This window comes from Phoxinus phoxinus (assembly GCF_949152265.1).
Source record: "Phoxinus phoxinus genome assembly, chromosome: 7".
Taxonomy (NCBI): domain Eukaryota; kingdom Metazoa; phylum Chordata; class Actinopteri; order Cypriniformes; family Leuciscidae; genus Phoxinus; species Phoxinus phoxinus.
In genome coordinates, this window is record NC_136882.1 from 16,651,711 (window position 1) to 17,199,993 (window position 548,283).

Below are 548,283 nucleotides of genomic sequence, written 5' to 3' on the forward strand. Positions count from 1 at the left end.
ATTGTATATATTGTATTTACATGTAGGCTACATGATAAAGTCCATATCTAAAAATAGGTCTAGCCTATATATATATAACCTATAGGCCTAAAAAAAAAAAATATCATCGTGTAAATGTAATTTCTCATGTTTTTCATTTATCTTCATCCTTTAACTCTGGAAGTATGCCTTTTACCTGTATCTGTCTATCCTTCCCTCTTTACCTGTATCTTTGACACTGTAAAGCCTGAATAGTAGTAGTTTAAAAAAAAAATAAGAGCAACATATTTTAAATAATCTAAAAAAAATAAGTTTGTATGTGTCTTTTCTTGAGTTTTGTTTTTTATACATCAGGCTTTTATTGCTCGTATATGGTCCATATACGAGCAATAAAAGCCTGATGTATATGGTGAGAATATAGTGCTCATACTCAAGGAGGAAAAAACACATGGTGAATTTCTGATGTAGGCTAATGTAAATCAATGTAAATCTATAACAGTATAGCACTACTTACATAAAATGCATATCAATATCAGTTCAGTTGTCAATATCTCCCAATGATATGTCTTATAAAATCATATTTAAATGCTTAGATTGGCAGAATATGGGAAGTTTTGTGTGGAGTGATGAATCACAATGAAACACAAGTTGCATGGTGATGCTCCAGAGCGGTGTCTTCGAAAATCTTCTGAGAAATATAATAATAAATGCATCATTCATACCACAGCGAAGCATGGAGGAACTCAAACGAACTAGGAGACATTTTCATTAACTGTTTAAAGCCATTAACATTGAGTGGAACAACACTGAACTCTTCTTCTTTTAAAAAGCTGTCTGCAAGTTGGGGAAAGCTATTCTGTGCTTTACAGTGTTTGTGCAATTCTTGCTAATTTCCTGGCCAGTGATTTGTGATTAAAATGGTTAATACCGTTAAAAGACCCATTTGTTCCCTTTTTGCATGTAAAAAATTCCACAGGTACATATGCAATAATTGTTATGGTTCATTGATCAAGCATGAAAAAAATTGTTTAAACCATTTTCAATAAAGATCTATAAAGCTTATTTGGATTTTACAAAATTATCTTTAAAATACAATATCCTTTTGCTGAGTTTACTTTAGTTTAGAGAATCGACAGCATGATATAAAAAGTGTTGAAACTGCAATTAGTTTCACTAACCAGCAGGGGGCACAACAATACTACTGGTAAATTCACGTTAGCTGGAATTTCCTTCACATCAAAGTTGATCATGAACTATCCTGTAGGCCTAATGGTTTCATGGCTAATAAAGTTCCTCTGTGAATTTGCTGGTCAAAAGGCGTAGCACCTCACTTGAAATAATGATATGGGGCTCCACACAATGCTAAAACCTACTTTGTGTCATGACTTCTAAATGACCTCAGTTTTTGCTCAACAAACCAAAAAAACAGCAACAAAAAAAGTAACGATCTGTCTCATAGAACAAGACTCAGACAACCGCACTGTGAAAAACCATAATGTCACATAAAAGTTGGCTTGGAGGAGGAAAAAAGGTCAACAGCAAGTAACATAAAATAGAAAACAATAAAACGTCTTGGGTTTGGCCAGGAGAAACCACGAGTAGTAAAAAAAAAAGCCAGCGAAGGATTGGCAGGTATAAGATATCTCTGCAGGACACCCGCAGGAGCCCAGACTCTCACACGCACAACCCTCCACATCTCCTCCACGAAGCTCTCCTTCGTGATCTCGGCTTGTTTTCGCTTTTAGTGTTTTCTATATAAAACGCACAGCTTTGCCCTGTGGAACTTGGCCCTGCATTTTAGTATGTGTGGTCATAAACACTAACACGAAATGGTGGGAGAAGAAAGACGTGTGTGTGTGTGTGTGTGTGTGTGTGTGTGTGTGTGTGTGAGAGAGAGAGAGAGAGAGAGAGAGAGAGAGAGAGAGAGAGAGAGGGGGGGGGGGGGGTATGTCGGTTGAACTTCACAACACATTCATACTGGTTCTGTGAGTGAACCCATCAGGCTGTGTAAAGACTCATGCATGTGTAATGGTCACCTTTTCTGTTTGGACCAATTAGTTAAGTCTGTCTGTCACTCTCAGCATGTGTCAGGCCTTGTTTGACCTTTGCATCTGTTCTCTTTCAGGCTGTGAATGGAGATATGAGGATAATTAGTTAATTCATTGATTTAACAAGCATTGGATGGGAATTTTAGTTATGTTTCACACTCACTGCCAAACATTTCTACTACAAGTCTACTATACAAAAAAACTTTAAAGTCACCATGAAATCAAAATTGACAATAAGGGTTTTTTATGGAACTTTGCAGTATTTATTATAAATGTTATAAATTATAAATGAATGTGCCCTTGTAATGTTTAATCAAAATAACTTCCCTTACCTCTTGTAATGACATCTCGTATCTTCTCTGATGATGCGTGTTTACTGGTGTGAGGGTGGATCAACCTGTCACTCACATGACATCACTGCAATAGCAAACCACAACCATCCAATCAATTTCAAATGGATAAAATCAAGTCCTGCCCTACATTTTTTCTTGTTGGAGAAACCGATTCACTCGTATGTACGTCACAATAGGGAAGAAACGACTATCGCAACTTAAATTTCATGCTGACTTTAAATATATTTACATACAGTATATAGGTCACTGTCTGCTGTCTGCTGCACTATTAAAAAAATAATATTAAAATAAACAATTATATACAGTACATTCACCTGAAAAAAGGCCTAAGATATTAAGACTTATTTTCAGAAAATACATCTTTAAATTCATCTTGAAAAAGTTTGTTTTATTGAGAAAATTCAAACAATGACTTCCTAATTTTTAATTAGTCTTTTCTGACTTGTTTTCCAGTAAAAACAAAACAAAACTAAAGATTGTTAAAAACGAGATGAGTTTACTCAGGGGGGACACTATAAGATTAGCCTGGGTTTCCCCAGACTGCCTTTGCGCAGCGCGATTTTATTCTCGCTGAAAGGCAGTCTGGAAACCATGGACCTGATTTTCGCCTCGTTTAGGGAACCAATCACAGAACGGGGAGGGAGCAGCAAGACGATGACGACATCTTTGCGACACAACTAAGCAGTTTGTTTATATCTATGGAGTCAACATGGCAGTCTCAACGAGAATTGGGTCTGGCGTTAGCCAGGCTACTATAAGATATTAAGACTTTATAAAATTATTTATCTATAAAATAAAAGTAGGCCTAATTCAAGACAAGTCTTATATTTATATACTTGAGCAAATATGTAAAATATAAGACTTGTCTTGAATTAGGCCTACTTTTATTTTATAGATGAATAATTTTATAAAGTGTGTATATAATACACACTTGAATATATACATCTTTACAGTGATTCTAGACATAAATTCTGATTAAGACAATTATTTTCACATTGTAAAAATGACTGTTACATTGTCTAACGGTTTTGGGGATAGTAGATCCCTCCTGTGATTTAAATGTTGCTAAACTGTTGCTTCATGCTGTGACTCTTGCGAACATTCATCAGCTATATTAAGTCACTTAGTGTCTGTCGTCATGCTCTCCCACAGCCTTTTTCTGTCCTTTATTCCATCAGCATGTGGTTCTAATACAGCCCCTGTAACAGGGCTTATCTGCAGCTGGTCTCCTGTGCTGTGTGATCATCTGTGTGGGAACAGAATGTGTGTTCAATGTGTTTCAGCATTAATGGCTGAGTGTGAGCTGCAATAAACTCATGCACTGACTGTGGTCCAATCTAACAAAGACCTGAGCCAGTGACCTTGCATGAGCCAAATAAAGCACTTAACCAGTACTGAAGCCCACCTGCGCTGTTTCTTGTGTATTTACTGGTACTCTTTTGATGAGACTTCAGTTTCGCTACATTTCCAGTTTCAGAGAGCTAGATGAAATGGCCCACTGAGGAGACGAGTGATATAAGCACGACACCGGAGAAACTTTACATTCTCTCTAACAGGAAGCAGCTGTGGTGTTTCAAGGAGGTTTTTGACAATAGAGCCGGGACATGACTGCAGTGACCAAGATACTCGCTCTCAAAAAACCTGGAATTTTTGTTCACTTTTAACACTGCCCTGCTGAACAGACTCTCAAACCAATATAATTATCCACTATTGCTGGTTTAGCTGGTAAACCTCAAAAACGATGTGGTTTACCAGCAAAAAAACAAACAATTCAATCAGGTTAATGTATGTTACGTGTAACACTTTTTGAGCAGACGGGGAGTGTTGTAATACTTTCCCCATTTTCTTCATTTACTTAAAAAATTGCACAAAGTGGGACAAAGTATAGCATTCATTCAGTTTTTTTTATTATCTTAGCCTATGTTTTATGTATTTGTTCAATGATTTTACCTAATTGTTTAGTGTTTTAGAATATGTTTTTGTGTGACTATTTTCATTTAAGTCACCATGAAATCAAAACAGACAACTGGTATTTTTTTATGGAATACTGCAGTATTTGTTATAAATGATGTATCTGTGTACATCAAACATAAAATATAATCTTTAATCTTCTCCTTCCTCTTGACTTCTCTTCTCTTCTCTGATGACGTGCAATTAACTGATATTAAAACAAAAAGTGTTATAATCATCCCCGATGAAAGACCAACGGGGTGATAAGTGTTGAAATATGCATTTCATTTTGATTGTGTTGTATTTGTTGAGACACGGACATGAGACAACAGTCCTGCTTGCTCTCGTTTTTCAGAAATTTGGCCTTTGCATGACACAGACAAAAAGATTTCACATTAGCCTACACGGAGGACCAAAATAATTTGAAAAATGATCAAAACATGGCATATTTATCACTACACTTGATTCCAGTTAAAATTCTCTTGTGTGCAAAGCATTTAACAGCAGCATGATGCAATAACCACGGGAGACATCATTTCAACAAACGCTGCTCTAAGCAAATTGGTGAGTGATGCGCTGAACGCTCTGATCCTGCTCGTTTCCATCATTCTGCAGGCAGAGGAAGCAGCTGGGCTGAGGTCTCTTCGGGGAACCAGGGGGAAAGATCCAGGCCTCTACACCCATCACAGTCCCACAGCGGCAGCTCCGTGATCAAAGCCAGACGTGTGGAGTGGGTGTGATGGGCAGAGGGAAATTGCACGGTGCTGATGGGGGTGGATGATGTACCGCGTCAGGCCTTGGATTGAGAGGGGGTTTGTGGGGGTGTAGGAGAGCCGGTTGCGGGGTGAGAGCATAAGGGTAGAGGGTGAAACAGGGGCCTCGGTGCAACACTGAGGGGACACATGGACATGGCTGTAGTATTAATTCCTTAAACGTGGCTTAAGACAAAGGAAAGAGATAGGTCTTTGTGTGTGTGTGTGTGTGTGTGTGTGTGTGTGTGTGTGTGTGTGTGTGTGTGTGTGTGTGTGTGTGTGTGTGTGTGTGTGAGAGAGAGAGGCAAAGAGAGAGAGACACTTAAGTATCTGAGGCTAAGAGTGTTTATATGTGTGAATTGAGCTCTGTTTGTGAGACTTTTCCAACTTAGAAGAAATATTTCTAAGAACAAATATCAGAAGTTTACAGTTTAGTTTGTTAAAATTAGTAAATGCATAAGTTATCATCAACTCAAAACAAACAAACATATTTACAGGACTTCTCCACTTATGTTACCTTATAAATATACTCATTCTATACTCAAATATAATCATTGTTGATTCATGTTTGTTCATAACACATTAACTAAAGTTAATTTATACAACCTAAAATATTAAGATGGTAACACGTTTCAATGAGGTTCCCTTTGTTAACGTTAGTTAACATGAGCTAACAATGAAAACTACTTCTAAAGCATTTATAAATCTTATTTAATGTTATTGAAATCAAAAGTTATCTGTTAAATATTTAATGGGCATTTAAAAACATTTAATGGGCCTGAGCTAGCATGAACTAACAATGAACAGTCAAAAAAGATGATTATGTACTGTTTGACATGTATTGCTCAGTGTTAGTTAATGCATTAACGAGCACTAACTAATGACACCTTGTTGTAAAGTGTTACCAGTAAAATGTATAAGAAATGAACATGGTAACACATAGAGTCCAATTCTCACTATTAAAGTTGCTAGCTTATTACTAGGATATTGGCTGTTTATAAAGCGCATATTAATGCCTTATTCTGCATGACCATATTCTACATCCCTTAATCCTACCTAAACTTAACAGCTACAATACTAATAATCAGTCATTAGGAGTTTATTGAGGCAAAAGTCGTAGTTAGTATAGTTAATAGTGAGAACTGGACCCTAAAGTACAGTGTGACCATTAACATTAACCATAAATGCTATAAAAGTATTGTTCATTATTCAAGTTAACAAATGCATTAAACATTTTAAAATACTTTACCGAGCTTGTAAAGTGTTATAATTTGAAATCAGCAGTATCCGAATATGCCTAGTTTCCTGCTAAATGTTTTGACACGGTGGACGGAGTATGTCCGACACATGTATTTTATGGACTGGCAAGAAGTAGGCCAAGTTCTTCATCAAATGCAGTACTTACTCTGACAGCATGCATTCACAGTGTTCACACATTGCAGTAGTTGTTTCTGCACATTAACCTGATAACATTGAAACATTACACATTACACCTTTAAGCAACACTACCGGCGTTTACATCTGTTTGTTCGAGCAGCCAAAACAACATTGACTTAATGCGCTGTGTTTGTCCAAACAGTGGAAGACGGACCAGCGATTTCGGAAGGGGTTGAAGACTTGTTTGAAAACATTTGTTGCTATTCTTTTTGGTGCCATTCGTGGCGTGGAAATGACACACTTTACCTTTAAGAGTATATTGGGCACACTCTTGGAGGAAGGCAGAGGGATCGTCTCCTGACGAATTCTGACAGCCGTGCTGGACGACTCTGACTGTGCAGCCCTCACATGCCTGACCAGGAAATAAGAAACAGGTGCACAGATGAAAGAAGAGAATCTACAGAGGGGCCCCGAAAAGAGGAGGCCTCAACCCTACCTCTCTCCTTCGCTCTTTCCCCCACTTACACACATCTCTCTGAAACACGGCTTTGTGAAATCACCTGTCATACATACTATGTCTCTCTCGCTGAGCTGACATGTAACCCGAGCACAGCGAATGATGCCCCATAGTTTGGTCCTTTTTTTTATTGGAAGTTATTGGACTTCTCACCAAGAGAGAAGAACTTCCCGTCTCCTGTTGCCTTCTACTACCTGCTTTGGGTACATTACTTTCTGTTTGATTCATGCCATATGTTCTCTGATTTCGACTGCTTGAGGCACAGTCATACTTCAGAGTTTAAATGATCCGTACTAAATCAGCACTTCCTGTAAAGCCAGAGTTTCCTACCGTTCAGTCGTTAGGATATTGGTCAGGTTTTTAGCCTTATCTCATCAGCCAGCTGTCGTGAATCACTGCCAGGAGCTCAATACGTCACCTTTTTAGTTCTGGTTGTGACATCACACAATCATACATTGAATGTTGATTATGATTCTATTACCAGTGGGTGAACCAAAACCTATCAAGAACATGCACAGTTCATATTTTACTCAAAAAAAGAAAAGGAAAAACAATAGAAGCACATCTTGACACAAATCCAGTCCGTGGCCATTGGTCTTCAGTGCACATGCTACACTGTAAAAAAGTAAGTTACCTGCTTGCCTTAAAATATTGAGCTCATTAAAATAAAAAAATTGAGTTAAAACAATGTAGGAGATTGACTTAATCAATAGAAACTCAAAATATTATGTTATCTGAACCATATTAATTACCTAAGTTGATTTAACAAAAGAAATAATTTGTGATAAATCGTGCAAATAATTTGTTACAGTGCACACGTACAGTGTGACTGTTAATGACGCTGTTCACTCCGTCTCGCCCAGAAAAAGCACACAAGTTGTGAGAGATCAAGATTAACAAAAATGAGAGACGAAATACAATCCATGTACCTTCTTCTTTGAGGTGAATATATCTGTTGTGTTCATCATAACGATAAGTTATGGCGTTCACATCTGTCAACTGAGAATTCAGACAAACAGAGAACTCAGTGAAGAAAGTGCATGGATATAGGCGTTGTATTTCCTTGAAATACTGTATTACAGTTATGCCGATCTTGGGAAACAGATTTGACAATACTTTGAATATTTCAAAAATCATTAAAAAATGACATGTCTAGAAAACTTATTTTTTATATTTTTTAATTAGCTTTTGTGATGAAAATGTTATCTGGATGTTTTTGTGAGAATAACCCCCAGTGTCATCCCTTTTGAATGTGCTGTAATTGTTATGATGAGATGTGAATGATTTTGAGCAATGTAAGGTCTGCATGGTCTGCAAGTGTAAACCTGTAAAACACACCAAGGTTCCCTCAGAGAGGTTAAAAAAAGTTTTTCTGTTCTGTCCACCTCATTATTTTCACATTTGGAATGCACATCTGTGGTTGATGTGACTTTTAGACCTGATTAAAGCTGAGGTGGTATGAGCAGTACTTCCCTCATGCTCCAGTGACCCGCAATGCTCGAGAATTCCATCCAAACTTGTAAACCTCCAGTCCAAACCCTCTTTTGCCTGAGTGCATGGGCTTTACGAGGTTGTCAGGTGGTGTGTGCGCTGTGTGAGAGCAGTAATGTGCCAGCAGGGATTGAACCAAGCCCAGCAGGGAACGGTCTTCCTAAGGCCAGGCACAGGGCAGGCGACGAGTCACGAAGAGGAGACGATGCTCTGCGAATGAAGAAAAATTGGCCTATCAGAGAAATTAATATCTCAATGGCAAGCATTCAGCCATTAATTGCTCTTTTTTATCCTGTGAACCTCCCGCTCTAATGCAAATATTGTAGAATATTGATCTTTCTAACTAATAGTTGTCTGAGAATTAACAGCAATGCAAATGTGCCTCTGCAGTAGCTTATAATTCATTCAAAATTCTTAGTTACTCAAAGTTTGCTTTAAAAATGGCATCGGGCCAAACACGATGATTCAACGAAGACCGTTCACAGGATCAAAAACCTAATCAATCAATTAATTGAACTAAAGGTAAAAGTAGCTCTTTTGTTACAGACAGTCTTGCTGTTCAAATAAAGAGGCTGCTTTTGGCACAAGTACACATGTACTCTCTTCTTTCAAGTACATTGAAAACACATGTCTGGAAGCTGATGAAAGGCTCACTTTTTCTCCGTAAATTGGCAGAGACTGTACATTCGCACACATATATAAATTAATGGACTAAGCATTGCAGTAATGTCATCAAGAACATTACTCTTATTTGGATAGCTGTATCATGACCTTTCCAGCAACTGCGTATTTATGGGCCCTTCAAGATCCCTGGCCGCCGCAAGAACAAATGATGAAGATAAGCAAATGCGTGGCGTGCATTCAATTCATTCCTCCGGCTCTCCATATATGTTTACGACTGTCCAGCCTAATGACAGCTACGCTGTTAACCAACTGCAGCTCAGTTACACACCATAAATCAAGAAATTTGGTGCTCAGGAAAACACCTCCAGTCATATTCTAACAGCAAAGTATCATTAAAGACTGTATTCTGTTGGATTCACGTCAGAATTTTATTTTATTCCTCACAATTATTTACTTATTAGTCCAACAACCCCAGCATAGAATAAAGGCAGCCTCTCCTCACCCTAGACTAGAGCAAATTATATGTTTGTTGGGTAGAGTTTAAAATGGCATTCATGAAAGATATTTCTTCAACAACCTTTACCATACAGTTGTATAGCCCAACTAATATTATAATACTATTTTATGCTGTCCTAAAACTTTCAAATGCAGCACTGAAGTTGCATCGGAATTATCATGTACAATACAGCATGACCAAACCTATGTGGACACTTCCTAACAATTGGCTATTCCAGTAATTCCAGTGAAAACAGATTTAAAAAAAGCAGAGGTGTAAAGAGTGTATCAGATTTTACTAATATCCTTCAAAAAGGCCTTTTCAATATGGATAAATAAAATAATGTTAGGTCAAATTGAATAGTCAACGTCTACTTGCACTGGACGTGCTGGTTTCATTCTCTTCACCGGCTGCAGTCCTGTCCTCATCTCATATGAAACACATGTAGTACTCAGATGCAAAATAAATATTGCTCAGTTGTTGCTTTTCCTAAAGCTCGGGAGAGTTGTGATTCTCATCTCTCTCTCATTGTATTATCTCTTTATTTGGGTTTTTCACATTTAATGGACAGGACCTTTAGCTGGGACTCGAAATCATGGCGTCTGAGGTGCAGTTATGATTCTCTTACTGTATATGTCTCATTTAGGTATCAGCTCTGTCTTCAGATGTCTTCAGCATTGAAATCTTCAGCATTGTAAATACTGAAACTGTCCTTTAAAATAGCATTATACATCTCAGAATAGCAAGGGTTATAAGTTTAAATTTATCTTCAGAGACAATATATTTGATTGAAATGGTGTGGATGAATGAGATTGAGACCACCCAGAAGGAAGAAAAATTATCTCTAACATCTCAAAAGTTTCTCCTAGACAGAAATGAGGTTACATTAACATCAAATAGAGACTTTTGCACGAGTCTCACACTTGTCTCCTGAGACAAAAACTCTAAAACTCTTACAATGGTCTCCTTTAAAGCTTCAGAAGAGACCTCAACAACATCACACACTGTGTTCAGATTGTTCTGTTTAGCTAGAGACTGGATCTCTCACATTTGTCTTCTCTAAAGTTTCAGAAGAGACCTCAACACTAGGCTCAGAATAGTTAGAGACTCTCACATCTTTTTTACTGTATTTGAGCTCAGCCAATCACCTGTTTCTAATCTTTCTTTTCTTTTTTTGGATCAGTGCAGCATCAGGACTAGAATTGAGAACCACTGCTTGATTTGCGTGTTCAGGCGTATTTAAGTGGATCTTGAGGGCCAGAGTTGGCCATCCCTGCTTTAGTCTACTCAAGTCCAATACATTTTCTTGAAGCTCAGGGGCAGGTTACAACATCTGTGCGTAAGTTACAACTTAGCCTATTTTTGACGTAAATGGGCACTAAGTTACAACTTATGCACTACTATATATTTGTACACCATTACATTTAGCTGAAGTGTAACTTTACGTAAAAACTAAATATTTATGGAAGCCTCCAATCAGGAGTAACGGTTGGGATAAAATAGCAGGCTGACTGAACTGCATCGATAAGCTTATGTTTTACTCCACAGAGTTCAAGTCTTTAGACATATATAATAACCATTTAGGAGAGAGAACATTATAAAGATTACTTTGTTAGCGGCTCTTAAACACGAACCCGTCTCAAGCTAAATGCACAACATTGAATCCAATATGTTGTTCTGTTAAACCTACATTTTAATCATTGTAATATTTCTCAAAAATACATCTTAAGCTAGGAAAATCATATTAAATATATTGATACTTGCCTGTTGTTTAAGATCCTGAATTATCAGGTGCCGCCGCCACTTAGTATTTTTATATAACACAAACATTTTAAACACAGATCAATCTGTTTTGAGAGGGGATTGTATACAGTAGTTCCACTCAAGCGTAGTTCCTTTAGTAAATTATGTTTTTCTGTGGGATATCATTGAAAAAAGACACAGTACTTCCTACAATATCTTTCCTCACCGTTCAATATAATACATTTTGATTTCAAATAAAATAATAATATATTTTTACTATTTAATTTCACAATTAAAAAAAAAAGAATTAAAGCTCAATTTTAACTATTTTTATCTGCGGCTATAAACAATTTTTTTACGTAAATGTCAATTTTTGAACCAGTCATGTTCCAAGATGTGCTGTAAGGTGGTCCATGACTTTGCATCTCGCTGACATTTTCTAAGAAGATCCTGGCATTCTGTAAATGTTTCCAGAAGAGAGCTGATTAGTCATGTATGTCCATGTGACACTCCAAAACATAAATTGCATTTGTTGTTGTTATTGTGACAACAAATCAAATCAAACAAATCATTGTCATTCCCCAATGTTTTACATTGTGCTCAATGTCATCTTGAGTAAAAATATACACTAATAATTTCACTTTCACTTGTGTCGTATACTTGGAAAGTTATCTTTGTATGTGTTTTTTTAACCAATGTAATTTGCATTTTGTTCTTGTTAATGGTCTCACCATTGGACAGGCAAACTTCTTTCCTTACATCAATGCCTTTCACCAGCACATTCAGCACATCGCCTATAGACCAAACAGTTAATGGTACCACAGACTTTTTCTTCACCAACTTTGGAGCAAATTCGTCTATTCCTGTAAACAATAAATTTCCACTGTTTAGCAAACATCCCTTATTTAAATTTCAAGTACAAGTCATCAGTGAACTGTATTCAAAAATCCAACTCACGTTTGTCTTCTGGGCTGACCTTTCCTGAAGACAGAATGACTGCTGCCTGGCCAAAATCTATCAGCTTCAGCTGCATGGTGTCTATTTTGATTAGGATATTTTTTAAATGTATGTCACTATGTAAGACACCACGATCTGTGCAGTGTTGTGCGGCAAGTATCAGTTGCCGCGTGATGTCTTTCGCTACTGTTTCAGTGGCCTGACCTCCATTTTGTAAGATGAACTCAAGCAATGTAACGCAGGGATCTGGATATTCCATTACTATGATGCATTGATCTGCCTCAACAAACCAGTCATATAATTGTATGACATAGTCACTGATTGGAAGTTTTTGGACCAACAACATCATGGCTACCTCTAGACTCTGAGGTTTGGAATACCCTGGCTAAACAAAAGAGATTGACAAAAGGGTTGTTGGCTCTGCGTAAGGGAAATTAAAAGCAGCGCACTTTACACTGTCTAATCACAAATGCTTCTAGACTTTGATTATTGATTTCAGTTATATCTTACACTGCATATTCATCAATTACCAAATGTAATTTCCATAAAACAATTCTTAATAAAGAATTTCATAAAGAATAAAGTCTTGTCAACTTACAAAGACAACAAGTTTATCCCTCTGCTCCTTCACAATAAATTTGATGGCGACCTGAAAAATGAAGGTAAACTCATCATATTAATTAAACCATCTGACATAGCACATACCCTTAAGAGTTTGTGCATATGACAGTCTTGATCAAAACTGTGGAGATTAATTTTAATGTCAGGACTCACAGTTCTTAAAAGACTGAAAGACAGAAGGTAATAAGGGGCAAAAAGTTTGGTGTATGCAGTAAGAGCAATGTACCTTTTGGCCATCAGTTTTCCGAGTTCCTACATGGACACTGCCATAGTATCCCGATCCCAGTTTATTTCCCACTTCATACAGAGATTCAATAGATACTAGAAAATAAATACAACAAACAATGAGACTGAGCAGAAATGCAATTCAGGGGAGGAACCAATAAAAGTAGAGAAGGACAAATAAAAATTCAGTTAATAATTACACTTATTAAAAGGGACCTAATATGCAAAATTCACTTTTACATGTTGTATGAACATAAATTTGTGTCGGCAGTGTGTGTACACAACCACCCTATAATGGTAAAAGTCCACCCACTCTTTCTTTAATCCCCATAAATCATAAGCAGTGTCTCAGAATAAGCCGTATGCAGTTTCTATGCAATGTGACATCACTTTGCACAGGCCCCGCCCATAACTGCCGTATTATGTTACGACCCTTCTTTGGCTCTCAACCGGCTAGGAATTTTAGAAGGGGAACATTAAACCAGTTCAGACACATGTCACCATTTGGGAAAGCATATAGGATATGAGCAGTCCTGATTCAGGAGGTTACGGATGGTGTGGACCATCCAGTTTGTTTTTCAATAAACATCAAGCAAATTATTCTACCATCGAAAAGGAAACCCTAGCTTTGCTACTAGCCTTACAGTTCTTTGAAGTCTATTTGGGTTCTTCCAGTTTGCCTACCATAGTGTTTACTGATCACCATCCCCTAGTGTTTTTGTCCCGCATGTATAATGCAAACCAACGAACGGCTTTGTTTGTGCAGAATTATCACTTGGAAATTCATCACAAGAAGGGTTCTGAGAACATCCTTGCTGATACTCTTTCTAGAGTTTGACGTTAGGTATGTGGGTACGTTAGTGCTTTTGCTTAGTCTATATGTTGTTCAGTGTTTTTTTTGTTTTTGTTTTGTATCAAACGATGAGTTTGATCTTAAATGTGGGGGTGTTATGTCCTTAGGGACATTTATAGTGTTTTTTGGGTGTGTGTTGCGTTTCTCTTTTTGGTCTCTTTTGTCTCTCTTACTTTCACTTTCGACCGTCGCTGATTGGCTGTTTTGCCTGTCAGTCATTACTAATGAGTTGAGTGGGTGTGCATTGTGAGGCGGGATCCTCATCCTAATGCTTGACACCTGGAGAAGCCCTACTTAAGGAACATGCTATTGCCAGCGAGGGAGAGACTTTTTGTTTTGATTTTGCCTTGTGATGTTTTTGTTTCTCCTTGCTTGATTTAGTTTTGTTTAATGTGACATGTTAATCGTGCCTTGTTTTTGATTGCCCCAAAAACTTCTTGTTTGTGAGCTCTGACAGATTTACACAACTCTTCAAGGCTGGGTTAAGCGGAAAGGAGGAGAGGGGATAGGTAAGGCCGTCACGTGACATACATTTACACATTTAGTTGGATTTTTGTCTATATACACTTGGTTAGGGATTTGTGCCACCCTCTGTATTTTTGTTTTGGTTAGTTAGGGTAGTTTAGTTACGACGTCACAGACGTTGAAGACTTTTTTTTTTTTTTAAGTGAAAAAAGACTATTACTCTAAGACCCTATTAGCATAGACCCCGCCCTGAGTGAGCTGTATACAGTTCGCCATGTTTATCTCCTCGCCAGAGCATTTAACAGCTAGCCTGGTTCTAACAGACTCTCGTACATTTCATTTGTACAGAGAGTCTGGCCGCTCTCCATTGACAAGCGTTAACTTCCTTGTAGGCGGGTACTCTGTTGAAGTTTAAAACTATTGGATCTGCCCGGAGCCACTCTCGATCTGCCATAACCAATCGCTAACGTTTGGTCGTGACGAAACTTCAACTCAAACTAGTGCACGACCTCAACGTCATCGTTCTCAGCCACTCCCTCTGTTCGCTGATTGGACCGGTAAAATTTTACCGGAGAAAACACAAGAATATACCACAATCCCCGGGGTACTGAAGGAAAATGAAAATTGATCAGAAGTACTTAGGGGGGCAGAGCCAGGCTATTTAACAGCGGCATTAATAACACCTTTAATAACAACTGGAGACTCACCATCTGTTTGCTTGGGATCAACCAGATATTTGCCTGATGTTGCCTCTACACTGGATGTATTTGGATCAGGATCAACCGGATCCCTGTCTGGTGTTGCCACTACACTGGATGTATTTGGCTCAGGATCAACCGGATCCGTGTCTGGTGTCGCCACTACACTGGATGTATTTGGCTCAGGATCAACCGGATCCCTGTCTGGTGTCGGCACTTGACTGTATGTATTTGGCTCAGGATCAACCAGATCCCTGTCTGCTGTCACCACTTGACTGTATGTATTTGGCTCAGGATCAACCGGATCCCTGTCTGGTGTCGGCACTTGACTGAATGTATTTAGCTCAGGATCAACCGGATCCTTGTCTTGTGTTGTTGCCTCTACATTGGACGTATTTGGCCCAGGATCAACCGGATCCGTGTCTGGTGTGGCCTCTAAACTGGATGTTGCCTCAGAAACAACTGGATCCATGTCTGATGTGGCCTCTACATTGGATGCTTTTGGCTCAGGATCAACTGGATCCGTGTCTGCTGTCACCACAAGACTGGATGCTTTTGGCTCAGGATCAACCGGACCTCTGTCTGGTGTCGCCACTTGAATGGGTGGTTTTACATGCACCTGCGATGGCTCCGGATCAGTTATATGAGGATCCATTTTATTTTTCTGACAACGGAAGTGACGTTTTATAGCCTTCCAATCTCTCTGCAAACATGCACATAACGTCATCCCTTTTTTTATTTACAAACAAAGAAGATTGATCAGAAACATCTCTGAGCCCAGACTACAGAATGATTAACTTGTAAAACTGTTAATGAAGAGCTGCTTTATGTTGGTCTCGGTAAAAAAGGGGGAGAGGGGGAACTATAATAGACCTTATATTTCATGTAATTTTACATAAACTGACATTTCCATAATTCCCTGTGTGACACTTCACATTTGATGGATTTTAATTTTTACAATTTTGTTTATTTTATGACTTCTCTTTAAAATAGGATGGTTGTCAGTATAAATGTAAATTATTTTTAAATTGTAAAATGTACAGGTTGTTCTGTAGATATGTTTACATTTTTACAGAATTATTCTGGCACCCAGCTGCCTATTTTTTGTTGCTATTTTGATATTCACTTATTTCATTCCAACACAGTAATTTAACATTACCTATTGGGCTGTTCTCCACAGCGCCTGAAGCAGAAGCCAGTTGTCCAGGCTCAGTTGCCTATGTATGGTTACTCAACATCAGTTGAGCATCTTCTACTCAGTTGCTGCTGCTCTTCTACTGCACTGACTCCAGTGCTGGAGAACAGTTTGTCATTATGAGTGCTGCTGTGTGTGTATAAGTTGTGTTTCTACACTGTATACTGTTTATATCTGTAGACTGCGTTTGTACACTGTAGTGGTCTACTCTCACTCCGCGAGTGTGACTCGATCACGACCTGTGTCGTCACAACCGCGAAGGAACGCGACCACTTCTCGCGACGCCATCGAGAGTACGCGCACAGAACGTCACACTCGCGGAGTTTGTCTATTTCAGTTCAGTGATTATCCGAGCAGAAACTGCTAGATTCACTGCGCGATTGACTCGAATACAGGGTGTTTATTACGGTCTATAGAAACAGAAGGTAGCCTACGAGCACAGTCTACAAGGCTAGACAAAATATAGAGCGCAGTCTACAATATAAACGGTAGATAAATACTATAGCCTACAAACAGCTGCCTACGTGTTTAAAACACAATCCATCTCTTTGTTATTTACATACGTGAGCAACATGTTCAGGAAGAACATATTGACGTTTGAATAAAAGAGACGAAATTATAGAGCAGGATTACATCACATTATAGAAGCATAAAAAATAAGAATTGTCCATTTTGATTTTCATGGTGACTTTAAAGGGATAGTTCACCCCGTCATCATGATTTACTTTCCCTAATGTCAAACCTTTCAGACTTTGACACTGTGGAGCTGACACTGATTGAAAGTAGGCTCTAGGCCTATGCCCATCTAATGACATTTTCAAGTTTCAAAACGTTCATAAAGACATTGTAAAATAAAATATGAATCAAGCAGTTTAGTTCAAGTCTTCTAAAAAGATATGCTCGCTTTATATAGCAGATATAATTAACAGATACAAATTCAGTCTTTATGTAGCCAGAGCACATCTATGGTATACGGAAGCTCAAATGTGTCTTCATTCCAACATAAAAATAATTTGGCTCTTTGCACTCCATGCGAAACTTTTGGATTGTGATATGAATTACAGCCTAAACTGCTCAAGTGAAAGCATTCAAAAATGCATGTGTAATTGTGCAGTTCAACAGGAGAGGGCAGAACACATGTGAGTGACCGCCGGTACACTGAGCAGTTGCAGAGGTCAGTTTCAGGAGGGAGCTGTGATTGAGCCCCCTGCTGTGCACCAGTGGAATACTGTGTGTGTGTGTGTGTGTGTGTGTGTGTGTGTGTGTATATATATATTATATATATATATATATATATATATATATATACACACATATACATACAGTGAGATTACATTACAGTTTAACTCAAGTTGCAGTTCAATCTCAGCCGCAGCTCAGTTCACTAATACAGATGTCCATTTATCTGTTGTTGAAAGGAAAGCATGCTGGTAGTAAAGCAACGTTTTCTCTTTGGTTTTAAGTTTAGAGAACTTGTGTTAGCTTGTTCTCTTTCTCCATGCCTTTCTGTCGTTCTCGAATCTGTCATTTACTTTGCTGTGTGTGAGCACAACACATTAATCATACAGTATGCTTTTCTGCTGTTTATAATTCTAGGTGTTGACAAGAAGAACGCCCAACAATACAGAGACTTTCAGATCAGCTTAGGGTGGATTTTTCTGTCTCATTCCTCCTCTTACCATGAATATGCTTATTTTTTTTCTTAATGGTAGAGGAAAAACAAGGACTGATTTCACTGTTTTCACTCGCCAGATCCCTGTCTCGTGTTTTACTGTTGCTGCAACCACAGAGGATGGGTGTAAGTCGACTGTACATCCATATATAATGAAACACCTACAGGAGTACACAAAGGAAAACACACTGAGAGCACAGAGAGAAAATGCAGCTTTCTCAATAATTGATGACAAGATTCAAATGTTAAGTCATGAATATGACAGGTCTTGCATCGTTCAAAATATACACATGATGAAAACAAGCATATGATTTATAAATGTACTACGAGTGTGTGTTTGCAGGAGACAGGACAGAAGTGATCCATTGTACAGTACAGACGTGTTTGTACAATAATAATAGGCAAGCTGAAATTCAGACCAACAGCACAAATGCAAATGTCATACTGCTTTTATAAAAAATAAAAATCAATCAAAGTTGAAAGTAGTAACATTTACTTCATTACTGACATTGTAATTTGAGTGTAAAGCCAGCAAGATTTTCATTCATTGCCACAGTTACCTTTGGTTAGCACAATATGGGACTAAATCTATTTTGTATTATCAAGTATTATACCATGACTTTCAATTAACTTTTCAGTGAAACTCCTTAAGGGTGGGTGTGGGTGATCCAACCAAAATCTTAAACCCTGTCGTTCATATGCGTCATTTAATTAGGCGTGTTCCTAAATAAACTGCTACTATATAAATTGTTCAAACCCTGCAGATTCATAATCATGCTTATCACCATATAACACTCCAAATTACAAATATTATATTCAATTTTATAATCATCACACAATATTTATTTTATAGCATTATCTCAACTGCTTGATTGTTTATATCAGCATTAGGGCTGCATAACGATTAATCGCAACTAATCGTTTGCAGAAAAAAAACTAGTTTACAAGTTTTGGTTTACATCATATAGCCTATGTGTGTGTACTGTGTAAATACACACACATGCATGTATATATGTAAATATTTGTTAAATGTTTATATACATTTTTATATTTAAATATAATTTATATTATATATAATTATAAATACTTAATATATAAATATATATATTTTTCTTAAAATTATACATGCATGTTTGTGTATTTATATATACATAATTATTATACACAGTACACACACATATATGATGTAAACAAAAACTTTTATTCTGCAAACGATTAGTTGCGATTAATCGTTATGCAGCCCTAATCAGCATCAAATGTAAACTATACTTATCACCCAGCTCTAAACATGCTAACATGTGGACAATTAGGCATTACCATCATGAAACTCTGTAAAGCTGATTTCAAACAATGTCTATTGTGAAAAATGTACAAAAATAAATTTGACTTTGTAATAGATAATGTAAATAGTTGCTAAGCAGAATCAACACACAACAGTGGTGTCTCACTCTTAAATTAATCAGATTTTTAAAAATCAATTAAGTGAAACATTCAATGACTCACTCATAAAGACAATCATTTGTTTGTTTCTTAATGTATTAGTGCTTTGAAAAAATCGGTTGAATGATTGATTAAATTATTCCCTAATAAAGACAGTCACATGTCACACCTGAGAATCAATGTAACCTGCAGAAAGATTCACTGTACATTCCTCACCACTAATGCACAGACTGACAGTCAATCTGAAACAAACACAGACGTGCATAGTAACACAAACTGTCAATCATTATATTTATAATCATTATAATACACACACACACACACACACACACACACTCTAGCCTCTCTGTGCCCCATCTCTTATAGTGCGCCTGGCACGGCTGCGTAGGATCTCGGCACAGCCACAAGCATGTGTGTAATTTTATACAGGCGTTTTGTTCTCATTGCATGCCAGTTCACACATCCGCCATTTATAACTGCTTGCCCTGTAAAAATGCATACGAACTCTGGATACCACAGAACGTTCACTTGGCACGCAACCCTCTGACACAGTGCGCACACATACATACAGTACGCCTGTCCGTATCTTGCCCCTGCGTTTTCTCACTTACCGTATAGGCTTGATCTGGGCCAGACATGCTTTCCATTTTATTCACCATGACATCACAATTGCCAAATGAGCAGATGATGTTTCGGGAGGAGAAGTGAATGAAGAGCAACTGGGTTTGACATATAATGATATCCTGTTGAAATGAAATTCATCAAATGGTAATTACACTCTTTCAAAGACCAAACATTAAACAGTTCAAAGTTCATCACTGGAAATTGGAGGACTGAAATTAAAACTGATTGAAAATACAGAAGCTTAGGAAAGAAAAACACTACACGTTCATTTAGTCATGCAGATGTTGCCACGAACTATATAGCTAGCTGCATGCTAGAAGTTTGTCTGCTCTATGTAGTTAGATATCAAATCTTAATCCCCTCAAGAATCCTTCCAGTCTTGTGGGAGAAGATATCAGAGGAGTTTATTTTTATAGCTCAAGTGTGATTGAGCGAATAGTGAAGCTCAGTGCTCCTCTCATCCTTTCAGCCGTTCGCAAAGAGCTTTGACTTTCTCAAAGGTTTCTTAAACACAAACTAACAGCATTTGTGTTTGGGGTCGTGAGGAGTGTGTCTGTAATCATACAGTATGAGTATTAACATCAGGTCACAGAGATGTCGGAGTGTGTGGCGAGGAGGACAGAAAGTGTTCAGCGCACAAGACTGGAAGTTGTGTTACTCAGGGAATGTGAAGCGTGTGAGATGGCAAGAAGAGAAAATACATGGGATGCTGTACAGAAATAAATATACACCAACAAACAATGTACAAATACATCTTCACTGAGAGTCATTAACTTTACAATAAGGCCTTAACATCTAGCAATACATTTTTTTACAGTATTTATTATTCATTGTTAACTTTAGATAAAAATCAAAGTAAATGTTGAAATTAACATGATCTAAGATTAATAAACGATTAAGAAGTATTCATTGTTAGTTCAAGTCAACTAATGTTAACAAATGGAACCTTAATGTAAAGTGTTAATGTAATATGCATCAGATATAAAACACTCTTTCTTAGTGTCTCTTTTCTCGTCCATGATTGTGTGATTCATCCGTGCATGCCATTCTAAAGATTAAAAATATTTCATTACATATGCAATCTTTTATTACATTACATTCACAAATGTAATTAAAATTTAAATGAAAAGAAAGTAGGGCCTACTTTATACCTCCAAAATGTTTTTTTTTCAATAAAAATAATATTAAAGCTGAACTTCAAATGATTTTCTTTTAGCTTTAGGTAAAAATTACCTAAATGCCATTAAGTTAGTGCAAAAAAACAAAAACAATGTTCTTACTGCATTCAATGTATATTTTAGGTCAGTACAGATTTGGCGGGAAATTTCAGGGTTTTACATTCATTCTTACGCGTTTACGTGTTCTCTTCTAGATATGCTGCTCAGTCAAACATGTTGTAGGACTTCCTTCTTATTGTCAGTGGGTCTCATTCTGTTGAATGACAGATCTCCTCTGATATGGCGACAACAGGCAGCCAAACTATCTGAATCATTCTCTCTGAAAAACAGTGCCAAAGCACAACTGAATTAAAAAAAAAAACTTTGCAAGTAACTTGCAGTTTTATGTTTCAACCACAGATGGCGACAGAGAAGCCAAAGTAATAAGGTCATTGCTTAATGTGCTTCACCCCTTCCCATTTAATCAAATCCCAAAATCACATTATGTGACAATGTAATGAAATACATTATGTCACATTACAGAAGTTAAAGTAATACTTATCATTTACTCACCATGTCACTCTCACCCTGTATCATTTTCTTCCTTCTGTGAAAAACACAAAAAAATAAACATTAGGCAGAATGTCCGAGTTGCTCTTTTTTGAAAAAAAAAGAATAAAATTATTTGTGCAGCCAAGCTGTAAAACTGAAGAAAAAAAAATATATATATTTCAATTATTTTGAAGCTTTATGTGTAGCAAACCAAAATAAGTTCAATTCAAAAATTGTGCCTTTGTTCATTTCAACAAACATTTCAACAAACATGTTCCTGCACGTCATTTGACCAAAAAAGCGACTGCAAATGAGGACAACACTTACAGTATATAGTACTTTTGGTTCTGTTTGGAGATTGTCTGCATGTGTAAATCATCATCCACTTTCACAGCATGGCAAACACAAGCTCAAGTTGTTTTTGGAATAACTAATCCTTTGAATGTGTTGCGAAAGCCATTCCATGTTTCTCTGAGCTACAGAGGATTTGCCATTCATTGCACATGTGTGAAGTGTTGCCTACAGATTTACATCAGAAAATCAATGGATACAAAAAAAAGTCCAAACATTCTCTGATGCTCATATAAACACACAAAGAAAAAAAATGCACGGCTTATGTCCAGAGGGGCAGTAATCAAACATTTAACACTAATGATTCTGTAAATAGCGTCTGGCCTGTGTTTTCCCTCAACATAAGACACCCTGTGTATATTTCATACAGATCGTGCAAAGGTAAAATGGAGTGTGTGTGAATGATACGAGGGCGTTTGGGCTTGTACAGCTGGAGTCCTGGTGCAGACGCCTCAGAGTTCCTGTCCAGCTGAGCAGAGGGAGGAGAAGACTTTACACCTCTCTGACACACACAAACAAACCAGCACTCGAATGCTCTCAGACAAACAAACACAGAGGGCTCAGGATATCATCCAAAAAAAGAAAACTGAACCGATAGCTTTCAAGGGTTAGAGTTGAGCTCTCTTATGTCTTTCACTGCCTGTCTCTGTATATATCACTCACTCCATCTGCCCACATGATCGGAATTAATTTCTGACTGACCACCTCTCATCGAATGGGGCCGGCTGGCCATTCGATGGAAAAGTTGACGCACCGAGTGACTGTGTAAATAAGAGACTGTTTAAGTATTTAGATGTCTATGTTTGTGAGTGTGGCTGGACGGTATGTGTGAACAAGTGTGTGAATATTAATAAGAGAATATTTGTGTGTTGGAAACTGTGGTCCAGAAAAAATAGTTAGCAAACTAAATCATTTGCTGAATCATAAATGAGTTTTCCAGCATTTGCTTGAACACCAGATCATAAGCTGCACGTATGCAAATGAACACTTCCCTCTGAATCATGCAGCACACATATTTATTTATATCATCCTTTGCGATTTGATAATCCCACTAAGCAATATAACAATGTCCGTTACTCATTTGTATACGATAAAACAGCACAAGATGAGCAAACTGACGTTAGTCAACATATAAAATCTAAATTCACTCTATACTTCCTTAATACGTATTGTGCACAATTTATTGGTGAATGCTATTATAAAAGAACAAAATATTTGTTGCCATAGTCTTTCATAAAAAAGAATGGCTTCTTCTTCAGTAGTGGCCATTTTCACAATGATGATAGCAAAAGTAAGTTCCACATCACATTTTTTCCCATTTCACGCTGATATGCTGAAGATGTACTGCAAATGCTATTTCATATGCAACCAATCATACACAAATTCCTCCAGTGGTTTCACACCTGATCTGTGACTGTGCAAATACTTTTCTGGTGTAGGCCTATATAGTTGTGTATAAGTTACTCCACAACATTGGCATGTGTACAAATTTTAGAGCCCTCAGTATAGACGGAAAAATCCTGTGTAAGTAAACAAAAGTTCAAGTCGAGGATAACCACAGAGACATTACAGAAAACCGACCTCTTGTGTCTCCTGCTGTCTCATTGATAGGGCAGCATAGCGATTACATTAACCATCAAACAGAGGGTGTTTTTGCTCTCTTGTTTGGTGTCTAGTGGTTCACCACAGTTTGGTGGGATTAACTTGATTAATGGCACCAATAGTCTCTGCACTGTACGTCAGAGTTCTGCAATGCAGGATTTCTCACCATTATCTTGACCAAGTTATTTTGAAATGATTAAACACAGCCCTTCTTGCCAAACACATATGAATCTGTCTTCTCGATAAGGTTCTGGTTTTATTCAAGGGCTACATTATATTTTATTTTATAGGCCAGAAAAATCAGAAATTCAACCTCTTTACATTCATATTTATTCATTTTGCTGACACAACACTTTTTAAAAAAAATCCTAAGCTAACAAAAGAGGATAATACAAGCATGAGCTACAGATAAAAGTCATTTGACATCTCATGTGTCTCCTCTAGAGTTTTAGAAGAGATCTAAACAATGATTCGAACTGTGCTTTGATTTGCCATGATATCAATGCTGCAATCAAACGTCAGAAATCTCAATAGGAACTTTCGGTAGCACTTTATTTTACATCCCTGTTCCCCATGTACATACTATGTACTTCTAGTAATTACATTTAGGGTTAATACAATTAGGTTTAATAGGTACTAACCCTAAACCTACCCATAAACCTAACATTAACCCATGTATTTACCTTACATTACCCAGTACTTTCTAAGGTAAGTACACAAACGTGCATGCACTGTAAAATAAAGTGCAATCGAACTTTCTTTATACATCAAATACTGTATGTCAATAATTCTCTCATTTGTGTCCGTTTTGACAGGTTTACCTCAAAATTAACATTGTTATCATTTACTCACCCTCATGTCGCTCCAAACGTGTGTATGAGGGTTCGTTACACGACAACTATACTTTGTAAAAGGTTTTGCCTTTGCGTTTTTTCACGTACAGGCGACAACGATGTCAAAACGATCCCAGTTCACATGGATCCGCGAAAACGATTAAAAACGTTGTATTATGCATGCCAGGCCAGTACTTGGCGATGTCAACTTGTAAAGAAACACTACATGTCTATAGACTGACCAGGTAATACGCATGTATTTGCGATTAGTAGTTTACACAGAGACAATAACGGTGTCATTTTTAAAAAATTGCACGTTGAAACCGTTTTCAAAAGTTCGCATCTTCAGGCCCCCAAAACGCTTTTGTTGTAAATGAACGGCCAAAACACATAAAAAGTGTTCCGCTTTTTGTTGAAAACGGTGTCGTGTAACCAGCCCATAAGTTTAATTCTTCTACAAAGGAAAATATTACAACGAATGATACTAAACAAGCAGTTTTGGTGCGCATTGACTTCCATTATAAGGACAAAATAAAAGAAACCAAAACAGTGAGACTTTCCTCGAAATATCTTCTTTTTTGCTCCACAGAAAGAAAATCATACAGGTTTGGAATGACATGAGGCTGAGAGTTAATGATGACAGCATTTTCATTTTCAGGTGAACTATCCCTTTAAGCAATTTGAGCAAAAACATTTAATAAACAATGTATATTTAAATTAAACATAGTCTATTAAGGCTCTACTAAGACTACTACTCTACTACAAAAATGTCCGTTGGGCATGCATATGGTCTTGGTGTATGTGTGGATGTATATGCACTTCCTCTTTCCCAAGTTCTCTTTGTCTTTGGGAATGTGCTGTACTGCTGGAATCAGAGGGGATGGAGTGTGCAGTGGATCATGTAACAGAGCACATCTATCACTTAGCCTGTATTTGTGCAGGCCTCGACTCTGAGCACATGGAGAGGGAAGGGGAGCGCGAGGGAAGGTGGGAGAGAGGAAAAGAGGGGGGTCGGAATGAACAGGAGCGTCTTTGTAAAGCACCCGGGCATTCCGTGCTCCGAGTGCTGTGACATCCAACCCCTCACAATGGGGCTCCTTTAAGACTCCAGGAGCGGAGCTTGGGGAACATGGAGGGGAAATGAGTTAGTACAACTCTACAATCCCACATCAAATTCACTGTCATGGCCTCCGCAGGGAGCCGCGCAGCCTGGGCCGGGGCCCGAACGTCACCCCAAATTCACCCAAATCTTCTATTTTCACATACCATTAAAGGCAGTGGCCTGTGACTCTATAAACTCGTCTGATGTAAACCCCCGTCCAGAGCTCAGAGGGTGGTAATGGAAACTTTATTAGAAAGTTCAAGACTTGAAATTTCCGATCATTTACTTCATCCTGACCCTCCTGTAACTAAGAATTACCACATGTATTTTTTGGCAGATGGCGATTTCAAAAGTGTCTGGATTTTGACCTTGTAGAATGACTTTGTATTTAGAGCTCATGTCAACCCACTCAATGATCCAAGACTAATAAATGCAATACCCATCTTATAAAGAAACATTAGTTGAACTCCATCCCGACCACCAGATTGAGTAAGTTGCATACTACTGATCAAGTTGGTCTCTGTGTCTTAACCTGAACCAAATCTAGTTATTCCTCGCTCATCTTTCTATTAAAATGGGTTAAAGGTGAAGTATGTAAGATTCTATAAAAAAATATTCTTTTTAACCCAGTTTTTGGTTCATTGATATTATTCGTTTGCCAATCATGCGTTTATCTACCCAAAAAGTGTAAACATTGAGCCACAGGAACCATCAAAACACTGAGAGTGGAGCACTCAGATCTGTCCATCTCTTTCCTGCTCACCCTATAATAAGAGTTTGGGGCGTGGCTACTGCAGCAGGCGGAGCCTAAGCCGGTGTGGGACCACGGCTGACGTGTTACATGTTCACTTCAGTCACAGAAGTGCAAGCCACAATTTGTAAGGATTAAACAGGTCATGAACACTTCAAAGCGATTGGGGCATTGCGATGCAACGTACTACAATGGACACTTCAATACAGCATGCACCCATTCAGAATGACAAATGTTTCAGTTTATAATGTTTGTTTGGATGTGTCTAGTGTAGACCTAGACCTCAAACAGATGTGGCACGTCACAAGCACCCGTAATAACTGTATTTGTGATTTTTGAGTTGGGGGAGCGCTAGTAAAAAAAAAAAAAACGATACCAAAATGTATTTAAAATATACATTTATTTCATACTAGGTATACTACAAATCCATTAACATATTTACTGACATATTGCTTGAGACAAACTTATATAAATATTAATTAAACTTTCTTCTATATTGCACAATGCACATTTCTTAATATTAATCCTAAAATGTGTTTTAATATCACTATTAGTAAGGATAGTATGATCTCTGTATAATACCAATCTTTAAATGCAAGATATTTAAAGTGTACCTAAGTATACTTGCAATAGTTTTACTTTAGCACAATCAAATACTTAAGTATATGTTTAGTTGAACTTCATTATTTCTGGATAACTAAAGTGCATTAAGTACAGAATTAGATGTTCCAATTTAGCAGACTTTAAGTATCCCAAAAATACAATTGCATGGTATTTATATTCAGTACAATGAATTATAAATCCCTTATAATAAACTCAAAATAAACATATAATTTCTCAAAAATAAGAATGGTCAATTTAGAATTTCATGGTGACTTTAAAGCTGCACTATGTAAGATTTGACTCTCTAGTGGTTGAAACAATGTGATTATTTATGTACTTGCTCAATAATAGATTTTTGTACATTTTTAACCCTCCCCCCCAAAAAAATCTTCCGTAGAGCACCTTTTAAAAAACACGACCTCAATCCTGGCAATTTTACTTGACTGGTTGAATGAGTTGAATGTCCAGAGGGCAGAGACACTCACAAACATGCTGCTGGTGTTTGAAATGCCGTGTTAACATTCAAAACTCCATCGTGACTGTCCTTTGGGGCAGAGAAATTCAAATTACTTTCATTTTAGTTTCTACAGTGGCAGCTGGAGCCCAGAGTCAAATCCCAATACAACCAGATGGCACAACGCTTGACGGTACGTGGATGTGTGTTCGTATTTGTATGTGTGTGCGGTTTAATGTGTGGCCTTCAAAGCTCATCTGACTGCTCAGAGGCGGCGAGAGATGGAGGGCAAAGAGAGAAGACAGAAGAAGAAAATGAAGGAATAAATAGGGCGGAGGACGAGAGGAGGGAGAGGGATAGTTTTGGATTTTGAACACAGGTTGTTTGAGTTTGATTAATAGGATGCTTTCTCCCTGTTTTCGTATCCACAGTTTTAATTAAAGGGACCCCCTGGAGAAAGGGAACACTGCATACCCTGACAGATACGACTGGTGAGAAAAGAAAGGCAGTCAGTTACAGAAATGTAAATATAACAGGGCTCACAAAGGGATATGCAGACACTTAGCCTGCCCAATTAATGAGCTCGAATATGATTTCGAGCTTCTTTGTTTGTTTCCATTGCTCTATCCATGGGCCAGTCACGATCTCATGAAAGTGTGTATCTATACCACGAATGTTATTTCTCGTGCCATTTATACGCCAAAAATGTTTTTTTGCGTGCATATGCTACACACTGAAAACCCTTGGGTAGGATTAGGGGTGGGGAGTGTGTGCGTATTACACGCTATAAAGTGCGTATCATATGCACGCAAAAACTATTTTTGGCGTATAAATGGCACAAGAAATAACATTCGTGGTATAGACACGCACTTTCATGAGATCGGGCTGGCCAGTCCTGTGTAAACAACAGCAACTAGCATAACTTAAAACGAAAAAATTCAATTCTCACTATTTACTCACCTTAATGAGAAATGAGGAACACATATTCATATGAGCTGAAATTCCAACAATGACCAATTAGTGAGTAAAAAGTGACTAATTTGTATGAATTTGTACGACCTTACTCGTAACTTCTCTAAAACACAGTGATGGTTTAGATGGGTAGGTCATTCGTCCAAATTCATATGAATTGGGCAACACGTAAACGATTTAGCAAAAAAAACGTTCGTACGAATTAGCAACCTCGTAAAATTTGTACGAAGTGTCATGAGATCGGATTGGATGTGCTCAAGTTACCAATATGAACTTCTTTGTTTTATTACATTACTGGCAAGATCTTTATGGTCATGTGACCATGTTAACATCAGAAGAGCCATGTACAGTTCACTGATACCAGAAAGCTGTAAAACCCCTCCTCACGCCAATTAAAGCACACTTGGTTTTCTTTCCCCAATGCCTTATTTTTCTATTTAGCTCCTTATTATTATCATCTTTCCCCTGCTCTAACGAGATGAGAAAATACTTGCTCAGTACGTGATCCTTTGGGAGCGGGGAAAAAAACAGCAGAATGGAAGCAGGAGAGATGGATAAGCGTAGGTGAAGCGAGATAAAAACAGCAGAGGTGAAAGCTCAGATTCACAGTGAATGCGGGAGCTGTGAACTGTGCTCAATAAAGTATCTTTTTTTTATATTCTGGAGACGAGATGTAAGAATGCAAGGAACAGACTGCACTGCTCACACATTAGTCATATCTCGTAGGGCTGATTATTTGATTAGGACTCTGTTTGTGGCTCCAGTCTTTGTAGAATATTTCTCAAGCAGCTGAACCATATTTCAAAAACTTGCAAAGATGTAAATTCCATCATGAGCGATTCACGTTTCAAAGGATCTTTCCCTTTATGACCGCAACATTAATCATCGGTGGCCTGGCTGAGGGTCAGGACCACAAAATTGTAAGAACAAGCAAGCAGACAAGGAAATTCTGATTCAGCTTTTCATAATCCAGACTTCTGAACTGCACAAGCTTTTGCAAATATTACCACTGTAGTGTATTATACGGAAGCCTAAAAAAGAATAGTCACACTGTGAAGTATATCATTTACAGCTACAAGAAATAAAGTCACAAGTGCGAGACACGGTCACATTAGGCATGTTTACATGTACTCATTTTCCTAATTTACGGAATAAATCCATTCTGATTTTGCATTCTGAAAGTTGTTTATTTGAACCCTAAATGTTCCATTGTGATTCACATATTGGTTTACATGTGCAGTATTCTGAACAAAACATTCACACATATACAACGTCCAGTCACTGTGTTCAGAACTGGAGAAAGCTACCGCAAAATTGTCACTGGAGCAACTGTAAGTATAACTGTCTTTTTTTCTTTGACGACATCTCTAAAAAAGAAAGCTTTTATACTGTATAAAAGTTTTTTTTATACTTTCTTACTGTATATCAGAAGAGCACATTTAGTAAATATTCAGTCTGCACTGACCAATTCATAAATAAACATACACATGTTCATAAATAATAGAACTGTAAACATACTACATGTGTGCAATGTATTTTGAATCAGACAATTGTCAGATTCAAGTGTACATAGTTAATTTTTTCCCTCTTCTTCAGATTAATTCAGGTCTACACCACCCTTTTCAATCTGATCAAATTTAATTTGGATCGAGCTCAATCAGACCAAATTAGGTGTTTACATGAGGCTTTTCAATCCGATTAAGCCATCAATTCGATAATAACCTGATTATTTGGGTGCATGTGTGCAGGAGATGTAGTCACATTATGAATGTGTCACAGTTACAAGAAACAAAGCTTCGATTTCGAAATATTATTGCGAAAGTCTATTGTGAAATGAGAAATTGTGATTTGTGTGTTTGCACAATGCTAACAATTCATATCTTGCCTCACACCTTTTGAAGATTATATGTGAAGAGATCAAGTTTTGTTTTATTACTTAGAAAATCTGGAAACCGGGATCATCAGTATTTCTGGCAAGATCATTAGTGCTGTGGAGAAGGATCAGTAGTTTGGGTTAGGGAGATGTGACCATGTTAACTTCAGAAGTGTCATGTACAGTTCTCTGATACCAGACAACTACTGTATAAAAACCCTCCTCACACCAATTAAAGCATATGCAGCTCTGTCCCCTTTCTCCCTGGTTTTCACTCCTGAATGCATTATTTTTTTATGTATTATTTGGCTTCTAATTATTGGATTTCTACCGAGATGAGAAAATACTTGCTCAGTACTTGTTCCTTTGGGAGAGCAGAGCAGAAAAGAAATGGAAAACTGTTTGAAAACAGTCATTATTTTTTCAACTTCATTTAGAGGAATTTGTCTCCACTATATGATTGTGTTTGTCTTCTCATGCACCGTTGACAACAATGATCTCAGGTCTTCGATGTCCGTATCAATGACCAGCTGATGAAGTAAACATTAGCCCAATGATGACAGTGCAACTTGCTGCAAACCTGGCACCCTGCTGCAAAGCGCATCTGCCTGACATACTCACTCACACACTTGCTACAGCTGGGTATACACACTTGCTCTACTTTGATGTTCACGGCCTCTGCATCTGTGCTCCAAAAATAAATGCAAGAGCAGTTTGCCACTCTAGAGACACATATTCCAATGAGTCACCCTGTCAATCCCCAAAGAGATCCGGCAAAAGAGAGCGGAGACCCAATACCAGACTTGGGAGACCCAATACGGAGACTCTGCAACAACTGACAGAGAATATACATTATATTAGTATGTATGTATACATGCACAATTCTATGTATGTATATCCACAAAATACACTGACTTACAATGAAAAATTATTGCAACATGCAAATAAATAAATAAATAAAATAATAAAGCTGCAGTCTGTAGTTTTTCCTCTTTGTTATCAACTTTACGTGGGTTGTGCCTCGGCATGGCACAGCGCGGATGAATCCAATGTTTTGAGGAGAATGTGCGGCTGTCAGTCACCGCGCTGGTGTGGATACTAGCATTCAGAATCACAGATTATACTTTTTGGAAGTATGACCAACATAAGAATTGTCACCGGAAAATGTAATCTGAACAAGTAACATCCACTGTTCTGACCAACTAAGGGAAATAAAGCATTGTCGTAAATCGCGCTGATTAAATCTAACGATCGCTTATCATATCACGTCACACCGTGCAAATGATACTTTCTTCTCAAATTGTTAATGTTAACAACATCAGCATTGCGTGACTACATTTAATGCCCTTCCGATATTTACTGTTTCATTTATCTTGTTTTACAAGGGGCCGGTTGCAGTCTCTTTTATTCTGTAGCCATTCCGAAGTCTGAACAAAGTCTTTTACATTTTACAACTGGTGAATCTCTAGTTGTCACTGGTGATAGTTGTTTGAACCGCCATCAAATTGATAAGTTTAATTATATTAAGTGCTGTGAGAAAAGGCTACAAATCTCCAACACCAACATCCTCACACGCAATATATCCTGGCTATACTAGCCGAGACTCCTCCTTTAGATGTGAAGTAATGACGCAAAGACATGCTCGAATTTCCCATGGAAATCCACCAGTATCACAGGAATTAAAAACATTACAAGCTTACCGTTTCAAATCAAGCTAAGGCAAGCAGATAGTTTTGAATACTGGCTGGTTATATACTTGCTCAAAAATTTATTTTGGATAATTTTTCACCAAAAAAAGTTACGGAATGCAGCTTTAACTTATAACTTCAGTTCAAATGTCCAGGTTTGGTAAGATTTTTACATGAAAAGTCTCTTATGTTCATCGAGAATGCATTTATTTGATTAAAAATATCGTATTTATATAGTACTATAGTGACAATCTTCTGTGTCACGATCCTGATAGTGTTCAAAAGGCTTTTCTTGTCATTATCAGTGTTGTGCTGCTCAATATGTTTTTAGAAACCTTGATACAGTTTTTCAGGATTATTTGATGAATATAGAAAGGTCAAACAAACAGCATTTATTTGAAATAAAAATCTTTTGTAACATTATAAATGTCTTTACTGTCAATTTTGATCAATGGGGTACACAATACATTTCTTTTAAACAAACAAAACAAGGGGGAAAAAATCTTACAGCCCAAAACATTTGAACATTAGTGTGTGTATGTGTACTTAAAGTTTTTTTCCTGTGAAAATAATTTCTTCATGCCTTAAAATAGTTTGACTCCTAACTCTATACACAGAACCATGAATATGCATACACAAACACGCGCACACACACACACGCACACACACACACACACACGCACACACGCACACACGCACACACGCACACACACACGCACACACGCACACACACACACACACACACACACACACACACACACACACACACACACACACACACACACACACACACACACACACACACACAGCATTGTATTTTTTATATATTATTATTTTTTACAAACATAGAGCATATTTGTTTTTAACCTGGAGAATCATTGGTTATTACTGTTTCTTTACAATATTAACAGTGTTCCTGACCTTTTAAGAAGACTGTTTTCTGAATCCAGAGAGGAAAAAAAAAAAAACGTTAACTGAATTATAAATTCATTACATGGCAAAATATATAATTGGCTGTTCCAACACATGCACTCGTCTGTAAGAAATATGATATTTGAATAACATCAGGCACACGCTGTTTAAACACAGACTGAGGATGACTGCAATGGAAAAGCATAATATTGATGGTGAAATGGTTGGCTAGATTATTTAAGCGTCTGCAAACATTTTAATAGTCTGATTCGTCTATAATTCGAACTGATTTTACTGTTAGTCACTGGAATTTTCAAATGGAACAGCAAATCAGGATTTTTCCTGAATTGGGAATAAAACTCTTTCCACTGCAATCAGCACCGCTGTCATTTTGCCATCTGCTCTGTTCTCATGTGGTTTTTAGCAGCGTGCTGGTCTCCTTGTTGTTGTGCTATCCTCGTGATAACACTCCCAGCGGTTTCAGTTGCCCCAAAATGTTCGAGTTGACTCATCTTCTCAATTTATGTGTGTGTGTGGTTTGTGTGTATGTTCTCTAAACAGAGTCACACTCACTTAGATGCGGCTAAATGACAGCAGCTTTTTTCATACGCCAGACACCGTGGACTGCATCTCAGGGAAAGCAACCATCATTACAGAGAGAGAAAGAAAAAGTCTGGTATTGGGAATGTGGATGGGAGAAATAAGTGCAAGCATAATTATGATAATGAGAGGAGGACAGCAGGGAGAAGGTAGATATTAATGACAGCTCATTATCACAGTCAGAGACATCAAGCACATCTCTCTCTCCTTGTCTGCATGTAAGAATCAGACCTTTGGCAACATATCCAAAAAGCAGTCACTCGCCTCTATTTCTGATTTTGTCGTTTTCTTCATTCTCATGTTCACTAAATCCTTTGCACCAGCAGACTTAAGTTTCAGTCATTCTATTCGTTTCGTCCTTTTCTCCTCTTACAATTACACATACAAAGCATGCCTTTACTGTAAAAATTAAATATTATTAACAGTTTTTATATCATATATACAAATATAATTTGCTGACTTTAAAAGGGTTTTTCAAAGGCAAATACAATTCAAAGACTGATTTATTATCTCAATTATATCCACCTAACAGCATTTCTTCTATATTTATTATATTCTATATTATATTATAAATGCAATGGGGACCAAAATAGCGATAATACAACATTTCTCATTCTAGAGTTCTCAAATTATATTATTAGCGTAACATTTTAGTAAAAAAGATCCAAATTAATTTTGGAAAGTCATAGCATTTGTTTTGTACTCTTTTTTGCTGTATGGATTTTCAAAATCCCCAAACTTTGTTTATTTACAGCTTTAAATTAGATTTTGAATGTGGTCTCCGACGTTTGGACCTCACTGTATATATTAAAGAACTGTGTTTGTGGCACAGAGGGGAAGGATGTGGAGGTGGATGTTTCCCCCCCCTCTTAACAAGCATTTCATTCATTAGAACACGGGAACAGGAGGGATGCAATTTATCCCATGTGCCTTTGTTCTGTGAAAATGAAACACTCTGTGAAACATAACTGGGAACAGCCTCAGAGGATAACACACACACAGAGAAAATACTCTGCTGGGCACCTAAAACAAAAATATCAGTTTAGGTTTGGGGGGGGGGGGGGGGGGGGTAGGACTGGTCTAGTTACCTCCCCCCATTGTTTTGTTTATCTATATCTGTGTAATGTAAGATTAAAAACTCAAAACATTTCTGAGGATGAGAGGGAGGAAGAGGAGATCCGGCTCATGAGCAGCTCAGCAGTTCTGGAGAACATCCAGGGGCAGAAAGACTCAGAGGGTACAAGGTCTCCTCACCGTCTTGGAATGCTTGAAGCCCAAGAGGGGAGGAGGGTCACGCCTGTGTTAAATTCAGACCCAAGGCCTCATTTTGGATGGAAGCCATCCGAGCATGTGCAATCATCCAACCTGCACGCACCCCAGTGGTCTGCATGAGCTCTTACTTTTGATAATTAGCAAGCCCGCTGCTTTCTGTCATGGCTGCTTTTCCAGCACTCTCCCTATTCCATGACTTTTCCCAGCCTGAAGGGCTTTCAGGGACGACTCAAACAGACAGAGCTTCCTAATGAGGAAACGTGCAGGGCCTTGTTGATGGGGGGGGGGGGGGGGGGGACGCAACGCATGCATTATATCATATATCCTTTGTTTGAGCTCATTTTGTTCGGTTTCTTTACTTTCCTCTGATAATTACTGATGTTTTCCTTGAGCCTGGAATTTAGTAACTGCGCCTTTGTGGACAAGATGAATCACAGTCTTAGAAAAAGAACTAAAGCAGATATCAGAGAGCTCACTGTGAAAAGTGTTTAGTCCTAGTGTTTAGAATGGAATATTAGTGTACTGTTCACTGCTTACTGCACACTATAATAACAATAAATCGCATCTCTTGAGTTGGTACTTATCTTAAGTATGTTCTATGAAGTATGAATGTGTGTGTAGTATGAATGTAATCTGGACGTACTACATTCACCATGTTGTCATTATCATGACGACCTGCGTCAGTTACGTCCATTCCCACTGCCATTCATACATCCTCTCCCGTGGCCTTTTTACCTACTCTTTTGAGTACTGTGAAGTCAGACATACTTATTTTGTCACATTGCCTACTGTTTTTTTTTTATCTACTAGGGAAGTATGCAATTTCGGATGCAGCCATCATCTCACGATAAACATTTCAAACATTAGTATGCCATTTTGTTTTGTTCAAGACCTTGTAACATTGCACATTTTAGAGAGTGACATATAGTTGTTATATCAAACATAACATTTCTAGCAGTTCGAATAATCAATAACAAAATGTTATGATGGTGGCAGACATTACTTGCGGTTCATTCATTGCGGTGGTTTGCGGATATTCAATGCAGAATATTAGTGGTGTTTCGTTTCTCATTGATTCAATGTTATTGAACCAATTAATTTGGTTGAGTTAGTGATTCAATGACTATCAATGACAGTCAGTTGTTTCGTTCCTGAATGAATAAGCGATTTTGAAAAAATTATTTGGTTAACTAAACAATTCGATGACTCACTTATATATATAGACAGTCACTTGTCACCACCTACAAGCATAAAATCTACGGAAAGAGTCCACTAATGCACAGCGAGACAGTCTGTCTATAACAAACACAAATAAGCGACGTGAAACCCGATCAACCACGATTCATTCGCTTCTTTTTTAACATGACATTTAAGGAGAGGGTAAATTTGACTGTACAGAGACAAATGGTTCTTCAATAATAGACTATAATGCGGCAAAACAGTTGCTCAAATACTGGCACAGCAGTTGAACAGTTGTACAAATAAAACCAAATAAATTATTGGAAAATGTGTGTTGGCTCTGTAGTCAGAATTTCCTTCTGTATTAAAGTAATAAACACTGATTATTTTAATAAGTACCAATTATGTGTGTAAAGCCAGCCAATCAGATTGGAACAAGTTTGATCCCCATTCAAGTTCCACTTTAGATTAACAAATTTATTCAGATTCATTTTAGTTTACTTGACATCAAGATATCTTGGCAGCACATCACAGTAACAGTTTGTATCACACCGTATCACTCCATCTTTCTCTCATACTCTTTCTCCGCAGCTTTGAGTATAGAGGGGTGTCACACTGTAGCATGGGGGAGAAGTGCCATGTTAAAACCACAAGCGCTATTTTCCTTTGTTGTGGAAACTGTAGACAGGACTACGAAAGTCAGCATCAGGGAGAAACCTTTCTTTTGCACACTGATCTGAGGAGCCGTGCTGAAACACTTAAACTGCATTCTCTATTTTGACTGCAATGTCAGATAAATATACATAAACACACATATAGGCAAATCCCTGCAAACACAAGTTTGACAGACTTACTGCAACATCACCCCTGATGTCACATGTTCCACGGCACGGATAGCTGTTTATCTACTGCATTTTTACCTTGTTTGTATGAAATAGTTGATGTCCCATGACTTCAAACGATGTGGCATTTTTGGAAAATTGTGCTTTGCGCTTTGAGTATAGATGATATCTTACCAATCGACATCCGCCGCCTGCCTTCATTTACCACCCGTGACTACAGGCCAGCCTGTATTTCCCTGCTTTCTGACAATCCTTCTTCATTAGATCAGTGTGTGGGTGGCCTGGTAGTCAAACAGCTGAGTCTGCTCTGTTGTCTGAGAAATCGCAAGGGTAATTCCTTTCACACATACAATTTTTTGGCCCAAGGGAACGCTGCATGGTCCAACTGCGACCCATAGACATCACCAGACGGTTCCCAGTACAGCTATTTTAAAACAAATCTTCACATTGCTTTATTTTGCATTATATCAGACTATATTGGGTAGAAATATATAAAACATTAAGTGACTACAGACAAAAAAAAAAAAAACTTCACTGCTCTGGGTCACTAAATCATCCTGCATTCTCGCCTTGAAGGGATAGTTCAGCCAAAAATGAAAATTATGTCATCATTTACTCACCCTTCAAGTTGTTTCAAACCCGTATTAATTTCTTTCTTCAGCTGAACCCAAAAGAAGTGAAGAATATGGGTAACCAAACATTTGATGGACCCCATTGTCTTCCATATGGTAAAAAATACTATGGAAATTATTCATACAGGTTTGGAACAACTTGAGGGTGAGTAAATGACAACAGAGTTTTCTTTTTTGGCTGAACTATCCCTTTAAGTCCCAGCGCTGACCTTAAGCTCAGAGGTCAGAGAGATATGAACAAGGGTGAATTATTCCAATAGGACCAGTGTCCTGAGGCCTCTCACCTCCTGTGATCTCTAACAGATCTCAAACAGCACTTAAATGTGTGCAGAAAGGAGAAATGTTATTTATTTCCTCAACACAGTTCCTTCTGAATATCTTACTGCTACATTATAGTAGTTTACATCTACATGATATGCAATATTCACAATTGCAATGTATTACGCACATTTTATTTCTCATAATTAATGTAATTTTACACTTTACATAAAAGTTTTTAATGTTGTGATTGACCTCTGATTGGTTTGTTTCATGCCATATGCTAATATCTTTAACGAATAAAAAAAAAAATCCATACATAAATATTTCAACAAACTATCATAAATCAGACAACAAATACAGCATGTGCTCTGTAGCAAGCGTTTGATGTAAGATACGGACCTTGAGTGTGATGACAGGAAGAGACCTCCAAAGAGGATGGGGCTCTGGGGCAAGATTATACTCGAAAAGACTTCATGAAAACAAGAGCCAAAACATAATTTTGGGTTAGGAAATGTATAATATGTATACTTTCTGTTCTTCATTCCCTACTGAATATACCCACAGACCTTTACAGAAATTCCCTGCAGAGTTTTGTAGAAGTTTTGAGGACTTCTCATATTCATTTTCACCAACCCATTTAAATTAATCTGATACATTTAGATGAAACCCAGCAGCCGGCCGAGCATCTGGAGCACTGGGAAAATTCCACCTGTGGGCTATGGGCCCAGCAAACAGAAATATATATGTACCGCATATATTTATTAAACCCTGGACCAGGTTGTTTGAGTTTGCCGGCCAAATGATTCAGTTTATGAGGGGAGGAGAGTGGGAGGGAACATCTATAAATCTAACTTATGCGGGCCAGTTAACTGATCCAAGAATCCAAACTCACCCATTCTTCATATCAGCTCGAGCATCTGCCTCAGACTGCGTTACTGACGTGTCATTGTTTCCAGCACTTCTGCAACCAAAACATTGAAAAATGTACCTCTGCAATTGGTTGGACAAACAGTTTCATCCCAAACCCAACCGTTGAGTCAGTTTTGATCAGTTCTGTCCATACAGGCTGTTCAAACAAAAACATTGCAATATGGTTTGATGTCGCTAATGGTGCACATCACCTTTGAAAATGTCAAAAACACTTGAGTAAAAGCCAAAGATGCAGGTCATTACAAAAAGACGCAGTGACATTTAAAGTAAAGTGAAAGAGGACGTTCCACGGAATAAATCAAGTCATGCAGTCAATGACCGTTTAAAGCCACTCTCCTGTTTATTTAATGCACTTATTCCTTACATTCCCAGAAGAGCTGTCATACATTGTCTTCTTAATCAAGACCTTATATGAAGACCTCACCATGCACCCCTGCAGGGGGGGCTGAGGTCCCAGGCGTGAGCGAGTGTGTGTATGTGTGTGTTTGCCTGCTCCTCTAACAGGATTATTAGCCAAATTGGTTCCAGTTGAAAGAGATTAGGAACGCAATTATTTAGGAGCAGGGGATGTGTCTGTCTCTCTCTATCTGGCTCTCTTTTTATCTCCTTCACCGTTATGACCACCACAACCACTGGGAACCATATGGATGCTTGTGAATGTATCTTATACTTCAACCTTTCAGTGATTTCAGAGAGAAAATAATGAGATTTTAAGGCTAAAGAAAATCCAATCAGATTCCTCAGTGTATATCTTTCCTTCAGAGAACCGGCTGCTGCTTTTGATGCTGTAATTAGTGTATATATTGACACCGATGTGGGTCTTGTTCATTAATCAAAAATGAAAAATTCATATTTGAACAGTGTTGTAAAAAAATCAGATTGGCAATTTGGCATTGCTTCTTAAAGTAAATAAGCCTTTAAAAATGCACTGTTTTTTTGCTGCAACACCAACATTAACAGTTGACTATCAGACAACGGAAAAAGGAAAACATTTAATACATGCAGGAACACACGCACACGCATGCACGCACGATTTTTATACTGTACAAACTTTATATTCTCTCACCTTACAATAACCCTACCCCTAAACCTACCCATCAGAGAAAGCTTTCTGCATTTTTACATAATTTTTTATGATTTATAAGTCTGGGTCCTCATGTGGATTAAAACATGTTCCCACAAGGTCAATTTGGACATTTGAGTATAATGTAGAATACCAGGACCCCACACATTCTCTCTCTCTCTCTCTCTCTCTCTCTCTCCAAAAAATCAGCTGAGGAAATGCAAAAAAAATGCAAAAATGCAACAACAAAAAAATCTCTCTCTCTCTCTCTCTCTCTCTCTCTCTCTGAAAAGCTAATTTCAAACTACTTTATCAAGCCACATGCTATTGCTGTTCATCATTTAAAATAGAGAAACTAGTTAAGTTACCCCCTTTGAAAAAGAAGTGTGCTTAATTGTATTGAAAGTTCAAATATATATATATAAAAAAACTGTAGATAATATAATATCAATGAAATAAAATGCCATTTAAGTTTATCACACTTATATGTACGCTTTAAAAAGTTTTAGTTTAAAGTGCATTTTCATATTTTGTCATGCTTTAAAGACGTACACTTATTTGGATTAACATACCATAGCATCACATATAAAGTACAACTAATTGCATAAAATAAAACTCTAAAACATTTTTATTTACTAGTAAAATAAAACATGCAATAAAGTGACAGAACACATTACATTCAGGTTGTACGTAAGTATATTATTTCAGCAATCTTTAAAAGTATTTTTAAAGTATAAGTATACCGAAGTGTCCTTCTTTTAAGCAACGGACCTATATATATGTATTTTATATATATATGTATATGAACAGTTGATAATAAACAGCTACTTTCACGCTACTAAGGAGTTAGTTACACTCTAACGGTGCATTTTTTGTAAAGATTTATTTTAGCTTGGTGTGCCTTTCTAGCAGTGCTGTTTGCAATGCAAAATTAAATCTGAAATGAATAATGGCTCATAGCAGACGGCGGTTTAGAAGGAGGAGGAGGAGAGATGTGAGCAAGTGTGAGAGGGAGGCAGAGATCCAGAGACCCAGACATTCATAAGTCAGTCATAACTCACAATGTGTCCAGAGCCCTCTTAACATGTCTTCACCCCTTCACTCATTATCACGTGGAGCTGAGCTCTGTAATCCTGGAGCTGCGCTGTGTTCCTGTCCAACTCTGGCACATTCATCACCTTTCATCACTTTGAGCTTTACATCTCTCTCTGGACCACATCTCCCAAGCATGAGTGTGTATGCTGTGTGTGTGTGTGTGTGTGTACGCGCTGCTGGTGGATTTGGGGTGTTAAGAAATAAAGGCAGCTGCTCGGGCACAAGTAGGCGAAGAGATTACCAATAAGAATGATATAAGCAGGAATAAAGAGAGTCTTATTGTGTAAAAATACACAACGATAAGACTCTACCTCTTTATGGCTCAGGAGGAGATAGCAGGTAGAGATCAAACCCCTTAACTTTGTTGAACCAATCATTTGCCGATCTTTCATATACACACACAGATATATATATATATACACACACTGATCAGGCTAACATTATGACTACTGACAGGTGAAGTGAATAACATTGATTATCTATTCATCACGGCACCTGTTAGTGGGTGGGATATATATAGGCAGCAAGTTTTTGTCCCCACACTCACAAAACAACAGAGATATAACAAAACACAAATCATAGGGTTGTACCAGATCATCTCCAAAACTGCAGCTCTTGTGGGGGGTCTGCAGTGGTCAGTATCTATCAAAAGTGGTCCAAGGAAGGCGACAGGCCAGGGCTCATTGATGCACGTGGGGAGCGAAGGCTGGCCGGTGTGGTCCGATCCAACAGACGAACTAGCTCAAATTGCTCAAGCACCATCGAAAGCGTGTACACCCTGTACACCCGTTCATGGAAACGGCATTCCCTAGTGGCTGTGGTCTCTCTCAGCAGGATAATGCGCTCCGCCACAAAGCAAAAATGGTTCAGGATTGGTTTGAGGTGTTAACTTATATCCAAATTCCCCAGATCTCAACACAATCGAGCATCTGTTTTTAATTCAATGACTAAATATTCTATTAAAATCGTGCTAAAATAGATTATCAGGTCAAAACTGGAATATCAAAAATGTATTAAAAATAAAATGTGCAAAATTATTTGCAAGAAATACCAATTATATATATTCCCTTTACACAGCGAGTTGTGGGTGCTATAATGTTTGCCAATCGATTTAAGAGCTCAATTTAACTTTAGGCAATCTGGCACTGTGACGGGATAATAGTTGGTCTACAAATAAACATTCTTGCTTCGAGTGCAAGAGCTCTTGAGGTCAAACCCAGCTAAATGTAAAGATTTTTTTATATAAAAAAAAAAAAAAAACCCAGCTACATGCCATTGATTGCATAAGGAGAGTGTTGTATTTGTTCCTGTCCTTAACATGATGCTATCTTATACACTCGTGACATATAAGAGCTGTTTAAAAGGGATCCAGGTTCAAGTCTGACCTAGATCACATCCAGATGCCATTTCCCCTCCCTCTCCCCTATTCACTTCCCTGTCTGCTTCATATTGTCCGTTAAGTAAAAACAAAAAGTGAAAAAAACACATACAATGTAAACCTTGAATGCACTGTATGAGAATTCAGACGTGTTTGCTACACATAAACAAGATTGGTTTGCATTTTATGTTGTGATATCACTGTAACAGAGAGTGGATAAAAAAATATATTGTAGGGAAAGAACACTGCTGCTCTATAACAGGATCCGCCACTGGTGACAACCGCAGCGAACACACAGCGAAACATTAAACACTTCACATTCCAGCGCTGACATCGGCCTAATCAGACTAACACACACTAACTCCTGCTACTATTCCTCTGTATTAGATGCATCCCTGCTGTGTACCAGAAAAAAAGTGGTAGGGACAAAATCGGTCATGGCAAAGAGTGATGGGGACGTCTCCCTGTTGTTCCCACTGAAAACGATGCCTGTGGCAATAATAATATCCAGATGTGCTTTTGTTTAAGGCTGTAAACTGTTTTATAATAATGACTCTATTTTTGAGGTAAATACTTCCTGCATTCAGTTTTTTTAAGGTGTAGGCTTAATGTAGTTATACATTTCATGTACTATGTGGGACTTTTGTTTTTTTGTTTTTATTCTATTGGAAGATGCTTTTAACTTTGCATTAAAAATATCATTTTATCAGGTCATACATTCCCTCAGAATCAAACTAAAGCCTTTGCCATTGCTATGTGTCATACTCATTTGACTCCTATACCTCAAACAGTAGAGCATGGCGTTAGAAATGTCAAGTCAAGGTCATGGGTTTAATTCCCATGGAATGTATGTCATGAAATCATATGTCATAAATCATACAGTTGCTTCCATTCTTCCATTGCTAAACATCAATCATATAAACTATGACAAATGATCAGAAAATACTGGTATATACACTATCGCTCAAAAGTTTGGGGTCAAATAAAATAAAATGAATACAAGGATGTATTAAATTGATCAAAAGTGACAGCAAAGGTATAGCCTATTTGTTACAAAATTTCTATTTCAAATAAATGCTGTTCTTTTGATCTTTTTATTCATCAAAGCATGACAGTATCCATAAAAATATTAATCGGCACAACTGTTTTCAACATTGATGGTAATAAGAAGTGTTTCTGAGCAGCAAATCCGCATATTAGAATGATTTCTGGATCATGTGACACTGTTTTTTCAGCACAGACCCCTGTGTAGCATATAAGTATCTGTATGGAAGCTAAATGCAAGGAACTACCCGATCAATCCCTTAATAATGACTTGGTTGGTTTAGTCATGTTGGTTAGGCTACTTGATAAACATTTTTTTACAGTACAGTACGTAAGAAAATGTGAATTTGGATGAAGTATAGACAGAAAAAATAGTAAACTCCATGAGCTCATCTGGTAGCCTTGCTCTATAATGCAGTCAAATGTTAAAACGTGAGAGTGGAGGTAGAATGTGAGAAAAACAGAGTGAATGATAAGGAGAAAGGAAACAAGAGAGGCATGATGTCATTGATATTCCAAAGTCTGGTATTTTTTGGCCCTTAGGAGAATCAGCTGCTGTTGTGGACTCTGCAGTGCAATAACCCAGTGCTCAGATTCATTCAGTACTGTAATAATTGTGTTTTTCCACACAACTCAGCTTGAATCTATTAATAAAGACAAACCTCATTTTTCCTGATCTTCTGAGATTATAAGTTTGGGCCTGTTTGGCAGTCTGACAGAAAGAGAGGAAGATGAAGAGGGAAGAGGATGGGATATTGGTTCAGTCTGACATGTCTTTGAACTGGTTGTCGTGACTCAGGCAGGGCCTGTCACCACTACACTACAGTCTGGCAAAAGTGCAAGCCCAATTAAAATTTCAGAAAAGCACTCATATTCAATCACTCTCGAAGCACTCATATACATTCTACTCTTTCACTGGCACAAACTCACTTCCTCTGAACACATATCCACTGATACTCACACACATGTTCATTTCCATATCTGCATGTGGGCAGTGGGCAAGACAGAAAATGCTTAAATTATTTCAATAACAATGAAAGATGAAACAATTATTATTATAATTTTTTTAGCTAACCAGCAACTCTTCACGGATATAAGCTCTTAAAATGTTTAGCACCTTCACTTTTAGCTTGCTCAGTGTTGAGAGTTTTGAAAAAATAAGACATTAGAGGCTGAGGTTTTTATGATTAACTTTTAACCAGTAGGCCTACATCAAGGCTGAAGGGGATCACATTGACTATTCAATAGCCATCTACTAGAAGAACAACACTTCTTTTTTTCTTCTTGTCTTATCTTTTTTAACTTTACATTGCCAAAATTCTAAACTTATTAACGTTTACTCCTCTGTTCTAAACTCTGAAACTGTGATTCACTAAATGATGGTACAGGGGCTGTTTTGAGAGTTCATTCATTGTGAGCAATGATATAACTGTAGGTCTGTTACAATATTACATTTTCACTACACAATTATTCAGGCCAAAATAATTCGCAATAATTGTCCTGTCCCAAATGGAACCCTAAACCCTCGCGATCTTCCTCTGAGTCCAAAGATGGTCTTATTATTGGGAGAATCTACAATAATCTGAAAAGGCGTAATGGCTAACTTGGATCACGTGTGCCTTGATAGCCAATCACATTACAGCCTTGATGTCATTTCATTTCGTTCAGAGTTGTGCGTCAGCCAATCACTGCTTGTGGGTTCCATAGAAATGAATGAGAAATGCCAAAAACTGAATCCTGTCCGCTTTTTTTGGAGTAAACTCTAAAATAGCCGTTGGGCTGTTGACTCATTAAATGATTAGCTATTTCCTCATAAAACTGGTTTATTCCGCGTAGTGAAGCCTCTCCTCCATTGGCATCCATAAAAAAACAAAGTAAAAAATAGCGTTAGCAGGTGTTATGCTTTTTCGGCTAAGGTTGCAGTCTTGCCTTCAAGTGGCTTTGTCCGAGTCCACACTTTCGTGATGTAATACCGATTTGACTGTCGGAAAGTAAAAGTCTGCTGTGGAGCTCATATTAGCCGCAACGGCGGAGTACGCGAGCATCCCTTTGAAACCTAAACTTACAAATCGGACACACTACAGTTTTGCAGACTGCAAGTGCACATACATGAAGTGTGCCATTTGGGACAGGGCCAATGATATTATTGCTACACACTTGTTTTATGACAAATGGCAACCAGCGTTAAGGTGTGTTAAGTTACAGGCCATTTACTGGCAATGGATTATTTACAATATTATCACATGTGCAGTATTATTAATATTGGGGGAGGAAAACAGCTTAATAAACACACTAAATAATTCCGTAATGAAAATAGAATTTTTCTGATGGTTAAATTCAGCGATATGGAAAATCCTTTTTAATTTTGTATTTATTTATAGGTTTTCCTATTGTTTTACCGAATATGCCAATACAAAAACAACAGATAAACACACAGGAAAAATAATTTTAATGTAAGACAATATCTAAATAATTAAATTACAATACTGTTTGTTATCTTTTTTTTCTTTTCTTTTTTACATTGATTAAATGTAGCTATTTTGGGACAGCAGTGGGTGGCTTCAAAAGACTAAATTAGAAAAACCTCATATCAAGTCACTGGTGACCCCATGGTGATGAGATTCCCACTAATTTGGAGGGCCACATTGTATGCTAACATTCCCCGTTAGCAATTAAAAAGCCTGAAAACACATCAAACAGCTGTGAAACACAGCGAGTCCATTGGTGATGTCCAATTAGTTTGAAGCTCCGTTGTTGCTTTAGTTAGTAAACAAGCATAAAAGCGTGCCATCAGCCATTAAACATTGTACAGCTATTTATTTACAATCGAGTCGACTGTTGAATGCAGCTTCGAGCAAATCTCAGCATATCTCCACGGCTGATCTTTGTGTGGTTAATTTAATTGTACTAACAGCTTCATTTGCATATTAATTTGATGAGGAGCTACACAGGTGCCCTCCCAGTAAAGCAGTTTGAGAGAGGGTGTGAAACAGCTTTGCACTGCATGTTTTGCCTCCGCAGTCATCGCGGGTGTGACGGAACCAATCAGAAGCGAAACATGACGAGATGGTGTGAGGGTGGGAGTGTGTTTGTGTGTGTTGGGGGTTTATAATGGGCACCGCTGGGACATGAAAGTGGCCCACCAGTTGGTCACATGATAACAGCGCTTGATGATTCTCTCCCCAGGGGTTCTGTCTATTCCTGGTTTCTAGTCCAGGGTAACTCCCTTGATGGGTAAATAACAATACATCCACATTTTTGTTCTTAATTTAGGCTAGCAGTAAATTTCATCTGTATGCAAATGCGAGTGTGAAAATAGCTTTACAGGTTTCAGATGGGTGTGCGTGTTCGGCGTATGCGTGCAAGTACGAGATAGCGAGAAAGAGAGGCAGAGAGAGCAAACGAGGAGATCTTCTCCCTCTTTATAAGTATTCCGCGCTGCGCTCAGATGCAGATTGCTGTGGGATTCTGGTTTGACAGGCTGGCTCACATCAAATGCTGCCAGATAATGTTGTTTAAAGAGAGAATCAGCCGACACTCATCGCCAGCAGCCTCAGAGGAGAGAAGCACCTCATTAAACTGAGCTGCACGTCTGCATGTCCTCACACAGCTAGAGAAGCGCAGATCTCGCTCTGTGATTAAAAGGAAGGGAGCAGAGATCTGCGCTCCCGCTTGGCAGGGCCATAATGGTGAACAAGTGCTGTGGAAATCTGCTCACTAGACTACAGCTTAACACATGATGAGCCCTATTGTCTTGACAATTACAAATCAGTTTCATCTGTGATTGTAATAGAGTGATGACACATTTAATAACGCATGCATCTACAGGGCTTCCGGATAGGCCTATAGCTGATTGATGATTTTGCTTTAGCTTGATTTAGAAGTAGCAGGTTCACAATATAAAATTATTGATATTTTATTAATACTACATACACATATGATTGTAAATAATGCAGCAATAGTAACTGGTAATCTGGTTGACAACCCAGCAAAGTAGGTTGAATAATTGTACCTTAAAGAAAATTTAAGTCACCCGTCAGAAAATGAAAAAAATATATATATATCATGCTATTAAATACCAGTCTGCAAAAAAATTATTTATGGTTACAAACTCTCTCTTTGCCTCCCTACAGCTGTATGTTGAGTGTGATTCATTGGCCAAAAAAGAGAAAAGACAAATTGAACAGTTTTAAAGTCGGCATGAAATTAAAATTGACCCTATTTACTTTGTTAGCGGATATTAGTCTTGTGGTGAACCATTAATCCGTGCAAGTTAATACACGGAAAAAAATTGTTTGCCGAAGTTATCTTTAATCAAAGTCTGAAAAGTTACTTCAGGTCTGGAATGGTTATTTTTCTGATGACGTAGGCTTGACGGCATGAGTTGCTTAAACGCTTAACCACTCCCCTCAAACCGCTAGTCAGCTATGGGCGAGAGATGGAGAGGAGGAGCGCTAAAGTAAAACCCTGCCCTCTGTTCAATATTCCCTTTCACTCGGAAATGCGTCACAGCACTTGAGAAAAGTCGTTTGCAACTTCCGGTTCACGCGGACTTTAAAGATGAATTTGACTGATATCTTTATTTACTCATAATAAAAAACAAAAACAATCGCAATAATCATTATCATTAATTCATGTAGTAGCAATCTGCGTCACACTTGTTAGGGTCCAATTCTCACTATTAACTAACTATTATTAACTATGACTTATGCCTTAATAGTTAGTAAAGTAGCTGTTAAGTTTAGTTATTGAGTAGGATAAGGGATGTAGAATATGCTCATGCAGAATAAGGCATTAATATGTGCTTTATAAGTATTAATAAACAGCCAATATCCTAGTAATATGCATGCTAATACGCAACTAGTTCATAGTGAGAATTGGACCCTAAACTAAAGTGTTACCAAAATCTGATATCACCCTTTTATATAACATCTGATATAGAATTATGTGGTAGTATTTTCATTGGCAGAACTTAAGCTTGTAAGTCACTTATATCAAGCAAGCACGAGTGCTGTTTTTTCCTCGAAAGTCTGCACAGGCTCACTCATTCAACTGATTGATTGATTCAGTGTTTTTGAACGAATTGCTGAATAGTGAGTGTATAATTGATTGACAATGAGTGAATAATTCGGACTATAGTAAGAGTAGTATGTTAGTACGCTATTGCAAATTCAGTTAGTCACTTGTTTAATACATGAATAAACCATTGGTTTCGATTGAACTGGTTGGGTGAATGATGGCTAGCCCCTAAAGACATTTTTTGTGCCTGAATTAATTAGCGTTTTTGAACAAATCGGTTGAATGCATGAACCGATGACTCCCTCATTATGAACCGTCACTTGTCGCCACCGTTAACGTAACCTGCAGAATGAGTCAGTGAAAATCCCTCTCACTAATACACAGACTGACAGTCTGTCTGGAGCAAGCAGCGGGATGCAAACAATAAAAAAATTCCAGTGATGTTGACCGCTCATGCCAATCAAATTAGAGGCTCAGAACTAACTGTTGTTAAACTGCTTAAACATTAGATATCAAACCCTGGGCAGAGACACAAAACAAACCAGATTATACAAAGTAGCTTTCTGTCTGGGTAAACAGTGCACTGAATTTACATCCCTGCCGCAGCCGTCTGCATGGTAACTGAATCAAAACTGTTTGCCTCCAATTAAATCAGTTAGTTTATCATGTGTATTGTGAGTGTAATTGGTGGGCTGCAACAGTCAGAGCTTCCTGCTTTCATCAGGCCAAATTAAGACAAACACATATCAGTGTAGTGCTAACTCCATCTGTTGAACTGCGTAAATCTAACGGTCCTGGCCACCTGATCCATGTTCTCACCTCTTCTGTGGCCCATTTGGAGAGGTACGCAGGTGGCAACACACACACACACACACCTTTATCTGAGCCAAGTCTCATTCACACTTGAGGAGTTTGGTGTCAGGCCAGAGGTCACGCATTACAAAACATGACTGCATTTCCCTTTTTGCCCTACAGAGGTCTCTCCGTTTCCTACTACGGACTTGCATCTCTCAAACTCTGTAAGTGACTGTCATTTTAGCTTTTAATTATTTACAGCTCAGTCCAGTAATTGGGTAAGAGTAATTAGGTTTGCATTCCTGTGCATTGTATGGAGATACAGCGTAGCTGTTTTGAGTGAGTCACAAAGCCACAGAGGAGAAATCTAATCATGAGAGTGATTATCTGCCGTCTCTCGCACTGTGCTGTCGCGGGGAGATGTGTATTGAGCTGGCTTTGATGAGAGAGCAAAGTTTTAACAGCGGTGCAATCCTGGGCCTCTCTAGCTTTAATTTACGTGCCAAAGGTGCTAATAGCATTTGGGAGTGAAATGAGTGATCAGATTTCACACAGATAGAGAAAGCGAAGAGAGATCCCATCAGAAGGTGATAAGTCGGAGCATTGTTAGTGCATTTTGTAGAAGTAAAAACATTAACATCTAGATGTGCACTGTGATTGAGCGTTCCCTTGGGGAGGAAGATGCTTCAGACATATCAAAACTACAGATCTCTCACTCTTATGAAATCTTGTAACTCCAGAAGCAAGGATATATCTTTTTTTTGTAAAAAATGTATTCAGAATGCCTTGTATCTTCTTAACGTTTGATTATCTAATAATCTAAACAAATTGAGTGAAATAAGTATAAACTATTTGAAAATGTTTTGTGTGATTTTTTATTTTTTTAATCTGTCTTTTTCAGATGTTGTTATCAAAAGTGAGAGTACTTGTTTTGCAAGGAGACAACAATCTTAGCGAAGAGCAGCTTGAGATGAAACATGAGACAAGTTGTGTGAGGAAAACATTTTATGACTCGTGAACAGAATTTTATTGTGCATCACAAAATGTGTGAAAACATTATTTAATAGTATTTAAGGAATTAGTAGCGAGAGTGTGAAAATTGCCCATAGTTACATCCAACTACTGTACAATGTATTATAACTGTGGACACAATTATTCATAAGCACTTACAAATGATTATAAGGTGCATTAGAAAGTATACACTACACCGTTAAAAAGGTGTATACTGCATTTATTTGATCAAAAATACAGCAAAAAGAGTATTCACAAAATTATGGAATTATTTCAATTTTAAATAACTGTTTTCTATTCGAATATATTTTAAAATGTAATTTATTCCTGTGATGGCAAATCTGAATTTTCAGCCTCATTACTCCAGTCTTCAGCGTCACATGATCGTTCAGAAATCATTCTAATATGATGATTTGATACTCAAGAAAATGTTTATTATTATCAATGTTTTTAAAAAATTTGTGGAAACCGTGTAACTTTTCTTAAGGAATTTACAGATGAATATATATCCACACGCACATGACATGGCAGCAGGTTTATTTCTAGCTCTGGTTCCATGCGTCATGTCTTAAGCCCGACTGAGACTGATCACTGGAGCCCCGTGTGAACTTGACCCAGTGGAGCGGATCCCTGAGATGCTGGTCGAGTGTAACCGGATGATAAATCATAAAGGGATACGCTGATGGCCATATGGCCCCAGGCTGCTCTCTGCCCTCTCTCCCTGCAGGACCCACCACCACACAGCATGGACACACTGACCCTCACTCCAGAGGCCTGGTCCCTGCCTCGGCCACCATTAACTCTTTCAGACAAATGGCCACATTCCCTCCCTCCCCCCCTGACACACACGGTCCCTGTTTGCCTCTTGCTTTTTGTCAGCACTCTGCCTCTCTTCTTATTATCTCATTGATACGACGTATTTTGCACAAATGCGGCACAGCGAGCGCCATCAGTTGATGGCAGGTTTTGAAGTTCCTCAGCTCATTTTGAATAGACGTTGTTTTTTTTGTTTTTCTTATTCCGTCATGCTGAGGAAAACGATGTGACAAATAAAACTTCTCAGAGGTTAAAGGAAAAAAATCATGTATCACTGTTTTTTTTATTTTGTCAGTACATTCAGCTTTTAGACTCAAAAGCCGTTTAAAGTGGAAAAGTAACTTTGAGAAGAAAGAAGAAAAAAAAGTTTGGACCAGTAGATATAAATCACATTTATGTCAGGCCCATTGTAAACATTATCTTGGGGGGAAACATGACTGAAGAAGTCTCATTGTGATGCATTCCTTCAAAATTCTTTTTTCGGCAATTAGCATGTCAACTACAAGGCCTCTTTCTGATGGAGATGGCAGAGCCCGGTGAACTAAAGTGAGTAAAAAACTCTTTTGTTGTCAGAATGGCTCAGATTGGAGTTGGTGGGGGGAGAGAGAGACCACCAAAAGCACCTGTTTCCCCTTCAGAAAACACACCAAACACATCAACACGTTTTTTTTTCTTTTCTTCTTCTCCCAGTCAGCTTTTCGGTCGCAGGTGAGAAGAAAATACAGGAATGAGCAGCGAGGTGGAGAGAGAACAGAAGAGTGGAAACAGAGGAAGCAGGTTTGAGTCGTGTCGTGTTTGTCTTTCACACTGAGTGCTGGCTCACAGCAGATGGGCTCCTCAGTGGGTGGAGCAGCGTCAAAGAGACTGAAGGATTCCCCCCTCCTGAGACCCTCCAACCTCCCTCGCACATTACCATACTTATCCCGAGGAGGGGTCGAATTCAGTACTGCGAGCCTTCAGGGCCTGAGCGCTTTCCCACCCCCCAAACACTAATCTGTGAGGAGAAAAAGATGCCAACCGCATCTGTTTACAGGACTGTAAATAAACATAGCTAGATAAACAGGGATGCGGAGGAAAAAGCGCTTGATTAGGGAAGACTCCCAGGGACTGTTAAGTCATTTCATTATTTTTAAAAGCAGATTAAGGTGTTTTCTGAGTGCCACTGATGCAAATGTTACTCACCCGGACCACACGGAATCTGGGGTGGGAAAAGTTCCATAGATTCCACAGCAGAGTTGGGAATGCTCTACACAGGCCCTGTCCCTTGTGTGTGTGGTTATTAAAAAATATGGTTAATTTAATTAAATTAGAGTGCTGGACTATTCAGCCCCTGTTTACACATGATATTACGATGCGTTTCCGTCAATCCGATCACAAGTGGATGCCACTAAATTCAGCTGTAAATGGGGTCTAAAACGTTTTGAGCTTGTCCACTTTCGACCACTTCCAGAGTTAGTCGAAAACTCGTTCGGCCAGATTGCTTTCGTATAGTGTAGAGGCTCATGTGGTCAAATGAGTCAAAACAACCACAAAAGACCACTATGGGAAGCAAACTAGCCGGACAGGATTTAAATTTAGTCGGCTGAAGACCTAACTTTGGAATGATGACGAAAAACGTACCAAGCACAATGTTCTCTCACCATTCCTGATTTCTAACACACGTGAGTTTTTGTCTCCTGGCACGCTCATATGTAAATTGCGTGAGATTATTTTGTCCATTAGATCGAATATCTCAAAAGCCCATACATGTACCCGCTCATAGAACCTCTCCTAGAAGAAATCAGGACAGATGTGTCTGAAAGTGGACAATAGAGACGGATTAAAACACCAGGTGTAAACGGGAATGTGTCTGCCTCGCCTGCTTGTGATCCGATCGACCAAAACACATCTTAATACCAGGTGTAAACTGAGATCTAGCTCACTTTAACACATTTTAATCATTTCAAATCCATTTCCATCATAATCAGGGCAAACAAAGTCAGCATAATACATCAAGACAATTACACATGACGAATCGAAGAGAGATAACTGAAAGCTAATGCCAAATAGACCCACAGGTCAGATAAAGTCCAAGTGGATCATAAAAGGACAGTTCACTCAAAAATTTAAATTCTATCACCATTGACAAATTTTTACTTAAAAATAAAGTTTCCAAAAGGGGGGTGTCACCGGTTGCTGTATTTAGAGCATATAAAAACGAAGAATGCAAGGAAATAGTCTTTTTTAATTCAATAATCCACTGGATACAGGGCAGAAACATGGGATAACACATAAAGACGAGACCGGACAAAAAACTGTACAAAACAGGGAGTATATAAACAAAGACTAATGCCACATTTACACATAGCCGGGTATTTAGAGAAACGAATATTTCTCCCCCTCCGTTTTCAATAATAACATCGTGCACACAACCCGCATAAATACGCCGTCGAGCGCCTTTATAACTATGCTAAACCTATGGGCGGCAGTGTAGGGAGAAGGATAAAGCCATGCAAGCCAATCAAAATCCTCAGAATCGACAAGAGAGAACCTAAAACCCCGTTTCTCCCAGTTGACACGACAACATATAACCGGCGTTTTCAGAAATCTCCACTTTGGCCGGAGTTTTTAGAAATGATCGTTTTCTGGGATAAAAACGGCGTTTTCGTGTAAATGACAGGCCAAAACGCAGAGAAATATCTGCGTTTTCCCATCGTGTAAACGGGGCCTAAATTAGGTAATTAACAAATGACAGGTGAACGGAATCATTAATCAAAAACACTGGGAAACTGGGTCGGATGACATGGCACACAGGCAAACAGGAACATAAGTAAAACACAAAGAAACTAAGTCAACACAGAACATGTATGTGACGGGGTTTGGTGGCGAAGCCATATAGAAGAACTATTTTCAGTTAATAACTTTTAAGTTAACAGTTCTTAAAAGACTGTATTGTATAAAAGGCTATACAAATAAATAAAAAAAACTTGACATAATAACCATTTTTTTCTTTGCATTTCATTAATTTTAATAATATAAAGAACTCTTTTCCATGAAAAAGAACCTTTAGTGTGATGGAAATGTTTTTATGATGATAAAGGTTCCTCGTGGAACAGTGTTAATAGTGTCTAAACCTGTATGAATTATTTTCTTCAGTGGAAAACAAAAGTAGATATTTTGAAAAATGTGTTTTGGACCCCATTTAATTTTTATACAGACAATTGTCTGTCATATTAAAGACTTCCACATCCTTAATCAGAAGCTTGGAGCATGTCCAATCTACAACACAAACAACAAATTAGAAAGATTGAGCCCCGGTGAACAGAGAAAGAGTTTAGTAAACTGGTTCAGATGGTTGGGGGAAATCTAGCAAGACAGTCATCTACATTAGATTCTGATCTGCTGTGGAATCTCAACTAGACAAGCAGCGCTTCATCCCTTAGTCATGGTTAAAAATGAACACATTTACCGTACAGCTGCAAAGAGTCTGAGCGTAAATAGCAAAGATAGATGGGCTGACACACACACACACACACACACACACACACACACACACACACACACACACACACACACACACACACACACACACACACACACACACACACACACACACACACACACACACACACACACGGTGGGTAAGTATTTATGGCCAGGTTGTAAAGCACTTTGTCACATTTCAGCAGGAGGCTTTCAGAGCAGGAAAGAGTTCTCATTCACCTGAGAGAGAACAATACAGCACATAAATATTTTTCGGAGTAAAATTACAAAAGTACAGTAGCACATGTCAAGCATTATGTAATACATGTGTTTTTCACAAGGCAAAACCACCAAATGCTCAAAACACAGCAAAATAATTTTTAAAAGAATTGAAGCTCAATAGAGGTTTAACCAGTGAATCAAGCAAGATTACACCTTTTCCTGATTCATAAAGCCTTGGAAACTAAATTAGTGCTATTGTGACAGAAAAAAGGACATGCAATGTAATATTAGAAAGAATTTGTTATTTTTTATAAAATATTATAGTTATTCCAGGTCATTTTCCATTATTAGGACAAATAAAGGGCGGTAGGAAGAGTAAATGAAATAAAGTTAACCTTATTTCACTCTAAAGTCTTAAATTCCCTAAGATGCCGTTTCTATCTTTTGAATTCATGTTATTATTGTGAAAAATGAATCCATATGTATGCGTGTATTCTTCCTTTTTGGCCATTTAATATTTCATTAAAAAGTCATAAATATTACAATACGTGTGAAATGATCTGTTGCTACCTCTTTTTTTGCCTTTAAAAGTTATTTATGTGCCACTAGTGGAACCACAGGGAATTGCAAATGGTCTTTACAGTTTTTTTCAATTGCTTACACACTAAAATTAAACTTTTCCCACAATTAGCAAAACCTTACACTCAAGGAGCAAAACACAAGGCCAGATTTGCACAACTGTAAGCACATTGTCAGCTTTACACTATTTGCAAAACATTACACACAGTTATTTGCAAAACACTAAACACACTTGTATACATCAGACACAGAAGTATATCATAATGTCACTTCCTTGCAATTCCAAAGCACTGACTGTCACATTACCACACCTATGAGCCAATCTGTTAAACACAGCCGTCAGGTGCACAAACACATGATTGCTAAATTGTGGACACACCAATCAGGTTTAAGCACTATAAAAAGGCAACAGGTAAGTTCACCTGTCTTCAACAATACCGTAATACTGTATAAAAACTGGAAAATGTTTTTTTATTAATGTTTTGTTGAAATGTTCAGTATTGACTGACTTTACATGAAAAAATATATATATTTTCATTAGTGTAATGTGGTGTTGGTGAATTTATTTTTACACTTTCTCTGTGTAAATGCTAAAAGTGTTTTAGGTTGAGCACAGGAGTGTTTAACTGATTCAAACCATATGATGGTTGTGTTTATGTTATGACAACAAAATACGTTTTTTATAAGACATTGTATAGTTTTGACAAAAGTGTTCCATTTTGCAAATGATCTGAGGTATTGTGTTACTTTGGTGTAGGGTTGTGTTAACAAACCGGGCCCTGTTTTCAAAATTGTGCTTAAGCAATTAAAAAAAAATGTAAAGGTTTTGCCAATCACCCCTGTCTTCCATTGGTCAGTCAGATAGATTTTCATATATTGCAAAAAAAAAAAAAAGCAAAAATGCAACATCTCTCTCTCTCTCTCTCTATCTCTATCTCTCTCTCTCTCTCTCTCTCTCTCTCTCTCTCTCTCTCTCTCTCTCTCTCTCTCTCTCTATATATATATATATATATATACATACAGGACTTTATAGCATCAGATTAGTTTTATCCTTCTGTGGAAAAAAACAAGGGAAACACTGAAATAGAGAGTGAGAGCGAACGGGTAATGGGGCGCAAGAGAGAGATATATAAATATAATTTTAAATTGGTTAACATATTGCCTATTTAAGGTCCCAAACCACAATCAAATGGACTTAATTGATTGCATAACCCCACTCACAGCCCATAATCTCCACTGTGTGCTTGTAGGTCCAGATCTAACTGTTTGATTAAGATGGCTTTATCACACTCAGCCTGGGATCATCCACACATCTGACCTCTGACCTTTTATCCCAGTTCCCTGATTCTTCAGAGATAAGACCAGCTCCAGCTTTCATCCCACAACTGGAACTGTGCTGTGATCATTAATCAGATTAAACAGAAGCAGAGGCTAATCTAGAGGGCTTTTTATGAATTATTTGCAGGAGGGATTAAACAACTTTGAAAGTGATGAAAACTTGATATTGTTCTTTTATTGTTGGGCACAAAGGCATGCCTGCTATGAAAATCTGCCTAAATACCTCCGTACCATTGTGTGAGAAGTGCTACCACCTCCCTTTCATTTCACTGAAGCTGCTGTTGAGGTAGAGATGATGCAGAAAGTCAAGATTTTTTCATTATTCAATGCCAGAATTAAAAGAACAGATCCTATTTTATTTTTTTTGTACTCAAAGCAACAGTACACTGGTGCTAGTTAGCCAAATGCTAGCCACACGACAATGCCAAGGGTAATTTAACTGGGTTAATGAATTCCTTCCACACTTTATGGAATGAAATCCAGGGTCAGGTCCAGTAAGCTCAAGATGAGCGTAACCTGTTTGGAGATAAAGCAGTAGGCAGGATTACTGGAGCACAAGTGCTTCCCCAGTGGCTATGCAGAGGCATTCCTCCAGTCTCACACACAATGCTCTGGCTTTACACAAACCTCTGAGGAATGCCTTTTAAGTGCCCTGCTCCGGTCCTGAGCTCAGTCTGTGAGGAGCTCTTCTATAGCTCACCTCATATGGACCTGGTCTCATCCACAATATCATATCTTATCTGTCTCCAGTGTGAGTAGCTATTTCGTTAGCTAGCATAGTAAAGTACAGTGAACCTGAACATTCCATCACGTGCATCTTTGGCATTATATTTTAAAACACTTGACAAATAATCAGAAAGTGTCCTACTTTCCCTGTACTCGTCCATTTGTATGACAATAGTGGTGTGCATCCTGTCAGTGGTTCATCTATATCCACATGCATGTCAAGTAGGTATATTGCTTTGACCTATAAATAGTGCTGCTATGAGGTTTACAAAAGCAAAACCATGCAATGATTTGAATAGAAGACAGAAAAACACCCCTAGAACAGTTACTGCATTTAAAAAAAAAAAACACCAAAAAAACTTTTATGATCTATAAATGGACTGATGTCAGGGAGCAGAATTAAATCAGGTTTATGATATTCTATATTCAGCAAAGCAGGACTGGAATAATGAAAAGCATAAGGTGAAGTTATAGCAGCTTTTCTTGTGACTTGGGCCCAATCCCAATTCTACCCCTTTCCCCTTCGTCTACCCCTAACCCTTCGCCTTCCCCTTCCCCTTGACCCTTGAAACAGAGTGGCAAGGCGTAGGGGTGAAAATATTCCCCTAAGAAATGGGACACCACTACTACACCGTTACACGTCATTATACGTCGTCGCCTACGTCACAGGAGATGCGCCGATGTTTATCACAAACTTCCAAGATGCACAGGACTTGTTTTCTGTGGTGTTGTATTAACACGTTGGAGGTACAGACCTATGTTTGTCCTATTTTGACCTATTTATTTACTGTGTGAAACTGTGTGAAATACCACATTGTGTGGCGTTCATGTGCATTCAGCTCATAAATACGATCTTTACGAGATGACTTGAACATACTAATAGCTTGTGTGCTTTGTTCGGAGGAGAAGAGATTTTTTTTACAAACGTTTCTTTGAAGGAACTGACCGTAAATATGAACACAAGATTGAATGTAACATAAAGCAAATCATTATTTGTCGTTAAAATACTTATTAAAGTCAACAATTCTTACATTTATGGTCTAATTTTTTGCTTGGGCAGCCATTTTGCGTCTGTAGCCGGTGTATGCAGTGACACTTCAACCCTTCGTTTGAAGTGTGGTCCCGAAAAATCTTCGTTTAAAGGGCTATCTGGCCCTTCCCCCTAGCCCTTCCCCTCCAACCAAAAGAGAATCGAGACAGCCCTACCCCTCCACGTGCACGAGCAAAACAGAGGGGAAGGGGTAAGTGAAGGGGTAAGGGGTAGAATTGGGATTGGCCCTTGATGTGTTCAGATAAAGGTCTTGTTTATTCTCATTCTCAGCTCATGCGAGGACAGATTTCAAGGGTGCTCTTCACACAAACACGATTTAACACCATCCCCCTTGTTTTCTACACTCTACACTTTCTTGATCCTTCTTTTTCCCTCTTCTGTTCTCTATATTGCCCACATTTTCCATTTAGCTTCACTTATACGAATATTTTAAATTCCAATATGGTGTTTCTTTTCTTTCTTTTTGTGTTGTTGTAATCTTTGCTAAAGGTTGAGACTCCAGGATGTTAGGTCATTAAAGCTCAGTGTGAGATATATATCTGGAGACATGAAGACATGGGTTGTGGTTATATGTGTTTTAAAGGTCTGATAATTCCAGAGTTTCTCATTCGTTACATCTGTCCTGCCACAATTTCATAATAAACCTTAAATATTTTTCACAGAAACTGTTTTTCACCAAAATAGAAGCTTAACTGCAATTTTCCACCTAAATAAAATCTAACGCAAATGAATAAATCAATTATGCAGTATAGAGTGATTTGACAACAAAATCTAGTCATATAGGCTATTTCTTCAGAAAACTATTTGCACTATTTTTGTTAAAAGAAATATATATTTTTCTATGACAAAATAATTATATAACAGTTTTCCCATACTGCAGCAAATAGCACATTCCAACATTCACATAAATAACAATATAATGCATGCTTGCTGAATAAAAATATAAATCTTACTGACCCCAAACATTGACCAGTAGAGTATGTGTCATCACACAGAGTTCTGGAAGGGAATCCTAGATAAAGCTCTGTTCATTTTACATTTGTGTTAGAGATTTTTTCAACTGCTTACACATGTTTTCAAAACTATGTCACCTTTTTTCAAAACTCAACACACAATTCCCAAAACTGCACACACAAAATGCAAAATGCCTCACGTCTCCTTCAAAATGTAACACTGCATTCAAAATGCCATAAACATGTCAAAATGAAGCATTTGCATCAAATGGCAAACACTTCTTTCATAATAGTAAATTTTTGGATATATCACGTAAACACTGTTGTTCTAAATCTAAAGGTCTTTGGTCTTTCAAAGGCTTACTGTATCTACATTTCAATACAATGTTCTACAGTGAAAGTAATCTGCTGAGAGGGGTAACAAGTACACTGTAAACACCAATGCAATGTAGAAAGAAATCAGGCCAAACATGACTGCTGTAGTAGCATACAACAAAACCGTAAACATTTAAACCAAAAGTATATTCTTTAGAATACAGTAAAGAACACAATTGTGTGTTTGGGGTCTCTGTCCATTGTTGACATCCATTGTTCAAAACAGGTAATCTGTCCTTTGACCTATTTACAGGCCTATACTACAGTAAAGCAGTGATTGGTTAGTGATCAGTAAAGCAATTAGTGTTTGCACATGTGAGTGTGTGTGACCTGGTTAATAAGTGTAGCATTTTGATTGGTTGTGTTTAGAAAAGGAAAGCAAGTCACTTCCTGTTAGATTTGTGTGTTTTAGGTAGAGAATTGTGCGTAGTATTTGAAAAAAAGTGTTTTATGCATTTGAAAACGGAGTCAAAGGCTGAGAAATGGCTCATGGTTTTGGAGATTTGGGTGTGTAGTTTTGCACTTTGAGTGAGAGGTTTCAAAAATCGTGTGACATGAAAAGATTTTGAGTGAAGCAGTTGGAAAAAAATGTTAATTGAACTTCTGTACATTTTACACTGAAGTTAACAGGCTCATTTCTGTCACGAGAACACAGGAAAGATCAGAGGCGGAAAACATTTATTGAAACACAAACGCATCTTTGATTTAATTTGCTTACATTATTTACGCCGGATAACAACAAAGAGGGTAAAAACTATCATTGTTTCCATGTTGCAGTTTCTAATAACGTTCCCAGATAAATAGCCAATAACCTCATTCTTGTTTACTCAGCAAAACAACTCGGCACTGTGATTTTGGACTTTAACAACAATTCAGCAGTGGTCAAAACATATTGAGGCCTCTCTCTTCTCTTCAGTTTTTCAGTGGAAAGCAAGGCATGATGGGCCGGGGAGGGTGTGGGGCCAGCATTTCTTCAGAGGCCCGGCAGCAGGGAGAGTGGGGTCTCTTTGAGATGCAGAGGGGGTTAATTCGAAGCACAATGGAATGAGCTGACAGGGCCGGGGACTTGTTCCAAAAAGTGGAGCCCGATGCCCACTGAGGTACCGAAGGGCCAGCGAGGTCGTGTTCAGCCTGTTGTGCCATTGAGCTAGGCGGGAGGGGGTGGCCGGGGGAGCGGGGAGGGGTCGGTGGAGGCCCACGCTGTGAGGCAGTGGGGGGCATTTTAATCCCCTATTACTTGGACAAGAGATTAAAAGATTCCTGCTTTATTTCTCCACATGTCCCGCTGCTTCTAGCAGTGCCTGGATGACGGCAGTTTGAGCACAGGTTTTATTTTTAGCTTAAACACACAGAATGAAGCTAGAGCCTAAGGCACCTTTGATTTGGGCCACTTAGCTGAAAAATTGATGTCATTGTTCTGAGGGCTTTTTGAGGATTGTTCACAAAAGCACGGCTAAAGTCAAGCTTAGGATTGAGGTGTTGATTTGACAAGCCACTAAAATTGGGAGACCAGGGACAAAAGGTGCATGGCGACAGCAAGAGAACTCTACGTGTGACTGCGAGGAGGGCCGTGTGGTGCGAGAGAATCAGGGGAAAATACGAGCGAGAGAGGGGGGCGGGCGCAGAATGGTCACAAAAAGGGGGAAATTTGCAAGGAATTTGGCCATGATGAATGAACTCTGCTCAGTCCCCACAAAAATCACTCAACGGCAAATAAACATTCCCATCGTTGCCGCTGTGTCCCCTGGTGGAGGCCCGCATAACCTGAATGTCTCGGTCCCATTTCAAGCCTTATTTCAAATAACAGCCTGTCAGATAGTATCTCCCCGTCAGCTCAACCTACACACAGCCGTCCCGCTCTCAGCCACACAGGAGCCAGCGTGGGGTCAAGAGCTGCTAGTCAGGGTCTTGTTTCTTTGTTGATCCAGAAGGGCACCTCGATGAGAGCTCTACAGAAATGCAAACAGTCTTGTGTTCCTTCTCTTGTAGATACCAACAGTCTGTGTGCATTGTCAAAGAATTTACCTGCTGACCCTGGATCTGTCAGCGAAATGAATGATGAGGGACAAGGACTTGCTAAATGCAAACACTGCAGGCTACGTTGAGAGCCAAGAGGAGCGCTTGTTCAAGACGCTCATGGACAGGCCAGGCGTCGCTTCACTGAACTCATCATTCATGATTTAAATGACATGTAAGGATTGCAGCATTTCAAACTCATTTTATGTTAACATACTTTACTGCATTAACTCTAATGCATGACACGGAATTTTACATGAATGCACAAAGGTGGTCAAAATGACCTGTAATAGATTAATTTTTCTTCAAAAACAAGACAAGGCAAAACACAGAACACAACAAAACAAAGCACATAGGACAATTACATTGCAACAAAAAAGGCATTGTTTTCATCTGTAAAAATAAAATGATTCCTTCCTCAAAAAAAAGCTCAAATATAAAACATTTTTCAACACAAAATATGAAATTGTCATAAGCACAAACTGAGATTTGGAGTAATCCATTGAGTTTTAAGGAATATTATTGACAAAACCTATGGGGGAAAACAGAGTAAAATTTACATAGAAAATGCATGAGGGGCATTTTGAAGTAATGGAATTAAAAATATATATATATTACTTATTTTTGTAATGACTTTAAACTTTATAATTGACTGCTATCTCACACTGTTCTAGGCTCATGTCTCTCATATAAAGTCATTTAAACTCAAACCAATAGTTCAGTTAAGTTACTTGTTTAGTTGTGTAAAATGTGGAATAATTTAGAATCAGCAACTCATTGCAAAAAAAACACAAAAAAAAACAAGGCCTATCAGGTTCTTTTGTGTGTGTGTATGTGTGATAATGGTTAGCTGAATACAGCATTCCTTGCATAAGTTGAATTACTTAACTTGATGTTACATTATAGATTCTTCAGATCAGTGAATTGGCATTGATGTTTTTAAAGGGGTCATGAACTAAGAATTTAAATTGTCCTTGATCTTTTGACAGTTGAGTTCATTATACTATAAAAAATACCCTGTAAGTTTTAAAACTCAAAACTTCCTTGTTATTCCAAAAACTGCCTTTATTGAAACCAAGGCCAGAAAACAACAGGATCTAAAAAGTGGAGACTTTAATACCTACTTAATATCAATACCTACGTCTTCATCACGGTGTCTTTGGCCCCGCCCACTGTCGCGTTAGTGAATAGTGACATGAGAACAAAAAAAAAAGGTCGACAAAAGATCAATAAAAACCATTGCCAGATCTAGGATAGTGTTTTTTTTTTTTTTTTTTTAAACAATGTGAATGTCTCAACAGTGCAATATTTGTTTCTTATTTGGTGCATTTCACTGTGGATTATTTGGTAAATTTCGGCGCAGGCTTTGCAAACAGCCTTTTACAATATGAATCTGCCAGCAAAGCCACAAACATGTAAATAATCGTGTTTATTCTAATGCCTGATCTGTCATCAGTGATTTATTATGTATAATTATTAAAGTTCAGACAGATTATCTCTCAAAATCGTTCAATACTGTTTATGCATCAATAAATCAATCCAGTGACTAAACGATCAACTACACTCTGGTTGATGGGATTTGGGGATGTTTTAATCCAATTTTGGGTCAAATATGGACAAACCGAAACGTTGGATCACAAGCTGTCAATCACACAGTGCGAGTTTATATGGACACTTGCCAAAACTCGTTATGAAATTAATGACCCTGTTACACTACACAAGAAAGCTTTTACTGTATTTACATCGTGTTTGTATTGTTATTTGGTGAAAGCATTCGTGAGAGTGCAGACATTACATTGCAATGGTGAAATCTCTTAATTTCACCATTCAATGATCAATACTATTCACGATCCGTTAATCTCGAAAGCTGTAATAGTAAAAAACGTAGTAAAAGTTTTCGAGAGAGTTCATGTAATAGCTATTTCATATGCAAACATGTCAGCCAATCACAGTGGGCGTTTACACTGAAGTCTCACTGCAGACACGCCCCTTCAAACAGAGCGTTTAAATCAGAGGCCAAAATCAGGCTTGGAAAAATGCCTTTTATTTCTAAATTATGATAACTTTTCATGTAAAAATCATACTAACATTATAAGGGAACCCCAGGAAACATAAAATAATCCAGTTCAAGACCCCTTTAAAGAATTTGACAATAAAATGTTTTTGGAGCTTAAAAAGGTCCCTATTTTCTAGATATATGCTCTTTTTGTTCTAACTGGACCATTTATTTGTAATGTGTTGGAACCCGTTTTATCTCCCCACATTCCAACAGCAGAAACTGCTTAAGAAACTGATCTCAGATCAGATTTTCAAGGTTGCTCTTCGCCCTCATGCCGTCTGTCTGACCGACTGATACAGCATAAGTGCGTGGGGGGTTCCCCTGGTCTGTCTCGCTCACATGATATGGTCAGGCATTTCTGCATTCCTGCAATAACACTCATTCCCCCCTCGCCATGTGCTGCCGTCCGGGCCTGCAAACCCCCCCCACCCCCCCAGCAGCCCTAGACTGCCACTCAAACCTGCTCTCAGGACTGGATCAAAATAACCCCAGTGGGAGCAGGTATCACTCATCTTAGTCAGCACAGAGTCATGATCCAAATGAAGACTTCACTGACCAGACAGCTTGAAATCCTACACAAACATGAAGATTTACCCAAAAAGTAGTGGCTGATAGCAGGGCCCAACATCTCAAAATAGTCCTTTATCCTGAAAATCATTTTAGCCTTAAGATTTCAAGTATTAATAAGACTTTTTGCACTGTGAAGGTATGAGCTCTGCACCACAACCTAAAGGTGCGGTCACAATCAAGGCTGTTTTGTGAATTTTTATGGGCAAAATTTAGTAATTTCAATAGGAATCAGCCCAATCAGGAATTTCGAATGTGGCCGAAAGATTTCCCCACGCAGATTTCACAACAGTTTCTACTGGCCAAGTGAATTCGGTGTGTTTATCAGAAAGCTGCTTGGTTTGAAATTGACTTTGTTTGAGCTATGCTTCATACATTGCAGATTCCTTTTTCGACTGTCAAATTTCGCTAATGTGATCGCACCTTAACTCACCATCCTGACCCTCATGGATCTTTGACCAATCTGTTAAGTTCTACATGGGAGCCATCTTTGTGTTGCAACTTGCTGCTGCTTTCAACAGAGTGTGTCCAAAGTCTTTCAAGGAAAGTCAGTTCACTTGGCAGCCATATTTGCAACATGCAAGACCAATAACTATCTGCTCAAAAATGGTCAAACTCACATTTAATAACATTTTTAAAATCAACAACAAAATCTGACATGAAATGTCCCATAAATTATATTTCTTATGCTCAAATAGCAATAAAAATGCATACGTTTCAGGTTGATCCATCTAACGGGCATATGCAGTCCAAAGAGTGTGTCTCAAGAAACTGTTTCTGGGGCAAAGTTAGCCAGTTGGTGATTCCACAACATTGTGCATTGCACCTTTTCTCTTTCTCTTGTCTTAGTATATAGTCTTTGGTTTGACATCAGCATGTTGCTGAATACTGATGAAAAAACACATAACAGTTAACCAAATATTGGGATATTTTACTTTCCGTTATTGACTGAAGTATTTTTAAGAGGTTTATTTTTAATTTGAAGTCTAAGTCGTGTCCGCAAAATAATATAGAATTCATAGACAATTGGAAAAGTTTGGTATTTGCTAAGAGATGGTATTCATTGTTGCTCTTTGATACCAATCTTTCATTTGAAAGTCACGTGTCTAGTATCTGTTAAACCGCATTCCTCCATCTTAAAAATATATGTTTTTGAAAATGCCGAACAATTAATTCATGCGTTCATGACCTCAAGGCTAGATTATTGTAATGCTCTACTGGGTGGTAGCCCTACAAGCTTAATAAACAAACTACAGCTGGTTCAAAACGCAGCAGCTCGAGTTCTTACCAGAACCAGGAAGTATGACCATATTAGCCCCGTTCTGTCAACACTGCATTGGCTCCCTATCAAACATCGTATCAATTTTAAAATATTGCTGATTACTTACAAAGCACTAAATGGTTTAGCTCCGCAGTACTTGAGCGAGCTATTAACGCACTATAGTCCTTCACGTCTATTGCGATTTCAAAATTCCGGCCAGTTGAAAATATCAGAATCAACTGCTGGTGGTAGATCTTTTTCTAATGCGCCGTAGCGCCTTAAGGGGTTTCCATTAGAACGGTGTCATGTAAGCGGCCCCTAAGTTAATAACTAATTATCTTTGCAACGGAAGTGAATCAATCAAAACTTTAGCTAGACAATAACTTTATTCAAGAGCTGCTGTTAAGTATTGCTGTTACTTTAATTTCCTATTATCACTGTTAAGCTGCTTTGAAACTACTTGTTAAAAGTGCTATATAAGTGAGGGTGACTTCACTTAACTTGAAGTTTTATTTATACATGTATGTATAATTAGCAATAAAATTGTAATCTTAGTTTAAGTATTTGCCCTCTATAGGTTTTAAAACATGTCTGCTACCATCTATATGAGTGGAAGTTTTCTCCCTTTGATAAATTCTTTGCCTCATCTGGAATTTGATAATGCTGCTTGTAAAAAGTAAGGAACAGGAAGTGTTTCCAAGGACGGTTTACGTGAATGATAACACATTTTAGCTTTTATAGATCTGTTCTCAATGAGTGCCGTAGGAATTTTTCCTGCCAGAATTAGTTCACTTCTAAATCTGGCACACAAAGTGTGTATGTGTGTGTGTGTATGTGTGTGTGTGTGCGTGCATGTGTGTGTGTATGAGTATGTGTAAGAAATAGCCAGAGAGGGAGAGAGAGAGGAAGAGACAAGGAAAAGACAGAGGGGTGGAGGAAGGGAAAGGAAGAGACAAACCTTGTCATGACCCCCAGCTGAGCTGAGAGGCTGCCCAGGATTTAGTGTTGTTTATGCAGCTGCCGAAAGCACCCAGGAGATCACGGCATTGGAACAGACGTATACACCCAAATTCCACACCTTCACAAGTCACAAAATCACATCTAAAAGCGTTCAATGATGAAACAACCTTTCGTATTTGGAAATATTCTTTTACTTTGTTCATGTTCCAGGACTGAGGAGGTGATTTCCGATCCTCATCACATCATTCTTCAAAACTTCCATTGCTGCCACTCAAACTCACAGGCCGTTGCCTGTCGCTGACACCTGAATTTCTCAATCACATTCTTGGTCTGTCTGAATAGTGATACACAGACTACAGACTCTTTGCATTACACTCTTTCCATTACACATTGGCTCTAAAGTGTAACAACAAGTCTGGAGTGGAACTGAGGAAACACAGGGTCTAAAACAAACACCATTTGTCTAAGTATTATAAATCTAAGGAAACATGTCCCACATACTGAGCAGCCTCCTCCCTGCCTGCTTACACAAGAAACAACAGGTCACAGGTAATCAATATGACATTAGTGATAGGCATGCATGGTTTTTCTAAAGTATATAATTACAAACTGAAACAAAATAGGGACGATTCTTAATATAGCCAATGAAAATAGCTTCTTTGATATCCACAACTACATTAAAGGGGTCATGACATGGTTTTTTTTATTTTATTATTATGTTCCCTTAGGTGCAATTAAAGTATTACTATAGTTTTTCTTACAAAAAACTTTAAAAATGTAGTGATTTATGACTTTTTCCCACCCTGTTCCTCATCCTCTGATTCAAACAGTCTGTTTTGGGGGTGTTTCCCCTTTAAGAGTTCAGTGTTAACGCCCACTGTTATGATTGGCTAACGTCAGTGACTATGCATCAATTATTAACGCCCCCAGCAAGAACATTTGCGGATTCGGCATATTTCAAAAGTAGTTTAAAGTTTTAAATATATTACTTACAGTTTGCGTCGTCGATGTTGAGCCCAGAATAGTCGGCACGGACTTATCTTTGAGCAACAGTTTTCTGGCAAAGCATCATTTTGGGATTTGTTCTCAAAACAGTCATCCTTCAAATGTATAGAACAAACGCTTAAACTAACACTGCCGTGACTGAGACGTCCGCAAAAAATAAAGTGCATCCATTTTTCCCTGACGACTGGATCTTTCGCAGCGTATTCAAAGATGTTGCTTGTCCACAGCCAGGAACAGGACATCTGCAGCATCGTAATTTCCCTGTACACAGACCCACTCGCTGTCCGTCGACTGAACACTTGTGAGGCGCGCAGCGCGCGGGCGCGACAATGATACGAAATGAGCGTAGTTGTCTTGCGCTTAAAGTGTAGTTGTCTTGTGCGGGAGGCGGTCTATATGCAAACGCTGGTACGTCACTTCGTACCGTGACGTCACTTCTTACCATGGATCCAGAACGAGCTGTATTTAGAGCTTGATTAAATAAATGATTCGTTTATAATGGGGAGGACGTCTTTGGTACAAAGACCTCTTATATACTAAAAGATCAAGGCAAATTTGGTTTCTCATGTCATGACCCCTTTAAAATTGCTAAAATGTAAATAAAATTCTAAATGAAATAATAAACTAAAATTGCTGTTTACGGTTTTAATATTAATATGTAATGTATTCCTATGATAGCAATGCAGAATTTTCAGCATCATTACTTCAGATTCTTTCGTGTCACACGATCCTTCAGAAATCATTCTGATATGCTAATGTGCTGCTTAAGAAATATTTCTTATTATCGATGTTGAAAGCATTTGTGCTGATTAATATTCTTGTGCAAACAGTGAAACATTTTCCACACGGTTAATTTGATAAATAGACATTTCAAAAGATCCACATTTATTTTGTAACATTATAAAAGTCTTTACTGTCACTTTCTATAAATTTAATGTACTTTCTAAATAAAAGCATTCTTTTTGTATTTATTTTTAAACCTACTGAGCCTAATCTTCTGAACGTAGCTTTTCTTCTAGTTTTATTTGCATATCTGCATGGAAATGCTTTGGAAAATACCAAAGTAATAGTTAAAAATTTGCCATAGTAAAGCTAGCTAAAATTGCAATTGAAATGGAAAGGGTTGAGGGTTACACAGTTGGCGAAAATCTGCAGCTAATTTCTCTTTTAATGCACTACTGTCTGTAACATCAAGCCTCACTGCCACACACACTCCTGCAGGAAAGACCTTGTGAACAAAGTAATGAGAATCTTGAAGATGGAAACAGAATCCCAGATGGAGATTAATGTAAATGATGCTGCTAAACATTCTTGACATCATAATGCGTCCTAATTATCTAGTGTAAAGTGTCTTTCAGTATTTTGGAAAGTGCTGGATGGACTGAGAGCCAATCCAGAAGTCACAGCCTTAAATAGAAGACACTCACTGCAGCTTGGACACCGAAAATGCTTGACATAGTGTCTAACGATGACGTCAGTGACAAATGTTTATCCAAGTTATCTGAGGCATTTATTTTAGTCTACTGAATATGATACTGGCTGGCTGTCAATCCTTGAAAAGATGTGCATATGTATATGATCTCCATAACAATAATAAATGTTCTGAGCATATTGCAGGAATGTTCTATTCAGAGTCATTGTTAACCAGACCTGACATTAGCAAGGAACTGCGCTGTGATTTGGAGCTGGTCTGATTTATTTGAGGGTAAACATAGTCATATTTCTGGTGCTGCAGGAGGGTTATGAGAGTGGGTGTGGAGATGAGACATCCCCGTTAGCAGAGCACTATTTTCGGGATCAGGCTGTCATGTGCCCAGAGGCTCAGAGTATCTCCATACAGTTTAGCTGTTTGAAGAGTCTGAGAGAGAGAATGGGAGAGAGAGGCATGTCAGACATGGGCCCTGTCAGTTAACCTCAAAAAGACGAAAATAATGATATTCCAGAAAAGTCCCAGCCGCCAAGACCACAAATATAGCTTCGAATTAGACAACATGCCCTTAGAGCATACTCAAAACTACCTCGGTCTAAACAACAGCAGCGGGAAGCTTCAGCAAACCTGTGAACAGCCTAAGAAACAAGAAACAAAGAGTGTTTTATTTTTTCGAGACGAAAAGTAGCATTAAAAATGGCATCCCAATCAGAATGTGGCTAAAATAAAATTTTCTTGATAAATAATTAATGTTTGTTTGGGCATACGACATTTTTTGACAATCTTTTGTGAGATTGGCATTGGTTAATGGCTAATGGCAAAAGGGGGGAGTGGTTAGAAAACCAGCCTGAAAACAGCAAATAAAAAATATTTGAAATATTTGAAATTATATATATATATTATTATTTTTTTTTTTTTAACTACTAAAAAAATATTTTGCTATTTCCCAATACTAGTGAAATGACACACTTCATCTTTAAAGTCACCATAAAATAAAAATCAACAAATCTTATTTTTTAACAGAATGTTGCGGTGTTTATTATAAAAATGATTTATATGTGTGAATGATTATTCTTTTTTAAAATCCATGTGCACTCATAATCTTTGATCATAAAAGTTAACCTCCCTTCCCCCTCCAAACGGCATGTGTTCTCTTCATGACGTATGTCACAGCGGATGGTTGAACTAAAAATCCTCCACAGCTGACAGCAAATTGCCATTCAGATCTGCGTCGTTTCAGTTAGCAACGCCCAACTTTCTACCATCCAATCAATTCCTGAAGGACGAAATCAAGTCCCGCCCTACATTTTTTTTTCTCATTCCAGAAGTTGTTTCATTAGGATATACGTCACAACAGGGAAGCAAGGACTAACGCAAATTCCGTTTCATGCCGACGTTATAATCCCAACCCACCTAAACTAGAATGACACATAACCCCTTCATCAGACCACAAAGGAATTTTCTCGTGCAGTTTAGGGGCTGCATTCAAAAACCAAAACACATTCCTCAAAGCCTCAGGATATATACATTCAGACAGGCAAACGTGACAGACCTACCAAAAGAAGACAGTTTGTGGTTTTACTACCATGGTATAAACGCAAATACGCCTCTTAACTTCATGCAGTAACTATGTACAAAATTCGGAACACTTTCTTTCCCTATTTTGCAAACCACAAAGTTTGTTAATTGGCGTCTAACAGATCCAAACTGTTGGTTGAAACCACAACTGAGCTACTGTTGAACCTCACGGAACCTGTCAAGAACATTCCTGGGTTATATTTCACCCTCAAGTAAGAAATCAGAAATTACATTTAACTTAAAGAAAATTAAGCATTTTTTAAAGGACAAGATGTTTTCTTTTTTCCTTTTTAAGGCCGGATCACACAGAATTTGTTTTTGCATTTAAAAACGTAAGACGCAGGGCAGTGGAATTGAAAAACAATGCAAGATCTTAAAACTTATTTTAACTTGAGTGCTGTGTTTAGAATGGCGTTTCACTCGTGAGACGGTAATATGTCTGTCTAGCGAATGTTTACAAGGAAAAACTATGTAAAAGTAGCACAGAAAAAATACAAAAACGAGTTCTGTGCTTTACACGCCTTACCATAGCAGAAAAGTCTTTGCCATTAGTTAAATAAATAGTAAAATACAAGTACCTATGCATTATTCTAGTATTTGTTTACTTTGATTTATGATATAAAATCATAGCATCATTACAGTAATGATAACACAGGAGGAAAATGTGACATTAATGTAAAACACCAAATTGTTTTATTATTATTTTAATTATTTTGCTTCATTTTTTACTTTTCATTTATTGGATGAAATATGATCTGGAAATGTTTTTGTGAGATTCCCCCACCAAAATGCTCAGCACGTAAATAAATATTAGCCTGACATAGCCTGAAAACAACATTGTGTATATATGCTTTCAAATATAAACTATTGTTTAAGAAACCATAATCCAATTCTCTTTTGAAATCTGAATCATAAGAGAGGAAACATTTAAAAGTGCCCTTAAAGGTTTTATGAAACCTAGACAAAGTTGCGACAGTGAGAGATGAAAGGACATAGAGGAGCGGAGGGAGTAGAGTTGGAAAAACACATGAAAATGTTGAAAAGATGAAAAGTACTGAGGGAATGTGAGGAATGAGCTGGGTTTTGTCAGTCACTCACTCCAAACTCAAGCGAGAGCTCTTTAACCAGCAGCGGCACCCCTCCCTCTTCTCTGTCCGTCCACAACAGTCCCTCAGCCATTGACTCTCTTCTTTCACTCCTTCCTCAGCTCCTCTTCTAAAGAGCTAAAGCTCTCTCTTTTCTGCTTTTGGGATCTTGCTCACAAACACACACTGATTCATTTGACTTCAAAGCAGCACCACATCGACCTCTCTCTCCCCACAAATCACTTTCCTTTCTATCCGAACTCTCCACCCTTTTATTCTCTCTCCCCTCATTCTCTGGAGTCCCACAGCCCAGCAGCTGTAGAGTTACAAAGTGAGACGGTGAAGGAGGGAGCGATTTAAAGAGATTGCTGAAAGACAGTGCCGCTTTGAAATAAAAGGCTTCACGGGTAAACAAATCTCCATACTGTCGACAGTTTTCATCCTCTAAGCTTAATTAGTCCTTTCTCTCAATCTCATCACCCGTCTATCTTTCAGTCACCCTCACCTCCAGACATTCCTGCACTGTTAGTTGCTCTCTATCCCTCAAAGAGAGCAAAAAGCCCAACATGGCACTGCTTTGGGTTCCTGCTGGGAAAGATCAGGTATGAATGATGAGAAGACTTCCCCTGCTTAGCGTCTCATGCATGGAGTGTTTAACCTCCTCATGCGGGCACAGTCGAGGATAAAACAGACATGTGTGCACCGCCAGAGAGCCGCCCGGTCAGCAGCACACCAGATAAGTGGTATCTGAGAGATAGACATGTTAGGGTGAGTTTCTCAATGCGATAGACGTTATTTAAAGGCCCTCTGAAATCAAAATGAAAGTTTTTTTACCTTTTAGTATGAATATGTTAGCCTTAAGATTTATGAATAACCTGGTGTGTTCCAAAACATAACAATGACAAAATTCGAATTTAGGAGATTCGCATTTAGCACTAAAATAGATCACTGATTTTTATGACATCACCGCAGACTTCAGCTTCTCATCACATCTTCTGTCCAATCAAATGCTCTCTAGAATCTAAAGTGTCCCGCCCCTTTGCTATAAATACCACGTGGCCAAAGCGACCGTTGACACGTCACAGAGCAACATGGGTTGGAGATGTGTGTTCGGTTGCTCAAACGCTCTCGTTAGCTATTAACTAACTTTTAACTACGACTTTGGCTTTAATAAACTCCTAATTACTGCTTATTAATAGTTAGTAAGGTAGTTGTTAAGTTTAGGCATTGGGTAGGATTAGGAATGTAGAATAGGGTCATGCACTATTAACTATTGCTCATTGGCATGCATATTATGCTACATTATAGGATATTGGCTGTTTATTAGCACGTATAAAACACATATTAATGCCTTATTCTGCATGTGCATATTCTACATTCCAAATCCTACCCAAGTCCTACCCAGTAGTGTACAGTCAAACCCCTGCAGTGGACATATTGAATCGGATAAACAAGGAAATGAACACTGAAAAACGACTTTACAAAATCCACCATTAAGTGAAGCCAAATAAACACAAAGTCCCTTAAATGTCTTCTAAACAAACTGACTCTAGTGACACTACAGTGCTATAGTGTTCATGTAGCTCAACTCGTAAAACAAGGAAGTATCAACGTTAAAATCATTATGTAACAAATCAAGTGTCAAACAAATGCATAAATGTAATATCACATCTGTTCCCTCAAAAATCAGTTTCAAAAGTGATGTTTTTAAAAGAGATAACATACTAAACTTAATTTGCAGAACTTATATCAAGCCAAAACCTCCATTTTCTACAGTAAAAAAAACAAAAAAAGATAAGATAAGATGTTTAATCAACATTACCTATGCAATTACCAATGTTAAAAAAGCTGGGTTAATTAAGTATGATGATAGGAGCAGCTCTGAGTGGAGCCATGAGAAAAGCACAGCTTTCATCGGGTATATAAACTGACACCACTTTCGTACCACTGATCCAACAGGCTCCTCCGTATCGGAGTTCACACACTGTTTCTCAGGCTCAGACCACATGAATGTGCCTTCACCAGACGCACTGAAGCGAGTACAGCCACACTGAGTACAGCAGCGGAATTCGTGTCTCTAGACGGACGCTCAGCTCAGCAGGGTGGGCTCCAGATAAGGGCGGAGAAACAGGTATCCACTGCCACAGGGGCCTCTGTGATAACCTGATGGGACCTTAGATGGAGCAGAGGTCCTGAAAGAAAAGAGTTTGGCTTTCAGCAATGGCTGAAGTTTCATCTTTGTCAAAAGCAAAAGCTGATCTCACAATGGATAAAAAGTGGGCCAATACTGCTGATAAGATGTGTATCTTAAAGAGACAGTACGGCAAATAAACAGTGGCCACAAAAAAAAGTACACTTAAGAAACATCTAAAAATATCTTTCAAATATTAGTAACATTCATTAAAAAAAGGCAGCACAAACACTCACCAAGCCTAACATGTTACAAAAAGTTGGAAATGTAGGGATCAAATTATAAAACAATAAATAACATTCACAATTAAATGTATTTGGACACTTTTAGAAAGACACCTGTGGTTATTCTGCTCAGGCACCCGTGTGAACCTGAGGGCAACTGACTTAGTTTGACACTTTCAAACTAGTAAGTCATTGAAAAAATGGCTTTAGAAAATTAACGTTAGTAAGCTGTAACAAAGCCATTTTCCACCAATTTTCTGTTTGCAGATGTTCCTCACTTTGATATTTTACATGAAATTCATATAGTTTGTAAGTGTGATTTCAGTCCCTGTTTACACCTGGTATTAAGATGTGTTTTGGTCGATCAGATCACAAGCAGACGAGGCAGACACATTCCCATTTACACCTGGTGTTTTAATCCGTCTCTATTGTCCACTTTCAGACACATCTGTCCTGATTTCTTCTAGGAGAGGGTCTATGGGCGGGTAAATGTATGGGTTTTTTCAGATCTTTCGATCTAATGGACGAAATAATCTCACGCAATTTACAAATGAACACGCCCGGAGACGATGGAAAAACATATGGAGAGCAGCAGCTTTCGTTTCTGCTCTGACGGCCTCAAGGCCACAGTGAACACAGTGAGTGTGTGTTAGAAATCAGGAACGGTGAGAGAACATTGTGCTTGGTATGTTTTTTGTCTTCAAACCAAACTTGGGTCTTCAGCCGACAAAGTTTAAATCCCGTGTGGCTAGCGCGCTTTCCATCGTTTTTACGCATTAGGTCAGAAGGCATTAGTTTACACATTAGTTCAAATGCATTTTCGACTACCTCTGGAAGCAGACAAAAGCGGACAAGCTCAAAACGTTATTTGTAATGTTGATATTACAAACTGGTATTTGTTCTCATATTGCTTTAATTTAACATTTGTAGTACACAGTTTTACAGTTTACTGCACTTTTTCATTCTTCAGTTATTTACGGCTAATGAATCTGTGGTATCGCACATTCAGAGAAAACTAGCTTACTGCCTTGCTGCAATATAAGGTGGATGCTTGAGAGGAAGCAGCATCTAAATACTTTCCAAAATATTTTTTTTTAAAGGAGAGAAAAGGGTAGAGAGAAACTGTTCTCTTCAAAGAAACATTACACAATTGAGTCAAAGTCTCTATGCTGCAACCTATGACCTTCCAACCCCCCCAGGGTCATGACACAGAGAGGAGACGGCAACCACTCACTAGCCTGTTCCCAGAAAGAGAGAGAGAGATAGAACGAGAGAGTCAGAGAGGAAGGAGAAAGAGGGGTGAAAGAGGGAGGGGTGGCTGCCAGTTACCAGTTTAGTAGCAGTCTCTGAGTTTAATAGAAAGGGGTGTTGACTGATTAATATTTATGAATTTGGGAACAGTTGTGTTTTTGTGTGGGACTGTGCTTTTCTCACGCAAGGTGGGACGGCCAGGGGGAGGAATGCATTACCACTCTGAAGACCAGGGGAAGAAAGAGGAAGACAGAGCGCTGAAAGAGAGATGCTGGACAAAAGAGGGAAAGGGAGAGAGGGTCTTCACTGCCTTTCCGTCAAGCGAAATAAAGAAGGGCGACAAAAGAAAAGAAGTAGGTCCCTGAGAGGGGGTGATATCAGATTTCTCAAACGTTTGAGTGTTGAGAGGGCTGAACATGATCCAAACTCTCGCCTTAGTGACAATAAAAGTCAGCACTGGCTACAATCATTCAGACCATTAGTCATCTCATATAAGTGGAGACAGATATTAAATATAGGCAAACATACCATACTATATAGCTCATCTTGACGTGCTGGTCATTAATTAGAAGAAAACAATGGCTAACAATAGGTTGAGTATGGAAACTAATTTCTTTGACAACTCACTCCTGTCCAGATAGATGGCCTTTGTGAAGCACATAACACACACACACACAATCATGGGAAGACTTCATTTAATCTTGCATTAATAAGTCATTTGCAACACATTATACAATTAACAGATTATTTGTTCATGTTGGTTGAACTTTATTTTACAGTACGTGCACTTTCCGTGGACTTACAGTGTACTTACCAAGGAAGTACTGACATGGGTTAAGATTAGGTTCAGGACTAGTAGTTATTACCCAGTTATTGTAATTAATTTATACAATAAGTATATATAACGCTATCTCACGACCAATTCATACGAATTCTCTAAACCCACGTGATGTGTAGGTTTAGGGACGGGGTCAGGTCACTCATATGAATTTGTACGAATTGCCATGAGATCGGGTTGGTATAGTATATGCACATGCGAAACAGGAGTGTAAAATAAAGTGCTACAATTCATGTTCATTCAAATAACAATAGCCAATGAAAATATATAAATAAAATGAAATGCATCAATGATCTGTTAAGCAATATATTATGTAAACTTGTTTATAATTAATGAACGTTAGTACCAAGTGTGAGTGATTTAATCTACAGGAACTTTTAAATAAATAAAAAACTTTTAAATACTAAAAATAAGCAAGCTAGTTGCAACTTATAAGATTTATGCAGTTTTATGTATATTATATAATTATGACAATATCTGATTAAATATTTGTTTCAGTGTAAATAATACAAAAATAACACTATTAGTATTTTTTTTAAATATTCTTTTACTTATAATACTTTTTATATTTCCAGTATTTATTTTAATTACGTTTTAGTCATTTTATGTTCTTTTGAGATACTTTTTTAGATTTAATTTATTTTTTATTTCAGTTTTAGTTCGAAATGTAAGCACTTAATGACTTAAATTTCAGTCCGCTTCTCACACAAATATATGGCTTCGGATGACTCGTTGTATAAAGCACATTAGGCATATGGACTACTTTGATGACACATTTATGGGGTCATTTTCAACTTGACAGCAGTCCTCATTCACTTACATTACTTTCTTCAATTAACCTTTTGTGTTCCACAGAAGAGAGAAAGTCCTACAGGTTTGAAACATTAAAGGTATAGCGGAGGATCTTTCCTAATTTTAGAAAAGACCCGCCCTCTCCAATTTTTTAAAAAATGCACATGCGCAAAACTCTATTTGCTCCCGAGAGGCAACGCCTACTAGCAGTGATTTTAAATGGATTTCTCCAAATAGCATGACAAACTTTACCTGTCTAGTAGAATCTTCGCGACTGTGGCATCAGTGGGAAGCCCAGCCTGTGCTTTTAGCGCACGCCAGGGTGTAAACGGCCTTACGTAAACATATCACCAGAATGATTGACACTTAGGTGGACCAATAGTATAGGCTACCCACCCGGAAAAAGAAAATCCTCCGCTATACTTTTAAGGTGAGCAAATGATGACAGAATTGTCATTTTTGGGTGATAAGTAAAAAACGGAAGATTGAAGAGGGATAAATCTTCTCTTTTCTTCCTTTGTTCTTTCTCTCTCTGTGCAGCCTGGGGCCTTGTGGCCTGGCTTGTCTTGTTAATGACCCTGAATGATGCAGTAATGGCATGTAAATACCATTGGACTTTTTAACATACCACCAAAGCACACCCATTCAAAAGTAGCCTCTCCCTATCTATTCAGTATTTCTGTCCCCTCCCCATAGGCAACTCAAGGAGGAGAGTGAAAGAGTGAAACTTTTTCCATAGTAGATGTGGCGGCACAGCTGAGGTGAGGAAAGAACTGAAGAACTGAGGAGGGTCACTGGTTTCTGTGACGCAAAAGAACTAAGATGAGGATCTCTTGTTTAGGAATGCCGGGTTTAAGGGGTAATGAGGGCTGAAGGGTTTTAGGCCCATCAGTGACACCACAGACAGCAGCTATTTCAGACGCTGTTATATGCCCGTAAAGCCATTACCCACAACTCCACTGTCATTAGGAGATTAGAGACTCTGCCATAACCCTGACAGGCATTTAACATAAAATGACACACATTAGAGGGAAACAGAGAAAATGCTAAGAATACAGTGACACAATTAAGATGCATTTAAATGGGTCATGTTTAGACCAAAATAAGCAGAGGCAGACATACCAGTCTTGCATGTTCTCTGAGCATCTTTAGCACACATGAGTACAGCAGTCAGTCTTCCAGCCAATTAGTGCAGTTTCTACTCATCTAATCCTCTGGAAAGCTGCCCATTGACACGTTTTTCAATTCTTCTGAAATTCTAGAAAGTAAAAGAGCCCAAACTACATAGAGAGCATTAAAACATAAAAGCTTCAAGTAAAATGTATGTACAGTGGTCAGTGGATGTGTATAAATATAACAGACACACACACACACACACAAACACACACACACACACATACACACACTGTTATAATTAAGTCCTGTAAAGCTGTATTTTCAGTATTATTACGTTTTCAGTGTCACATGATCATTCAGAAGTCATTCTAAAATGCTGATTTGTTACTCAAGAAACATTTCTAATTTATCAGTGTGTGGTAATAAGAAATGTCAATTTTCATTTAAATTCTTGACTTATTGTTATGCTGATATTAAAATTGGTAATGAACTATTGTATATTTTTCTAGAAAAGAAAGCCAAATAGAAGCTTTTCCACTAAAGTGGCTTTTGCTGCATGTTCTCTTTGAAATCTCTACGCTCATCATCAGCAGCAATCCAAGATGTGGCTTATCTTCATCTTACTTTCTGCACTCGTTAAAGGACATGAAGGGTTTATGATGGGCGTAGCTTGCTAGCCTTGAGGACAGGAAACGTCTGGCCAGTGGCCATGCACGTGAGCCAGATCCCACACCGACAACTCTCAGGGTATGAAGGAAGGATGCCATCAACATGAGGCAGAAGAAGAGAATTTGAGGATGGAGTGAGGTTTAGAGGACATGACGGAGGAAGGACATCCAAGATGGAGTAATAGGGAGGAGTAATAGAGATATGGATGGATATGGCTAATGAAAGGAAGAAAGGAAGGGGGCCAGTCTCCTGCTGGGGGCATCCTAGCTGATGGTCCCCACCATGGTTTTATCTGTCCTTTCTTCCTTTGTTTCACCCTCTTCCTCCCTTAATTCCCTTTATCTCTATGTCTTTCTTTCTCTCCGATGACTCTTTCTCCCTCCCCCTTTCTCCTAAAGCAGAGAGCCCTGTTCTATCCAGGAGAGAAAGAGATAAACTCCTGGAGACTTCATCAGATGCTCTTTGAGGTGTTTGCTAAAGCGTACACATGTGACTTTAGCTATGTGAATAATTATTTTCCATTGATTGAGATGTGATTATATCTTGAAAGGACACAGAAAAAGAGCTCTGTTTCAGACGGTTGCATCAGGCAGCTAGGATGGCTAATGCACCTACCTAGCGCTGTCACAAAGCCAACCGAAACAGAGTGGTAACAGAAACATAACACCCTTACAAATGTGAGTACGTGGAATAAATGTTAGTCATCATATAGTCTCAAATAAACACAGCAGCCATAACAGTTTTGATTTGCCATAAATCAATGTGTGTGATTATTTAGTTGCAACATTTGGAAGGAGGTGGGTAAAGAAAATGTAAAAAAATATATTTCTAATTATTTTCTATTTATTTAATATGACTCAACCTCACTGCATAATTTAAATAAATAATAAAAATGAAATAAAATAAAAGCATAAAAAATAATCCAACTGTTTGTATCAGTTCTGAGTGGATTCGACTGCATGCAGTTGAGTGTTCTTGGTTGCAAAATTCTCTATGATATTCATGAAATATGACTTGTATACCTCACTGTGTCACTGGGATTTTTTTTAAACGATTTATCTTTTAATATTTGTTCTCTACTGCGTCCAGGCACACCTACTCTGGTGGACACAGCAGAAATCTTTCAAGCGAACTGGAAAGTGAAGACAATGTGAAGTGATGTGCTCATTCACCCAGCTGCTAAAAACATACGGTCGGCTAATCGTGATAGATTCACCTGAACTGAGCCGCAGGCCAAGAATAAAGAGAGAGAGAAAAGAGAAAGCACAACAAATTATCCACCTCACAAATAACTTGGTTAAAGACTTTAAAAGTGCATTTAGCAACAAAGATAGGCACAAAGGAAAATACAATGAGTGGCATCTTATCATGTGACCAAGACTTTTCTATACATGTCAGTGATTCTTTAAAGCAATCTCTACTGTTTCACTTCCACTCTCTCTCTCTCTCTCTCTGGCCCAAAATCATCTCTCATACAACAGAGCCATCGGCCCCAGAGCCTGAAATGATAATATATTCCAGCCACAAAGCCATCTGAACAATGCTGCCTGAAGAAAAGGCTCTTGCTGCCTTCCTGAACAGTGCCCAGCCTCAGCCCTGTGTTTTGAGTTTCCCCCCTTCTTTAAATGACAAAGTAAATCCTCCTGGCAACCCCCTCTGAGGGGCCCCCACCCCCCTTCCTTACCCCCCGAGTGCCTAAGCAGACCAACAAAAGGGCCCATTTGCACGGTGTGAAGGTATAATGCAGTTATTAGTGTGGAGAACTCCAGAGGGTCAGAGGAGGGGAACCACCCTCCTGCCCCGGGACAATGCAGGAAAGTGGACAGAGCCAGGGGGCTTGGGTGCTGGTCATCTCAACTTTCTTCTGACTTTCATGGAAGCGCTGTCTGAATTACGGCTTTATAATTATATTGATGCAAAATGAAAACTCTTTTTATTCTGATCCGTTTCACAATTTCACACAAATAGAAATGCAATCCATTTTGTTACAGAAAACGGATTGCCTTTGGAACTGAGAATGTCGCCAAGTAAAAAAAAATAGTAAGGGAGATCAAAAATATCTAATGAGCCAGATGCAACTGTAGATAATTAAATTTGAAATACTTTTAGAACATTCACTTTCTTTTAGAATATACACCACCGTTCAAACGTTTGAGGCCATTAAGACATCATTATACAGGTCATTATTCATGTTTTTAAAGATGAATAGTTTATTCAGCAAGCATTAAATAGATTAAATTAATGCATTCAATTGATCAAAAGTGCAGAGGTGGACAGTAACAAAGTACATTTACTTGAGTACTGTACTTAAGTACACTTTTTGAGTATCTGTACTTTACTTGAGTATTATTTTTTCTGGAAACTTTTACTTTTACTTCACTACATTTGAAAGACAAATATCGTACTTTTTACTCCACTACATTTCTGTCAAGGGCCTTGAGTAGAAAGTAGTAACGTCAGGGATGATTTTGGTTGCATTTTGGTTGTAAAGTCGGGTTGACGTCAGAACTCGACTGATGTTGGTTTCTGACGTCAACCGATTTTTAACCACAATACAACGTCTGTCCAACGTTGGAGATTAACGTCAATCTGACATTGGATTCTGACATCAATATGATTTTAATTTGCAACGTTGGGTTTGGTCTTCTAAATCCGAATTTTGTCATTGTTTTGGAGCACACTAGCTTATAGATGACAGTTCATACTAAAAGCCAAACAACTGGGAACAGCCATTTGTGTGTCCGAAACCATTGTGGACGTTATTGAGTGACTTATTCAATCCCACGACTGGAACTGTGTTCTAGAAATACATGTGATATTGATATGAGGGTAGGCAGGCATAGATTCAGAGGCATACGGTACTGTAAATTGGTTATTACATGCAACAATGCAACCATAATAAAACAATGCATTGACATTTACTTTTATACTTAAGTACTTTTGTACTTTTACTTAAGTAAACATCGGTCTTTACAACTTTTACTTGTAACGGAGTAATATTTGACCAGTACTTTTACTCAAGTAAGGAAGTTGTGTACTTTGTCCACCTCTGCAAAAGTGACAGTAAAGACATTTATAATGCAAAAAAAGATTTGTAATTACAAAGATGTTTGTACAAATAAATGCTGTTCTTTTGAACTTAATATTCATTAAAGAATCCCAAATCAAATGTATCACAGTTTTCACAAAAATATTAAGCAGCACAACTGCTTTCAACACTGAAAATAATAAGAAGTGATTCTTGAGCACGAAATCATCATATTAGAATGATTTCTGAAGGATCATGTGACACAATAATGCTGAAAATTCAGCTTTGCCGTCACAGGAATAAATTACATTTTAATTATTTATTTTACATTATAACAATTTTTCCCAATAAAATTGTTTCATGTACTGTTTTTACTTTTCGATTAAAGAAATGCAGCCATGGTGAAACTTTCAAATACATTAAAAAATCTTACAGACCCCAAATATTTGCACGGTATTGCAAGCTTGATTGGAAACAACCAAATAAAATATTGAAATGGTTAATATTCGTTTCACTTTTTGTGTAAGCTCAAGATGCATTCACATTTACACTACAAATGCAACATTGTGAGAAGCATTTTTGACTACATCTGTATGTGGTTTCGGTAATCTGATTGTGTCCTTTTACACTTAGTGCTGTCCACTTGTTGCCAACATGACAGAAACTAGCTCTTTTGGTTGTAGTCCATTTCCCATGGCTCTGGTCAGACTGAAGCTGTTGTGCATGTCTTAGACATCATCAGTCTTCATAACTATGGGCTAAAAGACAGGTTAAACCTCCATCCTCTGCCCTGAAGCTCATCCTGTCATTAACCCCCTTCTTTACCCTTCTTCCCAAGCGCAGAGACATCACTTTGATCCACGTCTCTGATCTATTTCTATTTCACATTTGGTTAAGGTTCTTGTGACCTGAGAGGAGGCGCCAGGGCGATAAAGACTAAAGGCCGATCACACAGCACCTCATCAGTCTGGCGCAGGGTCAGGTAACGTGAAAGAAACCTCAGATGCACATGGGGAACTCATCACTCGCTGCTCTCTGCGCGAAACATGGCAAACAAATGCAACTCAAGATCCACCACCTTTTCAATACAACAGTTATCCTGAAAGATGGTCTCAGTACGAAGCAGGGTGTGAGACTGTAGTCTGCAGACTATTGAGAATTCCTTAGAAAAATACAGCTTATTTATCATCCATAAGGCATGCAAATAACAAAGAGAGCGCCAGTAAAGCATTTAGTGTGTGGAATAAATCCAATGCACTCATCTGAACTGAGTAATGCTTTCAGCATTTGCAGAAAGAAAGAAAAAATATCTGGTGGTATTGCCTCTTCAATATGGATTTACAAAAAAAGCAATTATAACTGGTATGTTCCACTATCCAAAGTTATTGAAGAAGCAACTTATTTTCAAAAAAAATTATCTAAATGTAGTTCTTTTAACTGCTTTGAATTAGGAATCTCCCTGCTAGACTCAATGGTGATAGAAAGGCCTCGTGAGCTCTTGACGAGATTCACACATGCCAGACGGAGCGTCTACAGGTCTGAGGAGTTCTGCTAGAGCCAGGTCATATGAAGAGACCTGGCCAGTGTCTGTTTACTGCAACAGAGCAGATTTACAATATCCAGCCTCCTATCTATCCTGGAATCCTTGGAATGCACTTTGGCCACCTTTACAGGCATAGCGCTATCAGGACAAGGGTTAAAACTCAGTCAGTTTATTGATAAAACAGACTCTCTCTCTCTCTCTATCTCTCCCCCTCCACCATTCTTTTTTCTTTCAGCTTTCATCTAAGACATACTCAAGAATAGATGGCTCCTAATTTTCCTAATGGGTCCGTAGAGTTGTGGGCTGGCTCTAAACTTAAAGGGATAGTTCACCACAAAAATGTAATCGTTTAGGGTGCTTTCACACTTGGTTAAATTGCCTTGTCAGAACCCTGGTTCGATTGTGTTCACATTAGGCCTATATTATTTGGGTCCAAACCCTGGTGCATTTGCATCATCAAAGCAGCAGCCTTTTACCCTGTTGCTTGGTAATGACATTGCAGGAGAATTCGGCAAAATGCATAGCGTTGCTCAATCCTCACTTCACTTTTGGTTTATATCTACACTTATATCTATGTGTACTGCAAATGTTTTAAAGAACACGGGAGTCAACTTCTGCTAAAGGCGAACATAAATTAGATATACATTTTCTCTGATTGCGCTGCATCAGTCACGATTCTCAGGAAACAGTTTTGTCAAATCATCAATAGCAGTTTACTTCTGCAATTTAGTACAATTGGATATCAATTCATATCAGCAATGGACCGTATCGGAGTTCACATGAACGTACCCCAGACCACAATTTTTAGGCGGACTCGGGTACAGTTCACGGGTGCGCGCCTGAGTTCGGACAGCGTTCACATCATTCAAAAGAAGCCAAACTCTGACGTCAATGGAACCAGGGAGCGCACCAAAAGTGCTGGTGTGAAAGCATCCATAATCATCCTCATGTTCCTGTATGACTTTCTTTCTTAAAGGGTTAGTTCACCCAAAAATGAAAATAATGTCATTAATGACTCACCCTCATGTCGTTCTAAGCCCGTAAGACCTCCGTTCATCTTCGGAACACAGTTTAAGATATTTTAGATTTAGTCCGAGAGCTTTCTGTCCCTCCATTGAAACTATACAGTATACTGTCCATGTCCAGAAAGGTAATAAAAAAAATAATCAAAGTAGTCCATGTGACATCAGTGGGTTAGTTAGAAGTTTTTGAAGCATCGAAAATACTTTTTGGTCCAAAAATAACACAAAATAAGACTTTATTCAGCATTGTATTCTCTCCCGGGTCTGTTGTGAATCTGCGTTCAGGACTCCGCAGTGACGCTGCTGACGTAAGACGCTGATGACGTGTTATCTGGTGCGCCCGAGCTTCGTTTACAGTCTGAGGGAGACGCATGCTATATTCAAGCTACTCTACATTGTTTGCGTGGATATCATTTTTTTAATGGTGCGTAAATGTGCATGTCGCGGATGAGACACTTTTACAGCGTGCGTTTCCCTCAGTCTATAAATGAAGCTCGGGCGCACCAGATAACACGTCATCAGCGTCTTACGCCATCAGCGTAACTGTGAAGGATTCACAACAGACCCGGGAGAGAATACAATGCTGAATAAAGTCTTATTTTGTGTTATTTTTGGACCAAAAAGTATTTTCGATGCTTCAAAAACTTCTAACTAACCCACTGATGTCACATGGACTACTTTGATGATTTTTTTTATTACCTTTCTGGACATGGACAGTATACTGTATATACATTTTCAATGGAGGGACAGAAAGCTCTCGGACTAAATCTAAAATATCTTAAACTGTGTTCCGAAGATGAACGGAGGTCTTACGGGCTTAGAACGACATGAGGGTGAGTCATTAATGACATTATTTTAATTTGTGGGTGAACTAACCCTTTAAGTGCAACATTAAAAAAATATATTTTGAGAAATGCCCAACCCGATTTCATGAGGTGGTGATTTCATATGAATTTGTACGATGTGATTCTTATGGAAAAGTATAATTAAAAAAAAAAAAACACTTAAAGGATTAGTTCACTTTTAAAATGAAAATTATGTCATCATATACTCACCCTTAAGTTGTTTCAAACCTGTATGAATTTATTTTCTCTGTTGAACACAAAGGAAGATATTTAGAAGAATGTCAGTAACCAGACAGTTTCTGGTTCCCATTGACTTATAGTATATTTTTTTCCTACTATGGAAGTCAATGGGAACCAGAAACTGTCTGGTTACTGACATTCTTCTAAATATCTTCCTTTGTGTTCAACAGAGAAAATAAATTCATACAGGTTTGAAACAACTTAAGGGTGAGTATATGATGACATAATTTTCATTTTAAAAGTGAACTAATCCTTTAAGCATAAAGGTCCACTCCTAAATCTAACCACCAGTGGGGCATGAGCAGATCATACGGAAACAAATGAATGAGATTGTACAACCGCCAATCTAGCAAAACGCAAAATAGTTACAAATTCCCATGAGAGTGTGTAGAATATATCTCTGGGCTAATTATTTTGTTAATACAGTGGAAGTCAATGGTATCTACAGCTGTTTGGTTACCAACATACTTCAAAATATCTTCATTTGCATTCATACAAGATTTAGGATGACATGAGAGTAAGTAAATTACAGAATTTTCACTTTTGGGTGGACTATCCACATTCATTTAATACAATTAGTAATTAGTCAAACACAGCACAGATTTATCAAAGATTCAACAGTTTTAAAAAAAAATTGTGCGTAATTCAGACATGTTAAAATACTGTGAAAATCAATATACACTAGACGAAACATCAAGTAATATTTTGTATTACACGCATGTGTGCTATAATAGTATAGAGGATTACCTGCTGTGGATTGTGATGGGCTGGCATTGGTCCTTGGCTGCTTTTTACTCCTCCCTGAGGTACAGAAGCTGTCAGAAGTGTGGAAGAGAAACAGGGTGAGAGACTGAAGTGCTGAGAGTAAGAATGGATTTTAAAACTTTCAGTCACGGCAGTCAAACTTTCTTTCCAGAACAGTCCAAAAGTGAGTCAAACACCTCCTGCAGCAACACTAGAGCAGTAATCTTCTAATCTGGTTTGCAGAGTTCATCTCAATTTTGAGTGTCATACAAAAACAGAATGGATGACAAAAAAATGTAAAAAATAAGCCCTGATTGCTTCTGGTATTTAGGGGTAGATTAGTCGTCATGGAAATTTAGTTAGCTGCTCTATGCTTCAAGTATAATCTGGGAACAGCGCAAATAAGAGGGGTTCAAACTGGAGCATCGGCAAACAGACAGAGACAGTGGCAGGAGAGAATCATTCCATTAGAGAACAACAACAAATCTTCGATGGTCGTCATGGAAACTGGAGACCTGTCGTACGTGTTTTTGGAGTTGAGAACATGGGAAAATTATAAAGAAACCACATGTGATCAGTGATCACAAACACACACAGACATGCAGATACACGCCACAAACAAAAGTTACACAAACCACAGGAACCAAACATGGCAGTGGCACACTTTTTGACTGGGTTATTCCTAAACTTCTAAAAATAAAGGTTCTTTGCGAAGAAAAAAAAAAAAAAAAGAAAAAAGTAGGCCTACAGCAAGAAACCTTATCTTATTGGCTGTATGTGTTCTTATCTTGAGATCGCTTCATGGACTTTTGGAGATGTAAAAAGTTAATGCTACAATATTTCCATCAAATGCATGTGCTTAAATGGATTCTATTATTTTTGCGATTTTTATGATGCCTTCACGTGCTATAGCAAATTTCCTACTTCCCACTTCTAAAGTCATGATTACGAGCTCGTGTTCAAGTGCTCTGTTGTCGGACAGAACAGGAAGGAATCATGGAAGACCTATTTATTGGGAAAATCGTATTAAAGCAAAAATCAAGCATATAGAGTCAGTTCTGGCAGGTCACGTCAGTCAAACTCGCATCAGCTGACTCTCAGCTGATCCACTAGACATACCTTGGAGTAAACATATTTGGAGCAATGGGAATCCAGATTTGGCAATCTAGAAAAGTGTGTATCTGGATCAGATTGATCCAATCCTATTTTGCTTTGAAAAACCAGCACAAAAGAAAGATGGATTAGCCTACCTGATCCTAGATATCAAAACATAGGATTTCCAAATCTAGATTATTTGATCCAGATTAAACTTTTTGAACATCTGGGCATAGAGTATCAAAATGATCCCAGAGTTTCCCCATTGATAAATATGACTTGAGAGGATGATTTGTCAAATATTTAACTAGGAAACTCGTAGGCTATAACGATCATTCTGATGCATGTGAAGATGCATAGGCCACACAACTTTCGGTGCAGAGCAGTGTATGAGAAAATTAATTTAAAAAAAATAATCTTGAGGAAGTGTATGGCACGACAGGACAAATCAATGTTGATACAATCCACCTTTACAATAAAGTACAATGTTATGTTTCAATATAATATAGGCCTACTAAAATCGTATGTTTACTATAAACTAGCCTATTTAATAATATAAACAAAACAGGCCTGACTGCAATATAATTGGTTGTGATCTAGCCTAAAGTTATTAGAAATAGCCTGACAGAGTTTTCACAACACCGGAAGCTCGTGTAGACTACAATTCAAGCACTTAAAAAGGAACACTCCGACTTTTTGGGACTTTAGCCTATTCAACTTATCCCCCAGAGTTAGATAAGTCCATACATACCTTTTTCATCTCCGTGCGTGCTATACGTCTGTTTGACGCACCCACCGCTAGCCTAGCTTAGCACAAAGACTGGATGTATGCTAGCTGCAACCATTTACATCCAGTCTTTGTGCTAAGCTAGGCTAGCGGTGGGTGCGTCAAACAGACGTATAGCACGCACGGAGATGAAAAAGGTATGTATGTATTTAGCAGCTATTTATCTAACTCTGGGGGATAAGTTGAATAGGCTAAAGTCCCCAAAAGTCGGAGTGTTCCTTTAAACAGCAAGCAAGTTCGGTACCGCACCTGTTTTCAAACGCGTTGAAGCTCTCATCTCCATTCAGCGATGAAAACCCTCTCCTCTTGCTCCTGTTTTGGTGACTTTATTCTCCTCTGTCTTCCTATTTCGTTTAGGATGTTTAGCTGTGCTCGCCATTGACAAGAGAAATCCGGCTTCGCATATGATTCCTGTGAACGCGCACAATGATTGACAGGCAGACAGTGCCTCAAAATCCTTTTGATTGGCTATCAAATAATATAACAGCGGCACTATTATTGCAATTTACCGAGTAAAAATAAAAGTATTTTAATACTTAGCTCAAAAATGGCACCAGACTTTAAAAAAATGTGGGGAGGTAATTGGAACCTTTATTTTAGTCAGCATAGGCCTACATGACATGAAAATTCACCCTATCTTCTGCGTGTAATAGATTTTATTGTGAATGATTCATCCATCATTTAGAACTAAATCCACTTGCATCATCCCATGGACGCACAGAGAAAAACAAACCCACACGACAGAGGAAACTGTGGAATGCTCAGAAATGAAGAGTTAGAACAGACGAAAGGGTAAAAAAAGAGAAGATTTGAAGTTAAATAAAACATGAACAAGAGGGTACCTGTCCAGAATTTCTTTCCCCTGCCTTTTACCTGTCAGAAGGACTAAAAAGCTTATTGAGGTTATATGACCCTCCCTGATCCACTATCCTTTGACACAAACAATTCCCTCATCCATCCACATCACTACCTTTCCTGTGACATCACTTCTTCCTCCTTCATCTGAAAGGTTAGGTGTCTGAACAGTGAACAAAGTGGATGTTTGGAATGAAAGGAATAAAGTGATAGAGTGACTTTTAAATTCCAACCTAATTCCAGAAACTGGATTAAAATTAAATTGAGTAGGATATAGAACTGCAGTGTGAATCTGAATGTAAGGGGGTAAAATGAAAATTAACTGGATGGATGGATGGATGGATGGATGGATGGATGGATGGATAGTTCAGAAAGTTCAGCAAGTTCAGAAAGTTTGAAAATGTGATGATAGTATCTGACCCCGTTTCTGTGCAGCTTCTAGGGTTGTGCACTATTACTGGGATCTGTCACAGTCAGCATTGAAGATACACATTAACCCGTTTAATCCCAAATTTTTCCCAGACACAAAAATATCCAAATCATGTGTCATTAGTATCCCTTTGAAACAATCAATCATAATTTTTAGAAATTTTCATGGAAAAGTGGTTGAAAAAGTGTGTTTTATGATCGGTCACAATTGTGACCGGTGGGATACTGTGTTGTATCAACCATTGGACAGACTGAATATAGGTCTATTTGACCTGTGCAGTGTGTGTGTGTGTGTGTGTGTGTGTGTGTGTGTGTGTGTGTGTGTGTGTGTGTGTGTGTGTGTGTGTGAGTGAGTGTGTGTGAGTATGGAGCCCCCCAAGTCCCACTTTGTCATCTCGTGGCCTCAAGATAGGATCTAGAGGCCACGGGATGGCATCTTGAGGCCACGGGATGGCATCTTGAGGCCACGGGATGGCATCTTGAGGCCACGGGATGGCATCTTGAGGCCACGGGATGGCATCTTGAGGCCACGGGATGGCATCTTGAGGCCACGGGATGGCATCTTGAGGCCACGGGATGCTATCTTGAGGCCACGGGATGGCATCTTGAGGCCACGGGATGGCATCTTGAGGCCACGGGATGGCATCTTGAGGCCACGGGATGGCATCTTGAGGCCACGGGATGGCATCTTGAGGCCACGGGATGGCATCTTGAGGCCACGGGATGGCATCTTGAGGCCACGGGATGGCATCTTGAGGCCACGGGATGGCATCTTGAGGCCACGGGATGGCATCTTGAGGCCACGGGATGGCATCTTGAGGCCACGGGATGGCATCTTGAGGCCACGGGATGGCATCTTGAGGCCACGGGATGGCATCTTGAGGCCACGGGATGGCATCTTGAGGCCACGGGATGGCATCTTGAGGCCACGGGATGGCATCTTGAGGCCACGGGATGGCATCTTGAGGCCACGGGATGGCATCTTGAGGCCACGGGATGCTATCTTGAGGCCACGGGATGCTATCTTGAGGCCCCGGGATGCTATCTTGAGGCCTAGGGATGCTATCTTGAGGCCACGGGATGCTATCTTGAGGCCACGGGATGCTATCTTGAGGCCACGGGATGCTATCTTGAGGCCACGGGATGCTATCTTGAGGCCACGGGATGCTATCTTGAGGCCTAGGGATGCTATCTTGAGGCCACGGGATAGTATCTTGAGGCCACGGGATAGCATCTTGAGGCCACGGGATAGCATCTTGAGGCCACGGGATAGCATCTTGAGGCCACGGGATGCTATCTTGAGGCCTAGGGATGCTATCTTGAGGCCACGGGATAGTATCTTGAGGCCACGGGATGCTATCTTGAGGCCACGTGATGCTATCTTGAGGCCACGGGATGCTATCTTGAGGCCACGGGATGCTATCTTGAGGCCACGGGATAGTATCTTGTGTGTGTGTGTGTGTGTGTGTGTGGAAAGTTGCAGTAGGTAAGAAGTTAGGTAGCAGCAGAATTAGCTAGCAGAATTAGCTAGCTAGCTAGTCTTCCGTGTGTGTGTGTGTGTGTGTGTGTGTGTGTGTGTGTGTGTGTGTGTGTGTTTCTGTGTGTGTGTGTGTGTAAAATTAGATAGAAAGTTAGGTAGCAGCAGAAAGTAAGGTAGAACAGTTAGCCTATGTGTATTAGCATGTAGATACAATGGGTTATCCCACCGGTCACTATTGTTGCCGGTGACATGTTTGTGAGTTCTATGACCACATTAAACAAAGTTGAGTAATTGCAAATGTATATATCAATACTAGACACCTTAAACATGATGTGTACCAAAAATCTATGTCCTATCTTTATGTTAACATACTTTAATAACCTTTTCTTTGGGAGCTTTCTTGCTGCCATCCTCTTCTCTTGGCGCAAAGAGGAAGTAAACTGCTCTGGTCATGTGACAATTTACAGTAAACATGCGACACTGCACATATTTCATTGAGACCCTTTATTATTTCAATATCTGCTGGAAATGCATTGATAGAACATTCAGTATCATTTTTATAGCCTTAGAAATGAAACATTTTTTTACGGTCACTATTGTGACCGGTGGGATTAAATGGGTTAACACATACACTATGTTTGTCAGAGTGGAACACAGCCAGAGGGGTCGTAGCAGCACCACAGCTCCCCTGGGGCTAATTACTATTACTTCAGCCTCAGGGGGATATTTAGCTCAACGAATACTCCATATAAACACACACAGCTAACTACCGTTCTCACAATCTTGTTTACAACATTCAAACTCCACATTCTGCCATGTTGAAAATCCACACACATGCACAACTCAGCAGCCACCACAAAAACATCTCCCAAGCTGCTTAAGCTGCATGAAACAGCAGCCATGTGGAGCGTAATGAATGCAGCAGTGAATGAAACAACCCCATGCTCACCATCTCATCCCACAGGCCTCATCCCTTTATCCTACTTGTAGCTGCTTTCTTTTGTCTAGAAGTGTTAATATCCCTGACTGTGTAGCTCTAACCTCAGTAGTCCAGCTGTGAGGGGATCAATACCATACCCCAGTTCTGCTCTAGGTTATGTAAACGCCTCTTGAACTTTACAGTAAAAACACCAGGCTCCATCCCTGAGCTCCACTAAATGTTTTTCTTTTTTCTTAAAAGCCAACTATCTGACAAGGTGAGGCGGCATCCAAAAGTCTGGGTCGACTCTGCAGTGATCAGCTGGGAACATTGATTTTATGTCAAGCTAAGAGCCAAACCTGCCAGGCACAGTTGGACTGGCTGCCTCCTTCAAGTTGAACTCTCCTAGCTGCCCGCTTGGCTGTTTGTTTAAAGAGGCTGATCGATACAGACACCCCCTAGCATCACCGCAACACAAATAGCATCAGGGCAACCACATAACTATTTCACAAGGGCTCCACATCTCCTCGGAGAGAGTAACAGGGTAATCTCATTAGAATTCATATTATAGATATTCATTAACGTTTACACTTACATTTTGTTTGGATAGACTAAAACTTTACAAATCACCTGATAATTAGTCAGAAGAGCAATTTTGTGAACGAGTCAGGCACAATATAATTGCAGAACATTCATTCATTTATTTACTTAAATTATGGAGAAACATTATGCATATATATATATTTTTAAATGAAATGCAGATGGGGCTAATAAAAAGGTGATTCTTAGTGCTCTAAATATTTTAAGGTAAATATGTCCCCATGTGGTGAAAATCAAGCTTTTAATCTTGTTTTATGTCTATGGGGTGTTTTAAATAAGCAAACCATGTACAAATTCATAAGTCAACACCATTGCTGAGTATTTTAAAACTGCAGTGAAAAAAGACATCGTCTCAACAAGACGTCTCAAAAACACGGTTTGAAATCGCTGGTGTTTCTGACATCACAAACTACCTTGTAACCAATCACGTCAATGCGTGATCGTCAACAAGTGGATCTCTGAGCTGGTGTGAGTGAGTGGAGGCGGGTGCTAATTTGCATATTCATAGAACAGCGTATACTAAATTAGGCTAAATGAGTTACATTCAATTTTAAGGCATGAATAAAAAAAAATAAAGGAAAAAAAACTTTTAAAGGGGTGGTTGAGTATGATTTCACTTTTCTAACTGTAGTTAGTGTGAAATGTTGCTGTTTGAGCATAAACCACAGCTGCAAAGTTACAATGCTCAAAGTTCAAAGCAAAAGAAGATATTTGCTTTTAAAGAAAAGGAATACAACAAACGGCTGGTAGGGACTACATGACATTCAGGTTAGTGACATCACCAACCCTAAAATGTACATAACCCGCCACCGGGAAGATGCAGTCCATGTTGAGAAGAGGAAAAGTTGTTGTATAAGAGTACATTTGTGAGTCAGCTCAAACTTTACCATCCGTCTTTTCACATGCAATAGAAAGTCACTCTGTGTGCATCTCACAACAGTTCCTATACGAGCGATTTATAGATTACCATGACAGAATATCCTAATTGAAGATAGTTAACAACCACATCAGCAACATAAATTCATCAACTAACTATTCAGAGACGTCCTGCTGCATTCTACGTGTTGTCACTTCTTCTTGAAAATCTCCATCTTTGTCTGACTCCGGTTTAACATTAAAGGCAGAACAGTTTCTGTCATTTTAGTGTGTCTGCGTGAGGTAATCGCAGCTGCTAACACACACAAGCTCTTGAAACCCCGCCCTCTGTACAGCTCGTTTGCATTTAAAGGGCCAGGCACAAAACGGTGCGTTTTTGCAAACTCTCAAAAAGTGACAACTTTAACATGCTATATAAAAATATCTGTGGGATATTTTGCGCTAAAACTTCACACATACACTCTGGGGACATCAGAGATTTATTTTACATCTTGTGAAAATGGCATTTTACCGCCCGTTTAAATATGTAATTTTGGTGGTCAAAGATGAGTTTTAAGGAATACAAGCATTCACTACAGGCAGTGACCTTTGCCTCAGTAAACTCATAATGACTGATTATTAATAGTTAGTAAGATAGTTTTTAAGTTTAGGTATTGGGTAGGATTTAGGTATATACGTATATGGTCATGCAGAATAAGGCATTGATGTGTGCTTTATAAGTACTAAACAGCTAATATCCTAGTAATATGCTAATAAGCAACTAGTTAATGAGAATTATTCCACAAAATAAAGTGTCACAGGGCTTTAAATACATGTAATGGCATTACAATTATTTTATGTAGTAAATCATGATGAAAAAGAGAAATTCTGCTATGAATTCAAAATAACATAAACCTTTGTGTGTCTTATACAAATAATATATGCTTTAGATGTAAATATGTTTATTCTATATGTTTCATTCATATAGCAAAACTGCAAAAAGTGATGTGTGTTTAAAACATACTATACACTACACATTTCAGGAAAAAAAAAATATTTTACATTATTACAACCAGACATATTACACAAACAAAAGTTAGTATATACTTTAAGGTTACAATTACATATTACTATTTACAGTGTTTGTACAAATACATTTGAAGGTCCCACTTTATGTGTCTTTACAACTAACATTTAAATTATAGTTTGATACAAAGCACTTATTGTGTACATATATGTTTTTACATTGTACTTATATATAATTACCTACATGTAATTACATCAGATATTATCTTCTGTAATTACATCTTTAATCACATTGACCCTTCTCTTACCTTTTAGCCCACCGTTAAACCTACCCATACCCCCAAGCAAAAGTGTTTTGCAATACAACATGAACTCAATAAATACATTGTACGTATTGTTTGATCCAAGTACATAGTTAAATACACCTAATTTAAAGTGTGACACATTTGGATTCTAATGAGGTCACATTGGCTATACAAGTAATCAAAGAAAGACAGCAGCACACACAATGCGGTTTGAGATATGATTGAGATACGTTCTCCTCAACCCCCCTCTACAGTTGAAAAATGTTTGGAGCAGCTGTTTCCTTCAGACCTTTGATTCAACTTGGCTTATGCAGCTGTCAGGGTGCAAGAAATGATACTTATAGAAATATAGGACAGGCACTTCATTGTTTCATCACGTGTTCTTCTGCACTGAAATGTGCACTCTCTAGCCAGAGACCTGTGAAATGAATTAAAAAAATCCAGGTGCTTCAATCAGACACCATCAAGACCAAACAGTAACACACAGCACATACACACTCTTTCTCCTGAAGCAGTGAAAACAGAGGAAGGTCCCCTCCTGCTAAAGTGCAGCACATATTGAGATCCTGTACTCCCAGCCATCCAATGGGTCGCCTTGTTTATTAATCCTGTGTAAGAATGCCACTTTCAAACAGCACTGAGCTCCCAGAGGTGCCCTGGCCTTGCTTTTTTTCTGACATGTGATAAACACAAGATGGCCGCCCCCACCCCAGTTGGTTTACATAAGACTGTTAAAACATCCCTCCGCCTCTTGCCCTCTACACCGGCAGCACGTATCCTTCACAGCACAACCCCATCAGCCAGAAACAGCCTACCCGCTCATTTGCTAGCAGACCATACGTGCGGCGTATTTGTGCTGCATAAATCATCCTTTCATCGCACAGTTTCTCCTGGCGGCCATGTTTTTTTTCCAGGTTTGTGGAGGTAGCATACCTCTGCCCTGTACTGTAGCGGCTCTGTAAACCATTGACGGATCCAGTCCAGCTGGCTGGGTGAGCAGCCCTCTCCCTGACATACTCGCCCTCTTCTAGTCTACTCCAGGTAGGCTGACGGGTCCTAGCCCTCACCACCTCCGCTGACCAAAAACAGCCTCTTTTTTATTCATCTCCTTTTTCACTCACTGACTCTGTGAAATTAAAACCTCGGTGGGAGAAAAAAAATGAAGACTTGCAATAAATGAAAGTAGCAACATGTGAAAATTTTTGAATGAATGTGCATTAGTAAACATTGCAAGATGGCTATGGATGAACACCAGTTGTTTGAAACAGCTTTGGGCGCTACAATGAAAGATTTAGACTTCCCTTTTTCTCTAAAAGAGGAACAGAAGACGGTGCTCGAATCGTTCCTTTGGAAGAAGGACGTTTTTGCTGTTTTACCGACCGAATACGGCAAGAGTCTAATTTATCATTTAGCTCCTGCTGGTAGCTAAGCGTATGCGTATGCTTAGCGTATGCTTAGCGTATGCTTTATGACGTTAAAATAACGCCAACATTTTCCTATTTACATGTTGTGATTTGTATAGTTACAGCGTGTCCAAATAACAAGGTCACATGAGACACAGCCATCTTCAACCGTATACGAAAATATATTCTCAGAAGGCGAAGCACTGCTGCTTCTGTGGAGTGATTTGCTCACAGCACCTGAGAAGCCTCGTGGCGAGGAGCAGAGAGTTCGCTCAGTGTTGCGCTAATCACTCTGCAGAAGTAGCAGTGCTTCGCCTTCTGAGAATATAGTTCCCAGTATGTATTGATGAATCCCACGTAAATTGCAGTGTTAGTGTTTCTTTCCATACAATGATTTTTTTTTTTTCAACAAATGATCAGAAATAGTAAAATATCAGTGTAAACGACTGTGGAATTAGCCTAAATAAAATGCAGTAGGCTAACAAATTATTTGGAGCAAACTGTCATCACTAAAATGTGGTAAGAATGCTCTTGAGTTTGCATAGATTTTGTTCTTAGCTACAAATCCAAGATAAGAAAACATTAGTGAATGTCAGAATCTTCGTAAAAAGTGCGTAAGTGGGGTTTAAGAACACATTTCTTTGTAAGAACGGTTGATGAATGAGGCCCATTATTTCCGTGTAAGTTCTCTTTTTAAGTATAATTTTTTTCAGTGAACACTAGTATTATAATACCACAACCATGTCACAATGAGATAACATCTATTACAAGACACTTAACTTGTATAAAAATAAGTGGATAAACTGGAAAAATCTACTACTAAATCTACTACAGATATGTTCTTTAAAATAAGTGATCCGCATAGGTTTGCATATTTACTTAACTGAAAGTTGTAGAAAATTAGTGCCCAAAATCACTAACCCTGTAGAAAAAAAAGCTGGTTCACTGGTCTTCTAGCCTGGTAAGGGTTTAAAGGGGTTTTCTGTTGGTCAAACTAGGAAACCAGTTGGCCGCCCAGCTAAACTAGCTAAACAGCTTGACAACATGAAGACCAGCTTAAACCAGCAAACGTTACAGTTAAGTAACGTAAGTGTGTTTGCAGCCTGCAGACCGCTTCTTTAATTTCGCCTTTGATGAGCCCACGTTTCTCTAAATTGTTTCCCCTAAAATGTATATTGCCAGACGACTGTGTTTAGGTTAACGGTATAGCGTGTTTATATGACCAGTACATCTTCCACTGTAGAAAAAAGAGAAAATCTTGCTCTGAATCAAGGGATTATAGGACAGACGCCTGCTCTCTGACAGCTGGCCACTTGAGTTTTACAAATGACAGACAAACTCCATCAGTGGAAAGTTTTAGAAGTATGTCGACCAGAACAGGAGGGGGGAAAACTGTGCACAGGGTCAGGAAGAACACACTAAGAAAAAAGCAGGAGGAAATAGTGAAAGATAAGACGAAACTTACAAAATATACATAAACATGTCAAAAGGGAGTTTACGAGTAAATTGTGTTCATACCACTAAACTGTGTGGCAATAAAACATCTTAAGCATCACATTCTGGTGCAGTTAAGGTGTGGATATCTGTCATGAAGTCCTGTGGAGACAGCCTGGAGCTCTGTTTCCGTAACACAGTGTGATGTTCAGTAAGCTGGATGATCAGAGGGCTAAACCAAAGCTTTCCTCCCCTTTTCCCGTCCCCTGTGACAGCAGTACACGGAAAGCTGGAGAGGGACGGAGCTCTTGGCACAAAGATTAAATGAGGGAGTTTTAACTGCTAATTAATTGCAGGTCCAGAACACACACACACACACACACACACACACACACACACGCAAACACCCTAAAAATTCTCTCCCATGCAACTACACATTTTTGTTCTCTCTCAAACACACTGAAACGGACATTCAAAAGCTCTTAGTGTGTGTGTGTGACACATTTGTAAAAGAATTACAAATATTACGAGCTGGTGTTCCTCATGTTGTGCCCTAGCACATGATCTTAGATTCATATCAACAGCATTTTGCACTGTGGACGTCATGTTTCTCTGGAGAGGGCGTATTAACCCCTTCCGCATTTCACTGGGCCGTATTAGCCAAACTGAATAAGCCTCCTGTCATTTATGATACAGCGCCTGCAGCCTATCCTCAGGCAATGCTCAAGAGTCCAGCGTAACCTGCATTTCCTGTGGCTCTCATTCTCTTTCTGCCTTTCTCTGTCTCTGTCTCTCTCTCTCTCTCTCTCTCTCTCATGACTATCTTCATTCATTCCTTCGGCAGACACCATCCCTTCATCTGCTGCCTGCACCTCTCCCAGTGCATGAGAACCAATGTCATAGGCAGACTTGCCTGGGGCTTTTTAAATATGTATGTGAATCATGATACTCTCTCTTGCCATTAGCAATGGAAATATAATACAAACAAAGGACATTTATATGTAGCTGCAATGCAGATGAATGCTGTGGCATTCTTCAGCAAGTCCAGACCTACATAGCTAGGGTTTGTATTTCTTCTCTTACATGCACACTATTAATTTAGACAAGAGCAAACATTTCTTCAAAAATGAAAGTGTTGAGGAGTGGGTTAATATATCGGCACCAACCATGCAGATATCTGGGTGTGTGACTGGGGGTTTTCTTGCAGGAAAAATCTCAACTGAAGAGAGCCAGAGCTTTACAGTCTGACACGGTAGCTAAATGACCGCAGTGATATACACTTTGCCCGGGACGATGTGCCTCAAAGCACTCACTGACCATCCTTAAGCGTTTTATTTGGCTTGCTCGTGTATGCATGTTGAGTTATGTGCCACAGTCCTCTGTAAGTTAACGTTGGTGCCAGACTATGGGAAACCAAGGGCTTGACCAAATCAAAACAGACTCGCCCGCAAATTTACGGACCTGCTACTGAAAGAGCTGAATGACCGGGGGAGGGATTTTCTGCTAGCGCCATTCAAATTTGAAAAAAGCTTCTTTTTTTTTTTAATGTAATATAAGTTAAGAACAAAATGGGGGGATATGAAAGAATGAAACCATAGCAAAGGTTAACAACAGAGATATTATTTAGTGTTAATATTTGGGGGAAATGCATGAAGAATGTGCATGATAAAAAAATCTCTGGGACAGCAAATGGTGTGATGAGATTTCCTCATGTACAGAACGTCCTAAATCATGAAGCTTTGATGGGGCGAGCATCAATAGATCCAACTGTAAAAGGAACTCCACACAATCTGGAAAACATGTTATGCGCAAAATATAGGCTAAGTGATTAAAACATAGCACCAATGGGAGGAAATGTTCTTGGAAAACTAACAATTGATTTCCAAAATTTCCTGGAAACTTACATAGTTCTCAGGCTGGGTCATGTCAGAGATGTTTCACTTTTAATCTCAGTGACGATGAGGTTTGTCCCAAGGGACGGCGAATGCTGGTGGGTGTATCCGAGCGTCTCCCTTGGGAAATCAACCTCTCTGAAACTATCACTGACTATTAGTAAAACATATATAATTTAAGTTGCTTCACTGACAACTAGTTGAAAGAAGAAGAAAAAAACATAATTATTTTGCAAGACATTGTGATTCCTTAAGATGTCTCCTCTTTCTAAACAGTAAAGGACAGAAGATTCTTGATTCAAATGTTGTGGAATATTTGTAGATACTATAATGCTTAAAGTATTTCTATTAGAATGATTTGTTGGCACATTAATAAATTATATACACATGCTGTTTTTTTATGCAGACCTCAGGTGTGTCAGTCATCAAAAAAAATGTAAAGACATACAGAGCTCTATGGGCCTATAAAACACAGAAAGGACAATAAATATTGACACACTAAAAGCAGTGGTTTGATTTTTTGTCAGGATGATTAAAGGTCAAATTCAATTAACCCCAAAAACAAGTACGACCAACAGGTTATACTCAAAGCACAGCCAAAGAAGATTGGAGAGTTGAACTGAGAGCTCCAATGAAGTTCACATCATTTCACAAAATACAACAGATCATGTAGTTTATTCCACTACAAGGCACCCGTATTCCCCTCATTACCTCCTTTTACTTTCTCTCTGAGTTGAAGCGTAAAAGTGTGGAGCTGAGCAGTATGAGAGCTAATAAGGTCCAGTGGGAAACCACAAATATTAATGAAGTCTATACTAAAAACTCATATGAACTTTTCGAACTTGTCTAATCATCTGTACTAAATCATTTCTTTTTGGCATCTTTCAAGCCACCCATCATCATACCATCTCTCAATATCGTTTCCAAATTTCACATAGTCTGCTTTAAAGTTGTTCCTACTTTTGTTGGTCCCATAAATGTAGGCAGGCACGTGAAAAACACAAAATTATGTAAATCACTCTTGCAGAGTAAAGTATTTTCAACCATATTCTGTTCTCAAATTCAAATAGGGACAAGAATCATGAATTCATAAACTCATGGTGTATTTTATCACTAAAACAACATCAGAACAACGTGATGAAAATGTCGGTCGAAGTTTTAAGTTGCATGTCTGTTGAAAGATGAAGTGAGTGTATATGCCCAGTGATCAAACATGGGCTGCTGTAGAGCTGTACGGTGAGTTCCAGAATAAGCGTGCCATGGCGCTCATTTCTGAGGCAGCAGCTTTGGGCTCCGTGTGATTGATGTTGAGGTCCAGAGAGCAGATCATCTCCCTCAGCCCTCACATTTACATACCACGTAACCAGGCATACAGCTATAATGCTCAGATCTATTTTTAAAACTCACTCAAGCAGAGGGAAGAAGATTTTTTATTTATGATTAAGAATAAGTTATTCAATAAGCCAATAGCTCTGGCTACCGCTGGTCTCAGACACTTATTAATTAATTGGTTTATAATTGTAACAAGTTGTGAATTCTTCGCATTTTTGGCACCACTGAAACTCTGTTTGGTTTAGCTTCTTTTAATCTGGACCTTAATGTACTATTTCACAGAATCTTCCAGACAGATTTCATAGTGTTTCTCTTAATATCTTCCTTACATGGACATACTCTTCGTGTACATTTAAATCTCAGCATTTTTTGCCCTTACATAGTCCAAATTGTTTAGCTGATGGTCCCCACACACTCTGCATGAGAATTCAAATGAAAATCATCAAAATATTTATCATGCTTTCTAGCAAGTTAACTTTCCAAGCCAGCCTGAATAGCGGGTGTGAGGTGTGTCATTAAATTAACATTTAAACCATTTAATTGACTATTTCGTAATGTAACCTTATACCCCCTCCCCCTCCCTCGGGAAAGATGTAGGCTATTTACTCAAAGGAATTTATTTTAGCTCTGCTTTTTCCGATGTATTATGATTATACTCAGATTATAACAAGAAACCCAATGAGATAAAGGGGTGTTTACATTTTGTACACTGACTCAGTGTTGCTATATGCTACTTCTACTACGCAAATTAGTAAACACATATTTGAATTGGTAATGCCGACCATCAACATTCACACACATAATTATCATTTGAATGGTTTAAAAAAATAAAAGCTGGATTTGAATTGAGAAACTAAAATGGAGTGACTTAGTATTAGTCATGTGCAAGATTTGGCACCGGTTTGCATGCCCAAAGAATCACTACACTTTCAGAATACAGCCTATGGATTTTTCTCTCCGCCGTCTATAGAAGGAAAGTTTCTGATAGCTGAAACCCACCGCAATTACAACCAATGACCAATCAAAAGCAAGACGCAAAGGAAAACAAAACCTGTGATTGGTCTAAAATGCTCGTGGTTTCAAGGCGCCCCGCATCGAGGGGCAGTGATTTTGAATGAGGGGTGTGTAGAAACCGACGGCACATTATTGTATGTGCGCCTCACTTGCGCTCAAACCTTCCAGTCAGTGAGAAGCGCGTCTACCCAGCGCACACGAGAGCGCGCTCTGCTCGAGAAACCCGACTTAAGTTTTAACACGACTCTCTGGAAGGCAGTTTTTAAAGTCACTGGATACACAGGCTTTTACACGCGGGATTTGGAGAGACAGACGGAAAACTCGAAATAACATTCGAAAGATTCTCTCAAAAACCTTGAAGAAGAAAAACCATGCGCTCCTTGTGGATTTAGTTTGGATCTATTTTCGGACTTTTGTCAGGGCTTCCTTCACAAATCCACTCATTTGCTTAACATGATTGCTTTCAGACCACGAGTGTTGTGACAAGAGCTCAAACAAGGAGTTCAAAAAAAAATTACGAACTGGTCACAAAGAAACTTTGACTGTGAACGCAGAGCTTATTCTTTCAGAACGAATCAACTGAACAACGGCTTTCCTCAAAATGCAACACTGTTGCGGGATTACTGTATATTTTCTTCTGTTTTTCACCCCGGCCCTGCAGCCGTCCAGCGCTCAGTATCATGGCGAGAAGGGCATCTCCATTCCCGAGCACGGCTTCTGCCAGCCCATATCGATACCTCTCTGTACGGACATCGCCTACAATCAGACCATTATGCCTAACCTTTTGGGTCACACCAACCAGGAGGACGCCGGGCTGGAGGTGCACCAGTTCTACCCCCTGGTGAAAGTGCAGTGCTCCATGGACCTGAAGTTCTTCCTCTGCTCCATGTACGCGCCGGTTTGCACTGTGCTCGAGCAAGCCATCCCGCCGTGTCGCTCCCTGTGCGAGCGCGCGAGACAAGGCTGCGAGGCCCTCATGAACAAGTTCGGCTTCCAGTGGCCCGAGCGACTGCGCTGCGAGAACTTCCCGGTCCACGGCGCGGGCGAGATCTGCGTGGGCCAGAACACCTCGGACGCGGGAAGCCCGACCTCAAACCCGACGCCCTACGTGCCAGAACTGATCACACTACAGCCGAGCGTGATCCGACCCAGCCAGCAATTCACATGCCCGCTGCAGCTCAAAGTGCCCACTTATCTGAAGTACCACTTCATGGGCGAGAAGGACTGCGGGGCGCCATGTGAGCCCACTAGACCCAACGGATTGATGTATTTTAGAGAGGAAGAGGTCAAATTTGGCCGGCTCTGGGTGGGCATTTGGTCCATTTTGTGCTGTGTGAGTACACTCTTCACAGTTCTCACGTACTTAGTGGACATGAGGAGGTTCCGTTACCCGGAGAGGCCCATCATCTTCCTCTCCGGGTGTTACTTCATGGTGGCTGTTGCATACGCAGCTGGCTTTTTCCTTGAAGACAAAGTCGTGTGCATTGACAAATTCAACGACGATGGTTACAAGACCGTCGCGCAGGGCACCAAAAAAGAGGGCTGCACTATCCTCTTCATGATCCTCTATTTCTTCGGCATGGCGAGTTCAATCTGGTGGGTCATTCTGTCCCTCACATGGTTCCTCTCTGCGGGAATGAAGTGGGGTCACGAAGCCATCGAGGCCAACTCTCAGTACTTCCACCTGGCCGCTTGGGCTGTCCCAGCAGTTAAGACCATCACCATCCTCGCCATGGGCCAGGTGGATGGCGACCTCCTCACCGGTGTGTGCTACGTTGGCATCTACAACGTGGACTCGCTGCGTGGCTTCGTCCTGGCGCCGCTTTTCGTCTACCTCTTCATCGGCACCTCGTTTCTCCTGGCCGGCTTCGTGTCGCTTTTCCGCATCAGAACCATCATGAAGCACGACGGCACCAAGACGGAGAAACTGGAGAAGCTGATGGTGCGCATCGGCGTGTTTAGTGTGCTCTACACGGTTCCCGCGACCATCGTGATCGCCTGCTACTTCTACGAGCAGGCTTTCCGAGAGCAATGGGAGAAGACCTGGCACATGCAGACGTGCAAGCGATTCGCCGTCCCTTGCCCGGTCAATAACTTCGCCCCTATGTCTCCAGACTTTACCGTGTTCATGATCAAGTACCTGATGACCATGATCGTAGGAATCACCTCTGGATTTTGGATATGGTCTGGGAAAACTCTGCAGTCGTGGCGCAGGTTTTATAAACGGCTCAGCAATAGCAACCAAGGCGAGACGACGGTATGAAAAAGAAGCGAGTCTGTGTTTGGTTTGAATGACCATGCAAGTTTTCTCTGAGATAAACGTCTCGAGCGGAGACATGGCGAACCGTTACGCGAAACGAGACTTGTTGAGTGAGTTTTGTGGACACTACTGTGTGCCTAGACGTTTCCACAGTGGAAGCGGACCATCATGAACAGTGTTATCAGCCTGAGTCTGTTTAACCATTGGGGTTTCTCATATTATATGTATGTGAAAAAAGACATTTGAGTGTATTTCTGTGTAACACGATATCAGATGTGATCTCTGTAGACAATAGCCTACTGAATGCTTTGCGCAATGCTCACGGTTCTCTACCTGCAATTTTGGAAGTAATTTGCCTTATACACATAACTGGGGACTTGTATGACTTTCGCAGCCCTACGTCGACAATCATGCATACTTCATGGACCGTCAAGTACGCATTAGGATTGGGACTCTTATATGCATGTGTACAGCTGTGAATTTATGCAAGCTCCCTTTAAACGATGTAATGTGTAAATAATCACCCTTTCTCAAAGAATATATGTATTTATGAAAATAATCTTGCTGTTTTTTACTTGGTTTTTAAAATTTGGTAAGAGACCTTTGTATCTGTACAGTTTCGCTGAATAAATTGATTAGATTTTTAACGAACTGACTCATTTTACTCAAACGTTTTTATTTTTAAAATGATGAAAACAAAGACATGCAGATGTCGAAACCATGCACGGGCTCCTCTGTTTAACCTTTAGCATTTATTGTAAGAAAAAAGCCTGTCAGAAAGTGCTCAGACAACTAGCCTTTTTGAAGACTGTTGCACCAAATGTGGTAGGCTATTATCTTGACTTTTACATTTTTTTATTTAACTACAAAACTAAGTCAACCTCAAAGAATGAGACCTACATGCGTGGTGATATTCGGTGCATTACTGAACAAATTAAAGTATTGGTGTTTAGAGAAACTCCGGCGTGTAAGAGCGGTGCTTTAGCGCCACCCACAGGTGACTGATATGTTGTGAACACTTGATCACAAGCTGAGTTGACTTTACAGCAAGTTTTATGAATGAACTACAAAGACAAGTTTCAAGAACGAAACATACTTTATATTTAAGCAAAAGTTTAGGTTATCATCAACTGTTGCACATAATTTATCTCTTGCACTATTTGAGAGCTTTATTATATTTAAATGCAGTGTTTTGTAACAGATTTATATTGATAAGAATATTAATTTCACTCTTAAAAAGAAAGGTTCCACAGGAGGTTTTTCGCAGTAATGCCATAGACAAACCATTTTTGGTTTCTAAAAGGAAAGTTTCAGTGAACGGGTTTTAAAATAACTTTTTTTCCTGAGAAGAACATTTAAAAAATCTTTTTCCACGAAGACCTTTTGTCCAATGGAAAGTTTTCATGGATGTTAAAGATTCTTCATGGAAGCGTATACCAATAAAGACCCTTTGTTTTTAAGAGTGCACTGCAAAGGAAAAGGACTCACCAAAATATTATATTGCATATTATATTGTGAACAAAATACATTAATGTTACATTTTATACAGAATCACATTCTGTAACACTAATTATGGTGCAAAGTCTCTTGAATGCCTACAAGCTATATGTTTAAATCTGTTGAGCCCCTCACATATACAGTAGGCTCCTGTTCTTTGGATGTGTGAAGTGCCCATATTAACTATCACAGAAGCAACTGATTTATAAAAAAAGATTTTCCTTATTTTACTATAATCATGATATTTTTTAAAATTATTTCAATGTGGGTCAAGAGCTCAGCTCAGAGGGTGTTGGCAGGTTAATGTTAAGTATTTTAACATTTTGTCCTCATCAACCTGCAGGTGCTCAACTAGGGTTCTGTTCATCGTCACAAAGTATGATCTCACAGAGTAATAAAATGATTCACCGTGTAACACAAAGCACATGCAGTTGTGGTTGAAGAGGCTAGTGTTGTGGTTCAAAGGCATCCACAGCAGTCTGGAGACGTCTTTCCTGTGACGCTCAGTTTAAACCTCTTGCAGATCTGAGTACTGAAGCACAAGAGCTTCTCGAAAGATGCACAGTAAATACTTTACATATACAATATGGTTCCATTTGTTAACATTAGTTAAATTTGTTAAACTAACAATGAAAAAAAATTAAGTATTGTTAATCTCAGTTAATTACAACATTTACTAATACATATTAAAATCAAAAGTTGTTTCTGTTAATATCAGTTAATGGACCTGAGCCACCATGAACTAACATTTGTAATAATTACTGTAACAAATATGTTGTCCGTTAATGTTAGCTAATGCATTAACTAAACGTTAACGGGGACCTTAAGTGTTACTAAATGCACTGTTCCCAAAACGTGTTTATTAGTTAACACAATAAGTTGCGGCCTTAAACACAATAAACTTGGTTGTTTAAATAATTTCAACTGAAATTACATTAAACTTACTTAAAAAAAAACTTGCCTGTTAAAGCAATGTAAAAACATAATTATGTATGTTGTTTCATTTTAATTTTAGTCAAAATGTTAGTAATTGTGTTGTGTTTTTGTAATTATAAAAAAATTATATAAAAACAAAACAAGCTTTTGTTTAAAAAAAAAGTGTCTTTATTTACAGTTTTAGCTATTTTATTACATCGAGTTAGACTATGAAAATGAGAAATGTTAGTCTTGGCAACTGGCTGAAATAAAAAAAAAGTTTTTTATATATTTGATTTGACTTCAATATAAGAATTATTTTATAAAAAAAAAAACTACAATTATTATTGTATTGTATATACAGTAATACCTGTATATACAGTAATAAATTGTATTACTGTAAAAAAAATGGTTGGTTTAACTTAAAAAAAAGTAAGTTACCTGGTTGCCATTGAAATTATACATTTGAGTTAATACAACAAAGTAGATTGACTTAATCAACAGACACTCAAAATCTGAATCACATTAATCATCTAAGTTAATTTGATAAAAGAAAAAAAGTTGCGATAACAAATCATGAAAACAATTTTTTACTGTGTAGTTAATAACCCAGTTATTGTATTAAGTACATAGTATATGCGGAACATGACTGTAAAATAAAGTGCTATACCTATGATTTTAATTATAGTTTCAGTTAACTAACCCTTCAGTATCCTCTTACATTATTTAAGGACATCCTGCAGGTCTTTTAGTTGTACGCTTTAACAATTCCCCCTGTCTGTTTGATTGATGGAGGGGTTTTATGTGAAGGAAGGAAAGGTCTATATCTTGTGGCACAGTCAATAATACTAATTAGGGATGTGCTGTACTGGGCATATGACAGGACGTGCCTGTCAAGTTACTCACAAAAAGCTGTGACCAGTTATCTTCCTTTTGTTTGTATTTTAGGATGGGTTTAGCAAAGGTAGTAGAGTTGCTGGCCTGACCAGGAGGGGTAAGTGCTTGGTTGCAACCAAGGAAACAAGAAAACAGTGCTCTGCCGAGGAGCTGTGGAGAGCCTAGCAACACCAAAGCTCAGCAAACACAGACATTCGTAACATGGGCCGAAATGATTCTTACTATGTAAAAGCAGCTGCGGAGATGCTGAACAAACACGCAAATGCATTCTGAGGTAAAGAGAAATGGTCGCTGAAGAGAGGGGTGCCGCTGGGCCACAAACTGAGGTACGAGAAACATAAAACAGCGTTGAACAACTGTGAAAATCACTGACTTTTGACATTCTTTGAAACCTAATTATATCAATAAGTTATTTGACAACCTATGTTTTTACATTTTCAACTTTTTTGTAAGTTATATTTTTTATTAGTTATATCATATTTAACTCATTATTTTAAGTCTAGTGTAATTTAAGTTTAAATGACTTAAACATCCAAGTTGACTGTACTTAAAAATTTAAGGCAGGAACTTTTTTAGCAGTGATACAATTGCTATATATAATAACGGTACAAATTAAAAAGGCCTTTGTGATTTTAAAATCTTGTACATGTACTTTTTCAGCATTCATTCAAAGAACATCATCAGCGTCACAATGAAAGATTTTGTCCTGTCATTGCTGAGTCGTGGGTACGGCCAAATTGTGCCCGATGAAGATGGTAATGATGGAAGACTGGAGGTCTGTTTTGAACCAGAGGTAAATGTTTCTTACAAATGTGTCTATATAAGGCCAGTTTCAATGAGTACGCGCAGTAGAACAGTCAATCGAAACATGATCTTTTCCTAGGACTACTTCAACTGGAAATCTCAGCCTTCGCTGCTGCGTCTTACGAGCAGTGGGCGTTTTTTTGGAGGCCTAGAGCCGGCGCCACCAAAGACCTACAGTACAAGGAGAGGGCCTCTTATTCTGTATTCAGAAGATCTCGCACTGGCATACCGATCTGGCCAGGTTAACAGGAAGAGAAAGGCTCCTAGCTGCCCGAAACAGGAAGTTGAGAAGCAGCTGCACACACTGCAAGACCTGACTGGAGCAATTTTGGCCTTTGGAAAAAAGAAGGTAAATTTGTGAAATAGAAGAAAGAATAACACTATTACCCTTCACTGTAAAACATTTGCCTTAAAATGCCTTAAAAACATCAGTAAACTCAACTAAACATGAAGATATCCTTTATTTCAACTCACAAATAGTCAAAACAATGGATTACTTTTTTTGGTTTTTGAAAACGTATTTGAGTTATAGGCCTATATATATATATATATATATATATATATATATATATATATTCACTAGGGTAACTATTAAAAATAAAATCCATTTATTTAAATTAAATATTTTTTTAATAGTATTTAGTGGGTGTTACACACAATAATGTTAATGCTGTTTGCAGAGGTCTGGAAACATCACTCAGATTTACAGTTCCGGATATAAAGATTTAATGGTCAAGTTTAAAAAACATTAGATACTGAAAAGGCAGCTGAACCGAACAGTCGTCTGATTAATGTACCAGGTTACACACACGTACATGACCAAGTACTGCATGAAACAGTTCGTTATCTGTCAAATTTAGAGTTAAGAGGCCCAGATCTAATACAAATGGACTATTGTGCAGCTTTGCCTGAAGTTGCCTCCTGATTGCCAGAGAGCAAGAGAGGTGGGACATAAACTTAAAGGACAGGCCAGTACACAGTAAATCTTCCAAAATTTTTACTGCCCAGAAAAGTTGAAACTCAGGTTCAGGTCAGGGTGACAGACTCTGTGGTAGTATTAGTTTACCGGCCCTCATTGGCGAACCGCTACTCTGGCCAGAGAGGTAACACCATCCTGAAGTCAACTAGGTGAAATGTGGTATGTTCATTTTACATTTCACTTCATAATCTTTCACTGAGCGCTTAAAACTGCACCTGGACAGGGGAGATAACACTGCCGTCAGTACGCAACGCACACACACACACACACATACACACACGGTCAGTCCTCAAGGTGTCTTCAATTTCCACACATTCCAGGTCAATCAAACTGGTGATTTACCCATAATGCGCCAGTTGACCTCTGTGAGATGTGAGCTGCAAATCTTAATAAAGGTGTCCTAAGGGATTTTACATAAGCACACGGTCCACAATCTATCCAATTCCCATCCACCACCATCTGCTAATGGTCCACAGCCCTTGACTGTTCCCTCATTATATGCACATTAATCCGTCTGAAAATCATCTGTCGATGCGGAAGGAGATCAAAAGAATCACCAAATCAGCTGTGCATCTTGAACGAGAAACGTAAACTCCACGGTGGCTTCCGTTTCACAATGTCCAGCTTCTATCATCCAAACATAAACCCGCATGAAGCATCAGAAGAGACACTGTGATCAGCAGGAAAAGAGCAACTTCAACAACACCGACAAATTGCTGCAGCATGTGACCGAAAAGGCACTCTCTCGGGGGGGGGAAAGGGGAATGATCCAGGTGATGAGAGCTGAATGCAGTAATCAGTGTGTTTACCTCATAGACATGAGGGTTTGGACAGGGATTTGGAGGGGATCCAGGAAGAAGGGTCTTCGGTGTGGGTGGCCTGTGTGAAGTCTCGATCTGTCACGTTCAACTGCAGCAGAATGAAAACAACGCCGGTGTGCTCCAGAGACTCCAAAATGGCCGCCATAGTCGTCCTCAGCAAAGCCAGCTGAACTCAAACAGATAATGCTCATAATTATAAACATAACTCCAGTTATTTTTAACTAATCTAAATGACTAAAATAATAAAAACCAACACAACTCCAAACAAAACTGACTAAAATTAATCTTTGAAACTATTTTATAAAACTTGAAAGCTTTATAACCCACCTGCATTCAACATTTTTAAATAATACCACTTTGGCACTCTTATAATACAGAACCTATATTAAATGAAATAAACTTAAACTTTGAAAACACTAAAACTAAACTGAAAAGAGTGACAAACAGAAAACAATTTTAAAAACAAAATATGGGAACATGAAAAAAAACAATCTATCACCACACGCATCAAAGAAAAGAAGAGATATCCCAACAAGAGGGAGGGGAAGATATTTTGTTTACGATGTGCATGAAAAAATCATTTATGATAAATACCTCAATATTCCATTTTGATTTCATGGTAACTGATTTCAAAGCATTGATGTCTAGCACCTGGTATCTCTTTATTATTGTTAAATGTTCAACCCAGCAGATCAAAACATCTCAGTTCTTTTATATTCTTTTGAAAAAATTCCAAGGCATTGCATCCAAAAGAATTCCAGTGTGACTTCCAGCTTGCATTCACATTCACATTTTCATTTTAAACTGACGTTTAATACAAGGAGGAACCTTCAAAATAAGTGAACCTTGAAAGAAGGTGAACATCATGTTTGAGTGGTTTCAAAAGAGATATAGAGATAATGTGGAACAGTTCCATGTTTTTGTTGAAGCCTCAGAAATCATATAGATGTGAAAATCAAACATGTTATTTTTATATATGATTCTTTGTTTCTTTTAGGCAAAAGTTGGATCTTTTGCTGGCGTAACGCACCACTTATTGCCGGATACTAAACATGCTACACAGAACATCCAGAGAAGAAGAGAAGAGAACTATAATCTAAACCAGATTAAAGGTGAACACATGGTCAACCTTTTAAAATATTATAGGCTTAGAATTTGTATTTATTTATTCATAGACAGGTTTATAGAATAAAGGGCAAACATGCTTTTACATTATTGTTCATGTTACATTTAACGTTATTTCTAATAGGCTAATTAATTAATAAAAAATAAAAAAACATTAATGTATCATAAAAACTGTCCATGACTCATGTGCTATATTCCAATTCTATTAAAACAACGCAGCTTTTTGTGAGGAATAAACTTAGCCATTTTTACATTTAAATCTTGACATCTAATCAACATTTATATGATTCTTTGTTTTAATTTTGGAACATGACACATCCTATGGAAGCTTGTTTCCGCCCTGAATAAAAAAAGAATACAGTAACAATAATTGCGACTTTTTTCACAATTGCGAGTTTACATCTCGCAATTCTGACTTTATATCTCCTAATTCTGGGTTGGGTTGGGGCTGGGTTTATGTACATTTTAGGGTTGCTGATGTCCCTAACCCGGGAGGAATGTCATGTAAAGTTAGTCCCTACCAGCCGTTTGTTGTAGTCCTTTTCTTTAAGAGCAAATATCTTCCTTTGCTTTGAACTTAGAGCGTTGTAACTTTGCAGATGTTGTTTATGCTCAAACAGCAACATTACTTACTAAAGTTAGAAAAGTGAAATCATACTCAACCACCCCTTTATCCAATGTTCTCGGAGCCCTCCCCCCGGACAGCACGCCAAATACGCATAACCTTTATTGTATTAATTTTATGTAGATGTGAACTCGTGAAATTTCAATTATATTTCACAATATTACTGTTTTTACTGTATTTTTGATCAGGTAAATGCAGTGTTGTTGAGCATAAGAGACTTCTTTCAAAAACATTACACAATATCTTACCAACCGGAAACATTTGAACAGTAGTTACTTTCAACTTACATCCCATATCTATCATAAAATTATAAATCTCAATGTGTTTCAGGAGAAAAAGCTGGACAGGTCAGATACCAGCCACATTTCCTCTGTTCCCCTCGACCCAACAGGGCCACCCTTGGCTCTCTGCCGCCCATAACGGAGGGTTTGGTACATGTACAAATCCATGAGGAAACTCATGCTGCACCAGGTATAGTTCATGAAATCTAACACAAATGACACTAACGATCAGATAAACTTTGACTATTCAATAGCAGTTCTTGATTAGATTAACAACATCCTGTGCAACATGCCAGTGAACAATGCAGAAACGCAAAAAGAAAAATTTGTTGCAAGTATCTGCCTGTGTTTAGTTAAAGTCCATTCAGAGGGTGAATGTTTACATCTTTAAGATCTTTAACACATATCAGATACCTGCCTCTGAATGCGCTCCATTCATGTTGGGATTTTCCAATTGCAAAAAGAAAGTAAAAAGTGATTCCTAAAATGTAAACCATTTTGATTTCAAGCAGCTTCTGTGAGCAGCTTCTGCTTGCTGTGAAACATAATTGGATACAGAGAATAACGGTTTCGCTTGAACCTAATGTCAAAATCAATCTTGATTCCAGATGAACAAATGACCTTTAAGACTAAAGTACAGAAAGATGAACTGAGAGAGAAGCCAAAAGAGAGAAAAGAGCTGGATAGGAGTCTCAGGATACCGGTTGACGCATGCAGAGCTCAGATGAGTCCGATCCCTGAGACAGAACCTGCACACCAGACTGAAGATAAAACAGTGAGTCCAATGACCAGATTAATCATCTTTAGTACATGTTGCTCTGGCTCTTTCCGTCTGTTTCCCCAACAGTGACCCGATGAAACTCCCTCTAACCATATAATTGACACTGTGCTTTTGGCATCATAAGACCAGACACTTGGAAAGGTCTACTCATAAATAAACATCTGACCTTTAACAGCATCTGATTTCATTTTTCTTGGTTAATCTCTGTCACTGATGTAATACACTGTTGTTTATGTGAAGCGTTTGGCTTTTGAACCTTTACAATGAAAAATGAAGACCAGAAATGCTAAGGTGAAGTACTGTACATGTGAATTTGATCAAATGTCTAAATGATTTCCACTTTTTAGTCCATGTGTTTTTCCAAACTACATGACCATAACTTCAAAACTTAGCTAAAGAGCTTTTCATTATTTTGCTTTGACATATACCAGATACTCCCACATCTTATCGACCATCTGAAGGATCTAAACGGCCGTGGGAAGCGCACTCGGATGGAGAGTGGAAATGGTGTTGCAGAGACGTGCCCTCTAAGGTCAGTGTATGTGGATTCGTCTTTGGAATACAGCCCACTCTCACGGGTCAACTACTACGGTGGACACATGGAGGGATCCCGCCAGAGTAAGACAAGAACTACATCAGTATTTAGCGGACCATTTAAAGTCCATAAAATCCACATATGACATCCAGATACAAGCCTGAAGTCATAAATTTGATAAGTGTGTTCTGCAAAACTGTGTTTGCTTTAGCGAGACATTGTGGGGGTGAAACTCACGAGAGGAGAGTGAATATAGAAACAGATCCCAGCTTCACCGTCTTCCACTTACCACCCATTAACCAGAGCCCGCTGGTCAACTCAGACTCCGACATTACTTCAACAATGGTAAGAATTCGGTATTTGGTAATTACACTGATAGAAATGGCTGAAGACACATTTATCTCAACCATTACCCTAAACCAATGCAGTTCTTATAAACAAAATATCAAACCTAAAAAAAACAATTTTTCTCTATTTTCTGCATCTTCTGCGATGTTAACTTTTTGTTAACTTCTTGACAGCTTCTTGACAAAACATTTTCAAAAGAGAAAACACCTAATATTACTGAAATATGTATTGTAAGAACACCTGGGGCTCTTATTCAAGCACAAACTTCAAAATGACTCTTTACTTTAAATAAACCTAAAAAAATAGTCTCCTCGTTCTCTCTTTTCTGTACTTTTCTGCATTTTAACATCTGCTCTAGCTTCTGTTCTACTCTGAATTACTCTTCTACAAGAGGATATGGATATTGTTTTATCTTGCATGATAAATTGCTTATAATTTTCCTCATTTGAATTTTCAAATACTAATATTGTGAAAAAATTATTACAAATTAAAATAAATGTTTTCTTTTTGAATAGATTTTAAAATGCTGAATTTTCAGCATTATTACATTGCTGATTTGTTGCTTGTTATGTTCTGCTGCTTATTATTTTTGTGGAAACAGTGATATAATTAATATAATTGTTTTTGTATAATTTTTTTTATTTAATTGCTAAAGCATAAAAAAAAACCTTCTGACCCCAAACTTTTAAACGGTTCGGAATAACAATACCTTTGTCTTTTATAAATTCACCATATCTTCTGAAAATGATTTAAGTGCATACAAATGATGGAGTTATTTTGGGGAATTGTCTTGAAGAATAAACCGGAAATAACAGATAAAAAAAGGAGCTGTGAGAATTTACCGCAACGAGAACTACACATACATCTCCCTGGCATCAAAGTGGGAACTACACATGAAAACCCCTCGGAGAGCCGCGTGCGCAGGAAAGTCCTGCTGCTTTTTCCTGCACAAACACAACACACAGACACCCATCAGCTGGATGGTATGCAACATCACATCGTACACTTTTACCAACAAGTACATTTGCAGAATGGATTAGTTTATTATACCACATTTGACCATTCTTTCTTTATTGTGCCTTAGATGACCTTCATAGGACCCCTGTTCAGGAGCGTAAGCCATATGGTGATCTGCATGCAGAGGGGCTCGACCAAAGAGGACAGGACCCTCTCTCTGACAGCAAGTGCAGGATTATAGAGATGGACCTCGGGCACGTCATGTGGTCTGACGATCTAGAAAAGGGAGGTATGATATATTTATTAGATCGATTTTACACAGTGTGGCTTCTTATATGACTCACAACATATATGCTGAAAGAAATACAACAACAATCCATTATAGCAAGATCGTTTTTGTGTGATCTTTTTAAGCATCAACTTTTATGCCCAGTGCTGTGCAACTGAAGCATTGTCTGACAAGTTCAAAAAGTGGTGCTCAATTCAAACTCAAAAACATGTCAAACATTTTCAAAAGATAATATTACTGAAATACATATTGTAAGAACACCTGGGCGCAGAACTCAAAATGACTCATCCTGAAAGTCAACAGCACTGCGGTATTGAAAACTGGTCAAGTGATGAAAAAATATAAGAACACTGCCAAGACTGTGAGTCTGGAATCATGTGATGCTGCTTGAATTTTATAATAACAGTTAAATGGTTTGAATGTACTTTCTTGGTAATTTTTACATTTAAAAATGTAATTCAGTATTGAGGTGTACTGGCCTGTCTCACTCATACATTACTATGTTAATTTATAGCACTTAAAATGTTAGTCACACCATGAAATCATAATTTTTTTAATGGAATATTTCAGTATTTATTATAAATTACTTAGGGTTAGGCCATGCACATCATTTATTTATTTTTTAAATGCATGTTCCCTCAAAATCTTTAATCAAAATAACTCCCTCCCTCTTGCAGTAACATCTCTTCTCTGATGATGTGTGTTTACTGGCACGAGGGCGGGGCAACCTGTCACTCACATGACATCACAGCAGTAGCAAACCACAGCCATCCAATCAATTCCCAATGGACAAAATCAAGTCTCGCCTTCAATTTTTTCATGTTCGAAAAGCCGTTTCACTCTGATAAACGTCACAATAGCGAAGAAAAAACGTATTCAAAAACTTGGTTCAAAAACCTAATGCATATTAAGGAGTTAAACCTTAATTTCAAAGTCTTGCCAATTTATAATATCTCTCTCTCATTTTTAACCATCTCATTTTTCATGCTGCTGACCGCCTTTCCTCTTCTCATTAGTTCACACATACTATCCTCATCCAGAGCTTAAATAAGCTGTACGCTCCAGGGCTGCAGTGGCTCATACAGTGAAGTCGTGCTGGTAGAGCAAAGCCCCCCTCTGAGGGCCGAGCACCTCTTCATGTGTGGCTCGGCTAGTGCTTGGCTGCAGCTAAATGAAGTCTTTAGACAGGCAGAGCAGTGGGGAGCGAGGACAGGGGTTGGCGGGAGATCTCAGGGGCTGATACAGTAAATAACAACACACAGGCTAAGGTTCAGTTGTCCACTAGCGCTCTGGGACCCAGGCAAAACAAGCCTATATGAGAATTTCTGAGCATTTCTGCAGTAGTTTCTGGTTCAGTCTGAAGTGAATTCTTTTCCTTTAATTCCCTCAGATCAACATCCCCCCCTTGGTCCGTTGCCACCACTGGTGGGCCGGAGGGGTCCAGGTAAACAGAGCTCCATGGCTGTGTACAGACAGAACCTACATGACCCTGCAGACACAACAGAAGCACAGACAGGAAACACTAGAGGCTGTCTTCCTCCGGAGCTCAGAGGTAGCCGGATGCTTCATAAAGACGGTTCAAAACTAGTTACAAGAAAAGCAGGCCAATTTTTAGCTGGGCACTCTGTCTAGAGTCTAGGGTATACCCGGCCCAGTGACAAGCAGGTCAAGGGTTAATCCTTCATAATAAATCATATTTATTGCATTGTATAATATTTGTATAAATATTTATATATTATAGATATATTTGTACAGTTAGATTTGACCATAATATAGTTTTAATATAGTTCCCTTTCAGTCGAGAACATCAGACGTAGTCGACGACTGAATGGGCATCACGCCTAGGGAGCGATCCCCATTCAGTCGATGTCGACTACATCCTCCGTTCCCTCCTTCAGGGAACGGTGGGTTGCATACGCAACCAGGACGTTATACAACTATGGAAAATGTAAAAAAAAATATTAAATGTATAATATTTAATAACTAAATGCAGTTGCATTAAAGATATATATTTTTATAGTTTAATTTTACCATTACATAGATATTTTTTAGTGTATATATAATTATCTTATAAACTCAAAATATCTATATATTTGTCTATACAGTTTATATATATATATATATATATATATATATATATATATATATATATATATATATATATATACATACAATAAATTAATAAATAGATATTTACATAATATTACAGTATATAATATTTTATAAATAAATATAATATTAATATTCATATTTGTATAGTTAAATTTAACCAGTATGTATATTTTCTTTAAGTTTATATAATTAGTGTACACTGTAAAAAAAATAGCTGCGATTATTTAGCACAACTTAAAATCCAACATTGTTTCAACTTTAAAAAGTATGTGTTCAAGCTTGACTTAAAATATTAAGTTTAGTTAACTTAAGTTTAGTTTGGTTAAGTTGGATATTTAAGTTATCTCAACAAATTTTAACTAATCGCAGCCACATTTTTTACAGTGTACTTGCTCAAATTACTGTAAGAGTTTATCAATATAATGGTAAAGTGTTAATATACAAAATGTATTTATAATATAAATATAAAGAATTGCTTTAAAAAAGTTGTTTGCTTCTAAAGATGTGCATGCTAAAAAACTTTTGCTTGCTTTTGATTTGTCAATATTGTGCATTTCAGCAAATACTCAAACATACAAAAATGTACGTGTAAACATAGTGAGATTATGCTGATATTAAATATTAAAATTTGACAACATATTTCTGTGACACTTTGTTTGATATGTCTAATGCAATGACATGTACTGTATACATTTTTACATGTGGCCCAAGTGCCTAAATTCATCTTGGAGCCCCTCTATATAGAGCAATCTCAACTTTTTCCCTTTTTTTTAGGTTTGTCAAGTAAAGTCTGTCTGTTTGAATCTGTGTGTTTTCAGAATGGGAGGGAGGCAAAGCGTTGGGCACTTTAATAATGGGTCCTGATGGTGAAATCATACGCTTGTCTCTCTGGGATCCCGCAGTTGACACCGAGGACCACCCAATAAAGGGTGATGTCACACAAGGTCACGGTAATCGAGGCTTTACTTGGTTTTATATTGTGCTCAACCAAATAAACACCGAACACAGTAATGTCTATACTGGCTTTTGCTCGCATTGGGCTCTTAAAGAAAAGGGAAAATAAATGTTCACAAGATGTTATTCTCAACGACGTGTGTTATTAGTTATTATGTTGTAAATGTAACTTGTTGTCAGGGGAGTCTGTGTTAGTATAGTACAAGGACAGAGTAGGTGCTGGGTAGGAGTTCAGGTCAAATAAAGGTACTCTGAAGGGGAAACACAGCAGACAAAACAAAAATAGAGAGGAGAGGAGGCCCGTGACAGACAGAGATGATGTTAACATGAAGAATGTACCTCTTTGTTTCCAGTTCTTAAGGTTGTGACTTCTGAGGGAGATTTGAAACAGCCTTGGACGATCATTATACAGGACCACACCACAGATGAAGGTTAGAGTTTCTTATCCAAAGCACAGGAAGAATTTACTCTGTGCAGATTTATCATCGAACATGGTTAATATGAAACAATATACATTCAATTACACTACTATTCACATGTTTGGGTTTGGTAAGATTTTTTTTTTATGTTTTGGAAAGAAGTATATTATGCTCACCAATGCTGCATTTATTTGTTTAAAAAAAAAGAGAAAAACATATCAAGTTTATAATAGCTGTTTTCTGTTTTAATTATATTTTAAAATGCGATTTATTCCTGTGATGTAAAGCTGAATTTTCAAAATCATTACTTCAGTCTTCAGTGTCACATAATCCTTCGGAAATCATTCTGATATGATGATTTGCTGCTCAGAAACATTTCTTATTATAATCAAAGATGAAAATAGATGTGCTGCTTACAACTTTTGTGGAAACAATGATACATTTTTTCATGATTCCTTGATGAATAGGAAAAAAATAATTCAAAAAGATGAATTATTTGACGAAACAGCATTTATTTGAAATAAAAATCATTATAAATATCTTCATTGTTGTTGAATAAAAGTATTTTAGGAAAAAACTGACCCCAACCTTTTGAATGGTAGTGTATATATTAATATTATTATTTTAATAATAATTGTTAATAATATTCATATATAAAATATGATGTACTAGTATTAATAATCAGTAGGGCTGACTTCTAATAGTCGAGGATTCGACGATTCGATTCGGAGAGGTCTGATTCGACTATGAACCTCATAGTCGAATACATGGGCGTCAGTTTGGTTTGAAATGTGCTGGGGACAGAGACGCATTCGCATTTTCAGAAGGGCTGGGTACAATTTTATTTATTTTTTCGCTTTCGCGCAGGTCATGTTTTGAAAGACGATGTCCTGTAGCTTACTAATGTAAATAAATAAAAATGTATTCAAAAATCTGCTTCACATTTTCAGCAGGGCTGCGGAGCGGCTGTGGGTTGACTCCACACGGTTCTCATGTGCGTTAAAAAGCTTTACGTGGTTTAATGTACCTAAACAACGATTACCAAATTTCCCTCTCATATTGCTCCTCATAACCACTGAAAATGGTAAAAAAAATCGAACCCGGAGTCCAATTATTATGGACGTTATCTGATATTAAGCGTTTCTGCTTCACATTTTCAGCAGGGCTGCGGAGCGGCTGTGAGTTGACTCCACGCGGTTCTCATGTGCGTTAAAAAGCTTTACGTGGTTTAATGTAGCCTACCTAAACAACGATCACCAAATTTCTCTCTCATATTGCTCCTCATGTTTATGAAATGTTATGATATATGTGTGATATGTGTTTTTTAGCTCTTTTGTTTGAAATGGAAAAAATCTAGCTGCTATCTAAAAAAAAAAAAAAAAAAGGTTCGACTATCAGTCGACTATGGCAAAATCTAACGAATCAGATTCGACTATGAAAATCCTTAGTCGAAAACAGCCCTAATAATCAGGTATAATATAACATTGTAAAATTATATTATTTGGCTCCTCTTTTATGAGTTTCTATCTGTAGCTGAAGATGTCTTGGTATGGATTCACTTAAGATCCTTTCAGCAAATTTGCATTTTTACATAACCAACCTTTTTCTTTTTTTAATTAATCCCATCCTCAAACTCATCTCATATGGGCCCTAACAAGCAAAATATGAGTAATACTGTACAATGAAACACACAAATATGCATATAAAGCACACGCCGCCCCGTCACGCTCTCATGCTGGCTGCTCCACATCTGGTAGTGGTTTGCAGAAGTGAGGTATCCCGGACAGAGAAACCCGATCCCCCCCCAGGCTGAGGCCTAATCCCGGCCCAAGAGTCTGTGTGACTGACAGAGGCTGTGTTTTCTCAAGCCGACCTCTGGAGCTGCTCTGTTTCCTTTATCCTGTCACTGGTCAGAAACTCAACCCCCACCGACCCGCCTTAGCCGACCAAACCCCCTCCTCCATCAGCTCGCCATGTGAGCGCTCTCTTCATTCGCCCCTTTCCTCTATCCAGGCCCCTTCTGAAACAGACACTTTCTAAATAAAGACTGTTGGAGCAAATGGCTATCATCACGAGGGCAACATCCCCATACCATGATATATATCCAAATACCACAGCAGCATAACTATCTGATACCATCATTGTACTATACTGGAGAGTAATATTTTGTTATTAGTTTAATTTTAGTCACAGGTGCCTTTAACTACTTGTATTAACAGAGTGCAATGCACTTATTGCGTACATACATGTTTTTATATTGTACGTATAACATTATAATTACCTGCATGTAATTAAATCAGTAATTCATTTCTGTAATTACATCTATATCTACAGTTGATCCTTCCCTTCCCTTTTAACCAATTCTTAAATTTACCCATGCCACAAAACCTGTACCTGTTACCCGTACCTCAATAGAAGCAAAAGTGCCTTGCAATACATGAACACAATAAATACATTGTTAATTGTACTTATTTTTTGTACATAGTAGTTAAAAACATCTTATATAAAGTGAGATCTTCATTTTTCTTCAAGTTCTAGTAAATCCCCTACTGATATAGTTCAGTCAAAGCTAAGTTTGAGCTACAAAACAGCCAGATGTGTGTTACAGCAGGCTATTCATCCATTAACATTAGTGCTGCAGACAGCTCTTTACGTTAACCTAAAACCAAATGCCAATACGTGTGTCCTTGTGCTTATTCTGGGATGTTTTATGCTTGTCTGTCTGGACATTGACAATGTGCTAACAAGTTGGTTGCTGAAAATAGTAAGGAGTGTTCAGAGGTGCCACATAGCATTCTGGGGTGTCTGGAATGCTGGAGACGGGTGGCGTTCATTACAGATGGACCCTCCGCCAGCAGAAGAGAGGGAAGAAATGTGAAAGCAAGAGGCAGCAATGCTCCCCTGCTTTGTGAAGCTTATTAAATAAGTGGAAATTTTCAGTACCATTTGTAGAAACATTTATTTATTTTGACCCAAGGCTGAAATCGCAAATAACATTCTATTAATATAGTAACAACATTGTAGGCCCTCTAGACTTCCGCTGACTCGGATTTGTAAAGAAAAAAATTGCGAGATCAAAATAATGAGCTACATTAATCCAAACAGTTTAGTAGACAAATCTCAGATTTAATAACGGATGAGTGTGACCAGTTTAAAGTCGGCATGAAATGGAAGTCATGATTGTCTTTTCTTCCCTATATGGACATCTATCCGAGTTAAACTGCTTCTCCAACAAGACAAAATGTAGGGCGGGACTTGATTTAGTCCATTGGGAATTGATAGGATCATTGTGGTTTGCTGTTGCTGTGATGTCATTTGAGTGACAGGTTGATCCCACCCTCTCGCCAGTAAACACGTCATCAGAAAAGAGAAGTCGCTGCAAGAGAGAGGGGAAGTTATTTGATTAAAGATTACGAGGGCACTTGAATCTAAAAACAATAATAATGATGTTCATGCATAATTCATTTATAATAAATACTGCAATATTCCATAAAAAAATAAGATTTGTCAATTCAGATTTTTTGCTGACTTTAACTGCTAGGAATAATAGTGAGGTAACAAACAATTGACAAATACAAAGTTCTGTTATGAAACTCTAGATGGCGCTGGCTGATTGGTCCTTATTTGTTAGCAATCACATCGTTATCTACATAACGCAGCTGATTGGTTGCTGTGGCATCAGCAACCAATGAGCTTGCTGCTCAACATTCAAATGGCATGGTTTGCAGTTAGCAGTCAGTCTACAGCGCTCTTCAGAAACCCTCCACCTTCCCCAGCTCCACCTGTATAGATCTGCTACGGGGTTATTCGATGTATGTTATATGTTCAGCAGCAGCAGCATATCTTACATGCTCAAAACAGCATGCCTGTGAATGTATTGGCAGGAGTGTAAGTCTATGTACTTGCAATAATCAACAGCAGCAGCGTAGCAGATCTATTCCGCCAAGACCAAATACATTAACTTTGCCATATCAATTACCATGCCAATCTCTCAGAGAGTTGTCATGACAGAAATAATGTTTTATATTATATTTATGTAAAATATATATTCATATATATGTAAAAACAAGTGCAAATCGAGTTAAAACAAATCTAGTGACACAAAATCAAGAAAATAACGAGGATGAGAAAGCAAGCAGAAGAGCATTCATGTTGCTTTTTGGCAGGAATTGTGTCATGCAGGATGAATAATTGCAGTGGCTGGGTGGGTAAGATCAGAGGGCGAGGAAGGTGAGTGGGGTGTGGAGAGACAGAGCAGAGGTCCCACTCACAGCGCACAGCAAGAATGTGGAGCCAAATGCAGCCCTTCTCTCCCGAGGACGGGGTCGCTGCTGCAGTCACACTGCCTTACAGGCGAACATGTGAGGCTCTTTCCATCCCCCTTCAGTTAAACTCGCTCCCTCGTACTGTCTATCTCCTCCACACACCCGCTTCTTTGCCTCATTGACATCAAAGCAGCGCTGGAACCCATTAAAGCAGACAGACTTGCTGAAAAATAAACCATCAGCGACTGGTGCAGGGGTGCAAAATAACTGGCCGCTCTGTGTCCTGACTACAGGCCGGTGGCGGGTACACAGGCTGTGATCCAGAGAGAGGCACAAAGAAAACACTGCAGATCCTACAGCAGGACACCGAACATGCTCGCTGTCTCACGCTTTAATGCAGAAGACAGAAATCTGGCATTCAAAAGTTTGTGTGAGAATATCCGTGCCAGCAAAATACATTGAACAAGAAACTTAGAAGCTGCGGTTGCTCCACAACCTAAATCAAACCGCACAGCAACTTCAGAACTATTTTCTCAGACAAAAAGATTTGACTGAGAAATGACTAGACATATAAACATACTATTATAAATACATTTAGCATGGCAAGCTGAACTGCTGTCATGTGCTGTTGAGGTTTTGGTGAGCGATCATGTTTGGGACAGGCCTAAGTTAGTTGTGCCCCCTGGTGGAATGCAACACTTTTCCATGAGGTTCATCCACGTGATTAGAGGCGACGCAAACATACTAAACTTTAGTCTTGCGACAACCCAGTGCAGTCATGTCATGTCAAAATGATTGTATTTACAAGCTGAGCACTACCGTGAAGTCATAATTACCAGTGGGAGATTTACCAGACCTGACTTTCCAAGGTGTGTGTCAAGATTTGTGGCAGAAGAAAACTGGTATTGATCATAACAATCTATGATTGTGAATGTTACAATTTATTTTGCCATTTACAGTTGATTGAGATTCATTTAGTTGGTTTATTTAAATTGATATGATAAAGACAAATTACAGACAAAGTATCAGTTAAATACCTAATGTGCAATGTTTACTCTTCATCTTTTTATTTTGTTGAATTAGCACTAAAAAAACTGTCTTTGTCAAGAAGTCGTGAGTCCATTTAATTCCAATGAAAATTACTTGACCGCATATTACATAGCAATTACGATTTCTAAACTTGTAAGTATAAACCTCCCAGGATGCAGAATGACTTCAATTTTACTGAACACAGGGTATCTTTCTTATTGCATCTAGAGCCACAAAAATTATAGAAAACTTAGAATACACTGCTGTCTGTAAGATTTTTTTCTAAATGTTTTTGTCTCTTATGTTCAAAAACAATGTTATTGTAAAATATTACAGTTTAAAATATCTTAATATATTTGAACATTTATTCCTGTGATGGCAAAGCTGAATTTTCAGCATCATTACTCCAGTCTTCAGTGTCACATGATCCTACAGAAATCATTCTCATATGCTGGTTTGCTTCTCAAGAAACAATTCTTATTTTAGCAATGTTGAAAACAGTTGCGCTGCTTAACCCTTTTGTGGAAAAAAATGATGTTTTTCAGCATTCTTTGTTGAACAGAAAGTTCAAAAGAATTTATTTGAAATAGAAATAGTTTGTAAAATTATGAATCTTTACTGTATCTTGTCTGGTCTGTTACTGTAACAGTCCTGACTGAATAAAAGTATACACTTTAGATTAGGGTCCAATTTTCACTATTAACTGACTTTTGTCTCAATACACTCCTAATTCCTGCTTATTAATAGTTAGTAAAGTAGCTGTTAAGTTTAGTTATTGGGTAGGACTACGGGATGGAGAATATACGCATGCAGAATAAGGCATTACTATGTGCTTTATAAGTACTAATAAACAGCCAATATCCTAGTATATTCATGCTAATAAGCAATAGTAGTGAGAATTGGACCCTAAACTAAAGTGTTCCCTTTAACTCCTTTAAAGAGTCATGCAGAAACATAATATTTCTGTTTGCAGAGGAAGTCGCCACTAGTACATCTGAAGAAACTACTTCTAACATGGAACAGCTCGACTCTAGTCATAAGGTATGACCTCAAGCAAACCTTTCCATCCTGCCTGGATCACAAAACATCTCTGAGAATCCGAGAGACACTTTTATAATCTAGTATGAAATATTTCACAGTGAGAGAGAAGGAATTAACCATGATACAGTTCAGTCCACTCCACCTCAATATAGCAAAGTCAGATTAATCTCTTTGAATCAAAGCCAGTTCTGTTCCCAAATTAATGGCATTTCCATTACGCAGACAAAGTCAGCATGCTTTTCTTCTAAATTTTTTTTTTTTTATTATACTTCAGTGTGGAGCACAGCATGTGTTGACCAGTAGTTGTTATTAAATCAAGCAACATGTATGGTGCAATCTATTGTTACATTGATTTGGACTTTTTTGATAATTCAAGGACATTGCTAAGTGCTTTTTTGGCACCACAGAAGTTTTCCATCCTGTGTGATCCTTAACATTGTGCAGAGCAATGGCAAAAACACAAGAACTTTGCACTGTAAACTAATCAGACATTTTCTTTAGGTTTTTGATCATAACTGCAACTTCTTCGGCCAGAAAGCCTTGATGACCTATGAGTCCTCCTGAATTGTCCAGGATAATTGGTTTTGTGAAAATCACAACATATTTGTGTGGATTTGTTTTTTTTATAGGCTTTTAAAGTCAGTCAACTTGCAGAGAAAACTAATGCTAAGAAGAAACAGAATATTTTAGGTTCCTACAATAAAACATCCCAGAAGACACAGGTGAGTCTTTTTACACCTGTATACAGCTGAATATTAAATCGATGTTGGCCTCCGGGGAATTGCAGAATCATATTTTTATGAAAAATCACAAAAAAAGGTGAGATGCTGCTTTCTGTAGGTTTTTAAGGTTCAAACACGCGCAGAGACTAATGCAGAGGAGGAGGAGGAACAGGAAGAGGAGGAGGAGCAGGAAGAGGAGGAGGAGCAGGAAGAAGAAGAAGAAGAAGGAGAAGGAGAAGAAGAAGAGGTGTATGAGAATGAGGAAGATTGTTTAGGCTCTGACAATAAACTTGTTAATAATGTACAGGTAAGTCCTTCCAAATCTGTATGACTTTCTCTATTATAATTTTTTTTACATTTTCAACTTTCTTTAGTGTGTAATGTTGCTGTTTGTAATTTTGCAGTTTTTTACCTTTTTCAAGCTCAGAGCACAAAGTCCATCCAAAGGGAGTTATTCTCTATATCAGTGCTGCACACTGTTTCTGAACTCCCTGAAACGCCTCCATTGTAGTCTTGAGTTTTCTTCCTGGAACGGACACGTCATAGTATTCCTCATTTAAAAAATTCATGCCCAAGGCAAATGCGAAATAGAGGGGACGAGGCCTGCTTGAGTTGCGTTAGTAGTGTGTTGAAACTCGCGATTATTGTAAGGGCCGTGACATTTCTGAAAACACACTCAATGCGGTTGACCAATCACGACACACTTGTCCAGCCAACCAACGCTATAGCGGCGGCTGCTGTTTCAGGACCGCAGTTCTAGGATCCAGGTGGTTTAGTTTGTACATAGTATCAAGATCCACCTTGATCCTAAGTCTCATTAGAAAATATATATATATTTTAACAAATAAGATTATGGAATAGAATAGCTCCTGCAGCAGGTGGATTAGAGCAAGTAGCATCAAGCTACACGATACAATTTAAAATATTAATATTAAACTTTTACTTAAAGCTCACTTTAAACCACCATCGAGTAAGATAGGATATTTGTACCATATTCCGGTCGCGGTTTAAAATGGTTTTAAGTCATAAAAAGATGTTGAAATATGGTATAATAAAGCAATTTATATGCAGCTAATGGCTACACCTTTCTTGGCAATACTGTAAACATTGTTAATTCATATGAAAATACCCAAAATTGCACGAAAATCACACACAAACCACATATACTCGAAATCATGCATTTATTAGCTTCTTGTTTCAGGTGAAGAGATGTGTCTTAGCTTTGTTATCACAGATAACAGGACCGCGTCATGCAGAAGGGCAGGATTATTGTCACGTTGAACCACGTGAGATGATTGACAGCTGTACAGCGAATGAGATTTGCGTACATTACTGACGCAAATCAGGAAGAGGAGACCCAGATCTCTCTGTGTTCGCTGTTTGAGTTTTATCATAAACACTATTGAGTCTTAAATCTTTCTAATGATGCTCAGTTTGTCCAGATAAAATAAGTAAGAGTGTGATGTTTTAACGAGTAATGAATGTTGAACAACAATCTGTTGTGATCAACAATGTGATCTTTTATCTTTGCCGCGAAAGGGGTTAAATTTGTGTTTTTGGTAATCCAGTTCTGTAGGTGGCGCTGTCACAATAAACTAGGGTCCTAAAACTGCGGTCCTAAAACTGGGGTCCTGAAACTGCAGCCTCCAGTTGTGCAGGAATACCCTTCTCGATTATTGTAAGGGCCGTGACATTTCTGAAACACACTCAATGCGGTTGACCAATCACAACACACTTGTCCAGCCAACCAATCAGAGCACATTGTGCTTTTCTGGGAGAAAACAAAGCATTACAGACAGACTGGAAAGAGAGGGGCTGCAACGGATGAAAACAGGAACTACTCACTGCTATCACACTTGTGAATTTTTCTGTAGGTGTTTAGGAGGAAAGCGCACACACGACAGAATAATGCAGAAGATGATCAGGATGATTTAGGCTCCGACTGTCAGATAATTCAAGAAAAGGTGAGTCTTCCTCTTTTAGCACACTATGGGATTTGTTACAACCAAGTAAGAGTTCACCTAATATAAATATAATAATATAATATATACTAATATAAAGTTTCAAACTGGTTTTGTGGAAATCACAATAAAATATGAGAGATGCTGTTTTCTGTAGGTGTTTAAGGCCAGATCACGTACAAAGCAGAGTAATGCCAAGAGGAAGGATGATTGTTTAGACGCTGACAAAGAAATAATTCAGGAGGAAAAAGTGAGTCTTCCTCTTCCACCTGTTCTTGTTTAGTATGGTATCATGAGATTGGTCACCTTCAATCTCTGCGGCCTGGAAGTTGCAGATTTAGATGGAAATAACAAACTCAAAATATATGAGATGCTGTTTTCTGTAGGTGTTTAAGGCCAGATCCCGTGCAAAGCAGAGTAATGCCAAGAGGAAGGAGAATTGTTTAGACGCTGACAGTGAAATAGTTCAGGAGGCAGAGGTGAGTCTTCCTCTTTTACCTGTATTCTGTGAAGTTTAAACCATCTTTAGAGTTGACCTAAAAGCTACAGAAGGAAGTGGAAATAACAAACTCAAAATAAGTAAAGTGCTGTTTTCTGTAGGTGTTTAAGGCCAGATCACGTGCAAAGCAGAGAAATGCCAAGATAAAGGAGGATCGTTTAGACGCTGACAATGAAACAATCCAGGAAACTCAGGTGAATCTTTCTGTCTTACCTATATATCATGTGGGACACTATTACAAAACTGATGAACTTAACGTCATAATATTCCATGAAGCCTTAACCATATTGCTACCATGCAAAACTTGAACTAGAGTTTCAGGATAACAGATTTTTAAGAAATCACAATGCCACACACACTACCAATCAAAAGTTTGGGGTCAGTGTAATTTGTACCATTTATTTGATAAAAAAAATATATAAATAGTAATGTTGTGATATATTATTACAACTTAAAATATGTTTTCTATTAGAATGTATTTTAAAATGTAATTTATTCCTGTGTAGCTGAATCTTCAGAGTCACATGAAATCATTCTAATATACTGATTTGCTGCTCAAGAAACATTTCTTATTATCAATATTGAAAACAGTTGTGATGCTTCATATTTTTTTGTTAAACAGCGATACTTTTTTTAAGGATTTTTTTTCTTTGATGAATTGAAAGAAATCAATCTTATTTTAACATTATAAATGTCTTTAGTGTCACTTTTGATCAATTTAATGGATCCTTGCTGAATATAAGAATTAATGGACACACTTTAGTTTAGTTGATAGTTATTAACTACGACTTTTGCCTCAATAAATTCCTAATTACTGCTTATTAATAGTTAGTAAGGTAGTTGTTAAGTTTAGGTATTGGTTAGGATTAAAGGATGTACTGTAGAATATGGTCATGCAGAATAAGGCATTAATATGTACTTTATAAGTACTAATAAACAGCCAATATCCTAGTAATGCATGCTAACAAGAAACTAGTTAATAGTGAGAATTGGACCCTAAACTAAAGTGTTACCGAATTAAATAAAAAAAAAATATACAAAATATTTTACAAACGGTATGTAAGAGCGATAATGTTTTCTGTAGGTAAGTAAGGTCAAATCACGTGCAAACCAGACTAACGCCAAGAGGATGGAGGATTTTTTCAGCTCTGATGGTGAAAGAATTCAGGATGCACAGGTAATTCTTCCACTCGTATAACATGTAGCATGCAATTATAAGTTATCCATTAACACCTGGTTTAATCTGACTGAGTCTTATCCCGTCTCTCTCTCAAGGTCTATTTACCTGAGGAGAGATTAGAGGAAATGAGCAGCTCCACAACTCAGCAGTTCAACAAAACCGGTAACCTGAGTTACAGCTCAACACAGAAACATAAAGAGCAATGGTGCTGATCTGGTATCTAAGCTCTGCAGTCTGAGTAGACTCTGTTTACCATCTAAAAGAATAGAGCAAGAACCGTTCTTGCATTTACTTGCTTCAAATCCATTAAGTGTTTTACCTAAACTTCTCTGTATATTCACAAAAACAGTAAATAGTTGTGACTCTGCCCACAGGAGAGGAAGCCACTGGGGTCCCAAAAAAACGGAAAGTAAAGACAACTTTACAGCCGGAAACAGGGGTGACACGGGGGTCAAGGAAGACCAAAGGTGCTGCGCCTGCTATCATCCCAAAATCAACACATTTCACTCCCAGAGCCCATTCACCGGAGTCTCTGTCTCCTGAAGGACAGACAGAAATCCAGACAGGATTAGCAATGGAAGCAGAGTGAGTCTCAGTCACATGTCATGTTGTGCTCTCGTGTTTGTGTTTATAAATTCTGTACTGATGTGCAGCACCGGGAAGCATGATTGCCATGCTTGTGTATTTGAATTCGGAAAGCCAAATGACAATAAATTCCCTGAATAATGTTCCTAGTGTGCACATGCAACCCCTCTATCCAAATAAGTGATGCATAAGGGACTGAATTGTTGCAAATGTTTATATTATTGTGCTAAATTATGACCCGGTCAGAGTGAAACGGTAACAAAGTACTGTTTTGGTTAAGTGGCAGTTATAGTTTATAATTATAGTTTAACAGAGAGGGTTAGAGGGTTTTATAATAATAAATACGACCCAGTGCTTTATCGAATTAATGGACAATCAATGTCCTTTTAATTTCCCAGAACTCCTCCCTCTAGCTTTTCGCCGCTTCATCAGTTTTTACCTCTTCAATCATCAGCCTGCTTGCATTCCCGTCATGTTTTGGGCATACACAAAGCAGGTTGCGACTTTCGAGTCAGAGGTCAGACAGAGGTCAAACAGCCTGGCTCCAAGGTTTTTGGGACTCATTAATATCCTGTCTAATCACTGTTTGCATTCCTCTCTCGTCACTCCATCCGTCCCAGTCTCCGGCGCTCTTTGATTGCAGCTCAGATTTCAGCCCGAACCCTTCTCAGGCCCTGTGAGCGGTGAGAAAGCCGAGAGGAGATTAGGGTATCGCTTCACATCTGAGCTCTTATCAGTAAATCTCTCTCACTCCCTACCTCACTCCATCTGGGCTATATCTTAACCCCAACACCAGACTTCCGACACTGTGCGCCAGTTGATTCCCATTCATATTTGATATCCTTTGTTGCTCTTTTTGACAGCATGGGTCATTCAAAGAACGCAGGTGGAAGAGAAGATTCACAACACACACTGGTGGAGAAAGCAAATAAAAATAAAAAGCTTAATAAGCAAACAGTCAAATCAAAGGAGAAGACCGTTCAAATTCATAAAGACATTGAGACGCAGAATACAAGCGTCCCCGACGATCCCACTTCTACCTCAAAGAAAGTGAGTTACATACTAGTCCATATGTTCTTTTATTTTATACACATTATAATTGTTATAGTATGCTCTCAATCTGCAGAAGAAAAAGAAAACTGAAAAACTAAAAATAGAAGAGGCTGAAGAAGAAGAAGAAGAAAAGCAAAAGCCTGAAAAAGCCCAGAACTCAATAGTTAAAGATAAAAAGAAGAAGAAAAAGGATCAACCAGCATTTGTTGTTGGTGAGTTTATGTTGAAATATAGTAGGCGGAATTTAAAGACATCATGAAGGTTTGCGGTAAACTATTTTTTTTATATGTACAGTATAATTCTAACGTTTGGGGAAAGTAGTTTTTTTTTTAAAATAAACTAATAATTGATTCAACAAGGATGCGTTAAATTGGTCAAAACTTTATCATGTTATACAATTTATAAAATCTATTTCAAACAAAAGTTGTTCTTTTGAACTTTCCATCCATCAAAGATGAAAAATATTAAGCCATACAACCGTTTGCAACATTGATAATAATAATAATAAATGTTTGAGCACCAAATCATCATATTAGAATGATTTCTGAAGGATCATATGACACTGAAGACTGGAGTAATGATGCTGAAAAATCAGCCTTACCATCACAGAAATATATATTTTTTATATATTAAAATAGAAAACAGATACCAATACAATACCAATAATTACCAGTAATACCATTTCACAATTTTTTATTAATAAAGGCAACCGGGGTGAGCATAAGAGACTTCTTTCAAAAATATTTTACATACCCCAAACTTTTGAACAGTAGTGTAATATTTATGTTTATTAGAGGCAACTCATTAGGACAGGAATTAAACAGAAAACATTTCATAAACAGAAAATAAGAACATTTTCCATCCATTTGTTTTAGGAAAACCTCGGCCACAGGAAGCTGAGTGGATGACAAAACCAGTGGATGAGCCTGAGAGACAGATGACCCTTCAGAGAGGGGTGACAACTCACGACACAGCGGATGACCAACAGCAACACACTGACAACACAGAAGAACAAACCTATATTGACTCTGGAGACGACATGGATGCTGATACAGACTCCGAGAATACAGACGCACATGAAGACTCTCCCAGATCAGTTTACAGCACTCAAAGATCGCAGAACTCACTCATTACAGCACGTTCAGATGCCAGCATTCACAGACTCTCACAGAACTCCACCAGAACCAGCTCAATGGGGGTGGCAGCCCACTGCGGCCCGTGCAGCCCAGCACCCCTGTCTCTCATCCACCTGCCTCCTCAGTCAGTACACCCTCCTGCCTCAGACCCCACCACATCTGAGACAGGCAATGATGTGAGTATTCCTCATTCAACAGATAGACATTTGTTTGAATCTATACCAGGGGTAGCCAACCCTGCTCTTGGAGGGCTAACTTCCTGCAGACTTCAGTTCCAACCCTGCTCAGACACAATTGGCTGTTGTTTTCAAGTAATCCTAAGCCCCTTAATTAGGTGGTTCAGGTGTGTCTGATTACAGATGGAGATAAACTCTGCGGGATGGTAGCCCTCCAGGAGCAGGATTGGCTAGCCCTGATATACACATGTGCTGTGTTTGAAATCGCCCCCTATACCCTCATTCACTATTCCCTATATTACTCCACTAATATAGCCCACTTGAAGGAGTTGATGAAAACAAGTGAGCGAATTCGGACACTGAGTGCGCCGGAAGGTCTACAGATTTTGTGTAGTTTGTGCTTGCGGTTTAATTATAATCATTTGAAACGTAGCAAACTGGCGGCTCCAGTAGTAATGAAAAGATGTATCTTGAATTCTGACATGGAAACTAGCATATAAACCTTAATTAAACGATTTAATAACTAATTAAACGATTTAATAACTAATTAAACGATTTAATAACAAATTAAACGCTGGACCAGCACGGTTTGGGAAATGGATGCATGATTTGATTCAGCTGCAGGCGCCGGGAATTCATTCAGCGCTCGACTCTCACAGTATTCTCTAGCCGTTGATCGTACAGCAGTTGTACACTTGTTATTGCGGTGCATTGAGGGATTGAATGAGTGCACTCAGTAACGTCTGGACACCACTACAAATTGCTGTCCCTTCAAATAGTGCCCTATTTAAGAGCATATGGGTCGATTTCGGACACAGCCACCGTTTATATCAGACTGTATATCATCCAGACAGATTTTACAGTGACTGCCCGCAGTTACAGTAGGTGGCGACAAGTGACTGACTTTATAAATAATCCAACACATCTTTAATTCACCCATTTTTTTCAAGCATATGATTCATTCAGAAATGAATAGTCATTGAATAGTTCACTTAACCGTAATACTCATCCAGAAACAAAACACCACTGTTTGTTGCACAGTGTTGCAACTGCAACTCTGATTTTACTTCATTTGGAACTGTTTTTGTTGATAGAGCAAACATACACACTAGGAGTTAGAAGTAATTGGAAATACTTTGTCTTGAACGAAATGTACTCAATATAGAGTGCCTTAGTGCCTGCCCACTTTCTCAGTAGCTTTGGTTCTGGAATTATTTTTCCCATATCGTCTTTTGCAAAGCTTCATGGGAGTGGATGTGCGATTGATTAACAACCTCATAGTTAGGTCTTTAGAGTTTGTCTTTAAATTAATTTGTTGTAAAAATCAATTACCGTATGCAGAAAATAAATGAGAAATGAGGTCTCCGAAACACAGACCTCCGAAACAACAAATAATTGAATAGGCAATATCACATTTCCAGTTGCGCTGTTCATCTGAATATGAGACTCTTGTTTGTGTGTGATATTGCTTAAGTACGCTCATTCATAACCCTACCATTGACTTCACTACTAGGTTAAAAGCAGTGAGGTGCCAACTAACCAAACAGACAAAAAAGCTGCAGCACTGGCTGAAAAGGCAGAGCGTCGTCGTCTGGAGGTGGAGAAGAAACGGAGGGAGAAAGAGGAGGAAAAGAAGAGACAGCAAGAAAAAGAAGCGACAGAAGAAAGGATGAGGCTGGAACTGGAAGAAGAACAGAGGAAGAGAGCAGAGGAAGCGAGGTACAACGTGTTATTGGAAACAAATAACAAAACACAATATACCGCAAACACTGGCAAGAAACTAAAACTGTGATATATGCAGGTTACGGAAGATTAGAGAAGAAGATGAGAGTCGAAGAAGGCAAGAGGAGGAGATGGAGAGACAGAGGAGAGAGCAGGCGGAGAAGGACAGAGAAAGAAGACGACACGAGGAGAAGAGGAGGCTGCTGGAACGGCTCCAGAGAGAAAGACAGGAAGAGGAGAAACGTCAGGCTGGTAAATATCAGTGTAGTAATCATTCATAATTGTTTGGGGCCCTTAACACGTGACAATCTTGATTCCATAATATCTCTTGGAGTGAATTCTTGTAGTGTGTGACCCTATATATTTTTTATAAAACCTACCCACATTCAAGTGTTGATAAAAAATGCATGAAGCTAGAATAAAAGGTTTGTTTGTTTAAAAGCAGAGGTTCTGTTCTTTCTTTTGATATATTCTGGATGTTCAGATATTCATACAACTAAATATTCTGGGGGCCATGACATTTTTGTAAAAACTGACTGGCAATACAATACAATAATACTTGCGGGGAAAGGTCTGTTGTATAGGACTAGATGTTGATATCCCTCTATATCTACATACTTGAGGCAACGATGGGACTCCGTGAGATGGTCAAATGAGTGATGGCACCCTTTGGGTTATCAAGTGGGCGCCCTCCTTCTTCAGTGTTTCGCTGATAGGCCCACGACACCTCCAGAGGGTTCAGCAGTGAATCCCAGCGTCCCAGGTTCACTCCCTAGGTGCCATCAACTTACTTGAAGGCCCAGACGGAGTCCCTTCTCTTCATCCACAGCCACTGGCTCCCCTTTTCAGCAACCCTGGAGAGGTCTTTGACTGCCTGCCGATGGGCCTTCCCTCGCACTCCCATCTCCCTGAGTAGCCTGGATGTTGAGGTGGCTACGAACCCTCTGCAACCTACTTCCACTGGGCGTATGTTTGCATTCCAGCCTTGTTGTTGTGCATCGGCTGCAAGTTCAGCGTACCTCAGCCTTTTCCGTTCGTAAGCCTCCTCCACTGCACCCTCCCAGGGTACGGTGAGCTCGATGATGTAGACAAGCTTGAGTGAGGCTGACCACAGAACAAGGTCTGGTCGCTGGTTTGTAACTGCAATCTCAGCTGGGAAGCAAAGTTTCTTGCCCAAGTCTGCCAGCAGCTTCCAATCCCGTGCTCTGCCCAGCTGCCCAGTGTCTGGTCTTGTGGTGGTGAGGCTGGCTTGACCCTCGCCCTCCCGAACAAATGGTTTCGGCTGCCACCGGGATGACGGGAGAGGAAGCGCATTAACACTGGTCCGTCGACTTTCTAGCACTGCTGCAAGACTCATTAGCACCTGGTTGTGCCGCCAGGTATAACGGCCTTGAGTGAGGCTGGTCTTGCATCCCACTAAGATGTGCTTCAGTGTTGCTGGACTTGGACATAGAGGGCACGTGGGGTCTTCGGCATACCACTGGCTTAGGTTTGCGGGGGAAGGTAAGACATCGTAGGCAGCCCGGATTGTAAAACTTGCCCTGAATGCCTCCATCTCCCACAACTCTTTCCAGGAGATCTTCCTCTTCTCCACTCCTTTCCATGCCATCCACTGCCCTTGCTTTGCCTGCGCCACAGCTTGGGCGCACCTTCCTGCTTCCTCTTCCCGACGTACCTCCTGGACCACCAGCTTGCGTCTCTGAGATGTAGAGGCCTTGCTCCATGCTGGTGTACTGGCCCCAACACCAAGACCACTCCTCCCTTCCTGCACTCGGCCCACGATGTCCTTGTGTCTGAGTGCTGCCTTTGCCTGCTCAGTAGCAGCCAATGGGGTCCACTTCCTCCCGGTGGCTAGTATGGGGGCAGCTTGGGCTACGAATGGATCACTCGAATCCAGCAGCATCATCTCCAGTCTGACTTTGGCACACTTGTATTCCTCTGTCAGACTGGAAATGGGCAGGTGTAACATCCCTTTGCCGTAGAGCCCAATTCTGCTTAGGCACCTGGGAAGGCCAAGCCACTTCCTTATATAGGAGCTGACCAGTCTCTCCAGCTTCTCCACCTTTGAGAGTGGAACTTCATAGAGGGTTAGTGGCCACATGAGACGTGGAAGTAGTCCATACTGCATGCACCAGAGCTTCAGCTTGCCAGGAAGCATAGTTCTGTCGATGTTCTCCAGGCCGCTGGCTACCTCCCTCCTGAGCTGTTCTACCTGCTCTTTGTCTTTGAGGGAGGCATCATACCAACGACCTAGGCTCTTCACTGGCTTCTCGGAAACCGTTGGAATGGGTTCCTCACCAATGTAAAAGCGGTGGTCTGACAGCTTCCCCTTGATGATGGAGATGCTTCTGGACTTACTCGGCTTGATCTTCATGCGAGCCCGCTCAATGTTTTCCTGGAGCTTTCTTAGTAGCCGCACAGTGCAAACCTTGGTCGTGGTGAGAGTTGTGAGGTCATCCATGTAGGCTCTGAGTGGTGGCAGCCTCAGCCCTGGTCTTATTCGCTGTCCGCCAACTGTCCATCGAGAGGCCCGGATGATGACCTCCATGGCCAGGGTGAAGGCTAGCGGGGAGATGGTGCAGCCGGCCATGATTCCCACTTCCAGGTGATGCCATGCTGTTGTATACTCTGCTGTTGTCAAGCACAGTTGGACGTCCTTGAAGTAGGCCTTGATGAGGGTTGTGAGCGCTGCTGGGACCCTGAAGTAGTCAAAGGCTGCCCACAAGAGGTTGTGAGGGACTGAGCCGAAGGCGTTCGCGAGATCCAGGAACACCACATGAAGATCTGTTCCCTCCTTTTTGGCGACCTGGATCTGATGCCAGATGACACTAGCGTGTTCTACACACCCGGAGAAACCTGAGATGCCTGCTTTCTGGATTGACGTGTCAATCAGATTGTTGCTTCTCAGGTAACCTGCCAACCTGTGAGCGACCACGCTGAAGAAGATTTTTCCCTCGACGTTTAGAAGGCTGATCTGGCGGAACTGCCCGATCTCTGATGAGTCCTTTTCCTTAGGGATTAGGATCCCTCCGGCTCTCTGCCAGGACGTTGGTATTTCCTTCTTTTGCCACACAACTCTCATCAGTTTCCAGAGGAGTCGCAGGACATCTGGTGCGTTTTTGTAGAGCCTGTATGGAACTCCGTTGGGACCTGGAGATGATGCGGCTCTTGCTCTGCGCACAGTTTGTTCTACCTCACTCCACCTGGGTAGACTGATATCTAGTTCGTGCTCTGGTGGATTGACTGGTGGCATGTCAGGAGGGAGCGTAACTTCTTCCTGGTGTTGTTCATCTGTGCAGGAATTTTTCAGATGTTCTTCCAGGTCGGCCTTTGACACTGAGAGACTTCCGCTCTTCTCCTTTGTAAAGAGACTCTTCACAAATTTGAAGGGATCTTTGTAGAAGCGTGATCTTGTTTGCACCTTCCTTCTGCGCTTCCTCAGAAGGTTTTCAGCTCTCCTCAGTGTTGCAAGCCTGCTCTGAATCTCTTCCTGCAGCAGGTTTATACCTTCCTTCTCTTCCTCTGTGGCCTTCCTCCATTGCTTCTTCAGCTGCCTCCTCTCCTTGACTAGGCGGTCTATTTCTATCTGCCTTCTGGATTTGGTGGGGATTAATGGAGTAGCTCGTTTGCCTTCGACCACTCCAAACCGTTCCACCCCATAGGCATAGATAAGATCGCCCATTCTTTCCAGCTTCTTCATGGTTGTACCTCTGATCCCTTCCAGTATGTTGCAGATATCAGTGTTGACCTCCTTCCACAGCGCCTTGTCGCAGGACTTTGGCCACTTGACTAATGGCCTTCGCCCCTGGGTCTTCTTCTCTGCTGCTGGTCGCAATGGGTTGGTTTCAGGTTGCTCTCCTGTGCCTTGTTCTTCCTCCTCTGGGACAGGGGTGTTGATGTTCTGCAGACTGTGGTGTGTGTCCTGCTGCTGAACTTCTGTCGACTGACTCGACCTGCTTCTCAGAAAGTAGCTGTCGATGCGACTTCCCTGTTGACCCTTCCTTAGGCACCCTTTCTTGCCCTGGTGTATTTTCAGGCCTTGGGTGGAAGTAACCTTTGTCCAACCACAGATGCAGTGCTGAAGCCTACGTCCTGCTGTAGCTGTCGGAGCCTCAGGTAAGCTGATCATCAATCTCGTAGTCTTTTCCGTTCCTGTGTTCGTTACCGGGTTGTCTGCCGATGAGCCATCTTCCGCCCCCGCTCTCGCTGGCTCAGGGGGTATTTTTTCCTTAGAACTTTTCGTAGCTATATGTGGGTGGGACCCATACACCACACGTGCTGGATCCCGCAACCACGGGTAGCTAGCCCATGGCGGCCCCGTTGGGGTCTGTTCCCTCCTGCCAGCTGTCTTTCCATGCTGTCACAAGGTCTTTCCCTTGTTGTCAGCTGCCCTTTCACAGCAGTCACTGGTTCACCAGATGATCAGGTCTGTTGTATAGGACTAGATGTTGATATCCCTCTATATCTACATACTTGAGGCAACGATGGGACTCCGTGAGATGGTCAAATGAGTGATGGCACCCTTTGGGTTATCAAGTGGGCGCCCTCCTTCTTCAGTGTTTCGCTGATAGGCCCACGACACCTCCAGAGGGTTCAGCAGTGAATCCCAGCGTCCCAGGTTCACTCCCTAGGTGCCATCAACTTACTTGAAGGCCCAGACGGAGTCCCTTCTCTTCATCCACAGCCACTGGCTCCCCTTTTCAGCAACCCTGGAGAGGTCTTTGACTGCCTGCCGATGGGCCTTCCCTCGCACTCCCATCTCCCTGAGTAGCCTGGATGTTGAGGTGGCTACGAACCCTCTGCAACCTACTTCCACTGGGCGTATGTTTGCATTCCAGCCTTGTTGTTGTGCATCGGCTGCAAGTTCAGCGTACCTCAGCCTTTTCCGTTCGTAAGCCTCCTCCACTGCACCCTCCCAGGGTACGGTGAGCTCGATGATGTAGACAAGCTTGAGTGAGGCTGACCACAGAACAAGGTCTGGTCGCTGGTTTGTAACTGCAATCTCAGCTGGGAAGCAAAGTTTCTTGCCCAAGTCTGCCAGCAGCTTCCAATCCCGTGCTCTGCCCAGCTGCCCAGTGTCTGGTCTTGTGGTGGTGAGGCTGGCTTGACCCTCGCCCTCCCGAACAAATGGTTTCGGCTGCCACCGGGATGACGGGAGAGGAAGCGCATTAACACTGGTCCGTCGACTTTCTAGCACTGCTGCAAGACTCATTAGCACCTGGTTGTGCCGCCAGGTATAACGGCCTTGAGTGAGGCTGGTCTTGCATCCCACTAAGATGTGCTTCAGTGTTGCTGGACTTGGACATAGAGGGCACGTGGGGTCTTCGGCATACCACTGGCTTAGGTTTGCGGGGGAAGGTAAGACATCGTAGGCAGCCCGGATTGTAAAACTTGCCCTGAATGCCTCCATCTCCCACAACTCTTTCCAGGAGATCTTCCTCTTCTCCACTCCTTTCCATGCCATCCACTGCCCTTGCTTTGCCTGCGCCACAGCTTGGGCGCACCTTCCTGCTTCCTCTTCCCGACGTACCTCCTGGACCACCAGCTTGCGTCTCTGAGATGTAGAGGCCTTGCTCCATGCTGGTGTACTGGCCCCAACACCAAGACCACTCCTCCCTTCCTGCACTCGGCCCACGATGTCCTTGTGTCTGAGTGCTGCCTTTGCCTGCTCAGTAGCAGCCAATGGGGTCCACTTCCTCCCGGTGGCTAGTATGGGGGCAGCTTGGGCTACGAATGGATCACTCGAATCCAGCAGCATCATCTCCAGTCTGACTTTGGCACACTTGTATTCCTCTGTCAGACTGGAAATGGGCAGGTGTAACATCCCTTTGCCGTAGAGCCCAATTCTGCTTAGGCACCTGGGAAGGCCAAGCCACTTCCTTATATAGGAGCTGACCAGTCTCTCCAGCTTCTCCACCTTTGAGAGTGGAACTTCATAGAGGGTTAGTGGCCACATGAGACGTGGAAGTAGTCCATACTGCATGCACCAGAGCTTCAGCTTGCCAGGAAGCATAGTTCTGTCGATGTTCTCCAGGCCGCTGGCTACCTCCCTCCTGAGCTGTTCTACCTGCTCTTTGTCTTTGAGGGAGGCATCATACCAACGACCTAGGCTCTTCACTGGCTTCTCGGAAACCGTTGGAATGGGTTCCTCACCAATGTAAAAGCGGTGGTCTGACAGCTTCCCCTTGATGATGGAGATGCTTCTGGACTTACTCGGCTTGATCTTCATGCGAGCCCGCTCAATGTTTTCCTGGAGCTTTCTTAGTAGCCGCACAGTGCAAACCTTGGTCGTGGTGAGAGTTGTGAGGTCATCCATGTAGGCTCTGAGTGGTGGCAGCCTCAGCCCTGGTCTTATTCGCTGTCCGCCAACTGTCCATCGAGAGGCCCGGATGATGACCTCCATGGCCAGGGTGAAGGCTAGCGGGGAGATGGTGCAGCCGGCCATGATTCCCACTTCCAGGTGATGCCATGCTGTTGTATACTCTGCTGTTGTCAAGCACAGTTGGACGTCCTTGAAGTAGGCCTTGATGAGGGTTGTGAGCGCTGCTGGGACCCTGAAGTAGTCAAAGGCTGCCCACAAGAGGTTGTGAGGGACTGAGCCGAAGGCGTTCGCGAGATCCAGGAACACCACATGAAGATCTGTTCCCTCCTTTTTGGCGACCTGGATCTGATGCCAGATGACACTAGCGTGTTCTACACACCCGGAGAAACCTGAGATGCCTGCTTTCTGGATTGACGTGTCAATCAGATTGTTGCTTCTCAGGTAACCTGCCAACCTGTGAGCGACCACGCTGAAGAAGATTTTTCCCTCGACGTTTAGAAGGCTGATCTGGCGGAACTGCCCGATCTCTGATGAGTCCTTTTCCTTAGGGATTAGGATCCCTCCGGCTCTCCGCCAGGACGTTGGTATTTCCTTCTTTTGCCACACAACTCTCATCAGTTTCCAGAGGAGTCGCAGGACATCTGGTGCGTTTTTGTAGAGCCTGTATGGAACTCCGTTGGGACCTGGAGATGATGCGGCTCTTGCTCTGCGCACAGTTTGTTCTACCTCACTCCACCTGGGTAGACTGATATCTAGTTCGTGCTCTGGTGGATTGACTGGTGGCATGTCAGGAGGGAGCGTAACTTCTTCCTGGTGTTGTTCATCTGTGCAGGAATTTTTCAGATGTTCTTCCAGGTCGGCCTTTGACACTGAGAGACTTCCGCTCTTCTCCTTTGTAAAGAGACTCTTCACAAATTTGAAGGGATCTTTGTAGAAGCGTGATCTTGTTTGCACCTTCCTTCTGCGCTTCCTCAGAAGGTTTTCAGCTCTCCTCAGTGTTGCAAGCCTGCTCTGAATCTCTTCCTGCAGCAGGTTTATACCTTCCTTCTCTTCCTCTGTGGCCTTCCTCCATTGCTTCTTCAGCTGCCTCCTCTCCTTGACTAGGCGGTCTATTTCTATCTGCCTTCTGGATTTGGTGGGGATTAATGGAGTAGCTCGTTTGCCTTCGACCACTCCAAACCGTTCCACCCCATAGGCATAGATAAGATCGCCCATTCTTTCCAGCTTCTTCATGGTTGTACCTCTGATCCCTTCCAGTATGTTGCAGATATCAGTGTTGACCTCCTTCCACAGCGGCTTGTCGCAGGACTTTGGCCACTTGACTAATGGCCTTCGCCCCTGGGTCTTCTTCTCTGCTGCTGGTCGCAATGGGTTGGTTTCAGGTTGCTCTCCTGCGCCTTGTTCTTCCTCCTCTGGGACAGGGGTGTTGATGTTCTGCAGACTGTGGTGTGTGTCCTGCTGCTGAACTTCTGTCGACTGACTCGACCTGCTTCTCAGAAAGTAGCTGTCGATGCGACTTCCCTGTTGACCCTTCCTTAGGCACCCTTTCTTGCCCTGGTGTATTTTCAGGCCTTGGGTGGAAGTAACCTTTGTCCAACCACAGATGCAGTGCTGAAGCCTACGTCCTGCTGTAGCTGTCGGAGCCTCAGGTAAGCTGATCATCAATCTCGTAGTCTTTTCCGTTCCTGTGTTCGTTACCGGGTTGTCTGCCGATGAGCCATCTTCCGCCCCCGCTCTCGCTGGCTCAGGGGGTATTTTTTCCTTAGAACTTTTCGTAGCTATATGTGGGTGGGACCCATACACCACACGTGCTGGATCCCGCAACCACGGGTAGCTAGCCCATGGCGGCCCCGTTGGGGTCTGTTCCCTCCTGCCAGCTGTCTTTCCATGCTGTCACAAGGTCTTTCCCTTGTTGTCAGCTGCCCTTTCACAGCAGTCACTGGTTCACCAGATGATCAGGAGTTAATGTAGAAGAGTTAATGTACAGTTAAAGGTATATTTCAAGTATAAATTAATTCCTAAAAAAAAGACATATCAGTATCCTTAAAGTGCAAAAATAATATATAAATAGTAAACTATAAGTATGATTTTAAGTATAAAACTACTAAACTAGTAGTTTACTGAGAGTATACTTCAAAGTGTACTTTCATTAACTAAAATATGTCCTACAAATAAAAAAAGTAGTTCTAAACTAGCTGTGTATTGTTAAACCCTTAGAGTACACTTAAAAGTTTACATTTACACTAAAAAGTGGGCCAATTTAGTCCCCAAGTAGAATTGAAATAGTACACTTACAAGTATACTACTAGCACATTGATATTACTATACTTAAAGCAAACTCAGAAATATACTTGAACTTTACTTAAGTGTCCTTAATAAAATTAACTTGAAGTATACTTATTTTTTGTAAGGGCATGCTTACTGCCTATTCAGCTCACTAGGAACAGAGCAGGCCTGCATTAGTTAACACTACTGTTGATTTAATATGTACAGAGCAACTGTTTGTGCTTTAATGTGGCCATGGTCTGGATTTCAGCCTTGACAATAACTGACCACGGTACTAAGGCCCTGTCCCAAAAATGGCACACTTGCGGTCTTGTATCCTTCACTGGCACATGTACATGAAGTCAATGAAACCATAGGAAGTCCCACTGGTCATTTTATGATTCAAGAGGGTGCTCACGGTGGCTTTACATGCCAAACCTGCAGACTATTACACAACAGTCTACGACTCTACACAGCATTACATCACCTAAGAGTGCATTTGGTGAAGGAACACTTCGCTGATCATGCATCCTACTACATTAAAATGTAAATATCCTGCAAACATAATGCTTTATGAATAAGTAAACAAATGAATGAATGACTTTCCTCATTTCCAGCTGAACTGGAACGCCAGCGTTTGGAAGAGGAAGCTCGTAAGGAGGAGGAGCGCAGGAAGCTGTCAGAGATGAATGATGCTGAGAGACTGGAGTACCTGCGAAAACAGCAGGAGGAGGAGGAGGAGAGAAGGAAAGCTGCTGAGGAGAGGAGGAGAAAGGAGGAGGAAGCAGCGATGCACGCTGAACAGGAGGCCAGACTGCATGCTGAGCTGTTCGCCAGGTATGTCACGCTACAACAAACACGCTCATTCAGAACTCCATCAACGTTTAATCAACTAAGGTTCCTTCATGTGAGAACATTAAAGCTATATGTTATTAACCCATTTAGTTAATTACTTACTTGTTCATTTGCGCATGTATCCTTCTTTAGTTTTGCCTACTGTGCTGAACCATGCTATTATGTAGAACTTTGTGGAACTTAGATGCTCAAATAAAAAAATAAAAATAAAGATAAAGCTAGGGTAGGCATTTTTGGAGAGGCTAGCAATAGCAAGCTAGTTTCGAATGCATAAAAACCCACCCTCCCTTCAGAGGGTCTCCAAAGGGTCTCCTTTCCTTTATTTACGGCTATGACGTACCTAAACCCACAGGGATGAATGATGAAAGTATCCAGTCTCCTCCTGGGAAATCCGCCCTGAGAGCTCTAAAATATAAATAACTATTATAGGCTCACCATTGTGGTTTAGGGTAAGGGTAGGGTAAAACACGGTTTGGAAAATGGCTTTATGATGTACTCTCTCATTATTGACATTTTATTAATTTTTACGTTGTGTAGCGTTCTCACATGAAGGATCATAATCTTTTTTTTCTTCTGATTTTTGATACAGATCAGCTCTATTAGCATGCATTAAAATGGTCAGCATACATTGCATTGGTTAAAAATCTCCTTAGATTTTTCTATATTGCAGTATAATATTGCTATTTTTCAAACTGTGCAGGAGCTTTATGTGAAGCAAAGTGTATTTCTCTCTCTGACAGGCAGAGGGCAGCACTGGAGCAGCAGTTAAAGTTCCACAGGGGTCTTTTTGTGGAGGCAGAAGGGCTGGAGCAGACGCAGGATATTTCCCGTCCCTGGCTTTTCTCCTATTTCACCCTGCTGAAGCTGCTCGGCTTGGCTGAGCCCACATCTGAGGACACACTCAAAGATGTGCTGTGATTCCTTCAGTTATGTGCAGTTTTCTTTAATAGGTGAACAATCTGCCACATGTGGAAATCTGCTGGATTGCTTACATCATTTCAGACGTCATATGACTCATATCAGCACTTTTGAATTGCGCCTGCTCAAACTGGATTTTTCTTCATTTCTGTCTGAAAATGTATTCCTAGCCCTATGCATACCCCTAAACCTAACCCTTCCCATAATTATCCCTAAAATCAGATGGAATTTATAGGTGAATAACATGTAGAAGCACCTAACCCTGGTTGTAAGCCTAAACTTGACATAAAATAAACGTGTCCCTCAAACCTGATTGGCTGATGGGAATGTTGTTCCAGGATCAACACAGATGTTGATCCAACATGTTGCACTTGGTGATCAGTCAGAGAAGTTGAGAGAACCACTGGCATTGAGTGAGCAGCGCCCTCTACTGTTTGTCTTTTTAACAAGATGAGAGATTTGTTCAGGTATATTCTCATATTTCATGTAGTAAATTTGGCAATTGACACTATAGTAGAATAAAAGTATATAGGTCTGAAAGATCACAGCACAGACCTATTAAAAAAGAAAAAAATACCCAAAATATCTGTTAGTGAAAGACAATGGCCAAACATCAAAATGCAAATTAGTCTTCATGAGGTAATGAAAATAGCAGATAATTATGAAAAAAAATGTCATGCAGCACCACATATAAACACATACATAGGCTACATAATATGACTATAGATTATAACAAATAAAGGCTTAAAATATCTAACTTTGCATGTAATGAGTCTATATAATATATTAGTGTCACCTTTTAAGTTGAATTACTGAAATAAATGAACTTTTGCACGATATTCTAATTTTTCCCCTATATTTGGTCAGCTGGACATTTACCAAGCTACAAAAAGAACAAGAAAAGGATGAAAAATAAAACAAATAAAAATGTAAACAACTATATGTGCATCTGAATATTCATTCTCCAACAGGATTTAATCAGACTCCAAACTGATTTATTTAGTAGATTAAATCACAACCAACCAAATGCTTCTTCACAGGCCGCACTCCAATGAAACCGGCTCGTGTTTAGTCTGTGGAGGCAGGAAAAGCCACCAGAGCAGTGGAGCACTTCAAAAATAAGACACTTTAGTGAACAAAAGAAATGAGTCAATGCAAGAATGGCATGTTCACTTTAAAGATGAATTTCAACACACATATTTATTCATGAACCCAGTTCCTAACAGTGAAGCTATTAACAAACACAGCTACATGCAAAGATCAGTAATATAATATATACATACATGTGTATATATACATAGAGGAATAAATGAAGATGATAATGCTAATTGGAGACGCATTATAGTACATGTACCACAGAGCTCATGCTGCTCATTGACTTCTGCTGATATCTAGTGTTGTTTACATTTAAATGATCCTCAACATTCTATGTTAGTCCAGCAGATTGAGTTGATATTTGAAATCAACAACTGTTTCTGAAGCCTTGAAGCCTGAACACACTTGCTACAAGCTCTTCACAACTCTACAATTTGATAAGTTTCATCAATTTGTCTAGTTTTTAAAAGTGTTTCGTCATGGAGCAGCGTCGGTCAAGAAGAACCAGGGCTCTTCCCACACACCTGAGGGGATTCTTGGTGGAGGACGTCTCTTCCAGTCCGGACCCCTGTGAGCGTTCACAGCTGGAAGCTGTAATGTTAGTCAGGTTAGATCACACTTACAGCTGCATCTCTGTCAAAGCTCAAAGACCCACAGGTTTGGAGGAGCGCTACTTGAAGAACGCTGCTGTCCTTCCTGACATCCTGACAGCAGTCTCAGTCTCTTCAGTGGACGAGGACCTGTATGTAAAAGTTTAGAGTTTTATGAGTAACGTTAAGTTTTATTTTCTAGAGGTGTTTTGGACAGTGTTGTGCGGTTGTTAGGATGTTTTTGGTGATTGTCAAAGCATGATATGCAGTTTATAGGTTGTTTTAAGTGGTTTTTAGCACTTTGCTTCGTGGTTGTTGGGATGTTTTGGGTGGTTTCCTTTGTGTTGACATGCGTTTGCCAAGGTTTTTTGTGCAGTTGTTAACGTGTTGCTTTGCGTTTGCCGGACTCTTCTTATTGGTTTTTCGTACATTGATGTGGTTGTCAGGATGTTTAGAGTGGTTCGTTGATATGCGGTTGCTTTTAAGCAGTTACTGTAAGATAGGGAAAGTTAGGGTCCCTCACACGGTTTGCAGCTTGACGTGTTGTGAGGGCTTGTGTGCATCAGTGATGCTGAGAGCTACGCCACTGGTACTTCACAACTACTGGTAGGGTCACCCATAGAGGACAGGTCTCAGCTGAGATGCCAGACGAAGACAAACCACATGATTCTTGACAGCAGACGATCGACCTGATGTTTCCGGCAGAAGATCGTAGTCTTGTTACAACGACAACAACGTCAGAATTATCCGAATGGAAGAAGATTCATGATTCAAGAAAAACTGATTATTTGTGGAAGTCATCAATGGATTGATGGAAGCAACCGATCGAACAGAACAAGGTAAAACAGTTTAATATTAGCATTTTTGTAACAGCATTCGGCCAATCAAATCAGAGGAATGCTAATTATATTATAATTTCTTACATTCTTGTATACGAGTGATAAATATAAACAATTCTCTTCTAAACTCGATCACGTAAATACAGGCAAGCAGAGAAAATGATTAAAATACAACAATTACTATTCACAGGTAAACACTATCACAGTAATCTGAACTTCATAAACAGGCACTGTTCTGTGCATGTTTATCTAGTGCTGTGAGTTGATTAAAATAATTAATCACAATCAGGTTTTGAAAGTGCTGAAATCTGAATCTTTTTATATACTTTTTGACCCATCAGTTAATTCTTCAAGCTTTAAAGCCTTATTAAAACTACAATACAATAATGTACTGAAAAACTATGAAACATTGAAAAAACTAAACTAAAGCAAACAATCACAACATAAAAACCATCTAAACAACACCAGAAGCTCAAAACTATAATAACCATGTGTTGTGGTTTTCCTCAATACAAGTGAATAAAACAAGTCATTTTCTGAGTTGCATTTCTTATTGTCTGACTATGTTTTAAATACTATCTTTATATGAATCTAGAGTGTGGGTAGAGAAGAAGACAAAGGGCAATACATTATTCTGATTGCTTTTAAGGGATTTGCTTTTTCACCCAACACAAAATAATTGAATTTGTGTGTTTTGGACCCCAATGACTTTATTGACACAAACAGTTGAAACATTCTTTAGAATATCTAGTTTTGTGTTCCACAGAAGAAATAAAGGCATACAGGTTTGGACATCTTTGATGAACATTCCCTTTAATGTCTTTGAGCTTTTATTTCCTGAAGGCCATTGTAAAGATTGCTCAGCTTTTGAACATGATAATCGACCTGCAACCCATTTTCAGGGTTGTGATCTACCAGTTATAAGCACACTGCCCAATGAATAGGTTGTTAAAAAGTTTAGAAGAAGCTTTTAGAATATAGCTCAGATGTAAATATTTATAATAAAATAAAAATAAGGAAACATAATAAGCTTTCAAATGTTGTCCTCCTTTGTGTCTTACAATTTTGCTGAACGACAGATTTTGGAATTGTATTTTCAACGTTGACCAAGTTGGCACCTGTAGGGTAACCTGTAGGCACCTGTACACCCTTACCTCATTTAGTATAAGCGGTTCTATGAATATGCAAATTAACCAGCTCAGAGATCCACTCATTGACAATCACATGTTGACCTGATTGGTTACAATGTAGTTGTAACACCAGCGATTTCAAACCGCGTTTTTGAGACTGTCTTTGGTTCACTGCAGTTTTAAGGAGAAAATACTCAACAGTGGTGTTGACTTATGAATTTGCACATGGTTTGTCTTAAAGCATATTAAAAACACCACATAGACATAAACAACATTAAAAACGTGAATATCACCACAGGGGGACTTTAAAAGTCCACCGCAATGGTCCATTAGGCTTCTATTCAAAGGGTAGAAATACCTGCAGAAATACTCATAAGATATTTTTTAATTAAAAAGTTGTGAAATAGTTGTTTGTGAGAATAGATGAATGCAACAGAAGACATTTAGCTTTAAATATTTAATTTTGATCTCATTCATACTTTTGAGAAATAGATTTTTTCTCCAGTCACCACTGTAATAAATTAAAATAGCAATAATGGGAAATGGAAACAAATAATAATAATACAAATCAATATTGCATGAGTTCATGTTTACATAATACTGTACTGGAAACAATGAATCAGTCCTCCATTGGTCAAAGAGCTCAATCGTCAATCGCTGTGCTGTCACAGACATGGTTTTCTTTTCTCGTTGTTGTATTTCTGACTGCCGACACATCCATAGATTTCCCACTCTCCTATTTAACTGAAGTGTCGTCTACTGAGGGAGTCAAAGCTGAACAATAAGAACAAACAACAGGTTTACATGATATTTTCATGATTCTAATTGGTTAAAGATGGGAACCAATACAAAATTTAGATTTCTGTGGTGCCATGTACTTACCTATGCTTGCAGGGTCCACAATCTGGACTGGGATGGCCTGTCCGTCCTCCAACAGGATCTGTGTGATGCCCCCTTCAGCTCCGGCATTAGTCACCGAGGTCACACTCACCAGCTGACTCATGCCGAGCAGGGTCGGGGGGTCGCACAGAGATATGCTTTCACCACCACTGCCACTTGACTGGAGGAACTGGGACGGACTCAGCAGAACAGGCTGTGGAGGTCCAGGGCTGGACAGCTCTTGGGCTTCTGGTGGGGGTGTAGGTTGGGCAGTGTCTTCAACTGGACACAAGGCAGGCTGTAGCTGGATGGCCTATCAGACAAGAGGAGAGCACTCTTAAGGATCAGTTTGCCAACCAGCTTTGTCCCAGGCAACAGGGAACATTCTCAGAAATGAAGCCAGGCGAGTTTTTATGAACAAACATTCTTCCATTAACGTTATAGAACATTTGTTCAAAGTTATATGGTTTTAAATAATGTTCAATGCATTAATTTAATGAATAAATAGATCCATATAAAAATGGATGAATTCAGGACAGGGTCACCTGGAGATGTGCAAAGATCTTGGGCTGCAGTGAGGTGAGAGAGCTGAAGAGCTGCACAGCCTCTGGAGAAAGAGTGTCGCTCTCTTCCAAGAGTCCTTCCTTCTGAGAGGACACTGTCAATATAACAGCAGTACACTAGACTCTGTGGCAGGGTAAACAATGCTTATACTTTGACTACAGTTATGTGCTTTCTTTTTCAGGCAGGACCTTTTCTTCTCTCTAAATTGATTTGAATGATTCCAAGATGGTAAAGGCTGGAATGCACTACACAACTTCTGAACAGATTTTAAAACTCTAGACTTCATACACGCGCTGGTGGAAAATACACTAAACGACTGAGGACTTATTGTTTTAATAATGTATGTCGAATTTCAAATAATATTTCAACAGTATTTTACCATCCACAGTAGCAGGAGTCTCTGGAAGCAGGTTTATAGCCTCTGCTTTCCACTGCAACAACAACAAAAACATAAAAATAAATGCTTACTACAGGAAATGGTTGGCATATTTGTGCTCACCAATCTAATGCTTTACAAACACATTTTCTGTTCACACCTCTGTATCTGAGGTAGCCAGTGGTCCCGCCGTCAGCTGAAGAGCTTTCTGAGCCTCATGGATGTGGTTCTTGATGTCATTGACAGTGGGAAAGTAACACAGATTGTGTCTCTCAGGCACTTCCTCTGACTTGAACATCTCATGTTCCACAAACCTCCTGCCAGGGCGTTCACAAAGCAACAGTAAATCGTTTTCCAACAAATGAAACAAAGGAGATTTGAAACCATCCGAGTCATACCTGAGCTGCTTGCGGACAGTGTAAACCTGGTTATGACCTTGTGCCACCAACTCACAGATCTTCTCTGCCACGAGCGGGTGTAGTCGAGAGGGAAGGGACGCCCCGTCCTCCATCATCACATCCTGCATGGCTTCACTGTCCAGCTCCTCTGTCTCTTCCTCTTCATCTTCATTTTGCTCTTCTTCTGCAAAGCAGATCTGCTCTGGAAGTGGAGGCAGGTTTGCAGTGTCCACGTCATGGTACAGGTGAGCTTTCTCTGTAGGGAGCTGGATGTAAAACCTGTCACGAATGTAAATGAGTGAAGTGAACCTTGCAGTCATGTGATGGACTGTGATGGCTAGATGTTTATACCTCACAATGCCTCCAACATCCCATAAACTCTTCTTGAGGTTGAAGAAGGCTTTCTCCTGCTCTTGTCGCACTACCTTCTTGTCCACTTTGGGATCTGTTGGAACCTTGTACTCCGGGAATTTTCGTACTTTTTTTATATATATTCTGAAAAATGGTCACATACAGTTTGGGTTTCATAATGAACTTCCTGTGCACAGAACAAATCTGTAGTGCTTGGCCCAACTGTAGGATGTGTGTACCTGGCAGGGCAGGTTGCTTTGTAGAGGATGTTTTGATTCGTTTCTTGCTCTGACCCTTTTTTAGGTTGAACACCCTTCCTCCGTGGACCAAACTGGCATTCCATCACAATGGCTCTGCTACCTTAAAACCATATTAAAGATCAAGATAAAATGACTTTGTGTGCATATTGTAAAACCATTACATTATCTGCAACAACTACATTCAATCAAGGCTTAAGAACAATGCAACTTGCTATTGCAAGCATTCTCATTCTAGAAACAATTTTATTGGACAAAAATCTGGGCACATTAGTATAGAAGCTTGTTTACGCCATAGAATAAAAATAAAAAAAGGTAATTGCGACTAGGGTAATTATCTCACAATTCTGACTTTTCTCAGAATTGTGTGATATAAACTCGCAGTTGCGAAATATGTCAGAATTGTAAAATAAAAGTGAAAAACATTGAAAAAAGAATTGAGAACATTTTCTCACAATTCAAAAGACTTTATTTCTCGTAATTGCAAGTTTATAACTGTGAGATAAAAAGCCACAATTATCTTAATTGTTTTATTCCATAATGATTTGGTCTGTTTCCCCCCAAAAAATAATCAACACTGTAAATTTGAAATTCACATACACTGCTTTTCAAATGTTTGGAGTTGGTAAGATTTTTTTCTTTTTTTTCTTAAGCTCACCAAGTCTGCTTTTTTAATCAAAAATATAGTAAAAACAGTAACATTGTGAAATATTATTACATTTCAAAATAACTGTGTTAAATATAACTGTTAAAATTTAAATATATTTAAATGTAATTCTTGTGATGACAAGAACTCATTCTGATGCTGATTTAGCTGATCAATGTTGCTGCTTAATCTTTATGAATGCCTTCAGTCATATTTAATTTATTTAATGCATCCTACTGAATAAAAGTATTTCTTTCTTTCAAAAAAAATCGTATCTGTTAAAGTTTAATTTGCTAATTTTGTCAGCCAGTACCACTAGCATTCAGATGTCCCCAAAGCTACAGACATCGATTAAAATTCCAATTTTGAATTATAGTCAAAACTCACAGTTCTGGCATTAAAATCACATATAGACTACATGACTAAACAGCTTTAAGACTTAAATAAGAGTATCCGCATAAAGTCATACCACAGATCCCACAAGCAAAAAGGGCCAAATTACCTGCATTAACGAAGGGAATGCCATCGTAGGGCACATACTGTGATTTCCACATGAGTCTGGTGGCAGGTTTAGCCGGTGAGGGTGATTGGCGGGTGCCAAACACAGCGTGAGTCTGCTGCTTGTGTAGAAGCAGAACGGCCTCAAGCTCTGCCTCTGTGTTACAGTAACCACGGTACGATTCTCCGATCTTCTGCGCCTCGTGAAACAATCATACAGAAAAAAGATTCACCAAGCCACATTAGCTTGACATCATCAGATTGTGTTGCTGTAAATGGATCTGTTTGAAATTGACAGACAATGCATTTAGGCTAATTCCCTGCATATTACAGTACTTTTTTTTTCTTTGCTTTTTTCCCCCCCAAAAAATCTATTAATCCATTTTCTACTGGACAAACCTCACACCCACACAGTCTCAGAGCCCAGTTTGCTGCCCCTGGTGGCAGTGGCTTCACTGGGGGCTCAAATACATCAGGAGAACTGAAAGAAATGAGAAGACATTTAAATTAAACTGTCAATAATTTAAGGTACATTTAAACTCCAGGAATAGGGCATGGCTTCAGTTTTCTTGTTGTTCAAGCAAGGGATAAATTGAGCCAGAACAGGAGTTTAATTGGGTTGTTTGTTTGTCAACCCATTTCCATTGCTTATTACTAATCCAGTACATATTTTCCAGCTCCACTTAGCTTCATATTTGCGTGAGACTTGTAAAATCTGGGTTCAAATAAGTGTTTTTCAGCATTTAAAACAAATCGACTGTTAAAAAAAAGCACAAAAAAGCATGTAGTTTATAATTAAAAAATTGGTAATAAAAAGCAAGAAACACAATAGGAAAGTTCTTTCAGATGATTAGATACATGTGACAGATATAATGATGTGCAAACAAGGTTTACTGACCCTTTTTTCTGAATTTTAATAGCAGTGACATTCTGAGCCGCTAGTGCAGATAAACTACGGGTGCCATCATCATTGTCTTTTGTGGACGCGATGATTGGCTGCTGTCTTTTCTCCACAAAGATTCCTATTTAACAGAACAGAAAGAAATGGCAGAACCGGACGGCAACCAATTTTCTTCATTATTCTTTTCCTTTTCTGTTTATTTTATTTGTTCTATTTAATTTCTTCATTATTAGATGTTAATTATACTGTTATATATGCATACACACAAACACTCACCAGCCACTTTATTAGAGGACATTTGAGTGTAGTGAACTGATGATCTGAGATGATTTGAGCTTTGTGACATTGTGCGCTATCCTGCTGGAAGTATAAATCAGAAGATGGGTGCACTGTGGTCATAAAGGGATGGACATGGTCAGCAACAATACTCATGTAGGCTGTGGCATTTAAACAATGCTCACTTGGTACTAAGGGACCCAAAGTGTTCTAAGAAAATACCCCCGGCCCACATCATTACATGCATTCAGAGATGCTCTTCTGCAGACCTTGGTTGGTTATTTAAGTTGCTGTTTCTTTCAGCTGGAACCAGTCTGGTCATTCTCCTCTGACCTCTGGCATTTTCACCCATAGAACTGCTCTATGCTGCTCACTGGATATTTTCTCTTTTTCTGGCCATTCTCTGTAAACCCTACAGATGGTTGTGTGTGAAAATCCCAGTAGATCAGTAGTTTCTGAACTACTCAGACCAGCCCGTCCGGCACCAACAACCACGCCACGTTCAAAGTCACTAAAATCACCTTTCTTCTCCATTCTGGTGCTCATTTTGAACTTCACCAGATCGTGACCATGTCAACATGCCTAAATTCATTGAGTTGCTAGAGTTAGATATTTGTGTTAACAAGCAGTTGAACAGGTGTACCTAATAAAGTGTCCGGTGAGTGTGTGTGTATATAATTAGAAAAGCAATAGTCAGTAATATATTTAATAATAAAAAAACATAATTAATTACCAGATGAGTTTGCTACTTTCAACAGCTGACCGTGAGGAAGTAACATCTGAGGGCCCCCTATTGACACAGATGGGACACCGTACAGCTGTCCATTCTCCCCTTTCACGATCACCTGAAAAAATGCATCTGTCTTTGAGGTGGGGAAAAACTGTCATAAATATATCGTTCAAAATTACTTTATGGGTGGAATACATAAGGTCAAACTCATATTTTAACATTTTGGTGTATCTGGTGACTGAGTCAAGTACATGGGTGATACACGTGTCTTCTAGTGTGAATAATAGCCTATAGTTTATGGTGATGGATCACAGTGCAATGTCCTTACCACCCGCTCATACTGAATAGGATGTCCGTTTTGATCAAGTATAACTAAGTTGTCCACTTGTTCCGAGACTGTAGAGGGCTTCTGATTGGCTGCCACAGTTTCTGGGGCTGGAATGACTGATGGAAGCACTTGTGCATCTGCATTTTCTTTAGATTTTGAGTTTTTGCCAGGTTGCTGAATGATACATCACAATGCAACAATAATAAATAGTTTGATCACAAAACATTGACAGCTGATATTTTACAATTATTCTTTAAAGGTCAGATTTATTTATTTATTACTATTTAATATTTAATATAATATTTGGTAAAAGTGTAAAAAAAACTAGTGTCTAAAAAGTCCCAGTCGTATTTCACCAAAAACCCTAAGAAATTATACTTTGTAAACAGTAACATTTATGAGATTCTTATACTGATTACTTTAATGTCAAAAAGTGATTGTTTAAATTGTATTATCACAGTATTTATCACAGTAATATCTGTTGCACTTTTAATAAAAAAACAAAACAGTTTGATAATATTTTACTGTAACAGAGCAAAAAAAACCTGTATTACAGTAAAGAAAATAATCAGTAAAAATTGTGAATAGTTAAATAAAAATGTCAGAACACATGAAAATAATAATTTGTGGAAAAAATTGTGCTGAAAATAATCAAATGAACTGTAGGCTAATAAAACTTCTTCATGGAAAATATAATAAACTTTTTAAGCAAACATATGTTTATTACATACGATTAGGGCTTTTGTGAGATTCGCCCACCTCATTTGTTTGTTTGTGTGTGGCCATTTAACAGTCTTAGAGTGTGTTATACATGGATTATTCAGCACTGTACAATATTTCTACTAGTCTACATCCTTACCAGTCCAGCTCGTGTGTCTGACTCTGCAGACTGTAGATCCTCTCTCTCTTCAGACTGAAGAACATCTGTCACATCTCTCTCTTCCTCCTCCATTTATGACCTCCGTCCATGTCTAAATCAAGAGCCCAAGCCAGAGATACTCTACAATTATGCATTAATTGAGATGTTTTACTATGGGGTATTATATTTTTGTGAATTTAGTACAATGAGAAAAATATATTTTGATGGGTGTCAAACTGAACCCTTTAGTTTTTGGAGAGAAAGATGCACACAGCTAGTTCAAGCGTACGCTATTTTTGTGTGTAAGGTGGCCATCTCTTTAGATTTTAAGGTAGAATATTTTGTTAGTGATTATTTTGCAAAGTTTCATTTACATCTCACTAACATTTCAATTGGAACGGTTAGGCAACACTTCTAGTGTTTATATGGTTTGCGAGCAATAATTCAGGTTTATGCGGAGAAGAGCGTTACACAAATGCGACAAATTAACATAATTTTGACACATAAACGCCATATTGGATCAGTGGTCGCTAGCGCAGCAGTTTCATGAAAACACAGCGAGTAAAAGAAAGAAAACCGATATCTATAGCGACTGAATTTAAATCATGTTTTCGAGTCAGCTCGCTCTGACAGCGCATCCCAATGTACGGGATGCAGTCGAGCCCAGGCTTTATATACAGGAAGCACCTAGAATTGAAAACGAGTCTACTCAACCTCGTCTTCGTCCGGGATTCCTCACGCCAAAAAAAAAAAAAAAAACGCGTAAACTGCGCTTCATCCGTCTCCAGTTTGAATCCTCGCGGCTTCCGTAGCACACGACGCGCGATCTCTTTCACTTTGAGCAGTTCAGAGCAGAACCTATGAGCAGAACACGAATTTCTTTCATTTAAATGTAACAATAACAAGTTTATACATGTGGAAAATAACTCGTTTGTTCTTTTGCTTAACAACTAAATTCGACCTATGTTATGTTGTTTCAATGTGTTGTTTGTTATATTCCTCACATGTAAATGCTTACATAGGCCTATGTGAAAGAGTCAAATTGAAACCGTTTAACAACATTTTACTAAGAGCAAAACAACTAACGTTAGAATCATAAAAAAAATGTGTTGGTAAAATCAAATGTGCGTAATTGTCCTGAAAAGTGAACAAATCATGGTCTTAGACTAATTTCGATCCGTGATTTTCACGTTGATCTGTGAAATGTGCTGTAAAAAACCTCTTTCATTTAATTTGACAAATACAAGTTTATGAATGTGGGGGAAACTTGTTTGTCCTTTTGCTTAACAACAAAATCAGACCTTAATGTTATTTCAATGCATCATATTCATTTGTATAAATAAATAAATAGATATTCCTCATATAAAAATACATTTCTGTGTTTTGCACATTAATAAAAATGTCAAAGTGAAATAATAATAGAAGTTCGTTGTACTTGCATAAACAATTCAAAAACAAATTGTTCAAAAACAATTATACATTTTATTATATTTTACTATTATGAATAGATACTTTTAATTACTAAGGAATTTTAGTCTTTCATCCATATTCAACGGATGACTTGGCGAAACAATAAATTAAACATTTTTGTTGTTATATATACGTCTCACCGGCAAGGGGCGCTGTAACGTCTTAATAAAATAAAATGTACCCCATCCCTTCCCTAAACCCCTCAAAAAGGAACTTCACAAACCCTGCATTTGCTTGAACAAGAAGACTTAAATAATTGTTCTCAAATTTTAACTGGAGAAACTTCATCTCTGCATTCCTCTAGATTCTAGAAAAACCAAACAGGAAAAGATCTGTGTGTGCTATGGACCTGTAGGAGTCTGTATGTGTTAAAGCAGCTGATCCTTTGTCAGGTCTAAACTAACAGGACGGTGTTTGAGCTGAGCCTGTAACAATGAGTCTTGCACGCTCAGAGCGAAAAGAAAACGTGAGGAATCTGGGCCTATGATCCCAGGCTGGGAGTGTGATTAGAGGCCGAGCTTCCCCGGGGCCTCAGTGGGGCGTCCCGCTCTCGCTCACACTCAGAGTCTCACACCGAGGTTTTGATGGAGCCTGTCAGCAGAACCATTTTCAGCTCACTGGGAGAACAATTTGCAGTTTTTTCCCGAAGAGATCCAGCACTGGTGCATTCACACTTATTATACGTCATATTTCTTAGTGGATTCAGTCAGAAACCCCTGTGAGGCTAAACACACACCATGTCCAATTATGTGGGCTCCCCTCGGACAAGCTTCTGTCAGCCCCTCTTCCTTCTTTTAGTATCGAACAACAAAAGAGTGCCATACGTGTGCCTGCAAGATCATCAATACTCTATTTCCTGCATTTCTCATGGTTCATTCTGTCTGTGTGGGGTTTAAATGCAACATGAGGCAATGAGGTGCTGATGCATTGTGGGATTGATGTCTGGGACTGACCTGAAATACTGCTGTGTAATGGCCCTGTCTCTGGCGGGGGGGATGAGGTGGGGTAGGGAGTCACTGGGGAAAAAGCCCCTGTTTGGACTGCCCTCCGTGTGAACATTTTTGCCCCTACATTCACAAAAGACCTTACAGAAAAAAAGAGTGAGAGAAGGGAGGGGGTGTCAGTGGACGACGGCTGAAGAGTTTGCATGACTGAACCATTTCAAACACCTTCCAGCTACAACTGTGTGTGTGTGTGTGTGTGTGTGTGTGTGTGGTGCTCGAACCACAGCCCCTTTACTGATGGATCCACTCATCAACTCCATAGAGGATTCATTCATCAGTTCATCTGTGTTGTTCTAGTTAGTGAATGAATATATCAATATGAGAGGATCATGGATTTGAAATCGGACCAGAACGAAATGAAAAACATCAGATTCTGTTTGAATTTAAATGTGAAAATTGCCATTTTGTAATGGTGATTTTATGGAAATAAGCACATATTTGTTCTTATGATTACGGTAAATCATCCATTGGCATACATTTTTACATTTCTTTCCTAGCAGTTTGTGTGAAATAATACAGTGTTCAACATTTCTATACACCTACTACACTATACCGTTCAAAAGTTTGGACGATGAAAAGTTTTTTTAATACTTTTTTAAAGAGGTCTCTTCTGCTTCCCAAGGCTGTATTTAAAAAAAAAAAAAAAGATGTGATGAATATACAGTTCAAAAGAACAGCATTTATTTGAAATAGAAATGTTTTGTAACATTATACATTTCTTTACTGTCACTTTTGATCAACCTAATGCATCCTTGCTGAATAAAAGTATGAACATCTTACTGACATATGTTTATATGTTTTTAACATATTTGATATCAAACTAAAGAGACGATATCATACTGTATTATTATTATAATAATTTAGTGTCAATCCCTTTTGTTTCTTCAAACAGCATTTAATATATTTTTCCCTAGAACTGACTTTTCCCCAAACCAATCAAATTACTAGTTATTTGCCTGAGGACTGAAACTAAATGGACATACTTTTATGAAGACATGCATGATTTCCACTAGGTGGCGTGTGTGGGTCCGTCCAAAAACACATGTTCGAGATCTACTGCCAAAATACAAATATTTTCATTACTCCACATTTCTTGTTCCCAGCAAGAGATGAAACACATTTTTAATGATGCTTAAGTTTGGAAGGTTTAGTTTAATATTCTTGGGGTCTCTTTGATACCAGCACCAACTAATGATCACACTTCACATCATCCAACAAAGACATGTCATTATTGAAAAAGCGGTCAACCCCAAACTCAACTCGCACGTCAAATAACACCCTCAGACATTTGGAGCGAGTGCAACTTTATTCCGTTGAGTTCCATAGATGTAACAACACAGGAGACTACATGGTGTGTACAGTATGTGCAGAAACATCCACTGAGACAGACGGCATACACACACAGTATCCCATCATACATCACGGTCCCCGTGTTAAGGTACATATGGATTGTTAACATCTGACTGATATTCCGCTCGAATTAGAAAGAAGGCCACTACCCATATAAAAGTATATTAATATTGGCCCTACGGCGAGAGATTTCTCTACTTCAATACATATCCTAAGGAGATATACAAAAGCGCTTGATAAAATATTATCAATTTGTGTTTGAGCAAGAGAGGCTTGGATTCTTGTGCCGTTGCCAGAAGAGATTGCTGCTTTTACATTCCTGAGTACTGATCTACGATAGTAATCACAGGCTGTGAGCTTATTTCAGTTCAAACATGGAGGCCCTGTACTGATTCACAATGCTGGTATAAAAGTGCTCAAATATTCCAGGTTTATGTTGTATTTAGCTTAAAGCTCAAAACAATACCTTAACTTCAACAGTGAACAAGAAGAGAGAGAGAAAAAAAAAAACAGGAACTCTGCTCAAATGTTTCCCAACAAAACAACTGTGAGGAACCCAACCTTGCACACAAAGCACAAGCGCACAGAACACGAGCGAGAGATGATCACGAGCCGGACAATCCGTGACCTGTGCGTTATCCTGGCAACTGAGCTTTAAGCTGGAAATCCTAAATCACTCCTGTAACTAATGACTGATTCAACTAGTCCATTGTTTACTCATTTCAAACCTGTATGACTATTTCTTCAGTGGAACATAAAAGAAAGGATTTTGAGAACGTTGGCAACCGAATGGTTTTGGTGACCATTGACTTCCATTGTATGGACCAAAAAAAAAAAGAAAAAACAAACAAACAACAAAACACTGACACATTTCTCAACAAATCTTCATGTTCCACAGAAGTCAGTCAGTCAGTCAGTCAGTCAGAGTTTTGGAAGGACATGAGGCTGAGAGACTGATTTTTCATTTTTGGGTGATCTATCCGTCTAAGTCGCCTTATAATTCCATCTTTTCTTTCTACAATGACTTGTCACTGAGCCACAGGGAATGTTTTCTTTGGCCAAGTCTACAGAAGCACTTGCGTGAGCTGCATAAAACGACAATCTTTCATCAGACACTACTTGATTTCTTACAAAATAATGATTAAAAACAACTTGCAGCACAGGAAATCAGCCCAAATGCTCAACGAGGAATATGACAGCAACGTACGGTAAGCAGCCTAGTTCATTTCGACACGGGAACGGACAGAAAATCTGTGCTGTTTTTAATTGCTTGAATCTAGTGATACACACGCACGCACACACACACACACACTTGACTGAAATTTCCCAGAATGCATGCATTAAATCAATCTGTTGACAATAATGTGCTCTGACTTTGTAAACTATTTCATTGGATATCACAGGAAACATTACATGAATGTTCTGACAGACATCTGAATTGTTAACTACCTGGACATTTATGCGTTACATTTTCGCAATTCGATTTTGTTCTTATCGTGTCCTTTTTCCCAAACATTCCTGGAGCTAAATCGGCTTAATCATTGTGAGAGGTGAGAAAACACTCCATCTGTCTGTCCACCCAGATCCTGTCGTGCCCTCCTCTCACTTTGTTCCCTGCTGGGTTTGAAGTTCAGAGTTTGGACCCATATGCATTTGAAACGCATTTTACAGCCATGCAAACAAAAGAACCAGGTTTACAGGCCACTAGTCCTGTAGCTGTCAAACGCGGCGATTTCTCTCACACTCGCTATTCTTATCTTAAACACCTTTCTGTCTCCTCGCCGCCAGTGAGAAAGGCAGAGAACCGGTCCCTCCTGTTCCCCCGGCTGCTTTTGTCTGGACTGAACGGAGAAGGCCTGCAACTGTGACAACGATTCAGTCTGAGAGACCTTCATCAACCCAGAATTCATCCTACCAGGTCTCTTGGTCTCACTTGAAATGGCATCATTTGTATTCAATGATGTGCTGGTCCTAGTACGATAGAAACGATTCTCGCAAACGCGATCCACTGCAAACTATTATAAAATATACATTGTGTCTCACAAAAACGGATCTATGTAGACACCGAGACACATTCTCAGGGTCGCTCTATGAAAGGTAGAGCAATAATATAAAGAAACATACATTTATCCCAAACCCCCCCAAAATGGCCTCTTTGTTCTTTGAGAACAAGCACAAAGCTAAAAATGTGCATAGCAAAAAGGCAACCGTTTCATCTTCTTTTCACCCAACGAAAGCCGTCGGTTATTAATAAACACTTTGTTCTCTGAGAGTCCGATTTTTTTTATCACGTTCGATTATTGAAATGTGCAGTGTGTGGATGCAGTTGCTAGGACGCTCGATGAGGGGCGTGTCTAACTCTCCGACAGACAGGAGGAGGGGGAGGAGCCTGAGGGCTGCTGGGAAAGCATGCAGGTTCTCCGTGAGACTCTCGGCTCGGGTTCGGGCGTGAGGCGGGCGGCGCTCTGGTTCTTGAGGTTGTTGAGCTCCTGTGTGGGCATCAGCGGTTTGGGAATGCTGACCAGGCAGAACGCCGAGCCGCTCTTGGGGATGAAGTTGACCTTGTTCCTATCTGGGCACAGGAACTGTGGGATCTCTCGTGGAGGCCTGGCCCTGAGGAGAAGAAAAAGGAGAGCGATAAGACGGTGAGAAGCACTGACTCAGCTTTGTAGTCGGTGTAAATGTTACGCTATCATCATTTCAAGGCTCATGCCGCAACACAACAGTGGAGAACAGAGTGCAGAGAGAGCAGATAAAGCAGTGTTTCAGGACACACTGCAGCACTCACTGCGTTTCCTCTGTGAAGACCTTGACTCGCTCGCAGCCCTCGGGTGGCTCGCGTTTGAACATGTAGCTGTTGTTCGGCTTCGGGGATGAGGCGTATTTGGGTAGCGGTGAGCTGGGGGCCAGATCTGTGAAAATGGTACAAGAAAAAAAATGAGTAGGATGACAATACAACTCGGACAGGCTTATCAGAGAAGGTGATATGTGAAGAATTAAGCAGAATTATTTTAATTAATAATAATAATAATAATAAACAAATCTAAATAAAATCAACTAGCTGATTGGTTGATAGTAATTTGGGCACTTTTTAATTTGCGCTCACGGTGTATGGGGATACGGACCGCACATTTTACAAGATCAGATATTTATCAATGGCGCTCTATGGTGTGCACCAAATCCTCCACCATCGTCCTATCAGTTATCTCTCCTTACTTTCTTCACATGATAACTGAAATCTGATGTCCTGTAATGTAACTGACTACCACAGCAAGCCTAACCATGTCCCTTTAGGGGCTCCGTAGAATGCGGTATTCATTTTCTGTGCCTTTCCGAATTCAGTAAGCTTCGGGCACATCCCTATTGTCAAAAGGCCCTATATTATACTACAATATATTAAATTTACATACCCAAGTGGTCACAGGAGACACATTTGAAACACATGATAATACCAGATGTAATGGTAATGTGTCTTGGCTGAGCATTTGTGATCCGGTCTCTAAAAACGCATCTTAAAACCAGGTGGACACAGAGCTTCTTTCTCGCACGCTCGTTTTCCGGGATATTGCATATCATTTGCGGGCCTCAGGAAACCATTATCAATATGCGGGGGACATGAAATACAGAGAGAATGGCGCGACTGAAAATCTGAAAAACCTTTTGTTAATGTTTGTAGTCAACATTTCAAAGCGGATGACCATGAACAGTGTTTTAGGCCAAACGAAGAGAAAAAAACTGAAAGAAACTGCCGTTCTGTCAGTTCTGCCTGAAGCAAAACACTGTCACGTACAGTCAGGTTAGGAAGCTGTTGCCATAGAGTTCCATGTTTTCCATAATGCTATTGAAAGGCCAAACAAAGTATGGTACAAAGTATAATTTGATGATAAAACTACTCTTACAATAACCGTTCTGTTAATATCCCTCTGTCGATCCGACTGCCCGTGGGCGGCGATACAAAAATGTGGAAGTATAATCTGTGGTTTTGAGGAAAGCCATGAAGCTGTTCACTAAACGTGAATTTCTCGGGTCCAGGTAACACGAAGAACGACTAAACATTGCTCATTTACATATACTACAGACATTGTAACAATACAAAGTGGGTTGAAAATCAGCGAAGTTACACTTTAATATTTTTATGAAGCTTTTAGCTACTACCGGTAATAAAATCGCAGCACTGTCAGCACCAAATAACAAATTTGAGCATGTTTAAACCCATTCCACACATTTTCATACACATCAGTGCAGAAAAAGCGTGTGCAGATCTGTGTGGGCCTAAGGACATGTGACGAGCCCTGAGTGTGTGTATGTGGGTGTGAAAATGTGCGAGCTGTACCTTTCTCACAGCCGTCAGCCAGAGTCTCGTCCTCGTGGGGAGATGGACTATTGCTGCAGGGCTCACTTGGCACGTTTAGGAACGTGGGTGAGATGGACTGAGAACGGCTGCTGCTGTTGCTGTGGTTACTGCCCGCTGCGGTGCCCAGGGGCGTCTGCGTGTCGATGCTGCGGGAGCTGGCGCTGCGTTGGCAGAGGGGCGGAGGAGCCCGATGCCCGTCTGGAGCCTCCTGAGGCTGGGCAGAGAGAAAGGGCAATGATTATAAACAACAGAAACAAAAGTTTAGTTAAATACACACAGTGTCTTAAGGGATTGTCTGAGGACACCTGATTATGTAACAGTGTTTTTGCAGAATCATGTCAAGCACACTCACAATAAGCTGCTCCTCTCTGTCTCCTGTGTCTCGGATAATGATGCGCTCAATCTCCTGATTCAGCCCCTCCACGCTGTTCCGGAAACGAGAGACGGAAGACTTGGAGATGGGAATAGAGATCAGGACACTCTTTGGAATAGGAGCCTGAAACAGGAGAGAATGAGAAGGTGTGATTTTTTGCTGAATGTGTAGTTTTAAAGTAGCCTTGACCTAGTGCTTTCTGCATTTGCTTGAACAGAACCTTTCCCACATGAGCTCAACCGAGTCCAAGTCGAGCTGTGTATTTTGTGTGATATGTATTTGTACTGTATATTTTATGTTGTTATATGTTACAGATAATATATTTTTAAATTATATGTGTTTTAGGTTTATGCGCATGTGTATTTTCCCGTAGTTTGTAACAATGTGTGATCAAGAAGCATCAGAAAAAGAAAGAAGAATGTGTGAATGTGGTGTGTGAGACAGAGAGACGACCTCAAAATGAGAGCAGATATGCCACTGAAAGTAAACACTGCCTGTGTGAAAACTTACAGCAACAGCATTACACAGCAGCTGAATCAAGCCCTGCACATTCACACACTGTCAGCACACACTTCAGTTACCATATGATGCTAAACACTAACAGGGGTACGTGTTATCACACCTCAGCATACTGACACATTGCATGGTAACGTGTTGGTCTCCTCTGCAGATCAGCGAGTTATGTAACTCTGCCGAGAAGATTTCGGATTCTCGCTTGTGTGTCTGCGGAGCACACCTCACGACTGTAGCGGGACACAGAGATAACATGACGCATGCAAAACGCTAAAACGTGCCATCTATGCTAACAACTGCTGCTTGCGACGACTTCTGTGACGGATGAAAGACTGAATAAAAACTTCACCTTTCCAGAGAGTCCACTTCCTGTCATCCTGTCAGAGAGAGGTCCGGTCTTCCTCCTGGTCCACCGGTCTCTCTTTCTCTCTCTCTCTCTCCTGTGCTCTGTTGTGGCTCATGCTCTGGATTTTAGTTCTCTCGGCCCCCCTCCTTCCTGTCTCTCTTCATCATGTCTGCCCCCCCCCTCCCTCTCTCCCTTGTTCTGATCTTTCCTCTCCAAGTGTATTTCTCCATCTCACCCCCTTTCTTAAAATACATAGCCCTGCTCTCGTCGTCCGTCCCTCCCCCTCTTCTTTCTCAGGGTACGAGGGAACAATGCGAGGGCATTAGCAGGACGTTGCTGAGAGCTGTGTGGCCCTGCGGTGGCCCTCGCTTAAAGCACGCCAGATCTGCTTCATTACCATCTCAATAGAGCAAGCCAGGTTTTAAACTCACATGCAGCATCTCACCATGCCTCTTTCCTCTCCAGCGTGCATGTGTGTGTTTAATCGGACATCACATTGTTTCAACATAAAAGTCTTCTGGACTCTTTTCTTCTGGGTGGTTTGGTTATTTATCTGCTCATCAGGATAGAAAACAGCTGAGAGAAATCCTGACCCTCGGGGTCACCTCGAAACAATACGCCGGTTAAGTGATTTTGTCTATTTCCTAGCAACTTTCTCGCAAGCGGTCGCTAGGTGGCAAATATTTGTTTACGTATAAGATTTCCAGTGGCGTGCCGTGACATTAACAGAAATAATGTATGGCCCGACCACAATGAAGGACGACATGATACTACTCGGTGTCAGCGCCAATGATCTGATTGTCGTCATCTTCAGACAGAAGAAACATGGCTCAGCACTTTGGTGATGTCTATAGAGGCCGCATAGGATTGCTAACAAACCCACGCTAACCAGTTGAACACAGATGTTAGCCATTTACTTCGGAGGTCTCGATTAAAGTTCATTAGCCACAGGAGCAGAAAAGTCGATGCCTAAAATAGACAACGGCAGACAAAGGTCGCAGTGTGGAAAATGTGTTTACAGTTGCGATGTAACTGGAGTGGCGACAGATTTTCTCCTCTGTACTGTGATGTACAAATGAAATTGATTATCAAAGAACAAAGAAACAAAAACAATATATGGCTGGGACTTGGTCATATCATTTGGTTGTCGATCGGATGAAGGCAGATCTGAATGCAAGCTTGCGGTTGATTGTAAGAAAGGAGTTTAAGTGGACTAAATAATTAATAAGTCAGACAGAGCAAAGCCTGGCTTAAATGTGAACCCTGTTCCAAATGCTTACAGCGCAACTGGGGCCATCCACTTTTCCTTACGTCCGTCCTTATGGTTACGGCTAATAACTACGCAGTGAATCGCAACATTACAACATTCCATTTGAAAAACGTATTGGACGAAATGAAAAATAAACAAGACTATTTACTTAACGGCTTTGAAGAGTGGAAAAACTACAATCCCATCGAGCACTGTGAAGGAAATAATCAACAATCAACAAAAAATGGATAAATCTAAAACTATTGATTTTAATTAGGTATATAGAAACAACATATAAGTAGTTTGAGAGCGAAGGGAAACTTCATCAGCCACCAAATCCCATAAAGCACTGCGAATGACCTATATTCAGAGTTCTTTTGGCTTGGCTTGCTTGTCGCGATTCTCAAATTGGTGGAGCTTTTTGTACACAATCATGGGTAATGTAGTTTCTCCCAGAAATTCCACTGCTGAACAGTATTTCAAAAATACGTTGAAATGACGCAGGCTGATGGATTCTACAGAAATATATACCATTGTTTAACAACTTCGGAGCTCACAGCAGGTCTGCTTTTAACGATTTAATGGTATAAGTTTTCATTAAACATCAATTCCTATGTGGAGAAAATCAATGTGATTTTAACTTACGAAACCCAACTGTTAAACTCTATTAAAGTATCATAACATTAGCATTGCAACATGTTCTAATGCTAGACTCAATTGGAATCAACTGGGAGTGGCACCAATCGTAAGCGTCATGCGAGCAATGCTATTTGTGAGAGTTTCTATGAAGCATGTCCCAATTCAGTCACTTATGAGGCTCCATTTTAGTTGGATGCTGGCCTTAGAATTTAACTACAACCGAGAGCCGAATGTACACTCAAATAAAACTGCATATATATAAAAATAACTTCATTTTGCACTGTTCCTTTTAGTTGTACCAAAATTACAAGGATTAAAAAAACTCAGTGTCCATGGACACGCACAAAAGTCTCAGTAAAACAGTGAAAGTCTTCCCGACAGCATGTAAAAGGCTTTTCTTCACTGGTATGGAGGCCTGTATTGGTTACCACAGTCTGCCTTTAAAACGAGAGGTTAGACAGAAGAATCCCTTTGAAAGGTCTCCAGGCCTTGATAGCTATACTGGGCACTTTCACGTCAGCCTTTCTTTGACCACTATGGTCTTTATAAAAACGAGATTCATGGGGCTGAAGTTGTTGACCGGTGCTTAACTAAAGGTTTGTGTAGAGACTTAAAGGAATGACCCCTCCAAAGCCCCACGCAAGCTCAAATGATTCACAAACGCATCTCTTCTGTCTCTCTGGATTCACAAAATATTCAGGTTCAGAACCACTGAGATCAAACAAAACTTGAGAAGTTCCTATTGTTGTGGTCACCGTTTCAGTAGAAGGTTAGAAGTCCTGCCAATAAATTCATCAACTGTGTCAAAAAAACAACATTAAAAATCTCAGTAAGGAGATTATGATAGAGATTAACTTCAGCCTGAAATATTCTAAATGTCAGACTTTGAAATGAGATCAAACTAAAGCTAAAAAGAGTGGAGTACATCATTTCATCCGAATGCTCTAGTGATGGCACACACCACACACACACTGCCTCCGCACTCCTCATTTCTGACACTAGCAGGCGCTGTGGACTCCCACACAGAGAATGGTAAGAATGCAGGGAAAGATGTGCTCAATCCTTCAGACACAAAAACAGCAGTCAAACACAGACAGAAGCCAAAAACTGTTAATTATTGATCATCGAATACAGCACTCGACAGACAAGAAGAGCAGAGGAGATAGAGAACAAACCCAGGAGGTGTGCGAGTTACTAGGATCCTTTATCACTGGCCTTTACCCTGCAATACATCACACATGAATGATCAAACTCTGAATGTCATGGAGATCTGAGAGACAATCGAATTTGCCAAAATTCGACTAGGACTAACAAACTGACCGCAAAGTGCTAAGCGCACAGTACAGTCGTGCTAGCTTACTTAGGGCCAAGCTAATATACATTACATGACAAGGGAAGATAAGCAGACTAACTTGGCAGTACTTACTGTAGGCTATTGTTATTGATGAGAGTAGATGCTATTATTTGAGTTTTGATGCAAACCAAAACAAGGGATGGAAGTAGAAGCCATGCGACGTGTCATGCTAACTTAAAGGTATCATGTAATGCATTTTCCAGATCTTTCTATTATGTTTCTGGAGGTTAGCTTATAAGTACCGGTAATAATATAAACCAAAAAACAAACAACAATTATTTTACATCCTCATTTTCACTCTCAAAAACACCAGGGATGTTACCCATTTCAGAAGTGCAAGTAAAAGCTGAATGGTCACAAACTACACCGGCATATACTACATGCACTCAATTGTTTCACCTTTTCTTGCATGGTGGAAGGGAAGGGACTATCAGACTCTGTTGTAGAATGATGAAATCACTCGTATACTAGACCAGGGGTGTCCAGTCCTGCTCCTGGAGGGCCACTGGCCTGCAGAGTTTAGCTCCAACCCCAGTTAAACACACCTGAACCAGCTAGTCAAGGTCTTACAAGGTGTTGAGTTAAGTTGGAGCTAAACTCTGCAGGACAGTGGGGCTCCTAGAGCAGGTTTGGCTAGAAGTTTGTCATTTGGGACACATCTCATGACTTCTTGTAGACTAGAAATTTTTGGAAAGACATGTTTCAAGGTTTTGTTGCTAGCTGAACTATTGACACACAAGTAGGTACACAACAGTACAACATATTGAACGGTCCATACAACCGGCTTGTTTTTATTTATAACAAATATAGCATCTACTCTAAGTATGGCCTATGATCAAGTCTGTCGTTTCTGCAATCCGTGACAGCAAAAATTCCCAAGCCTGAAGAAGAGACAAACATCTCCACAGCTTTTCACCCGTGTTTCTGTGTCTCCTCTGATGTTGTTCTTCTTTTCTTCTCATGGCGCTGCTGACCTTATGGCCGGATTTCTCATAAAGGTCTTCAAATGCAACTTTCATTCCTTCTCTTTTCTTATTCCCCCTCTTCAGGGCTTTTATTTCTGGAAAGAATGCCATTTTCATGACTGCCACTTCATCTTTAGCTGCTTTCCACGCACATAATGGGGAGCACACCCCCACGCACACCCGACTCAGCCCTTGAAACCACACACACACACACGCCCCTGCAGCCCTCCCCCTCTACACATACCCCTTTTCCACCAAGGCAGAGCTGGTGCTGGTTCGGAGCCAGAGCCTAGTTTCAAATCGGTTCTTTGTTTTTCCACCGCCAAAGCACCAGCTCCGAACCAGTAAAACTGGTTCTTAAGTAGCACCAAATCATTGCAGGGTCTAGAACGGAGCCAAGTAAGAACCGCTTGCGTCAGGGGCTGGGGGCGGGGTTACCGTGACCAACAAGACGAATAGAAACTTGTGACCGCCATTTTTAAATAGCAGCTAGTCGAGCTAATAGCAGGTCGATTATAATATCCGTCTATGTAAGTTACGACGAGCTGCACGAACGCGTTGGATTCCGATGTATTTTTGCAATCCCATGAGGATCCATAGTATTGCAACGTCCGTTATTGTTGATGGCTTGTTCGAGATGCATCGGAGCGGCGCGGACCGATCAGAGCTCCGGGAGTGTTTGGAGAGCATACGACTCCTTGTGCTTTTGATCGCTTTCGCAGTGCTTTAATGTCACGCGGCGATCGGTCTGCGAGAATCCGAACCATCTCGAACAAGCCTGGTGTGTTTTTGTTTGGCGCTGCCGCGCTAGCGTTGCTGGGCAACATGAGATGTATACACAGTGACGTAAGATCTGGCTCTGTTTTGGCTCTCTAGCCTGTGGAAAGGCAAACCGGTTCTTAGAAGAACCGTCAGTAGAACCAACTCCGAACCGGCTCTAGCTCTAGCTCTGAACCAGCACCTGGTTCTTGTTGGTGGAAAAGGGGTAACAGAGGTCACGTTGTGTGTGTTCTTTAGGAAAGTGCATTTACATCGGAGTGCAAAGACAAAAAGGAAGTAGAAGACTCAGAGAGAAATGGAAGTTTATGATAAAATTTGGGGGTTGAACTTGGGCAGACTAAGTGCTTACGGTCACAAAACAATTGCAGGCAGGTCCTGTGATGGAAGGCAGAGAGTTTACAGTCTACATTACCCACTGGGCGTCACCCGACCCCAACGGCCCAGCCGAGAAACATCACGACCACTCAGCCTGAGGCGGAGAAAAATGCCCCCTCACCTCATGTCCAAATAAATGCATGCTTGTTATAATTACCCAGCCTGGGCATCTCTCCGGCTCTAAACTCAACCTCAGCTGCTTCAAATTAAGGCTAATACACAGCAGAGAAACCCCCTGAATAAATAAACCTTCAAAAAAACAAATCCAGTTCCACTTCGGATTCCTGTAATTCTCTTCATAGCAGTCGGAGGCAGAACGGAATGGCACTGATTAATGATACACTGTTCAATCAACCCCGCTTACATCTGCAGGAGGGGACGGCAGATGCTAGTCTATGTTTGTGTATAACTAAATGATCACATGGTAGACTGGGTTCCTGGAATAGCAGGTTAGCATTTCCATATGCTTTCTCACACTGAGGCAATGCTGCAAATCTCTCACTGAAGAAAGGAAACATGGCAGAAAGTAATTTAACCATTTTCATTTCCAAGTTGACACCAACTGAACGCCACTCACGTGAAATATAAATGGAGTCATGTGACACTGATCATTACCATTTTACTACGGTTTCAAATATCTATCGTGGAATAAAATAAATACATGAATAATAATATAAATATTGTACCGTTTCACCTAATTATTTAAATAGGTAGGCAACTTAAAGAGTATACAGTATACTGCACATCCAATAGTAAGCGAGTACTCCATTCTGAACACAGATTTGAAGTGGGGATTCTGTACGGTGTACATCTGCGCTGGTCAAATCAGTATTCTTGTCCAATTCGGACCTAGCTGTGAGTGGTTTGGTGTTTTGTGCAACAGAGGGGCCGAGTCGGAGTACAGTTCAGAGGATTAAATACAAAAGATGAATACAGTGAGACAACAGATGGTGCTTGAGCCCAACACATGCACAAAAAAAAAAAAAAAAGCCCCAGCCGTACAACGGGCCCCAAAACCACACATCCAGCGGGCCGGACAGAGTGTGGCCTTTAATTGACTGGCTGGCAGCTATAGTACAGTAAAGACCAGGCGTGCGGCACATTCACCACATGCTGGACTAATTCATGGACAAACACAAAACAGAGCGAGAGAGCGAGAAAAAGACGGAGGCAGGGAGGGAGGGAGGGAGACAAGGCCAAGCGAGAGGCCACAGTAATTTATTCACTGTTTTTTGTCTTCGTGAAGAGAGGTCTTTCACTCTGAAACAGCCTGCAAGCCTGCACCTGGTCTTGCCAATTACGACCAGAGTGCAAGTACACACACACACTGTGACACGCTTTTACACACTGGTATGCACACACTTACCCACTCACGTTCTTTCAGAGTGAGTGAGAGAGAATGTGGCAGAATAACTATGACTTCTAGTTCTCAACTACAACTGCATTGATTATACACAACGTTTGTGTTCAGTTTCTTCTTCTGCTTATAAGGCATTAAGTGCACTCGCTGCACTGTGCTACGCTTATGTTAACAAACTGACACTCTCTCTCTCATCATTAATGTGATTTCTGACGGACCATGTGACACGGAACTCTGGAATATTGATGCTGAAAATTCCGCTTTGACATCACAGGAGTAAATTACATTTTGAAAATAAAACAAATATTTTAAATTGTAATAGTTGTAAAAATAGTTTTTATTTTATTTAAGTTTTTACTGTATTTTTGTAATCAAATAAATTCAGCCTTGGTGCACATAAGAGACGAACTTGGCGAACCCAAACTTTTGATTGGTGGTGTAGTGTACACATAAATAATTATTTGGCAAAAATACTGATAGACCATCAGCTTATGATGGGGGGAGGGGGCATTGCTAAAAACGTGATCTATGAGAGCAAAAAAAAACAAAAAAAGTGTTCCTGTTGGTAACTATCAACACACACTACCCCAGGTAACCTTCTCCACCAGGACTTCTGGGTTCAGAGCAGGTGAGAAATAGCTAACCTGTGATTGGATGAAAGCAGCATGGTTGCCATTGAAGGGAGATTTGCGGTCCTTATCGCGATGGTGACGGCTGCTGTGTTTACTGCGCTGGAGCTGCTGTCTCAGCTTCACAATCTGAAACACACAGAGAGAGAGAGAAAGAAAGAGAGGGAGAGACATTATTTCTCACTTCAAGTGAACTTTCAGAGCACTGTTGCTTAGATAAAGACAACATAAAACACCATAGAATAAAAAAAATTAAAACTACATGACAGTTGGTCATTATTGCAAAATAAACCCCTTCAGGGGTCAGCATGCTTGGTCCTGAGTTTATTGTGCTATAATGACGGTCTTATTAAACTCTAGTAATGGGCGAGTCAAAGCCCAGGGTCAGATGGGTTTGTTGATGGTCTCATTGCACTGCATTCTTCCAAGCATGTACACAAATAAACACACCAACTCTCTCCACCCCAAACACATGCTTACAAAAACACTTATGATCGATTACATTAGTACTCTTTCCTTTATAAACATCCGTCTGTTAGACAGAAAAGCAATACACCCTCCCACTCCCTCTCTTTTTACCCCAGCCTAGAGAAGAGACGGGGAATAAATGTACAGGTGGGATCAGATGTCGAGTTTAGTCAGTAAATACAGGCTATGAGCAACACCCTTAATGTTAGCATAATCTCACCTGAAGCAGCCAGGATGTGACAACACTAATTCCCACAGAGGCAATTCTGACCAGGTCTTAATGTGTGTATGTGGGCTTTATCTGTGTGTGACTGTGGTGCAGAGGGGTTTGTGTTGTTTGATGCTTGTTTGTGAAGGTACATGATGTGATGCTTGTACCAGAGAAAACAGCTCTGTTCAAAAACTAAGAGAGAGGTCCTTCACTGCCTACTGAGGCAGATCATTTCTAGGGGAGTATCCGAACTGAAACTGAACCTCACATTTGACTGATTTGAAATGGTCTGCATAGGTAGCAAACCGTAATACTCATGCAAACCACAATGATACCGCATTCAAATAATTAATGTATGTAGGCAGCTCAGTAGGTTTCCATCAGATTTGCCTACAGTGTGTGTGAGTGCATATGTGACCCTGGACCATGGGTAAATTTTTTGAAATTGAGATTTATACATTACCTGTAAGCGGAATGAATAAGCTTTCCATTGATGTATGGCTTGCTAGCATAGGAAATATTTGGCCGAGATACAACTATTTGAAAATCTGGAATCTGAGGGTGCAAAAAAAATCGAAACATTGCGAGAATCGCCTTTAAAGTTGTCCATTTATGTTCGCGATTGTGCTGCATTCACTCACAAAAGTAAATGTTTTATATATTTACGATTGGAAATTTACAAAATATCTTCATGGAACATGATCTTTACTTAATATCCTTATGATTTTTGGCATAAAGGAAAAATCGATCATTTTGACCCATACAATGTATTGTTGGCTATTGCCAGAAGTATACCCGTGCCACTTGTGACTGGTTTTGTGATCCAGGGCCACATATGACCTGCTGACTGTGTAGGAAATGATTAACTATGAAGTAGTACACACACTAGAGTTTAGAGTCGATTGAGCAGCGAGAGATGGCAGTTGAGATAAAGAGTGACAGGAAGATAATGCATGTACAGACACCTGTGAAACCCTGACGCTCAAGGGGCACAGCAGAGAAATACAAAGGGAGGAGACTCTTGAAGTGGTGGAGGAGAGGAAGAAGATCAGCTGAATAGAGAGAACAGTGTATGAAGCCACTGGAGGATGTGACAGGGGAAGGAAGGGTGCACACACAAACAGGAGGAAGGGAGGGTGTAATGCGAGGTGACACCGGGCTGCTTCTGGTTCACTAGAGACTGCCAATAATATGATAATGACACAGCCTCAATCTTCCCCTCCCCAACACCCTGTTGCTGCCCCGTCTCCTCATCCACAATCTCACACTGGGGGAGAGAAAGACAACGAGGGGGTCCAGCCCCGGCCCTGCTCCTGCTGAATGGAACAAAGCACGGGGGAGGAGAGGAGATCAGGCCCTAAACGCGTCCTGACCTCTTTTAGCTGGTCAGTGCTGCCGCAGGAGGCTGAGCGCTTGTGACAGCTCCTCTTCTTCTCTCCGCATTCATCGGCCCAGGCACTGGGGGTCTGTGGGAGACACACATGAGACCATCAGACACCAAACAACAATACGTTCTGATCATCACAGCATCGTATTGTTTCTTGACTCGTGAGTATGCTGAGGCGGTCGTTTGACTCGTTTCCAAAATAAACACACACCAAGATCCAAAACTGGGGTTACCCGCCTTTGAGCTAGTAACTTTATTAGGAACTGCAACATTACCTGGCTTAAATGGAATTGGGCGAGTGATTCAAATCAACTTGATTTACTCTTACGTCAATGGAAAATGTATCATCAAAAGTTTCATCAGAAGGAGGTTTTTTTGTCTCATTAAGCAAAATACGAATGAATCATGATGTTTCAACAACAGGCTCATCTTGTATATGTTATGAAAAAGTTCTTATAAATAACTGCCCTACAATCGAGATACACACATACATAATAGATGTATATATAGGGGTGTGTGTGTATATATATATATATATATATATATATATATATATATATATATATATATATATATATATATCACACACACACACACACACACGTTTATTTCTATCCCCATTGGCAGGTGTGGCAAGTTTATGTTGGGCCCTGTATCCCATCACAAAGAGCTGCTTTACTGTTAGAAAGAAAAATGGATGTTTTATGACCACATCAATGAGCTGTCCAGCCTGCCCTTTAAATTCATTCAAAAACAAAGTCCCCAAAAAAAACTCCTGACAGGACAGATCACTCCCACCCACGCACACATACATGAAAAGGCAAGAAGCCGGGGGATGGTGAATTTGAATTCAAACTTAACATCCTGCAAACAAACCGCTTAATGCTCATCTTTATAGAATACTTGGTAGGTGTAACTTATTTGCGAACTTCCTTCCTAAAAATGCAGCTGGTGTTGCCAAAGAGAGCATGGAGAAGCACACAGGGCATAGGGCTTCTGGTTCTGAGCTTCCTTTGTGAAGTCTCTGTCGCTCAACAGCGCTCTACAAAGATAACCGCAAACACTCCAGCCAGAGCAGAGACTGGCAGTGTCTTCAGGACTGGATACACAAATAAAAACTTAATTTGCTTAAGCTAAGAATGCATATACCTATAATTATTTTATTTAATTAGCTGATATCTAATATGAAGGTCAATATAATATACATCTATATTGCTATATGTTTAAACAGCATGCTTCAGAGGTAATGAGACATTTTATTCTCTGATATATCATCCTTACAATCAGACCAATACTGAAGATAAAAAGCTAATATTGATTAATACTGATGTGGTCATTGAAGCATCACTTGCCGGAACTATGTATACTACTAATATACACTTTTTTATTAAATAGCATTTGAAACTGGACATATTACGCAACTATACATGTTTCAAACAGTAGTATGCTAGATTGCGGTCTACATTAATTCAGCAAGTGGCAGTGGTGGACAGTAACGAAGTAAATGTAATTCGTTACTGTACTTAAGTCGTTTTTTTGCGTATCTGTACTTTACTGAAGTATTTAAATTTGGGAAGACTTTTACTTTAACTCCACTACATTTAAAATTTAAATATCTTACTTTTTACTCTACTACATTTTCAAAATCAGTCGTTCCTTTTTATATAGTGGATAAAACCTTAACTGGTCAAACGAGCCAACAATGACAATACAGCACGCGCTTTGATTTGAACTTGCCGGTATCTACTAAGCGCGAACCAGATTGCGTCCATACGGTTGCGACACAGTGATCTCGCCGCCGCGCAGTGACATGATTCGTGTAGCTCTCAATAGTTCCAAACAAATCGCGTTGCCAATGATTTTAAGCGGGGCAAAGAGCAGCAGCTATTATTGCAGCATAATATTGTTGCAGCGTCAATATTGACGCATAATGTACATTGCGTTTTACGTTGACACTTAAATTACTTGCATATAATAGCATTTTTTTTTCTGGGGAGTAGCAGAAACACTGCATTAATAAGTTTTTGTGTTTAATTTTGGAGGGAAATTGGCTGCTTCCATAACGTAGAATATATATATGTGTGTGTGTGTGTGTGTTTGATGGCGTTGTGCAGGTTTATATAAAAATATAAAATATTTATATAAAAAATTCCTTTATATAATTTCCTTTAATGGACATTAATTAGTCATTATTTATATATATATATATATATATATATATATATATATATATATATATATATATATATATATATATATATAAAAAATGACTAATTAATGTCATTTTATTAATGACATTAAAGGAAATTATATAAAGGAAATATATATATATATATATATATATATATATATATATATATATATATGACTAATTAATGTCAAAAGTGACATTAGAGTCTTCACGTAGACTGAGTTAAGCAAGAGTCTTGTGACAAAAATTATAATAGGACATTATAGCCATAACAAAATCATAGTACTTGGGTACTTAAGTACATTTGAAGGCAAATACTTTTGTACTTTTACTCAAGTGAATGTTTAAAGGCAGCACTTCTACTTTTACTTGAGTAATATTTTACCTTGAGTATCTTTACTTTAACTCAAGTACATGGTATGTGTACTTCGTCCACCACTGGCAAGTGGCATCCAGTTATCATCTTGGAAATAAAACAAATACATTATTTTGAGTCCAATTTTAACTTAATCCAATTTGGCAATCTGATCAAATAATGAGTCAAGAAAGCAAAATTGACAATCATGATAGGAAGGTTAAGTTGTTCAAATTGCACTGTGGAAAGGGAAACTATTTGCAGTGTGTCCGTTTTTATTCAGCTCATTTTGGCAATTGTAGTCAATAACTTGGGTATTCCATGGATAGAGAAAATGTGTACTGTACTATGAACTTGTATACTACATACTAAAATAGTTAGTATGCAAGTAAAAAGTGCTCAGTTCACTTAATCATTTTAAGGCAACGGGTTTGCTAAAAAAATGGAAGTAAATAAACGTAATGTTTAATAAAAAAAATAAGTTATGTGAACTTGATAATTCCGGCTTCAAATTACTTTTTTTGATTAAGCATGACCGGGTTTCCTCAATTTTTTTCAAATCAATTGATCACTTTTTACAGTGTAGTACACGCATTAATGCCAATCTCCTCTCAGAGAGCTGAAAAAAAGGACCCCAAACAAGAGAACATCAGCTCTGACAAACCTGATACCCGAATAGGAGCAGTAAACATGAACAACATTCCTCAAACATGTGACATACCTCGCCAAAACACAGCATTCTGTGAGAGAAAGTAGTTTCTGGTAGTTTAAAGTCGCTAACACACACCTGGGAAAGACTTTAGTCACCTACAGCTCTTACAGTATAATCCGTACACCACGTCAACCTAGATAGTTATGAGAATCGCTCAGCTGTGAGTATGTACACATCATGGCCTTACTTACGCCTTCAAACCACTTATTGGCTCACAATCACACATACACACACATTACCTCAGTGTGTGGGGCTTTTCACACTGCGCTTGTCCCCAGGTTATTATCATTCTAAAACCCCACTTTTAACTTATTACTGATTATTGCAACAAATTACCTCATAAAAACACAAACACATTGAGTGAGCAAACATTTTGATGAGATAATTGTAATTTATTTCTAAAAATATGTATAACACCCTCCACCCCATCAAATTACCCCACCCCCCATTAAAGTTAATGTTTAAGTACTATTGTTTTTTTAACCATGGTATCGACTTTGGTATTGAGTATCATGTACTTTTGGTGGTATTGGTACGGACTACTAGATTCATGGTATTATGACATCCCTAATCATAACACACACTCACACAAAGCTTTGTTTGGGAACCTCTTGATCAGGGCTTGTCTTTGTATCTGGGTAAGCACAGCCTCCCACTGCTGTTAACGGCACAACACCAGAGACTCAGCCTGTGGGTTTTCACCATAAACAACTCTAGATCATTCTACCCCCAATACACACAACATGCCTGTACTAGCAAGTTCACAAACTTTCACTCAGAACGTTGTAGGAGATTTATTACTGGACAGCTATGGCCTTATTTAGATATCTGCCACAGATGAAGAGTGATCTTATCTTGAGGAGGTATGGAAAACTAATTTCTTTGCCTTAGCCTCTCTGTCACTCAAAGGTGTAAGCCAAAACTGTACAATCCAGTACAGAAATAATAAAGCCTGTGGCATGGGTAACAGCCTGGCACATTAGCTGTCAAAAGACAACCAATCAAAAACAACACGGGAACATGCTCTTTTTCATCATCATGATATTAAAATAAACTTCGCTTTTCTCAAAACCATTGTCCTGTTTTTTGATTAATCACCCATGATTAACAGATATGTTTTCACAAAAACATCCACATACACCATTAATTAGCAGGCCCATTCATCAGGGACGCACAAACGTTGACTCACTTTCCTATGGCCTTGGACACAAATGGTGACAAACGTGTGGGGAAACCAGTCGACGACTCTCCTCTGTCTCTGTACAGCCTGAGGCTCTGTCTCTAGACACATCCCTAGACGTGTGTCCCAATTCACACTCCCTTCAAACAAATACTTAACGTTAGCGGACATTACACACAAGTGAACATGCATTCAAGACTCTATGATCAAAAGCTGAACCTTTGCTCTGACATGCTTCAAAATAGCATTACAACAAAATTACTTTCTTATTATACTCTAGATAATTCTACCCCGTTGAATGCTTGAATCTGATTGGTTTACGAAAGTTCTAAGGTTCTTATTTCCAGGGAAACGCATGCCTAAAGTAGTTCCAGGCAGGCTTGACCGCATTACAGTTCCATTTCACTTCACCAAATTATTTCAGTTATTTCAAAGGTCCTTATACAGACCACAACAACAAAAGAACTAAAACCCACAATGACACTGACCAAACAAATAAATATAGTGAACAATAAAGTGGTGCAGGTATGACATCACTTTGTTTGTAGGCCAAAACGAGGAAGTGAGGTAGCATTTTAGCCGATTTAGCACTAAAAGTCAATGTTTTTTTTTAAATGGTATTTTGGTTAAATGGCTGAAATAAGGTGGTGAACAAAAGGTCAAGAAACTTTCACCTTTTATTCTACGACATACAATACGTCAGTATTACCCCAATCGTGATTTTTTTTAAAAGGGTTACATGTCTGCTACATGTCCTGAAAAAGGCGGTTGCTAACAAGTGGCTAAATGGGACTACAGAGGCTGTCGGGAACAATACATGTCATCACGCTGAACAGGTAAACTCAGTCCACTTTTACAGCCTTGTTATGCTTAACGGTCTGGGAAATGTTTTTAGATAAAAACTGAATGAGTTGTCGGAAGCTTAGAGATGGTGACGTTGAACTCGTGGGACCGTGGTGTGAGAGCTTGTTTTTAGTGACGATCCAAAAGCCTATTGGGTTTTTGACAAGACACACTCACAGCGTGTTGTCAGCGCTGCTCTGACTATTTAATCAGTAATATAGTTTAGCAACTTAAAAGCTACATGAATTTCTCACTAGCAAGGTAATAACGGCACTGTTCTTGGAGCCGACAAACTTAGTTTCGCTATTAGACGCTGCTGTTGAATACTGTTGAGAGAGACAGACTCATATATATAGCCGAGGTGGTCACCAACACGGCCGACACCCCTCTGCGCGCCCACCTGTTCAACAGCACCATCCTACCGGCCATGCTCTACGGGGCCGAGACCAGGTCGCTGACCGCGGCCGGCAGGCAGAAGCTGGCAGTGACCAAACGCGCCCTTGAGCGGCGGATGCTCGGCGTCAAGAGGACAGACCACATTAGCAATGAGCTACTGAGGAAGACGAGCAAGGTCAAGGATGCCGTCAACCAGGCTGAACAGGTAAAAGAAGCGCTGGGCCGGACACGCGGCCAGGAGTTCGGACAGCCAATGGACGCGGGCCGTGACCGAATGACTGCCACTCGACATTAAAAGACCGCTCGGGCGCCCCGCAACCAGATGGCTGGACTCGCTCAGAAAAGACATCGGCAGAGACTGGATGGGTCTCTGCCGAAGTTGTTTTGGCCAGCGTCGAAAAACCAAAATACAGGACGATTGAAGATATAGCCTGCATTAAAGGTAGGGTAGGTCAGAATTGTCTAAAAAAAACTTTTATTTAAATTAGTTTAAACTGTCTTTATATACCAATACATAATTAAAATGCAAGTACTCTGAAATAGAGAGTATAAAAAACTGAGTGACTATAGTGTATTTAATCTTCAATAAACACAGCTCATTAATTCCATTCAGTCCCACCTAAAAACGGGTGCGCGAGTGCGCGCACGTCGGCAGAGCCAGTAATAGCTGCGGTAGTCATGGCGACGGAGAGTGACAGTCACGCAAGCCAATCAGCGATTGTCACTCAATTTTTATACTTTTTCAAAGTACTTACATTTTAATTATGTATTGGTATATAAAGACAGTTTAAGCCAATTTGAAAAAAAGTTCTTTAGACAATTCTTACCTACACAACCTTTAAGGACAAAAACCTGACAAATGTCTCTAAATACATAATCTGAACAGTGTTTTGAGGTGTGGTAACCATAGTATAAGCGGAACAATTAATTTCGAGCTGTTGAATTATTAGAAAAATAATGCACACCTGAGGTGTAACAGCCACTCCACTTCGGGTGTGCGTTATTTTTCTAATAATTCAACAGCCCGAAGTTAATTATTCCTTACATAAATATTCCTGGTCTTTCTGCATGATTCACAAATGCAAGAGCTAAATGTTTGCTTTAACCAAAATAAATAGTTTTGCCTCTGAACCAACAAGATTACATTGCAATTTTCCCAATCCATTGAAATTCTGACATACAATTAAATCCTGTCTTACATTACATATACAGTTAAATATTTAGTTTCACTCATATCAGAAATGCATCAGAATGAGAAACACTCGTTTTTACAGAAAAACGACATTCACAACCCTTTTAATGTAACGCATTTCAAAGAGAAACTGGATATTCAATGATGAAAAAGAGTAGAGCGGGATTTAATTTTATTCATATGGATCATGAAAATTGGACATTACATACCAGGGTTTGGAGTCGATCAGAGAGGACAACTTCCCTCCTGAAACACTCCTGGCACCTGTTGATTAACATATTTGCTGCCTTGGTGACGTCATTTCAGAGATGGAGAAAGTTAATATAGCACAATAAAACCAGGAATATGTAGCAAGAAAGAAAACCGAACAATTTGATTTAATTCTGACTTTAAATATAAATTGTGACCATGGAAATGTGTCAGACAAGTAAAAATTCTGAAGTATTTAAATCCATAGAAAGAGAACAGAGCCAAAAACGAGAGAAAGTGCAACATGGCTGAACAAGCCAGTAAGATAAAGTTTCTCTTCTTAATTAACTTCATGCCCTGTGAACCTCCCCGAGTTGAGCCGCAGGAGTGGCTCCTGTGCCCGGGCGTACCTCTCCTACCACTCACCAACATTTATTCCTCGAAATTCCTTTCTTTCTTTGTTTAATTAATCCGTGCATGTGCTTCTTTGTTCCATCGCTCTTTTCTGCTTCTCTAGCTATTGTTCTGCTGGTTTTGTCACACTCATCAAATTCTGATCCCTCTTTTCTTCATCTTTCCCCCCCTCTTCATCACTTCATACTCCCTTTATACACTTCTGCTTTTTACCTCCTTCTCTCTTTCATTCTCTCTGCAGGCTTCCTCTTATCCTATGAGTGTTAAAGTGAATGGTGACCAAGTCTTCTGTAATGATGTGCCGTTCCGTTTTTCTCGGCATCACATGGGCTCATTTACACTTGGTACGAACATCGGCCTCAGGTGATCATATATATATATCAGACCCTGTTTTCACCTACATTTACTCTTCATTTGTGATCAGTCAAAATAGATGTTATCACCAAGTATAAACAGGGTCATAGACAAGCAGTTTTCCACCATCGGCCAAACCGTTTTTGTAGCTTAACCGTTCCATTCCATGCCGATCCGGCCCAGCCGGAATGGATGTGGTTTCATTTTCCGCTGTGGGGCTGAAAACAGAGCTCTTTAGAATGCAATACAAATGCGTCAGTCGTTGCATTGGTAACGCAAGAGTTTACGGATGGGTAGAGATGCAAATAGCAACAGCGTTATGGAGGATGATCAGAGTGCGCTTGGTCAGCTACAGAGAAAATGGTAGCCAAACAACAGACAAGTGACCAATCCTGAGTAGCAGCATCAAACGCATTCTACCAGCACGGTTCCAGGCCGAGAGCGGTTTGTAATCGTGCCGAACCAAGCTCAAGTGGAAATACAACGGGCCATTCTGCCCGACGGTGGAAAAGCAGATGTACACACCTCTCATATATGCTTATTACCTAACAAATGTGAGGCATCTAACTAAAACACTGGTTTACACCCACTCTTGCAGTCCCAGAGTATTTTACGACTGTGAGTGTCGGGCCTGTGATGGCTCAACCTGACAGCTAAGTCGATTGCTTTGAGATAGACAACAAACAGTCCATCTCTTTCTGAAGGCTGCTGCGTGTGTGTGTGTGTGTGTGTGTGTGTGTGTCGTCTTTCAGCTGTGCTGCTCTACAGCAATCCGGCTCCATGACTGATTCTGTTGTGTTGAGTGCAGGACTGGGCTACCCAGCTCCTAACTCGCTCTCAGAGCTGCAGCCAACTGCCAGGATCACTTCCTCCTTCCCAGCAGTTTAAGATTTCCAGCGGAGCAGGCTGGCGACACACAAACACGGCTCTGTTCAGCAGCTGTGGACGCTGCACAGGGGGATTCTCTGCTGAGGAGGGGGGGAGCATCTGTCTGCTCAGGCCTGCCAGGACATACACAGTGTGTGTAATACTCGCTTTCACACGCGTTTACAGATACACAAGCAGTTTGTCAGGCTAATTTAAAAGTTTGTGCCACGGATTTGGCAAGCAAAGTGGTTTGTGGTTTGACCCGTCTTTTCTACAAACCTCACCCGGAGATTATATCAGTACAACCCCTCACTCATGCACTAAAATAAAAAATTTTTTTGCAGCATTAAAATTTTAAGTACAATCAACTTGGATGTTTAAGTCATTTTAACTTAAATGATATTAAAGGGACTTCAAAATTAGTTGAATCTTGTATAACTTGTAAAACAAGTTGAAAATGGCTTAACTTATTTTGAGGAGTTAAAACAATGTAAAAACATATGTTGTCATAACTTAATGATCATATTTTTACAGTGTACAACTCTTACAAAACCATGATAAGCACTCACATTAAAAATTCTGGCCAATAAACTGATAATTATTTATGTTATGATAAATGGCTGACCGTCGAAATTCTATACTTTTATGTCTTATAAAATTAAATTAAATAAAAAAATAAAAATCACTAAAAATGTAAAACATTCATTTTAAACTCAATCATTTTAAGCCAATTTAGGCATCATGCCATTACAATGTACAATATGAAAAATAGATTTTCATTTAGTTAAAGATTACATTTAACAGTATTTAATTTTTTTGCATTTCAAAGACTTGCTTTAAGTGAGATTTAGATTATAGCTAAAGTAATCTAAATATACAGATGGATCATGAAAAATGAAACAAATTATCAATTGACACTTATAAATAAAAAAATCTCTAATATTGGTCAAAAACCAAAATATTGTATTCTGGTCAAAATACCATAGTTACACTAAGAAAAAAAAAAAGTTCTGTAATAGTCATAACATTCTTTGAAATACTACAGACTGAAGTAACAAGGTATTTTGACAGAAATAAAGTGACTAAGTTACATTTTTGTAAGTGAAGCATGAGTGTGGTTTTCTAGACCAGGCTGCATTTGGGAACAGTGTGTGTGTGTGTGTGTGTGTGAGAGAGGGTTGAAGTTACAGTAGGGCCCGCGCTCAGAGTAGATTAACACAGAAACAAAAGGCTCTTTATAAACAGAGGGGCGCTGTGTTTGGACTCGCTTTGAAGCACAGGTCATGAGTAAAGGCCCTGGGTGTGTGATGTAACCCCAGTCAGCCAGTGGAAACTCATGAGCAAAGTCACTGGAGTTTAGTAGACCATGAAAGAAAAAAAAGTGCAAAAAATATGCAAAACAATGTTGGAAAAGGACCCAAAGTGAAAAAAACACAAACAACCTTTACAGCAGATCAACTCTCCTGTGACAGACGTCATGAGAAAAAGAAAAAGAAAAAAGAGAGAGATGGGAAAAACCCAATTCCGGTATGTAAATATCAGAATTTGCATTTCCCGCCCACATCTGTAGTCTGAGGACCAAACATAAGTGCCAGTTGTTATATGTGGCCCACAATGAGAGCACTAAAAAAGTATTTGGACACTTTTGGACAGACAAGAAACATTTAGAAAGAAAGACACAGTAAGACAAAAAGTTGTAACACTTAGGGCCCTATCATACAATCCGGCGCAATGCAGCTAGGGTGACCACCCGTCCCGCTTTGCGTTGTACCGCACAGCATTTTCACCCCTTGTCCCGCACGTCACATATTGAGAAAATGTCCCGCATTTCCATCAGCCTGTTGGTTTTTAATGATCATATTAAGAAAACGTGCATGCGATCTTTTGCCTTTTTAAGAAAGCATTTTATTTATTCTTTTTGTGGCGTAGTTTTTCACCTATATTTAACAGCGCTTCGTCAGAAGTGCAAATACAACAGCCGTTTTTAAAATCCTATCCAATGGTTGAAATGAAAGGAGTAAACATGGTCACTGGTAGGTTGTGTCGGCTGTCAATCAAAATGTGGAGTGGTGATTCGTTCCATGTGTTCCCTGTCAGAAAACAAATGGATAATTCGGTAAATTAAAATGTGAATTTAACAGAGTTAGAACTTATTGGTTGTTCTAATTCACATCCTTTCTAAAAATATAAAAGTTTTTGGTTTAATAGATTCTTAATTTATAAGACTGTCAATTAACTAATTTTATGTTTTATTTTATTTTATTTGATCTTTATTTATTTTGTTGGATTTTAGTTGGACTTGGTCAGAACTGTTTCAAAAATAGTTATCTGCATGATGCCTGCTGCCTTTGGGCTCAGTGATGTTGAACTTAAATGAAATGTAAAATAAAGACATGTTATTTGTAATGTAATGGTGTTTTCTGGAAGGGACTAAAGAACAAAGTATTTTAATCAGCTGAAAGGCAGAATACAAATGTTTTTATTAAGTTAGATAGACATTATATAACAGTTTCAGGTTATTTTTTAGTGTTGGTAACATGTCCCACATTGTCCCACACAAACTTAATAATCGTCACACATTTGGTTTGTTTGATGGTGGTCACCCTAAATGCAGCGCAAGGCGCGACGCAAGTGTTTTTTGCTAGCTTCAGCCCGACGCAGTTCATATCATGTCCAGCGCCATGTTGTTTAAACAGCAGATGCATTTGCGCCCATGGGCTGCTGGTCTGAAAACGAGGTGTGTTCAGGCGCACTGTTGGCGTGTTGATATTTTGAGGCAACTGAAATATATATTTTTTGTTATTTAAAGAGCGCGTTAAAAAATGTGCGCCTATTGGCGGGTCCACGACCTGCGTACACTCTGCTTATTACACACACAGGGATGCCCAGCAGCACACAATATATATATATATATATATATATATATATATATATATATATATATATATATATATATATATATATATATATAAAAGGATTACAATGTAAAAGATTAATATTGCGTACATAAAGATACGGTGGAATCCGGCTTGTCCCGTAGATGGTCTGCTCACACACTTTAACCTCGCGAGTCGTGCACGAGCAGATCCGTATGCACCCTGGAGACGCGTTCAGTTTTTCCGCTTGCAAATTCCGTCATGTAAATAGCAATCCACAATGCCGCGAGTGCAACTGGCTTTTAAAGGGAACTGGAGATGAGACTCTGATTGGTTTATTTGCACGTTACGCCCAAAACACACCCATTACTCATTAAGAAAATAGGCACAACCCTTTTAGACCATACGTTGGGCACACCACACATTTTTCTTGTTGTTAAACTAGCAAAAGTGGATTCGGACATGCCCTAAGTGCACTTGCTTTAGACCATGCGCTTAGATCGTTAAAATAGGGCCTTCTGTTGTCAAACATTAGTGGATTATGTTAATAGTTAATGTGATGATCACTCCTGTGGATACTCTCCTATAGACACATGTGTGGCGTCAGGAGAACTGACTTTGTACACTAACACTACAGTTTCAAATTTTAGGGTCGGTAAGATTTGTTTTTTTAAATTAATAAATAATTTCAATTGACTATTATTCACCAAGGAAAAATACCAGTAAAGAAATGTATATTGTTACAAAGATTTCTATTTCAAATAAATGCTGTTCTCCAGATTTTCTTTTCATCAAGGAATCCTACATTTTTATCAAAAATATTAAGCAGCACAACTGTTTTAACATTGGAGACTGGATGCTGATGCTGAAAATTCAGCTTTGCCATGACATGAATAAAATACATAAAATATATTAAAAAAGAAAACAGTTGTTTTAAGTTTGTAATATTTCAAAACATTTGTTTTACTGCATTTAGATCACATAAATGCAGCCTTGGTGAGCATTAGAGGCTTCTTTAAAAAATGCAAAAAATATTTTTTCTTCCTTTTTTTTATGTTGCTCAAGTCTCGAAACACTTTTTGGGGCCACTGTACATTAAAACCCTGATAGAAGGCAGTTTCGGGTCCTCACTCGAGAGCTGAGCACTGTCTGGTTAATCTGCCAGCTAAGCTTTTCTGTAACCCTATGAGCGCTCATACAGAGGGGAATACAAGTGGTGAATTCCCCTTGGACAGGCTGTTATTCGGTATTCACCTGTCTCTCTTTCAGCTGGACTGGAACACAAGGCCTGTTACTGAGAGAGTGCCAAATTTACCACAGGCTTTCTGAACATTGAACACCAGTGTTGGAAAATAGTTCAGATTTTAGCCTGTCAGTGCGGAAGGGGATTATCATGGCGAAAAGAACTTTCTTGTTAAAAAGTAACAAAGCTGGCAGGGCCACTGAGGTTTGTGGGCCGAGTGTGCGCACGTTAACATGGGCACTTGTTAAAGGTTAATGCTTTTCTTCCGCAGGTACATGGTGTTGTAAACCTTACAAATGGAAATCCCCCTGGCAACAGCACAGATGTATCCCACTGCATATCTTCCAGCCTAAAAATGTTTCTCGCGTCAAGAAAATCACTGCGATTGCTTAATGTAGGTGAACATGGTGATCTTTCTGCACACTGGGGGGATGAATTCACGCGTGTACATTTATCTTCATAAATGGATAGCTCTCGGATTGTACATGCATTCCACACATATCAAAACAAAGTCCAGTATCAGGTGGTCCAAATTAAAGCATGCTCATGGAGACATGACATTAAGTTTTCCGAAGGAAATGTGAGTGTCCTATGCAAAACTTGTCGACGTGACGCTAAATAGGTTGTTGCTAAGGAATAGTTGGAATTTTTCTAGGGTGTTCTGGCTGGTTGTTTAGTCAAAAGAGCCCACCCACAATTCTCCATGTTATTCTGAACTGTATGAATGGCTCAGATCCCTCCTTCAAAAGGAAGTATATATTTTATTAAATATTCAAAGATTTGTTTAAATTATGCTTATTTGCTGAATGCTGACGGTAAATGAGAAAGTAGTACCGTGTTTGCCTTTCTATTACTAATAATATTAAAGCAAACGCTATAATACTTTTCCGTATACTTTCTTTAACAATTCAATCAGAACTGTTAAACAGAGACCGTAAAGTAAGAAGAATAAGAATGGGAGCGCTGTGTGCTCAGGCACTGCCGTTCTCAGCTTAGTAAAAAAAAAAGTCAGATAGGCCGTCAAAATAAAAGTCTCACTTCTGACACATCAGCCAAACCGAAAAACTGATCGCTGATGTAGATATTAAAAAAAAAGCCAAATATCGGCCGACATATCAGCCTTGGCGATATTTCGGCCAACAATCTACAGTAATTAAAGGTGAACTATGCAGGTTTTTTACCTTAACTGAACAGCTTCAGAGTCATTGGAATGGTTATATTACTTTTTTTCGGGTTGAATGGTTGTCATCTCGCACCCCCCTATCGCCTGTGAGTGGAAAAAACACACTTGCACTTCTGTCAGGCCGCGTCAGGAAGTATCACGTGATATCAGGTCTCGCGATGTAACGAATTGCTTTATGGCAAAATCTGCTAAAAGTATGTAATTATTGCGCTCCCTCACGCGGTTCAAACCCAAATGAAGAAGACGTTGTAAAGAATGTCCCGTCTGCTTTGATATCGTTGATCTACTAGCCTCTGGTATCTGAGAGTCGACAACAAGTTTTTCGACAGTGTTGTCAAATATCTATTCCGAAGCTGTAGGGGGAGCTCTATAGAGAAACCTGCGAGCAAAAAGTTAGAATACAGCTAAGAAATTCCCGAAACTGCATAGGCCTGCTTTAATTAGGAACCGTTTACACAGACCATGTTCTTGCGTTTAAAAATGTAAGGCACAGTGGAGAAGAATAGGTTTCTGAACCTGAACTTCTTTAGAACTTTTTTAATTGACATGGCATTTTAAAAATGTGGAAATAAGAAAAAACAGTGAGACAGCTCAAATACGTACATCTACTGACTTTTTCCAAAGAAAAATAATTAAAAAGCAGCACAGGGGAGGGCAAAAACACAGACAAGTAGAAAAGATAATAGTAACATAAACATTCACTTCCATGAATGGTCAGTATAATTTTATAAAAATAAATCGCGTTATTTTTTTGTTTAGTGTTGATATTTAATATATAATTAAGGTCAAATATTGTATTGAATTTGACACCTCTGTAAAAGACTGAAAGGTCATAATTTTTTTTTTATTTACAATATAATCTATTAATTGAAATTATCTCATCAATGCAATTGCATTTTTTATTGTTTTTCCCCTCTTCTTTATCATTTAAAAAATAAATCACTAACTGGATATGGGAGTTCTTCATGATTCCTATCCCTAAGTCACACTATTTGAGATATCAATCTTGTCCACAGCACATATGACGTGCCTTAGGTTTTGTTCATAATCCTACCCTACCTATGAGCAAGAGTAATAGTAATGCTGATGCCTGCCCTGGCAAGCACTACTAAAACTAGTATGACAATTTATATCCATCTCTGTGGATTCACATTTCTCGGTGTAAGCTTCAAAATTAGTAACTTTTCGCCATCAGACACCCGGCGGCGGCGGGCCAGTCTATAACCATGATAAATATTTTTATGCAGTAAAAAAACAATCGCCAATAAAAATGTTTCACAAACTTCATTCCAAGGATTTGGCCTCTTCCCCAAGGGTGTGAGGCTGTGAGCTGATGTAATTTCAGCACTCATTTATCCAAAATGAGGAAGTTCTCAGGTCTGGCTTCTTGGGAATGCTTCTGATCACAGCTTAGCATGCGTGTCTGATCAGGTTTCTTTATTATTGTAATTATGATGCGGCGTGGCAGAAGGCTCACGTAGAACTTGTCTCGATTTCCCCTCCTTGACTTTCTCAGAGCGCATGACAAAGCATGAAACATAACCTACAGCGCTGGATCTAGCTTCAACGCGTGTGCCGTGCAGTCCATAGAAGTACAAAACGCAGTCTCACACTCCACTGATCCTGTATCGGCTATAAATCTGTTACAGCTGGTGTATACAGATTCACACAGAGCGCATTCATGATGTGTGTGTGTGGCTGCATATTTCTCTGCTCCCCACAGGAGGCAGGGAGAGCAGCAAAGGGCTTCATTCCGTGTTGTTGTTTGGTCACTAGGTGTGAGCTCAGCTCCCTGGCAACTGACACTGTAGTATGGATCCAAGATCTGGTTATGTTGGCGTGATGGTCGAGGGAGAAAAGGCAAGCTCTGCAAATGTCGTCCAAATTCCACACTCGCCTCCAACTCACCAAGCTCCCTTTTGCACTCATTGTAAGACAGGCACACTGCTGACAAAAAGAGCTGGGTGGAGGTCTAGGATCTCCAGAGGAAACTCGCACACACAGACACAGACACAGACACACACACAGCTCAGGCTTTGATGAGAGAGGGTAAGATAAGACTCCAGAGAACCAGGGCGTTAAATCTTTGATGCTTTTTCTTATGGATGCCGGGACTGGGTTTGAGTGATCTAAATGAAACCATGCCTCTGACATCACTTCCTTTTTAATATATACCTCCACACATATATGTACATTAAAACTCAAATCAATAAATTATTTGTTGAAATGCCAGCAACAAATAATTAAATAAAACATCTGTAGCGCAAAAATGTTGTTAATACTCAGATATGGACTGGCTCTGATGTGTTTCTGGGAGGAAAATAAGCTGGAAAAACAGGCAGCTTCAGGAAAGAATGCTTCAAGCCCAAGCTTCAGGCCTTCACCAGAAATATGCCAGAGTTTCCTCTCATCTCTCAACAAACCAGGGAGAGGCTTCCTCCTTTTCTCTCTCTCTCGCTCTCTCTCTCTCTCTACAGACAATCTTTTTTCTCCATAATAACTTCACATTACTCTGCTCTTATTTTGTAGAGTTACGTTTTTCAGGCAGAGCAAAATTAACACCTGTGTTTGGACTTGTGGAAAAACAACATTAAAATCCTACAGTAATGGATGTTAATAGCTGCTCACAAACACAGGCAAGAGTGTGCATGTGAGAACACATCTGTGTGTACTACGCACTCACCGCACCAGAGGTAGAAGAGTGACGGTTTGTTTTAGTTTGGTGCGATTATGGCATTATTCTACTGGAAAACTATGAATAAAGATTAATACAGGCTGATTGATTGTAATATTTGTTTATTTGACCAGGATTGTGCTAAATATACTTTGCCTTAAAGGAATAGTTCACACCAAAATGCTAATTTTGTTATCATCATTTACTCACCCTCATGTTGTTACAAACCTGCATGACTTGTTTATTCTGTGGAACATAAAAGAAGAATGTTTTGGTCCGTACACTGAAAGTCCACACTGACCAACAACATCAGCCCCCTACTGACTTTCATTGTAGGGACCAAAAAACACAGAGGATTTTTTTTTTTAAAAAATCTTCTTTTTGTGTTTCAGAAGAAAGAAAATCAAACAGGTTTGGAACAACATGAGGGTGCGTAAATAAGAAAACGTTGATTTTTGAACAATTTCTTTAGGAATCAGTAAGTGCACTACAGACCCACACTGGTTATATCTGTGAAATAATAGCTAATCTTTGAACATACCAACACTACCATTCAAAAGTGTGGGGTTGGTAAGATTTTTAAATGTTTTAGAAAGAGGTCTCTTAAGCATCATAAGCATTAAGCAGAATTATGGATTGTGGCGAGCAGGACGAGGTCGAGGGACGTGAGAGAGCGGCGCGAGACCGGTGGCGTGATTAATGATGAGCGACACCTGCGCGACGCACCGGTCTCTCGATCTTCACTGTCGTCGCTCGTCCTTTTATGCTTCCGCTCCACCGTGAGAGATACGAGACCGGTGCGTCGCACAGGTGTCGCTCATCATTAATCACGCCACCGGTCTCACGCCGCTCTCTCACGTCCCTCGACCTCGTCCTGCTCGCCACATAGATCTTGTCGTCAACCTGATGGATCTAATGATGTTTATGGATGAGTGAACACATTGATGTTTTTAACATGACTGTTGTATGAATTAGGGCGTGATTGCTAATGAGAGACCGATATCAGTGCCACACGCTAGTCCCGGTGGATATAAAGGAATAAGGACATTTCAATCTACCGAACTACGCAAGTGCAGAATTACTACTCATACAGGTCAGTTTATTAGACGAATGCAACTTGTGAGGTAACGCAGCGCTGTTTCACTTGGTCTAAGTTACACTATCATGCTAAACTGCATTAGAGTGTGTTGAAAGTTATAATGTTATTCAGTGTTAGTTTGTTGGCTGTATGAGACTAGCAGGAAGCTAGATCAGCATTAGATAACATACAGACATATTCTAACATTTCATCATGTTGAAGAACTATATAACATTGATTAATTTTATGTACATTTGCTCACCTGTCTAATAAAGCACATGCAAGCGACAAGTGATTGACAGGCGACAAGTGAACAGGGAGTCAGGGATGAGCCATTATTTAAAATAGGAATTTCTCTGAAATTAAAAATCTTTGGGAACTTTTGGGATATTGTAAGTACACAACTGCAGGAAATATATCACACAGTGCAAGTGATTTTTGGATATTTTTTTTCTTACATATTGTACCTTTAAAAGAAACCTTTATTCTAATATGCTGATTTGCTGCTCAAGAAACATTTCTTATCAATGTTAAAAAATGAATTTAATGAATAGAAAGTTCAAAAGAACAGCATATATTTTAAATAAAAATATTTTGTATCATTATCAATTAATTTGTCACTTTTTATCAATTTAATGCATCCTTGCTGAATAAAAGTTAATTCCTTTAAAAAAAAAAAAAAAAAACCTGCAGTATGGATTATTGAAATTGTCTCCTATTTAGGTCGGTGTTTCATAGGCAACTGAAGTGGGCAAGTGAACCAGGCTGCATGCATGCTGATACTCAAAACGTCCAGCTACACGAGACTCAGGTCGACTGTGTCTCACGGGTGCAGAGCGCATACAATAGACATGTCTGTGGTGGTTTCATGGGTTTGCTTTTGCACAAAGCAAGTGTTTCTCAGGTGATTCATGCTGGTGGTTAGCAAAACACGTGTTTATGCAAGTAGGTATTTTGTGTCGGAAAGGTTGGAGCGGAAAGTTTTCGGGTAGAAGTGAATGGCTGATTGATGGGAGGTGTGTATGCGTGAGATGTTGGGTAATGCACAACTTGTTATTACACAGTGTAATAACATAAAGGGTACAAGTGGGGCAGCTCACCTGGGTGGATTTGTCCCTCATGCAAGGGGCACAAGGGGCGTGGATGATGTCCCGGGGCCAGTGTCCAGACAGGTAAGGGGCTGTGAGCGCGTCCAAAGAGGAGGTGCGACGAATGCTACCGTTATTGCTGGTGGTACACCAAGACCCTGCCACAGGAAGTCTATGCTTGTCTGCAAGACAGCCAGAAAACGCAGAGGAGATAAAGAGGGGAAGGAAGGATGGGGAGGGGGAGACAGGGTTCGATTGAAAGATGGATGAATGAGACATGTGAGGAAGAATAAAACAGATGGGAGGGAAACAGAAGAAGAACATAAGTTAGAGGCTGCATGTTATGAACACAATACATCACAGTAAGTGCTTAGAGAGCAGCCGTGTGTGTGTGTGTGTGTGTGTGTGTGTGTGTGAGATTACACCAGCTTGAGTGTAAATGTCCACTGGGCTGATGGTGATGAATATTAAAACCCAGCAGATTGAGACAGAATTAGTCTGGTGTCCAGTAGCTCTTTTAATAAAACTAAAGCTGATTAACTGCTCGACTGGCGTGGAGGAAGCGGCCCGCGTGTCTTGACCTACATTTGGTGTGTCTCCACGAGTAATTGCCCCCTTCACTATTGTCCCTGCTCTCTTTTTCTCTTGTCTGTTCTTTCCAGCACACAATCGACGGCCTTCTCTCCTTCTCTTGTCAGTCTGAGTCTTTTAAAGACTATTCTTTCATGTAAACTCACACTATTGAATACACAGCGCAGACGTACAGTAAAAGAGTGCGGCCTGCTGTTTTGTGACGCTTTGAAGAGATGACATCTGCGAGGGATTTTACACAGGAAGTTCAGCGTATGAGCCTTTCAGAAAGGATTTTAAGAAAGTCCCATTATCTTTTGCCACATAGGTGACATCAGTCTTTCTCTCGCTCTCTGTGTGTACGTGTGTGCGTTGTATCCAGGGAAGCAAATCAGAGGGGAACCATTAACTTTGTTTGCTTCCAATAGTCCAATGGGAAAGTGAACACACACTTCAGCAACAACTACTACTCTTTACTGTTAGGTGGATCATCTGTTATTTTAAGACAAAACTACATAAAACTCTAGTCTTACAAAAAAGCAGAACAGGGATCTTGCATTACATTTTAAAATACAGAGCTGGCTTGCCTTTCTGCGTGTTGTACACACTAAAGAACGTGAGAGAGGATCTAAAGAGGAGGAACCTGTAAGAATTTTGGGGGAAGTCATGCGAGAAAGAGAGGAATTGGCTAGTTAGCTCAAGTTGCAGTCTCCACATGGCATGTTTTTGCTCACTAGAAACTAAGGTGCGTGTGCAAGGCCCTGAAATATCTTCACAACTCAATATGCAATGTGAATGGAAAGGCTTTAATCTAAATTCAGATTAACAGGTTAATGAATTCTTAAATGCAAATCTGTGTCAGAACGCAGATCATAATGCAATACGAGTATACGCTGCATTTTACGTTTTGCCACAGCGGGTGGGCTAGTGAGCTTTAGCATACAGTAAAATAGTTTACTTAATTATAATCTTAATTAGTTTGCTAAACTTGACATGTATGTAAATTACCTGAAAAACAATAGCAATAAATGCCGATATTTATCTTTTACAGTTGATACCAATTAGTTGTATGCTTCAGTAGGCTAAATCAGCAATACTGTGAAATATTACAATTTAAAATAACTTATTCTCCATTTTAATATATTTAAAAAGTGAAATATTCCTGTGATGGCAATGCTAAATTGTATTTTCTTCAGTGTTACACGATCCTTCAAAAATACATCAAGTGCTCAAGAAACATTTCCTATTATTATCAATGTTGAAAACAGTATTAAGCACACTGCTTAATATCTTTGCATTTTTTCCCCCAGGATTCTTTGATGAATAGAAAGTTCCAAAGAACAGCATTTATTAGAATCTTTTGTAACGTTATACATGTCTTTATCAGAATATTTATAACAGATTAGGTTTACTGGCTTAGACATAAAACCCCTTTGAGTACTGAGCTTTCACAGAAACACAGGAATACACAGAAAATATGTACAACAGGACCACACGCCTGCAATGTAGTGGCTAAACATTCACATCTGTGTTTGCGTTATTGCATAGTGTTTGTTTCTGGCCTAACTGTGCACGGTTCTACACTGAAATGACAAATCTTTATGCATGCGTGTGCGTGTGTGTGTGTGTGTGCTACATAATTACATACACACATGCATGCACACAAACAAGCAAGATGCACAGAGGACAGACAATGTTATCTCATCTCTGATTGGCTTATATGAGAGATGCTATGATGCACTACTGAGCAGTGAATTATCTTATCGTCTCCGTCTATGCACAGTAGGTTATTGTGTTGCGTCTACCCTGCATCTCACTCAACAGACTTTGCACACACACTGATAACACACACACAGCGGCCCATGAGCCGCGTCCTTGGGAAAGCTGTGCTCTTGACTTTTGTCTCCTCAAACTAGTGAATGTGACTAGACTAAAACAATAATAACGTCACAGCAATTCATCAAAAGTACCATGAATACGCCTCCAGGTCAGTCAGATACAGATAATTATCTTGTTCTCACAAACATCTCAACCCACAGGATTATGATCCAAACACACCCTTGACATTTAACACTTCATCTTTTAATAAATTAACTAACAAACTTTCTAAATTATATAAACATTTATCTTTACCTACATTTGCAACAGCTACTAAATCACATAAAAACAGTACAGACTTAAATTGAATTAAATCATTTATTAGTCTATAGTGATTCCATCAGTAAATTCTGAAATTAAATTTAAAGCAGCAACCTAGTAACTCAATTGTCATTTAAAACTGAACTACACTCTTACGGTGATGATACACTGGGCAACTTTTTGAGCAATGTTGCTGGGCAACGTTGCGGTCAACGAGCAACCAGATGAGACACAGGGCCCACGTCTTATCCAGATAGAAATTTGTTGCCCATTCTCAATGGGAAAGTTTCCAAGCAACATTGCCCAGCAAAATTGCTCAAAGTTGCAATGTGTATCATCACCTTTAGGGTGTGTTCACACTTCACACTTGTAGTTCAGTTCTCCGTTCTTCTGGTCCAGACCAAAAAAAGAAACAATACATTTAGACTAGTCGTGGTTCACTTAGTGTTCACTGTCATCGCACCAAAAGATACAAAACTAAAAACACTGCTTTTTGATGTATATTTTGCGACAGAGCAAACGAACCAACTGAAACCATGCTGTGCACTGGCCTAAAGCACTTTGTTAAATTTTTTACAAAACATCAAAAGCACGTCTCTGCATTCCTTCCATTGTAGAAAACTGAAGCCAAAATATCCCAGTAAGGGTTGTTGCCAATTACGTTGTTCGGAGTCTGCACAGTAGTGATCCTGAGGTCCCGCCCAAACTCCCGCTCACGCAAACTCAATCGCAAGCACAGCTGTCAATCATGACGTTACACCCAGTTTTAAAAATAAAACTTACTGGGAAAACTAACACTTGAACATCCGTTTGCGTGACAAGAACTACTTACATTGACAGAAACAATCTTTGGGAAAAATATTTTTAAGTGTAACTGGATTTTTTTTTGTTTAGCTCGCTTCCCATTCCCATTCCCACTACATGGAGAGGGCGGGGTTTAAGACCTATACTGCAGCCAGCCACCAGGGGGCGCTTGAAATGTTTTGGCTTCACTTTTCAGGATTTGTGCAGCAAACTTGGGCGTGCACAAGTAATATTTTTACGAACTTTACGAATTTTTACGATTTTGATGAACAATCTTATAAAATGTGAAAAATAGTCAAACCAGCAGCAGGAATTCCTCCGATAAACATTCAAACTGCTGCAGCGAGACAGCATTTCCGACAGCTGTACTGAACTGTAATGGGCAACGAAGCTCCTGTGATGAAAAGAACCAGGTGCTTCAGCATTCTGTCTTTTTTAGGATCGCATCTTGTGACATGACATCACATCCTGTTTTGTGCTTCTTGTAGATGTCTTTGGTCCATGTTGTGTTCATGTTTGTTTGTTGCACACCTGGGTTCAGCTGGCAGTGTTCACACTTATTCAAATAAACTGCAATAACAGAGCAATTGCACCAGAGTTTGTTTTAATCGAGCCAAACCTACCAAGTGTGAACAGTTCTTAAGCTTAAAAAGGGGCTGTTTAAATGCTACAAGCATTACTGTCTCTTGTAATCTCATATCAAAGCCTGTATGGACCAGTGAAGAGATACTTCAAAAGACTCATTGTAGCTCTAAAACTGTAGCTCAGGCCTGCAGCTGAAATAAAAGGGTGTAATAGTGACCTGACTCCTAATAGTGTTCTTTGTGAGGACAGATAGATCAGCCTGGTCTCGTCCCAGCCTGCCTGTACCATGACCATCCCTCTCTGTAAAGACTGGGAGTTTGCCCCGCTAAACCCCCAGCCAAGGGCAAAAGAACAATGTCTATGGAGATCTTAAAAAGCATGAGCAAAGCTATTGAGAAACACATCAGCATATGAAAATTAGTTGCAATGATGCGGCGCTTATGAGCAATGGTGCCGTTTTATCCTGAGAACAATGAACCGAAATGTTGAGGAATACATTCAAAGAAAAACACTTTCACACCTGGATACTATAGAAAGAACAAGCAGGGATGGTGTGAAGTGAAGTTCACACCATCAGTGAAGTCAATTAGTTCTAGTTTTGAGTTGTTTTGAGAAGTCACAGGCTACACATGAAGACGGATGTCTTTCGCCATTGCGTCTTGACTCATATTGCTTTTTTGAAACATCCTGTTTAATTAAATGTTCATCACATTACCCACATTTTTATATTTATAAAGTCATTATGCAATCATCGTGGAATCATTAAAGGGATAGCTCACCCAAAAATAAAAAAGATTCTGTCATCATTTACTCACCCTCATGTCATTCCAAACCCAAAATACATTAGTCTATCTTTGAAACACATGAAAATATTTTAACTCTTTCCCTGCCATTGACTAGCCTGGGTTTCCCCATACTGCCTTTGCGCAGCGCGATTTTATTCACGCTGAAAGGCAGTCTGGAAACCATGGACCTGATTTTCGCCTCGTTTAGGGAACCAATCAAAGAACGGGGAGGGAGCAGCAAGACGATGACGACATCTATGCGACACAACTAAGCAGTTTGTTTATGGATTCAACATGGCAGCAGACGCGAAGCTACCTTTTGATGCAGCCTTAGATATTGTTCTAAGTAGTTTAGAACGCAAGTTTATTTTGAAAAAAGAGCAGCTTTTGGCGTCTATACATACGTCATCTGGTATAATGGAAACGATTGGCTATGAGCGTACAGGCGCATTTGATAGACATTCTTAGCACCCAATAAACGGCGCCGGGCATTCGTAAACCATGCCTCAAATACGAGAAAATGCGCATGTGGTTCCCAGACCCAAGTCTCAACGAGAATTGGGTCTGGCGTTAGCCAGGCTAGCCATTGACATGATGATAACTTAATTTATGAGAAAACGCTTCCCTGCCAATGACTAGTTTATCACTGTTATAAGGTAGGGGGCGCTATAAAGCATCTCCTGAACGAATACAGAATCTCCTGATCAAAACACAGGCAAAGAAGAAGCAGAAGCTTGGACCGCAGCCAACAAGCCCAGTTTGAAAGTACCCTTAGTCTGATTTATTGGACGGGTCGTTCTGTCAAACCTGGCTACTAGGAAGTCCTTTTTTGCAGAACTGCTTTATAGATTAAATGAACTAATTTAATAGGCTAATTGATTATCTTTACAATGGAACTGAATCAACACTGAACTGACTTCAGCTAAACATTTTCCTGTTATCACTGTCAAGCTGCTTTGAAACAATCTGTATTGTATAAAGCGCTATATAAATAGAGGTGACTTGACTTTTCCTAATTTTCTCCATCCTGTTCTGTTCCTCTCGTGTGCTACGGCTTTTCATGTGATCTTAGGCAAGTCTGGTGATCTGGAAAATTACTGGACATACCAGAGCGGAGTGTTTTTAGTGGGATACAGTGAAAAGGGGAGGCATGGCTCAGGAGACTAAAAACAGTAATCACAAGGGCATTCCAACAGGCATATGAATCGCTGACCCGAAGTGAAATGTGGACCCAAGATCAAGTTTCCTCTTGTTCAGACAGATCATGTCATTATTAGACTAAAAAACAACAACACTGACACAGAAACATAACTAAGACATACACATGACCTCAGAGTCTGTTTGAGGAGGCTCCAAGAGAATCATGGGTAATTTACTAAAACAATGAAGCCTGGGTCTGGGCCAAAACACAAAGGATGACACTCCCAACCCAACAACCACTACTGTACCTTTCTCTCTTTATGTCTTTAACCCTTTCATGCATAGTGGTCACTACAGTGGACAGCTATTTGCACGGGTTTTGATGGCAAAGTTGCACATCAACCTCTAAATTGGACCCTGGTGCATCATCCTATACACTTTCCACAAGTGGAAAGCCGTTGTGTGTCGATTTTTTCCCACTCCAGTCCAAACCAAGATGGCCAATGGTCAGTCAGAAATGCCAAGTTGCTCCGGAATATCCATCCATTCCTTCTATCCTAGGAGACTCTTGTAGGTAAAAAAAAATATTGCAGCATCAAGCGACATCTAATGAGTCAGTTACATATTCCAAGTTTCGATTTTAGATTGGGAGAAAATTCTGATAAATCATCTGTCCACTATAGACAGATATAGTCCATATAGACTATGGACCTCATGCATCAATGGCTATATTTCAGCTACAATTCAAACTTCTACTTTGAATGTTGTTTTTGAAAATACTTAAATACGAAAATACTGATTTCGTAATGCGTTACTTACTTGTAACACATTACTTTACTTGTAACTTTAAAAAAGTAATCTGATTGCATTATGCATGTTACTTGTAATGCGTTACCCAAAACACTGCTCATTTCAGATGAGATTGAAAACACCTGAACGCTATCATAATTCATGCATGAAAGGGTTGAGGCAGATAACCTCTTCTCAACCAGCAGTTACTTCTGTATATAATGCTGGTGTCAAAAACAGCAGCAGATATGGTGTGGTGTGATAACTGAATTCAAGTTAAGTAAAAAGCTGAAAATAATGTAGATGCGTTCTCTCAAATCTCCTTTTTGAGGAAATTGTATTTTCTGAAAAAAATTGTGGTACCGGTAACAATGACAGCTCAAACAGTTACAGTAACCGAGACACAGTGCAACACTCGCTGGCAAACCAATTACAAAATATAAACCTTTGAGATTCAAAGGGCCAAACCAGCGACTGGCCACCAAACATTTGCATTCTTACCAGTCAGCAACAGAGAAAAGGCTCTGGAGCAGCAGACCACCTCAAACCACCGCGGCCCGACCGGCTCGCTCTCTCAACACGGCTCTCACAAGCCATTTTATGAATGAGACCGCTGAAGTACTCCGTAGTATTCACCAAAAGATTCCTTTTAACTGATACAATGCAAAATCACTTAACTACATTAGTTAGAATGCAAATAGTCTGATCCGTCATGAAGCTTCAAGTCTTGTTTTATTAGGCTACATACTACATAGTCAAAAGTGGAGACACCCAGCCATACATTATAACTTCTTCCAAAATTTTAGAATAATTATAGTCATTAAAACTATGTAATTATTAAAAACTACAGCTTATTAAAAAAAACAAGTATTTACCTCGATTCTACCAGCTTCAAGAGGCGCATCCTGGGATGCCTTGTAAATGCTTGACACTTATTGGCTGCTCTGCCTTCACTAGCAAGTCCAACTCATCCATTTAAAGGTGCATCACTGACACCATTAATATATTTTTAAATCAAAACTTACCTTTTAGTTCATCACAAAAAAATTATTTTGTTGACTGGGCTAAAATTTAAATATAAAGTTTAAATTACCATTTAGATGCCTTATGTTGTCATACACAACAATATGTATACTCTATAGCGAGGGTCTCAAACAGGGGCCTTGGGCCAACTAGGGGCCTTAAAAAATATTCACAGGGTGCCAAAGGATGAATTAAATTAAATGATTTATTTATTTTCTAAGTACTGAAATACAGATTATTTTTATTACATAAAATTAAATAAATTATGAAAGATGAATTAAGTTTTTATATAATTTTGATGTACTAAAATACTGATTATTTTTGTAAATACAAATTTATTTATTTTTTATGTATTAAAATACAGATTAATTTAATACATAATTAAATTAATTATAATTATGATAAACTGAATTTATTTAATTGTCGTAATCTAACTAAATAAAAATGCTATATGCACATACATTTATTTTAGTGCTAGTATTAGTAGTTAGCGCTGTCAAATCGATTAATCGCAATAAAAGTTGTTTGTGTGTGTATCATGCATTGCGATTAATTGATTTGATACTAGCACTAATATATATAAATATAGCCTATATACACAGACACTTATATTATATAAACAAACTTATATTAATCGATTTGACAGCACTAAGTTGGAAAATAAGCAGGCACAACAGGAATAGGTTGCCTATGGGAACCCCTGTTAGCCTACATTATGACAGTGAATCACAATGTCAACCGCTATAGCATAAGTTACTGTGAAACCGTTAAAACGTCTCCTGAAAGCAGATGTAAAACCAACAAACCACATGGACTATTTGTGTTTACAAGTTACTACAGTGATGTGAAATAAACATGGCCCATCAGCTCTGGCTTCATATAGAATCAATAGCTCTTCTGGATTGAAGATTTACCTGTGAAGACAGGTGAGCTGGGGCTGAGCCTCTCTGGAGACAGCCTGTCATGTTCAGGGGTCTGGAGGTGTTTGGCCCTGTGACCGCAGGACCACAACGACGAGGAGGAAGACGGGGAGGACGATAAATTAGAGGTAAGGGCTGAACTGTCCCAGTTGCAGCTGATCTGCTGGGAGGGTGAGCAGCACTGGGGGCTCACGTGCACACCTGTGTAGGGTGATGACGAGGATGCCACAGGTACCTGCGCGTGGGACGCTCTGGGGTTTGACGCATGCACGGCGATAATGGGGCTAGTTCTTGATGATGAGGATGATGATGATGAAGATGATGAGGAGGAGGGAGCGGAGGAAACCGCTGTGGCCGCGATGAACTGTGAACACGTCGCAGAGGAAGTGGACGTGGCTGCAGAAACGTTTGAGGCACTGGAGGAAAGGGATCGCGTGGGGCTCCGGCTGTGGGATCCGCTGCTGTGGCATTTACCGTTACCGGTGGAGAGGACTGTCCGTGTCTGTAGAGGGTGCTGTGTCTGCGTTTTCAGCTGGAAGGGAACCGTGGCTTTCATGGGCAGCAGGCGACCCAGTGAACTCACTCCAGCGGCGCTGATCCCCGGGGATCCGCTCGGGCTTCCCGCGGTGACTCCGCTGCAATTAGACGTCGGAGATCCGTTTTTGCGAACTTTTTGAGACATTTTGTTCGCTGGGGAATCACACGAATCTCAACATGAACACTTGAAACGTACGTTTACGGCTGTCTGGGGTGGTTAATGGTCTTTGGTGCCCTTGTCACTCCATGTGATGTCTGCTTTCTGCTCCCTGACTGGCGAAGCTCTGCCGTTTCGCGAGCTCAAGTAAAACTGAGAGAGAATCAGAGCCACGCACCGTCAACTCGATCCAGCGCTCTGCCTCCTCGCCTCTGATTGGCTGTTCGCTCTCCCCTCTCAACTTCTGATTGGCTAGAAAGTGGGTTCTCTAATTCCGGATAGTTCATTATAATACACGCAGTTAATATTATGAGGAAAAGTTTGTACCATTTCGCAAAAAAATAAGATAATTATGATTTATACTGGAGTTTTACAGGATTCCTTCGCCTTATGTGTGACCCCACAATTGCGTGATGGTAAAAATGATCAGTTATGTTACTTTATGTTTGCATCTTTTATTCAGGAATACAACTTCAGCTTTCACTCACTGTTCTGAATCTGTTGTCGTTTTTTAAAAGGCTGCATTTTCTTTCTTTCGGAGTAGTAAGTTTAAATGAATTAAAACTTACTAATAATAATAGTATGAATAATAGTAGGCTACCGTGTTGTGTAGCCTAACTTACTTGTGTGTGTTTATACACCATTTAAAATACACACGATCATTGCATGCGTGCACACAGCAAAGTAAAACTTTAATCTGTATGCTTTGCACTGTTACCTGAATGGAAACTGTTGTGTGAGGAGGACATGCTCTTGGTCATGATTCTGTGGTGTGGTTGCCTTTACCACCCTCATGTGGCCACTTAATACAATTAAAAACTTCAGTGTGGTTTTTAAATGATCCCAGAAATTGTACATTTTCTACCAGGTAAGTGGAAACAAATAACAAGTAAACGTCATGTACAGGTTTTCATTAATATAATCTTTAATCAACTGAGTAACAGAGGGTTGTACAGCAAGCTTTATTTTCTAAATGGCATTTTAAAACATCTTCTGAATAGACTAAAAGCACGAGTTATCGTTTGTTCTTCTTCTCAAAGTGCTTACTTTACAAGCTGTAATAGAAAACATGTCAGTGGCTTTTTTTTAAACATCCGTCTATGCTGGGGCCAAATGAAAACTTTAGCTTCAATATTAACTCAAAAGTAAAAAACAAAACAGCAGCTTGTCAACAGACCCTTCATTCATTCACTCATACACACACCCAATATACAGTTGATACTCCAAGTTTGTGTTTTATGGGAACACATTGTTAACCATTCGTCCCCTTGGAATTATAAGGTTCTATCTGACATTTTTGTCAAAATTGAGTTATTCACATATTCTTATTCTGTGACAACTTATTTACATTATGTGATGTTGTTTTTTAAGTTGTGTACATTTTGGAACTTTTTATTTAGAAAATAAAAAGGTTCTTTCTATACAGTCGAATGGAATGCAAAAACTTTAAAGCTCAATATCTCAAAACCAGTCAGAATGCAGATAGAACCTTATAATTCCAAGGGGACGCATTTTCATGTTGGTTTTGCAAGTTTAATGAGTTCCAATCGCTGTAGGATTCAGTAACTGATTCGTTTAAACTTTAAAGAGTTAAAACCATCCTGCAACCTGACTGAATTAAAAAAGTCTAACTTCTCAAGGCCTGCTTCCAATAAAAACAAGGCATGTAGGGTTTATGCATGTTTCGTAGAGTATTGTCTGTAAATGATTCGGTATTCATCAGCATGCTGTAAAACTGGACAATGGCTCTGGTGTAAACATCTTGCATTATTAACAAGTAGCAGATGGACAGTCCTCCAGAACAAACTACACTTCAAATGACTCAGCTCAGCACAACTCCATGTTTTAGCCACAATACTTTGGTCTAAAATCTTAAACGTTTGATCATTTTATTAGTTTCTTTTAACGTTTATTATGCAAGTCATCCTCATTTCAGCTCATGATCTTCTGTTTGACTCCAGCATTCACACTGATGTATCTAACTGAGAACAGTCTGACATTACTGTGTTTATCTTCAGATAAATCTCACAGTGATTTAGCGTTGTTCTTGGTCCCAAAGCAACAGATGAGGAGTCTATATATGTGCATACAAATGCACTGTGTATTTACACTACAGAGGTTAAACTATATTACAAACATATACAAAAGTCAGACTGAAGCACTGTTGTTAGAATTGAAACTTAACTGTATAGCCTTATTTACAGACAGTAAAAGCCAGTGGAGGGGAAAACATCAGATGACTTTTTGAAAATCCCCCACTCTGAAGTGGTCAAAGTCCAAAGATAATGCGGGCTTGTGCCAAATCATGGTTAATCCTCACATTCATTATAGAAAATGCATACAGCACGGTAAGCGGTCTCTGCTTAAACGCATACTATCTTCATTTCTTGGGAAGCAGGGCCTTGCTATTTGTGGGAATTTTCCTCCTCACCATGCAATTATTTAAATGGCTGGTGTTCATAGATTTTCGAAAAAAAGACAAAAATATGAGGCCCATGTCATGGCTGTTAACTCTCAAAGTGTAGATGATTTCAAAATTAGGATGCGACACTTTAACTTGACCGTTCTGAAAGTGTCAATCCCTCTTCGATAGTACACGATTGACTTGAAAAAGAAGGGTAAAAGAAGGAAAAAGAAACATGTTTCCAATGTATTTGATTGAAAGTATCATTCAAATAAGATACTTTTACATGATTATAAAAAACGTACTGATTCAACTTCATGAGAATAATAAACCCAGAGCGTGGGTACTACATAAATTAAACACTTAAAAAAATAAAGGGGAAAAAAATTTGATAAAATCATGATTTCTTATTGTACACTATAATGTCACTTGAGCTTATCTTTATCAGAAGCTAAAACCGAACTAAAGTAGCTAGCTGTGAGCTTCAGTCTGTACATGCTGTATATATTTTGTTCATGGCGTATGTATGTGTGTGTTCACGTTCTGAGGCACACAGAGCCACGTCCACTGTCCTGGCAGCAATGGGAAGTGGAAAGTCATTTGACCGATACCTTGTTAGCAGTGATTTGAGGAGCTCCGCTAAGCAGAAATAGACCCATACATACACATTTACATACACTCTCACAGAGGTAAAACTGCACTGAGCGTGTGCAGAGAGGGACTTGATTATTCAGTGTTTTCAGAGAGCATGATTTCCAGCAGAAAGTCCAGGTTGATGCCTGACTTGTAGTGTAACAGAAAAAAACAAAACTACTGTCCTCCTTGAAGCTGAGAAGTCATCCATTCATGTGAACTTCCAGTACTTGAAGCAAACACCCCAATATTTTCTGTTTACTTCCCTTTTCGAGAATGATGGGATTGGTGAAAAGGTGTGGGATTGTCATTTGTGCGATGCTTCGATGTTCCTCGAACGCGGTCGGGGTGGCCGAATGGACACAGGATCGCCACTGCTAAGTGCAGCGCTCCGAAATACTAAACTAAAGACAAGAAAGAAACAAATGCGGCAAAACACAGAGCAAAATTAAATTGTCTTATGGAGCACCTCAAAGCTAAAGTCTATTGCACATTTCAAAATATGATACAAAACTGAGTACATAGATACGTACAACAAATACAAAACATATGAATGTACTGTGGATTAAAAGTTATTAAAGATGCAGTCAACCCTGTCTTAAAGACCACTGCCTTTTTTTAAATGGACATGATTTTAATTTCGTCCAATCTACCATGATTGTTAAATCAACAAATTGTCGGGTGCGTTTTTCAGTTTTAAGACCAGTCTGGTCGGAGAATCCGTGATTAAGATTACTTATGAAAAAAGTGCAACAAATGAAAGAACCACTGTAAAAACAATCATACTTGATTGAAAATAAAACGACAAAAACAAAATGGAAGCATTTTATGCCAATGTTGCTGCATAGCTGGGTTCGGTTTAAAGCGATTTCTTAAAAACAAGTTGGAGAAGTTCGACAACGTTAAGTGCTTGCCAAATTACGTCCCGTCAAGAGTCTGCTTTCCAAAAAAATGGTTATTTTCGTATTTCTTTTCGTCATCAGCTGGATCAGTTCGTGGAGCACAAAAGCATACACAAACCCCTCCTGTGTTCAAAGTCTGATCTGGGCTCGTCCTCAGAGGAAAAGCGGAGATGCGAGTTCACAGGCAGGTCATATCTGGCGGGTCGGAGGTTAGAGCGGCGGTCGCGGTTCCGCCGCTGACCAGGAACACAGCGATGCTGGATTTTGATTGGCCAGAGCTTGGGTGGCCGCCTCCAGACACTGCCATCCCCGTTTGCTGGCTGTGCCCGTTGTTGTTGTTCACCTCTCCATCCAGCGTATCTGTAGAGACGACCCAAGTGGAAGGACGCCACCTTTTCAAAGAATAAGGTGTCTTCACACGCTTCTTTATCTTCTCGGCCGATCCGGCTTTTCCCTCTTGTGACACAACCTCATCTAAAAGAGAAAAAGAGTAGGATTTTAACAAACATCCTTGATTACAGTCCTACACGACAATAAAAAACAGTTGTGTGTTTTGCAATCTGCCGACTGGGAATACTAGCAGAACTGCTCCAAACATCCCGCCCAGTGAAGCACCAGAGAGTAGTATTTCAGCACACTCAAATTTGTGGTTGACCTTTCCCACACTGACTCTCTCAGTGTGCGCTCGAGTCTGAATCATCGGGTTCGAGCGGTTCACGTCTCCGTTCGAGTCCGCATGCGGAATGTAAACCCGTGAGCAGCATGACTCCTTGTTTTTTTCGTCTTCCTGTTTAGCGTCTGATCCAGGGTTTCCAGTCAACAGTGACAGGCACGTTATCACATTCACATCTGTCTGTTAGCATCGCTCTTTATCGCCGCTGCCAACTGAGGCCGAACGTTCTCTGGATTCTTATCAATCCAGTGGAATTTCCTTCCTTCTCCACATCTAAACACTCCATCACAAAGAGCAGGAGAGCGGGACAGAGAGCACGATTAGCCACTCATCCCGTTTTCTACGAAACGTTTGGCTTATGAGGAGATGTGCTCTTAATTATCTGGGCAAAGCAGGATATAGTGACCTCAGATGGGAAAACAGCCTGGCGTCTTCTTTTGGGTGGTTATTGTTTTTTAGTCAGGCTGACACGCACACTGCAACAGTGTTATGAGTCTGTCTCCAAACTCATAACAACACTGGTCAACTGATACAAACATACCAATGGTGATTTATTTAAGACTGCACTGGAAATACAGCTTTTCCCAATATAAGGGAATTTTTATTCCTTGATAAGATAACGAACCTTTGCTTTAATCTACATCAACTACAGGATTCCATGAAATCATAGAGCGCCACTGAAGTGGGAACATATACTACCGTTCCAAAGTTTGGGGTCAGTAAGATTGTTTTTCCTTTTGAAAGACATTAAAACGTTTATTTAGGAAATGTATGCCATTTTTAATGCGCTAAGCAAAACAATGTAGGCCTACTGGAAAAAAGTTAACGCAGTTTTTACAATTAAGGAGAAAAACTACTAAATGAATGCATGTAAATGATGTACACTACTGTTTAAAAGGTCAGTAATTCTATTTCAATAAAGGCTGTTCTTTTGTACTTTCTATTCAATTGTTTTCAACATTGCCAAAAATAAGAAATGCTTCTCGAGCAGCATATCAGCATATTAGAATGATTTATGAAGGATCATGTGACACTGAAGACTGGAGTAATGATGCTGAAAATTCAGCTTTGCCATTACAGGAATAAATTACACTTGAAAATATATAAAATTGGAAACTGTCTTAATGTTTCATTAAATTATATATTTTTTACTGTATGTTTGCTCAAATAAACTCAGCTTTGTTGAATAGGAGACTCCAAAAACAACTTTTTTTATGAATAGAAAGTTTAAACGAACAGCATTTATTTGAAATAGTCGAGACATTTATAAATGTTACAAAAGTTTTCTGTCACTTCTGATCAATTTCATGCATATTTGCTGAATAAAACGATTCTTTATTTTATATATATATATATATATATATATATATATATATATATATATATATATATATATATATATATATATATATGTATATATATATATATATATATATATATATAATATATATACACACACATAGACCACAAACATACATACATACCTTGCTTAGAATATCGTGCAAAAGTTAATTTATTTCAGTAATTCAACTTACAAGGTGAAACTAATATATTATATAGACTCATTACATGCAAAGTGAGATATTTCAAGCCTTTATTTGTTATAATTTTGAAGATTAAGGCTTACAGCTATGAAAACCATTTCACAATATTCTAATTTTGAATTTGGGGTTTTCATAAGCAGTAAGCCATAATCATCAAAATTATAACAAATAAAGACTTGAAATATCTCACTTTGCATGTAATGAGTCTATATAATATATTAGTTTCACCTTTTAAGTTGAATTACTGAAATAAGTGAACTTTTCTCATGTACACACACACACACACACACACACACACACACACACACACACACACACACACACACACACTATATATATATTACATTATATATATATAAATGATCCTTTAAAATGCTGTCTAGGTAGAAAACTAGGCTTAGCCAAACCAAAACAGGTTTTACCTAAGGGAGATGAATCCTGGGAAGTGGCTGACAGGTCCAGTGAGTTTGGCCGCTCAGGTCTCCTGGGTTTCGGCTGCCTCAGTGAAACCCCATCAGCCCTTCCGTCTAGTGCCCCAAGAGAGCAGCTTAAAGTCTCCATGTGGGCCTCTGCAGGAGCAAACGTACGAACCGTGGCAGAGGCATGAGTCGTGTGGATGTTGCTGTTGTTGTTATTAGAGTTGGTGCGGCTGGAATGATCACGCGCGGACGGCTGCTCTCTCCTCAGCAGTGGCTCGTGTTCGTCGGGGCTGGAGTTGATGTTGATGTTGAGACGGCTGTCTTCTCCACTCAGCTGGCTCTGGAGCAGTGGGGCAACACCCTCACCCTGTGGCCCGGCTGGGTTTGTGTTTCCAAACGCATCAGAGGAACCGGCGCCGTTGCACCCACCATATCCGTTAACAGCGACCACTCCGACGCCGCTACGGACACTGGGACCATTGTTAGTGACGGTGACCAAGTGTGGCTCGACGGCCACTACAGTGTTCATCTTGGCTACGCCCGTCTCCACCTGCTTCAGGTTGGACTTGTGCTTGCCGAACTTCAAGCGTGACGAAGAGGACTCCCTGCTAGGATTTTTGGTGTTGAGGGGTAGGCTGGTGGGCCGCTTGGGGAGATTCTGCTGTTTGGGGAGTGGGAACATGGCTGCAGGAGCGTCGCCCATTCCACTGCTGCCCACGCTGAAATCAGCCTGACCACTGGCCCCGGACCCTCCGGTCACTTCCGCGGCGAGTTTGATCAGTGGGTACAAGAGGCTGGAGCTGCCCGAGCTGAGCGGGTCAGGAGCGCTGAACTGCTTCTGCGAATGCTCCATCAGGTTCTCATCAGAGCTTTCTTTCAGGTTCTTGTCCACCTCTTTGGGGTCCAGTTTGGTAGTCTCCAAGTCTTCCTCTGTGAGCTGCAGGCACACTGGTACAATTCCTCCAGCTCCCGCTTCCTCCGAGTGGCCTGATTCAGAGATGGTGGTCATAATGTTGGTTGGCGTGAGGCCCGTCGTAGTGGTCGTGGTGGACAGGCTCGTGCCGCTGGTCTCCGGGCTGGGCAGCCGAGCTTGTGCCTGAGCTTGCTGTCTCTCATAGTTGATGGAGTTTCTGTTCTTCTCTCCTGTCACGGTCACGCCACTGCTAATGCCGCTCACGGCCATGCCACCCACAGAGGAAGTGCCAGACGTGGAGACGTCACCTGGGAGGTTCTTCACCATGCCCTCATGATCCTCGATGTAAGAGGATGAAGAGTAATCTGGATAAGAGCCCATTTTGGGAGCCCTGCGACTGTGGGTGAGATTCCTACAAAAACAAAGAGAGAACCAATCAAAAAGGAGAACAGATGGTTCATTTACTTAAAGGCGCTGCAAGTACGGGATAACGTGCAGGTCATTATTGCAAAATAAACCCCAACAGGGTGATACAAACCCTGTTGAAAATGACTCTGAAAAGTTTAAATAATTACTGACTACATTATCCCACTTATTACAAAATGTATAATACATATTTGTATATATTATACATTTTGATACATATTTTTATATCTTACATTATACCTTACACAATACAACTGTAAAATTACAGTACTAATATTTATAACTTCTTTGTTTTCAAATGTTAAACCTTCAAGTTTTTATTTTGGAGGGAAAACCGTAGGAAGTCCTTAAAGCTTATTTTTTGTTAAAAACAGCCGGTTTATAAGCGCTTCTCATCACAAGATTGGAAAAATGGTTGTTGCTTTCCCAATTGCACATTATAAGCAACCCAAACTCAAAGCACATGCATAAATTACTTTATGTGGAGCAGAATTTACAACAAACTCTGAGACACTGAAAACACCAGATCGTGAGCTGCTCGCAGCTTGCCTTTGGTTTTGCACTTCTGGTTTTATTTAGATTAATCATGCGGCTGCCTTACAAATAGATTAGCTTAAAGATTCTGATACAAAAAAAGATATGACATTTCAGGACACCTAATTCAGTGAAATATGTTATGTGTGTAATAAACACAAGGCAGTCTCATTGTGAGATTGTGCAAGGTGTGGTCAGACCTCTCGTTCTGCAGCGCTGTGCTCATGGGATTGATGGTGGGGCTGACAGGTTTGTTCCTTTCCCAGATCAGGAGCAGTTCTGCCATACGCTCCTCTGCACACTGGGCTGTCAGGCGAGCCTCTGCGTCCTGATCCCAGCAATCCTCCATAGTCTCCTTCAGAGAGCGCACAGCCTAGGAAAGAAGAGAGTCAATGAGTGGATGACTTACTGGCAGTATGCTAGTTCTGTGCCTTTGCTATATTGTTTGCTTACTGGCCCAAGTCTGTATATTCTGGTCAGTAGTTACAGCCCTTAATGTAAGTCTATGTGGAGAAATAGTTTTCGAGGGAGGAAATCGCTTCTCAGATGATGCGTAGCCAGGGTCTATTTAACACAGTCTCACCCCAAAACGTCACATACCGACGGGTCTTGACCATACGACAACATACAACGAAAAGGGTACCCTTTAACGTCCATGTGTGACGATTCGGGTTATGGGTAGGTTTAGGTATGCGTTAGGGTACCGCTAGGAGGCGCTGCTGGTGCGCTTATGTCTGCGTCTCATATTGACGTTATAGGGGAACCCTTTTTGTCATATGTTGACGTATGGTCAAGACCCGTCAGTATGTGACGTTTTGGGGTGGGACCGGGCTGGTCTATTTCATGCACACAAGCTGGATAAGCTACAACAGGTAACATGTCAGCAGAGTGGACTCATATTACCATGACCAAAAATTATGCTAGTCTCATTAAAATATTGAGAGGCAGCTTGTTGCCATAGAACTTTACGACAACTGGTTTAATTTGTCACCTGTCATCATGGCCTGAACTGCACAAAGGGTTCAATTACCCAGTTACCCAAATCTAATTACAGAAACTTTGTTCAGTTTCAGTGTTTAAGTAAAAAAAGAAGAAGAAGCATTTCAGTGCATCATTAAGTAAGCATAAGAAAAGTGGCATTCATTTGTTGTCACAGCAGTAGTTTATGGATCATTACAGATTCTGTTATAAACATGCTGCTGGAAAGATCCGCATTTGTTGCGTTGTGTGCTAATGCTGTCTTTGCTGCTGATGTGCTGGTGTCTCTAACAGGATAGATCGAATCCCAATTCTCCGTCTTACCCCTTCCCCTTAGTTTTGCACGTTCACGTGAGAGTAAGGGCAATCCCAATTCTCGTTTTGATCGAGGGGTAGGGATAAGGGGAAGTGGTAGATACACCTTAAAACCAAGCATTTCCGCGAGCTTACTTGAAACCAAGGGGTACCCTCTCACGTGAACGTGCAAAACTAAGCGGAAGGGGTAAGACACAAAAATGAAAATACTGTATAATTTACTCAGCCTCAGGTTGATTTTCTTTCTTCTGCTGAACACATATTTTGAAGAATATGGGTAACTAAACAGTTGATGAGCACCTTTGTTTTGCATAGTATGAAGAAAAAAAATACTATGGACGTCAACGGGGTCCATCAACTGTTTGGTTATCGACATTCTTCATAATGTCTTCTTTTGTGTTCAGCAGAAGAAAGAAATTCATATAGATTTGGAACAACTTGAGGGTGAGTAAATTATGACCGAATTTGTATTCTTGGGTGAACTATCCCTTTATCCAGTAAACTTCCTTGGATGACCAGCTTCACCAAAAAGACTAATTCAGCCAATGACTGTTAACCATCCAAACTGTGATGGTGAACAGCAACAGGATGGAAACAGCTTTCATTTGATTTGGATAACTTTCAACAAGACAGAATTTAGGAACTGAGTCAACTGCAGTGAATATAGGGCTGGGAAAGATCATCAGCTGAAGTTGCAGCAATAATCTGACCACTTCCTGTGACAAGAACAGAATGAGATTGTCTCAGTGGCTCACCAGGCTGTTCTCCTTCCAGGCTTCTGGGAACTTCGGCCTCTGTTTCTCTCTGGACACCAGCACCTGCATGTCCTCAAAGGAGGGGTGGTTCCCCGCCTCGGCCTGGAAGGCCATCTGGTATTCTGGCACTGCCTCCCCTTCAAAACAACAACAAACAAACAAACAAAAAAGTCAGTCAGTCAAGAGACCTCCACATGCTTACACTCACTAGAATTACTGAAAAATGTGGCACACTCATAATCCATTAACATAATGAGAAGGATACAACAGAGGCTTTGTTACGGTGGTGTGGTGTTTAATGGTTAAGGCTCAAAACGAGTGAAGATAGTCAACATGATGTCCACCAACCAGTAGATAACCATAGTCAATATTTGTTATAGCGATTGAACTAAGAAACAACTTTTCTGTGAGGATTTTAGCATGCTCTTACACTCCCTTAGAGAAGTTACATCTAAATTCATCACAAACCCTAAAGTACCGCCGCTACAATCTTCAAAGCACTGCTGTTGAAGCAAATTCTCTTTCAATAAAAAACATAAAGACAATTATAGTCGGACTTCCTGCTGTGAGCATTATGCACAATCCAGAACTCTCTTTGTGAGGACTGCAATCATTTTGTGCTACAAAAGGCTATATATTACGATAGTAATAATAGGATGGAGGCACTTCATGTTGGGTGGTTCTCTGCCTCCTTGTCGTGCATTACAATCATTTAATGCTCAGTTAGCTGTGGATTATCCTTCTTATAACATGGAGACATGATAAGACGCTGAAACTATCTTAAGTTACATGCTACAGTTCTGCTTAGCCAGCAGTATACATGCTAGCTGTTGTTCGTGCACAGTTGCAGTCCTCACCTGGAAAAAGATCAGTGCACCTCATGAAGGTCTCCCAGTAGATGAGGCCGATGGCATACATGTCCACCTGTTTCAAAGCCGACTCGCAGTCCCTGAGGTTCACAGCTCCCTCCAGCACTTCCGGCGCCATGTAGCGGATGGTGCCCACCTAGACAGCACAACAGAGCAGGTGTGAGGGGAAAGGTGCACTCATGTTGGGTCTGGATCAGCAGTTTTGGACACCTCATTCTCAGGTGAATACCAACATGGCCTAAATTTCAGCAGCTTCAGGTTTATTATAATGTTCCAGTTAAGTGAGTGCTTATGTGCTGACCTCACTGATGGCGGCGTTTTCCTCTTCACCAGGCCGTACGAGACGATTCCCTGTCAGTTTCATGGACAGACCAAAATCGCTAATCACACTCGTGCCGTCGTTCTTCACCAGAACATTACGGCTGTTTAGATCCCGGTGTGACACGGCAGGTTTATATATATCTGTGAAGAAATTGTGGTTTCACAGTTGTTTCATAGAATCAAGGCTGACACACCTCTAATGATGTGAAAGTAAAACAATAATCTGTCCTTAAAAGCGGTCACCTCTTCATGTGCTAGTGGGGAAGTATCTGATTTTTTAAAGAAATTAATATTTTTATTTAGCAGGGATGCATTAAATTCATCAAAAGGGACAGTAAACACTTTTAAATTGTTAGGAAAGATTTCTATTTCAAATAAATGCTTTCTGTTCATTAAATAATCCTGAAAAAAAAAACATGCAAGCAGCGCAAATACTTTCTATAATATATCTTTCTTGAGCATCAAATCAGCTTATTAGAATGATTTCTAAAACATCGTGTGACACTGAAGACTGGAGAAATGATGCTGAAAATTCAGTTTTGCCATCACAGGAATAAATTACATTTTAAAATGTATTCAAATACAAAATAAACTGTTATTTTAAACTGTAATTATTAAGCCTTGGAGAGACTTAATAAGAAAAAAATCTTACCAACTCCAAACTTTTGAACGGTAGTGTATGTACTCTTGGACATTTTTAGACAAATTAAATAAATCAGTGTTTTAAGAGAGTCCACAGGGTCAAAAGAAACCCACATATTGTTTTTGTGGAGTCTTTACAAACCACTTGCACAACAGAACCAGCAGAGGGCGCTGACAGAAGCACATGATGCTAGTTTCAGAATGAATGCCCTCTCTCCCAGTCATCCCCCCATCCTCCACATGCTGGCTGTCTGGCTCTAAAGTTCAGCCAGTAATGAGGGCAGTGGCAGAGCAAACTGAACCACGGCTGTACCGAGATCAGCTCGTAATGACGACAGGCGCAGGAAGCTGGTGGACGGCAGCTCTGAGATCAGTTCGTAATGAGGGCAGGGCCAGAGACAGAGAGGGAAATGAACTTGAGATCTGATGAGCTGCAGATTGTCTGTAGATCTCTGGCGACGCTCCAGCACCCAGAGAAACATGAGGAGCGTGACGCACAAACTAGCCAAGTGTTATCTCTTTTGCACCGCGTTCTGGCCCTTTAAGGCAAGGCACTCCAGTCAAAACCAATTTTTTTAAAGCAAACAAACAACTGTCTTAATATACTGGGCAAAGTATTGTGATATCTATTAGTAAAACATGTGCTGGCTTACCTCAAGGATCATTGGAAGAGCCAAAGACTCAATTAGAATTGAGCATGTTGTTGTATTGCCTAATTAAAAAACCCTGAGTCTCTCTTCCATTTCAGACAATGTTTTGGGTAACTGGCATATATCAAACTGCCCATCTGCATAAAATATTTCCTCCAGCTGTGAAGCTCCAGTGTGTACGCGCTCAGCATTATGAACTACACGCTGTCATTCTGTTGAAGTGTCATAAAAAATGAATAGTGTCTGATTCACGTTATAGAAAACATTCTGTCTGACCCAGATGAGCAGATTAGAGAAGGCAGTCCACTGGCCCGCCGATGGTCTTTGGGTGGATTCTCGTAGCTTATTTAACCCATGTGGTTATACACACATTCCTGCTGGGCTACGGCATTAAAGGGGTTCTTCACTGCTAGCAAAATGGGCTTTCAATAAAACTTGGCTGCCTATGCAGCAGACATTTTTTTTTAAATCTGTGCTACCTGACTAGAGATTGTTTTTTCCCCTTTTGCCAAATAGGCAGGAAAACCCATAACGCACTGGGCACGTTGCCATCCAAGGCCACTTCCGCCACTCTAGTACGGATACACTTACTGTACCAGAGACAACTGAGTCTTGCTTTAGTAGGAAATACTTCTTAGCAAACTTTTAGTTATTATGGTGTCGACTAGTTTTGTTCCCGGGTATAATAATTCAAAGAGTTAACATTTAGCGGGAGTGAGTTACTTTCCAGTTAGTTTTCAGTTGTAGGCAGTGGCTAAAGGCTGCAAAGAATCATAAATACAGAGATAACACTGCAACAGAAAATCTGAAAAACCTCAAGGTTTAGTCAACATTTCAAACTGGATGACTACGAACACAGAGTCGTGTGCCAAACAGAGGGGAAAAACTGAAAGAAACTGCCATTCTGTCAGTTCTGCCTGAAGCAAAACGCGGTGTCAGGTAAGATAGCAGTTGCCATAGTGTTCCATTTTTACCATAAAGTACAGAATAATTTACAGTGATAAACGTACTCTTAGAATAACTGTTCTGTTAATAACCCTCTGGCGATCTGACTGTCCCTGGGCAGGGATACAAAAAAGCAGAGGCATAATATTTTCTTTTCACTAAAGTCCGCTGGATGACACGTTTTACGTCATCCGATAGACTATTGCTGACAAATAAATATGAACTTCTCTGTCCAGGTAACAAACATTGTTCATTTACATATACTACCGACATTGTAACAATACAAAGTGGGTTAAAAATCGGAAAACTTACACTTTAAGGGTGTTGTGTCTACTGAACTCGAGAACCATTTATTGACGAAAGAGTTGTTTAAATACAGAATCACACAAACTCAAGAGCAGCACATACAGAAAACTAGGACAACAGCACATTCACCTTGACCATGACTGTATTCAACCTCAATTTTTCTTCTACATGACTCTATTAAAATGCTTGTCATATATTATATGAACACATCTGTGCCTCCAGGTCATGTTATGATTTATATCTCCCACAAGACTTCTGCTAAATGATATGCCAATCAAACTCATGGTAAAGTCTGTTGATGTTGAAACTGAAAGATAACTACTTTCTTATTTGAAGATTTGAACCTAGACATCAAACGTTTTTTTAACAGAATATTAAATAGCGATGAATGTAAGATCTTCTTCAAAGTCTCCTAGTGGTCAGATGACACGTGTTCATATGTTCGTATGTTGCAAGCTGGTACAAAATGGAAAAGGGGTAACATTATGATTTATTTCTCCCATGAGTCCCCTTTTTATTATTATATTTTATTTTAAAAATACTCACCAATGCTGCATTTATTTAATCAAAAATACATCAAAAGAGTAATATTGTGAAATATTACAATTTAAAATACCTTGTTTTCTAATTAAATGTATTTATTCCTGTAATGTCAAACCTCAATTTTCAGCATCATTACTCCAGTATTGAGTGTCACATGAACCTTCAGAAATCATTCTAATATGCTGATTTGATTATCAAGAAACATTTCTTATTATAATCAATGTTGAAAACAGTTGTGCTGTTTAATATTTTTTGAAAACAGTGATACATTTTTTTCTGGATTCTTTGATGAATAGTTGTAAATAACAACATTTAATCTAAACATACATTTTTGTAATATTATAAATGTCTACTTTCGATCAATATAATGTGTCCTTGCTGAATTAAAGTATTAATTTCTTTTAAAAAAAAAATGATACAATCAGTCAAGTTCTGCCCTACATTTCACTATAATAAAAAAATTTAAAAAACGCTTCACCTTTAAACACAGATATCAAATGGTTTTAAGCACTAAGGCTTCATTCTTTCAAACGGGCAGAAAAATACTGTATATGGCAAGGTGGTGGAAAATGAAAAAGTAGTTGAGTGAAGGATGTGTCGAGGTGAGCCTCACCTCCTCTCAGGAGCTCAGTGTGCAGGTAGGCCAGTCCTCTCGTGAGCGAATGTGACAGACGACAGCAGCTCACCCAGTCCAATGTGTGCAGATTCAGGTACCGACACAGAGAGCCCTACAATAACAGTCACAATACAGTTAAACTAGCACACACACAACCTGTAACTCCTGAAACGCGCCACTGGTTATAGCAGGAAATCTTCGGTTGCAGAAAATAAGAACTGTGCTTTTAACACTGCTCTACAACAACAATGTTGCTTCTTTTCCACAGAACTCAGCATTGCTTTTACATCAGCGTTTCAAATCTCGGTAGAGCAGATATGAAGCTTATGAAGCTCTTGAATAATGAATTGGAGCTTCAACAAAGTTGTAATGTAAAGCCGCCTGCAACTAATCACTGCCTCTGGGGTATTTAGGCAACGCAATTAAAACTAGTCAACAAACATAACAGAGCATTTTTTCCAAACTGAACTATTAAATAACACTGTAGATTAGATTTGATTAGTTCAACAGGAAGGATTTGAACATGCAGAACACAAGAGCTGCTGTAGAGAGGCAGATGTAATTATGCGGGTTGTAGAAATATCCATAACTGTCAAACTAAGAACAAATTCATGGTGGGGCATTCTGCATATAACATTGAATTGTTAGGTCACTTTGCAGCTGGCAAGCTTTTGAAATGTGACAAATTGCAGCTGACAATTATGTAAAAATGACGATTGCAGAATTTGACTTAGATCTTCTCTTTTGATGCATCAAAATATTCGACTGTTTGTGCAGAATTTGTTTGCATTTGATTGAGCATTGCAACCAATCACATGCGTGTTTATTGAGTGCAATAACCAATACAATTAGTCTGGAATACAGCATGTATAAAGAATATGCTATGCAGTCCTACAGAAAACAAATATTTACATGTAAATTGTATTGATCAAAATTAAACAAAACAAAAAAGATATTACGATATAGTTACAAAATATATACAATTAACAATTGTATTTATTATTAATAGCATATAAGGTAACATAATATGGTTAAAACATAACTAAAATCAACAACACATGTTTTTAAAAAGATTAAAATTTACGGTAATATTATAATATGGCTACAATACAACTAAAATATTTTATTTTTGTCAGCACCGGTAGCCTAGTAGGCAGCGCACGACATATAGTGCGAGTTCGAGTCCTGGCTTGCGGACCTTTCCCGATCCCGTCCCCCTCTCTCTCTACCGCTTCCTGTCTGATTACTGTCCCATAATAATAAAAGGCCACTAAAATAAACATAACATCATTTAAAATGTAAAAAATTATTAACATATAATGTAATGTTACAACATAAGTTATATTGTAAGCATATTATTATATTACCTTAAATGTTGATAAATATACTTGTTGCTCATTTTAGTTGTATTGTATTTAGTATCACAAACTGCTTCTGTGTTAAACTGAGCTGAATACCGATAGCAGTACACAGATCAAGAGACTTTTGACCCATCATCTAGGATGGAGGGGTAGAAGAGAAAACAAACAGACTGCAGGGCGCTCTGGGTAGAGAAAAGGTTATCTACCTGTAAGTGTACATCAGAGCCATAAAAGCCAATCACTTTCCCTTAAGCCCTGCCTAAGTCTTCTTGTTACCATAGCGACAGGGAAAACGATGTTATCCCCGGACACTGGCCTCCCTGGCATTCCTTCTTTCTAACCATGTGTGACAGACAGAACATTGACTGATATACAGACACAGGCCTTGTTCCAAAACCTAGTGAGCTGCGTGAGCTGCTTTTCTGTCTACTGCTTAAAATTAATGTCTTCTAAGGCAGCATCCTAACTGACAGGGAACCCCATTACCCCATTACCCCATTACAAACTGACATTTCTCTCTATTGCAGGATTTTTCTTTCCACCGAGTCTCTTACAATGCATTCTGGGCTGCCTAGGAGTTTAGAATTTTGGACAACACACATTCTTTTGTAATATCCGTTTAGCTAAACTAACTAAAGCCAGTTTTTAATAATATCCTGCAGGAAGTTACATCATTTTTGGTAGGAAAACAAGAGCACACACATTATTGCACAAGTATTAGCAATGGGTTGGATTAATTCTGTGAATTATTAGTTGGTTTGTCTCACTCTAAAACTTTTATTAATAAATGGTTAAGAATTAACTTCAAGTTGACAGAACTTGACACCCTCATGTAACTCTCATTCACTCACTAAACAGTGGCTAACTTTAGCTTGTTATTTCCATCCAATTAATTTGCGACAATGTATCGAATTATGTTTTAATAAAAAATATTGAGTGTGAAACAACACAGATATTGTATTTTGCAGATTTTAAAAGGTACAGCATATCAGGATTAACCCAAAGAGTTCTTAGGGTGTGTTCACACTTGTAGTTCGGTTCGCTTGGTTCCTTTGGTCCGGACCAAAAAAACATTACAAAATGTGTGAGCAATCTGTCCTTTTTAGTGCCTCATCTTCTTGTTTATGGTTCGTTTACATGTCTTTGGTCCGTGTTGATTTCATATTTCATTCGAACGGCACCAGAGTTGGTTTGGAAGCGGACTGAGACCCATCTTTTCAGCGTTCACACTTATTTAAATGAACCGAACTAACGCCAAACATGCCAAGTGTGAGAACACAACCTTAGATTGAGCCTAAAGGGAACCTTCAACTCATGTCTAAATATGAAGTGAAGATTCACCTACAAGGGTTTTTCCTGTACTTCTGCTCAAGGCTATAGTATGAGTTCATTATATAATTCATACATTAGAAGTGAAACAGGACAAGAGCAAACACAGCACTGTCTCAAAGGTTGCTGTCGGTCTGCAGCCAGACACAATAAAGGTGTGTCTCATTCCTCACTGCCATTCAAAAGGCCCAAGCGGGTAGAAGAGGCGTACTCACAGACAAACTTGCGAGTTATAACATGTCAAACAGGAATGTACAGGAAAACACCTTGCACAGGATCTGGGGTTTTATTGTGCGAGTTCTGAAAAGCTGAGGGGGGGAATGACTAAGAATGAATTGAGCCTGTTGATAGTGCTGTTTATTGGCATGTGCTGTCTTGCATTGTTTTAGCACCTGATTAAAGGAATTATGCAAATCGGATAACAGCACAAACATGCCCAAAGAATTTGTGCTGAGTGAAATTTAAACCCCCATCTTGCAGGCTGGTTTTGAGTGCGAGGTTGTCAAGGATGCGTCAGCTACTGCAATCGGACGTACTTTACTGGGAATGTAAAGCATCACTTCACCAGTGCAATCCAGACACCTATATTGACTATTAAAGAAGCTGAAAGTGCACTTGAGTGATAATATATACACAGTTATAACAATGTTCTGCATCATCTTTTTGTCGTTTGATAAATAGTGATCACTGCTTCAGTGATCAATAAAAATGTACAGAAACATCTCTTCAAAGTAAAATTCAGTTTACTCTCTGCTTTTCGCAGGCGTTATTAATTGTGCCAGGCAAATTGCGTTTTGTGAAAAATAATCTATAATCTACAAAAAGCCTAATTTACAAAGGAGGCATGTTTTTGTTAAAAAAGAGACAATGACATTTAAATACAGTGGTATACCCGTAGAGAGGGAACGAGTCCTAAAACTCAAAAACAAGTTAGCATTTTTGCACTTTCGTTTCCATTGACCTGAAGTCAATGTTTTGTTTTTGTTTTGTTAAAAATAAGGTCTGTGGTGAAGACAAGATCAAGGAATTTTTATACTTTACTCTAAAGTAAACATAAAACATATCAGTAATACCCCACTTGTGTTTTTGTTTTAAGATTTTACGCGTCTTGAAATGGTGGTTGCTAACAAGTAGCTAAATGGGAATACAGATCTTGTCACATCACACCGAACAAGAAAATGAGTCTATGCACTAGTCCACTTTTACAGCCCTGTTTTGTTTATCCTCATACTCTCGCAAACTATTCTGACTCAAACTTTACAACTTTAAGATTTTTATTAAGATTGAAAGAGCGGAAACTTAAGCTGCGTTCATATTGTCAGCGACTTTAAAGTCTGCGGTCCCACTACTGGTTGCCTAGTAATGCTTATGAATGACATTCACTGATGACTGATGATACTCCATTTTATAGACACTGAATCAGTTTTATTGCCACTAAAAACAAACATTTTGAAGGGAAACGACTAAATGTAAATGGAATCAGTACATAAAATGAACTGGAAGCAGCAAGTGCTTTTTGCCTGTTTGTCTGCAGCACAAGCGCCGGTCTATCTGGGTTCACAGAGCACTTATTGTGTTCAAGTTGTATTGCAAATCACTTTAGCTTCTATTGATGTGGGATACGGGTAAGTTTAGGGACAGTTTTGGTGATATGGGTAGGGTTAAGGGATAACAGATAAACTGTTAACATCAACAGTTTAATTATAGATGTAATAACATAAATTAATTACAGCTGTAATTACATGCAGGTATTTATTAAATACAAGTACAATGTAAATATATGTATGTACTATGTACACAGTAAGTGCATTGTATGAAATTATTAATTAAAATGTTAGTATGTAGTTACTAAAGACAATTAATATAAAGTGGAAACAATAAAACAAAGAAATTTGTGCTGAAATACTGCACAACTGTTTAGATTAGGAGAGAAATCGCCTTTATCAGACGGTAATGGCAGATGGATACAGAAAAATTTAAAGAAAATAATAGGAGAAAGTCATGTAGAGATAGAGAAAGACAAACAAACAGGCACAGGGACGGCTAAAACACAAAGCCGACATCCAAGTCACCCTTCTCATGCTGCCTGCTGGAAATCCATCTGAATCATGGATAAAAATACCTAGCCAGATAGCGGCAGGACATTCGATTCCACTCCCGACTTTGACAGAAATAGTCAGGAGACACCAATGAAACAAGGAGATGAGGAACAAAGGACAGATGAAGGTAAAATGTGGAAAACTACACCAAGCAGGACAGCCAGGCACCAGAGCCGTGTCACAAACAACTTTAAGGATGAGAGAATGAGGGCTTGAACTAGAGCAATACTCACATGAGGGTAGTGCTCCATGACCAGCAGGTACTCCATCCGCCCATCTGCCGTGAGACGCTCATCGCCAACGATAAATCGAGCAATGTTATCATGCTCCAGAAGAGGGATTCGGTAGATGGAGCGCTCATTCACAAAGTTTTGCCGGTTGGCATAGGTAAAAACTTTAACAGCGACCGGGCGTTCATCAAGCGATCCTTTGTAGACAGAGCCATAGCGCCCTCGACCAATCAACTGCAAGAAAGAAATTATTCAGGTGTGAATTCTAGCAGATGTTACATGATAAACAAATACAGATGGTTCAGGCTCATTAGAATACAATTCAAAATCAAAATATGATCATTTCTGCACATATTTGATGTTAGCTTGAAGAGCTAAACTCACTTCGAGGAGTTTTAAACTGTCTAAATCCAGAGACGGTTCTGATGGTGCGGCCTCTATCATGTCCATATTGTGCAGCCCCTGTTTACACTCGCCTGAAACAAACACAGTAACATTATTACGTGACCTTCATTTGCAAACAGCCAATCATAACACAGAGTGCTGAATCTCACCCGTCATCATGCGGTAGCCGAAGAACAGCGCCACAATCAGGACCGCTACTATGGAGACAGACGCGAGGGCGATGAAGATGGCCTCATCTCGGTGTAAAGGCTGTTGATCTTCTGGAGGAAGAGAGAAGAGACCAGAAGAACCTTAGACCTTCAAATGTAATTTGCATTTAAGCTCATATTTAGTATAATTGTGTCTGAAACACCTGGATTTGAAATGGCAAGTTGAAAAATGAATCAACATACTGCAATTTAACCCAGAAAATAATTTTGTAAAAACGAACCAAAATGATATACTGCGCAGTAATGTCAATTGGGGCAAGACATTCCAGAGGTTTTATTAGCAGAAATGTTTCATACTCACATTTTTGCTAATGTGTTGAAGTTGATTATTTGAAGCAAAAATGTGTTCTTTGAACTGTAAATAATTTTACACTGACAAGGTTAATAAGCAACTTTATTGGACACTAGTATTCACATACAGTAACATGTGGATGGGGTTGGTAAGGTTTTTAAACGCTTTGAAAAAAGTATCTTCTGCTCACCAAGATTGCATTTAATTGATCAAAACTACAGTGAAAACTGTATTATTGTATATTATAATAATTATTATAATAAAAATAATTATTATAATCAAAAATAAAAAATTTCTATTTTTCTATATTTTAAAATGTAATTTATTCCTGTGATGTAAAGCTGAATTTTCAGCATCTTTACTACAGTTTTCAGTGTCACATGATCCTTCAGAATTCATTCTAATATGCTGATTTACTGCTCAAGAAACATTTATTTTTATTATCAAAGATATTTATGTGGAAACTGTGATACATACTTTTCAGGAATCTTTGATGAATAAAATTTCTTTAAATGGAATCACTTTTAATCTATTTAATGTGCCCTTGTTAAAAAAAAGTTATATTTTAATTTAATTATTAAAAAATAATACTGAACCCAAACATTTGCATGGCAGTGTATACTTTGGTCAAGTGACTATACTTTCTAGTGTGTACCGAATGTTTATCCCAGTCGTAAAACTCATAAATTTAACATGCATTTAATCCAAAACATTCCTTTAATACTTCTGGTCCAGGAATGTGCAGTTACTTCATGAAGATCTGCTCTTACAATGCGATTTGGTAAATCCTGAACACACACAAATCTGTCCACTAGTTTTGTTAAACAATAACAGTCCACCCACCAAGACGAACATTCTACCAACTTCTGTTGAAACCCAAAAAATAAAAAAATAAAATCAGGTAGAAATGTGAAGTCTGAAAATGTTCTGGTCTGTCATGAACGTGAGCCATACAGACTCCTGCCGCCCAAAATCCAATTAAACCCAGCACTAGATTTCTTTTAGCTTTTGATTCTTTTCACTTTCTCCATTTTCTCACTCGGCTTCAGACACAGACATGTCCTTGCATACGCGAGCGAGAGCTTCGAGGCAAGAAAGCCTCTCTCACACACAAAAGAGCTAAAGAGAGAGAAAGATGAGTGGGAATGATAAAACCACAGCTATGGACTTCAGTTTCAAGCCGAGAGAAAGAGAACAAACACTTAAAATGGCAGGACAGTCTCTTTAAAACAAACCCCACCACACAAATGCTGATGATTAAAGGGAACTTCAGATTGAATTGAGCTTAAAATGTTGTGCCTGCATATTTTAATACATATGAGGATTGATGCATGCAGAATACAGCAGGAAATGTGGAATTTAGCTGTTTATCTTCAACGCAATGAAAGCGGATGTATGGGAAAACAAAAAACAAATACAATATGCATGCAAATCCACACTTCTGCCCATATTTTTTTGTGCTGGACCCTCCCAGGTCCACTGCAGCAGAAAGAACAACATGGCTCAGAATGGTTTGGGTTTCTCAAGACAGATCAATAAATATGAGATTTAAACCACAGCAGTGCGTCAGTCTGGTGTTGGCTTCTGGAAAGTGATCTCTCACACCCACACACACACACACACTCGTATATAGCCACGCTCGTGTAACGCTCAGGAGCATAAAACGCAGGCATTTATAGGTATAGACATAAAAAACGCTCTCTCCTTCTCATGCATACGTAGACACTGTTTACATGTCTTGGAGCCGTCGGCATTTAGCTCGGAGGCAGAATGTCTGAGTGTCCCTCCCTCTTCCAGACTATACCAACAATCCTGTTGTACTTCCTGTATGTCTCCCTCCAGCCCTCCGTCTATTATGAGAGCTCTCCTTTCTTTCTCACGTCTCCATATTTTCATATACTACCGGCCAAAGTTTTAAGCTAAATAAGATTACTCGATGTTTTTGATAGAAGTTTTTTTTTTTTTTAATGCTCACCAGGGCTGCATGTATTTGATCACAAATAAAATTCTTCTTTTGTCATGTTATGTGCAACAAAAGAAGACCTTCATGGAGACACGTGGTGTGATCCATTAAAAGACTTTGTTTCTCTCTGTAGCTTCGTGTTTGTCCTCACTTCACACATGGATCTGATCTTCTGTCCTTCACATTCTTAGAGACGATCATCAGGACAGATGCAGTTTCCCTGGGTAACCAGAACTCTTCTGTGACTTCACCGACTCCCACTCATGATGCCTGGCAACAGAATGCAGTCACAACCTTCCTGCAATAAAGTCTGTGACTTGCCTAAATTTTTGCCTTTCCTCACTTTCTCTTTTCTATTTGTGTGAGCGCTGTACGAGATTAAAGAGACAGCACTTAGATATGCTTTTAAAGTTACAGGTTAAAAGCACACACAGAGGAAAAACACTAAACCATATGAAATTTAAATTGTGTGGTTTTTAGTCCACGCTGTAAAAAAAAAAAACGTTGTCAAATCAACTTAGATCATTTATGTGGTTCAGATAACACTATATGTTGTGTTTCTGATGATTAAACCAATCTCCTCATTGTATCAACTCAATCATTCAATTAACTTAAAATTTTAAGGAAACCGGATTACTTACTTTAAAACAAAAGTTAAGCCAATGTTAAATTTGAAACCATCTATGTTAATATATTCCTTAAAAATACTGATGACTCATCCTGACCTGCACTATACAGATTTCTGTCCAATCAAATGCACTCTAGAGTGAGAATGTCCCTCCGGGGCTGTGATGTAACTTGAGACTTTTTTTTAAACAACCTGACAAGCTCTATTGTGAAAAAAATTAACACAATTGTCATGGAGATTTGAAAGAGATTCATCATTTTCTCATGTCATTCCAATCAAAACCTTTATGACTTTCTTTCTTCTGCCTCGCACACACACTCTCTCTCTCTCTGTCTTCAGAAGACTTGGATTAAACCACTCACTTCATATAGATTACTTTTCCTATATTTTTATGAAAGTTTTAAAGCATCAAAGTTTTGGTTACCTGAACTTTCAATTTATGCACACAAATTAGAGATTATGAGAGGATATTAAAAGTGTCTTCATTTGCATTTTGACGATGAACGAAAGTCATACAGGTTTGGTGAGGGTGAGTAAATTATGACAGAATTTTCTATACATTTAATGGTTTTCTTCTACAGAAGTACACCCTGACCAGTTTGTGCAAAGAGCAAAACAAAATTCTTACATTAAAATCTAAAAGAGAGAGGGAAAAATACTTTAAATCAAGACTCATGAGAGACACCTGGAAAACCGATTGTATGAAAGCACTGGAATGATGAATAATTTCCCCCCGAAGGGATTGTGATTATGGGTACACACACACACACGGTATTTTCCAACAGACTGGCAGTCACATCTTAGATATGCATCCAATTCATCATACAAAGCCCGTGTGGGAGAATTTCAAAGACTACCGACTCAGAGACACCAGGGAGACTCTAATAGGAATCATTCATGAGCAAGCAAGCCATCATGCTGCCATTACATCAACATGACTCAACATCACTACCTGAATCCCCACACCAGCCAGGACAACGAAAGCCACTCAAAGGGAATTCTCTGGCCTACATTCAGATTTCAGTGTAGGATTGAGGGGAAGGGAGTGAGGGAGCCTGATAAACTACATTCATACATTCTTGTTCCAGTCCAGACAAACATAACTTGGCTGAAATCTGCCTTTAACCACTATTACCTTCAGATCCAAGACATGTCTACAGATGGCAACTTCCATGAAGGTGGGGCTTTCTGACACCTTGCAACCATTCAGAACAAGAGAACCTAGCAAGCGCATAGCAACAAACAGGCTGATCTATGATTTGGGAGGTCTTGTTGCATTGCACTCATATTGTTATTAGGGCTGCACGATTAATCAAAATAAAACCAAAAAGGAGCAAAGGTTACAATTTAATCAAATAAAATTTATAATTTATACCACCACGGGTTGTTGAATGCTTGATTCTGATTGGCTGACAAACGGTCTAATAATTATTTTCCAGTAAATTATTTAAAACAAATTAGACATTTTTGAAGCTATGAAGCTTTGTCAACAACATTACAATTACATATCATTTCACCAAAATATTTCAGTTATTTCAAAGTCCTTACACCTTACAACAGAAAATGAACCAAACCCCACCAAGAGCATCAAGCAAACAAATATGACAAAACCATAAGATAAAAATTACATGCAAGGCAAACAAGATTTGTTTGCCTTGCAAACAATTTTATTCTTTGCTGGCCACGATAATAGTTTAGCGGAATCTCTATATTGTGACAGCTCTAATTGCACTATATCTTAATTGACTTTATCAGACGGTTATACCTGCACTATTATTTGAATGCAGTTTCATCAAGCTAACTCATTCTCGGTTCTCAAAATACTCTTGCCATTCACTGTGTAAAGGTTAAGGTTAAAAGAGGCAAAGCTAATGAATAAATTAATTAAGGGAAAAGAGCAGATGCTTGTTCGCTCACAGCTCCGCTGGCAGACAGCTCATCAGCACAATAAAATGATGGACTCAATCTGGCGAGCACGAGCACAACTACAGCGTTTTTGGCACATACTGTTGTGGAATGTAATTCTTACAGGCACACACGCACACAGACTCACTTCTGGATATCAGCTCAATGGCACAGCTCAGAGCATAGCTTCTAGACAGAAGAGACAGACTTTTTCATTCTGCCCCGTTATTATCTGTAACTGCATTAAAAGCACAACAGTGACCAGTCTTGAGGGTAATGCATTACAAGTAACGCGAGTTAAGTAATCAGATTACTTTTTTTTCAAGTAATTAGTAAAGTAACGCATTACTTTTAAATTTACGACAAAATATCGGAGTTACTTTTTCAAATAAGTAACGCAAGTTGCTTCGTTTTTCCTCAGGAGAAATCAGGAGCAAGTGCAAGTAAACAAATATATATGTATTTAGTCTCATTTTATTAACCAATGTCTTTGCTGCTGACCTTTGATGATCCAATTCAACCAATAAGCAAAAATTACTTTAGAAAAACATCAACATTTTTTTTTTTTTTTACAGAAGAAAGAGTGTTACACTTTTTTCAATCCAGAATGGCAGAACAGCTGAAAGGTTTTTCAGCAAATTTCCTTCACCTTGAGGCTTATTCGTTTCACTTTTAGTGTGAAAGAGCCTTTACATTAGCCGAAAATATATAACTTTTTTTGTTGTTAAAAAACCAACAAGCAAGCCCAGCCCAGGTGAGAAAAAGTAACGGGAAAGGTAACAACGCATTGCTTTCCATAAAAAGTAACGCAATTAGTTACTTTTTAGGAAGTAACCCAATATTGTAATGCATTACTTTTAAAAGTAACTTTCCCCAACACTGACAGTGACTGCCTATTTTTCAGCAGTCCAGAATAATTTACTCCATAGGGATTGCAGCTCAATAAAGTGTTCCCAGCTATCTGTGCCCAAAGACTTCCACTCAACTGGAACGCCATTCACAAAGCTGTACACATCTCTTGACTCTTAAATCATTATTTATTAAACATCATGGCTAATTTATATGTGCTTTCACATATCAATGAGGGCACAGTACCGCATCTACACAGTGCCGTGCCGCTCGCATGTTAGTTCAGTTTAACACATTATACCAAATCCATTCCACATTTTCCTCAAAATCGATGCAGAAAATATGGGGGGGGGGGAGGATTTCGTATGGGCCTGGTGATTTGGCATAGCAATAAAGCACGAAAATTGAGAGAGGGAGAGAAAGACAGGGAGAGAGAAATGACAAAAGAGACAGACAAAATATCAGCAGGAGCTCTTGCACAGCAAAAAACGGGACAGATTTCATAGAGCAATATGAAGACAGCAGATGACAAATACATTGCAGAGACTCCGCATGTCTGTTTTGCAGAGATTGAAAGAGTACAAGCATTGACCACAATATACAAGAAGATCTACAACGGATTGCAATGAAATATCTGTGAGAAAATACACAAATAAACAAACAAACACTACAATCAAACAGGAAAGTGCTCCACCTGTATTCAGTACAAGAGCATCCTATAAATGTGCTTGTTTTCTTTTAGCCATCAACAGTCAATTCTCTTAAAGCTGATAAAATCACAGGAAGCAGAAATCAACTGTGGTTCGAATGGACAGGGAAATTAATGTTTCACATCATGTCAAATGTCATTACATGACACAACAGTTTAAAGTTTGTGTGAACAGGAAGTTGCAACTTCAGTGCTGTGGCTTATTCCCAAGTGAAACAGAATATTGAATAGAGGACTTTAACGCTCCTCCTCTCCATCCCTCGCTCATAATAGACTGACTGTAATCATAAAAGATTACCACAACAAAAAAAATTTCTGTGTATTATCTTGCACGGGTTAATTGTTCACCACAAGATGAAGTAAATGGTGTCAATTTTGATTTCATGACGACTTTAGCCCACTTGTTATAAAAAATATGAAATATTTTATGAGGTAGAAATCGTGAGTACAAAATAATTTTAAAATCATTTCCCTTAATCGTTATTCAGTAAATCATGAACTGGAGTCATGGGGCCTTTTAATATTTTTGTGGACAATAAGAGGGATTTGGAGTCAAAAAGGTTGAGAACCACTGGTGTAATACTTCACAAAGTAAATAATTCTTCACAATAAATCTATTTAGCCTATTTTACATTTACATCAGAACAAAAGTTTAAATATCTAAATGAACGGTTTAGTGTCTAAATATTAATACTTATTTTTTACTTTAACAAGACTGAGAAGACTAAAGCAACCTTGACCGGTCAAAACTGTGGGCTGGGAATATTATGGCACTACTACATTTGAACTGGCAAATAACCAGCGGGAGTGTGTGCCGATCATAATGAATGGGATGAAGGATTCGAAATATAACAGGCATATCTAGTTCCACTGTGACATGGAGTTTTTCCTGTTTGACTTTTGGCTTCTTGTCTTTGTAACAATAGCCGTTTATGGGCTCTTTGATGCTCTTTCCGCATTTCAGGAAGACGCTTTCCGGCAGTTTGGCAGCGACTGAGTCAAAAAGGCATTTCCTCTGTGGATAACCTACTCCTTTCTCCCACTTTCACTTCCTGTCCTGCTTTTTCCTTCTCTGTGTCTTTCTTTCTCATTCCATTTGGATGGCTTTAATCCTCTCACGGCTGATTCAGTGTTCCTCTTTATTCAATTTTTATTCATGGCGACTGCTGTATAATTCCTGGCCGTCTGAGCCCACTGCAATTCACACCGCTCTGACAAATAATCTCATGGAGGGCGACTGGATTTTCAATAAAGAAGAGAAATGGTGACAGAAACAGACTCGTTTGCATAAGTGAGTTACAGCGCAGGCCGTAGATTCCGCATAGGTGGAGGCGGAGACATTTCACACTGATCCGAGACCGGCCCTTTTGTTGGTCATTATCATTTTCAGCACAAAACAGCAAAAACAACCCTGTGTGTGTGTGTGTGTGTGTGTGTGTGTGTGTGTGTGTGTGTGTGTGTGTGTGTGTGTGTGTGTGTGTGTGTGTGTGTGTTTGAGTAAGTGAGTGAGTGTGAGAGTGTGTGAGAGAGAGAGAGAGAGAGAGAGAGAGAGAGAGAGAGAGAGAGAGAGAGAGAGAGAGAGAGAGAGAGAGAGACAGAGAAAGAGAGAGCGAGAGGAACCCTATTCATTTGGCAATGCTGCAGGACTGCCACACCTGAACTGAACAAAGACACATTAAAAACAGAGGATGAATGGAGCAGAGTTCACACACCTTTTGACCACTACATTTACCTGACCTGCATGAAAATAAAATAAGATTGCAAGACAAGTATAATAAAATTAAGACGTAAAAAAAGAGGAAAGTTTGCAGAATTTCAAACAGCTTTGTATGGTTACAATGGTAATATATGTAAATATATATGTAAATACTGTTTTCTCTAGTCAAGCAAACTGATTTCAAAACAGTTTTTACATTTAACTGCACAGACACACAAGTTTGCCGAAAGGAAGGAATGGAAAGAACGAAAGGAATAGAGGGAAGGAACGAAAAAACGGAAGGAAGGAAGGAAGAAAGGCAGGAAGGAATGAAAGGAAGGGAAGGAAAGGAAAGAAAGGAATAGAATTACAGAACAAAAGGAACAAGGAAGGAACGAATGAACGAAAGGAACAGAAGCAAGGAACGAATGAATGAAAAGAACGAACGAACGAACAAAAGGAACAGAACGAAGGAAGACTTATAAAAAAGAAAGAAAGAAAGAAAGAAAGAAAGAAAGAAAGAAAGAAAGAAAGAAAGAAAGAAAGAAAGAAAGAAAGAAAGAAAGAAAGAAAGAAAGAAAGAAAGAAAGAAAGAAAGTGAAATATTTGGGCATAACTAGAAAATGTTGTATTCACTATAGAAATTTCCATTACTTTTCCAGGCCTGAAAGTCACAGTTCAGTAAAATATTTTGATGATATTGTCAGGTTTTCCATGAGTGTAAAAATCTTAATGGAAGTGTAAGTGATGGAAATGTTCATTTTGACACCTTTGACAAAAGATACTAGATGTGAAGAAAATATAAGAATTCAAACCCCTAACTCCGTCTTTAGTATCTAGAAGGTCAGGAAGATTGGTTCTTTAAAAGAATAATAAGATAAAAAATTATTCAAAAGAACAATTAGTTTGCAAAATCATTAACTAATTCAAACTCCTAAAGGCCCCACGAGCCCTATTGTTCCGGAAATACGTCAGCACAGGATAAAAAAACTTCACTTGTGAGGACATTTCATTAAATTAAAAGTGTTCCTGCTCTCGTTCAGTAGACAGGTCTGTTGAGCGTCTAGACGGGCTCAGGTTTCTCAGGGCAGATTGCACGTCTGTGCCCGTGAACCCTGTGACCTCTGTTGACCTCTGTGACCCCTGCACATCTGGGGTCCCCGGCGGAGAGAGTGCTGACACGGCCATGAATCAGACACAGTCGTTCAGTCTCAGCACCAGCGCCACGGCAACGGCCCCATCAATAACACCACCAGCCACGATCCTCCAGCTGAATCAGTGTGACATATAGAGAAGAACCCCTTCTGTTCAGCCGCTGTGACACCTCTCCTCTTTACATGTGCTTTTCACAATCCCTAAGGCCAGAAGCGTGATCAAAATCACCTCTAGCACACTGAAATGCATCAGAATGCAAATTAAAATCATGAAACAAGCATGTGCTGCATTCTCAGTGTACGTGGTGGTTATTTGTACACATTGGAACGGTTTACCCCCCCAATATGACTTGCCTTAAAAGGGACTTCAATGATAACTCTGGTTTAATACCACAGATATTTGAAGGCTATATGACTACTAAGGTTCGTTATCACAGTAACGCAAGAATGCATGTCAAGTATGTACAACAGGACTGCACACTCGGCCAAGCATTTACGTCTACATTTAAGCACTCGCTTATGTTTCTTTCCTTAACAAGCATCTTAGCGATCGAAGCAATTTATCCCCTTAATTTTCCATCACGCAGAGGAGTTCAATACTAATTTCCTTCATTTGTTAGTCCCAGGGGTAGATATTCAATACATGATTTTCTACACACAAAAAAAGCAACTGCTCAAAGCTTTATGATGATATAGAGGTGAAGGCTGGTAGATCTTCTGCCCTGTCACTATAGGCACTTGGCAATCTCATCTCACCTCCGCACAGTCTGTGCGCCGCCCACACAAACATACTCAAACAAACAACTGCCTACTCATATGCACCTCGAACAAACACACACAAGCTCTGATAACCCAAATAATGCAGAAAAGCTCTGAAATCTAATTGGATGAGCAATAGGAGGATATTTATAATCACACTTAAAGGGATAGAACACCCAAAAATTAACATTCTGTCATCCTTTACTCACCCTCATGTCGTTCCAAACCTGTGTGACTTTAATATCTTCTTTTATGTTCCACATAAGAATGTAGGTCATACAGGTTTGAAAAAAACTTTAAGGGCGATTTAGACTAGCCTTGCTGAGGCAGACTTTGGACTATTTTGCAGCCTACTCTGAAAGAGACAGGAAGAGCCTGAACGAACGTTGCATATTAGCCAATCAGACGGGAGCTTGTGATTTTGGCATTTCCTTGGCAAGTCAGTGATCAAACTTTGTGTTTACTGTTTGTTACAGTATATTAGTATTATTTATATTAGTGTTAATTTCATTAACGAAATCTATGACGAAAAACGCCTTAAAACTTGACCAAACAAAAACAGAGCAAGGTTGACTAAATATGAAAAAAACTAAAAAATTAAAAACAGCTGACAAAATCAGCACTAATTTATATACTATTATTTACGAATATTTCGAATGACCATTTATTTATTTATTTATTTATATTTAGCTTTAATGTTTTTTATCTTAGTTTTAGAAGTACTTCAACTTCAACGTATTTATTTTCAGTTAGTTGCCAAGGCAACATTTCTAAATTATAAGTGTATCTAATATTAATTTAATTTAAAGGTAGGGTAGGTAGGATTTATATAAAAACTTTTTACCAAATTTGATTAAACTTTCTATATATATCAATGCATAATTAAAATGTAAGTACTCTGATAAAAAGAGTATAAAAATCGAGTGACTCTAGACCGTTTAATCTTCATTAAACACAGCTCATTATTTCCATTCGGGACGAATCACAGGATTGGCTTGTGCGACTGTCACTCTCCGTCGCCATGACTACCGCCGTTATTACTGGCTCTGCCCACGTGCGCGCAGTCGCGCACCCGTTTTTAGGTGGGAGTGAATGGAATTAATGAGCTGTGTTTATTGAAGATTAAATACACTAGAGCCACTCGATTTTTATACTCTTTTTATCAGAGTACTTACATTTTAATTATGCATTGGTATATAAAGACAGTTTAAACAAATTTGAATAAAAGTTTTTTTTAGACAATTCTGACCTACCCTACCTTTAATTTCAAATAATGAAAACATTTTAATAGTTTAAGTTAACAATAACAACACTGGTTCACACTGGTCCATTAGAACAGAGTTTTTAAATTGCATTATAAAGTTTTCATTATTTGTCTTTTGATTGTGCCTAGTTAGGACAAAGTGTAACAGGCTGACATTTTATTGACATCTTAGCGCATCCCCAACCCATCGCGAAATCCCATTCTGCATAACGTAAATAAATCATGTCCTGATATCCTTCATGTTATCGTGCAGCATTTTTGCATTTAGTGGACAAACTAATTACGTAGTTACTGGATACCCATTCTCGTGGTGTAGTGCTTTAAAATAATATACACCGGAGGGCAGCTGCTTTTTATCAATGAGAACAATGAGAGAGGAAGAGGACCATCATAAACTAGAGCAGCCTAGAAAGCTTGTGTGAAAGGATGGGATTTTAGCAGCCATTATACATGTCACCATGAAGAAGAGTGGAGAGGAGGATAGAGCACCATCCCAGAGAGAGGAGAGAAAAAACTCACTAAGTAATGGCCGGGGGGGAAGGGTGAGGATGTGTGAAAAGAGAGGGAGAGGAGAGGTAGAGGAGGTGTGTGTGTGTGTGTGTGTGTGTCAGGGAGATCATTCCCCCTCCGCAATTAAAACAGCTGCCAAGGTTAATCTATGCCTGATCGATCAGAGGCTTCTCACACTGCGTTCACAGTCTTCAGCTGGGAGATCACACCGTCCATCTAAATGAAGCTTGTCGTGAACTTGTGCGTGACTCTGAAAGGAGAAGAGCGTTTCACATTTTCTAAGCAGGTGTACGGCTTAAAAAATCAGTGCAGTACAATGTCAGAGACTAGCAGATGTGCGCTCCTTCTTCTTCTGTGGATAACAACAGCCCTGTTTCACGACAAGCCAAAAGCATAAATAAACGGCATGGAAGTGTGGAAACCTTTTTCTGCACCAAATCTATTCACGCCAAGCCTGGTGCAAATGTAGGAAAAAACATTGAAAAAATGTTTGATTATATGAAAGAAAGCAAAAAATTCACGTGAAAATATATATGAAGAAAAAAAATACACATTTAAACATTTACGAATACTAAAAACATTTAATTCTTAAGGCCCTTTAGATATGCATGTGGAGAAATGCATTGCATTTTTCCCCCAAGTGAATGTGATTCCGTTTTATGCTGATAATGATGATAATAATAACCTCCACATTTATTTATATAGCACCCTCTGTGCATAGAATCCAGATTAAAGTGCTTCATATGTCAGGGTATAAATCATTTAAAAAATAGAAAAAAAATTGGAAATTTTTTTTAAAAAAAATTGGAAAAAAATTGAAAAACTCAGCACAACAGACCGAAGCTTGGGAAGCTAAGGTTTTAAAATAGCAACATGCAAAATGTCATAACCACAACAAGCAAAAATCGACCAAACGTTCAGAAAAAAGGGTGGAGGATCTCAGTAGAAGCATTCAAACCAACAGGAATGCATTTCTTCTTTTTAAAATCTTCTAGTGTGAAAGTCTGTGCTGTCAGTCACATACTGCGTGTCATAAATAAGGCTAAAACAGTTCAGCACCGTGGCCCACAGAGAATGTTAAGAGTGTATTGTGTTGATGTCAAAACAGCTGGACTCAGTCAGCAGGTGTGTGCGCACATCCTCACAAACACACGCTAACAATGTGCCTCTGTGAAGCAGCAGAACAGCATGTTTGGTGATGCTGAGTTTACACACTGTCTAAAGTGTCTATACTTCTCCTCCTGCTATTGTTAGCAAAATAAAAGAAACCTTGCCACCCTAATCTTTCTAAACTGTTGCTCGCACTGAAGAATTCAGAGGTTTGGAAAGCTTGTGGCGTTCAAATGAGATTCTGGAACGCAACACTTGCGTGCACAATTATCATCAGTCCCGGGAATATGTTCACGCGGAGGACGTCTACACGTCTGCTACTCAACAGGATTAAAAGTGAAATAATTCCTCCTGTCACAGCCTTTGGTTCTGCTGTGACATCCTCCTTCTGTTGAAATCCTTCCTTAAGAGCGTGTTTTTGTTGTGCCGCCCATTTTCCGAGAGCAAAAAAGCTGCCATAAATTAGTACCAAAAAAAAAACACACAAAAAAAACAAATGAGTCACCACAGCAGCTCTCTGAGTAAATGGAAACGTGGAAAATGGGGTGAGGGAACATTTCCAAATCTGCACTTCACTTACGTGTATCTATATCAAAATTAGTTCACGGAATAACACATCCGGTGCTGGGAATTTGGTGTTGGAGGGGTGAAAATATTGGTAAATGGATTGTGTAACAAGTGACGATGACAGCTGTCTTGCACTCAATGAGGAAGACATAAGCAACGTGTGTGTGAAGACGTCGTCCATCAATGCAAGTGTCGGTGCATTTTGCACAAGGCTGCAGATTCTATTAGCATGTGCTGAGGACTGCCGATACGGTCAGTCTGATGTCTCCCGCTATGCGTGCAGGCATGTCCGCGGACAGCTGCGGTGGGAGGGGTTTGGATGCAGTGCACCCTGCTGCTATACAGTGTAACTGGGGGGAAAAAAGATGGGTTTGACTGGCCCTGTGGTGGCGGTAAGGGGACAAACGGTCTGGTGGTGTCTGAGGATACAAAAGACACATGTGCGCGGGCATTCTGCCCGGTAACACTCGAAAGCAGAAACACGATTGGATGACATTGAGTCTCAAATGTATTCTCAAACTCTGTGGCCTCTTCACACAGAAATTGCACCAAACGCGGGGCCCCCTCCACAGCACTAATGCATTCAACCTCTCATTTTGTTTTTAGAGACAGATTAATTAAAATGTTGTTGTGCAAAGTTGATTTCCAGGGTCAAGTTTTTCAAGCTTAAACATGCATTCATTGCATTCATTGAGCCTGAAACCTTTTATTTTTCCATTTCTTTAAATCAAAACTTGCTTCTCAAGGCTCTTCGCTTGAGAAGTTGTGCTACGGGAGAAAGAGGAAAAAGAGACTAACAGGGGAAAAGTGCACTGAAAAGAGGTGCGAGAAGCGAAGCAGCATGCAAATAACTCACTATACAAAGTCTGACAGCCATTGATTTTTCCCCTTGTATTTCACTCTATTTTTCACTGCATTGTTTGATTGCGTTTGTGGTGTGACTCATTTCTATCCTTTAAGCAGGGCCATCCGGCATTTCTTTAGATACACTCTCAAAAGCAACACAAAAGGGGAAAAAGAACTGAGAGAGTGAGCAAGAGAATGAGAGGGCACAAAGAAAGAGGTACAGCCGTGGTTTTGTCCTGAAGTAAGGCATTAGACAGCTCTAGGAGAGTGAGGATGGGAAATTAAGGGTTGTATGGGTTAGTTGAAAGCAGGACTACATCTGAGCGCGACTTAGTATTTATTAACCAGAGACACTGTCAGGAGAAGCAGACGGGCAACTCACAGTTTAAAACACCGATATTTTGTGCCCCATTGTATTTGTCACACATTTATTATGTGAACACAAACTTTTATTTTGGATGCGATTAATCGTGATTAATCGTTTAACAGCCCTAATTTTTTGTGATAGTTTACTACGATTATGAGCTTAATTCCATTAGTTTATTCGAAGCATTATGTTTATATAAGGTAAAGTTCAATCTCAATATTGCCAAAATCCCATTATAATCACATTATGAGGGTGCAAGTAAAGTATGTGGTGTGAGAGCTTGTCGGACGTAGCAACAGTAACTAACTAAGGGGGGCGGGTCTTTGCGATGTTCAATATGATGGTTATGGGAGAGGAAGCCTGCCTTCCATTTAAAATAGCGAATTGACTTTTTGGTTGGTTCAACGTCTGATTTTAAATAGTAATACAGTAGGTAGTTTCCTGGGGGTGTCCCAGTTTGTCCAAGCTGGTGTTCAACAAGTCTGCCACATGGTCTCTCTGCCTAAACAAGTGTCCAAAACCCCTGTAAACCGACACCCAACACCCAAACGAGTCACTAGATACCTAAACATAGTCTGATATTGGCTGAACATGTACCACAGGGCTGCTTTTTAACATACAAATAATATTTGGTAACCACAAAGTTAACCTTTGACTTCAACAGCATAATGGAATCACGAGCAATGTAGAAAAAGGCCGACAACTAGTGTGAATCAATGTGAATCTTAAAATAATTTGGGAATGGAGCTGGTGCTAATTCTAGACAGCCATGACTGAACAACAGCTTGTAGGCATACTTATATAAAAATAAATAAAAAAAAGCTTAACAATACAAAAGAGCTACTTTACAACACTGTGTGGGCATTTATTTTAAAAAGCCATGACCCCATGGACGAGAGGATGCTGACCTTCCATCGACTGCATGGAAGTCAATATGACTATTAGACTATTGAGTTTTCTTAGCCAACATTCCAAAGCACAGTCGATACAGTAGTTAGTAGAAGAGAACATAAGAGAAAAGCCAACAGAGTCCAAACCACACAGTAATTTATACAATCATTTAGACCAGAATAGCCCTAGATCCCATAATGCACCACACTCTTTATAAGCAGAGACAGATGAACACATTAAATGCAGTTAGCATTAACATGTTTCTCAACAGTAAAATCAGTCACCCACACACAGGTACTCTAATGTTAGTAATTGAGTATGTTGGTAACTGCCGATCACACTAGTGCAAGTTAATTATAGCAAGCATTTCCCTTTTCAGTGTTAATACTACAATAATTGAACCGACACTCAAAGCTGATATAAGACAATAATCATCTAAAAGAGTCCTCTAGTTTAGTATATTACAGATGTTTCTACAATTTACGTATATGAAAACATACAACATGCTCATATATGAACATTATCAGTATGAGTTGTGGTGAGATTGATGACAATGGATCCTGCAAGACCAGTTCTACTCTATCACAGAAATCTAATATGGGCGTTGACTCTTAGATAGCGACACGGGGCTTTCAGAAGAGACCTAGAGGTGCAGAGGCCCTCTGTTTAGTGTTTGCAGGACTTACGGGGGCTGGTCTTGGTGGGGCTAGGCACCCAGTTCTCTGTGAAGTTGACGTTGCACATGTTGGTGCTGCAGCAGCAGAATCTGTAGGTGCCGTTCTGTATCTGCGACGGCGTGGTGGTAACCACACAACGGTCGTCATGGCAGTCCTGCTGGTCGCTTGTGTAAGTCCAACAGCCTGCGATGAAAAGATGCAGATGGTTGAGTGAATGAGAGTGAGACACTGTAAAGTGAGTAGAGAATGTGCAAGGGGGAAGGGGGTGCTTACATTTCAAGGACTATAATATACCGTAATATAATATATATTTTAATATGCCAATTAATTAATGAAATAATCATTATTTATTTAGCTTCAATATAATATACGAATTTTAATATGCCATTTACGGTAATTAACGAATGACAATTAATTAATACATATATAAATGTATATTATATTCATATATTATATATATTAAAATCCATTACATTACTTTATAATGCATTGTTTTATTATATCATATTATGCCAACTATTTAAATATATTTATATTATTTTATATATTATATTATTTTATTTATATTATATTACATTCAATGTAATGTTACAATGAATTAATGAAATAATACATTAATTTAGCTTAATATAATACAACTGAGGTAAACTATCCATTTTTAATTCATTCATTCATATATTTTATATACATTTTAAAATGAAAATGAATATTAATTCAGCTTTTTTTAAATTAAGCTTTCTAAATGATCATAATATTATTTAATTTATTGAATGTCCTAATGTCAATCATGCAAACCTTTATTTAGGAGACTCTGGGTTAGGGTGCTGGGGTGCAGTTATTAGCTTAATTTAAAGGAATAGTTCAAACTGGTACGCTGTCATTTTTCAGTGTGTAAGCTAAGCAGACAATAATAGCATACTTTGAAAAAACATGGCAGTAATAATGAACAATCTTACAATCAAACCAACATTTGTTCAGACACCTTCAACATTTCCCACATTACCACAGTTTATTTGCTATAGTTTAGAAAATGGAAATAAAATATTACAAGAACTTTAGTTATATTCAAATTAGTTATATTTATAGATATTTCACTGGTTTTGCCCATCCTTCTGTTAGACTGTCTCACAAATGAATTAGGTTGAATAGCTGTCAGATAATACCAATTTAGGTCAACCAATTACCAAGCAATGCTTAATTTTGTTCAGTCTGTGGTGTAAAAAGGTCGCATTAGCAATAAAAAAAAACACTTCAGCAAAACATGGTCAGGTCAAAGTGTCTGAATAATTTTTGGTCCCAAGTTTTTATATATTTTACTGGTAGTCCACTGTATGAGAATTTTTGGGTATATAATATGTCACAGTTTAATTTATTTTGCTATCCTCACTTACATAAATGAACTATAGGTGTCCTGCACCCACTAGTAAATTTTTTTTTTATTTTTGGACAGTATTTTTGGTTGAACTGTCCCTTTAAGAAAAACAGAAGTCAATTGAAGGTCCTTATAAGTATATATGGATAATTTTTTTGTGTGTTTGAGTTTATTCTGACCTTGTTTGACCAGTCGGATCTCGCCGTCATGCGTTTTCTCCCACAGGCCGTAGCAGCGGCTGCTCTTGCTGCACAGGATGGTGTTATTTTCTCTGGTGATGTGCCAGTCATCAGCCACACTCTTTTCATCCACCTGCTGGTGCTGGTCATTAAAAGCACACTCCCGCTCTCTCTCCTCACTCTGAGCAGCTGCCGAGACACAAAATAAGAAAAGAGATGAGATTATTAACAGAACATGCAACATTCACCAGGAACACTTTCTGTAGGCCTTCCTACATACACAACATGGAAAAGGAAAGCGATCATTAATTATACCAGTCCCTTAAAGGCAAGTCAGCCCACACGGCAGCAATCTTGACAACACCCGCAGTTGGCTATTATCGGTGTAGACAGCTACTTTAAAGCCAAAAACCATGTCTCCCTGTAGCCCAAGACTGGTTGCCCACTGAAGCTAAGCAGGCCTGAGCCTGGTCAGTACCTGGATGGGAGACTCCTGAGAAAACCAGGTTGCTGCTGGAGGAGGTGTTAGTGAGGCCAGCAGGGGGTGATCACCCTGTGGTCTGTGTGGGTCCTTGCGACCCAGTGTAGTGATGGGGACACTATACTGTCAAAGAGCACCGTCCTTCAGATGAGACATAAAACCGAGGTCCTGACTCTCTGACCTCATTAAAAATCCCAAAGAGTAGGGGCGTAACCCCGGTGTCCTGGCCACATTCCCTCCATTGGCCCTTACCAATCATGGCCTCCTAATAATCCCCATCCACTGAATTGGCTCTATCACTCTCTCTCCTCTCTCCACCTATAGCTGGTGTGTGGTGAGCGCACTGGCGCCATTGTACTGTGGCTGCCGTCATATCATCCAAGTGGATGCACACACTAGTGGTGGTTGAGGAGAGACCCCCTGATATGATTGTAAAGCGCTTTTTTCAGTAGTACATATGAAAGCGTTATATATATATATATATATATATATATATATATATATATATATATATATATAAAAGAGTCAACATGAAACCTATTTTCATCAGTCACGACATGAAAATTCACCCTGTGAATAAAAAAAAAATGCAAGTATTGATCTTATTGTGAACAACTCAACCATGATGTACCGTACGTTTCATTTAGAAAAAAATTTTAGCTCGGAATTTTTTCCAAAATGTCAAAACTGGTCGTCCGGTGACGTAAGCAGGACTTCCCCAATCATTTGTTTAAACTGCAAGCTCACATTAATTTCCCTCCATTTTTGAACGCCCACATCTCAAAATTAAACCAATAACTGATGGATAGAACCAAATCTCCACCCTATATTTTACACTAGAATGTACATCATAATATGAAAGGACAGATCTGTGTACTTCCATTTCATCATAATGTTAATGGGGAAAGACCGACATCTCCAATACAGCTAGCTAAGATGATGTCAATAACAAATAAAATAAAAAACTCTTTCAAAAATGTTTCATGTTGCACATTTTTACAAAATGTTATTTTTAGGACTATCGGTAAGTTTGTTAACTTAAAAAAATAATTAAAACGACCCCCATGGTGAAAATCAAGCTTTTAAATGTGTTTATATGTCTATGTGGTGTTTTTAATATTCTTTAAGACAAACCATGTGCAAATTCATAAATCAACACCATTGTTGAGTGTTTTCTCTTTAAAACTGCAGTGAACCAAAGACAGTCTCTGTCGGCAGTCTCTATCAAATCGCTGGTGTTTCTGACGTCACAAACTACCAATCAGGTCAACATGTCTCTGAGCTGGTGTGAGTGAGTGGAGGCGGGGCTTACTTGCATATTCATAGAACCGTGGATGCTAAATGAGGCAAGGGTGTAAAGTTACATTCAAGCTATTTTAAGGCATGAAGAATTTTTTTTTCAAGGATTTTTTTTTTATATGTAATTTTTGTGATCAAAGGTAAGTTATTTTAAGGGATAACATTATTGACTACAGGGGGACTTTAAATGTTATATTTGTTTGTTTTAAATACTAATTCATCATATTGTTTATTCTGCCTTCTTCATAAATCATGAAAATAATTATATGCAATATTTTATTGTTGCATATATATATATATATAATATATATATAGTTTAAATAATACAGTAAAATTATTACTTTCAGCCATATACTGAGCGTTATGATTTTTACAGTTCAATTTACAAGTGGTTTGCATACATAATTCAGCAATGATATACACATTCCCTTGCACATTTGTTTGTTTATTCGATATTTTGGCAAATTGAATAATGCTTTCGGTTCAGTTCATTCATCTTTAACAGATTTCAATGCAGGGTGCCGTGTGGGCCTACAAATAACTTATTTATTTCAGCCCTACAAAATGATTTTCTGCCTCGAGGATGTTGAAGAGTTAATTCTGTGCAAAGGATAATGAGGTTGAATGTGGGCGCATACTTCTGATCGATAGCTAAACCTTGATTAATCGGACGCAATAGGAGGGGCGGGAGGATCTGAAACGGTCCAATGGCTTAATGCTGGGTGAAAAAGAACAGAACACCTGGGGTCTCCTGCGCACCTGCTGCTTTTTGAACCAACCACGTACAAATTCACTTATGTGTACACAATGCACACCACCCAAAAAACTCCATTACAGTGCTTCCCATAAGTCACTGTCATGACAACACAAGAAAAGAGGGGGGAAACAACATTGTGCTGAGCGTACGTGCAGAAAACGAACCTTTTGAGCAGTGCTGTGTAGTTAGAGAACACAAAACCATGATGACTGATAAGGGCCCTAGCCAACGGGATTGCCCTCATTTCCATGAGCAGAGCCAGCGGGGCTGAATTCTGCTGTCGGCTGATCGCAATCTCCACCGCAGCTGGCCCGCACTCACCCCAACTGTATCCAATGAATTAATCCTCTCTCTCTTACCCGCAATGTCATGCAAATCGCCAGGCCAGTGTCTGAGTTACCGAGAGGGAAAAATCATAATGCCACTCGTTTAACAGGCTTGGTGAAGTCATGGATCTGGACTATTGTATTCAGAGCGTTCAGACAAGCAAGCTGGGAGGGGAAAGAGCCCCCTGGTAGCATCATCGCCGTATCCAAGTCCCATCGGAGTCCAGAGAGAGAGAGAGGGAGAATTGCCGCTGTATGTCCCTGAGGGAGGCCTTTGTCTGCTCCTCTACAGGAGCGAAGCCTGAAACGGCTGTATCGGCCGCACACACACCAGCAAGTGGTAGCGCAAGCTAGGATGAATGTGTCCTCTGCGTAGCCGCGGATGCCTGACACTGCAGGACACCTCATTATACCGAGCAATCCTTAATCTAAAACAGGGCTGCTCGACCTGAGACAGAGCGCAAAATGGTCCCTCAGTGGCTAGGGGAGAAATTTTTTTTTTCCAGTTTGGCGTGCCTCTCATCTAGACAAAACACAGAGCTCCACTGGGGGCCATACAGGACTCCTGATGGTTCGGAGATGCATCCCAATTACAGAGTTAAAGATGGAGGATCCCGTCTCTGCTGACGGTAATGAGCACATGAGGGCTGAGGCAGATGTAATACTCATGTCCACTTCCTCTGTAACACACTGTCTCTGAGATTGAGCATTTGTATTTAGTGCAGTTACAAAAGTGTGACTGGGGGTGTAATTTCACGTTCGTGCCGATTGTGTATTTTAGGCCCCGTCTTTGTTTTTGAGTAGCGACACAGGTCATTAGGCGCGGCGGTTTCCTGTAATTTGGGTGAGAAGCCGTGCGCCTACCCCCCGACACAGGGGTAGAAAGGAACAAGAGCGCCCTACAGCACGACTTTCAGATCCAATCACAGAACAGCACACAGCAAAAGAAAACAGTGAAGCATTTTGTCTGGCTCAAGAGCAACGCCTCAGGCCATAAGTGGCTCAGAGTTTGTGTGTTAGAGCAGAACAGCAGGATGCTAAACCTTATAGCAGGGCACTGAGACACAATCTCTGTTTATTGGTTAAGAGTTTGCCAAGGAGTTTTCTCAAGTGTCTCCTTAAAAATCAAAGGAGATATTTCTTCTTAAAGCTGGCCCACATTTCCACTGACTTAAGAGCCGAACGATGATGTTGTAGCTGATATAAATATGTTACAGAATAACAGGGCCACAAACAAACATGACACATCACAATCTTTGTTTAGAGCTCATTGCCTAGTTTAGGAGGTATATTATAGAATTCTAGGCTCTGAAATAAAAAGCTGCAAGTTACTTGAAAAGGAACATTTTTACATCAGTCATGTTTTGGCACATCTCTTCTGTGCTGATGAATTTAATGGTTTGAGGTAGAGGTTTGATTGGGATGGATTGCCAATCCCGCAAGAATCTGTCTTGCCCACAACTTTCACATTTTGTTCTACTTCAATCCATAAATGCCAGCAATAAGAAATCAGTGTCTGTCTGGTGATATTTTGTCGTGTTCCGGAGTCATAGACCAGAGGTCTTCAACCCTGCTCCTGGAGACCCACTGTCCTGCAGAGTTTAGCACCTACTCGAATCTAATCAAGGTACTTGAGAAAACTTGAAAATTGCAGGCTGGTAAGTTGGTTTAGGTTAACTAAATTTAACAGGATAGTGGAAGGAGTCACATCACATTATGTCACACTGGCCACACTGTAGGGTAGACAGACAACATTGTTCAATATGGGAGCCATTTAATTGTGTGGCATCAGTGTGGAAAGACTTTGTTGAGGATTCTAGACAAAGAATAGAAATAGAAATGTCATCATAGGTGATCAATAGTCATTCAGACAGTAGAGATTAGCAGTAGGCACACATTTTTTTTTCTTGAATCCCAAGTGACATGTTCTTCTCATAATTAGGTCTGACGGCACAATCTGAATTTCTTTCATTCCTGTACAGTACAGCTGGGATGAGAGAATTTCGGTCAAGTGTTTTCCTCATGTCATGATTAATTAAGCTTTCACCAACTGGCTCCGTTCCATCTGGACATGCAAGACAGGCATCTTCGAATCTCCCAAATGACTCGGATATTTATTTTTGTCTGGTCGGTGGCGAGAAAACATTCCTCCACCTCTAGGTGGCAGGGTGCTCTGCTCTCCATCGGGAGAGAACAGCAGAAGGGAGGAGGGTGAGGACAAGGGAGGGGAGAGGGGGATTGTGGGATTGTTTTTGGGGGCAGTGGAGGCAGTCTGTACCAGCCTGACTCTGCCCTGCTACTGTTTGTGCACCGGCTCAAGGTTAAAGCTGCCGCTCAGAGGCCTGTCAGCATTTTCCCCAGATAACACTCAACTCTGCCTTACTGGGGACCTTCGGCCTGTGTTAGTTCCACCTCCCGGTCTTCATTTTAAAGGGAAAGTGCGGCAAAAAAAAGCTGTTGCTACTTTGTAACAACTGTAACTGACTCTTTTGCTGGCACTGGGAAAAACGAAACTGGGAAACTGGTCTTTTCTATAAAGAATACATCAGAGTAAAGGACTACATGAACCTAAGCCGAGTACAAATCATGATTAATTTATCACATCTCTGCTGAGGCCAAAAGCTGAGGCTGTGTCTGCCAAAGAGCCGGAGGGCCTGTGGCCGTTTCCTTTCGAGTAGATAATCTGAGAGGCTGGCAAAGGCCCCATCTCCTGCCAATGTCTCTATGGACAGGGAAGCTGTCAGGCTGGCTCTCAGATACAGGAACGCAGAGGGGGAGTGCTGGCACTGGAGGGGGCACCAGCAGAAACCTCATTCCAGCTTGGCCTAGGAGAACTTGGGGGCCAAATGAAAGGAAGGAGGATGGTTCAACAATTCCAGGGCCATCTGGCAAGGCAGAACCACGCAAGACCATCAGGCAGTTAGATTAAGTGGCATATTGGTGTGATATAAAATGTCATTGTACTATAGTAAGGAAAGGAAGGCTGTGTGAACATTTACCATAGATCTTGCATATAAGTTTAAGTGTGGCATTTGTAGTAAGAACAAAGTAACGCAAATTTAAAATCCAAGAATTCTTCTGCTGAATAGTTCCTGAATACTGCCATTGGTCAGTCAAACAAGCTCGCACCATTGGTCAAGACAATAGCCGCTTTTCCACCGTCGGGCCAAACGGTTTTCATTGCGTAACGGTGCCATTCCTGAGCAGTACAACTCAAAAGATAGCTTGAGAACAGCGCATTTTTTTTACAGAGGACAGCTTCCTGAACTTCCTGAAGGAGGGGTTTTGTAACAATCTGCATGTTTCAGACAAACTGGGAATAGAGGTAATGTACAGTATGGGAAAAATTATGTTTTTCTATTCTATTCTGTTTTTCAATGTTGACCTATTCTATTACATCCAATAAACAAAATACCGAACTTTTAAAATAGAATAATATGACCCCTTTAATCATGAATATATACTAATTTCCTAGATTTTTACATTTATATGACCTTATTCTTCAAAAATGCTAATTATTTAAAAACACTGTTAAATATAGGCCCAATCTTTAGCAAATCTCAAAATGAATATCCACCTTCCTATTGTAGTTTATATTGTTGTAATGCCTAAATTCACAATTTCAAAGGCAGATTTTAGTTTAGAGTTTACATGTAAAAAAAACCTGTATAGAATTTTAAATCAGCCATTATCATTAAATTAATTAATTTATAAGCCTGTTATTGTAGCCAGGAATATTTTAATATCAATGCATTCCTAAATGTTTTAGTTGTCTTGGCAAATTAAGCTGAGACAGAAGAAAGTATTTTAACTGGGGAAAAAATTACGGTACACACATTTAGAAACTATAATTGCAGCTGCAATATATATACCGTAATTAGAAAGGAGATTCCTTCACTCCAATAATTTTCATAAGACTTGGAGTACATTGAAGTTAGAGTACTTGATCCTAGCTTGATCCCTGAACCAAGCTCACACAAGCAATCGAAAAAAAGTCATTAAATTGCAACAGCAATTAAACAACCAGAAGTGGGGATGAGGATGAGCTCAAGGCAGTGATAAAACACAGGAGTGGGAAACGACAAATCCATCTTTTTAACAGGCAGGAATTTATTTGGAGCTGTGGTTTCATAAGGTAACATCTACTGAGCCTCGGGGACAAGGCCATCGACTGGCTGCAAGGAACAGCGAATCAAAAAATAATACAATTACTGCTTTTCTCCCTTTAGCTCAGGACAATTTGTGTTCATCGTGTCTCAGTGTACTCGTTTAATCAAAGTTGAAGTGGAAAAACAAGGCAACACACCAAACACGTGTGAGATTCAGCTGCAGGGTCTTAACATGTAAAATACATGAAAATGTATCTTAAAAAGCTTTTAATGCCAGCTCTATCTGGCTTATATGCTGTTCAAAACAAAAACAGGCCTCTAGACAATTAGCAAAACACATAGAGAGAGAAAATTATATTGAACTCAACAGACACTGTGGAGCTTGCAGTGTTGCTCAGATTATTAATAATAATCAGAGTCTCATCCACCCTGTACAGGATACTTTATCTTATCTATCCACCTCTGCAGGAAACCAGCTCTCCATCCCTGGACGCTAACACTAACGTCTGGTTTATATCATGATCATCTCAATAAGATTAGCGGAATTAACATGAAAGCAGAATGGATGTAGAATAGATGTATACAAAATACCAACTTGGTAGCGGTGTTGGTTTCAAAATAGGGCTAATTACTATTCTGATAATCCAACAATCTGTTGGTCATTTCTTTGACAAATTCAATATCTTACCGATGCTTTCTTTCAAGCTAATGTAAAAAGGTAAAACTATGTAAACCATGCTACACATTGTGAGCAAATCTATTTTTAAATTCAAAGCGCTTGTTGCGGCAACCATGCCGATGTAAAACTTGATGCTAATGACCTTCTTTGAAGTGTTTAATATGAAGCATTTTGGACAAGTTGCATTGTACACTTTTCTTTTTCTACTGCAGCTCGCTTTGTGCCCTCAAGCATTTATTTTTATTTATTTTCAAATGCGTCTTTTTCACAGAAATAAGTTTTTACTGCAATGTGACACATATATATATATATATATATATATATATATATATATATACACCATTTTCATTATCAATTTTAATTTTAATTAGCTGTTCCAGCCCTTCTGTTAGTTAACAAGAACTAAACAGAAATATATTAAAAATAAAATATAAAAAAAACCACAAAATTCACATAACAAAATTATTAAAAATGTAACGAAATTAAAATGAAAAGTGAAACTAAAATTAAAAACGAATTAAAATTATAATAGTATTTGAATAATATGAAAACAACTAGAATAACTGCTTCAAACTAAAAATCAGGGTCAGACTCAAACGGGCCAAACACGAAAATGCAATTAGCTTCCGCAGGCATTTGTTGGCACTTTTTCAACTGTGATATTACTGTGCAGTGGCTGTTTGGGGCCCTTTGGGAGTCTAGTTGCCATTTCTCAGGAGCTTGCAGAGACAGTCTCCGTCTCAAGACTCTGACTTCCAGGAATCAGTGCTAGTGCCATGCATTACAGTATACAGCAGCTGAGCAACTTCATCTGCCTGTGGCTCTTCGAGACGTTTCCACTGCCATCCACTTCCTCAGGACAAATCTGACCCACATAATGAAGTCGCCACAGTGTCATGTTTGAGAGTTTTGTTGCCATTTGCCCCGCAGAGAGTCGCTTGCAGAGGAACACGGCGATGTTTACACAAGAGTGGCCTGCAAGTCAGTCATTAATCATCTGAGCAACACAAAATTCTTCCTTCCAAATGGCCCCTGCAATACAGCAAAGCAATCCCAAGAATACAAAACCACCCCCCGAGGAACTGTAACAATGCAAATGACTTTTTCTCTGCAACAAAATGGACGTGGTTCCGAAATGAAGATTCTTTTGTTTAAACCAGCTATAAGCTGCAATTACAGTGGATACTCTTTTGTAAATGGACAGATGCCACTTTAAGGGATGGGTGGCATAGTCTAATAGGAGCCATTAGTATATTTTATGTGCGAGAGGAGATTACACGGTGCACAGCAGAGCACTCTGACCTGAAACTCACCAAAAACAACACTCAACCTAATAAACAATCATGACCTCTGACCAGATCCTACTGCCTGGTGTACTGACAGCTGGCGGGAGATGTGTACCATGTCGTGTGTGTGTGTGTGTATCTATGTCCAGACTATGGGGGGTGTAAGGGGGGAACAGCTAAGTCTGTCTGGACCCTTCCCCCCCTCCTTTTTTCTAATGCAACCAGCTCTCCCTTAACGCCAGGGGGTCCTAAAGCTGCTTTGGCCAATGTAACCCCAGCGTCTCTCTCTCTGTCTGTCTGTCTGGGTAAATCCAGACTAAAAAAAAAAATCAGGTTGCTCTGAGGGTCTTACTGGGTGCAAGGTGGGGTCAGGGCAGCAGGTGGCTACGGAGAAAAGTAAAGGCCAAAAAAATGCAAACGGAAAAACATACATAATATAACAGAGAGTTCAGATCGTTCTGACTCTGATTTCTGATTAGCTAAGCCACAATCAAAGCAGTTGTAAAATGACGATAAACGCAGACCTATTAATGTGCCACAATGCTAAGTTGCCTGGCAACAATGTTAATTAGTGGAAGAATGTGTCCTGTATATGAACATACATTTTAAACAATCACAAAAATAAATGTAACCCCGGCATCTCTCTCTGTGTGTGTCTGTCTGGGTAAATCCAGATTAAGAAAAACTTAGGTTGCTCTGAGGGTCTGACTGGGTGCAAGGGGAGGTCAGGGCAGCAGGTGGCTACGGAGAAAAGTAAAGGCCAAAAATACAAACAGAAAAACATATTATATAACAGATACTTATGCCGCTTTTCCACTACACAGCACCAGCTCGCCTCGCCTCGACTCGACTCGCCTTTGTTTGGTTTTCCACTGTGTAAAAGTTGTACCGGTACCTGCTTCCAGGTACTTTTTTTCGTATCACCTCCGGCGAGGTTCTAAGCGAGCTGAGGCGATACTAAAATATGACGTGAAACACGGCAGACTGCTGATTGGTCAGAGAGAATCGTCACTATTCCCTGCGTCATCATTGCACGCGCCAGATGGAGTATCCTGAATAACCCTGGCATTTTTAAATAGTTTTGCCAGAGATAGCGTGATATACCCATTACTAATATTATGTAAAACAGCATGCACTCGATTTCCTCCATTGTCCTGTGTGTGTGGGTGCGGGCTTCCCAAACAATCCCAACACATGCTCCAGCAAAATTCACACACTCACTTACTCTGGTTTGATACAAGCGGTGAAATGTTCCTGTGTTGCCATTTAAATTTTGTACCACTCGACAAATTAATGTGATTTTTTAAGAAATACTAAAGACATTTTAAAATCAAACGTAAAAAAAAAAAAACTATATAGTCTTCACTGTATGTATTAAATATAAAATTATTCATAATAAAGATACAAAAGCGATTCAGTCAAAAGCAGTGAGTGATTTTCAGTTTTTTTTTCTGATTAGCATTAATGAAACGGATGGCAACAGTTTATTAGGCTGCTGTCCCTTTAAGAACAAATGCACGGATCAAATATACTGTTACACACCCAATTTACTCCCAAATGTTTACATTCACGTAGGACGAAACAGACTGTGTTTATGTGAATACTCCACACAATGTGCATTTCGACATAATAGAGTGTGTATTTGATCATGCAAGCAAGACAAGCTATGTCAACAACTTTACTTTAGAATATCGATTTTTTAAATTTGTGAATCGATGCGAATCGGTAGAAGATAGAATCGCGATTAATATGTAAATCGATTTTCTTCGCCGCCCCTACTGCTTAGTCTTATAATATATACAGATTTTATTTTGATAATTTCGATATATATCGTGCAGCCCTAATTTGAACTATACCATTTGGATAAAATTCAGTGCTTTTGGTATATCACATTATGGTTGTTTGCCAGTGACAGACATAATTTTAGTGTTTCCTGTCTTAGGAGGAAGTGAAGAATAAATGCGCGCTGTCCCATCATTCATCACATCACCCAGGCAACAGACATCACGTCACTGAGTCTGGTTCCCTTGTCTAGGTAGCAGCAGATATCAGTCACAGCCATGGCAGACAAAACATGCATGCCGTAAACATACGCAACCTCACCTATTTACAACCTGTGAACGAGGCAAATGAAAGCCGCATGAGGAAGTCAGGCGCTATCTTATTGCAGAGCAGACAAAGAACTGGAAAACAAAGTAAAGTAAGCTGTGGTTGACGCCTTTTCCTCATGGTTTGCCTAGGAACTAGACATGTTCCTGCTTTACCGTTGAACAATGCCACTCTAAAATTGAAAAAAACTAGTCAAACAAGACACCTTTAATTGGTGCGACAACTGTAAAACATTCACAAGTAATGCCTCTTGTGGCTGTCTTCCTCAGTCGGGTGACTGGATCGGCTGGCAGTGGTCCAAGAAGAGTGTTTAACTCGTATGAATCAACAGAAGCCGACGCGATTAAATGGATGACATCACTCAGAGAACGAGAAAACACTTCCTCCGTCGGCTCACCTGTCGAGCCACCTGCGGTGAGCCACCTGAGGCACAGACACACCCTACTATGCTGCAGTCTACAAACAAATCTCTCTCTGACAGTCAGACTCCAGCCATGACAAGCCCTTACACGCTCATTTTGCAATACGGGCCTTTGGCTAGACGGCAGTAGTAGTCATGCATACAAGAAATGTCCTTGGTTAAAGGATAATTCCGGTATTTAACACCTTGAGTCTATATTGTAGTTTGTTTTGGATGAACAAGAGTGGTGGACAACATTTTTTTGACAATGGTTCCTCTCTCGAGTTTTTGACTATAAAATAATTGGCCATGGACCCATTTAACATTGGAGTCAATGGTCATGTCCGAAAATGTCATTAAAACAGCCTTTAACATTAGTTTTCAAAACTGCGCAACTCACCGAGTGATTAGTGATGTTAGTTGATGGTCCAGAAACAAAAAGTGTTGCGAAATACAGTTTCTGTCGTGTTTTATTCGTCATTTTGTAAAATCCCATTGAATTCTGTTGAAGGACTGAGTGCTCGTTAATATAAATGCGCTAACGGAAACGGAAAGGGGGCTGTTTACATTTGGTCGATGTAGTCTTTTTGCTCGCTTCCGTTTCTCATAAGGCTAGCGAGCAGAGCTCTTTACCGCAGTTTTTGACCGCACAAATTCTAACCATATTGCAAGACGTGACCACTGACCAGTGCAATATGAAGTTGAACTCGACTGTGACCGTGAGTGTCCCGCGAGACATAAACATCGGTTATCGCCATCAAGTGGTCGGGAGTGTGCTAACGCTTCAGATTCAAATATTGAGCGGAAGTTACACGGTTGTGAAGTGTCTGAAAAAATAGTTCCACTATAGCAAAATTAGCGGATTGGAATCATATATTGCGACGATATATTGTTTATAATCATCAACGAACACCACTAACCACTCGGTGAGTTTAACAATTTTGCAAACGAACATTATTGGCTGTTTTAATGACATTTTCGGACATGGCCATTGACTCCAATGTTAAATGGGTCCATGGCCAATTCTATTATAGTCAAAAACTCGAGAGAGGAACCATTGTCAAAAAAAATTTGTCCACCACTCTTGTTCATCCAAAACAAACTACAATATAGACTCAAGGTGTTAAATACCGGAATTATCCTTTAAGTTTGACGGTATGTTCAAAGTGTCCACAATAAAGAATCTTTCAGAAATCTAGTTTGACCACAATGTACCAAGTTCTTAGAAATATACTCTACCATCCAGATGTTTGGAGTCGGTAAGGTTTCAGCCTCTCATGCTCAGGCTGCGTTTATTTTTGTCAAAAATACAGTAATATGTAATAAAAACTGTAATATTGTGAAATATTATTACAATTTAAAATATCTGTTTTAGCATATTTTTTTTATAATTTATTCCTGTGACGGCATCATAGCATCATTACTCCAGTCACATGATCCTTCAGAAATCATTATAATATGCTGATTTGCTGCTAAAAAAAAAAACATTTCTTATCAATGTTTTATCAAACTTTTTATTATAAAATGTTAAAAACATTTGTGCTGCTTAAAATGTTTGTGGAAACCGTGATACATTCATTTTGTCTGAATTTTGTTAATTAATAGAAATAGCATTTATTAGAAATGGGGATCTTTTGTAAAATTATAAATGTCGTCACTTTTGACCAATTTAATGCATCCTTTCTGAATTAAATATATGAATTAAAAACGACCCCAAACTTCTTGTATTCATGATAATTTCAAACACTTAAAAATGTCCTGTGGTGCAACAATCAAGTTAAAAAATGTATATTTTATTTACACCTTGAATACATCATTTTTTTCACAAACAATATGAATTAATAATGAATAAATATTTTATATGAATAAATGATTATCATATTCATAACAATTTTTTCATCACATGAACTACCCTTGGCTTATCATAAAATGTTATCTGATATTTAAAGATGAAAACGGATAAATATTTTATACTTAATAATAGAAAGAAAATAATAATACTTACAATTTACTTACAAATTGCTTTCATCATGGCTCTTTTTTCATTTTGATATCAGGACAACTGACTTTACACCTCCCCAAAAATTATATCCAAATTAATTTTCAATGTATTTTTTTATGTACCGGTAATGTATTTTTAAATAAATTAATAGAAAGGACAATAAAATTGAGCATCACATCCAGATACTAACCATCTAATTACAGCCATGCTTTTCGCAAAGTAGAGGGCGGTCAATAAACATACATAACATAAACATATAATACTGGATATGAGACAGTGATGAACTTCATTAAAGAAGGAAGGTCTTAATAAGGAAAGCTTCATCATCAGTGGGGAGGAAGCAAATGAATGATTATAAAGCATGCTGATGGTAATGAGCAGAAAGCCTGAAACCTAATTTACTTTCACCCTGCATCATACAGGCAATGTTCTAATTAAAAATGATGATCTGAGAATAAAAGGCATGCTCTGACATGAGGTTTCATGTAACGCATGTGAGCCGCAGTCAGTTCGGCTAGATATCGACAGGGTTGGAGACTGAAGGTAAGTGTAGACAGAGGAAAGCCCCTGCTCTGCTAGCCGGTCACACTACATGCCTGGACACGGCTCACTTTCCCTCCGTTCTTCCATCCGTTCATCTCTCTGCTCAACAGAACCTGGACCTCACAGCTGATTGCATTATTGGAAGAGACACATCAACACTGGAGCAACCAAAAGTCAAAGCAATAAATCATGATTGTTGTATGCTTTTATTTGGTTGGTGCGTAATAATATTAGTCATGACCACAAAAAACTCAAACATTTCAACATACCAAGACTTACGCCAGTTCACAACTTGTTTTTATGTTGATGAAGCTGTGATGTATCACAATTTATACAGAACCAGGACAACAGAGAGAAGGTTGGAGATACGAGCAATATTAATTTTTGATGGATGATGCCATCAAAAATGCGAGTAAAGAAATGTATAATGTTACAAAAGATTTCTATTTCAAATAAACGCTGTTCTTCTGAATTTTATATTAATCAAAGAATCCTTGAATAAAGTGTCATGGATTTCACAAAAATATCAAACAAAACTGCTTTTAAACCTTATAATAATAATAAAAAATGGTAGAGCACCAGATCAGCATATTAGAATAATTTCTGAAGGATCATGTGACACTGAAGACGTGAGTAATGCTGAAAATTCAGCTTTGCCATCACAGGCCAATATAAAATATATTAAAATAGAAAACAGTTATTTTAAATTGTAATAATATTTCACAATATTACTGTTTTTGCTTTATTTTTTCATTTATTTAAAATGGTGAGAATACTGTAAGACTACATATCGATAATAATATAGCTTATGGAAAAAAAACTGTCTGTTTTAAATGTTTAAATTTTTTACAGTGACCATTTAACTTGACCATTTATATTTATTTTCAAATATTTATTTACTTTTTTCATTGATCTTTTCATTTAAAATGCCTTGGTGTCAAAAAGTAACTAAAACTTAAAAATCAACAAAGTTTGTCTTTCGACCCGTTTTAAACTACTCTAATACCAGTCAAATCTGAACTTCTTTCTTTTTTTCTAAAGAGTTTACAGAGGTAGCAGCATGACAGCAAATCATAGTCTCAAGGCCTCTAACTCGGCTCAATAAAACAATGCTTGGTTGGAAAGTAGAAGGTCAGTTAATCTCTTGTTGGACAGACACTATTTATAGTCCAATCCTACATCTGAATGACGCCAAGCCAAAACCCGTGTAGAGCCTCCAAAATCACGTCCGCTAGAATAAAGCCACTCTCTTAGCCTGCTATTTACACATCTGAGGCTGAGGTGCACATTCACATGCAAAGCATCACCTTTTCCCTTCCTTTGAGGGGCTCGAAGAGGGAGAGAAAGGGTCCCAGCAGGGGCAATAGCCCTAGATTCGGACCCATCCCAATGCTCTTAGCTCCTCAATGAATGCTGAATGAGCTCAAAGCAGCATTTTGTGTTCAAGACGACGAAAGCCAGGAGAACTGCTGATCGTGCTTAGAGAACCAGTGGACGGTCAAGACATCCGCATCCCAATCTGAAGTTTCAGTTTGCGCGTTTACGAGACAGAATCATGATGACACATGACATCAAGATCCAATGAAAGCAGACGAGATCCACCGCAAAATAAAATTATGACATTGTGATTTATTGGCAGGCAGTAATGTACCAAGGAGCATCATTTTATCACACATTACAGAGGAGACGAATAGAACGCATGATAACCGCACAGGGAATGCAATGCATTAGGGCAGTGAAGGTAAAGATCCAGACGCCAGTCCGTCAATGACTCGCGCTCAGGAGGGTTTACCTCTTAGGACCTTTCCCAAATGCATACAAACTATGAATGGCCTAATAACCGAATGGATAAATGCAGAGACATGCAGCTTCCGTAAAATGCTGATCATCTGAAGCTTCTACAACTGTATAAACTATTCAGCATGCAAAAAATAATAATAATAATACAACATTGAGTGTTTCCTAAAATAATAGACCTTATTCAGAGCAGCGACATGACAGGTATGAAAGTGAGGCTGTGAAGGATAGACTTACTCTCAATGGCATCCGCTGTAAAAAGCTGTATAAAGCTTCCTGATTACTTATAATTTATCACAGCTCATGTAGTCTAGAGTTTTGTCTTCTGAGACTTCTTGGAAAGATATTTTGGCAGTGTTTTGTCAGCAGAACAATCCAAAATCACATTAAATAACAGTACAACCCACTGAAGAGATATAGGCCGATGTCTATCGCTCACATCCTAGCTTTCATTCCTGTTAAAAATGAAAGATGCCGCTGATGTGAAAAAGGTCTATGGTTATGAGTGTCCCACTGACAACTACGGTATTACAAACCTGATTATGAAATATAATTTGCATGAGGAAAATATGATCGCATATACATTAATTAATGAGTTTCTATTCACATATTTGTAGGCAAATTTTGACAAATATTTACAGAAAAATATGGGCTACCGAAACTACAATGGTAACATATAATAAATGACGTGCATAAAAAAAAACAAAAAAAACATGTTGTGCTGTCAAATCGATTAATAGTGATTAATCGCATCTAACTACTATACATACATATATACCTATACATATATATAAACATTCGCGAATGTTGATTCATGTACACTGTCCCTTTAAAAAAAAAAAATGTATGTATATATATATATATATATATATATATAATATTTAAATATACACAAATGGGTGTGTATATTATAGAAAACTTTAATGTTAGATGCGATTAATCGATTTGACAGCACTAGTTTTTTTTTTTATCTAACCATTACTTAACCAGTTTAACAAAAAAACTCTTAAAATCTCTTTTGCAAGAGTGTCCCAACCAAGACAGGCAGAAGTGCAAATAACATCCAGACATAGTGCATACAACATGCATGCGTATGTATTTTTGTTTCCATATATATTTTTATTTTCGTTTGCATATATGTATCTTTGTTGCCAAAACTCAATATACCAATATTGTCACATAGCATCTGAAATATAGCTCAGTCTGGTCATTCTGATATGTTTCCTTCAAAATGATTGGCTACTTGTCTGACACACAGTAACTTCAAAAGGCATCCATGAAGTTTCTAATTCGCAGTTTTGCACATGCTCAGTTTTATTATTCGGCTGGTCACGCAGACAATTTCCTACTGACTACGCATCCGTCTACTGATTCATAAGTAAACACTTTACACTTTAACTGGCTTAAATACAAACATCCTGTGCCAAAAATGAACACCAAAAAAATAAAAAGGCCTCAGGAGAGACCAATAGTCTTTTCAGAGAGAAGAGCTGGTTTAATACACAGCCCAGTAGCACAAGCCCACCTTTTGCTTTTACGGTGTGAAATGTGAGCTCACGGCAAGCGCCTGCTCCTCCTGATTGACGACGCTCAATCTGATTACATGCCAGTGCCTTAACCACAAACACACCGGGCTCCTTTTTACACCCTGTCCCCTTTTCAATATCCACATAAACACACTCTCAGACACCTGCCGTTTGTCTGCCTTTCAATGGGGAGGACGCAGGCTTAATCTTGCTGATTCATATTTCATGTGGCAATGAGATGAGGAAGTAGAAAATGTCAAAGGGAAAAAGTCGACACCAAAATAAGCTTAGCCGTGTCCTTTAAAGCACAACGGCACAATACAGCACCTCATCGTGACGAGGATTAGAGCCAATAAAGCTCACCGATATATGAAGCTACAACAATAAAACAAGAAGAAGAAAAAAATTGTTTTTCTCTCTCGGTCCTCCTTTGCACTAATTCCCCACCTCTTTCCCTTCCTCCCTTCAAGTTCCCGCGGAATACTGCACGGACTCACGTCTGAGTGGCTGGCAGACTTCCAGACTTCAGTAATGCACTAATGAGTATTTGGAGACTCCCCTCAGCATTGCTGACGCCATTTGGGACATGAAAAAGGACAAAAAGAGGGGGAGAGGAGGGGGGGAAAAAGGGAGAGAAGAAAACATTGGTTGGCCCTTTGGCCTGACAGATAGAAGCTACAGTGACTTACTGTCATGCAGTGTACTGACGCTTATTTACAACATTGACACACGCATGTTTAATGTTTGTTATGTTACATTAGCAGCTCGACATATGCCACCGCTAAAACACACTATACAAACACACACCACACAAAAGAACAAAGACGTGGTGATCGGCGCCAGCGCAGCAAACATAAACCGCAGACGGGAACGACGTAGACCGTGACACACTCCACCGAGAGCTGAACCAAAACCTCATAAACACACTTGAAAAACACAAAAGCAGCGAAGCGGTCCAATGCAATTAGGTCCCGGCTTATCAACAGAGCTGGAGAAGAGGAATACACAAGTAAATGAAGGAAAACAGAATGAATCACACAGCGCATGACTCATGAGTTAGATTTCGATCTCGCTTCAACATTCACTTGTCAACATTCACACACCTCGCTTGTCTTATTTCAGGCCCGGTTCTTTCTTTCTTCCCACTTTTATTATCTCCAGCTATAGTGCAAAAAGAGTTTCAACCATTTCCCCTTTGTTTACATTGTCAGCAGACGCCAAAACAGCATCCCAGACCAACCCTGGTCATCCAAATGGAGCTTGAGGTAAGAAGTTTTAAGTTTCAGCGCCATGTTACATTGATCAATATGCCATTTCATGTTGCATTTGTATTGGCTAGTCAGTAGAAGTAGGTCGTAGCAGCAAACACACTGTGAGATGATTATACTAAAAAAAAGAAATCACCATGATTGGTCATCTTTCATCAGGGACAGCCCAAAATCGTACAATGTGTACAAGGCATTAGGTAAAAAAAAAAAAAAAAAACTAATGACAAATACTATTAAAAATGTAAGTAAACAACTTAACCTAGCTCACAGAGTAGATCATATTATGGGTAAAAGGTGCATTCAATAGTTAGCGCTGCTGTTCTGTGTACTTTAAGTACTGATACCACAATGGTGCACTGCACAAAGAGGCAACTTGAGCATCATTATGATTTTGTCCATCATCAGATTTGACAGTGTTAATGGTCATTTGTTGTTTTTGTCTGTCTTTCTGTCTTCTGGCCTCAGATCTTTCCTGTTTATTCGGCTGTACTGATTCTACTTTTGTCTCCACTGGTAAAACATGATAATAAGTGTGTTTAGCAATTAGTGTGAGGATTCTCTCCATCATTTAGTGAAACACTGCAGGCCACATCGTCTATTTTAACATTGTGAAACACATTGAGGGGGCAACCCGCACCATATAGAATTAAAACAATTTTTACAGAAAACTAGGAGTACAGGCTTGTGAGTGACAGCATACAGATGACTCTTCACCAGGGCCAGACTGGGACAAAATTTCAGGCCGGGAAATCTCACACCAATCCAGCCCATCCCATACACCCACAACAAATTTTGGAACCACAGAGAACCATATTTTTTTGTATGACCATCACATAAAAAAGGTTTAAATCCTTAGACTGGGGCCGTGCAAAATCTCTTCAACTGCACCTTCGCTTTAAGAATTTTTCAATTTTAGTTTCTATTGGAAACTATACAACTACAATCCTCGACTGAGGAAGGTGGTCTGGAGAGGGGGAGGGGTGAGGCGGACTGTCTTAAGCCCCTCAGACTGGATGAGGTTTTTGAGCAGTGAAGCTGTCAGCTCAGCAGGAACCACTGACACATCAGCAGACTCACAGTAACACTCTCCACCATTATAATGACCTAAAACAGCAGTGGATCCCTCTTTATGTGGATCAGACCAGTGGGCAGAGCCTGTCCTGGCTCTCTGTGGACAATCATTATGTCAGAATTTAGACAGATTTAAGGAATGAGAGTAAGACTATGTTCAGAGGAACACTCTGCAAGCACCAAGCACAAGCTGAAGTGCATATTGACTTTGGTGAGTAAATGGCGAGTTTCTCACTACTTCTCACTACAGTTTTTTTTTATTATGTTTTAATCCAGAAACTTCAGGTATCAACACACCCATGTAGAATATTCCTCACATTAAAGATGCAGTCACATTTTTAGAAAATATTTGGCAAGATTTAGTAGACAAAAAGGCCATTGTCTATTGGCAATAGTATGCAGCACCGCACACACATAAGTCACTTTCAAATCAAGCAGCTTTCTAACAAAACCAAGCAAATCCGCGTGACCAACTGTTGCACAATCTGCATAGGGAAATGTGACTAGTTACATTTTGACAGATAGAAGGAGACCGGCTCATAGTGACACAAATGTGCAGAATTATATACAATTTTTAATAAAAATAATGCTTATATTATATTGCAGCATTTTAATTTTAAAAAATTATTAATTAAAATGTAATATATGTTTTATATCTAAATATCTATATATTATAATTATTAATTTTCATAAATCTTTTAAATGTTTAAATTCAAAACATTTGCATGGCTGGTAAGAAAGCACAAGTAATAGGCTAATTTTTCAAACTGCAAAGTGACATTACTGACTGAGATTCTCCGTGTCACAACACACATCCAACTAATCAATAATGAAACTCATTGTTGATTATTTTCATTATCCACATTTATTGATTTTATGGATTCGTTGTTGCGTCCCCAGTTCCTTCATCTGCATGATCCTGTATGTTTGGTCAAGAAGAGAAGATTGTGACCACTGCATGTCAACTCATTTAGTTTGTGGCTTTTTGCCAATGTCACCCAAATCTCACCAATGTATGCATGAAACACTGAAACAGATCTTAGATCAGCTGTGTGCAGTAATGTAACTCTCAAAGAGATTCCACACTTTCTAATCCTACAGGCTGAATAGTAGAGGGACTAAGACCGGAATAAACCATGCAGATCAGACCACTGCTTGGCGGCAGATGTCGTCTCCGTCTCCATCCATCACGCCCCTTTACGAGGCCCAGATTAACAATCTCCAGACTTATTTACCTATCATCACAGAGGAGGAAGTCCAAGATTATCCGTACAAAGGATCGGGAGGTTTGTGAATGCGGTTGGGAGAATTAAAACTTGCTGAACGTGCAGTAACCACAGGCCTTCGCTGTCACTATGGGAACCCGCAGCGAGAAGATCCTACTTCATAAAAAAAGGAAGCCACGTCTAGCAGAGACAACCGCAATGACTGTCACTAAGCGACTGGCTCTTTTTTCAACAATTACAGAGACTGACAGTAATTAAAGACACTCCTGCACAACCCTCAAGCTAATTAACAAGGTGAAGGACTTTGATACATGAGAACCGCCACATTCCTTACAAGCCACCCGGCTGGTCGTGAAGATATACCTACACGACCAGAGAGACGACAAAGCAGGCAAGGCCCTGTAAAACAATACTGTCTCAAGACAATTACAACCCAAGAGCTCACCAATGTGTTGCAATTGATACGCTGTAGGCTATAGGTCAATGACGCGACGCTTATTTTCAATCTAATTCAAAATGCGAAAATCTAAAATCACAAAAAATGCGATACATATACAATGAGCTAAACACACCACTTCAATGAACATGTTTTAAACTTATGAATTAACTCTTTCCCCACCATTGAAGGAAATTTCCATCATTTGTCAAACAACGCTTCCACACCATTGAAGGACATTTACGGCTTTCACTGTTATATGGTAGGGGGCGCTATTAGGCATCTTCTGAAAGAGTAGAGAATCTCCAGATCAAAACACAGACGAAGAAGCAGAAACAAGCGATAACTGGCTGATGTTTCCGAATGAAATGTCGACCCAGATCATCATTCTGAATCCCATCCAGATGTAGTCTTTGACTAAAACGTGATTTTCTCAGCTTTTTGCTCAAAAGTCAAAATGTTGTCATTTTACAGTTCACATTGCGTACTAATATTTTAAAATATACAACTTTGCCAAATCAAAAGTTGTGACTAACATGCATGAAATAAATAAATAGCCTAAATCAGACCCTCATGACTGTGTCTCAATTCTCTTAAAACATCAGAAAATTTGACCTTTTAAGAACAAGGCAAAGTTAGTTCAGGTTGTAAAATATCTAGTGGGGGTCTAATATAGACAAATATAATATTTTGAATTAATAATCCATGGTAGTTTAGTTTTATTTAAAAGATGCATACACTACATGTATAAAAGTTTTCAAAACCATAACATGAATGCAAAGAGTACATTTCTAAAAATATGCATTTAAACTAGATTGTAAAATATTTGTCCTTTTTTTATTATTTTTATTTTTATCACAGACACTCTTATATGTCACTGACCCACCTGCCACTTTTGTTTTTGGACATCGGTCTAGACGAAGACATAGCTTGTGGAAAGAGGACACGTACCATCAGGGCTACTCATGTCTACAAACTCCTAGTTTCAAAAGTAGTTGCGCATCTGTGTCCAAAACAGTATTAATCACAAGAAGGGCCTGACATCGCTAACCTATTTTTGTCACGGGCAGAAGCTGAGGGATGAACTTGTATCTCATTAAAACTTAAATACTACACAAATTATCTTGAATCCAGCTTGCTGGGATTCATAAATCGTTGATGGCTTTGGCTCGAGGTCAAGCCACTGACGGCAGAGCTAATGTTGATGTTGCACGTGTCAACAGTCATCTTCCACAGGGACGGAGCATGTTTGCTCACAAACCCAACAGGAACGTGAGAGAACTGCATTAAGTGTGTTCATAATTTAGCAGAAATGGACACAGCAGGGTCATTATTAATTGTTCAAAAGGTTATACAATATTTACCTTGAAATGAACCCACATTAACACGCGGGTCACCTTAAAATACGAGCCTTTCATGCACCAACAACTACATGGCAACAAGATCAGGGGTGTTTAACGGCTGGCAGGTTTGTCTGCTCCTCGCTATTTCCACTGGCTTTTCTCGATCAGGTTTGCCGTGTGACTGTGGCGGAGGGCAGCTTGAAAAGCTGCGGAATTGAGCCTCTGACCACAGAGAGAGCTGTGCCAGGGTTTTGAAATACCCCTCCACAAATACACCTCCCATCCAGAGAGCTCTGGTGTGCACTTGCCTCTCACCACCCAGACATGTAGGCGCTGTTGGCAAGAGAATGGATCCTCCTCCCTCCGCTGGAGAAGCTACGAGACTCGCCAAGTTTTCCTAATGCAACGCGGCTCAACTCGGTGAGGTAAGCTTAAAGGGTTAGTTCACTCAAAAATAAATACATTAATTACTCGGCCTCATGTCGTTCCAAACCCGTAAGGCTTTCGTTGATCTTCGTAAACACAAATGAAGATCTTTTTGATGAAATCTGAGAGCTTTCTGTCCCTCCATTGACAGCTATGCAACTACCACTTTGACGCTATGAGACTCGATCACTTTATATGTTGACCAAATTGAATTTAGGCTTTTATTCACATATACTTTTATTCACTCACACATCAGTTATAGTAAACAGAAGCTCAAGCATGTTTACTTGACGTACAAGAACCAAAGAGGTTAATCCTCATGTTACGCAGCGCGTTTGAGCTTCAGCAAGAACCAATGAGGTTTGTTCTCGTGCATCAAGCAGGTTTGGTTGTTGAGCTTCTGTTAATGTTCCCTGATCAAAGTTTACATGTGAATAAAAGCTTAAATTAAATATGTTCATCATATAAAGCGATCGAGACTCAACAGAAAATTTAGACTAAACCGCTTAATTCATATGGATTTGTTTAAGATCAGATAAGATATTTGTATGAACTTTTCGAAGCGTCGTCAAAGTGGTAGTTGCGTAGAAGTCAATGGAGGGACAGAAGAAATTTCTCAGATTTCATGAAAAAGATCTTAATTTGTGTTCTGAAGATGAACGAAAGTCAGGTTTGCAGGTTTGGAACAACATGAGGGCGAGTAATTAATGACAGAATTTTCATTTTTGGGTGAACTATCCCTTTAATGCCCATCTTCGTCCAACAGGGATGTATTTACACATTAAAGTCACCATGAAATAAAAATGTACAATTCTTGTTTTTTCATGCAATATTTATTGTAAACGATTTATCATCCACAACTTTTTTTTGAACCCTTGTAATCTTTAATCAAAATAACTTCGCCTCCCTCTTGCAGTGACATCTTTTCTCTTCTCTGATGACGCGTTTACTGGCGCGAGGGCGGGACAACCTTTCACTCAGATGACATCACAATGATCTGACGATCCAATCAATTCTTGATTGTCAAAATCAAGTCCTGCCCTATATTTCCTGTATTCACTCAGAAATATGTCACAATAAGGAAGAAAAGACTATCGAAACTTTCGTTTCATGTCGTCTTCAACTTTACCACAAGATCTGGAGAGGAATTGTGACATATATTTAACCAAAAGGAGAAAGAAGCAAGATTTCTTTTTAGCCTCTGCTTGATTTGAGCAAAACAAATAGACAAATAGAGTCTCACATAATAAAAGCAGTTACTTAGAAATATTATGCCATTTTGTACAACCCAGACCATTTTAATGCAATTTTGTGCAGGTCGCAGATCATTCTTCGACGTAACAAATCAATTTATCAAAGCTCCATCTGTTATTTCATGACAGAGTAAACTGCTGCATGTTTCTGAAAGCAGGCTCAACGGTGCTCATAGACAGCTGGGGTAAAGAGGAACAGAGCGATGGACTGAATGTGGCAGAGAGCCAGAGGAGAGCCACTGCATTTTAATGTGAGCTAGACTGAGGTTGTGTGCGTGTGCTCAGAGTGGGGAAAAAATAGGTGCTGGTAGTACTTCCAATGTGAAATTTAATTTATTTAAAATAACAGTTTTCTATTTTAATATATTTTGAAAATGTAATTTATTCCTGAGGAGGCAAAGCTGAATGTTCAGCAGCCCATATATATTTGCTAGGGAGAGCGACAACATTTCACGGTGAGGTCAATGTCAGCACGATATGGGCTTGAGGTTTGGGCCCAAAATGGTTTTATCCACAGGTTCCACGGTGGCCCGATCTGAATTAGCCCCAGTCAGATTCTATATGAGATTCATATGAACCCCATGGAAATACCATTTAGGGTCCAAAATGGCCCCACCATGAAATGTTGGATGGGAGATAATGGGCCGCTACAATGAGTGATTATGAGGACTAGTTGCTGTTTTTGCTGAATCATATTGAATCTTTAATTTAAAAAAAAATGTTGCGGCTGTTAGCTGCAAAGGAGATATCTCTCTCTGTGAATTCATTCGCCCCATATTAAATTATTTATGCTGACCATGGTCTATCTACAACATGTACCAGAAGAACAACAGTCAACACATTGTAAGACTAAACAGTCTTTGTGTAGTGAGAGCAACAGGGCAGACTATCTTGTTGAGCATGGATAGTTGCAAAAACAATTACGGTTACTGTGAAAAGCATGGTGCAGAATTGCCAGAACCATATACAGATGAGCACTGGCTCACAAACCTGACGCATCATATTTGATAATCACGTTAACATGTTTTTATAAATAAATAAAGGGGGGTGCTTCAGTCCAGTAAGTGTTCATCTTGATATGTTAATAACAATGTAAATGTTGTTCTTACATTTACTTTATAAAAATTTGTGATGATTTTACTACAAAAAGGCACGTACACCACAACCGAACGTTTTTAGAATGATACTAAAAAGCCTTTTCCTTGCTAAACCAAGTATAAACAATAGTAAGCAAAAAGTACCTGTATGACCTACTTTTTCCGGCGAGATTCTGAAGTGTGCATACGATGGACACTTTACTATCCCATGAGGCCACGGGAGAGGATTTGTGAATGGCAGTGAAGCAACACAACTGACAATGGTAGGTCACATGATAATGACAACATGGCGAATGTAGCACATCCAGATTATATTCATACTAGTACACACATTCATACTATATAGAATGTACTTTTTTAGCGGTCATTACGTAATTACTTTTTGAAAATAAGTATCTACTCAAGAGAGTACGCGATTTCGGACGCAGACTGTATTTTTCAAACAATTAAACACATTTGGTCAAAATCTCATGTTATAAAAGATGAAGTGCTTCACACAGGCTATTTATGACAGTATTGGCTATGACTTGACAGCAGACACTCTTCTCCGCTCCTCCAATACATAAAACATTAGCCTTATACAGTAGCAGAGACGGTCCAAAAAGTCTGCAGCACTTCATTCACAATATGGCCGGGGTGGAGTTATACTGACAGTTTTACGGACAGTTTGAGGAGCCAATGGAGTTACTAGGTTTAATCACAAGCTCTTTTTAATACTTTTCATTGGTTAAATATTTGCAAAACCCACTGACAGAGAGACGTAAAGGGTGACAAATGATTTATGAAACAAAGATGAAATATGCAGATATGAGGTTTCTGCCCAACAGTGACAGTGCCATTTTAATTTGAATTAATTTATAAAGTAATTGTCTTAAAGAGTTTTAGCAATAGAGTAAAATAAATAATAACAATAATTTTAAAATATATATAATTTCTCCTCATAGTAATTGGGTCCCCCAGGACCTGCTGTGAGCATAGGCAGGAGCCTAGAATGCCTATGCATAAATCCGACCCTGTACAACAGATTTTTCAACACCGTTTTGATGTTGATAATTCAAATGCCTTCGAAATGTGCTCATCAAATATGATACAGTAAGAATTATAGTGTTAATCCACCACAGTGTGCACCGTCCACCTCTGAAGGACGGTAAACGATGCAACAAACCCATAAACTGGAGTCGTAATTCTACGAAGGGAGTAAGCGAGGAAAATAATGACAACAAAATAATCGGCTCTCGGAAACCTGAGGGATGTGAGCGATTAGAGACGCATAAAAAGAACAAGATCGAAACGAGATCTAGAAATGTCTGTTTTGCCCCCCGAAGCAACGTGGAGAACTGCAGAGGGGCCACATTACATTCCTCAAGTGAAATGATTTTTCAATTAGTGTGTGAACTGCGTTTGGAACTTGGAAGGGGGGAGAGTCTATCAGAGGAGGGGTCTCAGATCCAATCAGTTAGGCTGCAGACGGAGGGCACTATGTGAGTGTTGAGGGGGGGGGGGGGTTGGCGTCACCGCAAGGGAATCTCTCTCTCTCTCTTCCCCCTCCCCAGCCGCCTGCCCCTGGAGCCAACGAGAGACACATTGTTTAGTCTAAATCCTGCTAGTGCAGGGCTACAAAATCTAGACCCCCACCACCACACATATGGCGAAACACACAAACAAGAGGAAATGCGCAACGAAAAACAACAGTGAACTTCAAGAACAGAAAATCTGTGCATTTGCTGCTTTATTTTGAAGTGTCATGCTACAGACAGCGGTATACGTGATACACGCAGCAAAAAAAAACGCAGACGGAGCGCTCACATGACATGCAATACCGAGCTGAGCAGTGACACACACAACCAATGCACACAAGCATTTACACCCTTACTGAACTGCTATCAGAGTACAAATCAAAAACATGGAAATGCTTGACAGAGTGAGACAGCCAACTCCTACTTCCTGCCCTCCCCCACACAGACAGACGGGCAAATTCCTTAAGGCCGACAGCTCAGACGCAGACGCTAATACATAACACACAGGGCAACAAACACACCGCTGCGGCGGGACTACGGTGTGTCTCAAAGAAAATATCAGGAAATATCACAGAGCGTCACGTCGGTGCTAATTTGGACTGGTTTTATTGTTCCGCAGAGATAATCATCTTTGCTCGTCAAACGCTCAAATTAGAGCGATGGAAAACCTCAAAGGAAATGATATTAAGACCAGACGTTTGAAATCATATATTTGGGTAATTACAGAATGGGATCCAACGTAACACTTCCCTGTGTGCAATTTTATGTTAACCCCTTTGGCGTGATGAAAAGGAAGAAATGTGAAAACCAGAGTAGCCTACCACCTTTTAAGTATAACAACAGCACATTGCCTACTTATAGCTATGGTACAGTGATGGTATTAGATGGTAATAATATAGTAACACTTTCAAAATAGAGATCATGGAGCAGGGAACTCCTGTTATATTTTGTAGAAAATTAATGTTGTAGGCTACTTTTAAGCCTGGCCTATACATATAGTATTGCATGGAGGGAAATACTAATATTTCACTTAATTTATTTGAATGTACTGTAGGATAGAAAATGAAAGTTAACGCTTTTAAACTGTAGTATGTTAAAAGCTAACTTAATAATATTACATTTAATCTTACAAATATTTCCATTTTTCACAACAGTTGGTATGAGGACAAACAGTACTCCCTGTTGAAGACACGTGTTATACCATGTACTGAATGATTACCATATTCTTCTACCATGGACATGGTTAATGAAAATAATTTATTGAATAATGAAAAGAATAATGAAAGTATTCCAAGGTACTTTCAAGAATAAATTAACCTAATAAATGTACCTTCATAGTATTGGAATGATGTACAGGCTTTTTAAAAGTTTGGGGTTAGTATGATTTTTTTTTAAATTCAGCAAAGAATTAAGGATGCATAACATTGATCAAAAGTGACTGTAAAGACATTTTACACTACAAAATATTTCAAATAAATAAATGTTTTTTGGAGATAATAATAATAGGAAACATTTCTTGAGCAGCAAATCAGCATATCAGAATGATTTCTGAAGGATCACGTGACACTGAAGACTGGGGTAATGATAATGAAAAATTATCTTTGACATCACAGGAATAAATTACATTTAAAAAAAAACATTCAAATAGAAAACAGTTATTTTAACTTGTATTGATATTTCATAATTTTACTGTTTTTATTGTATTCAATGCCTGAGAAATTCTGCCCCTATATGTGAAAGAAGCTGCGAGTTTGTCAGCAAGTTCAGATGCTGTGTCCAAGATAAGACATGGGTCAAGACACAGGCTTAATTGTGTTTCTAACATGGTGCACAGTCCATTATCCAGAAATTGATGCACTGTCCTGGATGCTCCACAGAACGTCCTTGATCAAGAACACAATCCCTCTCTTCATGGCCCATCTAGAATCTCATACCACGGCCTGTCGTCTCTGAAAAGCGCCAATCCTGTGTATGAACTATCGCCAGAGCCTTAATGGTCATGTTGCACATGTGTGTGTATGTGAGTAATGAGTGCTGATGGGCTTAGCAGAGTGGCAAAAGATCCATAGCTTCATGCTCTCACAGCGGTCACAGACGGGGTAATGACTCTCGCACACCGTACAGCCTCCCCTTCATCTTAATCTTTTCCATGCTCGACAAACCGTCCTGCCGCTGGTTCCTGAAAGGCCCAACCCCAACTGCGCCACATTGAGGTACTAAACTCCCTCAAGTGAAACTAACTACCCATTCAGATCTAAATCACTGTGGCAGCTCCTAACGGCTTTAAAATGAGCTTGCGACGAGTCCACGAACCGGTTTACCAGCATGGTTGGACAAGACCACACTTTTAATTACCATGTCGTCTCCATTGTGTGGTCTTACCTCTGTAGTCACAACCGCAAAGCTGAAATCACATTCCTCGCGGGACCTGTGGGTTTGCAGGACAGATGATGGTGGAATATTATGTGACCTAGTACGATCACTTTAACTAAGGTGAATTAGTATGGCGATAACATTCAGCTCAAATGAATTTGTCAAGAAGCTTTTGTTCTAGAGATGGACTATATTTAAAAAATGTGTGCCATTTCTATTGGTGCGCCCCTGGGGGTTCAACCATAGATGAAATTGAAAAGCATAGCTTAAGTTATGACTCATAACTGTAAAAACAGTCCCTGGATTTAAGCTTTTCCATTTCTCAAAAGCAATATTTTCATGACTGGAAATTATCTGGATTAATATAATAGGAGATATTTGTGTGGATGCGCTTGCTGCATTTCAAGACAAAAACAAACAGAGCATTAACAACAAAGTAATATGATAGTACCAACATATTGGACACGTTCCACCAAGTACCTTGTACAAACCATATTTGAATATGGTAAACATACAGTAATGTGGGTCATGGTATTACCATGTGACACAGTATCATTACAGAACTGTAAAGTAAAAGTGACACACTCAAATAAAAAGTGTGGTGATTTGTAATAGATTTTTTTTTTAGGCATAAATGCTTGCTGTATAGTATACAAATCCTGCATATTCCCAATGTGAATATTAGAGAATCTAAGGATCTTACTTCCTGTTCGATTATAAGCTGCACTCATTAGGCTACTGCTTGGGATACTGTATATTTTGCTACATGGCTCTTATTCAACCCAGTGGTCTTGGACTTCATACTGACAAATCAACATTGACAAGCTTTTCTGTTTCTTATCAGAGCTGGTTGACTTTTGTTGTATTCCTTTCAATTCAGTTCAAAAGTTTGGGATCAGTAAGACTTTTGTGTTTTTGAAAGAAATCGCTTCTGCTCACCAAGGCTGAATTTATCTGATCAAAAATACCGTAAAAACATTCATATTGTTGTGAAATAGGCTATTATTACAAATTAAAATAACTTAAATAATAATTAATTAATGTGATGGCAAATTACTCGTCTTCAGTGTCACATGATCCTTTAGAAATCATATGCTGATTTGCTGCTCAGGAAATATTTCTTATTATTATTTATGTTGAAAACAGTTGTGCTGCTAAACATTTTTGTGGAAACCATAATACATATTTTTCAGGATTCTCTGATAGATGAAAAGATAAAACTATTTACAAATTTGTATCTTCATTTTTCACAGAACTCTTTAAATTGCATGACACTGTAGGTCATGTGATCTCACCAGCTCAGGGCAGCCTCCCTGAGAGTAAGACATTTCAAACATATTTGTCATAAGTTCTCATTTCTTTAGGAGTAAAATATAAAAGATCTGGACAAATGACTGGATGCACCTTTGAAGAATAGAGCACAACTGACACTTTCATAATTCCCTTCTCCTTCCATCCTCTCCATAATCTACTGTACAAGTGGAGACAGAGAGCGTTATCTCACCGAGGTCAAGGCTGAACCCAAAATACATTTCCAACTAACATGCAGTTAGCTCACATAAACAATAACTATCCTACACAACTCTGTACGTCTAGTAATTGACACTTAATTAGAGAAAAGACTTGAATGAATTATTGCGTACAGCATATAGGGAAATATATCCATTCATCACATTCCTGTAATGTTCTAGGGACTTTTCAAGGGTCTCAAAACAATCAATGGTACAATAATCACATGCTTCTGATCTGATGACTAACTGCACAACAACAGGGTAAACGGGCTCAAATGGCCGACACACAGCATGGTCGATCTGATCCATATGAAAGCAAGAGACAAGAAACAGACATCAAAACACACTCTCTGATAATGATCCCCAGTCTGTGTGATTTATACATACACTGACACAGCTTTATTTTTAACTTGATCCTACACTGCTGCGAACATTTTCACCCAAAAAAAATAGCAACAGTCCAGTTTTTGTAATTCTGTATTTCGAGTCCTAAAACAGACATATATGAGCAAGCCATGAGCCTAAAATGCATCTAATTTCTCTCCAAATATCCCGAAAACCACCTCCATGTGTAACTGACCAATGCAGAGTCAAAACACGTCAGTTTAAACAGACTAAAACATTATTAAAGTTCATTATACTGACATCAAACGACCAAAAATAGGATTCACCATAAGATACCACTGACTAATGACTGATTACCAGGAAACATTGTCAAAACATTTGCTGCATTCAAAGACAAAAACATTCAAAATACAGACAAAACAAGAGCACTACAAAAAGTACCATGGCAATACCAATATTTTAGAACATGCCCCATAGTAAAACCATCTGACACCATCACTGTGCTATTGTACCAATAGACTTCCAATGTGTTCAGGAAATGCAGCTCACCATCACTGCACAAACTAGCTAATTCATCACAAAACCATCAAAACAATTTAAGTTACAACTAATATGCAAATTAAATACTATATATATAACCAATTAACTTCTGCATATTCTCAATATTCAGGAATATTCTCTAGTCTAGGTCTAATCTTTCTAAGTAGCAGCACTAAAATCACCTGCTTGTGTAACTGTCAAAGTAAATCCACTTTAGTTTAACTAGACTAATTCACACAGAAGACGCCCTTCAAGTTAATTCAAGCTATTGACATTGATATTGAAACAAGATACACCTCAACACATCACTCAGTAATAGTGAACCAGCAAAGCAATATGAAGCACGACGTTCCAGACAGTTCACATTTGTACAGTAAACCGATTGAGATTCAGTTCACTTCTCATTACAGTGTCCATGGACTCCATGCTGCAGCGCTGAGTGATGAACAACTGCACATAACGTGACATGGACTCTGTAATAGGGATACAGATAATATCAGTTAAATAGTTGAAATGTAGATCTGAAGCATATTTACCAGCCACAGCACCGAGCAGAAGCATTGAGCACAGCCCCAGTGACAGTACTGATGTTCGGTTTAGGATCCGCACTTTCATCCTGATGATAGTCCTGGTGCTTCTTCTGGATGGGTTCAGCTCCAAAAAAAAAGTTCCAGTAGATTTCCTTTTTTCCCCCTCTTCTCTATCGAACGAAGTTCAAGCTCATATGCTCGGAGGGAATAGTCCGAAATGAGACGTGCAGATATAGGTTTGGAGGCAATGCATGGTTTTAGATGCCTTTGGGTTTCTGTGCGCTTTGATAGATAGATTATAAACACATTTTCTCCATGCTGGTTCGGAGTTTGAGCGATTACACTTCATGTAATGTGTGTGATCCACTTCCTCGCATGTCTTCAGCCTTTTTAAGACAGGGCTCAAAATTGCTGTGAATGTGATCACGTCTCGGTTGTTATCAGCAGCGTTTATAAACAAGATTTAGTTTCGATCTATTTGGTTCAGGTCCAGACGCTCGAGCAGTATCTCAATATGGGTCAGGTTTCTTCGTGTCAGACCGCTTCAGTCGATGTTTAGCTTCACGAGCTGGCGACATGCCCGACATTTCCCGGCTTTATCCTATTTTATTCCTGCATAATGTATCTGAAATGAAGTAAATCTAGGGCAGAACGCGTCAAACCCATCGGTTGGTCCAAGCGGCTGAACAGGAGCGACATTGAGTCCGATCCAAAGCGACAGAGGCCTTTGATAAACAGCGCAGTGACTCTCAGTCGATGATGGTCGGTAAACTGATCGCGGGTCAGGGTCTGCTCTGGTAAATTAGCGCATTTCTCCCGGTGTGGATTATTATCGCCCCGCGGATCGTGTTGAGCTCCCGCGGCCGCTCTCGGTAACTTCAGCTCCGCCTAGAGCAGACAGATGAAGGGTAGCCAGTCCCAGTCCTACTCCTCCACCTCCACCCCCACCTCTCTCTCTCTCTCCCTCTCTCTCTCTCCCTCCAATCCAATTCAATTAAAAAAAATGTCTCGCTTTCTTTCTCTCCTTTCACCCTTACAAATGTACCATGGTTACAATAGTCTCCGCCAAAACACCACGCTTACTACAACATGTTAAGCAAAGGTAACTTGTAATTATTTTGAAGTTGGAGGGAGGACTGCTTGTATTTTGATTGCGCCTTTCGGTTGATACTATCAAAGTTGAGCAAGGTTAGACTACGACAGACAGTGATGTACATGTGGGTGACTTGAGGCCAGACGATCTTTCCATACAAACAGCGCCCCCTGGTGACCGACACCCTGTAACGGTTCATATGAGGTTAAGCAACAAAGGCCTCAAAGGACCACGAGAGCCCTGTCATTAAAATCAAGTGCTTTGTAATTGATTTTAAGACGTTGACTTTCAAGAGAAGCAGTCACACATACCACCCAGATTTGATGGTATGCGTGTTGTAACAGCTTGTGTTGTAACACTTATATGTATGCATTTTGGCAGATCATATGCTTTCATCCAAAATAACTTTCATTCAGGCTATACACGTTATCAGTTTACATTCCAGTAAATCAAACCCCTGAGCTTAAAACCTATATTTGTGATTTGGTATCAGAGATGTGAGGAAACAGATTCTGAATAATTTTTAAGTTTATTAAAAAAACACAAAAAAAGAAATACAAAAAAAAAAATAGTATTACATTTAATTAAACAGACAGCTTATATTGCACGTATTATAACACTGACGAAATAGCTTTGAAAAGTATTGTAAACCGATAATAAAGCTTTTAGCTATTCAATTATCTGCCTGTCAGGAAAATACAGATGTAAACCTGAAATTCGCCATCTAAAATAGTTGCCTCTTTTAAGGTGATATTTTGTAGCTAAATTGTAGCTCATTTTTAGAATGGTTTAAAACAAACATATTTACAAAATACATTAATTCATATGTAAAGTAACAGTAAAATCCTGAGTGTAAAATAAATCTTAGGCTCATGACCAGAATTACTGAATGTTAAGTGCAAAAATATGGTGTTAAATGAACTATATAATAGTCATTACATATAAAGGAGTGTTTTATTTCTTTAGCTTTGGCTGAGAGACAGTTGTAGCTCTTCCTCTCTGATGCTCCTGTCCAGCCTCTGTGTCTCTGACTCCAGCACTGAAGGGACGGGCCGTTGAGAGACCGCAGCTAGAGACTCGTTCAGATCCTGTCTCAGGGACATCAGACTCCGGCTGTTCTTCAGAGAGCGGTCTATGAACTCTGCCCTCTGCTGATGGTCCACAGCCAACATGAGACGAAGATGGTGAACCTAGAAAATTGGGTTTAAGTGTTAATAAGGCCATATATTATACCAAAAGACTAATGAACAGTTGGAAGTGTTAAGGACGAACCTGTTCTTCTAGCTCCCTAGCTTGGGCTCTGAGTCGCTTCAGCTCTTCCTTGTCCGTACCATCTGACAGGTCCTATACATGATACGATATTTAGCGATTTAAGCTTTCCACTGGCACAACACATGACTCAAAACAAATGTATTGCAGAAGTTTGGCATTATCATGTTGCTAACAGTATTGATATTGTTAACTAAAACTATTAAAAATAGGTTTCGGTAATTAAAATAGAGCTGAAATCAAATTAAAAATATTAGATCATTTTTTTACATTTGAAATGTTGCCTTTGCAACCAACTAAAGAAGGTGAAGTACTAAAATAACTAAAACTTAAGGTGAAATAAAAGTAAATTAAAATAATATATAATAATACAAATGACAAAAGCACAACACAATTACAAAATCTTAAACTAAAATTAAAAGCAAGTTTAAAATATTAATAAATAGTATAAATAATACTAAAACAACACTGGCTGCTAACAAAATGTTATGTTCTAATAAGAATAAAAATACATAAGGCTAACAAAAACAAAAATGGTCCCTTCTGTGACAATCCATCACACAGAAAGACAACCAGAAAAAACACACAAATGCATTGCAAATGTACTCTCTCCATCATACCAGAACTCCAGCTTCTGACCGTGACAGCTGATGCCTCAGGTTCCCCCTCTCCAGCTCAACCTGGTGATGGCCAAATACAGTAGGTACAGTACATTAATCATGCTGACATCATAATATATGGTCCCCTCGTGAGGTGTGCTCGTACCTGTGTCAACGTCTCTCTAAGGTGCTGTCGCTCAGTTCGTAGTCTCTCAATTTTCTTCTCCAGATGATTGTTTTTCTTCTGCAGAAGGTTCTGATCCACCTCCAGTTGTGCCACGGCCCGTTGCATGGCCGACAGACGCTCCTGCACAGCACAGTCTGTATCCACCTCATCTATGGAGTCCTGGGCCTTTGGTTCAAGCTCTTTCTCCTATTAATATTGGCCAAAATGCATCATGAACTACAAATTCACTAAATAATGTGTTCAAAGGGGACATGTCATAAAAAACAGAATTGTCCTTAATTGAGATTTCCTGATACTACTCTTCCCCCGGTGTCACAGATAAGGCTTAAGCCTAGTCACAGACTAAAATGCATGTTAAAGATGTTTTAACTGAAGGCAACTTGCACTGAAATATCTTAAAATATGTCACTGCCATTTTTTTGTCTCAAGATGCACACTAGTAATGTTTTTTTCTAAGGCACATTTATAAAAGCTACTTAAATGTCCTAATTGAACTAAGGTCTAATCCTAGCTTAATCTAAGCCCTGTCTGTGAAACCAGGCCTTAATTACATACAATGGTAATCAAACAAATCTATATTTAAAAGTGCATTTTTAGTATGCAAAAAATGCAGACACTATTTTTAGTCGAAAACTATTACTCACTTCCTCTGTCACCCAGTGTTTTTGAACACTTTTGCTCATATAATGCACTAATTATGGTTGAGTAGGGCATTTTTATGATTGATAACTGAAATCTTTAGCTTTTGATGCAACCACACCAGTAGGTGCGAGTATGAAGTCCCAGGCCATATCAGCACAACTACATAAATATGTACCTTTAAGTGAAAGTGAAAGGCCAAGTATAGTAACCCATATTCAGAATTTGTCCTCTGCATTTAACCCATCCAAGTTAGTGCACACAGTAGTGAGTAGTGAACACACACTCACACACACTTTTTTTGCTGTGGTGCCCAGGGAGCGGTTGCGGGTTAGGTGCCTTGCTCAAGGGCACCTCAGTCATTTTCTGCCAGTATTCAAAATCGAACCTTTGAGTAACCAGTCTGATTCTAACCATTTAGCCACGACTGCCTCTTTAATTGTGCTTATAATGACATGTATTTTATGCTAGGTATTGTAAACTTGGGCATGTCTTTGCCTTACTGACCTGTAACATATCAGCTCCTGCTCGAATTCTCTTTTGCTCCTGCTGTCCCAGCCTCTCTTTATAGTAAATCAGCATGGCTTCAGTCTTCTCCAGAGCCGTCCTGACCCGGTCCCTGTCTTTAGTCAGTTCCTTGGTTCGCTCCTTCAGAGCATATACTTCAACATCCTTCTCTTTAAGGAGTCTGTCCCTCTCCTCCTCTTCTAAAAGGACAGCGGGCACTTGTTCCTTTAGCCTTTCCCATTCCTCATTCACTGTTGGCCCAGTTTTTACATTCCCATTTCTTATTGTTGAGTTCAATTTGTCTATCTCAGTCTGCAGCGTCTGAGCCTTGGTCCTCAACCTCTCTATTTCCTGTTCCTTTCTTGTAAGGTCCCTTCTAAGTGTGTCTGTCCCTAACAACTTGTCATGAGGCTGATGATATTCAGCATTTATCTCTAGGAAGTCTGACAGAGTCCCATGGCCACTATCCATCTTTAGTCCATTGTTTTTCTTTTCAGATTCTCTAAAATTACGTATATTCTCTTCTATTTTGGTCTCCAGCTCATGTTTCTCTTTCTTTAAGGTTTCCATTTTTTCCCTCAATATCTTAGCATCTCTTTTCTCGTCTTCAAATTGATCCTGCAATCTAAGTCTTGCTGATTGTTCTTTATATGCCATTTCTCGAATACTCTCCAACTCAGTTTCTTTATCCTTCAGTCTCTCTGAGAATAATTCTAGTTGTCTAACTTTCTGCTCCTCCGCTTGCTGGAATCTCTCACTTTTTCTTTTCTCATTTTCATATCTCTCTATCATCAAATCTATCTCCTTTTCCTTTTCCCTCAATGTTTTTCTGAGGAACTCCAATCCTTCTAACACATTTTGTTTCTCTTTATTTTCATTTTTGAGTTCCTCCCAATCTTTGCTCTCTCTTATTCTATCCTCTCTCAGTCTGTCAACTTCCTGTCTCAGCTCTCTGAATCTGTTACTCAGTTCTTCTGCTTCTCTGGTCCTCTCTGCGGCCAAAGAGCTGAGTTCAGTCCTTTGATCTTCCAGGATGTCTATTCTAGCCTTTGCTCTGGTCAGCTCAGCCTCTCTCTGCTCCACTACGCTTTTCATGGTTGTCAATTCTTCTTCTAACTTCTCCTCTCTTTGCAACATTTGTTCTATCTTTTGCAACGCTTCCTCATTTTTCTTCTTAAGTTGTTTCTCTTGGAGTTGCAGGGCAGACTTAAATTCCTGTTTTTGCTTCTCAAACATCTGGACTTTGAGTAGAAGATCTTTGGCTTCAATTTGTGCTGCCCTAACTCCATCATCTCTGCTCCGGACCAACTCATCCTTCCTTTCCTGCATCATGGACCTGAGTCTCTCTCCCTCACGATGAGACTCTTCCAGCAGTTCCTTCAGAGTAGCCATCTCCTGAAGCCCTGCAATCAGCCCCTCTCGCATCTTCTGGTTCTGTTCTTCTCTTTCTTGGATCATTGACCTTGTTTGTTCTTTGGTTCCAGACAGATTAACCACCTGGTCTTGCAAAGCATCCATCTGAGCAACCAGTACTTCTTTCCTTTCATTTGCATCATTCAGCAAAGAGCTTATTCTGTCCTTCTCTCGCCTCTCCCGAAACATTTCATCTCTAAGAGCCTCAATCTCCCTCTCTTTCCTTCGAAGCTCTGCCGAGAGATGGTCTCTCTCTTCCTCCAGCTCTCTAATACGAGTCCCAAGCTTATCCACACGTCCCGCCTTTTCCTCCATCAGGATATGTTGACCTCTCTGAAGATCCTCAAGCCTGGCTCTCAATCTCTCCCCTTCTGTTTTTTCGTCTCTCAGTTGGGTCTCCAGACGCCTCCTCTCATCTTCAATCTGACTTAAAGACCTCTTCAATCTTTGTTTCTCCTCTTCACTGTTTTCTGCCCTGGATTCAAGGACCTGTGCTTCCCCTTTGCTGTTTTGCAACAGTTGTGACAACCTTCCCACCTCTTCCAACCGTTCATCCAGCTTTCCCTGCAGTATCTTCGCCTCTTCGCCTTGTTCGGCCATACGTTTCTTCAGTTCTTCAACAGTCTCTCTCTCTTGATCTAGCTCACGTTTGACCAAAAGTTGCTCTTGGTTACAGCCCATCAGTCTCTCATCTTTCTCTTCCAGTCGTTCCTTCAGAGTAGCCATCTCCTGAAGCCCTGCAATCAGCTCCTCTCGCATCTTTTGGTTCTGTTCTTCTCTTTCCTTGATCATTGACCTTGTTTGTTCTTTGGTTCTAGACAGATTAACCACCTGTTCTTGCAAAACATCCATCTGAGCAACCAGTACTTCTTTCCTTTCATTTGCGTCATTCAGCAAAGAGTTTATTCTGTCCTTCTCTTGCCTCTCCCGAAACATTTCATCTCTAAGAGCCTCAATCTCCCTCTCTTTCCTTCGAAACTCTGCCGAGATATGGTCTCTCTCCTCCTCCAGCTCTCTAATACGAGCCCCAAGCTTCTCCACACATCCCTCTTTTTCCTCCATCAGGATATGTTGACCTCTCTGAAGATCCTCAAGCCTGGTTTCCCCCTCTGTTTTTTCGTCTCTCAGTTGGGTCTCCAGACGCCTCCTCTCATCTTCAACCTGACTTAAAGACCTCTTCAATCTTTGATTCTCCTCTTCACTGTTTTTTGCCCTGGATTCAAGGACATGTGCTTCCCCTTTGCTGTTTTGCAGCAGCTGTGACAACCTTCCCACCTCTTCCAACCGTTCATCCAGCTTTCCCTTCAGTGTCTTTGCCTCTTCGCCTTGTTCGGCTATAAGTTTCTTCAGTTCTTCAACAAGCTCTCTCTCTTGATCTAGCTCACGTTTGACCAAAAGTTGCTCTTGGTTACAGCCCATAAGTCTCTCATCTTTCTCTCTGTTCTGACATTTTTCCTTCTCCAGTTTCATTTCAGTCTCTCGTAGACAGCTTGAGACTTCAAGGTACCTCTGTTCGGTTTCATGCAGCTTTTCTCTCAGCCTTCTCATTGCTTCTTCATCACGGTGGACTCTCTCTTTTTCCTCTTTTTCTTTTTGTTGTAAACTCTTCTTCAGTTCCCGTGCCGCCTCCTCTGCGTCTTGTAGGAGGGCAGTTTGTCGTTCAAGGTCTTCTTGTTGCTCCAATCGTATCCTCCTGTCCTCCTCGTTTTCCTGGTTCAGTTCATCAATCTTCAATCTCAACTGCTTCAGCTCCCGCTCCTTCTGAAGGATCTCTTCTCTCAGTATCTGCTCCCTATCTCTTTCCTCCATCTCCTGTCTTTTCTTTTCCTCTTTCTCCCTTTCCTCCAAGCTCATCCTGTTTCGTTCCATCTCGGCTAACTTGGCTTTGCACCTGATCACCTCTTCGTACTCTGCTTTGAGCTTCTGTTCAAACGTCTTCTGTTCTTGAGTAAGTTTAGCTTGTAATTCTTTCAGCTCACCATCTCTCTCTTCCACCCTTTCTAGTGTCGCCTCTTTTTCTTGAATGACTCCCTCCATTTGAGTATTGAGATCTTCTAATTCTCTTTTCAGTTGTTTCTCCTGTTTCTTTACCTCTACTTGCTTCCTATCCACCTCTTTTTGTTTCTCCATCTCCCTATCTTTCATCTGTGAGATTTGCTCCTTTAGAAGTTCAAGTTGTTCATCCTTCTGCTGAACATCAGTCTCTAGTTTCTCTATGATTACGTCTAATGACTGAATTCTACCTTTGAGATCACCAATGTCGTCTTCTCTCTTTTGTACCTCTTCTTCTTTTTCTCTAAGAAGCTCGGTCAGTTCTGTTCTCTCTCGTTCAGCAACCCAATTTATGCTCTCCTTCACCTTTTCCATGTTGCCAGCTCGTCTCTTCCACCACTCCACATTGTCTTTTGCCTCTTTCAGTCTCAGTTCAAGAGTTCTCTTTTCCGTTGACAACGCAGTTTGCAATTGTTCAACATCTTTATCTCTTTCTTCCAAGAGTAATGAGATATGTTCTTTCTCTCTCATTAGTTCTTCAACTCTGCTTTTGAGCTCGATCAAGTCTTCATCTTTCTGTTCCAACTGTCTTCTCCACCTCAGTTCTTTCTCCCTCTCTTGCTCATCTCTTTTCTTTTGCCTGTTTTCATTTTCTCTTATTTTCTCTATTTCTCTCTCTTTCAGTTGAGTGTTGAGTTTCTCCAGGGCTTTTGCTCTACTATCCAAAGTCTCTTTCTCTTGTAACTCTATTTCCAGACTCTCAATTTGTCTCTCATGCGATTGGACTTTTGATTTTAACTCTTCGATATCCTCTCCTCTCTTTCGTATTTCATCCTCATTCATTTTCATTAGATCAGACATCTTAGCCTTCTCTCTCTCTGTGATCTTGAGGTTCTGACTTTCTTTTTCCACTCTTTCTATATACTTCTGATTTAACTCTTCTTTCTCTCTCTGAACCTTGTTTTCTCTCTCCTTCCATCTCTCAATCTCATCACACGCTTCTCTCAATCTTAGTTCGACTGTTTTCTGCTCTGCTGCTGATTTCATTTGTAGTTTCTCAAGTTCTGTGTTTCTTTTATCTAAGTGGTCTGAAAGCTCTTCTTTTTCTTTTAACAAACCATCAATCTTGTGTCTCATTATCTCCACTTCTCCATCTTTCTGGCCAAGTTCTGCGTTCAGAGCTTCTCGCTCTTTTTGCCATCTTTCTCTCTCAGTTTTGCTTTCTTCCGCTTGTACTTTGTTTTTCTCCGTTTCTTGTTCAACATCCCACTGAATCCTCTTGCATTCCAGCTGCCAGTTTTCTATCTCTCTTTCACTCTTCCTTCTTTCTTCCATTGCTTCTTGGTTTTCCTGTTCTCTCTGTGCTGACTCTCTCTCCAGGTCTGTCTGTAGACATTGAATTTCTCCTAAACAATTAAGAGAAAAGTTTTTAATTTAAATTTAAAAAAAATGTAATTACACACACAAATACAATGACATATTAAATCATTAAAGAGAATAGCCAATGAAAAGTTAGTTTTTGAATTAAACAATCTGACCTTGCAAGACATCTTTGGTCTGTGTGAGCGTGTCCACCTGTGTTTGAAGCTGACTGCATTGCACATCCAGACCTGAGGACTGTTCCTGAATCTGAGCAATCTGCTTCTGGAGACAAACCACCACACCTCTGAAGAGAGACAGCAGCAGCTTAGAAACTAATAGGGTATTGGTACAAATATCTATTTGAAATACATATATAATATGTTTGATCTATTTATATTATATTTTATTCAATTATTATCCAGTTATACAGATTTAACATAAGATATGAGTTGGTGTTGATGTTATAGGTAAAAATTTCCTCATAAAGCACACACTGCCTCTTGAAAAGAATAGTATAAAATAATACTGAGCTATTAGCATATTGTATTATAAGAGTGTATTTTTCAAACAAATAAACATAGACTATACCCGAGTTCCTCTTTGACTTGTGAGAGTTCCTCCTTTTCTCTCTCCAGTCTACATACTGTGTCCTCTAGTCTCTGGCCCTCTCTCATTAGGTCGTCTCGTTCTCGTTCAGCTCTTCTTTGCTGCTCTGCTGCTTTAAGTAGTTCTGCCTGGACACTCTGCAGCTCCTTCATCATCGTACTGCACTGTTCAGTTAACTGACCCACAAACACATTACTGTCCATGAGTGGGCCCAAAATACGAAATGTATTCAAAAACAGGAGAATATGTGTACAGGATAATGTACAGTAAAGCCCACGATTATCACAATTTTTCCCCCATATGACCTCTCACCTCATATTCCACAGCTATTCAACAAATAAATAATTGTACATGAAACAGAGATTTATTTTTTATTAAAAATATATTATTTTAATCTTTAAAAATTTGTATATTTATGAATGCACTTTTTATGCATTTTAGTAAATACGGAGTAAAAAAACAATTTAATTGGTCATATATACATACACACATATATAGAGAGAAACAATTACTTGGAAGCTTGTCACCTTGCACCTAGTTAAAATACAGTATAATGTTAAGTTTTTCGAAAAAGTAGACTACTTTTTTGTTTTCTGAATCTAGTTGGCAAGCAGTCAGTTGTTGTCTGAGTTTCTCACCTCTGCAATCCTTTGTTCATCTTTCCTCTTCTCTTCTGTGAAAGCAGTCACCTCCCTCTCCCTGTCTTCCCTCTCTGTCTCCAGCTCATTCTCCAGCTCTCTCTCTCGGTCTCTGAGCTGCTGCAGAGTTTTCAGATCCGTCTCTCTCCGCTCCCTGGAACACAGTTGCTGTCATCAACACAATTGCTGTAAAGCATCACTGGCTGTGAATAAACAGGGCCAGCATACTACAGCCAAATATAACAGCTGCTGAGATAAACTAAGACATTTATAGTGTAATCTAAAAGCCCAATGTATTCATTAGTATTCCTACCAAAATCCTACTAGCTCATTAGGGACCTGATTAGCTGTTATTTAGAGTCACACACAGGCACACTTCATCTAGATATTTCAAACTGCTATTATACAAACAATTTTTACACTGCCTTCTGCATAACAAACAGGTAAAGGTAAGGGGTAGGCAATATAAACAAATATTTATAACAAGATATCCTTAGTTTAGTAGTAATATAAATATACACTTTGATTTTTTTTTTAATGTTTCTATTTAAATATATTTTATAATATAATTTATCCCTGTGATGAAAAAGCTGAATTTTCAGTATCATTACTCCAGTCTTCAATGTCACATGATCCTTCAGAAATCATTCTGATATGCTGATTTGCTGCTCAAGAAACATTTCTTATTATTATCAATGTTGAAAACAGTTGTGCTGTCTAAAATTTTCTGAAGAAACCCTGACACTTTTTTCGGTCCTTTGATGAATATAATTTTTCTTTTTTTAACAGTATTTTTATTAAATCTGAATTTCTTTTGTAACAATGTAAAAGTCTTTAGTGTCCCTTTTTATAAATGTAATGCCTCCTAGCTGAATAAAAGTATTAATTTCTTCCAAAAAAGACAAGAAAACAAATGTCTACCAGTATATTACAGATAGGGCTGTAAACGATTAATCGCGATTAATCGAATTCAAAATAAAAGTTTGTTTACATAATATACGTGTGTATTGTGTATAATTACTTTGTATATATAAATACTCACACATGCATGTATATATTTGAGAAATATTTGCATTTATATACTGCATATATATTTTTATATGATTTATATTATATATAAATAGAACAATTTTATATATAAATAACACATTTTTCTTAAATATATACATGCATGTGTGTGTATTTATATAGAAAAAAAAATTATACACAATACACACACATATATTATGTAAACACAAACTTTTATTTTGGATTTGATTAATCGCGATTAATCGTTTACAGCCCTCTATAAACAGCATTTCCAGTGCTATACAAATTAAACAAATACTTGCAAGCTTACATTTAGCTTTTTTCCTACTCAGCAGACTTTATAATACACCTATAGCTTTTTCATCAGCTGACTTGATTTATGCATTTTTAAATTTCACACCTTAACTCATTGGCCTCTAGAGAGGTGGTCTTCACTTCCCTGCACAGACCCGCCATCTCTGTGCCAAATGCCTGGATCTGGGCCTGGGCTTCTGCCACCTCCGTCTCCAGCTAAGGGGTCAGGAAGACAAAAATCACACCTCACATCCCTCCATCCCAAACCTGACCCTGCCATCAATGCATTCTGGCGATGGATCAAGTAATTAAAGGCAGGAGGCCTGTGACAGCTTGCAGGGATTTGGTCATGTCCCTAGGCAGGCAGTGTAAGTTATCTATGCTAAAGATGGGCTAAATCTGCGTGCCAGACCTGCAGAGCACGAACACTGAGTTCTCTCTTGTCCTTGGCCAGAGCTTCATTTAAAGCAGCCATTTTCTCCAGCGCATCTCGACCTTCTGCCAGCTCTCTCTTGAGCTGGGTTTGACTGGAGGACAGGGCCAGCAATGAGTCCCGTGCCTGGAAGGGAGGAGAGAAGGAGAACACCATAAAGGAACAACATAAAGGAATGATGAAACGTTTGGAAGGGTGTCGAAATACAGGATGTGAAACAACACAACTCATACAATAAGCTCATTTTAACAGACATGACTCAATGAGAAGGGTCTGATTTTAAAGAGTTTCGGGCCAGTTGTGACACAACCATCACATGATCCATGACTGCGCTGTCACTGCATTCTGCATTCATTAATCATGTTTATGCCTTACAAACATACACATTTGGCATTCTGTGATGTATTGAACATTGCTAATTACACTTATTACAAGGTTACACTACCGTTCAAAAGTTTGGGGTCAGTAAAACATTTTAAAATTAATACTTTTATTCAGTAAGGATGCATTAAATTGATCAAACAAGACATTTGGAATGTTATATTTCTATTTCAGATAAATGCTGTTCTTTTGAACTTCCTATTCGTCAAAGAATCCTGAAAAAATTTATCAGGGTTTCCACAAACATTATGCAGCACAACCTTTACAATTACAAATACAAAGAGTAATTATACTCAAAAATGTAGGTTTTCATCACAGAAATAATTATATTATATTAGAATATATATATATATATATATATATATATATATATATATATATATATATATATGTGTGTAATTATTCAATTATTTAAATTGTAATAACATTTCACATTATTATTGTTTTACTGTATTTTTGATCAAATAAATGCAGCCTTTGTGAACGGAAAGAGTACCCTTTCGAAAACATTAAACACAAATTGTTCTGGCCCCAAACTTTTGAACTGTAGTGTATATAGCTGGCTACCATAGGTGAGATTTTTTCTAAATTGCGAGTATGATTTGTGACAGTCACGCCTCTCTCCACTGTAATAATATCAGTTTACCTTCAGTAAAGAATCTTTAGTGTCGGCCGTCTCTTGCTCAGCTCGTTCTCTGTCCAGCTTCTCCCTCTCTAGTGCCCCCTGCAGGCTGTGCAGCTCCAGACGGTTGCGAGTCTCTCTTTCACACAGCTGAGCCGCCTCTAGCATTTCTGCCTCCATGCTGATTTACAAATGCACTTCATTTACCAACAAAATTTAGCATCATAAGCATGACTAAACAGTGCTCTAATGACACACACACTCAGTGAGTTCAGCAGTACATTAAGGGGGATTGATGGATAAGCGCACCGTTTCTGTCTCTCTCTCTCCAGCTGGATTCTCTCCTCCTCCTCCTTCTCTCTCTGTCGTCTCATATGTTCAGTCTCCTGTCTCAGCTCCTCGGTGAGTCTCTCGGCCTCCTCCATCTGACTGCGCAAACTAGTCACCATCTCCTTCTCACTGTCACACACACACACACACAAGTTTACTCTTTCAAATTCAGCCATGTCAGTTTACAGCAATTACAGTTTAACAGTTACGACTGATAAAGATAAGCCAATAATTATTTGTAATGGCTGCTAGAAAAATTCAGTACCATTTTGTCAAAATAGTATTCAAATATTTTGTAAATAACCAAAATAGACGTTATATAACTCAAATGTTTCAATAAATAAAAACAGTTATTCAAATAAATTTACCCCTAAAGGGAGAATTTGGGAATATTAAAAGGTAAAATTGTATTTGTATGAGTTATGATAATGCGTCAATGAAGCATTGATCACCTGTTCAGTAGTTCCTGTGTGTGTTTCATCTGCAATGCTCCCTGATTGGTCTGTTCCTGAAGCTCCGCCCTCTCACTCTCCAACTGCGTGATTCGCTGCTCCAGTGATTCGTTCTCTGTCCCAAGTCTACGCAAGCTCATCTGAGCATCCTGACAAAAAAAGACCTGGCTTACTAAGAGGGCTTCATGGCAAGCCAAAAATTTAATTTTGAAAGCTACGTTATTACATTTGGATGAAAGATTAAAAAGCCATTATTATTGTTTGGAAGACAACAACAATTAAAGGGGCTATATGTAGAAATCAGAAAGCCTTGTTATTAGCGACACTGGTGGCCATTAACTGAACTGCAGCCAGCAACTTATGGCTCATGATGGCGCATGCACTCGTGCACACATAACAAGAGAAGGAGCGGGATTCAAAGCCTTGATAAGGAAATTTACCGGCATTATGTCGACAGATGAGATAACGTTAATTAAAATTAGTTGTGATACGCAGTTATGATAGTTTGATTAAAGTGACGATGATAATAGACTATGTAGATCTGGCTATGTGAGACTATAGTTTGAATGAATCCTTTTCTTAGCATGACACATTGACATTACAGTACAGAATGGCTCTTTTGGCATTATCCAGGACATTGTATAAGTATTCATTTCATGTGCAACTGAACAGAAGAGATGCTCTCGGGAGCGTGTGTAAACGCCACATCCCCGGCAAAAACTTAGAGAGTCTTTCACATAAAAATCAGTCTAAAGGCTTTCATAGACAACCTGGGAAGTCAGGGAAGGACTTCGTTACAAGCTGTTCACACACTGGCAATAAAAAAGCAATTAATACATGAAAATTCGCAAATATAGCCCCTTTAAGAATATAAATAGGGTAAATTCTGGTGTCACGTTGACACACCTGTACTTCCTGTTGTCTCCATTGCAAAGCAGTCTCAGCTTGAGCGATGACAGAGAGGACAGAAGACAGTCCTTCACTGGACACATCATCTGCAGACAGAGAGCCTGACTGCCCACTCATCTGCTGAGAGCTGAGAACCCTCGACTGGACAAAAAGAGAGTGAACCCATGAATTAATTCATGCTTCAGTACAATAATCACAATTTATTTCCTGTTCCCATGCTGACTCACCAGTGTCCTGATGGCATGTCTGACAGACTCAAAGTTTCTCTCCATTTCTATCTGTCTCTGCCACTTGCTCTCTTGCTCTTGTTCTCTCTCCATCTCCTGCCTGTGTCTCCTCTCCATCTCAGCCTCCTGCTTCTCCCTTTCAGTTTCAAGAGTTTTAATTGTCATATTCAGCTCTGTTATCCTGAAAAGAAATCACAGTACAATATAATGAAACACTGTAATACATATTTTACCTTGTAATAACATCTTGTAATTTTATATCTAGATATTTTTTTAATAATGCAGTGAACAAAATTATTTAAAATAAATTTATCACCGGCAAAACCATTGCAAATATATTGAGAATACTTGAAATAATGCAGTATATGGGGTTAATGTTTTGTGAACCCTGTAATGACCTGTTCCTGAGTTCCAGTGTCTCTGACTCCAGGTTGGCTTTTAAATCAGTCGACTCCCCCTCTTCAAGATTCAGATCATCAAGAGACAGCGGCCCCTGGGTGGAGGAGAGAGGTTGCGCTGTAGTGGAGTGGGCTATAGGAAAGTCAAGGGACAGCGTGGGAGCCGATCGAGGAGAAACACATACAGAGAGAAGAGACGAGGAGAGACGAGAGAACTCTGCTCTCAGCTCCCATAGGTCTCTGTGACACAAAAACACAACACATGCACATTTAATGGAGGATGCAGATACATAGTGTATGCAAATACATACACCAAAAGGTCCTTGCACACAGAGTCCGAAATTCTCGTCCAAAATGTTTGCACGTTATAAAATAAATACAACAAATCAATCACCTTTACATACTGCCTCCAAAACTTTCATCCGTCATAAAAACATTCGGATTGGGTTCGATTTCTGCGTTTTTCGCATCCCTAGTAAGCATTTTGAGACAATTCAGAGCCACCGAATGACAAATACGAAAAAAAACGCATACGAAAATTTCGTACTCCATGTCCAAGGACCTTTACATTCAAAAGTTTGGGGTCAGTAAGATTTTTCAGTTTTTGGGAAATAATAATAACTTTTATTCAGTAAGGATGCATTAAATTGATTAAAATAGTTTTTCAGTATGTCCTCACTTGTCAGTAGCAGTCTTCAGAGAGTGACACTGGCGTCTGAGCGTGACCACACGTCCCCACAGAGTCATCAGTCTGGTCTGCTCCTTCCCTATGTGGCCTGTCAAAACCTGCATTCAAAATAATGGTACAACATAATTAATAAAGTATAAAAATTAATTAAAAAAACAATCTGTTCCAATAATAAAATATTGCTTATATTGCATAAATGAAAACCAGTAGATGCTCCCTTTGCATTGTGACTGATCCTAAGGCTACAGTTTGTCAGAAACTGATTGTACTACCACAAAAACTCATCCATCTGTGTCTGTCAGTGGAAAAGAAAGCAACAAGTGGAGCAACATCTCCCTGCTATATTTACAAAGCCTGTCTCTGCAGTCTGAGGAAGAGAAATCACACTGCCACATGTTTACAGCTGCAGAGGTATGAGAAAATGCCTTCACATCTCACTGACATTTGAGAAATACTATAATTACTGTCCAGTAACAGCATTGTACGCCAAATAAAGTGCATTCTAAAATGCTTGTCTTAAAATGTAATGTGAAAAATGACAGAATGCAATATATGAGGTTATTTTAAAGAGCTACCAAAGCCCACAATGCTTTTAGTTAGGGAATTACTGAATGAAACTCAAGCTAAATCTCCATTCTTTTCAAAACAATCGCCATTTTATGCTCTTGTAATATCTTTACACTCTGTGAAACACCTCTGAAGTGTCTTTTCGCACCCATCCACTAATGGAGGATACATACTTGACTACCCAGTTGCTTGGTGACAATATATTCAAACACATTCCCTAATACGCTGATAAAATCTGCTCAGAAAAACTGAGCCATTGCTAAGCAACTACCGAATGCTCATGAACCTGCTTTTAAGGCCACGTTCACATCACACATTTCAGGAGCGAAAACTGCATTTAATGCTGCACATTGGAATTACTGTAATTACAAGATGACAACTCCAAGATTTTGCTGCGTTTACATCCTCAGAGGGCAACACTCATACTGCCAAAAATGGACTGGCTTTGTTATGGCAACATAAAACCTCTTGCAAAATAAGAGAATTAAAAAAAGTGCACCTGGTAATGCTGGATTTAGTAAATGACAAACAGATCAGCAGTTGTTTCCCAACTAGTCTTGCGTAGCCAGACCTTCAGACTGACGGCAGAAGCTTTCGGCGGCCAATGACTACCCAAGAGGGTGTCTGACCGACATGTAAAGCAACCAATCACAGTTAGTTTTGATCCACGTCATGTTTAGGGTTCTGCAAATGTAAAATATCCCCACAATAACAGACCGGCGAGCAATAAATCAAGAATGTCATGCAAGTTTACTGCAACAATGGCGCTGTGAACTTCACATACATTTGAAAATCCAGCGTTTAGCTGATCCTGAGCGCTTATTGTCACAGTTGGAAACACGACGGCTTTCTTCTTCCATGGAAGTCATGGAAGTTTGACGTCACACCGGCTTCCAGGCGGACCATTAAAGAACGTAACACAAATCTCCTGGAAATTATGGAGAATTTAATCAGATGACGAGTTCGAAACTCTCAAAGTGTTTCACATTTTGTGTGCCTTAGATGCATCAGACGAACGGTCCATGGGTGTGTGGTGTCTGAGGCTGAGACTACTTCCCAACTAACTTAAACGGTAGTTGACTCCGCTGCCATTTTGGTTGTTTTTACATGACAAGACTGAGCATACATAAACTATGAGTCTCCATTACAATCATTGTTAAAAAGAAGCAGTTTAAAGAGAATAACAGGAAGAAAAAACTGCATTAAATCCTTTTATAGATTTACATTTACAAATTTCAATAATGCTTACAATTTAAACCACAAATAATTGTTTTAGCAGTATGTGTTGACTTTGATCCCTAGGAATCCAACTCAAGATTTTTACTGACAAACACACATACATATCCCAAATATGTAAAGTTTTCATCCTCACCTCTTTCTCTTTTTGCCAATCGATTTCTTTCTCCACCACCTCATCCACAGCTTTAGACCAGTCAGCTGTTAGCTTTCGCAGGTCGTCCCTCAGGGCTTCATTAGCCTCTGTTGATTGGCTGAGCTGACTCCGCAGAAGAGCACTGACCTCCGACAGCCCAAAACTTCTGCTCCAGTGAACAAACACAACTCAGTCACAGGAATTCAAGCACAAAAAACATAAAAATCGTTCTTACACAGCTCCCGCACCTCTGCTGTTCCTCCTCCAGCCTGATGAGGGTGCTCTCCAGCGTGTCACTGCGTTCATCCCGCAGCATCCTCTGTGAAATTCACAGCGTTAATGTGATGCTCACAGCTCTCCAGGAAAACACTGGGGACTGTTGTTCGTCTCACCTCTCTGATCCTCAGCTCTTGCTCCTCGCTGATCGACTGCTGCTCCAGAGCTTGACAGCGAGCCCTGTACTCCAACACCTGACAAACACATGCATGAGAGCACATTAATTACCAGTGAGGGACTGTTTGGTACTAACTGAGATATGATTGGTCCTCATAAATGGTGGGCATTCACATATGCAGCGTTTTTTATTGCTGGAGGTTGCTGAGTGATTGTATTGCTGGTCGTAGTGGCTGTTCTATTGCCCTTTCATTATCAGTGGGCATAGCTTTTGAAAACCTGATCACAAATGGGCTTTATTGCTAGTAAAAAAAAAGACATGAGGAAAGTGTATATAAATCATAGAAATGTATAATATCATGAAAAGATGACTGATTATCAGTGCATGAATCAAAATAGAATGTCTATCATTTCTAACATGGTTTTCAATGTATCATGTTTTTTATTATATTACTGTATGTGGGCAGTGGTAAATCATATATAGAAGTGAAATAGCTCTGAGTAGCATTTAGGGTTCCCGCACTTTCGGACTAATGAATTTCCATGATTTTTTTCATGAATTTTCCCATTTTTTTGTTAAGGATAAAAAAAAAATACATTTCGAGATTGTAGTCACAAATAGTATTCATACTTTTACATACATTAAAGAAATTAACTAGAAAAACTAATATTGACTACAGAAATGTTATTATTTTATAAATCCCGGGCTTTACTTTGGAGCTCACACTTCTTGTAGAAATTCTTTGATACAGAAAAAACTATCTTTGACAAAAGCTAAACCTACAAGTCAAGAAAGTTCTTATTTTAATTCACCACAAACTTCAGGAATTCTAAAATTTTATTATTTTAACTATAATTATTTTAATTTGTAAAATAAAAAGGGGAGAGGGCATCAAATATTGTTGTGGAGAATGCCTTGGAGTAAAAAAAGGTAGAGAATCACAAGCATAGCGTTAAACTTCTCTCAACTTTGCTGTTGCTCATGTCATGGAATTACTAAAGCGCACTGTAAATGAATAACTTCCAGTCTTGCTGCCACTGCAAATTGCTGTATATGTGAATCCCTCTTAAATGTTTTAGATATAAAATTAGAACAATAAAATGTACATGATCTGAAACTAGAAAGATAAATCTCTACAAGGATCTTCAGCCATCAGTTATATGAAGGAATATTAAATGTGTGTGTGAGTCCAGACCTTGTTCTGAAGTTTATGGATGAGCAGAGCCTGTCTGGCTTCTCTCTCTCTGCCCTCTCTGAGCTTTCTCCGCCCTTCTCTCTGCTCATCGTCCAGGCGCACTGATAATGACAGAGAAGGGTCCAGTGTCTGAGACAGCTAAACAGCATGGGTACAAACAGACAGAGAAACCATCAGTTAAGCATCAGTTCACTCTGTTATTGATGGACCCCACATGCCAATGGCTTCCTCCTCCTCACCCTGTCAGTCAAAGCTTGAGCTCGAGACTCAAGCTCCTCCCTCTCCGCTCTGCTCTCTGCTAACTCATCCTGCAGATGTGATAACTCCGCCCTCAGCTCCGCCCTCTCCTGCTGCCATCCAATCAACAGTTCTGATTCCATACCTGGCCATCAGCTGTGGAAAATAAAAACACTTATTTGGATGAAATTATTAAAGGTAACAAGAAACCCTATACTTGGAACTGGATATTACACAATAAGTAAAAAACAAAAAGTGTGGGATGGGATTGGGAATGTAGGATATTATCCATTGGGATTTGATTGGATTGGTGATTAGGGGCTGAAAAACAAGAGGGTTTAAGTGACAGCAAAGCAAGTAATACTATTTCAATAAGAGATTGACATAAACAATTTTAGTATTTGGAATAACCCGCACGGATAATTTGCTCACAATAAATAAGGTACATTTTGATTTTATCAGTGATGAAATGATCAATAAAGAATTTTATGAAATAAAGAACAGAATTAGCAACACTTATGAAGTGTTTTGACCTTGTTTGCAGATCGCCTGTAAATCTATCCAAAAAAGGGTTGATATTACACACTCAGATTATTAGTTATGGGACTCTATTGACTGCATATTGTAAATGTATAAGATTGAAATATAGCATTATTTGACAGCTTGGACAGCTTCAGGCTTTAGTTTATATATTCAGGTAATATATATTATACAATATCATATATAATATATATGAAGAATGTGGCTATCCAAACAGTTGCTAGTCCCCATAATATAACGTTATGAATGTAACGTTATTCACAGAAGAGTGATAATTTACAGGCAATGCGTATAGAGAGCTCTTAAGTCTTAACTGCTTTATTAAGTCTCTGTTAAAGTGCAAATATAACGTAGTAGCTTACTTTTGAAAACACGAATTACTTCACTGTGTCCATTCACGTATTGCGGTCTGAAATAACACGCAAAACCTCGGATATACGTGTTTTATTCTTTTTTTTTTTTCTGCCTTCCTGCAGCATCCGGATTTGAAACTGTAAAGTCGAGTGTTTTGAATGAGCGCTGCCCGCGTGCGTCCATGTGCGTGCTGTGGACAGCGCCACTAGGCGACTCGGAGACGCGTTTACCATCTGTTTACTGCTTCAACATTTTGGCGCGATATTATACTGTACAACATGTAATCGAGGCTGTTTAAATTCCATCATTTGAAAATCAGTAGCAAAAAAGATATAAGCAAAAGGTTTGTTTTCGATATTAAACATTGATGACAATATTGAATAATTCTGTGTAGGGTGGGCCTACTAATGAATCCAGAGGGTTTTCAGATGAATTAACCTTTAAAACACTACTATAATTTTTTTTTTTTTTTTTTTTTTACAAAATTGTTAAATAAGATATGCCTATAATAATTGTATAGCCTACTATTTAACCGAATTGTAAAAAATAAATAAATTTGGTTTCCTTAAATTACTAAATAAAAGGACACCGTTGTCTGTTTGTTTGTTTGTTTGTTTGTTTGTTTGTTTGACTATTTGAACTACAGAGATTATTGAGTCATAATATGAGATAGGTGTGTGTCATGTCATGACTGGTTAGAACAATCTAATCTAGTAGGCCTAAGCTGATTAGAACAGAGGAAGGTAGGACTTGTTTTACATAACATGCAGAGATGCTGCACTTTTTTTCAATGGGTTTTGAAATCAGAATTGAGTGATAATTTTACACTCTGCTATGTCTATCTGAAGACAACACATTTTAAAACGGTGTCATTGTGATATTCTGTCCACTGTATCATTTCTGGTGCTAGATCTCATCTGTTTTTTGTTTTGTTTTTTGTTTTTTTAATGACATGTTGATCCTCTGGTCCTGTTATATTTTTCTCACATATCTTTCTCTCTACCTCTCCTTCAACTTCCTGAGAAGTTTACTTGTACTGGACAGTGTAAAGCAAAAGGTGACTGCAAGAATTCGCAGAAAGAGGCGGCGGAGGGGAAGGTCAAGGCTGTCCAGGATGGGTTTCCAACGCAAGAGTGCACACTAGAAGCCCAGATGCACTCAGTGGACCTTGAGAGAATATCATCCGGCCACTGGACCAAGGTATAACTGATGTGTGTTTGCATTCATGATGTGCTTTGAATTCTCTTTTCTGTCAAATCTAATGACACACAACTATGACTCTAGACAAAATATGACTATTTTGTAATGTTTTATGTTCCCCCTATGAGTAAAAATAATAGCATGACGCTTATTTTTGTATGGATCTAATTTATTCAAAAATACATTAAAAATGCAATTAATACATACAGTACAATGACCTGAATATACATGTTTTATGATGAGAATGTTTTTAATTTCTGAAATAAAATTCATAGTGAAATTTTACTGACTATGTGGCAAGCTTAGTTCAGGTTCAAACTCCCCCAAAACTTAATGATATTTATGAATACATTTTCAAATGTTAATTGCCAAATTTAAAATTCTCAACGCATCATAAAATAAAAAAAATGAAAGGTGAATAAATGTTGTCCAGTGAATTATGGTGGGTCCATTCCATACGGCTCTTTCATAAATTATGTTTCACACAAAGCCACCTAGTGGACACAAGAAAGAAACATCAAACATGCAAGTCAGACAGCAAGCAGAGAACAATGAAAAACACTCCAGTATTTATTAATCTAGTTAATGTTAATTTCAACATTTACTAATACATTACAGAAATCAACAGTTGCATTTGTTGATGAAACATGAACCAACAACGCACTAACAGTTGTTACTAACATTAACAAAGATTGATAAACACTGCAACAAATGTATTGCTGATTGTTAGTTAATGTCAGTTATTGTAAAGTGTTCAACTTTTAATAACATACCACAGTTATACAAGAGGTTTATTTTGTGAATGTCTAGAGGACTTGGTCCGTCTCGCTGGCCAATGGGAATATAAGGGTCTGGTTTAGGGATGATGGTGGGTCCCCCATCCTCTGAGAAGGCATACCTGTGTGTGCATCAGCAAAATTATTTGGTTTAAGGGAATGTTTAAGCAACTATATGGACTACATTTTTAATTCATTTCAGATTATCCACTAGTTTAGCAGAAGCATACAGTATAGATTTCCAAATACTCACCTCCCATAGTGCATGACTGAACTGTAGTCATATGCTGTATTGAGGTTGTTTGTCTCATACTTCCTAAAGTTGTGCCTTTGATCTATATGAAAGAAACCGGACATCACTGTCATACTGAACACATCGGCTTCAATAATTACAGTGCTGGTTACAAAAACTTACTCTCTATGATGTTTTCCCACAGGATGGAAACATAGTGGTCACGATCAGAGCGGGACTGCTCGTGTACGAATCCCAGAGCGTGCATTATCTCATGGGACGCCACTCCTGACCACATGCAGCCCGGAGACTGCAAAGACACAGTCTGACTGCCTCCTGTCATTCCCAGATATGACCAGCAGCTATGAGGACGACAGTGGAGGACAATCATAATAGTACATAGGTAAATAAATGAATGACGTTCAACATTTTTGGGGTTAAAATAATAATAATTAAAAAATATATATCTTATGCTCAAAATGTTTCCCTGAATTTTCAGCATCATCACTCCAGTCTTCAGTGTCACATGATCCTTCAGAAATCATTATAATATGCTGCTTTGCTGCCCAAAAACCTTTCTTACTATTTAAAATGTATTATTGAAAACAGGATAGGCTTCTTAGTATTTTTGAGGAAACTTTGATAAATGTTTTCATGATTCTTTGATAAGAATTTTCAAAAGAACAGCATTTATTTGAGATAGAAATGTTTTGTAACACTACAAATGCATTTACTGTCACTTTTGCTATCATCCTTGCTATCAAAAATGTTCTGACCACAAATTTACTGAACACACACACACACATGCACGCGCACACACACACACACACACACACACACACACACACACACACACACACACACACACACACACACACACACATATATATATATATATATATATATATATATATATATATATATATATATATATATATATATATATATATTTGTCATAAGAAAATACATTTAAAGGAATTATCATCATAAAAAATTAAACACTAAGACAAATACAGATCTAAAGACTCTTTCAAAATTAGGATTAGACTTTGCAAGAGGAAATATTAAAGGGAACTGACTATGTATGACTACAATGGACTCACCCAGATCTAGACTGGATACTAATGAAGTTTGCTTGATGTGTGCGAGGCACAAACTTCACACATGTTGCCGAGGAAATGTCCAACATTCCTGTTTCTATGGTGATTCTGTCCATATCATCTGTTGAGACACAAATCCCATTATTTATTATCTCATATCATAGACCTTGATTTAACTTTGACTAATTATATGTATCAAGACCTGTTATGGAGTTTAATATAGAAATCTTACTCACCATATAGTGGGGACATGATGTAAGGTACATACACAAAACCATCAACAGATTTGGGCCAGCGGCAAGAATCTCCTAAACATGTGATGGCGCTGCGGGATCCTGAACTCAGTATGTCACCCTCCCGTAACGGAAAACCTCTGGACACTGGTGGTGGAGGAAGATAACCACATGTCTCATGCTCAAGGAGTAATCCCCTATACATCTATGTTTGTATCTGCCATGCACATACATTGGTTTGCTCTGAGGATCCTGTCCATGGCATTCATCTCCTCAGGGTCCACGTATTGCTCTGTTGAGAAGGATAGGAATGGTACATTTACATCACTTCATTGTAACAGCCTAGACTGCTCATGAAGCACCGGTTTACCTGAATATTCTCTCTTTGACCTTAGCCTTGTCTGGTGGACCAACGAGGAGTTCTAATACAGAAGAAATAGCATTTATTCATAGGATATAAATAATATGAACATAACTGGAGTAGTACTCTTACCTGCACAGGTAAAGACCAGGACTCTAACACCAATCCCAGAAAAATACCCACACAGAGCATAATGGTGGTCACTTCTGAGCGCGTCCTGGTGTTCTGGATGTAATCGGGTTTTGCATGTTAAGGCCCTTGGAGCAAGAATATATACTCTCAGGGTAACACCCATCTTTACTCCAGGTCGCAAATGGAGGGTTAGCATGACGTAGCGTGTCATTATTTCATATTCATGCGTTTCCCTGATGAAAGGTTTGGAAAGCGTTCATGTTGCTATCAGTTAGTTCTTTCTTGACACTTCAGCATTTTTAGGATTGATCACTGCAATGGCGATTTGAAGTCTTGCTGATTCTTGTGTTATTCATTCTGACCAAGCACAACACGTGCAGGTAGTGTTCAAACTCAACATCGTCTTCATTTGTGCTGTATTGACATTATACCAAAATGTGGTGCAAATAAACAACCCTTGACCCTTTTCATAAACATATCATTTTTGCATTACTGCAAATAACAGGTTGTTTTAAATTCAGCTTGCATAATTCAAGCCTCCATATGTATTTATTAGCTCTGAGATCATCTGAGTCTGAACACTATTTTTTACATTTGATTGTCAACAGTTTGACTCTCATCTGGAGATTTTTTTTGCAACTAATAATTACTATTTTGCAATGCAATGAAAGCTTAAATGAAATATCAGAGAATATATATATATGGACATGGTTTATTAATGTATATTGTGTTTATACAAGGCATCAAGGTGTCAAAAACAGAATAAGACAGAATATACTGAAACAGCAGGTTACAGATTACAAAAGAATGTTAATAATTACTTATTATTTTTGATTAGCAAGCAATCTTCACAATCAGCCATTTTACTTTAAACATATAATGTTAAAATGTTACAATAAAAGAAGTAAAAGCATGAATGCATTAATAATGTCAGACTTTAGCCTTGTGATGGATCATTTGTTGTTGTGATGGGATTTCATTACACATTACAGTTATACAGTTTATTAATCTTCATTATATCCAAGTCGCTGGGACCGAATCTCTGTCCAATCTTCACATTCCAGTTCCTTTTTGGTACAATAGTTGGTTCGCCGTCCTCAGAGAAGGCATACCTGGAATGACCAAGAATAAAATTACATAATTGCAGTTTCTCATATCCCTGAGTTATCATTTCAAATGTACTGTGTGTCGACATACTTTCCAAAGTGCATGACAGAGCCGTAGTCGTAGGGGGTGTCCAAGTTGTTTGTTTTAAACTTTTCAAAATTCCTCAGCCTGTCTATATTTATGAGCAGAAAAATAAGTGAGCGATAAAATTGCATATTGACTCTTAAGAATAAGAATATGAAATATACAAATGCTACTTTACCTTTCCATATATTGGACCACATGATGGTGACATACTTGTCCCGGTCGGCTCTGGATTGCTCGTGGACGAAGCCCAGGGCGTGCATGAGCTCATGGACGGTGACCCCTGACCCGATGCAGTCGGGTGTCTGTAGAGACATGGTTTGTCTGCCACCACGTGCCCCCAGATATGACCAGCACCTACAGTATTGACCATCAAAAATGATGAGAATCACTCAGAATAATCATGCAGTATCTCAGAAAATAAATCAATAAATCTGATGTTTATACCCTGTTTTGGGCTGAACGTCCAGGTAGTCCCTCTGGTGAGTCCTGGGCACGAAGCGCACACAGGTGTCCTGTTCAATGAGTTCCATGCCTTTCTTAATGTTCTTCACGTCTGCATCGCCTGTGCAGAGGAACAATCGAAACCAGATAACAAGATTGACTTATTTGATGACTCCTGTGGCACTGTATATGAAAATTAAAAAGCCTGCTTACTGTACACATGAGAGAGGGAGTATGCAATGTACACATTTCCATCCACAGATTTGGTCCACAGGCAGCTCCTGGCAAAACAGTTCTTCTGACTCCTACCGGATACGGCTATGTCTCCTTCTCTGAGGTTGGTGCCATCCACGGAAAAGACACCTATAGAGCAGAAGAGTAAAAATTATTTATTGGCATCTATGGACCTCCATGGAAATTTTCCATTGCACAAATGTTCTGTATAGTGGGAAAAAAGTTTCTTTAGATTATCACATTGTTCTTCACACTAAGAAAAAAATGGTTCTTTAAGAACTGTTCACTGAAAAGTTCTTTAGGGACCTTTTTGGAAGTAGCCATTATTTTATTTTCAAGAGATATTACAGTAAAACAGAAGCTAGAACATTCGCATCTTCACAGACTTACACCGCAAAAGCTTTACCTTGATAGTCATTTACATCTATGATCTTGTCCATTGCAGTTTGATTGGTTTCTTCAATATCATCTGGCAAAGAGATAAATGTAATGTAACTTCAAATTTAATTGATTTTCAACGAATAATGATAATTTAATATGATACAATATACCAGCGTAGTTTCTCCTTTGTCTTCTTGATCCAAAATTCGAGTGAGAGGAAATCTGCAGAATAAATGTATTAAAATATGTGACTTTTAATTAATATAAACAACACATACACCGACTCATATGCAGTTACCTGAGCAGGCAGGGATAAACATGGTCCTGCTAAGAAGAAGAAGAGGGCGACGAGAAGCAGTGTGTACTCCATGAGTGCACTGAGGTTTGCTGTCTTGGTTCATGCTGCCTGCCATTTAAGTACTCTTCACCAGCTTCCTGTTACATAATGTGTACTCTTGGTGGCCAACCAAATGTTTGTTTTTCTTCTTTACGCTGTTTTTAATTGTCACATGCTCTTACACACACTTAAGTACTATTTTCATATAGGTGCTTTTATTTATTCCACCATCACACAAAACTTATTCCGCCCGAACAGGGACTTGAACCCTGGACCCTCAGATTAAAAGTCTGATGCTCTACCGACTGAGCTATCCGGGCTCCATAGACTGCAGTAATCAGGCGGACATTACAAAACTTCAGTGTATGTTCTTTGAACTCAGTAAATGTATATATTTCATTGTTAACGTTTCCATTATAGTTCATGTTTGTATGTTTCCCACGTTGCAATCATTCTGATGATCCGATCAGTTATTAACACTATCGGTCTCGTAAAAATACAATGCCTTTTTTCAGTTTTAATTTGAACAGAAGAATGAGAATCCAAAATAAACTTCGGCTATGTTGATGATCATCCAATCAGATTTCCTCGGGAATTATTTAGAGGGATACGTGTGGTACAAAACGTGTGGTATGTGTGCAAAAAAACGTTTTGCTTTGCTGTAATGGAGACTCCAAACATCATCTTTCAAGACGACACGGAAATACAGGTGAGACTCGAGGCAACGCGTGTTTATCCACGAACTTTACATGCGTTGGTTTGAGTGACTCACGTTTTATTTTGTTTTGTTTGTCGCTGTCAGGATTTGTTAAGACAACTCAATGATGCCAAAACTGAACTACAGCTTACTAAAGACGAGGTGGAGCAAGTAAACAAAGATGTTAACAAATGGTAATTAATACTAGGCTATACCATCATTATCTATCTGAAATGAAGACTCAGCATATGAGTTATGGCCTAAACATAGGACATGCCATCATTTTAAGAACAAACCAAATCAACGTTTATATCATTCAAGTACTTAGCCGATTTAAAAATTAATAATATAATTTATAAAACTGTCATTTATTTAGATGCATCAGGGTTTTAGGTTCCCTTTCTATTGCGGACATGAATCTCCTATTAATATTACTTTAGCAGAGAGGAGATGGACCGAAGAATAATGATGATGGTCCAGATGGATGAAAGCCTCTGGAATTCACTGCTTGAACTGGACGCTCTCATGCAGGAGAAGAAAAGTCTCGCCAATCAGTTAGAAGAATTACATTTGACTTGGTATGACCATCCAGTAACACCGCTGATCTATCAGCCCTCTCTAGTTCTATTGTTCAGTTTGATCCTTCCAAAAGAATTATGTTGTTTGTTTGTTTTCTCTTGATTTGACAGGGACAATGGACAGTAAAGAAAAACTGTCCCAGAATTAGCCACACAGGGCTAAATTTCATCTGCAATTTGTGTTATTGCTTGGATTAGTTTTTGATCTGATAAGAATTTGGTTAAAGACCTTGTCCATAGATGCACCTGATTCTTCAAAGTCATTTTGTTACAGGACTGTGGAGTCAAAGCAAGCTCTTGTGAGAAGTTTGCAGGAGGAGGAAAGCGTCCTGCTGGAGCAGGAGCGTAATCTGAAGCTCAAGCGTGAGCAGCTGATGAAAGCACTGGCAGAAGCTTCTTCAAACATAGAGGAAGGTACAGCTCATGATCTCTAGAGTTCTGGAGTCTGCGGGTACTGAACTGGCAGAAGAATGTGTGTTGTTGATCATATTCAACTGATCTCAATTTCCAGTTTCACAGGCTGAAAATCAAGGTAAACCAGGCCCATCCAGCCAGAGTAAGTCTACTGAAAAGCCAGTGAGAAAAAGAGGAGGACGGAAGTGAACACCTCAAAAAATGCAACACAACATTTATTTTTGATATTTAGTCAAATTAAGCAGCAATAAAGATGTAAAACTATAGTGACTTTTTACATCATGTATTTTGTTATTTCTTACTACTTTTGTTATTTCCAAGAATTCTAAGTTCAAATGTGCATTGAAGGTCATTGCTGTAATGATTCAAGATTCAAAAGATTGTCCTGGCAATGATGAATTCAAAAGGATGTGCTGAATTTTCAAACTTTAGCCTGGAGACACCTCCAGGGGGATAGTTCAAAGTAAAATAAAATAAAATAATGTTAAAGTCAGCACGACACAGAAGTTGTGATCGTTTTTCTTACCTATTGTGATATCTGAGTGAAGCGGCTTCTCGAACAATCATTTTTTTGGGGGTGCGGCACTTGATTTTGTCCATCAATAATTAATTGGATGGTTGTGGTTTGCTATTGCTGTGATGTCATGTCACATCTACTTCGCTCTGACAGTGACCCCCTTTTTAATCCTTGGAAAAACGGGACGTCTGGTCACCCTACATGTCCTGCGCTCACACCAGTAAACATATCATCAGAAAAGAGATGATGCTTTAAGACAGGGGGAAGTTATTTTGATGAAAGATTGAGGGCACAAACATTTTTAAATAATAATGTGCATGGATAAATCATTTACTATAAATAGTGCAAAAAGAATCAAAATGTTGATTTCATGGTGACTTTAAACTAAGGCATCATAAAAAAATCTGTCATTTACTCATGCTCATGTTGTTCCAAACTGACTGACTTTCTTCAGTGGAAGTTTTATTTATGTAAAACTTTGGGACAGTATTTTTTTAGTGCAAAAAAAACAAACAATACATATAAAAAATGATACAATATAATACAAATAAATATTTGAAAGATAATATTTAATTTCTTCTGGCTTTTGTAGAACGATTATATGAAAGTCAATTAATGTTGACTTAATATCACACTTAGGCAGGCTTCTATTTTTATCTGTTATATTTAGTTGTTTAAGATTTATTTACATTAAAATATTTTGTTACCTTAATAATATCAGAATATTTGGGGGTCCTTCCTTGGCATCAAGCTGCATCTTATAAACATTTGAACTTTTAATGCTCCGAGTTGAATGTCGACTTTCGCGCTACAGTCTTTTGACACTTCTCGGCCACCGTAGAGCACTAACACGTGTGACGTAATATGATTCATGTCAGCTTATTCGTACTGAAAATATAGTCACACCGTAAGGGATCGATGTTTTTGCCAAAAAGGTAAATAAATACATTTACTTTGAACCCATTTATAATTAATTTAGCTAAATTTAGAGACCGCAGCTCAGTGTTATCTTTCGCCGAATCAGACATTACTCTGGTAACTTAGAGAAGCAGTCTGTCAAATGGAGAGAAAACATGGACATTGCTTTGGTTTTATCAGCAGTCCATATTCTTCGGATTTTTAGTGTAGCTAATGACTAAAGGTCAGGTCACTCACAATGTTTGTTCTGTGTTTTGCTTAACTCTCTCCGGCTGTCATGGCGTGCCACCTCTCTCCCTCTTTTACTCGTGTACTATTTTAGGTGATAGTGGTGGTTTATTCAGTCGACTGAGTCATGGCATCCCCGGAGCTGCGGAGCGTGTTTTCGCTGTGCGCTGATCAGACAGTGACCGCAGGTTTGAGAGAAGTGTCTGGACTGCTGAGCAACCCTGAACCTCCCCAGCCCTCTGCTGCTAAAACATCCAGTGAGGGTGAGCGAGTCAGACTGCTCTAATGATATCACATACAGCTGCTGACAGGTGTTTATATCTATACCATATACTTCATAACACTTAACGTTACAGATGCTGGAGCAGGAAAGACTGTATCTGTCGGAGAGGTGTCTGACAGGATGTTCTGCTTGTCCTGTCAGTGTCGTTTTGAGAGTCGCGAGGAGCAGGTAAAAAGTCAATCCTGATGCGATCTGTTTAGGGTTGTTGCGAGACACGAACGCTTTATATGATGAACAGATTGAATTTATACTTTTATTCACATTTAAACATTGATCAGCGAATGTAAACAGAACCTCAATCAAACCTGCTTTACGGGCCAGAACAAACCTCATGGTTCTTGCTGAAGCTCAAACGCGCTGCGTAACACGAGAACAAACCTAACCTCATTGGTTCTTGCTGAAGCTCAAACGCGCTGCGTAACACGAGAACAAACCTAACCTCATTGGTTCTTGCTGAAGCTCAAACGCGCTGCGTAACACGAGAACAAACCTAACCTCATTGGTTCTTGCTGAAGCTCAAACCAGAGCCATAGAGAGAGAGAGTTGCGACACTCTTTGATGTCGCCGCTGTGGCTGTCACGTGGTTCATGTAAGCACCAATAGTTCCAAATCATACGCTGGCTGTCATGTTATTCTATGGGACAGACAGCAGCGATTGCATTATTGAACGGTAAATATAAAATAAAACACATACCCAAGTACTTTTTCAGCTGTTATTGCATTTTGTTAATATCAGTTTTGCATTTGGAGGGGCAACGAGGTACTGTATATTACTTAGATAAGTTTTAGGCTATATTTTTGGAGGGAAAAGCTTAGTGTTCATGGTCGCATGGGTAGTAGCACTGGCTTTAGCGGCTCTAACTTAACTTTTCCATATCATTCATCTGATGATGGACGTCTCATGATATTTATTTTAGCACAACTGGGCTGTATTAGGCTATTGATTCCCGTGATTTTGCTTATAAATTCCGATTCAGCCATTAGCCTAACGTTACCTTCGTGATCACGCAGCGGTCTGCCGTGGCGGTCCGTTCAGAATTCGCATGGCTGATACAAATGAAGGTTTTCAAATAAAATATTTTTTATTAAACAATGACAGACAACAAAAATGTGTGCTTGTGTGAACAAGAAAAACAAAAAGCAGGGGCAGGTGATCCATGAAACAGACAGGATTGGTGATGGCCATAACAATCTTAGAGGTCCAGCATTGTTCTCACACGCCGCTTCACTCAAGACAATAAATGAAAAGTTAGTATATCCCAAAAAATCAATTAAATAAAAGTTGCTATAAAGGTGGTAGCGATGAATTACCGAACTAATCAGATATGCTACCTTCACAGCTGGCGAAGTCACGCTGGCAATGCTAGAAAATCGGTTGATACAACCAAGATAAAATATAAATAATTACGCTGTGCATGTACAAATGAAGACCAGTATAAGCATCGCAAAGGGCCTCTGAAACAATATAGACAGTTGACAATTCAAAAGAGGTCGATATTTCAGCAAGTTACCTCTGGAACAACTCGACGCGCTGCAATGTAAGTGAATGGGGTTCAACGCTCAAATGACAGTGTTTGGAACTAATCCGATCTCCACATCCCGGAAGTAGGCGGTTAAAAGCGCCGCCATTTTTTACAACGGAGGTCTATGGGAGTGTCGCAACTCTTTCTCTCTATGGCTCTGGCTCAAACGCGCTGCGTAACACGAGAACAAACCTCATTGGTTCTGGCCTCAAACTTGCTGCATAATGCGAGAATGAACCTCATTGGTTCTTGCAGAAGCTCAAACGCGCTGCGTAACACGAGAACAAACCTAACCTCATTGGTTCTTGCAGAAGCTCAAACGTGCAACGTAACGTAAACAAACCCTTTAAGATAATGGAAAACTCTGATTAAATGTTTACTATAGAATGCAACAGTGCCTGGCCAATTTTTTTCCATAGGTATTTTTATAAAATCGTCATTAAACGGGTATAAGCCATGAACCAAACCAACCAGCTACGAGCTGAATCACAACTTTAAAGGGGTCATGACATGTTTTTTTTTATTTTATTATTATGTTTCCTTAGGTGCAATTATAGTATTACTATAGTTTTTTTTTACAAAAAACTTTTAAAATGTAGTGATTTATGACCTTTTCCCACCCTGTTTCTCATCCTCTGATTCAAACAGTCTGTTTTGGGGGTGTTTCCCCTTTAAGAGTTCAGTGTTAACGCCCACTGTTATGATTGGCTAACGTCAGTGCCTATGCATCAATTATTAACGCCCCCAGCCAGAATATTTGCGGATTCGGCGTATTTAAAAAGTAGTTTAAAGTTTTAAATACATTACTTACAGTTTGCGTCGTCGTTGTTGAGCCCAGAATAGTCGGCACGGACTTATCTTTGAGCAACAGTTTTCTGGCAAAGGCAGCATCATTTTGGGATTTGTTCTCAAAACAGTCAACCTTCAAATGTATAGAACAAACGCTTAAACTAACACTGCCGTGACTGAGACGTCTGCAAAAAATAAAGTGCATCCATTTTTCCCTGACGACTGGATCTTTCGCAGCGTATTCAAAGATGTTGTTTGTCCACAGCCAGGAACAGCACATCTGCGTGGCTTCGTAATTTCCCTGTACACAGACCCACTCGCTCTCCGTCGACTGAACACTTGTGAGGCGCGCGGGCGCGACAGTGATACGAAATGAGCGTAGTTGCCTTGCGCTTAAAGCGTAACTGTCTTCTGCTGGAGGCGGTCATATGCAAACGCTGGTACGTCACTTCGTACCGTGACGTCACTTCTTACCATGGATCCAGAACGAGCTGTATTTAGAGCTTGATTAAATAAATGATTCGTTTATAATGGGGAGGACGTCTTAAGCTATGAAACTTGCAGGACGTTTTAATGGTACAAAGACCTCTTATATACCAAAAGATCAAGGCAAATTTGGTTTCTCATGTCATGACCCCTTTAAAAGCTTTGATTTGAAGCAAGAAAGTATTTGAAAATAGGACAAAAAGACAATACTATGTACTTAATGGCTTTAATGGGCAAAATAACTACAATCTCATGAAGCAATGTAAATGAAATAATCATATTAAAAACGAATAAACTATTGATCGTTTAGACATTTATTTACCAAATTAAATTCTTTTTTTTTTCTTGGATTTATTTCCTTCACCCTCATGTTGTTCCAAACTCACGATTTATTGTCTTCAGTGGAACATAAAAAGAAATGTTAAGCATTCTGCACTTTTCCATACAGGGAAAATTAATGGTGACCAAAAAGCACCGTAAAAGTACCATAAAAGCCATCCAAACTACTACTGTGCTATATATTCCAAAGCCACATGATAGCTTTGTGTGAGGGATAGAAAGAAATGTAATATGTATGTTAATGCAGCCCCAATCTTTGATCAGATGGAGCATTACAAACTTGACTATCACCGCTTCAACCTGAGACAGCGGCTGGAAGGAAGATCGGCGGTCACAGTGGAGGAGTTTGAGAAGAAGACTGGGACAGGTAGATTCATGAATGCTCATATGACCTCAATGAGAAACTATTTTGTGTCATCCATTTGCAAAAGTGTAAACTTTCGTTTTCTTCTCTTTTTGCCAAAAGGCGATATTTCAAGCATTTCGGGTTCAGACTCAGACAGTGAGGATGAGGATCTCGATGAAGATCCTGGAGATGAAGTAGTTCCTGAGGAGAAAGACAGTGCTCTGGACACAGATCAGTCCCCATGTCGACGTTCCACCAAAATAATCTTTCAAAACATGCAGGGACAGTACCTCTCATTGTATCGCTGTGTTCTGCAAAGCAAGAGAGTGAGTAAATGTAGCCATCATTTCTCAGATGTGGTTGCAGCACTCTATTCTTTCAGCCTCATCTACTTCCGTTATCATTTTTCATTCTCAGGACAATGAAGAAGACTTGGTTTCTTCTTTGCTGAAAATATCAAACAACACTATTTGGGTCATTCTGATGACTGGGGGTGGACACTTTGCTGGAGCAGTTTTTAAGGGGTCAGTGGAAAGTTCTAAAGTTCTTCTATAAGCACAAATATTTCAGAGTTAATAAATTGTTACCCCCAAATTGATTTGTGTAATGTATAGGAAAGAGATTCTGCAGCATAAGACGTTCCATCGGTACACCGTGAGAGCGAAGCGAGGGACTGCACAGGGACTGAGGGACTCTCAGAACCGCAGCCACGTGCCTAAATCTGCAGGGGCGGCCCTTAGGCGTTACAACGAGGCAGCGATGCACAAGGTGCGATCGCATCCAGTGTTTTCATTAATATAAATGTCCATTTTGAATTTCCACCCTTTGTTATGTATAAAAGCTTGAATAACATTGACTGGCATAGAATTTCTGAGTCTGGAATTGTCATAGAGTGCAATAGTCGGGTTCCGGAAGTTAAACATTTTTCATTGGGAAATAGATTTTTAACAATAACTTCTAAACCTTTAAAGACAGCCCTACTGTGAGCTACAAGGTTGTTAGTCGATGGTATTTGGTTCTTTTGAAAGCCGTCAGCCCGCATTATTTAAACTTATTTTATAGTAATTGTGTTTAACAGTGGAATTCGTGGTAAAAAAAACAACAGTACCCATGATGCTGTTCAAAAATCCCACCAATCAAAGAGTTGTAACAATCAAAACATGCAAAAACAGCTCTTTAGCTCCGCCCACTCCCTTGAAGCACTGCAAATGAGATAGTCAAGTCGTTCTCCCTATGCTCTCAAAATACTTAAACATTTGTTTATATGTTTATATTTTGCAATAAAATATATATATGCTGTTTATATATAATCAACATTTTTAAACCTCGTAGCAGGTTGGCATGGTTCTTGAACAAAGACTTTAGAAAAAAATCCAATCGAGAAATAAAGGGGGGAAAAAAACTTCCGGAACCAACACCGTTGAACTGTTGCACTCTATTGATGTACACTATATGCCCTATTTTACCCAGGATATTCATGATCTTCTGGAAAGCTGGGCTGAGTATTTGAAGGAGACAAGTGCCATCTTTCTGCGAGCACCAAGTTACAACAAGGCCATATTTTTGGGAGGTCGTGGAGCACCATTGGACAAAAAAGATCAGAGAGTCCGCGTACTTCCTTTTGCCACACGTAGAGCAACATTTAGTGAAGTACAGCGAGTCTTTGATCTGCTCTCAACTCTACATGTTTATCGTACGTTGAGATTTACCACAATATAATATATTTTTCTATACAATCTTTTCATTTCTTTCCTTTTAAAATGAATGCCTGTTCAATTTCAGAAAAAGACACAGAAATCTCCAGTATTCTCTGTCCATCAAAGAGAGTGTTGAAGAAGAAAACTCCTAAACCTGTTAGTCATCCGATCCCAAACACTAATGGTACGTCTGAACACTTGACTGTGTCTTAAATGCTGTGTTTCTAAAAAATAAAATAAAAATGACTTAAGGGCTCTTTTTTGGTCAGTGCCTGCAGAGGAAGAAGAGGGTGAAGTAGAAAGTTCAGGGACTGAAGACTCAGGAACGCTAGAGATGGTGGAGGTGACACTGGGAACTCTGGACCTCAGAGAACATGAGGTACAGCCTAATAAGAAGAAAAGGAGGAAACGGAAAGAGAAAAGAGAAGGTAACAATAGGTTACTGTCGTAACCCCGGTTCTCTGAAACATCGAGTGGAGAGATCCACCTATGGGAAGGGCATCCGTACCTGACCTCTGCAGAAGCATCCAATTGCACCAAGTCTGGCTAGACAGACAGAAGCGCGCAGCCAATGCCAGGTAAGGCCCCGCCCCCTTACCTAGTGGCATATAACGCCTGCAAGCGCTGCTATTCTCCAGTAAGTATATTCGCTTCTCGTGCGGCAAGCGGGGCAAAGCTGGTGGATCTCTCCACTCGATGTTTCAGAGAACCGGGGTTACGACAGTAACCTATTGTTCTCTTTCATCATCTCGTGTTCGAGATCCACCTATGGGAGAGACATGGACAGCTCCCCGATTGCCCAATACACTCACAGTGAGGTTCTGAAAGCCAGAGAAGGACGGTCGCCCCAGGGGGGCGGTGCCAGACACGTCCCATAATCATGAACCTGCAATCCTGACGCACACACATAACTGCTGTGCACATGCAGGACATGAAACATGTATGTGGTAATAACCCCAGCAACACCAATGTGCATATATACACCCAGGAAGGATTGGAAATACGTGCTTGGTGAGAGGAATGTGCATGGCCAGCCGGCCCATTCACTCCTTATTCGTTAATTCCAACGGGGTTACAGGGGAGGGCTAAGAAGACGCCACCCCTAAAACCGAATGTGCTACCGAAATTCTGGTGACATCCAGCCGGTAGTAACGCACAAAGGTATGAGGAGAAGCCCAACTGGCAGCGGAGCAGATGTCCTGCAGTGACACTCCCCTAAACAAAGCCCAAGAGGTGGCTAAGCCCCTTGTGGAATGAGCTCTGATGCCCCCTGGGGGCTGCACTCCTTTTGATTCATAAGCCACAGCTATAGCATTCACAAGCCAATGTGAGAGGCGTTGCTTAGATATGGGACTCCCTTTGTGAGGGGGCGCCCATGAAATAAAGAGCTGGTCGCTCTTCCGGAATGCACTGGTCCTGGTCATATATGTCTGTAAAGCACGGACAGGACACAGAGCATTTAGCCTCTGATCCTCCGGGGAGGAAAACGGTGGAGGGTGAAAAGCGGAGAGCTCCAACACCTCCGAAGTGAACGCAGGGAAGCACTTCGGCATGAAGGCCGGATTAGGCTTAAGGGAAACCTTATCTCCACTAAGAGAGAATTTAGTGCACGAGGGATGAACCGAGAGTGCATGTAGCTCACTGACACGTTTAGCTGATGCCAAGGCCAAGAGCAAAGCTGCCTTGAAGGACAGCAGCTTAAGGGAAATACTTCCCAGAGGCTCAAAAGGATGTTGAGACAGAGCCTCCAGCACCATGGAGAGGTCCCACTCAGGAACAGTTCTCCTGACGACTGGCAAAGAGCGACGGGCACCCTTCATAAATCTGCGGATTAGAGGATGCTGCCCGACTGTTGAGCCCTCAAAGCCCACATGACAGGCCGAAATCGCAGCCAGGTAGACCTTAATGGTGGAAAAAGACCTCCCTTTTTCCATGAGGTCTTGAAGGAAACACAAAATATCAGGAACTGAGCACTGATAAGATGTGAGACCACGCCCATCGCACCACCCTTCGAACACTTGCCACTTACAGCCATATAAGGACCGTGTAGAAACGGCTCTGGCATTCTGTATAGTGGCAATCACACGCGGCGAAAGCCCCAGTGCGCTTAGGTTCGTCCTCTCACGGGCCAGGCCCAGAGAGCCACCCTGTCCGGGTGTGGGTGGTAAATCTCCCCGTTCGCTTGGGACAATAGGTCCGTGCGTGGGGGGAGGCGCCACGGCTCGGCATATAACAGAGGGATTATCTCCGCCAGCCACGGTGCCTTGGGCCACCTGGGTGCTATCAGAATGAGAGACAGGCTCTGCTCTCTCACCCTGGCCAGTGTTGGAATTATCAAGCACAGGGGAGGAAAAGCATACAGCAGCACTCTGGGCCATGGGTGGGCCAGTGCATCTACCCCGAGGGGTGCGTCCACGTCCTTTAGCGAGAAGAACATAGGACAATGGTAGTTTTCGCGCGAGGCGAATAGATCTACGGTTGCCTGTCCGAATCTCATCCATAACATATCCACTATCTGGGGGTGAAGGCGCCAATCTCCGTAGATTGGATTTCCCCTTGATAGAAGATCCGCACCTCTGTTCAGAATGCCCGGAACATGAGTCGCGCGTAACGACAGGAAAACCCGTCTGCTCCACACCAAAAGCTTGTAAGCTAGAGCGTGAAGTTTCGACGAGCGCACGCCGCCCTGACGGTTGATATAAGCCACAGCCGTGGTATTGTCGCAGCGTACGAGAACATGATGTCCCTGCAGGCGAGGCAGAAAATGATTCAGAGCTTTCCAAATGGTCAACAGCTCTAAATAATTTATGTGCGCTGAACGTAGTCTGCTCGGCCACAGACCGTTCACCGTTCTGCCCTCCTGGGTGGCACCCCAGCCTGTTAAGGACGCATCTGTCGTCACAACTTTCCGCATCATAACCGTCCCCAGAGGGGTTCCCTGTGCGTAAAAGTCTGCGCTCTTCCAGTGTCGCACGGCTGCCGAGCAGGCGCGCGTCACTATTACAGAGCGGCAAAGATCGCGAATCGGGCTGAAATGTAGTGACAAAACCCATTTCATGAACGCTCTCATTCTCAGGAGTCCCAGTGGCACAACTTGGATGGATGAAGCCATAAGACCCTGCAGCCTGAGGCATGTGCGATATTGCACTCTCGCCCCCTCTCTGAACTGCGATAGACAGTTCATTAGAGAGAGAACGCGCTCTTGAGAGAGACGCGCTCGCATGGAGACTGAGTTCAACTCCAAGCCCAGGAAAATGACATTCTGACTGGGTGTAAAATTGCTCTTGCTCACATTCACTCTGAACCCGAGAGATGTGACGTGCGCGAGCACACGGCAGGTGTCCTGCAACACTTTCTCCTTCGATTCGGCTATTATGAGCCAATCGTCTATGTATGTCAGAATCCTCAGACCAGACATTCTCATGGGTGCTAAACCCGCCTCCGCACACAGACAAAAACTGCGAGGACTTAGACTGAGCCCAAACGGCAGAACTGTGAATTCGTAACATGTGCCTTGGTAGGCGAAACGAAGAAACTTCCTGTGTGGCGGATAAATGCTTATATGGAAGAAAGCATCTTTCAGGTCTACCGATGTGAACCAGTCGTTCTGTTTTATGGCGCGGGCGAGCGAGCCATGAGTTAGCATTCTGAAATTGTATTTCCTCAAATGTTTGTTCAACACACGAAGGTCCAAGATAGGGCGGAGAGAGCCGTCCTTCTTTGGGACCAGGAAATAACGAGAATAAAATCCCTGATTCATCAGACTGGGGGGCACCACCTGAATAGCTTCCTTGTTTAGGAGGGAGGATATTTCCTCTTTCAGAATGTGTGAAGCGTTCTCTTCCGTGTGTGAAGAGAGAACGCCGTTGAAATGAGGGGGTTTCATTGCAATCTGTAGCCCTGCATTATAGTGCGCATCACCCACTCGGGAGCCGAAACCGCTTGCCAAGCCCGTTCGTGACTCGCGAGTGTTCCCACCCGAGCCGCAGCGGAGCTGTGTAAGCCCAGCTGACTCATTTGTGATGCAATGGCGCCATCTAGTGGATGAACTAGGGGCGACATGCTGGGGTTTAGAAAGATGTTCTCTCTCTGCAGGGAGATGAATTCTCTCTGCGGAGAGAGATCTTCTCTCCGTAACGAATTCATTTGATTCGTTTGTTTTAATGTGTTTTTTGTTTTTGTGTGTGTTTTGTGTTGGGGGAACACTGGGGCCGAAGCCTTTAATAATTTGGTGAGGGGAAGTGAGTGTGTGCGGTGTGGTGACACTGCTTTGTGACTTTTCCTCACAACAGACCCCTCGAACGTGAGGGGGGAACACACGTTCAACAAACACATGGGCTGGGCAGCCTCGCGAGAGACCCTGCGTCTTTTGGACAGGGGTTCTTGGACATGAAGAGAGTCCAAAGGGCTTGTGGCCCGTGAAAGTGGACTCGATGCCCCCACCGGCCGAACATCAGGCAGGCCGCTTGCGTTTCGAGTCGGTGGGGGTAGGGTTAGATGGTCTTCCAGCCGCGGAAGACATAACTTGAAGGCCTCATCCTCCTTCTTTTTGTCGTCACACCGTTTTTGCATCAATGCGACGGCGGGGCCGAAGAGAGCCCGGCCGGGCTCCACCGACGCGCCCGCGATGCGCCGCTTCTCACTGTCAGGAAGGCCCGACAGGTTAAGCCAGAGCGCGCGCTCTCCCACCACAGAAAGCGCCATAGAGCGCCCGCAGGCTTGGACGGCCTGCCGAGCGTTACGGAGGACGAGGTCGTTCACCGTGAGGATATCCTTCCACAAGGTTAGAGAAGGAGTTCCCTTTTCCAGCTGTTGCCCTAATTCGTCCAAAATCTCCGCCTTGTAAGCGGAGAGGAGTGAAGAGACGTTCAGGGCCCTGACAGCCAAGGCCGAGGATTTGTATGCGGCCTGGTGAACTGAGGCAGAAAAACGGTCCGTCTTGTTGGGCAAGACCGGCTTCGGGGGAGCGAGCAGCCCTCCCTGAGCGGGGTTAAGGTGCCTGGCGATGGAAGGCTCGATAGCGGGGGGGTCACCCATACCATGAGCTGCCATGTCCTTCACCTCAAGACCCGTGAGACCGTGTTTGAAGTCGAGGGGGTCGCTCCAATTGTGCCTCATGTGCTTCGCACACGCTGGAAGGACGGGGAAGAGTTGTTTTCTCGGACCGGGAGGGGGTCCCAGCACTTTCCCGTCGTAAATATCCCTCTCCTGGTCGGTGGCGCTCTGTGGAGCCGGCCATTCCATGTTGAGGCGAGCGGCCGCTCGCTCACAAACTTCCAGGAGGATGGACTGAGGCAAGGCCGTGTGGGCGCTAGCCTGGGGAAAGCCAGAGGGCGGGATGGCCTCCTCGTCCTCTGAGACCCCAAGAAGGGCCGCGTCATCCTCATCGCCGGAACCGGCCGGTTCGTCGACGAGCGTGAGGTTGCCCGCGAAGATGTCCTCTTCGGGGAATGCGGGATTGGGCTGGTCAGCCCAAATGAGAGAGGCGGCGCCCCGGGAGTCCCCCGGTAGCGCGTCGTCGTCACCGTGTCCCCCATCCGAGTCAGAGAGGCCGAGCTCGGAGCACTGGGTCGCTGCAACTTTCAGACGACGTCGTAAAAGCTTCTTGGGCAGCATAAGGCAGTGACTGCAATTTTCCGGGTTCTCCAAGGCTTCTTGAGCGTGTTTAAGGCCCAAGCAGACCACGCAGAACGGGTGAAGGTCCTTAGCGGCGATGAGCGCACCACACGCGGCCGGGCAGGCCCGTGATAGGCTGTTCCCCGGAGAAGCGGAAGGTTTAGACAGCGACATTCCGGAGAAGAACTCGGAAAAATCCGTGGCGGGCAGCCGTGGAAGGAGGAGCAGGTGAAAAACGGCGAGAGCGCGGGCGGCTCCGAATGCAGAACACAGCAGAAGGCTGAAAAAACGACTGTCACGTCTGACGGAGGCTGATCAGGCGATATGTCCTCCTGAAGACACGAAAGTGAGCAGCGTAATCCAACCGAACTGTGTCAGTGCAGAGATCGCGAGAAGCGAATGTCAACTGGAGAATAGCAGCGCTTGCAGGCGTTATATGCCACTAGGTAAGGGGGCGGGGCCTTACCTGGCATTGGCTGCGCGCTTCTGTCTGTCTAGCCAGACTTGGTGCAATTGGATGCTTCTGCAGAGGTCAGGTACGGATGCCCTTCCCATAGGTGGATCTCGAACACGAGATGATGAAAGAGAACAACCTTTGCAGAACAAAAATAAAAAGGTTTTATTAAAGATAGAAAAGTTTATTTATATACATCATCTTGTTTTTTATTTTGTCTTCAGACTCGAGCAACAGAGATTTAACTGAAGAAAAGGCAGATGAAACTGTGGAAGAAGGGGAACTGGAAGGTGAAGGCGACTCTAAAGACACTCCGAGGAAGTCAAGGAGCAGGAGGAAACCCAAAGGCAAAAAAAAACAGCAAGAAGGTAAAACATTGATATTGGAGCCAAAAAACAACCCACAGTTGCCACAAAGCCTTTATGCCACAGAAACATGGCCCATTTAATCCTGAGGGTCAGAAAGAAACTAATACTTTTATTTAGCAAGAATACATTAAAGGAACACGCCAACTTTTTGGGACTTTAGCCTATTCACCGTATCCCCCAGAGTTAGATAAGTCCATACCCTTTTCATCTCCGTGCGTGCCGTAACTCTGTCTGGCGCACCCACCGCTAGCCTAGCTTAGCACAAAGACTGGAGGTAAACGGCTCCAGCTAGCATACTGTTCCTAATAAGTGAGATGGCTGTGTCTCATGTGACATTAAATAGGAAAATGTTGGCATTATTTTGTCACTTATTGGGAGCAGTGTGTCAGCTGGAGCCGTTTATATCCAGTCTTTGTGCTAAGCTAGGCTAGCGGTGGGTGCGTCAGACAGAGTTACGATGAAAAGGGTATGTATGGACTTATCTAACTCTGGGGGATACGGTGAATAAGCTAAAAAAGTCGGCGTGTTCCTTTAAATTGTTCAAAAATGATTGTAAAGACATTTATAATGTTACAAAAGATTTAGATTTTAAATAAATGCTGTTCTATTGAACTTTCTATTAATCAAAGATTCCTGAAAAAAATATATATCACCGGTTCCACAAAAAAATATTAAGCAGCACAACTGTTTTCAACATTGATAACAATAAAAATATATTATATTAAATTAAACTGGAATTATATTTGTTATATATTTACAATATTAATGTTTTTTTTAAATGCAGCCTTGGTGAGCATAAGGGACTTTTTTCAAAAAATCTTACTGACCCAAATATTATTTTCAACGGTAGTGTAAAACTAGATTTTGGTGCAAAAAATGACTGGCATTATAATATGAAATGGTCCCTTTAGAATTGCATGCATCACATGTTCCTCCTGTCTTTTCAGATGAAGTGGATGAGTCTTGGGAATACAGTTTGAGGGACGCTCTCTACACTGCCTGTAAAACAGGGGACATCCAATCATTACGCTCCCTCCTACAACTACCAGAGGACCAGGAAGAGAAAAAGGATGGAGAGAGAAAGGATGGAGAGAGAAAAACTGGAGAGAATCCTGCCTCAAGGGTTTTATGTCTTCTCAACAAGACCATAGACTCAGCAGGCTTTACTTTACTGCACGTGGCATCCGCAGCCGGACAGAAATCAGTCATCAACCTGTTAATGGATGCAGGGAGTGATCCAGCTAACAAGTGCGCACATGCAGAATCACTATAATAAACAGTTAGCAGCAATAAAAACATACTGCATGAATAAGCTTTCATGTGGTTAGATGGGTCATTCAATTCTAAATAGAAGTCAATTTCCTTTTCAGGGATAAGAAAGGACAGACTCCGTATGTTGTTGCTCCTGAAAAAGATACCCGAAACACGTTCAGAAAATACATGGCTGAACACCCTCATAAGTATGACTACACTAAAGCACAGGTAGACACATTTATTTTGTTATGATGACTAGCAGCACATACAAATGTTAACAAAACCTTCATTGGCATATCTAAAACAAAAAAACTAATTTTTTGTATTCATTTATGACCCAAGGCCACTAATAAAATTGATTCGTTTTTTCAATTGAATTTGTATTTAAATTTTTTTTTACTAAAATTGAAGACACAAATGTTTAATGTACATCATTAAATTTTTCCCCCCCCAGACCAGATTAATGGTGTCAGACCTTAACTGTATAAAAAAAGTTTATTAAAATAAAATTAAAAATCAGGTTTAAATTAGATATTGAATCTCTGAGGTTTTGAACGCCTTTGTATATACAGCGGTCTTATCTTTGCAACCAAAATGAATAAATCTGTCACTCACGGCTGTATATTCTTTAAGGTTCCTGGACCACTGACTGAAGAAATTGAGTCCAAAAAGGCAGAGAAGAAGAAAGCCCAGAAAGCAGCACGGAAACAGAGAGAGAAAGAGCAAAAGGAAGAGAAACTTCAGAGACAGCAAGAGGAAGAGGAAAAGAGGAGGTTCACGGCTCTTAGTGACAGAGAGAAGGTGACTACTTTCTTCCTTCCTCTGGCTCTGTACTGGTGCTGTTTGTTACGTCGTTGACCCATTGGCTGATTGTCACATTTCTGATGTCACACAGCGAGCTCTGGCTGCAGAGAGGAGATTGGCTGAACATGTTGCCACAACTGGTGTAACACTCACTACCATCAGGTATGATATTTTATTATCATATAATCGCTATATGCAGAAATAATTGTGTCCTTAATGCAAGTCGTGTTTAAAGGAAAAGTGTACCCCAAAATTTAAATTGTCATCATTAATGTTTTGACAGGAGATGCTTTCAGTGTGGAGAGTCGTTGCTGGGGAAGATTCCTTTTGAATATCTGGACTACTCTTTCTGTACACCTCGCTGTGTTCAAGCCCACCGCAAAGCCAATGTTGCTGCCCGGCCCTGACCTCTCACATGCTACTGCACCGCATTAGAGGAGGGGAAGGAGTAGTGCCATATTGTGGCCAAATTTCACGTTATGGGAGTTAACTGAATTTTACAGTAAATGTATCATGGGACTCATAGTTGTCTTTGAAAATTACCTGAAAATTTATTCTAGAATGATTAATAAATCATAAATGGGAAAAGATTTGAGTAAACGTTGTTAGCGTGTTTTTGTAATTTAACATAGTTTAACTCTGATATTGTTTTACTTCTCGACTCACTCAGGACACAGACCAACCACTGTGATTAAAATATATATTATATCTTCATATATACTTGAAATGAGATGTCAGTTAATTAAAAATCTTAGTTCATTCAGAACTGTAAAGTAATTTTTTTGTGTTTTGTTAAAACAATGCAAAACTATGGCGGAATTGCAAAAGGATAAGTTGTTAAAGTTTATACTTCCACATGGATTAGCAGCTGCAGCAGTATTAGATTTTACAATCGTTTCTTCCTTGAATTCAGTTTTGAAACCATTCTTTTGGTATATTGTTTCCAAACCAGTGATTTGCAATTATAAAAAAGTATGATTGACACCACAGAATGCTACAATCACTCAAATTAAAACAGACATCACTGTTTTTTATTGTTTTATTATTAATTTATTCTGAGTGGCTAGAATGCTTTTATCTTATTAAAATATTTTACATCATACATGGTGCACAAAAGCTGAATATAGAGTTATGATTCTGAGATTTAATCATCTTTCAAAGCACATTCTTAGATTTGTCATGTAGAGTACTAAAATGAACTTCATTTTTTTTTACCATGTCTTAAGAAATCACCTAACCAGTAAATTGAGCAAATATTAAAGTGTATTAACATGTATTATGATTTCTCTGTAATATTTGATAGATTTAGGCAGATAACTGGTTTATCATAACGGCAAGAGGCTTTTCAAAGGCACAGCAAGAGTACGGTATGTTGTCATGTCTTCTGTCCAGTGTTGTTGAGCTGAGGCCGGTCCATAAACAGGATTCTGCAGTGTGATGGCGCTCTTTCCAGCTCCAGCACTGTGATGTTGTTTGGCTGAGTGGCACTAAGAAAAGGTCCAGGGACATACAGCGTCAGCTGGGGGCCCTTCTGGGGCCAATACCTCCCCAAGTTCACCCCATTTACCCACACCTGACCCTGAAAGAGAAAAACAGAATTACACAAAACTGGCACGTAGTCGGTCAAGTCTCAAACAAAAACAAATAGGCCTACTAGATTTTCTTCATTATATGAATAGTGTGCCTCACCTTAGTCCATCCATTAAGTTTTACAAAAGTGTCCCACGCAAGGCCTATGGGCTTCAAGGTTCCTGAGTAGATCATTGGTCCATCTCCTGCTTCCATCCCTGACCCCGAGTGAGCCGACTGCAGCCAGCCATTGGCTACTGCAGTGTCAATGTCCAGTGGGTAGGTCGACCAATCAGTGAGCACGTCATTTCCCAAAATGAGATTACCCAAGATACCCTGAAAAATAGACCATCTATAATTTTTCATTTCCTTTATTAATTCTAAATGGATTTTCTCAGATGGTTTAAACAGTCTTAACAAATCCTGAACAAAGTATAACTCACCTTATTATCATTGATATAACTGCCAAAATTAATCCTGCCCATGTTCTCCACGAGCATGTCCAACCGATCCCCTTGACGTCCCGTAACGTTTATCACCAGGGCAGTGTCCCTCTCCATAATCCCTTGGTAAACCTGCTCATAGAAAAGCTTGGTTTCAATCATCCGTCTTTCAAACAAAACCATGGTAAATGTAATGGTTAAGTATAGACACCTTGGCTCAAATAGTTAAATATAAGTAAACTATAGAAGTCAAAGGGGCCCATCACCTGTTTGGTTAACTATACCCTTTGAAATATCTTCTTTTGTGTTCAGCATAAGAAAGAAACTCATACAGGTTTTGAACAACTTGAGGCCATGATGACAGAATATTCATTTTGAGATGACCCATCGCTTTAAGCTGCAAACTGTGTTTTTTTTGGTAATACACACTGTTGTAGTGTCCGACTAACCATGGCGAGAACAAAAACATTGTGTTTACGTGACCAAAACATGTGGTCTGCTCACCCCATTCACAGAGACGTATGCACGATCATGGATGCCATTGAGGGGCGAGATGAGAGGGGTCGGCTCAGGAACATTCCGCGGCAGTGTCGTCCGGTAAAGCATGAAGCCATAGTACTGCACACAGTTGACAACACAAGCTCAGACCAGCGTTTACACTTATCCAAGACCAGCCTCCAAAGCCCAAACCATACATCCACATCTATAGCTATTTATGAGAAAACACAACATTGGCTGGCTAAACTCAACAACATAAAACATTATGAATTATCATTACGTTTCATGGACTGTATTATGTTCTTTTAATTATCGTACCTGTTTAATCTCCTCAAACATCAAAGGATATTGAGATCGTACTGGACCTTGAGGGGACAGCGTATCTAACAAGCCGCTAATGTTGCCAACCTATGAAAGAACACATGATTTGAATGGGCAAGAAATCATGCAAATTAATAAGGTTTTGAAATGTGAAATATCCACACCTTCTGAAGTGTAACAAAGCCATAAGCGTGCTTTGGGGTGGCTGGTGGCATCGGACCAACTGGAATATCACGAAACTGAAAACAAACACATATTATTATATGAATAGATGTCTGTTTTGTTACTCAAAAGATGCTAGTGAAAAATCGTCCAAATTTTATATCACAGGAATGGGACATCTCACCATTTTTTTTTGTTGTTGATGGAAATAGAAAGATTTGAAACAAAAAATATGTATATATTAATTTACTATGTTGTAATGCTTTAGATGATCCAGTGAACAAGTGTATGTTCATCTCATTTTATTATTTTCTCTTTAATTTGGAACCTTTATTTGGAATTTACAAACCAATAGATATGATTATTCATAAATTATTTGTCACTCTTACATGTAAATAACCTCTTACATATAAAAAAGCCCTTTCTATTATTGCAAAGAATATACTACCACTCAACATTTTGGGGTCAGTAAGATTTTCTTTTAGTTTGAAAAAAATTAATACTTTTATTCAGCAAGGATACATTAAAGTAAATGTTTAAACATACAAAAGATTTCTATTTAAAATAAATGCTGTTCTTTTGAACTTTCTATTTATCAAAGGATCCTGAAAAAATTGATCAGTTTCCACAAAAATATTAAGAGATGTTTCTTGAACAGCAAATCAGCATGTTACAATTATTTCTGAAGGATCATGTGACTCTGAAGACTGATAAAAAAATAAAAGTATTTTTAATTATATCTCACAATATTACTGTTTTTACTTAATTTTTTTTTACCACTTGGTGAGCATAAGAGACTTTCAAAAACATAAAAAATTACTGACCCCAAACTTTTTAATGATAATATATACAGTCATACACCTTCCAGCCCTACCAACTATTTTTTCCCTTTAAATTGGATACTGTCATCATACATGTACATATACAGACATGCATATTCAGAATGTACTATATGCAATTTCTTACATTCCTAATGACATCTCTGATGGCAAGCAGTTTGTCAGTGGGGTCTCCTGCCTCTGATAAAGGTGCACTGTAATCATAACTGGTCACCACAGACCGAAACCTGGTATCGTGGTCCGCTCCTATGAGTGATAACATTACAGTTGCACATTAAGAAGACTGCATTAACGGATATTGTCATGGATATGGGAACAGATGCACTGAGATAGCAGTTATACCATTCCAGTAGCCAAAGTTCGTTCCTCCCTCAAACATGTACCTGCGATTAGAAGAAAACCCTTTATGTAAGTTGAATTATCATGATGGATCACCCACAATTTATGCATCAGTACAGCAAAGATTTAATATTAACTAGCATTAACTAATGGCTTGATTCTCATTATTCTATGGAAAATATTACTAACATGTTCACACTGGCACCCATGGACAACATTTCTCCCAGTTTTTTGCACACTTTGTCAGTGTCCACATAAGCATGTTTGTCACCCCAGTGGTCCAACCAGCCAGTATAGAACTCAGAATTCACCTGAAATCATGACACATCAATTACTGCCACATTTTACAGCAATACAAACAATCAATACATAAATGTTCTCTCAAACATCCTACTTACCAGCGGGCCTTTAGGCTCAAACCTCCTTTGTCGGACGAAGGCTGTAGAGATATTGGTGTCTGAAGGGGAGGAGTGTAGCATTTAGAATAGCATCACAATGGCTTTGTGTGACATTTCACATGCAAGCATGAGTTTTTATATTTTTTAGCCTATAAATTTAAGAGAGGTAGAGATCAAGAAAATAGTTTTTTACTGATAGTTGATTATTGACATATAGCTGATATGAAGAAACTTTTAAAAGATTTAAATGTATATTTGAAAGATTATTTTTGATGTGTTTTTTACACAATAAAAAAATCATCAGACATAACATCATATGTATTATGCATGCTTTAATAACATTTAATAATATTTATATGTAATAATCATAATTAATTAGTATTAATTTAATAATATTATAATCAGTAGTAGTAGTATTAATAATAATAATTATTATTGTATTTTAATTTAATTATATTTATAAATAATTTTATATAGTGTATTGAATACTGAATTTATTATATTACAATTTTTGTTCTATAAATTAAATTAAAAAGTTTGTCTGCAATCTAAATATTTGCCAATTGATTGTTGTCTTTGTTTTGGGAGTAAATGGCTCTCAATCTCAATTGCTGCTATGTAAAAGTCGAGTAATTTTTGTCAACGACAACATTATCTGAATAAGTTAGTCATTTTGAAAAATATAATCTCATCAAACTCATTTATAATTAATTTTAGAACTGAAATTCTTGTTTACGGCATTACACTGGATATGCATTAGTGACGAGGACTAAAACCTGTCTGGACTGAGGACCTGAGGACTAAAAATGTCTGCAGAGGTCAGTATAATTTAGACAGAACTGACCTCACTTCTGCCTTACCTGTGCCGAAGTCTATAGTGGCGTACAGGCCCTCAAGTGTGCCACAGCTCATCTCTTTATCCGTGTTCCCATCCGTAGTAAAGAGAATGACGTCCTCCCCCAGGAACAAACGGAACAGAGTGTGGAGATGCCGCAAGTAGTTATAATCACAAGCGAAGTAGCTGCCATATTCATTCTCCACCTGATAAAAGAGTAAACATGTACAAAACATACACACTTCAACAGCCATACTTGTCTATACACTGTCAACACCAAACATAATTACTGTGTAAGGGCTCCGAATCCTACAAAACATGAGCATCAGTCACTGTAATAAGGTCTTTGTTATTATGCGCAATTGCTTACTCAGTAAATATTATTTTCCTTGGGTGGAGCAGCATAGTAGTTAAATATCTCAGCTGGTAACAAAATAGTTGTAGGTTCTAACCCAGCTGTCAACATTGTGTCCTTGAGAATTTCACACCAGGTTCATCCAATGCGACCGACCCATTAGTTTGGGGAACATACTGTACCTTGCATTGGACAAATGTGTCTGTACCTGCACACTGATAATATTTCCTCCATTCTGATAAAGCCACGGTTTCATCTTAGTGAGCAGCAGAGCCAACCAGTCACTCGCTGCCTGTAAATACTCTGAAAGAGACAAACACTGACATTAAAGATAGGACTGACCCAATGTGAAGTCATGTCTCAAGCAGAAGTAACAAATACCTGTGTCAGCTGAACGAAGGATAATGTTTGGCTTTTGTAGCAACCAGGCAGGCAAACCACCCTATCAGACAAATGAGAACCCACAATTTACAACTCACAAAATAACAATCACACAGCTGTCTCTTGTGTTGTGACCAGAACTAATTCTTACTAGTATTATAAATCAAATCCTTGCACTATTTAAGTCTTCATAACCCCACAGCAGTGGTTCTCAACCAGGCCACTATGGGGCCTCAGCAAACGTCCAAGTTTCATAGTCTCAACTGCTTTTTTTTGTTTGTTGTGAAAACCTGAATAAATGAGGTAGCCTATTTTTTATTTATTAACCTAGAAAAGTACTTTAAAATAATAAAAAATAAGGCCATGGCTATTTTTATATTACTTTAATATTTTTCTAGTTAAGCCAAGCTCTAAAATATTTTAGTGGGTAAAAACTAGAAGCTAGAATTTCACTTTGTTACGTGTTAAAAATGTATCTTTTTCTTACAAACTCATCGCTTTGCTTCAGAATGCCTTTATTAACCCCCCAGAGTTTAACACTTATGATGGATAGATGCACTATAATGGACTTCAAAGAAGTCAGAAAACAGAAGCAGCATTTCACTGCCATTTTAAAGCTTGGAAGAGCCAGGATATATTTGTAATATAACTCCGATTGTATTCGTCTGAAAGAAGAATGTCATATACATCTAGTTTGACTTGAGGGTGAGTAAATCATTGGCTAATTTTCATTTTTGGGTGAACTATCCCTTTAAATAAATACTTTTCTAATTACACTTTTTCTGAATTTTTCAGTAGATAATGACTTAATTTTTTGCCTTTTCTCCCACAAAACTATTGTATGTCTTCACGAGACTCAGAATGGTCCCCTGGTCACCATTCACTTTCATTGAACAGAAAGGAGCAGCATGGACATTCTGCTTAACATCTCATTCTGTGTGCTATTGGAAAAAAGAAAGTCATGTTTGGAACGTTATGAAGGTGAGTACAAGAAAATATAATTTTTGGATGAACTTTTCCTTTAAAAGCATACTTCCTGAGAAGTCATTCTCATAATCACATGCAGAGACACATGACATCAACACATCACATTTCAAAACATTAAAATGTAGAAACATAAGGAAATAACTGTCACCATTTCCCATTCTGCACAGATGTACGGCCCTGGTCGCAGGATGACTAACAGCCCTGTCTGATTGGCCAAGTTCAAGAAGTACTCGAGATCTCTGTCTCCTGAGAAGCTGAACACACCCTGCACAGTCTCATGGAAGTTCCATGGCACATACCTGCATGAAAGCATTTAAAAGATGTTTGGCAAGATGTGTAACATAAGCATGTACTTAATGTTTGCACTGTTGCTCTATTCCACGTACACCTGAATGGCATTGAGTCCAGTCATGTACATCTTGAGCAACCTGTCCTTCCAATATTCCCGAGGGATGCGGGAGTAGTGGATGCTTCCAGAAATGTACTGAAATGGTTTTCCATCCTTTTGGAAGCAGTTGTTCTTGTAGTCGATGGAAAATGAGCGTGAATCTGCCTTAAAACAGAAAAGTCATGTAGTTAAAAAAATGCTGTAGTCGGAATCCACTTGACCTTATTTTAAAATATTCTAAACAGTACTGTATGAAATAATTGATTGCATTTACAATAAACATGATAAAAAAATCACTATTTTGAACTATGTACAATTTTAATTACCGTACTTATCCTAGCCTAAAAATAAAATAAAAAAATAAAATCACAATTTTTAGATTTCCTGATATGTGATTTCTATGACAGTGGGAACCCAGTCACATGAATTTGGCTCAACTATAAAATACACAGTTAGAATTACGTATTTCTTGTAATTGAATTAAACTAATTGATCACAGTGTGTAGATGTGAAAGACGTGTAAGTTACTTTGAATCAGGTACTTACCAACACAAAAAATATTGGCATCAAGCAAAGACTTATTAAAACAAAAGTTGTTTGTGACTTCATCTCTAAATCAAACTGATCAGACGCAGTAACACTCCGTTTGACATTATGATTCCAGCGAGTGATTGTAACGTGTCAGGAAATAATATTACAACTGCTCAAACATTTCAGTTCTTTCATTTTTTGCATAAAGCTGTCCACTTTCGGTCTTCAATAGATTTGCAGCGTTTCTTCTCTTTGAACATGACGGTCATGTGATTGTATTCTGTTTAGTCATAATCTGGGTCCTAAAGTCCGTCATTTGCAGCGATTCGTTTTTCATAACAAGGTAAGTGAAGTGTTTTTTTAAATGCACATGCACAACTGTAACAAAGCAGCCTACGGTTACTCAATGAACAAAACTTGCTTGCAGCAAAAAAGTTTATTTAACCTAAATGTAGTAGCCTATCATATTTTGTTGCAACATTTTTCATGAGCCAAGAGAACCAGCCTGACCAAACTGAGACAATTTAGTTTAGTTTAATAGGTTAATAAATCAAGGTTATTGGTCTTGTTTAGTGCATAAACATAATTTAACTCTTTAAATTACATATCTACTACAGTACATCAATTGTCTGTATGCACTGTTATTTTTGTTATTTGTCAATTATAGATGTAATTTTTCCTCATCCATTTATTTTCATTTATCTTTTTGATGCCCAATGCCCTGTTATAGTTGCGTTTTGTTCTGCACTATGTTCACCACTTTAACCCGTGTGCGCTGTTCGTTTGCGGTTTACAAGTCGGGCTGTTTGGGATCTCCGAGACCACAGGCAACAAAATGTAATTTTGTAACAAAATATATATTTTAACAAATGTAATTTTACTCAGTTTATTAATGTTTTTACTCCACATTTGGTCATTTTTATGCCACAACATTTATATAAATAAATATAGGTTATTATAAAAAATAAAAAAGCTTTTTATATAAAATTCACATTATAAAAGACCTATTTCTAAACTTCATTCATGGGATAACATGGATAATTTGATGCTTTAGTGTAAGATTTTTTAATGTAACATTATTGAAAAACTTTTTCAGTACAAAAAATGCTTAACTTTGACAAAAAGTAACTTTTATTTTTATAATTGTGATTTCATAATATGTAGATATGAATACAACTGAAAAAACTTAGTGGAGCTCTGCAGCCACCTACTGGTTAAAGTGATAATTTGTTACTTTTAAAACATATTTTTCCAAAAGATTGGCAAAAAATGTACACTAAACCATGTCAAATTATCCATGTTATCCCCATGAATGAAAGTTAGAAATGTGGGTCAAAAAGACCCCGAACAGCGCACAAGGGTTAAGACAAATGGATTTGTTGTTTGTTGTGTTTTCATATTCAAGAGATTATAAGCTAGATGCAGCTTTTTTGGGTTCACATCGAATGTTCTTCGACTTTTATTCATAATAAATGTATTTATGAATAAAGATTGATCTGTTAAAAGCAGATATTTTGAGATAGATGCCAAATGGTCTCCTCCTATTAACATTGAGTGGGTGCATACAACATATTTGCTGCATTAAAATACGATTTTCAAGAAAATAAAAATAAAAACACCTGGGGAAAATAAATGCAGAACATGTTCACATAGGACACTATTAACACGACTATATGCATGAAATCATTTAGAAAAATGTGGGCACAAATGGGTTAAGAGGCTGTAGTGTCAACTTTCAACCTTGATTTATTGCAATTTTGAGGTAAGTTGAGGCAATTTTGAGGTATGTTTATTTTTTATTTTACAAAATGAACATGATTGCTCTCATCAAAAATCATCTTTTTCTTATTTTTACTGGCATGTCTCAGGTGTTGAGGACTTGTACATCTTTGAGCCTACGTTCAGTAGGAGCAAAATACTTAAGTACAAACTTGTATGTGATGGAGTAATTTTTGCTGGTCTCTGTATGGTTTTATACTCTTTACACCAGTGGTTTCTTAAATTATTTTCAGACAATAAAGGCAACTCAGGACTTATATAATATACTGCCCTGGAATGTGAAATGTTGATAGTATATTGCTAAATGTCTGATAAATAAAACTTGAATGGTGTCAGACACTCAGAGGCGCTACAGGACAGAAGACTGATGTTGCATTCATTGATTCGCTCTTCAGCGCCCTCTAATGAGAGCCTGCTGTATAATGAGGTCTAAGCTTTGGGTGGAGTTAGCAATTCCATATTTATGTTCTAAGAAATCCTTCAAATCTAATACATTGCTCTTTTGTGTTGTTGGCCTATGTGGCGTTTGCTTTAGAAATTATCAATGCTATATGTTTTTCTTTTTTTTTCTTTTTATCAATGCTATATAGCTATGACTCGAGTGACTGCCATAGTGAAAGGGGAAAAGTTTATATTTGAAAGATACACATGTAGCATGAATTAAATTTAGGGTTACTCAGTTCAATGTAAAGAGAAATGTATGTAACAACAATTGTCAGCGCTATGTTGTGAATGTGCATTTCTTCCTGCCGCTTTAATGTGGGTATAGGTGTGCTGGTGAAGTGACTTGTCACCAATTTCCACTTGTGCTGCATGATTGTGAATGTTTACTGCTGGATCCAGACACCCAAATAAACAGTGGCTGATCCATTGGCGTTGACACATACAGCCATTGTTTGACACCATCTGCTGAACACCATAAAGAGATACACTGCACAGAATGTGGGAGAATTTGAAAACAATGCATTGAGTTTGTACTTAAAGAGGAAGGCAGATGCTAGTTTAAAATAGCTTTACGGATTTCTCTCACGTTCCCATAAAGTGCGTAGTAGGATGGTAAACGACCCCATATGTGTGCAAAGAGCAAGTCTCTTTGGGTTTTAAAGGCATTCTTTTGAAAACCAAACCTAATGCTGTTAGGCAGTAATGCAGTCATTATCCTGCTGAGCTGAGTAAGCCTACACACATACCTCATGTGTTACCTTAACACACACACACACACACACACACACACACACACACACACACACACACACACACACACACACACACACACACACACACACACACACACACACACACACTTATATCATTTCATTTTAACTTTAATTGTAATATTGAATACATAATATTGCACGTTAAATTATAGTCAAGTACTTTACATGTTCTTTAGTCAACACATCTAAATAAGTTTTATTTTATTGAATTAGTTTTATTTTATCTTCAATTACAGTTTTGTTTTATTTTTAAAGTACTTTTATTATTTTCACACGGGCTTACAGTTTTTTACGATGGCTATGACAGTTTTTTCAATACATTTAACAAGTTTCCTAAACTCTTAACGCACCAACACACCTAAAACACACAATTGTCAAAACGGTTAATTTCATGCTCAAAATCACACATTGTAAACTAAACTCCAAAACTAATTTTCAAAATACAATAATACACTAACACTATACACTAGATCTAACAAAACACTGCAAACATGTTTCAAAATCAAATAATTATTCAAAACACTAACACATGTTCTCTTCCAACAGGAACATTTAGTCAATCATAACACAATGACGGAAAAAACACTAACATCAGCTGAAATTACAGAAACTGCATTATTTTATGTGTCAGGTCTGCCCTTATACAATAGACAGTATATTGTATTGATCATAGATTGTGTTTTGCACTGTAGTTTCTTTTGAAGCCTCGCTACATTTTTGTTGGGTTCAGTAAATGCATGCATTTTGTTGCAGAAATTCAATACAAAAAATGAATGACCATCTCAGAGTAGCTTTATGTACAGTTTATGAAAAACAGAATTCCTGCAGTGAAGACTTTATTTGCAAAAGGACATTACTGCAAGATATACCTCTCCCTTGTCCTGGTACTCGTCTTCCTCTCCTTAGTGTAGGCTTCTTTCTTTCTTTCTTTCTTTCTTTCTTTCTTTCTTTCTTTCTTTCTTTCTTTCTTTCGTTCTTTCTTTCTTTCTTTCTTTCTTTCATTCTTTCTTTCTTTCTTTCTTTCGTTCTTTCTTTCTTTCTTTCTTTCTTTCTTTCGTTCTTTCTTTCTTTCTTTCTTTCTTTCTTTCTTTCTTTCTTTCTTTCTTTCTTTCTTTCTTTCTTTCTTTCTTTCTTTCTCTCTTTGTGTTGCTCTATATTGTTCCTCTTCCACACAAGATCAGCCTAGAGTCCTCTTTTATAACATGGTCATGCGATTGAAAGAACCTCAACACCTGAGTGTGCTTCCTAGATGGGAATCAGCTGTAATTTATATATTTGCATAACTTCAATAGGCTGTTTCAATGGAATAAAATACAGGGAATATATTTGTGTTTCAATTCACAATATGAACAGCTGTTCACTTTGACTTTAGCATAATTTATGTTTAGAACATGATGTTATCTGTTCTGACATACAGTGTGAAAGCATTTGTAAATTTGGCAGTAAAATTACATTGTTTTGGTATTGGTTGAGCTTGAGTGTAAAAGAAGTTCAAGCATTTTAAATGTGTGTTAACTGTATGCATTTTGTGTCAAAGCAACAAGAAATGTGTTAATTGTATAGCCTACAAAGACTGATGTTGTGTTAACCGTGTTAAGAGTTTAGGAAACTTGTTAAATGTATTGGAAAAACTGTCATAGCAATTGTAAAAAACTGTAATATGCATACAGGAATATTGTGTCTTTTCCATAATGCAAAACGCATAACATGGACCACAATCAGAAAATGATGTGCATGCAAAATGGTCTGAGATCACATTCTCTGTGTGTCATTATGGCTCTGTTTGTCTAAGCAGTGCTGGTTAATGAGTAGAGAATAAATGAGTCAGTCTGAGGTCTTGTGAGATGATTTGGCTGTGAGTCAGGTTCTCTCTGTCAGAATACAGAAAAAATTAACAACATTTCCTGTAAAGGGTTACATAGTAATCTAGTAATTAGGATGGATTTAGATTAATACAATTAATGCCTGTTTCATGACTTTAATATTGTGGCCTAAATCACTGAACTATGGTCTTTTGTATTTTTAAACCTGGTTCAAAATGTGTGCTTCAGCTAAACCATGCAATAAACTTCGGCCTCAGTAATTATATACTAAAAAAAAGAATTCCCGAAAAAAGTATTTCCCGAAGCTGATAATCCACTTATGCTTCAGAAGTAAACCAAAATCCTCACTCACAGGGGAGGCCAGTTTTCCAAATACTGAGAGAGATTTGCCTTTTCAGTTGTTGAAGATTACAGGAAGTTCTTAACAGTTTCAATAAATATCTGTAAACACAAAGAAAATCGACGAAGGTCATGTTATCAACTGTTTAAATGTGTCAGTAAAGAACCATAGCATTTTGATTCAGCTTCTTTTTCCATTGTTCGTTGTTGCCTGATGTGTGTCTGTACATGCACACAGAACACTCCTTTAATTACTCACTATTTATAATGTGTCAAAGCTGTATTTTCAGGGCTTTATTGGAAAAGGCCCATCTTTATTTGAGGAATTGCTTGAGTCAGAGTTGATATGTTTTAAAACGTGAATACAGTAAACTCAGCATGTCTCACACTTTGAAATAGATACTATATCCAACTGGATGATTTGGTTTGGTTTGTGATAGAAAGAATCTATTTAATTTACTTTACAGTAGAAACCAAATCTTTCCATCATGACATTCTGAAAATGGTGACCACCAGCAGTCTTGGGAATCTTAAAATCATCAGCCGCCTGACCAAACAAACTCCTCCAGATTTCTCAACAGTGAACAGTAACATTTTTGCCATTTTTATGACCAAACTTAACAGGGCCTGATGAATCACTACACATCTCCACCATGTGGCATCCGTTTTACACACGGCTTGCGACATGGATCAAGTTACACAGCATTAACACATTAATAATGTCTCCAAATCCCTCCCACGGCTTTCAGTTATGACTCCACGGTCCATTTAAGGCCATCTTTCTTCTGACCACTCAACATTTTTTAGGCCTATACTACCTGGGTTCTCAGTGGATTCCTACAATGAGTCAGTTTAAAACATTTTGTGTCTAACCATTTGCTTGTTTGGAGGTTCACAAATAAGGGAAATATTTAGTAAAGTAAATGTTATGCACATCAAGTTTTACCACTTTGTTAATGAGAAAATCATCAATTAAAATGTGTTAAAATGATGATATGAACATGTTTTACAAAACACAGTCTGCAGGAAGTTTGTGGGGAGGAATAAGTGAATAACCTCCTCAAGCCCTGAAGAATGAGGAATGGTATGTTACTATATTGCACAATGAGTCCCTCCAGGGGTTCCCGAAGAAGAGTTTTGTATCTGAACGTCCACCAAACGTCCCTTTTAATGCAGCGCACACTATACATTTTAATAAACTCTGTGCTATTATTAAATGTTGATATAAAAACATTTGCTGGGATTTAATTAAAAATTAAAAAATTGGTAAAAAATTACCAATAACTTAAATAGAACAATTGTTAGTGGTTCTGGTCTTTAATAATGTTCTCAAAACATTGGCACAATTTTTTATTTATTATACATCATTCATGGAACATATTTTTCTGGAACATTATAGTTGGATCTTCGTCTATGTTTTTATATGTCACTTTTTAGGGAGTAACACAATATTGTAATGCATTACTTTTAAAAGTAACTTCCCCCAAAACAGGCTTGCAAAATGATATATGCTTGTATAACCAGGAAAAACATTTCTAAAACATTTAAAAAACTGGAAGTTTTTAACATTCAGAAAACATTCAGAAATAACAAGCTAAATGTTCTTAGAACAACTTTTTTCATTGAAATCTTGAGGGAACGGTAACAGTAGGCCTACTCTTCTAAACGGTCGAACTTTTAGATTTTGAAAATGAGAAATTATGATATCAGCTTGCTTTGTAATACTATTATGGTGGGATTCAAATTGAAAATAAATGAGATTTGTGTCTGTGTACATTTATGGAATATTTAAGTTCTTTTGTGTGGTTGACGTGCCTCTTTTTATAGTGTATGTTGATGCGAGATGGCTGGAGTGAGTCGGCATCATGTTACAACAAACATTAGTGATGTTCTCTCAAGAGTATTGAACCCAAGTTTCCTGACATTCATGAATGAACAGAACTCAAAATATGTTGACCTTTTCAGGCATGTTCTGGAACTGCTTGGTCCACAGCAGGATTCCTCCTTATCTTCCAACAGTTAACTATGTGGTCATTTAAAGCCCCCCCTCTGTTGCCCCCCACGATCTTTTGCATTCCACACCTTTGTTTCTCATGCACTGCAGGATGATGGTTCCACAAACAAACCTGTCCCCTCCTAAACTCCCCTTTGGCCTTCCACCCTGATTATATTAGTAAGTATAAAGCACAATAGCTATTCCAGAATCCAGTGAGTTGCCTCGCTGTCTACCGCCTACATAGACAGCTGTCTTCTAAGGCAGGATCCTAACCATCAACCTCTTAACTGACTGATTTGGATGCTAATACATTGATGCTAAAATCTCAAAGTCAAAAGTCAGTCAAAATATTATTTAACATTACTGAATAAACCTAAATACATTAATTTATACAAACTAGTTTCATGCGTAACATAATATTCTTTATGGTAACAATTGCAAGTTACCACTTTTTACCGTGTAGGCTACAGCTCAACAAACCAGAGACTCACACAACATTTCGCCATTGCTTTCCACTCAATGAATTTGTGCAGTGCTGTTTTAGAATTTGTCAAAAATGAGGAATCTATGATGATGCCACATAGCTCTATACATTTTTGTTGCACTTTATGCCACTTATCAGATTGCATAACCCCCCCTTTCAATTTAGAGAGTTTAAATACATTAGTTAATTAACTCGGCATTAGTGTTCTCTAAGAGTCTTTCCCAGTAAATAGATGATGACACTAAGAGCACAAAGTATGAGTGAGATCATATTACTGCTCCCTCAGCTACTATTTGCTTGCATTGTGACAGACTCACTTTCTTATGTGGTGCACAATTCTTTTGTGTGTTTTATTGAATATCCGGTCAGGAGTAGGCAGCAGAAATGTGGTTTTTACATTCATTTTCTTCTTCTTCTTTATTTATGTTGGATTGGAAACCAAATAGTGCATTACCGCCACCTGTAATGGACCAGAACCACATGAGAAATCCCTTATACAGTATATTTACCCAGAGATGGTCTAATTCAGTGGTGCCCATTCCTGGAGATCTAACTTCTTGCAAAATTCAGCTCCAACCCTGATCAAACACAACTGAACCAGCTAACTAAGATCTCCAGGAGCACTTGATGTCAGTCAGGCCTTGAATCAGGGTTGGATCTGAAAACAGAGGGGTACCCCTGGTCTAATTATTGGGGGATACCAAGGTCCACAGCTCTACCATTGGAGAATGTGTAACAGCCAACTTGGATCACATGCGCCTTGATATCCAATCACGTCACAGCATTCACATCCCTCAGTTGTGCGACATTCAATATTTGCAGATACCACAGAAATGAATGAGTAGCGCCGTGAAATAAATACCCACTTGTCGCAAAATTGTCGGTGACTCCTTTTATAAAATATAATTTCTTTTTATTGAAAACTTTTAAATTAGATCAATCCAAAACATTTAATGGCAAACATGTAGAAGATTAGAAGACAGATTTCATCACAGAAGCAGTTTATTCAGTATACTGAAGCCTCTCATTGACATCCATTAAAAAATGGCCTCTGGTCTGCTTGCCTGTGTATTAAGTTTTTTTGTTGTTGCTAACCTTGATGCTTGACATGGTCTGTATAAATGCATATGCATTTTGTAGCAGTTTGTCATCAAATGTGACGTTTATGTCAGTTGTAAAAGCAGTGAAAACAATAAAATGAAAAAGTACACAAGGATGGTGATAGTCACAACAGTGCTGTTGACTGAGAGCGGGGTTGTTTGTCAGACTGTGTATGCTCTTATCTGATCTTTCATTGGTTGTGACATTAGCTCAATACATGTGCTGTTGATCAGCTGCTGCATCAAGGCATTAGTGCCATTCTGTTTGGATGTTTTTACATAATCACCACGAGCCTGCTCATGTGATAATGTAGTGATTGCACTACAACTGAGAGTCATTAGAAAAACTCTTTATCTAACATCCTCTATATTCCCCCCATTAACTGGGATCTGATGCTTTCAGCCGAGGGCTAATTGACCTTGCCTTGGGCCTGATTGAGGGTCAGACTGTTACAAAGACTGCCATTAATCCACAAGAAATCACTGTCAAAATACAGAGAATAATACATTTATGTGTTTGCAGATGCTGTGTCTACAATTTTGGCAGCAAGTAAACTGACTCACGGTCAGGAGACTGAATGCGAGCCAAACAAGCTCTCAGACAGACAGAATTGACTTCAGAACTGGTATTTGTATGGCATGTCGGAGCAGAACAGCTGATCTAGAATCAGAAAATGAGTTCCAAAATCCCTACGAGAGTAACTATTGTTATGAACTATACACAGTCTCTATCTTTTAATGTCTGAAGTACATTCTGGTGTGTGCGTGTGTGTGTGTGTGTGTGTGTGTGTGTGTGTGTGTGTGTGTGTGTGTGTGTGTGTGTGTGTGTGTGTGTGTGTGTGTGTGTGTGTGTGTGTGTGTGTGTGTGTGTGTGTGTGTGTGTGTGTGTGTGTGTGTGTGTGTCAGAGCGAGAAGGAGGGAAGAGTTACTCTGTTGTCTGCTGCCACACAGAAGGGCTATTCAGGACTTGTTGTGGATCTTCTGACAGCTCAACGGATAGCAGCTTTGTTCTGTTTTTCTCACAGAGATGGTATGCTAGATCAGGAGCGTCATGCACCTTTTTTTGGAAGGCATCCCATACTGGCTTACTTTGTGCCCTAGGTCAGGAGTTTTCAAACTTTCTGATGCCCAGACCACCAGATATGATGACCTTACTAAATTATGTATATTTGAATGTATAAATATAATATATAATAGAAAAATATAAAGCATCATTATGAATGCAATTTTTTTTTCTTAAAAATTAAATGATAAATATTGTCATTGTGCTAAAGCAAAGTATTTAAATATTATCTGGAATACATTTATTAAGTAAGGGATAATGTAGAGCGAGGCGGTTGTTATAGCGAATACAACCCCGACAGGCTGATCAGGATCCCGGCGCGAAGCGTCCCGCTTATTATCCCGCTTATTATCCTGCTTATTAATTTGACACAAAATATTGATTTAAAATGGAGTTTATTGATTTAAAAACGATTGTATTGCTTCTGCTAAAGAACACTGTGTCCATGGCAGCGGTGTGTTATACTTAGCAGCATTCTACACTAGAATTCATCCAAGCCATGTAATAACAGTATTTGGTGTGTATTTTTCTACCCACTATTAGAATAATATTAGATGTATAAACCTCTTAAATACAATTTTGTTTTGTTTTTATTTCTTACTATTAAAATCTAGGGCTGTTTATACAACGGATGTCACGGATACGGATATGATATTGTTTTGTTTCCTTTAGTTCCTGTTTTCTTGCTGTTTAGTTTAAGTTTCCTGGGCTACTGATTATGTCCTTGTTTGTTTCTACTAATGATTTGCACCTGTCTTTCATTATGTTTCGTCTTTATTATGGAAGTATTTACACTCCCTGTTATGGGTACTGTGTTGACCCAGCGTTCCGGTCTGGATGATGCAACTCTGAAATCTATTTGCTGGCTGAGAGCTAACTAACTGGCAAGCCCAGTGGGATCTCACATGGCCGGAATACATTTTCCACTGTTTGAAACACGTCTATCCAGTTTTGATATCCTTGCCCAAGACCATCACAGAATCAGAGTCCCCTCTACCTAATAAAGCCAGTCCTCTGGCCCCGCCTCTGCTGGTTCTCCATCAGGTCCTTGTCTCCTCCTGTGTTTGCTCTGCTCTGCTGCTCGGATCTGCCTCGGGTCTTCCGGTCTCCATCTCCAACTTGGCAAGGGGATCCCCAGTCTCCACCTCGAGCCGCTGAGCCCATCACTCCCCCTCGGCCCATAGACCAGTCAGCTCCACCATGGCTCCTCCCTCCCTCGGCTCCACCTGGGACCGTCATCCTTTAGCTAAACTGCAGGCATGTGAGTTTGGCTCAATTGTACTGTAGTAAAATAATCGCAGGCACGTAGTCTTTCTTTACCAAGTGACATCGCCAACTACCAACAAGGATCGTTTTGATAATGTTTACGGTTTTAGCACATCATTGTCATGTAAACGTACCCTTAGTTGACCTAGTTTCCTAGTGTGTGCCTGCTGGTTACCATAGCAACCTATTATGTCCACCTGCCACTTGTTAATTCACTCATTTAGTCTGTGTGTATATATAGTTTTTGCTCAGCTCATTTCCTTGTCTGTTCTTACGTCTATCAGTACGTCTTTGGTTAGCGGTTGTTTCTCTCCAGCTTTTTATATTCTCCTGTTATCGTGAGTGTTTGTTATTTTGATTTATTGTTAATTAAAGTTCACTGCTGCATCTAGATCCCGCCTCGCCTCAACTCATTTTTGCTGCAACCATGTGACAACAGTAAAATAAACCATGATTAATCTCTTGATTTCTGAAAACAGAAGGAAACAGTAATAATATCAAAAATGTCCATTGGAGTGACAGATGATGACATATTTTTTTTTTCATTTTTGTTTAATTATTTATTATCAAAGATAATATATATTCTATACTCAAATTCCACTTGGCTCAAAAATCAGGTTATCATTTTTACAACAACAAAACATGCATGAAGCAAAAAATGGGTGGAAATCACACATTGGATAGACAAACACCATCACTTAAACACGCTTGTCTGACATCTGAGTTTGAAATGAAAAAAAATGACTGCATGTATCATGTTGATGCTGGTTTATGAAGATATTCTCTTGGGATACAGAAACACTGCCAGGTTGTCTCAGTCTGTTCCCCTCCCCCATTTCCTCATGGGCCGCTCTGATTAGCCAGTGGCAGCCACCCTACTGCCTGCCTTTGTCTGAGCTCTTTGTCTGACCTCAGGTATTGCACAAGACTTCATCTATTTGGTAACCTGCGATTTCGTTGCTGCATCCCACTAAGCACACCACACAGTTGAACTAGGTTAAATTGTTTAAAATGATGTGAGACTAATTACAAATACAATTACTTTTGTGTTTGCTTAAATGAGTGGGGGTTGGTGCACCACTTTAACACAACACTCACCCATCCAAGTAGACAATGTACAGGGTCCTTGACTGTGTATAATAACCCACTTCAGTACTGATCATTCACATTTTCTTGAAGAATAATTTGTCATCTGAACTAGAAAGAGCAGTCATTATAAACTATTTCCAGGGGTAAATTATAGCATAAAACAATATTGTTCAGTAACAGAATCGCACTGATCTGATCAGCAACATAGCACAAAATTGTCTTTTAACAGATCTCCTTCTGCTGGGATCTGTCATCGGCACCTGATGCCCTTCTCATACCAGCCACATGCCTCAGCCTTAAGCAAACACAAAGTCGAAGGCTGTTTATAGCACTGTTTTGGATTGATGCTAGAGTGATTTGAAATCTGCACAGAATAAAGTCTGATTGTCTGGATAGGGCTAGGCAGGAGGCTTGGTAATGAGCTTCATTACATACAGTTACTCAATATGACATGGGTCGGCTACTATCGGATTAAAGCATAAGAACCAGTTAGGTTCAGAAATACAAGAGAATATTCAAAAACAGCTCCGGACTACAGGGAACAGATAATTTTCTCTTTAGTTTACATGAACATGGGTGATCTGTTCTGAAAAATACAATTTACTATATAGCTGATCATTTTGAGAGTTAACTCTGGTATGCAGCTCTTATGATCGTAAAGCATCTCTGTAACTGCTTATGCGGGCAGATCTGTCATCATAGACAAAGCTAAATATTCTATATCGGCTTTGATCAGAAGCAGGGACTACTTCCTCTCTGGCAATCTTTGGAACAAGACACATTTGTTAAAAGCCTTAGAATTTATTCTTTAAATTTATAAGTACATAACTATAAAGATGTGCACGGTTGTCACACTTGTTTACAATAATTGTTTTTAGGCTTGCTATATAAATTGTATTCACTTTGCTCTTAAAACGCACAATTGAATCTGAGCAATGCCACTAAAACGGCATCTTTTAGGCTTCTACATCTTTCACAGGCCACTTAACTAAATATGAATGTCCTCCCCAGTAATGCGGATCTCTTTTATGACAGAGTGCTTTGAATATAAAGCTATGGAACAGAGAATGGAGATTCTGTGAGGACATTATTTTATTCCCCAAAGAACTTGACTCCACTATTGATTCTTATCTAAGCAAATCTAATATTAAATCTTAAAAAGTTTATAGGACATTGTTTTTCCCCCCCAAGGAGACATGATGCACTTTTACATTTTACAACTTTTGAACTAAGAGACTTGTAGTTTGGGGATCCAAGTCATTTTAAAACATTTATGCCTGCATGTCCTTATAGTGCCAGAGCAAAACTCTGACGAGAAACTTTACTTGCACTTTTTTTTTTTTTTTGGCATACACCATATGTTCAGATTTGAGTCACCTTTATTTATATTGTGCTTTATACAATACAGATTGTTTCAAAGCAGCTTTAAAGGCATACACAGAAAATAATGATTCAACCATGCAAACAAAGTTCAATTCTGCTGTAAAGCAGCTCTAAAAAGAAAAAAGTGTCAGTTCAGTTCTGTTTAATAACCGAAAGATCATCAATATGAAATGAGTTCAATTAAGCTATAAAGCAGTTCTGTAGAAAACAGCGATGCCATCATCCAGTTCAGTTCTCAACCAACAACGTCAGTACAGCCAAATCAACAATTTTGCTGAATACCATGTGTACCATGAGTGGTTTAAAACTAGTTTACCAGGCCTTTCTCTGTCCTTGCAACTCAGACTGATAGAAAGCTGACCTAAAAGAGAGAGGTCACAACACTGTGCCTACAGCAAGAGCAGCTGTAGCACACCCATACAGACAGACCTCCCTCAGTCTTTGACTTTAGAGGAGCTCCGAACAGAGGTTCATAGGAGCTCACTTGAATATAATTAACCCCATTGTAAGGGTCAAACATGCTGAGATAGTGGCTCTTGTCAATGATACTGCCAGAATTTGAGGGAGTGGACTCACCCTGATTGTGTTAGCTATAACATTTCATTCACAAGCATTCTCAAATATTGACTTGATATTATGTGTTAATTAACATAACAATACATCTTTATTTCTTTTTTTTTTTTTTTAAGTGATGACCGATATGGGACTTATTCTGAATTTGGGTGACTTTCCTACGAGGACAATCCAGACACTAAGTGGGTCAAAGCCATTCCAGAATTCCCTGGATATTTCGCTCTCTCTCTTTCTCATGGAATGCCAAAAATCATGTAATGAGTAATGGGCTCCTTAAACAGTTTTTATTTATTTATTTTTTTCTCCATGAAATGAGTAGAATAAGTCTGAACTATTTCTGAGGACATTTACAAAACTTATGTTCTGCCATTAAAAAAGGTAAAACACAAATTAATAATTTCCTTTGTTCTATCATCACATTTATATTAATATAAAAACAACAAACACTTACAATAACAAAAACTCTGAACAGCATAATTAGATAACCACAATATAATATTTTGCTTTTGCAGTTATTTATGAGATTAAAAATAATAGCTTGGGGCCAGACCATTTCATTTCATTATAAGGAATTTCCTCATATGGAGTGCTGTGCCATTATGTTCAGCCCTAGTGCTCTCACACGGGTGTGTCTAGTGGGCGGAGTCTTATTCCTAAGCCCCGCCCCCGGCAGTCATACGCAAATGAGCCGGTGTCCTCCTCAGTGTTTTCTCCACACAAAGATACACAAGCGCACGCCGCGCGAGACGAGCAGGACTGCCGCTGGGACAAACACGAGCTTCTTCTAATACACACAACAGACACATGCCCGTCAAAGCGGTTTTTGAATGAGTTTGCCAAGAGCTTTTAAAGAAAACTTTAGGCTTAATCAGAGGAATTACTGTCTGGACTGTACGATGGGAACTTCAGCTATGTTAAGCGCGTGAATGCAGAGCATCTATACAGTGCACGGAGTCAGTGGTACCCTGATCACCAAACACCGGACAGGACCATAATACAGATGGATACCTTCTTTGTTGAGGTAGGTGGAAAACTTGAACACTTCACCGGAACAGTCTCTCCCTGTTTCCTTTGTGATGGTGCTGCATTTAAAAGGATGTTGCTGAGCTTGTTCCAAGTTTTGATCACAATTGACATGTTTTCGTTTTACAGTAACTAACGGCGTCATATTTTAATCTTTAAAACATTTAAACCAGAATAATAGCCTATAGGCTATGTATGTCTGTTTTTCTGTCTCTCTGTCTAGACAGACTATATTCATGATTAATTTTGTCAATTTTTCTTTCTTTTTTGCTAAATCAGGTCTATTTAATTATAAAAACATGGTCTATAAAGTCTAAAGGCACTTGTCATGGTTCATTATTAGGTGTTAATTCTGCTAAGACCCTCTGTCCCTCCAGGTGAGGAAAACTGGGGAGTCTCTCTCACATTCATTACAAGTTCAAAGGTTATTTAACACCACTTCACTGTCTTTGAAGATCACTAGTGCTTGCAGAACAGCAGTGAACAAAAACCATCTTGATCCGGAGTAAAATGATCATAAATGCCTCTGTGGAGACCCCCAGGATGCGTGTCATGCCTCCCTCTGTCGGCTTTACTGTTCAGTCTCTGTGTCAGCATGAGAACAAACCTGCTGGCAATGAAAGCTCAGACCTCACACACAACGCACTGACCTAATGCAGCAGTATTAACTAGATACTAATGTATAGCATTCAGGTGGCCTTGTAAACCCCCTCCCCACTTCCAATGTTTCAGACCACCAAACAGTATGTAGGGTTCAGTGCTGTAGTAGACAGTGTTGTTGTTTTTTTTGTTAGAGTTAGTTAGAAAAGCCTATGTTATAGTTGTTTTTTTCTGCGCTGCAATTGTTGTTCTTTCCTAACTTTGGTGGTCTAAAGGTTTTGAAGAGTCTAAATAAAGGATTAGTTCACTCCAGAATTAAAATTTCCTGATAATTTACTCACCTCCATGTCATCTAAGATGTTCATGTCTTTCTTTCATGACTTCAACGGGGACCAACGAGTTAAAGGTCCAAATTGCAGTTTCAACGCAGCTTCAAAGGGCTCTACACGATCCCAGACGAGGAATAAGGGTCTTATCCTGCGAAACGATTGGTCATTTTCTAAAAAAAACAATGCTCGCCTTGCACTAGCTCTGTGATGCATGTCCACGACTTCTTGCGTTACGGACGTTGGAAAGGTCATGCGTGATGTAGGCGGAAGTACCGACCTTCGCAAAAATAGGTAAAACAACGATGTCGGATGCTTTTGAAGTTGGAAAAACCTCCTTCTCCACACTTTTAAACACTGGGTCGGATGACACGGGGGTGAGTAAATTATCAGGAAACTTTAATTCTGGAGTGAACGAATCTTTTAAACTAAAGAATACTTATTTGTACCCCATTAAACAGGCTTTCCCAAAAAACACTATATACAGAGAGTCACATACTTTGTATTGTGAGATATGAATCGCATATAAAGTCAGGCTTTCATTTGGAGGACCACATAAGGTCTAAATGGGAAGAGTAATTAAACATCTGTTTGGGGTGGATGGAGGACAGAACGGGTCTGAGACACATCTAAGATTAAGAGCCTGAATGATGAGGCTTAGAAGTAACAACGCAAACATTCCAAGATTATTTATAGACATGGGCCACTGTCAGGAGGAAGTTCCCGTTCATTGGCCCACACAGCGGTCAGTGTGGCTTTAATTAATCTGGAGCATTAAAAGCATTTGAATACAGATATAAAGCTGAGACTAATGAAATTATTGAAGCACAAATCAAAAGTATGGTTCTGAATTATTAAAACAATATGTCTGATAGTCAGGATGGATTGTTGTTAACTTTCTTTGACTTAAAGATTCTTCACTTTGCTTGTATGATTTGTAATTCAGGGTTAAACTAACATTACCACTGTTATGCTTCACTGATATGTCAAAGCATTGCCTCCCTTCCGATCTGAATCCACACTTAGGACAAGGCGTAATAATATTGCCAAATCCCTAGCTTCCCCTCCAGGCTGTGTTCTCCCTCAGACAAGCCCTCATCCTCCCTGAGTCACTAAACTACTGAATACTCAGAGTGTGTCATTTAGATCATTCTGCTGGAGCTTACCTGTCCATGCCTATTGATCCTAATGACTAAGTGTGGTTGTTCCCAGACAAACTAGTGGATTCATCCTCCCATGGAGAGATTTATGAAGCATGGGATTCCCGTTCCGCTCAACATTCCCACCTGTGATAGACTCATCACTGCTTTAAAGTAAGAGTTAGCCCTGAGTTTCCCAAGAAACTGTATATTTAGTGTGTTAAAAGCCTTTGAAAGCCATGAAAAAAGTTAATAGTGATGCATCAACATATTTGTAAAGAAACATCACAAGCAAAAGTATAAACTCTGCTGTTCAGGGTGTCGTGTTCACAGGTGATCAACAAATGGGTTCTTCGTTAACAAGACGCTTGATATTTTAGCTGAACATATTTTACGTATTGCTATTCTAGCATCATTTTTAGTTGTTTTAGTAGACAGTGAATTGCGTCCATGCTGCTGACATGTTTTGATGTAGCTTATCCATGTAGTGTGCAGACTTGGCACAAAATAGATGCTAACACAGTCAAAACGCATTATCGGAGAAGTGCTAACTGTTTTGGTCAATCATTTCGGATGTCGAAAACTATTTCAGTATTGTATTATTGTATTATATAGTGTAAGTTCGCATTCTGCTATGTCCATTTTTTACACCACACTTGTCTGCCTTTATTGTATCTATGTCCATTTTTTAACGCACCATAAAAACATAAACCCTCACTAATTCTCTCACATTTTTTTTTAAATGGAGGAATGTGACTTGTGTAAACACCCTAATGCACTGGAGTGAAAATCTCTGTGATAATGTTGACACGAATTGGACCCTAAGATACAGCCGTAACTAAACGCAAAATTGCAAAAACGAGGCCCCATTTTGACCCGTCTCATTATTTTGAAGTTGAGTCACCCGATTATTATTGTTCAAAGTAATTTACCCGTGCACTCGTGCCCATCCTTAGCATGAAGGAATGTTTATGTTTCTCGCTCGCATACTGACCAGAGGGATTCAGCTTATTCCTCTAGCAGCACATGCGTCCATTAATTAATCACAGAACCACAAATACATTTCCGGCTCAGTCCAGCGTCAGCTATGATAAAAATACCCACAACGTCCACTTCAGAAGAGCAGTCTAAAAAAAGGATCGATTAAGTGATCATGTCGCCTGGAACAACAGCTGATCTGCTTTAAAAATGGAATTCCTGCTTTTAAAGTGTCTCTCGAAACAGTGTCTCGAATCCAGCAACAGATTCCTGTTCCAGATACATTCCTGTCCAGAGGATCTCAGTCTCTGTAACCCTGACCCGAGATTCCAAGCCATGCCTCTTGGTCACCCCATAGCTCTTGGATTTAAAGTTCCTCTGGTTTGGGTTTCACACTATTTTTCTCTGTCTGGCTTTGACTTCCTTAGGCAACCTCTCATGTTGATGGCGACTGAAATCATAGCTTTTCCTCCTTACTCTGTTGGGTGTACTAGACAGGAAGAACAAAACAATAAATAGATTTAGAAATAGATATGTGTTCCTGTTCTCCGCCACATCTATTTTGTTTGTCAGACCTTGGGTACATCTCTTCTTAATAAGAATCCATATATTGAGAACTTTGTTAAAATCTAGTTTTTGGGGGAATTTGCATGTTTATTGTCAATAATAGGGCTATTCTAAGGTTCCAGGGGCCTAGTTGCATCGTCATAATCTCTTATTATGACTAATCAGTCATGAGACTGACTGTAGGTACTCAGTAAGTGCGTTCGTCATGCTGCAGGTTGGTATGAGGAATTATGAATTGTCTTCTCACACGTGCGGGAGTTATTTCAGTTCAAACCGGATTGCTAGCTGATCCAGTGTTGAGCAGGAGTGGGGCTACATGAGTACAGCGGCAATCTCATAAGGTCATATTAATCCTTTTCAATGCAGTCTGGACGTTAGCAATGGCCGCTTTTTCTCAGGACTGATGCGTTTATTAAAGCTTCTCTGATACAGGTTTTGTATGTGGGTTGACAGGATTTACTCTGTGATAGTTTTTTTTTTTTTTACATGATTATTGGGCTGGAGTGTGCATCTGGACACAAACCCAGATGGATTCACCCCAATTCAGTTACTCTTTTGTTCACTTTGTGGGTTTAATTAGTCTTGTGTGGCCAATCTGTTGTTTATTGGCTTGTTAGTTATGGAGTTTAAGTACCCTAATGCCATTCCTTCTTTTTTTTTAATTAGAAACTTGGTGTTCTCATCACAGGATGGCGGTTTTGGAGCAGATTTTGGACAGGTTGTACAGTAAACCACAATGTCTATGACCTTATAAGTCTTGAGCATGACTCAGGAAGACCACATCCCTTTTGGTGTGCTATAAATGGAGTTTATTTCTTTGGAACATGGCAGACATTTTGAGCTAGTGAATTCAATATTGTTATTTTTGTTGTGATTAGGCACTAGAAAGATCTGTAATACATTCATGTTAGACGCTATGTATTTTGAAATGTAATTAGCTGTTTTGTAAAAAGAAAATTGATTTTCTCACGATCAAAATGTTGCTATTTTAACTATACTATTTAAGCTACGGCAGTGTACGGGTCTCTTTTTTTCTTCAGCTGCACTTTACAGTGTCTTTTAAAGGGCGCAGTGCATGTAAATAGCGCTTCCTCTACCATCTCCTCGGAGGCCTGTGTGTGCACTGCACCCCTTCCCCCTTCATTTCTTAATACTGTACCTCTGCATTCAGTTGTGTCTCCATCTGCCGCCGCTCCAGCCCCCCTGCTGAGATACAGCGGCCATGGATCCTCGCCACCAACACCAAACGGTGCTATTGAAAAGCTTTTGTTTTGCCTAAGGGGCAAATTGTGTTGAAGGAGATACCAGTTTGTGCCAATATGCCGGGACTGGCAGGACTGAATGTTGGACTGAATGTTGTCTGGTTGAGAGAATTTTTGGTGCATAGTCTTTGTGTTGAATTGTAAGTTTACTTTTATGTTGTTTTTTAAATCTTTTTTTTGTTTTTGTTGTTGTTGTTGTTGTTACAATGTATTCAGATTCAGATTTGACGACTCTCTACTTCAACTTCAAATGAAAATAGTCATTATGCTAATTCTAAAATGTGATCATAGGTGCTTAACTTCACTATGGTCATCTGATTGTAGACTGTCATTTGTTCTCTAAGTAGTCATGCTTTAATTTTCACAGGATCTTTTGATAGCAAACTATATTTAACAGATTTTCTCCACCTTTATTGAGCATGTGAGATCACTTTTCGCTGTTTAGACCTGTGATTGTTCATGAAAAAAAAAAACATATAATTTTTTCAAGTCCAGTGACTTGAGAAACACTATTTCAGAGAAAAAGATTCATGAATGTTATGGCATAATAGAGCATCTGTACAACTATCACCCTCTCGGGGCCAATAAATTAGTCAGGTGGACCCACCTTTTCATAATATCTGTACCATCCCATCCTTCCTGTCCTTCTGGTGACGGTGCAGCATTATTTATGTGCCCCTGTCAGCAGCTGTAGCTCGGGGCACTGAGAGCAGACGGGTGTAGCAGACAGGCTTTAAAGGCTCTGATTAACACAATCAGTTCTTGTGCTGTAATCTGTTCACAAGAGACGGACCCCTGACTAGAGCCCCGAAAGATTTACAGGGGGCCGTGGAAGGCCTCATTTTCACATTTTCACACAGGTACACACCAAATAACAGAGGAACTTCTGGGAATGTGGTTAATTGAACAGAACATTTCATTTACATTAGATTTTTTTGTGTGAATATTTTACAGTGTTTGCTTGGATATTCTACTCTCCTTGTTTTAATAAATAAAAGTTTTAAGGGGTTTACTTGTAAGGAGATTAAGCTGTTGCACAGCTGACATGCAATATCATCCTTCAATTTAAGCTTGTTTAATGTCAAACCTGCTATGACCTCACAATGATTTGTTTCATAATAGATATCTTGAATAATACTGCATGTTAATTCTAGCACAGTGCAACTTGACCTGGACTCCATGGCTCCATGGCTGATATGTTTAAGATAGTTTTGAAAAATGAATGTTGTTGGTATATATAGGACTTATAAATGCGAATGCAATTTGTACTTGCAGGAACAAAACCCATTGATTTTCATGGATTAAACAAGCATGTTTGTGCTTACATTTACTGTACGTTGTGTGCATTGATCAGTGTTTATAGATGATAATTATATAGACTAAATTAAATCTGGTCATCATATAAAGCGATTGTATCTCTTCAGATGACCTCGGTTAACCTGCTCTATTCATGTGAATTACTTTTACAATGTTTTTATGAACATTTTGAAGTAAAGGGACAGAAATCTCTTCATTTTTGTTCTGATAGGTGAACCAAAGTCTTATGGGTTTGGAACGACATGAATTTTCGTTTTCAGGTGAAATATCCCTTAAGTAGCAGCCAGGAACGTAATATCCATAAGCCTCAATTACTTAGAAACCAAGAGCTCTAGAGTAAAAAACGCAGCATGTAATTGTTTAGCCAGCCCAGATGGCATGTTTCCTATTTTAGTACAAGGTTTTCCCTGTGATTAAGACATCATGGAGGGACATCTGTGACATGGTGTGGCATACAGTCATGGGTTAAAAAAAATGAGTTCAAGCATTCTGCCATCCCATTAAACTGCAACCTTTGAATACTAACCTAATTTAGTCCTTATGTAGTGTTGGGAAACATACTATGTTGAAATAACTGTAAGTTGTGTCTGTAAATTGTGTTACACATTAGATTTAGCTTAAGGCTTCAGAGCCTCAACCAACTCCATCAGATAAATACATTTCTCATTATGTTCTCAGTGGGGATCACAACCTGTGTGGCACTATTTGCTGATGCACTAGGGATGTTGGAATAGTTTAAAAGTTTAAGTATAGGACGACATAGCAAAGCGATCCAGGTGGCAAAATTAAATTGTACTGTCATATATTTTATGAGACTGAGGTAGCTAAAGCCTTTGCACATTTAGTCAACATTTTTTGTTTTGCTGGCTCTCCACATTAGAAGGAATCAGTGCAAGATGGCAGTAATCTGACTCAGAAGAAACCTCAACAACAGCTGTTGTACAGTTTGTTAGATGAAGATGCAGTATAGTGGCATCAGGCCGCTCAAAGGCTTCTGAGATGCCAATAACTGTGGACAGAACTCTATGTCTCCTTTATTTCCTCATTGAGATGTTTTGCTGGAGAAGCGTTTCTTATGTGTTTTGTCAGATGAGGGCTGATTTCTTATAAAAAGGCCAATTTTATCTGAACGGCTGTTGTGTCTTTGTTAAATGACACAACTGAGAAGAGCTGCCACATCAGTAATAACCCCGGCCCTTCAGTATATATTCAAATTATTATATATTGTACAATATGCAGCTATAGCCCTCAATAGTAGAAAGATACCAACACCTGGTTGATATCTTTCTATTATTGAGGGCTATATCTTTATATTAAATACTATGATTCATTTTTGATTGTTGTTTAGCCTATTTGAATACACATCACTTCACTTCAGTATTTGGCTTGGCTAAAGGTTTACAGCAGTGGGAAAGGTTGTTTGTGTAAGTGATTTGTCCGACTTACAGCTTCCATTCTTCACCACCACTTTGCTCTACAGTTTTGATGCGAACGCTTAGCATATGCGTACAGCCCAACACGTAGCCTTTCAAAGTTTACTCCATTTGTAGTGTGTGTGTAAACATTGGTGTTTGACACATGCACACCTGCAAGTTTTGCAGACCTCCTTGTCTGTATTTGTGCTGTATGGTTTTGCAAGGATGATGGATTTTTGTTGGCCAAAACCTGGAAAATAATTATTTTGGAATTTGATGGGGGAAAAGTTTTTCAAAGAAAAGTTGGATGTCACATTCCCATTATAAATTTCCTTTCCTTTTCTTTGCTGTCTGAAGAGACACAAAAATCAAATCTGGACACAAAACTGTGTAAACAAAACCATATAGCTAGTATGAGTATCCATCCACAAGTTTCATTCATTTAGAGTACATTACAACCTGCCATGATCGTGAATCACCGTCTCCAGGCTATGCTTTATGCTAATCAGTCGAACATCTCAGTTGTAAGGTTAATACCATTAAGTGTCACAATCTCCAATGCTATTAGCACTCTCTCTCTCTATTGTCTGATATGGGGGAAGTCTGGGAAGTGTCCTTCCCCTGGGGCCACAATCTCTCCATTAGCTAATTTCTGATCAGCTGCACCTTCCATCATTTATTCATACTGCTGTCAGCCTCGGGACGGAGCGCCAAGGCTTGTTTATCTGATCCTGTACAAAACACTGGTCCTTCTCTGCCTCGCTCTCTATTGTCAATTCAACTGTGAATTTACATGTTCTGAATTGTTAATGTTGTAAATGTATCGCTTGGACCGTACAAAAGGGCGCTTTTTGCAAATAATTCCTGAAATATGTCCTAGAGTTAAAGAATGTTTGAGCTCATCTTCAGGAATTTTATTCTACAAGATGCTAAACATTCATTTCGGTCTTGACCCTGATTTGAGGTGAGGCAAACCTCTCATTGGCTTGGCTGATGTCATGCAGGTCTGGGTAGGTTGAGGACATAGGGTGGGAGAGAGCTGTCTTGGTTTCACTTGGCGGTAGCTTGTGACATACAGTAGGCATCCTAAGGTACAGTTTCCCCTCTCACCCTAGATTGGTCTTTTGTGTGGTTCAGTTGCTCGTGTCATGTATTTTAATGAAACACAGAGTTGTCAAAAAGCCTTTTTTTTAAGATATGTTCAGGTCTTTGTTTGATTGTGAATTAGGGGTTAGTAATTTTTTGAAAATATTTTTTTCTTTCTTTTTTGAAATGTAGTAGCCTACTTTTATTCAGCAAGGACACATTAAATTATCCAAAAGTAAAATACATTTATAATGTTACAAAAGATTTTTACTTACATTTCTTATTATTTTGGAATCCTGAAAAATGTATCATGGTTTCTACAAAGATATTAAGCAGCACAACTGTTTTCAAATTTGATAATAATAATAAATGTTTGTTGAGCAGCAAATCCGCATATTAGAATGATTTCTGAAGGATCATGTGGCAATGAAGACCACAGGAATAAATTACATTTTAAAATATATTATAATATAAAACATTTATTTTAAATTCTAAATCACCATCATATTTTTTATCAAATAAATGCAGCCTTGGTGAGCATATAATATTTCTTTAAAAAACATTTAAAAAATCATACTGATCCTAAAACATTTGAACGCTTATATATGCATAATTATGTATTTCTTATGTATCATCATTTAAATTGCTCAGAGTAGAGGATTTGAAGTCTAAATTGTCTTGAAATGTATTGTTGAAGACTGAGTGAATTTGTTACAGAAAAAGTTTTGGTTTTAGCTCTAAATTCACGCAATTTCAAGCACTTCGATGGAATATAAAAGCTAAATAATCTTGATATAATCTCACTAGATGACCCCAGTTACCGGCGGCTAGTCAGTTGTTGACTGTCCTGACCCATCCTACAGGTTATGTCAGCACTGTTCAAAGGACATATGTAGATCTCTGGACGACTTCAAACTTGAGCCTGTAAATTCAGCAGTAATTTCAATCAATCTCATCAGACACCAACCCGTAAACTCACAAATTTCTTGACCAATTCCTCATTTCTTGACCAATTCCTCATTTCCGTCACTCAATATTACGCAGTTCAAACCCCTGATCCTGGTCACATTGCAATAACTCAATTCAAAGCATCGACTGGTTTCATAGAACAACAGTTTTCTGTTAGCTTTGAACCATCATCTGCCATTGCACAATAAATGAGCTGTAGGACCAGTAGAAGTCCCAACGATGGAGGATATTTTCTGGATTGAGTTCAAAGAGATCTTTCTGTTAAATAAAAAAACCTGTGCTTTTTGCTCTATTTCTCTCTTAAGATAATTAAAAGAAATATAGCATAGTGTTATGCAATCCACAGATTAAACCAAGACTCAATGAGCTGTGTGTGTGTGTGTGTGTGTGTGTGTGTGTGTGTGTGTGTGTGTGTGTGTGTCATTTTGCAGTCTAAAGTCAGTCAGTATTGAGTTGCCCAGTCAGTTTGCTCTTCAATATCCGAGGCCCTCTGTAATGTGAAGAGCTTTTCACATCTGCACAGCTGCACTGAAGGAGAGCCAGAGGTCAGCGGAGGTGTCAGTATTGTTATGATAATCTGAATACGTGTCAATGTTTGAGATCTAAATAGTGTGCAGGAATCTCATTGAAACAGAGTGTGAGCAGCTGCTTTGGAAAAGACTTTATGATATTTGCAAAGTCCACAGGAGTTCTTCTAAACAAGTTTTTTTTTTTCAAACAAAATGTCTGTCCCTCTTTTTTTGACATCTCATGCATAATCGGTCTTCCCATGCCAAATAATGTAGTGTGATCGGAAAAAGAAAATTAGCGTCGGACTAATTGCCAAATAACATCTAATTTTGTGGAAGTTGATCAGTTTTCTTTTGTTGAGTTGATTGGATCACTCGATACTCTTGGTCTTGGGCTTCCTGCCACAATGAGAAAGAGACACGCCACCTTGCGCTGTGTAGTCTCATTAATGTTTTAGTCTCATTAATTAGCAAATCTCCTCCAAATTTGGCACCGTTAAACACACAGAGGTAATAGTAGCCCTTTTTGAGGGTTCAGAGTGACGGAGCGTTTTAAGTTGCTTTCTGTTTTAAAGGGTACAGAACTTTTTTTTCCCCACTCATCCGTGTTACCGGTTAACAGTTAGTGTTAAGATCCTTCATCAAACTTAACAAAAAGCTTTTTAAAAACCAGAACTAGATTGAAGTTGCAATGTAATGGAAGTACAGTAGAAACAGATAATTTCTTCCGTATTGTGACATACTTCTAAGTGAAACGGATTATTGCAAAAGAAGAAAATGTTGGGCGGGCATTTGGTATATTCATTGGGGTTGTTGATTGGATAGAGGCAGGTCTGAATGTTAGCTTGCAGTCGATTGAGTTGATATAAGAAAGGGACAGGGTTTAGGCAGACTTAATGATGCCGGAGGAATCCAGCATGTCACCAACCATAGAAAAGCCATTTCATTGGAAGATCGAGGCATTATAGTTAAAAATTACAAGGTCTAAAAAGTTTTACAAACATGGTTCACAATAAGAGCATTAAGATGCCTTTAGTAAAGAGATATTTGTATTGAGTGAATTTACATTTCATGCTGTCTTTTTTTATTTACACATTTACCGAAATTGTATTCAGTTTTTAGGCTTTTTGCCACTTCTGTTGAAAATAATAGTGTAGAAATAAGAGAAAGTGTTGGGAAGATGAAGGGGGAGTGACAAATGACGCGACATTTCCCATATGAGCTTCTTGGTTCCATGTTGTCCACTTTTCCTAACTGAAATTTGAGTAAAGGTGCAGACACATTTACCGTTTCATGAATTTAATGGGCAAAATACAGTCATAGGAGTCCGATTGCAGATTTCACACGTTCAAGTTGGTTATGCGAATTTGCGGCTGTGACCAACAGAAAGATGCTTGTTGTGAAAGTCACTTCTGCGCTATTCTTCATACTTTACATCTCTACACTATTGACAACCCACAATCTACCTTTTTTTGTCCACAAATTTAAATTTCTACTATCGATTCACTAGTGTTCCGGCTAAAAGGAGCTGATTCATGTCTCAGAGTATAATACGACGTAATACGAAGGAGTTATTTTGTTTGCACGTGTGCTGCAGTTTGACAGACAAAACCCTGCCTCAGAGTTGCCCAGCTGGCCTTTGTTGAGGGATTTCCGCCCGGTTGCCCTCTGGGACCCGAGCATGACCATTCTGCTTTGAGACTGCCGAGGTGATGGAAAGGTGGGGGAAGGAGAGGATGAAATGATGTAAGTGGAGGAGAGAATGGAAGGAGGAGGAGGAGGTTTGTGTTTTGTAGCCATCTGTTGCCTATACAATTCAGCCCGTGCACAAAGCAGGTTTACTCTGCTGTCTTTCAGAGGCACGCATCATGGAGCTTGCTTCTGGAAAATCTGTTAACCTCACCACATAATTGATGACATCATACGGCGGTTTCCAGCAGTGCCAGTGGAAACATGTCTGGTCTCAAACGTTGTCATTATAGTGGGGATATTATAAGACTTTCAGAGTTCTTCTCTTCTTTGAGTTCTCTGAAAATAAATATGAAATATAGGATCTCAGGGAGGAACCCATCGTTGCTGTTTCAGCATGATTTAAAAAAAAAAAGATTACATGGTAATGCAGATGTTTTGAAAGACTTTTTGGGAAAAATATGAGAAGCTGAGCACAATAGCTTTACTTGCCCAATTGCTATAACTGTAATTTATTTCTGTCCATTCTGGATTTATATGGGGTCATAGGGGAAAAGTCACATGTTTTTATGTGGTTCTACTTGACATTGAGTGTCCTTGAGTGCAGAACATCTGTTATATGGCTGCATTTCTCTGTTGACTTGAAAGATCAATTGATAGGGTGGTTGTTTGGTGGATGTTTACTGGCCCAAGTCAAAATATTCTCTGTGATAATCTGCTCTCTCGATACGGCTTGGGATATGGAATATATTCTACAATGTTTATCATTCCACTAGGCAAAATCACCAGTCTGATTGCTTTGAAAAGTAATTGCATACCCCTCAACAAGCCACGTGATTTGAGGTATTATTTTTGACCATGCAGCACAACTTGCATGCTGACGTTTAATATTTTGTAGGTTTTTTTCCCCAAAATGCTAATTATTTTAGCATCCCTTGGGGAAACATTAAGATTATCCTTGAATATTCCTGGAAAGCTTACCCTCATTCTTACACCATAATGATAGATTTCAGCAAACTGAACCACAGTTATCTGCATCATGAATAAGTTAATACATTGGTTCTGCCCATGCCAGCATTTTATCATTTCTATGTATTAATCATTAAAGTGCCCAGCAACAATACCCATTCATTCAGTAAGAAATAATTGGCGACAGGCCGTTGAATTATTAGAAAATAATGCACACCACGATGCGAAGCAAACATTGTTCAGATGATGTATTTCAAGGCATTTGTCAGGTTTTTGTCCTTAAAACGCTCTTGTGTATAGAACTGATTTCTCACGCATCTAATCCTATGCCTCCGTTCTCCATTCCAAAACGTCATTTGGTAGAGCTAACGGAGACTTGAGCCATTGATAGCAGACTAATGCAGTTATGAGAGAGAGAGAGAGAGAGAGAGAGAGAGAGAGAGAGAGAGAGAGAGTGTGTGTGTGTTATCAAGCGTGTGTGAATTACAGTAACTGAGTCTGTGTGTCTCTCAACAGTGTTCTGCAGCAGAGTCTCGTCTAATACCGAAACTGTATGTTTATCTGTTTCAAAAACAGCGCTGTTATTGAGAAGGAGAGAGTGAGAGAAAGAGAGTATGTGCTTTTCGTACATAATAAAACATAATTTTGTGGCAAAAAACATGGAAATAATTTGTCGTTTTGTTTACTATATTTATTTGCTTGGTCAGTGTCAATGTGTGTTTTGGTTCTTTTATTGTTGTAGTCTTGTAATGCAGTCAAGACATTTAACTACTTTAGCTGTGCATTTCCCTGAAAATTATTGCACACCTTAGAACGTTCATCAACCAATCAGATTGAAGCATTCAACTGCCCTGTATAATGCTGAATTATGATCCATCATATGGAGAATTTTATGATTTACCTATTTGCAACTGTCATAGTTTTGTTAGGTTGTTTTCATTTGGTTGCATGCACTAATAGTCTTATTTCTTTCATTATCTTTTATTGTTTATCAATTAAACACAAAAAAGATTAAATAAACCCACCTCTTTAATGTAGCTGATCAACTGTTGCAAAGGCTCTTATGTTTACTTCCTTTAATCTATGAGATTAAACGCAAGTAATTCAATGACATCGTGTGCCATAAAGCGCATATGCTGTAAATGAGAATTATGTAACAATGGCATCTGATCTTCTTAAATCCATAGACCCTGGTTCAGATGTAATTCAGTTCAGTCAGGTCACGTGAAACAGCTTTTCTGAGCCCTGTGCTTGAGTAATTTCCCCCCCGTGCCAGTTACAGACCTGGCTGATCTCTCTCATCTCATCCACGATTTCAGCTCAAAAAAATGATGCTTTAATCGTATTTCTGTAAATACAGGCATTGCGTTTGGAGCTGATTGTGTTTAGGGAATGACCGCCTAAGGCATGCTTTAACTGATGGAGGTAGTCATATTTAGTCTGATGTGCATATGCGATGATTGAACATTTAAGATAAGTTGAACGTTAGCTTTTTTCCTCTGCTTGTCAAACAATAGGAAACACAATTGCATGCAGTTTAGCTTCCCCATCCCTTATTTTCTTCAAGCTCTTTTAACTCTGTCCCATAAGCCCTGAGCTACATTTAGCAAGGCTTTTTAAAGAAACCTGAAAAAGATCCTGTTGATGATACAGGACATTACGCGGTGTGGAACATACTGAAAAAGACATAATGCAATGGTCTTCTCAAAGATGGCATATTCCAAGTTTAAATAAAGGATTGAATAATATTTGCTAAAGATCTTATTCTATCTATCTATCTTATAAGATCTATCTGGGATTCAAACATGTGGCTATTTTTAAGTTTTAATGAGTTCATCAAAAAATGTGACCCTTTTCACATTTCCATGGTTCTCAGAAGCAGAAGTCATCATAAGTTATTAAAAGACAGGAGACTACAACACATATCATTTTTGACCTTCCACTAGCTCCAATAGCAAAATAAAACAAATCCGATAGTATTTCTATGAGTTTCCAAAAGAGGAAAAGAAATGTAAGATTATGATGGTCAGAAGAAAGAAAGATGTAAACGTTTCTGTCACTCATTCACTCTTTCCACTGTATTTGAAACACCTTCAGCAGCAGTATTAATTTTCTGTATTTTAATACCAAGGTAAAATAGCACAAAGACAGTATTGTGCTATAAATGTACAAGTGAAAATAAATCATGTTGCCAGACTTACAATGTTTATAACTGTGGAATTGCATCATCGCAGCCTGTGAAAAGCGTCCATGAAGTGAATAGTGATCATGTGCTGTCAAGCTCCAAAAATGACACATAAAAGTCTCATAAAAGTGGTCCATACACAACTTGTACACTGTATTCCAAGTCATATGAAGTCTTAAGATCGCTTTGTGATGAACAAACTTAAATCATTTGACCACATTTATGATTTTGGCGCTTGACAGCCTTTGGTGACAATCCACTTTCATTATAGCAGTGTGATCAGATCAGATGGTGGACCTGCACCTAGACGCGACCAAAAGCAGCCCTGAATCTTAGCAGAGAACGAGTCTTCTAGACAATCCCCTTTGAAGGCCTCGTCGACATGACAGCCATTGGCACAGATCTTCAGCAGAGACTACAAGAACTAGACAGGTCCTCCGGATAGACCCTATGACCAGCTTCGGATCCATACCGGCGTGATGAATCGATATTCCAGCAAAAGGAACTGGATGCATATTTTAATGCTAATGATCCCGATATGAATTATGATTTGTGATGACACCGTGTTCGTTCATTGGCCAGAAGAGAACTGGCCCCCTGACTGAGCCTGGTTTCTCCCAAGTTTTTTTTCTCCATTCTGTCCACGATGGAGTTTGAGTTCCTTGCCGCTGTCGCCTCTGACTTGCTTAGTTGGGGACACTATATATTTAACAATATTATTGATCTGACGCTGTTGTATGAGAACTGAACTAAGCTGGACGATGACGTCCTTTTTTGCAGAACTGCTTTATAGATCTAATGAACTACTGAATAATTGATTATCTTTACAATGGAACTGAATCAACACTGAACTGACTTCAGCTGAACAACAGCTGAACATTTTCCTGTTATCACTGTAAAGCTGCTTTGCAACAATCTGTAGTGTATAAAGCGCTATATATATAAAGGTGACTTGACTAAAATAATGTGCTACCCAGAAGTCTTGAAACATCATGAATGTGAGTAAATGATGTCAGAATTTTAATTTATAGGTGAACTATCCCTTTAACGATTACCTCCACTTGAAACCTTGTGTCTGGCCTCATTATAATCCACATCTCCATTGCAGTATATCATGTGTCTATGATCATCTTCATACAGCGTGTTTTGGAAAGAGTGGATGTATATTTTAGTTTGAATGCCTGCACATGTTGCCCACGGGACCCAATGCTGTTGCACATGTCAGGTCATTATTAAAAGTTAATGAGGATTGATATCCTCATGCTCTGACCTTGGGGCTTGGGTTTCCTGGTGGAAGCCTCTCCCATTGATCCTGTGCTTCTCATGTGCTGTTGGACAAACTACTCTCTCAACACTCCATTGGCCGTCTGAATGGTCATGCTGTGAAGATTTAGCGCTGTCAGTGTGTAAGTGTTAGAGATCAGAACCTGGCACACCATACACACTAAAGGCCCGTTCACACCAATAACCGTAACTATAACTTTTACCATATTAGGGTCCACACTAATGCACAATAACGCAGGTTCTGTTTATTATAACAAGCCCTGCAATTTTTCATCTGCCACTTTAAAGCTAGAGCTCTTTAAAGCAGGATAGATTCTGATTGGTTGTCATTGTTTTTTCCTTCATCAGCTGAAAAAAATCCTTCTCAAAGTGATTCCAGCAATATTGTTTGGTTATTGTTATAGTTGTGGTGTGGACTTCCCTTTTCTCATAGAATATACAACAGTTATTAAAACTTTATGGTTATAGTTATCATCCTTGATGTGAACGGCCATTAATACAGTGTTATGGTTCACAACAGCAGGAAATGACTAGTGGTCTTAGCAGCCAGACTTTTGTTTTCCTGTTTTTGCATCTCCATTTCTGCATTCTTGGCCTTCCGATTGAAAACATGGAAGTTGGCGACTTTGTTTAAAGGATGCCACACAATTAGACAAAAGCATTGCTAGACCACCCTTTCATCGCAGCTGTTTTCATCATTAGAGATTTGAGCAAACGCATAAACTTAAAGGCATAGTTTACCCAAAAATGGAAACGCTAATGTCGTTCCAAACCTGTAGCTATGACTGTCTTTCTTCAGCAGAAAACAAAAGCAAATCATTTGAAAATGTCTTTTTTTGTCCATACATTGTTGTTTTCAACATTTACAATGTAGTTTTGGACCCCATTCACTATAATTTTATGATCAAACAGTTAACCATTCTTCACAATAACTTATTTTATGTTCCACAGACGAAAGAAAGTCACACAGGTTTAAAATTACTTGAAGGTGACGGTTTGCTTTTACAATTCAAACTGATCTTGGGACTTGACTCTATTGATTTGGAGGCAGTAAGCAACCACCCAGAATGCCCTATAGCAGCCACTTAGCAACGCTTTGGCATCCCATCAAAACCCCTATCATGGAGGCGAGTGCACAAGCAAAGGCCCCTTCATAAAACTGACATGAGAAACAAGCATCTCTTTTTAAAGTACAGGGTTTGGTGCTGTCAAAAGGGCTTTACTTTGGTTTGCAGCATGTGCTGTTGGCATGAATAGTGTTCTGTGCTGCCTGTGTGCCCACAATGTGTGTTTAAACCCATTGGGAGGGATCTTTCTACCAGTCAAATGCACCACTGTATGACTACAAAATGAAAACGTAGCAAGACGGAATGGCTGTGGTGCTTTAATGATGATGATGGCAAGGCCATGATGGGGTTTAAGGGTTGGGTTGTGGTTGAGATCAATTGAAATTTCTGACTGATATCCTTGTATCATCTTGTTCTGTTCTCAGCTCTTTTTAGAAGCACATTATTTTGTCTCCTCCATACACATGCATATTTAATGTATGTACCAGCCACAATAGGAAGGAAATCTTTGTCTTCTTAGCTCAGATCTTTAATGAGCTTGCCTTTCTTGGGCCTTTCTTGATTGGTTTGCTGTATTTAATGTCTCATATGGTCTGTCTGTCTGTCTTTTAGGGAGCTTTTGTGTGGGTGCGGGATAAGGAACAGCTCTTTCCCTCCATCGTCAGCTGCTGTGATGACCGGACTCTCATCCTCACCACAGACTATGGAGAGGTAAGAGAGACCGCCTGCTGTGAACTTTTATTTTAACAAAAAATTACTGTCCCTCGTGTAGTTCCAATCCTGTATGACTTCCGTCCGTGGAACACAAAATATGATGTTTAAGAGCTTTCACCTTTATTTGTGCCATTGTTTTTGGCCTTTTATTCTTAATAAATCGGAGGGCCATCTGTCTGGGAGAGATAAACGTTTCACTGTTAATGTCTTCAATTGTATGAGGTCCTGCAGGTAAAGTACGGATTATTGAATTAATTCCAGTTTCTCACTACTACAGTTAGACCTTTTGATATGAATAGCAGGAATGTCCATAAGGAAGCCGAGTTTAGCCACTGCGTTTAATCAGTATGGCCTCTCTGTTAAAGCTTTGTGTCTGGAGGAAATCCTGTTCTCAAAGCACAATAAGAATGCAGGTCAGAATATATTTACCAGATGGGAGTCAACATGTAGCCTGTGTGCTTTGTTCTGGTCCTACATAATTTAGGAATGTGATATACTGTACAGTTCAGATCATATGTTTAAATATCTCTTGCAGACTTTGTATGATCAAATTTGAATCACCATGAAATCTCCAGAAAATTGGATTCTTTATATTATTAACAGAGCATACAGTATGGACTATCTTGCGACATGAATGCTGCTATACAAATCTGTAATCTTAGTAAGCGTGTGTGTCATTCTGAACATACAGCACAAATTGATTTCTTTCTTACTATTCCACATTTAAATCACTCCAGACTGATTACTATTTCCATAGATGAATACTTGGGTATTTCCGTAATTGCTTAAACCGGCAGTTTTTCAATTCCAGATTTAATGCAGACTCTGCAATTCTTATACATACATGCATTAAAGTTCCCCTATTATGCTTTTTTAAAGTTCCCTAATTTTGTTTTGGAGGTCTCCTATAACAGGTTTACAAGCATCAAATGTAAAAAAAAATGTCATTTAATTACATTTTCTCATAATATACATTGCACATCGGCACATTTTTCAATAATTCTCAAACGACTCGTCAGATTATTTAATCTCTCTAAATCCCTCCTTTCTTTGAGGCTACACTGCTCTGATTGGCCAGATGACTCAGTCTGTTGTGATTGGTTATTTTCAGTTATTATTACCATAACTGAATTTCAGCTCAGGGGGTTTCTGTCCGAGCCCGGCCCGCGTCCGACAGAGCAGTAACCAAACCCGACCCGAGCCCGACAGGCATTAAGATATTTTGTGTTCAAACTGTTAAAGGATTAGTTCACTTTTAAAATGAAAATTCTGTCATCATATACTCACCCTTAAGTTGTTTCAAACCTGTATGAATTTCTTACCTCTGTTGAACACAAAGGAAGATATTTAGAAGAATGTCAGTAACCAAACAGTTTTTGGTTCCCATTGAATACCATAGTAGGAAAAAAATATACTATGGTAGTCAATTATAACCAAACACTGTTTGGTTACTGACATTCTTCTAAATATCTTCCTTTGTGTTCAGCAGAGGTAAGAAATTCATACAGGTTTGAAACAACTTAAGGGTGAGTATATGATGACAGAATTTTCATTTTAAAAGTGAACTAATCCTTTAACACCCCAAACCGACAGTTAGACTTACGGCATGCAGTGTCTGGCTCATAAAACTGCAGAGTAAAGTGTAAGTGCATGGGACCCCGTCACATGTTTTATTTAACATGCTTACTGTGGCATCCATGCCAAAGCAGGGGTCAGCAGAGATCAGGAGGCGGTGTGTGAGTTCAGTGAGGTGTGAAGAGACTGACTTCATGTCTGAGGTGAAGCTTGAGCGAAGGATGACTTCCTCCTGCCAGAGCTCTGTCTGATTATGCATGCATGTATGTATCTATGCATGTATCTGTCTGTCTGTCGGTCCACTATCTGTTCGTTTGTCTATCGTTCGCTCTATCTATCAGACGTTCTGTGTATCGTTCGTTCTATCAGTCGTTCTGTATATCGTTAGCTCTATATCTCATATGGTAAATTAGCTGGTTTGTAATTAGTCATTTTTAAAGTAATCATTTTAGACTTGAAATGCTTTTAAAACCGTTATCAGCAGTATTTTATAGACTCTTGGCTTTCACTAAGTCTACAGTCAGTGTTTTGTAAAGCAAACCCTGTGTTTTTTCTGGGATTGCTTTGAGAAGGGTGTGACTCAGCGCTGGTACAGCGGATGGGTTGAGAGAAGAACGCTTCCTGTGAAGAGTAGAGCCAGTTCAGCTGGCCTCCATGTGTCTGCTCACTACTGGGCCGTCCCTATTGATCAGGCCCCACCCACCTCATGCATATTCATATAGCCTATGCTCAAAAATACAGCAGGGTGTGGTCTTTCAAACACAAAGCCTCATGCAGGGCACTTGCACAGAAGATGCCAGTAACTCCTTTACTTACAAACCTTCAGTCACTAGACAATTAATCATTTAGATTATTTAATTTTAATAAGCTTATTCAGAATAGAAAAAACTTGATGAAATTAATTAGAATTTTATTGCTTGACATATACAAGGCAATGATAGTATATTTTAATGACACAGATGGCAGACAGTGCCTTAATGTGATGTCTCGTAGTCATTACAAAATATATTTGCTAATATGTGTATAGCATAAAATGATCTTTGCTTGAATAAACAATCTTTTGTTTAAATACAGTCCTAAAATGATACTGCATAGTTATATATTTAAACATGCTTTCAGATTTTTTTTTTTGGTGGACCTTGTTTTGGTGCATCAGTCAGCGGCCCTGCCCTCGGTGAAAACGCCACATTAGGAAAACATTGATTGTGCACTTTATAACTCTGGATCAATGGATTTAGCTGATGGTTTCACATGCACACGCACGTTTAGGGGAGTGTGTTGGTTCTCATGTAAGTGCCTTGATGCTGTGTGTGTACTTACTGTTTGGAAGACCATGAAAGCATTTATTGAATGCTAAGACTTGAGTTGTACAATGCTTACAGGAATGAATATGCCATTAATCATGCAAGTCGTGCAAACTTTAATGAAGATTAATCATTCCTAATGCTTAATCATTTCGTGCATGATGTGTATGAGGAAGTCTTGCAGCTGAGGAAGACAGATAAACATACATGGACAATGGACAGTTCCGCTAAACAAGTGGACATTTGGTATCTTGTAGTGATAGCATACTGGAACACAAATAATAACTAAATTCCAGGAAATTCCGTTTATTTATCCCACACTAGGGCATCATTTTTTCAAACTGACTGCACTGGCTGTTTTTTCCTCATTTTTTATTGATGATCTCATCACCAGGATTCCCAGTTCTCCCAGGGATGGTCCATTGCTTAGCAACCAGAGGTGATGTTCCCGTTTTCTGGCACACTGTCAACACTGACACCCATTGTCGTGTCTGAATGCCTGTAATGTGCTAATGGCGCTATGACAAGCTGACTCCCTGCCATGTGTCAATTTGCTGAGCACAGCAGGACACTATAACCTGGGGCGCATAGATGATCATAGATGTTAAATACTCTCTTATTTTCACAAAAATTATGACAATTTGTTTGCAGTCAGCATGAACTGAGTACAAAATGACAGCAGTTATGATAGATTGCATCTGATTTTAAATGTTGCTGTAGAAAACCCCTGTTGAGTATTTACTTTGTAGCCATCATGCTGCTCAGTCAGTTGTCATATCCCTCTAATTGTATTACATATTGTCTGACATAAGTGAGTTCACAGCCAACGGCAGAGGACAATCAGATGAGGCACATGAAATGTTGCTTTGAAAGTCAGATTATCAGACGAAAATTGTCTCATTTTATGAAACCAGCTCAAGTTATAAATATTAGTTCAAAAGTTTGGGTTTGGTAAGTTTTTTTTATATATATATTTTTGAAAGTAATCTCATGTTTACAAGGCTGCATTTATTTGATTTAAAAATACAGTATAAACACAGTAATGTTGTAAAATATTATTACTACTTATAATATTTTCTTAAAAGGTTTTATATTTGAATGTTTTCAAAACATTTTCTTTGATGGCAAAACTGAATTTGAAGCATTTATTATTATTATAAATGTTGAAAAAAGTTGTGCTGCTTGCTTCATATTTCAAAGTTAAAAAGCACAGCATTTATTTAAAATATACATATTTTGTATCATTAAAATGTCTTCTCTGTCACTTTTTATCAATTTAATGCATCTAATCAAAATAAAAGTGTTAATTTATTTTAGACTTTAACTTTCAAACAGTGTATATATTAAATTAATAATTTAAATTCAGGGTTATTATAGTTTTTAAAAGTTTTTATAATTCCATTTTATTTTTTAGCTTTTCTTTATTAATTTTTTTTGTTGTTGTTAGATTTCCCTGTATGACTGTTACCGTCAGTGTAGTTTTAGTTTTTTTCACAGTTTTATAGTTTATTTATTTTATTTTAATTGTATTATTTTTGTGCTACTCAAGTTAAATAATATAAACTAAATAGTGGCTTTAAATTTCTTAGGGTTTTATCACCTTATCTAGTGGCATTTCATTTTTTTTTAAGAATCTATACAATATACTTATTTTTTCAGTTAGTTTTAGAATCATAAGAATCATGTTTTAGTTTATTTTTTAATATTAGTTTTTAATTTGATCTGTTAATGAAAATATTTTAATTGAGTTTTCTTTATAGTTTTTTAGTGATGACACATTTATTGTCATTTTAAACCTCCCACTTCGCATGTACCGAGCGAGTGTTGTTTCAACCTCCAGGCTGTTTGTTTGCCCTTAGCGGTGGGAGCCAGCATCTCATGAATAGGAATTTGAGGAATTTGCCTCCAGATCAACAGGAATGTTTCAATTAAACATCCTTGACTTCTTTACAGGATGTTTGCGGAGGATTTATATGGCTGGAGCTCATGTATTTTGCGCATGAACTTTGACCCAAAGTGTGTCTGGCGTCCTTCTGTGTTGATAAATGACCCATAGAGAGCAGATTCCTAGTCTGGTCTTAAAAATGAGGCGTCACACTATGATAACGTAAACTATGAGACACATTAACACAGCTATGACGCAACAATGACCTCATTATACATGAATGAATCATGATAAAGTCATAGCGCCCCCTAGAATAAACTCACAATGCTTCACACCCAAAATTTAAATTGATAAACAGAGCCTCAGGTGTTACTACACATGGGTTTTGTGTCTCGTATCTCCATACAGATCACATTAGCTCAGGTGGGGGCAGAGGTTCTGCTAAAGTGCTGTTTCCTTTCTGTCACATCTGATCAATGAATCTCATCTGTCTGGAGACGGGCCTGACGAGCCACAATGATAAGATCATTATTGTATGGCATCATTCAGTTTTAGTGGCACTTTTTGCTAATGGATTTGTCATCGATCTCGGTTACAAGAATAACTATGACCTGCACGATTCGAAAGAAACATTCAACACAATTTTAAGGAATTTAACTAGAGTTCTTTGCCAGGGTGTTCCGAATGAGTTGCTAAAGTGTTCTGAGTGATTTTTTTTGTCCTTCACTGGTTTTATCGTAATATCGTCTACTGGTTAAAGCTAGGTTAGGCAATTTTAGTTAAATTCAGTTTTGTTCAAAGTCCTAACCTTAAATATGAACAACACCGTAGCAAGCACAACTAATTAAACGTTGTCTGCCTATATAGCAGACGTTGGCTGTTTAAAGCCTGTTTACATGTGTTCTTTTATCCACATTCTTCCTACGCCCCGTGACGCTTTGAGCACATTATGGGAGTAACTTCTGTTAAACTGTAAACAATCAGCAAAAGGTTCACTCTATGAACACAATAATAAGCGTTTCCATAATTAGAAGTTCCTCCCAAAAACGCAGTTAGGAAAAAGGTGGATAAGAAGATAAGTAACGTTGTCTCTATGTCTGTAGTTTAACCCAACACTGTAAACAATTATACAACATATGTTATACAAGATTCAATATGTTATACAACATATGTTTATGTTATACAAGATTCAACTAATTTTTTAAGTCAGTTTAATGTAATTTAAGTTGAAATGACTGAAAAATCCTGATCCAACTGAAAAATTTAAGGCAGCAACTTTTTTTGCTTTTTTTTTTTTTTTACAGTGAATATACTGATCTGCTCAGCAATTATCTCTCTTCTAATATAATATGAACAATTATTCTGACATTTACTTGAAGATTTGCGTAGGATGTGTGTGCAAACTTTAGTGGTGGGTTGCTTGTGCATTACAATAGATACACATGATAATGTCTGTATGATTCAGCAAACAAATCTCAAGAAATCCTCAATGTCAGTTTAAGTAAATTAAAGAGAACCGGTTCAAATGCAACGTGCAATGAAGACGTCGGCCTTGTGATTCAGCATAATGCAGCGTGTCCAAGGATTTCTGAGGACAAGTCGTGGAGGAAGTGCTCGGGACAATGAAAGTGAGAGGATCGCTGTGAAGATTTCATGGGGGGTATGGTTTCAGGAATGTGAAACAACTTGGCAGAAAGATCGAGCAGGCCCGGACAAATTAGTAAAACAAGCTTCAGGCCCACATGTATACTCCTGTAAATGAACCCTGTCTTGTGCACTGTTGCTTCATAGCAGCATAAATCACAGATCATTTCTTCTTACTCTGGATTTCTAAATGTCGTTTAGGAATGCATATTTAGTTATGTCAGTAGTTGGTGTATTCGTGCTTTCTGGTAAATCTGAGAGCACTAAACTAATGTTTCCATTGCTCCTCTGATGACAGCCCTGTATAGTTTGTGTTGATAATGACACCGTTGTGTGTTGAAGGTGATAACTCTGGATCAGGGCGAGGTGAACAGGCTCAAGGTGTTCCCCATGCATCCCACCAGCATCAGTGGAGTGGAGGACATGTCCACTCTGGCCGAGTTACATGAGGCCGCCATCATGCACAACCTCTTTCTTCGCTACCAGAAGGACCTTATTTATGTAAGTGTTATAACACACACACACACACACACACACACACACACACACACACACACACACACACACACACACACACACGCACACACACACACACGCACACACAAACACACACACACACACACACGCACACACACGCACACACACACACACACACGCACACACACGCACACACAAACACACACACACACACACGTGCGCACACACACACACACACACACACGTGCGCGCACACACACACACACGTGCGCGCACACACACAAACACACGCGCACACACACACACACACGTGCGCACGCACGCACGCACGCACGCACACACACACACACACACACACACACTAATTATCTTCATTATTGCAGTGTTTTCATGTAAACAAGGGAACAATCTGTACTTTGAGAAGTTTGTTCAGAACTTTGTTCTGTGAAGCTTTAATGGGGTTTAATCTGAGCTTAACGCTGTGCAAAAATGTCCGTATCAACAATAAGCATGAAATAAATGTAGCAAAAAAAGTATGTATCTGTGGATACATTGTCTTCTAATTTTTATTACCTCTGATGATAGTTTTATCAGTCTGAAACTACTTAGCATTCATGCTTTATGATTTTTTTTCATTAACATGTATGTTATCATTTTACTTTCATTTAACTCTCAAACTGAATTTGAACATATACCCCAATATACAATGTTAAACTGACCTGAAAACAAAACAGGTATATTGTAGATTATTAGATAAACCAACAATATAATTAAAAAATAAACACACGATTGGAAATCTGTAGTGCAATGATTTCATTTGATTGTCAACCTTATGAGAAAACATACTATTGCAATGTTTTGTAGATATTATTACATTCACCAGCACTTGGAAACTTTTATATATAAACTTATATAAACTTTTTATAAATGCTACAATACAAAATACTGTCATGGATTATTTTTCCCAGGTGAATGATATACAGTAAGAGTCAAAATTGTCTATTGGGCTGGAAAAGTTCAAATGTCTCTGGAGTTTTAACAAAATCTCCATTTCGATGCATACTTTGTTCAACATCACAAATGTAAACAGTGTACACTCAAACCTGTATGTTCTTAGTGTTGTGCATTGTACCTTGCAGACTAACATTGGCTCCATCCTAGCGGCCGTGAACCCTTATAAGCAGATATCCGGGCTGTATGACGCCGAGGCAGTGGATGTGTACAGCAGACACCATCTGGGTGAACTACCTCCACACATCTTTGCTGTGGCCAACGAGTGTTACCGCTGCCTGTGGAAGAGACACGACAGCCAGTGTGTGCTCATCAGGTATCTGCTTTTAAAGGCATCACATCACATTGAGTATTATTCTAGTTATGCGCTCCACGTAATCACTTGTGGGAATTTCCAGCGTGAAGATGTTTTTTTTTTCCGCTGTTGGATTTGTGTACCTCATCAGCGTAGTGTTGTGTAGTATTACTAACAACACGACTACAGATGACAAGGAATCTCGTTCTGTAGTGTGAGCATATCCGGTACAGTCCTGTAGTGTGAACTTTACCTTGAGTGGCAGCTTGGAAGCAGGATGACTTGGAGTCATTGGGTGTTTGTGCAAAGTCTTTATATGGTATTTGGCCATCTTAATAAAACATTTCAAATTGTAGGGAATTATCAGGATTGTGAGAGTATGCACTGTTCTAAGGGCACCACAAACTACAAACAGAACAAGTGTTATACAATAAATCACTTCACTGGACGTGGAGAGGGACATTTACCCACTATAGTGCCCTTAATCTGTACTTCACAAAGTTTGGCTAAAATAAATGTGGTGAAAAGATTTCTGTTCAAAATAAATGGCGAACTTCATAAAAGATATTAATAAATTATCACAAAAAATATTAATAAATTAAATGCTTTCAACTTTTATAATAACAAGAAATGTTTCTTGAGCCGCAAATCAGCATATTAGAATGATTTCTGAAGGATCATGTGACACTGAAGACTGGAGTAATGATGCTGATAATTCAGTTTTGACATCACAGGAATAAATTACACTTTTAAATATAGTAAAACATAGAAAACAGTTATTTTACAATATTACCGTTTAGATTGAGTATAAGAGACTAATTTCAAATACGTTAAAAAATCTTACCAACCCCAAACTTTTTAACAGTTGTGATATTTTTACCTTAGTAATAAGTATGTTACAATAATGCAAATCTATAAAACTACAGACAAAGGTGTGCTTGTGTGTTTACTGTGTGCTTCATGTGTATGTGTTCTCAGTGGAGAGAGTGGTGCTGGGAAGACAGAAAGCACCAAACTGCTGCTGAAGTTCCTGTCTGTCATGAGTCAGAACTCCACAGGCTCTCCGCTGTCAGAGAGGACCACCAGGGTGGAGCAGGCCATCGTACAGAGCAGGTCAGACACACACGCACGCGCACGCGCGCACACACACACACACACACAGTTGTATATCTTTCCATTTTAACACCTGTTCCTTCTCTTCCTCTCCAGTCCAATAATGGAGGCGTTTGGGAATGCAAAAACCGTTTACAACAACAACTCCAGTCGCTTTGGCAAGTTCATTCAGCTTCACTTCTCTCAGAGTGGAAATATTCAGGGCGGCTGTATTATAGATTATTTACTTGAAAAGGTATCTTTTATTTACTCTTTTATTTAATTAGCTATTTATAGACCTGCAGATGAGCAGTTGTTGTAGGCCTGTTAAATGCTTTGTGCTTTAAAAATGTCATAACTTTCCAGAATCGAGTTGTGCGGCAGAATCCGGGAGAGAGGAACTATCATATTTTCTATGCATTGTTGTCAGGTGCTAAGCATGAGCACAGAGGTGAGATTTTAGCTTCAACTTTAAATAAGCTGAATCTTTCTCTCTGGCCATTGCTTTTATATTACTCGGTGTTTCTCATCCTCAGAAATGTACATGCTGGCTGATTCTCCCGAGGCGTATCATTACCTCAACCAGTCTGGCTGTGTGAAAGACAGAAGCTTGAATGACAAACACCTCTATGATAGTGTGATGGTCAGTCAATATTTAGCATGGTCTGTGTTTGACAGTGTTCTTGACTCTTAGCCAGTTACTTGTCTCATGAACATACAGAGGTTAATGCCATGGGCTTTGATAAATGTTACACTAGAGGGCACCACATCACCTCTTTTCTGTAAACTGTTCAGCACGAAGTAGGTAGAAGAACTAAAGCGTTAGTTCACCCAAAAATGAAAATTCTGTCGTAATTTACTCACCCTCTTGTTGTTCAAGACCGATAAGACTGTTCATCTTCGGAACACAAATGAAATGTAGCTAATTTTCTGAAGAGACTCGATCGCTTTATATGATGAACAGATTTAGGCTTTTATTCTGTTTTTATTCTGTAATCTGTATTATAAGGGGGAAAAGACATGTTCATGGTTTTATTTGCTTTAATGACTGTAGGAAGCTTTGAAAGTGATGGAATTCACCGAGGAAGAGATCCGGGATGTCTTCAAGCTGCTGTCTGGGGTCTTACAGATCGGCAACATTGAGTTCATGACTGCAGGGGGTGCTCAGATCACCACTAAAGGAGGTTTGATACTGAACTTGAATCTTTACGGTCACAAATTGATGCAATTGGATTTTTTGGAACATTTCATAATTATTTTCAAAAATATGCTGAAGACATGCACGAAACTGAAAATTCAATTAGCTCTGAATATTGACAAAATAATAAATATGATATCAGTATTTGATATTCGGATAATATATTAATGTGCGTTCAATACTGATAATAATAATGAATAATCACACTTTCCACAGTTGTGAAGTCTTATGCAGTGTGTTTATTTGAATGACAGTGGTCAGTGTCGTCAGTGATCTGCTGGGACTCGACTCCTTTCAGCTTTCTGAGGTTTTGACACAGCGGTCCATGATCCTTAGAGGAGAAGAAATCTGCTCGCCCCTCACTGTGGAACAGGTAAGGAACCAGGACATGCATTCATTTTTATGATGTTGTACAGTATACTGGCATGTTTAGGAATAAGATGTCTTTGTTTATTTACATTTTGGAATAAGTTTGGGCAATGGGTTCAAAAAGTCTTATATTTCTGCTACAGATTTTTTTTGTTTATTTTACCCTTCATGTTGTATCATGTCGTGACATGTCTGGACGTGCTGTGCCCTCAGTGTGTCCAGAGACAAGTTTCTTTCCCTGCATCCCCACACTCACCCCAGATTTACTGACAGACTGTCATTAAAAAACATGCTCACACCCATACGCCTGTGTAAAAAGTGTCTTTGCGTGACTTGGTACCATTTCCTGTCTTTTTGTCCCCTCGGATTCCTGCTATAATAACTCAGTGATAAAGATCTCATGAGAAAAAACACAATAGAGGCAGAGTGTGGAGACGGCGGTTAGCAGCCGCCTAATGGGGGCAGCCTGAGCCTACCACACAAATATGCACGGTAAACACAAGAGACAGTCAGTTTAGCGCTAGAGCTGAGCTTTCAAAACTTACTCTTAAGAATTCTTCTTTCCCGCAATGCAAGTTCATGGTCAAGTGAAGGAAAATCAAAGGCTTGTTTTTGGAAACTGGTCGGAAAAAGGGAGCTAGACCAATGGGGAGGAAAGGGGTGAAAGTGTGTGCATGCGAAGAATAAAGAGACCCCAACCCACATTATCCCATAAATCTCATCCAGCATGTACTAAGGGCCCTGGCCTTTGTGACCGACTCGGTAGAAACACACAAGCAATCTTTTCATGAACAAAGACAATGGCCACTAACTCCAGCCTGTGTTAGCGGTCATAAAGCAGGGCCACGTCTTAATGGAGGCCCTTATTCCTCCTCCTCTTTTTCTCATAATGCACTAACACAGTGGCCAGGACCTCGACAGCTGCCATTGGCCGTATCCTGCACAAACAGCCATTCTTTCAGGTCTTTCTGATGGAGCCAACACACAGTTCAGAATCAAGCAGAAGTGTCTCTGACCGATGAATTATAGTGTTGCTGAAACAATAGACGGGGGTTTAGTGTTCTTAGGAATAGCAGAGGCTAATTTGTGGTTATTAACTTTCTCTCCTTCTGTAATCCAGTAATAGCAGCTCAGGGTTATTGCTGGGTTTATGAGTTGATATTGAACTGAAATTCCAGAAGCAGATATTTCTCAAGAGCTTCCTCACTTTTCATCACTTTTATAAAGCGAACTGGCCGGTCAGTTTTAGTGGATGTACTGTATAAATCAGTTCTCACTGTGTGCATCTGTATCCTAGCACCGGTGTAGTTCATCACATTAAGATGAACATGTTCCACTGTTTGACAACCAGAATTTTTTTTCTTCCTTTTGAGTATAATTTGAAAACCTTAGGGTGGTTTAAATATGGCTTAAGTGTCCATATACTTTTTGGGCCACTGTATTTGATCCAATCTCAGCTATAAATCAGGAAAGACATGCATTGTTTTCAAACGTTTAAAGACACGCATGATTATTAAGAGTAACAACCCTGCAAATTCAGTCCAAAAAACCTTACAGTTTTTTGTATGATGTTGAAATGTAAATAGACATTTTAGTGTTTTGTAATAATCTCCAGAGACATCGCTTGTTGATTTTATGGTTTTAAATTGCACTGTTGGAGGCTAACTAAAGGAAATTTTTCTCTGGATTAATATTTGTCTCTGCCCTGCTTTCCAAAGGCAATTGATTCCCGGGACTCTGTGGCCATGGCATTGTATTCCCAGTGTTTTTCTTGGATCATCACCAGAATCAACCAGAAAATTAAAGGAAAGGACAACTTCAAGTCCATTGGCATTTTGGATATCTTTGGCTTTGAGAACTTCGAGGTGAGAGTTCGTTGAGGTGAAATGTTCCAGACAGACAATCTGCCGATGGCATGTTGTTATGTTTTTATGACTTTTTTCCCCCCTCCAGGTGAACCGGTTTGAGCAGTTCAACATTAACTATGCCAATGAGAAGCTCCAGGAGTACTTCAACAAGCACATCTTCTCCCTGGAGCAGCTTGAATATAACAGGTGGGTCCTGCCAGTGACCCTGATTTAGATTTTGAACTAATTTTGCTCTAGAAACCAGCTTAGATAGTTCCATCCTCCATTTAAAGGATAACTCTCCCCAAAATTGAACCTAGGCTCTTTTGTTAATCTACCCGAGTCAAACGTTCATGTAAAAGCATAATTTGAATGGAAACGCCACTTTTAAGTTTGACCGTATTTTCGTTTTCGGTCAAAATGCCTTTTTGAATGAGAGTGCTAGGGGCACTACAATGAGAGCATCAAAATCGCTATTTTTAAAACACTAAGGAGGCTCGAAACAACATGAAACTGTGCTTGAAGTATCACCAGGGGCTCTACACATGAACTTGAGAATTGACAACATTGTTTGTGTTCACAAAGTTTACTAAGAAAGATTTTGTACGACTCACTTTATCAGTTAGTGTTTCCAGTGGCTGGAATTTTGTCAGTCAAAAGTAGTCGATCTCCAAATGCAACGTAACATGAGGAGAGTAAAGATGGAAAGGTCCTAAAGCTTGTTTCCATATAAATTAGCATGAGCTAAGTGTCTTAAGTTTTCATGCTTTTCTTTGGAATTACAAGTTCATGACATTTCCTCATATGGAGTCAGTTCATTACGTTGCATTTGTAGATCGACTACTTTTGACTGACAAAATGCCGGACGGAAAAACACTGTGAGTTGTTCAAAATCGTTCTTTTTAGTTAACTCTGTGTACACAAACAATGTTCTCAATGCTCGAGTTCATGTGTAGAGCCCCTGGTGATACTTCAAGCACAGTTTCATGTTGTGTCGAGCCTCCTTAGTGTTTTAAAATTTTTGATGCTACCATAGAAGTGCCCCTTCTATGTGGAGTTTCCGTTCTAATTATGCTTTTACACAAATGTTTGACTCAACAAACATGTTTGGTTCAAAACCATACCATACCTTACCAGACGTGTACTGAAATCACACACATTTGATGAAAAACTTACTATATAGAACATACTTTTCCAATGGTCGCAAAGCATGTTTGTGTGTAGTATAAATGCAAACTGGACATACTACATAAATATGCATTGACGTGACCGATGGCATTTTAGCATTTTGGCACTTGCATCGCTTTCCCCCCTTCCATAAATCCTCTCCCATGGCCTCGTGGGATTGTAAAGTACCCATTGGATGCACACTTCAGAATCTCGCCATAAGTATTATGTCATCTGAATACTTTTCGTGGATATCTGGATACTCTTTCAAATACTATTCATTCAGACTGGTTTTTGCCTACTAGGGAAGTGTGCATATTCATATTTAGCACATGAGGTCTTGCATTACTGTGATGATAACAGACTTTTGTACTCAAGGGCGTGATTCTTAAGTTAGTAACTAACATACTCAGATTGATCAAGATTGTTGTAAAACTGCTCATGCATAGTGACTTGAAAGAGAAAATTGACTGTAGAAAACAGCAGTGCTTACTGGAGCGCCCTTTGTGGCCACTCTTAAGAATGCAATGCGTGATTGTTTCGCATTTATTGCTCTCTATATATACATTTAGCTCGCTTGTCGTTTCAATCTGTTGCTCTACCATGATAGTACTTCACCTGAAATGACTGTAGATATATGACTAATGTTAATGTCTGCTATAGTGAGAAAATTAACCATGTGAGAAATGAGAGTCCATTATTGGGCTGTTTTGTGTTCTAATGTACGCAAGAAAACGACTCTAGAAAACACTTTAGGCTAATGTTTACGCTAAAACATTTTACTGCACCTCTGAGCTAGAGGTGTTTGCCTCGCATACGTACTTGTGAACAGTGTGTTTCAGGTATTAGTTTTAACAAACAACACATACTCAGACATGTAAAAGAAGCTCTATCATCCTCTTGATTTCTGAAGTATGTTCCTGACCAGCCCGGTCTCACCCCAAAACGTCACATACTGACGCGTCTTGACCATTCGGCAACATACGTCGAAAAAGGTACCCTTTAACGTCCATATGAGACGCAGACATAAGCGCACCAGCAGCGCCCTCTAGCGGTACCCTACCGCATACCTAAACCCAACCATTCCCGAATCGTCACATATGGACGTTAAAGGGTACCCTTTTCGTCGTATGTTGCCGAATGGTCAAGACGCGTCAGTATGTGACGTTTTGGGGTGAGACTGTGTTATCCTGACACACAATGTAAAAATAAATAACAAGTGTATACTACTAGACTGCACACTTGTAATGCATTGACTAAGCATTCACGTGCGTAGATTATGTCCTCAGAGTTATGTCATCATCAGGACACCAAACTGCCGTGGAAAACCCAAGAGTCGGACACAGGCTGCTCTGTAGACACGTAGCTTCAAGCTATCAGGTGTCACAGAGAGCTCAGGTCACAACGGGGTGAAATCGTATAGAAGGAAGGAGGTGCGACGTGTCCCAGTGGTGTATGTGACATGATGTACATCTTTTAGGGCAGAGTGATGGAGAGATAGCAGATTAACTAAGGGAGAGGGTTTCTCTGCGTCTTCTCGCTGTAGTGGCTATGGAGGCACTCTGCCAGATGTGTGAATGGGTCTCCTCTTTCCCACACAGTTGTGTTCTTGTGTTTAAATGTGATGGCTGAGGAGGGTCAGCAGAGCCCGGTCACAGCTCATTTCATCACATGAACCCAGAGGATAATACCACCTTTGTGTACATGTGATGTGTGTATCTGTTGCTCAAGAGGTTCTCTTTTGTCTCCACACAGGGAGGGGATACACTGGGAGGCCATCGATTGGATGGACAACGCTGAGTGTTTGGATCTGATCGAAAAGGTGGCCTTTTAACCTTTAATCAGCTCTCACTGGGACGCTACAGTGCTCATTATAAACTGTTTAATTGTCAATTACCAGTAGCATATAATCTCTACAGTAGTCATTTTCAGAAAGATTGTCTGATTAGACGGTTTAGCAAAAGTAAATAGGCGCTCATACAGGTGATGCACCTGTCTCTTCTCTGCTTCATTTCCTACCCTCTTCATCATTAGCATTGCTCTCCTAAGTGCAGGGTCAATGATATATTTATTTTTATTAATGCATTTATTCAGCAATGACACATTAAATTGATCAATAGTGACAGTAAAGTTATTTATAATGTTACAAAAGATTTCTATTTCAAATAAATGCTGTTCTTGTTAACTTTCTATTCATCAAATAATCCTTGTTCCATAAAAATGTGATACTGAAGACTGGAGTAATGATGCTGAAAATTCAGCTCTGACATCACAGGAATAAATTACATTTTAAAATATATTAAAATATAAACTGTTATTTTAAATTTCACAATATTACTGTTTTGACTGTAGTTTTGATCAAATAAATGCAGCCTTGGTGAGCATAAGAGACTTGCTGACCGCAAACTTTTGAACAGTAGTGTACATCTCTAAGAGGTCTGGAACATTTCACAATGTAATTGTTTTGTACATTATCTGCTAAACATACTAAAGTAAATTTGCATACATACCGGTAACTGTTTTTCTAACATTCAACAGGGAATGTTTTAGAGATTGCAAATTATTGCATGTTATTTTACAGTAAAAATTACATGTTCCAGTTCAAATTGAAAAGATGTCTCCGTGCCAAATATACTATCAGACCATCCATATCAAGTGTCTAAAAAGGGTAACATGAAAAAAGAAATAATGGTTACAATTTATTTTAATGTGTCCTTGTTACAGTGTAATTATACATTTACGTACTGAGTAATACCAATTACCAACATGCACTTACTATGTCTATAGGTTAATGAATAGGGTTTTGTTTAGGGTTAGTTGCTTGTAATTATGCAGAATTTACTGTTATTACCAGAGTAAGTACATGTAACATAATGTAACAAGGACACTGTAAAATAAAGTGTTACCGAAATAATTTGCATCTTCAATCTTAGTCCTCTTCCTGCACTGTCACAAAAAAAGATCAACTTCTTAAAATAACCTTCGGGAAATATATCGCACAAATGCAAATGCATGACTACGAACGAGACCCCTGTGGTTGATGATAATACATTTTGTGTGTGGAGAGCCATAGAGCATGTGCTTAGATCAGTGTGCTCTTTTCTCAGAAACTGGGCATGTTGGCTCTTATCAATGAAGAGAGCAGATTCCCTAAAGGCACGGACTACACCCTGCTGGAGAAACTCCACAGCCGGCATGCCGTAAGTCCTCCTTTTCAAAACCCTCACAGACACATGCGCTTTCTTCTCCTCGTCTCATTTCAGATCACAGAGAGTTAATGCTTCTTTAAACTCACTGATAAAGACCAGCGCTGAGCCGATAGGCACCACCCAGTCACACCCCCACAGCCTCTCACACGCACATGCACAATGCGGTAACGTGAGCAGGCTTTCCTCAGGCCACCGGGAACAATGAGTGTGTCCTCGGAGAACCCACATACAGTCTGCCTCGACTGAAGTATCTTTGAGTGTGCACGCTGCAAAATATAATCAATGTGAAATAATGTGTTATGTGTTTCTGCCTCTGCAGACAAACCCTTACTACGTGAAACCAAGAGTGGCAGATCACCAGTTTGGTATTAAACATTATGCAGGAGAGGTAATTACATCAACACACAGTGCTATTTTAGTATTACTTATATACTATTATTTGTGAGGTTGGAAAGATTGTATAAGGTCTGCCAAAAGTTTAAATGCTTTAAATTGACATTAGACTTCATTTGTTGCTACATGTTGCTACGTTTTGAAACAAACAGCAGGTGAAATGACCATTTCTGTTGGTACCTATCTAAAATTTTGACCGATATACCGGTCTATCACTATTGCACAAGTGTGATTACCAAGAGGAAGTGAGCTCTGGACTTCCCCAGTCTTCTCACTCTCTCTCATCATCTGCCAGTGTCAGTTTCGGTCTATAAGAGAGTCTGTTCAGGAGAGTAAGAGAAAGCAGTCAGTTGAGAATGCTGCAAAAAGTACAGAGAGATGGAAAGTGAAGAGTTGGTTTGCCCTTTCACCATGGGCACTACACGAAGCCTTCACAGTTTAATGTGCTGGAAACCACACGGCTAACATGCATTCCCATGAGAAGCATTTGGCATGCTGTCCAGCTCCTTCTCTAGTTGCAGTTTTTTTTCCCTGACAGTTTTCTTTCACACTTCCACTTGCTTTTCACTTGCTTTTACTTTTTTACTTCAAAAAAGAATCAGTATTTTAGTCTTGTTTACCAGAAAAAAACATCTACACCGATACATTTTCCCGAGAAGCAACGTTGCATCAGGTTGCATGCTTCTCAGGTAAATATATCTTGTTTTAAGATTTTTCATATATTTTTACCACTGTCTGAAATATGCAAGTGGCGTGCAAAATGTCTGACATGTTCCCACAATATCAATCCAGTCTTTCAAATGCTTTCAGATGCAGAATCTTTAGCATCTGCTCTCTTCTCTCAAATGAAAGATCGGACTATGAGCTTTGGATGAATTATCTGTTTAAATGAGAGATTGTAATTATCAAGTTGGTGATATAAATACCCCCAGCATGTGTTTTGGATGCTGCATACTCGACAGCTCAGGAGTTTATTTCATGTTGTTAAGACCTGTGGAGGAATCTGTCGCCACGGAGGTCACGACTGAGTAATACTCAACAGGTGACTGCATTAAACTTCGGCAGCACCAGCTCGATCAAACTCTCTCTTTGGTCTCTCATCAATTGGCTGAAAGTACAATGCAGGAATCAGAGACTTTGTATTTTCTTCACACACACATCAATTCAGTTTAGTTAGAAATGTTGAGGCAGACACATGAAGTTGGCTATATCTGCAGTAGGTTTAAATAAAGGAGTTATATAAAATTATATTAATAAATGAATAAATTAGCATTTTAGTCACTGTACATGTATTTTGTAACTTTTCTTTGTGTGTGTGTGTCAGGTGTTGTATGATGTGCGTGGCATTCTAGAGAAGAACAGAGACACATTCAGGGATGATATTCTCAACATGCTGAAGGACAGCAGGTGACAAATCATTCACTTCATTTCTGCTATTTTAAACAATGCTGTGGATCCTATGATCCAAAGTGTTTCCAGCTTGGCATGAGTTCAGTGAAGCATGTCATGTAAATCATACTTCTCATACTGAACAAAAAATGGTAACAGCAGTGTACAATAAGGTCTCATTTGTTCACATTAGTAAATGCATTAGCTAACATGACAACTAAAATATGAGCAATTCATTTTTTTAAGCATTTATTAATCTTTGTTAATGTTAGGTATAAATATTCATTGTTTGTTAACAATGTTAACAAATACAACTTTTGATTTAAAGGGATAGTTCACCCAAAAATGAAAATGTCATAATTTACTCCCCCTCATGTTCAAACCTGTAGGACCTTCATTAATCTTTGGAACACAAATGAAGATCCTTTTGATGAAATCTGAGAACTTTCTGTCCTTCCATTGACAGTCAACTTCCACTTTGACGCTTTAAAAAGATCATAAAACTAATCCATATGAATCTAGTGGTTTAATCCAAATTTGCTGAAGAGACACGATCGCTTTATATGATGAACAGATTGAATTTAGGCTTTTATTCATAAACATTCATCAGCTCACACATCAGTTATAGTAAACAGAAGCTCAAGCATGTTTGCTTGATGTGTGAGAACGAATGTAACACGGGTTCATTCCTGTGTTACGCAGCACGTTTGAGCTTCTGCAAGAACCAATGAGGATCATTCTCGTGTTTCGCAGCACGTTTGAGCTTCTGCAAGAACCAATGAGGTTCATTCCCGTGTTACACCGTCTCCTAACCAGACGCGATGCGATAAGATCCAACGACAAATAATTTGTCTGTCCACACTAGACGCGATGCGACTGCGAGATGCGTACAAATCAACCAAAACCCACAGCCAATCACAGCAGCGTGTGGACAGGCTCCAGCGTCAAGTGCACAGCACCAGAGAGTAATCTTGACGGCAATCGCAAGAAATGGATAAGTAGGCTACGTAATCAAATTCACAAATATTACACAATTTAAACAGTATTCAAAAACATAGGCTACTGAGTTACTAAAACAATCTTTGTCAAATAATACATACCGGGCGGTTCAGCGCAAAGAGGAGGCGTGTTCCGGCGCAAAACTCCCCTGGTGCTATTTTCCAGTTTTAGAAAGCAATTGCGCCACTGACCAGGAAAAAAACAGTCTAAAGACAGTGTCGCGTTGCGCGTTAGTGATATGGTATTTTAAGGGCGCGTGCTTGGCCATAATGTAGCGTGTTAACGCGCATCCACTTTGATTATCTAATAATTATAAACAGACGCAGCAGTTTTAATTTTTGCAAATCATACATTATTACAAGGAAAAATATTAACACACGAGGGAAATCATTGTTGTGCCCGTGAAGATGTGAAAAAGATCTATCTAGATAAAAAAATAAAAAAATATAGATTAGGCTACACATTTACCCAAATTATACGCCTGTTTAACCGAAGCTAATTTGGGTGGGTTTCTCCCATCATCCCCAATGTCACTTCTCTGTGTTTTACGGCCCTGACGAGAACGTGGGTCTCCTCGGCTGTGAACCGCTCCTGGCGTGCGCTGGCAAATCCTCCGTTATGATAGCAATCCGCCGTGGAACAAGCGCGCCAGCTCTTAAAGGGAATGTGAGAGGACGCTCTGATTGGTTTATTTCACGTTACGCCCAAACCACACCTATGAATAATGAAGCTACTTCAGACCAACCCCTTTTAGATTTGCGCCAGGCGCAAGAGTCGTTTATCCTGCCGGGAAAATAGCAACAGCGCCGGGAACCGCCCACAAAGTTACTTGCGCTTTGCGCTTTGACACTTGCGTTTCAGATCGTTAAAATAGGGCCCTTTGTGTTTGTTGTCCCAGCCGCGACGTCGCAGAAAAATAGAAACCGTTTCTAAAATAGAATCGTCACTGTCGCTGCTGGTTAGGACAAAAACTCTGATTAACATGGAAAAGATACATTTTATCGGGTGTCGTGGCGTCGCGTGTAGTTAGGACACGGTGTTACGCAGTACGTTTGAGCTTCAGCAAGAACCAATGAGGTTCATTCTCGTGTTTCGCAGCACGTTTGAGCTAACCCTTGAACTAACCCTTTAAATAATGTATTTGTAAATTTTAAAAATAATAGACTAAGAATAACTAAGAATAATAAATGCTGTAGATGTATTGTTCATTCTTATTTCATGGTAACTAATGTAGTTAACTATTGTTAACAAATGAAACTTATTTTAAAGTGTTACGCCACAAAAAAACATATTAGGGTAGTTGAAACTAAATATTTTTGACCAGTTCTTTTAAAAACTAAACTGTATCTAAAAACATTACTTTATTCCGCTTTTATGAGCTTATACTAACTAAGAGACTACTTGGAATATTTATACTTCTAAAAATGAATTTGTCATATTTTAGAACCATATCAAATTATCTAGTGAAGGCAAAAGGCTGTTTAAAAAACGTTCCCATACATTCTTAAACATCCAACTACCTTGAAGCAGTTGTTGCTGATCTACATTTCTGCTGATATGAATGAGTTCTGTGAGTGATATTATCTCTATTGTGCGTTTCTCAGACTTGACTTCATCTACGACCTGTTTGAGCGTGTTGGTAGCAGGAGTGGAGACGAGACTTTGAAGATGGGCACTGCCCGCCGCAAACCCACCGTCAGCTCTCAGTTCAGGGTAAGACACAGATCAATGATCTGTATGTGCCATGTGATGTAACTATGTGAAACCATTTTGAGAGAATCAGGATGATAAGATTGTGAGACACGTGCTCTGTTCCAAAACCTAGCGAGCTGCCTAAGGCATTTCAGATGTGCTAAAATATGTTGTTTTTACTCAACTCTAGGGCAGGTTCACATCCTTCACATAAAAAGAATGTATTGCGACAAACTCTTTATAAAAAATAATCCAAGGTGGCTGACAAAGCAAGAAGAATGTTCGAAAATGTATTTTTTATTCACTACTGCAAGATATGTTAAATTATGATATTTTCTTTTTGTTCAAGCCTTCATTTCAACTTATTTTCTTGTAAATAATTGTGTTTAACAGCCGAATTCCTGGTTGATTCTGCAAAGAAATCTCCACCAAATCTGAGAATCCTGACAATAAAATCGCCTCAAAACCTCCCATAACGCACTGCGAATGATGTAGCTCTGCGAGTCCTTAAAGCAATTTAGTTTTGCTTCAAATCAATGTTTGTAATGTTTTGATTCACCTCATAGCTGGTTGGTTTGGTTCATGGCTTATATGACTTTTTTTATATAATCCTAATGGGAAAAACGAATGGAAAAAAATACTTGATCCAAGGCCGCTGAAAAAGTCGGCAAATACTGTTGCACTCTTTTGAAATCATTCATTGTATCATCGAGTCATTTTTGTGTGTCACGCAGAATTGCAAATCAGTCACTTAATGGGTTTCATGATAGTTAGGACGCTCCCTTAAAAGAAAGCTGCCTGTGTAGCCAGTAATCAGCGAAGCGGCTCAGTAAGTTCTGAAACGGAGCTCCTGTGTGCTTGTCTATTCTGGGTGGACATTCAAGGTTATGAGTGCAAACCTAGCAGAAATTTTGTTTCTTTTTCTGCACTTGTGTGACTGTGTGTGTACCTTGCATGTGTGTGTTTTGTCCCCTTTGTCTAAGTCCCTGTATATCTGCTGGTTTGCGGGGTTACGGGGCTTTGCATGTCATAACTGCCGTGCAGGGGATTTGGCAGCTGCCCTTGTACTGTGGCTCTTAAAGCCAGGGGATTACCCACAAACCGGGCACAAGGGTTTGACAGGGTCTGTGCATGTTCCCCTGTTCCCCTGTCATTAAAGCCAGCCTGGAGCCTCTCAGTCTGAGACTGTGGGACAGAGTGCCAGGTTGAAGGGTCCTTGGTGTGTCTAGGTAAATATGGGCCCTGTCACTGCCTGTGTTTGCCCTCTTCAACAGGAGATGTGGGACGGACAAGCAAATAGCAGCTCTGGTTGCTGAACTGCCCTTTTGGTGCTGTTACTTTCCTGTGCAGGGGTGTAATTTAGTGTTATTGTAACTGTGTTTCAGGACTCTCTTCATGCACTGATGGCCACTTTAAGTGCCTCCAACCCTTTCTTTGTGCGCTGCATCAAACCTAACATGGAGAAGGTAGGATCGACACATTTTTTGTACCGTCCATATCACAATCAAACCATATTTACTTTCCTTATTGAGTCAAACAGACAATAAAACCAATCTTCCAAAAGCTTCAATGTCACTTTCAAAAGAATAGTTCACCCCAAAACAAAAAAGTCTGTCGTTATTAATTCATCCTCAAGTCATCACCTTCTTTCTCCTGTCAAACATTAGCAATTTTGAATGAATGCTCACTCTGCCCTTTTCCATATGATAAAAATGACCAAATTAAAGTAGTCCATACAAATTAAATATTTCAAGTCTTCTTAAGTCTTAAGGTGCAGCCTCATTTATTGTTGTTCTGCAATATTTTGTGGGCGAAATCCAGTCATTTCACTTAAGGACGAAAATGTGCCCCACACACATTTAGCTTACGTTAAAGTTGGCTGTGCAATTCTCACTGATCAGCAGAAAGCTACTTCGATTGAAAGTGTGTTTGTGTGTGAGCTACTGTATGCTTGATGATGCATCACTACACTATGGGCAATAGACCTTTTCGGCCTGCAACATTTATAATAGCTTTGTTTACGGAACCTAACCAAATTTAAGTTATTCACCAATAACTTAACCTTTCACTGTAGATCGTGAATCATATTCAAGCATGCCCATATTCAAACACATCAAAATGTGTTGTGCAACATATGAAGTCAATAACATCAAGCAGCGCTGGCTCCTGCTTGTCTCGTAACCAAATATCGATGCACCAAATTTGAATATGCAGAAATGCAGAAGAGCAATGAGATAAAGACTTTTTGATCCTTGAACATCCACTGGTCACTGTTTTGAAACAAGATACATTTTTGAAGCAACACTGCACAAGTTATTAAGACTTGTTTTTTATCTTTCGTATCTTTAATACAAGAGTATTTTGTCTTGTACTATTATTTGCAAGTATGTAATGTTGCTTTTAAAGTTAAGATTCAAGATTTTTATTCACCACATAAACAGTTATATATAACTGTATATATATATAACTGTATACATTTCACTATATATAGTGAAATGTAAATCTGGTCAGCTACTTAGCCTGTGCATTAAATGTCTAAAAGGTAAACATTTTAATTTAGACAAATATAAGAAATAAAATGAATTGAAACATATTTTAATAATACATTTTGATAATTAATCAATACATTTACCTAGTTTTAAGGGTACTTTTTATATGATATTTTACAGGAAAACATGTTTAGGGTCCAATTCTCACTATTAACTAGTTGCTTATTTGTATGTATATTACTAGGATATTGGCTGTTTATCAGTACTTGTATAAAGTGAATGCCTTATTCTGCATGACCATATTCTACATCCTTTAATCCTACCAATACCTAAACTTTTACAGCTACTTTACTAACTATTAATAAGAAGTAATTAGGAGTTTATTGAGGCAAAAGTTATAGTTAATAGTAAGGTAATAGTGAGAATTGGACCCTATTCTAAAGTGTGACCGAAATCATTATTAGCAGACTATAGTGGCCTCTGCTCACGTTAAAGTAAAAATTCCCTTGCATCACAGAACATTCTGGCATCATCTCCATGTGAGAAGCTGTACAGCCAGCAAGTGCTCTGAGTCTGTCCTGTTCTGCTCTGTACATAGAGTCTCTTTGTGCTGATCTGCTCAGAACGGAACAGCCCATCCCCACCGCCAGCACATTCCTACAGCCCAAACCCGCCTGTGCTGGGGTCAGAGGTCACGGCTGTCTGCTTCAGAGAGGAGAATCATACTCCTGACCTGCAGCAGAGGAATGTAGAGATAATGGCCAGCAAATCACACAGAGCCAAAGGCGGCCTCTACCCTTCATTATATGATACGGTCGAGCTGTAAAAGTGCTCATTTGAGCTCCCATATTACTGGAATTATTATGATTGTATTGATTTATCAAGGGCTCTCATTTCAGCGTGGCAGAGGATCGGGTTGGCGCTTCTTTTGGGGTGGTTGTATTGTGATAACTGTCCTCAGGGAGGGGATCTGTGGTCTCGTCTGGCAATCTGCCTGGCTCCCTCTGTCATTCCACACCTTTTCTTCTATCGTTTATGCCACACAACAGTGATCCCTCGCTCATCTCACCCCACTTCAGGCGCCTTTATGGATAATTGTAATGCTGCTTACTTCATGTCTAACCCAAGTTGAATGCCCAAATTACTCAGGGAGACTAGAAATACACCTCAGTGTCCTGTCACATTAGCCTGACATGATCATTTTGGTTGAGGTTCTGCTGATTGAAATGAAGGACAAGGCAAAAGTCAACAGTGGAGCACGCAGTTAAGCTGCACCAGATGTCCAGGCCACCAACAATGAGCCCCGCTCCTTAACATAGTCATCAAACGGCCTGATGGGACTGGACTGTGTGGGAGCAGCTGAACACCAGGCACTGACGTCACTGATACAGCTACAGATCGCCACTGAGCATGACGCAACACCTCACACAATAGACATAATCAATCCCAGTTGAAAGCTTCATGACTGGCGTTGGGGTTTCACCCCTTTTTCTGCCCGCAGAAGCATCTTTTGTTTTTTATGTGACAGATCAAAACAAGCATCTATATTATCTCCCCCTAGGTTACGGTTAAAGTCAAATCAAAACAGGCCCTATAAAGATTCCTGGTCTCATTGCACATGTTGCATCTGGTTTTTGTTTTTCCTAAGATAAAACGTTTGTCTTCGCAATCCTTCATCAACGACTACAACATCAACAATTGAAACATGTCATACACAGCAAAAATCAGTTTCTTCAGGTTTTTTATTTCAGTATTTTGGTCTGGTTTAAAAATATCAAACTTTCTTTAAAACAAAATACTTCTTTTTTTTTTTTAACCAAGTTAAGATTATTTATAAGAGAATATATATTACTTTTATGTATCATACACCATTATAATTTTTTTTGTCTATTTTCTCTCACTTTTTTTTATTTATTATTTAACAATGATATTGAGACACTACTACTTGATAGGGATTAATATATATAACAGTATACAGTTTTTAAGCATAGAACCTCACAAAACTTCTGCATTGAAAATAAAAACATTGTTTGCCAATGGAGAAAGAAAATTTTAATTTAAGATATTCTCTCATAATAAACATGGTTAAACATTATTTTGATGGTGCCCTTTAGACATTCTGTTAAATATAAGTAACATTGCACCTACATGTCAACTAACTCTCGTTGGAGTATTAGTTAAGTATAAGTAGACTGTTAGGGTTAGTGGAATAAGGAGTTCGGTTTAGTAGAATAAGTGGACATGTACAGTTTAAAGTCAGTATAGAATGTCTTTTGGGGACCGTCAAAATAAAGTGTTATCAGATATTAAGCAGACAGTGTACATATACTCCAATGAGAGTTAGTTGACATGTAGTTGCAACGTTAATTATAGTCAACAGAATGTCTAAAGGAGACCATTGAAATAAAGTGTTACCCAAAGTCTTTTATCTTGCTTTTAAGGATATATATTTTTACAGAAAATAAGACAAAAGTACTGATAAATACTTAAATATATAATATACTTTATAATATTATAAAGTTAAAATACTTTATAATATGTGACCCTGGATCACAAAACCAGTCACAAGTGGCACGTTTCAAGTGGGTATATTTGTGGCAATAGCCAATACATTGTATGGGTCAAAATTATAGATTTTTCTTTTATGCCAAAAATCATTAGGATATTAAGTAAAGATCATGTTCCATTAAGGTATTTTGTAAATTTCCAACCGTAAATATATAAAACATTTATTTTTGTGAGTGCGTGCAGCACAATCGCGAACATAAATGGACAACTTTAAAGGCGATTCTCTCAATGTTTCGATTTTTTTTGCACCCTCAGATTCCAAATTTTCAATTAGTTTTATCTCGGCCAAATATTTCCTATCCTAGCAAACCATACATCAATGGAAAGCTTATTCATTCAGCTTTCAGATGATGTATAAATCTCAATTTAAAAAAAAAAAATACCCATGTGACTGTTTTTTTGGTCCAGGGTCCAGAGATTATGAATGCTGTTTCTTATTGAATTGTGATAGTGTAATAGGACCAAAATTGGGCATAGCCAGTTGATATCTGTGCTGAAGGACATCTCATTCTATCTTCTTCCAGAACCCAAATAAATTTGATGCAGATGTGGTTCTGAATCAGCTACGTTACTCCGGAATGCTGGAGACCGTGAAGATCCGTAGAGCAGGCTTTCCTGTACGGAGAACCTTCCAAGACTTCCTCAGCAGGTGAGACACGTGGCCAAGAAACAGTCACAAAACCACTGACAGTCCATCAAAATAAAGTTTGAAGCTCAAAATCTGTTCCAGATGCCCGTTTTTTTTGGGAAAGTTAGTTAAAGTCCTTGAAACCATAATGAACAATACCAGGGAAGTTTTTCTGAATCTGTTAACGTTTGATCAGGACATTGTTCCCTTACAGTAAAATGAGTGAGGTGGAATGTGTTTGTATGTGTTTAAGTTGTGCCCACTTCCTGTGCAGATACACAATGATCCTGAGGGACAAAAACCACACGGCGGACGAGAGGAGGAAATGTGCAGATCTGCTTACGAAGTATGACGTCACAACGAAAGAGTGGCAGCTGGGAAAGACTAAGGTGCGGTTGCATGGCCAACACATGTTCACACACATAGTTTAAAGTAGCTATATAAATAATCTGTGCTAGAACTCAGTGCAAGAGTACAATGACTTTGTGTAAGAGCTCTTTGTTTCTCAGTTTGAACTACTTAACCTTTTATGTAGTCTGTGGGTTGATCCCTGATATTAATACCTTGTAGTGTCGAGAGAGTCGTATATTTGAATTTAAATCTAAAATGTAAAAAGGGGGCATTTACAGCATTTACAGTCACAAGAATAAGTTTGTGAACCCTTTAAAATTCCCGATCTCTGAGATCTTTCATTAAAGTCACAGTTATAGACAACAGTCCTGAATTTTCTACATTTGTAGACAGGATGTCTTATCTTGACGAACACCCAGGTCTTTAGAAGTGCTTTTGTAGCCTCTTCTAGCTTTGTGAACACAAAATAACATATTTTGAAGAAAATGAGATGGGGTATCTAAACAGTTTATGAGTCCTGGAAGTCAATGGGGTCCATCAACTGTTTGGTTACTGACATTCTTCAAAATATCTTCTTTTGTGCTCAGCAGAAGAAAGGACTTCATGTAGATTTGGAACAACTTGAGGGTGAGTAAATGATGACAGAACTGTAATTTTTGGGTGAACTATCCCTTTAACTTACTCCAATTAGATATGCACTCACTTTTTCTACACTGCACTGTAAATGATCGCTCATTGTCTTCAATAAACTTGTGTAATGTACAGCTGTTTGTGTGTTATTAATTTAGTCAGATTGGGTTTGTCTGCAATTGTGACTTAGATGAAGATCAGACCACATTTAATGAGTAATCCAAGCATAAATCCAGATATTTTCAAAGGGTTCACAGATGTATTCTTGCCACTATGGTACTCTGAGGGACTTTTTTGTAGTAAAACCCCATATAATACCTCGATATGAAGTGGAAGTGTCAAAAGATGCATGGTGCAATTTTCGTGCTAATGTTTTGCAACACTCATAGGGGATTTTTTTTTCTGTCTGGTGGATTTTTCCCTCTCTTCTCTCTTCATTCTTTCCTCTTTCTTCCTCATACTTCCTCTGCTCTCACCCCCCTAAAAAAAAAACCTCTCCACATCTTGGTAAGGAGTTTTTCACTTTGCTGAAATGACTCATCTCGATCTAGTCGGCCTGAAAGAAGAGCGCAGCACTTTAAGGGCGTTTGGCAACAGGAGCACAGCAGCTCTGAAAAGAACACTTTCTGTTCTCTGTTCAACAGTGTCTATTCATTCTTATCTTGTAATCAGTCAATTATTCTCTCTCTCCTTGGTCATTCTCAGCCACACATTAAGTACGGCGGTTCAGTCAGGCTGTTTTTACAGTAAGAGGAGCTCTGAGGTTTCTGAGGAACAGGAAGGCACTGTAAATAAAAGGCATTCTTGTGTCCTTTGATTCAGACCACTTTTCTATAAATTAATTGAATCCAGCGTGCTCTCTGTTATTTCCTTTGGGGTCTTGTGGTTTCTGGCTTTCCTGAGAGCTAGTTTGGGTATCTCTTTATCAGGGGGTCACATTGTTAGCTCGATGGTGCCTTAATGTGGTGTTGCCGTGATTTCTTGTGTTTGGGGTTGATTTGAAGCAGATAAATTATCTCATAAATCAAATAACTTGATTTAATAAGACAGTGATGACCTGTCAGTGCTCCTTCTGGTCATGAGTGGGTAATTATGACGGAAAGCCAATTGAAACTAAATGATTAGATGACTTCAGTACACAGGCTGTACTATGATCATTATCGCAAAATAAACTTGGACATGGTCATCAAGATCACTACATAGTGCATGATTGTATATTATTGCGCTTATTAGGATACATATCAAATTAATTGCGCTTACTAGGATACATATCAAATTAATTACTATAAAAAGAAAAGGACATGAAGTACCGATTTGAGTTTATCAGTCAATGGATGTGCAATATATTTTGCACACATACACACACACACACACACACACACACACACACACACACACACACACACACGCACACACACACACACACACACACACACACACACTGACACACACACTCCCATTCAACATTTTGGGGTGAGCAGTAATTATTATTATTTTTTTATTTTATTATTAATAATAGTTTTATTCAGCAAGGACACATTAAATTGATCAAAAGTGACAGTAAAGACATTTATGTTACACAATATTTCTTTTTCAAATAAATGCTGTTCTTTTGAACTTTCTATTCATCAAATAATCACGAGTGTCACTATTTCCACAAAAATATTTAGCTGCACAACTTTACAACATTAATAATAACAAGAAATGTTTATTGAGCATCATATTAGAATGATTTCTGAAGGATCATGGAGTAATGGTGCTGAAAATTCAGCTCTGCCATCACAGGAATGAATAACATTTTAATGTATATCAAAATAGAAAAGAGTTTGTACAGTATTTTGATTGAAAAAATGCAGCCTTGATGAGCATAAGAGACTTCTTTCAAAAACATAAAATGAATCTTAAAGGCGCCAAATTTTGAATGGTAGTGTATATTTAGATGAAAGGCATTTTGCATTGCACAGAACACAACATCTGAGATTGTTTTTAAGGCATAAGTATCATAAGTATCTGAGTATATGATAATTCAGTTATATGGAATACATACAAGTACAGTAATGTAATTGATTATATTTAATGGTCATAAAAATACTTAAACAAATGTGCCATATCATTTAAATTTCATAGAAATTTAAAACCATTTCAGATGGTATGTGTCATGCAATGCACAATACCTCTGAATTCATCACGGCCTCAATAGACGATTGAATGTAATGCAGTATTTCTCCTTTAGAATGTTGCTTTCTGTCTCCCACACACACATGCATAAAGACACTGAAACAAATGAATTCAGATACACACACTGGACACGCAGACTCGCTCCCTGCTGAATAGAGTCATGCTTTACAAATTGTTTAGCTGTAAAATAGCCTCATTGTTCTGAGGTGGAGTCAGGGCTGGACGGCTCCAATTTGTTCTCAGCACGTCAGAGATTCAATGTACTCAAGGTCAGCTACTCTAACCTACAGCTTTCACTGCTCTACCAGACTCCACGATCATACTTGTTAAATAGCCTGTTGCCCTAATGCACCCACGGAAAGCTGACGTCCTCATGACAGAAGCTGGGCACAGATCTTATCCCAAAATGCAATTTAGCCAACACTGTCCTCCACAAAAGCAATACATGTATTTGTCCCCCACCATCACCAATCAGTTATGTTTAACCCTTTCTGAAATGACCAGTGCTGCATCCGAAATACTTCGCTAATACATAGTATGTGGAAAAAAAGAGTAGTAGGTCCAAATTCATATAGTATTCGAAAAACATTTGGCGAAAAGTACCTGGATGACCTACTTCTTCCACCGAGATTTACTATCCCATGAGGCCATGGAAGAAGATTTATGAATGGCAGTAAATGACTGTCACGCTGGTAGGTCACGTGACAGTAACAATGTCCAAATTTCATTCATACTACCCATATTCATTCTATATAGAACATATTGTTTTTAACGGTTGCGACGTATAGTCAAATTTAAATGTTATACCGATTTCTGAGGAGGCGCAGTCTGGTTGGCTACCAGCATATCTTTCTAGTGTCCACACAAGATATCATACCTTGTTTAATGTAAACATGAATTACCATTCACAACTCATTGTTGTTAAAATTGTTATTCTTTGTGATAATGTGAGTAAGGCAATTAACTCCTCACAATAAGATCAGAAAGTTAATAGCAGTGGTTACAGTATATATATATATAAACATAAATGAGAGAGAACCATCTTGAAGATCCTGCTTGTTTTCTCCTTTAATGTTGGGAATAGGTTACTTTGTGTCCTTTTTGTCTTCATCAGTCAGGAATCTACAGAAAAACCACTGGACCAATGTCGTTGTAGTGCAACATGGAGTATTATTAGCAGCTGGGAGAGGAAGATCAGACATTAGGCAGTGCATATGGAGGTTGTTTGATCAGTGTTTACCCATATGTTCCACACATGCTTTTCATAGCTATATAAATACAGTCTCTATTAAAAAAACGGTTTAATGTATTCCATCAATTCTTGATGATCGGCAGTCAAATCTCCAGACAATGACCTTTAACTGAGTCCGCCATTGCTGTACGTGTTTGGCGGTCCGCTATGGTTGTTATCATGGCTCGGGGTCTGTTTTGTTTTATGATTTCATTCAGAAGCGTGTGATTGTGATCAGTAGAGAATGCATGTTCAATACAGGTCCTCTCGAGCGCTGGAGCTGGCTTTTGTTTGTGGTGTTTTTGTGAGTGTCAGATTTGAGGTGGAGAGATGAGGGGAGGGGTGCAAGATCAAGAAAGGGGTCTGGGATTGTGTTTCCTTGCTCGAAACAAAACAACTTGTGTGTAATTATATCCATGCTGATTGTGTGTGTTGAGGAAGTGTGATCCCTAGAATCGGGGCTCAGGTTTTTTTTTTGCGTGGGATGGGGGAAGGATGTGGACGAGGAAACTTCCTCCTGTGTGTGTGCGTCTGCAGCTGTGCGTCGTGATTACAGGAACATCTGGGTCGTCGGTTCCAGGAAATCTCACAATGGGCTTAAATCTCTGGGAGGCCAGACGTGACACTGTGTGTAAGTGTTGATGTTAATTGAAAGGACCTGGCTCTGTTAATGGTAATACCACCATATGCAGACTAGTATATGATGTATAGTGGATGCTGCTTTGCTGGTGTTCCCAATAGTCTTCTTCACTAACTTAGCAGCCAGCTCCACCACCATGCTAGTTGACCAGCTAAATCTCAGCTCAAGATTTAAGCTTTATCAATACCGATAGTAGCATGGAAATTCATGATGGTATAATCATAGTTTCCATTAAAAATATTAAGCAGCACAACTGTTTTCAATATTGGACCATGTGACACTGAAGACTGGAGTAATGATGCTGAAAATTCAGCTTTGCCATTACAGGAATAAATTACATTTTAAAATATATTCCAAAAGTTTGCAAAATATTTTGCAATAATATTTCAAAATAAAAAGTGCAATAATATTTCACAATATTAGTGTTTTTACTCTATTTTTTATCAAATATTTGCAACTTTGGTGAGGATAAGAGACTTCTTTCAAAAACATTAAAACAATCTTACCGACTACATACTTTTTAACAGGAGGTTAGACACTTTACTATACCAAGAGAGGAGTTGTCATATTCATAAATGGCAGAGAACAGCGACTGACTATGTAGGTCATATGACAGTGCCAACATGGAGGATAAAGTATGTCCGGTTTGTTTTCATAATACATACATGAACACTATAGTCGATAAGTTACTCATCTAATGCAGTATTTGACGGTACACATATTTAGAAGCAGTTTTTGTTTTAAGCAATATATCTATTTTGTAAAGTTATCGGTCATATTTTTGTAGAATGTTTTGTTTAGTGTGTTTTATATTTCTTTAAAGATGCAGTCAGTATTTGTTTAGCTAGCATTAGCACTGCTGTTCTTTGTGTACTTTAAGTACTGATAACACAATGGTGTTAAATGCTGCTCTGCCATCTGTTGACATGGATCAGCATAATTGTCTCTGAGTTTTATGTAAATTACTCTGATACTAGTGAGTTTTAGAGAGCGTCTACACAATCATTCATCCCCTTACCTGTAAAAAAAGAAAGAAAAAAGAAGCAACTTGGCCTTTAGTAGAATTTTCTCCATTATCAAATATTTCCATCTTGTGGGCTGTATAAATATTTACGCTCATTTTTTTTCTTTGTTGGTCTTTCGGCCTTCTGTTTCCAGCTCATTTTGGTTCTTTATCCGTGCAGGTACTGATTCTTCTGTTGTCTCGGCTGGCAAAACATTGTATTAAGTGTGTTTCAGTGTCAAACTTTCGCTCTTCACATCACCAAACAACACAATTCTACATCTGCATCTGTAGTCTATCTACAGAGCTGGCAGACAATGAGAATGAGGTTGAGTTAAAACTTTGGCTACATCATTTGAACATGGTGAAATACATTGGGGAGGTCAATGTGTTGTGTGACAGATTACTCTTTACTAAAAAACTATTTATTTCATAATGTGTAAAACTTTTAAATTAGCATCAAAGCATTGAATGCACCTTTTAATGTCAGGTCAAGTCACCTTTATTTATACCAGTGGTGCCCAATCCTGTTCCTGGAGATCTACCTTCCTGCAAAGTTCAGCTCCAACCCTGATCAAACACAACCGAACTGTGATAATTATAGACAGGTGTGTTGGATCTAATCTCTGCAGGTAGGTGGATCTCCAGAAACAAGATTGGGCTCCCCTGATTTATACAATACAGATGGTTTTAAAACAGCTCCACAGTAATAAACAGGAAAATTACAGCCAATGATACAAACATCATCAAATATGGGACTAATTAAAATGGTGCTGTAAAAACACAACAATTCAGTTCAGGGTTGATTCAGTTCAGTTCAATAACAGTGTCAATGCTGCAAAAATCATCAATTATGAAATGAATTTGAACACAATTGTCATCATTCAGCTCAATTCTGTAATTTTTTTCGTCCCTGTCCAATAGTGTCAGTGCAGTCACATAAATAATATTACAGAATACTAAGTGTCTTCTAAACCACAACTAAGCGAGACACCGGCGACAGTGGCAAAGAACCCAAACTCCATCAGATGACAGAAATTGAGAAAGAAAAAAAATCTTTGGAGGAACCAGACTCAGTCACGGGGCTAGTCCATTACTCTTTGGTATAACACTGTAGTTTATTCTTTTAAATAATTAATATATATATATTACTACAGTTTATTATGCAGAACTTCCCCTTTTCTTCAACTGTGTTCCTTAGGTTTCTTTTCAATGAGTCAACATCTGTGAGTAAAGGGTTAAGCTTTCATGTCTCTTGTCTTTTAGAGAGAGAGTGAGGGTGTGGCCTGCTCTTTGGCCGAGAGCCACTCTTTCCCCCTCCCCTCTCTCTCTCTCTCTCTCTCTCTCTCTCTCTCTCTCTCTCTCTCTCTCTCTCTCTCTCTCTCTCTCTCTCTCTCTCTCTCTCTGTCCATGCACGTCAGTCTGTCTGGAATAGTCCGAGAAGCAGCAGTAACAGGAAATCAGAGCGCTGTGGTTTCAGCACAATGGCAGAGCTCCACAGCTCAGCTCCCTGTAGCCTGTAAGCCTGCTGAGAACACTTGGAGACGTCTGGAGAGAATTAACAGTCACTTTACCTAAAACCTGCCCTCTTCCCTCTCCCTCTCCTTGTCTTTCTTCTTTGGTGCCGTGCAGGTGTTTCTGAAGGAAGCTCTGGAGCAGAGGTTGGAGAAGGAAAGAGAGGAGGTGCGCACAGCGGCTGGTATGGTGATCCGGGCCCACATACTAAGTTATGTGGCAAGGTTAGTGCAGCTTTGTGTGTGTTTGTGCATAAACACGCTTTGTTAAATGGGGCCGTGTGAGTTGCCAAAGACTGCCGTTGTGACTTCTGTTACTTTTTATTGAGTTGAGTGGATGGATTGCCATAATCGAATATGTGAATGAGTTGAAAGCTGCATCACGGAATGATTTACCAAAGCTGTGTGAATCAGTGCTTTGAGTGCAAAACCAAGTGGGTTAGATTCATTAGGAAAAGTGCAGGGAAACTAATAAGGGTTACATGAAAAGTTATCAAGAGTGTCTTTTCACTGGAAGTACTGAACAATATGCACTACACACACAGGTAAATAAATGTACATGCTGTTTATTCATAAATCAGGTTGCCAGTTTTGAGAGCTGTTAGCATGATCAGGGATTTTATGTTGGTTTGTTGTACATGCATACTGTACATGGTTTATTGTACGTTATCTGTAGGGGGAAAAAACTGTTAAACATGAAAGTAATATGCAATCATTTAAGACATTTCTCCTTATAGAGAACCTCTTTGGCATAAAGAGTTCTATAAAATTGAGTGAAGAACCCTAGGGTTCTACATAGAACCTTCTTTTAAGAGTGTACTCTGATGCCATAGTAAATCAAACATGACAGACGGCAAGATATCAACATCTGTTGAGACACTATTTTGGTTCCTGGGCGATTAGTGTTCATATACACCTCTATACTGAGGTTATTTATGGGGTTGATGAAGTCTCTGTTTCGCTTTAATTTTGCATACATTTCAATACCCACAAATTCGCACATAAACACACATGGAGACTCTCAGTCCAGCATTGCAGGTCAGATATGAGATTTTTCTGATTTAGGTGGCCTGGTCTAAATGTATGAGAACTGTGGCACAGCTACTCAAACAGATCAAACACAGATATTTTATTATGAAAGACAACTAAATAGCCAGAGTGTTTTATATTAATAACTGTTTTATATTAATAACCGTCTTTCATATTTGTGATTGAAACTCTGAATATTTTGAATTGTGTGTCTAATTGCTTTTTAAATGAGTTACTGATGTATTAATGACAGAGTTATTATAGAGTAATTGCTATAATAGACTCATAATTATTATAATGTCCCTGTAAACTAATCATTATTTAAAATCCTTGAGGACTCTAATGTTGTAATTGTCCTTCTCACAGAAAACACTTTAAAAAAGTCCGGACCAGCATCATCACAATCCAAAAGAACTACCGCGCTCACTTCTGGAGACAAGCTTTCCTGCGCTTCCGCTCGGCTGCCGTGGTCCTCCAGAAACACCTCCGCGGCCAGGTCGCTCGGCAACTCTGTCGCCGGCTCTTGGAGGAAAAACAGAGGAGAGAAGAGGAGGAGAGATTCAGAAGAGAGGAAGAAGAGAGGAGACATCAAGAGGAGCTGAGGAGACTTGAGGAAGAGAGACGGAGACAAGAGGAGGAAAGGAAGAGAGAGGAGGAGGAGGAGAGACGGAGGCTCCAAGAAGAGGAGGAACGGGAGGCTTTACGGATACAGCAGGAAGAGGAAGAGTTGAACAGGAGGCAGGAAGAGCTCAAGAGCAAACAGATACTGGAGGAAAGAGAGGCAGGGCACAGCAGGTAAAACACAATCTGGGCAAATGTTTGAATTTTAATTTGGGTCAACCAAAATCTGTGTTGGCTGATGGACTGTGCTCTTAATCTACTCTGTCTAAAATGATTCTCTCCTGTTTTTTTTCTCATATTAGGAGTTTAGTGGGGAAAAATCATCACAACTACAAGGTATTATTTCTATTGGATTTGATTTTATATTCCTATGGGAGAGATTTCAAATCTGGAAAGGATATATCTCTTGTATTTGGCCTAATTCTCTGTCTTCACTTACAGAAAGTCTTTGGCAATTACATGGTACTCTTCTATATGGGTCAAAAAGGCCTCTTGAAAACCTTAAGCATGTTGTAACCATAGCTTAACTAAAATGCGTCACTGCTTATTAATATTTATATTTTTAAAACCATTTATATTTATAATAATTATATTATATATTTATTTTGTTATAAATTATATTTAACACCATATACATCACAAAACATTTTTAGGACAACTCCCAAAATTGTTCATGATATTTATGGATCAAATTAATTGTAAAAAAATATATATTATTTTATTATTAAATATATATTTTACCTTGAAAAATATATTTTAAAACTTTTTGAAAATAATAATGTCTACACCAGCATGTGTGTAACATGTAAGGAAACAATTATAGTCACACTACATGACATTAAATTGACAAAAAGTTTTCAAATATTTTTTTTTATAGCTTATCATGAACACTCTTATATGTCATTGACCCATATACCAGAATGCTTATATATTCATGTACCGTGATGTTTACATAATCCCAAAACCCATGCCATGGAATGAAAATGCTGAATTGACAGAATGAACTGTATATTATTGGTATGTATCATCACTATCCCTCCACCATATTCCAGAAGGACGTGTCCCACGGCCTGTGCCAGTACTCTTCTGAAGAGGAGAGTCGTCAGATGGAGGAGATTCTGCGGTTGGAGCGAGAGATTGAGCGGCTGCAGAGACAGAGAGACGAAGGGGTGTCCTTGCTAAACGACGGCTCCAGAGACGATCTGCAGCAGAAGAGGGACGCCGAGATCTACCGCCTGGAGAAAGAGGCTTCACGTGTGGCTACGGAGTTCCTGGAGATGCTGGACTTCGGAGGCTTGGAGCAGTCGCTCTCCAGCGAGGAGAACCTTCACGACCCCTCTGAGACAACCGCGCCTCTGGCCGAGGAGGAGGTGGACGAAGGCTTCCACGCGGACGACGAGTGTATTCCCCTCCGTGACTTCCCTCCCCCGGCTGCCATGCCTCAGGATAAAGAGATTCTCTCCAGTCTTCCGCCTCCACCGCCCGCCTTTGCCGAAGGTCTTATGGCCACTTCCTCGGCTGCACGGATGGAGCGGCCGAAATCCAATTCCTCCATCAAACAAAACAGACTTTCAGACATTCCCCCGCCTCCGTCTTCAGCTCCACCCCCACCTCCACCTTTAGCTCCACCCCCTCCCCCACCTCTACCGGCACCAACCAAAGAAGACTATGGATTGGTGTATAAAAACAGGAAGATGTTAACAGAGATAGTGCTGCCCGTGGAGGAGACCAGCTTCAGTATTCTGCCCGACACAGAGTCAGACTACGACCAAGAGGAGTTTGAGGAGGCGTTGGGGAGCTGTGGGGATGCAGGAAGTACAAATGATGGACACCTCACTGATGAGGAAGTGCTACGCAAATCTTCCTGTACCTACAACAGCACAGACTCCTTTAGGGGAAGCTCAGACTCAGTGAGTTCTGTCTTTTCACACTTAAACTGGAAATCACACACAATTTTAAAGGGATAGTCCTCCCAAAAATGGGAGGTCCTACCAATGGGAGTCCTACCAAAAATTCTATTATAATATAATCACCCTCATGTCGTTCGAAAGCTGTATGAATTGCTTGCTTCTGTGGAACATAAAATTTGGTATATTTTTTATAATATTTTTAAGAATAATGGTAACTAAACGTTTTGGTTCCAATTGACTTCCATTGTATGGACATAAAATACCATGGAAGTCTATAGGAACCAAAACTGTTTGGTTACCGACATTCTTCAAAATATCTTCTTTTATGTTCCACAGAAGAAAGTAAGTAATACAGGTTTGGAATTGGATAATGGTGATTAAATGATTGGGTGAACTAACTAGTCAATGGGTTGTCTGAAAGACGAATCAAGTTGATCTTGAGGTCTTGAATAATTAGGCTGATTGATGATCGTGACCAGATCAGATGAGTTTCATATGTTCATGGCTAACATAAAAAAAATCAGCGTTTTAAGCATTTTATATCACAAAATGGTCATTGTTCTCACAATGAATGGAGAAATACACTGTAAAAAATATCTCTAAATTTATGGTACAAAAACGGCAGCCTTAATAAATAATAAATGTGATGACAATGTTTCGATATTGCGGAATGGTATATTGCTACATGCATATTTTATAACCTATAACTATACATTTCATTTATCTCATATTTTATTTATGTATATGTGTAAGTGATATAATTTTAATTTACCAATTTGCCTTAAAATGTACTGATGACCATGACAATAATACAAGTGATAAAACAAAAAAACACAAGATGAATCAGAATCCATAGTAAGTGCCCTGTCCATAAAACATGGCCAATGCTCATGTATATAGACGTTGCACAGGGTCATACACACACAGACAAAACACCATCAGGGTAACACACACGACACTAAAACAATGCAACAAACATTAACTAATAACAGAAAATGTAACAATAGGGCATTTTGTGTTTCATTTCCTGTTATTTAGTTACCGAGAACAAAAATAAGAAGAAACAAACTATTTATTAAAAAAGTTAATCATACGTGATGTCACACATAGACTTCTGAGAATGTCCTTTTACTTTTTCTCATTGTAATTTATATGGTAATTTAGTCTTTTTACTTGCCAAAACCATAAATTTGACACCATTTTACTGTAAAATTACATAATGTATAATGTTAAACCATTTATTGGTTTTAGCCGTATATTGTAAGGTCAGTTATCTAGTTAACAAGTTCTCTTTGATGTTGAGTCTGTCTACTTTATTACTAAGTCACTGCTTGGGTTGCCATAGAGGCGGTGCTTTAAAGGGCATGACTTTAGAGACAACATCTCAGCATGTTTATAGTTTCATCACATTGTCGGCACATCACAACCCTCTTGGAGAATTCACATCTATTAATTCATCCCACTTAAAGGACTGCTGCTAAAAAGATAAATATGGATCTTAACCAGTATGGACAGGACACCTATTTTACCTACAGACCCATCCGTTGTTTGTTGTAGTGTTTCTTCTCAGTTGCTGTTTCAGCTGGACAACAGTCACTAAACATTTGCATAAAGTTTGCTAATCTTTGTGGCATCGCCAGCAGTCACTGTCACTCACGTCACCTGTCATTTAAAATGAGCGACTTCCAGTTGAATTTTCACTGCAAAGTGTGAACGCCTTGTAAGGAATTTGGCTTGAAAGGAATATGCATTTCGTCATGTTTATACTGTACAGTTCAGTGTCAGGGTAGTGAGATCCGGTATTGCTTAGAGCAAAACAGAAACGCTCAGCACGTTGCCCTAATTCTTTTTAACTTGTTATAATGCAATAATGAATGCATCCGCTCTTGCAAAATGCTTTATTGCTCTATTTCTTGTATCTACTCATGTTTTATTAGCTAGAGCAGGGTGGGGGTGATCAGGTGCATATTATGATTTGGTATATTTATTAAGTCTTTGTCCCTCAGGGTATTCCCAGAATGTGGAGCTATTAGCCAATGCCTGTTACAACTGCTCCAAACACAGTCCTGCAACAGCTTGATTGTTGACTCTCAGAGAATATTTGAACACACGAACTTGATTCGGGTTATGTTTGGGTGTAATATGAAACTTGACATGACAGTTAACAATGAGAGCACATTTACTGATGTCATGCTCTTTTTGTTTGTATTAACAAGTAGGATTAGACCGTGAAATGCAGATGTCCTACCGCAGCAAACACAAAGTGCACGGTTACAGAGTAAAGAAGAGACATTTTAGTAAAGACATGTCTTATACTCCACAAGGCTGCATTTAGTTTAGCAAAATATAGTAATGTTGTGAAATATTAATACCATTTAAAAGAACTGTTTTCTTTTTTTAGTATATTTTAAAATGGCATTTATTCCTGATGGCAAGGCTGAATTTTCGGCATCATCACTCCTTCAGAAATCGATGTTGATAATAATAATATTATCTTAGTATTATCAAAAATGTAATGTAAAGTTATCAATAGTATTAGTTGTGCTGCTTTATATATTTTGTGGAACCATTTCAAGATTTTTTTTAATGTATAGAAAAGAACAGCTTGTATTTGAAATAGCAATATTATAAATGCCTTACTGTCACTTTTATTACTTTTAAAAAAACGGACCACAAATTTTCGAACTGTAGTACGGTACATTTGAAAGCCCTTTATTGGCATTCACACTCTTTTTGTATTTTCCCCTCAGTTCATGGACAGCAATGATGAGAACGATGGATATGTGGACACAGATGAGGAGGTGTCAAACGGTAGAGTGCATCTCCTTAATGGAGGTGGACCTCCTTATTTCCACAGCTACCTGTACATGAAAAGTGAGTGTTTCTTACCATTTACTTGCTTATTGTTTAGCGTATGTCTATACCATTGAATAATATTGCTAAAACTGAACATTTTTAATGGATAGACTGTAGTGAAAGATTAATATTTCGTTGTTCTGTTTCTTATTTTTCATCTTTAAGGTGGGCTGATGATCCCGTGGCGCAGGCGCTGGTGTGTTTTAAAAGACGAGACCTTCATGTGGTTCAGGGCAAAGCAGGACTCTCTCAAGTCAGGCTGGCTGTACAAGAAAGGCGGCGGGATGTCCACTCTGTCCCGCAGGAACTGGAAGATGCGCTGGTTCGTCCTTCGAGACTCTAAACTCATGTATTTCGAGAACGACAGTGAGGAGAAACTGAAGGGAACCATCGACATCAGAGCTGCCAAGTAAGAACTCAGTGCTCAGTGTAAATGATGATATGTAACTGCTAGTGTTTACAAACAAAAGACCAATTGACCAATCCAGTGTCCACCACTACTGTTGCATTTGTAAGTTTTAATGTTCATAGACTGACGGTCTGTGGTGTTTCACGCAGGGAGATTGTGGACAACCATGAGAAGGAGAATGCGCTCAATATCGTGACCGAGGAAAGGACTTACCAGATCTATGCAGAATCCCCCGAGGATGCAAGGTACATTTCAAAATCGGTATTTATTTTAGGCCAGTGTGCCTGACTAAGAGTTTCTTCAGTGTGTGTTAACTTTAATATTCGTCTGTTGTGCCCCCTTGTGGTGTAATATAACTAATTTCATATTGTCGTCTAAATACCGAACATGGTCTAATGCTTCCTGTCTGCATGCTTGTGTTGCAGTGGCTGGTTCAACGTGCTGAGCCGCGTCCACAGTGCCACTCCAGAACAGCTTCTGCAGATGCAGCACGAGCAAGCCAACCCCAAGAACGCCGTTGTGAGTGTTCACACTCATCTTTCAGCACCTTTATGTGTCATAGATTATGGTATTTATATGTCATTTTTATGATATTTCATCCTCAGGGAACACTGGATGTTGGGCTTATCGACTCTGTATGTGCTTCTGACAATCCAGACAGGTAATGCATGATATCACGAGTGCTGAGCATATAGCATTATTCCAGAAACACAATATTTTTAGTCCCACTTTATATTAAGGGTCTTTAACTACTATGAACTAACATTTAGATGAATCATTTGATGTAATGCACTTATATCGTGGATATAAGAAACCCATGCTAAAGTTGCCTAAAAAGAGGAATAAAATTTAAATAGCCCCACATCATCACATACCCTTCACCATACCTAGAGATTGGCATGGGGTACTTTCCATAAGATCATCTCTCAATGCAAATCAAACCAGCTATTAGGCTAACTGAAATAAAACCATGCCAATCTCTAGGTATGGTGAAGGGTGTGTGATGATGTGGGGCTATTTTAATTCCAAAGGCCAAGGGAACTTTATCAGGATGCATAGTGTCCTGGATCCATGAAATAACTGGCCTTTAAAAATAAAAATCTGCCTGCCGGGAATTTAACATAGGTCAGGTGTCCTGACTTATGCACCCTGTATTTTTAATGTTTAAGAACATTTATTTATTTACGATACATTATTCATTCACAAAGAAAATTCATGTCCTTAAAGGTTGGAGTTTTCCTAATTTTTTGAATGAAGGCATTAAGATAAATTTCCAAAGGATGATTTTTTTTATTCCTCTTTTTAGGCAACTTAAGCATGTGTGTCTAAACTTATGCATAGCACTGTACATGTTTTTACATTGCATTGTACCCTTCCCTTACCCCTTAACCCACCCTTAAACGTAACCATACCATCAAACCTGTCCCTAACCTTACCCGTATCCCACCTCAATAACCGCAAAAGTGTACCTAACAATTTATTTGATGTAAGTACATTTAAGACAGCTAATATAAAGTGTGACCATATTTTTTATATTGTCCATATTGCATGCATTTAATGTATTAATTTGGAACATTTAATTTAGTTTTAAACAGTATTTGGGATAATGGTTGTACAGTGCTGTACTCATAAGATTTTTTTCCCTCAGGCCAAACTCATTTGTTATAATCACTGCTAATCGCGTGATCCATTGCAACACTGACACACCAGAGGAAATGCACCACTGGATCGGCCTCCTCCAGAAGCCTAAAGGAGACTCAAAAATAGACGGCCAGGAGTTCATAGTGAGGGGTGAGTCAAACCGGTCTGTACAGGATACAAAGATTTACCAGCACTGTACTTGCTACATCATTGTGGTCATGATGAATCATTCAACAAAACGGATGCTATCTGTGTCCTTCATACACTACTGTTTAAAACTTTGGGATCACTTAAGATTTGAAAGAAAGAAATACTTTTATTCAGCAAGGATCCAAAGTGACAAAAATGATTTTCAACGATATGAATGCCTTTACTATAATTTTTTTTTTTAAAAACTGTTCTTTTGAACTTTTTGTATATCAAAAATCTATCCCGGTTTCTTTTCTCAACATTGATAATAATAAGAAAAACATTTTAAGCAGCAAATCAGCATATTATAATTATTTCTGAAGGATCATGTGACACTGAAGACTGGAGGAAGGATGCTGAAAATTCAGCTTTGGCATCACAGGAATATATTACATTTTAAAATATAATTTAAAAAAAGTAGTTAAATTCTATTTATATATTTTAGTTATATATATATATTTTTTTTTTTTGCTGAAATAAATGCAGCCAACATGCAAAATGCAGCTTTCAAAAAAAAAAAAATTAATGGTAGTGTATACTGTACATTTGTGTAAAAAACAATTATGTAAACAATGAATCACTGGTGCGAACTTTTGCTAATGTGTTCCTATAGACTTTTTTTTTCCCTATAGAAATGGATCAGCAAAAAATAACAAAAATTGTTCTTTGGTATATTTGCAAATATACATATGAAAAATATGAAAAATATATGAAAATTGCATTTTGTCTTAATTCTCTCTATTTTTGCAATATAATAGATATCTGTAGATTTGTAGATTTCAGTTATTATATTATTAAAATACCTAATACAATTTATGTCAACTCTGTTACCATTATATTTTCCTTTTTTGAAATGATAATCTAATCTAAAACGATTGATTGTTCATTAAATCATAATTGTATAGTCGCTAAAATACACTAATCTTAATCTTCTCATACTCTAAGAGATTGTAATTTCTTCCTCCCTCAATTTCTCCATAAGGTTGGCTGCATAAAGAGATGAAGTCCAGTGGGAAGAGCACGTCTCTCAAACTGAAGAAACGTTGGTTTGTTCTGACCAACAACTCACTGGATTATTATAAATCATCAGAGCGCAGTGCCTCCAAACTGGGAACACTGGTGCTCAACAGCCTTTGCTCGGTTGTTCAGCCTGATGAGAAAGTCTACAAGGAGACAGGTGTGAGAGAACAAGGCTTCCGATTGATTGATTGATTGATTGATTGATTGATTGATTGATTGATTGATTGATTGATTGATTGATTGATTTCTTTGAATTTCCGTTTGACAATTTCCAATGTCTCCGATTGTCCACAGGTTACTGGAACATAATAATCCATGGGAGAAAGCATTCTTACCGTCTCTACACCAAACTACTGAACGAAGCCATGAGATGGGCTTCAGCCATTCAGGTGGCCATCGACAACAAAGTTCCCATAGAAACACCTACCCAGCAACTCATCCGAGATATCAAGGTACATTCACCCTATAAATATCTAATTGAATTCATGGTCCCTTGTAGAGTGAGGATTTTCATCTTATTAACAATCATGTTTCAGTTGTGGAAGCCGATACCTCTCAAGCCCCGGCAATCCCTCAGGGTCAAAAACTGTAGTGTTAAGTGAGGTACACGGATGAGTGCTCTGTGTGCTGTTCACTCAGACTGTTTTCTCTTGTTTTTTCTAACTTCTTTCTGTTTTTGTTTGATTATTTCTGAGTGCTTTCGTTCTACGTCTATGCAGGATATTTTCCTAGAGTGATTTTGAATTGTTAACGGTGTACTCATTTTGGTTTATGATGTACTCATTTTGGTTTATGATGTGCTGGATGCCATACTGACACCTAGTGGTGTGGAGGCTCAAAATAAATGTTCAGTTACCAGTGCCATTGTAAAAGAAGTGTGTTATTCAATGGCAGTTATGATGACTGCATTTATTCATTTATTTCTTGAGAAAAAGTGTAAAATCTCGGTAAAGTGAGTAGTATAAATTTATAAATATAGAAATCTAGATAACACCAGATTTTGATAACTAGGCTTTTTTTTTTTGGACTGCTAGCTAGTTGAGATCCACCTTTTCAGCTAGTCGACCTGAGGCGGTTAATTATGTTGAGGTTGTAATTTAAGCTTGAACTGGTTTACCTCCTTTGACTGGTATGACCTAGTTTATCAAGCATGGCAAAAACGGCAAAGCTCAAAAACCTTTTGTGTCACTTTTGTGTGCTGTGTTTCCAGCTGCAGTGATCAGTGGATGTACATTGTGTTATACGAGTACATAAAAGCCTTAATGCCAATGTTGTTTTTGATGGCGGTGCAGGAGAGCAGTCTTAATGTGGAGGCTGTGGAGCAGATGTACTGGAGGAACCCCATCCTGAGATACACACAGCACCCGCTGCACTCGCCGCTGCTGCCTCTGCCGTACGGAGAGGTCAATGTCAACTGTGAGTCTCTCCTTTACACTCATCCATTCCTGTGTTTCCTGTTTTTATCTATTAAATGTATTTACTTGTAGACAATCTGTGTTATTGTTAACTCAAACTAAAACTATTGCCGTTTGAGCTGCATTCCTGTAGCTCATAAACTAATTAAAGCATCTGCAAAATGTATAAATGTAAGTGTAAATTTGAAAATGTTTTCGTAAATTAAATAACGGTCAAATAAAATTAAATATAAATATTAGATGAAAAACTTTAGAAATGGATGTCTTGTCAACTAACTTTAAAAAAGTATTAAAATGACTAAAACTGAAATAAAAATAAAAATAAGTTAAAACTTGTAGAAATATTTAAAAATGACAAAATGGATAATAAAATGACTATAACTTAAAACTAAAATGATTATATAGCATAATAGTATATATAGTATGTATTAGTATTGTTAAATTCATGTTCTGGCTTTCATACAATTTGTGACATGCTGTTGATTACGACAGAATTTTTTTTTTTGCTGATGATTTAATTCATAAATATTTTGTAAAAGCAATCATGTGTCTATCAGGTCAACACATTTCATGAAATTTCGTACAGAAATTTCATGCAAAAGACTGTTTTAAAACACTTACATTAATATATGCAAATAAAAATTCTACAGTGTGATCAACTCATTTTTAAAAATCAAAATGACAAATAATAAAGTCATTTTTGATATATTTGTTTATATATGTATTTTTTTATTATTAAATAAATTACAAGTTTTTTTTGAAGGGCATAAAAGCTGCATGTATAATAATTATCCAAGAATTTAGAAAAATGTTTAATATGTTTTTTTTTATCATTATATCATTGCATGTTTTACAAACTGATTACAAAAGTATTTTCTGTGGGAATTGACAGCAGGCCGTTTAATAGAGCTAAACATTTATTTAAACCTAGACTCCTCAAATATTCGATTTAAACCGCAGTCTCCTGTTCACACGGTTCATATTTTTTGGCCCTATTGTTGGATTGTTGTTGATTAATTTGTTCAGTGACGCACATTTTTACCATTTGAACTTTGGATTGGTGGGATGATGGATTTAATCCCTTTGTCTGTGTCTCTTTCTCCATCTGTCTCCTCTTCCTGTCCTACTTCCTGCAGTGCAAAAGGAGAAAGGCTACACCAGCCTGCAAGATGAGGCGGTCAAGATATTTAACTCTTTACAAGAGATGGAAGCCGTGTCAGACCCAATGCCCATCATTCAAGGCATCTTACAGACATGTCAAGATCTGCGGCCGCTCAGAGATGAAGTCTACTGTCAGCTGATCAAACAAACCAATCACGTGCCCCAGCCCAACAGCGCCGCCAACCGGTCACACTGGCATCTGCTCACCTGCATGAGCTGCACCTTCCTGCCCAGCCGTGGCATCCTCAGATACCTCAGATTCCACCTGAAAAGGTGTTGTAGCTACTCCTTGAATATGACATACTTTCATACTGTTAAATAGTTGTTTTATAAATTCAGTGTTCTAATATATATATATATATATATATATATATATATATATATATATATATATATATATATATATATATATATATATATATATAGGTTTGTGGTGCACTTTGAGAAGAAAATTGAGGAAATGATATAAATAACATCCTGGCCTAAGTGTAGTTTGTACCTAAGTTTGTACCTCAGCCAAAATAATCAAATTCATTGCATCCTCCTAAAAGTATAACAATGACTGGGTCCATCCTGGCTTTGTCTTGGGTGGTCTTATGTTGACAGTTTAATCGTTTGTAAAATCTGGATCTGCATGAATTATGTTAATGACATATTTTGGATACTAAATATTGCAATTTTGCTGTAGGCCAGTGTGTTTGCATCACTTTGCACTACTTGCTATTTGGTTTATCTTTTTAATAACGAAAGGATCACAAATTCTATTTTTTTTACCTTAAGGACATTTTTGAGCAGTATAACTTTAGTATTATTTATATACTGTTACAGTATTTATTCATTTTCAGTTTATTTTAAGGTCTGTTTAAGTTTTTAGTAATTTTGTTGTGCTTTTGTCAATTTTATTATTTTCTTTTTACAATAAATGTCTACATTTCCATTTAGTTGTAGTCATTTTAGTTCTTCAACTTCAACTTAAGTATTTCAGTTAGTTTCCAAGGAAACATTTCTCATTATTGTTTAAGTCTAATATTTATGTGTTATTTTATTTCAGTTAACAATAACAACACTAATTCTGACCACATCATATTTTGTATTTGGTGACATTAATATTTTCTGATATCGATCACTTCTCAGGATAAAGGAGCTGTTCCCTGGAACAGAAATCGAGATGTTCGCTGTGTTCATTGGCGAGTCGCTGAAGAAGACAAAAGCGCGGGAGTTTGTGCCTTCACAAGACGAGATTATCGCCCTCCTGAACAGACGGGAGATGACGACGACCGTTTACTGCCATGGTGGAGGTTCCTGCAAGATTTCTATCAACTCTCACACTACAGCGGGAGAGGTGAGGGATGCTAACAGCCTGCAAAGCACAGCCAAACTGCAAAAACAATGCAATGCAATAACCTAGTGTTTTAAGAGAGTAATTAGATGTCAGTTGATTCAGAATTAAACCGGTGGAACTTTATGGTGTAACATTCTGGTGGTGAAGGGTTTCATTTCTTTTCTGTGTGTAGGTGGTAGAGAAACTGATCCGAGGCTTGGCTATGGAGGACAGCAGGAACATGTTTGCTTTGTTCGAGCACAACAGCACGATCGACCGGGCCGTGGAGAGCAGGGTGATTGTGGCCGATGTGCTGGCCAAGTTTGAGAGGTAAAATTACACCTCAAATTTGCTGCACCTATTCACTCAGAAGTTAAACTCCGTTCCTACAAAACACTGCCAAGTGTATGTGTCATCACTTGGTTATTACAGCAGTAATGCATTTATAACATACATAAAACCTTTAAAACCAATGTGAAATAATGTTTTTAATGAGTAGCACACAAAAATAAACGTTTGTTGTGGTGGCTGTTTCTCAGGCTGGCAGGAAGTGAGGTGGAGGAAGACGCCCAATGGAAGCTGTACTTCAAACTGTATTGTTTCTTAGATGTGGAGAGCATGCCCAAGGAAGGAGTGGAGTTTGTCTTCATGTTTGAGCAGGTCAGTTATTTATAGTTTCATTTCTTGCCTCTGTTCTGTTCAACCCAATTGAGGAGGTGTGTAATACCTGGAGAAACTATCTATCATATCATCTATCGTTGATCTATCACCAATCTTTCATCTCAAAGGCGATTTAGATTTTATAATTATGTTTTCAGTTTTTATTTTAGTTTAAATGTCACATTTTTCTTTTATTTTGTTATTGACATTTTTATTATAAAAAATAATTATATATATATATATATATATATATATATATATATATATATAGCTTTATTAAGATGATCTAATATTTATAGAAAGTCTAATATTTATTTTATTTTTATTTGAGCTTTTCTGAAATAAAAACATTCCTAAATCAAGATATATTAAATCGAGAAGCAGATTATATAAGATATTAAGTCTTATTTTCTTAAAAAAAATGTTTAGTTTGTGCTTAAAACAACAAGATTACTTACAAATTGTAGTCGTTTACTGATTCCAAACTACATGACAAAAATTGTCGTTAGGGATGTAATCTATTAAATTACACATTTAAAGGTATAGCGGAGGATCTTTCCTAATTTTAGAAAAGACCCGCCCTCACCAATTTAAAAAAAAAAATGCACATGCGCAACACTCTATTAGCTCCCGAGAGGGAACGCCTATTAAACTTACACTTACATTAACTTTTACTAGCAGTGATTTTAAATGGATTTCTCCAAATAGCATGACAAACTTTACCTGTCTAGTAGAATCTTCGCGACTGCGGCATCAGTGGGAAGCCCAACCTGTGCTTCTAGCGCACGCCAGCGTGTGAAATATTCACCCAAAATCACTCTGGTCTTGTTTCTATATTCTGCGGCCTTTCTCTTCTTATCATACATTTTTTCTCTTTCGAACCCTCAGCCATTTTCAAAGAAATGGCTGAAACCGTAAATTATCACACATAATACACCTGAAAGTGCGCATGCGCAAAAAGCGAAAACTACATAGGGACGAGCACGTACGACGGCCTTACGTAAACGTATCACTAGAATGATTGACACTTAGGTGGACCAATAGTATAGGCTACCCACCCGGAAAAAGAAAATCCTCCGCTATACCTTTAAGGTAATATAATCTGACAACTTTTTGATTACTTTTGACCAAACTTGTCACCACATTGATTTGAATGGGATAATCTTGTACCATATTGATATAAAAAAGAAAAAAGAAAATATATTCTATTCTTTGTTGTCAACAACAAGTGGATTAAATATTACATTACGTCAGGGTTTCCCAGACTGGGCTTTGTGATGGAACAGCAGGGGGGTTGTGAGTTTAATTTAAAAGTACTTAATTTTTGGAATCTGATTATGTAATCCAGATTACATGTATTCAGTTACTACCCAGCTCTGAAAACAACCTGCCAGTGGGGTAAAAAATAATAATTTGAATTAAGTTTATTTTTCTTACCCCATTGCCAGATATCTTTTTATTTTTTTGAAGCACAAACCCAACCCATTTTGTAATAAATTTTTCAACAAACAAGACTTAATATCTTCTTTCATTTTGCTTCTCAAGTTAATGTTGATTTAAGAATGTATAGATATTTGTACAGGAAAAAACAAGAAAATACTGAGTGAGAATTTGTTTGCAATGTTCAGAGGAAGTCAGATGTGAGTTTTGTTCTCATTCATCTCTCCAGGCTCATGAAAGTTTAATAAGCGGTCACTTTCCTGCCCACGAGGACACCCTTCAGCACTTGGCTGCTTTACGTCTGCAGTACCTGTCTGGGGATGTGTCTCGGGTCAACTGGAGCTTGGACAGCGTTTACCCCACTGGCCGTCTGCGCAACCGCATACTTCAGTTCACCAAAGTAGGAGGAGCAGCTGGCCCGGGACAGACCCTAGAAAGGAGGAGGACGAGCTTCCTGGACGGCACGCTGAGGCGTGGACTCAAGACGGGCACTATGAAGAAACAGCGCAGCATGCAGGAGGAACAAATGCTGGAAATGTGGATCAAGGAAGAGACCTCAGCCACCAGGGCCAGTGTTATGGAGAAATGGAGTCGACTGCATGGTCTGGATCAACACCAAGCCATGCTAAAATATATGAACATCATTAAAGAATGGCCTGGGTATGGATCTACGCTGTTTGATGTGGAGGTAAGCACTTAAGATGAAACAAAAGATGACTACAACATGGGTGCGATGCAAAATCTTGAAATGCAAAAACGTAACTATACATAAAATTCCCTCGTGCCAGTAAAGCATCAACAACTTTCATTCCTTTTCACACAAATAACTAGACTAATTTGATATTATTAATATAAAATTAATAATTAGACTGATTAATAAAGACTTATTTTTGCGTGATTCCTTGCACAATACTTTGCTATGACCTCAGAGCACTTTTAGCATAGTGCATGATCTGTACATTTTGACATTTACTTACCATAACCAGCTCCATATTGATGACTTTTTCTAGTAAACTTGCTCGGTAGCTCCCCTGAATCCGCATTGCACTCGTAATGCAAAGTTCTGGGGTACCCATGAAACACGAGTCACGATAAAAGAGCTGTAAGACTCATAGAAGCAAGCTAAAATGGCATGGTTGCTTCAGCAACTGCATTATCTTATCGTTAGCGCCAGTCACCAGACATTTAATTTCTGAACTTCCGAATTCGCGTTCATCTGTTTTGAGTAAAACTGGATGTGCTTTTAGCGCCACTCATTTCACATTGATTGGACATTTCACTTTGAGAGTGTCACAAACCATCCCATGCAAAAAGCAACGCAATATCATTTTGCCTGTTTTGGGGTGGATGATTACATTTAGTGAAATGGTTTAAAACTCCTCATCAAGCTATCCATTTCTCATTGGCAGTCGTGTCCTAATGGTTAGAGAGTGTGTATGAGTGTGTGTTCACTGCTCACTGCTAATGTGTGTGCACTAACTTGGATGGGTTAAATGCAGAGGACAAATTCCGAGTATGGGTTATCATACTTGGCCTTCACATCACATAACTTTATCAACAAATAGATCAGTGCATTTTTGAGGAAAAATTGTGTGAATGGTGTGTTATGCATTTGCGAAGGTATTCTTCGGATGTTCTGGGTGGTTGCTTTACTGTCTCGCACCCAGATAGTACCGGGATACTTTTTCTGTAGTCTAATCTGACATTTGCTGTGATTCTGTGTGCAGTGTAAAGAAGGTGGTTTCCCCCATGACCTCTGGCTGAGCGTGAGTGCCGAGAACGTGTCTGTGTATAAGAGAGGAGAGGCGAAGCCTCTGGAGACTTTCCCCTACGAACACATTGTCTTCTTCGGAGCTCCTCTGGCCAGCACATACAAGATCACAGTGGATGGGAGAGACATGTTTTTTGAGACACCTCAGGTAATCAAATGTCATTTTAAATGGATAGTTCACCCAAAGATGTCATCATTTAACTACATCTATATGAAGCATCGAGCATTTTAATCCAAGTCTCCTGAACAGACACAATTACTGTATGAACAGCTTTAATGTAGACTTTCATTCACATATAAACATTGATCAACACATCAAATATGGTAAACATACCGTAATCTCAAACGTACTTGCTTGATGCACGAGAACCAATGAGGTTTGTTTTTGCCTGTTGCTGTTGTTTGCAGTGTGTTTGAACTTCCGTTCACCATATTTAATGCGCTGTATGCATGTACTTGGATCAAACCACTCAATTCATAATAATTGTGTTTATGGTCTCTTCATGAGCTTTTTGAATCTTCAAAGATTGGTTTTCAAATAATGTTTTGGCGCAAATAATGATGACAGAATTTTCATTATTGGGTGAACTATCCCTGTAAGAATACATAATCAACATATAATTGAATAGAAGGGTTCACTATGTATAAACTTTGGCTTGTTTCAGGTTGGAGAGATCACCAAAATAATGAAAGCCTACATCAACATGATAGTTAAGAAGCGATGCAGCGTCAGATCAGTGGCCAGCTTTGGGAGCAACTGGATCAGGTGATGAGTACTGACCAATCACAGTCGAGACGCTAGAGATTTCCTTCTCATTGATGAACAGTGTTTTGTTGAGAGCTCTCAAAGACTCATAGCCTGAAGTGATTGCACACGTTGAAAGTGTCAACAGCCATGTTAAAACTTGTCCATTTGCCTTACTCCGCACAAGGGCTGGTCTGTGCAGATTTGCGTCATTTAGATTGCTTTCTGTGTTACTGCTTATCTGTTACTGAACCTTCACTCAGGTTCCTCGGGTTGAAAGAATGAGGAAAAGGTTTTCTGCTTTTATGTCTTGCCATTTTCATCTATGCGTTCTCTTATGTATTGTGCATAAGGGGCCATTCACACAAAATGTGTTTTTGCATTCCACTGAGCTGCTTTTCCATTGTAAACGCACTAGATCGATGTGTTTGGCCCTTAGGTCAATTTGCGTTTAAAAAACGCAATACGCAGGGCAGTGGAATAAAAAACAATGCAAGGTCTGGACTAGAGACTTATTTAAAGCTTCAAACTGATACTATCATCCACCTTTTTGAGCACAGACGTGAAAATAAATGGTTGTAGTTCATGATGGTTGTAGGACGGTTTATACCAACCTAAGTTTGGTCTGTTTTTAAAGAAGACACTCACCAATTTTTTGAAGTGTTTCCACTTCTGCAATAATCTGCTATCACAAAAATTGAGCCCGCTTTTAATGTACCGTTTCCATGGTCAGATACGCACAATGGTCACACACTTCCATCTAGTGCATGTTTACAATAGAAAGACGCATTCTGTGTGAATGGCCCCTTCTGGGTTAAGCTCAGGTACAGTATAAAGACAAGCAATATCTCAACATTTCAGTGCAGTGTTCTGGGTGTTACAAGATATTTGACAGGAAATATGTGGAATACCACAGTACTGATATTTATTTTGCAGAAAAGCTGTAAAAAAAAAAAAATGACAGTAAAAAAACAAACAGTTTTTCACTCAGTGTTTCACACAGTAGGTCAGTTGTAAATCTATTCTTTCAAGAAAAGAAAATCCATTTTAGTTTATACATCAAACCTTTTTTAAGACATCATTTCGATGTTTTTTTCTAAGATGGTTAAGAATGTTTTAAAGGAAGCCTGCATACTTATAACTGAAGGATGATTTTGTGTGCCTAAAAGAGAGTGAATAATTATGGGTGGGCTGGGTATTTATTCAGTGTTAGTGTTGTTGTATGGATGATGATGTTGTGTTGATGGCATGTTGTGTACAGACTACATCAGTGATGTAACACACAGTGATAGTATGAATGAAGGATGACACTGTGGTATCAGAGGCTCATGTGTGTTGGTACCACAACCTCATTCAAAGTTCTGTTCATTATTGCTCCATTAATAAATGTGGTGAGCTGCTGGTCAGTTCAATTCCAGAGTCGTCACCATTAGTTTAGTCAAAATATTTCAGCTTGTGTAGAGGATGAAAATCAAAGGTTGTTTTTCTTTTGTAACTGGATTTACAAAATGCTTAATAAATTATTTCAGTTCCAGATATGGTGTGGATTATTTAAATGTTGTCGAATTACCTTACATTTTACTTTGTTCTTCGCTTTCCCACAATGCGTGTGTTACAAAATAATAAACTGCAGTGCAACATGCATTCATTCCTTTTTCCAAAATTCTCTTGTAATAAGATTTTTTGAGTTTGTTTTAGTTCATATCTGTTAGTATCTGTTATATTATATTGTTGAGTGCTTTATGAGTGTGCCTCTGTCCTTCCTGTGCTCTCCTAAAGAACGTACTATATAGCTATGATAGAGAGATAGAGACCAGCAACAGAATAATGAAAGCACAGACCCAGAATTTCTAAAACATATCGAATATGTTGAAATTATAATTCTCACTGAAACCTGTTGTCGAAATTATACGCTTATACTGTCCCTCGGGCTACTATGAAGTAATTGTGCCCTCAGTTAAAATAAGTACAGTCCAACGTCCACTCGGGAGGAATTCTGGTGTGGTACAGGGAGGATCTGGCCAAACACATTTCTACTATTACAGTTTATTTATTTATTATTACTACACCAAATTGGCATCACTGTGCCATCTACACTCCCCCAGCGGAATCCCCTTATCATGACGAGGAATATCTCAACAACATCCACACATAAATCAAACTAACATTTATATCAAAACACATCACACACCAGAACAAAACAGACTGGAAACCTGCCAAATGTATCAGGTCCAGCAGATATACAGATGGGCTCCAGACAGCGCAGACAAATTTGTCCAAGCCTTCAATTCTGAAGAACTACAAAATCTAATAAATACTTGTATTACAGTTTTTTACAGTTCACTTTTACAGTTTACTTCACACAGTTCTCCTAACCAACTTTCAGCTCGGCACAGCAGTTCATTTCACATTCAAAATGCACTAAAACTACTCGTATCAATATCTCAAATATTTCTTCTACCTCTCTACTGTTTAGAATTCACTGCAATATATGTTACTAGACATGATGCAGTATGCTTCAATACTTTATATATTGTATGTCTTTTTTTGTTGTTGCACTGAGTAATTCCTAAGTACAAACATTTATCTACACACCATCCACCGATACAGATACAATAGCAATCAACTGTGGTTGGTCCAATTGTTTTTATACCATTTAAGGTTGTTGTGTCGAAGTGAGAAAAGAATTAATGAAATTTGAAAGATGTAGTCATTAAATGTATTTTGTGCCAAAGCAATGATAAATGATCCACAGTTTAGCCCACATATACTTCTGTTGTGCTCACTGTGTGAAGAGTTTTGAAAAAGTGACCCAAGTATTGAGAAATGTGTCCTAGCGACTGTAAAAAAAAATAATAAGAAGAAATTCGAAATAAATGGAGCTTGAGTGATCGAATGGAATTCAAGCGTAGTTCAGGCAGACCACTGCTTGCTAAACTATATCAGCTGACGCTCAGCTGATTTGTTACTCCACCTACACTAATCTAGAGTATTTAAGCTCATTCACGAATGCTACCGCAGTCTGTCGCACAGATATTTACACCCACCTCCACCTCTTCACCTCCTTGCATCTTCATATAGAGCAATGGATGATGTATAGAAGCATTGTATGTCTTTCTATAACATTTGCTAAGAAACATTGGGTTATTAAAAGGCTTGGGTTTTGTGTCTCAAGGATGTATCTCAAGCTGTCTAGTATGGCAGCTCAAGCACCTTAGAGCTATCGCCAAATCCAAAGATTGTCAATAAAATTCATTCTTAAAGTAGTCCTGACTGAACTAAAGATTGTGTTAATTTGGCTATAAAATCAATTACGTATTTTAAAAAGCAGCACATAGAAGTGAATTGATGAAAAATGGTTTGACTCAAGAACATTATGAAAATTAAGAAACAAATTTAGCAATTTATCAAATCTGAAACATAAAGAACTAAACTAACATAAGAACTGAATACTTTTCAAAGCTAAATATATATAAAGACACTATTAGAGAGAAAAAGCAACACCATCTGACCGAAAGTATACAAGAATTAGAACATTCAATAAATCAAAATCAGTTCTGGAATATGTGGAATAATCTGAGCACAACAAAACCAAGATAATAAAAGATGGAGAAATTTGGACAAAGCATTTTGAAAAGAAATCCCATCAAATCAATTTAATGACAAATTTTAATAATCTGATCAAACAAAATCTACAAACTTATGAAGAGCCAATTAAAAATAATCAAAATCCACTTGACTTCCCAATTACACATGAGGAATTGACAAACAAACTCAAAAGCCAAAAATGTAAGAAATCTTGTGGTCCTGACAGCATAGGTGAAATGGTGAAACACAGCACACCTGAGCTGCAGACGGCTGTGCTCAAATCATTCAACATTGTACTTAGTTCAGGCTGTTTTCCTGACATATGGAGACACGGACCTATTGCCCCACTTCATAAGAGTGGAAATAAATCAGACCCTGATCATTTCAGAGGCCTTTGTGTGAGCAGTAATCTGGGGAAGTTATTTAGCAGTATTTTAGACAATAGAATTGTAGCTTCCTTAACGAACACAATGTCCTGAGCCAGAGTCAGACTGGCTTCCTTCCAAATCACAGAACTACTGACCACATTTACACCCTTCACACCAATAAACACGTAACACAGATAAAGCTTGAAGAGCTCTATGCGCCATTAAGAAGAAATTCCAAAACATTGAAATACTGATTCCAATCTGGTGTAGAATCTTTGATGGTGTAATTCAGCCCATTGCGCTGCATGGAAGTGAGGTGTGGGGTCCACTCAGCGATCAGAGCTATACATGGGACAGACATCCAACAGAGGCCCTACACACAGAATTCTGCTAATTCATTCTAAAACTACAAAGAAAAACACCCAATAATGCATGTAGGGCAGAATTAGGCATTGATTATAGTGCGCAAAAGAGATCCCTCAAATTCTGGATGCATCTAAAATCAAGTCCCACAGAATCGCTACATTTTAAAGCATTGCAAACCCAAGAAATTAACCTTGAAAAAAGTCCCCTCAGTCAGCGAGACTTAACCTGACTAACTCTACTTACACTAACCAGTCTCAGACCAGCACTGCTTCTCACACAAAAACATAAAAATAAACCAAATTATCAAACAGTCTAAAAATACATATCTGGAACATTGGGATCAGGAAACTGAAACACAAAGTATTACAATGCTATTGAACTCTGATGTCAAATTATGAATTGGAATAATATCTCCAGAGTGTCAGACACACAAAGCTTCACTGTCACAAATAGCCTACATTTCATTCAGAGACCTCTACTTAAAGAACTTTACAGCCATGACTGAAATAGAACAAATAAAGATGATATTAGGAGAGGGACAAATAGCAACACTGGCTGCCAGATGTGTGTGGATGTGCCACAGCCTGAGACACAGCAGGTGAATGTGTGTTATATGTGTGTTGTGTCTGACCATAGTGTGTTTCTTTCCCTACTGTCCACAACAATGACCCTCAGTAATGTGTGTGTGTGTGTTAAAACACTGTGGTATTAAATGTTCACACATGTTCTGTTTTGTTACACTGTTTATTATTTTTTATTATTTACAGTCATACCAATAAAGCGAATTTGAATTTAGAATAGAAACAGACAGATATTTCGTTTATTTATTTATTATTATTTTACAAACGTTAACCATGAAAAAATACAAAGAGGTCAGAATCTGTATTAAAATACATATTTTTATTTTGACAAATAATAATTTATGTTTTTAGGTATTAATTGTCTAAATAATTTTAAGAAGCCAACATGTCATTTAAAAAAAAGGAGCACATTATTTTGTCAAAAAACAACAACTTATAAATCAGTGCCTCAAATAAATCCTGCTTAACCATAAACCACTATTTCGAAACTGGGAGGTTCTTGAAAAGACGAGTTTCAATCCTTCCTTCCAGAAAACACATGACCAACAACCAGGGCTGAAACCAACACACATCCGCTGCGTTTGCCAACATGTTCCAAACTCGCACTTTTTTTCTGTCTTTTGGTTTCTTTGTCTTCAGTTTTGCTGTTGTTTTTGCTCAGACGACAAGTCCAGTAACAAGTAAGTTTCGGCCACAGTGCTGTTTGTTTACAAGCTTTTTAACCGTAGATACGGTAAAACAACAATGGCTGACTTACTTAAATTTAACTAACGTTATTTTTTGGAAATCAGCTTTCAGATTCGGTTCGGTATGATGCCCAAAATGATGCAGGCTATAGGCAGCTTGCATTGTTTTCAAACGAAGACTATGTTTTTGTAGTTCGTTTGTCTACCAAGCACACTTTCCCGAATTGATCGTTCTACATCGTCTATTTTCTTGGAAATTGTAACGTCATAATAAGTCACGTATAACCATACTGTTTATGTGACTGAGCAGCTGATTGACTCCAGCTCAGTAAAACATCGAGATCAAGCATAGACAGTTTTACTTATTGAAAGACTTTTACCAAATTGGTTCAAAACATGTTTTGTTGATGCTTTTATGGTCCATTTTAAACCGTAACCATGGAAAATTAGAATTTTATCCGACCATGACGTCAGAGTGTGCCCTGTTTAAATCACATGCTAGAAACTTTAACAAAGGAGTGTTAAGAGGTCAGGGAGAATATTTTATGTAACTGTTGGAAGAGAATTATGTTTTATTTTCATTCAAAATAGAATTCTGAGCAATGCTGTATGTTTTAGATTCCATTTATTAAACTATGGTTAATCAGACTATGGTAACATGTCAGACTTGTCCCTAAAACTGCCTTCTTTTCACAGACTGCACTATAAAATCCAACACATCTTGTGAAGAATGTCTGAAGATTGTTTCGGTATGAGTTGTCAGCGTGCTGTGCATATCATCTGTTATTCACTGATAACACTTCCAAACCCCATAGTATTTGTTATACAGACCGCATTATTAATTGGTGAAAAAGCATACACAATTGTTCTGTGACATAAATGTAATGATTGTGTATGTTATCTTTTGTTCAGTGTTTGTGGTGCATCTCAAGCCAGAAATGCATTGACTATCCAGTGAAGAGCGTTCTACCATCTCATAGTGTCTGTCCTCTCTCAGATGCACGATGGGGAATGTGCTGGAGTAAGACTGATAATCACACACAGCGGGAAACATCTTGTCATTTGTTTACTGTCTTAATGGATGTATTATGTGCATTTTTTTTATTATGAACATGCACAGTTTACATTTCCCATTTCTCATTGGTTTACATTCCCTTTGTGTTTTAAATAAGGAACAGGTTTGAACAGTATAATTTGTGTCAATTTATTTAATATTGTGTCTTGTTGTCAAATAGCTTTAAATTATTTTAGTCATCTTACATAAAGCATAAGTAAATAATGATCTTCCATTCTGCATGGGGAATATAAACTTGTATGCTGAACTTTATTCGCCACATTCTTAGTCCATAGTTCACAGTAGCTTTAACTTCATTACATTCTTGATTGTCACTTTATTACTTTGAACTCTTGTAAAATGAGTTAAGGGAAGTTTAACCCTCCGCATATACTGCCTGTTTTGGTGTACAAGTTGTGGACAGGAATGATCTCTTTAATTCTGTGTTGTATGAATCACAGTGAATTTCCAGACTCTCATCATTACCATCTCTGTGATCGCCGGGGTGATCATCGTCGCCATATTCGTCTGCTGCTTCTGCTGCTGTAAATGTGAAAACATTGGGTAAGATGAAAACCAGCGCTTGTGATTCAAGTTTTTAATATTATGGGAAGGCAATATAGGGTGCAAAAGTCTTAGGCACATTAGTGTTTTCACCAAAAAAAAGTTTAAAGCCGGTTATTTATATCTTTTTGCTGTAGTGTGTCAGTAGGAAATCAGTGATAACATGGAAATTACATCACAACATTTATTTCCATCAAGAGGGGCATCAGTTATTGTTCTTGAATTGACAATGCAAGAGTCCAGCACTCTGTAAATCTACTTGAGCACATCCCAAAGACTTACATTGAATTTAAGGTCTTGACTAGAGGTGCCAGAGGTGTGTGAAATCCTAGAATATGGCCATGATGTGTCTTCATACATGGTTGTTTAATAAATGAAAGGCTAACACACTCCATCAATTAGGGTTAGAATAACTTTTGCCAAACATATAACATGTTAGAAACATAATCACTGCATCAATGATATCCAGTCATATCTCTTAAGCATTTGCCTATTTAAATACAAACAGTGAGTTGCTGTCATGTGATTGGCTGATTAGATGTGGATTATATGGGTATATACATACAAATAAAGGTCATTGGAGCACATAACAAATGACTTAACAAAAAATTCTCCTAATCTGAAAGGTCTAAGAGGAATGATGAGCGAATGGAGAGACAAGCTCATCTGAAAAGTTTTCGCAAAGAGGAGAGGTATGATTTGTTGTGGGAAAATTAATTCCACACATTTGATTTTGTTAATAAATGTGGAGACCATTGAGTCTTGTCTTGATGAAATAGTGTTAAGAAAAACAATCATTGTGTTGCAGGAAAGCAGAGATGAGGCAGAGACATGATGAAATGCGATTGAAATATGGTAAGATTTTCCTTTCATCATGAATTATGTATGAAATAAATAGAAGTATCCTTTATGGTTAACTTATAAATGTTAGTTATACTGTATTTCAGAGTTTGAACTTTACTCGCTCTGTTTCAGGTTTGACAAAGGATAACCAGTACTCCAGATTTGAGAACAGCTAAGAAACTTGTGATGATGCTCCGCTGTTGACTTTCCTTATACCTCACAAAAATGAACACATTTCCTTGCATAACCAGCGCTCCATTTTTTATTTGATTGTACTAGTTGCCAGCTGGCCACACAAGCATACATCGTTGCCATTTGCTTGAAATTTGATTTATTCAGACCTGGATTTTTAACAAATCTGCACGCAAACCACAATTTAGATGTTTAAAAAAAAGCTTTGTAAATGTAGTAGCCTACCTTGATGATGACTTTTTGCAAATCCAAATAAGCGACAAAATAAATTTAGCAAGAAGTGTTGATAATTGAGTCTGCATTGGACCAGACCTGATTTTTGGTTGGCAGTGCATGTCATTTATTGCTGTAGCTTTTTAATCAGATTAGGACTTGTTTTGCATAAATGGTACATTTATATTTCAATATAACTTGGTTTTGTGTTTGTCAATGATTTAATCACTAGCTTATTGTAATTACCAAATGGTTGATTTATCAGTGCAATTTACAAAGCCAAATAAACTCGGAGAAAGAGAAGACGAATAAAAGTTAATATTGTACATTTGTTACTGTTTATTGTAGATTTATTGTAGATAGAAGTACTGATCTGTTGTTAGACAAATAAGAAAAAGGTGATTTTTAATGTCAATTTGAGTAAGTTTCCGCTTTGAAACTAAATGCGTTTTTGCAATAAGGTCATTCATCTTTCATATTTTCAGATTTTACCCAAATCATAACTAGATTAATTTTCCAAGTGACATTCTTTTTATTTTTACAAAAAACATTTTTCATATTATTTTGTGGTTGTGTAAGTTTATTGAAGTTTTAAATAATTTAATTTAATTGTATATGTAATAAAAAATGTAACACACACACACACACAGCCTATATATATATATATATATATATAAACTGAAAACATTGTTAAACATTATATATATATATATATATATATATATATATATATATATATATATATATATATATATATATATATATATATATATTTATACCTGACACCCCAATAAGAATAATGAAATATTTGTCATTAAGCAAAAGTAATGCGCACACTATTATTTAAATGTTGTGCATAATTAAATCATTTGTTTTTGGCCTCAAGACCTCAAGCGGAACCTATTTTTTACAGTCTATGAGCGGAACATGAGGATTGGTCACGTGGTTTCATACTGTCCAATAAAATAGACGAGTTGATTTTGCGCGTTCTCGGCCCAGAGCTGCCTGCTGGGAATCACGTGGTTTTACCCGGTCCAATCAAATGGGCGAATCCAGTTTGCGCGTTCTTGCTGAGCGCGGGGAGGACAGAAGCGGGTAGTAGCGCTCTCGTGTTACCGTCACATCCACAATATCAGGAAAATCCTACATTTCTACAAAAATGTCAGAAGAGAAACCAAAGGTACATGCATGTCTCTGTGTTCTGAGCTCCAGTAACATGGAGAGGAATATTTTGGTTTGATTATAATGCATGAATGTAGATTGTCTGTGTCCTGCACTTTATATGTGCTTAGAAGGGAAACAAAGAGGTTTTCAACAAAGATTTTGCGCATTTTCCTCATGTGGCCATTTAACTCAGCCATCCATCCAATTATATGGACAACCATAACATTTCTTGTCGCTAACAATCAAACCGGCAGTGTTTCGCTTCATTTCAGCATCAACAAGATGTTCAGATTGGCTTTCTTTCATGGCGGATAGTTGATTCAACTTTGCGCCAAACGCAGTTGCACTAAAAGGGTAACACCGTCTGAATTATGGCGCAGTTGTTCAGGTTGCAGCTCTTTTTCAGTGGTGTTTGTACTAATACAGATATTATAAACTCAAATCTTGCTCTTTATAGCGTTATTAACCCCTCAACGCGTGTTATTCCGTATTTCAGGAACATCTAATGTTTAATACAGCGGCTGCATGTGATGGACAATGTGGCTTTAGCGCAAATTACTCTTCTGATGTGTGTGTGTGCAGACCCTTCGTTGTGAATAAAACACCACCACCCTGCATGTTTATTAATCTCTCTTTAATCTGTATATTTTGCTCTGCATATTTAATTTCAGGAGGGCGTGAAGACTGAAAATGACCACATCAATTTGAAAGTGGCAGGGCAGGATGGATCTGTGGTCCAGTTCAAAATCAAAAGGCACACCCCCCTCAGCAAACTGATGAAGGCATACTGCGAAAGACAGGTGAGACACCAGCTTGAGCTCCAGTGACTCTGAGTTCTGCACTCGTGAAGCATTGTATGTATGTCTGGTGTTACGTTGATGAGCAGGACTATAACTTGGATTTTTTTTTTTCAGGGTTTATCCATAAGGCAAATACGGTTCAGGTTTGATGGTCAGCCAATCAATGAGACAGACACACCTGCACAGGTTTGTCCTTTTATAGTTGCATTTATTGTTATAGTTGTGAGCGGCTAAAGTTGTATTCATTGACTTCAAATCTCTTTTATGATGCAAAATCTGTAAAACAAGTTTAATCAATTTGTACAATAAACCAAACATTTAAGATGTTTTTGTCATAGAAAGTGTATTTGAAAACCTAGACCTCAGTCACAAATAAGCTCTGTTATTAGGCCTCGGATTAAAATGTTTTCGTGTCATGTGAATTTTCAGCTGGAAATGGAAGATGAAGACACTATCGATGTATTCCAGCAGCAGACGGGAGGAACGTGCTAAAGATGGAGCACATGTGGATGATTTTTTTTTTTGTGCTCTTCACTTCCACCGCAGTTCAGGGCTGAAATGGAAAAGGTTTTGGAAATCTAATGTTTAAATTAATAGGTTTTTCTCTCTCTCTCTCTTTTTTAATCATCCAAAGACCTCATTTACATTTTTGCAATGTTCTCCCTGAACCAAATTGGAAATGAGTTACTAATGTTATCCCCCCCACCTTTAGAGTTTAATGTATGCCTATTATATACGTTTTTGTAATATGTACGTATGTTGCGCCTCCCCCATCTATTTTTATATACAAGGAGGGAAGTTTTGTGAAAGGATGTTTGTGACTATTTTGTATGGTCTCAGATTTTCTTTAATCGCAGTAAACTACTTTAAGACTCCCTTTTTATGGACAATTTCAAATGTCGACATTGCAGCATTGTGTTTGACACCTCAGGTTTGATAAAGCTAGATTGTGGATCGTATTCCAGTAGACATTTTTTAATTTTAAAAGCTTTGGTGTGTATGTCTTTAAAAGTTTGATGTCTGCTAAGTTTGGATTTCATGATATACAAATGAAGTGTTCCCCTTGTTTTTATTGTCATACTTTGCCCTTTACAAATGCATCATTGTAACATCCCTCTCATTTAGCCTTTCTGGCATATCAAGAGTATTAAACACTATCCTGGTGAAATAGCAGCTCCACAGTCAACTCAACATGTGTGAGAATTGTAATGGGAATGGCAGTGGTGTTCGGGAGAGCAGAGGATCCTGTGTTGGCCATTTACTACTGTATATAATAAATCTAGTTTGATACTGATCTGTGTCTTGTTGTTCTGGCTGTATAGTGAAAATAAAATGGGTTGCCACTAGATGGAGTAACTGCAAAAAGATTGAATGCAGTTCTAGAATAGTTTGTAAAACTGGCTTGTCAGAGTTCTGATAATGCTTGAATATCTCTAAAGGAGTCAAGCATATCAACATGTGCGGAAGATTTTCTTAAAATGTTAAGGTTCCATTTGTTAACATCAGGAAACTACAAACTAACATTGAAAAATACTTCTAAAGCATTTAGTAATTCATTTTAATTCAACATTTATTGATACATAATTAAAATAAGTTATTTAACAGTTTATATTATTTAAAGGACCTAGGCTAACATGCACTAACTATTTAACTGGTGTTTTTATTGAAAAGTTGTTCACCCAAAAATAAAAATTCTGTCATTAATTACTCACCCTCATGTCGTTTCAAACCCGTAAGACTCGTTCATCTTCGGAGCACAAATTAAGATCTTTTTCTGTTCCGCCATCGGCAGCCTACGTAACTACAACTTTCAAGTCCCAGAAAGGTAGTTGATACATTTAATCCATGTGACTCCAGTGGTTTAACCTCAGTTACCACACATCAACAGAATGCCTTGGTGTTCTCGTGAACAAGCATTGAAGATGATCATTTTGTAAATAAAGTAGTGAATTATGTTTTTTGCGCAAACAATCATAAAATGTAGATTAAACCACTGGAGTCACATGGATTACTTTTATGTCTTCACTGGCTTGAAATTGGTAGTTGCATAGGCTGTGTCAATGGAGGGACAGAAAGCTTTCAGTCAGATTGCATTAAAAAAAAGATCTTAATTTGTGTTCTGAAGATAAACGAAAGTCTTATGGGTTTGAAACGACATGAGGGTGAGTAATTAATGACAGAATTTTTATTTTTGGGTGAACTAACCCCTTAATGTTCACAAAGATCATTAAAGGGGTGGTATAATGCCCTTTTCACAATATGTAAAATAAGTATTTGATGTACCCTGAGTGTGTATGTGAACTTTTAGCTCAAAATACCCCCCAGATATTTTTTAGCATGTTAAAATTGTCACTTTTTGAGGGTGAGTAAAAACGCACTCTTTTTGTGTCTGTCCCTTTAAATGCAAATGACCTGCTGCTCCCAGAACAGGGGGTGGAGCTACAACAGCTAGTGTCCTTTTACCTTTTTTTCTATTTTAATTTTTATTGAAAGTATAAAGATTTACAGACAAACATGGCTGCATAAAATTAGTCTCTTCAGAATAGGATACAGAGAAAATATAGCCAGAGCAGAGGGAGCAGCTCTTAATACAAACAGGCAATATATATGTAGTCTTAGTAACAAAAATAAGCATAATTTATCAAGGAAAAATAAATATTCAAATAAACAAATTCAGATAGATAAATGGTAAGAAATTATAATATAAGGGGATCATTCAGTCTTTGTTCTGCTGCTACCTCAGTTTGGAACTGTTTGAGGGTTTCATATATTTTTTGTGCTTTAGGACCTTTCAGAGTTTTTAAGGATTTTATATACAGTTTAAATTCATTTTAAAAAACAACAAATTTGGGACATTGGCAACAAATCTTCTAGTCATTGATTAGCATTCATCATGATAATCTATAAATCGCAGCGGGGTTTATGTAAATTTTAGGGTTGGTGATGTCACTAATCAAGAGGAATGTCGTGTAGTCCCTACCAGGCATTTGTTGTAGTCCTTAAAAAGCCATTCCTGTAAAAGCAAATATCTTCCTTTGCTTTGATCTTCGTAACTTTGCAGATGTTGTTTATGCTCAAACAGCAACATTTCACACTAACTTAAGTTAGAAAAGTGAAATCATACTTTACCACCCCTTTAAAAACAACATTAATACAGGGCTGCCTTAATAAAAAATAAATAAAAAGAGTGAACTTCCACATGCTAGTGTAATTCTTGAAATCTTGTTATCCACCCCAACACTTTAAAACAGTTTTCAGCACTTTTGTTGTCATGTTATCTGTCCGATGTCTTCCGACTTTCTGAAGTCTTCAGATTGTGCTTGAGAAAACTGCTCTGAGAAACTACATAGAAAATGAGTTTTACTGAGGCTAAATTACAGTTTTGTATCAGTCTTATATATGTTTGGCTAAGGAACAGCCCAGAATAAATAGATCTATATAAAGAGATCTTTATGTCCTCATATGAATCTCTAAAAATCAGAGCCCGGAAGCATGATAATGAAACAAGTGAGATATAACTGGTTGAGTTACAGACTGTCATTTTCAGCCCTCGAGGTGAAAGTGTTTACATTACGGATATCAGATATGAATTTGTTTAAGCATTGATACCTGACTGAGAAATAAGGAAGATTGATAACACTGTTAAGGAAATAAGATAAGAGGGATTATTTCCATCAGCATGTTTTTCTCCCCCTTTGTGAAAAACAAAATGGCAGCTTTGCATGGCCTGATTTTAGAATTCAGCAATTCAATAATTTTACAAGCACACAATTAACATGGTTCAGCTGTGAACTAAAAAAGCATTATTTGTATTTCAATTTGCACTCATCTTCTGGATTGCACTTTAATACCAAAGCTCATTTGTTTATTGGTATCAGTGTGTTTACTTTCGGTCTGTGTGGGGATTCAAACAGAGAAGCCCCACTGTGCTAATGAGTGAGTTCACAGTATGCTGCAAAATACCTCCCTCGTACACTGTAACACATTTTGCAACAGAGAGATCAGAGAGCAGGAGCAGAGAAGTGTGTTTATCCCAAGCGTTTAACTTGAAGCACTCAGTAATCCCCTCTAAAGGCAGATGAATTACCTCCTGACCTGCCCGTACATGTGGAGAGTCAATGAGGGTACAAAGGGACATTTACCATCCCAAACATTCAGTGGGAATGTCGTGGTTTGGAAACATCCTGCATCTCTTTTATTGAAAGATTTCACAAACATTGTAAAGCGAAGATTTTTCATAATAATCCCTACTCAAAATTTTTCCATCTTCATTGTGTCTCCGCAATCCCATGTTGACATTTTTGCCTACATGATTGTTTCTCAATCCCACTCTTGATCCACAACATGACGGCTAACAGTAATGGTGATGGATAAAATGACTATTTGGGTTACAATGAAGTACACAAAGTCACTTTCATTCCTGGTCTGTTGTAGCAGTATGACAGTGAAATCCCTACACCATACAAAATTTGTTTGTAGATTTTTAGCTAGCTGGAGACTAATTGTTCCATTCTTATTCCAAATCAAACGCTTGCTTCAAAATATTTTTTCTTCTTTGCTCTTAAAGGGATAGTGAAAATTCTCTCATCATTTACTCACCCTTACGCCATCCCTGATGTACATGACTTTCTTTCTTCAGATAAACACAAATTAAGATTTTTAAGAAAATAATGAATCTGTGAGTCCATATAATGCAAGTGAATGGCTGCCGCTCAGTTGACGCTTTGAAAAACCAAACACAGCGATCGTGACGGAAATCCATACGACCCCAGTGGATGAATCAATGTCTTCTGAATTGAAATGATAGGTGTGTGAGAGAAAAAATACTAATATTTTAAACTCTTTTAACTATAAACAATCACTTCCGGCCAACTGGGTGTGTTCACAAGTTTAGCTTGACATAAATGTAAGTGCGTTGTAAAGTCAACGCGAGAAGTAACGCGGAAGAACGGAGGATCGAGCAAGCTTCACAACGCACTTACGTAGACCGGAAGCAATAATTTATAGTTCAAATAGTACTTTTCTTACACACACCTATCATTTTGCTTCAGAAGACAATGGGTCATCCACTGGGGTCATATGGATTAACGTTACGATCACCAATTCACCATGTGTGGTTTTTCATGCGTCAACCGAGCAGCACCCATTCAATGACATTATATGGACTCTAAAAATTTTATTAATGTTTATCTGAAGAAAGAGTCAAATACCGATATAGAATGAGGGTAAGTAAACAATACGAGAATTTACATTTCTGGGTGAACTGTCCCTTTAAATGTGACAAGGTCAGTCCCTGTTGTATCTAATTCCTTGGATTTGAGATCAGAGTTCAAATTCACATATTCTGAGGTCTTTCAGTCTTCGTGCTGTCTGCTGGCTTCTGACAAAGGACATGTGATGAACCGCATTAGATAAAAGTTGTCTTCAATGGCAGCAGGTGAAGGGCTGCAAACCTCTTACAGCCCACATCAAGGCCTAATAGGATATTGACTCACATTAAAGGGCTGAAGAGCGTGTTGGAAAATGCAACGGCATTCTCTATCCCTTCATCTGAATGATGGTGTTATTTGATATGTGCAGGTGTTTGTTACACTTATAAAGATTAAAACTTTAATGATACATGCTGGTCTTGTGCAAAGCATCAGCTAGCGTAAACAGAATTCTCGCAATGGATTCGAATCGAATGTTGCTTGAACTTTTCTCTATTCACACATTATTGACTGTACTGATGGATATGATTACAGGGTTGTCACTGTCCGGGTCTCTAAAGGAATGCCCTCACCAGCACCGTCCCCCAGAGTCTCTGGTGCTGCTGCTGTAAATTGAAGAGTAACCTCATGGTGTGATCTCACAGGGGAATGCTGCTGTGTGAGCTGATGAGCGGTTGGATGGTCTGATTAAAGGATCCCGCCGCTCTGATGTTTCTCTCGTGTCAGGTAGACAACCATCAGTCTGGACACAGACATAAACACGCTGACCTTATTTCAGCTATTGTGTCATGCATTCAGCAAGACATTTGAGACAAGACAAGTGTGAGAAAACCGCAGTGTATGTGGATGTCCTTTGCGCAAGACTGAAACTAACTAGAATAACTGCGTTTTTATTGAGTTTAAAAGCTAATTCGTTTTTTAATGTCTTTAAAACATTTTCTTGGATGAGCCCTGGGTGAGAACAGTGAGGCAATTACAGATTCAAGAAATGCATTAGTGGGAATGTCTTGTGAACGAATAAGCTTAAAGTAATAGGCATACACATTTCATATTTTTTTTATGATTTAATGATTTAACGGTGCAGTCGTTAAAAGTATCAATGGCTCTTATTTGTTGCGTAGAAAAAATTTGATTGTGATTGATAATGATTACATTTTTTTTCCCAAAATAACATTACGTATTAATAATGATTTTATAAAGACATTACTCTAAAGTCCACTCCCTTTAGTTGTCGGTATTGTTTTTGAATTCCTTTCTAAATAAGTCTCTTATGCTCAGCAATGATTAAAAACAGTAATTTGTGAAATTTTTCTATTTAAAAAGTGGCATGAACGCACTTTTTGCATACTATTTTATGAGTAGCCTACTGTGAATTTGGACATACTTTTGTCACATACTGTTTTTCACCTATAAAGTAGGGAAGTATGCGATTTCAGATGCAGCCATAGAGATGCAGAATCCTTGCATTGTTGACCCGCTGCAGTCACACGATTAGCCGCTGCTGTAAACAGAAGAGCGATTGGCCAATAATTTGCTTTCAAAATAAGTTGAGCAGTTTGTATTTTGCCACCATTGGAGCATAGCCTAATTACAAGTAGCCTAACACCTAACAAGCTTATCCTGCTACAGTTTCATACCAGAACTACTAAAGGAATCAAATGCGCTTAGCCTACCTCACCTAAACAATCCTCTCTCTCATGTCATCATGGGCTACATTGGAAAGTCTGATTCATTCTAGTGAATCGGTTCATTCAGACGGTTCATGTGAACGAACAGATTCACAACAATTATTCACTCTCTGGCTGCATCCGAAATCACATAGGCGAAAAACAGGAGGCCTATGTTACAAAAGAAGCATGTCTAAATTCACAGTACTTGTAAAAGAGTAGGTAAAAAGTACCTGGATGACCTACTTCTTCCGCCGAGATGTGTACAATGCATACAATGGACACTTTAATATCCCATGAGGCCGCGGGAGAGGATTTATGAATGGCAGGGAAGCTAACGGACGCTGGTAGGTCACATGATAATGACAATGTGGAATGTACGTCCAGATTACATTAATTCTACACTATATAGATTCTTATACTATAACATACTGTTTTAGTGGTTGTGAAGTACCGGTAATTACTTATTTAAGTACCTAATCAAGAGAGTATGCGATTTCAGAGGCAGCCTCTGACAAAACACTTCGGCTGTCTCCCAATTCAAAGGTTGCATCCTTCGAAGGACTTGGACGGGCTCGGAAGTTATATATAAAGTTTTTTTTTATTTTTACATTTGTATCATTAGATATTTGAGCAAGCTGAAACCCAATGCTTAAAGTTATGTTTAAAACTGGGCAATTTCTCTCAAAAAATCATTTAGTCTGTGGCGCACAATAAATTCTGGGGTAAACAAGGCCGCAAAGGATCCATCTTTTGTATTCTTAATTTCACTGGAAATGAAGGACGCATTTGAAGGAGCCTTGCATTGGAACGTAGCATTCAGGTGCCATGCCATGCCGTACCAGGCTCAAGTGGAAATATAACTGGAACCGTTCCTTGCCATTCTTAGAACCGTTTGGTCCGATGGTGGAAAAGCAGCTTTCTTCTGTGTCTATACAGTCTCAGACCTAATTCAGCATTATGCAACCCTTCATTATATACATGTATCATTCCAGTGATTATTCCTGTGATACCAGCCAATCATTTCCCCCATGCGCTTCATGTTCTGCCCAAAACACCTCAGGGCTTTGATAGAGCATCACAGAGCTGCTGGTGGTTATCAGCTACTGTAACTCTTTGGCTTCCATGCGCTGGGGGGCCCTTGAGATGTGAAGAGCCGTGGGATCAGGGAAACGGTGATAAAGTGTTTCCTGAGTGGAGCGCATTATCTGCCCTGCTGGCTCTGACACAGAGAGCTGGAGGAGTTATCAGATGGCCTCAGTCTGTGTCTCAGCCTCTAGATCAGGCAGGCTGGCCGAGCCTGGGCACTGAAGTGGCAGATAGCATCTATGGCATAACTGCAGTCCATGCTATGAGTATGTAGAGGCCTTGAAATGTCCTAACGTAGGTTGGTGTCTGAATGGATTTGGATCTTTGATTTTTCAGTGCCAAAGTAAATTTTGTGTGAAGATGTAAAACTTTTGATTCATTAGCCGCTATAGGTAAAAAACTAAAAGAGTAACATAGTGCAATAAATGGTAAAACTATTTGCCCTATACTTACCCATCTTTATCTCTCCTAAGGCTTTGGGCCATATAGCTGATAGTTTGTGATTGTTCATGGATCTTTGGATCAGATGACACTTAAGCTCAGAATAACAAAATAACTGATCACACAATGAAGCCATCTGACAGAGATTTTGCATATATGATACATTTATCCCTCCATCTGTATACTGAATACTATGGGAATATGCACGTTATAGACAAAGGACACACATTGTGCCAAAAAAAAATACTTTTAGTTAAAGGACTAAGTGACTAAACTTTTGTAAAGTCTAATGTCATCATGTGTTCTCATTTTAAGTAATAGTTAAATAACTCTGCTTTGTACCCCTTAGCTGTTCTGAAATCACTGTAAACCTTGACTTTTTGTGGATTAATGAACAACATCTGCCTGCAAACAACATCTACTTTGACCTTTCTATAATTTTGAAATATAAAAAAAGTTTGCTTCATGTTGTACATATTGTCACGTTTAAAAGATGCTGTTTTCTGCACTGCAAAGGCAAAACAAAACACTTCCTTGGGCTCGAATTGATATACGGTAAAACTGATGCCATCCTGGTAACACTTTATTTCGATAGTCCACTTTAGACATTCTACTAACTATAAGTAAATTTGCAGCTACATGTCAACTAACTTTCATTAGAGTACTAGTAGACTGATATATGGTAAAACAGTTGCCATCCTTACTGTTTATATACAAGTGCTGAGGAAGCCTCTGGAGCTGAAGTTCAGATATGGTAATAGGAGTTTTGTTTCCCATCCATCCATCCATCCATCCATCCATCCATCCATCCATCCATCCATCCATCCATCCATCCATCCATCCATCCATCCATCCATCCATCCATCCATCCATCCATCCATCCATCGGTACAAAGAATATCATGCATATGAATATAAATGTTTCTCTGCTGTCCTCAGATCTGCTGTGTCTCATGACATCATCATGTAGTGATGGGGTCAGGCTCGGGTAGTTGCGTGTGGAGCTCCTGAGGTCAGGTGGTCAGTTGGAGGGTTAATGAGTAGGTGAGATGCAGTGATTGAGGCAGAGAGCTGTGAGGGAGCATGTCCCTCAGTAATGACTGGGGCTGCTTCCCTTCCTGATTACAGGCTTACTGCAAGTGTCAATGTAGCCGCCCAACTATTAGCTGCCCTTTTACAATGTATTAGAGTGAAATATCACAGCCAGCTGACCTCACACAGCCCTCAGGCTGAACAATAAACACAGATGTTAGCTTTTAATAGTTTTGTCACCGCAAAGAAAAATGTATTGTGGAGGACTTGTGACTAACAGGTAACAAAAATATATTCTAAGAATATTTTGCTAAAGTTCCCATCAAGTTATAAAAATGGTATGATTGAAATTTTGTCTTTGTCTTTTTGTCCAGTCTCCAGTTTTTTATGCAAACCTTAAGGAACATTCCATTTTATAATTTTGCAATAATTGTGGGAACATTTCAGAAGAATTTTATATATATACTTGATATAACTTGATGGCAACATTTTTTTTGTTAGCTTGTCACAAGTCCTTCCCCATATATGTTTCTTTGCATAATCGCTGTAAAAGCATAATGTATATATATATATAAAAAACATTAGATTAACGTACAACTAATGTTTCATAATTTTTTTTAAATATAAATATAAATGTTTTAGTGCTTATGTTTTGAGAACATTATTAAATAAATACCATAACATTGAAAGAACACTATATGTTAACGTTACTGGAAGAACGTTTGTCCCTAACTTTGAGAGAACCTTGCCAGAGCGCTACCAAAAGTTCTGAGAATGTTCCCTGACCCTGTTAGCTGGGAGGGGTCTTGAACTTTGGTTGGCAAAAAGTTCTTTACTAGCATGCATATTACTAGGATATTGGGTGTTTATTAGTAATTATAAAGCACATAATGCCTTATTCTGCATGACTATATTCTACATCCCTTAATCCTACCTAATACCTACATTTAAGAACTACCTTACTCAATATTAATAAGCAGAAATTAGAAGTTTATTGAGGAAAAAAAAGAATTGGACCCTAATCCCTAAGTGTGACTTTCTTTTTTCTTTTTTAGAATGTGTGTGTCAATGCCAAAAATGTTGACTGATTTCTATCACATTTCCCACATCTTATGACACATTTTAATCAGGTATGGGAATGTAACAGTCCAATCTGTAAAATAAGAATAAAGTTTATATTGTGGATGTCACAGATGTAGGTTATTTCCCTCCAACGGGAACTTCACATGCAAACAGTAGCTGTCATTTCTCTCATGCACTGATCGGATATTCACCTGCCCAAACACGCCAGGATTCTTCCTCAAGCTGATAATGAAACAAAAACAGAAACGTAAGAGCCGCTACTTCCATAGAAAAGGAGAAATGAGCTTCAATACTGCTGCTTTTTTATAGTCTCTTATGTTTTTAGTCTCCTGTCAGGAAGAATTTAGGGTTTAACTGCTGTGACTAAACACTATTTGACATCTGGTTACATGGCAGAGTTGCATCCATTATGCTGGATTTAACTGAAATTATCTTTGGCATCGCTGCACAAAATCAGTGAGGATTTTGAGAAGAGAGAGTAGATAAATGGAGATAAATGTCGACCTTGAAAGATCATTTCCCCTTGTATTGTAGTTTCTGTTTTAATCTCCTTTAAACTTAGTTAATTTTAACACAACCAAACATTTGACAATGTCTTCGATATCTTGCAGTTTTGTTTTATGTAATATTTTGTCATTCCAACCACTGGCTCTCCTCTTGTTTCTTCAAAGTGTAATCTATGTTTTTTTTCTTCACACCTTCAGAATCCATGACAGATTTTCAGATAAGCTGGAGCAGCTTTGATGAAGGAAATTGAAGACAAAATATGTGAAAACCACAGAGTGTGTTCTTATTATTGTCTCAATGCTTTGATGTAAAAAAAAAAAAAAAAAAAAAAGTTTTATTGTTTTATCGTCAAAATTAAATCGTTTGAATTAATTGAAAGGTTGAAATGCATGGTGAACATTATTGTATTAAATTAATTTAAGACTTAATTAGTTAAATACACTCTGATGAGTATATTTTAGAGAAAAAAAATATTTGACACTGTCACATTAAACATTAATAATTATAATATATGTCCTTAGACAGTGGCTGCATCCGAAATCGCATACTTCTCTCCGGCGAGATTCTGAAGTGTGCATAGGATGGACACTTACTATCCCACGAGGCCACGGGAGAGGATTTGTGAATGCAGTGAAGCGACACAACTGACGCTGGTAGGTCACATGATAATGACAACATGGCAAATGTATAGAACTTACTTTTATATACTGTCTATGACTTTTTTAGGGCTCGCAAAGTAGGCTAAATTATTCAGCTTTATGACACATTATTCCTGACAAAAGAATCACCATAGAATGGCAATAAATGAATAAAGGTTCCAATGTTATTGTGACAGTCTAACTTCATGTATTAGGCCTACATTAAATATGATAAACCCTTTGTCAATGTCAGTGTTTTTATGATACTGCTGACATGTTAATACATCTCTTATATCAAAAGATGGTTGGTAGATTTAAAGTAGTCCGAGAGTTATAAATGAAGGATCATGTAAAAAATGATTGAGTTTAAGTAGTACATGTTATTTTACAGTTCTGACTCACAAAATATCCCTTTCTTGCTTCAGGCAAAATTACACAACTCCACTTTTACTCACACACAGTGATATGAACATTACATAGGAGTCCCAGTGCTGCTGAACTGTACACCAGCACTATTGCACCATTAATCAACCATAATTAACGATGACCAGAACTGTATTTGTCAAATTAAAAAAGTTACGTTTTTTTTTCTTGTAAACATTTGTATTATGTTGTTTCCCCTCCAGCCAGTCACATGGGGTGTTGTTCAAGGCATGGGTTGATGGGTTGAGATTCAGGTGAGGAAACGATTGATTGAAGGGATATTTCCTTGACAAAGAGTCCTCGGGGTATAGTGCTCATCACGCCGATCGAAAAGCGCCGTGCAGTTTAGAACAAGAGCAACCTGACACACACATGTACAACAGTGGGGAATTCCTCATGAACCTTTAAGACACGAGACAAGAGCTGGAAAAAGCCTCCCTCTCCTGTGTGCTTCATTCGCCCCACCTTTCTCTCTCTTTTTAACGTCAACCCCCTCCTTTCTACAGCTGACTTATTCTCATTTAAATGTCTGCGGGGTAAAACACCTCTCCCTGCTCGTAACTCACAGGTGGAGTTTACACTCCCCTTCACAACACACTGACATGTACAGCAAAGCAGAGCGACCTCAGCCGGACACCGTTTAAGGAGGACGTTCTTCACAGTTATGGAGTTTTGATAGACTCACAAGAAAAGTTTGGATTTTTTTAAATGTACTTTGTGAGAAAAGTGCACTTTGTTTGGTCATATATTCACTGTAAAGCTTATTAAGATTAAAATAGGACATCAGGGGACCGCAGCATCTACAAGAGGAAATGAGATGCCAGTTTAATTAGGAGTGACACCTGGATATCTTCTCATCCTCAACATTGATTTGTTGTGTTTTAAGCTCTGTGAGCCGTGCGGATGTAAGGATGGTCTTTGGGCTTCAGTCTGGCCGTGTGTGAATGGAGCTGAGCGAGTGGAGAGCCTGATGTCGGAGCTGCTGCTGCTGGCCTGTGCGCTCCTCTCCTGGATCATCACCTGCCAGTCTGGACCATGGAGACCATGCACAGGTCAGACCTACTCGCCGATTTCACATTTGCAGCTATAAACAGACACATTTTAGCAGCATTCTATGGAAGAATAATCAGCGGGAATCATTTAAAATAAGCTTTTTTTAATCAGATTTTATTTGGGAAAAAGTGCAGTCTCAGTCACAACTTGTCCTAGTTGTTAAAGCCACTATTTGAGTCATGTTATCCTTAGTAATTATTGCAGACTTTCTACAGAATTGCCATTGGATTATGGGCTTTATGTTCAGTAAACCATTTCGGAAAAAATAATTAAAGGCAGATGTTCGTGATCATTCAGAAGAATGCAAAATGTCAATCAATTGTAATTGTTACATTACTATATTGTCAGAAGTCAGCCTGTTTTTGGTTTATTTACTCGGTTCAGGATAAGCCGCTCTGAATATCTCGGTTTCCAGGGGATGTAGGTGCGTAAGAAGACACAGATTAGATGTGGTTGCCAGGTGCTGATGTAAACCACTCTATGAAAACCTCTGGTGTTGCACAGTGGTTTCATCTGAAAGACGTCATGCACCATAGAGTGACAATTAGGGAGCGATTCTATGTATATCTGCTCACTGTTTGTAGCAACTGTTGCTTGAATTAAATTTCTTCAGAAAACTTGTTAGTGACACTCTGTGAAAATGGGACATTTATACTACTGTTCATCACTGTCTTGCATGCTTTTATTTGAATAAACTCTTTGAGAACAAAAAGGGGCTTGTAATGGAACAGGTATATATTTAGTATCCCACTGGGCAAACTAAGTCTGCTAACATGTAGATGCAGATCTATTAACGGATCTATTTATATTTAAATAGAATTATGATGTAATTTTATCCCACTGAATATGCTGAAGAATAATAAATGGCAAAGATTTTGACAGCTTTTCGCACAATCTGACTTAAGCTGTGATCCTGTTTATCCTAAAAATTCTTCAAGTGGAACATCATGCAGAATTTTAATTAATATAGAAATAAGAGTTATGAGAGTCATATACCTATATACATATGTTTTCTAATGAAGCATTACAGGCCCACTGAATCTCAGGTGTTGTCTACCAGAACACTGTATATATATATATGAATTGGAGATATTTTGTTTGCTCTCCAAAATGTGTCTTTTGCTTGGCTGAAGCTTTGAAATATGATCCATAAAGTGTTCTTCACTCTAACCATTTCCCTCTTTGATGCACTGAAGTGGGTCAAAACAAAACAAGAACACTTGCCCTTTGAATGTTTCATTTATAGCATTGCATGACTATTTAATACTATGAATATATATATATTTTAAAAAATTAAAATGTAAAAAAATATTTCTATTGCACTAATATTCCTGTGCAAAGCTGGTTTTCAGCATCATTGCAGTCTTCAGTGTCACATGATCCTGCAGAAATCATTATAATATGCTGATTTGCTGCTCAAGAAACATTTCTTATTATTGTCAATGTTGAAAACAGTTGTGCTGTTTAATAATTTTGTGGAAACATGATACCTTTTTGTTCATGATTCTTTGATGAAGTAACAGTTCAAAAGAACAGCATTTATTTGAAAATAGAAATCTTTTGTAACATTATAAATTTGTTCACTGTGACTTTTATTCAGTGCATTAAAGGATGCATTAAAAAGGCAAGCAAGGAAAGCGCTATCAAAATGCCTCATTCATTCATTTATTAAATTGATTAAAAAAATCTATCTTTAAAGTAATTTAGTGAGCCCACTACGGCAATTATTTGCCGGCAATTTTTTTTTTGAACGGCAGAGTATATGTGGTACCTTAATTTATCTTTTATGTGACTTATTCATTTAGTTGTTTCGTATAATTTGTCATCAAAGTGTCATAAAAGTCACATTTTTACTATCTTAATATATTAATATATACAATATTCATGGCTTTGTCTTAAAATTCAGTTACGTATACCGGTAGTGCTTTTTTATTTTCAATTTTTTACTTTAGGGCTGATCAGGATAGGATTACTGAAGTCTTCATTTGTCATAAAGCCATTATTATCTGGCTCTCACTAGAATATCAACTGATATAATATAATAAAATATATAATATTAGAACAATTGTCTCAAATTGTATAGTTGTATTGTCTGTAGTCTCTCTACATTCTCTTTCTTCTCACATGATTAAATAATTTCAGCTCAAAACATAATTCCTTACATATCAAGCAAACAGCATAAAACATCCACGTTTATGATGAATTTATGTGAATTTCTTTTACAGATCTGTTACATCTGGACTTGCTGTCTCGGGTGCTTCCTGGGACCGGCACGGCGCAAGACGGGATACATATAGTCCAGTCCAGAGGTTCTCGAGGATTCCAGTTTTCTGGATCTCCACAGCTGTTCAGATTCCCTGCATCTCAGCTCTTCGTTAATTGTAACTTCTTTCCCGCCGAGTTCTCCATCGTTGTCACACTGAAAATCCCACAAATTACTCCTGAGGTGAGAACAAAAAAGATTAAGATATTGTTTTCATATTGTTTGAAAACATCAAAGATTCTTCAGAAGCCTTTTCCTTTAGAATATGTTTTAAATGTCTGAATAATGATAGCGATCACTGTTTACTCTTTGATGTGCAGAAGAGCGAATACATCTTCACACTATTGGACGGAGACTCAGATGAGCTGCTCCTCGGCCTGCGACTTTCCCAAAACAATCTTCACTTCCTGCAGAAGGGCCATGGTCCCAAGAAACGCACCACTTTCAAGGCAGTAGGACTGGATGATAACCGTTGGCACACTGTGGTCTTGGCAGTGACGGGACACTACACAATTCTCACTGTAGACTGTGGCAGACCCCTCGAGCTGTAAGACTCTTTGGGAATACTGTAGATGTCAGGTTGTATCATTTTAAATGATATATGATCCAAAATTGGCAATGATATCTGTGTTTATGTGTTGAAATATCATTTAGTTGCATAAACTTATAAATGATTCTGATTTGTTTCAAAAAGAGTGCTTGAAAGCCCCTTCCCCGATGATCTCGATACAACTGGCTCCACATTCTTCATTGCTAGCAGAAGGAGATGGAATGGCTTATTTTCTGTACGTATCTCTTTTCAAAGCTTTTTATTATTTTATTAAGATTTTAAATATATTTAGAAGTCTAAATGTAATGGTTCATTCCACTGTTTGTTTTTTTTGACAGGGTTTGATTCGGCAGCTAGTTCTGTTACCGGGTTCAGATGCTACCTCACGAATATGTCCCTCATCTGAGCCCCGGCTGTCTGCACTCTCTGTTCCCCAGGCTCTCTTACACCTGCCAATCAAACCATCATCCACTGACCTTCCCCTTCACCCTTATGGTGAGACTGCTAAAACATCAACACTACTATCATCGGCTGCATGTCAATATGCATACTAATCGCTAAAAGTATATACTTCGCGGGTGATGTAAAATGACATATTTTGAGTATGTAGAAAGAAGGGACACACTATCATATGTCATGTATGGTTTGCTTTTGCATGTAAGCGGTAGCATCTCCATAAATTCATTCACAAGTCTTTGCTCAGTAACTTGAAGATGACTAACGACTAAATGTAAGCTAATCTTGAAGAGGTGCTGGTAGTAAAGTTGGTTGATAATGTCCACTATGTACTATCTTGAAGTCCTACAGGAATGCGGTGTGTTTTAGCTGTAAACACAGGTCTGTGATTGTATGGGGATGTGAGTAACTCTATCTCGCAGGTCTGTTACTGATCCGCTGACATTGACTGACAGCCTTGTGCTTTGAGTTTCTCTCTGGCTCAGATGAAGTGCTGGTGTTTGAAAGCAGGGTGTAGTTGTGCAGAGATCACTGTTATACTGCATACTGTGGGCCTGTTGAGAGACATGTCACAGGGCAGTGAGAGGCCATGTTTGCTTTATTTCCCCATATGTAGTCTACAGGCTGGAATATCTATCTATCTATCTATCTATCTATCTATCTATCTATCTATCTATCTATCTATCTATCTATCTATCTATCTATCTATCTATCTATCTATCTATCTATCTATCTATCTATCTAAAACGAGGGAGCTGAAGAGATGACGGTGAGATCAGATCTAAAGAAAACAGATCTAAAGAAGATCTAGAGAATCATCTGTTTTATTAAATAAACATAAACGAGAACCAGTAAACCCACGGAACAGCCATCTACAACTTACAGCAAACAACGACTGACAAAAACTAGGGAAACACAAGGGCTATACACAGGGGATAATAAACTATCAAAACACACCTGGGAACAATAAGACTAATCTGCAGGGAAGACTACAAAAGACTACATACAGTACATGGCACTAGAAACGGGAAGTACAACAAAAGTCCTGACAAGACATAGGGAACATATAGTGTAGTGTAACAACCACCTTACTAGGCCTATTATTTATTGGATATTAAAACTATAAAATATATGTGTGTTTTTTGTTGTTGTTGTTGTTGTTGAATGATTACAGGTTATATATTGCAATCATATAATATAAAACTAACTAATAGGCTAATTCTTCTAAAAATGACATGCAATAAATGGTGAAAACTAAGCTCCCTATCATCCATCTGTGGAAGGTGATAATATATTTGTCATCGACATGATTTATTCAGATGAAATAATTTCTTAAACTGAAAATCTCTGTTTATTTTGCACAGAGGCAGAGGTTCGAGTGACTGCGGGTGAGAGTCCTCCCTGTGGACACTCTGAGGAGGGACAGCTGTGGTTCAGCACACTGAAGAAAGGACTGTTTCTCTGTGATGGCATGATGTGGCTCACTATGCTGCAAGGTGATTTTATAACAGTAATTTGCAACTGCAGTTTGTAGCAGTATATATAGTATGAAATAAGTCTTTATGATTTAGAGAGTCAGACTTGTACCCGAAGGTTGCGGGTTCGATTCTCAATACAGGAAATTACTGAGGTTCCTTTGAGCAAGGCACCTAACCCCCAATCGCTCCCTGGGTGCCGGAGTGAATGGTTGTCCACTGGTTTGCAGTGTGTGTGTGTGTGTGTGTGCGTGTGTGTGTGTGTGTGTGTGTGTGCGTGTGTGTGTGTGTGTGTGTGTTCACCATACTCTCCTAAGGTGTGTGCACTAACTTGGATGGGTTGAATGCAGAAGACAAATTCCGAGTCATGTCACTTTCACTTTTCACTGTATGGTATCTGACTATCACATTGCATCTCTGCAGTGAAAGAGAAGCTGGATTACGTGGAGGATCACCAGGATTTATTCACCAGTTCTGAGACATTTGACATCGAAGTTTTCCACATCCCTTCTGTAGGGCTTTTCATTGCGACCGCCAACCGTGATTCCAACCTCGGTTCAGGAATATACAAATGGACAGATGGGAAGTTTGAACGATATCAAAACATCAGCACGTACGACGCACAAGCATGGCAATACTTCACAGTGGGCAAAAAGGTGTGTGTGGACTTTATGCTACCGACAGAATGTGATCCCAGCTAACAAAAATATGTTCTGAGAACTATTAGCTAACATTCCCATTTAGTTATGTAATGTTAGTTATGTTAGTTAATGTTTTTGGTTATAAAAATTATTAATTTATAATTCTTCAAACATTATAGGTTATATATATTATGTTTCTTTATTATGTTTCATGTTCTCTGAACATTCTGAAACAAGTAGTAACATTTAAATAATTAAACGAAAAGTTAGATGAACAATTTATAATTAAGGTTTTTATGTTAACATTTTGAGAACATTATTAAATAGCAGATCAATTTGAATGAACACTTTATTAACGTTACTGGAAGAATATTTGTTCATAACTTTGAAAGAACCTTGCAAGAGCATTCTGAGAATGTTCCCTTTTAACTGGGTTATTGCTTTTATACAACAGTCAAATAAGCAAATATTGAGTAACTTGCATTTAAAAAAATAATATTGCTGGACCGGTTACTTTATCTATTTTTGCTCCGCCAACAAAAATAGTCCCAAATGAATTCACAGCATAATCAACCGTCCTCAAACAACATATTAGTGTTCTGGATGAATAAGTGTTTTTGCACGAGTCGGTTAAGTAAATGATTCAATGACTCATTGTGTGTTTTAATTGTTTCAGTAAATGATAAAAAAAACACACACTAATACACAGTCTGACAGTATATCTGAAACAAACATACACAAGAGGAGTGATAAAAACAGATAAATAAAATTTGAGGACTGAAACGAACTGTTGTATAAATGAAAAGCTGTGATATTGATTGAGCTGTCAATTGGACTATAGCACTATCAAAAGATGGAGCGGCGTACTGAACGTCTGTTTGCTCTGAGTGGGGTGCATCCCCAGCTGTTCTTTACACATTAGAGTGATTTTTGATGTGGTTTTGAAGTAGGAGAAGGGGTGGAGACCTGGCTCTCAAGTTTTAATGTTGTAAATCACATGTGCATAATAACAGAAATTAATTTTGTCTGATGCTTTATCCAAAATTTACAGCAGACACCTCCTGCTTCTCTTCACCGTAACTTACTGCATAATTACAGTCAAGAGTTGGAAAAGCCGTATGGGACTCTGTTCATACCTGCAGTGCAATTAACCATATGTTTTTCTTCTTGAAAGTCTAAGATATTACATTTAAAGTGAAATAGAGGGAGGAAGCCTTTGTAATTGCACCAAGTGACCAGTTATTAAAAGATAAATCAATGCACCGTTAAACTGAAGTTTTGAGGTAGAGGCAATTCATTAAAATACTCCCATCAGCACAGCCCTTTTCCTCAGTCTTTGAAATCCAGCCTGGATAATTAAAGGCATGTGGAGTTGCTGAAACTACCGAAAATTATGAAGTGCAAAACTCATTACAATTTAATTTTGTTTTTCATCACAGTACCCTTTAATTAACTGAAGTGTCATGATTTCTCACCACCATTTTCCTGTAACAGAAGTTCCTGGTTGTTGCTAACTGCAGAAGTAAGGATGCAGGGGACCAGGAGCAGTCGGTCATATATAAATGGAGCTCAAGGAAGCTGAAATTCATTCACTATCAGACTCTGAACACACACAGCGCACGTGACTGGGAGGCTTTCAACATTCGAGACGAAACTTTCCTCGCCGTGGCCAATCATAGGCAAGGTAATGTTTATCAGAACAGCTCAATGCATGTCTGTCATCTCATGTGGCACTGTTGTTGTCCTGTGTAACTCCACAGCTTTTGTCTGATTAACAATAACGGGAGGAAGTTCATTTATGCGATTTCTAAAAGAAGGTTAAAATTGAATTCCATACAAATCTCATACAAATCTATGGTCTTTGAGGCACACAATCTGAACAAAAAGACCACCAAGGAAATCTTTTTAAGGCTAAAAGGTCTCCTTGTTTGTGGTTCACTTTGATTCTGCATTACATTTATATATGCTTATGAGTGTGTGTTCATCCGTTCGTGTGAAGTTCTTACGTGTGCCCCTGGCATTGATCGAAGCGGAAACACAAGCATAAAAGTAACCTTTCATAGCACTTTATAACCATACAGGCCCCATCTATACACCTGCATCTGTTGGAATACATCCAAACTGAGCCATGCCAGTCCATGTGGATTTCTTACAGCGGGCTATATGACTGAATAATTGTTTTAAGGTTTTATTTATGTTTTTTTTTTTTGTTCAAAGGGGAGAGAAACCATAATATTGACAGTGTAATCTACAAGTGGAACCCAGTTACCCAGTTTTTTGAGGTCAATCAGACAATCCCGACCGCTGGTGCTTATGATTGGGAGTTTTTCACCATCGGCCCATATTACTTCCTCGTAGTCGCAAATACTTTCAATGGAAGATCAACAGTCATTGATTCTACAATCTATATCTGGCTGGGAGGGATGTTTCAGCCTTATCAGTCCATTACAGTGAGTGAAATTATGTTATTGTATCTTCTCTCATCATGATCATGATCACAATAGAAAAAAAGGGCACATACTTTACACATTCACAAACCTTTTCCTGATTGACATTCGCTTCCGTTCAAAAGTTTGGTGTCGGTAAGATTTTTTATGTTTTTGAAAGAAATATATTTTTTATTACATTTTATGCTGCTCAACTGCTTTAAACACACACACACACACACACACACACACACACACACACACACACACACACACACACACACACACACACACACACACACACACACACACACACACACACACACACACACACACACACACACACACAAGCTTTCATTTCTATCCTTGTGAGGACATTCCATAGGCGTAATGGTTTTTATACTGTACAAACTGTATATTCTATCCCCTTACACTGCCCCTATCCCTAAACCTACCCATCACAGGAGACATTCTGCATTTTTACATTTTCAAAAATATATAATTTAGTATGTTTATTAACCCATTCCCCTCATGGGGACCGCTGGCTGGTCCCCACAATGGAGGTGATCTCAGGTTTTACTATCCTTGTGGGGACATTATGGTTCCCACAATGTAATGTATACCAAGTACACACACACACACACACACACACACACACACACACACACACACACACACACACACACACACACACACACATATATATAAAGTATATTATATTAGTATATTTATATACAAATCTTGAGCAGCAAATCAGCAGATTAGAATGATTTCTGAATGATCATGTGCCACTGAAGACTGGAGTAATGATGCTAAAAATTCTGCTTTGCCATCACATAAATAAATTACATTTTCATATAACATATTAAAATAGAAAAAGGTTCATCATTTAAATTGCAATAATATCTCACATTATATTAAGTTTTTGATCAAATAAATGCAGCCTTGGTGAGAGACTTATTTTTATTTTTTATTTTTTAAATCTATTGTCCCCAAACTTTTGAATGATAGTGTGTAGTGTATGTGTGGGACAATGATTAGGATGGCTACAAAGAATTCTGGGGTTTGCCATTTAATTCTCTCATTGTCCTTTCAGACATTTGGGGCAATAGACTGGGAGATGTTCCAGATTGAAAACAGGGTGTTCCTGGCTGTTGCCAACAGTCAGATGCTAACGGAAGAAGGCAAGATTCAGTACTCCATCAACTCCACCATCTATGAGCTCAGCATTGCATCTCAGACCTTCATCAAGTTTCAGGATATTGAAACAAACAGGTGAATTGTGAACTGGCCTTCATAAGAAAGAAAAAAACCCTCTTTACTTTCTAGCTGTCACATTTTTATTCAAGGGACACTTTGTTGTCTGGATCTTTCAGTGCTTTGGACTGGGAGTATTTTACTGTGGGAGATGACAAGTTCCTGGTGGTCGCCAACTCCTATGATGGAAGCTCATACTCTCTTAACAGTGTTATATACAGGTACAGCTCTCATCCAGTATACATTAAAATAACGTGCAAATACCCCACCTTGTTGGCAAAGGCTATTTACAGTAACTTCGCCCACCGTTGTGTGATCGAGACACTCAAAATGACAAAAGTCATCCCGTTGATAACAGGAGCAATGATGTGGAGAGTAAGATGTGTGGCGTCGGCTCATTATCAGTAAGGGTTAGTGTGTTTTTAATTAATATAATCATATGCACTGAATATGTTGTTATTGTTGCATACTGTTTTATTGTACAGTATACTATACACGGAGGTGCAAATATCTGCCACTATTTGCGCTTAGTATGAATAGCAGCATCTAACACTTAGTGCAAAGAAATTAGGTTTTGCTGTTGCCTTAAAAAGGGAAGACATCAAATGAAGCTGAGAAAAATTACAACTTTCATTTAATTGTCACTTCCATTCACCCACGGAACATAAAAGAAGATCACCAATGTTTTCAACTGTGGGTCTGCAGACCCCATTAAGATGCCAGGAGTCATAGACATTTCTTAAAAGACATTAAAATATGCCAGATATTATTCTCAAAGTCTTTAATTTGTACTATAGTTTCATTATAATTTTTTTTTTCAAAAGAAACAACCTCTTATATCATCTTTGGTTGATTTGGATGATTCTACAGAGAATAAACTAATGCAAATGTCTTTCTGTCAGACATGGTTAAAGATGCAAAGGCAAAGGTTTCCTAAACAGATAGTCCTGCTGCACCATACAGCCAGATTGCAATTCTGTTTGTTACCACTCGTGTGCCTGAAATTACACATTACACAAAGGGGCGGTATAATGCCCCTTTTTACAAGTATGTGTATGTGAAGTTTTAGCTCAAAATACCCCACAGATAATTTTTTATAGCATGTTAAAATTGTCCCTTTTTGGGGGTGAGGGTGAGCAAAAACTGGGGAAGTTGCGATAGTCTTTTCTTTCCTACTGTGGCACATATCAAAAGGCTTGTTCGATCGCACAGACCGATCAGTGTATGACATCATCAGGTGTTAAAGGAACACTCCGAATTTTTGGGACTTTAGCCTATTCACCTTATCCCCCAGAGTTAGATAAGTCCATACGTACCTTTTTCATCTCCGTGCGTGCTATAAGTCTGTTTGACGCACCCACCGCTAGCCTAGCTTAGGACAAAGACTGGATGTAAATGGTTGCAGCTAGCATACTAATCCAAATAAGTGACAAAATAACGCAAACATTTTCCTATTTACATGTTGTGATTTGTATGGACTTATTTAACTCTGGGGGATAAGGTGAATAGGCTAAAGTCCCAAAAAGTCAGAGTGTTCCTTTAATGCTTCTCATTTACTTTGAATGGGTGACATAATGCATTGTCGAACTGAATTGTGGGTTCTGTTGCGTCGCGTCACTGGCTTGCAGCGTCACGTCACTCTGCTTGCAGCAGAAATTGAAAATGTTTCAACTTTTCAAGCACCGACGCAGGCGTTAGCCAATCAGATCGCCTTATGCAAATACCATATCATAGATGCTAGCCAATTGCGTTCATGCAACACTGTAATGTAATGTGATTGGCTGTTGTCACTATGACGGTTGCATCAGCACCAAGCTTCAGACACACTCTCCGTCAGACGTTGACGCCGACGACCCGTGTGAATCTAACGTAAAGTGAAATGGGTTATCGAACAAGAAAAAATGTAGGGCGGGGCTTGATTTTGTCCATCAGGAATTAATTGGATGGTTGTGGTTTGCTGTGATGTCTCGTGAGTGACAGGTTGTCACACCTTCGCGCCAGTACATCATCAGAGAGGAGAAGATACTAGTATAAGTAGTAAATTCTGCAATATTATATGAAAAAACAGAATCGTCATAAGAGTAAATTGATGATCGGACAATCGGATGCATTCTTGAAAATGTTTTAATAACTTCATAAATGTGTATTTTGCAGGTGGCAGGGTTATGAGGGCTTTGTGCCTGTGCACAGGCTCCGCACCAATGGCTGCAGAGACTGGGAATTTTTTAACACAACCGATGGCTCCTACCTCATCTACTCCAGTGCTAGAGCTGCTCTCTCTAAAGTCCTTAAATTAAGGACCATATAGTGACACTGGACATATGGACTGTATATGGGACAGATTTGCTGGGAGGGAGACTAGTTGACCGAAACAAAAACTCAAATCGATATTGATATTGAAAATGAGATATTCTTCTACATAAAGGTTATACAAAACTTGTATCCAAAATCGAAATCCACTTAATGAAATGCCTTGAAACCCGCTGAAGGATGAATCTCCACACTAACACTCAAATCAGCCCACTGACCTCCTGAACGACAACAGCACAACAAGATGTTCCCAACATGCAAAATAACATATTTCTGAAGACACAAACCTGCACTTACTTGCACCGAGTTCATCCACATGCTTTGTTGATTAAAATGTAATTATGTCCTGTGGTTATGCATCAAATACTCTGCACATGAGAAGGCAGCTAACTATTCTACTACCACAATATGAACGACTGGAAAAATAGCTTTTATCTGCCATCAAAGACACTATTTAACTGTACTGTACTGTTTGTAAGCTACTGTACTGATTTACACTGTTTTATTAGAAGGCCTTTACATGAAATTGAAGTATGTTCAAGTATATGCAATTAATAAATAAAATCTACATAATATTTATAATAGATAAATAATAATGAAAAATACACAGATTATTTTCTTTTTATATTACAACTATAACTTATTTTAGAACTTAATTGTGACCATCTTATGACCAATGTTTTATCTGTTTTGATTCTCTGTCATAATTATAAACCAGCGGTGCCATATAAGCTATTATATTGATATATTAGTGGCTATTGATTATTAGTCATTTACTGTTGTTCCAGCACAGCATAATTTTGGTTGAATTAAACATTTTTTATTTAAATTTTAGTATGTTTTTCTCCTTTTGAGTTTGTTATGAACTGCAGGCCATATTTATCTTGTCTTGGAAGCAAAGGCTGAAGGGGTTGGTTGTCAAATCAAAATAATTGGTCTTGTGCTACAATACAGTGATGCGTTGTTGGTGTAGTTTATAGACTACATGTGTTTATTTATTGTGTTATTGGATATTTCTGAGTGGAAAGTCTTTATGTTTAAATCTACAATAATGTTAAGGGGATGACACAAATTTCACTCAATACATTGAATTACACAAATATGGAGAGGCTTCTCACTGCAGAGACAATGGGTGGAGCATGACATGTAGCTGAACGTAATCTGGGCGTAATGCGTGGAGCTAACCGGCCTAACCTAACATTGCTGGACTATGTCAAGCTCCACCCATGACGTCCAGAGAAGGGGAGCTGGACGTCATTTGGCTCTGCGGTGAGCACCACTTTCAAAAATTCAATTTTGTATCGTATAGGCGCCATCTACCGGATCTTTTGTGGTTTGACAAAAATGAACTGGGTGGAAAACAGTGAATTCAGGAAATTTGGATCACTTTTGAGATTAATTGCAAAAAGTTGGCCAGTTTACCTGATTTTTTTTTTTTTTTTGCTCAGTAGGGGGGTTTCATAATCAGTAGGCTACAGTTTTCATTATCTGTGTGTGCTAAATACATTTTGTGTATTGCGTTCTTCAGGCAGGGTTAGAAGATTTAGGGTTGCAGAGAAGAAGTTATACATTATTCTCAACATCCCTATTATCCGGTGGAATTCAAATTACAAGGCATTATTTGTATGATCTATACTTCTACTTGTCAAATGTAGCAGTGCTGTGTTGGCTTCAAACAAAACAATACAAAGGCAACACAACTGCCATTTAAATACGAGAAAAAAATGTGTTTAAATGTTCAGGGTATCTCATCTCAAAACAAAGTCAAGTGAAGAAAATCGCGGAAATACAATTTAAATTATTTGCTATGCGGCAGTATTTCCCAATTCCCATTCATATATTCTCGAGTGTAGTGAACTTGGGAAGAATCACTATCAGTGCCGTCCAATTGCTGTCTTGCACAAGATAACCGCCATTATTTATCGACCAATCAGCTATTTGCTTACTGAGTAGTAAAGAATCTTTCTATAAGGAAAACAGCCACTCCGTGTTTTGATTAACAATTGCAGTAAATTGCTATTTAATCTAAATTAATTTATAAAAGTATGTTTGTGTAAGTCTACTATAAATGTATAAATAGTGTACACATTGTACATGCTTTGCCAAAAAGCATTTATCTGTGAGTAGTATTTTTGACGCCCTCTTGCGGATGTTGGTTGGGAGTGGAAACGCTAGTTTCCAAATAAAGCCTCTATGACCGAGACAGGCGTTCATTAACAGAGGTCCTATTTTTGTGTGTGTTTGGGGGCTCTATTTGTATTGTGTTATCTGCAATTTTTCACATAGTGTTACAATTGCAGCGTAACATATATTAAACAACAATGAGTGACGCCGAGAAGGATTTCGTGAAGCGGGTATGTATTGTTTTTTACCGTTTTCTCTTTTTTGCACGCGCCATGTTTCTTCTAGAAATGGCCTCCATATTGTATGTTAGCCAGCCAGACAGGCTTCATTCATTTTTTTATTTTATTTTAAAGCTGATTATGTACAAATGCAATGACTCGATACCTTTACTCCTTAACATTTCTAAAAAAAAAACTCTGTAAAATGACGTAGCTAGCTACACGTAACATGGATTTGTACCGAAATCCATGTAACGTTATCCAGTTAACGTTAGCCAACTTCAGTGCTAGCAGACAGACAACGTGCTTTCATACTAGAAATGCATTTATCTGCTTTTCAGTGTTCGCTTTTCACTAGTAAGCCAAATGTTTTACAGTCCTTACTAAGTGTTGTTTTCTCATTGCATGTTTAATTAAACAGATATAACTTGAATGATTAATATTTTTATGCTAATACATGAGAGAAGGTCATCCTGAGCCTTTTAAGCAAAAAAAAAAAAAGCAAATTACTTTAAACATCACGTGCATTTTTATTTTATAGTTGGCTTGAAATGTATATTGTAAATGTTCTTGTATTATTACAAGAAATGCAAATATTTACATTTGTTTTTGCATGAATAAGGCTCAGGATGCATCTGAAAGAATCTAATTGTTTGTCATAATGGAAATTTAAAGCTCACTTTACATTTCTGTTGGTTCATCTATAATGTTTTTTCCACACTAATAAATCAATAGGATTCTTGGTTGTAATGTCCAGTGTTTACACATTCTTCATCCTTTTCTTTTTTGTTAAGGTTAAGGTTGGAAGAAGAGAAATCTGGACGAAGTCAAATGTCAAGTTGTTAATGCGAATAATTTGAAGCTGAATTTTCAGTGCATGCTAATATTGCGGAGCAAAAGAAGTTCCCATATAGCATTTATGGGCAGTGAGAGAAATGGGGGAAGAGGAATGAAGTCAGAAATGAAATTGAAACTGAAGAAAGAAGAAAAGATGTGTAATGAAGTTAAGATCAGAAGTTATCTGGGATAAGATCGCAGCGCTAAGTAACTCTTAGTATGTTTGTCCCATGCGTGCATGCATAAATATTATGTTCATTTTGTATTGCAGTAATAACTATTGTCCTGTAGCATGAGAGATTTACAACTAGTTATTTTCACACATAATTTGATGCATTACATTTCAAACTCTTATAATGCACATTCTTATATTGTAAGTGTATTAAAGTAAATTGCTTTTACACTAGTTCATATGCCTGCGGTGAAAAGGCCATCATCGCTGCATATTATCCTAGTCTAGATTGGTCTCAAACTCATTTATATATATATATATATATACACAATTATTAGTTTAACATTCTTAGTATGACCATGTTCTCTGGCTCTTAACGTGATTTGGATGTGGTTGGTTTAGGAGTCCCGTTCAGCCTCTAGGAGCGCAAGTCCTAGAGGGTCTGCTAAGTCGGCCAGTCACTCACCGGATCGCTCACCTGCTCAGTCAAAAGAGGGGTCCCACCACACTCGCTCCAAGTCTCGTTCTCGCTCCAGGTCCAAGACTCGGTGAGTATTTCTTGTCTTTTGAGGTATGCTGTTTTCTATTGGTAGGTCAAACGACCTGCATGGGAGAGCAAACTTTATTTGAATCCATCATAAAAGGAAGCAGTGCTGTACAATAAAAAAAAAGCATTAAAATAAGTAACACATACTTTACATTACTAACCCTTTTTTATGTTATCATAATTATGGCATTTTTCCTTTTCATTCATGTAAACTTTACATGAATGAAAAGGAAAAATGCTATAATTATAATAACATAAAAAAGGGTTAGTAATGTATATAAAAATTATGGAATTAATTATTAGCCCTCTGCTGCGCTTCAGTCACTTTTGACAAAACATTTTCTATTACTTACCATTCTGTAGTAAAAAATAAATAAAATGTATGACACTTGGTGCATAATGTGGCACTTGCTATGTGAACGCCAAGATAATTGTGGACATGATTTGATTCAATCCACCCCAATTAATTGTAGTTACGATAATTATGATCCTTTTTTCCCCACAATTTAATAAATATTACTTGGTATTATGGATGTGCACAAGTACTTGAATATGAAAATGTTTTTTCTTATTGCGGCATTTTGAGCGGTACCTGAGGTCTGATTGGTTAGCGTTAGATGGCATGCCATCCAGACTGGTGATATAGTAAATTTGATGCCTGGAATCACTTGATAAAGTAGATGAAAATAGTTAAGTGCAATAAATGGCAGATTGGCTCTGCACATGCATGCGTCATAATGAGAACACTATATATAATTTTGTGAATTATTTGTGCTAATTATTTATATTAGGGCTGGGCGGTATGATGATGTATCGCGATGTCGTTTCTAGATGATAATCGTCGATATATATTTTAAAAAACGACACAGCCCTATAGTTATACATATATATTCACATGAATGAAATATTTTTTATAGGCTGATTAGGAATAGAAAATCTATTCTTCTTGATAGAATTCTTTAAGCGCAAGACGAAAGAACACTTTTGCATGCGCAATGTTTTCTGAGCTGCGCACTCAAACAACGAGCCGTGTCTCACATAGTGCACAGACAAATACACACAGAATTATATCTCATAATTATCCTTAGTTAATTTATAAAATCAAATAAACATCAGAAGAATTGTTGTTTCAACCACAGAAAGACGTCACACACCAAGTTTTTCAAGTTCAAATATCCCCGTAAATTATAATATCCCCTATTTTGTCTTCGGTTGAGAAAGAAAAATACTCCCTAATAGGGATGTTGCGGTGACGGATTTTTTCCACCGGTTAATCGACGTGTAAAAAAAACGGTAATTCCGGTGTCACCGGGGTTGCGTATCGGGGATTTCGGGTGGCCGAAAATGCGGACGTGCACACGTCTCAATTTACTTTCACTTAAATTAGCGGCAATTCAGTAGCATTTGTTTGAATTAATCATGGGTTAATTTATTTTATTCTTAATAAAAATACACAAAACAATAAGACACTCGCTTGTATTACACACATCTTTATTGCAAAATGAATAATAACTTAACACACCATGTTAAAAACTAAACAAAAGCACTTATGAAACACCTTTAAAGTGCATTTATTAACATAACGAACCACTGCACACATCGTGCAAGTATTAAAACAAGAAATTATATAAAAAAAAATCACTATTCGTTAAATAAAGTGCCTGCCTTTTTCAGCAAAAAAAACAAACACCGCACAACCATCAAATATGAACCGAACGAACATCAAAAACTTCGTTAAATAAGGTAGCCTACCCGAATAATCACTGGACACTTAAGTGCAAAAAAAAAAACTAATATAAAAAATAAACTCACGTGAAGCTGTTAAAAAAAAAAGAGGTAGGCCTATCAAAAATTATAAATAGGCTAAATGAGAAACAATAAACGAAAAACCTTCATTTTAAATTGCAACAGGGAACAAAACGTGATCACACTGCTTGTTGCATACATTCTTACATATTCCTGGCCAGAAAAGCCAACATATTTACCATTTCTGGTTTCAAAAGAGATCTTGTTGGGGTGATTATGTTTCCCATCGTGCTGAACACTCTCTCGGATGCGCAGCTTGTTGCACAAACACAAAGATATTTTTTGGCTACTTTTGCCAAAACGGGGAGCCTATTTTGATTTTCTTTCCACCACACCAGAGGATCTGTCTCAGCATTAATGGAGGACTCGGGCTCCTGAACATAAGTTGTGATTTCTGTGAGCACCCTTTCTGGAACAGTCAGTGTTGATGCAGCGCCTGTTTTTCTTTTTAATAAACTTGCTAGTGTTTTCCTCTTGTGCGGCGGCTCCTCGGCGCTTTCATCCTTATTTTCCCCTTCCTGTTCTGTCACGGGTTGCGCTGACTGTTCTCTCCTACCCAAAAGGATCGCTTCTTCCTCAATTATCCTCCTAGTCTCATCAACATTTGGATCGTAGTTACCCCGGTAGCGCGGGTCCAGGAAAGTCGCCTTGCGCATAAGCTCCTTGCTTTCTTCAGTCAGCGCTTCATATTTCTCATCTAAAATAGCTATGATGCCGGCTTTTAGGCTGGCTGTCAGTTGTCCATCCTCATTTGATGGGGCCAAAGTGTCCTCTTTAATGAGATGCAGCATAGGCAGAAGCGATGACACGGTAACATAGTTCTCGCCGGACAGGATGTCGGTGAACTCGCTTACTGGTATCAACGCTTTATTTACCGATTGCAAAACATCCTCGTCTTGCCATGTGATGCTCACATTTGCTTTACGGTCATCTGCAAGTACTCGATTGATGGCCGGCCTCTGCTCTAGCATCCTATCAATCATTTTCTGCTTATATCCCCAGCGAGTTGCACAGTCCTTATGGGAGAAAATAAAAACATTTGTTATAGCCAGTCGTTATAACCAGTCGTTTAAAAATGCAATATTACAAATCACTATTAAAACATATAAAAATATTAATAGGCTAATTAAAAACATAGTTTATTATAATTATTTATTATCATTGTTTTAATGTTTTTTTTTTGTTAACAGATGCTTTTGTCACAAACTATTTGAGGCTATAAACTTACCGTCACCAGCGAGTGTTCAGGAAGGCCAAGCTCGGCTTGGGCTTTTTGCAGTTCCCTTCTCCAGCTGTGGGAGAACATGCCGTTTATTGCACGACACACAGCTAGAGCACGGTCTGTGCGGGCTTTCTCTGTCTTGTCGATTGTGTTGGACACAGCTAGGTTTAGGTTGTGCCCAAAGCAGCTTAACCAGGGCCAGCCTAAATTACGAACAGCTGCTTTTACATTAGCTCCACTGTCCTTTGTGATACAAGATATTTTATTCTCGTCTAATCCCCAATCACTAAGGGCCTCCTGCAAAGCGTCGGCCAAGTTAGCTGCAGTGTGATCCTCTGGCAAAAAACTAGTTTGTAGGCATTTTGATTGTAGTCCCCATTCAGTATCAATAAAATGGACAGTCAGAGACATATAAGGGGTCATCTTTGTGCTCGACCACATGTCCGTGGTGAGTGATAAATGCTCAACAGTTGAAATAACGTTTTGCAACTCACTCCGGACACGGTTGTAGGCACGTGGGACAGCTGTTTTGGTGAAATAGTAACGCCCTGGCAGTTCATATTGGCTGTCGAGTGTGGTTATGAGGTCTCTGAAAGATTGCTTTTCAACAGTATTAAAAGACACCATTCCTTTGCATATGTATTTCGTCACTGCGTCAGTGCACGTGTTCCACCTCGCACTGTCCCTTTTATATTTTGTGCATCGCGCAAATGCACCACTTATCGAAGGCTGTGTTTGTGTGTCAGGCTTTTGTGGTCGATTTTTTGCCGCTGGACCCGTCTTGGCCGCTTCATTTTTGTGGTGTGCTTGAAGATGTGCGTGTAAATTCGAAGTGTTACCTCCGGATGCTGCCACTTTCATCAGGCAAAGTTTACAGGTTGCCTCGTTAACGTTCTCAGGTTCCCTGTTGGCATTTGGTTTGAATCCAAAATATTTCCAAATAGGTGCTTTTGCATTTCTCTTTGAAACCAGATCTTCCGCCATCCTTTGCCAGTTAGCTCGCCTCACTCTCCTCAAATGATAAATGAAATCGGACACCTGCTGCTTTACTGCGGCGCTCGTTACGCTTACGCTAAATTACGAAGGCACGCGTAGTCACTAACTGAATTAAGTGCTTTATTACTATAGGCTAAAACTTCAACACGATGGGGACGGTGCCGGTGGTCACGTGCTATGACCGGTAGGTGGGTTAAACACCGTGTATCACCGGTAACACCGACTATCGCAACAAGCCTACTCACTAACACCATTAATGATGATCAAAAAACGAAGGAAAAAGAAAATAACGCCCTGAAGTTTTGTAACTTTAACTAGCTTAATATGTTATATGCCGTTTTTCGGTGCTGACTGCTCTAACGGCAACATGAGTCTGTGTAGCCGCGACCTTGAGATACGTTCTAATCATTGAGATCCTAATTTTAGACCAATAACAAATATAGTATAGTTTAAAAACAGCGCTACATATTATTCGGAAATTAAACTGATCATCATTAAATCAGGCGATAGGTTATGCTTATCTACCGCCAAAAAAGAAAGAAAGAAACATCGGACCTTATGAAAAACAAATAGGCAAGACACCTTGCTATAACATCAACATGCATTCATCATTACAATCATCAAATTTTCTTCTGTTCAGTTGTATTTAACATTTCTCCTCACGAAACGAAATCCATTTCAAACACAATGCGATGAGAACAGTGTGGAAATTATTAGCAACACTAACATTACAGCAAATCTAATGTTTTATGCTCGTTTAAGCTCAAACTAACCAAAGTAAAACCTTTAACGTTTCAATCATTCAATTAAACGAATTAAATCGCAGGCTATCATTAGATAAAGTGCAGCACAACTCAACATGACTTTTTAACGGTGTATGTCGGTCGCGTTGTCTCCAACGGGGCGGGGCTTGGGTAGACTATACAATCGGATATCGCAATATTTTTTAAGGCGATTATCGATCAAATATTTTTTACATATTGCCCAGCCCTAATTTATATAGCGCTTTTCTCTGCACTCAAAGCGCTTTACATAGAAGGGAGAGATCTCCTCAACCACCACCAATGTGCTTAGTGTCCCTGTCCACCATACTGGGGCGTTAGGACCCACGCAGACCACAGGGTGAGCGAAAAATTGACACAAATGCCCATCCATGCTTGGTACCATACAATTCCATCAAAATATTATTGAAAAACAAATATATACACATTGATTTTACTGACAAAAGTGTTACATTTGAGGTGTACGGCCAATTTTGTCTGGAAGGATTACGAGTGTGACAGGACTTATCAGTTAAGGAGTTTAAGACAGGACTTATCAGTTGGTAACTTGATGGACTGCATGTCTGTTGCTGATTTTCACTTCACTCCATCCTTACGCAGGTCTCGTTCCCATCGGAGCTCTCGCAGACATTACAGCCGTTCCCGTTCACGCTCCCATTCTCGCCGGAGACGTTCACGCAGCCGTTCATGCAGCAGCGAATACCAACGCCACCGCAGTAGTCACAGTCACTCTCCCATGTCCAACCGTAGACGGCATGTTGGTGACCGGGTGAGACAAAGAGTCAGTTCCATACGTGCCATTTTTTTTAAAACAAATTTTGCATGTTTTTTGTACTGCTGTCTTCTAATCTCTTAATGTTTTTTTTTACATTTAGGCAAACCCAGACCCAAACTGCTGCCTGGGAGTGTTTGGGCTGAGCCTGTACACTACAGAGAGAGACCTGAGGGAGGTCTTCTCCAAGTATGGCCCTCTGAGTGATGTCTCCATCGTGTATGACCAACAGTCTCGGCGCTCCAGGGGGTTTGCTTTCGTCTACTTTGAGAACAGAGAAGATTCAAAAGAGGTGAATTGTCCAGTTACATGGATTTACTTCAAGTGAAATGCTGTTTTGTTTATACAAGAAATTCCACCTGTACTGAAATTACAAATTGACAATTTTATGCAGGTTTTTCCAAATTCTTTGATTCAGAATGTTAAGTTATTTGTAATTTCCTGTGTATTGATTCTAGTATGCTGCATATTTGACAATACTGTGGTTTGTCAGTAGTGAAGTTGCATTATGCAGTTTATTTTATTGAAGTACAGTACAGAATGTACTGTTTCCTCCAGCTATTTTATGGCCAGCTATAAAGACACCTGGGATTAATGGCCATAAGCAGAAGGAATATTGAATGCTCAGTATGGGTTATTCTGGTCTGTTTTGGTTCTAGGCTAAAGAGCGTGCAAATGGTATGGAACTAGACGGCCGCAGAATTCGAGTCGACTACTCTATTACAAAGAGGCCTCACACACCTACTCCTGGAATATATATGGGCAGACCAACATAGTGAGTCTGACTACAGTTCTGTGATTCTGATTTCTTACTGTCCGTTTAATCTCACTCTTGTTGTTGACCAGGGGTGCAAAACTCCGCTCCTGGAGTTGAAGCTAAACTCTGCAGGACTGTGGCCCTCCGGGAACTGAGTTTTGCACCCCTGTTCTAGATGATAAACACTGATCGTTGTGAATATCGATTGATCTCTCTCTCATGGTAAAAATATTTAAGCAATGTTGAGCTCAAATTATTTTTTTCCTCATGTGCAGTGGCGGAGGCCCGAGTGTAAGTCGTCGCCGTGACTCCTATGATCGAGGCTACGAGCGTGGATATGATCGTTATGATGACCGGGACTACTACAACAACAACAACAACAACAGGTCATACAGGTGATCCCCTACATTTCAGTGATCTGTGATGTGTTTGTAAGGACCAATGTTCATGGTACAACACTGAGATTTCCTCTCTGCTGGCCCAGTAGCTCTGATTTGTGCTTACCGGGCTGATATTGTCACTTGTTCCACTACAATATATATATATATATATATAATATACAAAAAATTCTCATTCAAATGGTTCAGTATGCTACCGTTTTAAAGGTGCCCTAGAATGTGAAATTGAATTTAACTTGCCATAGTTAAATAACAATAGTTTAGTACATGGACATGACATACAGTGAGTTTCAAACGCCATTGTTTTCTCCTTCTTGTTTAAATCTCGTTTTTGAAAAACACCCCTGAAAAACGGGCGAATCTCCACATAACACCTACTGTGACGTAACCGATGGGATCATTAATATGTACGCCTCCAAAATTTGCATAAGCCAAGCCCTTTCAGAGATACGGTGCTACACAGAACTGCGCTGCGCAGGTGAAGCACACACGCACGAACGAACGAACGAACGCACATACACACACACACGTGACTGTTAAGTTCGTACTGAAAATAATGAATAAACTTACCACTCCGAAACGTCCATTTGCACGTCGGACCTGTTTGCTGTGACTCTCTGAGCTCTTGTAATGAGCCCGCAGTGAAAGAGCCAATCAGAGCAGAACTCCTCATTACTATTCATGACCCTTCCAATTAAAGGGCATATTGCAGGTTAGAGTACCCAGTGCGCCAATGTATAGAACAATAATGTAGGAACTAGATTTAAATATAAACATATACTTATAAAACGCTATTTAGGCTTCTGGAGTCGTTTTTGTGAGAGAATTTTACTTCCGCATTTGAAAACCGCCAAACCGGAACTGACGTAGCATGGGGTAGCGCGGTCAAAGTAAACAATAGGAAAGCAATGGATCGCAATGACAGTTCGGACGCTGAGGAAATTGTTGCCTAAATGTTTACTCGCATGACAGACCTCAGCCATATAATTATGAGCCTTATATGAAGCCAAGAGACTCTAGACAGGTCAGGATTAGACAGAACAACGGTCAGAGGAGACGCATTGAGCTGTGGTCTGAGGAGAACAGGGCAGGAGTCGGGTCTCGGTGAGAGAACAGTGTTAGCTTATAGCTAGATGTATTCACGTTAGCCGACGATATGTATAACACTATGCTCAGATCACAATATTGTAATTATGTGTCAGGCAATAGCAAAGCTAGTATTTAGACCCTTACCTGCATGTGTGTGTCAGCCATTAGGAGACAGTTTCCAGAGAAAGAGGGACATTATAAAGGTTTTGAATGGCCCCACTTGGTGATAATGAATAAAAAAATAATCACAATCACAACTTTCTTACTGTATAAAATTTTTATATGTAGAAACAGCCAACACAAACATTAAAATTCGGAGTACAGATTGAAAATGAACATTATATTATATTATAATAATAATAAGTGTCGGCTGCAGACTTGCAAGACATTACAAGTTTATGGAGGATACGTTAATGAATTAAATTAAGACAAGGCACATTTTGTAAAACAAATGTACAATCTGTGATCTCTGACGGATCCGTGACCGTCATGTTTCCCACCGGTGGCCGACCCACATGCTGACGGCGGACCGTGCGACCCGATGAAGGAGCCGGGACAGTGTGCACATATCGCCGTCATCATATAACGTAACGTTAACTCATCATATCGCCGGGATTATAATCATGCAGTCTATAGTGAACGCTACACACTACCGCGTTTTTCAAAGCAGACGCAGAAGCGAAGTCCCATCTCTTACCCTGCACAAAACGCACACAAACACGGAAGAAAGCACCATCCTTTTTCTTGTTCGGAAACCTGTGGACTCGATGTTCTGACAGGCCATAATTCACAGTCATTTATCACGATAATTATTAATTGAAATACAATAACCACCGAAAACACACTGAATCACGACCGCTTCAACATAATACCAGCCTACTCTGCACTGAGCGAACGCAGAGCCGGCAAACGACTCCCCATTCTGACGTAATATGACGCGGTGGTGAAAAAAAAGCGCTTTTTCAACACGGTCAAGGAAACTGTCACGTTTTCTACTAAATTTGTGCCCTTATGTCTGGCAAAACAATTTTTAATCATGCATTTACTCTTCATATGGTATTTTCATACAAGGTTATATATTAATTCTGAAAAAAAAAAAACCTGCAATATGCCCTTTAAGGTAAAAACAGACCATTTCATTCTAGGGCCAATTTATAGGGTTGGAAATTGACCTGTAAAACCTTTTCTGGACATTTTAAATGGCTTTTTAAGCCACATACCCTCTATGTAGATATCAGGGACAAAATTAAAATATTATTTCAACACATTCTAGGGCACCTTTAATGTTTGTTTTTAGCTGTAAATGCTGGTGTTTTCATTAAATCCCAGCTTTCTGTTCACAGGAGAAGATCCCCTTCTCCCTACTACAGCCGAGGAGGACCATACAGGTCACGATCACGCTCTCGTTCCTACTCTCCTCGTAAGTACTGCACAAAGCCAACCACAATAAACTTGAATGAACGTCCTTTGTATTGTCTACCTGACTTTCTGGTTTGAGAGTGTTTAATCTCAAAGCAGTGTTAAGTGCTCTAGTGATTTGTGATGCATGTGAAAGCAAACAAATCCTTTATTTGTTTTTACAGGTCATTATTGAAGTGAAGTTCAACTCTTTTCACCCTCCCTGAAGATTATGATGACACTGACATTGTTGATGACGTAGATGTTTATTTCTGGTGGCATGAGTTTGGATGTACTTTAAACTCAATCCCTTCGATTTCTTGCCTAAAGGTTTCATGTGTCTTTGACCGGTCTGGACGTTTCAGTAGTTGGATGAATATTTTTGCAGTGATGTTTTTTTTTTTTTTCTGGTCTGATGCAGAATTTATGTTTATTTTATAATATGATAGTGTCCGCCTCACACCTCCTTGTTTTTATGCATTTTAAGCTTAGCGGTGGTCTTGCAATAAAATGCTTTATACCTCCCAACTGGTGTGAGTTTATGCTTGAATCACTCAAAACATGAAATATGTATTTTAAACCTAAAGGATTTAATTTAAATTCTTGAGAAAAGCTACAAATCATTGTCTTGGAGTTCAGAATCAGAAAAGGGAGGTGATCTCATTGTGGAGTCATGGACTGCATTTTTATGTAATGCATACAAATATTCTGGAGGCATTTGCCTTAAACTGTTGAGAAATTAATAGTTTTTTTTTAATAGGAAGGCTAGAACACCAGTGCCTGAAAGAGCTCTGTTCCAATTTAAGTCTAGTTACCTCAGAGAATATATTCTTAATAATAGTATCAACTGAAATACTTCTCCAGCATGTGTAACATTTTTAGTTTGGAGTTGTCATGGATTTAGCCTTAATTTGGACACGGTGTGGGTGTCTGCATTAGCTGACCAATCTGGGATTCCCTTCCTTTACCGTACCTGGTTGTTGGAGGGATTTGAATTGTCTTTCTGAAGATCTGGAATCAGTGTCACTAACATACACACACAGTATGTTAGTGACACTGATTCCAGATATTTGAAGCACAACAAACTCAGTAACTGTTGCAATTTGGTTATAGATTATGCTACAGTATTAGTAAAGATAAACCTGCTCTAACACACTTGCTGTATATGGCACTGCTGCATTTGGACACATTTATATTGTTGCAGGGGCTGATTTGGAGATCTGATAAGTGCTGTATGAAACACTGATGTATAGACATACAGAAATCAGCACAAATATACAGGGCTAACAGTTTAAAGGTAAAAGGCCAAATGCTATAGCCAGATTGACTTTCAACACATATTAAGTGGTTATCTTTGGGTGTGTGTACACACACACTCACACAGCGTATGCATTCATATGGCATGATGAAATGATTTTGCTCAAATATTAGAATAATTTCTGAAAGGTGTTTATCATAGTCTACATAAGTGGAATCAATGCATTGCTTTAATATATAACGTGCAATATTTAGTTCCTCCTAAAACATAATTCCATAAGGTTTCTTCACATTCCTGTTTCTTTTCCATTGACGTAGGCGTTCCCATTTTCCAGCTGCTATTGTCTTTGGAGTCTGCTTACGGGTTTACAGCCCTAATTATTAATCGTAGATCAAATTTAGAATCAAACTCGGAAAGTGTAAAGCAATATGAAACAAACGAGTTATTCTCTCAAGGTACCCAGGAAAACGCCCATCAATCCACAACACCATAAAGATGTCAGATCAAGCTGTCAATCACGACTGTAAATGAAAGCAGCCTCTGAGAATGATTCAAATACACGTAGGCTACATCCGTTTATTAACACAAGCTTAAGCGCTGTTTATTACTTGTCACCTCAATATATACATATTGAATTGAACAGACATTATCTTTCTGTAAGTGGATTTAAATGAACTAAACCCTCCTGTGTCGCTCATTGAGTCTCATCATGATGCCTTATCCAATGATTTATGCTGGCAAATGGAACACTATTAAGTCCATAAATACCTCAAAAGTAATATTGTGATATATAAGAGCGGTTTTATTTAGAGGCGGCGCTTGTTGGCAACAGAGTAACGTCGCAACGACACTTTTTTTTCAATCCCAGTAAAAGAGTTTGAGCAGGAACATAGTTGTGTGTGTATGTAGCAGGGGGGTCCGGCTGCATCTGGGGGGTGACTGCTGATTTTCAGCACATTTCTTTTATTTTTTTTTCTATTTTATTTTATCCTTGTTTTCCTTACTTCGAGCAATCAATTGCACGCGCGCGCACGCCGATATATTTGGACGTTAATATTTTCGTATAGACCATGAACAAACTCTATGTGGGGAATCTGAGTCCTTCGGTGACCGTGGAGGACCTGAAGCAGCTCTTCGGCGAGAGGAAGCTTCCCGTGACCGACCAGGTCCTGCTCAAATCCGGCTATGCCTTCGTGGATTTCCCCGACCAGAACTGGGCGATTAAAGCCATCGAGACTCTGTCCGGTAAGTGCGTTTTTCCACATCGTGGAAAGTCACGGGTATATATATCTGGGAATGACACCGTAAAATACTTTTCTTGGAAGAGAAAAGAAAAACTATCGCTCGCGCATCAGCCGCGCGCTGCTCCAGTTCTTCACGCGAGCGGACCAGTGCGCGAATGAACGCCCGCGAGCTCAATCACACTCGTGCGCGCTTCCAATACGCGATACAAGTTGGATTTATGATATAATTCTTCAAAATGCAGGCTCGTTTCGACAAGCCGCGGTGCTAAACGCTGGTTTTCCCCCCCTCAGCCATCGGCCCATAGGAATGTATCGGATGGGTCTGATGCTCGGGTGGAAGCAGTTATTTTTCAGTTATTTTTTGTCTTGATTTTATTGAAAAGAAGCGAGCGAACTGAGCGAGGAGAAGGCGTCACATGCATGTTCCTATGGTGTCCAGGTATGTTTTTACGAGGTGTCTTGAAGGTGGGTGATGGGGGTCTGGAGGAAAGTGCTAATAAACAGGTAGCTGGGGGGGACGGAGGTGAGATGCCAAATTTTTTTGCTGCGCCAGGCCAGTAACAGATGCACAACACCTCTATATTCTCTTTGCACGCTCGCGAGTCTTCGTGAATGCAACCGAAAAGTACTCATCCAAACCTACTTGAAGAAACAGGACAAATTTAGGCAGAAGAGTCTTATCCTTAAACCTCCCATTCTTCAAACTCTCCTCTTTGCTTATGTGGTTAGTGGGAGTGGAAAGCATGGCTGCCCATTCTTCATATCGTATCGGCTCATCAAGCATTTCGCATAATATCATCAGGCATAATAGGAAATGTGGTTAAGACATTACACCTTACATGTAAACATGATACAACTCACTTACGTCGCCGACGTACATTTATAAGCACTTGCACGTGTGATACGTAGGCCTATAGTATTTACGTTTCACACACGGTTGTTTGTTTTACAAATATAGCCTAATGCAAATGCTGAAATATATCAGCTGTGTCGATAATGCACTGAAGGATTGTAATTGTGATAATTTTTTTTTTTTTTTCGCTCGCAGGGAAAGTTGAATTACATGGGAAAGTGATCGAGGTCGACTACTCAGTCCCTAAAAAACTAAGGTAATAATTTGACGTGATTTATTCTTTTGCAATGCAAAGCATGAAGTCTGCTGTAGGCTATTTGGAAGTTGGTGGTGAAGCTGTGATGTGTAGGGCAAAATTTAAATTTAATTTGAAATGTGTTTTTTTGTAGGCTATATGTTCTCAAGTAATTTACTCTTTTTTTTTTGTTCTTGCCTGTTTATATTATCTTAATTAATACATTTATTGGCAGGGTTAATGAGCTCGTGATTTGAAACACTATGACTATCACAGGACTCAAAATATGCTGTCTTTAAGTGCACTCTCTGAATGTAGGCTATGTCAGGCATAAAAAAGTAATATTGATATTGGGTGTTTCTTTGCATTATCTACCACAGACTGCTATCATTTTTCCCCTCACAAAAAGCTTAAACACACAGTGTTTTAGGATGTGTGCAATAGGATATAGGGTGTGAATGCAAACATGGCAAGCAAACATGAAGTTATAACCAACATATAACTGAAATAAAAAAAATTACGCCCTTTTTTCCTGATGCTTGAACTGTACTAGCAAGATCATTGTGCATGACCTCATGGCGCGTGTTTAGGCCCTTCGTGGCCCACGTGATTTCCCCTATAGGCCCTGCGTGTGTGTTCCACGGGAGAGCGGCATAGAAATGGCTAGAGAACAGCCCTCAACCTTGAGATTTAAGGGTTTACGTAAAATTACATGTAGCCTACAGACTTAAAGTTTACATCAAATGCACGCTTGTTGCGGCGTTTTCTCGTCAGACAAGTCGTCAAACACGTTTAAATCGAAAAAATAAGTAGCCTATTGCTTGCTTTAAAGGTGTGAGTGAGTTATTTCGTAAACCACGATCATAGGGTCGCATGCAAACTCGGGGTGTGTGTTGCATAACGTGCGCAGTCAAGATGGCCAGTCTTTGATTTGGAAGAGTCGGCCATGCTACTGCTAGACTCAACCTAACATTCTGAAAACAGCATGCACGAGCAGAACGTGTGTGTGTGTGTGTGTGTGTGTTATTGTGAGAAGCTCGTTCTGGAACGTTTCACGCAGTTCTAGAGTGCTTCTAGAACCCGATGCGTAATCTGAAGGAAACTGGAGCGGCTCAAATTACATATGAGCGATATCTGGACATGTCGGGAATCGGGATATAATCCTGACACAAGGCGCATATGCGATTTATATGTTAGGGATGGTTTATTAGTCTCCCATGCCCAGTGATTGTAGGTATTTCAGTTATTATTTACGTCAGTGTTCATTTTAGTTACGTATTGAATAATGCTACTAAATACATTACGCACGTGACGTTATTCAGTGATTCAGCACACGTTTGTTGTTGCTGTTTGGACTATTGGTATTAACTTGGATAGTGTAATAATGAGATGTGATATCAGTATTTCACGGAAAAATCGAAAAATGCAGTTAAATGTGAGCTTATTAACACATGTTGTTTTAATATACATGTATAATTTTCATATTCTAAAATACCTTATGATAGCCTACTTGTTAAAAGTCAATATATTATGACTGAGTTTTCGTGTCAGTGGAATTTTTCACAGTATTAGGCCTAAAGAAAGTGGCATTTGGAGTATGAGGCAATATTTTACATAAACTTTATTATTCAGATTTTTCATACCCTGACTTGCTTGTTTTCAGTATTGTTGGCTTAATAATTATAGGCCTACTCGTTTTTTTGTTTGGCAATTGTTTTACATTGGGATGCTTTTTTTTCTGGAAGATTTTACAAAACATATATTCACTAAATTCATTTTTTGTTTACTAAACTGGCTTCTCTTAGAAGAGACTAAAAGGATAAAACTAAATCAAATAGTCTAAATGAGCCTTAATTAATGAATATTTTAATTGGATTTGTTTATTGTGGTATATTCCATTTGCTGAACAGACTTTACAATTTACAGAAATAATTAAAAGTAAACATGCTTTTTACAGGGTTGAATTCTTTGTGAAATATTCTAAGTAGTTATATTATGTCTGTTCTTTAAATCAATTATATTTCATGTATGTGCAATTTAATATAGCATGTACAGCAATGTTAAAATATCATGTAGCATTTGGTGAAATAGACAAATTACATTTTAAGTGAGTTGTTTCTGCCATATTGATCTGTAAGTTACTAACTATTGTTTGATTGTATACCTGTGATCCACTGTTTTCAGTGGCCCATTGCTTTTTAATTTTTAATTTTCACAAATCAAGCTGTAAAACAAGTCAGACCAGGATTTTAACTTTTATCTAAAGTTTAAAAGCAATTCTAAACATTATAAATCATTTTAATAATTCAATGTAACAAAATAGATTGGTGATAATTATCAGTTTATTTTCTCAGTTTGTACAATGGTCTAACTTGAATAATCAGAATGAGAATTTGTAAAATAATTATTTTAAATTATATTTTTGTGAATTGGTTTTGGATATCTATTTAGATCAGAAATGTTCCAGTAATTCTTTCTGTGTATTTTGTGAAAGATCTATTGCAGTGGTTTTATTGGTTAGCAAAATCTTTTTGGAATTGCAGCTGTGCATGCTTCCCATTGATGTATGTTACTTTTGGATTGTTCAATTTGTGGCTTGCAATAAGCAGCGCTTTGCCTGTGCTCCTTTCAGGATTCTCCCTGTTTTCCTGTGATGTTTTATTTTGGAGTGGAGTCCTGTGTATTTGCAGTAAGGGAGTGGAAGCATGAGAAGTTATAGGGAAGAGCAGAGCTGCACGTATGCAACAGATAACATTTAATGCTGTAAAAAGTTCAAATGTTCCTCCAGGGCTACTAAAATACGGTCTCACCTGAATCTGTTTTAAATGACACATTTTACAGTGCATTGATAATGTTTTAAAATGATCTGAAATGTGTCCAACATATTTAAATTCACATCAATGTGCTCACAGTTTAAATATTAATTAATAGATTGTTTTTTTTGGCTATGCAATTAGTTGCTATAGACAACAGTAATTAACCAGATATATTTAATTCATGCCCTTGTTATTGAAGTGTCTGTTTTTGTGAATTTATTAAACAATCTGGTTTCTCAACCACCAGGGAAGGTTTAGACATATTTCATATTTTCATTTGTCATATCTTGATGCTGTGCTTGTGTGGTGGCTGGTGGCAAGTCTGATATTTTAATTATCTAGTTTGTTAGGAATGATTCTTTTTTTTATTGATCTGATAAAATGGTTGTTATTTAGCCAAATTAGTTTAAATCTTGCAGTGCAGACATTCATATTTAAATGAGTGTATTATTTAACAGACAAATGAATTATAGAGGTTAATATACAAAAAAATAATGCATTTCATTTAGTTGTTAATGGTTTTTAAATTGAGTAAAATTGTTACTTTATTATACTGATGCTCTGTAAGTTTTCTACGATTATAGTTCTTACAATCAAATAATTTGTTCTGTAAGTATTTTTGATCTGTTGATCGTGATTTTTATGGCTTGAAAGGCAGTTTCAATTAAAACTTGTTACCCTCTATTCTTTAATTCCCAATAACCCTGCTGATCTGTTTTCAGTTTAATATTTAGGTATCTCACATTTAGCTCAGGATGTCTGTAAAATAATAGATTTTATGGCTATATCTAGATGGCTAAAAATGACCCACCCAGTTCAAATGATTTTTCTCCATTTGCTCATGAGTTGAAGAGATTGAGATGATGAAGGCTAAGAACAGAACTGTAAAGTGGAAGCTGGAAAAGTGGGTTATGAAGTTGAACTCTCAATAGAGAACTAGTCACAAAGCCCAGGGGCATTAGGATCTCTGAGATGAGGTTGATTCAGTAATACTCTTTCCCCCCATCGCAGCTTCATGTATTGTCACTTTATTTTGCAAACAAATGACCTGTGACATGACATCATGGAGTATTTGTGCAAAATCACAAAATATCATTAAAACGTCTCATTCTTGCTTGCTTGTTTCTTTTCTAAGAATAGCATGCAACGAATGTACTAAAAATCATATTCATTTAAGTTTTGAATGAATACTTTAGGTACTTTTAGGTTTAAGGCATCAGTCCTGACATAATTTGTTTTCATAAACGCAGAATGCTCTCTGTGAATTAATTGCCTAGTCTTCTTTCACACGTTCAAAATGTGTCTGTAAGAACGTGCTCAAATAGAATATCAAATGATTTGTTCTCTGTGAACTCGGTATTTGAGTTTCAGTTTGCAGAGGAGGTTTACAACAGGCACTTCAAAATTTGGTTTGTCAGTACATTCGTACCTTACGAAAGCAACCGGGAATTATTCATTTTGTTACTCTAAATCGTTTAAGCCTAAAAGATATTATAGAAAAAGAGGTTTCCCTATTGTGGATGTTGTGTGATGTGCTGCTCCTTTCATGGAGCTCAGCAAATCTATTTTACCATTCATTGTTTGTTATTGAACTGTTACTGTACTTTGTTGTCTTCTAAGCCCTAACCTCGCCTCCCTTGAGATTAAAATACTGTAACGCATATTTCCTCGTTTGTTAATCCCTTTATCGTTATAAAGGGGGCAGAGGAAAGAAAGGGATTTTATCATAAAGAATGTGAGAAAGATTGTCGTAGAAGCTTTTATGCTGTAATCTCCTCTGAAGCAGCTTTGGCTGCTCTCTTCACTCGCTCTTATCAAGTGTTTGTTTATAGACTAGCGGGCTAATGATAATGTTTCTCATTCGTTAAGTATTATTAAAGAGAGGGCCTGTTTTGAGTTTGTGCCATTGTTGAACCTGTAAACAGGTGTAATGTTTTGTTTTGTTCAGTGGAGTGGATTCTGTCCTTTGAGCGGAAAAGAGCTGAAAGTTAATGGTTTTGTAGCTCATTTGCTAGCTAGCTTATTTGTTGTCATTTGTATGTTTACTTTAGCAGATTATTGTGTGTAATTGTCCATATGGTCACAAGAAGTAAATGAAAGGTGTGGGACTATAATATCAAACTGTACTCTGACTCGGTTTTACACACTTAATCTTCAGATTAATCTGGGTCTGTCTGTATGTTTCACTGCGATGAGGAAAAAGGCTTCAGTGTGATGGACATGATTGAAAGAAATTACAATCATTTCCTGCTATAAATTTGTATGAATTAAGAAACTATTTTCTAAATGCACATTATTGTGAATGATATATTTAAAGCAAATATTAACCTTAATGTAATTTTTAATACAAATATTGTTATAACTCAATCTTCTGGTGAAATGACAGACTTCTCTCTGCTGATGTATGCTGGACTTCTCCTATCATTTAGTCTCTTTCTTACAATCAAGTGTAAGCTTGCATTCAGATCTGCCTCAGTTCAATTAACAAATGATGGATAGAACCAAGTCCCTGCCCTTTTTTTCTTTTTCGATAATGTGTTTCACTCAGATGTATTACAATGAAACAAGATCTGTCCATTGTATCTGCTTCTTTATCCTGTATTCACACTCAAAATACAAACGGAAATTCTAACACAGGTTAGATGTTTCCCCATATCTTTTCTGATAATGTAACAATTACCAGTACAAATATAAAATGATCATAAGGTTGTTTGTTGTTGTCAAGCATACGTAAACTAATACTGTTTCTGTTACATTATTTACACAAATCTTGGATAAAATGCTTTTCGACCTAGTACTAAATCCGGATGTCTCGTTTTATATCCACTAATATTTGTCCATTAGATGCACATCAACTGTAGCCGTGGCTTGAGGGAAGCCTACCTCTGCAGAAGAGGACTGTGGGATATCTCAGCTGAGCGGCCGCAGCGTGAGCGCTCATACATGGCGCAGTGACACTGCTTTGGGGTTTGTCAGGCTCTTGGGTGGCATGGCAGGCGGGGAAAACGGGCAGCTGAGATCCCAGCAGGTGCCACGTCTTGCACTTTGGCCCTGATGGGCTCACTCTGACTGAACGCTGTGTGAGTGTATGTGTTGGAGCAGTTGTTCGCCCCCAGTGTCAGGCTTGGTCAGTACCACCTGTCCAATACAACCTCTTCTTTTAATCTAACCATTCATGGTTGTTCTACTACGAAGCTTCATTTGTTGTCCTCTGACGATGCCAGTGTGCTGAACTCGATGGCATTTATCTTGTCCTTCTGTGCAACTGTCACAAGAAATATGTGTAATATAGAAGGAGCTGTAAATATTTCATTGCAGCTGCATCAAGGGCACGCTGCCTCGTCTTACAGCATTCAGAACAGAAGAGTGTGCGCCATACCCTTAAAGGGAGCTTTTCCTTACCCAGCGGTGCTTGCAAATATTATCAGTTCTCCAACTGAGTCTATACCCAACAGTGAGAATAATCCTATGGTTACTATGGCAACCGAATAGGAGTATTTCTTGCTTTTTTCTTGAGAGCTCAAATATGGATGAAAACGGATCCTGCATTATACATTGCATTTTGTAAAAGTACATGTATTTTATTTTTTTGGCCCAAAGGAAATGTTATTGCTCAGAGGTTGTTCAGTGATGTTTTATTTCAATATCAACTTTCTCAGAAGGTTCTGTTAAAACTCCCTAGGAGGAATCAAAACTGTTGACAAATCATAAGAGTGTAGAATTTCAATGCAAAGTCATGGGTTTGATTCCCAGGGACTGCATGAACCGATAAAATGTGTACCTTGAATGCAACGTAAGTTGCTTTGGATAAAAACACCAAATGCATACATGTACAATGCAAATAAAATGTTAAATGGGACTCATTTTTGTCCACATCTGCTCATTTATGTCTTCTGTATTGAGCATGTTTGTTTTATTTTTTGAAATAAATTCATTTAGATATTTTTTTTGGCATAAACTCAACAAAAGTTTGATACGAGTGATACAACTGTCGGGGGATCATAATGAAAAAAAAGCCTCATTACATGATAAAAAATCTTGAAAAGGTAACATTATGAAGTAGTTTGGCATAAACTTTGATTATTTATCAGAATTTTTTTTTAAAACTAAACTGCTTTACTGCAACAGTTGCCCACCAAATCGAAGTCAAGTGTTGAAAATAAAGAAAAAGATGTGCAACTTCACATGTCATGTTTTGAAGGCATTCAAAGGAAACAAGTTTACATTACATTTTTAAGTTCATAAATTGAAGTCCTTCAATTTAAACTTGTTGGATTTATTTATTTGTTATTTGAAACCAACATGAACTTCTCACATGCTTAACTAGATTTGAAGACTTTCCCTTACTTCTTAGACACTCTTATATGCCATTGACCCCAAATTAATGTAGAGAACACATCTTAAATAATTGGCACAGTTTGTGACATTATTGAGATCTTTTTTTAAACGACTTGGTTGAGATGATCTTTTTCTCAGAAGAAAAGAGAAATAGAATAAGTATATATACTTCCATTTGCTCTCCATTTAATCTCATTGCTCTCGAGGAGAAACAGTGTTGTTTTATTACATGGATGTTATTTGTGATTTGTCTTGCCAGTGTAATGCTGTTATAAATTCTATTATTCAGAAAGACTGTGGATTTTGTATTGTCACTTGTTAAATCTCATGATGCGTTTCATCCTTTCAAAACTGGCTAATAATGAAATTGTCACTGCCCATCCCTCATGATCCATCTGCATTTGGCATTTAAAGCACAATGTGTCTGGTGTTTGTGGGATCTTCCCCTACGGAACTGTGAAACTTTGTCAGTGAGATTTTTATTCATGAATCCCACTCGTGCATCGGCCATTTACATTTTTTCTCTCCATATGTATGATTGAGAGGGCATCAACAACATGTCCTCAGAAACCTCTGAGCCAATCAGCACCCACCAGCTCCCTATGCACAACTCTGAGTATTGTTTTGCTCAGTTTGATAGTTATGAATGAAGAGACTGCCCTTCCTGTGTGGATTACAGTGATGGAGGGATCACAGCCATCCACAGGCCTTGAGAACATTACTGAGTCTTGATGGAATTGGAATGATTAATTCAGCGTGTCTGTGAAATGGGTGCTTTATTTGACGGACATTTGATGGTCCTGGAATTTTTTTAATACATAATGTATACGCTGCTGTTAGAGAAACTTTTTTTGGATATATCTACCAAAGAGGGTTTGTTATACCTTGAGAAATCTGTTTGCGTGTCCATTCATCTCAGTGGCAGTTATTTTACATTATAAGGTACCCCATATAATGTAAATGTTATATGTTACCGTTAAAAGGTTTGGGGTCAGAGTTGTAACTGTAATGTATTGTGAAACATTTACAGTTTTATTTTCTATTGTAACTGTTTTTAGAAAACAATATTGTTATCTATTTTAATTAATACATTTTAAAATGTAATAATTTATTCCTGTGATGGCAAAGCTGAATTTTTTCAGCATCATTACTCCAGTCTTCAGTGTCACATGATCCTTCAGAAATCATTCTGATATGCTGAGTGATTTGATGCTCAAGAAATATTTCTAATTATGAACAATGTTGTGTGCTTTTTTCAGGATTATTTGATGAATGGAAAGATTTCTATTTGAAATATAAATCTTTTGTAACGTAAATGTCTTTACTGTCCCTCTTGATCAATGTAATGTGCCCTTGCTGAATAAAATGATTAAACCTAAATATACTAATATACATATTTTTATTGATTAAAAGTTGATTAAATGAAAAACATTTTGCATTGTATAAAGAAAGGCTCTTCTGTTACAGCAGGTAGATATGATAAATATGCTGTAATGAAGCAGAAGTCTGCTCTTTGCATATTATTGTTAGGAATATGGCAACAAGAAATATCAACATTATGAAATGTTAGGCATCATCATACAACCTCACACACTTGGTACTAGTCAATTGATGTCAACATTTTGATCCCTACAAAACGATATTTAATCAGACTGCTGTTGATGTAAAAATTAATTGAGTCATATAAGGAGAATCATTATCTGTTGTCTACGGGTCTCCGAGAGTCGCTGACAGAGGGCAGTGTTTCAGAGGTGACAGCAGTCTACCTGCTACAGTATGTGCTTGTGGCATACGTAACGGCATTAGTAAGCCAAGAAGCTCAGTCAAGTGCACAGACGGCCTCTATGCCCTGTGGTCTACTTATAGATAGTCTTTTGTGGATGCAGTTTGACAACGGACGGAACAATGTCAGCCACGTCTTTCAGTTACACCATTTTTGGACAGTGCGTCTTTGTCACCCTCTTACTGAGGGAAACGCCTCTGCCTCAGCCTTCATTGTGGGAATCGGTGAATGAGTACATTGAATGAAACTCTCCCTGATAAATATTTAGCCTGTTTGACACAGACTGTGCAGGCCATGCACAGAGAAAGAACCCCTTGAAATCATCATGCTAGCGAGAGGCAGTTTGCCATCATTGGTAGATTTAAACAGGCTCATCATAAATCTTCTTTAAACAGGCTCATCATCCCAACTACCTTTCACTGACACTATACCGTGGTCCGTGAGACCCTAAAGAGTCCCCCAAATCCTGTTTTAATAGTTTAATTAAATATTAATAATTAAAAAACCCTAATCAAATAAATGTGTTAACATAGTAGTGCCCTGTAAAATGTTTTATTATTATTTTTCAGAAATTCTGTGCATGTTGTGTATGTATTCACCGACCATATTGAGTTTTGGTTACGTGCAGCCCGACTTTTGAGTTATTCATCCAAACTGTTGTCAAATTCCGTGACATTCCACAATATACAGTAAATTCCATTTTAATGACTGGATTGGATTCAGCGATTCCATCTGTGTTTACCGCATCGCAGAAATCATAGGGCCCTGATTATGTCTGCTGAAATATACCTGTTATTAGGGGTTGATGTGCTGCCTTTGAACAGAACAAACCCAGTGTGTTTAGAGTAAAGAGCTTGTGTCTTTTTCAAATATGCTAGACGACACGTCACTCTCCATCTCTAGTACTTTGAGAAGGAACAGGACACATGCTGGTGTGGTGGTATATCGGGTTATATAACATTTGTAGGTAGCTACATTTGTGCGACTGTGGGCAGAACTGCTTTATTTACATTTAGAAACATGTAATGCAACAGTAAGGAGGGACGTGTCCCAAACAATTCAAAATTAGGAATAATTTGTTAAGGCTGTGTTTGCAACAGCAGGAAACGTCAGAAACTTGTTTCATTAATATTGATTTTTTTTGGTGTGTTGACACAGGTGCATACATTGGATATTTTTCAACAGCTTCAAATGTGACTCATCCAAACAGAATTTTGATTCATAATTACCCGTTTTATGTTAGCTTTAGTATTTTGAGTCTTGTTTTTAACCCATGTTAGGTACACTACCATTCAAAAGTTTGGGGTCAGTAAGGTTTTAATACTTACAAAGATGCGTTAAATTGATCAAAAGTTACAGTAGAGACATGTTTTCATGTTACAGAAATATTTCTATTTCAAATAAATGCTGTTCTTTCGAACTTACTAAATATTAAAGAATCCTGATTTTTTTTTATCATGGTTTCCACAAAAATATTAAGTAGCACAACTGTTTTCAACATCGATAATAATAATACATTATACCTGAGCATCAAATCAGCATATTAGAATGATTTCTGAAGGATCATGTGACACTGAAGACTGGAATAATGATGCTGAAAATTCAGCTTTACAGCTTTATTTTTTTATATTTTAAAAAAGGAAACAGTTCTTTTTTTAAAAAACTGTGTTTTTGGTCAAGTAAATGCAGCCTTAAGTATTTAATAATTAATATTTAAATGAGTTGTTACCAATAGGTGTTACCACTTTCACGTACCACTTTTGACACAACAAGAGTCCAATCAAGTCCATCAGTCAAATCTTCACTAACTTACAGCAGCTTTTATATTTGGGTGGAGAGCAGAGCATTTGAGTTGCGTGCGTGCAGAACACAAAACTGACGGGAACCACTCCGATGGAAAACAGTGACTAGATCTAAAAGCCTCAGATGACATTTCTCTGTCAATATAAGATACCAAAACCACAAGTGAAACCCCACAAAACATGGTAGACACATTTATGCAGTACAGAGGGTCACTCTCGCTGTATGACGTGACAGGCAACTAGTTGAGCATTTTCTGCGAATACGGTTCTGAGTCCTGAACATTTTCGTGTGTGAGGTCGGTTATAGAATGCGGTTGTTGCTCCAATAAATACTTGATCGGTGTGTGAACGTAACCTTATTGGGGACTCAAATACAGGACTGACAATTAAGCTGCTGTGAACGTAGCCTTATTTGATGACAGTTCCTCAATCTTGTGACTTCATCCCTAAGCCATTAAGCTTTTTAGATGAAAATTACAAGGAACCAAAATATTAGCCACAAACCTTGACAAAGAATTCCTCTCAAATTCCCCTGTACTGACTTGTGGCTCATCTGTCAGGTTCATTAAAGTGATTCATTCAGAATATATTGGGTCACGCTGTTGACTCAGTCCCCTGAGGAAAAAATAGTATGTGGACTTGTGTGATGGCCTTGAGGACACACTGAAGAAGTGAATTTGTTGAAACTGAAATCTGAAAAGACATTTAGGTTTATTTGACCTATCTGTGCCTTCGTTAAAGTGTCTCTTTTGATGGTGCAAACGGCGCTAACTGTCTCAGCAATATTGTTCACTAACAGACATGTTGCTAGGCAACAAAATTACTTCAGTTGGTACTGAGTATCAGTGCTTTGAATATGACCATGGTGAGTGGTTTGTGTCTTTCAAACTTACTGAAAGCAAATTTAGAAAGAAATGCAATATTTGCTGCCATCTTTCACATGTAGTTTACTATAATAGGACATTTTATAAGTTTGTCACTTCTTGTAAATGTGGCTGTAAGACAGCAAACCACTCAGTTTCAATGTGCCACTCTCTTTTATGTGACATTCTTGTGTCACTCTCTTTCCTCACTTATCAAAGGAACATAAACTTTTCCAAGATGACAGATGAGTATTTTTAATGTTTATCTCACGATGGGATTTGACACCTGAAAGCTTTCCAGAGATGTTCATGGGTCTTCAATCTGACGTCCAAGTCAAGCTTGATGTACTGGAGTTCAAGTTAAAGGATTAGTTTAATTTAAAAAAAAAGGAGAAAATGAGATGGAATTTTTCGCCTTTCCCTATCTTTTTGAACCAGAGTACACAGACAAATAACTTAGATAGATGACGTGACCTTTCCAACGTGATGACGCAATGCGTGGCGCATCTCAGAGAGGGTACGCGACGGGCATTTGTGGTTATGTCTCCCTTATTTCTCAACTGGGATTGTGTCGAGCATTTGAAGCTGCAGACGGACATATGATCCTTCTTTGAACATTGGAAAATTTGGCTGCCATTGAAGTCCATTAAATTTATAGTGATGGGTTGTTTATTGTGAACAAATCTTTAATGTGTCTCGGGACTAGTTGTCTCAGAGAGTAATTTGTTAATTTTGTGTTGATCGCGCATGCGCAGCATCCTGTAGGTTCTGTACTGGAAACAGAAATTATTAGTTCATCTCTCGAGTCTTCGGGTTCGGGCCCGAGTCTGTCATTCTTCCCGTCAGTCCCATAGAGGCTATGCGGTCAGTACCGTAAAGAGAAATAATTAGTTCATCTCTCGAGTCTTTGGGTTCGGGTCCGAGTCTTTCATTCTTCCCGTCAGTCCCATAGAGGCTATGCTGTCAGTACCGGAAATAGTTTTAATGTGAAATGAGTTCACCTGGGTCTTCGGGTCTGAGTCTTTCGTTCTTTTGTCACATGACGTGATGTGACAGCGCTAGACACATAAATGAGTTAATAATTCCCAAACTTTCTCATAAACAAGCATAAAGTCAGTTTTTTTAACAGCTGCGTTTTTGGTCTCAAATTAAAGCTTTTTTATTTCTTTCAATTTATAATTTTTAGAATTTCTGTCATGATGGTTCTCTTCCATATGAATGTGGTACTAAAGAGTTGGTATTTGGTAATGTTTTAAACTTTATCTATATCTATGAAGGGGAAAATCACTTTGATAAAGGTACCTATATATAGCCTAATAACAACATGCAGTAACTTACGTGACATAAAACCGAACGACTCCGAAGCCTCGAGAGATTAACTAATCAATTCTGTATCCGGTACCGACAGCATAGCTTCAGCCAATGGGACTGTCACATGATGAACGAGCGCCTCGAACCCGAAGTCGATAGACTTGAAACGTGAACTAATCAATTTTGTATCTGGTACTACAGACTGCAAAGCTTGGTTTATGAGGATGTCACAGGATGAATGAACGACTCAGATCGGGAGGTGAGGTAAACTAACTGACTGCATATCCTTAAGACCCAGATAAATGAATTAATCATTTCTGTTTCTCATAATTTGGCCTTTTCCTTGCATTGCAATTTTTTTCTTATTCTAAATGCGATCAACATTTGATGTGTTTGGTGAATTTGGCTATTAACATGTAACATTTTAAATTCATTCTGCTGAAATGACCGAAATGACTTGACTAAAGATTTGTTCATTTTGATGAACGAGATTCAAAGATCCGAGTCAGTAAAATTATCCGAACTTCCCACTACTACTGATTTAAAGCTGGCAGAATGCTAGATCCAACGAATCTTAACCAACAAAACGAACCATCATTTTTACCCTTGAGGCCAAATATTGCCTCAAACATCAATAACAGCTTTAACTTGTCAATGCTGGCAAATGACCATGGTAAAAGCAAGATGATCCAGGGCTAGCTGTGCTTCGTATCGGGTGGTTCTTTGGCTCCATGTCAAGCATTAGAATTTTTAATGTTTAACATATTTCAAATAATAAAATAAACTATATTAGCTAATATAAAACTATATAAACTAAACATAAGCTTTGAACCTAAATCTTAATTTTTAAAGAATGTAACCTTTTTGTGAAAGAAATACAAAATATTTGTAAAGTATTTTATGTAAATAATGAAAACTAAAATTACTGAAGTTTAATTTTTAACAAAAGCTTTTAGCTGAAATGAGATGATAATACATCAGTAAATCGAATTTTAATTTCAGTAAATAATTTTGTTAAATTCTGGAATATTGGAGGTGAAAATGAAAGTAAAACTCAAAACAGACTGTTTGAATAGCAGTTGGTGCTGCCATATGGTGCTGTGATAGATTCAGTCATGCATGTGTAATTCAGGTAATTATCTTACTTTAAAGGGTAGGTACATCTTCATCAGTTTAGTCTAAAAATATAAGGATTTTTTAACACTGTCCCTCTTTGAGTTGAAAATAGTTTTCTTGTAGATGTGTGTCATTACTCCTATTGTTAAATGTTGACACATTTCCTGGCATGTTTTCTTGAGAAATAGAGTCTCATGCAGATGTATCTGCAGTGTCATATTGAGGTATGTTGTTCTGTGTCACTTATGATGCATCAGCTTATAGTGCAGTGGGTGATTGAATATTCACAGGCTGAAGTTTGTGAATCAGTGTTTCGGTGATGTTCTCCTAATGCCTGAATTTATCCATTAATATTTGATGGAATATATGCTAATCATGAGATAAAACATGTTAAACCCGAGTGATAAGCCTAATATGTTTAAAGGATAATTCTTGCAAAATTGAACCTAAGCTATTTTTGTTAATCTATCCGAGTCAAACATTCATGTAAAAGCATAATTAGAATGGAAACGCCACTTTTAAGTTTGACCGTATTTTTGTTTTCGGTCAAAATGCCTTTTGAATGGGAGTGCATGGGGCACTACAATGAGAGCATCAAAATCGCTGTTTTTAAAACACCAAGGAGGCTCGAAACAATTTTAAACTGTTTGAAGTATCACCAGGGGCTCTACACATGAACTCGAGCATTGACAACATTGTTTGTGTACACAAAGTTTACTGAAAAAAAGAAGAAAAAAAACAAAGGTTTTGTACGACTCACTTTATCAGTTAGTGTTTCCGGTGGCTGGAATTTTGTCAGTCAAAAGTAGTCGATCTCCGAATGCAACGTAACATAAAGATGGAAAAGAGTAAAGATGGAAAGCTCCTAAAGCATGAGATATTGCCATGAGCTAAGTGTCTTAAGTTATCATGCTTTTCATTGGAATTACAAGTTCTTGACATTTTCTCATATGGAGTCAGTTCATTACGTTGCATTCGGCGATCGACTACTTTTGACTGACAAAATGCCAGCGGACGGAAACACAGTGAGTTGTTCAAAATCTTTCTTTTTTAGTAAACTCTGTGTACACAAACAATGTTCTTAATGCTTGAGTTCATGAGCCCCTGGTGATACATCAAACATAGTTTCATGTTGTGTCGAGCCTCCTTAGTGTTTTAAAAATAGCAATTTTGATGCTCTCATTGTAGTGCCCCATTCACTCCCATTCAAAATGCATTTTGACCAAAAACGAAAATACGGTCAAACTTAAAAGTTGAGTTTCCATTCTAATTATGCTTTTACTCGAATGTTTGACTTGGGTAGATTAACAAAAAGAGCCTAGGTTAAATTTTGGCGATAGTTATCCTTTAATTGTGTTACTGTGTAATATAACAATAGGAAAACAACATATTAAAAATACTTTTCGTTTTGTTGCTTCATTCTATGATTATTATTATCCATTCATTATTTTGTCTTTTTACTGAATAACACTGTTATTCAGCCCTCTGGGATGTTCTTAAAAAAAGCTTGTAGTAATCCGGGAGCGAAGCGTAGTGACGGGTCAATTGCTGTTCATAAATAAATGTAGGCAGGCATATGTTTATGTCGGCGGCGGCTCATTTGTAAGGGCAGGTGGGGCAGAGCCCAATTTTCCAATGTAAAACTGTGGTGAAAATGGAACTGTAGTGCACTCTAATTGAGAGCCATTGGGGCAGTTTATAAATGTAAACCTCACCCCAAACCAAGACGATATCAATCCGCTTAAGCTGTGTATATTAGTCTGCATCAGGTCAGTTGGCATGTCTGTTCTTCCTATAGCCTAGTGAGTAGCCTTTATATAGTTCTGTTGTGTTTGATTTGTTTGTTCTGAGAATATAACATTCTGAGGCAATAAATACTACATTAAGGCAATACTAAGATAGTGTTCTATGGGTGTGTTGTGTGTACGTCTGTCAATCAACATTATACCGACACACTCAGGCTGAATAATGCAAGGACATTAAACCTCAGCCCCAAGTGTGTCTGCATGTGATCAGCGACTAGAATTTAAAGCTTACAAAATGTTTATCATAAACTAGCACTAAGACCCAGAATCTGCCCAACCTACATTTATGGCCAGGAGCCGCTTCTGGTTAATATGCTGGTAGTTCTGGCATCATAACAGTGTTTCAGTCTGAGCTTATATTCCATAGGCTGGGTAGAGCTTTGAATTGTAAACATTGGAGTGTGTGTACGTTGTAGAACTAGGTCTTTTCTGTAACTGCCCTAAACAATCCAGGACACAGTACTTTCCCTCCTTTTGCAGGCAGTCAAACTGTTATATGGGATTCAGAGAGATTCGTTTTTCGAATCCGGAGGCCTGTAACTCTCTGTGCACAGGTGGATTGTGATGGACGTCACTTTATGGAGTGGAGAAACTGGTCTCTGTGTGCCAGAGCAGGCTCAGAAAAACCACAAGCCTGCCAAGGGCAGTTCATGCTATCATCAGCCCGTTGACTGAGCCAACTGGGTTTCAGATGAGAATACAGTACAGTCTCTCTCACACATCCCTGTTTTGTCAACACTAACATTTAAAAATGTCCTCTACAACTTCCTTGTTGTCTTATTAAAATACTGTTGATGTTTTGCACAATTAATCAAGGTTACTATTGTGAAATATGTTGTCTACAGTATTACATTTAGGTCTACTCCCATTGCATCGACATTCACTGTCAGTGTGTTTTTTTGAGCTTTAATTTTATGTAAATTATATTAATCAAAACAATGATAATTACAGGGAAAATAATCAACATGAATAATTTTTGCCATTATACATCATTTGCTGTAGAACTGTATCAAATCAGAGGATTCTCTAAGTCAAGATTTGATTTTGTAATGAAATACAGCTGTATAAATGATTGTGGTGTAAGCATAAATGAATGTTATGGTGTATATAATTCATTAAATGTGTGAAAAGCTGCATAAGATTAATTTTAGTTTCTCTCCATCACGGTGATGCATGATTCTGAGTTTTATTAACACTCCTATCAAACCCAATGGAAAATGCATCTTCCTGAAGAACAATACACGCTTCTTGTAAACAATAAGAGCCTAAGGCACTGGATTACTCATTACATTAGGTAACTCAATCTCATGAAGTCGTTACATGAAGTCACATTAATGTAAACCATGACAGAATGTGATTTAGGATTTTCCACAGGCCTGTTTGATTCTGGGCTACTACCGTTTGCTGGATGAGTACTAAAGAGACATAAAAACATATAGGCTAAAGGGCTGTCAATTTAACGTGTTTAGTGAACATTTTATATAAAACAACATACAAATATTTGTATACAAGTATTTGTTTTCTTACAATTGAAACTTGAAATACCAACTTTGTTTTTTTTGTGAATCTGGAGTTAGTTTTAGCTGTTGTTTTTAGCTGGTTAGCCAGCTGGTCTCCCAGCCTACCCAAAACCAGTTTAAAACCGGCCAACGGACAGGTTTGAAAAGCTAAGACCAGCAAATCTGATTAGGCTAGTTTAAGCAGTTTTCTTCAGTAGGTATACATTTATTGACTTCTAAACTCACTTTTCATAAGGTCTATGCATTGATTTGTTTTGTCTGCAACAATATATGACTTTTAAATGTTTGATTTCTCTTTCATATTTTGGATGTAATTAAAGCACATTGAAACGCTTGCTCTAGAGGTGCTATAGAAATAAAAATTAATACTAAAAGGATGTTCATTAGGGGTTAATTTGATTCATTTTGACTTACGGCATATTGTACAATTAATTCAGCTAAAACATTTTAATAGTTTTAGAGCTGTAATGTAGACTGAAAAATAAACGCGTGTTGTTCAAGCTCTAACCAAAGCTTTGGAAAGGACTCTAGTAGCAGTTTTAGAGATGCAGTGAGGAATCCTCATGTAAACACTCCTTCCTGTCTCTTGCTGTCTCAACCATTAATATCCTGGAGCAAAGTGGACAAGCTCCTTACCAGAAGTACTCTTGTGTTTCTCTAATGGGTCTGCCGTTTAGAGCATGTATTTCTCAAAGAGTAAAACAAGCAGCTCACTGTTGCCCATGGGAGATGAAAGCACAAAATAAATGATAAATACTTGCAGATTCGTGTTGGCGGGGTTTGTGTTGGGTGTTTGTGTGTGTGTGTGGCTGACCCATAAAATGGAGCAGGACTGGAAACAGCTGGCAGACTGTACCTTTATTTACCAAACAACATCTCTGCACCATGCTTTGAAAGCAAACTCCCAGCATGCTGATTACTTAATGCATCAGTGGACTAACAATGCCCTCCTCCAAGTCCTGTGATCTCTTCAGCTGAACATTAAGCAAACAGTGAACTCAATGTACCTGCAGGGTATGTGTTCTGTTATGTAGCATGGTGCAGTAGTCATTTCTCTCTTGCTTTCCTGGCTCAATTTATACTTTATATAGAAACATGCTAGTATTTTTCACAAATAAAGAAGTTGTTAGAAACATTACTAAAAAGTAGCGCGTTTGTATGCAATGGGAATCGTATTTTCTTAAATAAACAGCAGATAACACAAAGTTTACACACTAAGTTTACATACAAGTTCCAAAACTGTGTGACTTTCTTTCCTTCCTGGAACACAAAAGAAAATACTTTTGAGAAATGTTACAGTTTTTTTGTCTATACAATTGAAGTTAGAGGTAACCAAGACTGTTTGGCATCTTGTGTACAATTCTTAATATGGATTTTTGATTCATTGACTTTATATGTTGTGTCAGAACAAGGAATGGGAATCATGAGGAGTTTAGCAGTTCTGGTTGGTAGAATAATATGCATCAGTTCAGTAATTCCCTCAGTTTTCTGGTCACTGTTTTGCCTCATTGGATGAGAGTATAGTGCTCTCTGATAGGCTGTGCCGGTCAGGGGGCGGGGCTTGCTCAGAGAGTGCTGCTGTGTGATCTCTGTGTGTGTGCGTGTGTTAGTGAGCTGCAGTGCAGCTGCTCGAGTGGTAGTTACGCCTGCAGCAGTGAGCACTGCATTGTAAATTGTAGTATACACAACATAATCTTGTGTATATATGAAAAGCAGTAGCACTATTGTCTGACTGAATTGTTTACTTAATGGGCCCTACCATACACCTGGCAATGCGGCGCCAGGCGCGATGCAAGTGTCTTTTGCTAGTTTCAGCCCGACGCAGTTATCATTTTCACGTCCTGCGCCACGTTGTTTAAATCGCAAATGCATTTGCGCCCATGGGCTGCTGGTCTGAAAACGAGGTGTGTTCAGGCGCACTGTTGGCACGTTGATATTTTGAGGCAACTGAAATAGACTGCGCCATTGACCAACTGAAACCTGTGCTTAAGTCAGTAATAGTAATAGTCAGTATAGTAATATGAGCCGATAGGCGGGTCCACAGCGCGCATACACTCTGCTTATTACACACACAGGGACGCGCAACAGCACACACATATGCCAAATATTAAAAATAAAAGGATTATAATGTAAGAGATTAGTATTGTGTAGCCTACATAAAGATATGGTGGAATCTGGCTTGTCCCGTAGATGGTCTGCTCGCGCGCTTTAACCTCGCGCACGAGCAGATCTGTTTCCTCTCTGGAGAAGCGTTCAGTCTTTCCACTATCAAATTCCGTCATGTAAATAGCGATCCACCTTTGCGCAAGCACATCTGGCTTTTAAAGGGAATGGGAGATGAGACTCTGATTAGTTTATTTGCATGTTACGCACAAAATACACCCTTTACTCATTAAGAGAATAGGCACAACCCTTTTAGACTATACGCTGGGCGGACATGCCCTAAGTGCACTTGCGCCGTGCGCTTTAGACCATGTAATACCGGTAATTAAAATAGGACCCTATATGTTTGTATCTGCTGTTTTTTCCCCTCTTTTAAAGTTGTAGAGAGCATTATTAGAGGCATAATATTTGTAATTGTAGTGAATATACTGCTCACAGAGATCTGTCTCACTTCTCTGTGGTTGAGTGTAGATCCATTTTATGGCAGATATGTCATGTGTATTAATATCAATAATTTCTGCAAACCTGTTGGGTAAACAGATATGTATACTGTAAAAATACATGGTCAGTGTCATCTGTTACTTCTGCTACTTGCTAGTACACTCATACAATGAAATAAATTAATATAATATGTAGCTAGTTGCTACATATTATATAAATTTATTTCATTGTTGAGTGTCAGTTTTGGCAGCAGGGGGGACTATACATGGGTGAGGTGGTGATTTAAGTGATTGTGAAGTTGTTTAAAAGAGTGCATTTCTAATAGTGTTTTTGTTCATTTACAAATATACAAACATTTAAAAAAAACAGAAGCAGTATACGTCATAAACCCCGCCCTCTCCATGTAATTAAATGGGACCCCAGTCACGCAAAAAAAATCCAATTGCACTTCAAATAAAGAATACTTCCGAAGATGCTTTCTGTCATTTCAGGTAGTTCTTATCACACTGACATATGTTAAAGTGTTCGTTTTTCCATTAAGTTTGGTTCTAGTTAGTTATTTGATGCGATTAAAAAAACGGGGTGTAAACGCCATGATTGACATCTGTGTTGTGCGATCAAGTCTGCGCGAGTGGGAGTATGGGCAGGACCATGATGCCACATCTCTCAGGATCACTACTGGGGAGACTCGGGCTCCAAATGACATAATTGGAAAATTACCATTTCTGGGATATTTTGGCTTCATTTTTCTACAGTGAAAGGAAGTGTAGACACACTGTCCATCTTTTTTTACAGTCTATGGCATGTAATGACACGTAATATTCAGTGATGCTAACTAATAGACTTTTCTTCTGAAATGTCCGTTTTGAATTAAAAATGGCAGTTTATGAATACCCGGGATTCATTTTTACCCTAGATTAAAACTCCTTTTCTGACGTAATACGTTTTTTACTTCCTCAAAACTTCAAGTCCTAGTAATAAGCATTTCTAACTGCATATAGTTCTCTTTCTTAAGCCGAGTTTGGGAGTTCATGAGTGGCTCCTAAGAGCATGACTCTGACTACTGGTTTCAGTGAGTGAATATTGACAGCAGCAGAGGGCCTGTCAGGGAACTGCTGCCGCCATTTACCCGTGAGGAGCTTCTCCCCTCTGCAGGATCTCAGCCAGGCAGGTGAACACACTGCATTCTCATTAGCCTTCGCCCTGAGAGTGAGAGCGACAGCAAACAAGAGAGAGAGAGAGAGAGAGAGAGAGAGAGAGAGAGAGAGAGAGGGAAAGGGTGTATATGGTGGTGTTGTTCTAAGGTCTAAGGCAGAGCACAGAAGGCAGTTTAGATCAGTATGGTTAGATGATTTCTGCACTGATAAATCCCTGAGCATTAGCTATAACGTCACTGTCACATGCGACACATTCATCATGTTGAATTTCTTTGGTGTCGTTTGAGCACATTGTATAAAACATTGCCTTTCCCTGTGATGTTTATTTGGCGGTAGATCTGTTGTCTCTCGTCTACTTGCCTCCTTACACTGAGTATTATTGACACATTTCTTCATCTGGGATTTTAAAATGTAAATTGTGTTTATACTAAAAAGATGACTAGTAATTACAAAACAAATGTGTTGCCTCTTCAAGTACACGGTATTCTCTTTGAATTTATTCTTGAAATACAGTGACTATGATAGGAAACATTTTCAAGGTGGCATAATCTTCTTTTCTTTTTTTACAAGTGTCTGTTCTGTTGCCGTTAGGGAAGTACAAAGTGTTCCAGTGACACTTGGACAGTTCTGAGTTTTAGTTCCTGTCGTGAGAAGTTCTGTAGTGACTTCAGGAAACACTGAAAGCTCAGTCAGTTGTAACAGCGGAAGTCATTTGTGTTGATCTCAAGACAGACAAAACATTTGTGCAGAAGTACTCGCAGCACCATCTTCAGTAACTTATCTGACAAGAGGACTGACCCTCTAGTTTAGGTGTTAACCTCAGTTTTTAGTGCGCTCTGAATGCTGATAGTGTTATACTGTCCAATTTTAGCTGATTGTGTGTATTTGACTTTGGTGAGGGGGAGATGATGAACCTGATTTCACATCTTTGTAGATCTAGGAACAACATTCCAATACACCAATCAGATTTGAGGGACAAGTTTACAGTTTATGTCAAGTTTAGGCATACAACCAGGGTTAGGTGCTTCTACATTGGTGTAATTCACATATCATTTGCCTCTGATTTTAGGGCTAATATGTTATGGATAGGGTTAGGTTTAAGGGTAGGGATAGGGTTAGGGCTACATTTTCAGACTGGAATGTTGGTCCAGGATCAACAAAATATGTTTATCCTGGAACATGTCTTACTTAATAAAATCACGATGACCAGGGGGAGATAGTGTGACAGACATTTGCAAATGCAAAAAATATCTGGGGAAAAATGGTAGCCTACTTTCTATTATCTTTTTTCTTCCCATCTGTTGGATGTACACTCTCCTTCAAAAGTTTGGAGTCAGTAATATGTTTTTGATTAAGTCTCTTGAATGATTTGATCAAAAATACGGTAAAATACTCAATAAAATGACTAAAAGTATAAAAAATAATAATAAAAAATAATAATAATCTTACTGAGCCCATAACTTTTACATGGTAGAGTATAAACCTGAAGAAAAACATAACACTACAACTGTCTTATTATTATTAGTGTTTTCACTTAAAACATTTTTTTTTGGCAAACCCCCTAGCAATCTCTAGCACCTTCATGGTTGAACACATCTGGTTTAGTAGACTGTGTTTCCAAATAAATTTGTGTTATGTTGTTTTTGAATATGAGAATTTTTATTCCCCTAAAAATATGGACTTTATTGTTTAACACTTTGATAAAACAGACATTTTTGTGCAATTTATATTATCTTTAATTACGTCACAACACCATCATTTAGCATTTGTAGAAGTGAGCATTGCCACAAACTGACATTTTCATCACGAAGAGCAAAGTGAGTTCCGAAATTCCTGTCATGTGACTCTCAAGAACTAAATTAAAGCAAATTCAATTAAATGAAATTCCACATTCGTCCTGACATTTCCAAAATACCCTCTTTGAATCTGTGAAATTCTCAGAATCCAGGACCTTTGCAAGCATAGATGCTTATTTATCACAGGGCTCCTGAGACTGAGGGAAACCCATTGTGGCTTTTAAAGTTCCTGTGCATCCAAAACTATTAAAGCCAGGAATGTGGAGTGTCTGGGTAGATTCACAGCCCAAGACAAGACATTTGAAGTAGGATCGCATTTCATGCATCTGAGGAGGGAGCAAACCGTTCCTAAAACTGTTAACTTTGCTCTTCTTCTTTGACTCTTTATGAGGGCACACTGTGGGACGTATAGGACAGACATGGAACATTGGCTGTCTGTGGCTTGCGAGCTGCCGCCTGGTGTCAGTTCTGCACACCCTCATGAGTGTGTGAGTCTATGTGTCCTGCCACCCATATGGAGTGGAGCCACTATGTCTCATCTCTGCATGAGTGCATTTTTTGTTCCTGTGGATGTTACGCATCGTAACGTTTGCTCCTTTCATGAGACTAGTATGCTTAGTTTAAAAGATGCCACAATAATTGGTAGGGCTGGCTATTGATATTTTTTTTTATTCAATTTCGATTTTATTTCAGTTTCATTCAATATCGATAATTTGGATATATATATATATATATATATATATATATCAGGTACAGTTCATGTCTCTCTCAACTAAAGCTGTAAACCTTATTCAAACAATACTATAACATAAAAGGTTAAAATTACCAGAGTCAGTTCTTAGCTTTTTTAAAAATCAAAACTGCAGTGAATTTATCACATGACATTGTAACCAGTGCCAGTCTTTTAATAATTGGCTTTCTGTGCTCATTTCCTGTGCATGGATCCAGATAAGAGTCCGCTTTCTGTCTTTGTTGTGTCCACCACGGCCAGGGCATTAGAGAGAAGTGAGGTCCACCTCTTTCTCATTCTCCAATGAGGAACGCCTGAATGTTTGTTCTCTGTTTGCACACGTGTGACTCCCAATTATCCGCCCCTGCTCACGTGCCCGCGTTGTGGCCGAGTGATTTATGTATGGTGAATAACATTTCGTCTGGCTGACAGGGATGATCAGATGGTGGTCGTTAGCAGGTCTGAGAGGTCCTGGCCCAAGGTGAATGGTCCTATTCTGACCCGTCTGCTGCACGCCGCTTCCAGTGGCGAACGTTCCTTCGCACCATCCACGCGGATGTGAGGATCTGTATGCCAACATGGTTTTCTAGCTTGTGCGCTGCATCTGGCTGCTGTAAATATTAGCTTTTCAACTGAACGTGGCCACCCTCAGATATTCAAAGGCAGAAATTGAGAAGCGTGTTTTTTTATTTAGTTGTCTGGCACCCTTTTCTAAACCAGCAGCAGACAGCTTGGTTACGTTCAACAAACATACGGTAAGCAGTGCATTCAGTCTGCATCTTCTAGTGCTGGTGGTTTTGGACTGGGGTGAAGGGGTCTGTGAGACCAATTTCAAAAGTGCATTGGGTTCAGCTCCATTACACATAAATATAAACAAATACTCACTGAAGAGATTCGAAAATAACAAGCTAATAAACCTGTACCCTCCTGATGGCACATCATAAATTGATCCTTAGAGATCCAGATCCTGCCTCTCAGTGTTTGCGTGTAAACTTATTTATGGAATTACATGCGTATGAGTGTGACAGGCACAGAATTCAAGAGTTTTGCTTCTCTGTGCACGTGTCTCTGAGTGTGATTTTGTTTATTCACTAAATACACCTTTTCAGTGTTTTTTTAGGGATACACCAGTGTTAAAAATTTGGACTGATACTTATAATTTTTTTCATGTTATGGCCGATAACCGATACATTGTTTAAAGGGGTCATGACATGTGAAATCAAATTTGCCTCGATTTTTTGGCATATAAGAGGTCATTTGTACCATTAAAACATCCTGCAAGTTTCATAAGTTAAAACATTAAAACATAATTTTAAATGCTACGAATTTAGGCATATCAAAACATATACTGTAGGCCTACAGTATGAAAAAGTAAAATGCATTTTGTTATTAAATTAGTAAAATCAAACTAGGCGAAATGAGTATCTACTCTACGATACTGAAACATTAAAAATACATTTCTAAAAATTTGCCAGAACCAATTTTGTATGCCAGTACATTTCATTTTTGGGCTTTTTTTGGCACATTATTTATAGGAACGGTGAGGGAAAAAAAGAAATTTGGAAACGGGATTAAGAAATGACGCAAGTTGGGCTCAAACTTGTTTACTGTAAATAAAAAAAGTTGCTGCCTTGAATTTTGAAGTACAATCAACTGATTTTAAAGTCATTTCAACTTAAATAACATTAAACTGACTTAAAAATTGAGTTGAATCTTGCTTAACGTATTTTGATGAGTTAAAGCAATGTAAAAACATAAGTTCTCATAACCTGATCATATAATTGTTTACAGTGTTGCTTGCACCACAAGAGACTGACCACATGCAAAAAAAGTGGACAGCTTAAAGTCCTTAAGGTCATGTCTTTTGTGAGTTTGAAGATAGTCAGAGAGATGCTCATGCTGAGGTTTGCCAGGATGCTCATGTGATGGGCAGGGCGTGTGCATCTGAGCCTGTACACGTCCAGGAAGGGCTCAGTAATCCACTGCTGCCACAGGCATGCTGAAAATGAGGAGCCCCTGAAGAGTTGTGGAGAGCACTGTCACTTTTTCCACCCCAGCAGGGTGGAGGAAAGATGGAGAGATGGAGGAGCAAAAGAGAGGGAAAGAACATGGATGGTTATGGTGGTTAGAAAGAGAGAGTGAGCAGACAGAAAAAAAGAAGCCGTCATCCACTTGTTGTGTCGTCGGCATTTGAACCTCAACACAAGGCATGACAGAGAAATGAACAGTTGCTGCTATTCTTTCCTTTCCTCTGATCCAGCTTTTTCAAATTTTGTACTTTTTTCCCCTTCATAACTCACAGACCTAAACAAATCTACCTTCCATCTTTTGGTATTAGAAACAGTTCTATGTGCCTAGATGAACCATCAAAGGGATAGTTCACCCTAAAAGAAAAATTCTGCCATTCTTTACTCACCCTTACACCGTTCCGAACCTGTATGACTTTATTGCCTCTCTGAAACACAAAAGAAGATATTTTGAAGAATGTTGGTAACCAAACAGCTTTGGTACAATTGACTTCCACTGTATGGGCAAAAACATTTGACCATTTCTCGAAATTTCTTCTTTATGTTCCACAGAAGAAAAAAAGTCATACAGTAGAGATGCACGATTCTGAATAAATTCAGACCACGATTCTGAAAAGACAACTAAACATTATAACGTGTAATTTTCTAGAGGTTCTGACACATTTTGACAAAGTCTCTTGTCGCCACCTACTGGTGTAACGATTTAATTGATACAATCTTTATTTGAAGTGCCAATTTACTTTCAAAAGTTGATTTACTTTATTTTGATCGATAGACAATAGACATCTGTGTTTATATTCGAACTATAAACTTTTATAAATCAAATAATGATACTGTGTGGTTTAAAAGACTGTTTGTGAAGGTGTTTCATACTTAAACATGACAACCGCTCTCTCTGGCTCAGTGGCAGCGCCACCGCTGGAATGTTATGAAAGTGAGTAAATTATGACAGAATATTCATTTTTATACTTTAGGTATACAATTCATAAATTATTATACATTAGGGGTGGACAATATTTAAGATTTGCTTACAATTTATCAGGATCAACCAATATTTACCAGCAGAAGAGACCAGCAATTTATGGCCAAAAAATAATAATTAATATATACAATATCTGTAAGTAAAAGCTGTTTACTTGTAGACAGACGGGGATAATAGTGTGACTGGAGTTGCCCTTACAAGTGCATCATGAATGGAAACAGCACGTCTGCCAATTAAGGGTGTCACAACTTGCTACAGTGGACTCTTCCATTGATTATAATGAGAGCAATTAGCTTATCAAGAGGTGCTGCTCATGTCCGCTGTAGGGATGGTGGAGGTTTGAGCTAGCTGAAAATGGGGAATTGCCCCTTATCAAGAAGCTTAGAGTAATTGACAGTTAGCATGCCACAGCATTAGCCGAAGCTGAAGGGACTGAGGCAGTGAGAAGGTTTGAGCGGCGTGGAGAAAATGTCATGGTTTACAGAGCTGTGTGTGTGTTTCATTCCACGTAGAGCACAGCTCTCTCACTAGAGTATTGCAAAGTGTGCAATAAAAAAAAATGTGTCAGCCAGGGCAGCTTTACTGTGTTTTCAGTGCACTCTGGATGAATGAGATTAATCTCTTACTTTCGGGCACGGTGAAAGATGATGCTCGGCACATCTTTGTTAAACCTCTTGCGTTTCACTGTTATCCGTTTGTCTTATCAAAGTGTACCTGGAGAAGAGCCCTAATGAACGGAGTGTGAAAGTGCCTCTGCAGATCTCGTTCTGCCTCTCTCACTGCTCTTTTAAATCTCTTTCCTCTGGCCAGCTCGATTCCACTCATTTTAATGTAGTTGTTAACAGCTTGTGGTGGAGCGGTTTGTGTGGCTTTGGTGTCGGTACAGAACTCTCAGAATTTGTTGGGTAGCGTCGGACTCGACGAATGATGGAGCACAGACACAGATGAGTCGCTCTGGTGCAAAGTTGTGAATGAGGGACCGGCTCTCTCTCTCTCTCTCTCTCTCTCTCTCTCTCTCTCTCTCTCTCTCTCTCTCTCTCTCTCTCTCTCTCTCTCTCTCTCTCTCTCTCTCTCTCTCTCTCTCTCTCTCTCTCTCTCTCTCTCTCTCTCTCTCTCTCTCTCTCTCTCCCTTCTGAGCATGTGTCATTGGACAGTTGCCCACAATAAATCATTGAGCTGTGATTTGAGACAATTTTACCTTGGTGCAGAAAGACTTTGGTAATGACTTCATATGTTTCAAAATACTGCAATCTTTGATAAAAAAAAATTAAATGAAAAAAAAAAAAAAGCCCCGAAAGGGATGCACAAATATATCGGTGACCATATCGATATGGGCCAGTCTTTTCTATTTTTATTTTTTTAGGTTCTCTTTTAGATTATATATTATTTCATATATTATAAAAATGATAATATATGAAATGTGTCATACAGGACTTCTGTGTGTAAGAATCATTGATTCAGGGTGAAGAAGGATGATTGTGCCGCTACGCGTGGGTTGTTTTTCCCCCCTTGTTTTTCAAATTTTCTACTATGAAATAGCCAATCTAATTAAAGGCTTTTATATATTTCCAAAGAAGAGTGCCTTGGATTTCTTTCTATTACATTTTGTTGAATTCCCACCCCAAAGAGCACCTTCAAAAAAACTTCCTTATGTTGAACTCCTTGAGCACCCCTGGACATTTTTTCTTTTTGATCTTTATAAGTGTTTGTTTAGTCCCTGTTGGATCTGATTGGAAGCCTGTATGTTTTAACGCTGTAGCACCCATACGCCGAATATCGCTGCGCTTCTGTTTTCTGATTTCTCCTTTCTCTCTTTCACTTTCTTTTTTGTCTCATTGTCTCTCTCGCTCTCTTTCTGTGTCTGCAGGAGTCGGAAGATTCAGATCCGGAACATTCCTCCTCATCTCCAGTGGGAGGTGAGTGTGTAACTGCTCAGGCAGGGAGAACAGTGTGTGTGTGTGTGTGTGTGTGTGTGTGTGTGTGTGTGTGGCAGGACTCTGTCTGTTCTTCTCTGGGCTGCAGCGCTTTCTTTCTCTAACTGACGATGCATTAGAGAAGCTCCGCCCATACACACAAATACACTTCCTCTTCAGTCCATGTGAATCTGTCTGGAGAGCGTTCAGCCCCTGGTGACCCGATTGTAAATCCTGATGACATCATCATTCATCACAGTGAGCTCTGGCCCACTTACACGCTCTCACACACTTCGTTCGTGTATGTGGACACTGTGCCTCTGTATTCTGCATTGCTTGAGTTTAGTGGCTCACTGTGTAAAAAAACGGTGTTCATATTTTATGCCAAGGCCATTTTTTTGTGACATTTGCACATCACTTTTGAATCTGGATAAGCTTTGGTAGAACTACAGAATATCATTGAATAATACAAATTCAGTCTTTTTCTCTAACAAAACTATGAAAAGGCAAGAGCCACATTACCATTTTTTGGTAGTTACCATTACCAAGTTTGGGTTCAGTAAGATTTTTTTAAATACTTATATTCAGCAAGGATGCATTAAATGAAACTGAAATTGATAATGATACAAAACGTTTCTGTTTCAAATAAATGCTGACCTTTTAAACTTTCTATTCATCAGAGAAAAATGTATCATGGGTTCCACAAAAATATTAAGCATGATTTATAACTGATTTCAACATTGATAATAATAAGAAATGTTTAACATGAGTAATTTTTGATTCATGAGTAACCTTTACAGGAATACATTTTTAAAATATATTAAAACCGAAAGTTATATTTAATTAAAATTTCACATTGTTGTTTTTGATCAAATAAATACAGCCTTGGTGAGCATAAGATACTTCTTTCAAAATCATTATAAATCTTACTTACCCTAAACTTTTGACCAACAGTCTGTGTACAGGTATTCTTAACAGTAACAGATTTTGACATTTGCCATAATAGTGAATATTATTTAAATTTTGGGGTGAAGCATTCCTTTTATTTTCAAACTCTCCTATTTTTTAGTATTCTATCTAAAAACAGTTTATAATAATAATAATTAATAATTCGTTACATTTATATAGCGCTTTTTCTGAGACCTCAAAGCGCTTTACATAGGGGGGAATCTCCTCAACCACCACCAATGTGCAGCATCCACTTGTATGATGCGACGGCAGCCATATTGCGCCAGAACGCCCACCACACCACCATCTTACTGGTGGAGAGGAGACAGTGATGAAGCCGATCAGTATACGGGGATGATTAGGAGGCCATGATGGACAGAGGCCACTGGGCATATTTTGGCCAGGATGCCGGGGTTACACCCCTACTGTTTTTCGAAGGACATCCTGGGATTTTGAATGACCACAGAGAGTCAGGACCTCGGTTTAACGTCTCATCCGAAGGACGGGTGTTTATGTGTTTATATGTTTTGCTGATTGTGTTTAACTGATTGTTGTCTTCTCGTTGCAGGTTTTGGACGGCCTGTTAGCACAGTATGGTACTGTAGAAAATGTGGAACAAGGTAAAGACTTGCCATTGTATTTTCTATTTGGTTAATTGACATTTCAAGCAGTGCCTCATTGTCTGACATGCTATATTCCATCTAAAAAATATTTAAATTAGTGATGCAACGATGTGAATATTGTGGCCGATACCGATAACCGATATTAATATTGCTGTTATGGCCGATACCGATATTTACCGATGTCGATATCTCTGTATAGAAAACACATTTTTATGATAATCAAATAAAGAGCTATTTTCCAAAAGACTTTTTTTTTTAACTTTTGTAATTTATTTTCAGTAATGACTGATATTGGGCACCTTTACCTGTGTGTACCAGACGCGATGCGATAAGATCCAGCGACAAATAATTAGTCTGTCCACTCTAGCCATGACGTGACTTTGAGATGTGTACAAATCAATCAAAACCCAGAGCCAATCAGAACAGCGTGTTGATGGGCTCTCGCGTCAAGTGCACAGCACCAGAGAGTAATCTTGACGGCAATCGCAAGAAAATGGACAAGTAGCTACATAATCAAATTCACAAATATTACACCAGTATTCAAATACATAGGCTACTGAGTTACTTAAACAATCTTTGTCAAATAATACATTTGTTTCTTCAGTTTGAACGTTCTTGTTGTTTCCATTTGTTTAATTTCAAGATCTGAGGTGAGTTATCCATTGTTGCTTTTACAGCTACAAAGCTGGGAGCACTAAATTATATTAAAAGTCACATTACACGCTTTTAACATTAAATAAAGCACATAAACAGTGCCTGAGATTATCATTGCCACACGTTGTGTTTGTTATTCCAGCGCGACGTCGCAGAAAAATAGAAACAGTTTCTAAAATAGAATCGTCAAAACTCTAACAAGGAGGCTAAAGACTGAGGTTTTTACTCGCACAGCAACTACTAGCTGGCCTCCGTTACATACGCACCACACATAAAAACGGTTCCCACAGTATCAGTTATTCCCCTCGCTCTGACGAGAGACGTGATAAAGGGTGCACCCTCTGTAAAGCGCGCGCCCCACACGAGCGCTGTTCACAGCTGAAATGCGCTCGTGCAAAAACAAACATCCCCGCCCCCACACGCACGTCAAATACACAGGAATGATAATCGGCCTGTTCACATCGGCCCTATTTTGACATCGGAACGATACCGATGTGTGAAACAATGACCATATCGGCGGCCGATATATCGTGCACCACTAATTTAAATGATTTTGTTATTACCATGCTTGCTGCTTGTATGATCTTATATTAATTGAAAGACTGCATTAAATATTTACAAATTAAATATTTTTTGTAGGACCATTTAAATAAACTAGTAAAGACAAAATAGTTTTTCAAAAATAGTGAAGACCTTAAGAAAGAAAATAGTGACTATTAAGGTCAAAATTCGTATATTATGCAATTGAACTCGTTCCTTTAATTATTTAATATGAATGTACATATTTCAATAAAACAGTGACGTGCAGAGTTTTTTCTCATTTGTTTTATTAATATTAAATATTTGAATATTTTTACGACAATAGATAATGGCAGGTCTGTTCATTTACATTCACTCAAAAAAAGGTGAATTTGAAAAGCTGCATTACCATGAAGCATAAGCAGAGCATGCACACAAATTATTTTATAAAGTATTGAGTTTTGACATCCCTATACTAACTTACAGCATATAAAAATGCACTTTCTTTTATACATTCATATCATCGTTGTTGAGCGGAAACCTGATACGTTTAAACCCGTTACTTTTCAGGAAAAAAACACAATTTTTTTAAAATAATTAAATATTGTGTTGTCAAAGTTGATATTGTGGCTTTGTATATGGTCAGACAGACATTTGCATGTTTCATTATTTTATTAACATTTGTGACCCTGGATCACAAAACCAGTCAAAATTAGCACTGCATTACATTGTGTGGGTCCAAATTATTGGATTATTATATTAAAGTTAAGATCATGTTCCATGAAGATATTGTGTAAATTTCCAACCGTAAATAAAAAACATTTATTTTTGTGAGTGAATGCAGCACAATCGCGAACATAAATAGACAACTTTAAAGGCGATTTTCTCAATGTTTACATTTTTTTGCACCCTCAGTTTCCAGATTTTCAAATAGTTGTATATCGGATAAAGCTTGTCCTATCCTAACAAACCATACGTCAATGGAAGAATTGGTTTTGTGGTCCAGGGTCATATTTGACCAAAATCAAGTTCAAATTGCGAGGTTACAAGGTTACATTTTTGACCTGCAAATTTCTGAGAATTTGGACATACATGTTTTGTCTGTCATTAGAACGGCCGCATCTGAACCAGTAAGTGCATCACATTGTGTTTGTAAGCGCTCAGTTTTTTCTGTCATTTGGACAAAATTATGAAGTGCTACTCACAGGCTATTTAGGACCGTATTGGCTATGACTGGACGACAAATAAAAGACACTCTTCCCTGCTCATAAAACATTAGCCTTATATATATATAAATTAGTATTTTCTATTGGGGACTGTCAAATAGCACATTTGCTGATATACCCGTGTGTGGATGAATTTAAATTGCTAACAGACTATGGACTACAGAGACAATGTGTGCATTTAGATCACATGTTATCCAAACTTAAATCCCATCAGCACATGCTGCCAGTGGAGGCGTCTCAGTTGTGAGGTTCTGTAATTGTCTTTCCCAAAAGAGCAAGGGGTGCTCTTGAGACTGAGTGTGATTGAGAAGAAGTCTCAGACAGACAGTGCAGGAGAGAGGGATGAACACTGTGGCTGAAATGAGCAGTGTGATGGCGCAGCAGTGTGTGGATTGAAGTGGGAGAGTGTGGCGAGGCTCCAGCTGTAGTGTGTGTGTTTTCAGGGAGGAGCAGCATGGTAATAGGGAGGTAAATGTAGGCGCCTGTGGTCTTTCTCTCTCGCTCTCTCTCTCTCTCTCTCTCTCTCTCTCTCTCTCTCTCTATCTCTCTCTCTCTCTCTCTCTCTCTCTCTCTCTCTCTCTCTCTCTCTCTCTCTCTCTCTCTCTCTCTCTCTCTCTCTCTCTCTCTCTCTCTCTCTCTCTCTCTCTCTCTCTCTCCCTCCCTCCCTTCTTAACATGTGTCTCCTGTGACCACTTGTAATTGATGACACACAGTGTGTTAACTTATTGGTACAGTGGTGCTTTACATGATCTGTCATTGTATGTTGATATCAGATGCAGACACCTGTGTAAATGCAAAGGGCTCTCACAAGTTTCTGTTCACTGTGCAATGTTTGTACCTTTTATGTAGCTCATAATCAAGACAATAGGTGTTTCTCAATGTCAAGGATACTCCTTCCAAGTCATTTCCTTCAGAGGCTAGGCGAGGATCCTCTTTAGGATTCGAGAGAACACGTAAATGGAACATTCTAGCAAGTGCACGTCATTGCGTCCGTCAGTGAAACCCCGCGAACTCTAACGCGAAGCGGAGGGGTCTTGAATAAACCTAAAAGGGTTGTATTCGCTGTAAAAACTGGCTCGCTATACATTATCCCACTTATTACATGGCTGCCTACCTAACAAAATAAATAAATAATAATAAATCAATAATTTGAGACAAAATATTGATTTAAAAAGGAGTTTATTGATTTAAAAATGATTGTATTGCCTGAGTGAACAGAACTGCGTCCATAGCAACATTCTAGCTGTTAAATCACATGCAATGGTAAAATATGTGAAATGCCGGTGACGGCAAACAAGCTAACAATTGTTAAAATGACAGGTTAGCCATAACATAATTTGTAATATCAATACGGTAGTAATTTGTACTGGCATTTAAACGTTAAACTGTATTTATATGACGGTTATAACAAATGTATGGTAACGTAAATATACTTACATTTAAAAGCATATTGCCCCGTTATTGCTCCGACTCCGCTAACGTCCGACATATTGTATTTTTTTAAAAACAAGATAGCAAAGCTGCGCGCATAGGATTGTGGGCGATTTGAGAGCGCGAAGAGCGTGAAGTCTACACATATGCACCCTTTCCTGTATATGGGATATTTTCATAGACAGTATATAATTTATTATTTTCCGAACGAAGGACTCCGCCCTTGGTTGAAATTCTGAGGATCCTCGACATAGAGAGCCTAAGTCCCGCCCCTCCGCTTCCGGCTCATGGGACCTTATTTCGGAAAAAATATGTATGGAAGTCAATGGCGAGAGATAACTTATCTTTTTATTCCGTCTGAACTGTCCCCTGAACTACACATATGATGTTTGTCAATTTAAAAGGTAAATATGAAAGTCAAGAAAGTCGCAGTTTGTCATAAAACAGAAGAGTAACGTTTAGTTGTATGTGAAAATCGCTCGATGAACTACATCTCTCGTCTCGCACTATGTAGCCTACGTCACAAGATCCGTTGCTCGTATGTGTGTATTCTGGCTCAAAACACGAGTCAGGCATGACGGCGTAACGTTAGGATTATAATGTAAGACTATAGAAAAAATGACAGACGTTAGCTTCAGTAAAGTTATCTTCATTCATTGAGAGAAAAGGTATGACGTCGCATGTGCGCCTTCTGGGTTTGTAGTCTTTGTAATTACGTATTTTCACAGTCTTATACCTCAACAGTTTTACATCAAACTGCGACTTTCTTGACTTTAAAATGTATCTTTTAAATTGACAAACATCATATGTGTAATTCAGGGCACAATTCAAACGAGATCAAAATATTTGTTGTCTCTCGCCATTGACTACCATACAATATTTTTCCGAAATAAGGTCCCATGGTGGTCGACCGGAAGGGGAGGGACTTAGGCTCTCTATTGGAACAGTCCTTCGACGGATGTCGATGACGTAGCATCCTCGAAATTCCGGCTTCCGAGGATCCTTCCTTGACATTGAGAAACGGCTAATAAATCTCTCATCTTAGGAAACGTGTCAGTGATATCCAGAATGATAGTCCACTATAAAGAAAAGATAAATATTTTGTAAATCTAGTTTAAAACGCATGTGCAGAGTTCTTAAAAATGCACTCTTTGTATTTATGTTGGCTTCAATAGTTTTGAATGGTTTTCATGGGGTGTAACAGTCAAGTATAAATCTTATCCTAAAACATTCAATACATGTGAATGACATTTTTTACTAAAATCATTAATTACTAATTCAAAAAGAATATTACGTTTTTGGGGACATGTTGCAACAGAACTAATTTTGCCTTTTAAAAAGTTAAATTATCTGAGAGTTTGTCATATTTTATGTAATAATCAAATATTAATAAGCAGTAAATATCAGTAGAGTTTATCCTTCTGATATCTTATACTCTATGCCCTTAAAAAATATAAAAATTAATTTAAAGTAAAATTTAATTAAAGTCAGAAATTAAAAATGCTTGTAATAGAAGAGGTATAATCAAGCTATTATAGCATTCTTTCTCAGGGCCTATTGATGTGTCTTCATTGGTGACACTCATTGGTTCTGAGATTGATCGCTTGAGCTGCATTATAGTGAGGCTTTGTGGTTCTCTTCATGTGTGAAGCTCTGGATTTCTGCCCAGCCATCCCACTCAACTTCCTTCAGACAGACTGTCTAGATCTATTGACACACAACTCCATCTAATCAATAAAGAGGCAGGGTTTCCGCTTAAAAACACCATACACATACACATACACATACACATACACATACACATACACATACACATACACATACACATACACATACAGATACAGATACAGATACACATACAGATACACATACACATACACATTGTCTCTGCAGTGGCTTCTGTCTGTAATTATTGCAATGAGGAATTGTTGTATTGTGGAACAGCTTTCATTTAGTCCCATTTCACAGTCTTCAGAAAGTATAATACAGCTTGACCTTTTAACACAGCGTTTCTCAACTGTGCAGTCAAAGAAACGACATGTTTTTTCGGAATCAAGACTTATTTTTTATTTATTTATTTTTGTTAGATTTAATTTTGCCGATTTTTTCCTTTATTATGATAAGATAGATAGTATAGAGTGGACAGGAAGTGAGGTGGGAGAGAGAGAGAGAGAGAGAGAGAGAGAGAGAGAGAAAGAGAGAAAGAGAGAGAGAGAGAGAAAAATTTTGATAAATGAAAAACCACTGTTTTATGTGTTTCAAGACATTGGTCCTGAGTTGTATGTGTATAGTTGTTAGTGCTATAGTTGGCAGTTGGACGTGTATAGCAGCATGAACTCTTGAAGTGTAGGGTCTTGCGCTCATTGTGTCTGTATTTAGATGATGCACAGAGCTTTGATCTATGGACGTCGTCAGGGTTGCTTTGTGCTTCTCTTGTGAAGTGCACAAGTGGCTCTTCACAGCACTAGTGTAAAACTGCATTTGTTTGTGTGTATGCACCTCATACAAAAGCTTGCAGTCTCATATGCTTATGAATATGACCGAGCTCTTTGTTTCTAAATATTGACTTCTCACTCCCTCTCTCACCTGATTTCATTTCTTTTTGCAGTTAACACTGATACAGAAACAGCAGTGGTGAATGTGACGTACTCAACAAAAGAGGAGGCTAAAATGTAAGAATTTAAGAATAAAGTTTTTTATTTATTATTCATATGACCAAAATCATATGTAAGAGTATAAATAAATGTATCATGGTAATGGTATGTCAAAAACCTTTTGCTGTAATATTTGCTGATTTTGTTTAATAATATTTACGTAAATATGTAATATTTAAAATATAAAATATTTATTATTGTATAAATTTTATTAAACATATAAGCTTAAACACATTAATTTCATCTTAATTTAATGGAAATATTTAAGGAACTTAAAGTACTCAGTAAAAGTAACTATATCATCATAACATACACCACCATTGTGATATAAAGTGACTCATAATTAAATATTTTGTCACATTAATGGTGTACATATAAACATTTTTCCTAAAGAAATGTTATCCCAAAATGTTACACAATCAATTAGTAATATCTGTGTATTTACATTTCGTGACATTTATACTAAAATTAAAGAGACTTCATCTGTTTGTTTGTTTTTAGTTTTGTTTATTTTTTTGCGAAAAATGAATAAGTCTGAAATGAGTGCAAAAACTGCTATACATTATGTAGTTTAAAACACTCAAAACTGTGATTATAAATGATGAGACATTTTTGACACCATTGTAAAATAGCAGCTACATATACATGCGTATCAGCTGATATTGGTGCAGTGAAGTTGTCTGCATTGAACCTCATCTTCTGCAGAACCTCCACTGGTTGACACAACTGTCACTGGGTATTTACCATCATACTGCCAGCCCTGATTTTTTAATTAAAAAAGGCCAAAACTCTTTACCTTTACACTGTCATTATATTCCACTAATCATTTTCTCCGTCCTTGTCTTCAGCGCTGTAGAGAAGTTAACAGGACAGACGTTTGAGGATTACTCCTTTAAAGTGTCTTATATTTTGGATATGGATGCTGCTCCACCTCTGCCTGCAACCCGGAATCGCCGGGGTGGAAGGACATCGCGAGAACAGGACTCCCAGCCCGGGACCTCTGGAGGCTCCCTGGGGCTCCGACAGAAACAGCCAGACTTCCCGCTGCGCATGCTGGTGCCCACACAGTTTGTGGGAGCCATCATTGGCAAGGAGGGTCTCACAATCAAAAACATCACCAAACAGACACAGTCTAAGTGAGTGTGATGTATTGATGTGGTTAATAAGAGTTCATTTTGTGGACCTCAATTAATATAAATACAATTATGTTTTAATTGTAATGTTTTAATTGTAATAAATGTATTTGTATAATTATATAATACATTTATTAATTACAAATGTGATATACACTACCGTTCAAAAGTTTGGGTTCTGTACTATTGTTTTTTTTTGTTACAGGAGTCTCCCACCAAGGCTGTATTTAACCTAAAACAGTGAAAAAAATTACAATTTAAATTGTAATTTGTTAAATTAAATTAAATACTTAAATTTAAATGAAACACTTAAATTTAAAGTGTCATTTATTCCTGTGATGATGGCAAATTAATTTTCAGCATAATTACTCCAGTCTTTAGTGTGATCCTTCAGAAATCATTTTAATATGCTGATTTGCTGCTAAAGAAGCATTTCTTATTATCCATGTTGAACACAGTTTTGCTGCTTAATATTTTTGTGGATTTTTTTTTTCCGGGATTGTTTGGTGAATATTAAAAATAATATTCATAATGGTGAATATTGTTTGAAGTTAAAACATTTATAATGTTACAAAAGGTTTCTATTTCAAATAAATGCTGTTACTCTCACATTTGATAAACGTAATGCTTTTCTGATTAATAAAAGTATTAGGGCCAGATTTACTAATCATGGCAAAGGCATGAGAGCGCAATTACATAAAAGCGCAGATGGGAGTGGAAAGTACTGTGCGTGATCTACTTATGACACAAATTACAGAACACAGATGCTGCCGGATCATTTCCCTAATGTCTAATGAAATTTACCAAGAGCAGCGCAAATTAGCGTAGAGTCGCAAACAAGCAAAGCGGGTGAAGTACTAACAACACAGGTGCAAAATGGACTAAGACATGCTTTTTTGAGCGATAGATAATGGTGCAAATACCAGTAAATTGAATACCTTAGTAAATCACCTTGCGTGATTCATTTAAATACTCTCCTCTCATAAATTTTGTGTCTGAAAGGGAAACTCCTACAAATGCATATACAATAATCTCAGACGCAAAAATGACTGTCCACGCCCTTTTAGCGCAATTTTTTCACTGCGTGTCTTTAGTAAATCCTGACAGTATTATTTTAACGGCAAAATAGTTTTTACACTGGCGCAAGATGTTAAGCCCTTGATAATGCAAAAAAACTTGCTGATTCCAAACTGTACAGTACATAGAATTGCTTAAATACAAATTTACATTATATATGATATTAGTACGGTACACAGAAAATGTGTACTATCCATTGATAAGTTCATCAGTATATTTTGGACATGAAATATCTTGAAAATGTCACTTTTATTCATCAAATCTGGTTGTGACCATCAATCGCTGCTGAATGGTCACGTTCCCGTCCTGTTAGGGTGGACATCCATCGTAAGGAGAACGCGGGAGCGGCAGAGAAGCCCATCACCATCCACTCGACTCCTGAGGGCTGCTCCGCCGCGTGCCGGATGATCATGGACATCATGCAGAAAGAGGCTGATGACACAAAAGTGTAAGTCTGAATCTTCCGAAGTCTGTTTTAATTTTGCGGTGTTCTTTAAATGCATCTATGTAATTGTCAACTTGTGTTTTTGCTTCTGTAGAACTGAGGAGATTCCTATGAAGATCCTGGCCCACAACAGTCTGGTTGGAAGACTGATCGGGAAGGAGGGCAGGAACCTGAAGAAGATTGAAGAAGAGACAGAGACCAAGATAACCATCTCCTCGTGAGTGTCTGTTACGTTTGATGGCTTTCAGCAGGTGAAAACAATGGAAGCTCATAATTATTTTGCTTTTGTGGCTGTTATTTTAAAGTCTATTATGTTTTGTCTTTTTTAATTAAAGCTGTAGCTCTTGTTTTGATAGGTAATGCTGTTTTGTTTTCAAGATATTGATCATAACATGAGCTGAACATATGATGTGACCTTTTAATGGGCTGCTGAGTGCTAGGATCTGGTGCAGAGCATTAGTGTACAGGTGGTTTTAAGTATTTCCCAGAAATAAAGTGTGTGCCAGTCACACAGATAGCTTAGGAAGTGAGTCACCCAATTAAACCCTAACCAGCAGTTCTGACGTCATTGCTTAGCTGTCCCTCTAAAAAACAGCCTTATTTACCAATGCTCATCAATACGGATTCAAAAAACTTGCTCTCTACATAGTTCCACTTCCTTCCAGGTGGAATCAGAGAAGAATGCAATAGGATATTCAGCACAAGAACAACACAGCAACGATACAGAGCAAACATCTTGTCTTTCTATGACATGGCACAGGTCTCTCTTATTCTGTGGTCCAGTTAACTCATGCTTTATGGTTAGAGTCCTTACCATATTTTGAAGATGTTGTAAGGTAAATGCCTCGGACTCTGGGTCCGTATGAATTAACTCAAATGATCCATAGGGAATTTTAATAACTAATCATGAATATGATTAATATTTTGCATATTACAGTTACATTAAATTATCGAAATTGAAAATGTATAGATTATATGAATATATGAATAATCGATCACAACGTCTTATAATTCCTCATTCATATATCAATAATCTTATTTAATTTCGATTATGAGATAACCTTTAAGGGAAATTCATGTAATGATCAAATAGGTGTTTGTCCCGCAAAGACCATCAAAGATCACCCATCAACCTCTCAGTAAAGCTATCCCTCCTTATAAACTCCAAGAAACATTAACTTCCGGCCGGGAACATTAATTTTCCGGTGTTTATAAAATTAAAACTACTCAATGTAGTAAATACTGAGCACTGGTAGCTCGGGTCGTAAATCTCATTGACTTTTGTGTTTTTACAAGCATTTTTCACAGACACAGTCTTGAATATATGTTTTAATAAATGCAAAACTACACAATATACACTGATTATACGTCTATGTACATAACTTACAGTTAAACAATACAAGACAAAACGGATAACAGATGAGAGAGGGAGATTTGGAGAGTGAGAGAGTGGATCACGAATGATCATAGAATAGCAAAATCACAGACCTTTGAGAGCCAACACCGAAACAACCTTAAAACATTAAAACTCGTGGGAGTTAATACTTGCAAAGTTGTTTGTGTATGAGTCTGAGTAGGGGAGCGTGCGTTCTCGTGCTGAGGCGCGTTCTCTCGTGAGTCCCCGAGCAGGGCGCGTTCTCGCGCACGTGCTCCCTCGTGTTTCCGAGCGCGCTGGTCGCGGGAGAATTCGAAGGCTCCTTGAAAGTGAAGGAATTCAGGCTTCGTTCGTTTGACTCGTAGGTGGAAACGAACAAAGGCGAATTTGAAAATGAAACAAAAGAAACTTTAGATAAAGAAAATAAAAGAAGACGGAGACTCCCAAAGGAGTTCGGAGACTTTTCACATGACGAAGCAGTGATGAAGGCAGTAAGAGCAGAGAGCGGAGGAGCTTTGGCTCTCTTTTTAAAGACTGTATGGGTCACGCCTTCGTTTGGTGCGAGTAGCCAATAACCTTCAGTGTTTCGAAAGCGGGAAACTTTCTTTGTCTTGTCGAGAAGACCCCCGGCTGTGTAGATTTATGACAGAGCTTTGGGCTTAGTCATTTCTACGACTGAAAAGGATTCATATAGTAATAATCATATCATTGCAGTCTATTATCGAGATTCAACTCCGTTAGGTCTCAAGATTTAAAATGATATCAAACACATCAGGTTACGGTTATAGGAATACAACGTTTGATTATTATGCATTACTATAGACATTTAAAGTTCGATTAATGTTACACTAGGACATATATATGTTTTCCTATGGTTTATAAACACATCTTAACACAAAAAGGGATATATTTATTACATTTAAGAGTGACTATGGTAGCAGTCCTTTTCTTTGTGTGAAGACATGTGGGTGTCATGTTACGTGTCTCTTTGTGTGTGTGTGTGTTGAAATGGGAGAAAGAGACAAAGCTCTAGTCTGTTCACACAACGAATTAAGTGTTTGCGAGAATCACGATTTACTAATTTGACAAGCAGCTGGCCGGATGTCATTGTCGCTACAATGTGGTTGTTGTGCCTACATTGTGCATTCAGCGAGATCAGACATTATACAGTACCTCTGTATAATAAATTACCGGTATTATACACAATCAATTGAAATTAAATGGAAAATGTAATACTATTAATATTTTTTTTTTTAAATAAGCAAAGTAGCAGGGTAACATTTTGTTTCTTCTTATGTTGCTATTGACATGACGTTGATAATAATAAAAATCCCCCTAAATATTTCCCCCTTTTTCAAATCAAGTAGTGGGGCACCGAACAATGAACTCTGGAGACACAGAGCTTAGATAATACGGAGAGCTAGAGCCCTGCATTTCAGCCCGAGCCCGACGGGCCCCGACTTATTTACGCCCCTAGGGCCGGGCTTCGGGCCAATTTTCACGTCATAGTTCACACGCGGGCCGGGCCTCGGGCCTGTTTTAGGCTTATCCTTCTTTTTATAGCCTATTTTTGACATGTATTCAAATTAAATATGAGAAGTTGACGATGGAAAAACAAACATAGAAAGACGTTTTAAACCTATCACACTGACATATGACTGACACATGACAGTCTGCTCGCGCTCGCGCACACACACACACGCACGCACACAGGTTTCCCGGCGGCGCGACCCAAGATTTGCGCGACCAGCTCGCTGTTTTTAGTGTCCCCGCCAGCAGCAGAAGTATAGCGAGCCTGACTTCAGCGCAGCTGGAATAGTTCAAGATAGTTCGGGCTGACTGGATTAAAACCTTCCACTGTGGATGCTGTGATTTTTCTTCACGATGCTCTGTAAGAAACTGTTCTTAGCCATGTTAGGGGCTGTCTTGTTGGCTTTCGTTTGAAAACGACTTTATTTTCATCAGTCTGTTGGAAACTATTGGAAATAAGAATGGTCATGTTCTGTAGTGAAGACTTGATTTTTGAGGTAAGATAATGTGCATGTTTGTTTTTAATTTAATGCCATTTATTTGATTTGTTTATAGGCTATAGCTCATTTCGTTTGCGAGCACTGTTGCGACTGTGAGCAGCAGAGCAGTTTGCCTCAGCTTTTAAAAAATGATAATAAACGTTTAAACTATAACTGTCTATGTGTGATATGCTTAAGGTGTTTTATGGATTTTATTGTAGCCAAGTAAAGTGTTGATTTGAGACGCTAAATGGATCAAACATGTTTAACTCGCTGTCGGCTGCTTGGTCGTCAATAAAAAAAACAAAAAGAAACCGAACATTTGTCTAAATCAACTTAATAAAGAAATGAAAAGAAACATAACTAACAAAACGGAACTATTTTAATGGCTGCAAATAGTTAGTTTGCCCTAGACCAGGCTACATGTAGCCTATATAAAAAAAAAAAAAAAAAAAAAAAACGGGCTCGGGTCGGACTCGGGCTGATAATTATGATGAGCTGTCGGACACGGGCCGGGCTAGGGCCTGAGCGTCTCGGGCCAGGGCCGGGCTAGGGCCTAGATTTGAGGCCCGTGCAGGGCTCTACGGAGAGCTAATAAGATAATTAACAGATCAGATGAGCGGAATCATTATTCAAACACACTGGGAAACTAGTTCAAATGACAGGAGACGCAGGCAAACAGGAACAAAACCAAAACACGTCCTCGCAAGCAAAAAAGGTCCATCTGAGGAGGGGGGGAGGGGCTCTGGTGGAGGACGTCAATAGTCCATGGGGGAGTGGAAGGGTGGGAGGAGCCAAGAGCAGGAGTAACCAGACAGTGACCCAGCAAACAGCCAGTGTAATGGTCTGATCCATTGCGGAGTCGCAGGAGAGAGGAGCCATGGTGGAGGCCTGGGAGGAAGGACCAGTGATGCAACAGTGATGCAATCTCCTGCGACAGAGCCGGTCGTGGTGGAGACCCAGATGGATCCGAGGAGACACGGAGTCAGGGTGACACCGCAGGTCTGGAGGGCCAAGGTGGAGTTGACGGCTCATGGGAGCGAGCGGAGGCAGGGACCCCGAAACTGCGGTGGAGCCGGAGCGACCGAGGACAACGTAGGAGACGTTAAACATCAACTAACTATGAGCTGTTACACAAGTTTGAAGGAAGAACAAGACGATGATGATCAAGTTTCAAAAGTCTTTAATGATCCACTTAAAGGGCAATCCAAACAGACCATAACAACCTCTAACGTAGACGTGACCGGACACCAGGGAACTGAAAAGACTGCAACTAAATACAAAGCAAATGAGGGTAATGATGATTAACATCTGTGCAAATTAATCTCCATGTCAACTAAAGTGTGACCGTACAGCCCCCACTGGAAAGGCGTGACCTCAGGCCGTAACAGAAGATGAGAAGAGGGAGGGACGGTGGGGGCTTTGGAGGTGGATGAGACGGCGGTAAAGGGATGGTGACAAGAAATGGCGACGGATGAATGGTGACGTGTGAATGACGGCGATCCCCTGGCGGCGATGATGGTGATAGGTCAATGGTGCGGACTCAGAGCCTGGCAGTGACGACATCCCACTGTGGAGTCGAGGGAGGGAGGACGGACCACATCTGGGGGACGACCGATGAAGGCCGGAGACCCTCCCCAGAGAAAATTCCAAAAAATGAAGGCTTCGGTAGGCTAAAGCAGTGAATTGAGCTGCATAGTCCATATTTAGTTGTGGTCCGGTCATCTGTTACACAAGGTTAAAGGAAGAACAAGAAGATGATGATGATCAAGTTTCAAAAGTCTTTAATGATCCACTTAAAGGGAAATCCAAACAGTCAGGCGACCATAACACAAACTCTAACATAGACATGACCGGACACCAGGGGGAACTGAAAAGACTGCAACTAAATACAAAGTAAATGAGGGTAATGCGATTTAGATACGATTTAATTCAAAAAAAAATTATTAGTAAACGTCGAAATTAAGATTAAGAAAATGCTTTAGAAGTATTTGTCGTTGTTAGTTCATGTTAAATAATGTAGTTTACTAATGGTAACATATGAAACCTTATTGTTACCATAATAATAATAGAAAAAATATTGACACATGTCACATGTCACATACAAGGTACTTGAAGTACTTGAATTTGACTTTTTGACATTTAAGTCCTGGAAAACCTTAAAAATCCTTAGAAAAATAGTAAAGATATTGTTTGATAAGTGAAATCTCGGATTGTAGTCCTTGAAAACCAAAATAGTAGTGCTTGAAGTCAATACCAATATGGTCACATCATATACACAATATAATAACTAATCATTAAAAATGCCCTCAATTCAAACACTGCTCCAATCTGACAGGAGGAATTTGTGTGTTTCTTAAATATGTACCAGTAATTTTACTCTGCTTTTTCTCTTTTTTCTCTTGGTCCATTCTTCCCACAGTTTACAGGATTTAACTATTTATAATCCAGAGAGAACCATTATAGTGAAAGGGAGCATCGAGGCCTGTTGTAGGGCTGAAGTGGAGATCATGAGGAAGCTGAGGGAAGCCTATGAGAATGACATTGCTGCTATTAACGTAAGTGTTTGCGGTTTTGATGACAGGATTTTCACACTTCATTTTAATCCACTGTCTTTGATGTTATAATCAATATGACATTTTTCAGATTTAACTTAAAGAAACACTGATATGTTCTACATAAAAAATGCTGGTCAAACGTGGTCAGCCTTGAGTCAGAGTCTTGTAGACTACAAGGCTTTTAGACGGCTTGTCTGTTTGCTTGTGTTCAGTTATTGACTGTGTTTATAGGAAACAGCCTTGAGTCAGTTCATTCCCTGCCGTGCATAAGGAGAACGCATCCTGTCAACAGCCGCTCACACAGACATGCACGCACATGTACACCATTCTCCCTGTTTACACACATGACGTCACTGCCTGTGCCTGAGGGAGGTGAAGCCACAGACAGAGCAAATACTGTAACAATAGCATCATCGTTCTAGTTTACACCGTCGCATGATCCGAGGACTCCTTTCATCTTTAGTGAGTCATTTATTTTGCGGTAGAGGCCTCTATCAACTACACAGATCAAATTTATGCAGTTTCATTTATAGTCACACATTAGTCAGTCCTCAGTCAGGCATACGGTAAATTATTAATGCTTGGATCAAGTGTTTTTGCGGCAGTTTTTATGTGTAACTGTCTGTTAGTTGAACCGTGTAAACTTAATTCCGTTTTGAATGAAAGAGGCACAGCAGATGAATCAGACAGAAAATGAAAAATCAAGCATATCTCTGTCAAGACTAAACAGCATACAAACTTATCTAAAAGCGCTTACCACATAAAATGATGCACCGGGTCGATGGAGCCACCTAGCGTGACAGGAACGATATTACAAGATGTTATAACAAATATTCACACTGAATATTATCAAGAAAAACATGATAGCTTGTGTTCATGAACTGGGTAATCATTCATAATCCATGATGTTACTTCTCTGTCTTGCAGCAACAAACCAACCTTATCCCCGGGTTAAGCCTGAGTGCACTGGGCATCTTTTCAACCGGTCTGTCAGTATTGCCACAAGCTGCTGGGCCCAGAGGCGTCCCACCCATACCCCCAACTGGCTACAACCCTTTTCTTGTGAGTGCAAACCACAGTTATTCCAACACACATTTTGTAACAAAATATAAATAATTATATAATTAATTTGTACTAATTATTTATTATTATTTAAGTAATTAGACACATTAAGACACTCATTAAGTTAAATTGTCAAAAATGTTTAAAACAGATTTTAAATCAATAAATAAAATTTGTGTAGGTTGCACTTTAAAACAATTGTTATACATATTGTGAATTTCTGGAAATACCCATATGTTGTGTATGATACATTTTTTAATGGGGAATTTATACTGAAATTTTTTTTTATTTTTAAAAACTATTCTTGCAGAAATAATGAATTTCAGTCCTTTAACATTCTTAAATTTTAAGGACTACATCCTGTTTTCTACCGCAGTTCAATTTCAGGAATTAAATGGGACTTTAAACAGAATTCTAATCTAAACGGTGAACAATCCTGACATTTAGCCTCCCGATCACATTGTAAACATCGTCTCTTTCTCAGTGAGTACTCACCTTAGAAGGCATCTACTCGTTGTTGTGTAATCCTTCCGTTCGGTTAGCGTGCTGCAGGATTCCCCTTCGTATTTAGTGATGAGTCAGACAGGACAGCTTATGGCTCACGGATGAACTAATGAAGGTAGAATGAGTGTGTGGGTGTGAGAAGGCACTCATTATTGAATGAGTGTTAGCTGTTTTTTATCATCCTCAGACAACTTGAGTAGTAATTTATTATAAGTTATTACAACAGTTTTTTTGGTGCAGTTCTTTGGTTACGGTAAATCAAGCTCTCGACCTAATATTACAAACATTTACTGTCAATAAGTAACAAATCTTGTTTGCAAACTGTTGTTGAAAATCAAATGCTAGTAGAATGCTAGAATCAGCCAGATAGTTACTGGTTATGCTAGTAAGCCAGCTGGTCAGCCAGTTTCTGTTAAACCTTCATTACTAACTGAAATTAAAATGGAAATGTAAAATATTAACAAAACATCTAATTAAAAATGAGATATTAATAAAAACTATAAGAGTATTTTAATTATACTAAAAAATAGAACAAAATGTCTAAATACAGTGGGCTCCACAAATATGGGTAAATATGTAAAAAACTGACAATGAACATTTGTTTTTGCAATTTCTCCTCTTAGTCTTAATCTTTTAATTAAAGTCACATTGTTGTAAGAAAACAATTCTTATCATAAAACAATTTTTTTCCACAATTATTGGCAAATGGCACCCCTTCATTTAATACTTTGTGCAGCCTCCCTTTGCAAAGATAATAGCTCTGGATCTTTTCCTGTAATGCGTAATAAGGTTGATGAACATATGGCGAGAGATCTGAGACCATTCCTCCATACAGAATCTCTCCAGATCCTTCAGAATCAGAGGTCCATGCTTGTGGACTCTTTTCTTCAGCTCATCCCACATGTTTTGTATGGGGTTTAGATTTGAGTTGTGCTGTGGATCATTGTCATGCTGGAAGATCCAACCACAGCCCAGTTTAATCTTCTTGACAGGGTCGATAAGTGTTGATTTAATATCTGCTGGTACTTGATGGAGTTTATGATACCGTGTATCCTAACAAGTTGTCCAGGGTCTTTGGAAGGAAATTAGCATTAAAGATCAACTACTATACTTCACAGTGGGGATGAGGTACTTTTCTAAATGGCTATGCTTCTGTCTGTCAAACCCACCTCTGGTGTTTTCCCAAATAGCTTAATTGTGGTCTTATCTGACCATAAAACCCAGTTTGAAAGTTTCCAGTAATGCCCTTGCAAATTGTAGGTGCATGATATTCTGTTTATTGTCACCAAATACTTTATTTTATTTTATTTTAACCTCCCTAAACAAGTTGTGGTTAAATAGGTGATGATCATAGTTTTGGAGACTTTCTGACCCCAAGACTCAACTAGCATATGCAATTCTTCAAATCTTTACAATTTGTTACAATACCTCTTATAGGTAGTTTGTTACCATCACCAGTTGATTTAAACTTCTTAATTATTGCCCAGATAGTGAAAACTGAGTATTCTTATAACAATTAAACTATTATGTTATTACAGCCATTTCATGAATTGTGCAGCTCAACAACCTTTTTGTCACACATCATTGCTGTATTCTCAGGTCTTTCCCATAGTGATGGATGACTATAGGAATTTGGTCTGTGTGTCACGTCATATTTAGAGCCACGTGAAACATTTAAGTGTTCCTGATCACTGAGGTGAACTTAAAAACATACCATATGAATGGGAATATACTTCGATTCTTACTCATTAGTTAGGGGTGCCAATAATTGTGGTATACATACATTTCAGGAAAACATTTTTTTTTTCAACTATTTGACTTTAATTAAAGGTTCGTTTTTTCTTTGAAAATTTTGAATGAAAGACAGGAGAAATTGCAAAACCAAACTTTCACAGTCAGTTTTGCTTATATTTACCAAGGGTGCCAATATTTGTGAAGGTCACTGTAGGTTACAGCTATTAAAAGGGCCAATGTCTTTTTTAAAGATATCACTTAAAATGTATCATTTTAAAGTACTGTATGGCTGGTGAATTTTTTGTTTGTTTATTAATCATTCAGGTTTCTGAATGAGTGTTGGGAGTTCTTTTTTTTCCAGTTTGTTTGCATGACAATTCATGGTGGTCTAATCATGTAAAGTTGAGAGCAAAAAAAAAACATATGAAGAGTGACTTCTTCTCAGTATTTATATGTGTAATAAAGGAGAGCCAGTGAAATATTCTTGAATAAAAACCATTTGTTAATTGACCCATCTCATCCATTCCAGGGTCACTCATCACAGCTGGGTGGGCTGTACGGTGTTCCTCCTGCTAGTGCCGTCTCTCACCAGCACACAGTGAGTACTGGAACTGAAACTGTCCCGTAAAATAGATTCTAGACTATAATTGGTGGATAGTGTTCCAGCCACAAAGAAATACTGCTAAACAATTTTGTTTTCAGAATTGCATGCATTGATACTGTATCTAGAGAGTGGGGTGGCCAATATAAAGCTGATATATAATTCAGATATATTGTATTTTATGTGCAATACAGTTTAATGATGGCAAATATGATGTCACTAAAATGATTTAAATGATCATTTAAATAAAAACCTATTTTACACAATATATACTCAAAATACACAGACAATGTTTCCTATCCATTGACAGTGTGTTAGTAGATTCTGTTATTGACACAAGATGGAGTGACTAAATCTTTGTGAACCAATTGAACAATGGACAGGGTTATCAGCTTTACTGTAATCCAGTGGAACAGCAATGTCTCGTGTCATTTGAATAAATAACTTGGTTCATCAAATAACAACCTCTTTCTCCATCCGACAGTACATCGGTTTCCTATGGTTCACACTGGTGTGCCAGGCAGGTCAGGCCCTTTAGGCCCCGTTTACACCTGGTATTAAGATGCGTTTTGGTTGATCGAATCACAGGTAGATGAGGGACACTCTCCCGTTTACTCCCGTTTACGTCTCTTTTGTCCACTTTCACCTCTTCTGTCCTGATTTATTCTAGGAGAGGGTCTATGGTAAATATATGGGGTTTTTTTTCAAATCTTTCGATCTAATGGACGAAATTAGCTCACGCAATTTATATTTGAACGCGGCCAGAGACGATGGAAAAACAAACGGAGAGCAACTTTCGTTTCTGCACTGACAACCGCAAGACCATGCTGAACGTGTTGAGTGTGTGTTAGAAATCAGGAATGTTGAGAGAACATTGTGCTTGGTACGTTGTTCGTCATCCAACTAAAGTTAGGTCTTCAGCCGACAAAGTTTGAATCCTGTCTGTCTGGCTAGTGCTCTTCCCATAGTGTTTATGCATCAGGTCAGTAGGCGGAGAGTAGGTGGTCTATTGTGGCTGTTCGACGCATTCGACCACTAGAGTGTTTACTCTATGAAAGCAATCCGGTCAAATGCTTTTTCTACTACCTCTGGAAGTGGTCGAAAGTTAACAAGCTCAAAATATTTTAGACCCTGTTTACACCTGTATTTAGAGTTGTCCACTTGTGATCCGATTGACCAAAACACATCTTAATACCAGCTGTAAAAAGGGCCTTAGAAACAGATAGGTGGTTTGTGTTCTCACTTTCGTGATAAATTGAGTGTTTTTGCCTTCATTCAAACCTGTTTGAACCTTCAGGGCTCAACCTCCAGCCTGTGCTGAACTGAGCAGTATCTGGTACAGTTCAGTAACTATTGAGTAAACAGATAAATGGAGATTTTTACGAACCACTTTTGTAAAAGGATCACATTCTTAAAAGGTTTTTAGAGGAATCCCTGATTTATAGTATCAAATTGAATTAGAGGTGTAATATTTTGCATTTTTCTTCTGCCCTCTCCACAGCAGGCTCCTGAACAGGAGGTGGTCTACCTCTTTATCCCAACTCAGGCTGTCGGTGCTATTATTGGCAAGAAGGGTCAACATATTAAACAACTGGCACGATTCGCAGGAGCCTCTATTAAGGTAGGAGTTCCTGCCTACTAAAATGCCTCCGCTGTCATGTCACATTTGTAAAATACAGGTTCCTTGTATGTTTTTGTTACACAAAGCACAATTATCCATCTAGTTTTCTGTGTCCCATTGCTGAGATCCTTGATTTGAATCTAACAAGATTTGGCCTAGTGCCTAGTGTGGGTGAGTTAATCATCTGTAACCTCCTCACTGTTGGTTCAGCCAGTCCTGTAGGTTGCTGGGTAATCAGTAGGGTTCCGCAACCCATATTTCAGTATGTGTTTGTGCCTCGGTTCATTTCATGTCTAATGGCATGTAAACTATTACACTACCGTTCTAAAGTTTGGGGTTGGTAAGATTTTTAAAAAGTTTTTGAAAGAAGTCTTATGCTCACCAAGGCTGCATTAATTTGATCAACAATACTACAGTAATTCTTAATATCATTGAAACGGTGTACACTGTACACTGTCAGTGACCTTTGACAGTAGAAACATATCTGTTATAGATGTTTCCTATATATTTCAATAAATGCTGACTTTTCACAAAGTGTGAATGTAATTTTACAGTGTGGTACGTTTTATTGCAGCATATGGTTTAATGACATCAAATATTTTACCAAACTGAATTCTTGTCCACAGAATCATAATAAAAACCAAACATGGATCAATTACAAAACCTCTATTCATTTGGAAAAATATCCAAATGGTGGTTGTGTGATGTGACTTAAAGGGGTGGTTGATTGCGATTTCACTTTTTTCATTTTAAATAGTGTGTAATGTTGCTGTTGTTGCATGAACAGTATCTGCAAAGTTGCTGTGCTGAAAGTTCAACGTAAGCAGAGATATCGTCTTTTAAAAATCAGGAAGTTTAATGCCTACAAAAACGACTCGAATGGGACTACAACGAGATACTTCCCGGGTTTTATACGTAACTAACCCATACATTTACATCAACCCTCCCTCCGGAATATGCAAAAAAGGGGACTTGGCCATATTTCTGCGGCTTTGTCGACGAGGAAGAATTATAGTGGAGAGCTGTAGCCATGCCGTCTAAAGTGTGTTATTTTCAACCAGCTGTCAGGTCTTCTGTGTTGGGCTTCCTACGGACGCTGTAATCCACAAACAATGTTTAAAATTTCTGTTTGATTATGTTCCTGAAAATTACAATCGTAATTTAGCTCTCTGTGCTGCGCATTTTACGGAAGACAGCTTCCAGAATCTCCACGGATTCAATGCCGGATTAAACAAGAAACTGTTACTAAAACATGAAGCAGTTAACTTTAAAACCAGAGGCAGCCGTTGTTGGGCCACCACAACCTGTAAGTAAGACTTAATCATTTTAAATGTATTTGCATGTATAATTTCAGACGTAATGTATTAGTTTTATCAAGGACGTAAACAAATGCCAGCGCTGGCTTTAGTAGCTACTTAGTTATACTATTTCGGGTGTCTATGACAAACGCGTACAAAAATTTGAACCTGAATTATGTACTAACTTTGTAAATGTATTTTCCATGTATACTTTATGACGTAATTTTTCGATTTGATCAAGTACGTAAACCAATGCCAACGCGGTTTGTTTATAGTAGCCAGTTAGTTCGATGCTATTTATAAGACAAACGTGTATGAAGTTCAAAAAATGATATGTAATCGCAACAGCAAACTTCAGCTGCGGTGTTACTCAGTCATTTATTCTGTTATATTAAATGTTTAATCAGGAGAAAACCGTATCTCAAAAGCTAACAAGTGGCAGCAGTGGCATTTTCAAGTAACATCGTATCGAAATTATTATATAATAATAGTAGAATAGAAGCGAATAATAATAATAATAAATGTTACCATTCAGAAACGTTTTGTAAGAGCCGTGTTTGGGGAGGTTCTGCTTGACTCTCTTCATTGCCGCTTTCTGGGTCTGCTTCTGCCTCAAACTGATACGGGCGTATTGACACCATTATTTACATTTGACCGGACCACATGGAACTTTCGCCGGTAAAGGTGATGGGCGTGAAGTTTCCGGACAACGTACACTACGCAGTTTAGCCAATTACAACTCACCGGCCCAACTAACCAATCTGAGCCCATGCCTGTTTCTGAGGGAGTGGTTTCATGGAATCAGGAAGTCAACCGGTCGTTCAAATGACAGAGGAGAAATCAGCTTACAATAAAGGTGAAATTTATGAAAAATAAGGCTTAAAAAAAAATAAAAAAAGACTTAGACATGTTATATTGCACCCCATAAACACAATCATGCAAAGAAAAAAAGCAGTAAACCACCCCTTTAAAGAGAAAGAGCTTAATGAACTGTTCACACTTCAGATGTAGCTCTAGAAATAAAATAAATATTATTGAAAGCAAATTAATCTGTCAACAGCATTTGTTGCATGTTGTTGATTATCTCAGAAAATAGTGTTGATTCATATCTTGAACAAAAACGTGTTGTTCTTGTTCAGATCGCACCTGCAGAGAGTCCTGACGTCACTCAGAGGATGGTCATCATCACTGGCCCACCAGAAGCTCAGTTTAAGGTAAAGGAATATACTGTAATACACACTTAAAAGCCCAGTAAAGTTACATTCAGTCTAGGTGCAATGGAATGAATGAATGATTGAAAATGTGAGTTTGGTTCCAAAAGTATACGACGATTGAAAGGAAATTTAAAGGCCTTTAGCACTGTTGTACCCTATCATGCCCCTGAAAAAATTAACAGTGTCTTTGCTTCTGCATTTCAGGCCCAGGGCAGGATATTTGGGAAGCTGAAAGAAGAGAATTTCTTTACTGCAAAAGAGGAAGTGAAGCTGGAAACGCATATAAAAGTGCCCTCTTCAGCAGCTGGGAGGGTCATCGGGAAAGGCGGCAAAACGGTGAGATTACAGTGAAATATAAAAGTATTAAGTAAGATCAGAAACTTTCTGTGATGCGCCATATATAACATAGTAGGACTCCTTCATGTATCAGGATTGTGTTCTGTTCAGTGTGTTTTAGTTCTGTTTTCCTGTGACCTAGTTTCTCAGTCTGTGTCAGTTTCATTCTGTTCACCTGGGGCCGGTTGCATAAACATAGCCCTTATGTTGACTGTGTCTTAAATACTAGTATGACCAACTAGTGTTGAGTCAAGGGGCAATCAGTCTTACTTTCTAGTATCATGAACAGTCTAAAACAGGGGTAGGCAACCTATGGCACGCGTGCCAACACTGGCACGCTGAGGGTTAATCGCTGGCACGCGAGCAAAAGTGAGAGAGATGTATGCATTTCATTCAGATAAAGTACCTCCTACCTGCATACAGATAAACATTTTGAGGAAATCATTCATCATAGTAACACAGCTTGTGCGAATGAGGCGAATTCCCCTTCTACCGCGCCGCGCTAAACGCCTCATTCGCGCTGCAGGACCTCTAGACGTGCGTAAACACGTCTTTAAATTGACTTAACATTGAAATCACTCGCGCCAGACGCTCCATTCGCATTCCAGATAAAACTGGACAGATTGTATCTGGTTGTTGAAGCCACAAATGTACATTTTACTTCTAAAATGGTAAAAACTAAACATGCAAGAGCGTTTTATAACGGCTCCCGGTACCCAGCTATGACAGAGCTACCGCAGCACAGCAGAGAAGTAGCTGAACATCTCTTCAGCAAGCCGACGCGCTTTGATTTTGATCTTGCTTTCTTTGACGTGAACGCTGTAAAATTTGCATATAGTGCAGGTATTAAAGATTAGATATTCGTTTTGCAGACACAATTACGTTGCCCAGTGTAAATAGAACAGTTTTAACAAAACGGATAGCTAGCATATCTGATCATTTAAAATGCATGAATGACCAGGCGTAAACAGCCCCTTTGGAAATCTGTTATTCAAAGTCTAATTTAAAACTGAAAACAGGATTTTTACAAAAGTAAAACATTTTATGAAAAATTGCTTCAGAAATAGGCCTATTTAAAGTTCTGCACTATTTCTATGTTAGCCATTATGAATATTTAAAATTTGTATGTGTATTTATACATATTGGGATGGGGTTATGGCACAGTGATGAACTTAAAAATGGCACTTCATGACAAAAAGGTTGCCGACCCCTGGTCTAAAAGGAAAAAATGTGATGACTAATGCCTAGTTCAAACTACACAACTTTAAACGTCGGCAGATCGCTGTGTTGTTTAGACTACATGACTTGCTCTGGAGTCTTGAAGTCATTGTGGTGTTCACACTATGTGACACTATGTAAATGATCTGCAACAGGGGTGCAGGATCTGCAACACTACACGAGCTGACAACAACTCTGTCACCCAACGACTCTATCCGGTCCCCTAACCTTGTTTTGTTACGAAAACACACGCGAGAAGTGGAATGGGAAATGACGCGAAATAGGAGTTGTCTATTTAAAAATGGACGCCGGGACAAAATTGGCGGTACAAAAAAAAAGAACCCCGAAAAAAAGAAAAAGGAAAAAAAAGAATATGGGTGAAAGGATGGATAAGCACATTTGTGGGTGGAGTCACACACCAGGGACTTTTTGGAGTTGGCATGCCTAAATCACTATCCAGACTGCTCGCTAGTCTGAGCCGTGCCAGTGAGCCCTACTGAGTCTTATTCCGCTCCGGAGCCTGAGCCCCACGACACGTCTGACCAGGTGCGCGAGTCTGCAGCGAATCCCATCCCAGAGGAAATGCTTGTGGAACTTGAAGGTATGGATCTTCACCCTGGCTCCACCGCAGGCTTCCTGGCTCTTGGCCGTGGCCGGCTCTGTCACAGGAGATCACATCCCTGGTTCCATCGCACAGGCCTCCACCCTGGCTCCTCCCTCCTGTGACTCTGCCTTGGAAAATCGCGCTGGCTGTGGCCTGGGACATCATCTGGCCCCTTCTGCTTCTGGCTCCTCCCTCCCCTCCCCTTTCCTTGCCTGTTGGATTTATTGGATTAAAGATGGTTTTTGCTGATCTCCTTCATCTTAGTACAGCCACCCGTGACATCATGATAGTGATTTCTGAGGTTTTTGTGACAGGGTGAGCAAACACAGACGATGTGGCATCAGGCCTCATGTGGATTTTTTTATTTGTATTATTACAATGGGGGAAACATTGGGTTTATTAATTAATTTATTTTAGATTCTGAGCTTGAGTAATATGCCAGACCTAATATAGGATTCTGATTCACAATAAAATATAAATAATACAATTAAATAAAAATAGGGTGAAAATATTTACACTGTTTCAAACAAGTTGTTGTGTAGCACATACCATCATAGCTGTTTGCTCATCACTAGTCAATATTCCTTTCATTATGCACCATTATAAATGATTGAGTCAAAATGTGTTTGCTGTAGTAAACAGTGATTCTGAGAATCCATAAAACATTTTTAAATAGCTTTCCCAAAAACAATGAAATGTTCACTGTTAAAGAATGGAAACATTGTTGATTAATCAAAGTTAATGTGGTGTGAATAGTTCCTATACGCCACCAGAGCAAATTATGAATCTGTTATTGTTTTTGATAATCGTTTTATATGTACCTGACTCATTTTTCCATGTAATATGCTGTGTAAAAGTCTATGAAAGCTTTTAAAGGGAAATAAAACGTTATTAAGTTTGATTATTATGTTATATAACTTACGTTACGGTCTAAGGCTTTCAAGAGAACAGGCTGATCCAAATCACCGTGACCTGTTTCAGTCAGGGTTATGTGTTTCAGGAACTGTACGTTTTGCTTATAGTAAATATTTGTCTCTATTCATGGGGGCTCCAGCTACCGGGGCATCATTTGTAGAGTAGATAGACGTTGCATTTGGTACCCAAGGCAAGGGTATAACAGCAGATTGGTCTCGATGAATGTCATGTATATGAGCAACTGGATATGTGCTGCTTGTTCTTTTATAAATCTGGTTGACACATAACTTTGGCACACTTTGACCCAACTGGCATATACCTGTTAGGTAGTGATGTCATCAGCTTGTTTCTCTGAACCTCTTTCAGGTTAACGAGCTGCAGAACCTAACCAGTGCAGAGGTCATAGTGCCACGGGACCAAACGCCAGACGAGAACGATGAGGTCTTTGTCAAAATCAGTGGGCATTTCTTTGCCAGCCAGGTAAATTACACATGATATTTCACAGAAACCTTGTGTTGTTTTGTTCTTAAGGACTGAAATTTACAGCTCTAGTATGTACTGCTTTAGTAATGGATCTTAAATCTAAAAACACGCTATGCTCTATTCCAAGGGTTCAAAGTGTGGGGTGTGAGAGCATGTCAGGGGAGGCCCAGAGTAGGGCTGAGCGATATGACTGTCAATCAATAGAGATTTATCTGTATGTAAATATATCCATGCAGTGCAGGACTGCTTAAAGAAACATGGATGAATGGCTTTATTTTTTCAAGCTGGGTGGCCCTGTCTACATTCATTGGTCCAAATGCTCACCTTAACTGTGCACAACATTTCATTTCAACATGGATTGAAGGGTTATACACTAACATTCAAAAGTTTGGGGTTAGAAAGATTTAAAAAATAATAATAATACTTTTATTCATCAAGGACAGAGTTAAATTTATTAAAAGTCAGAGTAAACACATTTTTAATTATAACCGTTACAAACATTTTTATTTAAAATAAAGCCTTCTTTATATTCATAAAAAGAGTCCTGAAATCTCAGTTTCCATAAAAATTAGGGCTGTCAAAAGATTAATCGTGATTAATCACATCCAAAATAAAAGTTTGTGTTTACATAATATATGTGTGTGTACTGTGTATAATTATTTATATATATAAAAACACACACAACCATGTATATATTTAAGAAAAATTGGTTATATTTATATATAAAATATTTATATATAATATAAATTATATAAATGTATATACAGTATATAAATGCAATTATTCCTTAAATATATACATGAATGTGTATGTATTTATACATCATAATTCTACACAGTACACACACATATATTATGTAAACACAAACTTTTATTTTGGATGTGATTAATCACGATTAATCTTTTGACAGCCCTAATAAAAATATGAATCTGCACAACTGCTTTCATTATTGATAATAAGAAGAAATGTTTCTTGAGCAGCAGATCAGCATATTATGATGAAAATTCAGCTTTGACATTACAGGAATAAATTACATTTTAAAATATATTAAAATAGATAATAGTTATACATTGAATGAAACCTTTATTCCCCCGAGGGGAATTTGTTTTGCATTCAAGAGAGCCACATTGAACATTTTATTAAATTGTAATAATATTTCACAACTTTACTGTTTTTACTGTATTTTTGATCAAATAAATGCTGGTGATCAGAAGAGACTTCAGAAAAAATCTTACCGACCCCAAACTTTTGAATGTTAGTGTATTTTACTTAATTTTGTTCCTTGACCATGTACAATCTAAATGCTGTTGAATTGGGTGTAAATAAAATCACCTCTTATTGGTCAATGACAAAAACATGAAATCATGATGTCTCATGGTGCCACCTTCAAGGAGTCGCCTCTCTACTATTGAAACCGAAGTGGAACCAAACATTTAGCACAATAAACATGCTCTCCTCTGGTCCCACAGACTGCACAGAGGAAAATCAGGGAGATCATCCAGCAGGTGAAACAACAGGAACAGAAGCACCAGCAAGGCACCCCCGTGACACCCCGCTCCAAGTGACCATCAGGGCAGCCCCAGCGGGCACCTGCCAATGAATGTAGCCCTCCCAACTGGAATCAGACCAGACCGGGTGCAGGGGACCGGCCGGGCAGACCAGCAGCCGCGGGATCAAAACCAAAGAACTTCTTTCTAGGGGAGATGAAGGAGCCACAGGCAGAAGGGCTCTGAGTGCACTGCCAGCTTGGGGAGGGAGGGGGGAGGGAGGGAGGGGGTAAGTGCAAGGAAGACAAGTGTTCCTTTTAATGTTCAAACACACCCTGACTGAGATGAATAGGTATGGGGCGTCTGCTATCAGGACGGGACACATCACGGTCACCCCAAGTAACAATTTCTTTAGAAACTTCTTAATTTAGGCTTAAAATAGGGTTAACAAAGATAAGACTCTCCATTAACACATGTACACTGATGCATTTTGACTGAGTTGTGTTGCTGTTTTTTTGGGTAGGTAAGTGTGGGTGTGCACTAGCAGTTGGCGACGACTTTTTTTTATTTTATTTTTATGCTCAGATTGCGATTTTCGTGATCCTCAGCAGTATTGTCACCAGTACACTAGAACAAATATACTGTTTTTTGAAGCAGAAGTATGATTCTTCTTGTTTTGCACAAGCCAGCAAGCGGGCGATTAGTGCACATACGCGGTTGCGTACGCATAAACATTATGTTTTTCTAATTTCTTCGATGATGGGATGAGAATGTTGGGAAATGTAAAGGACAGAACGTTTACTCATATCTTAGCCTGTTTGCATTTCAGGACACATCATCCAACGCAACGGATCCTTGTAACTTAAGCCTGTGTGTGCCAACGGATGCAAACATTGAAACATTTCTTACTGTGCATATCTTTCTTTTTTTTTAGCTTTTTGTTTTTCGTTTATTCTTATTTCTATCCAGCTCTTACACTCCATTTTTATTTTAACGCCAGTTTTTTTGCAGCCTCTGCATTTTGTTATTTCAATCGCTGCCACACTCTTGTGGAGGCAGTCATCACTAGACGAAGTAGGTATGTAGTAGATGTGGATTAGGAGTCACCACCCCTTGTTTGCTTTAGGGGGTATGATAAAAATCGGAAGCAAGCACCTGCGCCTGAAAGACAGCGCACCTTTACTGGCTTGGCATTGGGCAGAAGCGAAATCGAATGTGCACCAAGAACTCTGCCTTAATCTATGCTGAAAGCAAACGAAAAGATGGGTGACTCGAAATGTGATGGAGGGTCAGGTTGATTGTGGGACGAGGAGGCACCTGTGGTACACACACACGACCGCGTTTGGCTTTAAATCTCTTTTTCAGGGAGCTTTCTAAACGGCATGACAGCTGTGAATGTACAATAAGCAGCCTTTTAGAGAGAGCACCTCCCTGTCATGTTCAGTGAGCTGGTTGGTCAGCGATATTGTTTTGTTTGATTTTATCTTTTTTTTTTTTTTTTTTTTTTTTTCAATACTCCGGCTGTTTTTGGGAAACTGATCGACAGGATGGATATCACTTTGTGCTTTATTTTCTTCTACTTTTTGACCATGGAAGCTCGTGGCCTTAATGTCACCGGTCTATGACATCACAGACAGCTCCCTCGCTCAATGAGAGCTAAGCCTCATCTTCCAGACGCAAGGTTTATGCCAATACGCACAGCTTCCATTTGTGTGTATGCATGTGTGTATATAGATATATATATAAAGAGAGAGAAATATTTATGAATCTATTTTTTTCCTATTTTGTGACGAGAGCTATTAATCAGAAACGAACAGAAAAGGTCTCTTTTTTTTGGGTGGAACACTGCCATGTTATTCTGAAGGGAAGTGTTTATTTTCTTGGAAGTAGACTATGAATATTGGTAGTATACTAACAGTAAGAACAGTAATGAATCAACGCAACACTTTGATCAGAATGTGATTGGCGCGCATGTCAGTATTGTGATCTACCTCAGGCGTCAGGGTACCTCAGTCCAATCTTAATTTCCCTTTTTTTTCTCCCAACATTTTGTATGCCTTGTAAACTGAAAGTTTGAACGTTTTCTTTTTTATGATAATAATAAAAGTTCAAGAAAAAGACTAGTCTGAAGTCTTCAGGTCCATCTGACAAAGAAGAATGGATCTTAAAGCTTTCAAAACTGTATCTGAATTTACTGCGTTCTTTTACCGATCACAACCTCGTGATTTATAGAATGTGTAACTGAGGTGTACTTCGCTGCCCGAAAGGGGTTCTAAATGTGGATACTGTGTACTGATGTCTATATCAAAGACAAACGGTTGAAAAAGACTATGAATATCAAGTAGAATGGCTTAATTCAAAGCATTATCCACGTTGTCTGAAGCGTAAGCCAGCTTTCATTTTATAAAAATGAGTCCAAATTCAGGAATTACAGTAAGACCAATTTTTTTTTATTGAGGTTTTTCTATCAGGACCTTTCACAAAACAAACCTGGTTTGATATATAGAAAAATATAAAAAAATAAAACAGCTCTGTGAACTTGATATAATAATCACAGAGTCACTGTGTTTATTTATTGTAATCACACAGAAATCACAAATGCAGGTATTTTTGTCGCCTCAGATCTTCTCTGACTTAAGTGGATCTGTTGCTGGTCTACTGTACATGCGTGTTATCTCTCAAAGACCGAGGCCTATGTCAAATCGAGATGGAAGACAGTACACGGTCAGGTCCAAATATGTGTACTTGCAAAGCTGGTTTGCATTCATACAGTAATTCACACGCTTTGTCTGTGGACTGAACTGCAAGAAGTCCCGCTCCATAGTTTTAGTAACCGTTTCCGGTAGGGGTGTGTTACCGTAGACTTGTGTAAATTGTTTTTTTACCCACTGAAACAACTTGTCCACACTTATCCACAAAAAGTAGCACAGATGCTGTTTCTGTTAGTAAAGGCTTGAGGCTTCTGGTAGATAAATTGACTTCTAACAAGTTTTCACTTGAGAAGCTGAACATGGTTCTTACGGTTCTTGTCTCTGTGAAGGCTCATAGCCAAATGAGGGCGTTACTTCCCCTGAATTATTGACTTTCTGCTTAATCTCAGGTGTTTGCTCATTGATGGAGTTCAGGTTGTGTAGCAGTATGGTAACTCGGTTCACTTTTAAGTGTTATTGTAACTGTAACGCGCCACGCTGTCGATAGACACCTATCTAACGTTCTACAGTGGTTCTTAACTTTTCTTAAAGAGTTTGTATTTCGAAGCTTTGTCAGGTGTGCATCAGTCGTGCATCAGTATTTAACTTTACAGAAGCATTAGTCGATACATGCATAACTAACATCACACTGTTTTATTGTCTCTGTAATCTGGTAATCACGCTGTCTCGCTATCCATTACGATATCCTGTAACATAACGCTAGGGATAATTGAGGTCTTTGCATTATCTTTAGGCCATAAGTCATAGCTAATATAAGTCGAACGAATCAGGTCAGTTTAGGGGTAGCTGTTGTTTGTAGTCTTGGCATGAAATTTCATTGTTGTTTGCTTTTTGGGCCACCCTTTTAGGGTGAACGGAGACTTAAAGTAGGTGCTGTTCTATGTTTTTTGATATTCGAATGATATTAGAATAGACCACAAACACAGCTACAGTTGCTCACAGTATGAAGACACCATTCTAGTTGCGTTTAACTTGGGATGAGAGCAGGAAATCAGAGCGATGCATGAGAAATCAACGCAAATCATAGGCTGTGAAAACTTCTTTGCGCCTTTTCCACGGCAGATCCATTCCTACGCAGCTCTCTAGCTTCTCACGTTAGTTAATTTCGAGCGATGTGAAACAGAGACTGGGCTTGCTGCACTGCCTGCCGTCTCCCCTTAGCTGGATTGTGGGTAGTGGGGGGAGGGGGACTGAGAGCTGATCTTTTTTTTTGTTTTTTTTTGCTAACAACCATGTTGTTTTGAAATGTAGGCGAACTGTACTGCTGATCAACATGGATTTGAGCAATAAAATTCTTTATAAAATTCTTGTGTCCAAAGCTCATCTTGTTGACATCTTTGTTGGCCAGGGGTGTACAGTCCTTCTCTTGGAGGGCAACTGTCCGGCAGAATTTAGCTTCAGTCTTAATTAGACACAACTGAACTTGCGAGACTCTTTCTCGAAATCATGTAGCCCTAGCACTATATAAGGGGTGACTGTTTCGGACACAGCTCTAGACAATTCCAGGCAAGGGTGTTGGGGCAGGCCGGAGCTTAATTTTGCAGGACAATGGCCCTGGTGGAGCAGGATTGGACACCCCTGTTATTGGGTATGAATGATTGGGTCAAACAAATGCACTAATCATAATGTGATGAAATTTTCCCTTTAATTTTAAAACAGCATTCACAATATCCCTTAATTGTGCATATGAATGCTTGCTTGGAATGAACACCATGCAGGTGTGATTAAATGTTCTGACAGAAGCTAATGGAATGAGTTTATTGTCAGATGATTGATCACATCATAAACAGCTTTACTCACATGAATGGGGTGTTTGGTGAATGAAAATACTGCATTCTGCTCACAGGGTTGTTAATGGCACTGGCACATATCATTTAAACACTACCAAGTTGGATGGGCTTTCAGTGACTGGGCATGACTTCACATATTGAATGTCTGCCTTTCCATATAGAACAAACCCATAGTGAATATTTACAGCTTGATGTTCCATTTGGATATTTACAAGTACTCCAACATGTTAAAATATTAAATATTTTACCACTCAGTGAGGTAGTTAAATTTTTAAGGCTAATGTGAAATTTCCACAACAGTAACCCACAATCAAAATCCACAATCCCAAATTACAGTCTGCATTAAATACCTCAAATACATATTCTGTGCTGCAAGATTCCATGTATTTTAAACTCTGTGTTTGTACATGAAAGCAGGATTCAGAATTCAAGACCAACATGAATTACAAATAGACCCAACAGAACATCCCAAAATGGCACCAAAAAGGTATTTTCTCTCACATACATTATAACCTGTCCCCAAAAAGACACAGCAGCTTTCCAAGTAAAGAATATGTAAAAAAACTTCAATTTTTAAAAATGTTAGCCCACAAAAAACAAAAACACACTTTGAATCCAAAGAGTAGCCACCCACAAAGTGACTAAGTAGGATCAGATCAATGACTCTACACTGTCCCTTATCTGTTTTTCTTGTCTTGCCTGAGTCCATTTGTTTCAAGGCCGTCCAGGTGGAGATGCCGAGTGCTGTATTTACGGATCAGAGCTCCAGGCAACAGGGCGACACAAGCAATAAGGAGCAGTTTCAACAACACACTCCAGGAGAACAAGTCATCCAGAGAGGAGATATGAGACAGCATTGATCCCGTCTGGACGCAGATGAAGTTGTATGGCATCAGGCCTGAAAGACAAACAAACATGTTTCAAATAAATGCTACAAATATTAAGGAACATTTTCCTTAATTTGACAGTGTTTACCAATAAAGACAGCCATGAAGAAAAGAGTGACAGGAATATTAAGTATTGGGGAAGTCATGTTTAAGAACCAGTTTGGACTCATGGGAAAGAATCTCAGGAACAGTAGAAAAAAGAACAAGCTACTTCGGTTTTCCTCGACCTGGAAAAAAAGTAAAAATTAGGAAAGTTAAAAATTAAATCCAGTGATGATTAGCATACTTTGTGCTTTCAGACTTCTTAGAAGACAAGATAACTAGATGTACCTTCTTCTGCAGCATGGCCACCTTGTCAGGGAACAGTCTCACAATGTGCTCCTTGCCAAATGCCTGGGACAGGAGGAAGCAGAGAGTGGCACCTACTGTGGTGAGGACGCAGGCGAGAAAAAGACCATACCACGTCCCAAACAAGGCTCCAGCCAAGATGTTCTGGGGGGATAAGTAATCAAGTCAAGATCAAAGTATATGAAGGTGCATGTTGTACATAACCCTCCAGCTGTGTTCATAATATGGGAACACCGTTTGTGTGGGGGGTCGAAATTACCCCATGCAATTAGCTAAAAATAGCCAGTACGAAAACACTAACTGCAGCTTGTCAGAGACAACAAACAAAAACCATTTCCTTTTTTTTATGACTACTTGCAGTGACTATTTGTATGAGGGGAACATTATTACAACTAAGCATAAATAGCATCTAACATTATTTGTGCTTTGTGTAAATGAAATTAAATGTATTGCTATTTGTACTTGGTGTAAATAAATAGCCTTTGCCTTTTTGTTATGTCTGGTTCTCAGAGCCTTTTCAGGGTAAAATGGGTTTTTCAAACTTCCTGTTAGTGCTGCAACAGACTAGTATTTGAGATCCAAAAAAACATACAATTGTGACTGAAAACTCAAGTTGATGAAGAAACTGAATTCTTGGATGATTCAGAAGATGAGTCTTCCATTTAACTTCTTAAATTCTTATAATTCTCAGTCTTAAGTTCTCATGTATTTCATATTTAAGTCCTTGGCAAGCTACATTAAACATTTTCTGTTTTTTGCCTGACTTGGTGTTGATTTTTGACAAATCACATGGAAACCAGTGAGGGTCATTTTGATCGTTGTCACCACAATTTGTACAGCCTTTCCAAAAACATATCCGTGTAGAAACTTTGCATGCACAGTCATAACCCTAAATAAGAAACATTTCCAGAAGAAATTAACAGTTTAACCAGAATGCGGGTTAAATTCATCCGCAACACAATAGGAAGGATAATGTGTACATTCAAGTATAGGCTAATGTGTCTGTGTAAAAGTTGTGCTCTTACTAAAAAAGAGGAACCGGGTATGGCAAAAGCCTGCTTGTAGAGGTAGGCACTGCAAAAGAGTAACAACACATATCCTGTGTACTCTGTTTTATAAAACTGCAACAGATCTGCCATCTCTTTCAGCTCATCCAGGTCTGATGGGAACTTCAACCTGGACCAAAATAAAGTCACATGACATTAGTAAACTTGCAGAAACAGTATCTGGACATTATCTATCTGGTTCAAATACATTATGGTAATAACTCAAGTATCGCCCTTTTGCAATGTTTACAGCCCATTGGTTACCAGCCTTAAAGGGTGAGTTAACCCAAAAATGAAATTTCTGTCATTACTCACCCTCATGTCGTTCCAAACTCATAAGACCTTCGTTTTTCTTTCGAGCACACATTTTTTGGTGTTCCACAAAGGTTTCTGAACCAGCCATAAGCAGCAAAATCATTGCAACTTTCAAGGCACAGCAATGTCGTTACTGCCTATGGCTGGTTCAGAAACCTCTCGGATTTCATAAAAAACATCTTAATTTGTGTTTCGAAGATGAACGAAGGGGTGAGTAATTAATGAGGGTAAATAATGAGGGTGAGAAATTAATGACAGAAATAATTTTTTTGGGTGAAATTACCCTTTAGCCCTAAACCACTTCATCAGAGATGAGGAAAATAAATCATATGTGGTTCCCTTTTGATATGGTTCACTCGCATTGCATTAGTTGATAACGCTATGGGGGAACTCAGTTTCTCCAAAATACTGAAGCCTGATTGAATCACGTTTGTGCACCTGCACAAACAAATGGCATTTCAGCCTGGCAAAACGGGCGGGGCCATTCGCCTATATAAGCAGGCTCGGTATGCTTTTTTCCTCAGAATCTTTCTCCTTCAGTGCGAAGATCATTTTCTCGCTGACTCTGAAGAAGACTGCGAAGAAAAGAAGCGGATTAACCAGCGCCGATGAGCTCTACAGCTCCCCTGTGGCCTTCCATTGAATCTTGAGAGCAAATTTCATGCCTGAAAGAACCAATTTCAGCGGCATTTAGTTCAAAATGTCGCCCCACGATTGCCCTATACACATTGGGACGAGCACAGTGAGTGCTTCTCTTGTCTGGGCCGTGCTCAAGCTGAAGCCGAGCTCACCGAGACGAGCTGCTCTCACTGCGAGAGCATGAGTCTCTCCTCACTGTGCTCGCAGATTGCTTTCTTACAAGAAAGCAGCCCCATCCTTTGTGCTCTCCTGTTTCCTTCCTCCCAGGAGCCTCGAGCCGGTGGGTTTGAGTGAGCTCACACACGCTCAGGTTCCGCATGCCGACTCTCTCCACAGCGAGATGACTCCCCAGTGCTCTTCTCCCATAAAGACCAGTGCCCTCGTCTGGTGCGAGCGGCTTTGTCTTATTTGGGGATTCCGAGGTGGAGTCTGATTGGAGTCCGTTGATGCCATATCATTGACAGCTTCTGATGCGGAGAAGTGATCGATGGAAGACTCTGCCCCCTGCTGAGGAGCAGAGTGATATCTCAGAGGTAGGTCTTTCAGGGTTGCACATCAACTGACCACCTCATTACTGTGCATGGTTCCTCAGGGTTCAGTTCTTGGACCCCTCCTCTTCTCCATATACACTACAACACTGGGACCCATCATACAGTGGTACCCATCCTACCATTGCTATGCTGATGACACACAGCTTTACCTTTCATTCAACCAGATGATCCAACAGTAGCTGCACAAATCTCAAGCTGTCTGGCAGATATCTCAGCATAGATGAAGGAACATCACCTGCAGCTCAACCTAGCAAAGACTGAGCTTCTCATCTTCCCTGCCAATCAGACTCTACAGCACGATTTCATCATCCAGCTAGGTTCATCATCAATTACCCCTTCAAGGTCGACCAGAAATCTTGTAATAATCTTTGAGGACCTTCAAAGACCACATTGCAAAGACAGCTCAGTCATGCATGTTTGCACTGCACAACATCAGGAAGATCAGGCCGATCATGCCTTTCCTAACTGAGCATGCAACACTACTTCTCATCCAGGCCCTGGTCATTTCCAGGCATTACTACAATGCTCTTCTGGCTGGACTTACATCATGTGCAATCAAACCTCTACAAATGATTCAGAATGCTGCAGCACTTCTTGTCTTCAACGAACCCAAAGGGCCCACGTCACACCTCTCTTCTTCTCTTTGCACTGGCTACCACTTGCTGCTCGCATCAAATTCAAAGCATTGACGTTTGCTTACAGATTTATCACAGGCTCAGAACCCTCCTACTTCCACTCACTCTTATGAGTCTACATCCCTACCAGAACGGCCTATGGTCGGTAAATGAGCGGCGGCTGGTGGTACCATCACAGAGAGGCACAAAATCACTCTCCAGAACATTTTCGAGCATCATCTCTGCCCACCCACAGCTCTGATTTAGTGTGACCACGTCCACACTAGCGGCCAGAGCCTACTCTGCGGCTGACCAAGCTGAATCTGTTCTACATACAATGGTGGACCTGGTCCTCCAAGCCTTTAAGGCCAAACTCCGCTTTACTGCAGCCCAGAAATCATCGCAAGCCATCCGCCATGTCCTGCTGAAGCAGTCCAGTTTGGTTGTGCCAGGTTGCCAAAAATCTTTGTCAACCCGGCAGCCTACCAAACCAGCCCGACACCTGCTCAGCCTCAACCAGAGGTCAGACAGCGCTACCCCCTTCCTAAATACCAGGGTCCCTGCCGAATATAGCACTAGGTACTGAGCCAAAGATGAAGCAGGTCTGATGCGTTTGCCATAAAAAGGGGAAGGCAAGGTCCAGACCACCTCCCAATATAATTTGTTCCCGCCTCCCAGCCTTTTTCAGTTCCGGACAATTTAGGACCCTCATTTTTGAGTGCTTATAGGCTGGGCTCGCAGGACGGTTTTCTTCGTTCTGTGCTAGTAGCACGGCGCTATTGGATTGTGTTCCCATCACGTTAGCAACTAACGCAATGTGAGTGAATCATATCAAAAGGGAACGTCTCGGTTACTAGTGTAACTTTGGTTCCCTGAGATAACGGGAAGAATAAGCATTGCGTAGCTGGCCGGGCTACCGTGCCTGCACACAAGTTGTTACTTGCCGCTCTTCAGTCAAAAGATTCTGAGAAAAATGGTATTCTTAGCCGGCCTATATAGGCAAATGGCCATGCCCATTTTAGCAGGCTGAAATACCATTTGTTCATGCAGGTGTGCAAACGTGAAACATCAGGGCTGCGTTCAACCCTGACAAAAAGTTGCAAACCGTTTTTCTTTTAATTAAAACGGTGGTGCGTTGAACACACTGTTCTGATGATGCAAGAGTTGCAACTATGGCAGCTAAGAAGGCCATTATTTGTGTTCTTTTTGAAGAATGTTCTGAGCCTGATGAAATCGGTACGTGTTTAATACTACAAAAACGTTTGATGTTACAGTCACTGCCCTTGCCGTCCAGAATAAAAGAGAACATCCCAATCGAGAGAAGTGATTTGTGGAAACACATTTGCCTCGGATTTCAGGATGAAAAGACAAACATTTCAGGTGAAGGATAATCCACTTCTTACCTCTGAGACTATGTTATTACGATCTTATTATTTTTATTGTGAGTATGAGGCTCCACTCATCATTATTGCTGATCACTGTTGATATGCAAGGCTATATTTTTACTAAAAAACTCTTACGACATACCGAGCTACAGTGGGCACATTTGTAAACGACTTTACTTGTACCCATTGTGCGAGCTGTCTCTTTAATACCGCGTGGTTTATACATGTTGCTGCTGATTGGGCTGACATTTTTGACACACCCATCAAACAAGAGCATCTCAAACCCCGTTGCGCACTGTTTCAAGGAAACATGTCATTCAACCCGGAAACCGTAGCGCACCAGTTTGAGCTTGAACGTACCCCAAGCTTCAATATTTTAGCAACTAAAGAAATGCTCGTTCCTATTATCTCAAAGAACCGAGGTTAGGCTAGTAACTGAGATGTTATTCCTCACTTATAAAATACAAATGAAGATGAAAATAATAGTAGTTTAAAACACCTAAGATATATGATAAAAAAACATTTTGTTTTATAAGTGCTCTAAAAGCAAGATGCTATGCTTGCATAAAAAAAGATAAGATTTTAAGAAAAAAAATTAAGATAAAAATAAAACAAAGAGAGGAAAAAGCAAATAAAAGCTATCCTAGAAATATGTCAAGATAATAGATACATTAATATAGTAAATATGAGTAGAGTATGGTAGTAGTGGATGGTCACGAGTAAACTTCTGCATTATGAACAACATGGCAGCAACAGAACAGATCTAATTTCACTGCAGAAGGACAAATGACAGCTGGAGACAAGGACAAGAGATCATTCATTTTAATAATGCTTACGTTTTCTACACTATGCAAGCTACATCCTCGGAATGTTTTGCATAAGACGGGTAAATCACAATTCCAGCTGCGAGAGCCATAACGTTAGCGAAAGACAGACCGTTTATCATCAAACACGCATTAGAGAGGCACACCTGGAGGCTGCAGTCTCCATTTCATTTAGGTTGTCTTCACCAGATTTTGCCGTGTCTCCTTCATGGTCCTGTTTAGGCAGCTGGGGTCCAGGGGGGAGATAAGAGGAGAGTAAATAAAGGTAAAATGTAGCCGTTACTATTACAGCGATCAATCCAGCAAGCGAGCGCATGACGAAGTTACTGAGCGGCGCGCAGATACCGCATGTCCATTCACTCACTGCGGATAACTTCCGGGAGCGAAAGTACGAATCCTACGTAGGCGAAGGTCATGAATATGAATTAGTCTATTTGACCGCTGATTGGTAACCTTCTTGGCGTGCATGGCCACGTGAACTATTTAATATTCATAAGTCCCTCGCTTTAGTGGAATTCGTTGATTCTCCATAAGTTTACCAAGCAGACAATCAACATTGCCAGAGTGATAAAACAAATCCATGAAAAATTTAATATTTTATGTTCTAAAATATTTTATACAAAAAAATATACCGTACTATTTAAAGTATAAAAATAATATTTAAAATGTGTGTGTGTGTGTGTGTGTATGACGTTTGCTATTCGGTCCATGACCATAGTAGAATTTGTAAATGCACTTCCGGTAATGGAAACCGACTCCTGCGGTCATAGATATTGTATATGCCTGCGGTGACCAGATGTGATAATAACGATAGCTTTTTTGGCAAAGCAATAATACTACAGTATCGCTTTAAAAATTAATACGGAAGGAAGACGCATTAGGAGATGTGACGTGTCAAATAATAAATCAGAGTGGGTGTGCATTGAAGCACTGAGTTTGCTGGTCACAAGTTCCAAAGTCCTGCAGTTCTTTCAACTCAACTCAAAACATAACACAACACAGTTCAGCTCAACACAATGGCCAGATATGAACTTGTTAAACGATCAGTTGCCCTGATCACTCTTACCAACCCACCAGTCAATTCCTTAAGGTGAGTAAAAACCTACTAAAAAATAATGCATATTTTCCAATCCATTTGTATTTTTTTCTTATTAAAGCAAGACCAAACTAGCAATTTGTAGAATCTTGCATATATTTTCCTATTGTTACGTACTACATTGTTATAATGAACTTTTGCGTAGTTAAAAAACTTTTATAAATAAGATTGTTACTCATGATTTTCCACATAGATAAAGACAAAGTGTCCTTGAAAGTGTTTTCAAGTGCATTAATACAAACCCATTTAAGTCACAATAAGAACAATAGTGACTTAAACATGTCCATCTGCTCTTTTTCCTCAGTTCTGCTGTGCGTCATGGCATTGCAAAGACCATGGATCGAGCCCTGAGCGACCCAAAGGTCACGGCCGTGGTGATCTGTGGAGAGAATGGAAGATTCTGTGGAGGTTAGAATATCACACGAACATCCACCAAAAATAAAAAAATGACATTTTCAGGTTAAACATGCTGGCACATGTAGGCTATGTTGCACAAGTCTTTCACTGATTTGCTTGTTCTGGCTGAGTTATGTAAGAAGACCATCTGATGATAATGCATTTTTCTCCAGGTGCAGACATCCGTGAGTTTGCTGGGCCTTTGAGAGGACCTCCTCTGCTACCCTTGTTGGATTCCATAGAGGCCGGAGATAAGCCTGTGGTTGCTGCCATAGAGGGGGTGGCTCTAGGTGGGGGCCTTGAATTAGCTCTTGTGTGTCACTACCGTATTGCACACTCTAAGGTAAACCTTTTTATACTGTTGTGTATTCTTATGAACATGCATGCTTACATGCTTCAATATTGTACAATACGGTCTAGTGCTGCTATGTTGTAAGTTAATGGGTTGAACTTTGATATCAATATTTAAAGTTTATTAAGAGAAGGAAAGGTTGTTGGTTTGTGGTTTATGCACTATGTAATAATGTACTATAATGTATTATGCGTTCCAGGCACGTCTTGGACTTCCAGAGGTGACTTTGGGCCTCCTGCCAGCTGCTGGGGGAACTCAGCGTCTTCCCAGGCTCATTGGCATTCCTGCTGCCCTAGAACTAATCACTACGGGTAAATCATACACTTAGCCTATTGGCACACCCACAATTCACCCCAACAGATTTCAGACTCTTTGCTAATTTCAGCCACATTCCCCTACTCTGTAAATACCAGCTCCGCAAATAAACATAACAGTCAAAGTCAAGTGACTGAAATATGTCCTACAGAGATTGTTTCTGAATTTCCTGATTTTTGGCTAAAATTACGTTAGCTGAGCCCCTAGCTTTTTTTTTTTTTGCTACTCAATAACTACTGATATTTTCAAAGAGATTTCATAAATAATTCATTAATTCTTCACTGTAAGAAGTGCTACAATTAATCTGATCATCCAATGTACTTAATGATCAAAATGAAAACAGTAGGGGACTACATTTTGTTTTCAGTAATAAATCAAACTTTTCCCACCAGGTGTCAGCATTGCGCACTGTTTCTAATGATTTGCTTTAGGGCTTATATAGCAACGAGTCAAATCCAGTCACCTATATTTGTAGAGCGCTTTATACAATACAGATTTATATAGCGCTTTTTACAATACAGATTGTTTCAAAGCAGCTTTACAGGGATAAACAGGAAAATAATGATTCAATGATGCAAACAGTGTTCAGTTCTGCTGTAAAGCAGCTCTAAAACGGCTAACAGCAACAGTTAATCCAAAAATGAACATTGTGTCATTATTTACACACCCTCATGTCATTCCAAATGTATGTATTATAATTGTTATTAATATTATTATTCTGGTGGAACGCTAAAAGAGTAAATTAATGAATTCTTCAGTGCTTTTTTCTGTACATTTCATAATGACCACATATATCTTCTTTTTTTAAGAGCTGTATGAACATTCTTTAAAAAGTCTTATTTGTTTTCCACTGGTAAAATAACAGCATATGGGATTGAAACGCTGTGAGGGTGAGTCATTTATTTTAATTTCTGGGTGAACTAATCCTTTAAAAATGCGCAGTGAGATTTCTGTTGTTTTATGGTTATGATGGGATTTTCCTCGCCCATGGTCATAATGTATAAAGCAAAAAGAATAATCACGTAAAGCACCCCCACAGCGCTAATTTTTTTTTCCTTTACCAACAGCAGAATTATTGTTTCATATTGCAGGCCGCCATGTCTCTTCCCAGGAGGCTCTGAAGCTGGGCATCGTTGACCAGGTCACGGAGCACAATGCCTGTGAGGTGGCTGTGGAGTTTGCTCTGAGAGCTGTAGGTATGTCAGCATGAGCTTGAGCTTGCAAAGCAGAAATGCGGATATTAAAAGACTGAACAGAAAAGGGAAGCTGAGTCTTTGGCAGGCTTTCAGAGTCAGGGGACGTTCCAGATAAATCCTTTGTCACAGCAAATGGAATTAATGTTTCATATCCTTGTCAACGGGTTTCAGAGTCGTTCTGTGCTTTTGATCTATTTTTCAAGAAGTGAAAAGGAACAGACATTATTAGAATATTAATTGTGACCCTTCTAAACATTGGAGAACAATTTAAACAAATGACGTATTTTTTTTTGTAATAAAAAACAGCTCTCATTATTACAGATCTTTTATTCACTTTTGATGATAAGATTGTCTTTAAATCCCCTCGAACTGGTTTAAAAACATGCAAAATCTTAATGATTATATTCGTACTGACTTTCAGTACAGCCGTCTTAACTTATATACGGGGCAAGTGAAGTCAAAAATCTTTGTTTATACTGTCGCTTGGAGCGTGTTGAGTTTCGCTCTCTCTGAAAAATAATTAGAGGTTCTCTGCAGCTTCTTAAAAATGTATGCCAATTCTTCACCTTCTGCTTGACCCCCATTTCCTCCAGTAATGAAAAATCATATGAGAGCAATTAAATCATTGAAACGATTGCCAGGCTCTCTGAAGTATCTCTGTCAAATTATTCGGCTTTTCTAGGTCTACAGTAAGTGCAGCTGTTTATTATGCTCTACAGAGAGTGAGGGCGCCAGATCTCTTGTAATGTGAATGTTGAGAGTGACACTCTTACGGAGAGATCAGGGTTCATCTAGAGTCAGGATAAGCTGTGGAGTGAGATTAAAGATTGGCCACTGTAATCACACGCTGAGCGAAGATCAACCCGGCAAAATCCTTGCAACAGTCAACTAAATGGAATTGAGGAGTGGGAGCAAACATGGCACAGGTACGGTGGACAATGTGCCTTATTTACTGACTAATGGTAAATTGCAAATGGTCCAAATCTGTCAGAATGTAAACGGGTTGATTCCATCTCAAATTGTGGCCACACAGAATTTGTTTAAAGAGAATGGCTGAGAATTAGCCTGGATGATAAATCTCATGTGTGTGATAGATCTTAATATCTCTTGTGAGACAGTCGAGTCCCAGAGGTAAAAAATCACATTAATTTTCTCCATTGATAGAGCTCAGCAGAGACCTCCCACTCCAATAAAGCATTTCACCGCATATGTATTATTCAACAGTTACAGAGACTTTTGCATTGTTTCAAAAGATTTCAATTTCAAGTAAACGCAGTTCTTATCACAGTTTCCACATAACCGTTCAGCATTATTAATAATAATAAGTGTTTCTTGAACAGCAAATCAACATATTAGAATGATTTCTGCAGGATCATTTAAATTACATTTGAAAATATATTAAAACAGAAACAAGTTGTTTTAAATGTATGATAATATTTCACAATTTTACTGTTTTTACTGTTATTGATTAAAAAATGCAGCCTTACTGACTTTTTAATGGCTGCATATATGAATATTTTGGGAGTACATTCTTACTTCATAATTACTATACTGTAAGTCAATCATTTTATATTGTATCATTGATTTCGCTTCAGTAACATATTTCACAGTGCTTCATGGGATGAGTTGTTTATTTACTCATCATCAGTAATGTCTTTTTTTGTTGTTGCCTAAACTCAAATGGTGTGATTAATTTTGTAGCTGGTTCGTTTAGTTCTTAGATTACAACTTTTTACCTGAAGAATTTGTTTCAAATCCTTTTTTACAATGAATGGGAAAAATGTTTCAAAATGTTTGCTCTGTTTTATTAATTTACTTAATTAACTGAAAACCATGTAAAAAGTCATCAAAAGTGCCACACTCATACTCCCTCAACACTTTTTGTAGAATCTTTCTCTTGGCACTCATAGCTACAGAGATTTATCTTGTTTTCCAGTCGCTGAAACATCTGCCACATGCACCTATCAGGATCTGACCCAGCCCTACTTACAATAAATCACAGCATTAGTGATTCAAGTCCTTCCCACAGCACCACAGATTAACCACAGCAACATCTGTATTGTGCACTATAGCACACTAGACATCAAACTGGACACTCATGCTTCTGTGTGTTACTTGAAAGGAACAACACTGTTTTTAAATGCTAAGTCCTGTCAAAATACTTTCTATTGATTGCTCAAAACAGGACAGAGCAGAAAACAGACAAAACTGTTGGTTTCTGGTCCTGCTGGCCCTTTAAGGCTCATCAGAGTGACCCAGATTCCAGAGAGAAAGATGAATCTAATGCAGTTGAAAGCTATATTGAATCAGGTACCGCCCTGCGTAATCCTTTTAGTGAGGCAGGAAGTCAAAACACTAAAAATGCAGTTTGTGTGTGTGTGTGTGTGTGTGTGTGTGTGTGTGTGTGTGTGTGTCTATCTTTCGGACTGGTTTGAGTTTTAGACCATCGGAGTGAGGACAAAGAGTAAAGTGAAGACATTTTGGCCGGTCCCCACTTTCAGACACCCCTTTAAAGGCCTGTTTGCGGATCAAGACTTGGTTAGGTTCATTTTGATTCCTGGGAAATCCAAAATCCTTGTCCTTGTGGGGACATTATTTGGTCCCCATGAGGAAAACAGCTTATAAATCATAAATTATAGTTTTTGAAAATGTATAAAACTACAAATGCAGAAAGTTTTCTGTGGTGGCTAGGATAGAATATACAGTTTGTACATATAAAAATCATTATGTCTGTGTAAAGTCCACAAAAACATGAAAAGACAACGTGTGTTTGTGCATGTGTATTTTGAATGCTACGATTACACACTTTCAGAAATCCAACATATTTTAGAAACTGATTACAATAAGTTTTTGGGAATTTCTTCTTGACCATTCCATTTCTACTGATTTGGAGTAATTGCCATGTTTGTTATAAAACAACCATACTGTAAGTACTGTACTACATGAGATGCAATACTATCCACTTAGCATTGCCTTTGTTTATCACATTAGGTTATATTTTGATATCATATCCATTATTTCACAGCCAAACCGTTGTCTTCCCGAAGACTGAGCGCGCTGACCGTGCCCTGCCCTCCAGATCTGGATGCACTATTAGAAGCGGTCACTATGCAGATTCAGAAGAAGGCTCGGGGAGTGATGGCACCTTTGGCTTGTGTTCAGGCAGTGCGGGCAGCTGCTACAATGCCTTACAGCCAGGGTATAAAGAGGGAGAGTGAACTGATGGCCACTCTCTTCAACTCTGGCCAGGCCCGTGCTCTTCAGTACAGCTTCTTTGCTGAGAGGACTGCTGGGAAATGGACTCTACCTAGTGGAGCGCAATGGAACGACACCAAACCCAGAGAGATCCGGAGTGCAGCCGTTATAGGTACCAAAAGAGAATGTCTTTATGTGCATGAACAAGACCTGGGGATGTTAGCAGGGTTATTTGATCAACTAAAACTATTAAACATTTTTGTGAATTGAAAAAAAAAAAATATATATATATAGTATATAAGCATTACATTTAGGCATTTGGCTGATACTTTTATTTAAAGCGGTTTGCATTGCATTCAAGATGCACATTTACAGTTTTTGCTTTCCATAGGAATCAAACTTATGACCTTGGCATTGCTAGAGTCGTGTTCTACTGTTTGAAACTAAACAAAAATTAGAAATGATCCCTTGGCAACTAAATGAAATAAGTTGAAGCACTCAAAATTACTAAATGGAAATAAATAAATAAATTACTAAATCTAAATCTAAATAAAAAAAAGTGTAAAAATGACAAAAGCATATAAAACATTTACTAAACACATTCACTAAAAATTATACTAAAATAACTATGAAATCATAATAAAAACATAAAAGCTAATTAAATAAAAACTATAATGGTATATTCTTTACTCACCCTCATGATGTTCCAAACATATGACTTTCCTTCTTCTGTGCAACACAAAAGAAGATATTTTGAAATAGAGAACAACAACATTGGACCCCAATGACTTTCATTGAATGGACAAATATTTGTCAAAATATCTTCTTTTATGTTCCACAAAAGAAAAAAGTACATATTTGGAATGATGACAGAATTGAAAATGTTCTGTATCGTTTTGATATTCCAAAGAAGAAAAAAATCATGAATGTATTTTTTACATTAATCATTTTTTTATATGTATTTACTACATTAAAAGCAAGCAACTTAAAGCATACATTTGAAATTGTAAAAATACATTTAAATTTTTTTTTTTTCTGTTCAATATTCTTATCTTAAAGGGGTCATGACATGAGAAACCAAATGTGCCTTGATCTTTTGGTATATAAGAGGTCTTTGCATTAAAACGTCCTGCAAGTTTCATAGCTTAAGACGTCCTCCCCATTATAAACAAATCATTTATTTAATCAAGCTCTAAATACAGCTCGTTCTGGATCCATGGTACGAAGTGACGTACCAGCGTTTGCATATAGACCGCCTCCAGCACAAGACAACTACGCTTTAAGCGCAAGACAACTACGCTCATTTCGTATCGTTGTCGCGCCCGCGCGCTGTGCGCCTCACAAGTGTTCAGTCGACGGAGAGCGAGTGGGTCTGTGTACAGGGAAATTACGATGCCGCAGATGTGCTGTTCCTGGCTGTGGACAAACAACATCTTTGAATACGCTGCGAAAGATCCAGTCGTCAGGGAAAAATGGATGCACTTTATTTTTTGCGGACGTCTCAGTCACGGCAGTGTTAGTTTAAGCGTTTGTTCTACACATTTGAAGGATGACTGTTTTGAGAACAAATCCCAAAATGATGCTGGCTTTGCCAGAAAACTGTTGCTCAAAGATAAGTCCGTGCCGACTATTCTGGGCTCAACAACGACGACGCAAACTGTAAGTAATGTATTTAAAACTTTAAACTACTTTTTAAATACGCCGAATCCGCAAATGTTCTGGCTGGGGGCGTTAATAATTGATGCATAGGCACTGACGTTAGCCAATCATAACAGTGGGCGTTAACACTGAACTCTTAAACGGGAAACACCCCCAAAACAGACTGTTTGAATCAGAGGATGAGAAACAGGGTGGGAAAAGGTCATAAATCACTACATTTTAAAAGTTTTTTGTAAAAAAAAACTATATTAATACTATAATTGCACCTAAGGGAACATAATAATAAAATAATAAAACCCATGTCATGACCCCTTTAAGACAGCTTTATCCACACTTATAGGTTGTTAGTGTGCCAATGTTGTTTTCAGAAGTGTTGAGACATCTGTTTGCTTTACATTTGAGACAAGCAGAGATGTTCTATTATCATAGAGGATGAATGCTTACAGTGTGCAAACCCTCATGCATAGAAATATGGCACAGTTTTGTGCCATATTTCACAAAATTAGTTTCACTATCTATCAATTAACAAGTCTAATTGTGCCTATGTTGTTTTAAATAGCTGATTTTGTTTTACTCTGTATTGACCATTAATTTGTCACCCTTTTAGGTCTGGGAACTATGGGAAGGGGCATTGCTGTGTCTCTGGCACGTGTGGGAATTTCTGTTATTGCTGTAGAGTCAGACAGGAAACTCATGGAGTCTGGCAGGCAGATGGTGATTGGCATGCTGGAGAGAGATGCCAAAAGACGGGGAGTGAGTGCCTCTCTCAATCTCCTCAAATTCACCCTCAGCTTACAGGACCTGAAGGATGTAGACCTTGTTATTGAAGCAGTCTTTGAAGACATGGCACTTAAGAAGCGTGTTTTCCAAGAATTGTCCAAGGTGTGTAGACCAACCACTCTACTCTGCTCCAACACCTCTGGTCTGGATGTGGATGCGCTTGCCGGTGTGACGGATAGACCGCAGCTGGTGAGTGGGATGCACTTCTTCTCGCCGGCACATGTCATGAAGCTCTTAGAAGTTGTCTGTGGGCCTCGCTCCTCAAGTGAAACCATCGCTACTGCGATGAGCCTTGGGAAGAGGATGGGAAAGGTGAGTGTTGCTGTTGGAAACTGCCCTGGTTTTGTCGGAAACCGAATGCTGAAGCCTTACTCTGATCAAGCCACCTTCCTGCTGGAGGAGGGGGCCACACCTGAACAAATCGACAAGGTTCTGGAGGACTTTGGTTTCGCGATGGGTGTCTTTAGGATGTCTGACCTGGCAGGTCTTGATGTTGGTTGGAGAGTCCGGAAGGAATCCGGGTTGACCGGGCCTGATGTCGACCCGAAAAATCCCCCACGTAGGCGCCAAGGGCGTAAGTACTGTCCCATTCCAGACATGGTTTGTGAGCAAGGCAGGTTTGGCCAGAAGACCGGTCGTGGCTGGTACATGTACGACAAACCTGGAGGCACAAATGCAAAGCCTGACCCACTGATCCAGAACCTCCTTGAGACGTACAGGGGCAGGTACGGCATTAAACCGCGCAATATTACAGAACAGGAAATAATCGAGCGGTGCCTTTTCGCCCTGGCCAACGAGGGCTTTCGTATTCTAAAGGATGGCATAGCTGCCCAACCGGAGGATATTGATGTCATCTATCAGTTCGGTTATGGCTTTCCAAGGCACCGAGGTGGGCCCATGTTCTACGCCAGCATGGTGGGCCTGGAAAGAGTCCTGGAGAGGTTGGAGCATTACCACCAAGCCCATCCTGATGTGTCTCATTTAGAGCCCAGTCCTCTTCTGAAAAAACTTGTGGCTTGTGGCAGTCCTCCAATCCAAAAATGGAGAGAGCATATCAAAACAATTCACAGCCATCTCTAAGAGCACCATGAACAACATGCTATATGTTAAGTTTAAAACTCTACATAAAGCCGGTTATTAATAAAGAATCAACTTTCTCAACTCTTATCGGCTTATTATTTCTCCCTGAATAGGTTTTAATGTCCTGTGTGTATTTTTGCTGATTTGGTGCTCAAGAAATGTTTCTTATCAATGCTGAAAATGGTTTAATATTTTTGTGGAACCATGATACATTTTTTTTAGGATTATTTGATGAAAAGAAAATATCTGTAACTTTTGATCAATTCAATGCATCCTTGCTAAAAAAACAAACAAAAACTTTTGATCAGTAGTGTATATATTATAAATGACCTGTTTGGATGTTTTTTATTTGGCCTATTTATGACTGTGCATTAGGGGAAAACTTTTCATTAATTTGGCTCTTGAGGATCTATGTGGAATAGTTGGTCTGTTAGGTGTAGTGTGTATGATGTGATTTGTGCTTTGCTGCAAGGGATAAGTTAATTGCTATTGCTTCTCTGCTGTGTGTGTGTGTGTGTGTGTGTGTGTGTGTGTGTGTGTGTGTGTGTGCGCACGCGCGCGGCCTGGTAAACCCTACATTATGGGGACAAAAAGTGCCATTATTTGTGGCATTATCCAAAATCCTTGTCCTTGTTCAGACATTTTGGTCGCCATGAGGAAAACAGTGTAGGCTACTATTCATATGTATGCATTCCAGTGTTTAACTTGGTCCCCAACAAATTTTGATTTAAAGGCACAAGTAGGTAAATAACAGAACACATTTATATCCATAAGGGGATGTAGCTCAGTGGTAGAGCGCATGCTTCGCATGTTCCTGGGTTATATCCCCAGCATCTCCAAGCAATGTTGGACTTTTAAGTCAAAGGAATATATCACATATATATCGTACATAAAGAAAATAATATTTAAACGGGAAAAACATTAGCTAATTCAGGGGATGTAGCTCAGTGGTAGAGCGCATGCTGTGCATGTATGAGGTCCTGGGTTCAATCCCCAGCATCTCCAAACAATATGGATCTTTCTAATACTTTCTTAAACCTCAGAACCTTATATGTATGCATTCCAGTGTTTAGCTCTGTCCCCAACAAATTTTGATTTAAAGGCAAATTTTGTGTTACACTGTTGCCATGAAAAACAGAGCGTTGCCATGGATCGTTGCCACACACAGGATTCTAACCGTAGACGGAGCGCATTATTTTCTTTAGTGAAAGCAATACAATCGTAACCTGCATAATGTATGTGCCCGTAATGTTACTTGAGCAAACAGCACAAACTCATTCGGGATATTTTAAAGGCGTACAGCTGATGAAAAAGTAGAGACGATTGTAGACGAAAATGAAGAGAGATTTTATCTTAGTTTTTATTTTATGCAAAACATTTTCGTCTCGTCTTTTTTCGTCAACAATAATGCATGTTAATTTAGTCTTAGTCAGCGTTTTTGAACAGTAGTGCAGTCTCGTCATCGTCTCGTCTTAGTCATGGAAAAAAAGGTCGTTGACGAACATATTTCGTCTCGTCTCGTCTGACGAAATGAACACTACTTTCCTACTATTCCTAATTTTCCTAACTTTCCTAAACTATCTTTGTCTCCAACAAATTTTGATTAAAAGGCACATGTAGGTAAATAACAGAATACATTTTGTTTCCATGAGGGGATGTAGCTCAGTGGTAGAGCGCATGCTTCGCATGGATGAGGTCTCTGGTTCAATCCCCAGCATCTCCAAACAATGTGGATTTTCCAATGCTTGCTTCTTAAATCTCAGAACCGTATATGTATGCAATCCAGTGTTTAACTTTGTCCCCAACCAATTTTGATTTAAAGGCACATGTAGGTAAATAACAGAACACATTTATATTCATAAGGGGATGTAGCTCAGTGGTAGAGCGCATGCTTTGCATGTATGAGGTCTTGTGTTCAATCCCCAGCATCTCCAAACAATGTGAATCTTTCCAATACTTTCTTAAACCTCAGAACCGTATTTAGGCATTCCAGTGAGTATCTTTGCCCCCAACAAATTTTGATTAAACGGCACATGTTGGTAAATAACATAATACATTTTGTTTTCCTGAGGGGATGTAGCTCAGTGGTAGAGCGCATGCTTTGCATGGATGAGATCCTGGGTTCAATCCCCAGCATCTCCAAACAATGTGGATTTTTCCAATGCTTGCTTCATAAATCTCAGAACCGTGTATGTGTGCATTCCAGTGTTTAACTCTGTCCCCAACAAATTTTGATTTAAAGGCACATTTAGGTAAATAACAGAACACATATATATTCATAAGGGGATGTAGCTCAGTGGTAGAGCGCATGCTTTGCATGTATGAGGTCCTGGGTTCAATCCCCAGCATCTCCAAACATTGTAGATCTTTCCAACACTTTCTTAAACCTCAGAACCGTATGTATGCATTCCAGTGTTTAACTTTGTCCCCAACAAATTTTTATTTAACGGCACATGTAGGTAAATAACAGAATACATTTTGTTTCAATGAGGGGATGTAGCTCAGTGGTAGAGCGCATGCTTTGCATGTATGAGGTCCTGCGTTCAATCCCCAGCATCTCCAAACAATGTGGATCTTTCCAATACTATCTTAAACCTCAGAACCGTATATCTATGCATTCCAGTGTTTAACTTTGTCCCCAACAAATTTTGATTAAAAGGCACATGTAGGTAAATAACACAATACATTTTGTTTCCATGAGGGGATGTAGCTCAGTGGTAGAGCGCATGCTTCGCATGTATGAGGTCCTGGGTTCAATCCCCAGCATCTCCAAACAATGTGGATTTTTCCAATGCTTGCTTCTTAAATCTCAGAACCGTATATGTATGCATTCCAGTGTTTAACTTTGCCCCCAACAAATTTAGATTTAAAGGCACATGTAGGTAAGTAACAGAACACATTTATATTCATAAGGGGATGTAGCTCAGTGGTAGAGCGCATGCTTCGCATGTATGAGGTCCTGGGTTCAATCCCCAGCATCTCCAAACAATGTGGATCTTTCCAATACTTTCTTAAATCTCAGTATTTAGGCATTCCAGTGAGTATCTTTGTCCCCAACAAATTTTGATTAAACGGCACATGTTGATAAATAACAGAATACATTTTGTTTCCATGAGGGGATGTAGCTCAGTGGTAGAGCGCATGCTTTGCATGTATGAGGTCCTGGGTTCAATCCCCAGCATCTCCAAACAATGTGGATCTTTCCAATGCTTGCTTCTTAAATCTCAGAACCGTATATGTATGCATTCCAGTGTTTAACTTTGCCCCCAACAAATTTAGATTTAAAGGCACATGTAGGTAAATAACAGAATACATTTGTTCCCATGAGGGGATGTAGCTCAGTGGTAGAGCGCATGCTTTGCATGTATGAGGTCCTGGGTTCAATCCCCAGCATCTCCAAACAATGTGGATCTTTCCAATGCTTGCTTCTTAAATCTCAGAACCGTATATGTATGCATTCCAGTGTTTAACTTTGCCCCCAACAAATTTAGATTTAAAGGCACATGTAGGTAAATAACAGAATACATTTGTTCCCATGAGGGGATGTAGCTCAGTGGTAGAGCGCATGCTTTGCATGTATGAGGTCCTGGGTTCAATCCCCAGCATCTCCAAACAATGTGGATCTTTCCAATACTTTCTTAAACCTCAGAACCGTATATGTATGCTTCCAGTGTTTAACTTTGTCCCCAACAAATTTTGATTAAAAGGCACATGTAGGTAAATAACAGAATACATTTGGTTTCCAAGAGGGGGTTTAGCTCATTGGTAGAGCGCATGCTTCGCATGTATGAGGTCCTGGGTTCAATCCCCAGCATCTCCAAACAATGTGGATCTTTCCAATACTTTCTTAAACCTCAGAACCGTATATGTATGCTTCCAGTGTTTAACTTTGTCCCCAACAAATTTTGATTAAAAGGCACATGTAGGTAAATAACAGAATACATTTTGTTTCCATGAGGGGATGTAGCTCAGTGGTAGAGCGCATGCTCTGCATGTATGAGGTCCTGGGTTCAATCCCCAGCATATCCAAACAATGTGGATCTTTCCAATACTCTCTTTGCTTGCTTCTTAAATTTCCGAACCGTATATGTATGCATTCCAGTGTTTTACTTTGTCCCCAACAAATTTTGATTTAAAGGCACATGTAGGTAAATAACAGAACACATTTACATTCATAAGGGGATGTAGCTCAGTGGTAGAGCGCATGCTTTGCATGTATGAGGTCCTGGGTTCAATCCCCAGCATCTCCAAACAATGTGGATCATTCCAATACTTTCTTAAACCTCAGAACCTGATGTATGCATTCCAGTGAGTATCTTTGTCCCTAACAAATTTTGATTAAAAGGCACATGTCAGTAAATAACAGAATACATTTGTTCCCATGAGGGGATGTAGCTCAGTGGTAGGTCCTGGGTTCAATCCCCAGCATCTCCAAACATTGTGGATCTTTCCGATACTTTCTTAAACCTCAGAACCGTATGTGTATGCTTCCAGTGTTTAACTTTGTCACCAACAAATTTTGATTAAAAGGCACATTTAGGTAAATAACAGAATACATTTTGTTTCCATGAGGGGATGTAGCTCAGTGGTAGAGCGCATGCTTTGCATGTATGAGGTCTTGGGTTCAATCCCCAGCATCTCCACACAATGTGGATTTTTCCAATGCTTGCTTCTTAAATCTCAGAACCGTATATGTATGCATTCCAGTGTTTAACTTTGCCCCCAACAAATTTAGATTTAAAGGCACATGTAGGTAAATAACAGAATACATTTGTTCCCATGAGGGGATGTAGCTCAGTGGTAGAGCGCATGCTTTGCATGTATGAGGTCCTGGGTTCAATCCCCAGCATCTCCAAACAATGTGGATCTTTCCAATACTTTCTTAAACCTCAGAACCGTATATGTATGCATTCCAGTGTTTAACTTTGTCCCCAACAAATTTTGATTAAAAGGCACATTTAGGTAAATAAAAGAATATATTTTGTTTCCATGAGGGGATGTAGCTCAGTGGTAGAGCGCATGCTTCGCATGTATGAGGTCCTGGGTTCAATCCCCAGCATCTCCAAACAATGTGGATTTTTCCAATGCTTGCTTCTTAAATCTCAGAACCGTATATGTATGCATTCCAGTGTTTAACTTTGTCCACAACAAATTTTGATTAAAAGGCACATTTAGGTAAATAACAGAATACATTTTGTTTCCATGAGGGGATGTAGCTCAGTGGTAGAGCGCATGCTTTGCATGTATGAGGTCCTGGGTTCAATCCCCAGCATCTCCAAACAATGTGGATCTTTCCAATATTTTCCTAAACCTCAGAACCATATGTATGCATTCCAGTGAGTAAATTTGTCCTCAACAAATTTTGATTTAACAGCACATGTAGGTAAATAACAGAATACATTTTGTTTCCATGAGGGGATGTAGCTCAGTGGTAGAGCGCATGCTTTGCATGTATGAGGTCCTGGGTTCAATCCCCAGCATCTCCAGACAATGAGGATCTATCCAAAATTTTCCTAAACCTCAGAACCGTATGTATGCATTCCAGTGAGTATCTTTGTCCCCGACAAATTTTTATTTTAACGGCACATGTAGGTAAATAACAGAATACATTTTGTTTCCATGAGGGGATGTAGCTCAGTGGTAGAGCGCATGCTTT

The 548,283-nt window shown here is 38.8% G+C and overlaps 19 protein-coding genes and 2 long non-coding RNA genes across 47 annotated transcripts; 11 read left to right on the forward strand and 10 right to left on the reverse strand.

The window, feature by feature from the left end:
• Positions 1-21,404: 21,404 nt before the first annotated feature.
• LOC307002180 lies at positions 21,405-88,367 on the reverse strand. The gene is made up of 4 exons (XR_013798433.1): positions 88,168-88,367; positions 86,040-86,107; positions 21,811-21,844; positions 21,405-21,577 (listed from the first exon to the last, which is right to left on the reverse strand). It is a non-coding gene; the product is annotated as an uncharacterized lncRNA (long non-coding RNA).
• A 13,258-nt stretch (positions 88,368-101,625) lies between these two features.
• Positions 101,626-104,370, forward strand: fzd7a (frizzled class receptor 7a). Its single transcript, XM_079617942.1, has one exon. The coding sequence runs from the start codon at positions 102,064-102,066 to the stop codon at positions 103,723-103,725; it is 1,662 nt and encodes a 553-aa protein (XP_079474068.1). The 5' UTR covers positions 101,626-102,063; the 3' UTR covers positions 103,726-104,370.
• A 10,092-nt stretch (positions 104,371-114,462) lies between these two features.
• On the forward strand, positions 114,463-144,636 carry kiaa2012 (KIAA2012 ortholog). 2 transcript variants are annotated; one of them, XM_079619501.1, is made up of 21 exons: positions 114,463-114,576; positions 115,967-116,128; positions 117,507-117,638; positions 117,996-118,073; positions 124,329-124,396; positions 125,026-125,118; positions 125,237-125,425; positions 126,993-127,082; positions 127,237-127,329; positions 127,466-127,558; positions 127,680-127,772; positions 128,663-128,755; positions 128,854-128,920; positions 129,133-129,343; positions 130,207-130,393; positions 130,470-130,608; positions 131,272-131,708; positions 133,222-133,427; positions 133,510-133,682; positions 142,635-142,854; positions 143,613-144,636. In XM_079619501.1, exons 1-21 carry the CDS (start codon positions 114,531-114,533, stop codon positions 143,788-143,790), a joined length of 3,048 nt encoding a protein of 1,015 aa, XP_079475627.1. In that variant the 5' UTR covers positions 114,463-114,530; the 3' UTR covers positions 143,791-144,636. The 2 variants fall into 2 exon arrangements, with proteins under 2 accessions (XP_079475627.1, XP_079475628.1); XM_079619502.1 differs by having other exon boundaries at positions 143,617-143,735.
• A 2,375-nt stretch (positions 144,637-147,011) lies between these two features.
• On the reverse strand, positions 147,012-169,505 carry carf (calcium responsive transcription factor). 5 transcript variants are annotated; one of them, XM_079618302.1, is made up of 15 exons: positions 169,495-169,505; positions 154,508-154,607; positions 153,649-153,822; positions 153,324-153,435; positions 152,312-152,435; positions 151,813-151,894; positions 151,418-151,607; positions 150,252-150,372; positions 150,013-150,156; positions 149,662-149,940; positions 149,424-149,580; positions 149,267-149,318; positions 148,869-148,981; positions 148,327-148,636; positions 147,012-148,218 (listed from the first exon to the last, which is right to left on the reverse strand). In XM_079618302.1, the coding sequence occupies exons 2-15, from the start codon at positions 154,598-154,600 to the stop codon at positions 148,181-148,183; spliced, it is 1,989 nt and encodes a 662-aa protein (XP_079474428.1). In that variant the 5' UTR covers positions 154,601-154,607; positions 169,495-169,505; the 3' UTR covers positions 147,012-148,180. The 5 variants fall into 5 exon arrangements, with proteins under 5 accessions (XP_079474428.1, XP_079474426.1, XP_079474427.1 ...); XM_079618300.1 differs by lacking the exon at positions 169,495-169,505 and adding an exon at positions 155,222-155,317 and having other exon boundaries at positions 154,508-154,619; XM_079618301.1 differs by lacking the exon at positions 169,495-169,505 and adding an exon at positions 155,222-155,312 and having other exon boundaries at positions 154,508-154,648.
• On the reverse strand, positions 158,122-202,452 carry fam117bb (family with sequence similarity 117 member Bb). Of its 2 annotated transcripts, XM_079618304.1 has the most exons (8): positions 200,919-202,452; positions 192,182-192,351; positions 173,321-173,413; positions 171,284-171,397; positions 163,038-163,181; positions 162,665-162,899; positions 161,120-161,243; positions 158,122-160,944 (listed from the first exon to the last, which is right to left on the reverse strand). In XM_079618304.1, the coding sequence occupies exons 1-8, from the start codon at positions 201,604-201,606 to the stop codon at positions 160,686-160,688; spliced, it is 1,827 nt and encodes a 608-aa protein (XP_079474430.1). In that variant the 5' UTR covers positions 201,607-202,452; the 3' UTR covers positions 158,122-160,685. The 2 variants fall into 2 exon arrangements, with proteins under 2 accessions (XP_079474430.1, XP_079474431.1); XM_079618305.1 differs by lacking the exon at positions 173,321-173,413 and having other exon boundaries at positions 158,272-160,944.
• Positions 202,453-202,519: 67 nt separating this feature from the next.
• bmpr2b (bone morphogenetic protein receptor, type II b (serine/threonine kinase)) lies at positions 202,520-273,594 on the reverse strand. Its single transcript, XM_079618667.1, has 13 exons — positions 272,634-273,594; positions 240,378-240,566; positions 238,836-239,009; positions 222,580-222,690; positions 222,410-222,501; positions 222,029-222,259; positions 217,004-217,118; positions 213,285-213,445; positions 212,972-213,119; positions 212,115-212,251; positions 210,267-210,439; positions 208,197-209,518; positions 202,520-206,031 (listed from the first exon to the last, which is right to left on the reverse strand). The coding sequence occupies exons 1-13, from the start codon at positions 272,710-272,712 to the stop codon at positions 205,736-205,738; spliced, it is 3,228 nt and encodes a 1,075-aa protein (XP_079474793.1). The 5' UTR covers positions 272,713-273,594; the 3' UTR covers positions 202,520-205,735.
• A 638-nt stretch (positions 273,595-274,232) lies between these two features.
• Positions 274,233-293,573, reverse strand: LOC307002192 (uncharacterized protein). 2 transcript variants are annotated; one of them, XM_079619533.1, is made up of 24 exons: positions 293,363-293,538; positions 292,463-292,616; positions 292,224-292,361; positions 291,027-291,104; positions 290,883-290,953; positions 290,635-290,800; positions 288,687-288,793; positions 288,193-288,247; positions 288,008-288,102; positions 287,610-287,790; positions 287,380-287,523; positions 286,474-286,622; positions 286,001-286,150; positions 285,716-285,872; positions 284,668-284,814; positions 284,362-284,471; positions 282,933-283,086; positions 282,277-282,470; positions 281,865-281,992; positions 276,922-281,732; positions 275,755-275,961; positions 275,610-275,669; positions 274,993-275,064; positions 274,233-274,910 (listed from the first exon to the last, which is right to left on the reverse strand). In XM_079619533.1, exons 2-24 carry the CDS (start codon positions 292,601-292,603, stop codon positions 274,683-274,685), a joined length of 7,743 nt encoding a protein of 2,580 aa, XP_079475659.1. In that variant the 5' UTR covers positions 292,604-292,616; positions 293,363-293,538; the 3' UTR covers positions 274,233-274,682. The 2 variants fall into 2 exon arrangements, with proteins under 2 accessions (XP_079475659.1, XP_079475658.1); XM_079619532.1 differs by having other exon boundaries at positions 288,008-288,247; positions 293,363-293,573.
• Positions 293,574-294,974: 1,401 nt separating this feature from the next.
• Positions 294,975-297,448, reverse strand: hce2l1 (high choriolytic enzyme 2-like 1; the record flags this gene model as incomplete). Its single annotated transcript, XM_079617433.1, has 9 exons — positions 294,975-295,048; positions 295,328-295,452; positions 295,584-295,665; positions 295,746-295,924; positions 296,666-296,783; positions 296,899-297,042; positions 297,128-297,187; positions 297,266-297,317; positions 297,389-297,448. The coding sequence occupies 9 exons, from the start codon at positions 297,446-297,448 to the stop codon at positions 295,035-295,037; spliced, it is 834 nt and encodes a 277-aa protein (XP_079473559.1). The 3' UTR covers positions 294,975-295,034.
• Positions 297,449-298,085: 637 nt separating this feature from the next.
• Positions 298,086-300,141, reverse strand: hce2l2 (high choriolytic enzyme 2-like 2). The gene is made up of 8 exons (XM_079619541.1): positions 299,937-300,141; positions 299,809-299,860; positions 299,664-299,726; positions 299,237-299,386; positions 299,027-299,144; positions 298,758-298,936; positions 298,586-298,667; positions 298,086-298,500 (listed from the first exon to the last, which is right to left on the reverse strand). Exons 1-8 carry the CDS (start codon positions 300,006-300,008, stop codon positions 298,368-298,370), a joined length of 849 nt encoding a protein of 282 aa, XP_079475667.1. The 5' UTR covers positions 300,009-300,141; the 3' UTR covers positions 298,086-298,367.
• A 150-nt stretch (positions 300,142-300,291) lies between these two features.
• Positions 300,292-302,664, forward strand: LOC307002197 (uncharacterized protein). 2 transcript variants are annotated; one of them, XM_079619543.1, is made up of 6 exons: positions 300,292-300,338; positions 300,558-300,684; positions 300,778-300,866; positions 301,113-301,250; positions 301,525-301,664; positions 301,762-302,664. In XM_079619543.1, the coding sequence occupies exons 2-6, from the start codon at positions 300,640-300,642 to the stop codon at positions 301,851-301,853; spliced, it is 504 nt and encodes a 167-aa protein (XP_079475669.1). In that variant the 5' UTR covers positions 300,292-300,338; positions 300,558-300,639; the 3' UTR covers positions 301,854-302,664. The 2 variants fall into 2 exon arrangements, with proteins under 2 accessions (XP_079475669.1, XP_079475668.1); XM_079619542.1 differs by lacking the exon at positions 300,292-300,338 and having other exon boundaries at positions 300,394-300,684.
• Positions 302,665-302,967: 303 nt separating this feature from the next.
• ankzf1 (ankyrin repeat and zinc finger peptidyl tRNA hydrolase 1) lies at positions 302,968-318,133 on the forward strand. 3 transcript variants are annotated; one of them, XM_079619534.1, is made up of 16 exons: positions 302,968-303,116; positions 303,422-303,590; positions 303,684-303,778; positions 307,012-307,114; positions 307,214-307,419; positions 307,511-307,617; positions 307,708-307,861; positions 308,564-308,786; positions 308,876-308,974; positions 309,060-309,218; positions 315,085-315,228; positions 316,176-316,476; positions 316,599-316,710; positions 317,116-317,283; positions 317,378-317,448; positions 317,570-318,133. In XM_079619534.1, the coding sequence occupies exons 2-16, from the start codon at positions 303,455-303,457 to the stop codon at positions 317,691-317,693; spliced, it is 2,202 nt and encodes a 733-aa protein (XP_079475660.1). In that variant the 5' UTR covers positions 302,968-303,116; positions 303,422-303,454; the 3' UTR covers positions 317,694-318,133. The 3 variants fall into 3 exon arrangements, with proteins under 3 accessions (XP_079475660.1, XP_079475662.1, XP_079475661.1); XM_079619536.1 differs by having other exon boundaries at positions 309,069-309,218; XM_079619535.1 differs by having other exon boundaries at positions 303,108-303,322.
• A 34-nt stretch (positions 318,134-318,167) lies between these two features.
• Positions 318,168-325,669, reverse strand: glb1l (galactosidase, beta 1-like). Of its 3 annotated transcripts, none has more exons than XM_079619539.1 (16): positions 325,348-325,604; positions 324,800-324,962; positions 324,562-324,712; positions 323,427-323,487; positions 323,254-323,348; positions 322,716-322,896; positions 321,856-321,914; positions 321,647-321,768; positions 321,461-321,501; positions 321,246-321,364; positions 320,282-320,356; positions 320,115-320,204; positions 319,803-319,916; positions 319,299-319,430; positions 318,976-319,191; positions 318,168-318,865 (listed from the first exon to the last, which is right to left on the reverse strand). In XM_079619539.1, exons 2-16 carry the CDS (start codon positions 324,829-324,831, stop codon positions 318,662-318,664), a joined length of 1,692 nt encoding a protein of 563 aa, XP_079475665.1. In that variant the 5' UTR covers positions 324,832-324,962; positions 325,348-325,604; the 3' UTR covers positions 318,168-318,661. The 3 variants fall into 3 exon arrangements, with proteins under 3 accessions (XP_079475665.1, XP_079475664.1, XP_079475663.1); XM_079619538.1 differs by having other exon boundaries at positions 318,280-318,865; positions 325,433-325,636; XM_079619537.1 differs by having other exon boundaries at positions 318,296-318,865; positions 324,800-324,966; positions 325,348-325,669.
• A 14,485-nt stretch (positions 325,670-340,154) lies between these two features.
• myo10l3 (myosin X, like 3) lies at positions 340,155-413,044 on the forward strand. The gene is made up of 40 exons (XM_079619544.1): positions 340,155-340,465; positions 358,442-358,540; positions 365,294-365,452; positions 366,568-366,755; positions 367,713-367,847; positions 367,944-368,082; positions 368,193-368,277; positions 368,363-368,469; positions 368,881-369,010; positions 369,279-369,397; positions 371,112-371,258; positions 371,347-371,447; positions 374,163-374,229; positions 375,515-375,607; positions 375,936-376,004; positions 377,334-377,416; positions 380,002-380,110; positions 381,475-381,555; positions 385,671-385,795; positions 386,049-386,163; positions 393,440-393,546; positions 394,717-395,145; positions 395,274-395,307; positions 396,024-396,881; positions 399,632-399,755; positions 399,903-400,146; positions 400,296-400,391; positions 400,572-400,665; positions 400,752-400,807; positions 401,795-401,937; positions 402,959-403,153; positions 403,291-403,448; positions 404,289-404,412; positions 405,548-405,845; positions 406,707-406,914; positions 407,087-407,223; positions 407,433-407,553; positions 409,223-409,681; positions 410,721-410,912; positions 411,430-413,044. Exons 1-40 carry the CDS (start codon positions 340,445-340,447, stop codon positions 411,532-411,534), a joined length of 6,354 nt encoding a protein of 2,117 aa, XP_079475670.1. The 5' UTR covers positions 340,155-340,444; the 3' UTR covers positions 411,535-413,044.
• Positions 413,045-416,896: 3,852 nt separating this feature from the next.
• pttg1ipb (PTTG1 interacting protein b) lies at positions 416,897-420,622 on the forward strand. Its single transcript, XM_079618815.1, has 7 exons — positions 416,897-417,092; positions 417,795-417,847; positions 418,011-418,119; positions 418,614-418,716; positions 419,343-419,408; positions 419,525-419,571; positions 419,692-420,622. Exons 1-7 carry the CDS (start codon positions 417,002-417,004, stop codon positions 419,733-419,735), a joined length of 513 nt encoding a protein of 170 aa, XP_079474941.1. The 5' UTR covers positions 416,897-417,001; the 3' UTR covers positions 419,736-420,622.
• A 274-nt stretch (positions 420,623-420,896) lies between these two features.
• sumo3b (small ubiquitin like modifier 3b) lies at positions 420,897-423,222 on the forward strand. The gene is made up of 4 exons (XM_079619009.1): positions 420,897-421,144; positions 421,800-421,928; positions 422,043-422,114; positions 422,358-423,222. Exons 1-4 carry the CDS (start codon positions 421,124-421,126, stop codon positions 422,418-422,420), a joined length of 285 nt encoding a protein of 94 aa, XP_079475135.1. The 5' UTR covers positions 420,897-421,123; the 3' UTR covers positions 422,421-423,222.
• Positions 423,223-426,127: 2,905 nt separating this feature from the next.
• On the reverse strand, positions 426,128-428,852 carry LOC307002295. Its single transcript, XR_013798459.1, has 3 exons — positions 428,817-428,852; positions 428,546-428,639; positions 426,128-427,880 (listed from the first exon to the last, which is right to left on the reverse strand). It is a non-coding gene; the product is annotated as an uncharacterized lncRNA (long non-coding RNA).
• Positions 428,853-428,912: 60 nt separating this feature from the next.
• tspearb (thrombospondin-type laminin G domain and EAR repeats b) lies at positions 428,913-446,997 on the forward strand. Of its 3 annotated transcripts, XM_079618902.1 has the most exons (15): positions 428,955-429,152; positions 433,154-433,231; positions 433,478-433,609; positions 434,904-435,069; positions 437,296-437,516; positions 437,654-437,880; positions 438,028-438,118; positions 438,222-438,378; positions 439,704-439,835; positions 440,238-440,470; positions 441,950-442,139; positions 442,673-442,905; positions 443,978-444,156; positions 444,258-444,359; positions 446,293-446,997. In XM_079618902.1, the coding sequence occupies exons 3-15, from the start codon at positions 433,538-433,540 to the stop codon at positions 446,444-446,446; spliced, it is 2,157 nt and encodes a 718-aa protein (XP_079475028.1). In that variant the 5' UTR covers positions 428,955-429,152; positions 433,154-433,231; positions 433,478-433,537; the 3' UTR covers positions 446,447-446,997. The 3 variants fall into 3 exon arrangements, with proteins under 3 accessions (XP_079475027.1, XP_079475028.1, XP_079475029.1); XM_079618901.1 differs by lacking the exon at positions 433,154-433,231 and having other exon boundaries at positions 428,913-429,152; XM_079618903.1 differs by lacking the exon at positions 433,154-433,231 and having other exon boundaries at positions 429,050-429,152; positions 440,331-440,470; positions 446,293-446,595.
• A 1,395-nt stretch (positions 446,998-448,392) lies between these two features.
• Positions 448,393-460,093, forward strand: tra2b (transformer 2 beta homolog). 11 transcript variants are annotated; one of them, XM_079618462.1, is made up of 9 exons: positions 448,393-448,670; positions 448,749-448,802; positions 450,202-450,347; positions 455,753-455,933; positions 456,028-456,216; positions 456,584-456,699; positions 456,957-457,067; positions 459,512-459,588; positions 459,752-460,092. In XM_079618462.1, the coding sequence occupies exons 2-9, from the start codon at positions 448,770-448,772 to the stop codon at positions 459,760-459,762; spliced, it is 864 nt and encodes a 287-aa protein (XP_079474588.1). In that variant the 5' UTR covers positions 448,393-448,670; positions 448,749-448,769; the 3' UTR covers positions 459,763-460,092. The 11 variants fall into 11 exon arrangements, with proteins under 11 accessions (XP_079474588.1, XP_079474592.1, XP_079474585.1 ...); XM_079618466.1 differs by having other exon boundaries at positions 448,396-448,670; positions 455,753-455,921; positions 459,752-460,093; XM_079618459.1 differs by having other exon boundaries at positions 448,396-448,670; positions 456,957-457,076.
• A 1,548-nt stretch (positions 460,094-461,641) lies between these two features.
• igf2bp2a (insulin-like growth factor 2 mRNA binding protein 2a) lies at positions 461,642-524,844 on the forward strand. Of its 3 annotated transcripts, none has more exons than XM_079618234.1 (16): positions 461,642-462,069; positions 463,117-463,177; positions 491,674-491,722; positions 493,236-493,287; positions 499,729-499,792; positions 500,623-500,910; positions 502,298-502,432; positions 502,524-502,646; positions 508,236-508,371; positions 509,299-509,433; positions 512,201-512,269; positions 513,774-513,893; positions 516,331-516,405; positions 516,610-516,741; positions 519,845-519,958; positions 521,431-524,844. In XM_079618234.1, exons 1-16 carry the CDS (start codon positions 461,895-461,897, stop codon positions 521,524-521,526), a joined length of 1,824 nt encoding a protein of 607 aa, XP_079474360.1. In that variant the 5' UTR covers positions 461,642-461,894; the 3' UTR covers positions 521,527-524,844. The 3 variants fall into 3 exon arrangements, with proteins under 3 accessions (XP_079474360.1, XP_079474361.1, XP_079474362.1); XM_079618235.1 differs by having other exon boundaries at positions 513,777-513,893; XM_079618236.1 differs by lacking the exon at positions 461,642-462,069 and adding an exon at positions 462,314-462,507.
• A 946-nt stretch (positions 524,845-525,790) lies between these two features.
• Positions 525,791-532,943, reverse strand: tmem41aa (transmembrane protein 41aa). Its single transcript, XM_079618237.1, has 5 exons — positions 532,705-532,943; positions 528,210-528,360; positions 527,167-527,328; positions 526,925-527,063; positions 525,791-526,847 (listed from the first exon to the last, which is right to left on the reverse strand). The coding sequence occupies exons 1-5, from the start codon at positions 532,872-532,874 to the stop codon at positions 526,627-526,629; spliced, it is 843 nt and encodes a 280-aa protein (XP_079474363.1). The 5' UTR covers positions 532,875-532,943; the 3' UTR covers positions 525,791-526,626.
• Positions 532,944-533,231: 288 nt separating this feature from the next.
• On the forward strand, positions 533,232-542,709 carry ehhadh (enoyl-CoA, hydratase/3-hydroxyacyl CoA dehydrogenase). Its single transcript, XM_079618238.1, has 7 exons — positions 533,232-533,648; positions 533,959-534,062; positions 534,224-534,393; positions 534,602-534,713; positions 535,809-535,913; positions 538,939-539,280; positions 541,375-542,709. Exons 1-7 carry the CDS (start codon positions 533,575-533,577, stop codon positions 542,625-542,627), a joined length of 2,160 nt encoding a protein of 719 aa, XP_079474364.1. The 5' UTR covers positions 533,232-533,574; the 3' UTR covers positions 542,628-542,709.
• The last annotated feature ends 5,574 nt before the right edge of the window (positions 542,710-548,283 follow it).

Bases quoted from the DNA above. Each gene is read 5' to 3' on its own strand.
- igf2bp2a (XM_079618234.1), top strand. From the start codon at position 461,895: ATGAACAAACTCTATGTGGGGAATCTGAGTCCTTCGGTGACCGTGGAG. The intron at 462,070-463,116 runs GTAAGTGCGTTT...TTTCGCTCGCAG, and splicing joins AGCCATCGAGACTCTGTCCG to GGAAAGTTGAATTACATGGG. The intron at 516,406-516,609 runs GTAAAGGAATAT...TCTGCATTTCAG, and splicing joins CACCAGAAGCTCAGTTTAAG to GCCCAGGGCAGGATATTTGG.
- hce2l2 (XM_079619541.1), bottom strand. From the start codon at position 300,008: ATGGAGTACACACTGCTTCTCGTCGCCCTCTTCTTCTTCTTAGCAGGA. The intron at 299,387-299,663 runs GTAAAGCTTTTG...TCTGCTCTATAG, and splicing joins AGATGTAAATGACTATCAAG to GTGTCTTTTCCGTGGATGGC. The intron at 298,501-298,585 runs GTATGTCGACAC...TGGTCATTCCAG, and splicing joins TCTGTCATGCACTTTGGAAA to GTATGCCTTCTCTGAGGACG.
- myo10l3 (XM_079619544.1), top strand. From the start codon at position 340,445: ATGGATACCTTCTTTGTTGAG. The intron at 375,608-375,935 runs GTAAGTCCTCCT...CTGCCTCTGCAG, and splicing joins AACTCCACAGCCGGCATGCC to ACAAACCCTTACTACGTGAA. The intron at 401,938-402,958 runs GTGAGTCAAACC...TTTCTCCATAAG, and splicing joins CCAGGAGTTCATAGTGAGGG to GTTGGCTGCATAAAGAGATG.
- tra2b (XM_079618456.1), top strand. From the start codon at position 448,770: ATGAGTGACGCCGAGAAGGATTTCGTGAAGCGG. The intron at 456,700-456,956 runs GTGAGTCTGACT...CCTCATGTGCAG, and splicing joins TATATGGGCAGACCAACATA to TGGCGGAGGCCCGAGTGTAA. The intron at 457,077-459,511 runs GTGATCCCCTAC...TTCTGTTCACAG, and splicing joins AACAACAACAGGTCATACAG to GAGAAGATCCCCTTCTCCCT.
- fzd7a (XM_079617942.1), top strand. From the start codon at position 102,064: ATGCAACACTGTTGCGGGATTACTGTATATTTTCTTCTGTTTTTCACC.
- tspearb (XM_079618901.1), top strand. From the start codon at position 433,538: ATGGACACTTACTATCCCACGAGGCCACGGGAGAGGATTTGTGAATGC. The intron at 437,517-437,653 runs GTGAGAACAAAA...TTTGATGTGCAG, and splicing joins TCCCACAAATTACTCCTGAG to AAGAGCGAATACATCTTCAC. The intron at 442,140-442,672 runs GTAATGTTTATC...TTTTGTTCAAAG, and splicing joins CGTGGCCAATCATAGGCAAG to GGGAGAGAAACCATAATATT.
- LOC307002197 (XM_079619543.1), top strand. From the start codon at position 300,640: ATGGAGACTCCAAACATCATCTTTCAAGACGACACGGAAATACAG. The intron at 300,867-301,112 runs GTAATTAATACT...ATATTACTTTAG, and splicing joins AACAAAGATGTTAACAAATG to CAGAGAGGAGATGGACCGAA. The intron at 301,665-301,761 runs GTACAGCTCATG...CTCAATTTCCAG, and splicing joins TTCTTCAAACATAGAGGAAG to TTTCACAGGCTGAAAATCAA.
- tmem41aa (XM_079618237.1), bottom strand. From the start codon at position 532,874: ATGCGCTCGCTTGCTGGATTGATCGCTGTAATAGTAACGGCTACATTT. The intron at 527,064-527,166 runs GTACATCTAGTT...CTTTTTTTCCAG, and splicing joins TGGCCATGCTGCAGAAGAAG to GTCGAGGAAAACCGAAGTAG. The intron at 526,848-526,924 runs GTAAACACTGTC...TTTGTCTTTCAG, and splicing joins CTTCATGGCTGTCTTTATTG to GCCTGATGCCATACAACTTC.
- pttg1ipb (XM_079618815.1), top strand. From the start codon at position 417,002: ATGTTCCAAACTCGCACTTTTTTTCTGTCTTTTGGTTTCTTTGTCTTC. The intron at 418,717-419,342 runs GTAAGATGAAAA...CTAATCTGAAAG, and splicing joins TGTAAATGTGAAAACATTGG to GTCTAAGAGGAATGATGAGC. The intron at 419,409-419,524 runs GTATGATTTGTT...ATTGTGTTGCAG, and splicing joins AGTTTTCGCAAAGAGGAGAG to GAAAGCAGAGATGAGGCAGA.
- LOC307002192 (XM_079619532.1), bottom strand. From the start codon at position 292,603: ATGGAATCAGAACTGTTGATTGGATGGCAGCAGGAGAGGGCGGAGCTG. The intron at 288,248-288,686 runs GTGAGGACATAC...TTTGTGTCACAG, and splicing joins CTGAAGACTGCTACTGACAA to AGACCTATGGGAGCTGAGAG. The intron at 287,524-287,609 runs GTGAGTCAGCAT...CTTTTTGTCCAG, and splicing joins GACATGCCATCAGGACACTG to TCGAGGGTTCTCAGCTCTCA.
- kiaa2012 (XM_079619501.1), top strand. From the start codon at position 114,531: ATGGACCTCGGGCACGTCATGTGGTCTGACGATCTAGAAAAGGGAG. The intron at 124,397-125,025 runs GTATGACCTCAA...TTTTTTTTATAG, and splicing joins AGCTCGACTCTAGTCATAAG to GCTTTTAAAGTCAGTCAACT. The intron at 127,330-127,465 runs GTGAGTCTTCCT...TGTTTTCTGTAG, and splicing joins AAATAATTCAGGAGGAAAAA to GTGTTTAAGGCCAGATCCCG.
- glb1l (XM_079619537.1), bottom strand. From the start codon at position 325,410: ATGAAGTCACAAACAACTTTTGTTTTAATAAGTCTTTGCTTGATGCCA. The intron at 324,713-324,799 runs GTACGTGGAATA...GCTTTCATGCAG, and splicing joins GGACTCAATGCCATTCAGGT to GTATGTGCCATGGAACTTCC. The intron at 323,488-324,561 runs GTGACAGTTATT...TTTGTCTGATAG, and splicing joins TCTGTGCAGAATGGGAAATG to GGTGGTTTGCCTGCCTGGTT.
- ehhadh (XM_079618238.1), top strand. From the start codon at position 533,575: ATGGCCAGATATGAACTTGTTAAACGATCAGTTGCCCTGATCACTCTT. The intron at 533,649-533,958 runs GTGAGTAAAAAC...CTTTTTCCTCAG, and splicing joins CCACCAGTCAATTCCTTAAG to TTCTGCTGTGCGTCATGGCA. The intron at 534,063-534,223 runs GTTAGAATATCA...ATTTTTCTCCAG, and splicing joins GAATGGAAGATTCTGTGGAG to GTGCAGACATCCGTGAGTTT.
- bmpr2b (XM_079618667.1), bottom strand. From the start codon at position 272,712: ATGAAAGTGCGGATCCTAAACCGAACATCAGTACTGTCACTGGGGCTG. The intron at 222,502-222,579 runs GTGAGATTCAGC...TGTTTGTTTCAG, and splicing joins CGGCTACCGCATGATGACGG to GCGAGTGTAAACAGGGGCTG. The intron at 213,446-217,003 runs GTGAGGCTCACC...ATTTCTTCACAG, and splicing joins CACTGAGCTCCTGAGAGGAG to ATATATATAAACCTGCCGTG.
- sumo3b (XM_079619009.1), top strand. From the start codon at position 421,124: ATGTCAGAAGAGAAACCAAAG. The intron at 421,145-421,799 runs GTACATGCATGT...ATTTAATTTCAG, and splicing joins TGTCAGAAGAGAAACCAAAG to GAGGGCGTGAAGACTGAAAA. The intron at 421,929-422,042 runs GTGAGACACCAG...TTTTTTTTTCAG, and splicing joins AGGCATACTGCGAAAGACAG to GGTTTATCCATAAGGCAAAT.
- fam117bb (XM_079618304.1), bottom strand. From the start codon at position 201,606: ATGTCTCAAAAAGTTCGCAAAAACGGATCTCCGACGTCTAATTGCAGC. The intron at 162,900-163,037 runs GTGAGTGTGCTT...CTCTCTGCCCAG, and splicing joins ACAGAGAGGAGCAGCTTATT to CCTCAGGAGGCTCCAGACGG. The intron at 160,945-161,119 runs GTGAGTGCTGCA...TCTTCTCCTCAG, and splicing joins GTCTTCACAGAGGAAACGCA to GGCCAGGCCTCCACGAGAGA.
- ankzf1 (XM_079619534.1), top strand. From the start codon at position 303,455: ATGGCATCCCCGGAGCTGCGGAGCGTGTTTTCGCTGTGCGCTGATCAG. The intron at 307,115-307,213 runs GTAGATTCATGA...TTTTGCCAAAAG, and splicing joins TGAGAAGAAGACTGGGACAG to GCGATATTTCAAGCATTTCG. The intron at 307,618-307,707 runs GTCAGTGGAAAG...TGTAATGTATAG, and splicing joins GCTGGAGCAGTTTTTAAGGG to GAAAGAGATTCTGCAGCATA.
- carf (XM_079618302.1), bottom strand. From the start codon at position 154,600: ATGGAGGAGGAAGAGAGAGATGTGACAGATGTTCTTCAGTCTGAAGAG. The intron at 153,436-153,648 runs GTAAGGACATTG...GCATTTTTTCAG, and splicing joins CTATTCAGTATGAGCGGGTG to GTGATCGTGAAAGGGGAGAA. The intron at 152,436-153,323 runs GTAATTAATTAT...TCTGTTAAATAG, and splicing joins GAAAGTAGCAAACTCATCTG to GAATCTTTGTGGAGAAAAGA.